The 487,587-nt window shown below is 43.9% G+C and overlaps 10 protein-coding genes and 4 long non-coding RNA genes across 46 annotated transcripts in view; 5 read left to right on the top strand and 9 right to left on the bottom strand.

Annotated features, from left to right (window-relative positions):
* Nucleotides 1-1,086: 1,086 nt before the first annotated feature.
* dgcr8 (DGCR8 microprocessor complex subunit) lies at nt 1,087-12,812 on the top strand. Of its 3 annotated transcripts, XM_035736317.2 has the most exons (15): nt 1,116-1,247; nt 1,492-1,592; nt 1,743-2,753; nt 3,190-3,364; nt 3,595-3,737; nt 3,972-4,335; nt 4,586-4,783; nt 4,966-5,067; nt 5,185-5,283; nt 5,427-5,509; nt 5,657-5,757; nt 5,858-5,964; nt 6,248-6,375; nt 8,541-8,654; nt 10,369-12,812. In XM_035736317.2, the coding sequence occupies exons 3-15, from the start codon at nt 2,061-2,063 to the stop codon at nt 10,450-10,452; spliced, it is 2,391 nt and encodes a 796-aa protein (XP_035592210.1). In that variant the 5' UTR covers nt 1,116-1,247; nt 1,492-1,592; nt 1,743-2,060; the 3' UTR covers nt 10,453-12,812. The 3 variants fall into 3 exon arrangements, with proteins under 3 accessions (XP_035592209.1, XP_035592211.1, XP_035592210.1); XM_035736316.2 differs by lacking the exon at nt 1,492-1,592 and having other exon boundaries at nt 1,087-1,247; XM_035736318.2 differs by lacking the exons at nt 1,492-1,592; nt 8,541-8,654; nt 10,369-12,812 and having other exon boundaries at nt 1,087-1,247; nt 5,858-5,999; nt 6,248-6,362.
* A 30-nt stretch (nt 12,813-12,842) lies between these two features.
* Nucleotides 12,843-23,775, bottom strand: trmt2a (tRNA methyltransferase 2 homolog A). 2 transcript variants are annotated; one of them, XM_035736319.1, is made up of 12 exons: nt 23,635-23,775; nt 22,720-23,351; nt 22,258-22,366; nt 21,074-21,255; nt 20,604-20,718; nt 20,123-20,238; nt 19,924-20,035; nt 14,199-14,321; nt 13,897-13,972; nt 13,549-13,665; nt 13,368-13,464; nt 12,843-13,265 (listed from the first exon to the last, which is right to left on the bottom strand). In XM_035736319.1, the coding sequence occupies exons 2-12, from the start codon at nt 23,346-23,348 to the stop codon at nt 13,064-13,066; spliced, it is 1,878 nt and encodes a 625-aa protein (XP_035592212.1). In that variant the 5' UTR covers nt 23,349-23,351; nt 23,635-23,775; the 3' UTR covers nt 12,843-13,063. The 2 variants fall into 2 exon arrangements, with proteins under 2 accessions (XP_035592212.1, XP_035592213.1); XM_035736320.2 differs by having other exon boundaries at nt 23,607-23,746.
* Nucleotides 23,776-24,757: 982 nt separating this feature from the next.
* On the top strand, nt 24,758-28,810 carry LOC118358461 (ran-specific GTPase-activating protein-like). 2 transcript variants are annotated; one of them, XM_035736322.2, is made up of 6 exons: nt 24,758-24,925; nt 26,898-27,034; nt 27,317-27,474; nt 27,703-27,831; nt 27,960-28,028; nt 28,496-28,810. In XM_035736322.2, the coding sequence occupies exons 1-6, from the start codon at nt 24,911-24,913 to the stop codon at nt 28,621-28,623; spliced, it is 636 nt and encodes a 211-aa protein (XP_035592215.1). In that variant the 5' UTR covers nt 24,758-24,910; the 3' UTR covers nt 28,624-28,810. The 2 variants fall into 2 exon arrangements, with proteins under 2 accessions (XP_035592215.1, XP_035592214.1); XM_035736321.2 differs by having other exon boundaries at nt 24,779-24,931.
* Nucleotides 28,811-31,784: 2,974 nt separating this feature from the next.
* Nucleotides 31,785-162,857, bottom strand: LOC118358457 (palmitoyltransferase ZDHHC8B). Of its 3 annotated transcripts, none has more exons than XM_052479015.1 (12): nt 162,351-162,857; nt 134,258-134,288; nt 56,237-56,358; nt 53,710-53,867; nt 52,186-52,358; nt 51,764-51,866; nt 51,467-51,558; nt 50,368-50,503; nt 49,994-50,111; nt 39,214-39,320; nt 37,415-38,562; nt 31,785-36,605 (listed from the first exon to the last, which is right to left on the bottom strand). In XM_052479015.1, exons 3-12 carry the CDS (start codon nt 56,271-56,273, stop codon nt 36,449-36,451), a joined length of 2,229 nt encoding a protein of 742 aa, XP_052334975.1. In that variant the 5' UTR covers nt 56,274-56,358; nt 134,258-134,288; nt 162,351-162,857; the 3' UTR covers nt 31,785-36,448. The 3 variants fall into 3 exon arrangements, with proteins under 3 accessions (XP_052334975.1, XP_052334976.1, XP_035592206.1); XM_052479016.1 differs by lacking the exon at nt 134,258-134,288 and adding an exon at nt 95,465-95,564; XM_035736313.2 differs by lacking the exon at nt 134,258-134,288 and having other exon boundaries at nt 162,351-162,855.
* LOC127911714 (uncharacterized) lies at nt 105,660-106,817 on the bottom strand. Of its 12 annotated transcripts, none has more exons than XR_008079032.1 (4): nt 106,028-106,817; nt 105,966-105,981; nt 105,718-105,764; nt 105,660-105,671 (listed from the first exon to the last, which is right to left on the bottom strand). It is a non-coding gene; the product is annotated as an uncharacterized LOC127911714 (long non-coding RNA). The 12 variants fall into 12 exon arrangements; XR_008079034.1 differs by lacking the exon at nt 105,966-105,981 and adding an exon at nt 105,935-105,950; XR_008079029.1 differs by lacking the exon at nt 105,966-105,981 and adding an exon at nt 105,904-105,919.
* Nucleotides 122,446-123,382, bottom strand: LOC127911713 (uncharacterized). Its single transcript, XR_008079021.1, has 3 exons — nt 123,265-123,382; nt 123,138-123,179; nt 122,446-122,507 (listed from the first exon to the last, which is right to left on the bottom strand). It is a non-coding gene; the product is annotated as an uncharacterized LOC127911713 (long non-coding RNA).
* Nucleotides 157,742-161,072, top strand: LOC127911712 (uncharacterized). Of its 3 annotated transcripts, none has more exons than XR_008079018.1 (5): nt 157,742-157,827; nt 158,203-158,296; nt 158,673-159,142; nt 159,330-160,081; nt 160,551-161,072. It is a non-coding gene; the product is annotated as an uncharacterized LOC127911712 (long non-coding RNA). The 3 variants fall into 3 exon arrangements; XR_008079019.1 differs by lacking the exon at nt 160,551-161,072 and adding an exon at nt 160,363-160,539; XR_008079020.1 differs by lacking the exon at nt 160,551-161,072 and adding an exon at nt 160,269-160,357.
* A 246-nt stretch (nt 162,858-163,103) lies between the features above and the next one.
* Nucleotides 163,104-169,851, top strand: LOC118358458 (serine/threonine-protein phosphatase PGAM5, mitochondrial-like). Its single transcript, XM_035736314.2, has 6 exons — nt 163,104-163,683; nt 163,914-164,089; nt 164,284-164,409; nt 166,331-166,419; nt 167,002-167,135; nt 167,368-169,851. Exons 1-6 carry the CDS (start codon nt 163,472-163,474, stop codon nt 167,516-167,518), a joined length of 888 nt encoding a protein of 295 aa, XP_035592207.1. The 5' UTR covers nt 163,104-163,471; the 3' UTR covers nt 167,519-169,851.
* A 595-nt stretch (nt 169,852-170,446) lies between these two features.
* Nucleotides 170,447-181,607, bottom strand: LOC118358456 (ankyrin repeat and LEM domain-containing protein 2-like). Of its 4 annotated transcripts, none has more exons than XM_035736310.1 (13): nt 181,483-181,607; nt 178,732-179,270; nt 178,006-178,200; nt 177,604-177,797; nt 177,127-177,315; nt 176,731-176,853; nt 176,565-176,628; nt 176,261-176,442; nt 174,365-174,471; nt 174,087-174,277; nt 172,952-173,885; nt 172,360-172,491; nt 170,447-172,200 (listed from the first exon to the last, which is right to left on the bottom strand). In XM_035736310.1, exons 2-13 carry the CDS (start codon nt 179,252-179,254, stop codon nt 171,981-171,983), a joined length of 3,054 nt encoding a protein of 1,017 aa, XP_035592203.1. In that variant the 5' UTR covers nt 179,255-179,270; nt 181,483-181,607; the 3' UTR covers nt 170,447-171,980. The 4 variants fall into 4 exon arrangements, with proteins under 4 accessions (XP_035592203.1, XP_035592202.1, XP_035592205.1 ...); XM_035736309.2 differs by lacking the exon at nt 181,483-181,607 and adding an exon at nt 180,733-181,466; XM_035736312.2 differs by lacking the exon at nt 181,483-181,607 and adding an exon at nt 180,346-180,713.
* A 201-nt stretch (nt 181,608-181,808) lies between these two features.
* LOC118358455 (golgin subfamily A member 3-like) lies at nt 181,809-201,065 on the bottom strand. Of its 8 annotated transcripts, XM_035736302.2 has the most exons (27): nt 201,018-201,065; nt 200,617-200,657; nt 198,966-199,048; nt 198,631-198,709; nt 195,796-196,135; nt 194,683-194,976; nt 193,081-193,193; nt 192,071-192,810; nt 191,693-191,801; nt 191,187-191,493; nt 190,832-191,034; nt 190,609-190,746; nt 190,267-190,428; nt 189,683-190,051; nt 189,498-189,575; nt 189,120-189,383; nt 188,839-188,933; nt 188,431-188,647; nt 188,088-188,231; nt 187,586-187,783; nt 187,308-187,424; nt 186,956-187,095; nt 186,598-186,730; nt 186,240-186,362; nt 185,923-186,087; nt 184,333-184,490; nt 181,809-183,988 (listed from the first exon to the last, which is right to left on the bottom strand). In XM_035736302.2, the coding sequence occupies exons 5-27, from the start codon at nt 195,968-195,970 to the stop codon at nt 183,796-183,798; spliced, it is 4,635 nt and encodes a 1,544-aa protein (XP_035592195.1). In that variant the 5' UTR covers nt 195,971-196,135; nt 198,631-198,709; nt 198,966-199,048; nt 200,617-200,657; nt 201,018-201,065; the 3' UTR covers nt 181,809-183,795. The 8 variants fall into 8 exon arrangements, with proteins under 8 accessions (XP_035592195.1, XP_035592196.1, XP_035592198.1 ...); XM_035736303.2 differs by lacking the exon at nt 198,631-198,709; XM_035736305.2 differs by lacking the exons at nt 198,631-198,709; nt 201,018-201,065 and adding an exon at nt 200,871-200,940.
* A 3,644-nt stretch (nt 201,066-204,709) lies between these two features.
* Nucleotides 204,710-240,417, top strand: LOC118358454 (uncharacterized). 2 transcript variants are annotated; one of them, XM_052479011.1, is made up of 7 exons: nt 204,710-204,940; nt 217,351-218,351; nt 222,501-222,552; nt 223,105-223,237; nt 230,651-230,805; nt 235,168-235,413; nt 235,663-240,417. In XM_052479011.1, exons 1-7 carry the CDS (start codon nt 204,800-204,802, stop codon nt 236,494-236,496), a joined length of 2,562 nt encoding a protein of 853 aa, XP_052334971.1. In that variant the 5' UTR covers nt 204,710-204,799; the 3' UTR covers nt 236,497-240,417. The 2 variants fall into 2 exon arrangements, with proteins under 2 accessions (XP_052334971.1, XP_035592193.1); XM_035736300.2 differs by having other exon boundaries at nt 204,715-204,940; nt 235,165-235,413.
* On the bottom strand, nt 231,159-232,597 carry LOC127911711 (uncharacterized). The gene is made up of 3 exons (XR_008079017.1): nt 231,902-232,597; nt 231,680-231,716; nt 231,159-231,383 (listed from the first exon to the last, which is right to left on the bottom strand). It is a non-coding gene; the product is annotated as an uncharacterized LOC127911711 (long non-coding RNA).
* Nucleotides 240,418-240,817: 400 nt separating the features above from the next.
* LOC118358453 (E3 ubiquitin-protein ligase CHFR-like) lies at nt 240,818-270,395 on the bottom strand. Of its 3 annotated transcripts, none has more exons than XM_035736297.2 (18): nt 270,258-270,395; nt 269,616-269,750; nt 268,472-268,571; nt 266,416-266,525; nt 264,170-264,229; nt 263,819-264,037; nt 263,344-263,439; nt 263,056-263,251; nt 262,666-262,820; nt 262,334-262,496; nt 261,842-262,206; nt 261,432-261,548; nt 261,250-261,333; nt 260,938-261,008; nt 260,532-260,619; nt 260,105-260,212; nt 245,629-245,701; nt 240,818-245,177 (listed from the first exon to the last, which is right to left on the bottom strand). In XM_035736297.2, exons 2-18 carry the CDS (start codon nt 269,722-269,724, stop codon nt 245,135-245,137), a joined length of 2,157 nt encoding a protein of 718 aa, XP_035592190.1. In that variant the 5' UTR covers nt 269,725-269,750; nt 270,258-270,395; the 3' UTR covers nt 240,818-245,134. The 3 variants fall into 3 exon arrangements, with proteins under 3 accessions (XP_035592190.1, XP_035592191.1, XP_035592192.1); XM_035736298.2 differs by having other exon boundaries at nt 270,236-270,389; XM_035736299.2 differs by lacking the exons at nt 266,416-266,525; nt 270,258-270,395 and having other exon boundaries at nt 269,616-269,630.
* A 51,813-nt stretch (nt 270,396-322,208) lies between these two features.
* Nucleotides 322,209-487,587, bottom strand: part of LOC118358451 (autism susceptibility gene 2 protein) — a 498,631-nt gene continuing 333,252 nt past the window's right edge. The window contains 16 exon segments of the mRNA XM_052479010.1: nt 322,209-323,471; nt 323,474-324,780; nt 324,959-325,235; nt 325,913-325,996; nt 328,171-328,248; nt 330,654-330,786; nt 331,328-331,399; nt 331,552-331,581; nt 331,717-331,788; nt 332,922-333,017; nt 333,224-333,274; nt 337,605-337,864; nt 344,739-344,998; nt 349,591-350,008; nt 379,100-379,148; nt 481,463-481,492. Coding sequence (XP_052334970.1) covers nt 323,425-323,471; nt 323,474-324,780; nt 324,959-325,235; nt 325,913-325,996; nt 328,171-328,248; nt 330,654-330,786; nt 331,328-331,399; nt 331,552-331,581; nt 331,717-331,788; nt 332,922-333,017; nt 333,224-333,274; nt 337,605-337,864; nt 344,739-344,998; nt 349,591-350,008; nt 379,100-379,148; nt 481,463-481,492 — 3,264 coding nt within the window. The 3' untranslated portion in view covers nt 322,209-323,424.

The raw sequence follows: 487,587 nt of genomic DNA, 5'->3' as shown, positions 1-487,587 counted from the left end.
AAGATCCTTGCAATGGGCCTCAGGATCTCATCACGGTATTTTTGTGCATTCAAATTGACATCGGTAAAATGTAGTTGTAGCTTATGCCATTCCATAACCCCACCGCTACCATGGGGCACTCTGTTCACAATGTTGAGATCAGCAAACCACTTGCCCACACGACGCCATACTCATGTTCTCCGATTGTGAGGCCGGTTGGACGTACTGCCAAATTCTCTAAACAAAGTTGGAGGCGGCTTATGGTAGAGAAATTAACATTAAATTATCTGGGAACAGCTCTGGTGGAAATTCCTGCAGTCAGCATGCCAATTACATAATCCCTCAAAATTTGAGACATCTGTCGCATTGTGTTGTGTGACAAAACGGCACATTTTAGAGTGGCTTTTTATTGCTCCCAGCACAAGGTGCACCTTTTTAATGATCATGCTATTTAATCAGTTTCTAGATGTGCCATATCTGTCAGGTGTATGGATTATCTTGGCAAAGGAAAAAATGCTCACCAACAGGGATGTAAACAAATTTGTGCACCACATTTTAGAGAAATATACTTTTTGTGCATTTGGACAATTTCAGGGATATTTTATTTCAGCTCATGTAACATGGGACCAACACTCGGCTACATGTTGCATTTATATTTTTGTTTAGTGTAGTATATTGATTCTGATTTAAATCGCAGACATTTTTGGTTCTTCAGTAAACATGATGGCTATGTCTGTACATTGTATTCATGCTGATTATAAACAGCGGGGTTGTAATCTAATCAGGGGATTGATTATCCATCAAAACAAAGATCTAATTTGATACAATTTCTCATCAATTCTAAAGTATATATGTTGATGAACGATAGCTATTTTGCATACAATGTTACTGGTGAAGATGATTGCCACCTATCGACAGTATGCGGCCACTGCACTTCTCAACCCAACTGTTCCTACCGTTCTGAATTGTAAACTGTAATCTATTCTAATGTTTGATTGGTCTATTTATTCCGGCAGTATTTCGTCCCGGTGAAAGGTCTGCCTTTATCGTTTGGTGATTGGTGTGCTCATGTGGAACTAAATGGTGAATGGACACATGAGCGGTCAATCTTAAAAAAGCCGGTATTGGGGGTGGAACTTCCGAAGCAGTCTGCAGCAGTTTGCAGCATTCGGCAAGATGGCGGAACGGGGTCTGTCTGGCCTCGTCAGAAGAATAACATAATTTATATTAGCTAGCAAAGAAAATAAAATGGAGGAAATAAAATATAGGTGAGTGATCAAATCTGGTCTGTTTCTGTGGTTAGTGTTTTGTCTAGTCATTTTGATACCTTATTGTGTAGCTAAATCGCTTAGCTTCAAGTTTTAGTTAAGCTAGCCAGGTTGTTAAAGTTAACTAGCTAGGCTCGTGCGTAGAAGGACAATACAATGTGTCATCTTTCCATGTCGTTCAGTTTGGAAGTCGCCCTATATTGCTAACCAGTAGCTAAAGTTTCTGCATTACTTGAAATTGCAGGGTGAATCGAGTTTGCCAACTATCTTGCACAGGCAGCAAGCTAACGTTAGCATTCTGCAATCAAGCAAGGATTGCAAAGACTCGCACTCATTTCTGTCTGTGTTAGTTCTCCATCTTAAAAGTGATTCATAATGTGCATAGCTTCCACTCGGCTACATTCTACAAGGCATACAGTAACGTATGTCAAAATTATTGCATCTCAATGTTGTTCTCTTGGTTTGTCATTGACTGTGTTATCTTGCTTTTTCTAGCTCTGACAGAAGATTCGCCAGTGGAGGATGAATAGTGCCTAGATCTGAGCAATATAAGCTGAATGCATTGTGATTTCCAATAATTGAGACAGTGATTCTAAAAGACTGTCTACATTAATGCAAAGAACAATGTAGTCATCTTAGCATATTCAACACTGGTACATGGTCAATACAGGGATTTTTTTTATTCTTCTAAATATTGTGTGCAATGTGCTTCTGCATGCCTTTTAGCTGAAAGCTTATGAGAAATAATTGCCAAAACAGTCAGGGTGACCCATAGAGCAGTTATATTTAGTAATTCATAAGAAATAAGTCAACATGGAGATGGATGACATATTACCCCCCTTACCGTTGGAGCCACCTGATGATTTGAACTCGGAGGGCCTTAATGGTAAAGCGCAGCCTCCAACACCCCCCCTGCAAACGTCCAGTGACGCAGAGGAAATGGACGTTAGCTCTGGTGGTGATGGACACACACACACCCCAGCAGGGGGCCAGGGCCTCCAGACCAAGGGCTCCATAACCTTCATTAATAACCTGTCAGATGAGGCTGAACCCGGCACCTCGTGCCCTAGAACAGCCCGCCACGCACCCCTTGTCACCAAGTTTCTGCCAGACCTCAAATTACTCAGAGACATTAAGATCAGTGTCAGTGTCGTAGACACCAGTAGGAGCAAAGATAGGAAGGTGCTGTACACAGGGATAGGTCAGGAGGGTGGTGGTGAAGGGGAGACCAGCTCAGAGAGCCTTAATGGTGAGTTTTATGATGCTGATACAGAGCCAGGGGCTGTGGACGGTAGCTCAGGGCCTGGGGTGGTCAGTGCAGGGAGGAGAGGGGAGGAGGCAGAGGCAGACCTGGAGAACAAAGTGGAGTTTGCGGTCCTAGATGAGCTGGAGGACTTCAGTCAGGACTTCCTGGACACGGAGGATGTGCAGCAGGGGGGGTTCAGGTCAGAGGTCATAGTTCAACAGGATCATGCTGACGAAGAGAACCTAAATATCTCATATGAGGTACGTAACCAAAGGGGCCCTGTCTTTGCCTCTGCAGAGCCTCATCATCATCCACTCACTGATATTTTGTGCACGTTTCACACTAAAGGGCTATCCCAAACCGTACTGTGCTGGCTTGAATAATTTTCTAGCACAGTTCCAGCAACTGGAGGATGTGCTACAATGCCAGCCCAGTACGATTTGTCTCACCAATGAAAATGTTAATGGTTTATAGTCAGCCATTCATTCTGACATTATATTCCAATGGCACCAGAAAAATGTCAGCTTGTGCATCCTTTTTATTCTTGATGGAAGCAGCTGGAGTTCCATATCTTTCCTACTGGAAATTTACATAGTCCGTATGCTAAAAGTGTGTTTGAATGTACTCTCTTAACCATAAGTCATGACTGGTTAGGTCTTCTCCCTTCTCCCCACCCTCAATGAATGTCTTTTCCAGGAGGACTTTGACAATGATGTAGACGCTCTGCTGGAGGAGGGCATGCCCGTGCCCAAAAAGATGCGCCTGGCAGAGGGGGCTGTTGAGTATGCAGGAGACAGTGATCACGCATCCGACAGGGATGTGGAGGGAGGTGTTCAGCCCATGATGACCAAAATTAAGACAGTCCTGAAGAGTGAGTGGTCGATGTCTGGCGCTGATCTGCCTTTTGTAACGTAGTATCTGAGCCTGGCACATACTGATGTTGTGTGTTCATATCATATCTTATACCGAGTGGCACATGTTGGTGAGAGGACATTGATGGTGTGAGATGTGTAGTAGATTCAGATTGTGTGTATATGTGGTGCATATGTTTCATGTGTAGCGTCTCGTGTTTGTGTGTATTGATGTGTGTGTATTTCCTAGGTCGTGGGCGTCCACCCACTGAGCCACTACCTGACGGATGGATCATGACATTCCATAACTCTGGCATTCCAGTCTACCTGCACAGAGAGACCAGAGTGGTGACCTGGTCCAGACCTTACTTTCTGGGGTCCGGGAGCATCAGGGTAGGACGTAGAATACATTAGACAGATAGAAACCTGTTACTGCTGTACATTTTAAACCTTTTTTTTTGTTTATTGGTTTGTTTAGTAACATGCCAGGAACCCCATTGTTATTCACTATACTGGTGTATAATTTGTGTTTTGGTAGGAATGGTCAAACTAAAGGAATATTTCTCCTCAAACAACTAACAATTGGCTTCTAACCATGACCAAACTTCTCTTGCCCCTTGTGTACAGAAACATGACCCTCCCACTAGTAGCATCCCTTGCCTGCACTATAGGAAGATTAAGGATCGCGAGGAGAGGGAACAGAACGGAGAGGTGACGCCCAACGCTGAAGTGTCTCCGGTGAAGCCTGGGGAGGAGGCAGACTCCGTGGAGAGACCAGACGAGCCTGACTCCACTGCCCAGGAGGACCCTACCACTGTGGGCCTGGGGGAGGGACAGGTGGAGGTAGAGATGGAGACAGGCCTGGTCACAGAGGGGACCATAAAGGGGTGCCCTGTCCTGCATGGCAAGATGCCCCACTCCTGTGAGATGGCCCAGGGGGCTCTCGGACAGGTCAGGGCCAAGGTGGAGGTGTGCAAAGATGAATCGATAGGTAAGGGTGAACACACTCCATGATGAGCAATTGACTTGCCAGCAGGTAGTAGTTTTGAATGCCATGGCTGATGGTATGTTTAATTTCTTGTAAACATAGGGGATGACAGTGTGTTTGTGGGCGTGGGCCTTGACATTTTCTAGACTTCTTGCAATAAAAATGTATAGGACACATCATGTGAAGAATATCTATACATGTTAATTAAAGTGACAATATAACCTATACCCCTCCCTTATTGACACCCCGCCAGAAATTGAGGAGTTCCGCAGCTACCTGGAGAAGTGCTTTGACTTTGAACAAGTGACCGTGAAGAAGTTCCGTACTTGGGCAGAGCGCAGGCAGTTCAACAGGGACATCAAGAGGAAACAGGCTGAGTCAGAGAGACCCATTCTGCCTGCCAACCAGAAACTCATCACTCTGTCTGTATCAGATACCCCCACCAAGAAAGGTACCGGATGCATAAGAAGAACCACAGGCTACATCTGAATTGGAATCTTATTCACAGGTCCTATAGGGCTCTGGTCAAAAGTAGTACACTATATAGTGCCATTGTGGATGCATGCATAGTTTAATAACTATTTCAGTGAGGAGTATTGAGGTAATCTCAACTCTTTCCTTTCTTTTTCTCAGAGTTTGTCATTAACCCAAATGGGAAATCTGAAGTTTGCATCCTACATGAATATATGCAACGTGTCTTAAAGGTCCGACCTGTTTACAACTTTTTTGAATGTGGTAAGTCCCTCTGTTGATTTCCACTAGCTTGTACAAGTGACATGCTTTTCTTCGAACAAAACAAATCGCCAAAGCTCTGGCTGGGCCAAACGCATCCTGTCTTTTCTATATCCCCAGAGAACCCAAGTGAACCCTTTGGAGCCTCCGTCATAATAGAGGGAGTGACATATGGCACAGGAACTGCAAGCAGTAAAAAACTTGCCAAGAATAAAGCTGGTACAGTACTCTTATCTCACAAATTAAAATAATGATGGATCTTCTGAAGCAGCTGCAAAGGCTGTCTGGACACTGTAAGATGTGTTTAAGTCATAATATAGCAGACCATTTGGCTTGTTGTTTCACTGATGTCTCCCCTGTAGCTCGAGCCACACTGGAGATTCTCATCCCTGACTTTGTGAAGCAGACGTCTGAGGAGAAGCTTGTAGAAGGGGACGAACTGGAGGTATATCAGCCTGTCAATCATTGGAAAGCCATTTAATTCAATGTGTTTGGTCTGATAACATGTCTCTTTTATAACATTGAACTTTACCAGCGGGTTGGTAAGCTGGATGAATACTAATGTCCATTCATGCGTTTTTGTTTCCTGCAGTATTTTAATCATATCAGTATTGAAGATTCAAGGGTGTACGAACTGACCAATAAAGCAGGATTACTCTCGCCATATCAGATTCTACACGAGTGCCTTAAGAGGTAAGACTCATGACATGAGGTGTAAGAATACCTTCAATTCCTAGTTCTGATCTGATTCATCTATTAACCTTGAATTTCAACCATATCTTGTGCCCTGCAGAAACCATGGAATGGGTGACACCAGCATCAAGTTTGAGGTGATCCCAGGAAAGAACCAGAAGAGTGAATATGTGATGACGTGTGGAAAGCATACCGTGCGCGGATGGTGTATGTAGCCCCACACTGACCCTCCAGTCACCACAGCAAGTCCCAGACCTAACATGCTCCATGCCACTCTGTGTTAATGTAGTGTAAAAGCAGCATTACAAGTGCTCTGTTTTTTGTCTGAGCCATGTATAGAGAATTCAGCCAACCTTTACACTGGACACTGTTTGTGCCTTTGTATATACAGTATTACGGCTCTGATTTGTCCTGCTCAAAGCCGCTCTGTGTCGTGTAAATGTGTTAGCATTACAAATGGGAGTAATCAGTGTTTTGTTTTATTTTTCAGGCAAGAATAAACGTGTGGGGAAGCAGCTGGCGTCTCAGAAGATCCTACAGATGCTGCACCCTCACGTGAAGAACTGGGGGTCACTGCTCCGCATGTACGGCAGAGAGAGCAATAAGATGGTAAAAAAGGTAAGTACTACCTGTACACTGGGGTTTCTGTTGGGAAAATGTGGCGCCATTCATTTGACCGGCAGCATTTGAATTTACCGGACAAAGTACATTTTTATTAAATTGCCAAAATAGCTTACTCCTGTCTATACACAAATAAATAAAATAATTCAAAATCGGCTACTACACCAGAAAGCATGGTTTGGCCAGCGGATTATAAGCTTCTTTTAAAAAAAAGTGTGGATTGTTTTATTTTGGATAGCCTACAGTCTGAAGGGCCAGCAATTTGGGCAGAGCACGCAGCAAATACCAAACCGATGATTGATGAGTTGCGACTGTCAGTGAAAAACAGAGAGACCCAGCCAGGCATATTGCAATATTTAAAAATACATGAATGGAAAAACTGTTTGGAAAGCAAAATTGATATTTCTGTAAATAGAAGACAATGAGAAGACACTCCAATCTGTCTTTTATTTATTAGAATTCTTTAACTTAATTAGCACCAGCGGAGAACATCGGCCATATCGCTGGTGAGTGTGCATATTCACTGTTTTTATCATTGGGTTAGTGACACTTGTTTGTTTTTTGGACAATAATTTCTTCCTCGAGGTTAGATGGACATCATATTGTATTCTTCTCCCCTTTTCATAGGCCCAGAGAATTACCCTTTTAATTTTGGTTGTATTAAAAAAGATTTTGGTAATGTCTCCAGTCATATAAAATGTAGTAGAATTGCATGAATTGTGTTTATGAAAGGCCAACATTTTCCTGTGTTATAGCCTGTCTACTCTACGCCACTACACACTGCATTCAACAGTCTTTTTTGCGAACAGTGATTGAGTTGTATTATTAGCCTAAATTATGACTCCAATCTAATCATCACATTATGAAGGGTATGCTATCTTACATCAGGATGCATGGAAGGGGCATTTTTATGGTGAAAATTAGCTTCCCCAAACTTGAAACCCACACTCCTCTTATGTTAGAATAACTGTCCACATTTACTTTTCCTCAACCAACAAGATGAGTAATGAACAACAAAATCTCTAGCCTAGTCAATCTGCTAACCCCCATATAAGAAAAGTTGACCTATTCTATTGGTCAGCTTGTCGAGAAAGAAATGGCTTATTCCAAACAGAATCTGGGACAGTTGTGGGACGATAGATCCCAAATTCATACAACCAGTAGGCCCAGGCTACATGAAAAAAAACACACGTTCAAAAGCAATGAGACTCATGTAACAGATCAGAAGGTTTAGCTTAAAATGTTGATAAACTGTTATTTCTTCACATTCTAAGCGCAACAATGCACAGAAGGCAGTAGGCTACCCACAAATGTTAGTTCCATAATGCAATTACCGGAAAACACCATTGTGAGTGATTTCATGTAACAGAGATTTTAGAAAGAGGGGATATCTAAATATGCCAAAAGTAGCATGGGTTGTTCATATGACTAGGATTGTGTCTTTGGTTACTGGACAATGAAAGAAAGTTGATTTGAAAACCAATAGGACATGAGAGAAAAAGGCTACTTGTTTCAATGGCATATGGAAGTCTTTATGAAATAATTGCCTGCACGTTTGGTTAGATTTTGGCAAGGCTACTTTGGCAAGGTAAGACATGCCTCAAAATATGTAGTAAAATGTTCAGGTTTCAAACCGTTAAGTATGTCTTCAAAATGGAAATCGTCTCCAGCTCACTGCAAAGTGGTGTGTGATGTGCTGAAGCCTGCCTAGTACCAATGAGCTTCAATTTACCAGTTGAGGGGCGGGGGGAAAGTAGGCCTTTCAATCGTGGCTGTGTTTTGATAAAAATATTGACAAGCGATTGCAGCAACAAACAGCTGTTTGATGAGCTGTTTCAGCATGTCTCCCGCTACATCGACTGGTATTTCAAGCAAAAATGCATTATTTCGCAATGGGATTTTATTTTTTCTCCCGGACAATTGACCTGCGCCAATTTTATTTATAGGCTTTTTAAAAAGGTTATTGGCAGCTAACGGAAAATCTGCTGTACACCTCATATACTTTATCTCGCCATAGCCACTCCACTGCTGTTGGGTCATATAGACTTCGGCTCAGCTTTGGCAAAACTGATTAGTACTGATCTGATTGCATATGCTGCTCCTCTTTCAACCAGATGTATATCTGTCATTTCTATAGATGTTGTTTTTTATGTTCTCTGCAGGAAAATTCAGACAAGAGTGTGATTGAACTTCAGCAGTATGCCAAAAAGAACAGGCCAAATCTTCACATCCTGAACAAACTGCAAGACGAGATGAGGAAACTGGCTAAGGAGAGGGTAAGGGTTAGCTGTAAAGTGTAGTAGGAGCTCCAACTAGATCTTAGGTCTCTGGTGTTAACCTCTGCGTTTGGCCTCGTCAGGGAGTTTCTTTCTAGAGCAGGGCTCTCCGACCCTGTTCCTGGAGAGCTACCCTCCTGTAGCTGTTGACTATTACCCCAGTTTTAACTAACCTGATTCCGCTTATCAAGTAGAATCTGGTGTGCTAGATTAGGGTTGGAGCAAAAACCTACAGGATGGTAGCTCTCCAGGAACAGGGTTGGAGAGCCCTGTTCTAGAGGGTTCTACCTTTCACTCGAACCCTGTCAGGCTGTCTAAGCTGCACGGACTCTAGTAGGATTGTGCCGATATATGATTAAATCCAATATCGTGATATTTGACATTGACGATATATCGTGATGTGCAAGGCTATACGCTATTTGAATTTTAAAAATCAAAACTGCAGTTTTATCAGTTAAATTGTATCAATATGTTGAATATAACGTTTACATTAACTAAGCCTTATTTATTTGCCATAAGATTATTTAATGATAATGCGACTGTAATATTGTAAATAAGCACAAATTGCACAGTGGAATTATCTAGCCATTACCGGCGCAGAACTATTATACTGTGATATTTGGAGTAGCATATATCTTCCAACCTTTGTACCTAGACTAAATTCTTCTGGCCTTTGTGCCTTTTGCCATGTCTCTGCACTGTTGAGTTTATTTATATTTACAGGGACAGTGCACATTAATCAACGTTTCAGTAAAAGTGCCGGTTTTAGCCAGCCGGCTAATTTTCAACCGCAGTCCCTGGGCAGGTTATTAAAAACAATTGCAATATAGACAATAGCAACATAGGACAAGCAAGACATAGCATACAGACAGAGCAACATAGGACAAGCAAGACATAGCATACAGACAGAGCAACATAGGACAAGCAAGACGTAGCATACAGACATAGCAACATAGAACAAAATGCAGCAGGACAAAATTCATAAAAGCAACAGTGTTTCCACACCTCACAAGCTACAGACAACAGACAATATGGAAAGCGGCAACACACAGCTCGGGATGTTCATAAATCTGATTGACCTTTAGCCATGTCTTCAAGCATTTTGTGAAAGTGATATGTGGTGCAGTTACGTGTGTCTGATGGCAGTGTATTCCAGACATGGGAAGCTCTTACAGAGAGAACGGATTTACTATGTGCTTTTCCTTAAGGGAACTATACAGTCACCTCTCATGGCAGACCTTGTGGATCTGCTGCAATATGTTTGGGTTTTCTGTTTAACAAAAATACTGAGTGGAGGGGGAGCCAGGCCATTTAGGATCTTGAAAACAAGACATGCGTCCGTGTATTGTACAAGATCTTCCAAACTCAGGAGCTCATGCTTTCTGAGGATGTAACAGTGATGATGGCTATTGGGCTGTCATGCTCCGTACCTTATATTTCAAAGACACTAAGGAGATTTGGTAAGTCATGTTTGGTTGTAAATGTAGCCTGGATTATGATCTTGAATAATTTTTTTCCCCCCAGGTAAGTTTCTCACAGGTTGGTGCAGCAGTTCAAACTGTTTTCTGGGGTTTATTCATTAGGCACTGAACATTAGGAAACTACCTGAACTTGTCCAATAAGAAATGCTTGTTTTTGTTTTCTGGTGCAAAACATTTTGCTACTGTGTGCACTAATGAATACAACCCTGATGTGTCTTTTATGTTGTGTTCAGGAGGAAACCAGGAAGAAGCCCAAGATGACCATAATGGAGTCAGCACAGCCTGGTAGTCAGCCCCTCTGCACTGTTGACGTCTAGGAACCATCACTGCAACCAATCTAACATGGCACTGACCAATGGTAGCCATAGTCACTGTCCGATTTTAAAAGCCACTCCACCATCATTGTAAAATGGCAATACAACTGGACATTTCTAGTATAGCGGTGGTCATCTTCTTAGCACTGTCTCCAAGCTGTTTATTTTACTCCAAAGGTATTTTTGATTCATTGTTAGTGGGTAGGATTAGGACAAATGCACTAACAGACAGTAGAGTTAACACCATCTACCTCTAGATGCAATCTCTACACAGTGGCACTTCTATAAATTGAACCATAAGGGTTGCAGACAGATTGGTTGATGTATCTAAGATCCACAAGAAATTGTCAGCCTGTTTACTGTGCGTAGTAATAACTGCTGACAACCACTAGACCCCTCACCCCTACATTTATATTGCATTGATTGAATTTATAATACGCTCCAAATATAACCTAAAGTACCTGATACTTTACAGAGACTGAACATTCCTAACAGGTTTCCTTGTATACTTAAAGCATTGCCTATTCTCGCCGATTAGTTTGCTCTCTCCTCTTTTGCTATACAGGTACGCTGTGGGAAACTAATTTATATGCTGTTAATTATTGATGATTGATGTTGTGTATAATTTGGATGGCCAACTTCATTTGCTTGTGAACCTGTTAAGAAAAAAGTTGCTGTCCGGTCATGTTTTGGGGTTTATTCATTTTTTGTTCTTACTTTTAACCTTTTTTCTCCAAAATGTCTTGGTATCCAATTGGTAGTTACAGCCGCACTGCTTCTTGACACAAGGCCCGCTTAACCCGGAAGCCAGCCGCACGAGTCGCTAGAGTGCAATGGGACAAGGACATCCTTGTCAGCCAAACCCTCCCCTAACTCGGACGACGCAGGGCCAATTGTGCTCCGCCCCATGGGTCTCCCGGTCGCGGCCGGCTATGACAGAGCCTGGACTCAAACCAGGATCTCTAGTGGCACAGCTAGCAACTGCGATGCAGTGCCTTAGACCACTGTCCCACACGGGAGGCCCCAGTCATATACTTGTTACATGCTCGTGGTCTTCAGTGCGAGGAATTGATTAGGGAACGGACATTCATCTCGAGACCTATTAAGCGGGACTAATGATTTTAATTGCCTTTTTGTTTTTTCGTAGCACAGGATGAAACATATCAATGGACAGCTGACAACAAGGCTGATCCATATAGCTAAGATCCTGTTGCCATGTTAGCACTGCAGACAGAACACAGGCACTAGGGCTTGGAGTACTGTAGTCATTGAAGTGATTGAGATATTCAAGGTAGTTACATATTTAAGAATACTTTTTTGTTTGTTTCTGTGTTAGTCGCTTAATTATTTTTTGGACTCTATTTAAAGCAAAACAATACAACATGCAGGCCATCTTACTGTTTGGTACAGTTCAGCTGCTGTGATAGACATTTTGCATCATGATAATGTGGCACTTTGCTTCTTGAAAGTCCCAATTTCTTAACTTGACTGCTAACCTGCAAAACACTAAAGGACTTTAACAGTGGACTAATGGAAGAAAAAAAACCAAGCGATTTGACTTTCCCTTTAAGGACCCATAAACGGATAAGAAAACAATTGGCTACCTGTTACCTAAGTTCACCCAGGGCTCCCCAGAGTATTCACAGGGCCCAGGTCCCCTCTTAAAGGGAAATGGATAGACCAAGCCTCTCTTACTTGTTACAGCATTTATTGTTAAGCCTGTTTATAATTTGACAAGACAGTAATATTGATATTTTGAAAGAATTGCCTTTAGCATATATGGATTTTAAATAAGAATTAAGGTTTTGTGTATGTTTGTTTGCAAACATTGTGACAACTGATCAATCACATTTTCAAGCATTTGTGTAACTGTGATCCTCTCCTCAAAAGGCAATCTACAGGAATGAAGTTGGTACACTTTACCTCTTAACAAAATACAATCATGTCATTATTAAATCTGATAGCTAAAGGAGCAGTGTGAACCAAAGCTTAGTCTTATGCATTTTTATAGAATACTGTAGGTTGCTGCACACAATACATGAAAGGAAAAAAAGATGCAATACCTGATAGAACAAAATATAAATTGCTGTGCATTCGTTGTGAAGTATTTGGTTTGTGTGGCTTTTCCTGAATGTCTACTGCACCTTAACACTTCATTGTATATGGGAACAAGGCTGCTGTGTTAGATTGCTTTACGAATGTGCTTCCCCCTGTGTGTTCTGTCTTACCAAGTGTGTGTGAAAATGCTTTTTACACTTGAAGTTATTTGCTAGATATTGCTGCCTAGAAAATGAAGTAGCAATCCCAAATCACAGTTGACTTTCAGTGAAATTCATTTATGCAAATAAAGTTGTCATGGCTGACCCCTGCTTGTATTAGTCATCAACAAGGGCTTATTTTACTGAGATCTTTTTATTTTTAAGTTGTAAAACAATATTACACAGCAAGGCAGTAATAAAATAAAACTGAAATGCAGTGTTATCCTGCCCCTAATGGTACAATAACTACAGAATCCATATAACGTTGATTACATATTAACGTGTAGAACATTAAGTAGAAAACAGTTAACTTAATGAGCAGATAGTGAGATTGCAAAGGGTCAACGGTTGTGCTACTAAGTTGTGGTGGTTGGCTTCTCGCTAGTGCCCTGGGTCATTTCTTCAGGTTTCTCACTGCTGCTCTTGGAGCTGTAATCCACCCTCTCAAAGAGCAGCAGCATCTCACAGTGCATGGTCTGGGGGAAGAGGTCCACAGCCATTGCCCGCACCGGACGGAACGGAGCTCCACGTACACGGTTGGAGGGAGCCCTGCACAGACTACACAGATCAAATTTAGAACCAGAAGAATCCCCATGGAGATGACATACTGAATGTTTGGTCTGCACGTGCAGAATGAAAAGGATAGGGTATTATACTCACTCTATGAAGTTGTTCATGGCTGCCTTGGCATTGCATGCCACATAAACCAGCCTTTTCAGATGCTCCGCTCTCCTGATTGCCAGAATGACCTTTGAATCTAGATGGTAGACAATCAATTACTGTCACTCAATTGAAATATACAGTGCATGGACAAACTGATTCAGTATATTTTGTAACATACGTAAGCCCGCTCTTGGTGGGTCCACGATGGCGGTGATGCTGGGGGATACGACAGCGTTGAGCACCATCTGGAACACATCTTCAGCCTTTCCGCAGTGGAACTCAATATTACTCAGCCCTGAAATATTTCAGTCACAGTCAGGTTCTCTCTCATAGCACTAGAGAAAATGTATTGGGGATTGATTAGGCAGAGGGTCGGGAATATTCAAGAGTTAGATATTAGATATGTATGATTTTAGATATTAGATATTAGATTTGAACATGTACTGTATGTCAGGCTTAACTCTTTCTGGCCTCATTGGTCAAGTGTTAGTAGATGCCAGGGTACCAATATGTTTTAGCCTCTTACCATTGATCTTCGCGTTGACTTTGGCATCCTTCACTGCTTCCTGACACATCTCTATCCCAATCACCTTCCTCACCCTCTGGAGGACACAGGGTGCGACTCATAATGTCAACAGAGAAAGGGACTAATCCATTTCCAGACGGATTGATCCATACAGTTGTAATCAGGGTTGTGTTAAATACCATTTCAGTTTACTTCCTTAACTGAAATGCACTTGACCCCCAACCCTGCTTGTTATGTATGTAGGATGCCATATGTCTTTATTTATAAGTCAACTAACACATTTCTCTTGTTCTCTATAGTACCTTAGCCAGTGAGATGCCAATGGTTCCTGTCCCGCAGCATACGTCCAGCACAGTGCTGTCCTTGTCCAGCTGGGCCCATTCTCCTACAGCTGAGTACAGCACCTCAGCTGCCCCTGTGTTCACCTGGTCAATGACATTCAGTGAGTATAATAAGTATTCATTCCTCTTGCATTTTTTCGCCGTGTTACAACATGGGATTGAAATATAATTGTGATTTTTGTGGGTCAATGGATAGGATACGCAATAATGTGAAAAGGGAAAATACATTTGTAATAATTAAAATATAGTTGTTGTATAAGTATTCATCCCCTTGTTGAGGAAGGCCTAAATTACTTCAGGAGTAAAGTGTGACTTTGCAACAAAAATATAAAATGTAAAGTGTTGGTTCCATGTTTCATGAGCTGAAATAAAAGATCCCAGAGATTTTCCATATGCACATAATGCTTATTTCTCTCAAACCCATAGAAAATCTTTGGAGGGAGTTGAAAGTCCATGTTGCCCAGCAACAGCCCCAAAACATCACTGCTCTAGATGAGATCTGATGAGATCAGACTGTCCGCAATAGGCTGAGAGAGGCTGGACTGAGGGCTTGTAGGCCTGTTGTAAGGCAGGTCCTCACCAGACATCACCGGCAACACCGTCGCCTATGGGCACAAACTCACCGTCGCTGGACCAGACAGGACTGGCAAAAAGTGCTCTTCACTGACGAGTCGTGGTTTTGTCTCACCAGGGGCGATGTTCAGATTTGCGTTAATCGTCAAAGAAATTAGCGCTACACCGAGGCATGTACTCTGGAGCGGGATTGATTTGGAGATGGGGGGGTCCGTCATGGTCTGGGGCGGTGTGTCACAGCATTATCGGACTGACATGACCCTCCAGCATGACAATGCCACCAGCCATACTGCTCATTCTCTGCGTAATTTCCTGCAATACAGGAATGTAATTGTTCTGCCATGGCCAGCGAAGAACCCGGATCTCAATCCCATTGAGCACGTCTGGGACCTGTTGGATCGGAGGGTGAGGGCTAGGGCCATTCCCCCCAGAAATGTCCGGAAACATGCAGGTGCCCTGGTGGAAGAGTGGAGTAACATCTCATAGCAAGAACTGGCACATCTGGTGCAGTCAATGAGGAGGAGATGCACTGCAGTAATTAATGCAGCTGGTGGCCACATCAGATACTGACTGTTACTTTTGATTTTTTATCCCCCCCTTTTTTCAGGGACACATTTCCATTTATTTTAGTCACATGTCTGTGGAACCTGTTCGGTTTATGTCTCAGTTGTTGAATCTTATGTTCATACAAATATTTACACGTTAAGTTTGCTGAAAATAAACGCAGTTGACAGTGAGAGGACATAGTGGCTCGGGTACATTTACATTTAAGTCATTTAGCAGACGCTCTTATCCAGAGCGACTTACAAATTGGTGCATTCACCTCATTACATCCAGTGGAACAGCCACTTTACAATAGTGCATCTAAATCTTTTAAGGGGGGGGGGGGTGAGAAGGATTACTTTATCCTATCCTAGGTATTCCTTAAAGAGGTGGGGTTTCAGGTGTCTCCGGAAGGTGGTGATTGACTCCGCTGTCCTGGCGTCGTGAGGGAGTTTGTTCCACCATTGGGGAGCCAGAGCAGCGAACCGTTTTGACTGGGCTGAGCGGGAACTGTACTTCCTCAGTGGTAGGGAGGCGAGCAGGCCAGAGGTGGATGAACGCAGTGCCCTTGTTTGGGTGTAGGGCCTGATCAGAGCCTGGAGGTACTGAGGTGCCGTTCCCCTCACAGCTCCGTAGGCAAGCACCATGGTCTTGTAGCGGATGCGAGCTTCAACTGGAAGCCAGTGGAGAGAGCGGAGGAGCGGGGTGACGTGAGAGAACTTGGGAAGGTTGAACACCAGACGGGCTGCGGCGTTCTGGATGAGTTGTAGGGGTTTAATGGCACAGGCAGGGAGCCCAGCCAACAGCGAGTTGCAGTAATCCAGACGGGAGATGACAAGTGCCTGGATTAGGACCTGCGCCGCTTCCTGTGTGAGGCAGGGTCGTACTCTGCGGATGTTGTAGAGCATGAACCTACAGGAACGGGCCACCGCCTTGATGTTAGTTGAGAACGACAGGGTGTTGTCCAGGATCACGCCAAGGTTCTTAGCGCTCTGGGAGGAGGACACAATGGAGTTGTCAACCGTGATGGCGAGATCATGGAACGGGCAGTCCTTCCCCGGGAGGAAGAGCAGCTCCGTCTTGCCGAGGTTCAGCTTGAGGTGGGTAGTTGTTGTCCTTGATCTTTTTGGCATTCCTGTGACATCGGGTGCTGTAGGTGCCATGGAGGGCAGGTAGTTTTGCCCCCAGTGATGCATTGTGCAGACCGCACCACCCTCTGGAGAGCCTTGAGGTTGAGGGTGGTGCAGTTGCCAAACCAGGATGCTCTCAATTGTGCATCTGCAAAGGTTTATCAGAGTTTTGGGTGACAAGCAAAATTTCTTCAGCCTCCTAAGGTTGAAGAGACACTGTTGCGCCTTCACCACACTGTCTGTTTGGGTGGACCATTTCAGTTTGTCTGTGATATGTACGCCAAGGAAACTTAATTTTCCACCTTCTCCACTGCTGTCCCTTCAATGTAGATAGGGGGGTGGTCGCTCTGCTGTTTCCTGAAGTCCACGATCATCTCCTTTGTTTTATTGACATTGAGTGAGAGGTTGTTTTCCTGACACCACACTCCGTGTGCCCTCATCTCCTCGCTGTAGGCTGTCTCGTGGTTGTTGGTAATCAAGCCCACTACTGTTGTGTTGTCTGCAAACTTGATGACTGGCTACGCAGTCATGGGTGAACAGGGAGTTTGAAGGGGGCTGAGCACACACCCTTGTGGGGACCCAGTGTTGTGGGTCAGCGAAGTACAGATGTTGTTTCCTACCATCACCAACTGGGGGCGGCCCGTCAGAAAGTCCAGGACCCAATTGCACAGGACGGGTTGAGACCCAGGGCCTCCAGCTTGATGATGAGCTTGGAGGGTACTATGGAGTTGAATGCTGAGCTGTTGTCAATGAACAGCATTCTTACATAGGTATTATTTTTGGGATAGGGCAGTGTGCAGGCGATTGCATCGTCTGTGGACCTGTTGGAGCGGTATGCAAACCAAAGTGGGTCTAGGGTGTCAGGTAAGGTGGAGGTGATATGATCCTTGACTAGTCTCTCAAAGCACTTCATGATGACAGAAGTGAGTGCTACGGGGCAGTAGTCATTTAGTTCAGTTACCTTTGCCTTCTTGGGCACAGGAACAATGGTGGCCAGCTTCGAGCATGTGGAGACAGCAGACCGGAATAGGGAGTGATTGAATATGTCCTTAAACACACCAGCCAGCTGGTCTGCGTATACTCTGAGAACGCGGCCAGGGATGCTGTCTGGGCCAACAGCCCTGCGAGGGTTAACACGTTTAAGTGTTTTACTCAAGTCAGCCATGGAGAAGGAGAGGGGGGGGAGCAAGTCCTTGCTAAAGGGCTGCTCCGTCTGCGGCGCTGTTGTTTTTGGTCGGCTTCTGGGATTAGATACATTGTCCTGGGTGGTGGTCCAAACAGAGGTTCCGCTTTGGGAAAGTCGTATTCCTGGTCGTTATGTTGGTAAGTTGACATCGCTCTTATATCCAATAGTTCTTCTCGGCTGTATGTAATAATATTTCCTGGGGTAACAATGTAATACATTTTTAAAAACGAAATACTGCATAGTTTCCTAAGGACTCGAAGCGAGGCGACCATCACTGTCGGCGCCATCTTCCTTCGACCTCATGGCTTGGTCTTCCTTCGACCTCATGATAACTGTCAACTGTGGGACCTTTACATAGACAGGTCTGTGCCTTTCCAAATGTCCAATCAATTGAATTTGCCACAGGTGGACTCCAAGTGGTAGAAACATCTCAAGGATGATCAATGGAAACAGGATGCACCTGAGCTCAATTTTGAGTCTCATAGCATACTTATGTAAATAAGGTATTTCAGTTTTTTTATTTGTAATACATTTGTAAAAACCTGTTTTCACTTTGTCATTATGGGGTATTGTGTGTAGATGGAGGATGTATTTATTTATCTAATACATTTTAGAGTAAGGCTGTAACATAACAAAATATGGAAACGGTCAAGGGTTCTGAATACACTGTAAATGACATAGTGAAAATATTACAAAACATGCGTCCTGTATGGAACAAGGCACTAAAATAATACTGAAAAGAAACACTGCAAAGGAACACACTTTTTGGCCTAAATTCAAAGCCTTATGTTTGGGGCAAATCCAACAACACATCACTGATTAATTGCCTCCTTATTTTCAAGCGTGGTGGTGGCTCAATCATGGTATGGGTGTGCTTGACATCAGCAAAGACTGGTGAGTTTTTCAGGATAAAAATAAATGAGATAGAGCTAAGCACAGGCAAAATCCTAGAGGAAAACCTGCTTCACACCATACACTGGGAGATTATTTCCCCTTTCAGCAGGACAACAACCTACAACACAAGGCCAAATCTACACTGGAGTTGCTTACCAGGAAGACAGCACATTTTCCTGAGAGGGCAAGTCACAGTTTTGACTTAAATCTTTACTTAAATGCAGCAGCTCACAGATTACTGCACCTGTACATAGCCCATATATAATTTAGCCCAAACAACTACCTCTCCTCCTACTGTATTTATTTATTTATTTTTGCTCCTTTGCACCCCATTATTTATATCTCTACTTTGCACATTCTTCCACTGCAAATCTACCATTCCAGTGTTTTACTTGCTATATTGTATTTACTTCGCCACCATGGCCTTTTTTTTGCCTTTACCTCCCTTATCTCCTCATTTGCTCACATTCTTTATAGACTTATTTTTCTACTGTATTATTAATATATAATAATAATAATAATAATAATAATAATATATGCCATTTAGCAGACGCTTTTATCCAAAGCGACTTACAGTCATGTGTGCATACATTCTACGTATGGGTGGTCCCGGGGATCGAACCCACTACCCTGGCGTTACAAGCGCCATGCTCTACCAACTGAGCTACAGAAGGACCACATGTTTGTTTTACTCCATCTGTGTTGTTGTATGTGTCGAACTGCTTTGCTTTATCTTGGCCAGTTCGCAATTGTAAATGAGAACTTGTTCTCAACTTGCCTACCTGGTTAAATAAAGGTGATATAAATATAAATAAAATAATAATGATAATAATAATCATTTAAATCAGCTTTTTGAGTTAAAATGGCTGTCAAGCTATGACCACCAACATCTTGAATTAGTTTTACATTGTACAATCCAGGTATGCAAAGCTCTTAGAGACTTAAAAAGACTTGCAGCGGTAATCACTGCCAAATGTGTTTCTAACATGTATTGACTCAGGGGTGGTGAAGACTTATCTAATCAATCAAGTGTTTTATTTTTCATTAATATTTAAAAAGTTAGAATTTGTCTTTTGTGTAGATCGTTGACAAAAAAATGACAATTAAATCATTTTTATTCCCACTTTAAAATGTGAAGAATTCCAAATATGATACCCACTGTATTTTACAGCTATAGAACAGAGTTCATAGTGCTGTACCTCAGAGACACTAACTTGGAGGCTCTTAAAATGGTGGAGGAAATACAACACTATCTCAATATAATGAAATATAATTTTAAAAACTATGCCAAATGGACCGAAGATGGTAAGTAAATAGGATGAAGACTCTACAGCTACGATACGTGACATGGGATACTCACCTGGAAGAAAGAATGGGGGGATATCCTGAACTTCAGGCCAAGAAGCTCCTCGTGAATACACTCCTCTCCAGCTACCAGCTCACACGGCAAGTCCTCCGGGTTAGGGGATTGCCTTAGTGAATACAACATTATCTGTCAATCACAACATTTCCATGTGCATTCTCACACCGTTAAATTGTTGTTTTTCTAATGATCTTACCTTTGTCCCTCTGACACAAAGTACAGAGCAGTTACACCACTCTCTTTCCCGTCACCCTCTGTGAAATACTCTTTCATAGAGCTCTTCAGGACATTTAGTTCTTTTTCCTCAAGTTTCTGCAAAGTAGAAAAGGCGAGAATAAATGACAGGATTTGAAAGGAGAGTCACTACAATTATAATGTTCAGCTGAAGAATCCAGTGATGAATGTAGTGATTCTTAGATCAGAACACATAATGTGTACATTTCTGTACCATGGTATATGGCCAATATACCACGGCTAAGGGCTGTTCTTTTGCACGATGCAACGCCTTATTGCTATTATAAACTGGTTACCAACGTAATTAGAGCAGTTAAAATCAGTTTTGTCATACTTTTGGTATACGATCTGATATCGCAGCTTTCAGCCAATCAGCATGCAGGGTTTGAACCACCCAGTTTATAATGTAATATTAATCACATTGAAGAATGTTTTATTTGTACCTGTGGGTTAAAGAACACCATAGCCATGGCCTGCTTGGTCCTTGTGGTCCGCACTGTTAGCTGCTTCCAGTGGCCCTCATATGTCTCAGGGCTGTACACTGAGTATGGGGTTGTCCTGTGTAGATAAACAAATTATGGGTCAAAAGAAGGTGATAACATTATTTACATCTAGCACCCCCATTCTTCTGGCCTGGTTGTCCTAGAGCTGTTGAAACTATGCCAGAAAAGTTGTCTATTCAGCAGAAACAGATCTGAGGCCACCAGGCTATTGTATTGCTGTGTGCAGCATTGTTTTGAATTCCTTCTTGTTGCATGCTAAAACCAGTATATAGATCAAATAGTGTATATAGGGCAGATCTGATACAGTGGCCAGAATATTTAACTGAGACGTGACATTGAGTCCTGTGATCAGAGCGGGATCAGTGCAGGACAGAGATGAGGCCTCCCTCTCAGTAAGATGACATTAATACCTGATGAATTTCTGGAACTCACTGACCACTCTCTTGGCCTCAGTGGTGACATGGATGCTGTCTGAGGGTCCCACCACGGCACAGGAGCCCCCTTTGTACTTCCCCAGTCTGAAGCCTATGGTCTTATCCTCTTCATTCGCTCCAATACCAATGACAAACTCACACTTGTTCCTGTATTCAACCTGCATGATAAGAGTAGGGAAAGGATGTTTAGGGTCAAAGTTCAGCATGTGCATACCCAGGCAGGGACTGCAGTCAGTGTATGTATTTCATTAAGACACCAGGTTGTCAAACGCCTTGCTAGTAGCTGAGATACTCATTTTCAGCAGGATGATCAAAAGGCCAGAGTGCATCTGGACTTAGTTAAATCAACCCCACAACAAAAAAGGCATAATGATTTCAGGTTCTTGATGTAGTCACAGAAAACCTGTACAAGCTGCGACAGCAAACGTTCACCCCAGGTTGCCAGGGCAGGCAGCCATATGTAGGCCTATTATAAACAGGTCGTTCGAGCCCTGGATGCTTATTGGCTGACGCAAAATGACTTGTTTACTGTTCTAATTACGTTGGTAACCTGTTTATTATCTCAATAAGGCCCCTCAGGGGTTTGTGGTATATGGCCAATATACCAGAGCTATGGGCTGTATCCAGACTCTCTGCATTGCGCAAATGAACAGCCCTTTGGCGTGGTATTTATTTATTTATTATTTTTTCACCTTTATTTAACCAGGTAGGCTAGTTGAGAACAAGTTCTCATTTACAACTGTGACCTGGCCAAGATAAAGCAAAGCAGTTCGACACATACAACAACACAGAGTTACACATGGAGTAAACAAACACAGTCAATAATACAGTAGAAAAAAGTATATATACAGTGTGTGCAAGTGAGGTAGGATAAGGAAGGTAAGGCAATAAATAGGCCATGGTGGACGCTGGAATGGTAGATGTGCAGAAGATGAAAGTACAAGTAGAGATACTGGGGTGCAAAGGAGCAAGATAAATAAATAAAGAGTGTGGGGATGAGGTAGTTGGATGGGCTAATTACAGATGGACTATGTACAGGTGCAGTGATCTGCTCTGACATATTAGCCATATACCCCCCCGGGCCTGTTTGCTTAAATATAACATCCTGGGGTTCTCAAAACAACAGCACTCAGAGAGGTTTCTACAGTATTGCATTGTACCTGTGACGGAGATGGGCGAATTTCTTCCAGAGGGCAACACATTCTTTTGTACTTCTCCTTCTGCACAAATAGCCAGGGCAGCATCGCTTTGTTGGTGTTGCCTATTTCTCTGAACAGAAAATGGGAGGACATAATAACATGATGTACAGTCAGTTTTCCTTTGTGTAGTTTGAGTAACAGACTTCTCTGTAGGCAATTGTTATTAAAGACATACTCAAATAAAGATGTCCAATTGTTCTGTTCATTAGAGCAAAGGAAGGACCAGATAAAGGCCTTAAAGTCATCTATAAAGTATGAAGTCATCTCATTAGTACATTTCTGTGGTGTCTTTCATGGCAGGATATAATAAGACAGGATATAATGCAATAGACTGCAGTAATCCTATCGATGCCCCACTTGAGGTTATTCTTGTGAAGTGAACCAGAAGCCACACATGGCATGGGCCTATACACATCTCTGTACCTGGCCAGTCTCTGCAGCACCCCCTCCACTTCCTGCTCCTTCCTCCTCAGCTGCTCCTCATAAGGCACATTCCACAGGGGCGTCACCACGTTGGCGATCTGTATGCTGAGCGGCGCCTCGTCCTCCTCTGCCTCCTTCCGCTTGGAAGGGGGCTGCCCGGCACTCCCGGCCTCATCCCGCCCCCTTTTCCTGAGCATAGGGTCCGCCTTGGGCTTGGCCAGGCGCACACTAAGCACCCGGCCCTTCCACTGCATGCCGTGCACCATCTTCATGGCCTTGTCCCTCTCCTCTTCGTTCTTAAAGGTGACGAAGGCAAACGTCTGCTTCCCGAACAGTTTGATCTTGTGTGGGTTAAGGCGATGCTTCTCCAGGAACTTCTTCAAGTCGTTGAAACCAATGAATTTGGGAAGGTTCTGGATCTCCACTTTGAAGATCTCAGAGGTGAAGAGGTCCGCTTGGACGTAGCGGTACAGATTATTGGGGTCGGAAGAAGCTGCATCTTCTCCTCCACCTTCAGCTTTGGGTTCATCTGTTTTCACCCCATCTACTGCATCTTCTTTGGGGTCAGATGTCTTCTCCTCATTCAGTGATGGAGAAACTACCATTGAGATGTCACCAACATCTGTCATGTTCTGTTTGAGGGGGATAGTGGACATCATTAACAAAAGTGTGCTTCATCTGGACTATCAGTCTGCATTTCATAAGTGACATTTGAAAATACACATATCAGACATGCACTACTTCTGCACTGCTTTCTTTAGTTATGCAGATCTTACGGAGTAGTTAGTTACAATGAGTGTAGCAAAGTGGCTGAGATTAAGCAAAGCAAATGACCAAAAGCACGAGCATAATTTAGCACTGAAAATAACGGCGAGCCTAGGACTTACTAAACAGAAGAGCAAACAATAAAATCACCTTCACTTTTGCTCTTACAGCTCTGACAAATAATATTTGCTTATGGGCAATTCACTTCTGACTATAAGAAACTGCGGGCTGCCATCTTGTGGGACACGTGGAAAATATGAACTTTGACATGAGGCGTTAAGAAAAAAATACGTCACTATATATTTTCACTGACAATTTATTGAATGCATTCTGCATGATTCCTGCTGATTGTGTTATGGTAGAATGATAAATCTAGAACAAAGAAAAAAAATGTTCCGACACAGGAATTGACGAAGCTGCTAGATCTACAGATAAACCTGAGCCCGATATTTCACCAGTTGGCGTTGAAGCATCCGGTTGGCATTTCCACTCACTACCAAATATGGCAATGAGAGGAAGCCCAGTGACCGGCAGTGGGAGAAGATGGAACGAGATTGATTTTTGCCGACATTATGCAAATTTTCTCATCGATTTAATTTGCTCATTTTATACGTTTATACATTATTTTATGGCTCAATGTAAAGCCCGTTAAAATAGTAAAGCCCTTTCAATTTTTTTTTCTGTTTTCAAAACTACAATATGTAACAAACGAAGTGGACTGCATTTGGTAGACTTTACCCTTTGCCAAAGTTTTAAAAAATTGCGTTTTTCAGGAGTGCAAAGGGCGAATTGAGTTATTGCACACGCGCACTTCACATAGTAGGCGTTACCTAATGGAAATATGCTAACAAATGCTAGATCGCGCCAATAGGATCTCACTAGCGCGTGCTTGGCTCTGCCCACCTCATTGTTTGCTCTGCCCACTGTGATTAATTCGCTCCCATTGTAACCGACAGGCCCTGGTCTATCTTGGGTTAGTTATAAAAACTCTTTGGTTGCAATGTGTCAGGTTTTTACTTTTGTTGACATTTTAGCTAGCTACGTATTTATCCAACGTTTCAAACACACATGCCACTTTTGATTATATGTAGCAACCTTTCACGTAGTTAGGGAATGCGTAGAGTATACTTTGAAGTGCACTGCAAACAAATAATCATATTTAATAAAGAAAACAATAATACACAGAGTGTAAACATGTTCGTAATTATTGTATTTGGTAAAGAGCATTTTACACGTTTAAAAGTTATTTTATGGCTCAATGTAAAGCCCTTTAAAATAGTGTCGAAAGTGGAGGGGTGCCGGGATGGGGAAAACGCGAGTAGGACATTTCGGCGCGCAAAATCTACAGCAGGAAGAGGGAAACGGCGAGTTTTTGGTTTTGAATCAATCTAACTAAATTCCATAATCTACAAACATCTACATTAATATGGCAGATCCGAAGGTGAGGGTATGAATTTTTAACATATGTATGTATCGTGCATTTAATGAAATGTACATTTGATTTAAATTGTAATGTTTTGGTTGGCATTCTCAAAGTTTTATATTGCTAGGGTTGTACCCAGGAAGATAAAAATGCCGGGTAGGGATGCTGATTTTAAAAATGTTTTTTAACAACCTTGTTAAACATCAATGTTGGGGATAAAAAAGTGTTAATCGGCCTCAGAACAACATTTTCCAGATAATGGTCAATCAGTTATGCCTTTGGTTGTATGTGTCAAAAGTGTGCAACTCAATACTTTTGCCGCCCTTCTTTATACCTGGTCCAAAGCTAGCTAGCTTTAACTAGCTAGCCAAGCTTTTATCTAGCTAGCCAAAGGCAAACTAGCCAGCCATCTAGCTAGCGAACAAGTATATAATCGTGCCGCCACTACTTTCAAAAATTTTATTTAAACCTAATATGTATTTGTCTGCGATATCACTTGGGCACTATTTGGCATTGTTAAGAGTTGTCTAATGTTACCCCTACTGTACAGTAATTGCTACTGTTAGCCAGCTGGCAACAAAAGCCAGTTCCTCAGACAATTCAATAGCTAGATAGCATATTGCTTTATTCATCCTGAGTTTACACTGATTTAACAGAACTATGTAAATACAATTACCCACTGTGTCATTTACACAATAGCCCAACATTTTTCATCTCTAGCTAGCTAACCTACTGCTGTGCTAGCTGGTCTAGTGCCTTCTCCGTGGCCTAGCTAACGTTAGCAAGCTATCTGGCTGGCTAACTCCAGGCCGAAAGAAACTAGCGTCAACTTTATCAGTACTTGTTTATCCATTTAGCTAAGTAACTAGCTATGATGACAACACTGGCATGCTATCTAAGTTATGACAGCTGTATAATAAAAGCGGATAACTTCATTAATGCAAAAAAAGACAACGATTGATTGAAGCAGGTGGACAATCACAAACATAACTTTTCTGTTAATAACGTTACCTGGACAACTAACTTTAGGTAACTAACATTAACGTACTGTAAGTAGCTAACGTTACTGTTTGTACATGAGAGGTAACCAAATGTGCACTCAGCTACCAAAACACTAGCTTGACAAGAATGTCAGCAAGCCATCAACTGTTAGCAAGCTGCTGTACTGCCGTAGGATTTATTTATTAGCTGCTTGAACCAAATGTATAAAATGGGCCCGTGTTGCTCCATGTTTAGGTAGATACAGTAGCGAGCAACATCCCATAGTCTTATATAGATCCATGTTGTTAACTTAGTTGAAGCTAGCCGTTACATTACATTTACATTACACTCGAAAGCATGGAGCGACACGCGCCCCTTTCATACATTTGGTTCAGGCAGCTATTAAATAAATCCTATGGCAGAAGCTAAGCTTTCTAGGTGGCATGCTGATATTATTGTCAGGTTAGTTTTTTAGTAGCTGACTGCAAATTTGGCTAGCTCACATGTAACTACTTATGTTACGAACTAGCTAAAGTTTGTTGTCCAGGAAACAAAACCTGCTTCACCTTTCTTCCTCTTGTAAGGAGTGTTTGTCTGAGTATTATCTCTTATGTAATGGTAGGCCATATTACAAGTTCTGTAGTAAGTGTGAGATCATATGGATTCGCAAGGCCTTTTGTAAAGTCATCCAGCAGCAGAGGTGCTTGGCTCAGCACCAGTGACACTAAGTTTAGTTGCCACAGCAAATTGCACACAAAAGATGACGTCCAAAGCCTGATCTCCCAAATCCCTCTATTCACATCCCTCTGCAGTTAGTTGGTGGAGCCTACCGTTTTTACAGTCTGAAACACTGACTTGTAAAGTACATTTCACAAACTTGAAGTGAGATGACAATCCAAGTGGAACCACTGAAGCCCACTGAATCTTTTGAGGAGTTTTTATTCTCAATTGATAATTTTGAATGCCAAATGCTGTCCTTAAAATGTTTTCAAATTCATATTTTTTATAGGAAACACCAGAAGAGCAGGAGACTTCAACAGACAATGCAGAAGAATCAAACCACGATCCGCATTATGAGCCCATCGTGTCTCTTCCAGAGCAGGATGTGAAGACACTAGAGGAGGACGAGGAGGAACTGTTCAAAATGTAAGCTGATGCTGAAAGATTTCGCTTTGAATAGCCTAACTCATTGAGCTATACACAATTTGTAATTCATTTATGGCTGAATCTTAACAACAAATTGGTAAATTCATCAATTTTTTTCCTTAGGCATGCACTGTCAAATAGAGACTAAGTGTCAAATGTTACCCAAAGTAGAAGTTGGGATTTGTCTCAAGTGTAGTGCAACTATCCAGCCCTCTGTCATCCAAGTATTGTTACTGATTCCCTCCAAAGCCTCAGCATTTTACCCATATTGTCTCCCCTCAGGCGGGCGAAGCTCTACCGCTTTGCCTCTGAGAACGACCCACCAGAGTGGAAGGAGCGCGGCACAGGTGACGTCAAGCTCCTGAAACACAAAGAGAAGGGCACCATCCGCCTATTGATGAGGCGAGACCGGACCTTAAAGATCTGTGCCAATCACAACAGTGAGTCATGGAGCGCTTCTTGTCTAAGGCAGTAGCATTTATCACTGCAGTGCTGTCTTGTGTCGAACATAAACCTGTCCATTAACCCATGCATTGATGCTGCCTGTCCACTGAATTGTTATTTTGAGTATGAGATGATGGTCAGGTATAAGCAAAACAAGTCATTGTATAGATATGTGATTCTATGGGTCAGTGGCCTAAATCCTTTTCATCTTTCTGCTCTTTCAGTTTTCCCTGTGATGGAGCTGAAGCCCAACGCCGGCAGCGACAGGGCATGGGTATGGAACACACTTGCCGACTTCGCTGATGAGCATCCCAAACCTGAACTCCTGGCAATCCGTTTTCTCAATGCAGAAAGTGAGTATGACAACACGTCTATTTCCGTCACTGCATTAGCTTTTTACAATTCGGTCGACTTCCCATGCAAAAAGTGTGATCTGTCAATGTGTGGATGGGGTTTAAAATAACTCTTCTGTCCTATTCAGATGCTCAGAAATTTAAGGTGAAGTTCGATGAATGCAAGGAGGAAGTCCGAAAATCTCAAGACGGATCAGGTTCGTGTACAATTATTTTTTTATCACATTATTTTTTATAACCAGTACGCAGACAAAACTCTGTTCTCTGCCGCTCACTCCAGCCTGGAACTTTGTCTGCTAAATTAACATGGATAATTCAACCATTCGCTTGACCCACTATTAGGCTAGTGTTGGTATGTTCTGCCACACTTAGAATTGTTCTCGCTGCAGTGTTAATTACAAAGAACCACCATTGTTCATAAGGTCACATGTTAATCACTACCCAGTTTAGATTAACCTTATGTATCAGTGGAACAAAAAGATTTGTGAAACACTCTAATACTCTGTCATTCAAATGGTGGACATCCGCAATGCCCCAAAACAAGCTCTTAGATGAAGACTGTTACCATCAACACTTGATGTAGTTTGGAGCCTCATCCAACCTGTTTGCTTAGTCATTGGCCCACCATGACACATCACAGTTAATATCTTTCTGTTCTCTGCAGGAGAAAACACTGACAGTGCAAACAAAGTGGCAGAGAAACTGGAGGAACTATCTGTAAAAGACAAGACCAAGACAGAGGAAAAGAGGGAGGAGGAAAAGGAGAAAGTGGCAGCAGAAGAGAAGAAATGAAACCAAGAACTTGCTTTACTGATCTTCAACTTGTCATTTTCTACAATAGACTCTAAAGAAACTGAATTTGGACACTTGCATATTGATTTATTTAGTTTTTTTAAAATGATTTGTTTACCTCGAGATCACAAGACCTTGGTGCTGCAAAAAAAATGATCCATTCATTACAATGTGCCCCTCCCCACCCGCCCTCTGCTTTTTCCATCATGGAAAACCTAGTTGTCTGTTCTGCTCATCTGTCACTAATTTTAGACAGAAGATGTGGTGTATTACCTGTTTTGGTAAATTAGCCCATTTTATTTACCGCTTTCAAATTGAGGGGGGTTAAACCATGGGGGCTGTTTGCATGACAAATTAGGAAGGTATTAAACAATGAACGTGTTTAATGAATTTACCTGCAAAAAAAACAGCATCACTGGGTGGATCCGATTATGCTTTGCTGGAGGGCACTGGTCTATGGCACGTAACGTGAATGGGCAAAAGCAGTGAGTGAGGAGCGCCCTTCTCAAATATAACAGTAATCTGTGTTGTTTAGTCATGTTGTCAACAAGGCAGCATGGTGCATCGTCCATAAACATGTTTTTCCATAAAATGTTTGTTTTGAAATTAGATTTCATTGGGAAGGAAGATAAGTAATCACTTTTGCATGTGAACACAGAATCCTACTCATTATACCACGTGCTTAATTACATCACTTTTGTTTTGAGCCGGCTTTCACTTGGTGCCGAAACACGCCTACTCCCTCATTCACACAGACCCGATACCTGTATTTTGGTTACAGTAGGGTTTCCAAAACTCGGGACCCCAGGGGGTGCACGTTTTTTGCACTAGCGCTATAAGCTGATTCAAATCAACTAATCATCAAGCTTTGAATCAGCTGTTTAGTGTTAGGGCAAAAAACAAAATGTATACCCTTTGGATCTTGAGGACAGAGTTGGGGAAATGCTGGGTTACAGGGACTGAAAATGCAGTAATCATGACTAGGTCTTTAGGTGGCTTTTACTTTGCCTTGTTTTTATACCCTACCCCTTAAAGATATACCAAAAAGCAGGTGAAAATAAGCAGTTGTGGTACGTTTGTGGGATCTTTGTATATGAAAGAGGTATCGGTGTCAATTTACCATACTGTGAAATGAGGCTTGTGATATTGGTAATTCCCACATTGGGTAAATCTTTTGTTATTCTGAAGCAAAGTTAGTTCATATGGGACAGGACTGCTTGTTAGCGCCACAAGTATGGAAAACGGGCAGAAAGGACGTGTGAGGAGCAGTAATGTCCTTGGCACGAATCTCAATATGGAGGCTTCCTCTTTATCCCTTCCTTAGTCTTTACTGATCTTAATACAGGCAAGGTGGTGGCTGCTTACCAGGCAGGAATTTGCTTTCACCTGTCCACTTAGTTCAGAGATTGGCAACTCCAGCCCATGGGAGTCACACTTTTGCCCCCAGCTAACACACCTGACTCAATCAACTTATTCTTCTGTTTAGAATGCAATTCATTTAATCAGCTGTGTTTGCTACGGATGGGGGGGGGTGTTACAACTCCGGCCCCTGAGGACTGGAGTTGCCCATCCCAGGTTCAGGTGAAGGAGAGGAAATTAGTGGAGGAAAACACTTTGGACCATTGAGACGCAGCCGTAGCTTTGTAAAATCAGGTGTACTCTGGGAACTAGTCTGCTGCTCGCTCAGAGGTCCTACTGCATATTCTCATTTGCATAATTCAGCTTCATTTTGTTGTTGACTGATCACACCAAATCAAAATGAAAGACAACAGGTTATCAGAATTAAGCGTAGGCTCGGCAATCTATGTTCTGGCTCAGGTCTCCTTCCCGGTGGCTCAAGTTTGTTTTTAGGCCATAATACATTCCCTCAAAGTGAAACAAGCATGTAGACAAGGTATAGTGGAAGAGTGTATTGATGCGGTATTAGGTGTGCTCACCGTGCTAACCTGTCCCCACTAACTGCATTGACCCTGCATCGAAGTGCCAGTGCATCTGTAAATACATGTACATGAATGGAATGTTGCTTTTCATTTCCACTCAAATGGTTTTAAGATGTTTCCTCCACCTTCCAATAAAAGCTCTCAAAGACCATTTTTTGTCTGTCTTTGCTATTTTATGTGGAGTGAGGAATAGGGAGGGCTCTGACGGTCATGGATTTTTGGATGAAAGTTATTGGTCATCCAAATGACCGTGGTCACTGAATTTTTTTTGTTGAATTTGAGAAAAATCTGGACATTTTCCCCTATCCTTGACTCCTGACTGCATGTGCTGCTGCTGCAGGGAGAGGGCATTGCCTTGGCAATCATAGACTTGTTTGCTACAACACCTTGCTTGTTTGAGCAAAGAGCAACAAAGTTGTCACGTTGTAGAGTCAATTACAGCAGAAACGGACTGAACCGCACAAATGGCCGGCTGTCCCGTCTTCAGTAAATTGTTCGTTCCACACTATTTTTTAAACAGCTATGACAGTTTTATTTTCATGACGGTCTTCATCCATTACCGTCGGTTACGTTGTTATACGGTAATTGTGCCAGCCCTAGAGAGGAATTCCTATGTGCATCAGTCAATTTGGTATGGAAAACCAATGCTGTCTGCCTTGCAAAATGGTCTGGATTAAAATGTTTATACACAATCCAGTAAGATATACTATCGCTTTCATGTTGGCCATGAACTGTTATCTCCACCTGGCACAGCCAGAAGAGGACTGGCCACCCCTCAGACCCTGGTTCCTCTAGGTTTCTTCCTAGGTTCCTGCCTTTCTAGGGAGTTTTTCCTAACTATTGTGCTTCTACATCTGCATTGCTTGATGTTTGGAGTTTTAGACTGGGTTTCTGTACAGCACTTTGACATCGGCTGATGTAAAAAGGGCTTTATAAATACATTTGATTGATTACTTTTTTTGCGGTAATTGATACTTATTCACCAACCATTTAAGTGATGTAACTGTGATGTGGTGACAAGTGAAATGCATTCTAATACATTCCACCAGATATATCTGAAATCTCATTGAACAAATAGAAACATTTCAATCTGTGTCACGGAAATGTTCAACGTCAATCTAGTGAATGCATAGGCTTGACAAACGTTTCTTTATTCTAATTCTGTCATCAAGTGGAATATTTCCTTTCAACAAAAATAATTAAGCATGTACATTAACAGTATTTCCAATACACTGTCTACATTTATTTTTCTATTCATATAACAAATGTTACAAAATACTACATCTGATTATGATAAGCAAGACATACAGCAACAATTAATCTGCAATAGTTCATATTGTTCAGGTGAGGTGACTTGGGACTCGAATCAAACTTCAGTGTTACGGATTGAATCGAGCCCATGGTGGAATATCCATCAGACAGCAAAAATAAAAAACAAAACTGTCAGTAATCTAAAGGAAGAATAACAACAATCACTTTTGTCAAGTGTATCTGTGCTTGAAGGGGAAGATTCAAGTATGTATCAACAATGTTGGGTCGGTCACCTGCAAGGAACACAGGTGAATTTGAGTTAAATATGAGACAAGTGACCCAATACTGTACATTCAGCTGAAAAGAGTATGGCATATTAACCTAACTAGCTCCCTTTGCCATCTTTAATAGAATACAATTAGGGTCTGCTATGGGGTTGGACCAGTTATCAATTTGTGTTGTCATATTTGAAGCTTATGGTCTGCAATTGAACTGCTAATATGATAATATGGAGAAATGGAATGGTATGTGCCACAAATAACAGGCTAAAAAAACAATACATGGCTTGGGGTATTCTCTTCTCTACTATCTCCAATGTGATGGTCACATCTTTCTGTGTACTCTGATAAATGTATATGTTCCCAATATATACATCTGTTATACGATATCTACAATTATGGTACTTTCAGTTAAAGTGAGTATCACAATGAATAGGTACAATAAGTTAAAAACTTTTTTTTTTTAAGTGTCTATCCATAAGTGGGACCATTCAGCTATAAGCATGATTAGAATTAATGGTGGAATTTCATAGGTGGTTGTCCCACAGTGCAACCTGGTTACCTGTCATATCCAATTTCTTTGTGCAGTAAACATCATTGTCCTCTTGAAAGGCCACAATGGTCATTTAATGGATCCGGTGTGTAGTTGCAAACAAATAGGGTCCTTTACATCCATGTAAATTCTGTCTTCAACACTAAGAATGTGCAAATGACCAGGTGACATTTCTCACCTCAAATGTTCAGAGCTTTTTACAAACAAGAAAAGATACAAAACAGAGGGAAACTTTCAAGCTACATTTAATCAGTTTTTTTTAAAGAAAAAAAATAGATGTACCTATCAAACTATATCTTCTTTTCATTAGTGAACCACAAAAAAACAACAGTCCCATAGTTTTATCCATGACTTTCCTCATGTCTTGTAATTCATTTGGTTTGCTGTGCCAGACAGCTGCTTAAAGTGGATGGATTTCAGGAGTACCCAGAGCTTTAACAGAATCAGGGTTAGTAGCCAACTTTGGCACTTTTTTAAATTACATCCGCTTTGTATAACTTTACATTGCTTCATCACAGTTTAATCAATACATTTTTTTACACTGTAGCATACAACAAACTAGCATACCCCCTTCCCTATATCGGCTATGGTACTTATTCATTAATTCACTTAAGTTATAACTTAACAAAATACAAACATCCATTCCAAGCTTGAGTATCTGTATAAAAAGCAAGATGTATCAAACATTTTCTAAAGGTTGGAAATAAAAATAAAAAGATCAATAAAAAAACTACTAAATAGCAATGGGTGACAGGTTTTCATGTAGTAACACAGCTGAATACTTTTTCCACTCTTGATATGAATCATAACAAAACAATTATACATGGCTTTAACATAACTTATTATGGGTAGACCTATAATACTAAAAATACTAAGTCACAAAAGTAATAAATTGCCTATTAGATGTTTTGGCGGTGCATGGCTGACTGGTTAGCTGGTGGGAGTTGTCCTGAATATGGGGAGGACCGTTTTGTTGGGGTATTCAGGATAGATCACAGATAACAGCTACCTCTGTAACACTCAGTGGCAAAGGCTTTTGTGTATCTTCTTAGCACTGGTCTGTGTCAGGGGTCACTCAAACATGACATGGAAATCAATAGATAGTCCAACATTCTATGTTACTGATAACTGTAGCTTATGGTATACTTAAGCAATAAGGCACGAGGGGATGTGGTATATGGCCAATATACCATGGCTAAGAGCTGTTCATGCTCACAACGCAAAGCGGAGTGCCTGGATACAGCCCTTAGTCATGGTACATTGGCCATGTACCACAAACCCGAGGTGTCTTTTTGCTATTCAACGTAATTAGAACAGTAAAAATAAATGTTTTGTCATACCTGTGGTATTGGGTGTGATATACCATGACTTTCAGCATTCAGGGCTCGAACCACCCAGTTTATAAAGGGAAATAAATACTGGAGCTCAGCTAGAGTTGAGATGAATATGCTCCTGTACTGTAAGCCCTAAAACACCACCTCAAAACTCAGAGGATAAATGTAGTTGGAGAAATTCAAGACCTGTGTCTCTGAGTGCCACACAGCACTGTTGTATTGCCATTTAACAGTTTGATATCCATTCAGCCCATCTTGTGACGGTATTGGAACAGTATTAAAGATTGCATTGATCTAACACTGACTGGTGCGATGTGATATTTATTTATTTTTATTTTACCTTTATTTAACCAGACAAGTCAGTTAAGAACAAATTCTTATTTTCAATGACGACTTAGTGGGTTTAACTGCCTGTTCAGGGGCAGAACGACAGATTTGTACCTTGTCAGCTCGGGGGTTTGAACTTGCAACCTTCCGGTTACTAGTCCAACACTCTAACCACTAGGCTACCCTGCCACCCCATATTTTCTCTGTGCTGCATGTTGTTGATGGACAAGACAGACACGTTCAGCACCTTGAAAGCACCTTGAATTCATAAGAGGTATGTGTATATGCTTGAATCCAATGGATTGACGCTGAATGCTTGAATCAAATTGAGTGATGCTGTACGCTTGAATCAAATGGATTGACGCTGAATGCTTGAATTCAATGGAGTGATGCTGAATGCTTGAAGACAATGGAGTGATGCTGTACACTTGAATCAAATGGATTGACGCTGAATGCTTGAATCCAATGGAGTGATGCTGAATGCTTGAATCCAATGGAGTGATGCTGTACGCTTGAATCCAATGGAGTGATGCTGTACACTTGAATCTAATGGATTGGTGTTGTACGCTTGAATCTAATTGATTGGTGCTGAATGCTTGAATCCAATGGAGTGATGCTGTACGCTTGAATCTAATGGATTGGTGTTGTACGCTTGAATCTAATGGATTGGTGTTGTATGCTTGAATCTAATGGATTGGTGTTGTATGCTTGAATCTAATGGATTGGTGTTGTATGCTTGAATCTAATGGATTGGTGCTGTATGCTTGAATCTAATGGATTGGTGCTGTATGCTTGAATCTAATGGATTGGTGCTGTATGCTTGAATCTAATGGATTGGTGCTGTATGCTTAAATCCAATGGATTGGTGCTGTATGCTTGAATCTAATGGATTGGTGTTGTATGCTTGAATCTAATGGATTGGTGTTGTATGCTTGAATCTAATGGATTGGTGTTGTATGCTTGAATCCAATGGAGTGATGCTGTATGCTTGAATCTAATGGATTGGTGTTGTATGCTTGAATCTAATGGATTGGTGTTGTATGCTTAAATCCAATGGATTGGTGCTGTATGCTTGAATCTAATGGATTGGTGTTGTATGCTTGAATCTAATGGATTGGTGTTGTATGCTTGAATCTAATGGATTGGTGTTGTATGCTTGAATCTAATGGATTGGTGTTGTATGCTTGAATCTAATGGATTGGTGTTGTATGCTTGAATCTAATGGATTGGTGTTGTATGCTTGAATCTAATGGATTGGTGTTGTATGCTTGAATCTAATGGATTGGTGCTGTATGCTTGAATCTAATGGATTGGTGTTGTATGCTTGAATCTAATGGATTGGTGTTGTATGCTTGAATCTAATGGATTGGTGTTGTATGCTTGAATCTAATGGATTGGTGTTGTATGCTTGAATCTAATGGATTGGTGTTGTATGCTTGAATCTAATGGATTGGTGCTGTATGCTTGAATCTAATGGATTGGTGCTGTATGCTTGAATCTAATGGATTGGTGCTGTATGCTTGAATCTAATGGATTGGTGCTGTATGCTTGAATCTAATGGATTGGTGCTGTATGCATGACTTATTGGGTTAGAGGTGGCTCCCCATACCATGGCTATTTCAGAGAATGTGACAGAACAAAGACATGTGGCATCATCTGTATGTGTAAGGGTGTCAGTGTATTAACCTCTCGCAGCCTGGGTGGGTGGTTAGGGAGTGTGATCATACAGAACAGCACCTAGACCGCAACTGAGATGCTGTAAATGCCAAATTTAAGATCTCATTCAGACTGTCCACGGATGACTAACATAACAAGCCACAAAATTCAACAAAACACTCAGTAAGAACATCAGCCCTCTTTAGGTTGAAGTTGTTCTTTTCCAATCAAACACACACTTATCACGGCGCACTCCTCCAGTACAGACACAGAGACCAAGGGCTAGGCACGGAAAGAGCAGAGGTCCGCCAATAATTCCCAAGTAGGAAATGCTATGCGCCCCTGATTGGACAATATCGAATAAAAAAAGGTCAAAGGAAGAAGAGAACCCTCTCTGTGTCGCACAGTTGTTGTTGTCATTGGATGTGGATGCCATGAGAATGCTGCCTCTTCCCTCAAGGTTTGGTGCCCCGGGCCCCAGCCCTTTCACACAGATATCTCATAGGTTGTGCCACCCACCCCAGTCACCTTTTTGACATTACTGTGGCGGCTAGGGCTGAGAGTGGTGCCCTGGGCACTGGAGCTGTTGGGTCCTAGATGGCAGTCTGTTTGCCCATTCACTTTACTTTGCATCATGGCCTCTCTGAATGGGGAGGGGCAAAAAACAAGAGGGCATAGTTATTTGAAGTGAGAACTAACTTAGCTTTAGATATACATGCACATGCAGTATAAACACAGATCACATGGAAAGATAATTCAGTTGTCATACCAGAAAATGTGTGTATTGTTCTCACATGCATGTTCTAGTGGTGTTAGTAGTTGGTCTTGTGTGGCTGGTCCCTGGAGCATGCACTATGTAAATGATCATGACACTAGTTAGAGAAGTAATGAAACACATGCCAGTGTACCTGCTGGTGCTAGCATAAATTACCATGAGTGGTGTATTCATTACCCCAAAATCAGAATGACATTTTATGAAATAAAGGGTAAAACCACAGTGTGTTGTTTCTGTAGGTGCTAAAAACATGCAGAGATGTAGATGTTGATATTCCCAGATGGAAGAGAGTGACAGGAGGGAGATAAGCATGCAAACAGAAGGAAATGATAGTGGGGTAATGCAACTTTATTCATCATGACAGACAACTTAGAAAAATACAAAAGTTTTTTTCTTACTATGAAAGCAAAACATTAAAATCCAGTGACAAACACCATGCACAGTACTTCATTGGATAAAAGGGTATAATATCAAAGGAAACTGTACGTATACAGATGCTACATGTTAACACCTAGCCTAAGCTCTCTCATCCTCACTACTCATCCACCGCTGGTTTCTAACCAGTCAGCCAGCAGGGCTTCGGGGCTTCCTATGGGGAGTGAGTTCTGTTCCCTCCCCAGCGCCTCCGCTCATTTCATGCACCCCAGGAGACGTTAGGGGTATGTTACGATTCATACCTTGGGCCACCAAGGCGGGGTGAGTCTGTTCTCTCCAGGGCGTGGATGAAGGAGAGTTTCTTGTGGGTGTAGGAGGGGGATTGGGGCATGGCAGGGGAGTGGTGGGGCTGGTGGAGTGGTGAGCGGCATGGGGGCTCAGGGACCCTGCCTCCCTGCATGCTGCTGTCAGTGTGCAGGGAGCTGGAGGAAGTCCTAGGGGCACGTGCCAGAGAGGAGCCACCAGAGGAGCGCAGCACGGGGGTCCGAGGCCCGTAGCTCACCACCCCCATCAGGTTGTCCCTAGAGCCTCCGTAGGCTGGAGGCGTGGGACCTCTGGAGCTGGGGTCCCGGGGACTATCCGGGTAGCAGGCGCTGGGAGGCAGACCGTACCCTCCAGAGCTGTCGAACATGCCTGAGTCCTGAGCCTGGGCATAGGACTGAGCCTGGGAGCACCCCCCATGGTGCTGCAGCTTCTCCCTCTCCTCCATCTCCTTACGCTCCTGGATGGAGGCCATGATGGTTTTGGAGAGGTTGTCGTAGCGCACCGGGGACAGGTCCCGGTCCTGGGGGGACTGTCTGCCCCTGCTCATCCCCATCCCCCTGGAGCCCAACACCGGGGACAGGTCCCTGTTCTGCGGGGACTGCCTGCCCCTGCCCCTGCTCATCCCCATCCCCCCGGAGCCCAACACCGGGCTGAAGCTGGGGGGGACCTGCTGCTTCTGGATCTGAGGTTCAGGCCCCCGCACGTGGCACATTTTGGTTGGCAGGTAGGGTGAGTGCGAGCCCATAGAGGGCATGCCGGGGTGGGCCATGCACTCGGCTGCGGTGGCTGGGGAAATGCTGGGGTTGAGCAGGCTGTCGTAGGAGAGGCTGCTGTTGCGGTTGGACAGTGGGGAGAAGACGCTCTTGTAGGGGGTGGAGGTGACTGTCTCAGGCTGCAGGACAGGCAGCTGGCCCTTGTCCCTGCGCTGGTGGGCCTGCTTCAGGTTGAGGGAGCTGGAGTTTATGGGGTAGGAGTCCAGTTGCAGTGGGGAGGACTGGAAGGAGCGGTGGAGAGGGGCGTTGCGGTAGTCAGGCAGGTCCAGGTTGGGCTCTGAGCGGTAGTCGACATGGCAACGGCCCTCCTCCAAGATGGCTGACGCCTTACGGTGGTCATCTGGCATTACAATCTGACAAGACAACACAGAAGTAGTGAGAAATATGAACTATTATTTTGACTACCCATATACATATTATGACATTTTTGTTTTGTTCTGTATTTTACCCCCTTTTTCTCCCCAATTTCAATTTTGTCTCATCGCTGCTACTCCTCAACGGGCTCAGGAGGCGAAGGTCGAGTCCTCTGAAACATGACGCGCCAAACCGTGCTTCTAAACACACACTCGCTTAACCGGAAGCCAGACGTACCAATGTGTCAGAGGAAACACCGTTCAACTGACGACCGAGGTCAGCCTGCAGGCACCCGGCAAGCCGCAAGGAGTCGCTAGAGTGAGATGAGCCAAGTAAATCCCCCCTGGCCAAACCTTCCCCTAACCCGGACGTCGCTGGGCCAATTGTGCGTCACCCTATGGGACTCCCGATCACGTCCGGTTGTGATACAGCCCGGGATCAAACCCGGGTCTGGAGTGACGCCCCTAGCACTGCGATGCAGTGCCTTAGACCGGTGCGCCACTCGGGAGGCCGTAACGAGAACATTTTAATAAAAAATTGAAACGGCTGTTCATTTATATGCAGTCACACTCGCAACTGTGCAGGAATAAAGTCAAATATTGGGTAAGCCTGTTTGCAATTACTATTAGAATTCAGTAATTTAGTCTGACCTTCTCTCCTGCCGCATGGTAATGGACTTTAGGGATGGTGCCGAACGAGGGCCGGTACTTGTACATGGCCGGGGTGGAGGGATGGGTCTTGCCGGACAGGGAACTATCTGGAAGTGGAAGACACAGAACAATGTTACTGTGAGAGACAGACTATTATCTGGTGTAAGGATGTAAGCATCCATTTTATGGTGTGTTAGAATTGATAAGGCTGTCACCATCAGAGCCTTTCATGGCTCATTATGTTGTAAAAGTCATCTTCACCTCAAGCTAAAAAAGAAAAGCAAACTGAGAAAATAAGTCATTCAAAAGCTAACATATAAAGACAATCATAAGAAATCCTCCTTACATTGAAATCTTTGCTTTTTCAGCACAACAGAACGTGGACATGTCCTAGCAAAGGTAAATATTGTGGTGCTGCATTGATGTTGTCATTGCAAATAATGCAGTAACATAAAACACCACCAAGTGGCAGTAGAGCTACTGTAATGGAAAAAACACTCAGGAAGGAGCTCCAGACATAATGCACCATGACACAATAGATCAGGAATGGAGGTGGGGGGCCACAAAAAATCTGAACTCATCCTGAGGGGCCAAAGTGGCTTGCGGGTGTGCGTACCCTCACCGAGTCCATAACTAATCTGGAGCAGATTGACTGAACCAGGCCCACTCACGACAAATGACACGACAGTTCTCCTCGCTGATGAACAGCGATAGAGGACTGCCATGCTGGAGTTCATTCATCAAGCCTAACTAGCTATAAGTCACTAACTAGCACTGAGATGGAGCGCTTTTAGGAGGCCAGAGAGAGCAGTTCGGTGCAATACACCAGAGAGAAAGAAACAAAAAGAGACAGAAAGAGAAACACAGGGAGAGAGATACACACTAGTGATTTGCGGGTTGACTCATAACCCGCAGTCCTCGTGGGTTTAGGGTCATGAAATATTATGTGGATGAAGAGCGGGTTATACATGTATAATTCTTGTGCAATTCATATCTACAGGTTACACTGAGGTTTCTCTTTCATAATATTTTATATGTCATTATAAACTGGGTGGTTTGAGCCCTGAAAGCTGATTGGCTGACAGACATGGTATATCAGACCGCATACCACGGGTATGACAAAACATTTATTTGTACTGCTCTAATTACGTTGGTACCAGTTTATAATAGCAATAAGGCACCTCTGGTGTTTGTGATATATGGCCAATATATCACAGCTAAGGGCTGCATCCAGGCACCTCGCTTTGCGTCGTGCATAAGAACAGCCCTTATCCGTGGTATATTGGCCATATACCACACCTCCTCTGGCCTTATTGCTTAAATAGAGTGTAAGCCAAAGCTTTAGGGCCTTACTGTAACTGCACCAAATGCTATCGGGAACTTGGGCAGAAAACTGAGGCAAAAAGGAATTCAATAAGAGAAAATCTGCGAAATAGAGAGTTGAAAATAAAGAAAAGGGAGGGCCAGAATAGTAATGTCTGGGAAAGATTTTGTGAAGTGGTTAAAGAGGTTGATAGCAGTGGGAAGTGTGATGTTACAGTGGCTTGTGAAAGTATTCACCCCCCTTGGCATTTTCCTATTTTGTTGCCTTACATCCTGGAATTCAAATGGATTTTTGGGGGGTTTGTATCATTTGATTTACACAACATGCCTACCACTTTGAAGATGCAAAATATATATTTTTTGTGAAACAAACAAGAAATAAGACAAAAAAACAGAAAGCCTGAGCGTGCATAACTATTCACCCCCTCAAAGTCAATACTTTGTAGAGCCACCTTTTGCAGAAATTACAGCTGCAAGTATCTTGGGTAATGTCTCTATAAGCTTGGCACATCTAGCCACTGGGATTTTTGTCCATTCTTCAAGGCAAAACTGCTCCAGCTCCTTCAATTTGGATAGGTTCATCTGGTGTACAGCAATCTTTAAGTCATACCACAGATTCTCAATTAACTTGAGGCATTGACTAGGCCATTCCAAGACATTTAAATGTTTCCCCTTAAACCCATCAAGTGTTGCTTCAGCAGTGTGCTTAGGGTCATTGTCCTGCTGGGAAGGGGAACCTCCGTCCCAGTCTCAGAAAGACTGAAACAGGTTTCCCTCAAGAATTTCCCTGTATTTAGCGTCATCCATCATTCCTTCTGACCAGTTTCCCAGTCCCTGCCGATGAAAAACATCCCCACAGCATGATGCTGCCACCACCATGCTTCACTGTGGGGATGGTGTTCGAGGTGTTGGGTTTGCACCAGACATAGTGTTTTCCTTGATGGCCAAAAAGCTACATTTTAGTCTCATCTGACCAGAGAACCTTCTCCCATATTTTTTGTCTTTTGGCGAACACGTATTCCAAACGTATTTGCTTATTTTTTTCTTTAAGCAAGGGCTTTTTTTCTGGCCACTCTTCCGTAAAGCCCAGCTCTATGGAGTGTACGGCTTAAAGTGGCTCTATGGACAGATACTCCAATCTCTGCTGTGGAGCTTTGCAGCTCCTTCAGGGTTATCTTTGATCTCTTTGTTGCCTCTCTGATTAATGCCTTCCTTGCCTGGTCTGTGAGTTTTAGCGGGCGGCCCTCTCTTGGCAGGTTTGTTGTGGTGCCATATTTTGTCCATTTTTTAATAACGGATTTAATGGTACTCAGTGGGATGTTCAAAGTTTCTGATATTTTTTTATAACCCAACCCTGATCTGTACTTCTCCACAACTTTGTCCCTGACCTGTTTGGAGAGCTCCTTGGTCTTCATGGTGCCACTTGCTTGGTGGTGCCCCTTGCTTAGTAGTGTTGCAGACTCTGGGGGATCTTATTTAGGGGCTTCATAGAAAAGGGGGTGAATACATATGCCGGGACCAATTTTCCATTAAAAAAACAACAACAAGTAATTATTTAAAATGTTATTTATGTCCATTACATGAAGTCCAAATAAAAAACTATTTAAATTACAGGTTGTAATTCAACAAAATAGGGAAAACGTCAAGGGGGATGAATTATTTTGCAAGGCACTGTATGTGTGATGATTGAGGCAATATACAAATTTCACTGTCACAAGACTGGGACTTCAAATATGGCACGTCATGGGATATGTAGTCTACTATTTAGAAGGGTTAAATGGAATAGTAAGTGAAATCTGGGCACTGGCTGTAGGTCTATACAGGGCCTTCAGAAAGTATTCATACCCCTTGACTTATTCCACATTTTGTTGTGTTACAGCCTGAATTCAAAAGGTATTGAATAGATGTTTCACCCATCTACACACAATGCCCAATAATGAGAAATTGAAAAAATGTTAAGAAATGTTTGCTAATGTATTGAAAATGAATATATATAAGTATAAGTATTCACACCCCTGAGTCAATACTTTGTAGAAGCACCTTTGGCAGTGATTACAGCTTTGTGTCATCTGTATCAGCTTTACACATCTGTATTTGCTGATTTTCTCCCATTCTTCCTCGCATATTTTCTCAAGCTCTGTTAAGTTAGATGATGACCAGTGGTGAACAGTAATCTTCATCGTTCTACAGATTTTCAATGGGATTCAAATCTAGGCTTTGGCTGGGCCACTCAAGGACTTTCATGTTGTTCTGAAACCATTCCAGCGTTGCTTTGGCTGTATGCTTGGGGGTCATTGTCCTGTTGGATTGTAAATCTTCGTCCCAGTCTAACATCGTTTGCACTCTGAAGCAGGTTCTCATCAAGGATGTGCCTATATTTGGCTTCTTTCATTGTTCCCTCTATCCTTACCAGTCTCCCAGTCCCTGCTGCTCAAAAGCATTCCCATAGCATGATGCTGTCACCACCATGCTTCACAGTAGGGATGGTGTTGACGAGTGATGAGCTGTGCCTGGTTTTACAGCGCTTTGCATTCAGCCTAAAGAGTTCCATTTCTTTCTCATCAGAGCGCAGAATCTTTTGCCTTATGCTCTCAGAGTCTTTCATGTGCCATTTTGCAAACTCCAGGCGTGCTGTCATGTGCCTTTTTTCTCAGGAGTGGCTTCCATCTGGCCACCCTCTCATGGCCACTCTCTCATGTTTTCTCCATCTCAGCCAATGTACTTCTGTCAGAGTGGTCATTGGGTTCTTTGTCACCTCCCTGACCAAGGGCATTCTTGCCCGGTTGCTTAGTTTGGTTGGATGGTCAGCTCTAGGCAGACCATAATTTCTTCCCAATGATGGAGACCCATGTGCTCTTGAAAACATTGAACACTCTAGAAATGGTTTAATACACTCCCCCAGATATATGCCACATCACAATTCTATCTTGGAGATCTAAGGACAGTTATTTGGGCTTCATGCTATAGATTCTGCTCGAAGTTCATGCTATAGGGTCCCACTGTAAACTGTGGGACCTTATATAGACAGGTGTGTTTCTTTCTAAATCATGTCTAAACAATTGAATTGGCCACAGGTGAACTCCAATCAAGTTGTAGTGACATCAAATATGATCAAAGGAAATTGGATGCACCTCAGCTCAATTGAGCATCATTGCAAAGGGGTTTGAATAGTTATGTCAATTAGATATTTCTGTATTTAATTTTCAATAAATGGGTTAAGATTTCTGTCATTATTGTGTGTAGATGGGTGAGATGTTTTTATCCAGGCTGTAACAACAAAATATGGAATAAGTTAAGGGGTATGAATACTTTCTGAAGGCACTGTATCCTCTCACATAGCCTAATATAATATTAGCTCCTGCAGAATTAAGCATACCTTGCAGTAAAATGATACACCAAATGTACATTTTGACTCAGGAACAGGAGTGGAGAAAAATTATAGATTTTTTCCAGCATCTCGAGAAAATGTAGGCACGGTTAGGCATCGTATGTAAATGTGTTATTTTTATCAGCATCATAAAAACAGTATATATATTTATTTTTTTACCAGGAGAGGCAAAGGTCGAGTCCTGCACTTTTTAACACCCGCCCACTTAACCCGGAAGCCAGTCGCACCAATGTGTGAGAAGAAACACTGTTCAACTGATGACCAAAGTCAGCCTGCAGGCGCCTGGCCCATCACATGGAGTTGCTAGAGCGCGATGAGCCAAGTAAAGCTCCCCCAGACAAAGTCTCCCCTAACCCAGACGACGCTGGGCCAATTGTGCGCCGCCCTATCGGACTCTCAGTCACAGCCAGTTGTGACACAGCCCGGGATCGAACCCAGGTCTGTAGTGATGCCTCAAGTGGTAGACCGCTGCGCCACTCGGGAGGCCCCAAACTGATAGTTTCTTATCAGAAACATGTTGGGTCGTTTTCACTGCTTTTCATTTCCTTAATTAAGCAAGTCAAGTTGACTAACAAATAGCCGACCAAAATGTTGGAAATTATAAGCAGAAACGTATCTAAATTAGACTTTAACAAAAAAAAAATCCTGCACCCCTTCTCAAAAAATCGTTCCTCTGTCTCTGACTGTACAGCGCATTTTCAATTACCCTACTGTATTTGCAGGTCAGGGTCGTTCACAAAAATGTATCTCTCCTACAGACAGTGAGTCCTGTGGCTGTGGCTTGCTATATAAAGTAGGCAAACAGGAATTGAGGCATTCAGTTACTTTTATATTGAACGTTAGAATTTGCAAAACGTGTGACCTAAGCGACTTTGAACGTGGTATGATCGTCGGTGCCAGGTGCGCCAGATCCCGTATCTCAGAAACGGCCGCACTCTGTTAACCGGGAATGGTGCGACAAACAAAAAACATCCAGTCAGCGGTAGTCCTGTGGGCAAAAACAGCTCCTTGATGAGAGAGATCAAAGGAGAATGGCAAGAATGATGCAAGCTAACAGCCGGGCCACAAACCGATAATGGCGCAGTACAACAGTGGTGTGAAGAACGGCATCTTGGAACGCACAACTCGTTGATCGTTGTCACGGAGGGCTATTGCAGCAGATAAACACACCGGGTTCCAGTGAACACACGATCAACAACACTGGAGAATTGAGGAGTGGAAAAACATAGCCTGGAACATGACAGCGAGTTCAGTTTACTTGAGTGGCCTGCGAAGTCCCAAGACCTCAACCCAAAAGAGCATCTTTGCGATAAGACGGAATGGGCCGCCGTCCAATCTGCAGCAAGTGTGTGATGCCATCGCGCCACCATGGACCAACATCACTGTGGAAAGTTTCCACACACACACACACAGAGAGACAGAGACAGATTATTTTTTTGTCAGGAACATATACAGGATACTACCCTCTACAACATAACCTTCACTCCAAACCAAAACCCACAACCTGATTTTGGACGGAATTACGGAATCACCTGGAAGGCTTACAACTACCAAAGATTATTATTCCAACACTATACAAATGCTCTGGAAAACAACAGAAACCTGAAAACACCATCCAACCTGGAACTGAGTGAGTAATGTTTAGTCTGAAGCTATATTTTATTTCCAAAAGCCAAGGAGAAAAATACATGACTTTACTTTATAAGGACTGAATGCTAAATTAAGGCTGCCAAACTTGATACAACTTCAATTAGCACTGACGTGTCAAGTGAGATGTGTCAAAGCCCTTCAGCCCAACAATGGCAGGAGAGTCGAACAGTCTACTCCAACCAAATGCAGAGGCCTTAGAAGCTGCCTCCCGCTGTTCAGAGGTCATTCAAAAACAGTACCCTGTGTATGTAAAGAATGATAAGATCACAAAATGAAGCTCCCTATGGAAAATCAAGAGACACTTTTTGCTGACTATTATAAAAATGGGAACATCTGCAACCTCATCTTTCACACAAATCATCCCCTGGCATGGCACAGTGCTATATTAGCACACTACCCCTCTTCAGAGAAGTGGTGTTAACGAGGGGTGGAAACTCAGGATACTAGACAACGAGGACTCTGAGTCAGCTAATTTAATCTCTATAAGTCTGGAACAGTAATGGTACAGTGTAACTCCAAACAGCTTCAGCTGGACTTTCACCTAATCAAAGAATCAGGAGAAGCTCTCCCTTGAGAAAGATGCCCACACCCCGAGCGGGTCAGACCAGACCTCTTCATTATACAACCCCACAGACGAGCAACCCCAAGCGGAAAGTCAACCTCCCAGCACAGAGAACTACCCCCCCATTGAAATGAAGGATACATTTACCCAGCTGGAGTTAAGGCAGGTGGAGCTGGAACAGCAGGTGTTTTCACACCAGTCAGCACAGACCCAGACAACAGTCCAGCACAACAACACCCTCTTAACCAGACCCAGAGAACTGGAGGTGGAAAGAGACATATCTGCACTCTGGACTGTGACGAGACAACTTCAACAATATAAAAAGAAAGAGCAGGAGAAGAACAGACCACTAGAGGAGAGGATAAGGCTGCGGGTGGAGAGGTTGAGGGGGATGGTGTGTGACAGAGAACAACCCACTAAAGAGGTGGCCACCCCCACAAAGAAGCCAGCAGAACAGCCCACCTCAGCTCCCGACAAAAGTCTCGATACCACAGCAGAACAGTCTTCCCCAGACCCTGGCCATAGTGTCGACATCAGGCAGGACAGACAAATGAAGAACCCCACGCCAGGGGAACCCCCCCCCCCCCACACACACACATCGACTGAGGACAAACACAAGGCACAGATTATACTCCTTATGGACTCAAATGGGAAATATATACAATAAAAAAAATGTTTTCCCAAACACAGTGTGTCTAAACTCTGGTGTCCAAACACCCAGCGCACCCTAGACCTTCTGTCTGAGGACCAACTAGGTTCACCTAGCCACATAATAATACACACAGGCACAAACGACCTGAGAGCCCAGCAGGAAAGGTTGGCCACAACACTGAAGGGAGTGATTGAAAAAGCTTCTTCTACTTTCCCCAATGCACAAGTGGTTATCTCCACCCTGCTACCACAAAAATACTTACACCCTGCTACCATACAGCGGGTAAACGCAAGCATTTCCTGTGACTGTGCCTCAAAACCAAATGTTTTCCTGGCCCACCACTCCACCCTGGACTTGAACAGCCTCTATGACCAGGCCCAACCCCCACTCTTACACTAGCCCAAGCCAATGGCATGTACCAGATAATAATAATAATAATATATGCCATTTAGCAGACGCTTTTATCCAAAGCGACTTACAGTCATGTGTGCATACATTCTACGTATGGGTGGTCCCGGGAATCGAACCCACTACCCTGGCGTTACAAGCGCCATGCTCTACCAACTGAGCTACAGAAGGACCACAGAAGGATGCTCAACAGGCTCTGCTCACACTTACTGGTCTGAGGCCAAACCACATGACCAACAACATTGGACACTTTATGGAACACAAAGCCTTCACTATCTCATCCTGGAATATCCAAGGCCTGAGGTCATCTGCCTTTGCCCTAAAGAGCAGGAAACTGGACTTCATTAAAGAAATTGGAAATACAGACATTGTCATCCTACAAGAAACCTGGTATAGAGGAGACTGGTTGCCCTCTAGGTTACAAAGAGCTGGTAGTCCCATCCACCAAGCGACCAGGTGTGAAACAGTGAAGGGACTCAGGGGGTATGCTAATTTGGTAGAGCAGACCGAACTCACTCCATTAAATTAATCAAAACAGGAACATTTTACAGTTGGCTAGAAATTCAAAAGGAAATGATCTTAACAGAGAAAAATGTCCTCCTGTGTGCTACCTATATCCCCCCACTAGAATCCCCATACTTTAATGAAGACAGATTCTCCATCCTGGAGAGGGAAATCAATAATTTCCACGCCCAGGTACATGTACTAGTCTGTGGAGACCTAAATGCCAGACCTGGACAAGAATCTGACACCCTCAGCAGACAGGGGTACAAACACCTGCCTGGAGGTGACAGCATTCCTTCCCCCATATGCCCCCCTAGCCAGCTAATTTAATCTCTATAAGTCTGGAACAGTAATGGTACAGTGTAACCCCAAACAGCTTCAGCTGGACTTTCACCTAATCAAAGAATCAGGAGAAGCTCTCCCTTGAGAAAGATTCCCACACCCCGAGCTGGTCAGACCAGACCTCTTCATTATACAACCCCACAGACGAGCAACCCCAAGCGGAAAGTCAACCTCCCAGCACAGAGAACTACCCCCCCACCCCCACCCCCCATTGAAATGAAGGATACATTTACCCAGCTGGAGGTAAGGCATATGCCCCCCTAGCCACAACTATGACAACGTAACCAAGAAATACGGGTCACCACTCCTGCAGCTCTGTCGCACTGTAATAGTGAAGGAGTAAACTTGGCAGTAGAAAATCTTAACAGTATATTTGACCTCTCAGCTTCCCTATCAAATCTCAAATAGAAAACCAAAGAAAATGAACAACAATGACACAATCTAAGAAAGAAATTGAGAAACATGTCCAACCAAAAGCATAGAGACCCGGAAAACCTGAGTCGACGCCTTCACTATGGTGAATCACTAAAACAATACAGAAATACACTACGGAAAAAGAAGGAACAGCACGTCAGAAATCAGCTCAATGTAATTAAATAATCCACAGACTAACCACTTCTGGGAAAATTGGAAAACACTAAATATAAAAAAATAAAACACTAAACAAACAACGACACAAAGAATTATCTATCCAAAATGGAGATGTATGGGTAAACCACTTCTCCAATCTTTTTGGCTCTATAACAAAGAACAAACAGCAAAAACAAATACATTATCAAATACAAATCTTAGAATCAACTATCAAAGACTACCAGAACCCACTGGATTCTCCAATTACCTTGAATGAACTACAGGACAAAATAAAACCCATCCAACCCAAAAAAGGCCTGTGGTGTTGATGGTATCCTTAATGAAATGATCAAATATACAGACAACAAATTCCAATTGGCTATACTAAAACTCTTTAACATCATCCTTAGTAGCTCTGGCATCTTCCCCAATATTTGGAAGCAAGGACTGATCACCCCAATCCACAAAAGTGGAGACAAATTTTACCCCAATAACTACTGTAGGATATGCATCAACAGCAACCTTGGGAAAATCCTCTGCATTATCATTAACAACAGACTTGTACATTTCCTAAGTGAAAACAATGTACTGAGCAAATGTCAAATTGGCTTTTACCAAATGATCGTATGACAGACCACGTATTCACAAACTAGAATGCTATTTGGCCCTAAACAGAGAGTACACAGTGGCAGAATACCTGACCACTGTGACTGACCCAAACTTAAGGAAAGCTTTGACTATGTACAGACTCAGTGAGCATAGCCTTGCTATTGAGAAAGGCTGCCTTAGGCAGACCTGGCTCTCAAGAGAAGACAGGCTATGTGCACACTGCCCACAAAATGAGGTGGAAACTGAGCTGCACTTCCTAACTTCCTGCCCAATGTATGACCATATTAGAGACACATGTTTCCCTCAATTTACACAGATCCACAAAATATTTGAAAACAAACCCGATTTTGATAAACTCCCATATCTACTGGGTGAAATACCACAGTGTGCCATCACAGCAGCAATATTTGTGACTTGTTGCCACAAGAAGGCCAACCAGAGAAGAACAAACACCATTGTAAATATAATCCATATTTATGCTTATCTTTTTCCCTTTTGTACTTTAACCATTTGTACATCGTTACAACACAGTATATATACATAATATGACATTTGTAATGTCTTTATTTATTTGGAACTTCTGTGAGTGTAATGTTTACTGTTCATTTTTATTATTTATTTCACTTTTGTATACTACCTACCTCACCTGCTTTGGCAATGTTAACATATGTTTCCCATGCCAATAAAGCCCCTTGAATTGAATTGAGAGAGAGAGAAGAGAGGAGAGAGAGGGGAGGAATGTAATGACTTTGCATAGATTGCCCATTATTACCTTGGCTGGACGTCAGCTGGCTCTTCAGCTGGTTGTAGCGTTCTGCTTTGGGAGGTAGCGGAGGCTGGGTGTCTAGGCCTTTGTCATCCACGGCCAGGCCATCCAGACTGATCTTGGACTTGACAGGGGAGATGACGAGCGGTTAAAAGTGGTCTTAAAAGGAACAGCAGGTGGAGGAACAGAACCAGGGATAGGCCAAAGGATATGATTGGGGGACAGGGTTAGGTAAATGGACTGGCTGGGAATAGTACAGTTGAAGAGGACTAGAAAGATGGCTCGGTGAAATATAGACAACAGGACTGGGAATAAAACCAGGAATAGGATATGGAACTAGAAATATGACTGTTGTATCTACTGAATGTACCGAAACTTACTTTAGACTGGAGGATACTGGTGTGGATCCCGTTGTTGCTGACCTTGATGCTGATCTGTCTGTCAGAGAGGTCTGGTCTGATGAAGGGGGGTTGGATGGAGACAGGGGGCTTCTTCCTGGGGTCCACACCATTGTACCTGTACAGAGGAGAGACGACTCATCGTATGAGAGTTAGCCTGAGTCCCAGATCTGTTTGTACCGTCTTGCCAACTCCTGTGTTATTGTCAGGTGACAATGACACAAACAGATCTGGGACTCAGGCTAACTCTCATGCGAATTCAATGGTGGATGATGACTATAATAAAACCGTTTCAGTCTCCACCTGGGTATTGTCTATCTGTGGCTATGTATACTGTTAATTTTAGCAGTGTAATATCTCCCAAAAGGTCTCTTTAAATCAGGCTCTGGGGTCTGGCTGCTGAATGTGTGTTTGTGCTGTGCTTGATTTCTCCTTAACTTTTGTGTGATTCAGTTCTCCCAGACATCCTCTGGGGGTATAGGTGACTTCCTCCAGGCAGAGAAAACACACACACACACACACACACACACACACACACACACACACACACACACACACACACACACACACACACACACACACACACACACACACACGCCTCTTTGGACATTGCTGCAGTTCTATTTCAGCAGTCTACTCAGAATGACTACAGCAGAACAGGTACCATGGCAACCCCCTTGGTCTTGGTTACAGCTGAGCTTTTTTAAAAACATTTATATTTTTCTCCCCAATTTCATGATTTCAATCTTGTCTCATTGCTGCAACTCCCCAACAGGCTTGTGAGAGGTGAAGGTCGAGCCATGCGTCCTCTTGCTCGCTTAACCCAGAAACCAGACACACAAATGTGTCGGAGGAAACACCGTTCATATGACGACCGAAGTCAGACTGCAGGCACCCGGCCCACCACAAGGAGTCTCTGGAGCGTGATGAGCCAAGTAAAGCCCCCCCGGCCAAACCATCCTCTAACCCGGACGACGCTGGGTCGATTGTGACCGCTGACTTTTTATTGCCCGTCTATCCGGCTCCCACCACACACCACCCACACCCCCCGACCTACAGTAGGAAACCATGTCCTCCTTACCTGGGCGCCAGGGGAGCACACAGGACATACTTGATGTTGCCACAGCAACCCCGCGTGAAGGGATTTACTCCTCCACGGAACTTGCCCGTCACCTGAGGAACAGAAGGCTTTGTTAGAATGGGGGAAGACGCAAGGCCTGAACACACACACAGCTAGAACTAGCTAGCAGATTTGAGTTGGCAAGTGAAGCTGCAATGCTGATATTGTGTCCTGTGTGATACATGGTAGAATGTACTGTATGTTTGCGAGTGTGTGTGTATGTCTGGTTAAGCCACTCTGAGCTGTGCCCCTTCTCACCTGTTCGTTAGTGGTGCGACCTCTGGTGACAAGGACCATATGGAAGCCTGTCAGGCCCATGACTGGAATGAAGAAGAGCCCTGCTATACACATCACCACAAGACTTGATATACGTAGTAAAGGAGAGCGCAACATTGTTAGGAGCCATTTTAGCAGCTGCAAGCCAACCTGCGCTGTCACCAACGACTGTATGGCTACCACGGAGCCATACTTTATTTTCTCTATACAACAATAAAACATCACAATCCACCCGCAAGGATGTGATTGTCAACCCATAGAAAATGAGGGGGCCATTCTGGTGGTCCATTTTAATGATCAGACACACTTTTCCCCAGGGCCTTCAGACCAGACCACAAAAGGCCCTAGTTTTGATACAATAGAAGGTGAAATGAGACCCGGCTGGCGTCAGTGTAGAAGGATACGTGACGGTGGTGTGCAACGTGCCCAGCTGCTCCATGTGGTGCAGCACGAACAGCAGGCCGAAGGAGAACACGCCCACCATGTGGATGCTTAGCGACAGCAGGAACAGGAAGAAGTAACGGTAGTTCCTACGCCCGATACAGTTGTTCACCCAGGGGCAGTGGTGGTCAAAGTCCTGAGGAGAGAGTGAGAAATAGGTGTTTAGGATGGTGGATAGATAGTTGTTCACCCAGGGGCAGTGGTGGTCAAAGTCCTGAGGAGAGAGTGAGAGAGATGGATGGGTGTTAGGAGATGGTCATAGGGTAGAGTGGAAATTAACAGGATCATACTACATGATAAAAGCTCTTCAATGTATTCACACACTGATGTTTCAATCAATTCCATGATCTCTGATTGCATAAGTCAGATTTCTAGAGTTTTTAGAAACATCTACTGTACTTTAGCTGACTTTGTTTTTGATTGTGGTTGAGCGTCTACTGAAGAACACAGAACCAGTGTAAGTAGTTTGAAATATAGGAGGCTGCCTCACAACCTTTAGTTCAAAGTCAGATTTAAACTATTTTATGGAGAGATAGACTGTACATGAAAGAGTGGTGCACAGCCGCATCAGTAGGCTACCGGGAGAGCAACACAGCCGCATCAGTAGGCTACCGGGAGAGCAACACAGCCGCATCAGTAGGCTACCGGGAGAGCAACACAGCCGCATCAGTAGGCTACTGGGAGAGCAACACAGCCGCATCAGTAGGCTACTGGGAGAGCAACACAGCCGCATCAGTAGGCTACTGGGAGAGCAACACAGCCGCATCAGTAGGCTACTGGGAGAGCAACACAGCCGCATCAGTAGGCTACTGGGAGAGCAACACAGCCGCATCAGTAGGCTACTGGGAGAGCAACACAGCCGCATCAGTAGGCTACTGGGAGAGCAACACAGCCGCATCAGTAGGCTACTGGGAGAGCAACACAGCCGCATCAGTAGGCTACTGGGAGAGCAACACAGCCGCATCAGTAGGCTACTGGGAGAGCAACACAGCCGCATCAGTAGGCTACTGGGAGAGCAACACAGCCGCATCAGTAGGCTACTGGGAGAGCAACACAGCCGCATCAGTAGGCTACTGGGAGAGCAACACAGCCGCATCAGTAGGCTACTGGGAGAGCAACACAGCCGCATCAGTAGGCTACTGGGAGAGCAACACAGCCGCATCAGTAGGCTACTGGGAGAGCAACACAGCTGGAGAGTGGAGCTTCAAATGGGAAAAACAAAGTTATGAAACCAATCTTCTGTTTTACTGAATGTTGCTTGGATGTGGTGTAAAACATGATTGCAATCCACATAACATTGTTCACAGTATATTGACAAGTCTTATCTGTGAACACATACCATCAGTCAACTGTAGAGGTCACATATAGAAACAAGGCTAACACCACATTGAAATGTCAACGGCTGACAAATGGGCTAGAGTGTGGTGTCTGTCGGTCTGTGTCTGTCGGTCTGTGTCTGTCTGTGTGTCAGTCTGTGTCTGTCTTACCTCCACACAGTTGTCACACACACTGCAGTGAGAGCAACGGGGCGGTCTGTAGAAGTGACAGGTGGCACACCATTTCATCCGGACCTGAATTCCTTTGATCTCTACATTCTTGTAGAGAGGTGCCCGGAAATCATCGTCCTTGTCCTCATCCTCATCCGCTGTCACAAGGGGAGAGATCACATTAGCAGGCAAGTACACACACAAACACACAATCTGATTTATGATTCCATTTGACAGGGGCAACAGGAGGTAGACTTAAATTAAGCTAACTCCCATGGTTAGCTGTCTGTACAAATTTACATTCTATAAACAATATGCATTTTGTAGCCCACATCTTTGGCATCAAATCTAAATTAAATGCATGTCACATACACAGTTTACAGCAGGTATAAAAGGTGCTAGCTCCTTCAACAATGCAGAACATGAATCAATAATATCAATGAAAATAGTCAAGTCAAAAATAACAAGTAGAAGAAGTGATAGAAGAGGTACTATGCATCGTAATAACGGACTGGATTTACAAATATAAAGTGAGCAGTGGAATCAATAGTATATAATAGAACAGCAGCGTTGACTGTGTGCATGCGTATATATAAACACGCACGCACACACACACACACACACACACACACACACACACACACACACACACACACACACACACACACACACACACACACACACACACACACACACACACACACACACACACACACACACACACACACACACACACGTAAGTTTGAGTTTAGGGGTTGGTTGGATGTATTTAACCATTACACAGTAATGGTTAAAGCCCAGAGGGCCTGCATTTGGATGGATGACAAAAGAAATGATCACATCAACTGCACACCCTACTCATTGGACTGCCACTGTCTTTCTGAACAAGTACATTTCCAGAGTTAATGTAGATCTTTGCACAATGGGCCACTTGACAATATTTTTATGTGAAGTGTATTGCTCTTGAGTTCTTACTCAGGAAATAAAATGTGATGTCTTTTGGTTCATCAAAAAGCCCATTCAATCTGAAGGATGATCGTCATGGGATTCGTACACTTGGAACAACCACACACACACACACAATCCTACTGAGAGACCTTTTGTTGTTATGAGTTTTCAGACTCTTCAAATAGATTTAAAAGGTAACCGACTGGGAAACTGAATGTAAACATCTCCCCTGCAGTCTGCTCTTTAAAAACAATCGTCAGCAGACAAATTAATGAGGCTTTATCATCCAATACACAATATAGGCCTTTACATTTCAAGGCTGTCAAGGCTTTACCTTACAGAACAATAGAAGCCTTTACATTTGAACCTGGTAGTCACATTCACTGTACATACAGTACGAGTCAAAAGTATGGACACACCTACTCATTCAAGGGTTTTTCTTTATTTGGACTATTTTCTACATTGTAGAACAACAATTGTTTAACACTTTTTTGGTTACAACATATGTGTTATTTCATAGTTTTCATGTCTTCACTATTATTCTACAATGTAGAAAATAGTAAAAATAAAGAAAAACCCTGGAATGTGTAGGTGTGTCCACACTTTTGACTGGTCCTGTATGTCATACACAGATTTACACCAATTGAAGAGAAAGGAATAAACTGTCAGATACAGCAGAGATGACAGCTCATGAGGATTGTATTGACAGGGTAGGATCTACGAAATATACCCCTGAGGCCATACCGCTCTTAGAAGCAGGGATTTAACTGCAGTTTGTTTCTCCCCACACAGATACAGTGTGTGGAGGCAGGAGCAGTAGGATTATCCATGTGGCCACAGGCATCTCAATATAGTGGGCATGTGTTTCCGTCTGCAACACTCTCTCTCTATCAAACTACTGCAGCTCTCCACTCCATCTCCACAGTAAGGAGAGACCACTTCAGGAAGAAACATGAACCTGGCTGTGTCATATGTGCTGTAACCATTATTACCTGTTTATGGGGGGACAAGTAGTTCTTAAAGTCCGGAGCTTATTATGTTACAAGCATGTTACAACCATAAGGTGTAAATGGGCCACATTCAACGATCATTATACTAAACATAGGGGCCGAGCCATCCCCCAGGAGAGTGGACGACACACACACACACACACACACACACACACACACACACACACACACACACACACACACACACACACACACACACACACACACACACACACACACACACACACACACACACACACACACACACACACACACACACACGCAGTGTTTCCCTTTCTTTACCGTTACTAACAGCTGACTACCATCAAGTACTGGCAGTCTTTTTTCTAAGGCAGCAGCAGTGGGCCTCGTAACCTCGACCGAGACTTGTTCACCAGGTCACAGGTCTGTAAGTCATGCATAGCATGGTGCAGAGAGGGCCCAGTTATTAGCTAAAATAGGCACTGTGGGCTAATGGGTACTGAAAAGACCCGGACAGAGAGAGCGAGTGAGTGACAGACAGACATAAAGAGAGAGAGAGAGACCCATTCATCTCATACAGACACTTTCAGTAGTAAAAGGGAACTGACCTTTGGGGAAGACTCCAGGGTCCATGAAGGTAGCCATGCTGAAGTTGGCCAGCACAAATAGGAAGACGACGCCATTGTAGAGAGGCACGGCGGGGGAGATCGTGTTGGTCAACCAGGGGCACCTGGAGAGGAGAGAGGACAGCAGTTAGGAAACTCCATTCATACATAGTGATATCTGAGGATTCAGACATTTATTTTTTTATTTTACCTTTATTTAACCAGGCAAGTCAGTTAAGAACAAATTCTTATTTTCAATGACGGCCTAGGAACAGTGGGTTAACTGCCTGTTCAGGGGCAGAAAGACAGATTTGTACCTTGTCAGCTCGGGGATTTGAACTTGCAAACTTTCGGTTACGAGTCCAATGCTCTAACCACTAGGCTACCCTGACATAGGAGGCACACAATGAATGACACACATATGCATCTACATAAATTCAGCAAAAAAGGAAACGTCCTCTCACTGTCAACTGCGTTTGTCAGCAAACATAACAAGTGTAAATATTTGTGTGAACATAAGATTCAACAACTGAGACAAACTGAACAAGTTCCACAAACACGTGACTAACAGAAATTGAATAACGTGTCCCTGAACAAAGGTGGGGGGGTCAAAATCAAAAGTAACAGTCAGTATCTGGTGTGACCAGCAGCTGCATTAAGTACTGCAGTGCATCTCCTCCTCATGGACTGAGCCAGATTTGCCAGTTCTTGCTGTGAGATGTTACCCCACTCTTCCACCAAGGCACCTGCAAGTTCCCGGACATTTCTGGGTGGGAATGGTCCTAGCCCTCACCCTCCTCACCCTCCAATGTTTGGATGTACCGATCCTGTGCAGGTGTTGTTACATGTGGTCTGCCACTGCGAGGACGATCAGCTGTCCGTCCTGTCTCCCTGCAGCTCTGTCTTAGGTGTCTCACAGTACGGACATGGCAATTTATTGCCCTGGCCACATCTGCTGTCTTCATGCCTCCTTGCAGCATGCCTAAGGCTCGTTCCCACAGATGAGCAGGGATCCTGGGCATCTTTCTTTTGGTGTTTTTCAGAGTCAGTAGAAAGGCCTCTTTAATGTCCTGAGTTTTCACAACTGTGACCTTAATTGCCTACCATCTGTAAGCTGTTAGTTTCTTAACAACCGTTACACAGGTGCATGTTCATTCATTGTTTATGGTTCATTGAACAAGCATGGGAAACCGTGTTTAAACCCTTTACAATGAAGATCTGTGAAGTTATTTGGATTTTTATTTATTATCTTTGAAGGACAGGGTCCTGAAAAAGGGATGTTTCTTTTTTTACTAAGTTTATATGTAAATATGTTAACAAATACTGATTCATACTGATAAAATGATTGTAATCTGCCTATGAAATGAGGGATGGAGGGGAGATGCAAATGGGTTACTGCTGCACCCCCCTCCTCCATACCCACAATCATCACCTCGCACGCACACGCACACACGCACACACACACACACACACACACACACACACACACACACACACACACACACACACACACACACACACACACACACACACACACACACACACACACACACACACACACACACACACACACACACACACACACACACCAGTGGAAACAAGATTTTCAGTATCTTTAATCCTGCGCAAATGGGAAAACTATGCAAAAAGGAGGACACGGTGTAAAGCTGGAATTGCATCTTCGCCTCTTGAGATTCAGAAATAATAACAATGGCATCATCAGCCATACATGGAACAGACCAGATCTCCTCTCAGCCTCAGATATAAAAGTCAATTAGAGATGATGACACATGAGGAAAGGGCTATACTTGGGTGCAGGGCTGAGCTATATTACAATGTCTAACATTTCCTGTAATTAGAGAGGGAGTTGCAGACAGACCGGGCATGGATACAGACAGACAGCTCGCATAGGCAGTGTGTTAGTGTGTACCATCCACAGTGGTATCTCACTAAATCCTGGTTGAAAGATTCCTGCAATCAGGAGGGAATAAGCACAAAATCTGTGAATCCACCTACTGGGAGTTCTGGAAAACCTAGTCCAGGATTTAAACAGAATCACTAAGACATTTTGTGTGTCAAGCTTGATCTTATCCACAGGCTTATTTATCATCACATACTGTGAAATATGCAAAGATACCTGGAAAATGCTGCAATCAAGAATACCAAGTAAATGTAGAAGAAAAATGTAGTAGAAATGTCAAGACATTGTATGAGCCCAAAAAAGGTCTCTATGCCTCATCGACCCTGCTGGGTCTCCTTCTAGAGGCCCACCTGAGCCACAATGCAGGGTGGTTAAGTGTAGCCAGCCATAGGTGACTGACTGACAGGGCTTTCTGTTGGTCTAAATGAGGGAGCAGTGTTAGTGTACACAACATTAATAAATTAAATGTCTCATGGGGAAGAGGCAGCGGTTTCGAGGAAACACCCTTCTTTGATCATGCCCGCTCAATCAGCGTTACTGCTTTACACACACACACACAGTGCACACAGACTGTATGCACACACAAGCATGCACACACAGAGAACCGATTTCTTGGCATCTGTTAATGGAGGTGATCCTCTCTCCATCTTGCCTCTTCCTTCCCCCTCTGCTCTGTTCAATTATTCAGAGTGGAGTGTGTACTGTAGGTAGGAGAATGGGATGCTGTGCTAGCAGGCCTGGGGGAGCATGGTGACTCACAGTGATCCCCAGCACCCAGCCTCTGCTCTGGAGGACGGCCAGTCAACCAGCACCCAGCCTCTGCTCTGGAGGAGGGCCAGTCAACCAGCCTCTGCTCTGGAGGAGGGCCAGTCAACCAGCCTCTGCTCTGGAGGAGGGTCAGTCAACCAGCCTCTGCTCTGGAGGAGGGCCAGTCAAACAGCCTCTGCTCTGGAGGAGGGCCAGTCAAACAGCACCCAGCCTCTGCTCTGGAGGAGGTCAACCAGGGCTCTGGAGGGCCAGTCAACCAGCACCCAGCCTCTGCTCTGGAGGGGGCCAGTCAACCAGCACCCAGCCTCTGCTCTGGAGGATGGCCAGTCAACCAGCCTCTGCTCTGGAGGAGGGCCAGTCAAACAGCCTCTGCTCTGGAGGAGGGCCAGTCAACCAGCACCCAGCCTCTGCTCTGGAGGAGGGGTCAACCAACACCCAGGCTCTACTCTGGAGGAGGACCAGTCAGCACCCAGCCTCTCTCTGGAGCTCTCAACCAGCCTCTGCTCTGGAGGAGGGCCAGTCAACCAGCACCCAGTCTCTACTCAGGGCAGTCAACCAGCCTCTGCTCTGGAGGAGGGCCAGTCAACCAGCCTCTGCTCTGGAGGAGGGTCAGTCAACCAGCCTCTACTCTGGAGCAGTCAATCTGCTCTGGAGGAGGGTCAGTCAACCAGCACCCAGCCTCTACTCTGGAGGAGGACCAGTCAACTAGCACCCAGCCTCTACTCTGGAGGAGGGTCAGTCAACCAGCCTCTGCTCTGGAGGAGGGACAGTCAACCAGCATCCAGCCTCTGCTCTGGAGGAGGGCCAGTCACCAGCACCCAGCCACTGCTCTGGAGGAGGGCCAGTCAACCAGCACCCAGCCTCTGCTCTGGAGGAGGGTCAGTCAACCAGCACCCAGACTCTGCTCTGGAGGAGGACCAGTCAACCAGCACCCAGACTCTACTCGGGAGGAGGACCAGTCAACCAGTACCCAGCCTCTGCTCTGGAGGAGGGCCAGTCAACCAGCACCCAGCCTCTGCTCTGGAGGGGGCCAGTCAACCAGCACCCAGCCTCTGCTCTGGAGGAGGGCCAGTCAAACAGCCTCTGCTCTGGAGGAGGGCCAGTCAAACAGCACCCAGCCTCTGCTCTGGAGGAGGGCCAGTCAACCAGCACCCAGCCTCTGCTCTCTCAACCAGCACCCAGGAGGGCCAGTCAACCAGCACCCAGCCTCTGCTCTGGAGGATGGCCTCAACCAGCCTCTGCTCTGGAGGAGGGCCAGTCAAACAGCCTCTGCTCTGGAGGAGGGCCAGTCAACCAGCACCCAGCCTCTGCTCTGGAGGAGGGTCAGTCAACCAACACCCAGGCTCTACTCTGGAGGAGGACCAGTCAACCTGCACCCAGCCTCTACTCTGGAGCAGGGTCAGTCAACCAGCCTCTGCTCTGGAGGAGGGCCAGTCAACCAGCACCCAGTCTCTACTCTGGAGGAGGGTCAGTCAACCAGCCTCTGCTCTGGAGGAGGGCCAGTCATCCAGCCTCTGCTCTGGAGGAGGGTCAGTCAACCAGCCTCTACTCTGGAGGAGGGCCAGTCAATAAGCACCCAGCCTCTGCTCTGGAGGAGGGTCAGTCAACCAGCACCCAGCCTCTACTCTGGAGGAGGACCAGTCTAGCACCCAGCCTCTACTCTGGAGGAGGGTCAGTCAACCAGCCTCTGCTCTGGAGGAGGGACAGTCAACCAGCATCCAGCCTCTGCTCTGGAGGAGGGCCAGTCAACCAGCACCCAGCCACTGCTCTGGAGGAGGGCCAGTCAACCAGCACCCAGCCTCTGCTCTGGAGGAGGGTCAGTCAACCAGCACCCAGACTCTGCTCTGGAGGAGGACCAGTCAACCAGCACCCAGACTCTACTCGGGAGGAGGACCAGTCAACCAGTACCCAGCCTCTGCTCTGGAGGAGGACCAGTCAACCAGCACCCAGGCTCTACTCTGGAGGAGGACCAGTCAACCAGCACCCAGACTCTACTCGGGAGGAGGACCAGTCAACCAGCACCCAGTCTCTACTCTGGAGGGGGGTCAGTCAACCAGCCTCTACTCTGGAGGAGGGCCAGTCAACCGGCCTCTACTCTGGAGGAGGGCCAGTCAACCAGCCTCTACTCTGGAGGAGGGCCAGTCAACCAGCCTCTACTCTGGAGGAGGGTCAGTCAACCAGTCTCTACTCTGGAGGAGGGTCAGTGAACCAGACTCTACTCTGGAAGAGGGCCAGTCAATAAGCACCCAGCCTCTGCTCTGGAGGAGGGTCAGTCAACCAGTCTCTAATCTGGAGGAGGGTCAGTCAACCAGTCTCTACTCTGGAGGAGGGTCAGTCAACCAGCCTCTGCTCTGGAGGAGGGTCAGTCAATCAGTCTCTACTCTGGAGGAGGGTCAGTGAACCAGACTCTACTCTGGAAGAGGGCCAGTCAATAAGCACCCAGCCTCTGCTCTGGAGGAGGGTCAGTCAACCAGCACCCAGCCTTTGCTCTGGAGGAGGGCCAGTCAACCAGCACCCAGCCTCTGCTCTGGGGGAGGGCCAGTCAACCAGCACCCAGCCTCTGCTCTGGAGGAGGGTCAGTCAACCAGCACCCAGCCTCTGCTCTGGAGGAGGACCAGTCAACCAGCACCCAGCCTCTACTCTGGAGGAGGACCAGTCAACCAGCACCCAGCCTCTACTCTGGAGGAGGGTCAGTCAACCAGCCTCTACTCTGGAGGAGGGCCAGTCAACCAGTCTCTACTCTGGAGGAGGGTCAGTCAACCAGTCTCTACTCTGGAGGAGGGTTAGTCAACCAGCCTCTGCTCTAGAGGAGGGACAGTCAACCAGCCTCTGCTCTGGAGGAGGGACAGTCAACCAGCCTCTGCTCTGGAGGAGGGACAGTCAACCAGCCTCTGCTCTGGAGGAGGGACAGTCAACCAGCACCCAGCCTCTGCTCTGGAGGAGGGCCAGTCAACCAGCACCCAGCCTCTGCTCTGGAGGGGGGCCAGTCAACCAGCACCCAGCCTCTGCTCTGGAGGGGGGCCAGTCAACCAGCACCCAGCCTCTGCTCTGGAGGATGGCCAGTCAACCAGCCTCTGCTCTGGAGGAGGGCCAGTCAAACAGCCTCTGCTCTGGAGGAGGGCCAGTCAACCAGCACCCAGCCTCTGCTCTGGAGGAGGGCCAGTCAACCAGCACCCAGCCTCTGCTCTGGAGGAGGGCCAGTCAACCAGCACCCAGCCTCTGCTCTGGAGGAGGGTCAGTCAACCAACACCCAGGCTCTACTCTGGAGGAGGACCAGTCAACCTGCACCCAGCCTCTACTCTGGAGCAGGGTCAGTCAACCAGCCTCTGCTCTGGAGGAGGGCCAGTCAACCAGCACCCAGTCTCTACTCTGGAGGAGGGTCAGTCAACCAGCCTCTGCTCTGGAGGAGGGCCAGTCATCCAGCCTCTGCTCTGGAGGAGGGTCAGTCAACCAGCCTCTACTCTGGAGGAGGGCCAGTCAATAAGCACCCAGCCTCTGCTCTGGAGGAGGGTCAGTCAACCAGCACCCAGCCTCTACTCTGGAGGAGGACCAGTCAACTAGCACCCAGCCTCTACTCTGGAGGAGGGTCAGTCAACCAGCCTCTGCTCTGGAGGAGGGACAGTCAACCAGCATCCAGCCTCTGCTCTGGAGGAGGGCCAGTCAACCAGCACCCAGCCACTGCTCTGGAGGAGGGCCAGTCAACCAGCACCCAGCCTCTGCTCTGGAGGAGGGTCAGTCAACCAGCACCCAGACTCTGCTCTGGAGGAGGACCAGTCAACCAGCACCCAGACTCTACTCGGGAGGAGGACCAGTCAACCAGTACCCAGCCTCTGCTCTGGAGGAGGACCAGTCAACCAGCACCCAGGCTCTACTCTGGAGGAGGACCAGTCAACCGGCCTCTGCTCTGGAGGAGGACCAGTCAACCAGCACCCAGACTCTACTCGGGAGGAGGACCAGTCAACCAGCACCCAGTCTCTACTCTGGAGGGGGTCAGTCAACCAGCCTCTACTCTGGAGGAGGGCCAGTCAACCGGCCTCTACTCTGGAGGAGGGCCAGTCAACCAGCCTCTACTCTGGAGGAGGGCCAGTCAACCAGCCTCTACTCTGGAGGAGGGTCAGTCAACCAGTCTCTACTCTGGAGGAGGGTCAGTGAACCAGACTCTACTCTGGAAGAGGGCCAGTCAATAAGCACCCAGCCTCTGCTCTGGAGGAGGGTCAGTCAACCAGTCTCTAATCTGGAGGAGGGTCAGTCAACCAGTCTCTACTCTGGAGGAGGGTCAACCAGCCTCTGCTCTGGAGGAGGGTCAGTCAATCAGTCTCTACTCTGGAGGAGGGTCAGTGAACCAGACTCTACTCTGGAAGAGGGCCAGTCAATAAGCACCCAGCCTCTGCTCTGGAGGAGGGTCAGTCAACCAGCACCCAGCCTTTGCTCTGGAGGAGGGCCAGTCAACCAGCACCCAGCCTCTGCTCTGGGGAGGGCCAGTCAACCAGCACCCAGCCTCTGCTCTGAGGAGGGTCAGTCAACCAGCACCCAGCCTCTGCTCTGGAGGAGGACCAGTCAACCAGCACCCAGCCTCTACTCTGGAGGAGGACCAGTCAACCAGCACCCAGCCTCTACTCTGGAGGAGGGTCAGTCAACCAGTCTCTACTCTGGAGGAGGGTTAGTCAACCAGCCTCTGCTCTAGAGGAGGGACAGTCAACCAGCCTCTGCTCTGGAGGAGGGACAGTCAACCAGCCTCTGCTCTGGAGGAGGGACAGTCAACCAGCCTCTGCTCTGGAGGAGGGACAGTCAACCAGCCTCTGCTCTGGAGGAGGGACAGTCAACCAGCCTCTGCTCTGGAGGAGGGCCAGTCAACCAGTAACAGGGACCAGAAACACCACCTGTATCAGTGCCCATGTGGATAGTCGGTTCCCACAGCTTCTGTGAGTATGGCAAAGCAGAGCTATATCATGTGGGTAATACCAAAAAGGTAGTTAAGGGAGAGAAAATCCTAGAGGAGTACAGTCCACCGCGCGAATCTGCACTGCTATCACCTAATAATCCCACTTACCAAGTAGAAAAACAGCCAGTATTATTATTATTATTAATTATCATTATTATTATTATACCTACCTACCTACCTACCTACCTACCTACCTACCTACCTACCTACCTACCTACCTACCTACCTACCTACAGTTGAAGTAGGAAGTTTACATACACCTTAGCCAAATACATTTCAACTCAGTTTTTCACAATTCCTGACATTTAATCCTAGAAAAATTCCGTCAGTTAGGATCACCACTTTATTTTAAGAATGTGAAATGTCAGAATAATAGTAGAGAGAATTATTTATTTAAGCCTTTATTTCTTTCATCACATTCCCAGTGGGTCAGAAGTTTACATACACTCAATTAGTATTTGGTAGCATCACCTTTAAAATGTTTAACTTGGGTCAAACATTTCAGGTAGCCTTCCATAAGCTTCCCACAATAAATTGGGTGAATTTTGGCCCATTCCTCCTGACAGAGCTGGTGTAACCGAGTCAGGTTTGTAGGCCTCCTTGCACGCACGCGCTTTTCTCTAGGAGACAGAATGCGTCTCCTTCCTGAGCGGTATGACGGCTGCGTGGTCCCATGGTGTTTATACTTGCATACTATTGTTTGTACAGATGAACGTGGTACCTTCAGGCGTTTGGAAATTGCTCCTAAGGATGACCCAGACTTGTGGAGGTCTACAATTTCTTTCCCTGAGGTCTTGGCTAATTTTCTCATGATGTCAAGCAAAGAGGCATTGAAATACATCCACGGGTACACCTCCAATTAAATCAGGCTAATTGATATTATATTTCAGAAGCTTCTAAAGCCATGACATATTTTTCTGGAATTTTCCAAGCTTTTTAAAGGCACAGTCAACTACTGTATGTAAACGTCTGACCCACTGGAATTGTGATACAGTGAATTATAAGTGAAATAATCTGTCTAAACAATTGTTGGAAGAATTACTTCTGTCATGCATAAAGTAGATGTCCTAACTGACTTGCCAAAACTATAGTTTGTTAACAAGAAATTTGTGGAGTGGTTGAAAAATGAGTTTTAATGACTCCAACCTAAGTGTATGTAAACTTCCGACTTCCGACTGCAAGGGTAAAAAAAAAAACACACCCTGTTAAAAACTCTTTATTTATTTCTATATATATATATATATATATATATGACACACACACACACACACACACACACACACACACACACACACACACACACACACACACACACACACACACACACACACACACACACACACACACACACACACATACATACAGCTAAAAAAAAAAAACGTCCTCTCACTCTCAACTGCATGAATTTTCAGCAAACTTAACGTGTAAATATTTGTATGAGCACAACAGTCAGTATCTGGTGTGGCCATCAGCTGCATTAAGTACTGCAGTGCATCTCCTCCTCATGGACTGCAACATATTTGCAAGTTCTTGCTGTGAGATGTTACCCCACTCTTCCACCAAGGCACCCGCAAGTTCCCGGTCATTTCTGGGGGGAATGGCCCTAACGCTAGCCCTCACCCTGCGATCCAACAGGTCCCAGACGTGCTCTATGTGATTGAGATCCGGGCTCATCGCTGGCCATGGCAGAACACGGACATTCCTGTCTTGCAGGAAATCACGCACAGAACGAGCAGTATGGCTGGTGGCATTGTCATGCTGGAGAGTCATGTCAGGATGAGCCTGCAGGAAAGTTAGCACGAGGGAGGAGAATGTCTTCCCTGTAATGCACAGCATTGCCTGTGTAACGTTCATTCTTTTGGCGATAAACGCAAATCCGACCATCACCCCATGTGAGACAAAACCGCGACTCGTCAGTGAAGAGCACTTTTTGCTAATCCTGTCTGGTCCAGCGACAGTGAGTTTGTGCCCATAGGCGACGTTGTTGCCGGTGATGTCTGGTGAGGACCTGCCTTACAACAGGCATACAAGCCCGCAGTCCAGCCTCTCTCAGCCTATTGTGGACAGTTTGAGCATTGATGGAGGGATTGTACGTTCCTGGTGTAACTCGGGTAATTGTTGTTGCCATCCTGTACCAGTCCCGCAAGTGTGATGTTTGGATGTACCAATCCTGTGCAGGTGTTGTTACACGTGGTCTGCCACTGCGAAGATGACCATCTGTCCATCCTGTAGCGCCATCTTCGGCGTCGCACAGTACGGACATGGCAATTTATTGCCCTGGCCACATCTGCTGTCCTCATGCCTCCTTGCAGCATGCCTAAGGCACATTCACGCAGATGAGCAGGGACCCTGGGCATCTTTCTTTTGGTGTTTTTCAGAGTCAGTAGAAAAGCCTCTTTAGTGTCCTAAGTTTTCATAACTGTGACCGTAATTGCCTACCGTCTGTACGCTGTTAGTGTCTTGATGACCGTTCCACAGGTGCATGTGCATTAATTGTTAATGGTTCATTGAACAAGCATGGGAAACAGTGTTTAAACCCTTTACAATGAAGATCTGTGAAGTTATTTTGATTTTTAAGAATTATATTTGAAAGACAGGGTCCTGAAAAAGGGGCTTTTCTTTTTTTGCTGAATTTAGAAACACATACACACACAATGCGCATTCGTAAAATATTCAGACCCCTTGACCTTTTCCACATTTCATTACAGCCTTATTCTAAAATGGATTGAATAAAAAAAATCCTCAATCTACATACAATCTACATCCCCATAGTGACAAAGTGAAAACAGGTTTTTAGAAATTTTAGCACATTTATTACAAATAAAAAACAGAAATACCTTATTTACATTAGTATTCAGACCTTTTGCTATGAGACACGAAATTGAGCTCAGGTGCATCCTGTTTCCATTGATCATCCTTGAGATGTTTCTACAACTTGATTGGAGTCCACCTGTGCTAAATTCAATTGATTGGACATGATTAGTAAAGGCACACACCGGTCTATATAACGTCCCACAGCTGACAGTGCATGTCAGAGCAAAACGGACTTCAACCCGATCAAACATCTCTGGGGAGACCTGAAAATAGCTGTGCAACGAAGCTCACCATCCAACCTGACAGAGCTTGAGAGGATCTGCAGAGAATAAGAATTTGTTCTTAACTGACTTACCTAGTTAAATAAAGTTTAAATAAAGATAAGAATGGGAGAAACTCCCCAAAAACAGGTGTGCCAAGCTTGTAGCGTCATACACAAGACTCAAGGCTGTAATCCCTGCCAAAGGTGCTTCAACGAAGTACAGTAAAGGATCTGACTACTTTTATAAAAGTGATATTTAAATATTATATTGAATTTTTTGCCCAAAAAATCTATAAACCTGTTTTTGCTTTGTCATTATGGGTTATTGTGTGTAGATTAAATAGGGAAAAAAATATTTAATCTATTTTAGAATAAGGCTGTAACGTAACAAAATGTTGAAAAAAAATCAAGTGGTCTGAATACTTTCCCGAATGCACTGTATATATGTAGCCAGGGGCTTTAACTCACTGTCCATGGTGTTGGTGTGTTTGATGCTAGGGCTGTGGCGGTCATGAAATGTTGTCACCCGGTTATTGTCATGCAAAAGTCTGCCTGTGTCATGGTAATTTTGCGTTAATTAACACAAATACGTTTAGCAGCTTCAGGCCTCCACAAATACAAGTTGCTGATGCGTGCCTTTGGAACATCTACATTTTAACAAGTCTAATAAACATTTTAATATACACCATAACAATAAATCCATTATTTATTTTAGGTAAGTCTAAAGAAAGATTAACAGAATATGAGTCGGCCTACGTACTATGTTAGGCTATCTGGCATGCCATTGGCTGTAGGCTTGTTCATTTAGCAGACAAGATATGTTTATAAGTCCCATGTTACCATGTTATATTATATGATTTTATAGTAAGAAGAATATAATTGAACTTTGCTGAATAAAATAGAAAGGATATTTTTCCCATTCTGGAGTGGCTGCGCATATGAAGGCTATGTTGAGTGTAAAAGTGATCATTTCAAACAGATCCTATAGGGTACGCTAGATTTAGAGTTATTTGGCAACTTAATAATAATAATAATAATATATGCCATTTAGCTGACGCTTTTATCCAAAGCGACTTACAGTCATGTGTGCATACATTCTACGTATGGGTGGTCCCGGGAATCGAACCCACTACCCTGGCGTTACAAGCGCCATGCTCTACCAACTGAGCTACAGAAGGACCACGACTTTAGTTGTTAATGATACAAAACTTAGAATGTCTTAGAAATCAGAACATACAGTATTTGGGCTGCATAATGTGACTATAGGCTATTAATAATTTGAGAACATCGCAAAAAAAGCTTGCACACTGTTCCTTGCCTCAGGCTGCACAGCTGTTCTCTCATCAAGTGATCATATTATCATCCATCAGACTAGTCTCAATGTAATAAATAGTCTTTACTAATACAGTACCAGTCAAAAGTTGTAACACACCTACTCATTCCAGGGTTTTCTTTAGTTTTACTATTTTCTACATTGTAGAATAATAGCGAAGACATAAACTATGAAATAACATACATGGAATCATGTAGTAACCAAAAAAAGGTCTGTGAATGATGTGTTTGAAACAAATCTAAATATATTTTATATTTGAGATTCTTCAAAGTAGCCTCCCTTTCCCATGATGACAGCTCTGCACACTCTTGGCACTCTCTCAACCAGCTTTATGAGGTAATGCATTTCAATTAACACGCATGCCTTTATAAAAGTTAATTTATGGTATTTCTTTCCTTCTTAATGCTAAATCTAAGCATCCAAATACTCTCCTGCAACCCGCCTCACCCAATGTAGCTATTTTTCCTAAAGTATTTATATTTACTTCGGAACCGAAACCCCTCAACTGAAGCTAGCCAGCTAATCCACCAGCTATGCTAGCGGTCTTCAGCTAACCGGTCATCAGCTAACCTTTAGCCCGGAAAGCTCTCGCCAGTTCGAACAACGCGACTCTAACCAGAGCATAACGGACCTATTTATTTTTCATCCCCGGATTCCCACCGCAAACGGAACATTTTTCAGCTGGATCTTCACAACTAGCTATCTAGCTAAACTGCAACCCCGGATGATTACCCCTGGCTAGCGTTTCCACCCACTTAGCTTGAAGCTAGCCCGGCCAGAGCACCTGTAGCACACCCCTGCTACCCTGTCTAGCCCGGGCCTACGAACTGTTAGCTTGTTAGCACAGGCCTGCTAACCGTCTGAATCGCCGCGTCCCAAACACTCTCTGGACCCATATTTACTTTCTATCTCTTTTTGATTTTTAAATTGTTTATACCTTCCGGAAACCTGCCTCACCCATTGTGATACGGAATCGCTATTATTTTTACTTTTTTAGAACACACTCAAGAACCTCCAGACGCTAACCAGCTAACTAGCTACAAGCTATTTAGTCACTGTTAGTTTTTTTAAACCTGGATAACACTTGCCAGTCCAGCTTCCCTTCCCATCCACCGCTGCCCCCTGGACATTGATCTCTTGGCTACATAGCTGATGCACGCTGGACTGTCCATTAATCACGGTACTCCATTCTGCTTGTTTGTTTTATCTGTTGGCCCCGTTGCCTAGTCAACGCCATTTTACCTGCTGCTTGCTGTGCTAGCTGACTAGCTGTTGCGGTCTCACCTACTGTTTTAGCTAGCTTTCCCAATTCAACACATGTGATTACTGTATGCCTCGCTGTATGTCTCTCTCAAATGTCAATATGCCTTGTATACTGTTGTTCAGGTTAGTGATCATTGTTTTAGTTCACAATGGAGCCCCGAGTTCCACTCTTCATACCCCTGTTACCTCCTTTGTCCCACCTCCCACACATGCGGTGACCTCACCCATTACAACCAGCATGTCCATAGATACAACCTCTCTCATCATCACCCAGTGCCTGGGCTTACCTCCGCTGTACCCGCACCCCACCATACCCCTGTCTGCGCATTATGCCCTGAATATATTCTACCATGCCCAGAAACCTGCTCCTCTTATTCTCTGTCCCCAACGCTCTAGGCGACCAGTTTTGATAGCCTTCAGCCGCACCCTCATACTACTCCTTCTCTGCTCCGCGGGTGATGTGGAGGTAAACCCAGGCCCTGCATGTCCCCAGGCACCCTCATTTGTTGACTTCTGTGATCGAAAAAGCCTTGGTTTCATGCATGTCAACATCAGAAGCCTCCTCCTAAGTTTGTTTTACTCACTGCTTTAGCACACTCTGCTAACCCTGATGTCCTTGCCGTGTCTGAATCCTGGCTCAGGAAGGCCACCAAAATTCAGAGATTTCCATACCCAACTATAACATCTTCCGTCAAGATAGAACTGCCAAAGGGGGAGGAGTTGCAGTCTACTGCAGAGATAGCCTGCAAAGTAATGTCATACTTTCCAGGTCCATACCCAAACAGTTCGAACTACTAATTTTGAAAATTACTCTCTCCAGAAATAAGTCTCTCACTGTTGCCGCCTGCTACCGACCCCCCTCAGCTCCCAGCTGTGCCCTGGACACCATTTGTGAATTGATCGCCCCCCATCTAGCTTCAGAGTTTGTTCTGTTAGGTGACCTAAACTGGGATATGCTTAACACCCCGGCAGTCCTACAATCTAAGCTAGATGCCCTCAATCTCACACAAATCATCAAGGAACCCACCAGGTACAACCCTAACTCCGTAAACTAGGGTACCCTCATAGACGTCATCCTGACCAACTAGCCCTCCAAATACACCTCCGCTGTCTTCAACCAGGATCTCAGCGATCACTGCCTCATTGCCTGTATCCGCCACGGAGCCGCAGTCAAACGACCACCCCTCATCACTGTCAAATGCTCCCTAAAACACTTCTGTGAGCAGGCCTTTCTAATCGACCTGGCCCGGGTATCCTGGAAGGACATTGACCTCATCCCGTCAGTTGAGGATGCCTGGTCATTCTTTAAAAGTAACTTCCTCACCATTTTAGATAAGCATGCTCCGTTCAAAAAATGCAGAACCAAGAACAGATACAGCCCTTGGTTCACTCCAGACCTGACTGCCCTCGACCAGCACAAAAACATCCTGTGGCGGACTGCAATAGCATCGAACAGTCCCCGCGATATGCAACTGTTCAGGGAAGTCAGGAACCAATACACGCAGTCAGTCAGGAAAGCTAAGGCCAGCTACTTCAGGCAGAAGTTTGCATCCTGTAGCTCCAACTCCAAAAAGTTCTGGGACACTGAAGTCCATGGAGAACAAGAGCACCTCCTCCCAGCTGCCCACTGCACTGAGGCTAGGTAACACGGTCACCACCGATAAATCCATGATTACCGAAAACTTCAATAAGCATTTCTCAACAGCTGGCCATGCCTTCCGCCTGGCTACCCCAACCTCGGCCAACAGCTCCACCCCCCGCAGCTCCTCGCCCAAGCCTCTCCAGGTTCTCCTTTACCCAAATCCAGATAGCAGATGTTCTGAAAGAGCTGCAAAACCTGGACCCGTACAAATCAGCTGGGCTTGACAATCTGGACCCTCTATTTCTGAAACTATCCGCCGCCATTGTCGCAACCCCTATTACCAGCCTGTTCAACCTCACTTTCATATCGTCTGAGATCCCCAAGGATTGAAAGCTGCCGCAGTCATCCCCCTCTTCAAAGGGGAGACACCCTGGACCCAAACTGTTACAGACCTATATCCATCCTGCCCTGCCTATCTAAGGTCTTCGAAAGCCAAGTCAACAAACAGGTCACTGACCATCTCGAATCCCACCGTACCTTCTCCGCTGTGCAATCTGGTTTCCGAGCCGGTCACGGGTGCACCTCAGCCACACTCAAGGTACTAAACGATATCATAACCGCCATCGATAAAAGACAGTACTGTGCAGCCGTCTTCATCGACCTTGCCAAGGCCTTCGACTCTGTCAATCACCATATTCTTATCGGCAGACTCAATAGCCTCGGTTTTTCGGATGACTGCCTTGCCTGGTTCACCAATTACTTTGCAGACAGAGTTCAGTGTGTCAAATCGGAGGGCATGCTGTCCGGTCCTCTGGCAGTCTCTATGGGGGTGCCACAGGGTTCAATTCTCGGGCCGACTCTTTTCTCTGTATATATCAATGATGTTGCTCTTGCTGCGGGCGATTCCCTGATCCACCTCTACGCAGACGACACCATTCTGTATACTTCCGGCCCGTCCTTGGACACTGTGCTATCTAACCTCCAAACAAGCTTCAATGCCATACAACACTCCTTCCGTGGCCTCCAACTGCTCTTAAACGCTAGTAAAACCAAATGCATGCTTTTCAACCGATCGCTGCCTGCACCCGCATGCCCGACTAGCATCACCACCCTGGATGGTTCCGACCTTGAATATGTGGACATCTATAAGTACCTAGGTGTCTGGCTAGACTGCAAACTCTCCTTCCAGACTCATATCAAACATCTCCAATCGAAAATCAAATCAAGAGTGGGCTTTCTATTCCGCAACAAAGCCTCCTTCACTCACGTCGCCAAGCTTACCCTAGTAAAACTGACTATCCTACCGATCCTCGACTTCGGCGATGTCATCTACAAAATGGCTTCCAACACTCTACTCAGCAAACTGGATGCAGTCTATCACAATGCCATCCGTTTTGTCACTAAAGCACCTTATACCACCCACCACTGCTCTAGTCGGCTGGCCCTCGCTACATATTCGTCGCCAGACCCACTGGCTCCAGGTCATCTACAAGTCCATGCTAGGTAAAGCTCCGCCTTATCTCAGTTCACTGGTCACGATGGCAACACCCATCCGTAGCACGCGCTCCAGCAGGTGTATCTCACTGATCATCCCTAAAGCCAACACCTCATTTGGCCGCCTTTCGTTCCAGTACTCTGCTGCCTGTGACTGGAACGAACTGCAAAAATCGAGACTTATCTCCCTCACCAACTTCAAACATCAGCTATCTGAGCAGCTAACCGATCGCTGCAGCTAAATAGCCCACCCATTTTCACCTACCTCATTCCCATACTGTTTTTATACTGTTTTTATTTATTTACTTTTCTGCTCTTTTGCACACCAATATCTCTACCTGTACATGACCATCTGATCATTTATCACTCCAGTGCTAATCTGCAAAATTGTAATTATTCGCCTACCTCATGCCTTTTGCACACATTGTATATAAACTCCCCCTTTTTTCTACTGTGTTATTGACTTGTTAATTGTTTACTCCATGTGTAACTCTGTGTTGTCTGTTCACACTGCTATGCTTTATCTTGGCCAGGTCGCAGTTGCAAATGAGAACTTGTTCTCAACTAGCCTACCTGGTTAAATAAAGGTGAAATAAAATTTAAATAAATAAAAATGCGTATGGGTCAATCAGTTGTGTTGTGAGAAGGTAGGGGAGTATACAGAAGATAGCTCTATTTGGTAAAATACTAAGTCCATGGCAAGAACAGGTCAAATAAGAAAAGAAAAACAACAGTCCATCAATACTTTAAGACATGAAGGTCAGTCAATATAAAACATTCCCTATTACTACGCCATTCAAAATCAAATACAAATGCACTCCTGTAGGCTAACTCTAAGCTGCCTGACACAATAAATTAATCAACAGCGTCGTCTAGGCCTATACATTCTTTGCCAGTATGAATAACAATACAGTCCACACTCAAAGGTGATTACTAGAATTAGTTTAATTTTAGAATATAGGCTAGACCAATTGAAGATATCTTACATTTGTAAAACAAATTGTTGGGGGGGGTAACAGAACAGAGATCAACTAAGTTCTACAATGGTAGTTTTGGTGATAGTTTGGCTTCAATTTGGCTTCTAGGAGATGTTAGTTCGGCTTAAAATAAATTATCACAGAAAAGCAATACACTTTAGAAGCTGTTCCGCCTCCAATAAAATCCCAATTTCACCCTTGGTCTGTGAATGATGTGTTTTGCTCACAGTGATATGAACAAGGAGTGAGCTACACAAAGCATAGCCATTCCAGCTGAAAGAGGCCATTAAGAGTACAGGAGCAGACCATGCAGTGGGTGGAAAATGTGACTCAGAGTGTAGGATACATAATTCAGGCCACAGACATTTGTTAATTAAGTGGCAACAACAAATCACCATTAAACAATTATCAACGCCAATCACAAGTCTGTTTTACAGTAAACGTAAGCACAAAAATAGGGTAAAAAATAAAATAAAAACTACAAAAGTTGTCAAATGTTTTCCCTGTTTGGCAATGAGCTGAACCAAAAGGCCCACAACACACTGCTGGCGCCAAAAGTGTTCTAATGTAATGATTCTGGTTCTAGAACCTGGGCACTGGGGAGGAAGAAGGCCTGCTGCAATCACCATGGTAATGAACCAGCCCGCCGCCACAATGTGACTGGAAGGTAATGAGGAGCTAGGAGCCCGTTGGCCAGTCATCTGCATTCTACAGGACAGGCTGGCCAATTGGCCTTCAGCAGACAGGCTCATGGCTGAGTCCAAAGGCCAGACCCGTAACCCAGACAACAAACAGAACACAGATAAAACAGATTAATGGATCAGATGACAGGAATAAATGAAAATGAAAATCATATTTTATCATCACCCTGACTTCTGAATACATCCTACCAGTGCCATGGGAGACAAATAAGCAAGCAGTGAAGATTATAGATAAATAAACCACACTTCCCCGGGCTAGCAGGCCCCGTTCATTACTAACACTCAGTCATATCGATCTACCAACAGCCAGCCAGCTAGTCTACAGGCAAGGGCAGCTCTCTCTGGCAGCAGACCTCACTTTATCTTCATATGGGATCTCTCTGTAATATCAGAAACACCATGAGGATGTGCTGTTGCTGAACCTCTGCTGCTCTGTTCCTCCTCCCCATGGGGCAAAATGGCTCACATTATTAGAAAGTAACTTCTGACCATGAGGTGAATCTTAATTTCCACTAAGTCAAACTTTCACTTAGTCTCCCATTGACATCAATGCATATTAAGTTAACATTTTACTTAAGTGGAAGCTAGGATTCAGCTTGGTCTTTACTGAGCTGAGTGAAGACCAGGTCCTGGACTAGAGCCAGAGAAGTCAATTAATCATAACACTTCTGTAACAGTTTGAGAGCTTAAGGTTCTGCATTTTTGTCCAAATTAACATAGCCTTGTTATGTTCAATGTTCTCTACCTACAGTACCAGACAACAATTTAGAACACCTACTCATTCCAGGGTTTTTATTTTACTATTTTCTACATTGTAGAATAATAGTGAATACATCTAAAACTATGAAATAGCACACATGGAATCATGTAGTAACCAAAAAAGGTGTTAAACAAATATATTTTATATTTGAGATTCTTCAAAGTAGCCACCCTTTGCCTTGATGACAGCTTTGCATTCTCTCAACCAGCTTACTGAGGTAGTCACCTGGAATGCATTTCAATTAACAGGTGTGCCCTGTTAAAAGTTAACTTGTGGAATTGTTTTCCTTAACGCGTTTGAGTCAATTCAGTTTTGTTGTGACAAGGTAGGGATGGAATACAGAAGATGATATTTGACCAAATAGAGCTAAGTCCATATTATGGCAAGATTCTAAAGATTCAAGTATTCTAAATACCCCAATTCATTTTAAGTTCAAAAGAATACAAGACACAAATTGCTGACACCACTCAAACCAATTGGAGTTCGGGACTTTAAAGCCAATTATCTCAGAATCATCATTTTTCTGATAGAACCTTTTAGTTCCAAGCTCTCAAGATGGTTAGATAGAGAGGATGGTCTGGTACTACTTCAGTCTTGTATAGTGTAACCCTGCAGCCTTACTCAACACTCAGATCATATCTACACTTGTTGTATTGATTTTAGCCAGAAATTACTGCAATTGTTATTGGACATTTCTGAATAGCAGAGATGTACAAAAAACCATGATTAGATAGTGAGGTTTTCGGTCATATTTGATGAAGTGTACAAACAATGCTCAAGGGATGAGCACCACACCACTAACATGCTCTAAATTGGGTGTTGGTTAAAATGTGGGGTTTCTGATAGCATTGTTTCTGATAGCAAGCAATAGCTTCATCCTTAGAAATGCTTGATTCCTCAGAGTCCCTAACCATTGTGAGTATTACTGTACCTCCCATATCCTCTCAGGCCTCACCTTTCTCCAGTAAGGGAACAATGCCCCTATTGAGGTCTACCCAAGGACATATCCTCACATCATCACAAGCCTCACCCAGTGTCAGTTTAGGGACAATAAAGATATTCACATAATATAATCATCCCCACCTTAGCTCAGGGACATATTCACATGATAGAACCTCATTTTAACTATACACTGGCAGACTTCAGTTGGTGTTTGTCAGTATCATTCTTGCGTATTAAGATTGAGTCTATACAATCCTGTCAACTGCGAACTGGCACGTCAGCCGAAGCACAGAACAATCCCTGCTTTGAAAACTCAGCTGATCACGAATAGAACACTGAGATCTTCAGCGTGATCTGTTTGAGTCAGTTGATAACGCTAAATGTGAAAGAACATTTCCAACCAATCTAACTGAAATCTTTTCTCAAAGTAATGGAAAACATATAAGTGGGGAAAAACAAGATTTGAGCGTAAAGCTGCCGGCTTTGAAGCTGCTTTTATCTGCTGGAGTGGTTCTGGGAGGGGGAAATGTGTGAGGGCAACGTCTGAGAATCAAAGGGAATGGAGAATCAATCTGGAGTGCTTTCTGTATGCTTCATCTGAAATAAAAATAGAAACAGAAACAGCGGCAGCCAGGTATGACTTGGCACCTCAGACCAAAAACTGAGGATGAAACGACAGACATATTAACTACGTTTGGCTCTATTGTGACTAGATGAATCAGAAAACAATCATCAAATCACAAATGTAAATGCATAGTAACACCCCTTGCCCATTGTTAGTGAGGGCATTTTTGAGTGTGGCACTACTCTTTCAATGGGCAGAGAGAGAAGAGCTTGTGGGGTTATTGCATGTTTCCACTCTTCCAGTCTGTCTGTCTGTGAGATTGTGCTCTCATTAATTAAAGTGTTAGTTAGGGTCATCCCTGCAGATGGAGACCATGTGTTCCTCTAGACTACCCACTGATCCCTCATGTCCTGAGATGGCCAGGCTCAGGCCTCGCCACCCTACCAACCCACAGGGATAGTCAGGCTCAGGCCTCGCCACCCTACCAACCCACAGGGATAGTCAGGCTCAGGCCTCACCACCCTACCAACCCACAGGGATAGTCAGGCTCAGGCCTCGCCACCCTACCAACCCACAGGGATAGTCAGGCTCAGGCCTCACCACCCTACCAACCCACAGGGATAGTCAGGCTCAGGCCTCACCACCCTACCAACCCACAGGGATAGTCAGGCTCAGGCCTCACCACCCTACCAACCCACAGGGATAGTCAGGCTCAGGCCTCACCACCCTACCAACCCACAGGGATAGTCAGGCTCAGGCCTCACCAGGCCTCGCCACTACCAACCCACAGGGATAGTCAGGCTCAGGCCTCGCCACCCTACCAACCCACAGGGATAGTCAGGCTCAGGCCTCACCACCCTACCAACCCACAGGGATAGTCAGGCTCAGGCCTCACCACCCTACCAACCCACAGGGATAGCCAGGTCTGAAGCGCAGCACTGATTATGTTATCTTTCTCTCATAATCAGGGACAGATTCAGACCTGAGCGATCAGGTGATTAGACTGAATCTTAGGCCAATCAAAAAGAAAACCAGCAGCCGCAGTACTAGGGACCACAAGCCGACCTTGAATACCCCTGAATATTCCCGAATACCCCTGGATACACCCGAATACCCCTGGCTGCAATAGCGTCCTCCCAACTCTTTCAAATCATCAAACCTCTCTTTTTCATCAGTCTCATCTCCACAAACAGATCTTTCCCACCATCAAGCAGGACAAAAGAGAGAAATAGAGAGCTTTTGCCTTATTGAAGTTATTATTCACTAGTAGTGGAACTCTCACTAACTCTCAGTGGTCAGATAACTCAGTCTTCACATCACAGGGTGTAGGTGCAGTAGCGGCCCTGCTCACTGTGGCCCCGAGAGCTCGCTTTGTGTCTCTAATGCATGCACACTTCTGAGACAAACCACTCTGCGCTTACACACTTCACTTAGTATTCCACACACAACAACAGGCTCACTGTCAATGGAGACAGCATAGATGAAAACAGCCTTTAAAATAACTGGTGACAGCGGGTCATACAAGAAGTGATTTAGCTGAAGGTAGGATGGGAAGGTGAGGAGCAGGAGATGAGGCGAGGAGCACAGTTTGTTTACTTGTGAGATAGCTAGGTATCTGAAGCTCATTATTATGCTTGAAATGGCTTTCAGATGAATATAAATGACTGAACCTGGAGCCATTTGAGATACTTTGACTGATTAAACGTCCACTTCAGCTATGTATACAAAAGATGGGAGAGAGAGAGAGAGAGAGAGAGAGCCTTGGCTAAAGGCTGTTTCTCTATGACTAAGAAGCTGAAATGAGAACCTGTGCTGCTGTCGCTGCTAAAGAGAGCACACTGTTTTCCATCTGAGGTAAAAGCAATCACATTTACATAATTACATAACAGCCGTATTTGTGACTAAATAAAATGCTTTGCACTGTTGATCTTTATGTCCTGTATTTGCATATTCATTACCAACTTTCATCAACTGTAAAGAAAAGAAAAAATACTGTAATACTGGCTATTTCAATACCCTTCAAACTCGTGTTTTTTTCAAGTAATCTTAAACGAATTCTTATCACACAGATGTATTATACATGAGATATTGTTGGCACCTCAGCTTAATGCAGCCTATAGGGAACATGTTTGTCATTTCCACAGTGGACAAGCACCTCAACATGCTAATGTGTGTGTGTAGGCCTGCTGGACATGGTGAGCATCATGTGGAGACTCAAGTGTGTGTTAGGGCCACACTCACCACAGCATTGTGGCCCCTAGGGTCTCCACGTCCACGTCTATAGGGACTGAGTCATCCACGATGAGAATATGGCAGCAGCAGCAGTACGGGGGAGGAGGAGGAGGAGGGTGAGGACACAGCACCCCCCCTGAGCACCCTACCCACTCCCCTTAAGCTGCTCAGCTCCCCCCGGCCCACGACACAGTAAGCACCACAGGGGTGCTGGGCCATAACCAGCCTTGCAATCACACACAGACACACACACCTTGTAGAGACATTTCACTGACCCTCTTCTGTAAGACACATAAAATTAAACAAACATCCTCTTGTAAGTAATAAACATGGCAAACAATGTCACTTAACCTGATGAAAACCATATTACATTATCCTGAAGTCAACACACCTGACCATGTCAGACTGTGGCTTGGTTCCTGGTCTAATCTACCTAAGAGGGAATGACAAATGAGGGAATCTGTGGCATGTCCTCTATGTATGCGCTTTAGGATTCGGTGTGACCATGACCACAGCCAGCGCCTCAAATGACACTCTATCCCAGGGCCCGTAGGGCTTTGGTGAAAATGGTGCACTATGTAGAGCATACGGTGCCATTTGGGACGCAACCACAGAAAATCAGAGCAGCACAGAGACCAGCTGGAATAAAGAGAGCACTTAGGCAGAAGTCATTGTGGCTTAGCCCCACTGGTAAATATGTGGAAGTATTTAGACCACAGTGGCAAGGTCAAATAGTATCCCTTCCAATACCACAACTTTGCTGTAACCCCATCTATACACAACACACCAACGAGGGATTCTGCTAATAAGGAGACGTGGAGAGACCACCACACCATTTAATCCTCTCCCCATTTGCCTGGCTGACAAGTAGGGAGTGTGAGTAATGCCCATTGTGCATATCTGAGTGGCAGAAGTTGGCTTACCCAACATCACATTCCTCATCAGTCTTATTCTAGGCTCAGACTGCAGGCAGTTGTTGGGGCCTGCTGCATGTGTGGCCACGGTGACATCCTGAAACAACCAATGGGCGCTGCTGCATGTGTGGCCACTGTAACATCCTGAAACAACCAATGGGCGCTGCTGCATGTGTGGCCACTGTAACATCCTGAAACAACCAATGGGCGCTGCTGCATGTGTGGCCACTGTAACATCCTGAAACAACCAATGGGCGCTGCTGCATGTGTGGCCACGGTGACATCCTGAAACAACCAATGGGCGCTGCTGCATGTGTGGCCACTGTAACATCCTGAAACAACCAATGGGCGCTGCTGCATATGTGGCCACGGTGACATCCTGAAACAACCAATGGGCGGATTCCATAAATCTTGTATACTGCGCGTTTCTTAATTTAACACAAGGCCATGGTTTAAATGAAAAAAAAAACTAAGAAATTATAATAAAAATCCAATCCCTGAGGCAGCCATCTTTACTCTGTCGTTCCAATGTCAAATTGTCTTTTAAATCATCTAGCTGGTCAGAGTTCAACCTATTTAAAAAATACTTTCACCTTCACTAAATTAGAATATCCTGCTACTTTCCTTCTCCTACTACTAGGTTGCCAGGACTCATCCCTGCAGCACACTGAGAGAACTGGGCTGAAACCTGAGGAGGAGACCCAGAAATACTAGACAACAACTCAGTCTCTGGGCCTTGCTGAGAGAGAGGGAAGTAAGGGGAGGGAGATCGAGAAAAAGAGAGGGGGTAGAGAGAGACAGAGAGAGCGAGAGAGACAGCGATAGACAGGGAGAGAGAGCGAGAAAGGAGAGTGAGAGAGTGTACTATGAGGTGACCTGGGACCTGTCCATCCGTGTCTTTCCTTGACCTTGACTGCTACTCAGTGATGCTGTGCCCCATTGGCTGAGTGCGCATACTCCCCGCCTCCCTTACCCCTCCAACCGCTTGCCTGCTCTTGACACAGTCATGACTGTTATGCCTTTAATCTCCCAGCGACATCTGCGAGCCATTCCGTGCGAACGAGCGAGGTCAGACCAACTCTCCAGTCACATCCTTTAGGAAGCTGAAGTTGAGCAGGACAGCCCCCACACGCTGTCCAACCTCTCTGACTGCTCTAACCTCCCTTCTCCTGGTTAGTAGCAGTCAGTAACAGAACAGAGAAGATCAGAACGAACTGCCCCTGCATGATAGATACAACATGATGTGTAGACGATATTAAGCAGTGTCATTAAGCAGTGTCTGCCATGTATTTCACTTTATTTAGAAAACAAACAAACCACTGCCATGATGACCATAACACAATGCTGTGTATTTCTCACTATTGGCTGGTACAGCAGAGCTGGCAGGGATTTATTGTTCAGCCTGCCATGCCTTCTGGTAAAATTGTATTTACAATGCAAGCAACAGATTTCCTAACACTGATTAAACAGACATAAGGCATGGTTTTCACAACACAATCCCCCCCCCCCTGCCAGGATGGGATCAAATCCTCTGGTTCCCAATCATCGTCACTAGAGCATCAAGAGTAACCACATATTTAACAAACACAATGAGATCAGTTGTACACGTGAATGTCTGATTCTCAAATTCAGGTTTTTTACATTTTTATTGGCATAATTAAACAATCAATTCTCAGTGCTTATCCTAAAATATTTTTCACATTGAGAGTGCACATAAAACAATTCATATAATATACTTCACAGTATATACTAGGTAAGAGGCTAAAAAAGGACACTGGAAAATATCTTCCTATCTTAAATCCAGTTGTGTTACAGTGTAGCTTTATGTATACAGCTTTATATATACACATTTGTGATGCACAGATATGACATTTCTGGCCGATACCGATATCTTCATTGCCAAAAAAAAACCTATACCAATAACCGATATGACATTTTTTTACGGCCTTTTAAGCATTCTAGTACAGTTAAATAGTTAACATACACACAGATGCAGCGGTCTAAGGCACTGCATCTCAGTGCAAGAGGCATCACTACAGTCCCTGGTTCGAATCCAGGCTGTATCACATCTGGCCGTGATTGGGAGCCCCATAAGGCGGCACACAATTGGCCCAGCGTCATCCAGGCCATCAATTTACTTGCCTAGTTAAATAAATGTCACACACACACACACACACACACACATGACTGCACGTCACATTGTAATTTAACATGTTCGTACATTTTTATTTAGGTTATTACACATTGATTACACTATCACTCGTATTTCACATGTCACAACAATTCATCGAAATGCTTGCTATGATGCTGGTAAAATTGTCTCGTGCACCTACAGTGCTGGTCAGAAAAGAAAGCTAGCTAGCTCATGGATGCAAACAATGTTCTTCCTCAAAACATAGCAACATGTCAATCTGTTTCAGTAGCTATAGTTAGCTAGCTATAGTTAGCTAACTATATATCTAGGTATCGTCATCTAAAATAACCATCATTTATAACACAGTTCTTATTTGAATGGTGGTCGGACCCATCAATGTGAAGCTAGCCACAATAAGGATTAGCCACAATAGTGGACTTTGCAGTTAGCCTTCAAAATAATAGTATAGCATAATTCTACTATTTCATTCATTTGCATCACTATCAATGACATACTTTTATTTTGAATGAAAATCCATAATTCCACTATTGTGCCTAATCCTAATTGTGGCTAGCTTCACAACACAACACATCACACTTGCCAGAGGAAGCTAGCTGGCTGCTTATAACGTTGGCTTTGGGCAACAGGGTTAAGTAGCTGGCTAGCTATTCATTTTCATTAACTGAAGTTCGATTTCTATAGGCGAACAACAAGTGGCAACCTTGCTAATACTCACAAGGATTCCAAAGTCATTGCTAAGAATAATGAAAAAAAATGACTGCAGTTTCTACTGGTCATTGTTTTCAAGCTGGTTGTATTGGTGCTAGCTAGGTACCAAGCTAAAGCTAGCTACCCCAGAAGTTGCATTTGAACAAATTTTGCTTTATTACCAACGCAGTATTGTAAACACACCGTTTGTGTCTGGGGTTTGCTTGTTTGTAGACTTTTGTGTACAGCTTTGACAGTGTTACTGTATCTTTTTTGACTCTCAAAGACCCAAACGGCGTTCCATAGTATTTATGTCGTGAAGCTAATAGCAGTGACGCTTTTACTGTGTAACTCCAGTAGGGCAACATCTGAAAAATCGCGCACTTGGTAATGTGTACCGGTGCTCGACCAGTCGGCAATAGCCAACATCCCCCACGACAGAACGGTTGATTGTCAAGGGCAATGAATTTCATTATCTTGGCTTTAATGGACTTCGCCTTTGAGTTGTCTTGCTGAAATGTTCTTACTCTTTCAAATGACTGCTCAACTTGTTGACTGCTCGATCCACACAGCAGACATTGTGTGGGCTAGTTAGGATTGCTGTGTTGCAAGTGTAGAGCCACATTTTACGTGCGTTATTACATCATGTACCTACGTTACATAGGTATGCACGGTAGCTTTGACATCGGTTTTTAACATCAGCGTTAAACTGGACATCGGTCGATTCCAATATGTTCACTGATATATCGTGCATCCCTAAAACACATAGGAGAGACCTTGGCCTGCCAGCAGCAGCAGACTAGAGAATACACAGGCTGAGGTTTGTCAAACAGACGAGGGAAGAGTCTGCCAGTAAAAATCACTGACGTTCACTCTTCCTCTCATTTCTCAAGCCAAGCTTCCTTGGTCAGCAGACGTTGCTATAAGGTAACTGTGACGGATTCTCTGGCTAGATGAAGATAGTGGACATTGTGATGGAGAGCCAAGTCTCGGAGTGACAGGAGACAGCTCAATGCACGCACGCACACACACAGTGATGGAGGGCCAAGCATATGAGACAGGAGACAGACAGCTCAATGTAATATACAGTGCCTTCAGAAAGTATTCATACCCCTCGACACATTCCACATTTTGCTGTGTTACAGCCTGAATTCAAAGTTGATTGAAGATATATTTTTCTCACCCATCTACACACAATACCCCATCATGACAAAGTGAAAACATGTTTTTTGAAATACTGAAAAAGAAATCCAGAAATATCCCATTGACATACATATTCACACCCCTGGCAGCAATTACAGCTGTGAGTCTTTCTGGGTAAGTCTATTAGCACATTATTCTTTAAAACAAATTCTTCAAGCTCTGTGAAGTTGGATGGTGATCATTTTCAAGCAAATTGACACTACTATTCAAAAGTTTGGTGCCACTTAAAAAATGTCCTTGTTTTTGAAAGAAATGTTTAAAAAATTGTCCATTAAAATAACATCAAATTGATCAGAAATACAGTGTAGACATTGTTAATGTTGTAAATTACTACTGTAGCTGGAAACGGCAGATTTATTATGGAATATCTATATAGGCGTACAGAGGCCCATTATCAGCAACACACACTCCTGTGTTGCAATGGCACGTTGTGTTAGCTAATCCAAGTTTATCATTATAAAAGGCAAATTCATCATGAGAAAACCCTTGCAATTATGTTACACACAGGTGAAAACTGTTGTTCTGATTAAAGAAGCAATAAAGCCTTCTTTAGACTAGTTGAGTATCTGGAGCATCAGCATTTGTTGGTTCGATTACAGTCTAAAAATGTCTAGAAACAAAGACCTTTCTTCTGAAACTCTTCAGTCTATTCTTGTTCTGAGAAATGAAGGCTATTCCATGCGAGAAATTGCTAAGAAACTGAAGATGTCGTACAACGCTGTGAACTACTCCCTTCATAGAACAGGGCAAACTATCTCTAACCAGAATAGAAAGAGTGGGAGGCCCCGGTGCACAACTGAGCAAGAGGACAAGTACATTAGAGTATCTAGTTTGAGAAACAGATGCCTCACAAGTCCTCAACTGGCAGCTTCATTAAATAGTACCTGCAAAACATCAGTCTCAATGTTAACAGTGAAGAGGTGACTCCGGAATGTTGGCCTTCTAGGCAAAGTTGAAAAGAAAAAGCCATAGACTGGCCAATAAAAATAAAAGATTAAGATGGGCAAAAGAACACAGACACTGGACAGATGAAGATTGGAGAAGATTGGAAAAAAGTGTTATGGACAGACAAATCTAAGTATGAGGTGTTCGGATCACAATGAAGAACATTTGTGAGACGCAGAACAAATGAAAAGATGCTGGAGGAGTGCTTGACGCCATCTGTCAAGCATGGTGGAGGCAACGTGATGGTCTGGGGATGCTTTGGTGGTGGTAAAGCGGGAGATTGGTACAGGGTAAAAGGGATCTTGAAGAAGGAAGTCTATCATTCCATTTTGCAACGCCATGCCATACCCTGTGGACGGCGCTTAATTGGAGCCAATTTCATCCTACAACAGGACAATGACCCAAAGCACAGCTCCAAACTATGCAGTCAAGCCTATATTCTGTCTATAATGGAGTGGCCAACACAGTCACTGGTTCTCAACCCTATTGAGCTGTTGTGGGAGCAGCTTGACTGTATGGTACGTAAGAAGTGCCCATCAAGCCAATCCAACTTGTGGGAGGTGTTTCAGGAAGCATGGGGTGAAATCTCTTCAGATTACCTCAACAAATTGACAACTAGAATGCCAAAGGTCTGGAAGGCTGTAATTGCTGTAAATGGAGGATTATTTGACAAAAGCAGAGTTTGAAGGACACAATAATTATTTAAATAAAAAATTATTATTAATTATTTCTAACCTTGTCAACATCGTGACTATATTTCCTATTAATTTTGCAACTCATTTCATGTATGTTTTCATACCCCAAACTTTTGAACGGTAGTGTAAGTCAAAACTATAACTATGTCACCAAGGAACATTAATGTCGTCTTGGTAAACAACTCCAGTGTACATTTGTCATTGTGTTTCAAGGTTATTATCCTGCTGAAATGTTTGTCTCCATGTGCCTGTTGGAAAGCAACCAACTAGGTTTTCCTCTAGAATTTTGCCTGTGCTTACCTCCATTCTGTTTATTTTGATTTAAAAAACACTCTCTAGTCCTTGCCAATGACAACCACACCCATAGCATGATGCAGCCAATTCTTTTGTTTGTTGCTGTTTTACTTTAGTGCTTAATTGCAAACGGGATGCATGCTTTGGAATATTTGTATTCTGTAAAGCCGTCCTTCTTTTCAATCTGTCATTTAGGTTAGTATTGTGGGGTAACTACAATGTTGTTCATCTATCCTCAGTTGTATCCTATCACAGCCATTAAACTAACTGTTTTAAAGTTGCCATAGGCCTCATGGCGAAATCCTTGAGAGGTTTCCTTTCTCTCCGGCACTCTCCACATTGAGGAACACCTTAAACCCAGCCAAGCGTTCACTACTGATTAAACTCTACAGCGACTATTCCCCCAGGGGTCCGCCAAATTCAAAATGTGATTCACATTTTCAAACAGTCCATTTAGTCCTCATCCAGCTGTAACGCATAGCATTCACTGCCATGTAACTGATGCGTTGTGAAACAGTGTTGTTTGATGAAGGCATTATCTGTATAGTTTTTTTGACCTTTTCCCCCAGCATTTTCCCAGCCATATCCGCGGTAGCAGGAAGAATTAAGTCCTCCGCAATAGTATGGGGCTTGCCTGTCCTAGCCACTTGATGAGGCGTTACAGCTGGATAAGTCAACAGATGTGGCAGGTCTGCCACAGCTCCTGGTATATGTCCATTATGTTTATGGGGGGTCAATTAAGGAAGACATCCTCTTCTGCAAACCACTGGAAACAAGGACAACAGGAGAGGATATTTTTAAAGTACTGGACAACTTTGTATCATCAAATGGACTTTGGTGGTCAAGATGTGTTGGTATCTGTACTGATGGCGCAAAAGCCATGACAGGGAGACATAGTGGAGTGGTAATGAGCGTGCAGGCAGTTGCTCCCGACGCCACTTGGGTACACTGCAGCATCCACCGAGAGGCTCTTATTGCCAAAGGAATGCCTGACAGCTTGAAAGACGTTTTGGACACTACAGAGAAAATGGTTAACTTCGTTAAAGCAAGGCACCTGAACGCCGTGTTTTTTCTGCACTATGCAATGATATGGGAAGCAACCATGTAACGCTTTTACAACATACAGAAGTGCGCTAGTTATCAAGGGAAAAGTATTGACATGTTTTTTTTAATTGAGAGACAAGCTTAAAGTTTCCTTTACTGACCATCATTTTCTCGTGTCTGACTGCTTGCATGATGACGAGTTTCTCACAATACTGGCCTATCTGGGTGATGTTTTTTCTCGCCTGAATGATCTGAATTTAGGATTACAGGGACTCTCTGTAACTATATTCAATGTGTGGGACAAAATGATTAAGAAGTTGGAGCTCTTCTCTGTCTGCATTAACAAGGACAACACACAGGTCTTTCCATCATTGTATGATGTTTTGTGTGCAAATGAACTCATGCTTACGGACAATGTCAAATGTAATATAGTGAAGCACCTGAGTGAACTGGGTGCGGAATTACGCAGGTACTTTCCCAAAACGGACGACACAAACAATTGGATTTGTTATCGCTTTCATTTTAATTACATTTTTTAATTTTACCTTTATTTAACCAGGCAAGTCAGTTAAGAACATATTCTTATTTTCAATGACGGCCTGGGAACAGAGGGTTAACTGCCTGTTCAGGGGCAAAACGACAGATTTGTACATTGTCAGCTCGGGGGTTTGAACTCGCAACCTTCCGGTTACTAGTCCAACGCTCTAACCACTAGGCTACGCTGCCGCCCCATGCCCTGCCTCCAGTCCATTTACCGATATCTGAACAAGAGAGCCTCATCAAAATTGCAACAAGCGATTCTGTGAAAATGTTATTTAAATCAGAATACCCTGCCTTGGCAGATCGCGCTGTTAAGACACTGATGCCCTTTGCAACCACGACCTATGTGAGACTGGAATCTCGGCCCTCACTAGCATACAAGGCACAAACTGTGTGTGGAAAATTATTTAAGAGAGACTCTCTCCAATACAATCCAACATTGCAGAGTTATGTGCATCATTTCAAGCACACCCTTCTCATTAACCTGTGGTGAGTTATTCACCAATTTTGATGAACAAATAAGGTTTTATATGTAAGATGGCTAAATAAGGAGCAAAATGATTGATTATTTTTATTTGATCCCAAGTCCTATAAGAGCTCTTTGCCACTTCCCACAAGCCGGGTTGTGACAAAAACTCTCACGCATTCTTATGTTTAATTAATATATTATATAGTGTGTGTGTGACAGGCTTACAATGATGGCAAAAAACAACATTTGAGAGTGCGCTGGATATTGAATCTAGCCTACAGTATAATCTGAAGTGTTTACCATATGAAGCTAATAATACCATTCTTTCCAACTCCCTGCTGTAATCCTAGGTGTGGAAAACAGATTTAATTCAGTCTTAATGATACAGTACTGTGTTAAACTACTAATATCCTCACCACTCGCCACACTCCCACAATACAACACTAGACGATGTACTAACGGTCTCTGTCAGGCCCAATACAGCCCTATAAATGCAGTGCATCACCTCTGGCCATTAGGAAAGGTTTCTAGGGTGCAGTGCAAGCTCCACATTCTAACCAAGCCCACATACCTGGGCTGGAGGGAGCCTGGGCCTGGGCGTGAGACCAAAGAGCCTCTCCCTCCCTCCATCCATCCCTGCCCTCCTACCCACAACAATGCATCCAGATGTGCTTCTCTGTGGTCCACAGCTTCACACGTACAGTCACATCCTGGGAGCCATTCTAAAAACCGCCAGAGGTATACTGTTGTGGAGGCAGTATTTACCTTGTATGTGTATTGAATATAGATCTAGTAAGGTGTAAAGTAAGAAATAGTAATTGCTTTAAGCTGGAAGCTCCACCCACTTTCCCCAGACCATTCCATGTTGGGCCTTGATCCATCATGAGTCCTGAGTTAAGGCAGGTGCATTCGGTGACCCTCCCCTGAGACTTTCCCCCACCTCCCTCTCTCTCCCATCACCAATCTCTCTCTGCACCCAACCCTCTCTCCTCCTTTTCGTTTTGAAATATTGTTTTATTTAACTTTTTTTTGCTGTTTACATAGGCAAAAACAATAAAACTTAACATTTACATACATTTGGACAAAAAATTAATGACATCACACTTGCTCAGATCCACATGTTCCCACAGTATCCGCACTCAATGTTGTTTCTAATGCTTGTAAGACTCTACCACATATTACTTGTTGTTTCTGTCTATAGACAGATGTTTTGCTATATTTAAATAAAGCATTTGATTCTTCCATTCTCTTAATTGTAGAGTATAATTTGACTTCCAGCATTTAAGTAATAGCTACCCCAAGATAAGTGAAAAAAATGATATTGTCCAACCGATTGGGTATCTCACCGTACCCCCATATGCCATATCTTGAAATATGCAGATAGATGGATTAAAAGTCAACTTACATTGTAAAACTTCTGAGAGACAACTTTTTAACTCTGCCCATAACTGTTGGACTTTATAGTACTCCCAGAAGGCAAGAATTATTGAGTAATTTGTTTTGTACTGTAGAATGTGAATTTTGTCTCGTATAACAAATTCTATACATTAGTTTATACTGGATTAAGCATACATTTTCATGAACTGTAATTGCATTCGTTATGTTCCAACACTTCCTCCATCTTGTGGCGATATCAGTTATTCTTTAGTCTTGGTTCCAATAGATTTTCTAAGTGATTGTCAGTTGGATAGGCTCTCTGCAAGGTTTTATATATCTCACCTATCATAGGAGCATATTTTTTTCTGACTCAAATAGGATGCCCTCAACATTGATGTCCAAAAGCATTCAGGTCTAAATTTCGTGATATAAAACTTTTAAGTTGCATACACTACCGTTCAAAAGTTTAGGGTCACTTAGAATTGTCCTTGTTTTTGAAAGAAAAGCAAATTTTTGTCCATTAAAATAACATCAACTTGATCAGAAATGCAGACATTGTTAATGTTGGAAATGACTATTACAGCTGGAAACGGCCACCTCCCCTCTCTCCACTGGGATTCTCTGCCTCAAACCCTATTACGGGGGCTGAGTCACCGGTTTACTGGTGCTCTTCCATGCCGTCCCTAGGAGGGTTGCGTCACTTGAGTGGATTGAGTCACTGACGTGATCTTCCTGTCTGGGTTGGCACCCCCCCCCCTCGGGTTCGTGCCGTGGGGGAGATCTTTGTGGGCTATACTCGGCCTTGTCTCAGGATAGTAGGTTGGTGGTTGAAGATATCCCTCTGTGCTTTGGCAATGTGGGTGGGGTTATATCCTGCCTGCTTGGCCCTGTCCGTGCGTATCGTCGGACGGGGCCACAGTGCCTCCCGACTCCTCCGTTCTCAGCCTCCAGTATTTATGCTGTAATAGTTTGTGTGTCGGGGCTATCCGCAGTAATTTACTGTTTTATCCGGGGGTCCTGTGTGAATTTAATCTCTCTCTCTTCTCCTCCTCCCTACAGTTTCAACTGTTCTGCCTGCAGCTATGGCACCCTGACCTGTTCACCGGATGTGCTACCTTGTCCCAGACCTGCTGTTTTCAACTCTCTAGAGTCAGCAGGTGCGGTAGAGATACTCTGAATGATCAGCTATGAAAAGCCAACTGACATTTACTCCTGAGGTGCTGACCTGTTGCACCCTCGACATCCACTATGATTATTATCTGACCCTGCTGGTCATCTATGAACATTTGAACATCTTGGCCATGTTCTGTTATAACTTTGGGGTTTTAGGCTGGGTTTCTATACAGCACTTTGTGACATCAGCTGAGCTAATCCGATTCTATTCTTTTAAAAGGCTAATTGATCATTAGAAAACCCTTTTGCAATTATGTTAGCACAGCTGAAAACTGTTGTTCTGATTAGACTAGTTGAGTATCTGGAGCATCAGCATTTGTGGGTTCAATCACAGGCTCAAATTTAAAATTTGAGGTGTTCAGATCACAAAAAAGAACATTCTTGAGATGCAGAAAAAAAATTAAAAGATGCTGGAGGAGTGCTTGACGCCATCTGTCAAGGATGGTGGAGGCAATCTGATGGTCTGGGGGTCTGGTGATGGTAAAGTGGGAGATTTGTACAGGGTAAAAAGGGATCTTGAAGAAGGAAGGCTAACGCCATGCCATACCCTGTGGACGGCACTTAATTGGATCCAATTTCCTCCTACAACAGGACAATGACCCAAAGCACAGCTCCAAACTATGCAAGAACTATTTAAGGAAGAAGCAGTCAGCTGGCATTCTGTCTATAATGGAGTGGCCAGCACAGTCACCAGATCTCAACCCTACTGAGCTGTTGTGGGAGCAGCTTGACTGTATGGTACATAAGAAGTGCCCATCAAGCCAATACAACTTGTCGGAGGTGTTTCAGGAAGCATGGGGTGAAATCTCTTCAGATTACCTCAACAAATTGACAAATAGAATGCCAAAAGGTCTGGAAGGCTGTAATTCCTGCAAATGGAGGATTCTTTGACGAAAGCAGAGTTTGAAAGACAATTATTAGTTAAATTAAAATAATTTCTCACCTTGTCAACGTCTTGACGATATTTCCTATTAATTTCGCAACTCATTTAATGTACGTTTTCATGGAAAACAAAGACATTTCTAAGTGACCCCAAACTTTTGAACGGTAGTGTTTATTTGAATATGTTTCCATTGGTCAGTCCAAAAGTGTATTTTAATTCTGTTATGGATTGAAACGCTGCTGGGATCAAAATGATATTTGACAATCTGGTATTTATTGTGTAGAGCTTTTTAGGGTCTCACTCTTAACACATACACAGACATAATATGCTGTGTGCGTGCCAGATGGACTCGTCCATATTTTGCCTATTGGGCCTGTCTGACTTATAATTATCTGGCTAATAATGTTCCCCTCAAAGAATAAAATGGGACGTTGCGGTTTCTTCAAGGAAGAAAATGGGCTGTTGTGAGGGGCTTAAGGAAGATTTTTTCCCAGTCCACCCCTGGTGCGTGCTACATGGAAGCCATCATCACCCGTCAAAGTGGGGTTCCATCGTTCTGTGGCGGTCTAACGGGCTATTGAAGAGCCACATTGGGAAACAAAGGAGTCCTTTGACAGAGCGAGCTGCAACTAGACACAACAATGACTCTATTTAGCAATTAAGCCTGGCAGCGTTAGGTTGGGAGAGCTCCCAGGACTGCAATATTCCCTGATCTCTTACTTGGAATGCAGAGGAGAGGTGAGGAGGTTTGTTTGGTGGCGGCTGAGGGAAATGAGGGGCGTTCAATAAACAGAGCTGGCACAAGGTATTCTCTCTGTACCCAAGAACCACACTCAGTTACATTGACAAATGAAATGACAACGCCGATATGACTGGGCATATTCACAGCAAAAGGAACCTCTTTAATCATGGATAGTGTAACATCAATATATGCAATATTGAGAGTGTCAATACGTTAAGTAATAAGTTGCATGTATTGAGTGGAGTGCATCACTCTACAGCGGTCAGAGACCCATCGAAAAGCAGAGGAGGTTAGTGGCACCTTAATTGGGGAGGACGGGCTCGTGGTAATGGCTGGAGCGGAATGGTCTCAAATACATGGTTTCCATGTCTGATGCCATTCCATTCCCTCTGTTCCAGCCCTTATTATGAGCAGTCCTTCCCTCACCAGCCTCCACTGTTGAAATGTGTCTGTCTGATTTAGCTTTGTGCAAGGCACCAGAATGTATATTAACCAGCCATGTCGGTCTGTTGAAACACAAGAGGGATGGATTGCACAGAGGAGCCTAAATACATGGTGGTGGTAGTGGTGGTGGTGGCAAACAGGGAGGAGAAAGGATACTGTGTTAGCAGTAAGTCCCAATTTGTCCCGTACCCCTTGGCTCTAACCCTTCAATGTGTGCAGATCTGAAGAGTGAATATACACTCTTAGAAAAAAGGGTTCCAAAAAGGTTCTTTGGCTATCTCCATAGGAGAACCCATTTTGGTTACTGGTAGAATCCTTACGGGACTCTTTTGGGTTCCATGTAGAACTCTTTTGGGTTCCATGTGTAAAAGGTTCTACCTGGAACTAAAAAGGGTTCTTCAAATGGTTCTCCTACCTACGGGGACAGCCGAAGAACCCTTTTCGGTTCTAGATCGCACTTTTTTTCCCGAAGAGTGCAGGTATAAGCTGGGTAGTGTTGGAGCTTCCACAATATTGCTTCCAACTTGCAAACCTGTAAACAGTGAAGGGTAAGGGCCAAGGGGAAGGGGTGGAGAGCAAACTGGAAATGGCTGGCCGTGTTGTATGGGAGTTGTGGCGTAGGCTGGCCATGCTTGCCTCTAAAAGTCTGGTTCCTTATTAAAAAGATTACTGTGGAAGACCTGTCTGGGTTTGATAGACACTTGGTTTCCACTATCTGGCCTGTGACTGCCTGTGAGTAGACGAAATTATTCCACTGACAGGCACGAGAAAAGTGACTCCTAATGAAATCCTAGAGCAATATGTAGCTAAGGGCCGAGGCTGTGAGCTGCTTAGGGGCCGCCACCACTCTCCAATTCACAGGCACGCCTGACTGGCTGGCAAGAGCATGGCTGTGTCTGAAATGGCACCCTCTTCCCTATGTAGTGCACTGCTTTTGACCAGGGCTCCGGGAAAATGGGGAATAAGGAATATAGTGCCATTTGGGATGCATCCCAGGAGCTCTGAGGGGGAGGCCTGGCTGTGCTGCAGGATAAACGCTGATGTCAGTTAACAGTAAATTCAATCAGGGTTTTACAACGCTCCTTAACCAAGCTTTTTACCAGAATAAAATATATGCCCTTAGTTAGCAGATCCCTTCATTAAATCGTTGAGTGATGTCTGGGCGTGAATACTGCTGAATGTAGTTTAAATGAATGCGCTGGAGTACGTGACAGAATGAAGACTGATGATCTTCATCAAGATGGCTGTGTTCTTCTCAGAGAGTCAAGTTCCCTCATATTTACCTGGGAGGAGAATCAATTCATAAATTAATGGCTGGATGGATGGAAAGAGGAATGATTGAACGAACGAACGGGCAAGTCAATAGGAATGCAGCTAATATAAAAGCACCATTCCATTGCCCAGCAGTATAGTAAATAATGTTATTTCCCCTCCACAGCATAGGGTTACAGTGTTTATTTGGCCTTGATGAGAGGATTGCGAGTCAATGCATTTATTTGCCATTGGTGATGAGGGGTTTCAGAGTTGTTTGCTATGGGTGATGGGGGGTTTCAGAGTTATTTGCTATGGGTGATGAGAGGTTTCAGAGTTATTTGCTATGGGTGATGAGGGGTTTCAGAGTTATTTGCTATGGGTGATGAGGGGTTTCAGAGTTGTTTGCTATGGGTGATGGGGGTTTCAGAGTTATTTGCTATGGGTGATGAGAGGTTTCAGAGTTATTTGCTATGGGTGATGAGGGGTTTCAGAGTTGTTTGCTATGGGTGATGGGGGTTTCAGAGTTATTTGCTATGGGTGATGAGAGGTTTCAGAGTTATTTGCTATGGGTGATGAGAGGTTTCAGCTGTTAACTGAAGGTTAATGTGAGTAACCAGCAATTTTTGCTGTTTAGCTGGAGCACCATGCAGACCATTCAGCATGAAAAACAGACCAACAATCCCCCCAAGCAGCAGAGTGTAGTGTAGTCTGCAACACTCTGAAAACAATGTGGCTAGTAAACGTGTGTTCAGCCAGGGCCAAATACTATTTACGACATCAGTACTGTATAGTTAAGCAGTGTCTCTGCTCTCTGCTTGGAGAGCACAGGACCTCTGACCACCGCATTGTCACCTACAACTCTCTCAGAGCAGAGCAGCTGTCCACACAGTATTACATAACAACACCATCTCTGCGTCCCAAATGGCACTCTATTCACGACATAGTGCACTGCTCTGGTCAAAAGTATTGCACTATATAAGAAATAGGGTGAATTTGGGATGCATTCCTTGACTGTTATTACTGACTGGCTCATTATCCTGCCATGAAGCCTGATGGTGAATGTTCTTTCTAGCCACACACCAGGGCCCTGCAGGTCAAATGTCTCTCTACTTTCTCCCTGTCCTCTGTGTGTGTGTGTGTGTGTGTGTGTGTGTGTGTGTGTGTGTGTGTGTGTGTGTGTGTGTGTGTGTGTGTGTGTGTGTGTGTGTGTGTGTGTGTGTGTGTGTGTGTGTGTGTGTGTTCTTTCTAACCACACACCAGGGCCCTGCAGGTCAACCAGCTCTCTACTCTCACTGGGCCTACTGCTGGCCATGCTACTATACTACCACACTAGCCCCTCTCCAACCATAGCTCTGTTACATTCAGAGGCAGCATCTCACTCACACACACAAACAATCGGAGTGAAGTGAGCATATCCACCGGGTCCTAAAATATCCCCACAGCTTCCTGTTAAACCCACATGAACAGATGCTTCTATTTAAAGGATCAAATCCTCACCAATCCACTCCTGGAATCCCAAACATTCCTGTTTCACTCACTATACCCTATACATGTTGCAGTCAGGCCAGGGAAACAATGCCAATGATTCCAGGGTTGATTTAGGGTTAGCGGGAAAAATCACTTTGGAAACCACCACCCTTCCAATAGAAAGCAAACAACTATAATGGTGATTAGTCTTAGTGCTTTGACTGGTCTCTAGTTCAAGGGGACACACCTGAATTTACTTAGAGTGCACAGTACCAGGTCAAGCCTGTGCTGTGGATGTTCAAAGGCAAGAATGGCTGAGCGCTGACTGACACTGACATCCATCAAAGGCAGAAGTACTGTAGTCAGTATTCAGCATTTCTCTTACTCACTGCCATTAGCCATGCAAAATGTCCATCCTACATTATGGTGGCAAAGCCGGTCTTTTCCCATCGGTGTCAGCCTCCATCCAGCTTTTCTGTTATCCTCACTCTGTGGACAATGAATACTGTCATGAGTCACTGGACTCAAACAAATAACCAGTATCATCTTGCTATAGGTTCTGTGAAAAAATAATTTCATATTTTTTTGTCATATATTGTGAAAAATGTAAATGTTAGGATGTAAAACGCTCTTGCTACATTAGGGGGAAAACATGCAATTTGCACAAGAATTGGAATACTACATAAGCTCATCATGTGTGCTGATTACCAGTGCTGATTACCAGTGGTGGAAAAAGTACCCCATTGTCATACTTGAGTAAAAGTAAAGATACTTTTTACTTGAGTCTTTTTCTATTTAAGTAAAAGTCACCTAGTAAAATACTACTTGAGTAAAAGTCAAAGTATTTGGTTTACAGTATACTTAAGTATCAAAAGTAAATGTAATTGCTCAAATATACTTAAGCATCAAAAGTAAAAGTATAAATGATTTCAAATTTCTTATATTAAGCAAAGCAGACGGCACCATTTAATTTTTTTATTTCATTGACGGATAGCCAGGGGCACACTCCAACACTCAGACATCCTTTACAGATAGCCAGAGGCACACTCCAACACTCAGACATCCTTTACAGATAGCCAGAGGCACACTCCAACACTCAGACATCCTTTACAGATAGCCAGAGGCATACTCCAACACTCAGACATCCTTTACAGATAGCCAGAGGCACACTCCAACACTCAGACATCATTTACAGATAGCCAGAGGCACACTCCAACACTCAGACATCCTTTACAGATAGCCAGAGGCATACTCCAACACTCAGACATCATTTACAGATAGCCAGAGGCACACGCCAACACTCAGACATCATTTACAGATAGCCAGGGTCACACTCCAACACTCAGACATCATTTACAGATAGCCAGGGTCACACTCCAACACTCAGACATCATTTACAGATAGCCAGAGGCACACTCCAACACTCAGACATCATTTACAGATAGCCAGGGGCACACTCCAACACTCAGACATCATTTACAGATAGCCAGGGGCACACTCCAACACTCAGACATCCTTTACAGATAGCCAGGGGCACACTCCAACACTCAGACATCCTTTACAGATAGCCAGGGGCACAATCCAACACTCAGACATCCTTTACAGATAGCCAGGGGCACACTCCAACACTCAGACATCCTTTACAGATAGCCAGGGGCACACTCCAACACTCAGACATCCTTTACAGATAGCCAGGGGCACACTCCAACACTCCAACACTCAGACATCCTTTACAAACGAAGCATGTGTTTTTTTTATTTTTCCTTGATTTAACCAGGTAAGCTAGTTGAGAACAAGTTATCATGTACAACTGCGACCTGGCCAAGATAAAGCAAAGCAGTGTGACACAAACAACACAGTGACACATGGAATAAACAAGCGTACAGTTAATAACACAATAGAAAAAAAGTCAATATACAGTGTGTGCAAATGGCGTGAGGAGGTAAGGCAATAAATAGGCCATAGTAGCAAAGTAATTACAATTTAGCAAATTAACACTGGAGTGATAGATGAGCAGATGGCGATGTGCAAGTAGAAATATTCGTGTGCAAAAGAGCAGAAAAGTAAATAAAAACAATATTTTTATTTATTTTACCTTTATTTAACTAGGCAAGTCAGTTAAGAACAAATTCTTATTTTCAATGACGGCCTAGGAACAGTGGGTGTTCAGGGGCAGAATGACAGATTTGTACCTTGTCAGCTCAGGGGTTTGAACTTGCAACCTTCCGGTTACTAGTCCAACGCTAGGCTACCCTGCCACCACCGAGGGGATGAGGTAGGTGGATTGGGTGGGTTGGGTGGGCTATTTACAGATGAGCTATGTACAGCTGCAGTGATTGTTAAGCTGCTCAGATAGTTGAATCTTAAAGTTAGTGAGGGAAATATAAGTCTCCAGCTTCAGCGGTTTTGGCAATTCGTTCCAGTCATTGGCAGCAGAGAACTGGAAGGAAAAGCGGCCAAAGAGGGTGTTGGCATTGGGGATGACCAGTGAGATATACAATGGGGCAAAAAAGTATTTAGTCAGCCACCAATTGGCAAGTTCTCCCACTTAAAAAGATGAGAGGCCTGTAATTTTCATCATAGGTACACTTCAACTATGACAGGCAAAATGAGAGAAAAAAATCCAGAAAATCACATTGTAGGATTTTTTATGAATTTATTTGCAAATTATGGTGGAAAATAAGTATTGGAGAAAACAGTCCGATACTGGCAGGCTGGCAAGTATTATCGAGGCTAACAAAAATGGCTGGTGTCCGTGCAGAAGGTAAAGGCCGCTAGCAGTGGCTAACAATGACTAAATAGCTAGCCTCTGATGGCTGGCTTCTGACGGTGGTTCTGGCTAAAAGGTCTACAAAATAGCGGATCCGTATCATATTGGGTGAGGAGGGTTACCGGAAGGTATATTAATTTAAAAATGGAAAAGAGATTGAAAATAAATTGAAATATATACAAAAATACAAAAAGTAAATGAGAGGACGACAAACCACGTCTGCACTGCTACGCCATCTTGGATGCTCGTGAGTCCGCCAGATCAGAGGCAGTAGGGATGTTTTGTTGATAAGTGTGTAAATTGGACCATTTTCCTGCCCTGCTAAGTATTCAAAATAAACTCAGCAAAAAAAGAAATGTCCCCTTTTCAGGACCCCGTCTTTCAAAGATAATTAGTAAAAATCCAAATAACTTCACAGATCTTCGTTGTAAAGGGTTTAAACCCTGTCTCCCATGCTTGTTCAATAAACCATAAACAATTAATGAACATGCACCTGTGGAACGGGCGTTAAGGCACTAACAGCTTACAGACGGTAGGCAATTAAGGTCACAGTTTTGAAAACTTAGGACACTAAAGAGGCCTTTCTATTGACTCTGAAAAGCACCAAAAGAAAGATGCCCACAGTCACTGCTCATCTGTGTGAACGTGCCTTAGGCATGCTGCAAGAAGGCATGAGGACAGCAGATGTGGCCAAGGCGATAAATTGCAATGTCCATACTGTGAGACACCAAAGACAGTGCTACAGGGAGACAGGACGGACAGGATCGGTACATCACACCTGCGGGACAGGCACAGGATGGCAACAACAACTGCCCAAGTTACACCAGGAATGCACAATTTACATTTAACATTTACATTTAAGTCATTTAGCAGACGCTCTTATCCAGAGCGACTTACAAATTGGTGCATTCACCTTATGACATCCAGTGGAACAGCCACTTTACAATAGTGCATCTAAATCTTTTAAGGGGGGGGGGTGAGAAGGATTACTTTATCCTATCCTAGGTATTCCTTAAAGAGGTGGGGTTTCAGGTGTCTCCGGAAGGTGGTGATTGACTCCGCTGTCCTGGCGTCGTGAGGGAGTGTGTTCCACCATTGGGGAGCCAGAGCAGCGAACAGTTTTGACTGGGCTGAGCGGGAACTGTACTTCCTCAGTGGTAGGGAGGCGAGCAGGCCAGAGGTGGATGAACGCAGTGCCCTTGTTTGGGTGTAGGACCTGATCAGAGCCTGGAGGTACTGAGGTGCCGTTCCCCTCACAGCTCCGTAGGCAAGCACCATGGTCTTGTAGCGGATGCGAGCTTCAACTGGAAGCCAGTGGAGAGAGCGGAGGAGCGGGGTGACGTGGAGAGAACTTGGGAAGGTTGAACATCAGACGGGCTGCGGCATTCTGGATGAGTTGTAGGGGTTTAATGGCACAGGCAGGGAGCCCAGCCAACAGCGAGTTGCAGTAATCCAGACGGGAGATGACAAGTGCCTGGATTAGGACCTGCGCCGCTTCCTGTGTGAGGCAGGGTCGTACTCTGCGGATGTTGTAGAGCATGAACCTACAGGAACGGGCCACCGCCTTGATGTTAGTTGAGAACGACAGGGTGTTGTCCAGGATCACGCCAAGGTTCTTAGCGCTCTGGGAGGAGGACACAATGGAGTTGTCAACCGTGATGGCGAGATCATGGAACGGGCAGTCCTTCCCCGGGAGGAAGAGCAGCTCCGTCTTGTCAATCCCTCCATCAGTGCTTAGACTGTCCACAGTAGGCTGAAAGAGGCTGGACTGAGGGCTTGTAGGCCTGTTGTAAGGCCTACAATTCACGTTTATCATTGAAGGAATGAGCGTTACACCTAGGCCTGTACTCTGGAGCGGGATCGATTTGGTGGTGGAGGGTCCGTCATGGTCTGGGGCGGTGTATCACAGCATCATCACACTGAGCTTGTTGTCATTGCAGGCAATCTCAACGCTGTGCGTACCAGGGAAGACATCCTACTCCCTCATGTGCTACCCTTCCTGCAGGCGCATCCTGACATGACCCTCCAGCATGACAATGCCACCAGCCATACTGCTCGTTCTGTGCGTGATTTCCTGCAAGACAGGAATATCAGTGTCCTGCCATGGCCAGCGAAGAGCCCGGATCTCAATCCCATTGAGCACATCTGGGACCTTTTGGATTTGCGGGTGAGGGCTAGGGCCATGCCCCCCAGAAATGTCCGGGAACTTGCAGGTGCCTTGGTAGAAGAGTGGGGTAACATCTCACAGCAAGAACTGGCAAATCTGGTGCCGTCCATGAGGAGATCCACTGCAGTACTTGATGCATCTGATGGCCACACCAGATACTGACTGTTACTTTTGATTTTGACCCCCCCTCCCTTTGTCCAGGGACACATTATTCAATTTCTGTCCGTCACGTCTTTGGAACTTTTTCAGTTTATGTCTCAGTTGTTGAATCTTGTTATGCTCAGATATTTACACATAGTTTAGTTTGCTGAAAATAAACGCAGTTGACAGTGAGAGGACGTTTCTTTTTTTGCTGAGTTTTTAACTAGTACTTTTGGGTGTCAGGGAAAATGTATGGAGTAATAAGTCCTATATTTTCTTTAGGAATGAGGAGTGAAGAAAAAGAAAAAGTAAAAGTAGTCAAAAATATAAATATTAAAGTAAAGTACAGACACCCCAAAAAACTACTTAAGTAGTACTTTCAAGTATTTTTACTTAAGAACTTTACATGCAGTGGAGTTAACAGGAGAGCGAGGATACAGCTTCGTCAGGATTACCTGCTCAAAGGGAAGCTTTAACAACCTTATCAGCACTGTCTGCACTTCTATTCTACTTTGAAAGAAAGATACCAGGGAATGCATCTCAAATGTACACAACTTTTGACTAGAGCTCTGTCAAAAGTAGTTTACTATAAAGGGAATAGGGTGCCATTTGGGATGCACACAATGAGAGAGAAGAGTTCTGTTCTGCAAGGCAGTCATTAAAAAATGTAAAATGGGAGAGATTTCCTCTCATTCTCCTGTGAGCATGAGAAAGCGTCTCAGGCAGGTTCACTTATAGTGCTACGGTGACTTGGCTGACGCTCGCAAGGGAGGGAGAGCGAGGGGAGAAGGAGAGAGAGAGACAATGTTTACTTTGGGTGTTTCACTGTTTTCTTTTGCCTTCAGGGCTCATGATGAAAAACAGAGAGCTGCCGACGCCAACAGACCACCACCTAGCAGCCCAGCCATTGAGGACAGGGCGATATGGCGTGCAGGTTGGGGCTTTCGGCTTTGACAACCACATGAAGGAATGATCCTATTGAACTTCAAGTGGAGGGTTAGGGTAGTCATTGTAATACTTTAGTAAAGGGAAACAGGCTTCTAGGGTTGAGTGTGAAGCAAGGAGCTTTTAGGTCTTCACTAATTTCGATATTCTTTCCCCCAGGGCACAGTTTGTCACTATTTCAACACCACTGTTTTCCCCTTCACTATGTTAGGGGAATGGATAGAATGGCTCTGGGTGCCATTTAAAAAAAGCTGAAATAAAAAACATTTCTTCCAAGAATGAGAGTGGTACTGATTCGACCAAGAAACTAATTGTGCTTGGCGTAATCCCTTTTCTCCCCTCAGTGCCGATCTGCAGGGAAGTCAGAGAACAAACAGAAATTATATTTCAACAGTCTTCATTACCAATGAAAATAAAGATAACAGCTTCCTCTGTCTGCTATTCACACAAGCAGAATGACGACCATTCAAAATATGAATTTCGTACATAGTGCCTGTGTGGTTGTCAGAGCACAATGGGACAGGCATGGGCTGCATTGGCTCAGCATTTGTCACAAAGGCACGAGGAGCCCATAGTAAGATAACTATGCCTTTATGGCTTTGTTAAAAAGCTGTGCACGTCCTCCATATCTCAACTTGGCCTGACCTGACATTAGCATCAGGATAGTGCAGTGTACACACTCAAATCGTAGTCAATAGATCCACAGCCTTGTCCATGACTCAAAGGTTTCCAACTGAAATACTTTAGAAAACAGACACCGAAAGACATTTAAGATGGAAAATAGTGAGTTCAGTTTACACTCAACATTAGGTAGACCTACACATTGGTGGCCCTGAGGGGTTCCCTTTGAGTCGATGCAGACATTTGATGGGTCTGACTTATTAGAACTTATCCAGTCTAAACCTCAATCTCATCACCAGAGGCTGTAATGCTACTGTATCCTCTCAGAGCAGAGCTGGCAGTCAAACACTCACTACTTTATGCTTGGTTTCTCAGTCCTGAATCACTGTGACTCAAACCCTGTAAATGAGTGTCTCCACTGAGAGGCAACAGACAGACAGACAAACAGGCAACACTGATGGAACAGAGATGTCTGGTGACATCAGTGAAGTTATCGTATACATGGAGAGGAAGACACAAGAGGGTCTGTCACTGTCACTTGACATGAGGAGAGGTGGTGAGATTTCACCTCAGCCATCAGATGGGTAGTAACAATGCCATGCCCTCAGTGCTACTCTCTGGCCACACACAGGTCAATGATCTGGGAAATCCCTACGGACATGAAGAAAATATTTTAAAAAACAGACAGACTGCCAATTCAGAATTCAATCCACCATTGAGACTGCAGAGTGCTCAGAAAATACTCTGGGAAAAACAGAGACACTCTAATCGGGTGTTGGATTGATACTAGAACACGCACACACCAAAAGGTCAACAAAAGAGCATAGTAGAACTGAAAAAAAGTTTGACAAATAATGAAAGAGGCACTGTAGCAAATAACATATTTACTGCAGGGATTCCCATGCTGACCAGGCTTTGGAATACACTGAGTGTACAAAACATAAAGAATACCTACTCTTTCCATGATAGACTGATCAGGTGAATCCAGGTGAAATCCATGATCCCTTATTGATGTCACTTATTCCATCCACTTTAGATGAGGGGGAGGAGACAGGTTAAAAGAAGGATTTTAAGACTTGAGACAATTGAGACATGGATTGTGAATGGGTGCCATTCAGAGGGTGAATGGAAAATACAAAATATTTAAGTGCTTTTGAACGGGGTACGGTAGTAGGTAATAGGTGCCAGGCGTACTGAGTGGTGTCAAGAACTGCAATGCTGTTAGGTTTTCCGCGCTCAACAGTTTCCTGTGTGCATCAAGAATAGTCCATCACCCAAAGGACATCCAGTCAACTTGACACAACTGTGGGAAATATTGGAGTAAACATGGGCCAGCATCCCTGAGGAACGCTTTCGACACATTGTAGAGTCCATGCCCTAACGAATTGAGGCTATTCTCAAGGTAACTCAATATTAGGAAGGTGTTCCTAATGTTTGGTATACTCAATGTACAGTACAGTGCCTTGCGAAAGTATTCGGCCCCCTTGAACTTTGCGACCTTTTGCCACATTTCAGGCTTCAAACAAAGATATAAAACTGTATTATTTTGTGAAGAATCAACAACAAGTGGGACACAATCATGAAGTGGAACAACATTTATTGGATATTTCAAACTTTTTTAACAAATCACAAACTGAAAAATAGGGCAGTTTTGCAGATCGAGAGACTGAAATGTGTTCCCATTCCTCCTTGCAAAACAGCTCGAGCTCAGTGAGGTTGGATGGAGAGCATTTGTGAACAGCAGTTTTCAGTTCTTTCCACAGATTCTCGATTGGATTCAGGTCTGGACTTTGACTTGGCCATTCTAACACCTGGATATGTTTATCAATAGCACATAGATCAAGACACTGTTCAAGGACACATAAAGGTTGGGCCTCGATAGCACAGATTATACAAGAATATTGTCGCTGTCTGATGAAAACTTTGTAACAATTTTTGCCAATTGTATATATTTGTTTTGTATTGAAACCTCAATGTACTCTGAACATTTGATAACTGACTAAATAGCTTCTTAAGGTTTCAAAATGGTGTGTTCGTTAATGGTAAAATATGGCAGTTCCTTTTCAATTTCCTGAAAAGGGTCTGTTTGAGAGAAGAGGTTTTCACCCGACAGCGACAATATTTTATCAACATATATTTTGACCACCTTCCTCGTCCAACATTGTGAATCCCTGAGTGCTCTCCTTTGTGAGGCAGATCGTTGATGTGGGTTTTTTGTAGATGTGTTGAGCTATGAAGTGTTAAGCAGTCCTCCAGCTAAACTGTGCTTCACCTCAGACCACATCGTAAACTCCCAATGGAGGTTCGCCCTCAGGTGAGCCGACAATGTGCCTCGGAGTTACGGAACAGAGGAATTATTTGTGTCCACAGAGAATGGCCCCTTCAGGCACCCTTACTGCCTCTCACAGGGGCATGATGTGAGGAACTGGCCCTGGAACTCAACTCACCCTGCTTCTGAGAATCCAACACCAATCACATCTATTCAAACATTCACAATGAGGGGGAACGAAAGGAAAATAAAATGAGGTTTTAAAAAAAGTTAGCAGGGTGGCGCAGTGGTTAAGGGCGCTGTACTGCAGCGCCAGCTGTGCCATCAGAGTCCCTGGGTTCGCGCCCAGGCTCTGTCGTAACCGGCCGCGACCGGGAGGTCCGTGGGGCGACGCACAATTGGCCTAGCGTCACCCGGGTTAGGGAGGGCTTGGTCGGTAGGGGTGTCCTTGTCTCATCGCGCACCAGCGACTCCTGTGGCCAGGTGCACGGTGGCCAGGTGCACGGTGTTTCCTCCGGCGCATTGGTGCGGCTGGCTTCCGGGTTGGATGCGCACTGTGTTAAGAAGCAGTGCGGCTTGGTTGGGTTGTGTATCGGAGGACGCATGACTTTCAACCTTCGTCTCTCCCGAGCCCGTACGGGAGTTGTAGCGATGAGACAAGATAGTAGCTACTACAACAATTGGATACAACGAAAAAGGGGTAAAAAAAAAAATCAAAATCAAAAATCAAAAAGTTAGCTAAACATGAACAAAGTTGTATCTACTCCTAGCGACTGGCTGGAGCTGAAATGCATGCGTCGGTCTGTCCTCCCCATGAACACTGGATGCAATAGGACACAGAGGGCAAGTTTCTGATCCCACTTCCAAAGAAATCAGCCAGCCAGCCAAAACCTCCACTCTCCACCGGACTTGGCAACTAACACAGGTTACAGCAAAGGGAGGCACCGAGGAGGAATGAGGGCCTTTTTTGCCTTTTCCCCCTCCATGAGTAAATGCACGTTTTATCTGACAACTCCCATCCTGCTGGCTGGTAGACCATGTGAAAAGTTTCTGTGCCAGTTAAAAGACGTTAAATCAAAACTGGGATTCCTGAATGTGAAATGTTGCTTATCCTGTGTGAAGATGAGACACAGCATATTCCTGCACAGATAGCTGCCTGAAGGAGGATGAAGTTGGAGAGCTATCTCCTCTGTGGTATTACTGCATTAGTTATGACTCTTCCACATCACAAAAAATATGGCCTCTGCCAAAGTAATGTCACTATTCATTGGTTAGAGAAATGACTAAGACATTTAATTATCTTTCTCAATTTAAGATGATGGTCGACTGCCAATTAGAGCAGGGGGGCACTGCAACAGTATGCTATTCAGGTTTGGCAGTATATAGAGAGAGAAAAGAGAGGAGAGAAGAGAGTGAAGAGGGAGAGAGTTTGTGTGTGTGTGTGTGTGTGTGTGTGTAGTTAGAGAGGTTCTTTCGCAGTCATTATGTCTGAAAGATGCAGAACTTCATGATTAAGGCAAATCTTTTAAATGGAAATATGCTTCATCTGCTTCCTCAACCTGGCCATGCCTCACCCTGGCCATTCTAAACCTGGCCATGCCTCACCCTGGCCATTCTCAACCTGGCCATGCCTCACCCTGGCCATTCTCAACCTGGCCATGCCTCACCCTGGCCATTCTCAACCTGGCCATTCTCAACCTGGCCATGCCTCACCCTGGCCATTCTAAACCTGGCCATGCCTCACCCTGGCCATTCTCAACCTGGCCATGCCTCACCCTGGCCATTCTCAACCTGGCCATGCCTCACCCTGGCCATTCTCAACCTGGCCATGCCTCACCCTGGCCATTCTCAACCTGGCCATGCCTCACCCTGGCCATTCTAAACCTGGCCATGCCTCACCCTGGCCATTCTCAACCTGGCCATGCCTCACCCTGGCCATTCTAAACCTGGCCATGCCTCACCCTGGCCATTCTCAACCTGGCCATGCCTCACCCTGGCCATTCTCAACCTGGCCATGCCTCACCCTGGCCATTCTCAACCTGGCCATGCCTCACCCTGGCCATCCTCAACCTGACCCAGCCTGACTAAATAATCATAGGCACATTGTCAGTTAACTGATTGTGAGTCGCTATGCATAAGAGCATTTCTAAAATGCCTCAAATGTAATGTAAATGTCCCTCTCTCAGAACCAAAAATATACAATTAGTGCATTTCTTGTTCTTCTTCATAGTCTCTGTGATGTTCTGTTCTGCTGTTTGGTGTCAGTGCCTAGGAGCGGAGTGGACCGGGCCGGGTATGACCGGGCCTTTTAATACTCAACAACAGCATCCCTCTTTCCAGCCAAGATCCCCCAGGGTCCTGCATATTACCAGTATACAGTGCATTCGGAAATTATTCAGACCCCTTGACTTTTTCCACATTTTGATTAAAAAATATGTTTCCCCCACCTCATCAATCTACACACAATACCCCATAAAAACAAAGCAGGTTTTTAGACATTTTTGTTAAAAATAACAACACATTTACATAAGTATTCAGACCCTTTACTCAGTACTTTGTTGAAAAACCTTTGGCAGGGATTACAGCCTTGAGTCTTCTTGGGTATGACGCTACAAACTTGGCACACCTGTATTTGGGGAGTTTCTCCTATTCTTCTCTGGAGATCCTCTCAAGCTCTGTCAGGTTGGATGCGGAGCGTCGCTGCACAGCTATTTTCAGGTCTCTCCAGAGAGACTTGTCCCGAAGCCACTCCTACGTTGTCTTGGCTGTGTGCTAAGGGTCGTTGTCTTGTTGGAAGGTGAACCTTCGCTCCAGTCTGAGGGCTCTGCAGCAGGTTTTCACGAAGGATCTATGTACTTTTCTCTGTTCATCATTCCCCTCAATACTGACTAGTCTCCCAGTCCCTGCCTCTGGAAAAACATCCCCACAGCATGATGCTGCCACCACCATGCTTCACCGTAGGGATGGTGCAGGTGTGTACCTTTCCAAATCATATCCAGTCAATTGAATTTACCACAGGTGGACTCCAATCAAGTTATAGAAACATCTCAAAGATGATCAATGGAAACAGGATGCACCTGAGCTGAATTTTGAGTCCTATAGCAAAGGGTCTGAATACTTATGTAAACAAGGTATTTCTGTTTTCTAAAACCTGTTTTCATTTTGTCATTATGGGGTATTGTGTGTAGAATGATGAGGGTTTTCTTTTTTTAAATAACATTTTCAAATAAGGCTGTAAAATAACAAAATGTGGAAAAGGTCAAGGGGTCTGAATACTTTCTGACACTGTACACTAGTATTAAAATTAAAATCTCTTAACAATTAATACAAATGTACGCTAACAGTACGTAGGCTTTTTTACATCTGCACATTTACATCACACCATCACAGCAGAGCCTGTAGCCATTTCAGTCACTGGCTCGCTCCTCCCTCCTTCCAGGTTTAGAGTTCAGTCAAGAATGAATGGGGCTCTATTGAGCCTGGGCCCAGGGCTGTCTGTTGCATGCCTCAGCTCACAGTGGAAACTATGACCAGCCACCAGCAGGTGGAGAGAGAGAGAGACAGAGACCGAGAAAGAGACCGTTAGGCTGGGTTAGCACCAGCGTGGGAGGCAGGCCTCTTAACACCAACCCTTCAAACATACAGCCTTCTGCATTTCTCACACTGTATAATGAATCCTGTGTTAAGGTGCAGGGAATACATTTATGGAATTAACAGTGTTAGCACAGTGCTTATGACAACAGGAGCTGAGCAGGACCAGGTAATGAATAGTTACATGCTCCAGTGATATGGCTCTCATGAGAGCAGGGATTTCACTGGGGGTTTTGGCAGAGGAAAACATACTCCAGGGTTTAGGAGAGCCACGTTACTGCTGGCACATATAACTGAGCGTTTGTCCTCATTGGAGACATACAGGGAGGATTTAATGAGAAATGTCTGACTGTTCTTGAATGAAATAGCCAAGACTGCTAGATAGCATTTTTGCAAAAGTAGAATTCAGTTCTAGAGGTGAAACTCAGTTTAATAAAATGTTTCCATGGTTTATTGAATGACACTCTGGAGGCTAGTGGATCTCCTGTCTTCAGCCTCCAATTCTGTATGCAACCGGATGTGCTGTGAGCTACATTTGAGGAAAGGGACGGATGTTCAGAGAGACCCTTTCTCTCTGGTAATAAAAATCTATCCAGGGGAGCTGTTTTTTCTTTCTAATACCGAGAGTGTCACCACTCAGTACAACACCATGATGTATATTTGAGTCAGTACAACACCCTGATGTCATTTTGAGTCATAACTGACTGGGGAAGTGATACTAAAGAATGTCGTGTTTATTTAAACCCACAAAACTCCCTCATTACAAAATATATTTATTATGCAACCCCTAGCAATGTGTATATAGCCTACTATTGTTGGCGTCGGGCTCTCTGGCATGAAACACAGGAAAGAGCTCGTTCAGAGGGCACAGACATGCCACACATGCCCAGAAAAGGAAGCGTCACTCACTGCCGCAGAGGACCGCTACCCTACCCTCTGTCCTATGCCACCGTAAAATTCATCCAGTACCATTAACCAAAATAGTATATTTTTGTAATTGTGCAGAAGGAAGACAAAATGAGCTGTGCAGTGAAGGGTGTTAAATATTTAGTGCGGTCCCTCCCGTCAGTGTTGGAGAGAAAGGGGCAAGAAGCTCTTATCAGAATCTGCAGGATGATTCCAGGTCAGCTCAGAGAAGCAGGTCTGAGAGAGAGTAAAATAGATATTCCTCTATTTTAATCTCTCTGACAGGGCTATTTAACAACATGTAACTCATCTCAGCCAGGTCCCTCTATGCCCTCCCAGTTGGCTTGTCTTTTGTGTGGTACTTCCTCCATCGGTCTCTGCTCTCCCTTTGGCTTTGTACTGTCCTCCCAGTGCACCTGGGCACCATTACCTAGCCTTCTCTGTATGGACCCGGGCACCATTACCTAGCCTTCTCTGTATGGACCCGGGGACCATTACCTAGCTTTCTCTGTATGGACCTGGGCAAGGTGCAATCATTGAAAAATAATTGATTGATATTAAATTAAATTCCAACTGTGATAACATCCATATGGATAATTGGCTGTAAAATTTCACTTTCATCGCAACCTCCCTTTTCGCTTAACGCTGTTCAATGATTCATGGTCGTTGAAGTCCACTGACCTCAGTGACACACTTCACGATCCAGCAGGCACATACAATAGTACAAGGGAATCTCAGATAATGTCCAGATAGATAGTGAGTGACAATGGAACTGCATTATCTATGATTCTGAATCTGACATCAACAGAACCAGTAGAGGCTGGTTGATCCAGTACAGTGTGTGTAGGAGTGATGGAAATAGAAGGACCAATGAGAAAAGCGTAAAGTTTGGGCAGAGACACCAGCTGCAGTCTCCAGCCACCTAGTCAGCTGTTTCTCCTGGAATTCAAAGGCTGCTCTGTCGCCTGGCAACTCAGCTATTTATGGAACCCATTTAAATGTCATCTTGAATTTCATACAAACCTCTCTTGCCATCTATTAAACTTCAAACATCAATTAAGCCAATTGCAGCAAACAATTCAGCAATTCAATCCTATAGTCTGATCATTTTAATAATCTGATACATTTGAACAACGGCGACCATAATGGAAACTTGAGTGACTCAATTATGCTCTGGACACAGCTGGTGGTATCATTCTGTGGGATCCATCTCTATTTTTCTTTTCTGAAACTCTGCTTCAATGACAAAACCTGACAAAACCACTGTTTCTGAACTGCTTCTAACTAGTGAGCAACGTATGATGATGTCAGGGGAAAACCAAACTGTAGACATACAATGTATTAAATGAAATGCCATTCCAGGCAGTGAAGGACATAATAAACTGTGCTGCTAGTGCAGGGTTCGGCAACAGGGGGCCCAAGGCCCAAAACCGGCCTACGAGCAATCTTTTTTTGCCCTCCAAAGTTTATAGCCCCAAAAATAATATCTATATATTTTTTAGGCTTAGTTGTGGTCAATTTGCAGTGTACAAATAATTATAATTATATTATATTATATTATTAATTATAATATTCCAGCCCCCGGACCATCTGCTCCGACAAAAAAAAATATATATATTATTTAAATCGGCCTGCAGCTGAATCTAGTTGCCTACTCCTGTTATAGGGCATCATGGTGGCTTTAGCACCAGGCAAGCCAGAGGGAGACAATTAACCAGTGATTTCAGCTTGTAATGTGTGAAAATGGAGTTTGTTAATGATGAGGGAAGACCAAGGAAGAGAGGAACAAAAGAGCATACTGGTAAGAAAGCATGTCTCTGTGGTTAGGTCTAAAAATGTATGCACACTTACACTCAAATCACACGTGTGAGCGTGCGAACACCCACGCACATACATTAGAGTTTTCCATGGTTTTAGTTAGTTAGTAGCCCTTTATTACACAGTACCATAGTCTTCCACTCTGTTACCTCTTTCAGTAAGCTAATCAGATGAGCGACATCACAAAAGGGAAGGAGAGAAGCACAATCACTAGGCTCAATGATATGTGGAGTTCTCTCTCTACTCTACTGCCGTTTGAATTGAGGCCTAGCCGCACAGCCCCAGGGATTACCCAGAGAAAACTAGGCCTTTAGTTCAGAGTCACCTTACAATTACTTCACTGTTCAGTCCCATTTATAGCGCAGACAGGTCACAGTTTGACTTACTAATACACACATTCAGTCACACATTCAACTCAAAACACAATGACGACAACATTAACACTTAGCTTTTTGGGCCTAGTCTGACCCCTCATTGTGTCACTCTGGACTGAGAGTCCAGTTTGTTTTCTTAACCTGGCTGGTAATCCATTTGGGCTGGCTGTTCAAGTCTTTGCGAGAGCGAGAAGAAAAGTAACCTGAACCTTTGTGTTTGAATGGCTGTGTTTGGAGTTCACACTGCAGCTGAATGGACCGACCAGTGTGTGTATATGGGTGTGTGTGTCTTGTCTTTACACTGCTGACACAAGCTCTCTCTGTATCGACACTCACTTCTGTCCCTCAGGGCTTACCTAGTCAAATAGACCTGACATGACCCTTAAGCAGCACCACCATTCAAGGGATTACTCTATTTCTAAACCGGTGACACGTAAATTACTGCTTGTAGTGCATTTTTTGCAGAGAATAGCGAGTCAAACACACATTTTTTAAATAGAATGGATGAAAACCATTTGGCTGAAATCCAACAATAGCAGACATGATCTGGTGGTGTTCTACAAATGGTCCCTGATGGGAAATACAACCTGTATCTTAAAGTGCTGACTTGCACACGTTACAGACTCCAGCACAATACAGCCCCAGGCAAGATTTGTACATACAGTTCTACAAGTGTGTTACGTGCGGCAAGTAGCCTAGCGGTTAAGAACGTTGGGCCAGTAAAAAGAAAGGTTGCTGGTTCGAATCCCGAACCAACTAGGTGAAAAATGTGTCGATGTACTCGAACGAGGCACTTAACCCTAATTGCTCCTGTAATTTGATCTGGATGAGAATACACGTAGTTAAAAGGTTGTGAAGGTGACAATGGTACACAAACAGAAGAAAGACTGAAAGTCACTGCATTGATTCAGCAACCCATCATGTCTTCTGTGGAAGACATTGACTTGTAAAGTTAAAGCTGCAATATGTAACTTTTTGGGCAACCCGACCAGTTAGTCACAAACTGAAATTAGTTGAACTATTTGAATTTTAGCAACCAGGAAATGGTGGAGCGATTTCTGCATAGTGCATCTTTAAGAGTTTAAGTGAAGCGTTTTTGTTATTTTGTTGTTCAAGCTGAGAATCACATTACAGGTAAACAGTAATAAAAAAATAAAAACATAACTTCCAAGTGAAGTTCATCGAGAATGTGAAAGAATGCACTGTGGTATCATCAACTCTGCTGCACAACATCACCTATTTCAGTCCCAGACAAACAGGCAACTGGTTAGGGAGCAGAGCTGGGACAGAGAATCACTCAGAGACCCATTTTACATGCCAACACAGAACACGCATAATGACATCCTGGACTTTGGACCAGCCTTACTATAGACCTTGATTGGTCAATTTGTGACCTCCCTTGTTTAACACTTCGTTCCAGGCGCAGGGCCTCATCACATCCCCACAGAGGGCATCAGGGCATAAGGGGAGCCATTTCATGTTAAGTGACTGGAAAACACCTTCACAACAAGGTGCTTCAAATCCTTTTGGAAGTGATATGTGTAACTGTGGTTGTGTTTTTGAAGAAATCCCCTCAGCCCAGTGGAGGATGCAGGAAAGGACACCCGAAACCGAAATCAACAGAGTCAAATCAAGCTTACTTACTTGTGGGCTGTGAGACAGGATGTAAGGTTTCATAAACCACTGTCTCTCAGTTCTCAGCATTAGGTGCCTCCTTACCAGTCTCCGGGTTCCTCCAGCTGCCACTGTTTTTACAGCGAGAGAACACAATGAATAAATGTATAGCCAGGGCTGTGTGTATGTGCCGATCCAGGTCTGAGGGTATTCATAACCAGAGCTATGTGTGTATTCATAGCCAGTGCTGTGTGTGTATGCACGCGCGCATGCATGCATCCTAACCTGTTAACCTTGTTAACCTGGTAGCCCCAAAGAGACATATGACAAGCCTTCCCAAAACAGCCAGAGCTCTTCTAGTCAGGACACTCCTCTCCTCTGTAACATAGGGACCAATCTCTGCCATAATACACGCTTCATTATGTCTTGGCATGAAGGGGACTGGCACAATCACAGCATCAGAGCAGCACTAAGACACTCCACTCCATGTCATACTCAAAGAATTCAAATTTTAAAAAGAAGAGAGATAGCTCTAATGAAGAAACAGGATTGATACAGCCTGGACATCTAAATGGTACTGTAACTCACTGCAGTCTCATGGCTTCACACGAGATGCCACTATGATCCATTCACAGGTAGCTACCATAAGCCCATCAACTGAAGGCAAGGAGGTTCACATGCAGTACATCAGTTTCAATGGCCACTAACATAGTGTAGTAGCTGCAGTATGACGTAAAATAACTACGTCAGTGCGATTAAACCATTTTGAGTTCTTGATCACCTGAGTTAGAATACCTCATGATAAACTGCAGACCATACTATTTTTCACTTTCCCTGCATTAAAATCTCTCCCAAAAGCGCTGCCTTTGGATATGCATTTTGCTGTTTGCTTATGGCCCTATACAGCTTGTTGAGTGCGGTCTTAGTGCTAGAACTGGTTTGTGGGGGAAAATAGACAGCTATGAAAAATATAGATGAAAACTTTCATCAATAGCAGCAGTGTAAAAGAGGGAGCAGGGGGCAATGCAAATAGTCTGGGTAGCCATTTGATTAGATGTTCAGGAGTCTTACGGCCTGGGGGTAGAAGCTGTTTAGAAGCCTCTTGGACCTAGACTTGGCGCTCCGATACCGCTTGCCGTGCGGTAGCAGAGAGAACAGTCTATGACTAGGGTGGCTGAAGTCTTCGACAATTTTTAGTGCCTTCATCTGACATCATCTGGTATGGGAAGTCCTGAATGGCAGGAAGCTTGGCCCCAGGGATGTACTGGGCCGTATGCCCAACCTTTTGAGGTTCTTAGGACCCATGCTAAATCTTTTCAGTCTTTCCAGTTGCAGAGGGAGGTGTTTAGTCCCAGGGTCCTTAGCTTAGTGATGAGCTTTGAGGGCACCATGGTGTTGAATGCTGAGCTGTAGTCAATGAATAGCATTCTCACATAGGTATTCATTTTGTCCAGGTGTGAAAGGGCAGTGTGGAGTGCAATAGATATTGCATCATCTGTGGCGCTGTTGGGGCGGTAGTTTTCACACCATATTTACCCCTCCCCATCTGTACAGTTGAGGTCGGAGGTTTACCTACACTTAGGTTAGAGTTATTAAAACTCGTTTTTCAACCACTCTACAAATTTCTTGTTAACAAACTATAGTTTTGGCAAGTCGGTTAGGACATCCACTTTGTGCATTTTTCCAACAACTGTTTACAGACAGATTATTTCACTTATAATTCACTGTATAACAATTCCAGTGGGTCACATGTTTACATACACTAAGTTGACTGTGCCTTTGAACAGCTTGGAAAATTCACAAAAATTATGTCATGGCTTTGGAAGCTTCTGATAGGCTAATTGACATAATTTGAGTCAATTGAAGGTGTACATGTGGATGTAGTTCAAGGCCTACCTTCAAACACAAATCAAAAGAAATCAGCCAAGACCTCAGAAAAAAAATGTTGACCTCCACAAGTCTGGTTCATCCTCGGGAGCAATGTCCAAATGCCTGAAGGTACCACGTTCATCTGTTCAAACAATAGTACGCAAGTTTAAACACCATGGTACCACGCAGCCGTCATGCTGCTCAGGAAGGAGACGTGTTCTGTCTCCTAGAGACTAACATACTTTGGTGTGAAAAGGGCAAATCAAGCCCAGAACAATAGCAAAAGGACCTTGTGAAGATGCTGGAGGATACAGGTACAAAAGTATCTATATCCACAGTAAAACAAGTCCTATATCGACATAACCTGAAAGGCCGCTCAGCCAGGAAGAAGCCACTGCTCCAAAACCGCCATAAAAAGCCAGACTACGGTTTGCAACTGCACATGGGGAACAAAGATCGTACTTTTTGGAGAAATGTCCTCTGCTCTGATGAAACAAAAATAGAACTGTTTGGCCATAATGACCATCGTTATGTTTGTAGGAAAAAGGGGGATGCTTGCAAGCCGAAAGAACACCATCCCAACCGTGAAGCACAGGGGTGGCAGGATCATGTTGTGGGGGTGATTTGCTGCAGGAGGGCCTGGTGCACTTCACAAAATAGATGGCATCATGAGGCAGGAAAATTATGTGGATATATTGAAGCAACATCAGTCAGGAAGTTAAAGCTTGGTCGCAAATGGGTCTTCCAAATGGACAATGACCCCAAGCATACTTCCAAAGTTGTGGCAAAATGGCTTAAGGACAACAAAGTCAAGGTATTGGAGTTGTAACGGCGTTCTTCGTTTGTGGAAAGAGAGTCGGACCGAAATGCAGCGTGGTGGTTACTCATGTCTTTAATGAAGGAAAAAAGCGATACATGAAAATAACTAAACAAAAGCAAAACAACAAACGGAACGTGAAACCTAATTACAGCCTATCTGGTGAAACTACACAGAGACAGGAACAATCACCCACGAAATACAAAGCGAAACCAGGCTACCTAAATACGGTTCCCAATCCGAGACAACGAGAATCACCTGACTCTGATTGAGAACCGCCTCAGGCAGCCAAGCCTATACAACACCCCTAATCAGCCGCGATCCCAAATACTACAAACCCCCAATACGAAACACAACATTAAACCCATGTCACACCCTGGCCTGACCAAATATATAACGAAGACACAAAATACAATGACCAAGGCGTGACAGAACCCCCCTAAGGTGCGGACTCCCGGACGCACCTCAAAACCATAGGGAGGGTCCGGGTGGGCGTCTGTCCATGGTGGCGGTTCCGGCTCAGGACGTGGACCCCACTCCATTAAAGTCATAGTTCCTCCCCTTCGCGTCCTGGGATAATCCACCCTCGCCGCCGACCATGGCCTAATAGTCCTCACCCAGAACCCCACAGAACTGAGGAGCAGCTCGTGACTGAGGGGCATCTCGGGACTGAGGGACAGCTCGGGACTGAGGGGCAGCTCGGGACTGAGGGGCAGCTCGGGACTGAGGGGCAGCTCGGGACTGAGGGGAAGCTCGGGCTGAGGGGCAGCTCGGGACTGAGGGGCAGCACGGGACTGAGGGGCAGCCCGGAACTGAGGGGAAGCCCAGTACTGAGAGGAAGCCCAGTACTGAGAGGAAGCTCAGGCAGGTAGTAGGTTCCGGTAGATCCTGGCTGGCTGGCGGATCTGGAAGATTCTGGTTGACTAGCAGATCTGGAAGAGACTGGTTGACTGGCAGATCTGGAAGAGACTGGTTGACTGGCAGATCTGGAAGAGACTGGTTGACTGGCAGATCTGGAAGAGACTGGTTGACTGGCAGAACTGGAAGAATCTGGTTGACTGGCGGATCTAGCTGCTCCATGCAGGTTGACAGCTCCTTGCAGACTGGCAGCTCTTTGCAGACTGACAGCTCCTTGCAGACTGACAGCTCTGGCTGCGTCATGCAGGCTGGCAGCACCTTGCAGACTGGCAGCTCCTTGCAGACTAGCAGCTCCTTGCAGACTGGCAGCTCCTTGCAGACTGGCAGCTCTGGCTGCTTCATGCAGGTTGACAGCTCCTTGCAGACTGGCAGCTCTTTGCAGACTGACAGCTCCTTGCAGACTGACAGCTCTGGCTGCGTCATGCAGACTGACAGCTCTGACTGCTCCATGCAGGCTGGCAGCACCTTGCAGACTGGCAGCTCCTTGCAGACTAGCAGCTCCTTGCAGACTGGCAGCTCCTTGCAGACTGGCAGCTCTGGCTGCTTCATGCAGACTGACAGCTCTGGCTGCTTCATACAGGCTGACTGCTCCATGCAGGCTGACAGCTCTGACTGCTCCATGCAGGCTGACAGCTCTGACTGCTCCATGCAGGCTGACAGCTCTGACTGCTCCATGCAGGCTGGCAGCACCTTGCAGACTGGCAGCTCCTTGCAGCCTGGCAGCTCTGGCTGCTTCATGCAGACTGACAGCTCAGGCTGCTCCAAACAGGCAGGAGGCTCCGACAGCGCAGGAGGGAAGGAAGGCTCTGGCTGTGCTGAACAGGCGAGGTGCACAGAAGGCCTGGTGCGTGGTGCTGGAACTGGTGCTACAGGATTGAGGACACGCACAGGAAGCCTGGTGCGGGGAGCTGCTACCGGAGGACTGGTGTGTGGAGGTGGCTCTGGATAGACCGGACCGTGCAGGCGCACTGGAGCTCTTGAGCACCGAGCCTGCCCAAGCTTACCTGGCTCGATGCCCACTCTAGCCCGGCCAATACGAAGGGCTGGTATGTGCCGCACCGGGCTATGCACCCGCACTGGAAACACCGTGCGCTCCATAGCATAACACGGTGCCTGCCCGGTCTCTCTAGCCCACCGGTAAGCACAGGGAGTTTGCGCAGGTCTCCAACCTGGCATAGCCATACTCCCATTAAGCCCTCCCCCAATATTTTTGGGGGCTGCTTTTCGGGCTTCCGTCCGCGTCGCCGTGCTGCCTCCTCATACCAGTGCCTCTCCGCTTTTTCCGCCTCCATTTCCTCCTTGGGGCGGCGATATTCTCCCGGCTGCGCCCAGGGTCCTTTTCCGCCTAATATCATCTCCCAAGACCAGAAGTCCTTATATTGCTGCTCCTCACAATTAACAGGGAGAGTAGGCTCAGGTCTGACTCCTGACTCAGCCACTCTCTCTCTGCGCCCTCCCCCAATAAATATTTGGGGGTTACTTTCGGTTTTCGCTCTGCGCCGCCGCGTCTTTCTTTTCGACTCCATTCGCCTATAGCCCTCTTTGCACTGCTCTAGCGAATCCCAGGCGGGCTCCTGCACTCTCTCTGGGTCGGCCGCCCACCTGTCGATTTCTTCCCACGTCGTATACTCCAAGCCCCTGCTGTCCATAATGTCCTTCTTTTTCTGCTCCAGCTGTCGCTGCCTGTTTCCACGCTGCTCGGTCCGTGTGTGGTGGGTGATTCTGTAACGGCGTTCTTCGTTTGTGGAATGAGAGTCGGACCGAAATGCAGCGTGGTAGTTACTCATGACTTTAATGAATGAAGAGCGTAACATGAAATAACTATTAAATATACAAAACAACAAACGGAACGAGAAACCTATTACAGCCTATCTGGTGAACACTACACAGAGACAGGAACAATCACCCACGAAATACAAAGCGAAACCAGGCTACCTAAATACGGTTCCCAATCAGAGACAACGAGAATCACCTGACTCTGATTGAGAACCGCCTCAGGCAGCCAAGCCCATACAACACCCCTACTCAGCCGCAATCCCAATAATACAAAAACCCCTATACGAAATACAACAACATAAACCCATGTCACACCCTGGCCTGACCAAATAATTAAAGAAAACACAAAAAACTAAGACCAAGGCGTGACAGGAGTGGCCATCACAAAGCCCTGACCTCAATTCTATGGAAAATATGTGGGCAGACCTGAAAAAAACGTATGCAAGCAAGGAGGCCTACAAACCTGACTCAGTTACACCAGCTCTGTCAGGAGGAATGGGCCAAAATTCACCCAACTTATTGTGGGAAGGTTTTGGAAGGCTACCTGAAATGTTTGACCCAAGTTAAAACATTTAAAGGCAATGCTACCAAATACTAATTGAATGTATGTAAACTTCTGACCCACTGGGAATGTGATGAAAGAAATAAAAGCTGAAATAAATCACTCTAATATTATTCTGACATTTCACATGTGGTGTGAAATGGAGTGGAGATCCTAACTGACCTAAAACAGGGAATTTGTACTAGGATTAAATGTCAGGAATTGTGAAAAACGAAGTTTAAAATGTATTTGGCTAAGGTGTATGTAAACTTCCGACTTCAACTGTACATATCTACCTCATACCCCTGCACATCGACTCGGTACTAGTATCCCATGTATTTAGCAAAGTTATCATTACTCATTGTGTATTTATTCCTCATGTTATTATTTTTCTATTTTTCTTCTCTGCATTGTTGGGAAAGGCCTGTAAGTAAGCATTTCACTGTTCGTCTCCACCGGTTGTTTACGAAGCATGGCAAATAACATTTGATTTGCTGAGGCAAGTCATTCCATAAACATGAGAATATTGTAATCTGCAACATTACATAGGTAAGTGCTACTTATGAACTCCTTAAGTAAACCTTGCTTGCTGATGCACTTGACTGATTTTCCATCTAAACTCATTATCTGGGCTACATTGCTTCAGACCCCAAATACGGCCCCTGTAATACCAAAGTGATGAGGTCCATCTGGCTGGGACAGACAGAGCCCCCCTACTCATCATGCCTGTCGTAGAGGAAGAGCTGAGTCACATACTGTTGTGTTGTGCTCTGTCTGCAGTGACAGATAGCAGCAGCACACCCGCCATGCACAGGTGTCATCCAACGAGTCCCTTCCTCACTCTAAGCCCTGCTTCATCTGTCTCATTCATACCCAGTGGAGCTGGGATCAGGGGGAAGTTAGGGTAAGTCCCAAAATGGCACCCTATTCCCTATTTAGTGCATTACTTCTGACCAGACTATGGTCAGAAGTAGTGCATTATTTTTAGGGAACAGGGTGCCATTTGGAACGCATCCTAAGAGTCAGTCTGCTGAGGAACACCAGGTGTTCACACCATATGCAAAATGCACTGGCAACGCTGTGTGAATACTTAATGAGAGCAAGGCAACAACTTCCACACAAACATCACATAATATATGCCATTTAGCAGACGCTTTTATCCAAAGCGACTTACAGTCATGTGTGCATACATTCTACGTATGGGTGGTCCCGGGGATCGAACCCACTACCCTGGCGTTACAAGCGCCATGCTCTACCAACTGAGCTACAGAAGGACATGGTGGTAGCTACAGTACTGTAGGGGTAGACTACAATTGATACTTAGCTTTAACTCGATCTGCCTTAAGAGCTACATAAAACTGTCATTCCACTGACATAACCAGTGTCATTATTTACATTTATAAAGAAAGAAAGTAGCACACTCTTAGGTCTCTTGGGTGTGTGTCAGCTCATGCTTTTTACTAGATTATTTATGTTTATGACAGCGGAGGTCAGGTTGGGGGGTAACTGGCTTTACACACCGTCATCACCACACAAACAGTTTAGTTAAGCTAGTTAGCTAACGATGTGCCTAGCCACTTGGCTAGCTGACCTATAAACAAAGATTTATGTCATGATAATGTTGATGTAATAAGGTGGCGTCAGCTGACATGAATGTTTGACTCATTAAGTCATTATTACTGTGTAATAACACAGGACCTGATGACAAAAGGGTCAAGTAAAGAGTAATAAAACAAATAAGTGTTTGCAGTCCTCTTTTCCATGATGTGAACTTGTACTTGTCTTCTGAACAAAGTATGGTATGATTGAATTTAAGTGGCGTGAGGGAGAGAGTTGTCAGAACTGTTTACACAGAATCTGGCGAAGATTAGTGAGGGTAGCTCTTGAATTTGTACACAGAGAGAGGTGAAAAAATGTCCTCTGGGTGAGGAGATAAGGTCTGGCTGCCAGCCATCTCTACTGAGCAGCTACTGGGTCGACTGTTGTCCTCAGCCTGCCTCTCATAATCTTGCAGTGCGTTAAAGCAGATTGTGGATTAGCAACACCCATACACAGGGAAAGAAGGTGTTAGGAAAAGCTATGCATAATGTTACATATGTATTAATGCAGGTTCAAGAATATTGGGCAGTGAGGGGAGTGTAGAAACTGTATTGTCTGAGGGAAAAATAACTCTTGTGGTTTGTGTGTGTGTATAGATATATGTATGTGTGAGAGAGAGAGAAACAGAGAGAGAGAGAGAGAGAGAGAGGGATAGAAAGTTGGGCATGGTTTTAAGCGGTTGGTCGGGTCCGACACCAATTGGCAACTGCCTGGCTGCCTTTTTGCTCTATTAAACATTTCAATGAGAGAGAGGCCTTGCTCCAGTTACGAGATAGGCCTCACTCAGTCACTACTTAGCCCAGCAATCTGGAGAGCAGCTTGTGAATGAGCCAGAGAGGTGTTTAAATGGCAGCCCGTGTCACTGGCTCACTGGGCCCTAATGGCTGACACAGAGACTGGGTTTCCACAAGACCTGGGTTCAAATACTATTTATTTCAAATACTTCAGTTGGGTTTGCTTAAGCTTGCCTTGTGAAAAAAAAAACGCAAACCCCGCTCATCACGAACTCGGATACCTCCTGCGCCTTGACCTGTTGTTTCGGCCTGTTGTTTTCCCACGTTTTATATCGTTCATAAGAGTTTGTGTCAACACCTGCTACCAGCTAGCTAGCTTGCAATGGAGCCCGCTTCGCCTGGAATAGCTAGCAAACATTTCCAGCTCTGAAGAAGTTGTGTTTATTACGCTCTTGTCCGGGAAAACATTGACAATCCGGAGTTCCAATGCGGCAATTGTTTTCAGAATTCAATTCTGAAATAACTTGTCGGGAAAACGCAAATTCGAACTTTCTCGTTCTCAACTCCTGTGGCTGGACGCCGCTCGGGCTTGATGTATCCTCACCTTGTCACCCGTCCCTAACCGAATGTGCTACCTGGAACTTGCCTGCCAAGGAAGTTGTCTCCATCTGCTTCTCCTCCTCCATCATGTAATGAAGTAGACGGAGGACAGCATGAGGATTGTTGCAATCAGCACTCGTCCCATGTCACAAGTCGTGGAAACCGAAGGCAGCGGCATTCTTCTAAGCGGACTGGAGTGTCTGCGAGCGGTCCGGAGCAGATTGACATGAGGAATAGTTTCGCCGCTCTGGTGCCTGATGATGTAATGGGCAGTTCAATGGTGAGAAATGTCTCAGTCTCTGAAGCAAAAACTGTGTGCTATCCAGGAGCATGACTACAGGACATCAATAAGCTGCTGCCAAACATTTGAAACCTGCATCAGGACATCAATAAGCTGCTCCCAAACATTTGAAACCTGCATCAGGACATCAATGAGCTGCTCCCAAACATTATAAACCTGCATCAGGACATCAATAAGCTGCTCCCAAACATTTTAAACCTGCATCAGGACATCAATAAGCTGTTCCCAAACATGTTAAACCTGCATCAGGACATCAATGAGCTGCTCCCAAACATTATAAACCTGCATCAGGACATCAATGAGCTGCTCCCAAACATTTTAAACCTGCATCAGGACATCAATGAGCTGCTCCCAAACATTTTAAACCTGCATCAGGACATCAATAAGCTGCTCTCAAACAGTATAAACCTCCATCAGGACATCAATGAGCTGCTCCCAAACATTTTAAACCTGCATCAGGACATCAATGACACCTGCATCAGGACATCAATGAGCTGTTCCCAAACATTATAAACCTGCATCAGGACATCAATGAGCTGCTCCCAAACATTTTAAACCTGCATCAGGACATCAATGAGCTGCTCCCAAACATTTTAAACCTGCATCAGGACATCAATAAGCTGCTCCCAAACATTATAAACCTGCAACAGGACATCAATAAGCTGCTCCCAAACATTTTAAACCTGCATCAGGACATCAATGAGCTGCTCCCAAACATTTTAAACCTGCATCAGGACCTCAATAAGCTGCTCCCAAACATTATAAACCTGCATCAGGACATCAATTAGCTGCTCCCAAACATTTTAAACCTGCATCAGGACATCAATGAGCTGCTCCCAAACATTTTAAACCTGCATCAGGACATCAATGAGCTGCTCCCAAACATTTTAAACCTGCATCAGGACATCAATGAGCTGCTCCCAAACATTTTAAACCTGCATCAGGACATCAATGAGCTGCTCCCAAACATTTTAAACCTGCATCAGGACCTCAATAAGCTGCTCCCAAACATGTTAAACCTGCATCAGGACATCAATGAGCTGCTCCCAAACATTTTAAACCTGCATCAGGACATCAATGAGCTGCTCCCAAACATTTTAAACCTGCATCAGGACATCAATGAGCTGCTCCCAAACATTTTAAACCTGCATCAGGACATCAATGAGCTGCTCCCAAACATTTTAAACCTGCATCAGGACCTCAATAAGCTGCTCCCAAACATGTTAAACCTGCAACAGGACATCAATAAGCTGCTCCCAAACATGTTAAACCTGCATCAGGACATCAATGAGCTACTCCCAAACATGTTAAACCTGCAACAGGACATCAATAAGCTGCTCCCAAACATTTTAGACCTGCAACAGGACATCAATAAGCTGCTCCCAAACATGTTAAACCTGCATCAGGACATCAATGAGCTGCTCCCAAATATGTTAAACCTGCATCAGGACATCAATAAGCTGCTCCCAAACATTATAAACCTGCATCAGGACATTAATGAGCTGCTCCCAAACATTATAAACCTGCATCAGGACATCAATGAGCTGCTCCCAAACATTTTAAACCTGCATCAGGACCTCAATAAGCTGCTCCCAAACATTTTAAACCTGCATCAGGACATCAATAAGCTGCTCCCCAACATTATAAACCTGCATCAGGACATTAATGAGCTGCTCCCAAACATGTTAAACCTGCAACAGGACATCAATAAGCTGCTCCCAAACATTTTAAACCTGCATCAGGACATCAATAAGCTGCTCCCAAACATTATAAACCTGCATCAGGACATTAATGAGTGTGCTCCCAAACATTTTAAACCTGCATCAGGACATCAATAAGCTGCTCCCAAACATTTTAAACCTGCATCAGGACATTAATGAGTGTGCTCCCAAACATTTTAAACCTGCATCAGGACATCAATAAGCTGCTCCCAAACATTTTAAACCTGCATCAGGACATCAATAAGCTGCTCCCAAACATTTGAAGCCTGCATCAGGACATCAATGAGCTACTCCCAAACATGTTAAACCTGCATCAGGACATCAATGAGCTACTCCCAAACATGTTAAACCTGCATCAGGACATCAATGAGCTGCTCCCAAACATGTTAAACCTGCATCAGGACATCAATGAGCTACTCCCAAACATGTTAAACCTGCATCAGGACATCAATAAGCTGCTCCCAAACATTTTAAACCTGCATCAGGACATCAATAAGCTGCTCCCAAACATTATAAACCTGCATCAGGACATTAATGAGTGTGCTCCCAAACATGTTAAACCTGCAACAGGACATCAATAAGCTGCTCCCAAACATTTGAAACCTGCATCAGGACATTAATGAGTGTGCTCCCAAACATTTTAAACCTGCATCAGGACATCAATAAGCTGCTCCCAAACATTTGAAACCTGCATCAGGACATCAATGAGCTGCTCCCAAACATTTTAAACCTGCATCAGGACATCAATAAGCTGCTCCCAAACATTTGAAGCCTGCATCAGGACATCAATGAGCTACTCCCAAACATGTTAAACCTGCATCAGGACATCAATGAGCTACTCCCAAACATGTTAAACCTGCATCAGGACATCAATGAGCTGCTCCCAAACATGTTAAACCTGCATCAGGACATTAATGAGCTGCTCCCAAACATTTGAAACCTGCATCAGGACATCAATGAGCTGCTCCCAAACATTTGAAACCTGCATCAGGACATCAATGAGCTGCTCCCAAACATTTGAAACCTGCATCAGGACATCAATGAGCTGCTCCCAAACATTTGAAACCTGCATCAGGACATCAATGAGCTGCTCCCAAACATTTGAAACCTGCATCAGGACATCAATAAGCTGCTCCCAAACATTTGAAACCTGCATCAGGACATCAATGAGCTGCTCCCAAACATTTTAAACCTGCATCAGGACATCAATAAGCTGCTCCCAAACATTTGAAGCCTGCATCAGGACATCAATGAGCTACTCCCAAACATGTTAAACCTGCATCAGGACATCAATGAGCTACTCCCAAACATGTTAAACCTGCATCAGGACATCAATGAGCTGCTCCCAAACATGTTAAACCTGCATCAGGACATCAATAAGCTGCTCCCAAACATAAACCTGCATCAGGACATCAATGAGCTGTTCCCAAACATTTTAAACCTGCATCAGGACCTCAATAAGCTGCTCCCAAACATTATAAACCTGCATCAGGACATCAATGAGCTGCTCCCAAACATTTTAAACCTGCATCAGGAAATTGAGTACATCATAGTCAATGTGTGATTCAATGACATGATGAAGGACCGCTCATAACAGCTGAAGATGGATTTTAAATAACTTATTTGGTCTCTGCTTGACACCAACAAATGCCCCACAAAATGTGGCCTTTTGCCCTCCCTAAATTCTAGCATTGAACATTTCAGCAGACTTTCAGTCCTCCATAACTGGCTACGTGACTACTGCAGCTCTGTGGGTGTAACATTTATTCACAATTTTGATACCTTTTGGAAACAAAGCTTGTTTTATAAAGAGGATGGGATCCACCTAAATCATTTGGGTTTCTGGATCCATTCACAGCTTTATAAGGCTGCATTGAGAGAATGACTTATCAATGACCCAAGCCCAGCTCAGTTAATCCCTACCACTGTGTCGAGGATGACATTCAGATACTGACCATCTCTAAACCCCTTTTAAAAAATCGAATAAAAAAATCTCTGAAACTCACTTCAGTCATAACATCTACAGAAAATACAGAAATGCCAATGGTGGAGGTGTTGCCGTTTATATTTAGAACCACATTCTTGTAAAGCTTAGACAACCTCATGTTAAATATTGTTGAAGTAATATGGCTACGGGTTAATCTGCCTCAACTAAAGCCTAGTCTTGTGGGAAGCTGCTATAGACCACCACGTGCTAACAGTCAGTATCTGGATAACGTGTGTGAAATGTAGGGCTGACTACAATTAGCTGACTGGTCGATTGTTTGCTAGTTTGGCTGTTGGTCGACCGAGACTGTTTTAGTCAAGCAGTAACAAATACATATATACCGTTGAAGTCGGAAGTTTACATACACTTAGGTTGGAGTAATTAAAACATTAGAATTTTTCAACCACTCCACAAATTTATTGTTAACAAACTATAGTTTTGGTAAGACAGTTATGCATTCTACTTTGTGCACGACACAAGTAATTTTTTCAACAATTGTTCACAGACAGATTGTTTCACTTATACTTCACTATATCACAATTCCAGTGGGTCAGAAGTTTACATGCACTAAGTTGACTGTGCCTTTAAACAGCTTGGAAAATTCCAGAAAATTATGTCATCGCTTTAGAAGCTTCTGATAGGCTAATTGACATAATTTGAGTCAATTGAAGGTGTACCTGTGGATGTATTTCAAGGCCTACCTTCAAACTCAGTGCCTCTTTGCTTGACTTCATGGGAAAATCAAAAGAAATCAGCCAAGACCTCAGAATTTTTTTTTAGACCTCCACAAGTCTGGTTCATCCTTGGGAGCAATTTCCAAACGCCTGAAGGTACCACGTTCATCTGTACAAACAATAGTATGCAAGTATAAACACCATGGGACCACGCAGCCATCATACCGCTCAGGAAGGACGCGTTCTGTCTCCTAGAGATGAACATACTTTGTTGCGAAAAGTGCAAATCAATCCCAGAACAACAGCAAAATGACCTTGTGAAGATGCGGGAGGAAGCAGGTACAAAAGTATCTATATCCACAGTAACACGAGTCCTATATCGACATTACCTGAAAGGCCGCTCAGCCAGGAAGAAGCCGCTGCTCCAAAACCGCCATAAAAAAGCCAGACTAGACTACGGTTTGCAACTGCACATGGGAACAAAGATTGTACTTTGGAGAAATCTGGTCTGATGAAAGAAAATAGAATTGTTTGGCCATAATGACCATCGTTATGTTTGGAGGAAAAAAGGGGAGGCTTGCAAGCTGAAGAACACCATCCCAACCGTGGAGCACGGGGGTGGCAGCATCATGTTGTGGTGATGCTTTGCTGCAAGAGGGACTGGTGCACTTCACAAAATAGATGGCATCATGAGGAAAGAAAATTGTGGATATATTGAAGCAACATCTCAAGACATCAGTCAGGAAGTTAAAGCTTGGTCGCAAATGGGTCTTCCAAATGGAGAATTAACCCAAGCATACATCCAAAGTTGTGGCAAAATGGCTTAAGGACAACAAAGTCAAGGTAATGGAGTGGCCATCACAAATCTCTGACCTAAATCCCATAGAAAATGTGTGGGCAGAACTGAAAAAGCGTGTGCGAGCAAGGAGGCCTACAAATCTGACTCCGTTACACCAGCTCTGTCAGGAGAAATGTGCCAAAATTCACCCAACTTATTGTGGGAAGCTTCAACTGCTTCAAACTTCAACTGTACATATCTACTTCAATTACATCATACATCATCGACTCAGTACTGGTATCCCATGTATTTAGCAAAGTTATCGTTACTCATTGTGTATTTATTCCTCATGTGAATTATCTTTCCTTTTTTTCTCTCTGCATTGTTGGGAAAGGCCCGAAGCATGTGACAAATAACATTTGATTTGCAGAGTCAAGTCATTCCATAAAAATGAGCAATCTGCAACATTACATAGGTAAGTGCTACTTATGAACTCCTTAAGTAAACCTTGCTTGCTGATGCACTTGACTAATACACACACACAAACACCTCAGTGAACTAATCCATCGCGGAGGCCTAGACTAAAAGCCTATTTAAGTTTGATCCGAAAATGTGGTTGGAGGCTCAATATGACGCAATTGCAAAGCCTCCAGAGGCATGCAGAGGCCAAATCGAGCTCTGTACATCATCGCCAAGCGCTTCCCAAATGTCTTTTACAATAAGGAGGGCTCTGTATAGCTCCACAACATGATTGGTTGACGGCAGAATGTGCTCTCTCCCGACTATTTGTGCTCATTCATTGTTTCATTGTGTGAATTATTTGTGTTTGATTGTTAGTGTATATCAGTTCCCCATTACATAGATCACCAGTAGTACATTTACCGTTAATTCCTATCATTTCTAATCCAGAATGTTTGTTACGGTCATTTATTTTAAAGCATTCAATATTATTATTCCAGTCTTCCCATAATCCTTGTGGACACATTGTTTGGAGAGCCCACAACCTATGCTACACACACATTTTGGTTTATTTAATTCCTTTTACAAGTTTTGTAAATTTAGTCATTGTCTTTTGTTTGAGCGCTCCGGTCAATGTTAAGTAAGAACCTGCACGCATAGAAATAGGCCTTTAGGCTACCTGGCCTGGGTGTCCCTGTCTGCGTCTAATACCAACATGTTTCAAGCAGACCACCATAGTCCCTGTGCCCAAGAACACTGAGGTAACTTGCCGCGGCTTTTGTGGCGCGATGGGTAACGATGCTTTGTGAGTGAGTGATGTGTGCAGAGGGTCCCTGGTTTGAGCTCAGGTTGGGGCGAGGAAAGGGACGGAAGCTAGACGGTTACATTGATGCTGTTGACCCGGATCACTGGTTGCTGAGGAAAAGGAGGAGGTCAAAAGGGTGGTGAGTGCAACCAATAGGACATGGCTAGCTAGTTAGCGGTGGTGCGTGCTAATAGCGTTTATAATCGGTGACGTCACTCGCTTTGAGACCTTGAAGTAGTGGTTCCCCTTGCTCTGCAAGGGCCGCGGCTTTTGTGGAGCGATGGGTAACGATGCTTCAAGGGTGACTGTTGATGTGTGCAGAGGGTCCCTGGTTCGAGCCCAGGTAGGGGCGAGGAGAGGGACGGAAGCTATACTGTATAGGGATGAGGCAATAGGAAAGGCAAATATTACAATTGGCTCAGAACAGGGCAGCACGGCTGGCTCTTAAATCTACACGGAGAGCTAACATTAATAATATGCATGTACAGTGCTGTGAAAGTATTTGCCCCCTTCCTGATTTCTTTTTTCTTTTTTGCACATTTGTCACACTTAAATGTTTCAGATCAAACCAGTTTTAATATTACACAAAGATAACACAAGTAAACACAAAATGCAGTTTTTAAGTGGTCATTTTATTTATTAAGGGAAAAAAGCTATCCGAATCTTCATGGCCCTATGTGACAAAGTAATTGCTCCCCTCTTGTTAAATCATGAATTTACTCTGGTTAATCACATTTTTTGGAAAGCTGAGTTCAATTTCACTAGCCACACCCAGGCCTGATTACTGCCAGACCTGTTGAATCAAGAAATAACTTAAATAGAATCTGTCTGACAAGGTGAAGTAGGCCAAAAGATCTCAAAAAGCAAGACATCATGTCGCGATACAAAGAAATTCAGGAACAGATAAGAAACAAAGCAATTGACATCTATCAGTCTGGAAAGGGTTACAAAGCCATTTCTAAAGCTTTGGGACTCCAGCAAACCACGGTGAGAGCCATTATCTACAAATTCAAAACATTTGAGTGGTGAACCTTCCCAGGAATGGCCGGCCTACCAAAATTACCCCAAGAGTGCACTGACGACTCATCCAAGAGGTCACAAAATAACCCACAACAACATCTAAAGAACTGCAGGCCTCACTTGCCTCAGTTAAGGTCAGTGTTCATGACTCAACTATAAGAAAGAGACTGGGCAAAAATGGCATCGATGGCATTGTTCCAAGTCGAAAACCACTGTTGACCAAAAATAACATAAAGGCTTGTCTCACTTTTGTCAAAAAACATCTTGATGATCCCCAAGACTTTTGGGAAAATATTCTGTGGACCGAACTTTTTGGAAGGTGTGCGTCCCATTACATCTGGCGTAAAAGTAACACAGCATTTCAGACAAAGATCATCATACCAACAGTCAAATATGGTGGTGGTAGTGTGATGGTCTGGGGCTGCTTTGCTGCTTCAGGACCTGGACAACTTGCTGTGATTGATGGAACCATGAATTCTGCTCCCTTCCAAAAAATCCTGAAGGAGAATGTCCGGCCATCAGTTCGTGACCTCAAGCTGAAGCACACTTGGGTTCTGCAGCAGGACAATGATCCAAAACACATCAGCAAATCCACCTCTCAATGGCTTAAAAAAACAGAATGAAGGTTTTGGAGTGGCCTAGTCAAAGTCCGGACTTGAATCCGATTGAGATGCTGTGGCGTGACCTTAAAAAGTGGTTCATGCTCGAAAACCCTCCAATGTGGCTGAATTAAAACAATTCTGCAAAGAAGAGTGGGCCAAAATTCCTCCACAGCGATGTGAAAAATTAATTGCCAGTTATTGCAGTTGTTGCGGCACAACCAGTTATTAGGTTTAGGGGTAATTTACTTTTTCACATAGGGCCATGAAGGTTCAGATAGCTTTTTTCCCTTAATAAATAAAATCATCACTTAAACACTGCATTTTGTGTTTACTTGTGTTATCTTGGTGTAATATTTAATTTGTGTGTTGATCTGAAACAATTACGTGTGACAAATGTGCAAAAAAATAAGAAATCAGGAAGGGGGCAAATACTTTTTCACAGCCCTGTACATCTCTAATACCTGAAAGTGGAGGAGAGATTGATTTTAACACTACTTGTTTTTGTAAGAAGTGGTGACATGCTGGAGGTGTCCGTTTAAACTACTAGCACACAGCTCGGACACCCATGCATACTCCACAAGACATGCCACCAGAGGTCTCTTCACAATCCCCTAGTCAAGAACAGACTATGGGAGGTGCACAGTACAACATAGAGCCATGGCTACATGGAAGTCTATTCCACATCAGGTAACTGATGCAAGCAGTAGAATCAGATAAAAATACACCTTATGGAAAAGCGGGGACTATGAAGAGACACATGTACACATGGATTTTATATTATAGATATGTGATAGTAGAGTAGTTGCCTGAGGGAACACACTTAATCCGTTGTGAAAAGTGATATGAAATGTAATGTCATGTAATATTTTAAAATGATATATAACTGCCTTAAAATGTTGCTGGAACCCAGGCAGCAGCTAATGGGGATCCCTAATACATACAAATACAGCTCTGGCACTAAAGCAAATGTTAAAAGCATTTGACATATGTCAAATAGTATTTGAACCCAGGTCTGGTTCCCACAGAAGACTGGGGACTATTGACTAACTACCAAACATACTTATCTGCTGGATCAGAGTTCTTAATATACGGCAGATAAAGACAGGGCCTTTGTTCCACATGTGTGGGGGTGGAGAGGTTTACAGGTGTGCTGGGTTGTGTTCTCTAATAACAACATCAGACCTACCTGGTTTACCGCTGCTGTAGTCTCTACTCCGGACTAAACATCCTGACATGGCATAAGGGAGGATGTGTGTGTGGAGGCAGGGAAGTTAGCTGTTGTTGGATCAGGAGAGGAGTCAAATACCACTCTCACATATAAAATCAATAAGATGAGCTCATGTGGGAATCCCTGATCAGCATGAAGACACACAGGCCTGAGGCTCTGGTATGGAGGGGTGAAGTGGCTCCTCGGGGCCAAGGGGAAGTGCACCCTGCACTTCTCTAGGCCCAACGACATGCCCCATTTGTCCCTCCCTCCCTCACTCACTCCATCCCTCCTAAACCACCTAATGCAGATTGACTGTCATTCAGAAGGAGCTTTTCCATAGAAATGGACAAAAAATAACCATCAGGTTCTGAATATATTTAGGCCACCAGAGCACCATACTATAACAGCAAGAAGAACTGTTGACTACATTCATAGAACTACTTGAACCATGTTGTTATAACAAACTGACTCAAATTGAATTTCTCAGCCTACTGCCTTCCTTAGAAAATGAACAGGAACATTATTATAAAAGATATCAGACTCTGAGCCAATGAGTATCAAGGTGCAGATCATGTTGTGGTTTTCCCTGTTAAATCCCCAACTGTATATCAAAATGTAATTAGTGCACGGCTCGTGTATAATCTATGAGGCGGCCGATCAATATCCTCATTCATTCTGACCGAGCTTCATTCTGCGCACCACAAGGCATCCTCCCCCCGCCAGACAGACAGGGGCATGAAGAATATCATCAGCAAAAGGTATCTCCCTCCTCAACATTCCTCTCAGGCAGGCTAGCTAGTGCCTCATGACTGCAAACAGCATAAAGCATGGGAGAAAGGTCCTCCATTTTAACACTGAGCTGCCTGTGAGGCAGAGTGGATTCGTAACACTACTGGTGTGTGACTGTTCTGTCTAACCTGCAGGCTAACTTACATTGTGTTCTCACCACGCAAGCAAAGCAACAGCCATTAAAGCCCTAATGACAACACACGCCAGTTTAATTATGTAGAAAATGTCACAGAGGAAGGATTGTACTTTCCCCACAGCCATGGCTGGTTTTACTCCCACTTCTGCTTAATTGTCTGATTAAAGCATTTCAATCTCATTAGAGATTAAAAAATAAATGCTGGAGACGCTTAGCATACCTCCGTCATCTGAAATGCAACTATCATTTATGATTTATTAGCCTACATGTGCAATATTATAAAGCGAGAAAAACGATGTGAGGGCAGGACCTGTGCCAAGGTGAGCTAAAGCAGAGTGCAGTAGGAGGTCGATGTGAGGGCAGGACCTGTGCCAAGGTGAGCTAAAGAGGAGTTCAGTAGGAGGTCGATGTGAGGGCAGGACCTGTGCCAGGGTGAGCTAAAGCGGAGTTTAGTAGGAGGTCGATGTGAGGGCAGGACCTGCGCCAAGGTGAGCTAAAGCAGAGTTTAGTAGGAGGTCGATGTGAGGGCAGGACCTGCGCCAAGGTGAGCTAAAGCGGAGTTTAGTAGGAGGTCGATGTGAGGGCAGGACCTGCGCCAAGGTGAGCTAAAGCGGAGTTTAGTAGGAGGTCGATGTGAGGGCAGGACCTGTGCCAAGGTGAGCTAAAGCGGAGTTCAGTAGGAGGTCGTGATGTGAGGGCAGGACCTGGGTTTCCCTCGGTGGATGTGGCATTGGACCAAGTCGCTCCTGTCTCAAGCACTGGCAAGCTATAGTCCTTCCTTATCGGAAGACCACTTCCATAAAACTAGCACAGGGAACTGACTAAATAGGTGTCATCTAACCAGTGGAAGGACCGGTCAGAAACATCCCAGGGACCGGTGTTGGTCCACAGACCAGAGGTTGAGAAATAGTTCTAATCCACAGAGCCAGGTCAGGGGGCCTTGCCTCATCTGCTGTTCCCATCTGCCACCACACCTAAACTGGGGGTCCTGTCATGCCAGCAGCCCCCTGCAACCAGCTGTCCTCCCATTCCCCGGTCTCCCTGTCCCCCCTACCGGGACCTCTTCTAAGACTCAGTCCCACCTGCCCGCTTGACACAACACTACAAGCCAACAGGACCCTGAACAGCTTCTACCCCCAAGCCATGACTGCTAAATAGTTAGTTAATTAAATAGTTAACCAAACAGCTACCCGGACTATCTGCATTGACCCTTTTTGACTCATCACATACGCTGCTGCTACTGTTTATTATCAATCCTGTTGCCTAGACACATTATTCCTAGTTATATATACATATCTACCTCATATCTACCTGGGTCAGCAGGGTAGCCTAGTGGTTAGAGTGTTAGACTAGTAACCGGAAGGTTGCAAGTTCAAATCCCAGAGCTGACAAGGTACAAATCTGTCGTTCTGCCCCTGAACAGGCAGTTAACCCACTGTTCCTCGGCCGTCATTGAAAATAAGAATTTGTTCTTAACTGACTTGCCTCTCTGTACATCTACTTTGAACTGGTGCCTTGTGTATATATCGAAGTTTCCATTACTCATTGTATATTTATTATTATTTCTCTATTTACTTTCTCTCTGCATTGTTGGAAAGGGCCCATAAGAAAGCATTTCACTGTTAGTCTACACCTGTTGTTAACAAAGCATGTGACAAATAACACTTTTATTTGATGGCCCATAGCTTCCAATCCGCCCCAACCTATTTTTCTATGTTTATATTTGAGGCAGTGCTTTGGAACACCAGGTGTGGGTTCTGATTCCTCAGCATTAATTCCTGTGTATACCCCCTTGAGTGGGAGTGTCCATTATACATTAAAGGATTTAAAGCAAACTCAACCTGGTGGGTTCCAGGAATTAATTAGACTAGTCCCTGATTGGTTAATATATATTGTCAGCACCTGGATCCTTACCCTGCTGACTGAGGTCTCTCCAACACATCATTACCTCAGTCAATCACTTAAGCCCAAGTTAAGCTTAAGCCAATTGCTCAGCTGGTTTGTATAGCTAGTATGAAGCTAGTACATAAATCAGCAAAGCCAGGGGTTATGGCACCCTATTCTCTATATTAGTGCACTACTTTTGACCAGACCCCTATGGGCCCTTGTCAAATGTAATTCACTATATAGGGAATATGGTGCCATTTCCCACCAGGATCAGGGTTGCATGAAGTCAGGGTTGCTTTAGGAAGTATTTTGTTCTCATAGGAGGCAGCTGCAATGCTGTAGCAGCAACTCCTGACCTGAGCTATACACCTAGCAACTTTAAATACCGCCAAGCCATCTGAAAAGACAAAGTAAAGTTCCAATCGAACCATCAAACACATTGGCTAGCTAGGCAAATCAGCCCTGAATACAAAGCATGATGAAAGACTAAAAGGGGGTAACCTAGGCCTCATTTTTAAGCATTCGTCACATATTCTCACCTGTGCATTCTCAATTTGTGATACTGTAGGTATTAGTGAACAGCGATGAAATAATATGCTTAGCGATGGGGGACAGTAGACAGGCCTAGACAGCGATAAACAGCACAACCCTAAATGATATCATTACAGAGGAAGAGAGAGATTGTCAAGGGGAGAGGATAGACCCAGAGGAATCTGAGAGGCTTTGAACTGCTAAACACTTACCAGATGAATCCCGTCTCCTAGAAGAATTGCCCTGTCACGAAACGAAATACAGGACTTAAAATGCAGGAGATGTTTTAACATAATGTAACAAAGGAACAAAAGAAGAAACAGAATGATTTCCCCTCCCTAAAATAAGCATGTCGAAGAGCACAGCTCACCTCCATCTTTTACAGCAGAGCATCAGGGAAAACCAGAGGGAAAAATTGCATGTTGCTTGCCACTAACGCAATGCTTCTGACTGAAAACTATTTTGGATGGAGAATCCATTTGAGAGGAGAGAGAGTAGTACAACTCCTGTCTGAAGTGCTCCGGCAGGGAGCACAATGATGGTAGTGTTGTCTCCCAAATGGAAGCCTATTGCCTATTTGGTGTTCTACTTCTGACCAGGGCTCTGCTTGCTGTGAGGACTGCGAGATGTCACTAACCAACATCTAAACAACACACAAAGCACTGCTACTGTAGGAGGTGAAGGGGGTGGGCAGAAAGACCAGAACTAAGCTTCCATAATGTTCACTAGAATAAACAATTTGTTATAAATCAAATGTTATTTGTCACATGCACTGAATTACTTAATTATTAAATAAACAAAAGTTGAAAAAAGTAACAATAGAATAACAATAACGAGGCTATAGACAACGGGGTACGGGTACTGCGTCCATGTGCAGGGATACAGGTTATTTGAGGTAATATATACATGTAGGTAAGAGTAACGTGACTATGCATAGATAACAAAACAGCGAGTAGCAGCAGTGAAACAGAAAATGCAAATAGTCTGGGTAACCATTTGACTAATTGTTCAGCAGTCTTATGGCTTGTGGGGGTAGAAGCTGTTCAGCAGTCTTATGGCTTGTGGGGGTAGAAGCTGTTCAGCAGTCTTATGGCTTGTGGGGGTAGAAGCTGTTCAGCAGTCTTATGGCTTGTGGGGGTAGAAGCTGTTCAGCAGTCTTATGGCTTGTGGGGGTAGAAGCTGTTCAGCAGTCTTATGGCTTGTGGGGGTAGAAGCTGTTCAGCAGTCTTATGGCTTGTGGGGGTAGAAGCTGTTCAGCAGTCTTATGGCTTGTGGGGGTAGAAGCTGTTCAGCAGTCTTATGGCTTGTGGGGGTAGAAGCTGTTCAGCAGTCTTATGGCTTGTGGGGGTAGAAGCTGTTCAGCAGTCTTATGGCTTGGGGGTAGAAGCTGTTCAGCAGTCTTATGGCTTGGGGGTAGAAGCTGTTCAGCAGTCTTATGGCTTGTGGGGGTAGAAGCTGTTCAGCAGTCTTATGGCTTGTGGGGGTAGAAGCTGTTCAGCAGTCTTATGGCTTGTGGGGGTAGAAGCTGTTCAGCAGTCTTATGGCTTGTGGGGGTAGAAGCTGTTCAGCAGTCTTATGGCTTGTGGGGGTAGAAGCTGTTCAGCAGTCTTATGGCTTGTGGGGGTAGAAGCTGTTCAGCAGTCTTATGGCTTGGGGGTAGAAGCTGTTCAGCAGTCTTATGGCTTGGGGGTAGAAGCTGTTCAGCAGTCTTATGGCTTGTGGGGGTAGAAGCTGTTCAGCAGTCTTATGGCTTGTGGGGGTAGAAGCTGTTCAGCAGTCTTATGGCTTGTGGGGGTAGAAGCTGTTCAGCAGTCTTATGGCTTGTGGGGGTAGAAGCTGTTCAGCAGTCTTATGGCTTGGTGGGTAAGAAACTGTTCAGCAGTCTTATAGCTTGGGGGTAGAAGCTGTTCAGCAGTCTTATGGCTTGTGGGGGTAGAAGCTGTTCAGCAGTCTTATGGCTTGTGGGGGTAGAAGCTGTTCAGCAGTCTTATGGCTTGTGGGGGTAGAAGCTGTTCAGCAGTCTTATGGCTTGTGGGGGTAGAAGCTGTTCAGCAGTCTTATGGCTTGTGGGGGTAGAAGCTGTTCAGCAGTCTTATGGCTTGGGGGTAGAAGCTGTTCAGCAGTCTTACGGCTTGGGGGTAGAAGCTGTTCAGCAGTCTTATGGCTTGGGGGTAGAAGCTGTTCAGCAGTCTTATGGCTTGTGGGGGTAGAAGCTGTTCAGCAGTCTTATGGCTTGTGGGGGTAGAAGCTGTTCAGCAGTCTTATGGCTTGTGGGGGTAGAAGCTGTTCAGCAGTCTTATGGCTTGTGAGGGGTAGAAGCTGTTCTGCAGTCTTATGGCTTGGGGGTAGAAGCTGTTCAGCAGTCTTATGGCTTGGGGGTAGAAGCTGTTCAGCAGTCTTATGGCTTGTGGGGGTAGACACTGTTTTGCAGTCTTATGGCTTGTGGGGGTAGAAGCTGTTCAGCAGTCTTATGGCTTGGGGGTAGAAGCTGTTCAGCATTGTTATGGCTTGGGGGTAGAAGCTATTCAGCAGTCTTATGGCTTGTGGGGGTAGAAGCTGTTCAGCAGTCTTATGGCTTGTGGGGGTAGAAGCTGTTCAGCAGTCTTATGGCTTGTGGGGGTAGAAGCTGTTCAGCAGTCTTATAGCTTGGGGGTAGAAGCTGTTCAGCAGTCTTATGGCTTGTGGGGGTAGAAGCTGTTCAGCAGTCTTATGGCTTGTGGGGGTAGAAGCTGTTCAGCAGTCTTATTGCTTGTGGGGGTAGAAGCTGTTCAGCAGTCTTATGGCTTGTGGGGGTAGAAGCTGTTCAGCAGTCTTATGGCTTGTGGGGGTAGAAGCTGTTCAGCAGTCTTATGGCTTGTGGGGGTAGAAGCTGTTCAGCAGTCTTATGGCTTGTGGGGGTAGAAGCTGTTCAGCAGTCTTATGGCTTGTGGGGGTAGAAGCTGTTCAGCAGTCTTATGGCTTGGGGGTAGAAGCTGTTCAGCAGTCTTATGGCTTGGGGGTAGAAGCTGTTCAGCAGTCTTATGGCTTGGGGGTAGAAGCTGTTCAGCAGTCTTATGGCTTGGGGGTAGAAGCTGTTCAGCAGTCTTATGGCTTGTGGGGGTAGAAGCTGTTCAGCAGTCTTATGGCTTGTGGGGGTAGAAGCTGTTCATCAGTCTTATGGCTTGTGGGGTAGAAGCTGTTGAGCAGTCTTATGGCTTGTGGGGGTTGAAGCTGTTCAGCAGTCTTATGGCTTGTGGGGGTAGAAACTGTTCAGCAGTCTTATGGCTTGTGGGGGTAGAAGCTGTTCAGCAGTCTTATGGCGTGGGGGTCGAAGCTGTTCAGCAGTCTTATGGCTTGTGGGGGTAGAAGCTGTTCAGCAGTCTTATGGCGTGGGGGTCGAAGCTGTTCAGCAGTCTTATGGCGTGGGGGTCGAAGCTGTTCAGCAGTCTTATGGCTTGGGGGTAAAAAGCTGTTCAGCAGTCTTATGGCTTGTGGGGGTAGAAGGTGTTAAGGAGCCTTTTGGACCTAGAATTAGTGCTCCCGTACCGCTTGCCTTGCGGTAGCAGAGATAACAGTCTATGACTTGGGTGGATGGAGTCTTTGACCATTTTTAGAGCCTTCCTCTGACACTTCCTATTATAGAGGTTAAGGATGGCAGGAAGCTTGGCCCCAGTGATGTACTGGGCCATACATCACTGGGGCCAAGTGATGAGGATGCAACCGGTCAGGATACTCTCGATGGTGCAGTTGTAAAACTTTTTGAGGATCTAGCATGTGATGTGGTCTCACTTTCTATTAAGTGGTACAAAAATGCATGTATTGTTGCACCAACCACACGTTAGACTGTAACTATGCTGTACATGCCTTTGTAAATGGTTTCAATGTCATGTGTATTATTGAAAGGGCCAGGGTAAAGCTTATTTTTTAGGTGTGTGTGTGACAGAGAGCGAAAATGATCCGAAGATAGAGAGGGAGAGAGAGAAATATTGACAACGAAAGGGGGTGAGAGAGACACTGAACAAATATTGGCCATCCACTTGTGTCTACTTAGTCCATGTGTAAGCTCTTCTCTCAATGCACCCTCACACAGCATAATACTGCAGCTGCACTCAATGAAAACATGAATACCATACCCCACACACTGGGTGCAGGCAATCCCAAGGTATCTTGATCTTCATCTAATCTAAATATCTCTTGTTTACCTCTAAGAGATGTATGGTTGCAGGGGATATTAAGAGAACAGGAGTCGTCTCCATGGCACCCTCAGTCCCAGCCCCAGTGAATAAAGTAGCTTGGGATTTATACTGGCATAACCTTCCTGTTTTCCATTATGGGCTATTTACTCTGAGACCAGGGGACAGTCTGAACTAGCCTGGTGAGGGGTTTTCCAGTCTGCTGTGTGGTGCTGTAGTGGGGGTGTGGAGGATGGTGATGGTCGATAGAAACAACAATGCAACAACAAAAAAACACTCAACACTAAAACCATTCTGTGCTAAAAAAAACGTTGTATTTTTTTTTTAAACTCCACACTAAAACCGTTCTGTTAAAACGAGATCAGCTGGCGTTGGCAGACTCACTAATGGACACAGGGTTTAATCAAGACTTTAGAAATTACCTCTGAGAAGACACAAGGATTGCAAGCCACAGACAGGGACAAATAACACTGGCTGTGGCTCATGTCAGTGTCGTCCAAGTCTCCACCAACCATGTTATTTTTTTATTTTACCCCTTTTTCTCCCCAATTTCGTGGTATCCAATTGTTGTAGTAGCTACTATCTTGTCTCATCGCTAGGGCTCAGGAGAGACGAAGGTTGAAAGTCATGCGTCCTCCGATACACAACCCAACCAGCCGTACTGCTTCTTAACACAGCGCGCATCCAACCCGGAAGCCAGCCGCACCAATGTGTCACATGGCAACCTTGGTTAGTGCGCACTGCGCCCGGCCCGCCACAGGAGTCGCTGGTGCGCGATGAGACAAGGACATCCCTACCGACCAAGCCCTCCCTAACCCGGACGACACTAGGCCAATTATGCGTCGCCCCACGGACCTCCCGGTCACGGCCGGTTACGACAGAGCCTGGGCGCGAACCCAGGGACTCTGATAGCACAGCAGTACAGCGCCCTTAACCACTGCGCCACCCGGGAGGCTTCCACCAACCATGTTGATCAAGACAGAGATACAACCACTCAGTGGCTGATTTAGCTCCCATCCCTCTGATGTTTAGTCCTTAGTATGAAAGCCTACAGCAGTGCAGCTGGTGTGTCCGGATACAGACTGACAGATGACAGACACCACCTCACAGATCTGTTGAAATAGGAAGGGGAGGCAGACTCTGCCATTTGCAACACTGACATACAAGTTCCAACCCATCCCCATCCCCATCCCCATCCCCATCCTCATCCCCATCCTCATCCCCATCCCCATCCCCTAGCCATCCCCATCCCCTAGACATCCCCATCCCCATCACCATCCCCATCCCCATCCCCTAGCCATCCCCATCCCCTAGACATCCCCATCCCCATCCTCATCCCCATCCCCATCCCCTAGACATCCCCATCCCCATCACCATCCCCATCCCCACCCCCATCCCCATCCCCTAGCCATCCCCATCCCCATCCCCTAGCCATCCACATCCCCATCCTCATCCCCATCCCCATCCCCTAGACATCCTCATCCCCATCCCCATCCCCATCCCCTAGACATCCCCATCCCCTAGCCATTCCCATCCCTATCCCCACCCCTATCCCCATCCCCTAGCCATCCCCACCCCCATCCCCATCCCCTAGCCAGATGGGCTATTTCAGTGAGGTCACGATGAGAGAGAAGCAGCAGGACAAACAGAAAACATCCTTGGTCCAGATGAAATAAGAAAGAACTGATACTCCTTCTATACCCTTCTGCCCATAGAATCCTCCTGTCATCCCAATGCAGGGAAGATATCTGCAGACTTACAAACACACACTATCAGAGAGCCCCTGCATCAATTAGATAACAGTTCATGGCTGGAATGAGCCGAGCCATAACCAATTCATTTGTAAATAGTTATTTTAAATGGTCAGTAGCTAACTGCTAACCAGTATCCAACTGGTGACAGATTTGAATGTGAATATTCTAAAAATCTGCATAAAAACAATATGCACATTTTCCCACCAGACATAATGCACATTAAAGTACATTTTGGGGTTAAATTCCCATGTACCGAATAAAACATACAAATTAAATGGGTTTCCATGTCATTTTCATTCTACTGATGTTTTCTCACCAAAATAATTTGCGTTATATAGTGAATGTGCCCACTCAGGTATTGGCCGTGTGCTCTAGCCAACAGCTACCATATACAGTGCTGGTATAGCCAACATGATGAAATTATTATTGACAAAAGAGAGAAAAAATGTGAATGAATAAATGACAGCCAAGCATCAATAATCATGTCACCAGAATAAGATCCTCAATATTTATGGGAAAGGAGCATCAAGCTCATCACCATGGACTTTCACCACCTTGTGAAGTTCGTCATAATTGATTAAATCTGTAGCCTAATAAACTGTATACTTTCCCGAGCTGTAGTTGGTGGACCACACAACACATCATAGGGTGACTGCAAATTTACTTCAATATGAGAGTTTTATGTAAATATTTGCGCATTAAAACGTTTCCACCGCCATTTCTTGCATAATACATTTTATCGACACATAAAGATCCCACCTTGTCTAGCGTGTTTGGTTTTGTTGATATTTGGAAAGATTACAGAGAAATGATCCTTTTCCATCAGGCCTGTTATGAAACGTTTTATCTGAAATGTACTTCACCCACATAAAATGTTTGATGGAAACCTGGTTAGTGGTGTAAACATGCTGGTAACGTGGATAGGATTGTATCTAGCCAAGTAGCCATGTGGTCAGTGAGTCAATATTGGTAGATGAGATGGAGTATGAACAATCATTTCATAATGCTGTTGAGAAGAGTCACAGTAACGGAACAATGACACCCCGGCCTCAGGTTGTGCTCTGATAACAGTTCTTCAGATTTGTAAGTATTCTGCCCCACTTCACACAGCCAAGGAAAACATTTCTCCCAGAGGAAATCCATGGCTAAGACTTGTCTGGACATTTTACTGTGAGGGGATTTTAATCACTATACATTTTTGACTAATGTTTCTGTCAAATGGGCTAGCCAACAAAACCTCTAACAAAACTTCCTCTTTTTTTAAAAACACAACTTTAGTATTCCTATTAATCATGACTGACACTGGAGTTTAAATACAAATGTTATGCTTTAATTGGGGCTAATATAGTATCATTCAGGCTCTAAAAACCATTAGAACTGGTGCGAAGTGAGATACAGATTACAGTTCTGCTTGGCGGGCTGCGGTACCACTCAACATGCAGCTCACAAACTGTTTTCATCTTAAACAGAGGAGAATCGATTTGGTCACACATTACAGCGTACAGCAGTATAATAGGTATTGTCTGGTCACCAAAGGCTCTGCATAAAAATCAACTACTGCAAATCCAGATTACAGTAAACCATTACTGAATTAATTCACTGACAAAAATATGGCTATTATAATAGGGCTAGATAAAAAAAATCAACTCAACAAAAATCCTTAACCACAAGATATTTTCAGGTAAGATTAATGAGTGCTTCTTAAACTCATGTCTCCACAGACAAATCAGTCCATGTGCATTGCACTCAGTCTATTCAAACTAAGTAAGGTAGAAAACAGACAAATTACAGAGTGTCGTTTCACCACTCACCCACTGCAGAGTATAGCAGCCAGGGTAGGCTGTATATAGCAGCCAGGGTAGGCTGTATATAGCAGCCAGGGTAGGCTGTATATAGCAGCCAGGGTAGGCTGTGTATAGCAGCCAGGGTAGGCTGTGTATAGCAGCCAGGGTAGGCTGTGTATAGCAGCCAGGGTAGGCTGTATATAGCAGCCAGGGTAGGCTGTATATAGCAGCCAGGGTAAGCTGTATATAGCAGCCAGGGTAGGCTGTATATAGCAGCCAGGGTAGGCTGTATATAGCAGCCAGGGTAGGCTGTATATAGCAGCCAGGGTAGGCTGTATATAGCAGCCAGGGTAGGTTGTATATAGCAGCCAGTGTAGGTTGTATATAGCAGCCAGTGTAGGCTGTATATAGCAGCCAGTGTAGGCTGTATATAGCAGCCAGGGTAGGCTGTATATAGCAGCCAGGGTAGGCTGTATATAGCAGCCAGAGTAGGCTGTATATAGCAGCCAGAGTAGGCTGTATATAGCAGCCAGAGTAGGCTGTATATAGCAGCCAGGGTAGGCTGTATATAGCAGCCAGGGTAGGCTGTATATAGCAGCCAGGGTAGGCTGTATATAGCAGCCAGGGTAGGCTGTATATAGCAGCCAGGGTAGGCAGCATCCCAATGGCACCCTATTCCCTATGTGCTGCACTACTTTTGACCAGGGCGCATATGGCTTTTGGGATGCTCAACATAGTCCATTAAAACAATCATCAACAGCATTAATATCTCGATTCTGTGAGCATGTGTGGAGTGGACAGACAACATCTCAATCTAAGAGCAGGTGACATTAGGCAGATCATTTCTCATGCATTTTAATACAGAATTTACACTGTATATTTGTTGTCTTTCCATTTGTGAACTATCCAAAGGTCTGTCTGACTAAAGCTATGTGACAGTAGCTATAAGAGCTCCTCAGAACTACTACAAAGGCTGAGGCCAAAGCCAAACAGAGGTCCTAGAGTGGCGAGGCTAGCCCTTCATGACCACTCGCATGTATGTCACTCTGCTTGTTAAAGATGACTGAGTACCACAGCTCTTTCTGATGTGCCCATCTCTGGGGTCTTCTAAAGATGGACCGAAATGGCCAAAGATATGAAAACCCCACACTCGATCGGCCTATCTATCTCTTTCTCCCCTGTGTCTGTTTCTATGGTTCTCTGGAGTACTTGAGACGTAGGCTACACTCCTCTAACTACACACATCTCCTTTTATAACTGTGAGACAGACACAGCTGTACTCCAGGCCTTCTTTCGATCTCTGTATAAATGGCACTTTTAGCACGAGGTGTCAGAGGCAGAGCTCTATTTCAACTTATTCCTGGTCGGTAACGAATCTGCCAAACAGTGAATAGAGGGGGAAACAGGGAGGAGACGCCCAGGGAGGGAGCGGTTGGAGGTCGAAATCAATCCCACATGTTCTCAGAAAGAGTACTTCCAGTCCCAAGTGCCTCACTCCCCTTCCCCGCACTTTTTCAGCCACACTGCTGCTTTGAGCTGCTCTGGCTACATACAGATGGCTTCATTTAGCCAAGCCATGGCATCACAGGGCACAAGTTATTTTTGACGGAGCTCAGAAAAAGCTTGAGGGCAAATAGAGAGACATAAAAAGAAAAGTTCTGAAGTAGCAATGCAGAAAAGCGCTCTCCCTAGCTTCGACACAGATAAAAGATTATGGCAAAATAAAGGAATTTCCCCCCTACTGTTTGAGGCATTGTGTTTGTCACATTCAAGGCAGAATGCAAAACGGCACACAAAAACCCAAGCACAACATAAGGCTGTGTCTTCTCTCTAAGTTGGGGAGAAATAGGGCAGCAGCAAAACAGTTTGAGCCATCAAATCATTTTAAAGTCCAATAAGGCTCAGATCAAAACATATAAACATGATTCAGATTAAACCTCTGCTGCTTTCAAATCAATGCCAAAACCAACAAAACATAGATCAGTCTTTGTTAAAAGCACTTGGTCAGACGCAGATGGAATTACTGTATACATAACTTACAGTCATGCACACACCCAGTCTATTTCAAATGCCTAGCTGCCACATCTTATTAGAATTATATATAGCACTCATTTCAATAACAACCTGTGCACGGCCGTGGTTAATGTAATGGAGGGCAGGCATGAGGCTGTGTTTTGCCAGGCAGGAGGAACCTACTCTTTTCAGGATGCCAGACACAACCAGGGAAGCTGATCCGTCAGCATTATCTTAACCTAGTTGTCAGTCAGTGACAGAAGGCTAGGATGGAATCAGATTAGATGACCCAGCCTTTTATTCACTGGCCTCATTCACTCGTCAATACCAATGTAGGGGGAAGATGTAAGGCATGCTTGTCTGTCTTGTGTCAACCCTCTCTGACTCACTGCAGACAGGCTGTGGTTGGTTGGGTCTAGCTATGGGGTATGAAGAAATGGCTGGTCCAAGACATCTATCTATCTGTGGCGAAGCAAAAGCTGGACATACCATGGTTATGGAGGAGAGGGAACTGATTTATGGTAGTACCATGCCATGGTTATAGAGGAGAGGGAACTGATTTATGGTAGTACCGTGCCATGGTTATGGAGGAGAGGGAACTGATTTATGGTAGTACCTTGCCATGGTTATAGAGGAGAGGGATCTGATTTATGGTAGTACCATGCCATGGTTATGGAGGAGAGGGAACTGATTTATGGTAGTACCGTGCCATGGTTATGGAGGAGAGGGAACTGATTTATGGTAGTACCTTGCCATGGTTATAGAGGAGAGGGATCTGATTTATGGTAGTACCATGCCATGGTTATGGAGGAGAGGGATCTGATTTATGGTAGTACCATGCCATGGTTATAGAGGAGAGGGATCTGATTTATGGTAGTACCATGCCATGGTTATGGAGGAGAGGGACTGATTTATGGTAGTACCATGCCATGGTTATGGAGGAGAGGGAACTGATTTATGGTAGTACCGTGCCATGGTTATGGAGGAGAGGGAACTGATTTATGGTAGTACCTTGCCATGGTTATAGAGGAGAGGGATCTGATTTATGGTAGTACCATGCCATGGTTATGGAGGAGAGGGAACTGATTTATGGTAGTACCATGTCATGGTTATAGAGGAGAGGGAACTGATTTATGGTAGTACCATGCCATGGTTATGGAGGAGAGGGAACTGATTTATGATAGTACCGTGTCATGGTTATAGAGGAGAGGGAACTGATTTATGGTAGTACCATGCCATGGTTATGGAGGAGAGGGAACTGATTTATGGTAGTACCATGCCATGGTTATGGAGGAGAGGGAACTGATTTATGATAGTACCGTGTCATGGTTATAGAGGAGAGGGAACTGATTTATGGTAGTACCATGCCATGGTTATGGAGGAGAGGGATATGATTTATGGTAGTACCATGCCATAGCCCGTGGCAGATAACGACTGGGATATTGCTCTCCCTGTGAGGGGGTGGGAGATAGGGGAAGGCTGGGAGGATGAAGTCGATAACTACATATTATGGGTTGATATCCATGTTAACAGAGTAATTTGGGAGCTTGCCTTTATATTATATCAAAACTCCTGGTCTGAAATATACATTTGATCTAATTACTGTCACATAGCCTGCAGTAAAATAAAATATAGGAGATGTATCCATCTTGGAGTGTGTAAACCCCCATCGGAGAGAGAGTCAGAGGGAGTCATCACACTGTCTATTGTTTGAAATAAGTCTTTGGTGTTTTGTTGTATTGATGCCATTTCTCTCTTCATCGTCAGTGGAAAAATTAATCTTCAACTAATTTTTTGTGTTTGTCAGTTTCCCTAAAGACGCAAACAAACAAAACGCATGAACTCTAGATAGTATAAAATAAATACAATAGAAATGACATTGATCTACAGGCCTACCTCATGTAAATAAGAGACTCAAGCTAACATAATCATCCTTATGTTTCTATTGAATCCCTCAATTACAAAGTATGGATGAGATGAGGCCATACACCACCATGTATAGCATGAGGCCATACACCACCCATGTATAGCATGAGGCCATACACCACCATGTATAGCATGAGGCCATTCACCACCATGTATAGCATGAGGCCATACACCACCCATGTATAGCATGAGGCCATTCACCACCATGTATAGCATGAGGCCATTCACCACCATGTATAGCATGAGGCCATACACCACCCTGTATAGCATGAGGCCATACACCACCCTGTATAGCATGAGGCCATACACCACCCTGTATAGCATGAGGCCATACACCACCCTGTGTAGCATGAGGCCATACACCACCCATGTATAGCATGAGGCCATACACCACCATGTATAGCATGAGGCCATACACCAACCATGTATAGCATGAGGCCATATACCACCATGTATAGCATGAGACCATATACCACCATGTATAGCATGAGGCCATACACCAACCATGTATAGCATGAGGCCATATACCACCATGTATAGCATGAGGCCATATACCACCATGTATAGCATGAGACCATATACCACCATGTATAGCATGAGGCCATACACCACTCATCTATAGCATGAGGCCATTCACCACCATGTATAGCATGAGGCCATACACCACCCATGTATAGCATGAGGCCATATACCACCATGTATAGCATGAGGCCATACACCACCATGTATAGCATGAGGCCATACACCACCATGTATAGCATGAGGCCATATACCACCATGTATAGCATGAGGCCATACACCACCATGTATAGCATGAGGCCATACACCACCATGTATAGCATGAGGCCATACACCACCATGTATAGCATGAGGCCATATACCACCATGTATAGCATGAGGCCATATACCACCATGTATAGCATGAGGCCATACACCACCATGTATAGCATGAGGCCATATACCACCATGTATAGCATGAGGCCATATACCACCATGTATAGCATGAGGCCATACACCACCATGTATAGCATGAGGCCATATACCACCATGTATAGCATGAGGCCATACACCACCCATGTAATAGCATGAGGCCATACACCACCATGTATAGCATGAGGCCATTCACCACCATGTATAGCATGAGGCCATACACCACCCTGTATAGCATGAGGCCATACACCACCCTGTATAGCATGAGGCCATACACCACCATGTATAGCATGAGGCCATACACCACCATGTATAGCATGAGGCCATATACCACCATGTATAGCATGAGACCATATACCACCATGTATAGCATGAGGCCATACACCACACATGTATAGCATGAGGCCATTCACCACCATGTATAGCATGAGGCCATATACCACCATGTATAGCATGAGACCATATACCACCATGTATAGCATGAGACCATATACCACCATGTATAGCATGAGGCCATACACCACTCATCTATAGCATGAGGCCATTCACCACCATGTATAGCATGAGGCCATACACCACCATGTATAGCATGAGGCCATACACCACCATGTATAGCATGAGGCCATACACCAACCATGTATAGCATGAGGCCATATACCACCATGTATAGCATGAGGCCATACACCACTCATCTATAGCATGAGGCCATTCACCACCATGTATAGCATGAGGCCATACACCACCATGTATAGCATGAGGCCATATACCACCATGTATAGCATGAGGCCATACACCACTCATCTATAGCATGAGGCCATTCACCACCATGTATAGCATGAGGCCATACACCACCATGTATAGCATGAGGCCATACACCACCATGTATAGCATGAGGCCATACACCAACCATGTATAGCATGAGGCCATATACCACCATGTATAGCATGAGACCATATACCACCATGTATAGCATGAGGCCATATACCACCATGTATAGCATGAGGCCATACACCACTCATCTATAGCATGAGGCCATTCACCACCATGTATAGCATGAGGCCATACACCACCATGTATAGCATGAGGCCATACACCACCATGTATAGCATGAGGCCATACACCAACCATGTATAGCATGAGGCCATATACCACCATGTATAGCATGAGGCCATACACCACCCATGTATAGCATGAGGCCATATACCACCATGTATAGCATGAGACCATATACCACCATGTATAGCATGAGACCATATACCACCATGTATAGCATGAGGCCATACACCACTCATCTATAGCATGAGGCCATTCACCACCATGTATAGCATGAGGCCATACACCACCATGTATAGCATGAGGCCATACACCACCATGTATAGCATGAGGCCATACACCAACCATGTATAGCATGAGGCCATATACCACCATGTATAGCATGAGGCCATACACCACCATGTATAGCATGAGGCCATATACCACCATGTATAGCATGAGGCCATACACCACCATGTATAGCATGAGGCCATACACCACCATGTATAGCATGAGGCCATATACCACCATGTATAGCATGAGGCCATACACCACCATGTATAGCATGAGGCCATACACCACCATGTATAGCATGAGGCCATATACCACCATGTATAGCATGAGGCCATATACCACCATGTATAGCATGAGGCCATACACCACCATGTATAGCATGAGGCCATATACCACCATGTATAGCATGAGGCCATACACCACCATGTATAGCATGAGGCCATACACCAACCATGTATAGCATGAGGCCATATACCACCATGTATAGCATGAGGCCATATACCACCATGTATAGCATGAGACCATATACCACCATGTATAGCATGAGACCATATACCACCATGTATAGCATGAGGCCATACACCACTCATCTATAGCATGAGACCATACACCACCATGTATAGCATGAGGCCATACACCACCCATGTATAGCATGAGGCCATATACCACCATGTATAGCATGAGGCCATACACCACCATGTATAGCATGAGGCCATACACCACCATGTATAGCATGAGGCCATATACCACCATGTATAGCATGAGGCCATACACCACCCATGTATAGCATGAGGCCATATACCACCATGTATAGCATGAGGCCATACACCACCATGTATAGCATGAGGCCATACACCACCATGTATAGCATGAGGCCATACGCCACCATGTATAGCATGAGGCCATACACCACCATGTATAGCATGAGGCCATACACCACCATGTATAGCATGAGGCCATACACCACCATGTATAGCATGAGGCCATACACCACCATGTATAGCATGAGGCCATATACCACCATGTATAGCATGAGGCCATATACCACCATGTATAGCATGAGGCCATATACCACCATGTATAGCATGAGGCCATACACCACCCATGTATAGCATGAGGCCATACACCACCATGTATAGCATGAGGCCATTCACCACCATGTATAGCATGAGGCCATTCACCACCATGTATAGCATGAGGCCATACACCACCCTGTATAGCATGAGGCCATACACCACCCTGTATAGCATGAGGCCATACACCACCATGTATAGCATGAGGCCATACACCACCCATGTATAGCATGAGGCCATACACCACCATGTATAGCATGAGGCCATACACCACCATGTATAGCATGAGGCCATACACCACCATGTATAGCATGAGACCATATACCACCATGTATAGCATGAGACCATATACCACCATGTATAGCATGAGGCCATACACCACTCATCTATAGCATGAGGCCATTCACCACCATGTATAGCATGAGGCCATACACCAACATGTATAGCATGAGGCCATACACCACCATGTATAGCATGAGGCCATACACCAACCATGTATAGCATGAGGCCATATACCACCATGTATAGCATGAGGCCATACACCACCCATGTATAGCATGAGGCCATATACCACCATGTATAGCATGAGACCATATACCACCATGTATAGCATGAGACCATATACCACCATGTATAGCATGAGGCCATACACCACTCATCTATAGCATGAGGCCATTCACCACCATGTATAGCATGAGGCCATATACCACCATGTATAGCATGAGGCCATACACCACCATGTATAGCATGAGGCCATATACCACCATGTATAGCATGAGGCCATACACCAACCATGTATAGCATGAGGCCATACACCACCATGTATAGCATGAGGCCATACACCACCCATGTATAGCATGAGGCCATATACCACCATGTATAGCATGAGGCCATACACCACCATGTATAGCATGAGGCCATACACCACTCATCTATAGCATGAGGCCATTCACCACCATGTATAGCATGAGGCCATATACCACCATGTATAGCATGAGGCCATACACCACCATGTATAGCATGAGGCCATATACCACCATGTATAGCATGAGGCCATACACCAACCATGTATAGCATGAGGCCATACACCAACCATGTATAGCATGAGGCCATATACCACCATGTATAGCATGAGGCCATATACCACCATGTATAGCATGAGACCATATACCACCATGTATAGCATGAGACCATATACCACCATGTATAGCATGAGGCCATACACCACTCATCTATAGCATGAGACCATACACCACCATGTATAGCATGAGGCCATACACCACCCATGTATAGCATGAGGCCATATACCACCATGTATAGCATGAGGCCATACACCACCATGTATAGCATGAGGCCATACACCACCATGTATAGCATGAGGCCATACACCACCATGTATAGCATGAGGCCATATACCACCATGTATAGCATGAGGCCATATACCACCATGTATAGCATGAGGCCATACACCACCATGTATAGCATGAGGCCATACACCACCATGTATAGCATGAGGCCATACGCCACCATGTATAGCATGAGGCCATACACCACCATGTATAGCATGAGGCCATACACCACCATGTATAGCATGAGGCCATACACCACCATGTATAGCATGAGGCCATACACCACCATGTATAGCATGAGGCCATATACCACCATGTATAGCATGAGGCCATATACCACCATGTATAGCATGAGGCCATATACCACCATGTATAGCATGAGGCCATACACCACCATGTATAGCATGAGGCCATATACCACCATGTATAGCATGAGGCCATACACCAACCATGTATAGCATGAGGCCATACACCAACCATGTATAGCATGAGGCCATATACCACCATGTATAGCATGAGGCCATATACCACCATGTATAGCATGAGACCATATACCACCATGTATAGCATGAGACCATATACCACCATGTATAGCATGAGGCCATACACCACTCATCTATAGCATGAGACCATACACCACCATGTATAGCATGAGGCCATACACCACCCATGTATAGCATGAGGCCATATACCACCATGTATAGCATGAGGCCATACACCACCATGTATAGCATGAGGCCATACACCACCATGTATAGCATGAGGCCATACACCACCATGTATAGCATGAGGCCATATACCACCATGTATAGCATGAGGCCATATACCACCATGTATAGCATGAGGCCATACACCACCATGTATAGCATGAGGCCATACACCACCATGTATAGCATGAGGCCATACGCCACCATGTATAGCATGAGGCCATACACCACCATGTATAGCATGAGGCCATACACCACCATGTATAGCATGAGGCCATACACCACCATGTATAGCATGAGGCCATACACCACCATGTATAGCATGAGGCCATATACCACCATGTATAGCATGAGGCCATATACCACCATGTATAGCATGAGGCCATACACCACCATGTATAGCATGAGGCCATACACCACCCATGTATAGCATGAGGCCATACACCACCCTGTATAGCATGAGGCCATACACCAACCATGTATAGCATGAGGCCATACACCACCATGTATAGCATGAGGCCATACACCACCATGTATAGCATGAGGCCATACACCACCCATGTATAGCATGAGGCCATACACCACCCATGTATAGCATGAGACCATACACCACTCATCTATAGCATGAGACCATACACCACCATGTATAGCATGAGGCCATACACCACCATGTATAGCATGAGGCCATACACCACCCATGTATAGCATGAGGCCATACACCACCCATGTATAGCATGAGGCCATACACCACCCTGTATAGCATGAGGTCATACACCACCATGTATAGCATGAGGCCATACACCACCCATCTATAGCATGAGGCCATACACCACCCATCTATAGCATGAGACCATACACCACCCATCTATAGCATGAGACCATACAGTACCCATCTATAGCATGAGACCATACAGTACCCATCCATAGCATGAGACCATACAGTACCCATCCATAGCATGAGACCATACAGTACCCATCTATAGCATGAGACCATACACCACCCATCCATAGCATGAGACCATACACTACCCATCCATAGCATGAGACCATACACCACCCATCCATAGCATGAGACCATACACAACCCATCTATAGCATGAGACCATACAGTACCCATCTATAGCATGAGACCATACACTACCCATCTATAGCATGAGACCATACACCACCCATCCATAGCATGAGACCATACAGTACCCATCTATAGCATGAGACCATACAGTACCCATCTATAGCATGAGACCATACAGTACCCATCTATAGCATGAGACCATACAGTACCCATCCATAGCATGAGACCATACACAACCCATCCATAGCATGAGACCATACACAACCCATCTATAGCATGAGACCATACAGTACCCATCCATAGCATGAGACCATACAGTACCCATCCATAGCATGAGACCATACAGTACCCATCCATAGCATGAGACCATACAGTACCCATCCATAGCATGAGACCATACACTACCCATCTATAGCATGAGACCATACAGTACCCATCTATAAATTGTGGAGGGGAACAGTCAGTGTTCATTAAAGAGGTTATGTAAACCTTTACCTTAAAATTGAACTCTATGGTTTCTGTGTATGCTGCCAAATCTGATGACTGTATTCAGCCCCAAGACATTTGATAAGGAGGAATCATCGTATCTTACTGTATGAGCAACAGTACATAGTTATCGTTTCATGATTGATAAAAAAATATATATATAGTCCGTTTCAAGATTTGGGATTGGTCCATCAGCCATCAAACAACTAGAGCCATCAAACAACTGTCCCTTTTAAAGTATAGACATGATGTAGATTACAAACACAATCAAACATCACATTCCTGATAAAAAATAAACTGTGATAGAAAGAATATAGTGTAGTGAAAAAGAGTGGGGTTAATGTCTCAAAGACCATGCAGAGATTAGTAATCTCCACGAGGGAGCCAACATTAATGAGAACTAATAAGGTATATACACAATTTAAACAATTATTTTCCATGTTATTGAAGGGGAGTAGAATTACATGCACAATAAAACCAACATTGCATTTATATCGACCTGTGAGTCATCTTCATTCCTCCCATGTTCTTGCTGTAATATAGTACATGACTGGGAGGAGCCCTTTGAGAGAAAGAGAGAGAACAGCACAACCCAGCACCAGATTCATCTACCAGACCACTCCATAACCTGAGGTGCTGCTTGTAAAAGAGGAAATATGGATGAAATTGTATTGCTATTTAATCTGACACGACTAGCCACAGACCCAGACCTGCTAAAAGCATTTTCAATGGTGTATCTACCCAAACCTGAGGACAGGCAGTTGTGTAGTGATTTTATGAATCACTTTGGCATTGCGGATCTCAGTGAGATTATCAGCATCTATATGACACAGAAGACTGACGTGTCCCCTATAACCTATCGCTCTCATGTTATCGGCAGTATATCAATCCTGTTATCTTCATCTCTGATGTTAACTCACTGTGACACTGCATGAGGAAGGAGAGCTCTGCTCTTTCCAGAGTAGTGACAGGATAGAAAAGCTGCACGGATGGAGAGACAGAGACGGAGAGAACGAGAGCAAAATCTGAAGTCTAGTGATAATCTAAAAGAGGATGAGATATTCAAAATCTAAACAACACAAAGAACAAGGTGGGTGATTTAGCAAACCAGACAGACAGCCTAAATGCCATCATGCAATTTTAATACAGAAGGCTTATATCCTTTAAAATGATATCAAACAAACGGTGCTGATATCACATCAAAACAAACAATGTAGATTCAATTACTAAACTAACGTCAAATCCACAGTGAGACCCACAATCAAACACATTAATATACTATAGGAGAGTGGAGATCTGGGCTGGGCTCTCATGGTCTCTAATATGCTGTACTTATTGACACAAATGAATTGAACAGCAGCAGTGCTTACTGAACCTCCCAATAAAGAGAGAGGGGACAGCAGCAGTGCTTACTGAACCTCCCAATAAAGGGAGGACACAGCAGTAGTGCTTACTGAACCTCCCAATAAAGAGAGAGGACACAGCAGTAGTGCTTACTGAACGTCCCAATAAAGAGAGAGGACACAGCAGTAGTGCTTACTGAACCTCCCAATAAAGAGAGAGGACAGCAGCAGTGCTTACTGAACCTCCCAATAAAGAGAGAGGACAGCAGCAGTGTTTACTGAACCTCCCAATAAAGAGAGAGGACAGCAGCAGTGCTTACTGAACCTCCCAATAAAGAGAGAGGACAGCAGCAGTGCTTACTTAACCTCCCAATAAAGAGAGAGGACAGCAGCAGTGCTTACTGAACCTCCCAATAAAGAGAGAGGACAGCAGCAGTGCTTACTGAACCTCCCAATAAAGAGAGGACAGCAGCAGTGCTTACTGAACCTCCCAATAAAGAGAGAGGGCAGCAGCAGTGCTTACTGAACCTCCCAATAAAGAGAGAGGGCAGCAGCGCTTACTGAACCTCCCAATAAAGAGAGAGGATAGCCGCAGTGTTTACTGAACCTCCCAATAAAGAGAGAGGACAGCAGCAGTGCTTACTGAACCTCCCAATAAAGAGAGAGGACAGCAGCAGTGCTTACTGAACCTCCCAATAAAGAGAGAGGACAGCAGCAGTGCTTACTGAACCTCCCAATAAAGAGAGAGGACAGCAGCAGTGCTTACTGAACCTCCCAATAAAGAGAGAGGGGACAGCAGTAGTGTTTACTGAACCTCACAATAAAGAGAGAGGGGACAGCAGTAGTGTTTACTGAACCTCCCAATAAAGAGAGAGGACAGCAGCAGTGCTTACTGAACCTCCCAATAAAGAGAGAGGACAGCAGCAGTGTTTACTGAACCTCCCAATAAAGAGAGAGGACAGCAGCAGTGCTTACTGAACCTCCCAATAAAGAGAGAGGACAGCAGCAGTGCTTACTGAACCTCCCAATAAAGAGAGAGGACAGCAGCAGTGCTTACTGAACCTCCCAATAAAGAGAGAGGGGACAGCAGTAGTGTTTACTGAACCTCCCAATAAAGAGAGAGGACAGCAGCAGTGCTGTGTAAACACACACAGCCTGTGTCCCAAATGGCACCATATTCCCTATAAAGTGCACTACTGTTGACCAGAGCCAACTATTTAGGGAATCGGTGTCATTTGGATTAAGATCATTGGGGATGTACATTTAATTACTATCCTAAAAGTTCAATTAATGTGGTAGAGAAGAGATTACCACAATGTTTTAAAACACCACAGACACCAGGAAACATCAAGCACTTAGCCCTGGATATTGGAATTAATCCATCTATCCAGCCCTCACCACCACCCCATCATGTTGGGGTGAGTAAGTACTGTATGAGATTAAAGACTCCCCTGGTTTGCTCTATGACATCCTAATGTATCATTATACACTTGAACATAACTTTCACAATGACCGATTTTTGTTACAATGTCCACATCAGCATACTATATAGTTAGAATGAAGCAATGTATTGGGCATTCTAAGTGGTATTCTAGTATGGACATTGGATCGAACATTGCCCATACCAGCAGAGTAATAGTGATCATGGAGGAAAAGAGAGTAATTAATCAGGAAACAATGGAGTCTACTGGACAACTTGAGTATCGCCACGTTTAAATAAATCTATATTGTAAAGGAGGAAACAGATGTGGAAGTCAAAGATTAGATTTCTCTGTCTGTCCACGTTGCTCTGGCTCCCTTGCCAATGTGTACTTACATGACTCCCTGGGAGATATTTTGCCTCTAAACACAACCAGCCACCTCTTCTATAACACAGTCATAAAAACTGCTGAAAGCAGTACCCATCCGCACGATCAATTGATAGTGTCACCCCCCTCCATCTCACCCCCCTTTAAAAAGGGGATATCGGTCTTCGACAGTAAATGATAAGAGTTAGCTTCTGCATTTTTATCAATGGCAGGTAGAAAATGTATTGGACAATGGGCATTTGGTCAAGGGCATGGGGAAAGACGTTATACAAAGTGTTTGTGTCAGCACCCAGTCCAACGTTATAGTACATCTTGTTTCTGGAGAAATACCAGAAGCTGGACCTACGTGGAGGAATCAGGGAACCTTGTCACATGGCATTATGAGCCTTATGTGAATGAGTGAATCATATTGTGGTCGTGGAGGACAGACACTGTAAAGCCACTGACAGACAAGCCAGGCACAGCAGTAACAGTAACACTGGGCCAGAGCTCAGCTGGCACTTATACTATTCACACAGTGTCTTCCTCCATGCCTGATATGACATTTGTGTGAAGAGCTGGCAATCACATGGCCCACAATGACTCACTCTATGGCTGGGAGAAGGGAAATGGCTCACAGGTCTTTCAACATAGTTTACGTGGGGCTTCATATATGTGGTCTCCTGCTGTGTGTTGTGTTGTGGTGCACTGTGGAATGTTGTTTTGCATTGCGGTTTATTAAGGAGTATTGTGGTGTATTGAGGAGAATTGTGGTTAGAGCGTTGGGCCAGTAACCGGAAGGTTGCTGGATCGAATCCCTGAGCTGACAAGGTAGAAATCTGTCGTTTTGCCCCTGAGCAAGACAGTTAACCCACTGTTCCCCTGGCGCCGAAGACGTGGATGTTGATTATGGCAGCCCCCTGCACCTCTCTGATTAAGAGGAGTTGGGTTAAATACGGAATACACATTTCAGTTGAATACATTTAGTTGGACAACTGACTAGGTATCCCCATTTCCCTATTGTGTAAAACATGTGTGCCCCACATATTTTAGTGTGGATGTGTTCAGTTATTCCACCCCAGGGGGTTCCGTTATACATGGGCAAATCCTCTGAATATGTAACTGCATGAGAAATCAAAGAGCAAAGCAACACCAGGGTAAAATCCTAATCCTTACCCATCTGTTGGGGGTCAATGATTGGCCCATCTATCTGGCCCTGAACACAGCTTGACTGGAACCCCTGCTGCAATAGAGAAGCTGGGCAGAAAAACCGAGGTCTGGAAGATTGGAGAGGGACCTACGAAGTTTTCCACAGCACTGTATCAGCTACTGTGGTGACAATGCATACAACTAGCACATCAGGGCTACAGCATTAGCCTACTTCTTCATCTGACCATTTGTCTATGCAAAGCCTCTTACAGCCAGGGAGGAACCAGGGAGTTGTTGTTGACACTCCAATCTAGATTGCTGGGCAACAGGGCAAGCCAAGTCCACAGGTTTCCTTTAATCTAAACCATTAACCCCCAGTACAAACACCACGCTACACCCTGAATAGTTTAGTCTGGGCAACAGGGCAAGCCAAGTCCATAGGTTTCCTTTAATCTAAACCATTAACCCCCAGTACAAACACCATGCTACACCCTGAATAGTTTAGTCTGGGCAACAGGGCAAGCCAAGTCCATAGGTTTCCTTTAATCTAAACCATTAACCCCCAGTACAAACACCATGCTACACCCTGAATAGTTTAGTCTGGGCAACAGGGCAAGCCAAGTCCACAGGTTTCCTTTAATCTAAACCATTAACCCCCAGTACAAACACCATGCTACACCCTGAATAGTTTAGTCTGGGCAACAGGGCAAGCCAAGTCCATAGGTTTCCTTTAATCTAAACCATTAACCCCCAGTACAAACACCATGCTACACCCTGAATAGTTTAGTCTGGGCAACAGGGCAAGCCAAGTCCACAGGTTTCCTTTAATCTAAACCATTAACCCCCAGTACAAACACCATGCTACACCCTGAATAGTTTAGTCTGGGCAACAGGGCAAGCCAAGTCCATAGGTTTCCTTTAATCTAAACCATTAACCCCAGTACAAACACCATGCTACACCCTGAATAGTTTAGTCTGGGCAACAGGGCAAGCCAAGTCCATAGGTTTCCTTTAATCTAAACCATTAACCCCCAGTACAAACACCATGCTACACCCTGAATAGTTTAGTCTGGGCAACAGGGCAAGCCAAGTCCATAGGTTTCCTTTAATCTAAACCATTAACCCCCAGTACAAACACCATGCTACACCCTGAATAGTTTAGTCTGGGCAACAGGGCAAGCCAAGTCCATAGGTTTCCTTTAATCTAAACCATTAACCCCCAGTACAAACACCATGCTACACCCTGAATAGTTTAGTCTGGGCAACAGGGCAAGCCAAGTCCACAGGTTTCCTTTAATCTAAACCATTAACCCCCAGTACAAACACCATGCTACACCCTGAATAGTTTAGTCTGGGCAACAGGGCAAGCCAAGTCCATAGGTTTCCTTTAATCTAAACCATTAACCCCCAGTACAAACACCATGCTACACACTGAATAGTTTAGTCTGGGCAACAGGGCAAGCCAAGTCCATAGGTTTCCTTTAATCTAAACCATTAACCCCCAGTACAAACACCATGCTACACCCTGAATAGTTTAGTCTGGGCAACAGGGCAAGCCAAGTCCACAGGTTTCCTTTAATCTAAACCATTAACCCCAGTACAAACACCATGCTACACACTGAATAGTTTAGTCTGGGCAACAGGGCAAGCCAAGTCCATAGGTTTCCTTTAATCTAAACCATTAACCCCCAGTACAAACACCATGCTACACACCTGAATAGTTTAGTCTGGGCAACAGGGCAAGCCAAGTCCATAGGTTTCCTTTAATCTAAACCATTAACCCCCAGTACAAACACCATGCTACACCCTGAATAGTTTAGTCTGGGCAACAGGGCAAGCCAAGTCCATAGGTTTCCTTTAATCTAAACCATTAACCCCCAGTACAAACACCATGCTACACCCTGAATAGTTTAGTCTGGGCAACAGGGCAAGCCAAGTCCATAGGTTTCCTTTAATCTAAACCATTAACCCCCAGTACAAACACCATGCTACACCCTGAATAGTTTAGTCTGGGCAACAGGGCAAGCCAAGTCCATAGGTTTCCTTTAATCTAAACCATTAACCCCCAGTACAAACACCATGCTACACCCTGAATAGTTTAGTCTGGGCAACAGGGCAAGCCAAGTCCATAGGTTTCCTTTAATCTAAACCATTAACCCCCAGTACAAACACCATGCTACACCCTGAATAGTTTAGTCTGGGCAACAGGGCAAGCCAAGTCCATAGGTTTCCTTTAATCTAAACCATTAACCCCAGTACAAACACCATGCTACACCCTGAATAGTTTAGTCTGGGCAACAGGGCAAGCCAAGTCCATAGGTTTCCTTTAATCTAAACCATTAACCCCCAGTACAAACACCATGCTACACCCTGAATAGTTTAGTCTGGGCAACAGGGCAAGCCAAGTCCACAGGTTTCCTTTAATCTAAACCATTAACCCCCAGTACAAACACCATGCTACACCCTGAATAGTTTAGTCTGGGCAACAGGGCAAGCCAAGTCCATAGGTTTCCTTTAATCTAAACCATTAACCCCCAGTACAAACACCATGCTACACCCTGAATAGTTTAGTCTGGGCAACAGGGCAAGCCAAGTCCATAGGTTTCCTTTAATCTAAACCATTAACCCCCAGTACAAACACCATGCTACACCCTGAATAGTTTAGTCTGGGCAACAGGGCAAGCCAAGTCCATAGGTTTCCTTTAATCTAAACCATTAACCCCCAGTACAAACACCATGCTACACCCTGAATAGTTTAGTCTGGGCAACAGGGCAAGCCAAGTCCATAGGTTTCCTTTAATCTAAACCATTAACCCCCAGTACAAACACCATGCTACACCCTGAATAGTTTAGTCTGGGCAACAGGGCAAGCCAAGTCCATAGGTTTCCTTTAATCTAAACCATTAACCCCCAGTACAAACACCATGCTACACCCTGAATAGTTTAGTCTGGGCAACAGGGCAAGCCAAGTCCATAGGTTTCCTTTAATCTAAACCATTAACCCCCAGTACAAACACCATGCTACACCCTGAATAGTTTAGTCTGGGCAACAGGGCAAGCCAAGTCCATAGGTTTCCTTTAATCTAAACCATTAACCCCCAGTACAAACACCATGCTACACCCTGAATAGTTTAGTCTGGGCAACAGGGCAAGCCAAGTCCATAGGTTTCCTTTAATCTAAACCATTAACCCCAGTACAAACACCATGCTACACCCTGAATAGTTTAGTCTGGGCAACAGGGCAAGCCAAGTCCACAGGTTTCCTTTAATCTAAACCATTAACCCCCAGTACAAACACCATGCTACACCCTGAATAGTTTAGTCTGGGCAACAGGGCAAGCCAAGTTCATAGGTTTCCTTTAATCTAAACCATTAACCCCCAGTACAAACACCATGCTACACCCTGAATAGTTTAGTCTGGGCAACAGGGCAAGCCAAGTCCACAGGTTTCCTTTAATCTAAACCATTAACCCCCAGTACAAACACCATGCTACACCCTGAATAGTTTAGTCTGGGCAACAGGGCAAGCCAAGTCCATAGGTTTCCTTTAATCTAAACCATTAACCCCCAGTACAAACACCATGCTACACCCTGAATAGTTTAGTCTGGGCAACAGGGCAAGCCAAGTCCACAGGTTTCCTTTAATCTAAACCATTAACCCCCAGTACAAACACCATGCTACACCCTGAATAGTTTAGTCTGGGCAACAGGGCAAGCCAAGTCCATAGGTTTCCTTTAATCTAAACCATTAACCCCCAGTACAAACACCATGCTACACCCTGAATAGTTTAGTCTGGGCAACAGGGCAAGCCAAGTCCATAGGTTTCCTTTAATCTAAACCATTAACCCCCAGTACAAACACCATGCTACACCCTGAATAGTTTAGTCTGGGCAACAGGGCAAGCCAAGTCCATAGGTTTCCTTTAATCTAAACCATTAACCCCCAGTACAAACACCATGCTACACCCTGAATAGTTTAGTCTGGGCAACAGGGCAAGCCAAGTCCATAGGTTTCCTTTAATCTAAACCATTAACCCCCAGTACAAACACCATGCTACACCCTGAATAGTTTAGTCTGGGCAACATTTGAAACCATTTGCTTTACGTTGCTTCTGTTGTTGTTTTTTTGATGATTTTCTATTTGTTGTTTGCTAATAATTACATGCACCAGTTTCCCTTTTAAACAGCTGCTTTTAACAGCACGAAGGAGAACAGTGTCATGGAATAAAGGCTGATATCATAATCATCACATGAAATAACGTTACATCTGATGATTTATTTATCACATCGTGACTGCATGAGAACATCTGATGGTCCTTTTAGCAAAACACATGAGTCACACAACAGGTGTAGGACAAATAACATGTAATGTGGTGTGGCAAAGCTTCACTTTACAGTCTCTCTAAACCAGCCAGAGTAGAAAGTGACACCTATTTAACCACAAAATAGACAATAAATCTCACCAGTTCAGTCAAACCCTTAGTCTCCATAAGCAAATAGACTCAGCTGTAAATCTAAGTGCAGATTCAAATTTGCAGCAGGCCTAGGCTGTACTCCAAATGTTACAATCAGATTATAAACCGGTCTATAAATTATGCATTTAAAGTAGATCACAGGGTCAATCAGGGATGCAATCCATGACGTGGGACCGTGTGTGTGCGCGTCTAGAACAAAACAAATAGAACAAAACAAATCAGGGTGGGAAAAAAACAACCTTCAGAAAAACATCACTCATTGTAAACCACATACATTTCCATAATGAAGGTGCAGCAGTACCGCTCGAAACCCTACAACCTTCAGAGCGCATGCACATGAGTGACAGGAGTAAATGTCCCGTTAAACACTTAGATGTAGATTTCGAAGGCAAGGCAGTATTCCTATTCAATATTGAACTCATCCATAACCCAAGCTACCAGCTGCAACAATATTTATTCGCTGCTCCGTTGCTTGTTTTTCCCGTAGAACTAAAGGAGAAACTAGCTGGCAAGTATGGCGGACTACGGCTGCATGGTAACCTATACCCGCTATGTGCCTACCTCCTAGGTTACTTCAAGCTTGAGTGGGGTGTCCAATGACGTTTATTCTAGAAAAAAATGAATTTGGGAAACAAATATAGCATAAAGTTGGCCTACATGCCACAAAGGAGTTTCTACCATAATGTCTCGACACACGTAAACATTGTTACCAAAACGAGTACAAGACAATAATAACATGTCCCGTGCACAGTCAAAACGTTTGAGTAAACCATTCATAACAGCATAAAGATCCGACCCGAAAAAGCAGTCTAAACCTCCAACAAAAACTTCTAACAGTAATAGCCATTGGCTACCACCAGATCATTGGACCTAGGCTAGGACTGATACTAACGAGGACGCTTTATTATGTGTAGACTATTAGCAGAAGCATGTATGACTTAAACAAGGATAAAACTTACGTAAAAACGAAGAATAAGGTGGTGGATCCCACAAGAAAAGTGGCAGCAGTAGATACCGGGATGTATTTGGTGGGTTTAAATCTCTTTCCAACGCTGTTGGGCATTCTGTAATTTCCACATTCCTCAATTATTTATTCCAATTGGAGACGGTATACAGATGTAAATATCCAGTCTGAAATATCTACATTTACCGATTCAGAAAATCTGTCTTTATTACTGTTAAACGCACACATCCAAAGATAGTCAAGCAAAAATATACTGCGCTCCGAAAGACTAGAAATCCCACTCTAGCAATCCAGCCCACGAGTGAGGTCACAAAACCGCTTGAAAGGTGGAGCCTAGGTTGAAGATAACAATATAATATATTTTAAACCGAGTTGAATGCAAAACGAAGAGGACTGTGATGGGATGCTTAGGTTACAGCCAGGGGCCACACGTTTTATTCACCCTCAAATCGGATTTTATATATTTAATTTTGTTTAAAAAAAATGTTGCATTGTCTAAACCAGTCACTCATCACTATCGTTTTATGCAACTGTTTTTACATATACATTCCTTTTGACTTTGGCCCTACTGTGAGGGTAGAGAGTGAAAAGCCAAAAGAGATTATTATTATTTATTATATTAAGGACCTCCACAAGCTCTCTGCTCCCCTGCTGAATTTTCAGGTCTTTGGCATCTGTCATGGGCTGTGCGCGCCCTCTAATGGTGAATAATTTGTTAGTTTTGTCCAGCTTTCGCGTATCGTAATATCTGCGTTTAGCTGGTTCTTTGGCTCTAGCGAGACACCATAGTTCCAAGCACTGTATGTTTTCCTTTTTAATTAGCTGCTAGCTTGTTAAGTGATTCCAAGTAGCTTCATAATCTTTGACTGGACTTATTTTTAGCTAGCGATTAAAGAGTCGTTGGAGGGTATTCACTCTATTCCTGCACATAGAAAGGGTGTAAATCCACAGACCAGACCAGGGGCTGTCTAGCTAGGTCAGGATTAGCCGCTCCTCGAGACTGCTGGCTGATCAGTTCTTGAAAGGGATCTCTTCTACTACAGACGTTGGGCGGCATTAGCAAGTTAGCTCGCTAACTAGAAAACGCACTGCACAGAACCTATAGTTTTTCACAACATGTCATATCGGAGGACAATTAAAATAGTGTGTGGGTTCGCTGGCGGATCAGCGGTGCTGGTTGTTGCGGCTGCTGCAGCTGAATACCAGGGCTGTTTCGGCCACACGCGAGCCGCTCGGTGGAGCCTGTTCAATGTTTTGCAAGCTGCACAGCCAGCGGGGAACCGCACTGTTGAATCTACCGGAAATGCCTGGGACTTCAACTGGGATAAGTATGCCTCCTTTATTAGCTAAGTCTGATGCAGACTACTATAAAACATAGAGGGAGGTCAGATCTGTTCACGTGGGTCAAGTAGTTTAGTCTGACTGAGTCAGTGTGATTGATTGATATTAACAGCCAGCGACAACATGTTGACAGCCTGACAGGTCTGGGCTCTTGGCATGTCATCAAGAGAAGTAAACTGCAACACACAACTGATTTTTTCCCTCTGTACTGTACTAGGCGGGACCCGTCCGCACTGTTGACAAATGGGAAGAAGAAGGAGGTCGTCAGTGAAGACCCCAGCTCAGAGCAGGACAATGGGAAACCCAAAGCCACACGCAACATCCTCCTCATCAGACACTCCCAGTACAACTTGGGTGGCAATGGAGACCATGAGAGAATCCTCACCCCTTTAGGTTGTGTACCCAGTGCTGCTGTGTACTCATGTTGCTAAAGGCATGAAACATAGACCTATTTCTCAACTCTCCAGCTCAACAGTTGAATTTTAGTGAATAAGAAGAGTATATTCAGCAGCACTCAACAGAGGTGGTGAAAGTGTTTCACAATTGCAGTCTGCTAATTTGGGGGACTATGTGTTTGTGTTCTGCAGGTCGGGAGCAGGCTGAGTTTACTGGCCAGCGGTTGGCTGCCCTTGGGTTAAAGTATGACATCATGGTCCACTCCACTATGGCCAGGGCCACCGAGACTGCCAACATCATCAGCAAATACCTCCCAGGTCAGAACCATAGACCGGCAAACTTTACAGATGAGGCGTATGCCGGAGTATATACAATATTTACTTTACAGCTGAGGCGCACGCCAGAGCATATACAATATTCACTTTACAGCTGAGGTGTATGCTGGAGTATATACAATATTCACTTTACAGCTGAGGTGTATGCTGGAGTATATACAATATTCACTTTACAGCTGAGGTGTACGCCAGAGCATATACAATATTCACTTTACAGCTGAGGTGTATGCTGGAGTATATACAATATTCACTTTACAGCTGAGGTGTATGCTGGAGTATATACAATATTCACTTTACAGCTGAGGTGTATGCTGGAGTATATACAATATTCACTTTACAGCTGAGGTGTATGCTGGAGTATATACAATATTCACTTTACAGCTGAGGTGTATGCTGGAGTATATACAATATTCACTTTACAGCTGAGGTGTATGCTGGAGTATATACAATATTCACTTTACAGCTGAGGTGTATGCTGGAGTATATACAATATTCACTTTACAGCTGAGGTGTATTCCAGAGTATATACAATATTCACTTTACAGCTGAGGTGTATGCTGGAGTATATACAATATTCACTTTACAGCTGAGGTGTATGCTGGAGTATATACAATATTCACTTTACAGCTGAGGTGTACGCTGGAGTATATACAATATTCACTTTACAGCTGAGGTGTATTCCAGAGTATATACAATATTCACTTTACAGCTGAGGTGTATGCTGGAGTATATACAATATTCACTTTACAGCTGAGGTGTATGCTGGAGTATATACAATATTCACTTTACAGCTGAGGTGTATGCTGGAGTATATACAATATTCACTTTACAGCTGAGGTGTATGCTGGAGTATATACAATATTCACTTTACAGCTGAGGTGTATGCTGGAGTATATACAATATTCACTTTACAGCTGAGGTGTATGCTGGAGTATATACAATATTCACTTTACAGCTGAGGTGTATGCTGGAGTATATACAATATTCACTTTACAGCTGAGGTGTATGCCAGAGCATATACAATATTCACTTTACAGCTGAGGTGTATGCTGGAGTATATACAATATTCACTTTACAGCTGAGGTGTATGCTGGAGTATATACAATATTCACTTTACAGCTGAGGTGTATGCTGGAGTATATACAATATTCACTTTACAGCTGAGGTGTATGCTGGAGTATATACAATATTCACTTTACAGCTGAGGTGTATGCTGGAGTATATACAATATTCACTTTACAGCTGAGGTGTACGCTGGAGTATATACAATATTCACTTTACAGCTGAGGTGTATGCTGGAGTATATACAATATTCACTTTACAGCTGAGGTGTATTCCAGAGTATATACAATATTCACTTTAGAGCTGAGGTGTATTCCAGAGTATATACAATATTCACTTTACAGCTGAGGTGTATTCCAGAGTATATACAATATTCACTTTACAGCTGAGGTGTATTCCAGAGTATATACAATATTCACTTTACAGCTGAGGTGTATTCCAGAGTATATACAATATTCAGATCCAGGTCCCATGAGACTAACCAATACCGTACATCCGGAGTGACCACATCTCCTTCTGGAGAGCTACCATCCTGAAGGGTTTCTCAGACTGAATCTAACACTCCTGATTCAACTGAATCCATAGACCATATGGTTGAATCAGGTGTTTTGTGTAGAGTAGGAGCAAAAGCCAGTAGTTCAGGAGAAGGGCTGGTCCACTGCTCCTATACATCTTGCAGATATTCACATCACCTGATACCAAATGACTTAAATGTAAATGTATAACAGCCTCAGAAGCTTTGATCTCAGATATTTCAGACGTAAAAATGTCATGAATCATGATGAGTATTTCACTACTCACCGCTAACTAACTTTAATCTTCCATTATGTTATTGGTTTAGGGGTGGAGCTGGTGAGCTGTGATTTGCTAAGAGAAGGAGCACCCATTCAACCTGTGCCTCCTGTCACCCACTGGAAGCCTGACGCTGTGGTGAGATGGCCATTCTGGGTTGTCAACGGCCTGTGTGTCTGTCATATTACCTCCTGTTCAGTGTCCCTTTCACTTGTTATCTATACTGAACAAACATATAAACTCAACATGCAACAATTTCTAAGATTTTACTGTGTTATAGTTTATAGAAGGAAATCAGTCAATTGAAATAAATAAATTAGGCACTAATCTATGGTTTTCACATGACTGGGCAGGGATGCAGACATGGGTGGCCCTAGGAGGGCATAGGCCCACCCACTGTGTAATGATCATGCTGTTTTAATCCGCTTCTTGATATCCCAAACCTGTCATGTGGATGGATTATTTTGGCAAAGGAGAAATGCTCACTAACAGGGATGTAAACAAATGTGTGCACAAAGTTTGAGAGAGACCTTTTCTGTGCGTATGTAACATTTCTTGGATCTTTTATTTCAGCTCATGAGAAATGGGACCAACACTTTACATGTTGTTCAGTATAGTTACAGCTGTCTGCTTGTATGTATCATGCAATGCAATGCAATCAGAGGTCAGCTCAAACTCTCGTCTTACACAACCACTGTGGACCTTTCTACCGCTCTACAGCAGTACCACGAGGACGGGGCCCGGATCGAGGCTGCCTTCCGCCGCTACATCCACCGCGCTGACCCCAAGCAGGAGGAGGACAGCTACGAGATCATCGTCTGTCATGCCAATGTCATCCGCTATTTTGTGTGCAGGTGTGTTGCTCTCCCGAGGCAGGCTGAAGCTGGACCAAAGCCCCATTCAACAAGATGATGCTAATCATCATGACTTTGTGTAGCAATTCCAATATACTGTATTATATATTTTTGCATTTCGTGACAATAATGATGTGCTTGCCAACATCCCATGACAGATGTGTATATTTGTTAGATCAGGGTGTATCGGTTGCTCTAACGGTCTCAATCTCTTTCTCTCTGTATGTCTCAGGGCCCTGCAGTTTCCTCCAGAGGGCTGGCTGAGGATTGGGCTGAACAACGGCAGCATCACCTGGCTCACCGTGCGCCCCAGCGGCAGGGTGGCACTGAGGACACTGGGAGACTCCGGGTTCATGCCCCCGGACAAACTCACACGGACCTGACCACGTTCCACCTACAGTATTCACTCGTTCTCTTTCTGAGAGGTTCAGATGTCTGTCGCAGGGTGAACTGAATGGCTCTTGATTTCTGCTTAAGTGTCTTGAAAGTTATTTTTGGTGTTAATTTTGTAACTTCAATGTGCAATGAGATATTCTGTGGTGTTTTGTTGTGATCAACTCCCCTGCCATCGTTTGCCAACTAGGGGAAAGTGGGGTTAGTTGAGCCACCTCTTGTTTCTAGGAAACCATGCACAAAACTAATAATGTGACCAAATATTTAGGAAGAGGCAATCATTTCATGGAGTCTGGGAAGGAAGAAACCATATGGTAAGCAAGTTAGGGCCCAAAAACTGATTTTCACAAAGTTAAATGAATTTGTTATAAGTTCCATGATAATTTAGCAGGTGCTTATATTTGTCCTATTTCATACATCTACAAATGTATATTAATACACGTGATTTGGAAATGTGTCTTTTTTTTGTACATTACACCTCCCCCTGAGACACACTCAAAGAGTGGGGTCACAGCCAGGGTCTGCCATGATCAACGAGGACCGTGGAGCAATTAGGGTTAAGTGCCTTGCTCAAGGGAACATCAATAGATTTTTTTTTTTACGTTGTCGACTCTGGTATTTGATTTCAGTCACTGGCCCAACGCTCTAACTGCTAGGCCAATCTGATGCTTGTATCTAAACCTATATGTAGATAGTTTTACGATTGTTTTGTACAGCAGTTGGGGTCTTTACAAGCTACAATATGAGGTCCTAAACTTAGCATGAAAGTGCATCCTTGTAACTGTTTGGGCTAATATAGTCAAAATGTTTGCCTTGAGGTAACTTGAGCCAATACCACCATGACAAATTATGATTGCATTTTGTCCATTTTATACATAATATGCATAGTATTTTTGCAATGTGTCATGCATATGAACTCAAGATAGTGAATTTGTATTGATAAGGAGCAGACATTATCATGCCTGTGTATTGAATTGTAAAACAAGAAGGGATCAAGCCACCCCTTGAGGTTCTTAACAGAGCAGTCAAGGAAGTGAGAGAAGGAGCAGCAGCAAGGAATGAAAACATACACTGAAGAGGTACAGTAACAAACATGTACCTGTGTGAAAGCGAGTCTGTGGCAGAGTAGCAGAGGAACACAAGGTCTCATCTGATGACTTGGAGTCTGAGCTGTATAAAGAGAGGATGTGACAGAGTAGCAGAGGAACACAGGGTCTCATCTGATGACTTGGAGTCTGAGCTGTATAAAGAGAGGATGTGGCAGAGTAGCAGAGGAACACAAGGTCTCATCTGATGACTTGGAGTCTGAGCTGTATAAAGAGAGGATGTGACAGAGTAGCAGAGGAACACAAGGTCTCATCTGATGACTTGGAGTCTGAGCTGTATAAAGAGAGGATGTGACAGAGTAGCAGAGGAACACAAGGTCTCATCTGATGACTTGGAGTCTGAGCTGTATAAAGAGAGGATGTGACAGAGTAGCAGAGGAACACAAGGTCTCATCTGATGACTTGGAGTCTGAGCTGTATAAAGAGAGGATGTGACAGAGTAGCAGAGGAACACAAGGTCTCATCTGATGACTTGGAGTCTGAGCTGTATAAAGAGAGGATGTGACAGAGTAGCAGAGGAACACAAGGTCTCATCTGATGACATGGAGTCTGAGCTGTATAAAGAGAGGATGTGACAGAGTAGCAGAGGAACACAAGGTCTCATCTGATGACTTGGGAGTCTGAGGATGATAAACAAATCAAGAATCTCACGGGCCAGTTTCATGGGCTTAGTAGCCTCAAATACAGAGAACTTGCCAATGAATTGGCAGATTGAAACATCCCTGTCCCAGATAACTGGTCAAGAGATGGAAGGGTAAGTGATATTGAACAGCAAGATCTTTATCTGAAAGTAGGCATACATTTAAGACATTCAATATACCACAACCCTCCTTCCATTAATTCAACTTTTACCTACCAGCACCACCACCCACTTACCCCAAGGCGGCTCAATTTACCCCATACCTGGGTTAGGTTGTGCCAAGAGTCCACTTTTTCTGGACAAGCTGTGTTTTCAAAAATGTTATGTTTATTTCCAGGAATACACAACATCATGAAATATATGTAGACATCATTGTTAGAAAGAATACTATATTTCCCTTGACATAGTGATGCTGAATGTAAAAGTTGCTCAACATACACCACTCTCCCCTACAGAGTGAAAGGGGAGTATACAGAGTATGTGGTGCCCTTTCTGTCTTGATTGTGTATAGTATACAGAGTATGTGGTGCCCTTTCTGTCTTGATTGTGTATTAAACTGAAGGGGATTTTGTATTGATTCAGGTTTCTCAATTAACTGTTGCTGTAACAATGCCCTTAACTCAGAAAGCTGATGTGATGATGACTGCCAGGGCCCACTCAACACTCATTATGAATGTAAACAGTATGCGAGTTTCAAAGACAAAGTGATAGGATTTTTAAACCAAAATAATTTGTCCAAAGTATGGCATATTTACTGTAGTTCTGTAAATGCTTCTCATGCTGTCCTTTTGTATTTGGATCAAAGCTTCCTCTTAGGTTTAGATACAGTTGTGTTCAGTAGAAACATGTAATAAAGGACACATGGTCATGTAAATGTTTTGTGTTCCTCAGCAGTACACTAAATAAGTACTCTTAGTTATAAAATAGGGTTAGCGTTAACTCAAGCTGGGACAAAAGCAATGATATTGTCTAACAGCAAATCTGATGCATCTTAGTGTTGGCACTACAAAGCTTGAAGGGATCAAATTAATATTTGTTAGTAATTTGAATGGTTTATGAAGTGTCATTGTTAGTGTGCCACTGTCACACTAAAGGCACTCATATACAGTAGTAGAGAATAAGGGTGACACTGCCATTTAGGGGAATATTAGAAAGTGCTCAAAGGACAACAATTCAAAGATGAGGAAACTGTTTTATTGATTAATCAAAAGCAAATGAGGATCTGGACATACAGAAAAGGAGAGAATTCACAATGAATTTTTAAAATCCTTTTTTAAAGAAGCACAGAATGCCAAAGCACAATAAGTATGTTTAAGTATTTAGGTGGAATTTGCAGGACTCCACATTCATAAAACATTTGGAGACCAGAACGAAATCTGTGTCACCTGTGAACACGAGAACGACAATACAATCCTCTCCATGAAAAAGTTGGTGCCTTTAATCGAGATTTTCTATTCACATTCAATATTACTCACATCTCTCATACTAAGAGTGACAATCTATATAGTAAGGGTGATTCTTATTCAATTTGGATTTAAAGCTGTTGATTTCTATATTCAGCTTTGCTGGCTGGCAGACCATTCTTTTTACAGCAGTTTGTAAATGGACCTTATTTTAACGGTGATAACTATCTTCATAGAGTTTAGCTACAGGTTCTTGCACATTCACATTTAGTAAGCCATTGATTACAAATGAGTAAACATGTCTTTGTTGCACTCTGCAGTAACCTCTTATGTACAGCTTGCCATTACTCTCAGACACCTTTAGAAAAACCAAGAACAGTTCAAGAAGTTTACCTTTCAGCTATTGTGTGAGGCCGACAGTCGTTAAAAGAGAAGTTAAGTGTGAAGACAACACAGAAATTACATGACGCACAAAAACATTGGTACCTGGAAAATTAACACATCTCTATTTATTAATTAAATAACAAAATAAAAACATGGAAAACTTCAGTGTATTACCATATTCCCCATGTTTGCTTTGGAGCCATTTGTTGGGTGAGCTGCAGTCCGATGGTGGTTGCTATGCTGTTGTCAGGATGCATCAACTTTAACCAAACTGGACAGGATGTGGCTAATTCTGCATGGAGACTGACTGGTCCATCGTTTCAGAAAATTAAGGCAATTCCTGAACTTAAAAGAAACAAAATAACTGGCAGTTGGTTTAGTACACACATAAAAAGTTGGTTTTGTGCTACTGACTGACATTTAAAAAAAAATACTTTACAATATTGACATTTCTTTTTACTTCTTAAAAACAGCTATTTTCAGTTAAGTGAATCTTACCGACGATTCTATTCTGAAGTTTAACGAACATCTACTCAATGTTTTGGGGAGTGCAGCTGTATTACTGGTTATTAAAAAAGTTGACTGAGCTATGACACAGATGTTTCACACTTACTATGAATAATATTAATTGTCAATTCAACACTCATACAGTACAAAGTACAGACTGAAGGAAACCTGGTTCTTTTTTTCTTCTTTTAAGTCTGAGTGTACATCACGACCCGACATACTGAGAATCTTGTATGTATGCAATATATAGAAGTAGTACCATACATCATTAATACAAATCTTCAAGACACTTGTGCATATTTTGTTAGGTACATGGTTTTGAGCTCTGGCATATTTAACCACCGTGGTGGCAGGGCTGTAGCCTATTGTTTCTGGCCAGGGGGGGTTAGTCTCGGTCAGGGCTTGGAGTTGGCTAAGGGTTGTTGAAGTGCCTGAGGCGGATGCGCTGCATGTAGCTGGCATGTGCAGGGCTGTAGCGGTTGGGGCTGGTGAAGTCTGGAAAGCCTGTGTGTCGGGCGGGACTGAAGCGGCCACCAGCAGGGGACACCAGGCTGCTGACAGGAGAGCCGTGTGTGAGGGGAGAGGCCTGATATACCCTGGGTCTGCTTTTTACCACTGCAGAGCTGGGCCAGCTGAAAGACAAACAGAAACAATACCACCACCAGTCTGCATTTATTTGGTTGTTTCCATACGATAGCATCTGACATTTAAGCACTTGTCAATGTGTTTCCATATTTACAAGGCAACTTGCAGGCAGTGACAACTGTTCATATGCATGGAGACATGCATACCTTTGCATGTCTGATGAGGTGTATGTCTGCATTGTGCTTTTCCATTTCTGAATGCTGGGGAACTTCGAGGGGTCGATATCTGTGGCTTCTACTGCCGACAGGACCTGTCTGTCCAACTTGGTTGGTGAATCCCTGAAACAACAGACAAAACAAGAGAGGTCGGTTGAAGGGTTTGGCAGATTTTAATTCTGCTGTTGCTTGCTGACGTCTGTAAGCAGGAAGTTATCCCACCGTGCAGCTTCATTTTCCCCACAGAATACATAACAGAATACATAACAGAATACATAACAGAATACATAACAGCTCGCCTCTGCAGTCAGCTCTAGTACATTATCCTTCATTATAAACTTGGTGGTTTCGACAAAACATTTATTTTTACTGCTTTACTTACTTTGGTGACTATTTTATAATAGCAATAAGGCACCTTGGGGGTTTGTGATATATGGCCAGTATACCATGGCTAAGGGCCGTGTCCTAGCACTCCCTTAAGAACAGCCCTTAGCTGTGGTATATTGTCCATATATCACAACCCCTTGGACCTTGTTGCGTAATTAAAAACCTCAGAACAATCACCCTAAACCTCATCACTCACCCTTCAATGAAAAGTCTTCTTCTGATGCGAGGTGGGGTCCGTGCTTGTAACTCACGGGAGTTGTCCAGGGACTTACAGGAGATGGATGATCCTGAGCTGCTCAGATCCCTCCCCCCGTGATCCCACGACTTAGATCTGGAGCAGAGTGTGCGCCCTGACACGGTCCCTGGCCCCAGCACCCTAGTCCTTGGGCCCAGAGCCTCCAAGCTCTCCTCAGCCACAAAGTACTCCTCCGAGCTGCCGCTTCCACCACTGGCCCTGTCTTCCATCCATACCACCACCTCTCCCTGCACCTCCCCACTCACACAGGTCCCCCTCCACACCCCACCCTCCCTGTCCCCGGCCTCTGAGCTACAGCCCCTCTCAAACAATGAGTCTTCATTGGTGTCACCCCCCAGCATGAGACGGCCAACCCCGGATGCCAGATCGTCCCGAGAGAGTCCTTCCCTGTGCCCACCGTGCCTGTGTCCCCCGCTCCTCCTCCTCTCCCTGTCTCTGGTGGGGTTGTCCACCCCATCCTGCAGGGACATCCTTTCAAACTCCACCATCAAGTTGGAGATGGGAGACAGCACGCAGCAGGGGGATGAGGAGGCGCGGGGGGACATCATATCCCCGTTGTGAGTCCTCTCTGCCCCCGTGGAAGGGCACAGGCCCAGGCCGTTGTCACAGATGGGCGAGAGGAGGCTTTCTGACACGGAGGAGCACAGGAGGTCTCGCTCGGCAGCTGTCTCGATGAGGTCATCGGGCAGGATGTGGAACTCACGGAGGCCCAGGCCGCCCACAGCACCCATCAGACTGTCCTTAGAACACGCCGACGAGGTAATGCTGGTGAGTGCCGTATTCTGACGGTTCTTCATCTCCTCCAGGCTGATGTCATCACCCTCGTCCAGGAAGGCCCCCACTGAGATGGAGTTGCAGAACTTCTTGGGCTTACCTGTAAATGGCAGAGAGGAGGGGAAACTGTTCATTTGAAGCACACAAGAAATGTATTTACTGGTCAATCTAAAGTTGTATGGGAGCATCAAATCAAGACCCTGATGGCTGTATCATCGCTCTCATTTCTCAAACTTGATCATCTGAATTCAATACCAGTACTATACAGTTTATCAATAGCAACTGGTGGGGATAACATTACCTGGGGAAGGGGTTCTGAAACGGTTGCTGGTTTCGTTCTCCCCTGCCTCTTCGTGTGCACGCTGACTGACGTCCTTCTTGTTGAGGTACTCCTCCAGCTTACGGAGGCCGTCTGCAGAAGACAGGTCTGTAAAACTCTCCAGGAAATCCCAGTACTCAGCCCAGGGGTGGCCCAGCTCTCTGGCAAGGTCTCTGTGAGGGAGGAGAATATAACACTGTGGTTGGAGAAGCTGGAAAAAATTGAACAAAGTTGTTAAACTTCAGGCTTTCTAGACGTACCTGCCCACTTTCTCTGCTCCACGGTCAGGGTCAGACTTCAGGATGTGCTGGAAGTGCCCCGCCCTGTCTCTTGGGGGTGTCTTCCATACCCGGCGGAACTCACCTGCCTGCAAGGGGGACACCAATTAATCTTACATATAGTGCACAAGGAAAGTATTCAGACCCTTTTACTTTTTCTAAATTTTGTTAAATTACAGCCTTATTCTAAAACATCTACACACAATACCCCATAATGACAAAGCAAAAACAGATTTTTAGTTTAATTTTTATTTTATTTTAACGGAAATATCACATTTACATAAGTATTCAGCCCCTTTACTCAGTACTTTGTTGAAACAGGCAGCGATTACAGCCTTGAGTCTTCTTGGCACACCTGTATTTGGGAAGTTTTCCATTCTTCTCTGCAGATCTTCTCAAGCGCTGTCAGGTTGGATGGGGAGCGTCGCTGCAAAGCTATTTTCAGGTCTCTCCAAAGATTTTCGATCATGTACAAGTCCGGGCTGTGGCTGAGCAAATAAAGTACATTCACAGACTTGTCCTGAAGCCATTCCTGCATTGTCTTGGTTGTGTGCTTAGGGTTGTTGTCCGGTTGGAAGATGAACCTTCGCCCCATTCTGAAGTTCTGAGCACTCTGCAGCAAGTTTTAATTAAGGATCTTTCTGTACTTCGCTCTCTTCATCTTTCCCTCAATCCTAACTAGTCTCCCAGTCTCTGTCGCTGAAAAACATCCCCACAGCATGATGCTGCCACCACCATGCTTCACCGTAGGGATGCTGCCAGGTTACCACTAGACTTTACGCTTGGCATTCAGGCCAAAGAGTTCAATCTTAGCTTCATCAGACCAAAGAATCTTGTTAATCATGGTCTGAGTCCTTTAGGTGCCATTTGGCAAAGTCCAAGTGGACGGTCATGTGCCTTTTACTGAGGAGTGGCTTCCGTCTGGCCACTCTACCATAAAGGCCTGATTGGTGGAGTGCTGCAGAGACGGTTGTCCTTCTGGAAGGTTCTCCCATCTCCACAGAGGAACTCTGGAGCTCTGTCAGAGTAACCATCAGGTTCTTGGTCACCTGCCTGACCAAGGCCCTTCTCCCGATTGCTCAGTTTGGCCAGGCGGCCAGCTCAAGGAAGAGTCTTGGTGGTTCCAAACTTCTTCCATTTAAAAATTACGAAGGCCATGGTGTTCTTGCTGCAGAAATGTTTTGGTACCCTTCTCCAGATCTGTGCCTTGACACAATCCTGTCTCTGAGCTCTATGGACAATTTCTTCTACCTCATGGCTTGGTTTTTGCTCTGGCATGCACTTTGGACTCCAATCAAGTTGAAAAAACATCTCAAGGATGATCAATGGAAACAGGATGCATCTGAGCTCAATTTCAAGTCTCATAGCAAAGGGTCTGAATACCTATGTAATTAAGCTATTTGTAAAAATGTTTAAAAAATTGGTTTTCGCTTTGTCTTTTGGGGTTATTGTGTGTAGATTGATGAGGAAATCTTTGATTTCATCCATTTTAGAATAAGGCTGTAACGTAACAAAATGTGGAAGAAATTAAGGGGACTGAATATTTACCGAATGCATAAGGTATCAGTTTTTTTTTATACATTTGCAAAAGTTTATAAATACCTGTTTTATCTTTGTCATTATGGGGTATTTTGTGTAGATTGATGAGGGAAAACAATTATTTTATCAATTTTAGAGTAAGGCTGCAACATAACAAAATGTGGAAAAAGTGAAGTGGTCTGAATACTTTCCAAATGCACTGTACATGCTGTGTTTCAACAACAGCTTCCCATATGAAAATATAATGAGCTACAAAAAATATAGAACTAAAGTGTAAAAATGGGTGATAAGAAGACAAAAAAGTGTGTGAGTTGAAAGAGGACATGATATGACAATGACCTTAGATGGGCTGAGTGGGCCAACGAATGCCCTAACTGACATCACTGGATCCATGGGACTTCGTATGAGCCTGGGAGCAAGCGAATGAGTAAGAGTTTCTGATGGCTCAGGTGACCAGGGAGCACCAATGACAGGCTGGGAAGAGTTGTCTGTGGCCCTCAGTAAGGGTATATAGCAGCGATCTGTGGTTGACAGAAGAGAAGGTGCCTTGGGGTAAACAGGTTGACAGAAGAGAAGGTGCCTTGGGGTAAACAGGAAAAAGAAGAAAAACACAAGTCCTGTGATTGGGAGGAAGTGTACTTACCTTCCAAATAGTCACATATCTTCTGTTTCACCTCTTGGGTTTTGTTTTTTCTTTCACAAATAACCTGTCAGGAAACAGAAGAATTTCAAGAAATCCAAAAGTTATGTGGCTCAATGAGTAGTCATTAGCTAGCTTGAAAAAAAAGTATATATCTGGAGCAACTCACATCAGATGGCTTCTGGTCGTACTTGTTCTTGCAGTTTTTATCCGTATCAGGATGTGAACACAGGACATTCACCACTTCTGGACAACCAAACTTACAGGCAAAGTGAAGTGGTGTCTCAAAGCCCTGCGACAGACAGAACCAGAGTTATACACATACACTATGAACAGAGGCAAGTCAATCCAAAACACATCAGTCGGTTACAGTTAAACTTTTTTTTAAACACAGTAGGTCTGCACTCAAAAAGAAGCTTAATTTTTCAATTTCTTAAAATGATTTTGTCTGCACAGGGGAATCAGCTAAAAGCCTTGTTCGGCTAGAAACCTTCTTCGGTGTTACACCTACAGTTAAATCTATCAGCAGGTACATATGGAGAAAGGGTGAGATAAGGAGACTCACAGCTTTGTCTGGAGTATTGAGGTAAAGGTCTATGATGTAACGGATGCGTTTCTGCAGCATAGCCTCCAGGTCATCTGGGTACATGAGCCTCATGAAGTCAGGATTCTCTAGAGTTTCCAGCAGGAGCTGGGCGACACCCGGCTGATTCTCCTTTGCTGCCACGTGCATCACGTTGTACCGGCACCCCTCCTAGGAACACACAGTGGACATTGATGAAGGAAAGTAGTGCAGGTCAGTGTTGGGTCATAACTTGTTTGTCACAGCCACAGAGGCCTGGCTTGAGACTGGGCTGTGGTTAGAAACATTCATTTGGTTGGAAAAAGGAAAACTAATAGGATTTAAACTGAAATTGTCAGAGTAATAGATCAGTTCTGTTAGAACATTATAACTAATTTGGTCAACAGAATTACTGAGTCATATCTGAAGGAGTGATACTTCACTGTAATCATCTGCTGGCTGACTCCCTCCCTGACTCACCTGCACAACAGTGGGGTTGTCTCCAGAGCCAATGAGATAGCGTGGGTTGCTCCAGACCAGCTCACTGAAGGCTACCTCATCCCCCTTCTCCACAGCCTTCCTCAGCTTGGCTGTCAGATCCTGGCAGCGAGGGCTTTTGAAGCTGTTGGCCCTCTCCCTGTTGATGGTGTCTGCCTCCATGACAGGGACGTTGTCTAGTGGCACAGACAAGAGAGACGGAGACAACAGATTAAAACAGAGGTCAGCAGAATATGTGATAATTTACTAGTTTAAAAATTTGGACAAGTCCAAGAAATTAAATGCCATCCAAACTCCCTTGAAAAGCACTGACTTTACATATTTTTCAAACTAATGTATTTTTTTGTAAGGAGAGATAATTGTCCTTTTCAGCCCAGCACTCACCCTTGCAGAAGACCAGGCCTGGTTTGACAGGGGAGACACATGGGGTGGATTTACTAGGAGAGGGGTAATAATCACAGATTCCCTTGGCAAATTTCTCAGCATCGTCTCGATTGGCAAAGGCTTTAAAGCGAGCTCCTTTCATCATCTTCACAGCCTGAAGAGCCTCCTTCTTATCACCATACACGTGGGCCCTATCTGGAAGTGAGAAAAAAAAGTACATTAAAAAAGGTATGTTTCTATAGGCTCTATAGCTCTTTATATCTACCTACAACTAGAAACATTCCAGGATGTAAACTTGATTCAAAATGGAAAAGATCATGGTCAGTTATTTTGTCGACATTACAAGCAAAGCAGCTCAAATTCTTACTACTAATCTTTTTTGTTGCCATGCTAATACAGAAAGCCATAAGGTGACAGGTGCTATGGATCTCAACCACTGACGGCTCAAAACCAAAATAAACCCTGAACAGCATGATGTCATGGAGAAGCAACATCAAATGTTTGAATTGGACCTTGAGCGTAGTGTGACAACATGGTCAACATACAGAAGATGTGCACTGCACTTTGTGTAACCCAATAGCTAGCCAGCCAACAGTTCTCTGTCTTCGCATTTCTGTGTGGGAAAATAAATAATGACAAATACACGTTTGACCGATTAACAGCCCAAAGTGTAAATTGCAGGGGTAGTTTACATCAATCAGCCCAGGTGAAATAACAGTTTCTTACCATTTCTAGCCAAGACATCCTCCCATAATGGACACACTCCATAGAACATTGGTGACACTTGGGCCATCTTTGAAGGAGTCTCTGCTGTATACTGAGAGCCAGTGTCTTCCCTATTGATATTAAAAGGGGCCCTTGACTTCACTGTCAGGCCAAGTTCCTCTTCCTCTGGGGGATTGAGCCCCATTCCGTAACCAAAGTCCATCTCATCACTGACAGCCTTAAGAGAGTCAGTGCCAGTCGCTGCTGATGTAGCACATGACGGCACTGGTTTGGCCTGCACTGCAGCACTGGCCGCCGCTGCACTACTGCTTGTGGCTGGGCCTGTAGTGGTGGCATTACTGCTGCTGTCCGTCTCTGTGGTGCTGCTGCTGCCCTCGGCTCCCGCCAGGACTCGGGCCAACTTCCTCTCGAAGATGGCACGGGTGGTGGCCGTGATTGGACCGCACTTGAGGTCGGCCCTTGTGAACTCCTCTCGCAGCTCGTCTGCACTCAGCCTTCTCAGCCTGCTCAGAACCGCCTCCATGCTTCAGCTAGGCTACCTGTGTAGTCAGAGGGTAACACATTGTATGATATCACATTCAGATACAAACTGCTGTGTAATGATAGTGATAGTAAATGTTTCTATTTTGATTGAGGTACCTAGTCAACTCAATCAAAACGTCCTATTTTTTGGGGCGGATAAAAACTTAATTTGTTCCAACAGAAAAGTGCATTATTCTCATGATTCCTGTAATAGAAGTGTCTGTCCTGCCGCTGTGCCTACCTGAATCGCTGGGACCGGATGCTGTAATGCATGAGCCTCTCACACTCTCTCCCCTTTCTCGTGATTGTATAACATTTCAAAATGCAATTGTTGGAAAAACTACTTTGGAGGCAACTCGTTGTTCATATTAAAGAGAGGAGGGTCTCAGTTTTCTGAAGGTATAATATATCTGATATGGCTTTGAAATACGGAGTGAGAGAAATTGCGCATCGGCCATGCCGAGTAAACTACGCCTTAATGCAAAAATGTTTTAGGACATTACATTTACCGTTAAATGAATACATGGCTACAAGCAGTAGGTGTTATATTTAGAGTTAGCTATCTAGCTAATGTGTTTTGAGTTTCAACTTCCCCAGGTGGTGAATTATAACTTGAATGAGGCCTATATATATCATATTAGTGCACAAAGAGATTAAGGCAAAAAATAATTCTACAAATTCTGGAGCCCTTCTTTTATTAACTCAACATTAATAATCACTGGATTAAGTTGCATGTCAACATATTTGGAATCATGCATTACTGCTTGGACATATGTGTAACAACGTATTAATTGAATATCATCTCAGTAGTCTATTACACTTCCTAATGAAGCATTGTGAATTACTTTATAAAATTACTCAAACATATTCTATTGTGTGACGCCTGGTACCACCAACTGAAAAAGTTCAATATTTGTCTGGAACCCAGCCTTTTGAGCTAATTGACAAGTGCACCTTACTCCCCATGATCCTCGAGACCGACCATAAGTAGGTCTCTGCCATTAATGGACTGTTTCAAAGCATAGAGACAACATAAATTCACAGCCTGACTCTGAATATGATAAAACCCCGAAATAAATCAGTCAGCCTTACTTGATCAAACAGCGAAGTAACGCAAGTCTGTCTACATGCCGCTTGGTTTTTTTGCAGGTTCACAAAACATGCAAGCCATGAAAGGAAGGGGCGATTCGAAAGCTTCGCACACAAAAAACGCTCCGATCAAAATCTAGATTTGTACGGAATAAAGCACGTTATTAGCCTTTTGCGTTCGATGTTTTTAAACTTCCTAGGATTCAGAGAAATCAGGGAATATTTCCAATCACCGTCGATGCAATCCTACTCATGCTCACGCCCAAGTGCCAGTCCTAATATCTATTTTTGTGCATTAACAATCTGATATCTAATGTCTTCATAGTGATGCTATTGATTCACGCTATCTCAACACATATTTGATGACAAAAGTCGTATCTACCTACTTACCAGACATCATCTTAACTGCTTATCGTTCATGATCTGAAATGTATTTTATTATTCAGCTGGGATAAACTGTTGAAACAGACACAATGCTCAAGTCAAGACCGTCTGGAATCGTCTCATTGTTTACAAGACATTGTGCGCATGCTCACTTCCGAGGGAGGGCTTTCGTTAGCGAACAGTTCAAACCAAGCTAGTAATGGTGGTGTTGCTCGAAACAGTTCACTATGCAAGCAATGCATTTGAAAGGCAATAATGAAGTGACATTTGACACTTACCTATATGTAAATGCAGTGCGTTAACTGAGTTTAGGCAAGCACGATTGAGTAATCTCATGTCATTAGCTAACTGGCTAAATTAGTATGCTGACTCGCTAGCTAGTTACGCCGGAAGTTTAGCTTAGAAGACGCTAGCAAGCAACCCACTTTCCATAATATGTAGGTAGCTAGTTATTTTGAGACATGCTGCGAAAAGTATAACCCCACCAACAACATAAAATAATTTTAATACTTAAGAAAAAAAAACACAAACTAGCTACCTAAATTAGCTAACCGTGTAGTTATGACAAGTGCGTGACGAAGGAACAAGCTAACTAGCCCTACAACCAACAATTAGTTAGCTGTGCTATATTTAGTAAACAACTTGGTAACGCATTAATATATTTTATTAATGCAACGACTGGAACGTTTGGACTTGGAAATGTATATTATTCTGCAGTATTTGATATGACAACAAAATGAACGTTAGCATGCACACCTCCTTGCTCTCCACCTGCCCTCACCGCGACGCTTTCAAACTATGTTGAGAAAGGACCCAAGGTTTTGATTAACATAATGCCTGATCGAAATTGAGACTACTGTGAACAGTCGGACTGCGTACTATGCTAGCCAGACAGTCTGGAAAAAAACCGTCAAGAACATAAATCCTAGAAAAAATTCGATAAGTACCTCCAAATATATAAGACATCTTTGGAATAGACCGTTTCGAGAAAAAAAAGCACGGGATCAATTCATTTGACTAATCAATTATAAATACTACAGCCTACCCATCAAATGTTAGGGAATTAAATAACGGACAATTGATGAATAGTGCAACTTTATGAGAAATACAATATCTCCCAATATACATTTTATATATTGAACAGCAAATACAGCAATGTTTATGTACAGAACTCATTTATCCCTGCTCCATGTACCAAGCAAGGTTATGTATTCAAATATATAGGTAACAGTGAAAGGTAGCTTGGAAGATGGTGAATCCAACATTGACTAAGTCAACTAAGTTTGAACAGATTGTTACAAACCCTTCTTCAAAAACACAGTATGGAGCGCCATTAGTTATTACCAGTCAACTGAACACAGCTTTCCCTTCACAGATGTAATAAGCATGTTATTACAGTGGTTAAAAATAGTCAATTTACTTTTGACTGGCAAGATACAGGTTGTCTGGACATGAGTCTAACGGCATACAAAACATCAGTTACATTACACCTGCATGTGCTGTAGTTTATGTCCATTGCGGTCTACATTTTGACTTTTAACAGTTGTCAGTTTGAATAAATATGCTTTGCAAGTTGCATATATCATCCTCAAATGTTTTTACTCATCACACTATTAGATAATGATCAAAGTAATTCAATTATAGGAAAAAGTAGAGAAAATGAAGTCTATTATATTAACCTCTGCAAAGAATAAAACAGTTTTCCTGGAGAGCAAATTAACCTCAAAAGGAATTAAACAAGCAATTCCAGGGTGGGCATTCTGTAAATATGAAACCATAGTAACAAAAGATAATACATTTGAGTGCATCTCACTCATAGAAGTAGTAACATTGTGTAATAGTTCTTACATCTTCCCCTCCCTCATAGTCAGTTACAGTAAGTTCTTTCTCCTTAAATTGTGCAACATCAGTTGAGACTACCCAAATATTTAACATTAAACCATTCGGTTTGGAACTGCAAGCAGCTTAATCATACACCATAACCTACATTACATCTTGCACACCCACTTTCAACAGAAATAATGATACGTTCATTCGTAACATTTAGTCCTTTAACAGCATACAAAATACTCCTCATTAAGGCTTTGCCACACACATTACTACAGTCCAAGCCAGCCAGTTACACTCCCAATTTCATACATAGTTGAGAAGACTTAAGTTTCCACAAAGTTGCAGAGCCCACAATGATATGTTGATAGCAAGCTTTAAAAAAGAACAAGCAATTAAAAACCGAATAGATTGATGTCAATGAAATTAACAAATGTGAGGCGTACTAAAAAGGAGAATGATATTGATTCAAACAGTTTGAAAGCCAAAGGGGCATTTGACCAGATGATTCCCTAAATCCCAAACCAACCCCGAGCCTACAACCTGAGAAACTTGTGTAGATCAGAGGGGGAATATGGTTATTGCTTCACCGTGCCTTCCTATAGGCCTAGTAAACATTTTGCCATATTGTTAGCACTAATCCAATCAGATTTACAGGATTGTCTAAGTTGAGGGACTATGGGTCAATTTGGATTTAAACATAAGTTTATGGAATGAGTGGCTCCTCTCATTCGCAGGCACAGAGGAATGGAAGAACAGTAAGAGGGACTACAGTATGCTTATCCATTTCTGCAGGCTTTAAAACGGACTCATTTATCTTACATGAGAAAGTATATCAAAAGTACCAGTATGCGTAAACAAACTTCTAGCTACAATAATTAAACCGGGGTATTAGTGAATTTGTATTGTTTGAAAGATACTTGAGAATAGGCCTTACTTGGTGTCTATGACTTCAAAACAAAAGACTGGTGGAATCCTCTAACAATGTAGTTGTCACTCATTTAAGATTCAATATTGTCATTCCTGAATTGTAAATAAATAAATATGACAGCCATAACAAAAATAGACAAAGTCCAAATAAAAATTAAAGCTATGGTATAAGTATAAATTACTTTATCCAACCACTGTGTGCTGATAATAATGCCAAATGTTGGCAGCAATTGATAAGAAATGGAGAGAAAAAAGAAAAGTGCCCTTGTGGATAAAACTCCACTCTGTGCGTCTGCCTGAGAAAGTGCTGCATTACGATGGCTGTGCCTCCTCCGCTCCTCCGTTACGGTCCACCTGGTTTAGAGGGGGAGCTGTTATGGAGTCATTCTCCAGCGGCACCCCCAGTCGAGTCAATTCCTCCTCTGCGTTAGTCCATGACGTCATGGACTCGTGCACGGTGACTGTGTGCTCCTCCATTTGTTTCTGAAGGTTGTCCATCTCATGCCTGCATGAAACACAACATTCACTTTAGTGTACTGGCATTTGATTCCTAATAGATAAATTATAATACACCATCCACATGTGAGAAAAATACCTTTAGAGTAAAGGATTATGCATACATTCCTATTATTTGTCTTTCATTATGGTCATCACAAAACACACAAGCTATTTTGAGTAACATGAGCTACAAAAGCATATTATCCATTCTCAGTTTACAACCGCTATAAATGGTGCAGTGAAATGATTGTGCACTAGCTCCCTCAACATTGCAGTACAATAACTAATAATCAAAAGTCCAATAAAACAGGTTTCCATTCCCAGAAGTTAGACATGATGGTGAGTTCTTACTTGAGCTGGCGCAGACAGTTGTGCAGGTTATTGAGGGGCTCCTTGTTGACGGAGGCAGAGGGCTTGAGCAACTCATCCAGTAGGGAGGCAGGCACAGGGCAGTCTGGGATCTTCACCGGGGTCACTGGATTTGATGGGTTCGATGGCTCCATCCTCTGCTGCTCAATGAGGAATACAGCGCAAAAAGAAAACTCAGCATAGTGTGATAGTGTCTTCAGAAAGTATTCAAAACCTTCAGCTTTCTCAAAATGTTGCTGTGCTGTAGCCTGAACTACCAATGCAATTGAGTCACTGGCCTACACACAATACCCCATAATGTCGAGGGGAATTATCTTTAGAAATGTTTACAAATTAATAAAAAAACAAAAAGCTGAAATGTCTTGAGTTAATAAGTATTCAACCCTTTGTTATGGCCTAAATAAGTTAAAGAGTAAACATTTGCTTAACAAGTAAAATAAGTTGCATGGACTCACTCTGTGTGCAGCAATAGTGTTTAACATGATTTTTGAATGACTACTTCATCTCTGCACCCCACACATACAACTAATTATCTGTAAGGTCCCTTATTCGAGCAGTGAATTTCAAACACAGATTCAACCACAAAGACTCGCGATGGGCACCCATTGGTAGATGGGTAAAAATGTGATAAAGTCAGACACTGAATATCCCTTGGAGCATGGTGAAGTTATTACACTTTGGATGGTGTATCAATACACCCAGTCACTAAAGATACAGGAGTCCATCCTAACTCAATTATCGGAGAGGAAGGAAACCCCTCAGGGATTTCACCATGAGGCCAATGTTGACTTTATAAACCGTTAGTTTAATGACTGATAGGAGAAAACTGAGGATGGATCAACATCATTGTAATTACTCTGCAATACTAACCTACCCCTTTATCAACCCACATACCCATGTCACACTGATATTCTGAGTCTTCTCAAAGCAATGAAGGCGCTGGATGAGTTGTATGTTCTACCTACCCTTTCTCCATTTAAAGCTGCAATATGTAACTTTTTGGTAGACCCTTTGAAAGCAAGTCTAAGAAGCGGTTGATCTGTTCTATGTGCACCATTTCTACGCTTCCCGGTTTCAGTTTAGTTTTGAGTCTTACTTTCGGTTTTGTACACCAGCTTCAAACACAATAATTTGGGTTATTGAAAATATATTTCACAGCAGTTTGTATGGTACAATGATTCTCTAAACTATGTATTGCTTATTTTGTCACAAACTGAAATTAGGCAAACTTAGAATTTTAGCAACCAGTAAATGGCAGAGATTTCTGCATATTGCACCTTTAACACCAACAATATTGAAATTACTACCACAGGAGGTTGGTGGAACCTTAATTGGGGAGGATGGGCTTGTGGTAATGGCTGGAGCAGAAAAGGTGGAATGGTATCAAATACGTCAAACACATGGTTTGATGCCATTACAGTCGCTCCATTCCAGCCATTATTAAGAGCGGTCCTCCCCTCAGCAGAATTCACTGATTACTACTGACGTAAAAATAAAACAGCGCCACACCCAACCCTGTTCTTCCTACTCAGTTTCGGCCAAGTAGCAACATTTCAGTCCCAGGTAGCTTACCTTTCGGAGGCGGTTTTGTTTGAGGTCCAGTTTGAGCTGCTGGTTCTGCAGCAGAACAGTCTTCATGCTGTTCCTCAGCTCCCCCACCTTGGCCTGCAGCATGAACTTATCCTTTCTGGTGCTGCTCAGTTCATCCTGCACAGACTCCAGCTCCACCTTAATGCTCTAGAATGCAGAGCAAGGCAAAGTCAAGTACACAATGGCAACACAATGAACAATGACAGAGTTAAGGTGATCGTAAAGTATGCTTCTGTGGCTTAGATCTGTGGCGCTAGCCAGCTCTGTCCTTCCTCAGTATACTGGTTGTGTGTTTGTACCTGTAGAGCTGTCTGCAGGCTGTCCAGCTCACTCTGGCTGCACTGCTCCACCAGTTCCAGCTGCTGTCTCTGGGCCTCGATCTCCCTCTGCCTCTGCTCCACCTCCCACTTCAAATCCTCAACCTGGAGGAGAATATAGTCAAGTCAGTGACCGATGTCTCTTTCAACAAACAACTTCCTTATTCAAGGTCCTGGGTTGTGTTCAGTAGGGCACACCATTTCAAAACAGAAATGTGCGTTCTTATTGCAAAAGTTCAGGCAGTACCTCCCCGTTTCAAACATTTCCTCCCTACTAAACAGGACCATGGTTGTGTCTATTGCGTAATATTGCGTAACGTTGTGTGGTATAGCTAGCTACCTCCTGGTTGGTGAGGGGCTGCTTGCTAAGCTGTTCATCCAGCTGTTTCTGGAGGATCTGGAGCTGGGAGTGGGCCTCTGATAGCTCCTCCTGGAACCTGGACACCTCCTGAGAGTGTTTCTCATCCTGAGCCCTATGGAGGGGAAGGAAAGGATGTTAAGGTGAAACAGGGTTAAAATCAAGGAGAGACATAAGATAAAAACTAAAAGAACTTGGCGCAAGACAGGGTTACTACTTAAAATACAAGGACCGAGCATGCCCCAATGATTCCATCAACTAATAAGGCTAATCAAAATCTTCTCTTAATCTTAATAAACATCGCAGCATCATTAACTATAAACTGCAAATTAAGGCTCACTGTAGTTTGTGTGCCTCGCTGTGCAGGGCTTTGACCAGCTCTTCTTTGGCCAGCAGGTCCTTCTTGATCTCACACAGCTCCAGCATGGCTGCCCTGTAATGCCGCCTGTTGTGGGCAGCCTCTGCCTTAGCTGCTGCCACCTAGTGGACATAACACACATTTACAGTCAGTCTCCAAAGGCTTCATTGAGTGCATTACAGTATGCTACAATGTGGTAATGTAATGACTATGTTGTGGCTGGGCCAGTCTGTCGCCTTCACTTCAGGGGCTTGTATGTGTATAATGTGTTACAATGTGTTAATGACGACAGATAATGACTATGTTGTGGCTGGGTCAGGTTAGGGGTCTTTACCTGCTCTTTCAGGTCCTTGACTTTGGCTTTTTCTTTCTCCAAGGCGACCTGTAGTGTCTGGACCAGCTGTTTCATCTGTTGGTCTTCCTCCTCTTTGCGTTTTAGTACAGCTTGCACCTGTGGAGAAGGGCAAGGAAGAGAAAAAAAAGTTTGTTAGCTTTTTAAATAAAAAAAAAGCAACCACTGACTCAAAATGGTGTTACTTTACCCACATGGGTAAAGCTATTTAATTGATCAGTGATCGAAGTAACTGAGAATGTAAGATTGAAGCCTTTCACCTGGAGGTTGAGCTGGACCAGGTCGGCCTCCCTCTTGGCCAGGGCAGTCTCTAGAATATTGGTATGCTCCCGCAGTGCATTATGGGACTGCCCTAGTCCCGTCAACTTCCCTTTCTCATGCTCCAGCTCCAGGGATAATTTCTTGTTGGCGTCTTCCAGTCGTCTAATCCTCCTCTTGAAGCATCGCGCCTCCTGCAGCTATGGATAAACAAGATAGATACCTTGATTGTAAAATTGTCTAAGAAGCACAAGAACCATTGGATGCGAGTAATTTTCAGAAGGGTTGGGATAGTAAAACATTTCTGTTGGACATTTGTGGACAAGGGACAATAAATTAATCTTCTCTTCTCTTAATTGTCATTTGCCAGAGTCTCTCACATCGGACTGGTGGTGTACTTATAGCCTGATTAAACTAGACAATGTAAAGCAATGGTGAAACGCAGCAAAATCGGTTTCGATGCCAGGATAGTGTATTTAGTTGTCGTCGCCCAGACTGTCCCACCTCATCTTCTAGCTCCATTACTTTCTCCTGTAACTCTTCCAGCTCAGTGCTGGTGAGGGAGATGACCTCCTGTAGCTCCTTCTCCAGCATGGCCTTGCTGTAGCTCACAGCCTGGTGTTCACTCTGCAGAGCCTTAATCTTATCCTAGAACAAGGAAGAGGTTTAGATCAGCATTCAAACATCACAGTTGGCTACGGTTGTGCTGTAATCTGTTATTAGTATGGCCACAAGTTTTTCCTGACCACATGATCTGACCAGAAACAAACTCTGGACCCTAGTTCCTGGTTGTCATGTGATCAGGAAAAACTCTGGGTCCTGATTATGAGGTTAGTACTGAATGTACCTGCAGGGCCTGGTTGTTGCCGCCGTCTGAGACCTGGGCCTTGAGTTTGACCAGCTCTGCCTCGGTGGTCTCCTTGTCGGCCAGGGCCTCTTGGAGCCTGCGACTCAGGATGCCCACTGCGTTCTCATAGGCCTTGTGCTTGGCCTTCATATCTTTCTGCGCGCTGGTCAAATCTGTCCCCAGCCGCTTCATTCTCACCTTCTGTTCTGAGATGGCCCTGAGAGAGGAAAATAAAACAATTAGACACATTAGTGCACATCTAAAGCAATCTGAATAAAATTGATTATCCTGTCTGAGTAAGAGAGTTTATGCCATTTACACAGATTCATAGTAAATCTGTTTGGGTCAGTACTATGGGAACCAAGCTAGTTACAGAAGTCTGTCTGGCTGTAGAAATGTGTGTCTCACTTCCTGGCTTCAGACTGCATCAGGTCCACCTGTTTCTTCAGGCCCTCATTCTCCTCAGTCACTGCTGCTAGCTGGCTCTGGTCAAACTGCAAGGACTGTGGAGGGACATCAAACACACACAATGATTATAATCAAATGCCTATCAAATATAGAGTACTGCATTTTTAAAAGAAAGACAAGGTAAGGCAATGGGATGTCATGCAAGTACTGTCATGAGAGTAATGCAAAGAAACACCAAGAGCTACTAGAATGTCAGGCTTGTGTAGGACAGGGTCATGAACCTGTATCTGAGACTCCAGCTGATCCCTCTCGGTCTGCACAGACTGCAGGTGGTTCTCCAGGCTGTTCATTTGCTGCTGGACCCGGACCACTTCCGTCTGCAGCCGGCTCTGCTCCAGCTCAGCTTTCTGTTTCTCCCCATGGGCCTCCAGCAGCTCCTGCTTCAGTCCCTTCACCTCTGACACCAGACGCTTCTTAGTTGACTTCAGCTCGCTGATGAGCTGCTCCTTGGAGCTGGCATCCCGCCGATATGCCTCCACCATCACCTGATGGGTGAGAAATGGGAAGAGGTGTAAAGAGACGAGTCCTGTGTGTGAATGTGCATGTGTACACACAATCCTTCAAAAACAAAGGTTTACAGGATAGGGAGTGACAAGCACCTTTTGCTGCATGAACTGCTCTTTCAATTTCTGAGCTTGTTTCTTCAGGGTGCCATTATCCTGCTGCAGAGATCCAATCTAAAAAGAAAATGGCGTTTACTTTCTACTTAAGCGCAAACATGTTGCTCAACAGCCATAGAAGAGTGGGATTAGACCCTCTGGCTCCATGGTGGTTTGTTTCTCACCTGTGAGGATTTGACTTGGACCTCCTGCCTGAGCTGATCAAGGACATCTGAGGCCACCAGCACCTCCTCCCCCAGCCTCTCCGCCCCCTCGTCCAGCTGACTTTTATCAGCTCTGGCCACCTGGAGGGCCACCTCCAGCACGATCTTCTCATTCTGCAGGTACTGGATGTTCTCATCCTTGCCGTTGGTCTCTGTCTGCAGCTCTGCCAGCGTAGCCTCCAGCTCGAGGTAGCGGGCCTCCAGCTGGTTGATGGACTGCTCTTTGGTGTGAAGGCTCTCCTGAGTGGCTGTCAGCTGTCTCATAAGCTCCAGATGCTCCTTCTGGAGGGACTCCAGCTGCAGGTCCTTCTGGGATAGGGTCACCTTCATCTGTGGAGGACACAGAGAGTGGTTACATGAGGCAACTGTTGCTCCCAAATAGCAAAACAGTGAGCGGACATTGACTTTCTCTCTACGTATTGGACTTTGTTTTTGTCTCACTCCTGATATTTTTGTAGATGTGTGTAAAACCCCTTCCTTTCATTGATTTTAAACAACTTCCCCTGAATGGCAAATTACCTTAATTTGAACAATTAATTATTTACCTGCTCTAGCTCTCTCTCCAGAGAGCTGGCGGTGTTGGCCAGCTTCTGTAAGTGCTCTCGCTCCTCCTCAAACTCGTCCAGTTTGTGCTGAAGGTCGTCCTCCACCATGCTCTTGGCATCCTGTATCTGCTGATAGGCAGCTTCCTGGGTCATCATGTCAGCCTAGGGCCAGAGGGAGGGGAGAGGTCAGAGAACACACTGCTTAATAACCTCAATTCTAACACTGAATCTTTGTCAGTAAATCTTTTACTTTTTTTTCAGTAAAATTAAACAAACCATAACACAATATAAACACCAATCACACAACCTGTCGTATTTTCATAATTTTAAAAGGGGACAGACCTCAATACTCTGCAGCTGTACAGCAATGCGCTCCTTCTCTTTGATTGAGCGATGCTGGGTTTGTGTCAGCTGGTGGGACAGAGTCACGTTCTCCAGCTTCAGGTGTTCCAAGGCACCAATCTGGGTCATCTGCCCAGCCTGGAAAAAACAAGTCAACTCCCTAACACATCAACTCCGTAACATGTCAACTCAGTAGAAGCAAGATACAGACAGACAACCTTACCTGCATGTTGGCCATTTCGCCCTGGAGTCGGACCCGAGCCTCCTGGGCCAGCGCTAGCTGCTGCTGGTACCACTGGCGGACCTGCTGCAGCGAGATGATCTCTGCCTGGGAGGTCTTCAACCTGCTCTGCAGGGTGGTGCGCTCTAGCTGGACGTGCTGGAGCTGAGTCTGGAGACCACCCATCTGCTGACGTAACTCCTGAACTGAAGGAGACCACCACCATAAGAAATAATTCACAAAATTTGACAAATGTATTGCAATCATAAATACCCCAATATTGTATTAGTATTGCTGTGAGGAGATGCTGATGTGAAAGTATGATGCCCATACTAGGCTATCCATCCATCCAACTCACCAGCGTTATCCCTGGAGGTCACATTCTGCTGCATCTCCTCTACCTTCCCCATGAGTCTCTGGTATTGCTCCTCAGCCACCTGCAGATCGTTGCCCAGCGAGGCCAGGCCAGCGTTCTTGCTCTCCAGGTTGCCCTGCAGCTCCACCATGGCCCTCTCCAGCTGGAAGCAGCTCTGGCGCAGGGTGGACACTTCCTTGTTGAGGGAGCTCTGCTTCTCTTGGCTGGCATGGGACTGCTCCACCTGGGCCTGCAGCTGGGCATTGACTGTAGCCAGCTTGGCCTGGAGCTCAGTCTTCTCTTTCAGAGCCTGGAGAGGATACGGGGAAAGAGGGTGAGATCTCCAGTATTCCCAACGGCTTGTGCAGGGAGGGATTGTAGGGTGTTCGCCTAGCTATTCCAGTGAAAGTAAGTAAGTCTCAACATGTGGTAAGTTGAGTGGTAATTACCTTAGCTGATTCTATGTTAAGAGTATAAGCCATCATAGACACACCCCGTTTGTTAGTTACCTGGTTGGCCTCAGAAGACAGAGACTCTAGCTGGCCCTCCAGTCTCATCTTCTCCTTCAGAACCTGGAGCATTTCGTCATGTCCCATCACGGAGCTCTCCAATGACACACTACAGGAAATTAACAATTGAACAGGAAACAAGAAATTGTCCAATTGTGTGCTACTGGAACATTCAAGCAAATTCCAACAATTAAATTGTAAATTACTGGAAGGTAATGCTGATTCATCGTATAATAGCAGTGTCCAAAAGCTGACTTATCGTCCTTGTTTATTTAGCTCGAGTATGCAACGTGCTTATGTTATTTACTAGTACTACACCAGTCAGTCTATGTGTTGCTATGTGCTATTACAGAAGAGCTGTGTGCTGGTCAGGTGTACCTGCTGGAGAAACTGTCCCTGCGGCTGCGTGGTCCCCCGGTCCCCTCCCTGTCCTGCTCCAGCAGGTGCTGTTCGTCGCTGGCAGCCTGCAGCACCTCCTGCAGTGATGGGAAGTTGCCCATGGCCTCCGGAATGATCTCCCTACCCTCCACCATGTAGTTCCCTCCTCTCTGCCTGCCCACTGCTTCAGCCAGCATGCCATAGATCCCAGTACCCCCGGCGGAGGTGGACACGCTGCTGTAGGTAGAGCTGTCATCCCCATCGACACCAGGCCGCGACCCCATACCCGACTCGCTGCCGGCATCCATTTCCGAGGTGTTGTCCTGGAGAGACATTGATGACCCCAGCAGAGCCTCCAAAGAGGTCATCTCCACGGAGCCAACCTCTGACATCATGCTGACCTCGGACAGGGTGGATACAGAGCTCAGGTTGGACCCCAGGGAGGAGTCTTCAGACGTTCTGAACCCACCACCATCATTAGTGCCCCCTACTGGCTCGAGGGTCTTGTAATCGGCCAGTGAGTGGATCTTGCTGGGGCGGGGTGGTCGTGACTTTCTTTCCTTGGCTGGTGGAATGCCCAAGCTGCCCAGCTTAGGGCCCCGGGGGACGCTGGTTCGCAGGAAGGAGTACTCGGTGGTCATGGAGGTGGTGCTGGCCCGGGGAAGAACCTCTGGGTGCATCATGAGGTCTGGGTCCAGAGTGCTGAACCCACTGCGGCTCTTTGGGGTGGAGCGGTAGGACTGGAAGAGGAGAGAGATGGCGTGAGAATGAGCAGAAGGCGTAGTCTACTTCAGCCCAACATTCAGGACTTCAAAAACCAGGCCATTCAACTGAGACTAATAGAGGATAATTTTTATAGGTGGTGGATAGCAACAAAACTAGGCATTATGGACTGCCATGCAACAAATAATAGGGAGAACACTTCTGCTTTAAATTCATGTGCAGCTTGTAACTGACAGCTTTATCCCGATGAATGTATGCCTGGTGACTGATGCTGTTCACACACTCACCGTCTCCTTGTGCCTTTGCACTCTGTACTGTTTCAGCTGCTCCTCCAGCCGTCGGCGAGCATCACGGCGGATCTTCTCCTCATTCTCCATCTCCAGTGATGGCTCTTTGTCAGCTACAGGAAGAGCAGGTTTAACATAAGAAATAGAAGGCCCTCACTACACCCCTATACAACACAGAATAGGTTAACAATACCTAGGACATTGTCATACAAGCAAACGATTCATTTTAGAAGGAAACCCCAACTACGTGTGCTAACACTACTTCGTCCCTACAGTTCAGAGCCATTTTAAAATTTGAAACGAGAGTGCTTGTATGACATTGTTATCCATCCACTATGGTTAGGAGTGAAGCTGCATGCAACCCAGTCCTAACAATGTCATACGAGTCAGACTCAATCCATTTATTAGTCAGTCCACTCCAAAGATCTTATTTTCAGGTTAGTAAAGTTTGACACAAAATAGTATCCAAACAGATTGTTTTTGGCTTGCGTGGTTAGTGAGTTTACAGACAGCAGGTGATATTCCTGATTGATGATTCTCTGACTGCAATTGGCCAGGTGTGCTGATGATCAACCATGAGGTGTCAGTCAGTGCAACTTAGAAGTTAGCATGAGGACTTCCTGATTGCAGCATCATTTGAAGCAGAATGTACTATGAATGGAACAGAAAATGACACTATAAAAGAGTTTAACCATTTTTTCTCCCCAATTTTGTGGTATCGAATTGGTAGTAGTTACAATTGTCTCATCGCTGCAACTCCCGAACGGACTCGAGAGAGGCGAAGGTCGAGAGCCATGCGTCCGTCAAAACACAACCCAACTAAGCCGCACTGCTTCTTGACACAATGCACAGCCAACCCGGAAGCCAGCCGCACCAATGTGTCGGAGGAAACACCGTACACCTGGCGACCTGGTCATTGTGCACTGCGCCCGGCCCACCACAGGAGTCGCTAGTGCGCGATGAGACAAGGATATCCCTACCAGTCAAACCCTCCCTAACCCAGATGACGCTGGGCCAATTGTGCGCCGCCCCATGGGCCTCCCGGTCACAGCCGGCTGCGAAAGAGCCTGGGCTCGAACCCAGGATCTCTGGTGGCACAGCCTTAGACCACTGCGCCACCCGGGAGGCCGACACTATAAAAGAGTTAATGTGACACTGTAAACATTCTATGGGGGAGTGGTTAGCCTTTCACATTCAACAAAAAGCTTGAGATAAAACAAGCTGTATTCTGTTATGTAACGAATAAACTTAAAGAAAAAAAAAATACTTTGCATATCATGGTATCCTGAAAGCCTAGACCATCATCCAAAACATTCACAACAAACCACACAAGTAAAGGATTATTTCAAATAGAGCCACTAAGTTCCCAACAAAAGCTCCAAGACCCAAATCAAGAAACAAAGTAAGCAACTAAAACCACTAAAGCACATATCCACTGGATCCCTCTCTTAATTGGAGCATAGTAAGCACAGGCAAGGTAATTAAAATATGGGATGGGGAACTAAATAAGTCAGCCTCTGAAGCAACATCCCAGAGCAATAGGTGGTTAAAATACACGGGGGGGGTGGCACTCACTGCAAGTACAGGTTACAGTATGCTTACACAATTCAGTCTCCTGCATAGGCATACTCAGTCTGAGTGACTGCAATGCGTCACCCTTGTGAGCAGGGCCCACAGCACTAGCTCCCTCAGACTTCTCTAGCATGGGTGGTGGGATAGCGGCCACACCTTGGGATGGCTCTTTGGACTGGGGACTGACAGGTGGGCAGGTGCCTTGGGCAGCAGGGGGCGACGGAGGCGGCAGGGGGCCATTTAGACGGCCGTCCCCTCCTGCGCCTGGCCGCGGGCCCTCTGCCACTCGTTCTCCATTTGGCACCACGTCTGCCTTAACAAAACCTGCAATGAGGGAGGGAGGGGGGGCAGTAAAGTATTTAGTTTCCGGCATACATCCATCCAGTTTTGCATTTCACAACACAATGAGGGTAGATTGTGATATACTTGAGATTTTTAAAAAAGGACTAGGAGGCAAGGCTCTTTTGAATTACTTAAAGTCTATTGTGGCTTTCACGGGTAACAGGTCAATCAAGCTTTGTCAAGCCAGAATAACAGTTTGATACTATGCATTTTGTCATTTTTATTGAAGGCGAGATGTGTAGGAATAACAACGGCATGCTAATATGCCTTAGTGCAGTTGAGGTGACTATGAAGTGAGTGGCATGTGGGTCAGTTATGAGGCAAGGCTCAGAGCTGTGTCCAGACAATTCTGCAATTGCACACAAGTACAAAGAGCGATATCCTGAGGTGGCCGAGTAATGACCTTTTCTCTGGCCGGTCGCACACAAGCATGTCATGCACAGCTTGGAAAGATACTGGCGGAAGACAGAGGAATTCCCTCCATATAAGGAGTTCCTATTACTGCAGATTCCCCACAACAATAACAATATTTTCACAATTATGTCATGTGAACAAAATACAAACATTCAGTTATGCTTTGCTATCCTTTAAGTTAGTTTAGAGCTCATTTTAAATAAATTGTTCTCTTACAATTAACTGGTTGAAGAACACACTCCATTGTTTGATGAGAGGATGGAATTATTAAATCAGTCAGCAGTAGCTCAGAGTCTGACAGTTTGCCTAGAATTACTACATTAAAATACAAAGCAAATCACATCACTTGAGGGGCAGGCTAGGGCATTTAGTAGGGCAAGAACTCACCATTAAGAACATCCCCTGATGCTGTCGGCTTCTCCAGCCCTCCTTTCTTCAGTAGCTGAGCGTCACTCACCACAGAATCAGCACCACCGTCTTTGGACTGTGGTACCAGGTCTAGTTGATGGATTTCTACATTGGTTGTCTCCATCTCAGCAATGACTGAGTTGTGGTTTTCCATTCACATACAGAATAAAATGTTGCACTGGAGCCCATGGAAGGGATATGGTAGTCATAGGGTGTAGCTATAATCCTTTCAAAACCTTTTCATCCCGTTCGCTCAGAGTAAAAGCTTGAATGCAATGCAATTCAAGCATCCAAGGACACCCCAAAAAAATGGTCTCACCTGAAAATGTAGAACATTAAGGTTTAGTTAGAATGGCAATTATAAAGTATTCAGTCTGATCAACGACAGAGTAATCTCAATGCCAACTTGAGGTAATCTGACAGGATTTTCCACCATGATGGTGTAGTGCGGATGTAGACAAATAAAAAGCGTGGCCTGCATTATTTATTAATACCATTGAAAATGTATTAGTGGTGGGCATTCTGAGTCTTTTCTGTGAGCTGGAATCTTTGGCTCAGTTCACCTAAAAGAGCTGTGAATTTGGCTCCCAAACACCTCTTCAGCAATACTTAGAAATTGACATAAAACCATGAACAAATTGTGAATCTCTAATTTAATGCCTAAATGTTGACTACCATTATGTAAGTGAAATGTCAGTTAAAATACATTTTTATATGGCTAAATGAGATGAAAAGTTGGTCATATGCACAGCCTTAAAGACGTAGGTGCCGGGCTAATAAAGATAACTTGTGAACAGTAAGGCCCGCACACTGTTTATGCTCCCAATGCACTGCTTTATTGACAATGCTTATTTCTCTATAAAATTATTAAATGGCCTGCAAAAAAAATGTTTACTAAATGTAACACGGGAAAATAATTGCTTGGACCAGAATGAGGCTCTCTCCCCACTATACTGTTTATGCACTGAGGAATGGCCATAAATTATCTGCAGACAATCTCAAAAAGCAATAGTAACAGTATGCAAATGAGGGAGCCAAATGAACGGCTCTTTCACATTCGGTTCACCCCCCCAAAAAAATTGGTTGTTCGCGAAGGAACGGCTAATCACAAATGTAATAAAGGTCTTTATTTTCAATAGATTTGGTAAAATGTTCTGACCAACTGGGAGAATGTGTACTGGAAGAACAGCTCCACTAAGCAATGGCTAAAGCTGTCTAGCTAACAAGCTAAGTGGATTTAGTTAACGTTACAAAAAACATATATAGCTAGTGAAATTCATTGACTAACTGACTTTGTAAATTGCAATCAAATAGCTACAAGGCTAATCAGTCTTGTATAAAAACAGATAGCTATTCGGCAGCTTTACCACACATTCATTGCCTTGCTTATTTCCCAACTTGTAGGAAGCCAGCTAACACCATTGCTAACTAGCCAACTGCAATGACAGCAGCAGCCTCGACACAAGGTAACTTTAGCTGGGTGGTTAGCTCGTTAGCCAGCTAAACATACATATGGTAAGTTGGTTAAGACATGTAAAACAATGTGTCTGTTATGAAGATGGCTGGCCTTTAAAAATGTTAGTAACAAGCTAGTTAGTTCGCGGTCTCAACAGATCAAGCAAAGACAGCCTAACGTTACGTTTGCTCATTAGCCACATACATAGCCAACACGGGACTATAATTGTTCTACACCCCGATATCACACCAGTTCACGAAGTTCTGTAATGTATAAATCGATGCAGGTTGTGAAATTATTAAAAGGCTTAAGAAATAACCAATATTTATTTCTGACATGACAATCGTTGAAATGCACAGAAAATGTTTATAAAGCCAACCTTTTTCAGACGCCTCTTCGTTCTGCTTCTACGTGGCTAAATGGGTTCCATTATTTTACGTGTCCGACGAGAAACAGGATACTTGACATCGTTTTGTGAATTGATGTCTACTAACACGTATTAAATAATTGTATTTTGCATTTATATATATTACTTATTTTTTTTGTAACAAATTATGTATAAATAAGCCTATGCTTGGAAATGACATACATTCAAATGTCAAAAATGTCAGACAAGTTGCTGCCCGAACTGTTATAATGAACGGACACTCGCCCCTTCGTAATTATCAGAAAAACATTGAATCCCTCTGGCGGTCGTGAAATAAAACTGCGACCTCGAAACAGAAATTCTAGCTACAATATTTGCAGTATTGTCAGAACTGTAACAAAATTTAAGGAAACCCTTTATTTCTGTATCCCCATAAAATAAACAAGGTTGCAGTGTGTATAACTATGCGGATGCTTTACTGCCATTATGATGTATTATGCAAAAAAAGGTCTTTGAACATGCAAGATCGTTTATAATTAATTAATGGTTAAGAACAATCATTATCACTAAACTAAAATTACTGATCAAAGATCTAATCAATTGACTATTGCAAATTTTTGAAGGTGTCTAAAATAAATCACCAACACCCATTATCGAGTAGCTAATTAGGCACCCAGTTGGAACATGACATACAGCTTATTGACAAATAAGCATATTTTAATCAACCAACCGTTGCTCAATAGTATTGTAATACAAAATTCATTTAAAAATATCTATTTCATCATTAAGATTACTTTATTGGTCAATTGCGCCGAAGGTCCAATACAAATCTGATTTCTGCATTTAACCCAACCGATAGACAGGTGCGGGGTGCTGTTGTGCGTGTTTGAAAAGCAAAATAAAAGGAAACTTTTAAGACAAATTAAAATAAAGAGCTTGTCTTGTCTTTTCTCCGACAAGTCACAGCATCTGTGCAGGTAGGTCTACATACAATAAGTGGAAGGCAGCACTGCCCTGTCTTAACAGGCTACTGTGCGGTAGACTATGCTGTCATCAGGTGGAGCTGCTGCCTGTTAGAGCGGGGAAACAGACAGACAAGTACTGGTGAAAAAGGACTACGAATGTTGCTATGATGGAATGTATTGTTTGGAAGTTGATAGTGTAAAGAAGTTAGACATGACATTATGTTTAAACAATCAAACCTTACTTGTATTGCTTCTACTGTATGTAGCTTAATTATTAACACAATGTGTGGCTATGGATAGAATACACAGCTGGATAAGTAACAGTTCACAACAAAGTTCATCGGAACAGCAGCAGCCTTACCCTGGTCTGTACTTTTGTCAGGTCATGTTCTTTAGGATGACAGTGCTGTATGTCACGTAATCATTGTCAATAAATGAGTCCTGCTGGTAAAAAGACAACTGGAGGTTAACACCACAACTCTGTGAGACCCAAGCCTAGATCCAAACGATGAAAAACATTTATTAGGCTACACTTCATAAATACTTTGAATAGGCCTCTGATTACAAAAAATAATCTTTTTTTTTTTGCCAAGAGCATGTATGTTTAGAAAACTGGGAAGGAATACAAAGTATATTGAAAGTAGGTGATTACAAACAGGTGTGGTTCCTGACCTTAGAGCTTTTTATGTCTCTATATTGGTTTGGTCAGGGTGTGATTTGGGGTGGGCATTCTGTTCCTTTTTTATATGTTTTGTATTTCTTTTGGCCGTTATGGTTCTCAATCAGGGACAGCTGACTATCGTTGTCTCTGATTGGGAACCATACTTAGGTGGGGAAAAAGCTACCCATGTTTTGCAGGTAGTTCTGTTTAGTATTCTACACCTGACAGGACTGTTTAGTTTATTCACGTTATTTTTGTTTCAGTGTTCAGTTCAATAAAAGTCATGAACACGGCCACACTGCGCTTTGGTCTGATTCTCCCTCACAACACCCGTTACAATATTCAGAGGGTATGAATTCTTTATGAAGGCACTCTACCTAAGAAGTGTGAGACCCAACCGTGGGTCTCACAGGGTTAAGCATGAGGCACCAAATTTGTATTCACAAAACCTTGTCCTGCTTTTCGACTAACACCAGTGTTACACTAGTGTATACACCCTGATGTGATGCTGGGGAAATTGTGTTTCCATAGCTAGGGTTGACAGTGAGGACTTGTGAAAAGCAGAAACAACCTCTGTATAATCAAAACATTTGCTTTGTGAGACGATGTTAACCGAGAAGTTGTAAACTCATGTTCACAGTTAGCCATTGTTTTGCAAATGCCGCCAGAAAAGCCCCAGCGGCATGACCTTGGCATCAAGTGAAAGCAGGTCCACTGAGGCCATGGCCTAGTGAGTCCCAGGCCGTGGAGGTGGAAACACAAAAGGCTAAGGCTTTATGGTAAAACATTAGGGTATAGCCTGTGTGATTATACCAGGTTTTTATAACATTAAGATATGAACTCTACCACTCAAAGAATGTACAGTCTCAGGCTACAGAAGAACAGAAAAGCAACACAGATGTTTGTTTAAGGATATGAAATACTGTAGGTGTAGCACAAAACCACAATGGTCGGCTAAGCTAAAGCCAAATGATTCTACCGGAAACTTCTGTACCACATGGCTGAAGGTGTCAGTTAAGCTTATTCCATGATGTCACAGAAAGTTTATTATATACTGCAAAACAAGCTACTTCTGCTCTGCTTTGTCAGTGTGTTTTGAAAGACTGCTGTTTTTTTTGCTGTTTTTTTGCTCTTAGACATGACTAATATACATTTAATAGGAAGTAAATTATAGACAAAGATAGTGAGTGATGAATTGAATTATGACAGAACGAAATGTTCCCTTCTCAATATTTTACCTGCAATGCATACTCTTAAGAGATTTGAATGATCATCCAAAACCAGCACCATCTAGTCAGACTATATGAAGAAAACATATTAGAAAATATTAGAATAACGTAGCATAACTTACCACTGATGTGTTTGTGGGCTGGTCTTTGGCCTTTTCATCCTCTGAAGTAAAAGAGAGAAAGATGTCAAATGTTCTCCAATTGTAGTACTTACTAATACTTTAGATCTGAGAAGACATGTTTTTTCCAGAGGATGTGTGCATAGGTCATTCAATTGTACTTTCATGTATTTACAATTGTAGAGTTCATTCAATTATATTGTTTATTCAGTGAAATTGAACATCAGGTTTAAAAACAATAGTAAAATAAAGACTACTTTCTAAACATCTTCCAAGTGACAAAAGCACCAGCTATCACCACTGCCAACATGCCCAGAGTGTAATGCTAGTCGTGGGTGGAAGAGGAACAATGCAGTGTGGTAAGTGTCCATATTGTTTTAATAAGAATACTGAACAAAACTAACAGTCCTGAACGGTGAAGAAAAACACAGAAAATAAAATAATCACCCACAAAAGACAGGTGGGAAAAGGCTACCTAAGTATGATTCTCAATCAGAGACAACGAACGACACCTGCCTCTGATTGAGAACCATACCAGGCCAAACACAAAACCACAACATAGAAAAAAGAACATAGACCACCCACCCAACTCACTCCCTGAACATACTAAAACAAAGACATAACAAAAGAACTAAGGTCAGAACGTGACACAGAGGAATGAATAGGTCTCTCTGGGTTATGGGACTGTTGAAGGAGAGACACGTTTAAACTGTAAACTACAGTCCATGAAATATCACAGATAAATGGATGATTCAAATTATCACAGTAATATTTTATTGTTTATACATTTGTGATAAATTGGAGATACATCTGTTTATATTCAGAATAAACAACATAAGAATAAAGCTACTTATTACTGGATATGCACAGATATATTCTCGTCAGGAGGAAGGGCTACTGTAAATAACAAAATACAAGATGAATTTTTGTTAATATCTGAAAATAAAATGAATAGGCTATATTTATTTTAATAACTACTACTGTAATCCGTTTGGCATAAGTAGGTCTAAGTAAGAAATACAGCTAAACGAGTGGTAACCTCTGGTAGTCAATCTCAACACTCCCTTCAGCTTCTTGAGTTTGAAGGGTCCGTGTTTGGAGGGGCAGATGGTTGTTGAGTGGTTGGAATTTGTCCTGTTTTGTGGGATAAAAATAATTGCATTATTAATTGACCAGTGTTCCAGGAAGACACAGGATCAACTGAATATACATGAAAATAACAATAAGTATCCATGACCCATATATTTTATATAACATAAAGACAAAGTAAATGTAACTTGACAGTAAAGGACTGTTCTGCACTCATTGGTGCTAGTGGTGGGAAAATCTGGGTTGTGGTTTGTGGATCGACTGTGATGTGAACAGGCATCTTCAGGTTTCCCACACTACACCAGTACCAGACAGTATTTCTTATCTTCAGTCCACTCATGATCACCAATAAGAAATTTGTTTTGGTGGAATCCTTGATCTGTTGTAATTTCACTAATGTTCCATCTAAAGTCCCAGAATTCCACTTCACACAAGAGCCACCTTTCCTGCACCACTTCGGTTCAGGCGCAGTGCACTCTGACACGGTCGTCAGGTGTACACTGTTTCCTCTGACACATTGGTGCGGCTGGCTTCTGGATTTAATGGGCATTGTGTCAAGAAGCTGTGCGGTTTGGCTTGGTTGGGTTGTGTTTCGGAGTACACACGGCTCTCAACCGTTGCCTCTCCCGAGTCTGTACGGGAGTTGCAGCGATGAGAAAGACTGTAACAAGAAATTGGGGAGAAAAAGGGGTAAAAAAATAACAACAAAAAACATGTCAGATCTTCAACATTATATCCACATTGAAATGGTGTGGTGTGTCCATTGGGATGTTTCACTATGTTGATAAAAACATGTCAGATCTTCAACATTATATCCACATTGAAATGGTGTGGTGTGTCCATTGGGATGTTTCACTATGTTGATAAAAACATGTCAGATCTTCAACATTATATCCACATTGAAATGGTGTGGTGTGTCCATTGGGATGTTTCACTATGTTGATAAAAACATGTCAGATCTTCAACATTATATCCACATTGAAATGGTGTGGTGTGTCCATTGGGATGTTTCACTATGTTGATAAAAACATGTCAGATCTTCAACATTATATCCACATTGAAATGGTGTGGTGTGTCCATTGGGATGTTTCACTATGTTGATAAAAACATGTTATGAAATCCTGTTTGCCAAAAGGCTGGAGAAACATAATACAGACTCCAAAAAGATATGGGAACGATTCTTGTTTTTACATAAAGGAATATCATGGCCACGAAGTACCACTTATCAGAAGAAATTAAATTATCTCCCTATGTATTTTGTTTGTATTTTTCTGTTTGTTTGGGTTGTTGGTTTGTCTTATTGGTTATTATTTTTGTATTTTATTGGTTGTGGCCCAATGGGCTCCTGTATAGTTTGGTGTATTGTGTGATTATTTTGTGTTGAATATGAAAAAATGAAATAAATTGTTTAATAAAAAATAAAAACTATTGTTTCACTTCACTGAATGTTTGCAGACTAACTTTGTAGGGGGAATATGTGGGATATAGAAGCTTGGTTCTTAGTAAAATAACCAGGGTTGGTGTCAATTTTATAAATGTACTCATGAAATGACCCCAACCTTGGCAAGAAGAATGTGCTTAAAGTTACAATGTTTAGTAGGAAACAGCAACCAAACTTGTAATAATCTTCAGATTAAAAGCAATGCTGATCATTTGATCATATATACACATACCCTTACTTGCGAGTCTGGAGAAGATGAGGTGGAGGAGGGAGAAGGAGAGATGAGGAGCCATGTGTGTGGGATTTTGGTCTCTGTCCCTTACCTGGTATGAATGCACAAATGTGTGTTTCTAAGACCAAGGTACCAAAGACAATGACTCTACCTCCTAATCTTCATAGGCATCACTGTTTATTACTCGTTTCCTGCTACATTTACGTTAAAATGCCCCCCTCGGTGGCAGATAGCAACTATTACGTCCCTTGAGCTAGTTGTAATCTAAGGCTCTCAGTCCTATTTTTATTCTGTTTTTTAAATATTTATGTTTTTTTTCTCACAATTAACATAAAAGCCAAGACCTCTTGGTAGCAATACTATCAACAGGAAGGCTACACAAGGATTACCCTGGCCAGCACATGTAGTTACCAAGAAATGTGCAGTGCAGTATCTTGTTCCACCACAAGACTTCCCCATGTACTCACTGACGTGCATATGAGTGAGTATGCTCAGGAATGATTACTTAAAATTGACAGGGCAGACAATAGATGCTACTCCCTCCTGATTTGCCCTTAAAGTTGTTAAAGCCAGCCAAACAATATGATAAACAGTTTAGTGAGCATTTTGTTCTATAATCAGAATATCAGATAATCTCATTAACTCCATGTGATACAGATCATCTTCAGGGCATTTGTAAATATGCTTTTGTCAACTTTACACAAATGTATTCTCAACTCTGCATAAGTCAAGTAATGTATTTGATGTGAAAAGATCTGATGTGATTTGTCAAAATACTAATTAGTGGAAAAAAGATTAGAATTGGGCTACCTGTGTAAATGCAGCCATAGGCGTAGAAGTGTAGCCTTCCTATATGATTGTATATTGCCTTTGCCAAAAGGGTTGGGCTTTTCTGGCACAGGTGGTAGTGGACTTTCTCTCTAAATAGAGGTCCCATGGTTCAGCCCTGTTCCGCTCCAGCTTTCCATTCTCAATTTTCTACACATTCATAAAGTCATATCTACACCTACACTGGGTCAAGCTCACTTTGTGCACCCCCCCACTTAATTGGTGGCACCAATGCAATAGTAAGCTACACATGTACACATTGGGGTTGTGCACGGGAACTCCTAAATGAGAGTACTATTACCCTGCTACCAAGTTGCCTGGGCTTTTATGGAACAGGTGGTGGTGCTCTGTTCCTTAATCACATCACAATCATGTAAAGTTACTCCAAATCAATGGTCTGCAGATGACCTACTACAAGGAAATCTAGGTTACTATTCATAATCCCACGCATGGTGCATTGAAAGTGTACGTTTTGTCAAAATGATTGTAGGCAAATTGTACTGAGTGTCAAGTTGTGAGCGCTTCAGTACAACCCCCTGTGATTTCTGTATGCGGGTCCACGAACGATGAAAGCGCGCCCCCGAGACTTCAGGTGAATGGGAAGCGAGAGCGGGTTATGGTTCAGTGTGCGTCGGGGAAAAGGAAAAATAAGGAAAATGACCTGCAACAGCTCGTTCTGGGCACATGTGTTCATGACAGCGTATTTACTATGGGTCACGGGACGTGTTGCTCAGAAAGTAAGTAACACATGGCTGCTCTTTGTTTACAGTCTATATTTGCCTCATAAAAAAACGCAGTGATTTGTTTCACCCGTCATCGGTCTTCTAGTTTAGTGACTGGCTGAAAACTTGTTAAGCAAGAATTAAACTGTATTAAGTTTCCTTGTTGTTGTTGTTGTGTAGCTAGTTATTTTCCACCCAGGGAAAGACAGAATATAGACTTTCCTGGGTAATTTGTAATTATTGTGAGAACTTGATGCACTAAATGCACTGTAAAGTATTGTAGTAGTCCGGTATGCATGTGGACACCACCCGTGCATACACAGGGCTCATCTCTCCAGAAGTTTGAGCATAGTTTTACATTAACAATCACTTTTTAGTCATCTAATACCATTAACTTAGAAAATGATCTACTATCCTATCGAGTGCTACAAAAAGCTTATTGACATTTCAATAGGAAGCTTCCAATAGTAATCACCCCAAGTTCAAAGTCATGCTGGGTTGGTAATTGAGGAAAATAAAGTAATTATTTTATGTTATTTTTCCAGTTGATCATTTTGTCAATTTAATGCGCAATTGGATATCAGCTTTTCGCAACTGTAAGATATTACACAAAAATATACATCAATATTAGGCTATAGCCAGATGTGTCTGCACTTCCTGATAATCAGCTGGCAGTACTCTCTGTAAGGCTGCATTTTCCAACCATGGGGAGGAAAACATCCCATGACACTGAGCATGCACTCAATTTTTTGTCCTCAACTATATCTAGTAGAGTTAAAGGCAATGGCATGCAGAGTCAGACAGAGAGAGCAGTGAAATGAGAACCACATGGATGAAGCCAGAGCAGGGCATGTTCACCTCCTGTTGGTCTGAGTCTGACTCACTCTCACTTTGTGGTGAAAACAACCCCCACTGCCTGACTGCCTGACACTGACATGGATTTCATGACTTTATTCCTGAACAAGAGCTCTCATAAATCACCCTGTACATACTGTAGAGTAGAGAAACCTTACTCCTGCTCTCTGTTCAACAACACACAGCAGTTTCTGTCTGACACGGTTCCTAGTACAGTAGTATTTAAGTGTAAACCAACCGTTCCCTTACAATTCATTATCTGTGTTACATGGCACTGGATTGCATCAGTGGCTTTTTCCTGGTTATTGGGTTTCCACATTCACACTAAGGTGGGGTTTGGGGGTGTAACACACCTGAAACATGTTTAGTACAGTGGAGGCTGCTGAGGGGAGTACGGCTCATAATAATGGCTGGAATGGAGTCAATGGAATGGTATCAAACACATCAAAGATGTGGTTTGGTTTGCATGTGGTCGATACCACTCCATTGACACCATTCCAGCCATTATTATTAGCCGCCCTCCCCTCAGCAGCCTCCACTGGTTTAGCAGTATGGTTGTTCAAAAGATGGTGCAGCAGAAGCAGTCCAGGTGACACTCTGGTTTGGGTTTCTTCTCAATTTGGTCCAAACTAGGAAGAAACCTGTATGTGGGCTACATTATTATTAATATCTGCTCTCCTTTTCTAAGTGTTCTGTATGTGAACATCTGACACTGTAGCATTGACTTACTGCACATATATTTATGCTATTTATCTGGGGAGAATTAAGCTATTGATCGCCACTGTACTGTATATGAAATATAAGACAGAGGCGTCACATGACCAAATGAATCCATAACATTACTGTGTCATAGTGTCTATGGGCCATGGAAGTGTGCTATTTAATCATGTTCAGTTATTAGCATTTGGGAAAGACTTCCCTAATCTGTTCAGTGCTTACAGGTGATTAACAGAGTCCGGCAGAAGGCGTTCTTTTTAATCACCAAATTCTTCCTGACAACTTTGGCAGCAGTTAGAATGCATTGCTATCATAAAATAATTTCCCCCACTTCCTATGTGGTTTCTGGTGCTGTAGCCTCTCCGCAATGATTTGAGTGTGACACGGCATTCGGAAAGTATTCAGACCGCTCAACTTTTCAATCAATCTACACACAATACCCCATAATAACAAAGCGAAAACAGGTTTTTAGACATTTTAGCAAATTTATAAAATGTATAAAAACTGAAATGCCTTATTTACATAATTATTAAGACCCTTTGCTATGAGACTCGAAATTGAGCTCAGGTGCATCCTGTTTTCATTGATCATCCTTGAGATGTTTCTACAACTTGATTGGAGTCCACCTGTGGCAAATTCAATTGATTGGACATGATTTGGAAAGGCACACACCTGTCTATATAACATCCCACAGTTGACAATGCTTGTCAGAGCAAAAACCAAGCCATGAGGTCGAAGGAATTGTTCGTAGAGCTCCAAGACAGGATTGTGTCGAGGCACAGATCTGGTGAAGGGTACCAAAACATTTCTGCAGCATTGAAGGTCCCCAAAAACACAGTGGCCTCCATTATTCTTCAATGGAAGAAGTTTGGAACCACCAAGACTCTTCCAAGAGCTGGCTGCCCGGACAAACTGAGCAATTTGGGGAGAATGGCCTTGGTCAGGGAGGTGACCAAGAACCCAATGGTCACTCTGACAGAGCTCCAGAATTCCTCTGTGGAGATGGGACAACCTTCTAGAAGGACAACCATCTTTGCAGCACTCCACCAATCAGGCATTTATGGTAGAGTGGCCAGGCGGAAGCCACTCCTCAGTAAAAGGCACATGACAGCCTGCTTGGAGTTAGCCAAAGGCACCTAAAGAACTCTCAGACCATGAGAAACAATATTCTCTGGTCTGATGAAACCAAGATTGAACTCTTTGGCCTGAATGCCAAGCGTCGTGTCTGGAGGAAACCTGGCACCATGCTTATGGTGAAGCATGGTGGTGGCAGTATCATGCTGTGGGGATGTTTTTCAGTGTCAGGGACTGGGAGACTAGTCAGGATCGAGGGGAAAGATAAATAGAGCAAGGTACAGAGAGATCCTTGATGAAAACCTTCTCCAGAGCGCTCAGGACCTTAGACTGGGGCGAAGGTTCACCTTCCAACAGGACAAAGACCCCAAGCACACAGCCAAGACAATGCAGGAGTGGCTTCGGGACAAGTCTCTGACTGTCCTTGAGTGGCCCAACCAGAGCTCGGACTTGAACCGAATCAAACATTTCTGGAGAGACCTGAAAAAAGCTATGCGGCAACTCTCCTCATCCAACCTGACAGAGCTTGAGAGGATCTTCAAAGAAGAATGGGAGAAACCCCCCAAATACAGTTGTGCCAAGCTTATAGCGTCACACCCAAGGAGACTCTAGGCTGTATAATCCCTGCCAAAGGTGCTTCAACAAAGTACTGCGTAAAGAGTTTGAATACTTATGTAAATGTGATATTTCAGGGGGTTTGTGTAATACATTTGCAAACATTTCTAAAATCCTGTTTTTTTTGTTTTTGTATTGGTCACATACACGTGTTTAGCAGATATTATTGCGGGTGTAAGCGAAATGCTTGTGTTTCTAGCTCCAACAGTACAGTAATATCTAGTAAGTCATATCTAATAATTCACAACAATGCACACATCTAAAGTAAAGGAACATTTTCTGGGCTAATAATGTAAGAATTAACTAATAAAATAAAAAATACTTTGCCTAGAAACTAGAAGCACGGCTGCCCTATCTGTCTGCACCATGGTTGTACACCATTTAGAAGAAGGCTGTAACGTAACGAAATGTGGAAAAAGTCAAGTGGTCTAAATCCTTTCCGAATATACTGTATGGAAATGCCAATTTATCTCCTAGAAAATGTGCAATTGTGTGTGATTTCATTGGATTACAAGTGCGGCCATTTTGGTTTCACTATCGCAATTTGCTAAGACTTCATTCAAGTTTTGATTGAAGTGTTGTTGGAGATAATCTGGGGTTTGTTTCTTTATCAACATTTTCCTTTTAATCCCTTTTAAATCTTTTAAAAATTTATTTTGTATTTTTTTCATTGCAGAGTTCTCCCTTGGGTAATTTCAAAATAAATATTAGTTATGACCACCCACTACTACAACACTAGGAAGGAGAATCTCTAAGCCTACAAACTGTCAAGACTCGTCCCCATCCACTGTGACTGAGTGGCGGTGAGCAGTAGAATTCTTAGAACTGAACAACAAAAGCCCTTGGTATATTGAATTGTCAGCGTCCCCAGCTTTAGTTTCTGTGTGCGTAGGGTGCTCACTATCTTTTCAATTATCTGCCTGATGGGGCACTCTAAATGATGCCTTTGTCCTCTTGTCCTCTTTTGTATAAAGTTGATTTTTGGAACAGCGTAAACAGGCTTGGAATTCATTGCATCCACCCCCAAAGGGGAATCTTTCAACTTTGATAAATCCACCACCCGAACATTTAGACAAATGAGAACCACCCTAACATCTAGCTCGACAAATGAGAGTATGTTTGACATTTGAAGTTATGAAATATTACAGTATCTTTACATAATTTCATTGCTTATTCTAATGTTGATTTTTAAACAAGCATCAGTTTGATGCTGAGGAATTCACTGAGGAATTCATCCCCTAGCTAAATGTCTAAAGTCCATAAAGAGACTAGTTCATACTGTAAACACATATTGGTCAGACGGTGAGGTTGGCATGATGGTAAATAAACTGTACCGTTACTTTAAATGAGATGAATGGGCCAGGCAGAGGGAGTGAGCGAGAGCTCCAGCTGCCCAGCTAGCTGGCTTGACTGTTCTGGCTGTGTGTGTTGTTGTCATCCTGTATGTTGCTGAGAGATGAATTACTGAGGATGCATCCATTCACTGCCTGGATCACATTCCAAATCTGGAAATTATTTCTCCAAATTGGTCCGAACCACCATGGAGACATAACTCTGACTGACTGCATCTCATCAACATGCTTTAATTTCTAGGCTAGGCGTCCTTAGTTAATGACTGTTAGTGCAACCTCCTATCCAGAGAGGAAGAAAAATACAGGGAAAACTATGTTAATTGGTGTGTGCACCACAAATGTGGAACCCCCTATCCAACATCCCGCCCACTCAGCCACATATCTATGTGGAGTTGGAGGGCCCACCACCACCACTACAATGCTGAACATTCCACTGTCTCATGCGGAGCAGAGAAAATGTGTGGCCCCAACATTGACGACCAAAGATTATCGTGGCCTTGATGGTAATTTGAAAAGGTCAGAATTTTGTGCGGTGATTTAGAGCATGAGGACTCTGCTCTCCCAGGTCAGTGGGGGCAGCTTCAGCTAGAGCCCAATCAGGAAGCTCACCAATTGTTTGTAAACTCACCCTGAGTGAAGCTGAGGGCTTGGGATACCTGCATACACCACCACACCATGCTTAGAGTGCCTTCAGAAAGTATTCAAACCCCTCTTGACTTTTTCCACATTTTGTTACGTTACAGCCATATTCTAAAATAGATTAAATAAAAACAATTCCTCAGCAATCTACATACTATACCTGATAATGACAAAGGTCCCCAAGAACACAGTGGCCTCCATCATTCTTAAACGGAAGACGTTTGGAACCACAAAGACTCTTCCTAGAGCTGTCAAACTGAGCAATCGGGGGAGAAGGGCCTTGGTCAGGGAGGGGACCAAGAACCCGATGGTCACTCTGACAGAGCTCTACAGTTCCTCTCTGGAGATGGGAGAGCCTTCCAGAAAGACAACCATCTCTGCAGCACTCCACCAATCAGGCCTTTATGGTAGCCAAATGGAAGCCACTCCTCAGTAAAAGTCACATGACAGCCTGCTCGGAGTTAGCCAAAAGGCACCTAAAGACTCTCAGACCATTTTAAACAAGATTTTCTGGTCTGATGAAACCATGATTGAACTCTTTGGCCTGAATGCCAAGCATCACATCTGGAGGTAACCTGGCACCATCCCTATGGTGAAGCATGGTGGTGGCAGCATCATGCTGTGGGATGTTTTTCAGCGTCAGGGACTGGGAGACTAGTTAGGATCGAGGCAAAGATGAACAGAGCAAAGTACAGAGAGATCATTGATGACAACCTTCTCTAGAGCGCTCAGGACCTCAGACTGGGGCAAAGGTTCACCTTCCAACAGGACAACAACCCTAAGGACACAGTCAAGACAACGTAGGTGTGGCTCTGAATGTCCTTGAGTGGCCCGGACTTGAACCCGATCTAACATCTCTGGAGAGACCTGAAAATAGTTGTGCAGCAACGCTCCCATCCAACCTGACAGAGCTTGAGAGGATCTGCAGAGCACAGGTGTGGCAAGCTTGTGTCATCATACCCAAGAAGACTCAAGGCTGTAATCACTGCCAAAGATGCTTCAACAAAGTACTGAGTGAAGGGTCTGAATACTTAAAAAATTTCTAAGAAATTATTGTTCTTTTATTTAACCTTTATTTAACTTGGTAAGTCAGTTATTTAAGAACAAATTCTTCTTTACAATGACGGCCTACCAAAAGGCAAAAGGCCTCCTGCGGGGATGGGGGCATGGGATTAAAAAATAAAGATAAAAACAATATAAATATAGGACAAAACACTCATCACAACAAGAGAGACAACACAACACTTCATAAAGAGAGACCTAGGACAACAACACAGCAAGTCAGCAACACATGACAACACAGCATGGAAGCAACACTCCATTAGCTAACAAAAAAAATACTGTTTTTGCTTTGTCATTATGTGGTATTGTGTGTAGATTTGATGAGGGGAAAAAAACAATTTTATACGTTTTAGAATAATGCTGTGGAAAAAGTCAGTGTCTGAATACTTTCTGAAGGCACTGTATTGTACAAGTTGTGGGCTCGTGTATCAGTGCCTTTTCACATCTGTGGACAGACAACACCGGGTGCAAGGATGTTGTGTCTTAGTATGGTGCTTCTATGACACACAGATTCAGTATTCTCCACAGTAGAAATAACCCCAATGTCTATGCTCTAGATTTCTGTCTGTGTCTGACCTGACCAGCAACAGTGGCTAAATGACTGCGACAGACATACAGAGGAGCTTCTAAGCCCTGGGTTATATAACACTTCATCTGGGAGTTGGCATAGCTGAAGCGTCAGCCTGTGGAGCAGTGTCACTTTTCTACTCCAGTAAACAGCGCCTGGGAGGATCCCTGCCCCCTTGAGGGGCCCGTCTGGCTGTTTAGGAGCCAGTCAGGGGTTGTTTGTGCATGTGAGGGAAGGGAATGAGTGAGTGTGTGACAGCGATCGCTATGGAAAGATGAGCCTCTGTTTCAAGGGTTTTAGGGGCTTTCATCATACTAGTTGTATACTCAGTAACCTGTTTCAATTCCTCAGTAAGCTCTTCAGTTGTTAGGGAGAGTTTTTTATGATTTATAGATTGGAATTGTGTTCAAAATTCATATTCCAAACAGCAAATCAATCATAGGGATATTCTTTTAGTAGGCTTTGTATAAAGTTCAAACTATATTTCAGGTAATTTGCAGTTCTGGAAATGTTGTTCTGACAAAGGATTCAAGTTGCTTAACAATATCAATATTATGGTCAACCTCAAACTAATCACAGGTTTGCATTTGACATTCCAATGCACAAAGCATTCTACAGCATTATATGCTTGGTTTCTCTGCTTTTGTAAAGGGATCGTCTAGTCAATCTCCTTGTGTGGCACAACTCGGGTGCAATGACCGACCAGCAGGGTCTTCTGTAAACCTTCTGCCTGCTCCTACTTATTAACATCACTTCATTAAAGTGTTATCTCCCATCCCACCATGAAGTGGTGCAACCAAACAGCACTGCTGCCCATTGTTCCCCATGAGAAAAGGCTTCCTTGAATAATGCCCGCCCTGGCTGCGACTGCCAGTGGAGAGGCCTGTGTCTGTGATGTAACAGAACTGGGATGTTTGGCATTATAAGAATGTCCCATTTGCATTTTACACTGTGGCACTTTGAGGCCATTCATGTGTAGTCTACCATGTACATCACACCACAGTGAGGGTGGCGGACCTCCAGATAGCCAGTCCTAGTGCAGCCAGAGCCAGGAAAATGACGGTCCCTGTCCCTCCTTCCCTGACAAAGTTCTCTCTCTTTCTATGTAGCCCATACACTGTCAATAGAAAGAGCCTGGCTACACGAATGTGGATTTGGACACTTATATTGGTCACGGAGACAGACAAACACACCCCTCCCTTCCCCCCCATGTTGTCAAGCTGTTCCCTTCATTCTATAGGGTATGGCACAATACCACTACACTGCACAACACCGTAGAGCAAACACGGAAATTGGCTTACTTTCTGCAACCTATATATATATATATATATATATAACCTCTCTGGGAATGGCATTTGACCAGTTCAAATGTCATCCGCGTAATTTATGTATTGTTGTTGTGGCGTTCATGACATGAGTTCCTAATAAGTCTAAGGCCATTTTCTCTTTTGCACCTTACTATGACATAATGGTCCTTCTGTAGCTCAGTTGGTAGAGCATGGCGCTTGTAACGCCAGGGTAGTGGGTTCGATTCCCGGGACCACCCATACGATTCCCGGGACCACCCTTACATGACTGTAAGTCGCTTTGGATAAAAGCGTCTGCTAAATGGCATATATTATTATTATATTATAATGTTTTCACACTAAACAGCAGAGAAAGCATTGAGAAAGAAAAGGCATATACAACACTCTTAGAACTAGTTGGGCTTCAAAGTGTGCCTTGATTCTTATAGTTATAAGCCTCCATCACTATCAAATTGTATTTACCACTGCATAAATTAGAATTTGTTTCTGTAATTATTTGATTTTGGTGCCCAAACTTGACAATGAGTGTACTGTGTCCATAGCAATAAAACATTTACAACATTTCAGTTCATCTTAAAGAGCCAATGAACACCCCAATTGGCACGTGTGTTTTTCTGTTGCAACAGAAAGTGTGTTTCTGATTCCGCGTTTGGTTAATGATGTTTGTCCCACATGAGACACTGTAGACCCGGAAGCCTATTTCACTCCCTCGAAATCCCCAGAATGAAGTCAAGAAATCTGTCATTTATTTAGACATTTTTGCTGAGGGTGTTTTAGTTGCACAGTTTTACATCTAACTAAGGTGTTTGGTGCAGTATTTCTCAAGTAAAAAAATGTGCAACGTGTTGTTTTATTGAAACAAAGCCAGAGGTGCTGGGCAGGTCGGTCTCACCGTCTATGCTATTGGATAGAGAGAAATCACTGCAGCTGCTCACCCATGTTAGTGGGCAAATGTACAGTACCACTCAAAAGTGTGGACACTACTCATTCAAGGGTTTTCGTTGATTTGTACTATTTTCTGCATTGTATAATAATAGTGAAGACGTCAACACTATGAAAAAACACATATGGAGTCATGTAGTAACCAAAAAAGTGTTAATCAAATAAAAATATATTTGAGATTTGAGATTCTTCAAAGTAGCCACCCTTTGCCTCGATGACAGCTTTGCACACTCTTGGCATTCTCTCAACCAGCTTCACCTGGAATGCTTTTCCAACAATCTTGAAGGAGTTCCCACATATGCTGAGCACTTGTTGGCTACTTTTCCTTCACTCTGCTGTCCAATTCATCCCAAACCATCTCAATTGGGTTGAGGTTGGGTGATTTGTAGAGGCCAGGTCATCTGATGCAGCACTCCATCACTCTCCTTCTTGGTCAAATAGCCCTTACACAGCCTGGAGGTGTGTTGGGTCATTGTCCTGTTGAAAAACAAATGATAGTCCCACTAAGTGCAAAGCAGATGGGATGGCGTATCGCTGCAGAATGCTGTGGTAACCATGCTGGTTAAGTGTGCCTTGAATTCTAAATAAATCACAGTGTCACCAGCAAAACACCCCCACACCATCACACCTCCCCCATACTTCACGGTGGGAACCACACATGCAGGGATCATCTGTTCACCTACTCTGCGTCTCACAAAGATCATCCATCAAATGTATTTATATAAAGCCCTTCTTACATCAGCTGATGTCACAAAGTGCTGTACAGAAACCCAGCCTAAAACCCCAAACAGCAAGCAATGCAGGTGCACAAAGACACTTGGTTGCAACCAAAAATCTCTAATTTGGACTCATCAGACCAAAGGACAGATTTCCACTGGTCTAACGTCCATTGCTGGTATTTTTTTTTCAAGTCTCTTCTTATTATTGGTGTCCTTTAGTAGTGCAATTCGACCATGAAGGCCTGATTCACGCAGTCTCCTCTGAACAGTTGATGTTGGGATCAACTGAAGCATTTATTTCTGAGGCTGGAAACTCTAATGAACTTATCCTCTGCAGCAGAGGTAACTTTGGGTCTTCCTTTCCTGTGGCGGTCCTCATGAGAGACAGTTTCATCATAGCACTTGATGGGTTTTGCGACTGCACTTGAAGAAACTTTCAAAGTTCTTAATGTTCCACATTGACTGACTTTCATGTCTTAAAGTAATGATGGACTGTCGTTTCTCTTTGCTTATTTGAGCTGTTCTTTCCATAATATGGACTTCGTCTTTTACCAAATAGGGCTATCGTCTGTATACCACCTCTACCTTGTCACAACACAACTGATTGGCTGAAACCCATTAAGAAAGAAAGAAATTCCACAATTTAACTTAACGAGACACACCTGTTAATTGAAATGCATTCCAGGTGACTATATCATGAAGCTGGTTGAGATAATGCCAAGAGTGTGCAAAGCTGTCATCAAGGCAAAGGGTGTCTACTTTGAAGAATCTCAAATATAAAATATATTTGGATTTGTTTAACACTTTTTTGGTTACTACATGATTCCATATGTGTTATTTCATAGTTTTGATGTCTTCACTATTATTCTACAATGTAGAAAATAGTATAAATAACAAAAAAAACTTGAATGAGTAGGCATGTCCAAACTTTTGAGTGGTACTGTACATCCTCAAATCAAACTTAATTTACCTGTTGTGACGCATGGATGTTCCAAACTCTGTTTTAGACGAGACTGACTTTATGACAAATTATCCTATTTACACTTTATAGTCAATTTTGACACTAGAATAACTGTTTCTGACTCCTATCGATGCCACATAGGCCATTTCCAAAGGGATTTGTTTTGCTTTTTAAAGACACTCCTTCTTTAGTTTCTTTAACATACGTTGTTATTATAATTTGTCAATTGTATTTAATACAAACCAAAAACACATACTGGATTACTAGCACAACACATGATGGCTTATCTCTTTCAACACAAGTGGCTTGTCTCTTTCCCATGCATATAATATACATATTTTCCCATGGTTAGAAATAATAGCTGAGATGAATACGCTGTTGCAATGTCTTGATCCAATGTTTTTAGTCCAATGTTGTTCACCAACATATTGCAAAATTGTTGAGTCATTAAGTGGTCAGGATAGGGAGGTCTGAAACAGATTGATTACATATGCTGTTACGTGATGGTCAGGCGATCAGGACTGTTACACCTCTGGCGTGATATCCTTAATGAAATGCATTCAATATTTTCGGTGCATTCATGTGCTTTGAAAACACCTCTTTCATTAACTGTACGGAACACACACACACACCCAGATATGTATGTCCTTACTGCCCCCCAGCTCTCTGTAAGGGACATTCTGACCTGGCTGTGAGGCTGCCAGCTGTATCAGCAATAGAGAGGCCTTTGAGTTGCAGAGTTGCAGTCAGAAGGACGGAGGGGATTGCTGAGGCCAAACCTAGCAGCAGCCTCTCTCATACAGTGATGACTGAAAAGTACATCCAGATTTGGCTTCTTAAAATCTGAGGAATGCCTTTGATAAATGCCTGCATATGGAGAGATGAGATGGGCCATCAAAGTGTCTATCTGGCGTTGGTCAATGGCAGTGGTGCTGGTGCTCCTTTTGCACACACACACCGTGTTTTAAATGTGTTTCCAGTCAGACTACTAGTGTTGTCTGGGGCATTGGCTGGTTTGTTACCTGTCTGGTGGTGGAGGCTGTGCTGGTTGAGCCCCGGCTAGGTCGTTCGCTCGATTCCCACAGTCCATAACCTGGGCTGAGAGGAAAGCTCATAAACACACCAGCCCTCCTACAAAGGTCTGGACCTGAGCTCTGGGCCCAGCAGCCCCAGCCACACATCTGCCACTGCTTAGCCAGGCTGAGGTCCCCTTCCACCGTCCACCCCACACACCTGGGAAGCATTACAGCCAGCTCAGCGTGTTTTAAGAAACCCTCCCCAGGGTTACCCAAGCACAGGCATGCAATATGGCTTTGATATACTGGCTGGCAGAAGAGGAGAGTTGAATAGTTCAGGTCTGGTTGCAGTTCATTGTTTTTTAGGCAATGTGGAATTCAGCTCAACTGTATTATTTGTTTAAAAGGCAGCCTTATTTGTATTATATGTCCCTAGATGTTATCATCATGTCTTTTTATTTTATTTTTATGTCTGCTGATTTTCTGTAAGTCTTTAACAAGTGCTGGTATACAGTAGAGATGTCGATAATTAGAGATGCTAGCGTTTTTACGTACACTCATGTCCCCCTCACCAAGCCCATGTATGTGATTATTGCAGGTCTACTTTGATTGTGGAGCGAAGGTGGATGTTGTGGATGTCCAAGGCCTCATCCTGTCTCCTGGGTTTCCCTATAACTATTCCTCAGGGACCCACTGTGTCTGGCAGTTCTTTGTGCCCGTCGGCCACCAGCTCATACTGGAGATATTTGACTTTGACGTGTTCGAGAGCCACGACCCCTCTGCCCAGTACACTGCCATCTCTAACTTGAAAGTGGAAGATGCTGAGGCTGACGATGGGGCAACGTTCCCGTCTGGCGGTCCGGGCACAGATGAAAACATGTCAATGCTGGCTAAAGACGTCCCCGTAACTCAGGCTCAGGGGGGCAGAGCGAAAGCCCCCCAGTCCTCCTTCCAACATGACAAGGTCAAGCAGGTGGTGGTGCAAGAGCAGTCCACCAAGATGGAGATCGCCAAAGTCTCCAACTCTGCTAAAAGGTCCACCTCTGATATTGCATCCCCACATCCCCCCTCACACCTCCTACCCAGGGACCAGGCAGCGGTGAACTCAATCACCTCTCCTCTCCTCAGAGGCGACCCTGACCTGAACCCTACCCCTAACCCCAGAGCAGCAGCCCCAGACCTGGCTGTGGTTGTAGACAAGGCCACCACTCCGACCTCTCCACCCCCCACGGACAATGAGTCAGTGAGCTCTGAGACCCAGATGGTGGACGCTTGCCCCCACGACGTCCTCTACATCTCAGACCTCCTCACTTTCTCCTCGCGCTTCTGCGGCTCCAACCGGCCCTCCAGCAGCCAGCTGGTGTTTGGCTCCAGCCAGGAGATGGTAGAGGTCATCATGGAGTTGATCACCACCACCCACTGGGGCCGCGGCTTCGCCCTGCTCTTTCACTACCACAACCGGACAGAACCGGATGGAGATGACCCCCGGCACGCCTACGCCCCTGCCGGGGCCAGCAAGATGGGCTCTCTGCTGGCTGCCATGAGCGGAGCAGCCTTCTTTGCCATGGTGCTCACCAGCGCTCTGTGTATTATTTTCAGGTATGTAAAAGCATGCAGAGAGAGTTGCTGTGATATGATATCCATTTGTCACATATGTGTTGTGTTATCAGGGAGTCAGAGCAACCTATTTATATCCAACCAGTACGTCAGGGGTGACATGCAGAGAGAATTGTGCAAGTGTGACCGGTGTAGATTGCCTCTGCGTTGTGTTTTGATCGGCTTACATATACTGTACAGTGCATTCGGAAAGTACATTTTGTTACGTTACAGCCTTTTCTGAAATTGATTAAATAAAAAAAGATCCTCATCAATCTACACACAATACCCCACAATTACAAAGCAAAACATATATATATATATATATATATATATTTTTTTTTTGCAAATGTATTAAAAATGAAAAACAGAAATACTAAGTATTAAGACCCTTTGTTATGAGACTCGAAATTGAGCTCAAGTGCATCCTGTTTCTATTGATCATCCTCTAGATGTTTCTATTTTATTGAAGTCCACCTGTGGTAAATTCAATTGATTGGACATGATTTGGAAAGACACATCTGTCTATATAAGGTCCCACAGTTGACAGTGCATGTCAGAGCAAAAACCAAGCTCCAGAGTTCCTCTGTGGAGATGGGAGAACCTTCCAGAAGAACAACCATCTCTGCAGCACTCCACCAATCAGGCCTTTATGGTAGAGTGGGCAGACGGAAGCCACTCCTCAGGAAAAGGCACATGACAGCCTGCTTGGAGGTTTGCCAAAAGGCACCTAAAGGACTCTCAGACCATGAGAAACAAGATTCTTTGTTCCGATGAAACCAAGATTGAACTCTTTGGCTTGAATGCCAAGCGTCAAGTCTGAAAGAAACCTGGCACCATCCATACGGTGAAGCATGGGGGTGGCAGCATCATACTGTGGGGATGTTTTTCAGTGGCGGGGAAAGAGAGATCCTCGATGAAAACCTTCTCCAGAGCACTCAGGACCTCAGACTGGGGCGAAGGTTCACTTTCCAGCAGAACAACGACCCTAAGCACACAGCCAATACAACACGGGAGTGGCTTCGGGACAAGTCTCTGAATGTCCTTGAGTGGCCCAGCCAAAGCTCGGACTCTGGAGAGACCTCCAAGTTCGTGATATCCAATTGGTAGTTACAGTCTTGTCCCATCATTGCAACTCCCGTACGGACTCGAGAGAGAGAGAGAGAGGCTAAGGTCAAGAGCCGTTGCTTCTTGACACACTGCTCGCTTAAACCGAAAGCCAGCCGCACCAATGTGTCGGAGGAAACACGTACAGCTGGCGACCGAAGTCAGTGTACATGCACCTGGCCGCCACAAGGAGTCGCTAGAGCACAATGGGACAAGGATATCCCAGCCGGCCAAATCCTCCACTAACCGGACGACGCTGGGCCAATTGTGCACTGCCTCATGGGTCTCCCGGTCGTGGCCCCCCTATGGGACTCCCAATCATGGCCGTTTGTGATACAGCCCGGGATCGAACCCAGATCTGCAGTGACGCCTATAGCACTGCGATGCAGTGCCTTAGACCGCTGTGCCACTCGAGAGGCCCCGACCAAAAATACAAACATTTATACATTTTACAATAAGGCTGTAGCGTAATAAAATGTGGAAAGAGTCAAGGGGTCTGAATACTTTCCGAATGCACTGTAACAATAATATTGCTTCACATAACAGTACAATAACAAACACAATGTACACTATAGCTTATAGGCCTAGGCTAGCCAACTTTCTCAATGACAGCCAGGCGTTATGTACATGACATGCACTTGCGAACTGCTAACGGTAAAATATTGTCAACATTTCTTAACAAACAAAAACACATGGCATACCTGACAACAGGAAAAACTTGCTGTGCTGCCCTTGTATGCCAACTCCTCTGCAAAGTACAAATTCACAACGAAAGGGGACATGAATAGCCCAATGACGATGTAGCCTACAGTAAAAAATGCAATAGATGGCTAACATGTACAGTATGCATAACGTATCTGATAAAAAGTTAACAAATGCATGAATATCCCAATATACTGGTAGGAGACCATAATGTTACACAGTCAAGGACCATGTAAACTCATTATAAGTGGTTTAACATGTAGTATTAATTAAGATTTTCATGACACAATTTGACTGTAACCTAGCTCTTCCACATGGGTACATTCGACAGGGTAAGGTATGGGTCGCAGGGGAAGTTTTCAGGTGGATTACAGGAGGAGAAGGAATGTACAGTAATATCAGGCATGGAACTATTCAGATTTTGTGTTATTATACAATATGAAATTCAAAAGGTTTATTTTGTCATACACATTTTGTGATTGATTTCCCTATTGACTCAAGCATAAACATAAACAAGACCATGCACAATGGGAATGATTGTCTCTTCATGATCCCTGTAGTTCACCTGTGCAACATCTTCAGGTAAAGCAAGCCATGCAGAAAGAAATGAGTCATAAAGATACCTTTGTCAGATACGTTTTGTGTTATAAATATATTTCCCTGACAACCTGAGACATGCAGTTCTCAAGCATAAACATAAACTAGACCATGCACATTCTGCACAATGGCAAGAATTGTCCTTTTATGACCCTCCAAGGGAGATGGCACAACTGTTGGGTCTTTGATGTTGGCCAGTGTAACAAAGACTCCTCCCATGAATGAGATGGTAGCCGTGAATGGGATAATCTGCCAGTCAGTCCTCCTCTTCCTCCACTAGTGTGCTGCTGCTGATGGCCTGCCCGTTGACTCAGCTGGAGGCCTTGGTTGGTCCCTGATGAGACCCAGTGAAAGGTTTGGGTGTAGCTGCCTTGATGTGCAGCATTATCACCATTCTACAGAGAGGGGGAAGGAGAGCGAGACACGGAGGGAACGAGACGGAGGGAGGGTGAGGGCCATTCAAGGTGCAGCACCTGGCATCGATTCCAACTGACGAAGAGAAATGCAGCCATACTAAAGCCAGTGGGGGAATAAGGAAGGAAGACGAGAAGAGTAGAGATCCTTGTGCTGCTGTGCTGTGAGCCTCTGTCCTGCCGAGGTGCTATCATGGTTGTTTAATAGAACAAGAACAACATACAGTATCAAAAGCTGTAATTTACAGGTTATTCTCTTGGTCGATCCCATGGGGAGGCAACAGTAGCACACGCTGCTAGTACCAGTTCTAGCAGGGTGTAATATTATCCATGCCAGGTGACTAAATGAGTATCACCGTTGTACTCTACCAGCCTGATTCACATCTCTAGTTCCCTCCAGGAAGGTTTCAATTCCCATACATATAAAACATCTATCTCTATGAAAATGCCCCTCAATCTAGTCAACTAAACTCAAAGGAAAAGCACTGTTTTTTTATTACTTGTGCAATTTAACATTTTTCTCAGCTTGAAAGCATTCTGTATTGAAAAAACTGCACATACAAACTTGCAACATACTGTACATCTCCGTGAAATAGGTTACACAGTAGAAATGGGTTATTCTCAAAAACCTATGTGTGGCTGTTGAGCACAATAAGCCCATTTGTGTAGTTCATACTTCTTGCTGCTAATGAAAGGGAAATTGAAAACACACTTCTAATAAAATGAAAGTCTAATTACCAGGAACAACAATACACGGATTAAACATTATCAGGAAGCCAAGAAGGGCATTTCCATCATGCGTAATATTTTTATGTATTTTTTTATTTGACCCTTTATTTGACCTGGTAAGTTGACTCAAAACACATTCTCATTTACAGCAATGACTTCCACAGCCATGACTGCTTTAGAGAAATCCCTCATGCATGTTGGAGAGCAGTTAGAGTTGTATTAGTCGTGTCCTGGCGCCATGGTTTTTAATTGTACCAGAAATGGGTATACAAAAGCATTTAGATCTTGGTTAATGAACAGAATCCCCTCAGCTGCTGGAGCTGCCCTTTAGAGAAACAACATGGGGCTGTTTATGTCGCGATTTAGCTAGCGAGACTTTTTATGTTTTGAGGAAGAACCTCAGTGAAGTTCCCGTTTCTAATTGTGGAGGAATAAGTTCATTTTATAAAACATTTTGGAGAACAGTTGCCCTAAATAACAGTAAAGCTTTCACAAATAGCATGAAAGAGAATGTCGTCAAAAAGTAAATAATGCTTTTCAAAGATATGTAAAACAGTCAAGAAATGCATAACTGCAATGTTGTGGCTCTTTTTTTGTTTTCCAGACCTAAACTATGTCCGAAAAGAGCCAACTCTTGCTCATCCAACAACTCTGAGGTAAACGGAAAACGACCCTGTGTGTGTGTGTGTGTGTGTGTGTGTGTGTGTGTGTGTGTGTGTGTATGTGTGTGTGTAGACATTCCTCTGTAGGCTAGCTTCTGACTGGAATCAGGGAACATTTCATTCATATCCTCTAGACTACAGCCACTGGAACAAATGCAAATACCCTCCGCTGGCCTGGCGCTGTTGTTGTCCAACTTCTCCCACGCAGGGCAGGCAGCCTAACTGGGGACTGACACACACACACACACACACACACACACACACACACACACACACACACACACACACACAAAAAACACTTCTATTTGTGATTGAACTTTAGTGTGCTAACAAGGAAAGAAGCAAAACAGTCCTACAAGTTCTGGTCTCTTTTAGTATCTTATTGCCACAAGATCATAATACCCCATTGGTTATCAAAACATTTTATTAATGGATCAAAACAACTTTAGTTCATGTCTGTATTTCATAGTGCTGTGCAGCCCTACTCCCTTGGTGTATGTGCTCTGGTAGGCAGCTGTAATAGTACTTGCTGACTCTAAATTGTAGGTGCAGGAGGGAGTGCAGAACTCTGGAGCTGACGTCCGTGAGCTGCAGCTGGTGGCTCCTAATCAGCCCAGCCTGGAGGTCCCTAGGACAGCAGGGAACGACAACAACCACTCCCTCAGCCTCACACACACAGGTGGGTACACACACACACACACACACACACACACACACACACACACACACACACACACACACACACACACACACACACACACACACACACACACACACACACACACACACACACTATCTCCTCTCTCTCCCTCTAACACTCCCCTGTTTTTCCCTCTACTTGTGCTCCAGCCACCTAGCCTAGTGAATCCACTCGCTCCCCCTGACCTGCTCCCCCTCTCTATCTCCATGATTGAGGGGTACCGCTGGGGTGTTTGGTCTGGTTCCGACCTGGCTGACTGACTTAATCTGCCCCTAAACCTAACTTACATGTTCAGTGTAATTGTGACACTGTTATTTCATTCGGCTGTGAAACTATGACAGAAAAATTGTACACTTGGCCTGACTGTCAGACCTCCAAAACACAGTAATAGAGCAGGTAGGATTCTCAACAGTAATAGAACTTGTAGGATTCTAAACAATAATAGAACTGGTAGGATTATCAACAGTAATAGAACTTGTAGGATTCTAAACAATAATAGAGCTGGTAGGATCCTAAACAGTAATAGAGCTGGTAGGATTCTCAACAGTAATAGAACTTGTAGGATTCTCAACAGTAATAGAACTTGTAGGATTCTAAACAATAATAGAACTGGTAAGATTCTAAACAACAATAGAGATAATCTAACTGGTACGATTCTAAACAATAATAGAGCTGGTAGGATTCTAAACAATAATAGAGCTGGTAGGATTCTAAACAATAATAGAGCTGGTAGGATTCTAAACAATAATAGAAATAATATAACTGGTAGGATTCTAAACAGTAATAGAGCTGGTAGGATTCTAAACAATAATAGAGTTGATAGGATTCTAAACAGTAATAGATCTGGTAGAATTCTAAACAATAACAGAAATAATAGAACTGGTAGGATTCTAAACAATAATAGAACTGGTAGGATTCTAAACAATAATAGAAATAATATAACTGGTAGGATTCTAAACAGTAATAGAGCTGGTAGGATTCTAAACAATAATAGAGTTGATAGGATTCTAAACAGTAATAGATCTGGTAGAATTCTAAACAATAACAGAAATAATAGAACTGGTAGGATTCTAAACAATAATAGAACTGGTAGGATTCTAAACAATAATAGAAATAATATAACTGGTAGGATTCTAAACAATAATAGAAATAATAGAACTGGTAGGATTCTAAACAGTAATAGAGCTGGTAGGATTCTAAACAGTAATAGAAATAATAGAACTGGTAGGATTCTAAACAGTAATATAAATAATAGATCTGGTAGGATTCTAAACAGTAATAGAAATAATAGATCTGGTAGGATTCTAAACAGTAATAGAGCTGGTATGATTCTAAACAGTAATAGAGCTGGTATGATTCTAAACAGTAATAGAACTGGTATGATTCTAAACAATAATAGAAATAATATAACTGGTAGGATTCTAAACAATAATAGAGCTGGTAAGATTCTAACCAGTAATAGATATAATAGAACTAGTAGGATTCTAAACAATAATAGAGCTGGTAGGATTCTAAACAGTAATAGATATAATAGAACTAGTAGGATTCTAAACAATAGAGCTGGTAGGATTCTAAACAATAATAGAGCTGGTAGGATTCTAAAAGTAATAGAGCTGGTAGGATTCTAAACAATAATATAAATAATATAACTGGTAGGATTCTAAACAGTAATAGAGCTGGTACGATTCTAAACAGTTATAGAGTTGGTAGGATTCTAAACAGTAATAGATCTGGTAGGATTCTAAACAATAACAGAAATAATAGAACTGGTAGGATTCTAAACAATAATATAAGTAGTATAACTGGTAGGATTCTAAACAATTAATATAAATAATATAACTGGTAGGATTCTAAACAATAATATAAATAATATAAGTGGTAGGATTCTAAACAGTAATAGAGCTGGTAGGATTCTAAACAGTAATAGAAATTATAGAACTGGTAGGATTCTAAACAGTAAATAGAAATAATAGAACTGGTAGGATTCTAAACAATAATAGAGCTGGTAGGATTCTAAACAGTAATAGAAATAATAGAACTAGTAGGATTCTAAACAATAATAGAGCTGGTAGGATTCTAAACAATAATTAAGCTGGTAAGATTCTAAACAGTAATAGAGCTGGTAGGATTCTAAACAATAATATAAATAATATAACTGGTAGGATTCTAAACAGTAATAGAGCTGGTAGGATTCTAAACAGTAATAGAGCTGGTAGGATTCTAAACAGTTACAGAGTTGGTAGGATTCTAAACAGTAATAGATCTGGTAGGATTCTAAACAATAACAGAAATAATAGAACTGGTAGGATTCTAAACAATAATATAAATAATATAACTGGTAGGATTCTAAACAATAATATAAATAATATAACTGGTAGGATTCTAAACAGTAATATAAATAATATAAGTGGTAGGATTCTAAACAGTAATAGAGCTGGTAGGATTCTAAACAGTAATAGAAATTATAGAACTGGTAGGATTCTAAACAGTAAATAGAAATAATAGAACTGGTAGGATTCTAAACAATAATAGAGCTGGTAGGATTCTAAACAATAATATAAATAATATAACTGGTAGGATTCTAAACAGTAATAGAGCTGGAACGATTCTAAACAGTTATAGAGTTGGTAGGATTCTAAACAGTAATAGATCTGGTAGGATTCTAAACAATAACAGAACTAATAGAACTGGTAGGATTCTAAACAATAATAGAACTGGTAGGATTCTAAACAATAATATAAATAATATAACTGGTAGGATTCTAAACAATAATATAAATAATATAACTGGTAGGATTCTAAACAATAATATAAATAATATAACTGGTAGGATTCTAAACAGTAATAGAAATTATAGAACTGGTAGGATTCTAAACAGTAAATAGAAATAATAGAACTGGTAGGATTCTAAACAATAATAGAGCTGGTAGGATTCTAAACAGTAATAGAAATAATAGAACTAGTAGGATTCTAAACAATAATAGAGCTGGTAGGATTCTAAACAATAATAGGGCTGGTAAGATTCTAAACAGTAATAGAGCTGGTAGGATTCTAAACAATAATATAAATAATATAACTGGTAGGATTTTAAACAGTAATAGAGCTGGTAGGATTCTAAACAGTTATAGAGTTGGTAGGATTCTAAACAGTAATAGTTCTGGTAGGATTCTAAACAATAACAGAAATGATAGATCTGGTAGGATTCTAAACAGTAATAGAGCTGGTATGATTCTAAACAGTAATAGAGCTGGTATGATTCTAAACAATAATAGAAATAATATAACTGGTAGGATTCTAAACAATAATAGAGCTGGTAGGATTCTAAACAATAATAGAGCTGGTAGGATTCTAAACAGTAATAGAGCTGGTAGGATTCTAAACAATAATATAAATAATATAACTGGTAGGATTCTAAACAGTAATAGAGCTGGTAGGATTCTAAACAGTTATAGATCTGGTAGGATTCTAAACAATAACAGAAATAATAGAACTGGTAGGATTCTAAACAATAATATAACTGGTAGGATTCTAAACAATAATATAAATAATATAACTGGTAGGATTCTAAACAATAATATAAATAATATAACTGGTAGGATTCTAAACAATAATATAAATAATATAAGTGGTAGGATTCTAAACAATAATAGAGCTGGTAGGATTCTAAACAGTAATAGAAATAATAGAACTAGTAGGATTCTAAACAATAATAGAGCTGGTAGGATTCTAAACAATAATAGAGCTGGTAAGATTCTAAACAGTAATAGAGCTGGTAGGATTCTAAACAATAACAGAAATAATAGATCTGGTAGGATTCTAAACAGTAATAGAGCTGGTATGATTCTAAACAGTAATAGAGCTGGTATGATTCTAAACAGTAATAGAGCTGGTATGATTCTAAACAGTAATAGAGTTGGTATGATTCTAAACAATAATATAAATAATAGAGTTGGTATGATTCTAAACAATAATATAAATAATATAACTGGTAGGATTCTAAACAGTAATAGAGCTGGTAGGATTCTAAACAGTAATAGAAATTATAGAACTGGTAGGATTCTAAACAGTAATAGAAATAATAGATCTGGTAGGATTCTAAACAGTAATAGAAATAATAGATCTGGTAGGATTCTAAACAGTAATAGAGCTGGTATGATTCTAAACAGTAATAGAGCTGGTATGATTCTAAACAGTAATAGAACTGGTATGATTCTAAACAATAATAGAAATAATATAAGTGGTAGGATTCTAAACAATAATAGAGCTGGTAAGATTCTAACCAGTAATAGATATAATAGAACTAGTAGGATTCTAAACAATAATAGAGCTGGTAGGATTCTAAACCGTAATAGATATAATAGAACTAGTAGGATTCTAAACAATAATAGAGCTGGTAGGATTCTAAACAATAATAGAGCTGGTAGGATTCTAAAAGTAATAGAGCTGGTAAGATTCTAAACAATAATATAAATAATATAACTGGTAGGATTCTAAACAGTAATAGAGCTGGTACGATTCTAAACAGTTATAGAGTTGGTAGGATTCTAAACAGTAATAGATCTGGTAGGATTCTAAACAATAACAGAAATAATAGAACTGGTAGGATTCTAAACAATAATATAAGTAGTATAACTGGTAGGATTCTAAACAATTAATATAAATAATATAACTGGTAGGATTCTAAACAATAATATAAATAATATAAGTGGTAGGATTCTAAACAGTAATAGAGCTGGTAGGATTCTAAACAGTAATAGAAATTATAGAACTGGTAGGATTCTAAACAGTAAATATAAATAATAGAACTGGTAGGATTCTAAACAATAATAGAGCTGGTAGGATTCTAAACAGTAATAGAAATAATAGAACTAGTAGGATTCTAAACAATAATAGAGCTGGTAGGATTCTAAACAATAATAGAGCTGGTAGGATTCTAAACAGTAATAGAAATAATAAGAGCTGGTAAGATTCTAAACAGTAATAGAGCTGGTAGGATTCTAAACAATAATATAAATAATATAACTGGTAGGATTTTAAACAGTAATAGAGCTGGTAGGATTCTAAACAGTTATAGAGTTGGTAGGATTCTAAACAGTAATAGTTCTGGTAGGATTCTAAACAATAACAGAAATAATAGATCTGGTAGGATTCTAAACAGTAATAGAGCTGGTATGATTCTAAACAGTAATAGAGCTGGAATGATTCTAAACAATAATAGAAATAATAGAGCTGGTAGGATTCTAAACAATAATAGAGCTGGTAGGATTCTAAACAGTAATAGAGCTGGTAGGATTCTAAACAATAATATAAATAATATAACTGGTAGGATTCTAAACAGTAATAGAGCTGGTACGATTCTAAACAGTTATAGATCTGGTAGGATTCTAAACAATAATATAAATAATATAACTGGTAGGATTCTAAACAATAATATAAATAATATAAGTGGTAGGATTCTAAACAGTAATAGAGCTGGTATGATTCTAAACAGTAATAGAAATTATAGAACTGGTAGGATTATAAACAGTAAATAGAAATAATAGAACTGGTAGGATTCTAAACAATAATAGAGCTGGTAGAATTCTAAACAGTAATAGAAATAATAGAACTAGTAGGATTCTAAACAATAATAGAGCTGGTAGGATTCTAAACAATAATAGAGCTGGTAAGATTCTAAACAGTAATAGAGCTGGTAGGATTCTAAACAATAACAGAAATAATAGATCTGGTAGGATTCTAAACAGTAATAGAGCTGGTATGATTCTAAACAGTAATAGAGCTGGTATGATTCTAAACAGTAATAGAGCTGGTATGATTCTAAACAGTAATAGAGTTGGTATGATTCTAAACAATAATATAAATAATAGAGTTGGTATGATTCTAAACAATAATATAAATAATATAACTGGTAGGATTCTAAACAGTAATAGAAATTATAGAACTGGTAGGATTCTAAACAGTAATAGAAATAATAGAACTGGTAGGATTCTAAACAATAATAGAGCTGGTAGGATTCTAAACAGTAATAGAAATAATAGATCTGGTAGGATTCTAAACAGTAATAGAGCTGGTATGATTCTAAACAGTAATATAAATAATATAACTGGTAGGATTCTAAACAATAATAGAGCGGGTAGGATTCTAAACAATAATAGAGCTGGTAGGATTCTAAACAGTAATAGAAGTAATATAACTGGTAGGATTCTAAACAATAATAGAGCGGGTAGGATTCTAAACAATAATAGAGCTGGTAGGATTCTAAACAGTAATAGAAGTAATATAACTGGTAGGATTCTAAACAATAATAGAGCTGGTAGGATTCTAAACAATAATAGAGCTGGTAGGATTCTAAACAGTAATCGAGCAGGTAGGATTCTAAACAATAATAGAGCTGGTAGGATTCTAAACAGTAATCGAGCAGGTAGGATTCTAAACAATAATAGAGCTGGTAGGATTCTAAACAGTAATAGAAATAATAGAACTGGTAGGATTCTAAACAATAATAGAGCGGGTAGGATTCTAAACAGTAATCGAGCGGGTAGGATTCTAAACAATAATAGAGCTGGTAGGATTCTAAACAGTAATAGAAATAATAGAACTGGTAGGATTCTAAACAATAATAGAGCGGGTAGGATTCTAAACAGTAATCGAGCGGGTAGGATTCTAAACAATAATATAAATAATATAACTGGTAGGATTCTACCACAGACTGAATGAGTAGACATATTTTCTCATGATCACGGCCATAGAATGGCTCTATATTGCGAGGTGGGAAGTGCAGCATTAGAAGTCTCAATGGAAAATGGCTTTAGTTTTGGAGTAACACAGGGTTTTTCCCAGAACTATCCAAAGGCTCTCTCATTGTAGCTGAGCCCACAGAGAGATTTACAGGTCATGACATTTAACCTGAATAAAGTGAGAGCATTAGGAACACCATGTTTCTCCTCACGCTGAGTTCAACCATGTCACCATGAGTGTTTTTCTATTTTTAGCACCTTGCAATGTCACCGCTCTGTATTCTTTCAAGAATTCATTAAAAGAAGTATATTATTTTTGCATCTCGGCCTCATTGGGTTATTCCTTTTCATGGATTGAGTGCAAGCACCTTTGGAACTCACTGAGTTAACAGAAATATGAGTGGACAAGTACTGTGGCTACAGTGGGTACACGGTGTACTGGGTACACAGTGCAGTAATATAGAGTAGCCAATGGAGACCAAGCTGTAACATTCCATTTCAAGTGCTCTTTTAGGGAAAAGCAGTGGAAGTTAGCGTAAACTAAGGTGTGATGGTGCAATGCATCTGACTGTTGTGCCTTCAATGTAGCAATGTTTTAATTGTATCTGTCACAACTAAATTATTCAAAAACAACTATTCCTTCCTTTCCTTCCCAGGTTCCCCGGTCAGTGTTGGTGGTGATATGTCTGAGCATGCTGAAGTGGACCTCTCATCCAATGGTCTCACGGAACTGGACTTGGGGACAGATGAGGTGTTTATCATTTCATCTGCGCCCAGTACGAGCAGCAGACTGCTGTTCTCGGCCCATACGGTAAGGAGCGAGGCGAGGTAGGTAACCCTGGCTAGGACCAATCAAGGTGCCCTCCTCTAGGGGGGACACGCAGGCAGTAGCAGAGAACCTCCTCTCGGGGTGACACGCAGGCAGTAGCAGAGAACCTCCTCTCGGGGTGACACGCAGGCAGTAGCAGAGAACCTCCTCTAGGAGTGACACGCAGGCAGTAGCAGAGAACCTCCTCTAGGAGTGACACACAGGCAGTAGCAGAGAACCTCCTCTAGGAGTGACACACAGGCAGTAGCAGAGAACCTCCTCTAGGAGTGACACGCAGGCAGTAGCAGAGAACCTCCTCTAGGAGTGACACACAGGCAGTAGCAGAGAACCTCCTCTAGGAGTGACACCCAGGCAGTAGCAGAGAACCTCTTCTAGGAGTGACACGCAGGCAGTAGCAGAGAACCTCCTCTAGGAGTGACACGCAGGCAGTAGCAGATAACTTTCTCTAGGGTGGCATGACACCCAGGCAGTAGCAGAGAACCTCCTCTAAGGGTAGCATGACACCCAGGCAGTAGCAGAGAACCACCTCTAGGAGTGACACGCAGGCAGTAGCAGAGAACCTCCTCTAGGAGTGACACGCAGGCAGTAGCAGAGAACCTCCTCTAGGAGTGACACGCAGGCAGTAGCAGAGAATATCCTCTAGGAGTGACACGCAGGCAGTAGCAGAGAACCTCCTCTAGGAGTGACACACAGGCAGTAGCAGAGAACCTCCTCTAGGAGTGACACGCAGGCAGTAGTAGAGAACCTGCTCTAGGAGTGACACGCAGGCAGTAGCAGAGAACCTCCTCTAGGAGTGACACACAGGCAGTAGCAGAGAACCTCCTCTAGGGGTGACACGCAGGCAGTAGCAGAGAACCTCCTCTAGGAGTGACACGCAGGCAGTAGTAGAGAACCTCCTCTAGGAGTGACACGCAGGCAGTAGCAGAGAACCTCCTCTAGGAGTGACACACAGGCAGTAGCAGAGAACCTCCTCTAGGGGTGACACGCAGGCAGTAGCAGAGAACCTCCTCTAGGAGTGACACGCAGGCAGTAGCAGAGAACCTCCTCTTGGAGTGACACACAGGCAGTAGCAGAGAACCTCCTCTAGGAGTGACACCCAGGCAGTAGCAGAGAACCTCCTCTAGGAGTGACACGCAGGCAGTAGCAGAGAACCTCCTCTAGGAGTGACACGCAGGCAGTAGCAAACAACTTCCTCTAGGGTGGCATGACACCCAGGCAGTAGCAGAGAACCTCCTCTAGGAGTGACACGCAGGCAGTAGCAGAGAACCTCCTCTAGGAGTGACACACAGGCAGTAGCAGAGAACCTCCTCTAGGAGTGACACGCAGGCAGTAGCAGAGAACCTCCTCTAGGAGTGACACGCAGACAGTAGCAGAGAACCTCCTCTCGGAGTGACACGCAGGCAGTAGCAGAGAACCTCCTCTAGGAGTGGCACGCAGGCAGTAGCAGAGAACCTCCTCTAGGAGTGACACGCAGGCAGTAGCAGAGCACCTCCTCTAGGAGTGACACCCAGGCAGTAGCAGAGAACCTCCTCTAGGAGTGACACACAGGCAGTAGCAGAGAACCTCCTCTAGGAGTGACACCCAGGCAGTTGCAGAGAACCTCCTCTAGGAGTGACATGCAGGCAGTAGCAGAGAACCTCCTCTAGGGGTGACACGCAGGCAGTAGCAGAGAACCTCCTCTAAGGGTGGCATGACACCCAGGCAGTAGCAGAGAACTTCCTCTAGGGTAGCATGACACCCAGGCAGTAGCAGAGAACTTCCTCTAGGGTAGAATGACACCCAGGCAGTAGCAGAGAACTTCCTCTAGGGTAGCATGACACCCAGGCAGTAGCAGAGAACTTCCTCTAGGGTAGAATGACACCCAGGCAGTAGCAGAGAACTTCCTCTAGGGTAGAATGACACCCAGGCAGTAGCAGAGAACCTCCTCTCGGAGTGACACGCAGGCAGTAGCAGAGAACCTCCTCTAGGAGTGACACGCAGGCAGTAGCAGAGAACCTCCTCTAGGAGTGACACGCAGGCAGTAGCAGAGAACCTCCTCTAAGGGTGGCATGACACCCAGTCAGTAGCAGAGAACATCCTCTAGGGTAGCATGACACCCAGGTAGTAGCAGAGAACTTCCTCTAGGGTTGAATGACACCCAGGCAGTAGCAGAGAACTTCCTCTAGGGTAGAATGACACCCATGCAGTAGCAGAGAACCTCCTCTCGGAGTGACATGCAGGCAGTAGCAGAGAACCTCCTCTAGGAGTGACACGCAGGCAGTAGCAGAGAACCTCCTCTAGGAGTGACACGCAGGCAGTAGCAGAGAACCTCCTCTAAGGGTGGCATGACACCCAGGCAGTAGCAGAGAACATCCTCTAAGGGTAGCATGACACCCAGGCAGTAGCAGAGAACTTCCTCTAGGGTGGCATGACACCCAGGCAGTAGCAGAGAACCTCCTCTCGGAGTGACACGCAGGCAGTAGCAGAGAAATTCCTCTAGGGTGGCATGACACCCAGGCAGTAGCAGAGAACTTCCTCTAGGGTCGAATGACACCCAGGCAGTAGCAGAGAACCTCCTCTCGGAGTGACACGCAGGCAGTAGCAGAGAAATTCCTCTAGGGTGGCATGACACCCAGGCAGTAGCAGAGAACAGAGAACCTCCTCTAGGGTGGCATGACACCCAGGCAGTAGCAGAGAACCTCCAAGGTGTGACATGACACCCAGGCAGTAGCAGATAACCCAGTCGTGGTATCAAACGGAGCGACAGGAGATTGAGGGTAGGAGAGGGTATGACCCAGCATTTTTACATATGCTCTATTGGAATAAGAGTTGGCATAAGGCAGACCTGGCAGATATTAGAGAGCTGGTGGGCTTTCCTGCAGCCTAGCCCAATGGATATATTATCTGGGGAGCCAGCTTCAAGTGTGTGTGTGTGTGTGTGTGTGTGTGTGTGTGTGTGTGTGTGTGTGTGTGGTGCATGGTCTGTGTTTGTAAATGTTCAGACTTTTAATGGGAATATATAAAAACATCCTTTTCAAGTCATTACTTCAGAGTCGTAAGTTATTGTTCTAATATCACTTAGTTTGTCAGGCAACAATCTTAGCCTGTGTGTGTGCACGATGAGGGGGGGTCTCGTCTAGACTAAGCGAGCTGTTAGTGATTCTTAGTAAGGATTATTTCTATTTCTGAAAGGAGCAACCCCTTAAACCTCTATCCCCCGAAACTGACTGAGGGAGGATTTGTGACTGATGGGCCCTTCACCTCTGACCTGCCATTTATATCAATGAGACACCTCCTGTAAAGACTCTCCGAGGCGGTTTTGCGAACACAGATTAAGCCTAGCCCTGGACATGGAGTTTCTCCATTGAGCTTACTTTTGGGTCCAGGGTGGCAGGTAGCCTAGTGGTTAGAGTGTTGGGCCAGTAACCAAAAGGTTTCTGGATTGAATCCCCGAGCTGACAAGGTATAAATCTGTCCTTCTGCCCCTGAACAAGACAGTTAACCCACTGTTCCCCGGTAGGCCGACATTGTACAATTTGAGGAACAGTTTGAGAACGAGAGGAACTACAAGGTAAGAAAAATACTTCAATATGAGGAACAAGTTAGTGTTAAGAAATATTGTTTACTGTTAAGTATATAAAAAAATCTGTGTTTGGAAAACTGTCCTTCAGAGTAGGAGAGCAGATCTTGATAAGGTCCCACCCCCTGTCCATATAATTGTATTAATTATGATCTTAAAGACAACACTGATCCTATATCAACACTCCTACTCTGAGAATCTTTGTGGGTATGGTTCTTGGGATCATAGAGGTAGGAATTGCTGACTGTCCCCACTATCAGGCAGCACTTTGTTGTTCTTTTGGATTATACATGCCTGATTCAATGGTTTGCTTGTTGCCCTTTTTAGGTCAACTGTGATTAGAGGTGCAGGTCAGTGCTTGAATATAATGCAACCTCTATGCAGCTATTTTTATCCAGCTATCTCCAGCCAATGTCTCATTTACGCTCCGATGCAACTGGTGGTGAAAATTCCATTGACTGAGTGCTCAAGTCAATCGAATATGCATTGTATTCACACAGTGGCTCATTTTCCTATGGTCAAATAAAATAATAAAATAATCACATGTAAGTGCTTCCAGTTTTCAGAATAAGACGTTTTCTGTGATGGCAGCAGTTTGTAAAAAGAAATGCACTGTGTAACATTGCTACAGCGGGTTCACTGGGTTTAAGCATTTAACCTCTTTCAGATGCTTTTCCATTGAAGAACTCTGTTTGTTTACTACTCCCCATGAACACAGACACTGCATGGTGGGTTTGATTGAATTATATTTGATTTGTGTTTTTGTGTCTCCCTCCTATCAGCAGCGGGAGAGGTTTCTGAGGCACAGTGACACCGGCCCAGGCCCTGTCAGTGACTGGCCCTCTCTAGACCCGGCTGCCTCGCCCACAGAGACCTGTGCTGCCCAGGATGGCAGTGCCAGCTGTGCCCGACCCCGGCCGCGGGCCTGGAGCGTCCGCACCTTCCAGGACTTCCTCCCTCCACTGCACCAGTTACACAAGAAGTGGTGCAGTTGGAACTCCACCAGTCCCTTCACTAAGCTGGTGGACAGCGTTAGTAGCTTGGTTATTCAGCAGTGCTGTTGAATAAAAGTCACACCTTCATAAACTGTATATCTTTACATTTTTGTTATTTAGCAGACGCTTTTACCTAGAGTGAGTTACAGTCATGTAATGTATGTTTCTGTGGATTTTTAAAATATTTTTTTAAGACTCGGCTCAGATAAAAAAACAAAAAACAACAATGAATGTCATGTTGCACTGCAGAGAGATATGTGCTGACGAGATGTTGTTCCCCCCCAGGCCCCGTCAGGCTTTGTGTCAGAATGCCGTAGGGATGACAGCAGGAAAGTGTTCTCCGACCCCCAGTTGGAGGCCCAGGATGACAGTAACACCTCCGACTCCTCCATGAGTAACGTCTCGTATCCCCTCACCCTGCCCGCCCAGAGGCAGCGCCGCTTAAACTCCACTAGCAACATGCGGCGCTCTCGCTTCACCGGGCCCTGCTTCGGCCTGCTCTCTGGGTCCAGTCCCTCAGACAGCACCAAGGCCCCCGGGGGCTCCCTCCTCCAGGCCTCCCCGTCCCAACCCAGTAACAGTACCTCTGGGCAGGGGCAGCTGGAAGAGGTGCAGGGTGGGAAGCGCCGTGATTTCCCAGCAGAGAGCGACCACGTCAGTGTCCCGGTGTTTGCCATCTGTGAAGAGGAGGACCGGCAGCCCTTGATCCTGGCTGAGCACTTGGGGCATTCCTCCATGCTGAATGGACTGAGTCGGGGGGTGTACGAGGCAAAGGGCCCCGCCGGCGGAAGCCTCAACCCTGGCCCCCAGAGCGCAGCCAATGGCCCCCTCCTCCAGAGGGGAAGGTCAGAGTGGAGGCCATGGGGGAGTCAGGCCTCAGGAGGGGCCAGTCCTTACCCTCTCCCTCACCCCTCTGGCTCACACACAGCCACCAATACTAACGAGTCCGCCTTCGTGCACAGCACAGCCAATCAGATCCAGATGCCTTCCCTCAGCCAATTAACAGTGCCATGCAGTGTGACAGGCAATGTGACCAGTGACAGCCCAGCATCCAGTCCATGTGACAGGAGAGCGGACAGACAAAGTATGCACTCTTGGGTTGGCCCAGCAAAGCAATAATAAACCATTTTTAGTGCCACCTTTGTAAAAATGCAAAAACTAACTTTTTGATTACTGAAATCAACTTTTATATGGCATTTCTACATTCTTGAAGTCAATTGCTTTATGGTGACAAACTGGATGTTTTCATACACACTATATATATTTTAATAAAGTTAAAGGCCCAATGCAGACTTTTTAAAATCTCAATATCAAATACTTTCTGGGTAGAATTAAGTACCTTACTGTTATAGTTGTCCAATAAAATGTTAAAACATATACAGAAATAGCTTTTTAGCAAAAAAATATTTCTCAAACAAGAATTTTGTTAAGATTGTCTGGGAGTGGTCTAAGTGAGGGGCCTAATGGGGGGGATATGGGTTGTCCACATTTGGTGCCTTTTGATTTCGCCTAATTTTAACATTGTCTTAAAGAGCACATACAGTTGAAGTCGGAATTTTACATACACCATACACCTTAGCCAAATACATTTAAACTCTGTTTTTCACAATGCCTGACATTTAATCCTAGTGAAAATGCCCTGTTTTAGGTCAGTTAGGATCACCACTTTATTTTAAGAATGTGAAATGTCAGAGTAATAGTAGAGAGAATGATATAGTTCAGCTTTTATTTCTTTCATCACATTCCCAGTGGGTCAGAAGTTTACATACAATCAATTAGTATTTGGTAGCATTGTCTTTAAATTGTTTAACTTGGGTCAAACGTTTTGGGTAGCCTTCCACAACCTTCCCACAATAAGTTGGGTGAATTTTGGCCCATTCCTTCTGACAGAGCAGGTGTAACTGAGTCAGGTTTGTAGGGCTCCTTGCTCACATATGTTTTTTCAGTTCTGGCCACACATTTTCGATAGGATTGAGGTCAGGGCTTTGTGATGGCCACTCCAATAACCTTGACATTGTTGTCCTTAAGCCATGTTGCCACATCTTTGGAAGTATGCTTTGGGTCATTGTCCATTTGGAAGACCCATTTGTGACCAAGCTTTAACTTCCTGACTGATGTCTTGAGATGTTGCTTCAATATATCCACATAATTTTCCATCCTCATGAAGCCATCTATTTTGTGAAGTGCACCAGTCCCTGCATTAATGCACCGCCACAACATGATGCTGCCACCCCTGTGCTTCATGGTTGGGATGGTGTTCTTTGGCTTGCAAGCATCCCCCTTTTTTTCTCCAAAAATAAAGATGGTCAATATGGCCAAAAAGTTATATATTTGTTTCATCAGAGCAGAGGACATTTATCCAAAAAGTACGATCTTTGTCCCCATGTGCAGTTCCAAACCGTAGTCTGGCTTTTTTATGGCTGTTTTGGAGCAGTGGCTTCTTCCTTGCTGAGCGGCCTTTCAGGTTATGTCGATCTAGGACTAGTTTTACTGTGGATCTAGATACTTTTGTACCTGTTTCCTCCAGCATCTTCACAAGGTCCTTTGCTGTTGTTCTGGGATTGATTTGCACTTTTCTCTCCAAAGTATGTTCATCTCTAGGAGACAGAACGTGTTTCCTTCCTGAGCGTTATGATGGCTGTGTGGTCCCATGGTGTTTATACTTGCGTACTATTGTTTGTACAGATGAACGTGGTACCTTCAGGCGTTTGGAAATTGCTCCCAAGGATGAACCAGACTTGTGGAGGTCTACAATTTTTTTTCTAAGGTCTTGGCTGATTTATTTTTATTTTCCCATGATGTCAAGCAAAGAGGCACTGAGTTTGAAGGTTGGCCTTGAAATACATCCACAGGCACACCTCCAATTGATTCAAATGATGTCAATTAGCCTATCAGAAGCTTCTAAAGCCATGACATCATTTTCTCAAATTTCCCAAGCTGTTTAAAGGCACAGTCAACTTAGTGTATGTGAACTTCTGACCCACTGGAATTGTGATACAGTGAATAAGTGAAATAATCTGTCTATAAACAATCATTGGAAAAATTACTTGTGTCATGCACAAAGTAGATGTCTTAACCAACTTGACAAAACTATAGTTTGTTAACAAGAAGTTTGTGGAGTGGTTGAAAAACTAGTTTTAATTAGTCCAACCTAAGTGTATGTAAACTTCCGACTTCAACTGTATATTAAAACGAGATGTCCGTTCACCTAACAGGGTTGACCTTCAAATAAGGGACAGGTTTATTTATTTTTTCTTAAAATTAATCACAAATCACATTAAATAAATAATAATCTTCAGAAATTACTTTGTCGAAGCAATAAAATAACTAGTGCTTCACAATGATGGAGAACCCTTTGAGAAAGTGTGGGTTTAAGTGGGTAAAATCTCCCTGAAAGTCACAGAGGGCTCACAGAGAACGCACGAGGGACTTTAGCAAGTCCTTATTAGTATAAAATAATCTGATTTATTGAATTCTCCATGTGGTCAAGATTAAAGGGCACCACTGAATATAAACAGGCATTAACATTAACATTCTATTCACCAGGCAAGCCAAAATACCACCCATGCAAACCTGCTGATTTAGAAGGTCCTGTATAAATTGTATTTTCAACCAGCAACTATCAGGAAATAATGCTGATAAAAATGTTTGCGCTTTTACAGCGTTCGTGCTATATTCAATCAGATTGACATCCGTTTTGCATTATTTTGGCGGAATCTGAGGTGGAACTTCGAGCTGTCAAATCAAGCGACTCATTGCGTTACCTTTTCGCAGACATTGGATGCAACGGAACCACACCCAACTATAATCCGACAAATCCCATGCAGCCACGTTACAAATTCAAACTCTCGAATTGGCTGCTGGGCATAAATCCCCCCCATCCAAATGAACATGAAACCAAGCATTAGCCTCACATCAATGGTTTGACATTTGAGAGTCATTATTTCCACCATGGACAGACCCGACACTTTCTAACGCCGTAGGGATACTAAGGAAGGGAGTGGTTTGTGACACATAGGAGCAGCTGCTCACTAATGTCAGCGATTACCGCAGTTACACATCCAACACCGCCAAAACATCTGCTATGCGGATGTCGGCCAACACTAAAATCCTCATAGATTGAATCCAGGCCTTATTTTTATCAGCTGTTGTACAATATGATACAAAACACAGGAAAAACAGAATGTTGACTGCAACGGGCCTTTAAAACATCATCAATGTTTGCTGTTTACCACACAAAGACATTTTCAGCTTCTGTATAATTGAAAAACGTGAGAATATTGAATATGGACGGAAACATTGTTTTTATTTCCCAAGCCCAGTTAATTTCCCAACTCCTGTGAGCACTTTTCTACCAGTTAAAGGCTCAGCGCAGTCAATTGTTTTTCTGGTGTTTTGTTTCATATTGTACAACAGTTGATGAAATTTACACTGATCGACAAAAAAAAATCACACTGTTACAGAGTTATTTCTAATTTTATTTAACTTGGCTACTCAGTTAAGAACAAAAACATCTTATTTACAATGATAGCCTACCCTAGCCAAACCCTGACGACACTGGGCCCATTATGTGCCGCCCTATGGGACTCCCAATCACGGCCGTTTGTGATACAGCCTGGAGTCGAACCAGGGTCTGTAGTGATGCCTGAGATGCAGTGCCTTAGACCGCTGTGCCACTCGGGAGCTAATAGCTGCTTGTTGAAAAAACTATCTGGACAGGTCTTTCTAATCAGCAGGTTTGCATGGGCGGGAGTTGCGGCTTTCCATTGTGACATCCCTTGACATATTTTGGTTAAAAGACCAATAACGGAGTTTCAAACCTCTCTGCCAATAACAGCTAGTTTTCAGTTTTCCCCTCCCCACGCAAACTACTCCCATACAGTCCTAGCTAAATTCTTGCTTGAGACTACATTTTTTGCTAAAAAGCTTTGTTTTTGCCCATTTCAATGAAATCTATGACAGTAAGTTACTTAATTGTTACTCAGAAATTATTTGATTGAGATAAAAACAGCTGCACTGGGAATTTAATTCATTTGATTATTTTTTTTAAATTAAATTATAAAAATCTTAAACATAAGCACTTCCAACGCAATAGCGCCCCCATGCTTGTGTGTATGTTTACCTTTTGTCCAACAATCTTAACCTTGGCGCAGTGGATGATAGTAGTTCCACAGAGCTCCATGGAGATGGTTTATGCTTACACTACTACTCTATGCCCTCCAGTGTTAAACTGATGTAGCTCACATGCAGTATATTAACGTCAAAGCTGCAACAATGTATCCAAATGTATTCCTAAGGCTGATATTGAATTCTAAAAGGGAATTAATTGATCATTGTAAAAAGAAAAATGACAAATGCAGTAACTAACCTTTCAATAGAAGTAAGCATATGACTAGCTATAGAAAAACATAGCAACAGAAAATAAATAGGGTTGGTGGGAATTTGTGCAAAGAACTTTTAATAAAGGTTTACATAAATTGCTGCTTCAGTTTTTGATCATTTGATGTCCATTGAAAGTGGCCAGTAGCAAGTCATGCATCTTAAACACAATGAGGGAACACATTTAGCAAAACGTTATTAGTGCACTAGAACAGACATGTTAGAGCCATATACATAAGACGTATTTTAGCATTGCTAATACCGGGGGCACAAAAAGCTCACAAAGGCATTCAACTAGGAATCACAACTCCAGTCCTTAAGAATCACAGTCCCATTGGTTTTCAGTTATACCTGGCTATATATTGATAAATCAATACCACTTTATTAAGTTGATTAACTAATTGATCAGAGTGCAGTGCATACACCTGGTTGAACTCCCAGCTTTAAATTGGTCGCCGATTGACAAAGGCAAAAAAAAAAAAAACAGCAGCTGCTTTCAACCGAGGACCAGTTGTGTTCCCCTGCATTAAAACGTAACAGCGCTACTCTAAATGCCGTCCAGTCAGTCCTCCACTTACTAGAATCCACAAAACATAAAAGTACAGACCGGATTGTTCAGAACGTCTCGGGAGCTCTGATGAGGTAGAATTCAACTTGCCCCGGCAAAGCATTTATAGTGACTGGCCATACTGTTAGTACAGAGCATCTCGGTCCAGACTGTCTCACAGAGTAAATATTTTCCCTAGAATACAGCGTTTCCCTCTAAGAATGCAAAGCACCCTCCAAAGCCTCCTTAACACCCATTCCTGATCGGTGGCTTGCACTGTTGTTGGCTTAGGGTGCCCAGATCCTCCTGTTATAATTAAGGTTCAGCGCTGCTGTAGGGAGGGATAGGCTGGCTGGCTGGCTTGTGCTGAGCTATTGCCTGAGCCTCTGAGGAATGCCACAGTGTGAACCCACAACAGGGAAACCGCGACTTTGGGCTCTATTAAATCCGTAGCGCTGAAGATCCGGTCGCGGAGACTGCATTCACTGTACACGCTGCAGATGTCAGCTCAATTGGAAGTGATCTTTACGTGGATCTACCACGATACGGATTGAATCCAGCCCGTAAGATCCCAAATAAAGACACGAGCTCTGGCAGAAAGCGTGCCCATATTTGCCCCCCTTTATACCAGCCCAGAAGAGTCGGTCTGAACGTGTGAATATTGCCACTAAACAGTCCCAATGAGGGTATATTGCGACATAAGTAGAGTTTCAGCTCCAATCCTGAGTTCCACACACATTGATTGCACAAGGATATTTCTAAATTGATGTTTTAATATCCATTGAAATTACAGGACAGAGTTGAACCTGCACCGTTTCTGCAGTGCTTATTACAGTTCAGCTTGGTGCCAGGATTCAAACAAACGCAGATAAAGTACCAGTGTGCTCCGATGCACTTTTAAAGGTCATTTCTGCTCGAGCCGACATCCGTGGCCTTACATGATCTCCATGAACGTTTGGGAAGTTGCCTTCAAAAGTCTATAGCTGTGAACAGGTCGTTAATCTGTGTTTGTTTGAATCCCAACCTAATTGTAATCTTGGTTAAGTCTTCAAATGAGTGATTCATACATTCAATGTGTGTGAGCTGAATTATATAATTAAAAAACCTCAAAGCTAGACTTGCTTGTAAACACTAACAGTTCAAGCAAACTACTTTTTCCTCTTAAATCATTGTCAATTTAATGTCACAATTTACAAAATTAAAGACAGATGATTTAAAATTAAACTATACATTTAAAATTACTAAATGACAAAGTGAATAATCTCATTGCATTTCTGTCAAAGTATTTTTTTTTACTGCAACAGAATCTAATGACTTGCATACAAAATGTATTTTCTGTACTCTACTTCACTACTAACAACTTAGTTATCTTTTTCCTACTTTTCAATATATAAGGCCTCATGAATAACATTAGTATATCAGGCCATTCTATCTAGACTAAAGGTCTGCAGTCATTGGGCCGATTTGACTTCAATAATGACTTGTCAGTAATTTACAGAGAATGTGACCAATGTCTCTAAACAGTAAGAGACAAGTGTCTACTGTTGTGGTTCTACACAACATTATGGACACCTGGTTGTTGATAGTAGTCTTCTAATGAGACAAAACACGGAAGTAAGACACAGCCAGTTGTCTCGGGTGGATCTATAAAAGTGACACACCTGTATCTATGAGTACTGTGTAACTGCAACACTGAATTAGACAGGCAGGATTACTCACAACTAAGCTGCATTTACACAGGCAGCACAATTCAGATATTTTGCCCATTTATTGGCAAATGGGGATGATCTGATTAGTCAAAAAGACAAATGAGTGAAAAAATATCAGAATTGGGCTGCATGTGTGAATGCAACCTAATGGTCTCATAATATAATCCTGGAGTTTTTAGATCACCCTAGCAGTTCTTCTACAGCAAGAATGCAGCAACGTGTCTGGCAGCGTGAGACTTTTACACCTCTAGTCTCTTTTCTAAGAGCAATGGAGCCCACTTTCAGTCTCCATTGTTAGAAATGACAAAATGTTGTTTTCTTCAAATCTAACTTGGTACGGGTACTTTCACTGCCAAATAAAAATGCCTGACCAAACAGCAATGTGTTATTTCCTCAGTTATTATGGGAAATTGCACCAATTAAAGTTTAACTGATGAGGTTTGACCATACCATGGTATTTGATAAACAAAACTATTATAAGATCTATCCAACATGCTCCAAGGTAACACTTCCTATATATTGAAAACATGTCCTTAATTTAACAGAATGGCAATCCTTAATGTTTCATTATTATTCTTTTTTTTAATGTAACCTTTATTTAAATAGGCAAGTCAGTTAAGAAAAATTCTTATTTACAATGACAGCCTACCGGGGAACAGTGAGTTAACTGTCTTGTTCAGGGGCAGAATGACAGATTTTTACCTTGTCAGCTCGGGGATTCAATCCAGCAACCTTTCGGTTACTGGCCCAACACTCTGACCACTAGGCTACTAGGCTACCTGGTTTGAACCCGTATGATCAAGTTGCTTGCTTAATTAATATATTTAGCCAACACCACTAACTTAATATAATGTAACAAGGAGGAAAAATTTCACCCCCTAAACTCTAGCAAACCATTGTGCATTCTAACAAAAAAACTGCATTGGCTGTTAGTACTAGTTTAGGTCTGAGAAAGCTTCTCTAATGCACCATTTTAAAATCAGCTTTATGTTGATTACCCTGAGCAAAGCATATAACTGAATACCCCTGCCTTTCCCAGCCTCAGATAAAACTACATTTCCACATATAACCCTTATCCCTACCGGAAGAACTGAAATCCTAACTAACTTTCCCATTCATTCTAGTTGAACCATGTTATTCTCAGCTTTGACAGGGCTTTTTGCCCTTGTTGGGAAATCCACATCAAACTAGCAGAATTCCCCCTTTCCCAAAACTAAGAACAACTCCCTTTCCATAGCACTTGTCTTCTCAGTTAGCAGTCTTATTAATATGCAGAAGCAGCAACAGTCTGAATTCAAAATGGTGCCACTGAATCTGTCATCCATATATATGAACCACAAGAAACCTCAAAGTCTGTATATGGATAAGTCTTTTGATAACATAGCTGTGCTTCAACCTAGTTTGTTTGGGGGGAAGTTTCTATAACCAACATACGAATACTACTAAGATGTTTAGAACATCACAGTAAGCAGTTGAGTAGGAAGCTCTAGATTCTAATTCCAATACATAATTCTCCAAGATATCTAAAGTACTAGACCACAAGTTAAGAGAAAGGAAAACATGGAAATAGGAAAAGTATCAACATCTTACTAATATCAATATGATCCTTAAACTGTCACAAAAGATGGCATTGCATCCTGTGTAACAGCACATGTATGGCCAAAGTCTATTTTGATTGCCAACGGTCTTCAGCAGATTTTTTTTTATATATCCCTCACCCAAAAGGACATGATACTGGAATGAAGGGCGATGATGATCATATTCCACATAAGATATAAGTATGTCATCATCATATAGGGGAATCCTCTCTTACTGTGTGGAGTGCATAGCATTATCCCACTCACCCCTACTATACCTATAACACTAGGCTGGCTAATCATGACCCAGCAAAAAGAGTGTGATTGTAATTTCAGCATATCATCAAATACTTAAGCCTATAAAGCCTGTGAGAGAACTACAAGTTATATTACCTAAGAGATACCTTTCCTCACGGCAAGGTGCTGCTTAATAAGGGAGTAAAATGATCACTGTACATATGAGAGTAATACAGGAGATCCTTGGAAGTCTGTGTACTCCAGTGTTCGCAGGAGAGCCTTGCATAGCAGGTCACCTACGAGGCTCTTCAGCTCTTGAAACGGGTCTGCTCACATATGTGGTTGAATTTCCTGCAACAAAGTAAAAGGGAAACAATACAAAACATGTCCCATCTTGTATCGGAAGCAGAGCTGCTGTGTGAAGAGCTGTGAAGTGTGAAGGAGTGATTAAACTTTTCCTCTCACACCAGGTGTGTCACACCTGGCATATAGGTGTGATTGGCCAAGCTTATACAATAACGCCCTCTGTTGGTAAAATGCATGTACAGAGACACAATAGAACGCATATCTATCACAGGAGGCTACAGAGGGGAGGACGGCTCATAATAATGGAAAGAATGGAATCAAACACATGGAAACCACGTTTGATACCATTCCACTTATTCTGTTCCAGCTATTACTATGAGCCCGTCCTCCCTAATTAAGGTGTCACCGGCCTGTGATATCTATCCATACAAAATCTTAAAAACTCGGACTCGGACCTATTCAGAAAATGGAATAAAGACCACATCTTGTAACTTACGTGGCATGGTGTGCCTTGACTTGAGTACGGCAGTTGCGTCCCCAATAACAGTCTGGCCGAGACGTCACAACAGCTGTGGGTATGAATATCAAACAAATGAAAGCTTAATTCATATTTAAACACATGCTAGTTCACTGTATTGATGTATTGTGATTGCTTCCAAATGAATTGCCTCTGAGGACATTCAAGTTTCCTGAATGGGAATTGTCATTTCCCAGTATCCAGCATTTAGAGCAGGGGTTCCCAAACTTATTTTCTCACGACCTCAACCATGTGGGAAAAAAACGGTTTCCTAATTAACAGCTAATGTCTACTTTATTTGGGCCCATGGCAGAAAATATAAAAACATTCTAACAGTATTTCTGATTGTCTTAACTCACCATCACATACTTTTAATGTGGAGTTATGACAGTCAATTGCAAATTAGTCAGACATGATGTGTCTTCTCACCACCACTAATGAGATGGGTGTGCTTGAAGCATGTCGCGTCTGAGGTTCTCAAAGTCAAGGGGCGTGGTCGACGCATCTCATCTCTGCTGTCACATCCAACCTGGATCGATATTTGGTTTTAAAGCAGACGAGAGCACTGAATCCAGTTTCACATTGATATGATCTGGCGAAGGGTACCATGAGTTTTATGGTTGCTTTCAAGACAACTGGGAACTATGAGGTCAAATCATCACGTCAGTGATCTTCAGATCGGAAAGTCGGGACTCTAGAAAGAGGCCATAGTTCGATTTGGAATTCCGAGTTGGGTAACCGTTCAAAAATATATGTTTTCCGAGTTCCCAGTCATCTTCAATGCAGGCAAGTCGGAGATTTACAAGTTCCCAGTTGTTTTGAACGCAACATCACTGCTCAGTGATGGAAAGTTGCCGCGGTCATCCCCCTCTTCAAAGGGGGTGACACTCTAGACCCAAACTGCTACAGACCTATATCTATCCTACCCTATCTTTCTAAGGTCTTTGAAAGCCAAGTTAACAAACAGATTACCGACCATTTCGAATCCCACCGTACCTTCTCCGCTATGCAATCTGGTTTCAGAGCTGGTCATGGGTGCACCTCAGCCACGCTCAAGGTCCTAAACGACATCATAACCGTCATCGATAAGAGATATTACTGTGCAGCCGTATTCATCGACCTGGCCAAGGCTTTTGACTCTGTCAATCACCACATTATTATTGGCAGACTCGACAACCTTGATTTCTCAAATGATTGCCTCGCCTGGTTCACCAACTACTTCTCTGATAGAGTTCAGCGTGTCAAATCGGGGGGCCTGTTGTCCGGACCTCTGGCAGTCTATGGGGGGTACCACAGGGTTCAATCCTCGGGCCGGCTCTCTTCTCTGTATACATCAATGATGTTGCTCTTGCTGCTGGTGATTCTCTGGTACACCTCTACGCAGATGACACCATTCTGTATACTTCTGGCCCTTCTTTGGGCACTGTGTTAACTAACCTCCAGACAAGCTTCAATGCCATACAACTCTCCTTCCGTGGCGTCCAACTGCTCTTAAACGCAGGGAAAACTAAATGCATGCTATTCAACCGATCACTGCCTACACCTGCTCGCCTGTCCAGCATCACTACTCTGGACGGCTCTGACTTAGAATATGTTGACAACTACAAATACCCTTCCAGACTCACATCAAACATCTCCAATCCAAAATTAAATCTAGAATTGGCTTAATATATCGCAACAAAGCATCCTTCACTCATGCTGCCAAACATACCCTCGTAAAACTGACCATCCTACCGATCCTCGTCTTCAATGATGTCATCTATAAAATAGCCTCCAACACTCTACTCAACAAACTGGATGCAGTTCTATCACAGTGCCATCCGTTTTGTCACCAAAGCCCCATACACTACCCACCATTACGACCTGTACGCTCTCGTTGGTTGGCCCTCGCTTCATACGCGTCGCCAAACCCACTGGCTACAGGTTATCTACAAGTCTCTGCTAGGTAAAGCCCCACCTTATCTCAGCTCACTGATCACCATAGCAGCACCCACTCGTAGCACGTGCTCCAACAGGTATATCTCACTGATCAGCCCCAAAGCCAATTCCTCCTTTGGTCGTCTTTCCTGACAGTTCTCTGCTGCCAATGACTGGAACGAACTGCAAAAATCTCTGAAGCTGGAGACTCATATCTCCCTTACTAGCTTTAAGCACCAGCCGTCAGAGCAGATCACTGCACCTGTACATAGCCCATCTATCTACCTACCTCATCCCCATACAGTATTTATTTATCTTGCTCCTTTGCACCCCGGTATCTCTACTTGCACATTCATCTTCTGCAAATCTACCATTCCAGTGTTTAATTGCTATATTGTATTTACTTCACCACCATGGCCTATTTATTGCCTTAACTCCCTTATCTTACCTCATTTGCACTCACTGTATATAGACTTTTTGTTTTCTTTTGTTCTACTGTATTATTGACTATGTTTTGTTTATTCCATGTGTAACTCTGTTGTTGTATGTGTCGAATTGCTATGCTTTATCTTTGCCAGGTCGCAGTTGCAAATGAGAACTTGTTCTCAACTAGCCTACCTGGTTAAATAAAGGTTAAATACATTTTAAAAATAAATAAAATGCCATGTTATTTCCTTTGGGTCAGGAACCAAAACTCCTCCGTAGTGACCCGTGAATGCATTTGGTCAAGACAGCTCGATCAGCTGTTCGAGTTCATTTACCGGCATGTAAACTGAACCAGAATCACAGTCAAACGGATTGGGACGTAGGTCCCTAAGTGCTCTTCCAAGAGTTGGCGGTGAGCAGTCATCACTCGTGTGGAACACTTCGTGACCACGTTTACTAACAGTATTCTGGATATTAGCTCATATCCCGCTTAAGGTATTATTCTGGATAAGTTGTTTACATGCACCTTCGATAACCCACTCATGAGTATCCATGTGACCATGAATATACAAAATGTTCCTAATTTAAATATATGGGTTGAATAGAATAGTAACTGAAATACGGACTCTGACTGTAGGGCCTTTAACCGCTCACATGTAGCGTAATATAATATTAACTCCTGGAGAATTAATGCATTTCTTGCAGTGAAATTATACAACAAATGTTAGCTTTGTCTTGGGAACAGGAGTGGAGAAATGTTTCTGTTTCAGCATCTCTCGAGAAAATGCGAATGTGCCATCTTTGACACTTAGGCAAGCAGACAGTATTTCAACCACATAAAATATTCACCCAAGACAAATTGAAGTCTTATCTGAAAAGTATTTAAATTGTTTTCTCAGCTTTTCATTTTCTTAAAACCGGTTAAACGGATGACATTTGGACATTTTGGATAGGCCCAATCTTTCCACTGTTTTGGAGTTATTGCGTTTTCTGTTTCAAATATTTTTTATTAAACACACACAAGGATGGTGTATAGGTATACAAGACAGGTATACAATTCTTATCTAAACATAAAAGAGCATACAGGAACAACAAGACCCAGAGCCCTGGGTGCAAAACAAATAATACAAAACACGACATACAAAACAAGGACACGTAGAAAGAAAGAGGGAAGCTGTCCCCCCTATCCCCCACTTATTCCCCCAACTGCTCGGGTGGCAGGGCCAGCACATGGTGCCCAAAGGTAGGTTCAAATATTACAATTGAGAGTGCGTTAATAAGTACAAATTCACAGCGCCGACTCATCCAAGTAGGAGAGGAAAGGCTGCCAGATTTGATCAAATGTTGATAATTTATTGTTCAGAATATATCTAATTCTTTCTAAGTGTACAGTGTTTGCCAATTCACTGAGCCATAATTTGGTAGAGGGCGCTTCCCTCCTTTTCCAAAACAACAAGATTAGTTTTTTTGCCGAAATGAGACCGTACGAGATTAGTTGTTTTCGGGGGTTGGTTAATCCGTTTAGGGACTCAGATACTCCCAGGATTATCAGAAGCGGGTCTGGATCTATTGAAGTCTCCAAAACTTCAGAGAGGATCCCAAAAATTCCACACCAATAACCATGCAAGCTAGAGCATAGGGCAAAGCAGTGTAGTGTGTAGCCTGACATTTATCACATGTAGGGGATGTAATCAGGAAATATCCTATGCAGTTTAGTTTTGGAATAGTGTAATCTGTGTAATACCTTGAATTGTATGAGACGATGTCTGGAATTAATGGAGCATGTGTGGATATACTCCAAGCTCTCTTCCCAGTCTGCCACAGAAATGTCAATCCCTAGTTCTTCCTCCCATTTTGCCTTGATGGCATCTGTAGAAGGTGTGCTAACAGATTGAAAAGCATCATATAGACGCGATATCAGTTTATCTGAGGTGGGGCATATTTTTATGCATCCGTCAAACATGGAAGGTTTAGCATTCCCAAATGTTGGGAGGTGTTTTCTAACGTAGTCTCTAATTTGTAGGTATCTGAAAAAATTACTTCTGGGAAGATTATACGTTTCCCTCAGCAACTCAAAGGAAGCAAAGGTCCCTTCTATGTATAACTCCCCTATGGTACTTATCCCCAGCTCTCCCCATCGCTCAAAAGGTGTTATCAAGGTTAGAAGGGGCAAAGGAGGGATTCCTGGCGACAGAGAGCATGAATGACATTGGTCTAAGCTCAAAGTGGACTTTAATTTGCTTTCAGATTCGGACTGTGCTATGTATAATAGGATTGTTACAATAAAGTGACATCGCCAGATTGACAGGCGACAAAATCACAGCGCCAATAGAGAAGGAGTGTCAATAGAGAAGGGGTGACACTCCTCACGCTCCAAACTAAGCCAGCTGGATGCCGGAAGTGCGTCCTCCAGCAGAAACGTAACAGCGCGGAGGTTAGCGGCCCAGTAATAAAATATACAATTTGGGAGAGACAATCCTCCTTCCATCTTGGATTTACAGAGGTGTTTTTTACCTATCCTGTGTGTTTTATAATCCCAGATGAAAGGATTGATAATTGAGTCCAGTTGTTTATGAAAGGATTTAGGTATGAATACTGGGATGTTCTGATATAGGTAGAGCAGTTGTGGGAGGAAGACCATTTTAATGGCATTAATTCTTCCGAGTAGAGAAATTGGGAGAGTTCTCCAAAATAGTATGTTTGCTTTGAGTTTTTGTATCAGAGAGGGGAAATTTTCTTTAAATAGTAAGGAGTATTGTTTGGTAACTACAATTCCTAGGTAGGTACATTTTTCTGAAGATAACTTAAATGGGAGATGTGGAGGTGTTTTGCGACCGTATGGGCATTAATTCACTCTTGTTCCAATTTATTCTGTATCCCGAGAAGGTACCAAACAAATTGATCACATCAAGAATAGCTGGGATACTAGCCTGGGGTTCTGTTACATAGAGGATGTAATCTGCGTATAGGGAAATCTTATTTAGAGTATCTTTAGTATTATAGCCGTGTATTGCTGCATGAGATCTAATTGTCTGAGCGAGGGGTTCGATAATTAGGGCGAAGAGCATAGGCGACAGCGCACAACCCTGCCTTGTCTCCCTGTTAAGGTTAAATCGGGGCGACAATGATTGGTTAGTGAGTATTCTGGCACAGGGGTTCCTATATAAAAGCTGGATCCAATTTATGAACTCATCTCCAATATTACATTTCTGTAGGACCTTGAATAGATAGGGCCACTCAACTTGGTCAAAGGCCTTTTCGGCGTCAAGAGATATGACGGCAAGGTCCACGTTGGGTAACCTCTGAGAATACATAATATTGAAGAGGCGCCTGAGATTGAAGAATGAGTTTCTGTTAGGGATAAAGCCGGTCTGATCCGAATGGATCAATTTGCCAATTAAAATGCTAAGCCTGTTAGCCAGAGTTTTTGCTAAAATCTTTTGGTCTGTATTAAGGAGAGATATTGGTCTGTATGACCCTACCTCTTCTGGATCTTTACCCTTCTTATGTATAACTGTAATGAACGCTTCATCCAAAGTAGAAGGGAGAGCTCCATCCTCATTGGCCGGAATCAACATTTTGTGCAGGGAGGGGGAGAGCATGTTGCTGAATATTTTATAGAATTCATTAGCGTATCCATCTGGGTCTTGCCACTCTTTAGAGATTTAATTGTTTCTCGAATTTCATCAATATATATTTCCTTATTCAGGAAGTTAGAATCTTCCTGGTTCAGGGCAGGAAGATTACAGTCCTCCAAAAATGTTTGCATAATTAAGGGGTTAGGATCCGCTTTAGATGTATATAGAGTATCATAAAACTGCAGGAATCTGTCATTGATGTCTTTGGGGGAAGAGAGTAATTCCCCAGATGCAGATTTAACTTTGTGAATCATTCGGTCACTCACATTTTTTCAAAGTTGTCTGGCGAGTAATTTGTGTGGTTTGCCACCAAACTCAAAAGATTTAGCAATTTTAGCTGAGAGAATCTGATTATATTCAAATGTTAAATAGGTAATTTTTTTATGTTTCTCCATAGATGGATGGCTAGCATTCTCCCTATCCAGTAAGTGAGTTTGTCCCTCCAGTTCTTCCAGTTTTCCTTTGTTTCGCCTACTCCTGGCAGCCTGAAAGGAGATGATACAGCCTCTCAGATAAGCCTTCAGTGTTTCCCACAATAATGCTGGGGAGGTCTCTGTGTTGTCGTTGGTATCAAAGAAAAATGTAATTTGGTCTTTAAGATATTCACAGAATGTTGGTTCTGTGAGGAGCTGAGGATTCAACCTCCAGACCCTCTCGTTTGGTACAATGTCACCCAATCTCAGGGAGAAGGTGAGTGGACTGTGATTATAATATCATGATACCTTTTGGGGCGGCAGCGTAGCCTAGTGGTTAGAGCGTTGGACTAGTAACCGGAAGGTTGCGAGTTCAAACCCCCGAGCTGACAAGGTACAAATCTGCCGTTCTGCCCCTGAACAGGCAGTTAACCCGCTGTTCCCAGGCCGTCATTGAAAATAAGAATATGTTCTTAACTGACTTGCCTGGTTAAATAAAGGTAAAATAAATAAAATACCTCACATTACAGGTATAGGGGAGTAGTCTAGCATCCAACAAAAAGTAGTCAATTCGAGTGTAAACATTGTGAACATGAGAGTAAAAGGAGTATTCCCTACCCGTAGGGTTAGCGATCCTCCATATATCAAATAAGTTTGAATTTTTTATGTAGGTATTCAAGAATTCGCTTGAATAGGAGGTAGGGGTTCGCCGGGTAGAGGATCTATCCTAATACTGGTCTAGCACACAGTTAAGGTCCCCTCCAATGACCAGGTTAGTATGGGAGATATCTAGAATCAGGGCAAGGACTCTTTTGAAAAAAAGAGGGGTTATCAATGTTTGGCCCATAGATATTTAGTAGAGTTACTGAGGTAGAGTGGATTTCTCCTTTTACGATCACATACCGACCCTCTTTATCCGCAAGGGTGGTTTTATGTAGAAAGGGAATTCCTTTCCGTACCAGAATCGCTGTGCCTCTCGTTTTGGCAGAGAAGTTAGAGTGATACACTTGCCCCACCCACCTACACTTAAGTCTGCTATGAGAGTTATTCTTCAGGTGGGTTTCTTGCAAAAATATAATATCAGACGAGAGTGCTTTCAGGTGGGCTAGGACCTTGCCCCTCTTAATTGGTTCGTTTAAACCCTTGACATTCCAGGAAGTGAATGTAAGCCCCGCCCTCCTCTCGTTTGTAGTTCCTATGGTGGCCTGCATACCATGTAACTTGATAAAAAGGTAAGAAAGCGCACCAAACCATCACGATCAGCATATGTAGCACCTACACCCGAGCAGTATCCAACCCACCCCTCCCCCCCTGCAAGCACCTTTACTTCCCACCCTGTTCCCCTAATTTCCCCAACACTTACCCCCCACATCAACCCACATTTAACAGGCATGCACAAACAGGAGAAGAAAAAAAAAGGAAAAATAAAAATAATAAACACATTGTCTGGCCGATGCCAAAAAAGCGCAGCGCGATCTCGAACAAGAGGTAAAACAAAAATAAAATCCCAACTATACTTTCACCTCTCACTATCCTAGAACTTCTACTTACATATGAACTGAGGAGGCTCCCGCAAATGAAGTGTTCAGTTAGCATCTAATAAACCTATACAGAATAAGTTGCAACTTAAACATACTGCGCATTTAAGTGTCATCCTGGGTCAATCCCAGAGTTAAGCAAGATATAGCCTCAAGATTATATTGTTAAGCACTGCCGGTCAAAAAAATAAACCATTCGCAACCGACATAGTCAGCCGTACCTTTACATACTGTGGGTCAGGAGATCGGAACAAGGATTTGTTCAAATAAACGTTCCCCCATTAAAAAAAAAGTTTAATAAAAAAATAAAAAATATACACACACACACACACACACACACACACACACACACACAGTGCCTTGCGAAAGTATTCACCCCCCTTGAACTTTGCGACCTTTTGCCACATTTCAGGCTTCAAACATAAAGATATAAAACTGTATTTTTTTGTGAAGAATCAACAACAAGTGGGACACAATCATGAAGTGGAACGACATTTATTGGATATTTCAAACTTTTTTAACAAATCAAAAACTGAAAAATTGGGCGTGCAAAATTATTCAGCCCCTTTACTTTCAGTGCAGCAAACTCTCTCCAGAAGTTCAGTGAGGATCTCTGAATTATCCAATGTTGACCTAAATGACTAATGATGATAAATACAATCCACCTGTGTGTAATCAAGTCTCCGTATAAATGCACCTGCACTGTGATAGTCTCAGAGGTCCGTTAAAAGCGCAGAGAGCATCATGAAGATCAAGGAACACACCAGGCAGGTCCGAGATACTGTTGTGAAGAAGTTTAATGCCGGATTTGGATACAAAAAGATTTCCCAAGCTTTAAACATCCCAAGGAGCACTGTGCAAGCGATAATATTGAAATGGAAGGAGTATCAGACCACTGCAAATCTACCAAGACCTGGCCGTCCCTCTAAACTTTCAGCTCATACAAGGAGAAGACTGATCAGAGATGCAGCCAAGAGGCCCATGATCACTCGGAATGAACTGCAGAGATCTACAGCTGAGGTCGGAGACTCTGTCCATAGGACAACAATCAGTCGTATATTGCACAAATCTGGTCTTTATGGAAGAGTTGCAAGAAGAAAGCCATTTCTTAAAGATATCCATAAAAAGTGTTGTTTAATGTTTGCCACAAGCCACCTGGGAGACACACCAAACATGTGGAAGAAGGTGCTCTGGTCAGATGAAACCAAAATGGAACTTTTTGGCAACAATGCAAAATGTTATGTTTGGCATAAAAGCAACACAGCTCATCACTCTGAACACACCATCCCCACTGTCAAACATGGTGGTGGCAGCATCATGGTTTGGGCCTGCTTTTCTTCAGCAGGGACAGGGAAGATGGTTGAAATTGATGGGAAGATGAATGGAGCCAAATACAGGAGCATTCTGGAAGAAAACCTGATGGAGTCTGCAAAAGACCTGAGACTGGGACGGAGATTTGTCTTCCAACACGACAATGATCCAAAACATAAAGCAAAATCTACAATGGAATGGTTCAAAAATAAACATATCCAGGTGTTAGAATGGCCAAGTCAAAGTCCAGACCTGAATCCAATCGAGAATCTGTGGAAATAACTGAAAACTGCTGTTCACAAATGCTCTCCATCCAACCGCACTGAGCTCGAGCTGTTTTGCAAGGAGGAATGGGAAAAAATGTCAGTCTCTCGATGTGCAAAACTGATAGAGACATACCCCAAGCGACTTACAGCTGTAATCGGTCACGAACCGGCTCAAAGCCCGTAACAAAGGGAGACAACGTGGAGATAAGGAGTAGCAAAATATATATTTATTAAATAAGTAACTTAGTATAATATACAATGGTGTGTGTAATCAGTAATCAGTAGTGTAAGTGAGTGTTTTGCATGCATGAATGTGATAATGCAGGGTGATGAAAGGTGCCAAAGCAAACAAACAAAAAGGCCACCTAGAACCACAACAGAATCTACAAAAGGTGTCTGCATGGAGAGAGTCTCCTCCATGAATGTGGAAGAGGTCTATTTATCCTGGGAGACACCTGGCCCAGGTGTTTCCCATGTAGCTGACAACCCTCCCAACTCCGCCCACCGGCATCCTAATAAGGAAACAAGAACAAAGAGAGAATACGGCAGACAGAGTGGGAGGGTCGTCACAAATCGCAGCAAAAGGTGGCGCTACAAAGTATTAACTTAAGGGGGCTGAATAATTTTGCACGCCCAATTTTTCTGTTTTTGATTTGTTAAAAAAGTTTGAAATATCCAATAAATGTCGTTCCACTTCATGATTGTGTCCCACTTGTTGTTGATTCTTCACAAAAAATACAGTTTTATATATTTATGTTTGAAGCCTGAAATGTGGCAAAAGGTCGTAAAGTTCAAGGGGGCCGAATACTTTCGCAAGGCACTGTACATACATACATACATACATACAGATATATACATATATATATACACACACACACATGCATACACACGCACACACACACACACATACATGCATGCATGCATGCATACATACATACATACATACATTAAATAATATGTATATACATCCATATGCACACATACACATACAAACAAATATACAAATACCCCAGAATAACAATATACACTGATTTAACATATACACATTCATAATACTAAAATGTTAAGAGAAAATAGTAATAAAGTACAAATAGTAATTATATGTACGCACACCTACACAGACATAAGCACTACAGAGGGCTGGTGGGACTCTAGTCGGGAGAGAGGCCCACCGCCAGACAAAGGCAGAACGGCACAAAACATCAACTTGCTAACCAGGTGTCTGCTCCCTCCCAACCATCATCCCCAGTCCCCTTCAAGCAATAAATAAATGGTATGGTAGTAACAATAATGTAAGGATTGTAAAATAAATAACGAAACAAAAGTGGGGGAATATAAGTATATCCGTCCGAAGGTGTCAGTGATCAAACCTGGAAGTAAAAAATATGCATCGCTCTGAGCACAGCCGGGATGAAAGTGAATTTAACGTTAAATGAGAGCTCTGACCGCCATCTATTGGTCTGATCAGCGTCTTACATGTTCGGTAGCCCTTGTTGAGCCCGTTTAATACGTTTTCACCCAATATGGTATAGTATGGATTCGAGTCCATGAGCAGACCCTAACACGCAACAACAAGGCACTCTAACCTGTACGGGGGATTGGTGTATATCCCCGGATAAACTTCTCTGCGTCCAAAACCGAGGAGAGCCAAATCTTCTCACCGGAAGGCGGGGTAATTCTTAGTCTTGCAGGGAAGAGCAAGGCTGGGCGAAGATAGAGTTTGTAGAGTTTGGTCATGACATCTCTGTAGTCGGCGCGATGCTTTGCCACATCGGGCGCATAATCCTCATAGACACGGAATGGATGCCCTTTATGTGACAGGTTGCCCCTCATTCGAGCTTCATGCAGGATAAGATCCTTGGTCTTGAAACTGTGACAACAGATGATTACTGGGCGAGGACGTTGGCCCGGTCCAGGCACTGGGACAAGGGAGCGAAGTGCGCGGTCCAGCTGGGGATCCAAATCCAAAACATCCGATCCCATTGCATCCTTCAATAGCTTGGCGAACAAGTCGGTGGGGCGAGAGCCAGCCTCCACCCCCTCTGCCAGAACAACAACGCGAAGGTTATTACGTCTGGATCGGCCCTCCAGGTCCACCACTTTCACAGAAAGCATCTGCACACTATCCTGCAATGACGTGCATAGCTTCTCGAACTCGTCGATCCTACCAGCGTTGAATTCAGAAGCTTTCTCAAGGTCCACAATACTCTGGCCATGCGAAGCGACCGTTCGAATGATGCTCTCGATTTTGGTGTCCAGTTCAGCATTAGTGGCCTTAAGATCCTCAGCTATAGCAACACGGAGCTCCCCCAAAGCCCGGGTAAGTTCTGTAAGTGTCACTTTGTTGCAGGTGCCTCCCGCCATGTCTGTCTCGTTGTTTAATGGGGAGTAGGCCTCCGCTGTGGATTTATTGTCCTTTGGTCGCTTATTACTCATCATTTTCATATAAAAAGTTACAATCTTGTATTAGTAAGAAACGTTTGTTGTAAAAAGTGCCATAAAGTAGGTTAAATTAGATTATTTCGCAAAAAAGTTGCAGGAGCCTCTCACGCACAGCCGTTCACTCCAACATGCTAGCTCCGCCCCAGTTATTGCGTTTTCTACTCGGTTCCTAAACGAAACAGACACGTTTACCTGTGTTAACTAGATTACTAATGTATTAATTCTATCGATGTAAGACATTCTGGTGAGCACTACTTTATTTAGTCTTCTGGTGCAATACGTTGACAGAAGAGAAGCTGCATGTATCTAACTGTAGTTGACAAACAAATGGCCTACCAAATGTCAGAAACTATAATAATGGCCTACCAAATGTCAGAAACTATAATAATGGCCTACCAAATGTCAGAAACTATAATAATGGCCTACCAAATGTCAGAAACTATAATAATGGCCTACCAAATGTCAGAAACAATAACAATGGACTACCAAATGTCAGAAATAAGCAGAAACTTAGTAGTAAGTTAGTGAATAAATTATAGTAGGCTAAATTATTATGTAATTATTATGGTGGATCGAACTGCGCAGGTAGCCTACTTTTTGAAGGGATTCGTTTGAAAATCAGATGAAAACATCCCACAACACCCATGACATGCGAAACTGAGCCTGCACAGACAGCAGAAACAACATTAAAACGGGATACAATTTTACAGCATCCCTTTATTAAATCAGCACATCCCAGGCATTTTACCCAGGTTTCTCATAACCGGGATACAAGCGTTTTCGGTGTTTATGATGTTTGTGTGTCAACTCAAAATCAGAATACTTCAGAATCCTGAATAATAATGGGATAGTAGTGTACATGTAAATGTGGTCACTGATGCCATTTTCTGTTAGAAACATGCACAGCCGATGGAAAGGGGCATGTTTCGCTTTAGAAAGACTCTCCAATAAAACATTTTTCACTCATCTGTAGAATGTTTTTGTATTTCTCCAGCGTTCTTGAATTAAGTTCGTTCAGTTTCCCAAATATGTCTGTTACATAGGCAACGAGACATTTTTATTTTCATTACACAGAAAGTCAACCAAGTCTTATATATGGTTATTTTTTACATCCATTGTGAAGGTCAACCGTTCCTCTCTCAATGCAAACAATCTTTCCAACATTCCCCCTCGACAACCACCAAGCCTCGGTGTGAATTATAACATTGTCATGCGCTGATCCCATATCTCAACATTGTTTCGCAAACAGGCATGTGCGCAGTGTGTGGTTTGATGTGGTTTACAATCAAAGTTACCTGCTGCAGTATATCTCTGTGCTCAGCTCTTTTGCCGCCAGTTGCTCTCGGTGCATCATACAATGCGTCCATAAGGCAGAGGGAGACATACTCATAACTAGAGTGCAGAGGCCTGCCTGCCGTCCCGCCATAGATGGAGTGTGCAAAAGTCCATCCTTCGATTGTTTTGTGTCAATATAGCCATGAAATACACTGAACATCCCATGTAATGTTTCATGCTCGGGAATCGTAAGACAGAACAATCTGTCTCCTTGGTTAAATAGCCCTTACACAGCCCGGAGGTGTGTTCGGTCATTGTCCTGTTAAAAAACAGATGATAGTCCCACTAAGCCCAAACCAGATGGGAAGTGTGCCTTGAATTCTAAATCAATCACAGACAGAGTCACCAGCAAAGCACCCCCACACCATAACACCTCCTCCTCCATGCTTTACGTTGGGAAATACACATGCAGACATCATCCCTTCACCCATACCGGGTCTCACAAAGACACGGCGGTTGGAAACAGAAATCTCAGATTTGGACACGCTTCCACCGGTCTAATGTCCATTGCTTGTGTTTCTTGGCCCATGCAAGTCTCTTCTTTGTTCTTATTTTTCCTCCTCAATTTCGTGGTATCCAATTAGTAGTTACAGTCCTGTCTCATCGCTGCAACTCCCATACGGACTCGGGAGAGGCGAAGGTCGAGAGCAGCGCGGCTCGGTAAGGTTGTGTTTCGGGGGACGCACTGCTCTCGACCTTCGCCTCTCCCGAGTCCGTATGGGAGTTGCAGCGATGTGCTTCTTGACACAATGCCCACTTATTATTATTAACCCGAAATCCAGCCGCACCAATGTGTCGGAGGAAACACTGTACTCCTGGCGACCATGTCAGTGTGCACTGCACCAGGCCCGCCACAGGAGTCACTCACTAGTGCGCAATGGGACAAGGATATCCCTGCTGGGCAAACCCTCCTCTAACCCAGACGATGCTGGGCCAATTGTGCATCGCCCAATTGATGTCTTCACTATTATTCTATAATGTAGAAAATAGTACAAATAAAAACCCTTGAATGAGTAGGTGTTCTAAAACCTTTGACCAGTAGTGTATACATTAAAAAATCCTCCGTATTTTGGAAATTCTCCCATGAACTATTTGCATATCAGGCGACCCCACATGAGGTTGCGATCCCTAGTTTAGGAACCGCTGAGTTAGAGGCTGCTCTCGCTCACCAGGAAGCGCTGAGGCAGGGATGTTCTGTCTGTATTTGTAGGCCAGCTCCCCGAAGGCTCGCAGGCCACAGCAGAAACAGAGTATGGCGTTACTGTTGATGCGATAATCTGAGATATAAAACATGGAGAGAGAGAGAGGGAGAGATAGAGTTACTAGTGCGTCCCAAAGTGAGTTGGAAGGATGCTCTGCACTGTCAGTAAGACTGAGAAATATGTTCAAGATGGGAAGCTTAAAGGTGGAATTGCAGCTCATCGTTTTTGCAGTCACGAGATATGGAAATAAAAGACCTGGATATGGTGTCTCAGGAAGCACATTTATATGATGTAGGAATTTTCAGAGATGTGCAATGCAAATGCAAAAAAGACAACCTGGAACGCTTCCAATCTCAAGTTTTATGTGAGGTGAAGAGGATAGTGTCAGACTGACCAGACAGATAGAAGGTTCCCTGTTGCAGGCCCTGAAGACCCTCCTGTAGCATGTCCCTCCACGACATTCCTCTGGCTGACAAGTAACTCTATAAAGCGGAAGGATGACAGGTTATATATTAGACGTTAGTGGTCGCTGTAGTAGAGAAGTTAGAAAACAATGCAAAAGAAATAGATTCACTTAACCTGGGTTATGTAACCAGGCACCAGTTTCCCAATTCCTAGACACAGATTTAGACTATTCATGGACTAAAAAGCATGGTCAATGGAGAATCTTCATTGAAATAGCTTTTAAGTCCAGGACTAAGCTTAATCTATGTCTGGGAAACCGGTACAAAGAATGCAGATGCTGATTCTGGGTGTTCAGACTGATCAATGGTTAGAGCCGAAGAGTAGAAAGGAAGTACCTGGAGGATCTCTGATTCATAGTTATTGCTGTTCAGAACACCGTCCAGGCATTTGTCTGTAAGGTTGAGTTCTGTGGACAAAGACATATGTCTCATACTGGTAAACATGATACTGCAATGTGATAACAAATTATGTGTAAGACATAGGGACAATACAGGCAATATTTTGGTAAACTTCCACCACTATTTTCAATAAACTAACCACAATGACAGCGTTACCTCGGAAATCCCTCAGAAGCTCTGGTTTATTTGTTAAAAATATTAGTGACAAACTTTGAAAGTAAATCTAGAAGTAGTAGAGCAGAGACGCACCACTGAAACGTGCGAGGCAGCCCTGACAGCCGATCCTCTGGCAGCCCCAGTACATGTGACAGAAGGGCCGCAGGCACGCCACACCTAGCCAACACAAAGAACCACACCCATCAGCACCTTCAGCCAAAGCACTCTTGCCATTGGTCCATTAACATTGATTGGCAGGCCTGCGGGCCACTCACATTGCTGAGCGGAGAGTTGCTGGCCAATGAGCTCTGCGCGGCGGTCTGGCATGGGTTGCAGGCAGCAGGTGCAGATGACATGGCTGCCCAGAGGAGGACAGGTGTAATCCTGAGGAGCTGCAGGAGGACAGGACACAGAGAGACATGTCCTCTGGGTCAAGGTCCTGAAGGCTGCACTGTATTATCCTTACAGAATCTACAGATCCAACAATTACGCTACAAGCATTGTCACATATTTCCGTGTCAAGGCGAGTACAACATACTGATAATTAATTTGATCTGTAAGTGCACTACATTGTGTTGTCATAACTCCCTAATCAACCAACACAACATAAAACACTTACATATTAGAAATAAAAGCATTATATAAATGTAAGCTGTTACCAACAGATGGACACATAGTTCAGTACCTGTAGTGGGGACATCAGAGCATGTTGATAATTCCCCTGGTCCTAGAGAGGCTGGTCCTAGAAGAGCTGGTGGGGCTGGTCCTAGAAGAGCTGGTGGAGCTGGTCCTAGAAGAGCTGGTGGAGCTGGTCCTAGAAGAGCTGGTGGAGCTGGTCCAAGAAGAGCTGGTCCTAGAAGTGCTGGTGGGGCTGGGCCTAGAGGGACTGGTCCTAGAGGTGCTGGTAGGACTGGTCCTAGAAGAGCTAGTGGGGCTGGTCCTAGAAGAGCTGGTGGGGCTGGTCCTAGAGGGGCTAGCCCTGTGGCCCACAGTACCTGGCTGACCTCCTTCCTGTAGCCTGGACACTGTCTGCACATCACAACAGGCTGGCTGTGGAAACAACAACAGGAAGAAGAATGTTTGAGGGAGAAAAACAAACCACACACTCTTGGTCAACCATACACATAGGGTCACAGACATGGTCACAGTCACACACACAGCTACTCTTCTGTCTGACCCGATATCGGAGGTGTCACTGTCGTTGTCGGAGAGCTCAAAGAGATAATCAGAGCTGCCCTCTTCATCAGAAAAGGAACGCTCAATCTTTGGCTGCAGCATGTCCCGAGTTATCTTGTTCCGGCTGTCCATGCTCTTCAGGTCCTCCTCACTGCGACACTTCTCTGTGGACACAAAGGGTCAACACAGGGTCAACACAGGTCATTTCCATGCTTTATTTGGGTCCACAGACATAGACACAAATACCGAGTTTAACAGGGGGAGGAGCTGGTCGCTATCCACAATAGTGTTAATGGGGGTACAAGGTTAGAGTCGGGCAGATTGAATACAAACCCGGGTGTTGGATAAGGTAGGCCTCCACCAGGTTGTTGAGGATGTGGTTCTTGCGGATCCTCTCTACGGGGCAGCGACAGGTGGGGCAGAGAGACGAGCGCTCCATCCAGCCAGAGTAACACGCAGCACAGAAGGTGTGCATACAGGGCTGCAGGCTGCATGGGGGACACACAGGGAGCAGATACCATTAACACGCAGTAGAGCCACCTTTCTGTCTTATAGAACAAAATTAGAAATACTAGGAATTATAAAATGTTGTGTTAATACGACTCTTGATACCTTATATTTATTGAACCATTGCTATGTTCATCTGCTGCGAGGAGCCACAAGCAATGAAATAGAGGAGTGGGCCTATTTTCTAATGTAGTAGTAGGTAGAGTCTTGCTGTACCTGACACAGTCATGAAGTAGGTCCTGACAGATGATACAGGTTAGGGACTCCTCCATCTTGTCAGTCTTGGCTTCTTCCACAGTCACAGCCACAGCAGCTTTTCCAAACAGATCCCCGATAAGAAAACCCTTAGCTGGGCTGGGGCCGACCACCGCAATACTGGAAGTATGTGGCAGTCCAAAATCATAGTCCTTGTCTAGGAAGGGAAAGGGGGGAAACACTGTTACGATCAAGTGTCACCAACTAAATGTCAATATGCCACAATGTAATGACACTGAATGCACTGACCAGCACTGTCAGTTTTCCTCCTTTTTCTCTCTGGCTCCATGTCCCCCTCCTTATACAACATTGTGACTCGGTTCTGGGCTTCAGTCTGTCGTGTGTCTGTTGAGCAGAAGAGGTTAGTGTTGTGCTGCCCAGCCTTGCTTTCAGCAGCAGCAGGATAAGGGAGAAAGGATGCACAACAGAGAATGATCAAAAGGCCATATGATTGGGGCAAATTCAGTTACCTGTGCCTGTTCTTGAATATGGGAAGATTTACAAGTAGTTGTGATCATAAAAGTCTGGCATAATATCATTCGGCAAGAGCTGTCCTTTGAAAGAAGTAAGGGAGAGTGAACAAAGCTGGCACAATCAAGTGGAGACCATGATATACCAGTCGAAGAATTTGAGGAGGAGGGTGAAACACAGATTTACTTCCCAGTCCCTGCTTCCTCTCAATGAGCACCATAAAGAGGAAGCACAGGCCAGATGTAAAGCCTACCTAAGGCAGAGGAGTGCAGGAGGGAGGCTGCAGAGGAACAGGCTGTAGAGGAGGAGACTGTGTGGAGGAGGTGGGAGGAGGTGGAGGGCTGGGGTTCATCCAAGGCCTGCTGCTCCCGTGGAGGTCCAACAAGGAATGGCTCCACAGACACACATACTGCTGCTGTAACAGGGCAGGTCTGGACTTTCTGCTGCATTACTGAGCATCTGGTGGCACCACCTGACATGGTTGAAAGGGTGGAAAGCAACACACAAGCTAATTAAATCCACCCTAAAATGTTTTTCATGAAAAATATGCTAAGTCACGAGGTAGCAATCAAATATCACATTGATTTGGTTATTTTATACTTACCAATTGTGTCTTGTGAGAATGTCCTCTCTGGTTTTATGGACTGATACATGTAGGCAAGGTCTGTAGAAGCAAGAGATTGTTATACTTCACTCAATTGAAAAAAAAAAAATACAGACTCATGAAAAAAAACAAGGAAATTACAAACTTAAGAACTATAAAAAGACGACACCAGGCCCATCCACATTGACCCAGAACAAATAGAATCAGTTGAGCAATACAAATATCTTGGAACTCTAATTGACTGCAAACACAGACATACAAATAGGGACAACAATGACTGTATTTTGTGAAGATTAAATAAATATATGGTCAGTAAAAGAATATCAACCATATTCTATACATCAATTGTTCAGTGTTCTCACGCCTGGTACAAGCAGATATCCATCCATAGCAAATAAAAAACAACTAGTAGTAAAGCTGTCAAACAAAATCAGTGGAGTTAATCTGAAGAAAAAGGAAGTGCTGTTCTTGGAGAGAGTGGTGAGCAGGAGTGAAAATTGCCACCAATCTGACACACCCACTCAACCAGGAGTAGTACCATCAGGCCGCTGATACAGAGTCCATCTTTACAAAACCGCCAGAGCCTAGTAATCCACCAGTATAAGTCAACTGACTAAATAACTGCTCAACCCTAACTGAATTATGAACTGTATCCACATGTGTTGTCTGCTGTAGTTATTGATTGTGATTTATGTATGCATTTATGTACATATTGGTGATGCTGTGCTGTTTGGTGAGATGCAAGACAAATTTCGCGAAAAGGGACACACAAATTATTATTATTGTTGAGGCAAAAGTTTGTGTACATTTAGTTAAATATCCCCAAAAAGGGAAAACATTACTCTTTTTTGAGAGGCCATTCTTGGCCGACTGGTCCAACTCAGTTTAGACACATTATGCAAGTTCACTGTGTACAGTATGCATTTATAACCAAGTTGGCAGCACTGGAAGGTACACAGGAAAACAAGTGGACTAAAAGACCTGTATGCACCAAATCAAATCAAAATGTATTGGTCACATGCACATGGTACAGTGAGATGCTTTCCTTGACAATGGTGTGCACTATGCAGTATACTACGGTTGAAAAACTACTGGTAATTTACCAAAGTTACTGGAATTTTCAGTCATTCATAATAATAATTTAGTGGGTGCTTATAGTTGTCCTATTTCACAAGTACAAGTGGGTATTATATGCGAATTTGAATATATATATATTTTTTTTTGCATATCCAAACTCCCATTGAGACACCCTTGAGAGAGTGGGATCATGGGCCAAGGTCAGCCCTTATCAACGGCAACCCTGGAGTAATTAGGGTTAAATACCTCGCCCAAGGGCACAACATCATATTTTTCACCTTGTCGGCTCGGGATTTCAACTAGCGACCTTTCGGTTACTGGCCCAACACTACAACAACTAGGCTACCTGGTGCCCTGGTCTACGGTAATCGATTGTAACTTTGGACATTTGCACTTCAATTACTTTAAAAAATATACATTTTATATAAAATCTTCATTTTTTTCATCTGTGTCCATATTGTCCATGACTTTCTAGTGGATAAACCATACGGTTCAAGAGAAAACAGCCTAATTAATGAAAAAAAAAAGCATCTAAAAACAACAATGGCATAATTTTCTATTAACTCTGCAAGTCTTTCAACTATTGATTTTTTTTCCCACAACCAGTTTGGTGCAAAAACAATTACAACAAAGAGATAGTAAAATAAATAAGTGTGTAGAGAAAATCTAAAACAAAGGATCTCATGCTGAACACAAACAGTATTCACCAAGTTGATGGGTTATATTTAGGATAATGTTGTCATTCTATTTGTTATATTAAAATCATCTTATTTTACATGTTACATAAATTCCAGAAAGTTTTCATAATTCTAGTAGTTTACCGGTAAACTTGGAATGTTACCATTTACATACCCTCACTTTGTAACCCTATGCACTACTAATTTATACACACCTTCTGAAGAAAATAAGGAACACGTTATATTCTTTCTAAAGCCTTTCTTTATACACTTACAGATGGATCTTAATTTGATCACCCTGCTGTTACAAGAAAATTCCTGCACAGCAGAAAATGCAAACTTGTATGGTATTGTTGGTTTAAAAAGGCTTTAAAAGTTTGTAATTTCCACCTAAAAATATCAGACTTAATTTGCCCTAACTAAAAATGTATAATCCGCTACAAAAATTAGAGCCAAACACTCCAATCAAAATAAGAAAAAAAAAAAACGTACTTTGCTCTGGTTCGTTTTTCCTGTATACAAAGTAGATGACGTCTCCATTCTGCAGCATATGAATCTGCTTCTTCACCAGCTTAGACATGTTAATCACTGTACCATTGGTGCTAGAGGTGTGAAAAACAAAACAAGAACACTGGTCTGTCATTGTATTCAATGTATTCAATCAGCAACCTTGGAAGAAATCCAAGACTTAGAGAGGACTGTGTCTCAGTTTTGACTGGCTAGAAAAACTTTGCTGCAGTTATTACTATAGTAACAATTAAATAGTAGTTTCATGGGATATATAGGGATGGAATCTTACCCTACACTATTGAGACACTACACTGTCACATTCCATCTTTCTATTGGAAAAGTATCCACAATATTCAGGAGCAAAACAGTAAGAGCTGCCACTTTGCTCAATGATGTAAAGCCTAAAGCTTACCGTATGCTTCCCAGTCAAAAAAGTTGGTGCATATATTATGACCACATTTTGTGAAGTTTTTCTTCGTTTTTGATTTTCGGACGCATTTGGCAGGGTTTTCCCCGGCTGTTCGAGCACACACATTTTTTCCCCGGCTGTTCGAGCACACACATTTTTTCCCCGGCTGTTCGAGCACACACATTTTTTCCCCGGCTGTTCGAGCACACACATTTTTCCCCCGGCTGTTCGAGCACACACATTTTTTCCCCGGCTGTTCGAGCACACACATTTTTTCCCCGGCTGTTCGAGCACACACATTTTTTCCCCGGCTGTTCGAGCACACACATTTTTTCCCCGGCTGTTCGAGCACACACATTTTTTCCCCGGCTGTTCGAGCACACACATTTTTTCCCCGGCTGTTCGAGCACACACATTTTTTCCCTGGCTGTTCGAGCACACACATTTTTTCCCCGGCTGTTCGAGCACACACATTTTTTCCCCGGCTGTTCGAGCACACACATTTTTTCCCTGGCTGTTCGAGCACACATTTTTTCCCTGGCTGTTCGAGCACACACATTTTTTCCCGGCTGTTCGAGCACACACATTTTTTCCCCGGCTGTTCGAGCACACACATTTTTTCCCTGGCTGTTCGAGCACACACATTTTTTCCCTGGCTGTTCGAGCACACACATTTTTTCCCCGGCTGTTCGAGCACACACATTTTTTCCCTGGCTGTTCGAGCACACACATTTTTTCCCCGGCTGTTCGAGCTCACACATTTTTTCCCTGGCTGTTCGAGCACACACATTTTTCCCCCGGCTGTTCGAGCACACACATTTTCTTTCTTAAGGCTTGTTGAATTTCGATAGCCGAAGTCGATAGTTGTGATAGGTCAACAGTAGGGTTCTTCAATAAAGTGATTGTTGTCATTCAACGACAGACTAGTTTTCAGTTTCATTTGAGAAATACTGCACCAAACATCTTAGTTAGATGTAAAATTGCATGACTAAGACCTCTTTGGCAAAAATTTCAAAATTAATTACAGATTTCTTGAGTTATCTTAGATTAAATCATACTATTTTGAGGAAGTGTATTTGTTGCTATGGTGTTTCAAGAGGGACAAACAGTAATATTGTCACTTTTTTCAACAGAATGTATTAAGAAAGTACAGACGTTCACGCCGCCTAGCCAAGTTCTGCTAGGAGCAAACTGAACCTATGTATGCGGACACCTTAATGCAGTGTGTGCACACTAGAGAAATGCGTGTAGAGAAAATGCCTTTCATCTTGCTGACTTATTAGCGCATGGTAAAACACAACCTCTTTAATTGATGGTTAGTGTAATTTGCCAGCTGGTTGCTTACACTGAAAATGAGATTACACTGTGATGTGCAGTGCTGGGCAGATATCTGTTCAATCCACCATGAAATACACTGATCAGTCACTATAAACAGGATTACAAACAAATACAATCTGCATAATACATTTTCCTATAACAATAAAACAAACAGGTTCAAATCTATTTAGGCTAATTAACTAAGAAAAATGCTCTACATTACCATATTATCGTTAAACATACATAATTGATCAGTTTATCCTTGAGCCTATAAAGTACTTAGAATTTTTTTTTTAAAGACTCCCTTCATACCTTGTGTCCTCCAGCCACACCAATCCTGAGCTCTTATCTTGCACTATCTTACAGTGATCCCCCGAGACCAGTTTGTTAGCAGGAAAGGAAAGATCACAGCCTGGTGAAAGAAAAATGTATTTACAGTTAATAAAATGCACCAAAACAAAATTACAACATAGTTAAAGATTACTATTTTCAACATGACTTGAATAAACTAGATTTTGTCATACAGTAGGCTACTGTTGTGGAGCTTTTGTGCTATATTGTGTGTAAAAAAGCATTTTGTTTACATCATGTTACTGTAAACAAAAACAATTTGGGCCTACTCATTACCTATTTTAAAACAGCAGGAAAACAAGTATTTAGTCAATGGCCACATGGCTGATGATATCGTCACGAGTGAGCTTGGAAAATACCACATTGAGATTGTACGACTATGCTGATTTATTGTTGATGCATTCCTCTCTTCTTTTATACCATATTGTGGGTGCTGCATAACAGACTAGCTCATTAGGCACAGTCTCTTTGTACCGGAAATCAGACTCCTGGAACTCAATATAATAGAGCAGAGACACAGACAGAAACCTAGGAGATATAACCTTTCCTTGGTCAAAATCTATACAAAAAACGAGCCTACTTAATATTCTGCACACATGTTCTCAATAGACGGCTTTGTTATCAAAGAGGGTGTCTAAGTTTGGTGAACTAAAGACTGGGGGTATTGTGCCTTGAATTAACTGGTTTTATTAAAGAGCCCAGACACTGCCCGACTCATGTCTAGGATATGGTATTTTCTGTCTATAAGACATTTATAGACAAATTCCTCAAAACAAGCCACATACATTTACTTAAAAGTGTTCAACTATAAAAATAAAAACACAATTTTATGAAAAGTGTTATGTCTTGAGTTTTTACACGTTATTATGAATGTGCAAACAATAATCATTAATATTGATAACAGGGCGTTTTGGTAGTTCACAAAATATGTACAGTTTATAGATAATCGTAGGCTAGTGTCCTACCGCATTACTTTCTCTATCTTTTATAAATTAGCCTACAATATGGTAGCTGAGTTTCTCAACTCCACGATATGTTGAGAAACTCAGGTAACAATATGATGAAGTGAATGTGTTAGTGTCACTGTGTGGGATAGTAATTTTACCTTTTCTTCGCCCGACAGTGCATTCCCTGTTGACAAGCAATACTTCAGACTGAGTGTCCACTTTTACTAACTTCCCCCATGGTTGACTCCTTCCACGCTTCTTCTCCATGTCCAAAGCTGATACGTTCCAGTTTTCTATATTGATCAAATCATGATGCAATCACTGCTTTAAAAACACTCTACCTAGATGAGTGGCAGCAAATATGTCATCCAATAACTTAACCTAGCTAGTTATTATTTTAGTTGAGAAATATGGGGCACTTTATAGCTAGCCAACTCCCGTTTCCTTAGCCTAACAAACTGTAGCTAACGTTAGTTTAGTTGGGAAGGATAAACAATGAAGCAACCACCCTGTCTGGAACAAGAAACGCCTGGCTAACTTGCTAGCTAATGTAAAATATTTGATTAGCAAGGCATTTTGAGTAAGTTCATGTTAGAAGTTAGTTAATCAAACAACTCGATGGTGAACATGCGACAACAAGCAACTTCATTTTCAAAATAAACCTGGTTTAAGCTTGCTACTGATGTTAGCTGGCTAGCTAACGTTAGCTTGTTGCAAATAGCTAGCTATTAAATTTAGGAGCTAGAAAGAAATACCATTTAGCTAACTAGTTAGCTACCTTGAAAATATAATTACTATACCCTCAAAGGCACGATTATTTCATTCGGTTATTTTTGCTTGAAGGTGTTTTGTCCCTTAATTTTCCAGTTGGCACACACACTAGTTCACTTCCTGACAACCAAAGGTATTTACAGCCAGCCATCAGCTGGAGGAGGGGCGGGGAAAGTAGTCTGAGAAAATGAGGTCTTCAAGGGAACGCCTGCCACTCAACCACCACTACACGCGAAGAAGAGAAAACAAACTCCTGCTTGTTAATTAATTAGATTAGAATGGTGTGTTCTTATATGCACATTTGTTTAGCTATTTAGATTCACACATTTCTCACAGTAAAACTACTCAATGTCAAAACCCTGGATAATAAACCAGGCTTTCATTGGGAATTTGGAGATGAGGGAAGCCTATTTGGGGGAGGGACTAAATTAAGGTTGTGGTGAGATTTAGTGTTGGGGTTGTGGATGAGGCTAGGGCTAGGGTTAGGGTTGAACCGTGATGTGGACATGAAGTTAGGGTTAGGGTTGAACCGGGATGTGGACATGAAGCTATGGTTAGGTTTGTTGTTGAGGCTAAGGTTAAGGTTAAACTAAGATGTGGACATGAAGTTAGGGTTAAGGCTAGTGTTAGGGTTGAACCGGAATGTGAACATGAAGCTAAGGTCAGGTTTAGGAGCGGTTTAGTTTGTGATGGTATCAAACCTTAGGTTGCATGGGTCTATTGCAGCTTCCTGCACTGTCTGTCTTAGGTCAAATCAGTCTGGTCTGGAGAGGCTGAGGGACCATGGAGAAGTTGTTTGTCAGAGAGATCAACAGTCAGACGGGTCAGCTTTGACGGTTTAATATGGGGGACAGCTTTGACAGTTCAATATGAGGAAGACATGGGCTGACGAAGTGCTACGGGTAAACAGGTAGAATAAATAATATTAATGCATGCAACTGCATCAATTCATTAAATAAGAAAGAAAGAAATAAATAATGAAGTAAATAATGAAAAATCACAAGGGATCAAAGGGATTAAGTGCTGTAAAAAGTGAAGTGCTTAATATAAGAATTAAAATAGATTAAAGACAAAATACTATATATAGAGACAAACGAGACAAGGTAAATCAATAATATTTTTCCTGAAATTCCTCCTTCTGTTGGTGGCCCTTCTGGCTCTCCTAATTGGTTCTCCAGCCCTCCACCGACCCCACCAGGCAAAGGCCATTCATACGCCAACCCTAACCTTAGCTCCTTGTCCACATCCTGTTTCAATCCCACCCCTACCTTCAACCACAACCCTAACCCTAGCCCTAGCTTCATGTCCACATCCCGATTAAATCCTAACCCACAACCAGAACCCTAACCTTATCTCCAGTGATATAGTGGTAAAAAATATAGGTGGGTAAACTATTATTGCTGTTCGCAGTGAATAAAGTAACGCTCCCTATACTTTCAATGAATTTTTCCGCAAAAGTTGGCTAAAACCTCACGCAAAATATAAAAGGTCCACTACACCACTGCGTATCTCTAACCCTAGGTCCAGCTTTTACCCTATTTTACATTCCACTGTGTTATTTACTTGTTTATTGTTTACTCCATGTATAACTCTGTGTTGTTGTCTGTTCACACTGCTATGCTTTATCTTGGCCAGGTCGCAGTTGTAAATGAGAACTTGTTCTCAACTAGCCTACCTGGTTAAATAAAGGTGAAATAAAAAATTAAATTAAATTTAAAAAACTGGGATCAGGTGGTGGACTGACAGCTTATGTTAAGCGTATCACCTGGAGAACCTGCCCGTCGGTCGGCCTGTAGACAGCAGTGACGTGAGTTAGCGGGCCAAGCTGAGGCAGCAGCAGTCAGCTCACCTCGCCGCGACGGCCCTAAGATGGATGGAGAGTCCCTGAGGGCCCCCGGCTGGGTCAATGGATGTCTCTTCTCTGTTTGTGTCTGATTGCAGAGTGACAGCCTCTTTAATCTCATTGCCTGTCTGTTTGTGCTGCTCTCCTCTTCTGGCTCTCCTGTCTATCTGCTGCTAGATTGGGGTGTTATCACTTTGGATGGGGTGACAAATACCAGTTTAGAAATTCTAACCAAAAAGTAGAGAGACTGTAGATTCTTTAACCAACAACTTTTTTATACGATTTGCAAAAATGGAGCAGTTAACAATCACTCAGTGGTGCAGAGTTAAGGGCCTAACGAACAAAGTTGGGTCTCAGCTTTTCTTTAAAAAAGTTCAAATCAAACTTTATTTGTCACATGCGCCGAATGAGTGAAATGCTTACTTACAAGCCTTTAACCAACAGTGCAGTTCAAGAAAGAGTTAAGAAAATATTTACCAAATAAACGAAAGTAAAAAATAATAAAAAGTAACACAATAAAATAACAACAACAAGGCTATATACAGGGGGTACCGTTAACGAGTCTGTGTGCGGGGGTACATGTTAGTCGAGGTAATTTGTACAATTTGTAGGTAGGGGTGATATGACTATGCATGGATAATAAACAGCGAGTTGCAGCAGTGTAAATTACAAATGGAGGGGGGGGCAATGTAAATAATCCGGTGGCCATTTGATTAATTGTTCAGCAGTCTTATGGCTTAGGGGTAGAAGCTGTTACGCTTGCCGTGTGGTAGCAGAGCAAACAGTCTGTGACTTGGGTGACTGGAGTCTCTGACCATTTTTTGGGCTTTCCTCTGACACAGCCTAGTATATACAGTAGGTCCTGGATGGCAAGAAGCTTGACCCCAGTTATGTACTGGTCCGTACGCACTACTCTCTGTAGAGCCTTACGGTCAGGCTGTGATGCATCTGGTTAGGATGCTCTCGATGGTGCAGTTGTAGAGTTTATGAGGATCTGGGGATCCATGACAAATCTTTTCAGTCTCCTGAGGGGGAAAATGTGTTGTCGTGCCTTCTTCCTGACTGTCTTGGTGTGTTTGGACCATGATAGTTCATTGGTGTTGTGGACACCAAGGAACTTGAAACTCTCAACCCGCTCCACTACAGCCCCTTCAATGTTAATGGGGGCCTGTTCGGCCCTCCTTTTCCTGTAGTCCACAATCATCTCCTTTGTATTGATGTCCTGGCAACACACTGCCAGGTCTCTGACCTACTCCCTATAGGCGGTCTTATCTTTGTTGGTGATCAGGCCTATCTGTTGGGGCGGTATGCAAATTGGAGTGAGTCTAGGATTTCTGGGATAATGGTGTGGATGTGAGCCTTGATCAGCCTTTCAAAGCACTTCATGGGTATCTGTAATGGTTTTCTTTAGGTGAAGTAGAGGCGGACCAAAATGCAGCATGGTTTCTTTGATTCATGTTTAATAACAAAAAGATAAACACGAACACTACAAAACAATAAACGTGGAAAAACCAAAAACAGCCCTATCTGGTGCAAAACACAGAGACAGGAACAATCACCCACAAACACACAGTGAAACCCAGGCTACCTAAATATGGTTCCCAATCAGAGACAATGACTAACACCTGCCTCTGATTGAGAACCATATCAGGCCAGACATAGAAATAGACAAACAAGACATCCAACATAGAATGCCCACTCAGATCACACCCTGACCAACCAAAACATAGAAACATACAAAGCAAACTATGGTCAGGGTGTGAAAGTATCGACGTGAGTCCTACGGGTTGGTAATCATTTAGGTAGGTTACCTTCGCTTCCTTGGGCACAGGGACTATGGTAGTCTGCTTGAAACATGTAGGTATTACAGACTCGGTCAGGGAGAGGTTGAAAATGTCAGTGAAGTCACTTGCCAGTTGGTCCGTGCATGCTTTGAGTACATGTCCTGGTAATCAGTCTGGCCCCGTGACTTTGTGAATTTTGACATGTTTAAAGGTCTTGCTCACATCGGCTACTGAGAGTGTTATCACACAATCGTCCAGAACAGCTGGTGAATGCTTGAATGTTGCTTGCATCGAAGCGAGCATAAAAGGCATTTATCTCATCTGGTAGGCTCTCGTCACTGGGCAGCTCGCGTCTGGGTTTCTCTTTGTAGTCCATAATAGTTTTCAAGCCCTGCCACATCCGACGAGTGTCAGAGCCGGTGTAGTAGGATTAACCTTAATCCTGTATTGATGCTTTGCTTGTTTGATGGTTCGGAAAACGGGAAAAGAGAAGACTTTCTTAGACTTAGTATATTACAATCGTAAATGACCTCCCATTTAATTGAGATTCAAACCTTCATATAGTGCAATTCATTCTCAGAAGGGGAAAGGAACATATGAATTAAACATCTGTACATGCTTCATCACCACACACAAGGCAATCGCTTCGTTGACACTGTCCACATCGCCAGGGGTCACCATGATGGTAGTGGCCCCTAACTCTACCTTGGGAGCACCATCTACAGAACCCGCATGGTGGGCATGGCCTATGGCCTTGCTGCACCATTAAATCAATGTTTTTACCTCAGTGTTCTGGATTATCATCATCTTCATCAGACATGTAATCAGGCATAGGAAATAAATCAGGTAAATAAATCATCCAATGAAATATTGTAGCCCCCCAAGTATCAAACAATGACTGGACCCATCCAAATAGATTCCAATCGTTGTCCGGTTGGTGCTCATTTGTAAGATCACCACTGAGCTCTTTCAGATGTTCCACTGCAAAAGTAAAGTTACCCTCACCCTGGGGGATGAATGTACAGCAATGGTCACCTATTATTTGGCACACTCTACAGGAGATGTGATGCTACTACTACAGCGAACTTCCCTTCCGGTGAGGTGGCCTCCTGTATACAAGGATCTGTGGCTATTCTTTCAAGCGTTGTACCATCTTTGACAATCCCCTCACTGAAAGTTGAAAACAGTGTCTGAAATGACAACACTATCTCTTCTAGAATCTGCAATTAACACCTGTATGCAAACATTCTGTGTCAAACACATGCCCCGTATGTACTTAACCTCATACATTTGCACATAAATCATTCCATCTAACCCATAACCCGTTAGTCACTACTGCTAGTCCACTTATATAGTTATTAACATATAGTAAAACATGCTCAAGTCAGTTGTACTGTATCATCCAGATAGCTATATGTATTGATGCGCTGTAACATTAGAATTCTGATAACATGGTAGAACAAAATTACAAGATTACACTGTCGCAAGTGGCATGTTAATGACAGATCGGTATCTCAATGCATTTTTTAAAACCTAAATTACCATACATATCCCAGTGTGCAGACCTGCACAATCAACCTGATACCTCAAGTAAACAGTTTAGGGCAAACCTTAATCAATTTACGGGCACAGTTGACCACCCCCCTCTTTCCTGGCACTCTTCTTCCTGCATTTCTTCATGTTCTGCTTCAGATAGTTTTTCAGTTTGTCCTACCAATGGCACATGTTCAAAGTGGATTGCCCTTGATAATGTCTCTTACCTGAGCCGCCACTGTCCTTCACAGTCCATTATGTCTTCCTACCAGTACACGAGCAGCATGAGATAAGTTTGGACGGGATCTCTCTCCATGCTCACTCCACATGAGCTCATGTCACACTCCTGAGAGAAAAGGCACGAGAGAAAAGACAGTTGATAGCTTCGACTGGATGCTGTGGTTGCTGGCTAAGGCTCAGGTCTCACAGTAGAAGTGGTGAAAGACAGGGCCATATTGAACGCCATTTTTGCCATTACTTCAGCCGGTTAGAGGGGGTGAGATTCACACTGTTCTCCAAAGTATTCCTTCCATGCATCTAGATACCATATATGGCCACCTTAGCTATAGCTCAAGAAAGGACAGACCAAAACAACAGTTCTACCCTTGTGTAGTCTTAACATTCTGTATACTACCCTTGTTCTAAGGATAAAAAAATGACCCGCCTTCACTAAACCCCTAAAATGAAGCAGCTTGTTTTTGTTCATAGAACCTACCAGCGTTTTCCCCCTTGCTCCTGTCTTTTCTTAGTTCCTGTTTTCTAGTTTTTCCCAGCTTTGACCCCTCTGCCTGTCCTGACCATGAGCCTGCCTGCCATCCTGTATTTTTGCCCCACTACTCTGGATTACTGACCTCTGCCTGACCTGACCCTGACCCTGAGCCTGCCTGCAGTCCTGTACCTTTGCCTCAACCCACAAGGTGTATAAACAACAACAATAAATAAGAATAAAATAAGATAATATATACAAAACAAAAATGTGAAGAACATAATTCAATCAACTCTAATTAGCACATGTAGGACAGTATGCAAGTGTCTTTTCACATGTGCAGCACATAGTTCTTGTTTTACAAGAACTTCTTTTGGGGCACAATTGGCATTTCTTTCTCTTGCCTGCCCCAGCTGCAGCCTCAGGTGGATCAGGACAAGATTCAGCCCACTGAAAAGCTTTCACAAGTGCTGCAGAAAATGCTGTGCGGGGTAGGCACTCCCTTCTTTGAATGTGTGGGGTTACAAGTGCCTTTCCTAGCTTCTCCAGGAACACCTTCCTCTTGTTCCGCATATCAGGCATCCAGGTAGGGTTGATCTTGTTCCATATCACGAAGGCATTGTATGACAAATCAATGATGTTATGGAAGATGACCAGGGGCCAGCGGGCAGCCATCCTCCTGCAGCTGTAAGTTCCAATCACCTTGTCCAGGTTGTCCACACCTCCTTTGTTGTGGTTGTAGTCCAGGATGATGGCTGGCTTCGTGTCCTCACGAATACTGATCTCAGCCCTTTTTTGCAGTGTGCTCAGGAGGACCACATTCTTGTTCTTCTTTGGGAGGTAAGAAACTAGAGTGGTGGTGGGGGTGAAGGCAAACTTTCATGAGAAGGCCTCTCTCCCCTTTGTTGCGAAGAGTGCAGGGGGGAGCTCAAGCTTGTTCTTTCTAACTGTGCCAACCATGGTGATCCTCCTCTTCTGGAGCTGCTGACGAGTTCAGGAGCTGCTGACGGAGTCCATCCAAATAATCTTGTCTCCTGGACTCTGTCCACGCATTTCAATGCTGCGTTGAAACAATGACTGATAAATGATCCATGACCAGCTCAGTTTATGCCTACCACTGTGACAATGGGTCATCTTAATGCTGCCTTAAATGTACATCATCTTAAGGGCATTGGCAAACACAATGTAAGTCATTTAATTTATGTATCCCTAATTGCACCGAATACATATGTTTATCCTACAGCTATTGTAAGCAGTAATTACACTGTTAGCATTGAGGTGGTGTGCAATAGTTAGAAGACCACTTTATGCAGCTCACCCTTTACTATCAGCTCCAATGTAAATAACATGAGTAAGTGTACCTTGATAAGCTTCCCAGTAAAGCATTAAAAACAATCAAGCAACCCAGAAAAGTGCTAAAAATAGCCCATATTAACATATGTAGCCTAAGAAACAAGGTCCATGAAGTCAATAACTTGCTTGTAACAGATGAAATTCATATTCTGACTATCTCTGAAACTCACTTAGACAATACCTTTAATGATACAGTGGTAGCAATACATGGTTATAACATCTACCGAAAAGACAGAAATGTCAACGGAGGCGGTGTTGCGGTCTATTCAGAACCACATTCCTGTAAAGCTTGGAGGCAATCTAATTTTAAACAACTGTTGAAGTAATATGGTTCATCTGCATCACCTAAAGTCTATTCTTGTGGAGAGCTGCTATAGACCACCAAGTGCTAACAGCCAGTATCTGGATAATATGTGTGAAATGCTTGATAATGTATGTGATATCAACAGAGAAGTATATTTTCTGGGTGATTTAAATATTGACTGGCTATCATCAAGCTGCCCACTCAGGAAAACACTTCAAACTGTAACCAGTGCCTGCAACCTGGATCAAATCAAATAAAATGTATTTATAAAGCCCTTCTTACATCAGCTGACGTCACAAAGTGCTGTACAGAAACACAGCCTAAAACCCCAATCAGCAAGCAATGCAGGTGTAGAAGCACGGTGGCTAGGAAGAACTCCCTAGAAATGCCACAACTTAGGAAGAAACCTAGAGAGGAACCAGGCTATGAGGGGTGGCCAGTCCTCTTCTGGCTGTGCCGGGTGGATATTATAACAGAACATGGCCAAGATGTGGCCATGTGGGGTCAAATATGTGGGTCAAATAATAATAATCACAGTGGTTGTAGAGGGTGCAACAGGTCAGCATCTCAGGAGTAAATGACGGTTGGCTTTTCATGGCTGATCATTCAGAGTATCTCTACCACTCCTGCTGTCTCTAGAGAGTTGAAAACAGCAGGTCTGGGACAGGTAGCACATCCGGTGGCCAGGTCAGGATTCCATAGCCGCAGGCAGAACAGTTGAAACTGGAGCAGCAGTACGAAGGGGTGGACTGGGGACAGCAAGGGGTCATCAGGCCAGGTAGTCCTGAGGCATGGTCCTAGGGCTCAGGTCCTCCTGAGAGAGAAAGAAAGAAAATAGAGAAAAAGAGAGAATTAGAGAGAGCATACATAAATTCACACAGGACACCGGATAAGACAAGATAAATACTCCAGATATAACAGACTGACCCTAGCCCCCCGACACAAACTATTGCAGCATAAATACTTCAGGCTGAGACAGGAGGGGTCGGGAGACAATGTGGCCCCGTCCGACGATACCCCCGGACAGGGCCAAACAGGCAGGATATAACCCCACACACTTTGCCAAAGCACAGCCCCCATACCACTAGAGGGATATATCCAACCAGCAACTTTCCATCCTGAGACAAGGACGACTATAGCTCACGGTTGTCAGTCAACCAACCAGGGTTATTACAAACAGCACAGGAATTAAATCATCAACATGTATTGATCACATCTTTACTAATGCTGCAGATATTTGCTTTAAAGCAGTATCCAAATCCATAGGATGTAGTGATCACAATATAATAGCCATATCTAAGAAAACCAAAGTTGCAAAGGCTTGGCCTAATCTAGTGTATAAGAGGTCATACAAGACGTTTTGTAGTGATTCATATGTTGATGATGTAAATAATATTTGCTGGTCTGTGGTGTGTAATGAGGAGCAACCAGATGCTGCAATTGACGCATTTATGAAACCACTTATTCCAGTTACTAATAAGCACGCACACATTAAGAAAATGACTGTAAAAACTGTTAAATCCCCTTGGATTGATGAGGAATTAAAAAATTGTATTCTTGAGAGGGATGAGGCAAAAGGTATGTCAATTAAGTCTAGCAGCCCAACTGATTGGCAAACATATTGCAAATTAAGAAATCATGTGACTAAACTAAATAAAAATAAAAATAAACTACACTATGAAACAAATATACATTATGATAGTAAAAAGCTTTTTGGCACCATAAATTACATTTTGTGGAAAAAAGCCAACTCGGCTCCTTCATTCATTGAATCAGATGGCTCATTCATCACAAAGCCCACTGATATTGCAAACTACTTTAATTTAATGGCTTTTCATTGGCAAGATAAGCAAACTTAGGGATGACATGCCAGCAGCAAACGTTGACACTTGCATTTTCAAAAATATTGTTGTCTATCAACAATGACAAGCCACCGGGGTCTGACAATCTGGATGGAAAATTGCTGAGGATAATAGCAGTCACGTCCTGATCTGTTTCACCTGTCCTTGTGCTTGTCTCCACCCCCCTCCAGGTGTCGCCCATCTTCCTAATTATCCCCTATGTATTTATACCTGTGTTCTCTGTCTGTTTGTTGCCAGTTCGTCTTGTTCGTTCAAGCTTACCAGCGGTTTTCTTGTCAGCTCCTATCGTTTCTCAGACTCTCTTTGCTAGTCCTCCCGGTTTTGATATTTTATACCTTTGCTCCACCTCTGGATTACTGAATCCTGCCTGTCCCTGACCCTGAGTCCACCTGCTGTCCTGTACCTTTTCCCTTACCCTGGATTTTCGACCCCTGCCTGCCTCGACCTGTCTTTGCCTGCCCCTGTTGCTACAATAAACAGTGTTACTTCGACACAGTCTGCATCTGGGTCTTACTTTGATTCTTGATAAGCAGATGATATTACCACTCCTATTTGCCACATCTTCAATTTAAGCCTACTAGAGAGCGTGTGCCCTCAGGCCTGGAGGGAAGCTAAAGTCATTCCGCTACCCAAGAATAGTAAAGCCCCCTTTACTGGCTCAAATAGCCGACCAATCAGCCTGTTACCAACCCTTAGTAAACTTCTGGAAAAGAATGTGTTTGACCAGATACAAAGATATTTCACAGTAAACAAATTGACAACAGAATTTCAGCATTCTTATAGGGAAGGAAACTCAACAAGCACTTAACACAAATGACTGATGATTGGCTGAGAGAAATTGATGATCAAATTATTGTGGGGGTTGTTTTGTTAGACTTCAGTGCAGCTTTTGACATTATCGATCACATTCTGCTGCTGGAAAAACGTATGTGTTATGGCTTTACACTCCCTGCTATAATGTGGATAAAGAGTTACTTATCTAACAAAACAGAGGGTGTTCTTTAATGGAAGCCTCTAAGATACAATCCAGTTCGAATCAGGAATTCCCCAGGGTAGCTGTTTAGGCCCTTTGCTTTTTTCAATATTTACTAACTACATGCCACTAACTTTGAGTAAAGCCGGAGTGTCTATGTATGCGGATGACTCAACACTATACATGTCAGCTGCTACAGCGACTGAAATGACTGAAACACTCAACAAAGAGCTGCAGTTAGTTTCAGAGTGGGTGGCAAGGAATAAGTTAGCTCTAAATATTTCTAAAACTAAAAGCATTGTATTTGGAACAAAACACTCACTAAACCCTAAACCTCAACTAAATAATGTAATAAATAATGTGGAAATTGAGTATAGACGACTAAACTGCTTGGAGTAGCCCTAGATTTTAAACTGTCATGGTCAAAACATTATGATGCCGTTAGTTGCTAAGATGGGGAGAAATCTGTCTATAATAAAGCGATGCTCTGCCGCCTTGTCACGTTCGTCATAACGAGGAGACCAAGGCGCAGCGTGATTTGAATACAACCTTCTTTTATTTAACGAATACACACAAAACAAACGTGAAGCTATGAACAACGAGTGCAGACACAGGCAACTACACATAGACAATAACCCATAAACTATCCAAGGCATATGGCTACCTAAATATGGTCCCCAATCAGAGACAACGATAAACAGCTGCCTCTGATTGAGAACCAACCTAGGCAACCATAGACATAAAAACACCTAGACTGGAAAACCCCATAAACATACACAAACCCTAGACAGGAGAAAACACATATATCACCCTCATCACACCCTGACCTAACCAAAATAATAAAGAAAACAAAGATAACTATGGTCAGGGCGTGACACGCCTTAACAACACTATCAACAAGGCAGGTCCTACAGGCCCTTATTTTGTTGCACCTTGACTACTGTTCAGTCGTATGGTCAGGTGCCACAAAAAAGGACTTGCAATTGGCTCAGAACAGGGCAACACGGCTGGCCCTTGGATGTACATAGAGAGCTAATATTAATAATATGCATGTCAATCTCTCTTGGCTGAGTGGAGGTGAGATTGACTTCATCACTACTTTTATTTTGAGAGGTATTGACATGTTGAATGCACAGAGCTGTCTGTCTAAACTACTGGCACACAGCTCGGACACCCATGCATACCCCACAAGACATGCCACAAGAGGTCTCTTCACAGTCCCCAAGTCCAGAACAGACTATGGGAGGCACAGAGTACTACATAGAGCCATGACGACATGGAACTCTATTCCACAGAAAGTAACTCATGCCAGCAGTAAAATTAGATTTCAAAAACAGATTAAAAAAACACCTTATGGCACAGCGGGGACTGTGAAGCAACACAAACATTGGCACACACACACACACGATTACATACATGAGGAGATGGCACGTGGATATTTGCTTCTGTAAACCAATGAGGAGATGGGAGAGGCAGGACTTGCAGCACGATCAGCGTCACAAATAGAACAGACTTCTACGTATTTTAGCCCTTGGCAACGCAGATGCTCATTGGCGCGCGCGAGCAGTGTGGGTGTAATAATTGAATAACATGTATGTTTACATTTATTTTGCAACACTCGCGCACGCAATTCTCTAGGTGTAATTATTATTGCGATGTTTCACCTTTTCTAATGTTGAGGTCACTCTAGGAAAGTAATCAAATTTCAAGTTGAAAAAACATCATTTAGGGGAATTTCTCTACTGTTAAACATAGTGGCGGGTCTTTTTTGACCCTTAAGACAACACAAGGGTGAAGACATGTCTGATTCAGGAAATTCAGACCAGCTATTCACCGTATGACAAATCATTACATTCCCAATTTTCCTAATACCAACATTTCTAAGACAAATGTCAAAGAGCATAACAACACACTTGTTGAAACTATTTTTCAAATTTGCTTATACTCCCTTATCATACTGGCGACCTCATGGCAGAGTTACAGGGTCAGGGAGTTACAGCGCTAAACCTCAGGAACAAATCCCGACCATACAGCAGACCCAATCTGGTGAGATTTATATCGAAACAAAGACAAAAACAAGAACAACCAAAACAACAGCAATACACTTCTTCATGTTATACTTAATTCTCACCCATTGTCTCTATCATATCTAGTGAGGTTGATCAGGCCTCACCAGAAAGTCAGGACAAAGGTCCGACAACACCATTAAGTATTTTCTTTCCCTGTACTTTCGAAACCATTTTAAAAATTTCAAACATTTCCATCATTTTGCTTACCCGGTTTACAACCAAATTTAAAAGACCCCACATCAATAGATCAAACACAGTATTAACACCACTACCAAATACTCATAACCGGTGTGTTGTGTGTGCGTGTGCTGGTGTGTGTGGTAAAACGTAGGGCAAAATCAATAATTGGCCAGCCCTTACATATTTGGGAGCTCCCTCTGCGGCCAGATACCTTTATACTTTATAAAACTCCAGAATTTCACTAACTGTTTCCCAAGACAACAGCCTCAGGAAACATTTCAAAGAGAGAGAGACACCCCATCCTCTCTTAAAAGTTTTCACTTTGCTAAATCTTAATCAGTCCAAACAATAAATATTAGAATTCTTATTTTCCATTTCATTTGTTACTTTCACTAGATTACATATCTGTTTCATTCAGCTCAGAAAACCCTCTCAATCACCATCACACAGTACATTTCTCTTACACTCTAACACTGTCTTTCTGTCTAACATTACTTTACCAGGTGAACAAAAAGTTTTAAATTACAGAAAAAACAATACATGATAACTTCTGTTCACAGAGAGCCCACTGTCCTCCCTCCACTCATTAATAATAATCCATCCCAATGTTTATGTATCCTTTATGTAGCCTATACTACACTTAGACACGACAACATTTATCTCACCACCCAGCCTAATGATTTACTCTTGCAAATGACTGGTCTGTCTTTTTTTTTTGTAACATTATTCGGGTATTGTTACTGGTCTGTCCTGTCTGGACTATCACTAAATGTGAAGACTGTTATTTTATCAAATCAATTCTCTAGGTGTAAATATTATTGCGCGATTAAACTTATCATGTAAACATGAATTAATTTAGTCGGGGCACCACATAATTTTTTTATAGAGTCTCTATTTCGCGAATGGACTCTTCAGATATTTTCACATCTTATCGAGTAAAGTCTTCTATTAATGATTATTCATCTTTACCTTGCATAAATCTCATTATAAACATCGTAAAATTATTGGTTATCTGCATGAACCTTAGCATAAATAATGAATCAGCGATATACAAATTACCTTAAATCTTCTTATGGATGTCCCACCTCGACAACTTCCAGTGAAATTGCAGATCGCCAAATCCAAATTAAATTACTATAAATATTTAACTTTCATGAAATCACAAGTCAATACATCAAAATAAAGCTTAACTTGTTGTTAATCATTGTGAGAAACAATCATAACCAATTGTTTCTCACATCCACTGATAAATTATTAACCTGCAGGAATATTTTCTTACTTCTACCTCAGGACCCTGTCCTGGTATCTCAATAGTACGTCAGAATATTATCCTGGAATAGCTTTCATCAGGACTCTGTCCTGGTATCTCTAACATGTATTACCTATTCATGTTACTTCCGGCGCCGACTGAGATGGCCGCCTCGCTTCGCGTTCCTAGGAAACTATGCAGTTTTTTGTTTTTTTACGTGTTATTTCTTACATTAGTACCCCAGGTCATCTTAGGTTTCATTACATACAGTCGAGAAGAACTACTGAATATAAGATCAGCGTCAACTCACCATCAGTACGACCAAGAATATGTTTTCCGCGACGCGGATCCTGTGTTCTGCCTTACAAACAGGACAACGGAATGGATCGCATGCAGCGACCCAAGGAAACGACTCCGAAAAAGAGGGAAACGGCGGTGTTCTGGTCAGACTCCGAAAAAGGGCACATCGCGCACCACTTCCCAGCATTCTTCTTGCCAATGTCCAGTCTCTCGACAACAAGGTTGACGAAATCCGAGCAAGGGTGGCATTCCAGAGGGACATCAGAGACTGCAACGTTCTCTGCTTCACGGAAACATGGCTCACTGGGAAGACGCTATCCAGGGCGGTGCAGCCAACGGGTTTCTCCACGCATCGCGCCGACAGAAACATACATCTCTCTGGTAAGAAGAGTGGCGGGGGCGTATGCCTCATGACTAACGGGACATGGTGTGATGAAGGAAACATACAGGAACTCAAATCCTTCTGTTCACCTGATTTAGAATTCCTCACAATCAAATGTAGACCGCATTATCTTCCAAGAGAATTCTCTTCGATTATAATCACAGCTGTATATATCCCCCCCCAAGCAGACACATCGATGGCTCTGAACGAACTTTATTTAACTCTTTGCAAACTGGAAACCATTTATCCGGAGGCTGCATTCATTGTAGCTGGGGATTTTAACAAAGCTAATCTGAAAACAAGACTCCCTAAATTTGATCAGCATATCGATTGCGCAACCAGGGGTGGTAAAACCTTGGATCATTGTTACTCTAACTTCCGCGACGCATATAAGGCCCTGCCCCGCCCCCCTTTCGGGAAAGCTGACCACGACTCCATTTTGCTGATCCCTGCCTACAGGCAGAAATTAAAACAAGAGGCTCCCACGCTGAGGTCTGTCCAACGCTGGTCAGACCAAGCTGACTCTACACTCCAAGACTGCTTCCATCACGTGGACTGGGACATGTTTCGTATTGCGTCAGATGGAAATATTGACGAATACGCTGATTCGGTGTGCGAGTTCATTAGAACGTGCGTCGAAGATGTCGTTCCCATAGCAACGATAAAAACATTCCCAAACCAGAAACCGTGGATTGATGGCAGCATTCGCGTGAAACTGAAAGCGCGAACCACTGCTTTTAATCAGGGCAAGGTGTCTGGTCTCCGCAAGGCTATTAAACAAGCTAAGCGTCAGTACAGAGACAAAGTAGAATCTCAATTCAATGGGTCAGACACAAGAGGCATGTGGCAGGGTCTACAGTCAATCACGGACTACAAGAAGAAACCCAGCCCAGTCACGGACCAGGATGTCTTGCTCCCAGGCAGACTAAATAACTTTTTGCCCGCTTTGAGGACAATACAGTGCCACTGACACGGCCTGCAACGAAAACATGCGGTCTCTCCTTCACTGCAGCCGAGGTGAGTAAGACATTTAAACGTGTTAACCCTCGCAAGGCTGCAGGCCCAGACGGCATCCCCAGCCGCGCCCTCAGAGCATGCGCAGACCAGCTGGCCGGTGTGTTTACGGACATATTCAATCAATCCCTATACCAGTCTGCTGTTCCCACATGCTTCAAGAGGGCCACCATTGTGCCTGTTCCCAAGAAAGCTAAGGTAACTGAGCTAAACGACTACCGCCCCGTAGCACTCACTTCCGTCATCATGAAGTGCTTTGAGAGACTAGTCAAGGACCATATCACCTCCACCCTACCTGACACCCTAGACCCACTCCAATTTGCTTACCGCCCAAATAGGTCCACAGACGATGCAATCTCAACCACACTGCACACTGCCCTAACCCACCTGGACAAGAGGAATACCTATGTGAGAATGCTGTTCATCGACTACAGCTCGGCATTCAACACCATAGTACCCTCCAAGCTCGTCATCAAGCTCGAGACCCTGGGTCTCGACCCCGCCCTGTGCAACTGGGTACTGGACTTCCTGACGGGCCGCCCCCAGGTGGTGAGGGTAGGCAACAACATCTCCTCCCCGCTGATCCTCAACACGGGGGCCCCACAAGGGTGCGTTCTGAGCCCTCTCCTGTACTCCCTGTTCACCCACGACTGCGTGGCCACGCACGCCTCCAACTCAATCATCAAGTTTGCGGACGACACAACAGTGGTAGGCTTGATTACCAACAACGACGAGACGGCCTACAGGGGGTGAGGGCCCTCGGAGTGTGGTGTCAGGAAAATAACCTCACATTCAACGTCAACAAAACTAAGGAGATGATTGTGGACTTCAGGAAACAGCAGAGGGAACACCCCCCTATCCACATCGATGGAACAGTAGTGGAGAGGGTAGCTAGTTTTAAGTTCCTCGGCATACACATCACAGACAAACTGAATTGGTCCACTCACACTGACAGCGTCGTGAAGAAGGCGCAGCAGCGCCTATTCAACCTCAGGAGGCTGAAGAAATTCGGCTTGTCACCAAAAGCACTCACAAACTTCTACAGATGCACAATCGAGAGCATCCTGGCGGGCTGTATCACCGCCTGGTACGGCAACTGCTCCGCCCTCAACCGTAAGGCTCTCCAGAGGGTAGTGAGGACTGCACAACGCATCACCGGGGGCAAACTACCTGCCCTCCAGGACACCTACACCACCCGTTGTTACAGGAAGGCCATAAAGATCATCAAGGACATCAACCACCCGAACCACTGCCTGTTCACCCCGCTATCATCCAGAAGGCGAGGTCAGTACAGGTGCATCAAAGCTGGGACCGAGAGACTGAAAAACAGCTTCTATCTTAAGGCCATCAGACTGTTAAACAGCCACCACTAACATTGAGTGGCTGCTGCCAACACACTGTCATTGACACTGACCCAACTCCAGCCATTTTAATAATGGGAAATTATGTAAATATATCACTAGCCACTTTAAACAATGCTACCTTATATAATGTTACTTACCCTACATTATTCATCTCATATGCATATGTATATACTGTACTCTACATCATCGACTGCATCCCTATGTAATACATGTATCACTAGCCACTTTAACTATGCCACTTTGTTTACTTTGTCTACACACTCATCTCATATGTATATACTGTACTCGATACCATCTACTGTATGCTGCTCTGTACCATCACTCATTCATATATCCTTATGTACATATTCCTTATCCCCTTACACTGTGTATAAGACAGTAGTTTTGGAATTGTTAGTTAGATTACTTGTTGGTTATCACTGCATTGTCGGAACTAGAAGCACAAGCATTTCGCTACACTCGCATTAACATCTGCTAACCATGTGTATGTGACAAATAAAATTTGATTTGATTTTATTTGATTTGAGGATTTTCTAAAAGTTCCCAGAACTTTCCTCAAATTGGAGATTACTCTGTTCAAAACAGAGCCTCAGTTCCCAGAACTGATTGTGCACAACCTGTTCCCAGAACAGGATTGCTGAAGGTTCCCCTTCCTTCAATTGAGAGTTGTGTTTAATCAAATCAGTCTCACCCTGAACTCTAACTGTTCGGGATGGTGTATCCGTCCAATGACGGGTCAGAGGTGGGTCCCTTTCTGCTCCACTTAATCAGAGTATGGGCTCACAGAGCCACGTCTACTTTAGCCCCTCTGCACGGTTAACCCTGGTCAGCAGGCGGAGTTAGCCATCCCATACACGCAGCCAAATTGTCGTGGAAATGCTAACCAAAAGGAAGAGGTAGATTCTTCAACCAACAACTTTATTATATGATTAGCAAAAACGAAGCAGTGAACAATTACTCAATTGTGCAGAGTTAAGGGACTAACAAACAAAGTTGGGTCTCAGCTTTTATAAAAATCTATTGCACAGTTAGCAGAAGTGTGGAAAGAATGGGTGTGTACATAGTTACGAAACTAGTGATTATAATTTCTTCGCACTATCTGCTGACACCGGGTATAGTCTGAATGATTAGATCATGATACTGCTAATCATGCTATTTTCTGTTCTCAGCATGTGTCCACACAACTGGGATTCTGTAGATACTGAGTAACAGGATGTGTCACATATTTTGGTTTCACCCAATCTTATGACTAGAACGGACTAGAAACACAGAAGAGACAGTTTTCTAAGGTTAATACAGAATAGACAGAGTCTAGTTTGTAATTTTCCCCCACAGGGGTTCCTTGAGTGTGTGTGTGTGTGTGTGTGTGTGTGTGTGTGTGTGTGTGTGTGTGTGTGTGTGTGTGTGTGTGTGTGTGTGTGTGTGTGTGTGTGTGTGTGTGTGTGTGTGTGTGTGTGTGTGTGTGTGTGTGTGTGTGTGTGTGTGTGTGTGTGTGTTGGGGGTTTGGTGAAATAGCAGCAAGCAGCCCTGGCCTCCGTGTCAAATGTATCTGTCTAAAACCTGATTTATGGATGAGGACCTAAAATTCCCCTTAAAGTAGCTTGAATAATTATTCTAAGGATGAGGGAGAGGATATATGTTGGCTTTGGACATTCATTTTCAGACAGAATGGTCTTCTCAGCTGACAGGTGACTGAAATTGCATCTATTTATTTCATATTTGGAGTCTTCACTTTCAATCCTGATATCTCTGATGTGATTTTTTTTGCAATCAACAACAGGAATTAATGCTTGTGAAAGATATGTGGGAAACAATGGGAACCTTCCTTCATAGTATAATGTGTTCCTTTCATAGGCTGTATAGGTAGGTACCTTTGTATTATTTCCTATTTATTTTTATTTTTATTTAACCTTTTTTTAAAGGTAGGCTAGTTGAGAACAAGTTCTCATTTACAACTGCAACCTGGCCAAGATAAAGCATAGCAGTGTGAACAGACAACACAGAGTTACACATGGAGTAAACAATTAAGTCAATAACACAGTAGAAAAAAAGAGAGTCTATATACATTGTGTGCAAAAGGCATGAGGAGGTAGGCGAATAATTACAATTTTGCAGATTAACACTGGAGTGATAAATGATCAGATGGTCATGTACAGGTAGACACATATTGGTGTGCAAAAGAGCAGAGAAGTAAATAAATATAAACAGTATGGGGATGAGGTAGGTAAAATTGGGTGGGCTATTTACCAATAGACTATGTACAGCTGCAGCGATCGGTTAGCTGCTCAGATAGCAGATGTTTGAAGTTGGTGAGGGAGATAAAAGTCTCCAACTTCAGCTATTTTTGCAATTCGTTCAAGTCACAGGCAGCAGAGAACTGGAACAAAAGGCGGCCAAATGAGGTGTTGGCTTTAGGGATGATCAGTGAGATACACCTGCTGGAGCGCGTGTTATGGGTGGGTGTTGCCATCGTGACCAGTGAACTGAGATAAGGCGGAGCTTTACCTAGCATGGACTTGTAGATGACCTGGAGCCAGTGGGTCTGGCGACAAATATGTAGTGAGGGCCAGCCGACGAGAGCATACAGGTCGCAGTGGTGGGTGGTATAAGGTGCTTTAGTAACAAAACGGATGCCACTGTGATAAACTGCATCCAGTTTGCTGAGTAGAGTATTGGAAGCTATTTTGTAGATGACATCACCGAAGTCGAGGATCGGTAGGATAGTCAGTTTTACTAGGGTAAGTTTGGCGGCGTGAGTGAAGGAGGCTTTGTTGCGGAATAGAAATCCGACTCTAGATTTGATTTTAGATTGGAGATGTTTGATATGAGTCTGGAAGGAGAGTTTACAGTCTAACCAGACACCTAGGTACTTATAAATCTCCACATATTCTAGGTCGGAACCATCCAGGGTGGTGATGCTAGTCGGGCGTGCGGGTGCAGGCAGCGAACGGTTGAAAAGCATGCATTTGGTTTTACTAGCGTTTAAGATCAGTTGGAGGCCACGGAAGGAGTGTTGTATGACATTGAAGCTTGTTTGGAGGTTAGATAGCACAGTGTTCAAGGACGGGCCGGAAGTATACAGAATGGTGTCGTCTGCGTAGAGGGGGATCAGGGAATCGCCTGCAGCAAGAGCAACATCATTGATATATACAGAGAAAAGAGTCGGCCCGAGAATTGAACCCTGTGGCACCCCCATAGAGACTGCCAGAGGACCAGACAGCATGCCCTCCGATTTGACACACTGAACTCTGTCTGCAAAGTAGTTGGTGATCCAGGCAAGGCAGTCATCAGAAAAACCGAGGCTACTGAGTCTGCCGATAAGAATATAGTGATTGACAGAGTCGAAAGCCTTTGCAAGGTCGATTTTATCGATGGCGGTTATGATATCGTTTAGTACCTTGAGCGTGGCTGAGGTGCACCCGTGACTGGCTCGGAAACCAGATTGCACAGCGGAGAAGGTACGGTGGGATTCGAGATGGTCAGTGACCTGTTTGTTGACTTGGCTTTCGAAGACCTTAGATAGGCAGGGCAGGGTGGATATAGGTCGGTAACAGTTTGGGTCCAGGGTGTCTCCCCCTTTGAAGAGGGGGATGACTGCGGCAGCTTTCCAATCCTTGGGGATCTCAGACGATATAAGAGAGAGGTTGAACAGGCTGGTAATAGGGGTTGCGACAATGGCGGCGGATAGTTTCAGAAATAGAGGGTCCAGATTGTCAAGCCCAGCTGATTGGTACGGGTCCAGGTTTTGCAGCTCTTTCAGAACATCTGCTATCTGGATTTGGGTAAAGGAGAACCTGGAGAGGCTTGGGCGAGTAGCTGCGTGGGGGGCCGGAGCTGTTGGCCGAGGTTGGAGTAGCCAGGAGGAAGGCATGGCCAGCCGTTGAGAAATGCTTGTTGAAGGTTTTGATAATTATGGATTTATCGGTGGTGACCGTGTTACCGAGCCTCAGTGCAGTGGGCAGCTGGGAGGAGGTGCTCTTGTTCTCCATGGACTTTACAGTGTCCCAGAACATTTTGGAGTTAGAGCTACAGGATGCACATTTCTGCCTGAAGAAGCTGGTCTTTGCTTTCCTGACTGACTGCGTGTATTTGTTCTTGACTTCCCTGAACAATTGCATATCACGGGGACTATTCGATGCTATTGCAGTCCGCCACAGGATGTTTGTGTGCTGGTCGAGGGCAGTCAGGTCTGGAGTGAACCAAGGGCTATATCTGTTCTTAGTTCTGCATTTTTTTTGAACGGAGCATGCTTATCTAAAATGGTGAGGAAGTTACTTTTAAAGAATGACCAGGCATCCTCAACTGACGGGATGAGGTCAATATCCTTACAGGATACCCGGGCCAGGTCGATTAGAAAGGCCTGCTCGCAGAAGTGTTTTAGGGAGCGTTTGACAGTGATGAGGGGTGGTCGTTTGACTGCGGATCCATAGCGGATACAGGCAATGAGGCAGTGATCGCTGAGATCCTGGTTGAAGACAGCGGAGGTGTATTTGGAGGGCCAGTTGGTCAGGATGATGTCTATGAGGGTGCCCTTGTTTACAGATTTAGGGTTGTACCTGGTGGGTTCCTTGATGATTTGTGTGAGATTGAGGGCATCTAGCTTAGATTGTAGGACTGCCGGGGTGTTAAGCATATCCCAGTTTAGGTCACCTAACAGAACAAACTCTGAAGCTAGATGGGGTGCGATCAATTCACAAATGGTGTCCAGGGCACAGCTGGGAGCTGAGGGGGGTCGGGAGCAGGCGGCAACAGTGAGAGACTTATTTCTGGAGAGAGTCATTTTTAAAATTAGTAGTTCGAACTGTTTGGGTATGGACCTGGAAAGTATGACATTACTTTGCAGGCTATCTCTGCAGTAGACTGCAACTCCTCCCCCTTTGGCAGTTCTATCTTGACGGAAAATGTTATAGTTGGGAATGGAAATCTCAGAATTTTTGGTGGCCTTACTGAGCCAGGATTCAGACACGGCTAGGACATCAGGGTTAGCAGAGTGTGCTAAAGCAGTGAGTAAAACAAACTTAGGGAGGAGGCTTCTGATGTTGACATGCATGAAACCAAGGCTTTTTCAATCACAGAAGTCAACAAATGAGGGTGCCTGGGGACATGCAGGCAGGTTACCGGAAGGTATAATCAAATAAAAAATCGAAAAGAGATTGAAAATAAATATGGGTCCAGTGTGTGGTTGGGCTGGCTGGGGGCGATTCAGACAGTTAGCAGGCCTGTGCTAGCAAGCTAACAGTTAGTAGGCCGGGCTAAACAAGCTAGCAGTTAGCAGACCGGGGCTAAACAAGCTAGCAGTTAGTAGACCGGGGCAGGCTAGCAGTTAGCAGGCCGAATTAGCAAGCAAGCAGATAGCAAGGGCTAGAAAGTTAGCCTTTGGGGGACGTCGCGATGGGGTTAAGTCTGTTTATGCCTCTTCATGCAGTGACATCGATAGACCGGTCGTGGGTCCGGATATTGTAGACCAGGAGTATGCTTCGGTGGTAGCACATTACATTTAGTCCTATCGTCACGTACGGTTATTATATGGTTATCTACCATTATGAAGGAACTGCATTTATAATGAAAATTATGAAGCTGTTATGAGCTGTACTGAATTGACTCTGTAATCAATGATCTGGGTTTAAGCCTTTCACTACAACATCACAGGATCTCTCTCATGCTCTGATTGGGTGTGTGTGTGTGTGTGTGTGTGTGTGTGTGTGTGTGTGTGTGTGTGTGTGTGTGTGTGTGTGTGTGTGTGTGTGTGTGTGTGTGTGAGACTCACTCTGAACAGAAACCATGCTGTCAGAGAGCTCCGGGAGCACTTGGTCCAGGAGGGACCACTAAAAACTTTGATATAGGATTTTTATAAACTTCAATTACAAGTGTACTAATCTTTCCTGTTTAAGAAACACTAGAGCATCTGTGTAATAGAAATAGCAAATGAGTCCTTAATGCAGGGCTAATCTGTGCAATTCCCCCTCTTCTCTTCCCCAGCAGACAGGCAGTGCATTATTAATGAGCAGAGTGGAGACTGATGAGGGCAGGGGCTTCTCTTCACTAATGCATTCATTTCTCATTGTTAGCTGTCTGTCTAGAGAAGACAGCAAGGCACGCAGCAGTCACACAAACACATGCACATGAGACATACACACAGTGTGGTTTTTAGACATAAATGGCCGCTTAGGGCCCCACAGCCGCAAACATTTATTTGTATTTATAATTTATTTTGTTAGTTAGGATAGTAGAATACACAATATGTGATTTTGATATTTGGTAGCGCATCAGCAGTTTTCCTGTATGTCAGTCACTGACAGTCACTTCATTAGCCCATGTCAGCTAACATTTTATAGATTGCTAGGTAAGTTAGTCTAGCTAGCTATCTAAACCTTGTCGTAATCATGGCCGTATTACTGACCGAAAGGCACGTGCACAGGGGCCCTGACCTCCAGGAGGTCCTCATTGATTTTGTTTGTCACTCTCACTCAGATATCATATGAACATTGCGTTGGTCATGGCAAAATGTGTAGAATTGCAGGCAATTAGCTTTAAAACTGCAACCTTTTCTCTCCATCCTGTGGAAAAATGTGTAGAACTACAGGACATTTGATTTAAAACTGAAAAGTTTTTCTTCCTCCCCATGGAAAAATTAGTAGAATTGCATTAAATTAATATTAAAACTGTATATTTTTTCTTTACCCCATGGAGACATTTGTAGAATTGCAGAAAACGTGCTTTAAAACAGCAACATTTTCCATATGACCCTTGGTAAAATGTGTAGAATTGCAGGACAGTAATTTCTGGATAACAATTAAGTACCTTACTGTGATTAGCAAAGAACAATTTCTCAAACATTTAGCATGGACTGTCTGGGAGTGGTCTGAGTGTGGAGGGGAAAACTGAACATTTGCTGTTGGCAGAGAGGTTTGGAACTCTCTTTCTTATTGGTCTATTAACTCATTTGCCACATGGTGATGTCACTATGGAAGGCCAAAACTCCATCCTACCTAAACAGGCTGAAATTTCAGGCTGTCTTTTCAAACAGTTCTTACACTATAAGGGCATTATCATCATTTTCCAAATGTAACCGTATTAAATAAAGTACCAGTCAAAAGTTTGGACATACCTACTCATTCAAGGGTTTTTCTTTCTTTTTCTATTTTCTAAATTGTATGATAATGGTGAAGACATCAAAACTATGAAATAACACATATGGAGTCATGTAGTAAACAAAAAAATGTTAAACAAATCCAAATCTATTTTATACTTGGGATTCTTCAAAGAAAACACCCTTTGCTTTGATGACAGCTTTGCAAACTCTTGGCAAAATGCTAGAAACAGATCTGTGTACGGTGTCCCATATCTGACAGATACAGGTAAATGAACACCTGCCGTCCTACCTGGGAGATCTGAATGTTACAGTGAGGGACTTTACCCTTCTGAACTTCCTGCTCACTCAGAACAGATTACTCAGGGGTGGGGCTCAGGAGCGTCATACACAGTGATTAACTCAATTTGTGTGTGTCAAGTTTTTTGTCCCCCAAAACATACTAATTGAGTTCATCACTGTTTTTTCCCAAAATAAGGAAAAACTAAATTAATTGCCTGCAGAGCAACTATGTGCCATACATTGATTTAATCTCTGTGAAGACAATTATACTTTTTAAATATTGTACAAACATATATTTAACGAAGATGAATGACAGCAATGAGATGTAATGTCTCTTTCTTTCTCTCTCTTTAGACAGGCTGGTTGTTTAGCAACAAAATCGATGTGTGCGCAACCACGGGGCAAATCAGATGGGGGTTGGCTTGGATTGTTGACAACATGTAAACTATATTTCATCTCGAATGTTTCTCTCAAATACATCATTGCAGTTGTTGGTTAGCGAGCTCAAGAATATTTGCCAAATTAGCATAGACATCAGTCAAAACACCTTAAAACAAGACATGGTATCAAGAACAAGATCAAAATAGCTGAAACGAGTCACATACAATCTGGCCATCCAGAATCACAACAACACACAGACTTCTGCCCCATTGAAGTGTGCACATCCTTTTCACGACGATGTCAGCTAAGCTGTCTATGTACAGGTAACAGCAAAAATAAAGGAAACAACCAATATAAATTGTCCTAATAGGCCATTGGGCCAACACGAGCCAGAACATTTTCAATGCACCTTGACATACATTCTACAAGTGTCTGGAACTCTACTGGAGGGATGTGACACCAAGCTTCCTTCGAGAAATTCCATTAATTGGTGTTTTGTTGATGTTGGTAGAAAACACTGTCTCAGGCACCGCTCCAGAATCGCCCATAAGTGTTCAATTGGGTTGAGATCTGGTGACTGAGATGGCCATGGCATATGGTTTACATTGCTTTCATGCTCATCAAACCATACAGTGACTACTTGTGCCCTGTGGATGGGGTCATTGTCATCCTATGGGGGCATAGCCATTTATGGTCATGGGTGCACCTCAGCCACGCTCAAGGTCCTAAACGATATCTTAACCGCCATCAATAAGAAACAATACTGTGCAGCCGTATTCATTGACCTGGCCAAGGCTTTCGACTCTGTCAATCCTCATCGGCAGACTCGATAGCCTTGGTTTCTCAAATGATTGCCTCGCCTGGTTCACCAACTACTTCTCTGATAGCATTCAGTGTGTCAAATCGGAGGGCCTGTTGTCCGTGCCTCTGGCAGTCTCTATGGGGGTGCCACAGGGTTCAATTTTTGGTCCGACTCTCTTCTCTGTGTACATCAATGATGTTTGCTCTTGCTGCTGGTGAGTCTCTGATCCACCTCTACGCAGACGACACCATTCTGTATACTTCTGGCCCTGTGTTAATAACCCTCCAGATGAGCTTCAATGCCATACAACTCCCCTTCCGTGGCCTCCAACTGCTCTTAAATACTAGTAAAACTAAATGCATGCTCTTCAACCTATCGCTGCCTGCACCTGCCTGCCGTCCAGCATCACTGCTCTGGGCGGTTCTGACTTAGAATATGTTGACAACTACAAATACCTAGGTGTCTGGTTAGACTGTAAACTCTCCTTCCAGACTCACATCAAACATCTCCAATCCAAAGTTAAATCTAGAATTGGCTCCCTATTTCGCAACAAAGCATCCTTCACTCATGCTGCCAAACATACCCTCGTAAAACTGACCATCCGTCCAATCCTCCACTTCGGCGATGTAATATACAAAATAGCCTCCAACACCCTACTCAATAAATTGGATGCAGTCTATCACAGTGCCATCCGTTAACAAAGCCCCATATACTACCCACCACTGCGACCTGTACGCTCTCGTTGGCTGGCCCTCGCTTCATATTCATAGCCAAACCCACTGGCTCCAGGTCATCTACAAGACCCTGCTAGGTAAAGTCCCCCCTTATCTCTGCTCACTGGTCACCATAGCAGCACCCACCTGTAGCACTAGCTCCAGCAGGTATATCTCTCTGGTCACCCCCAAAACCAATTCTTCTTTTGGCTGCCTCTCCTTCCAGTTCTCTGCTGCCAATGACTGGAACGATCTACAAAAATCTCTGAAACTGGAAACACTTCTCCCTCGATAGCTTTAAGCACCAGCTGTCAGAGCAGCTCACAGATTACTGCACCTGTACATAGCCCATCTATAATTTAGCCCAAACAACTACCTCTTCCCCTACTGTATTTATTTATTTAGCTCCTTTGCACCCCATAATTTCTATTTCTACTTTGCACATTCTTCCACTGCATATCTACCATTCCAGTGTTTTACTTGCTATATTGTATTTACTTCACCACCATGGCCGTTTTTTTGCCTTTACCTCCCTTATCTCCTCATTTGCTCACATCGTTTATAGACTTATTTTTCTACTGTATTATTGACTGTATGTTTTTTTTACTCCATGTGTAACTCTGTGTTGTTGTATGTGTCGAACTGCTTTGCTTTATCTTGGCCAGGTCGCATTTGTAAATGAGAACTTGTTCTCGACTTGACTACATGGTTAAATAGGTGAAAAAGGTGAAATAATTAAAATAAAATACATTTATGCGGGGGCATATGAGGGGCCAAAATAATGGGCGACTGGGCATTTTTATACATGACACTAAGCATGATGGGATGTAATTACTTAATTAACTGAGGAACCACACCTGGGTGGAAGCACCTGCTTTCAATATACTTTGAATCCCTAATTTACTCAAGTGTTTCCATTATTTTGGCAGTTACTTAAACCAGTTAGGGCTAGGCAGAATACTGCCCCCTTTGGATGAATTGCGTGCCCATAGTAAACTGAAAAAAAATCTGTCCAAAATAGCTAATATATGCATATAATAATTATTATTGGATAGAAAACACTCTAAAGCTTCTAAAACCGTTTGAATTATGTCTGTAAGTATAGCAGAACTCACAGGGCAGGCAATCTCCCAAACTATTTTTGGGAGCCTGAAATATAGGGCAACTTTGACGTCATCGCGCCCACCCTGCCCAACCAGCTATGGATCTGGAGACACTTTCTATGTCTTCCACTAGATGTCCTAATTCAGTACAGCGTTTAATTGTGCAAATTTAGAACTGACCTTCCTTTGTTCCAGAATGCCTGAGAAGAAGCATGATTGTCCGAGAGATTTGAGAATTGTTTTGTACGTTTAGAACATCCTAAAGCTTGATTCTGCACTTAGTTTGACCGGTTTAGTCGACATATAATATGTACTTTTGAAGTTTTGATGCGCAACTGTTCAGGACCAGAAGTAAATTTGGATGCATTTCAGCTGGAACTCGTAGCATATGCTAATACAAAGACACACGACTTGAAACCAAACGATGTATTGGGTAAGTATGACTCCTTCCACTACATTCTGATCGAAGACCATCAAAGGTAAGGGAATATTTATGTTGTAATTTTGTATTTCTGTTGACTCCAACATAGCGGAGAAATATTGCTTACGTCTGAGCGCCGTCTCATTATTACATAGTGAACTAATTCTGTAACGTTAAAAATAAATGTAACACAGCGGTTGCATTAAGAAGCAGTGTATCTTTCTAACTATATGTAGAACATGTATATTTAGTAAAAGTTGATGATGTTTATTTCTGTTATCTGGCGGAGGTATCTATAATTTCTCCGGACATTGTTGTGCATTTTCTGAACATGGTGTCAATGTAAACTGAGATTTATGGATATAAATGGCATATTATTGAAAAAAACAAATGTACTGTGTAACATGTCCTATTACTGTCATCTGATGAAGATTTTCAAAAGGTTAGTGAATTATTTTTCTTTTAATCCTGCGTTTGTGATTGCATCTTTTGTTCGACAAAATGGCTGTATATCGTCTGTGTCTTTGTGGTGGTTTGATATAAATATGTGCCATGTTTTCGCCGTAAAACATTTTAGAAATCTGACACGCTGGGTAGATGAACAAGGTGTTTATCTTTCATTTGAGCTATTGGACTTGTTAATGTGTGGAGGTTAAATATTTCTAAGAATATTTTTGCATTCTGTGCACCACTGTTTCAGTTGAGCGGGGGGTACCCCTTGGGGAACCTGTACCGTTAACACGTTAACTGTGTATAACAGTGGAGCCTGCTGAGGGGAGGACGGATCATAATAATGACTAGAAAGGCTCAAATGGAATGTCACGTTCATTATAAAGATCGGACCAAGGCGCAGCGTGGCATGTGTACATTCTTATTTATTTAAAGAATGAAACACTGAACAAACTAACAAAATAACAAAACAAATCGTGAAGCTATAGAAACGAGTGCTGACAAGCAACTACACATAGACAAGATCCCACACCAGAAAGTGGGAAAAAGGGCTCCCTAAATATGACCCCAATCAGAGACAATGATAAACAGCTGTCTCTGATTGGGAACCATATCAGGCCAACATAGATACAGTATACAAAAACCCATAGACATTCAAAAAACTACCCACCCTAGTCACACCCTGACCTAACCAAAATATATACAAAAACAGAGATATCTAAGGTCAGGACGTGATAGTACCCCCCACCAAAGGTGCGGACTCCCAGCCGCAAACCTGAACCTATAGGGGAAGGTCCGGGTGGGCATCTACCCTCGGTGGTGGCTCCGGTTCTGGACGCAGCCCCCCCTCCTTATGCTGATCCCTCCGCTTTAGTGGAATCGGACTGCGGATCATCGCCGGAGGCTCTGGACTGCAGCTCGTCGCTAGAGGCCCCGTACTAGGGACCGTCGCTAGAGGCCCCGGACTGGGGACCCCAGACTGGGGACCGTCGCTGGAGACCCCGGACTGGGGACCGTCGCTGGAGACCCCGCACTGGGGACCGTCGCTGGAGGCCCCGTACTGGGGACCGTCGCTGGAGGCCCCGTACTGGGGACCGTCGCTGGAGGCCCCGTACTGGGGATGGTCGCTGGAGGCCCCGTACTGGGGATGGTCGCTGGAGGCCCCGTACTGGGGATGGTCGCTGGAGGCCCCGTACTGGGGATGGTCGCTGGAGGCCCCGGACTGGGGATGGTCGCTGGAGGCCCCGGACTGGGGACCGTCACCGGAGGATCCGGACTGGGCACCGTCGCAGGTAGCTCAGGACTAGGAACTGTCGCCGGAACCTCTGGACTGGGAACTGTCACCTGAAGCTCTGGACTGGGAACTGTCGCTGGATGCCCTGGACTGGGAACTGTTGCCGGAAGCTCTGGACTGTGGAGGCGCACTGGAGGTCTGATGCTTGCGACCGGTACAGGTGGCACCGGGCTGATGACACGCACCTCAGGGCGAATGCGGAGAGGAGGCACAGAACTTACTGGACTGTGGAGGCGCACTGGAGACCTGATGCGTGGGACCCGGTATAGGTGGCACTGGGCTAATGACACGCACCTCAGGGCGAGTGCGGAGGGGAGGCACAGGACGTACTGGACTGTGGAGGCGCACTGGAGGCCTGGAGCGTAGAGCTGGCACAATGCGTCCTGGCTGGAGGCTCACTTTAGCTCGATACGTGCGCGGCGCTGGCACAGGACGCACTGGGCTGTGAAGGCGTACTGGCGATACAGTACATAGAGTCGGCGCAGGATATCCTGGTCCGAAGAGGTGTACTGGAGACCAGGAGCGCTGAGCCGGCACAACCCGTCCTGGCTGGATGCCCACTCTAGCACGACAAATGCGAGGAGCTGGAATAGAGCACACCGGGCTATGAATGCGAACTGGAGAAACCGTGCGCATCACGGTAAGCACGGGGAGTTGGCTCAGGTCTAACCCCTGCCATTACCTCCTCCCAGGTCCAGGATGTCCTCCACTCATCTTTCTCCCGGGCCCAGGATGTCCACTCCTCTTGAACACGCTGCTTGGTCTTTTTGAGGTGGGATCTTTTGTCACGTTCGTTATAAGGATCGGACCAAGGCGTAGCGTGGTATGCGTACATTCTTATTTATTTAAAGAATGAAACACTGAACAAACTAACAAAATAACAAAACGAAACTTGAAGCTATACAAACGAGTGCTGACAGGCAACTACACATCAACAAGATCCCACACCAGAAAGTGGGGCTACCTAAATATGATCCCCATTCAGAGAGAGTCTTGGGGTCCAGAATCACAGGAGTTGAACAGAGGGACCTAGAGATTAGAACTGGTCATGATATCAAGACTGACCAGGACAGAGGGAACTTGTAATTAGAAACATCATGTATCCATGTTTATTGACTTTGAACACTATACTTGTTGTGCATCTATTTATTGTAGTATAAGAACATATTGACTAAATACAAAATAAGAATATATGTTTGTGCATTTCAAGTTAATTTAGAGAAGCTCAAACATGTTCTCTTACTGTTTGTCTGAACAAACAGGTAAGTGGGAACTTAAGCTAACAGTTAAAATATACTCACTGTGTATCACCATCTTCTCTCAGACTCTATATTGTCTGCATATTACAGAGATATTGCTCCTAACCTGAAGGAATGAGATGTCTTAAGCTCTCAGCTCCTCCTCTATGGCCTCTTCCTCCCTCTGCAGCTATCTTGACCTACTGTTCCTCTCATAGAAACTGGTGAAGCTTCTTAAATTCATCATTAATCTGCCCTGATGTGTGCTGGGTCTGGCACTGGATATAAAACATTCTCGTGTAATTTCTTCTTATCATCATTCTCACAAGCCAGACACTCTCTGTGCAATTTCAATACACGTCTATTGCATTGTAACAACACGTTCTTACCTTAATATGTTCAGCTGTTTGATCATAGGTTAGTTTAACTTCATTAAAGTTAGTTGTAGGCTAGTCATGTGTTTGAGGCCCATGTGGTCTCCTGTATGAGAGTGGGGGGTCTCAACTAAGCTAGTTAGTTAGGATAGTAGAATACACAACGTGCAATTTCGAAATTTGGTTGTGCATCAGCAGTTTTCCTCTTGTTTTTAGATTGCTAGATAAGGTAGTCTAGTGAGCTATCTAAACCTTGTAGTAATCATAGTCAAATTACTGACCGGGCAAGCAAAGCACATGCCCAGGGGCTCTGACCTATAAGGGGCCCCCATTGATTTTGTTAGTCACTCACTCAGATAACATGTGAACATGGCATGTCACGGCAAAATGTGTATAACTGCATTACATTAGCTTTAAAACTGCAACATTTTTTCTACGCTGCCAAGAGGGAGGCGACAATTGTTTTTGCCTGTGAGGTGTTAGAAATGGCTCTGCAAACACACATGCGAGACACACACACTCAAACACATGTGCAACACGTACTGTATCTCGAATATTACACACATGCATGCACACAAACATGCACACACACACGCACACAATTCTTACAGAATAATGCATAAAGCATACCACCATCACCAAAAAATGAATTGTCCTTTGAAAATCAAAAAATCACTTCACACAATTGTGAATTTTTGGCAAGTTGTCAGACACCAGAGATGTGATTATGAATTTAGCGATAAAACACCTCAAACACCTACAATGCCAATCAATATCTCCTAATTGGATCAAAGATGACTCATGACAGCTGTATAAAACATCAAACAACTAATTAAATGAATAAATGGAAATAGACGCTTAATGTTGCCAAATGGGAACCAGAGGAGCCGACTCAAGCCCAGGAAAAACGATTATTTTCTGCCCTCTGAAATTATCTAGCTGACTCTGGCTAATTGCTGGAGGATGTCCTCTTAACTAACTGTGAAAAGCTGTGTCTAATTAGTGCAACATTAATCAGACATTAGCATGTTATCACAAGGTTAACTTATCAGTAGGAGACAGAGGCAGCTGGAGGTGCCAACCATCACATACTGTGCACTGGGCCAACACTGCCACAAGGGGTAGTGGTTGTTCTATGCATGAATCATTATAACACTGATCCTACAGATAAAGCTGAACTGAGTAGGAGGATACTTTAGACTGGTGTATATGCAGATTTCAGATGCCTGATTAAAAAATAAATGTCCAAATTCAATGCAAGCACCCATTTCCTGTTGCTGGTAGTGCACAGTAAGGATGAAAAAAAAAAAAAAATTCAAATGGCATTAAAATGTATTGATCTGCTTCTAATTTTCTGTTAAAGTATTTAAATGTCAAGGGCATTAACATGGCTTCTAGCATTACAGTGTCTGTCTCAAATGATCCACACGATCAATGCCAAGCAATTGTGTGCTTGGTGGAGCAGTTGATTCCACTAATAAAGATTGACTAGATGGTGATTTAATCTTGATTGTTCCACCAGTGATATGTGAATATACAGTAGTGAGGCCCAAAATGATTGGCACCCATGAAGATGAGCAAAAAATACTGTTTAAAATCAAAAATACAAATACTGAGCTATATTGAATGCTCGGTAAAATGTGAAAATTATATTATTTTATACTAATAAAATTGCTCACAAAAAAAGTATTTTGTTGAACAAGTAATACGTTAAAAAAAATAAAAGATAGGGGTCAAAATGATTGGCACCTCTGTTTTCCGTACTCCAGCAACTTCCCCTTGCGAGAATAACAAGACTGAGCCTTTTTCTAAAATATTTTATGAGATTGGAAAACACATTGGGAGGGATCTTAGACCATTCCTTCGTCTGTGCTTATGGCCTGCCCTCTTCAATTCAAACCACATGTTTTCAATGGGGTTCAAGTGGGGAGACTGACATGGCCTTAGCAAAATGTGTATTTTGTGGTCAATTAACCATTTCTTTGTGGAATGTGATCTGTGCTTGGGGTTATTGTCTTGCTAGAAGATCAAATTCCAGCCAAGGCAAAGTAGATATGAGGTACTTTTCTGCATATACTTCCATTTTTCGATGCCTCTTTCTCTGAGCAATTGTATTAGCATACATTTTTTGGGAGCAGACAATATAGCTCAGTATTTGTATTATTTAGTTCATACAGTCTGATTTGCTAATCTTTATCAAGGGTGCCAATCATTTTAGACCTGACTGTATCTAAAACAAGACAGCATGGGTTCTCTGCAATTGCAGACAAAGACTACTGTATTTTATCAAAGGACATTTTCAGTGAAAAACATTGTAATTTTGTAACTCGTGCAAGGAACAATTTCATATGAATTGTATAATTTTTATTCCAATGTGTGATGGTAAACTAGATGTTATTAAACAATTAGATAATTTGTAGAGTACAAAAATACCATAATGTGATACCTGGAGGCATTGTCATCATATGTACAGTATAACACATGCGGAACAAAAATATAAATGCAACATGCATTCATTAAAAAAATTGTACTGAGTTACAGTTCATATAAGGAAATTTGTCATTGAAATTAATTCATTAGGCTCTAATCTATGGATTTTACATGCCTGGGCAGGGGCGCAGCCATGGGTGGGCCTGGTAGGGCATAGGTCCACCCACTTGGAAGCCATGCCCACCCACTGGGGAGCCAATCAAACTGAGTTTCTCCCCACAAAAGGTCTTTATTACAGACAGAAATACTCCTCAGTTTCATCAGCTGTCCAAGTGGCTGGTCTCAGACAATCCCTCAGGTGAAGAAGCCGGATGTGGACGTCCTGGGCTGGCGTGGTTGCACGTGGTCTGCGGTTGTGAGGCCAATTAGACGTACTGCCAAATTTTCTAAAACTGCCTTTTATTGTCCCCAGCACAAGGTTCACCTGTGTAATGATCATGCTGTTTAATCAGCTTCTTGATATGCCACACCTGTCAGGTGGATGGATTATCTTGGCAAAGGAGAAATGCTCACTAACAGGGATGTAAACAAATTTGTGTACAACATTTGAGAACAATACACTTTTTATGTGTAAGAAACATTTCTGGGATCTTTTATTTCAGCTCATGAAACATGGGACCAACACTTTACATGTTGCATTTATATCTTTGTTCAGTGTATCTATTGACCCAAAGGGAGGAACTGCTTTAACATGTTGTTTTGTTCTGTTCTGAGTTCATCATCAATGAACGTCTCCCAAGACTCTCATCAGGATTCAACAGAAGAAGAGCCATAGTACCTCCACCTCCATCTCCACTGGTTCTGCCAGTCACTCATTTGTGAACGAGCCTGGGAGATCACAGGCTGACAAATCTCCTGTGCCTCCCTGACTGCCAAGCCCTCTGCCTGCAAATCAAAGACAAAAGAACAGAGAGAGCAGAGAGCGCAGTCTCAGCCATTACATTTAGAGACGATTCTGCTCCATTTAAAGCCCCAGGCGTGCCCCTTTGAAAATGCCTATTAGTCTGGGTGAGAAAGATTACAAGCAAATAAAATGACATTCATTGTGATATTGGATTTCATAATGCCCTCAGAATTGTAATTACACCGCACTTATACTTTTCATTTAAAACCATTCTGCCACAACAAAGAAATATTAGGGAAAGGGAATGAGCAGGTTAGTCTTTCTATTCGGTGAGTGCAAATTGGAGCCTGTTTTTCTAGACATAAAATAATGAGCCAAGAATGAAGGTACTAATCATAATCTAATCAGATTTGTGGTTTATTAATGTGAAATGGGAGGCATTATTTTGATCTGTCACGCCTATTGTAGCTTAGATCATGCTGAAAAAAAAGGCATTGCATTACCTATGCTGCATGTGTAGTGTAGAAATTATATTAGAATGAATGGATCAAATTCCCTACAATACCCCTGTAATGCAATAAGTGTATCAATGCACTCTATTTTCTCCACAACATCAATCTCAGGACTCTTGTAAGTTATAGCCTACCACACTAAGGCCACATGTGACCTATCTGTCAGGGCTATTCTCTCCCATGCTCTAGTCCCACAATGCAAAATTCTAGGGAGAGAGAATGTGCAGGCATATGCTGCCTGGCTTAAACCAACAAGCAGAGGGAGAGATAAGAGACATTCTTGGGCGGCACAGAAACAAGGCCTGGAGAGGGCCTGCTTGATAGCAATACTTGTTGTTCTGATGTGTTAAATAGCTGGCCTTCAACACCCCAATCAATCGCTGAGTGAGGCACTGTGTGGCCAAGGGTGGTGTGAGATAGCCAGATGGCTGAAGTCAATGGAGCTTTGCCTGGACCCCTTTGTGTCACACAGCAATAATTATGAACTTGGCTGCTCAGGCTGGTGTCGCTGGCCATGGACCACACATTAAGCAGTTTAGGATTAATATATTCCTAGTTTAATAATTATCAGATAAAACCAGGGGTGTATTGCAGCACAGAAATCTGAGGGGGCACAAAGTATGTGAGCATGGCAGGGGGGTGTAAGGATGGCGGAAGTTGGAGAATTTTTGCATTTTTCAAACACCTGAAACAGCCATTTCCTGCAATCTAGACCCATAATCATTATGCTTAATTCAATGTAAAAAAAATATTAATATCTAAGCATACCTCTTAAGCTTTCTGTATACTCCTGATTAGTGTTTATTTTTTTTAAAGAAACAAAATATGGGCCTCCCGAGTGGTGCAGCGGTCTAAGGCACTGGCTTCCAGGTTAAGCGGGCGGGTGTTAAAAGCGCTGTTAGACGGGTCATGTTTCAGAGGACGCATAACTCAACCGTTGCATCCCGAGCCTGTTGGAGAGTTGCAGCGATGAGACAAGATCTAAATTGGGGAGGAAACAGGGGTAAAAAATAATAATACAAATAAACTAAATATGCTTCTCTGTGTCTGCTAAAATCTGGGTAAAATATTGAAACGAATGTGAGACTTATTCAGTAAATGTAGTAAATGCTTTCTTTTCTAAAGTCTACCAACCTTGCCAGCAAGCATGCCAGGTAAGATAATTAGACAAGCTAGCTACTCTGACTTGATTGATAGCCTGAAATGGCTTCTTGGTAGCTAGTTATAAGGTTGGGAGACTGGAAACCTATCTGGGCTAGCTAAAGCCAACTTCATAAAATTGCTAGGTGGCTAGTAGTATTAAAGAAAAACAACACAAAAAAATAAATAATAATAATAATAAATACATATATAACTACCGGTCAAAAGTTTTAGAACACCTACTCATTCAAGGGTTATTCTTTATTTGTACTATTTTCTACATTGTAGAATAATAGTGAAGACATCAAAACTATGAACAAACACATGGAATCATGTAGTAATTAAAAAAGTGTTAAACAAATCAATATATATTTTATATTTGAGATTATTCAAAGTAGCCACCATTTGCCTTGATGACAGCTTTGCACACTCTTGGCATTCTCTCAACCAGCTTCACCTGGAATGCTTTTCCAACAGTCTTGAGGGAGTTCCCACATATGCTGAGCACTTGTTGGCTGGTTTTAGTGTGAAGATAAAAAACATTGTGACATTGAGCACATTGATAGTCTCTGTTTAAAAGACTCTGCATGGTCAATCCAACATCTGCAGTGGCCATACAGCATTTCCCTTGATGTGGCCTCCACAGAAGTCAGAGAAAACATACTTTTTGCGCTGTTGTGAAGTAAGTTGTCAAGGTATATGAGTTTGTGTTTATACACAACATCCCGCCCCCACATTGTTAAGACATTTGTGAGGCGCACGGCACAGAGCTTGGTTTGGCCTCCAGAGGCTCTGCAATTGTGCCACACCCTCTGTAAGGAGCCTCCAGATCACATTTTTGGAGCAAGCATAAATTCACTTTTAGTCTCATGCAGGCCATTTGTTTTGTCCGCTTTGCATCTCTGCACTGATACAACATGTTTATTGTTGTTGCAGTAAGATACCACTTTGTGTTGTTTCTAGAATCATGCCCACCAGCCAGAGGGTTGTGTTTCAGTCATTATGACACAAGCAAACAGGAAGCAAGCGAAGTGACCCATTGAATGTTGCTAAGTGTGCACATAAGAAGGTCTGCAGGACAAGGCAAGCATTTTGAACGTGTTCCAAGTCTACAAAGGCCCGTGTTGACTACTCAGCAAACAATCCACTTGGCAAGCCTCATTGCAAGTAGAAGAGCAGCCCTTAAGCTGTACCATTACTGAACAGAGAGAGATAAGATAGGGATTGTTATCTTGTGCATGGAACTCCTGCACATATATCAGATAAGCGCTTTCAAAGTGTGCTCCTGCCAGACAGAGACAGAAAGCCCACTACAGAAGCCAGGCTGGGCTATGGGTGAAATGCCCCATCTTCCTGCTGAAGCCGGATACATAAAGTATCTGCCCTGGATCCCTTTGTTGCCCTGTGCACACAGATTGTACATCGAGAGCAGATTGTACACAGAAAGCATTGTACACAGAGAGCAGATTGTACAAAGCAAACACTGCTAATACCAGGATAGATCTAGGATATTAGACAGTTGGAATGGTCAGGTCAACTGTGTGACAATCTGTTTCACCAATACAATCAATATAGTGAAGGACTGAATATTGAACAACAAAACAGCAATAATGAAAATGCATTGGACTACGATAATAGTGCATCTGATTTAATATAAGTATGGACAAATAAACACCTTATCTTACACTGTGTTATATAACATAGTCATAACATAATGATAATGCCATTTGTGATATATCCATGTATATCCTAAAGCAATATTGTAATTACATTATTTATCAAAGTACACAATAAACATACAGTATTAGAAACAACAAATGTCAAACCTATAATAACTCACACGCAGGGGACTGTGTTTATATAGAGACTGTTTATACAGTAGGCCTATGAGCCTTGTGTTGCCTGGCTGCTAGAGGAGTTTAAACACCACATTGTACATGAGGGACAAAAGATAATCAATGCTCTCTGCATGCACATTGCCACCATATCACGATCTTGGCATCTTCCACGTAGCTTGCTGACTGTAATTAAAACTGAGGTTGTATGGAAACGGTCCGACCTCTAACCATACAAAGCTGAGACCAGAGAGGAATGATATCCTCCACACTCGACCCCCAGAGAGATGTTCAACTGATACCATTCCCTTCCCTTGTGTCTGTAACATGCCATAGCTTGTCACTGCCCTCTCAGGCAACAACAGCACAATCTCCAGAAATGTATAAAACATGACTATAATTTTTTAAATCTCAAGAACTGTGGACATATTGTGTATAGAATAATAGTAGAGATAATGTCATGTCCTGACCTTAGTTCCTTTTTTATGTCTCTATTTTTTTATGTCTCTATTTTGGTTTGGTCAGGGCGTGAGTTGGGGTGGGCATTCTATGTTTTTCTTTCTATGTTTTGTTCTGTGTGTTGTATTTCTATGTGTTTGGCCTGGTATGGTTCCCAATCAGAGGTAGCTGTCAATCGTTGTCCCTGCTTGAGAACCATACTTAGGTAGCCTGTTCCTGCCTGTGTTTGTGGGTAGTTGTTTCCTGTTTCGTGTCATTCACTCTCTTTATTGTTTTTTGTCATTCAGTGTTCAGTTTATTTAATTAAATTTAAAATGAACACTTACCACGCTGTGTGTTGGTCCGATGATTCCTATTCCTCATCAGACGAAGAGGAGAGTCGTTACAGATAAGAATTTATTTCAGCTTTTATTTCTTTCATCACATTCAGAAGATGACATACACTCAATTAGTATTTGGTAGCATGGCCTTTAAATTGTTTAACTTGGGTCAAATGTTTTGGGTAGCCTTCCACAAGCTTCCCACAATAAGATGGGTGAATTTTGGCCCATTCCTCATGACAGAGCTGGTGTAACTGAGTCAGGTTTGTAGGCCTCCTTGCTCGCACACGCTTTTTCAGTTCTGCCCACACATTTTCTATAGGATTGAGGTCAGGGCTTTGTGATGGCCACTCCAATACCTTAACTTTGTTGTCCTTAAGCCATTTTGCCACAACCTTGGAAGTATGCTTGGGGTCATTGTCCATTCGGAAAACCCATTCGCAACCAAGCTTTAACATCCTGACTGATGTCTTGAGATGTTGCTTCAATATATCCACATAATTTTCCTGTCTCATGAGGCCATATATTTTGTGAAGTGCACCAGGCCCTCCTGCAGCAAAGCAACCCCACAACATGATGCTGCCACCCCGTGCTTCACGGTTGGGATGGTGTTCTTCGACTTGCAAGCCTCCCCATTTTTCCTCCAAACATAACGATGGTCACTATGGCCAAACAGTTCTATTTGTGTTTCATCAGACCAGAGGACATTTCTCCAAAAAGTATGATCTTTGTCCCCATGTGCATTTGCAAACCGTAGTCTGTCTTTTTTATGGCGGTTTTGGAGCAGTGGCTTCTTCCTTGCTGAGCGGCCTTTCAGGTTATGTCGATATAGAACTAATTTTACTGTGGATATAGATGCCTTTGTACCTGTTTCCTCCAGAATATTCACAAGGTCCTTTGCTGTTGTTCTGCGATTGATTTGCACTTTTCTCACCAAAGTACGTTAATCTCTAGGAGACAGAATGCGTCTCCTTCCTGAGCGGTATGACGGCTGCCTGGTTCCATGGTGTTTATACTTGCATGCTATTGTTTGTACAGATGAACGTGGTACCTTCAGGCGTTTGGAAATTGCTCCCAAGGATGAACCAGACTTGTGGAGGTCTACAATTTTTTGGGGGGTCTTTGCTGATTTCTTTAGATTTTCCCATGATGTCAAGCAAAGAGGCACTGAGTTTGAAGGTAGGTCTTGAAATATATCCACAGGTACACCTCCAAATGACTCAAATGATGTCAATTAGCCCTTCAGAAGCTTCTAAAGCCATGACATCATTTTCTGGAATTTTCCAAGCTGTTTAAAGGTACAGTCAACTTAGTGTATGAAAACGTCTGACCCACTGGAATTGTGAATTATGTGAAATAATCTGTCTGTAAACAATTGTTGGTAAAATGACTTGTGTCATGCACAAAGTAGATGTCCTAACCGACTTGACAAAACTATAGTTTGTTAACAAGAAATGTGTGGTGTGGTTGAAAAATGAGTTTTAATGACTCCAACCTAAGTGCATGTAAATGTAACCGATGTGAAATGGCTAGCTAGTTAGCGGTGGAGCGCGCTAATCGCGTTTCAATCGGTGACGTCACTCGCTCTGAGACCTGAAGTAGTTGTTCCCCTTGCTTTGCAGAGGGCCCCGGCTTTTGTGGCGTGATGGGTAACGATGCTTCGTGGGTGTCAGTTGTCTGTGTGTGCAGAGGGTCCCTGGATCGAGTAAGAGATGGACGAAAGCTATATTGTTTCATTGGTGCCGTGACCCAGATCACTGGTTGCTGCGGAAAAGGAGGTCAAAAGGGGGTTGAGTGTAACCGATGTGAAATGGCTAGCTAGTTAGCGGTGGTGCGCACTAATAGCGTTTCAATCGGTGACGTCACTCGCTCTGAGACCTGAAGTAGTTGTTCCCCTTGCTCTGCAAGGGCCACTGCTTTTGACACCCACGAAGCATGGGTAATGATGCTTCGTGGGTGTCAGTTGTCTGTGTGTGCAGAGGGTCCCTGGTTCGAGCCCGGGTCGGGGCGAGGGACGGACGAAAGCTATACTGTTACATAAACTTCCGACTTCAACTGTATATGTGTGGGTGTGTTGGAGTGTCAGTATAGTATGTGTGAGTGTGTGTGGTTATAGTCCAGTGAGTGTACATCTTAAAATGATAATAGATGTTACGCACGCCTCTAGGAAGAGGGAACGCAACTCCCTGTGGTGTGAAAGAGCTATGGGACTGCAGGTGCGAATAAGGATGACAAAAGGCAGAGAATTTACAGTTTACTAGGAATTTATTCCTTCACACGGTAATATGGGGGATGCAACCAGTCAGGATGCAACCAGTCAGGATGCTTTCAATGATACAGCTGTATCACCTTTTGGATTTAAGGGTCCCATGCTAAATCTTTTCAGCCTTCTGAGGCGTAATAGGTGTTGTCGTGCCCTCTTCACGACTGATTGAGAAAGATTGAGAGAATAGAACTCCACTGTTGACAATCATTCCTTATTAGAAAGGAATCAAATCAAATAAACTGGTACTGGTCACATACACATGTTTAGCAGATGTTATTGCTGGTGCAGCAAAATGCTTGTGTTTCTAGCTACAAAAGTGCAGTACATACATGGGTGCCAAAACACGAGGTGCATGCTATATATCTGTCACCGCGAGTGATTTTATTTGTTCCAAAGTATTCCTACGCAAAACAGAGAGATCTACACTGAGTGTACAAAATATAAAGGACACCTGCTCTTTCCATGACATAGACTGACCAGGTGAATCCAAGTGCTATGATCCCTTATTGATGTCACTTGTTAAATCCACTTCAATCAGTGTAGATGAAGGGGAAGAGACAGGTTGTCACGATCATTATAATGAATATCGGACCAAGGTGCAGCGTATGTTGAGTTTCACATAATTTTATTTTAAAAAGTTAAACTTAGCAAAGACAGAAACAAGAAACTAATAACGAACCGTGACTACAGCTATACGCACTAACTCAAAACAATATCCCATAAACACAGCTGCGATTACCAGCTGCCTCTAATTGGGAATCATACACAAACACCAACATAGAAAACAAACCTAGAACCCCAAGTAGAAATAATAAACTAGACTAACCCCTAGTCATGCCCTGATCTACTCTACCATAGGAAATAAAAGCTTTCTATGGTTAGGATGTAACAGTACCCCCCTCCCCCCTCCCCTCCCAAAGGTGCGGACTCCGACCGCAAAACTTGAAACAAAAAAGGGAGGGTTAGCGGGGGTGTCTATTGTCGGTGGCGGTTCTGGTGTGGGGTGTAGTACCCGCTCATCCTGCGGATCTGCCAGCATCGGAGGCGGCTCTGGTGCAGGACAAAGAACCCGCTCATCCCGCAGATCCAACCATGGACCCAGGCTGAACACTGTGCCTGGACCTAGGTGCAGAAGAAGACTCCTGCCATGGAGCGGAACTGGACGCCATGTCTAGACTGGGCATCGGGGCAGAGAAGGGCTCCTGTCATGGAGCTGGACTGGACGCCATGTTCGGACTGGATATCGGCGCAGAGGAAGACTCCTACCATGGAGCGGGACTGGACGCCGTGTCTGGACTGGGCATCGGCGCAGGGAAAGGCGCCCGCCATGTCGCGGGACTGGATGCTGTGCCTGGACTGGGCAGCAACACAGAAGACGACTCATGCTCAGACTGGGCATCGGCGTAGGGGAAGGCTCCGACCATGGAGCTGGTGGTTCCGGACCGTTGACCGTCGCAGGAGGTTGTGGACCATCTCAGGAGATCCCGGGCCGTGGACCGTCTCAGGAGGTTCCGGGCCGTGGACCGATTGTTGGAGGTTCCGGACCGTGGACCGTCGTTGGAGGTTCTGGACCATGGACCGTCGTTGGAGGTTCCGGACTGTGGAACTGTCGCCGGAAGCTCTGGACTGGGAACTGTCACTGGAAGCTCTGGACTGGGAACTGTCCCCCGGAAGCTCTGGACTGGGAACTGTCCCCCGGAAGCTCTGGACTGGGAACTCTCACCGGAAGCTCTGGACTGGGAACTCTCACCGGAAGCTCTGGACTGGGAACTGTCACCGGAAGCTCTGGACTGGGAACTGTCCCCCGGAAGCTCTGGATTGGGAACTGTCACCGGAAGCTCTGGATTGGGAACTGTAACCGGAAGCTCTGGATTGGGAACTGTCATCGGAAGCTCTGGATTGGGAACTGTCACCGGAAGCTCTGGATTGGGAACTGTCACCGGAAGCTCTGGATTGGGAACTGTCACCGGAAGCTCTGGATTGGGAACTGTCGCCGGAAGCTCTGGATTGGGAACTGTCGCCGGAAGCTCTGGACTGGGAACTGTCACCGGAAGCTCTGGACTGGGAACGATTCCCCAGAAGCTCTGGATTGGGAACTGTCCCCCGGAAGCTCTGGATTGGGAACTGTCACCGGTAGCTCTGGATTGGGAACTGTCGCTGGAAGCTCTGGACTGGGAACTGTCCCCCAGAAGCTCTGGATTGGGAACTGTCGCTGGAAGCTCTGGACTGGGAACTGTCCCCCAGAAGCTCTGGACTGGGAACTGTCCCCCGGAAGCTCTGGATTGGGAACTGTCATCGGAAGCTCTGGATTGGGAACTGTCACCGGAAGCTCTGGATTGGGAACTGTCACAGGAAGCTCTGGATTGGGAACTGTCGCCGGAATCTCTGGATTGGGAATTGGAACTTTCCCCAGAAGCTCTGGATTGGGAACTGTCGCCGGAAGCTCTGGATTGTGCCATTAAACCCCTACAACTCATCCAGAACGCCGCAGCCCGTCTGGTGTTCAACCTTCCCAAGTTCTCTCACGTCACCCCGCTCCTCCACTCTCTCCACTGGCTTCCAGTTGAAGCTCGCATCCGCTACAAGACCATGGTGCTTGCCTACGGAGCTGTGAGGGGAACGGCACCTCAGTACCTCCAGGCTCTGATCAGGCCCTACACCCAAACAAGGGCACTGCGTTCATCCACCTCTGGCCTGCTCGCCTCCCTACCACTGAGGAAGTACAGTTCCCGCTCAGCCCAGTCAAAACTGTTCGCTGCTCTGGCCCCCAATGGTGGAACAAACTCCCTCACGACGCCAGGACAGCGGAGTCAATCACCACCTTCCGAAGACACCTGAAACCCCACCTCTTTAAGGAATACCTAGGATAGGATAAGTAATCCTTCTCACCCCCCTAATAGATTTAGATGCACTATTGTAAAGTGGCTGTTCCACTGGATGTCATAAGGTGAATGCACCAATTTGTAAGTCGCTCTGGATAAGAGCGTCTGCTAAATTACTTAAATGTAATGTAATGTAAATGATTGGGAACTGTCGCCGGAAGCTCTGGATTGGGAACTGTCGCCGGAAGCTCTGGATTGGGAACTGTCACCGGTAGCTCTGGATTGGGAACTGTCGCTGGAAGCTCTGGACTGGGAACTGTCCCCCAGAAGCTCTGGATTGGGAACTGTCGCTGGAAGCTCTGGACTGGGAACTGTCCCCCAGAAGCTCTGGACTGGGAACTGTCCCCCGGAAGCTCTGGATTGGGAACTGTCGCTGGAAGCTCTGGACTGGCAACTGTCGCTGGAAGCTCTGGACTGGGAACTGTACTTCAGGGAGAGTGCGAGGAGCATGCACAGGACGTACCTGACTGGGAACACGCACTTCAGGGAGAGTATGAGGAGCATGCACAGGACGTCCCGGACTGGGGACACGCACTTGAGGGAGAGTGCGAGGAGCTGGCATAGGACATACCGGACTGGGGGCACACACTTGAGGGAGAGTATGAGGAGCAGACACAGGACGTCCCGGACTGGGGACACGCACTTTAGGGAGAGTGCGAGGAGCAGGCACAGGATGTACCGGGCTGTGAAGACATACTGGAGACCTTGTGCATATAGCCGGCATCAATGGTACCAGTTGGATGACACACCTCTCCCGGTAAGTGCGAGGAGCTGGCACAGGACGTACTGGGCTGTGAAGGCGCACTGGAGACTTGGTGAGTATTGCCGGCATCAATTGTACCGGAACTTTAACACACTTCTCAGGACGAGTACGGGGAGCTGACTCAGGTGGCATCGGACTGCTAACATGCTCCTCAGGGAGAATGCCATGCATACTACGCCAAACCAACAGCTCTCTCACTTCACTCTCCTCCACTTCATCCAACAACTCCTCGAAGGTCTCTAACTCTCCCCTCCGTTCACTCTCCTCCAATTTATCCAATAACTCCTCAACGGTCTCTGACTCACCCCTCAACCTCGTCGACCACCCCGTGTGACCCCCCCAAAAAAATTTTTTGAGGCTGCTTCTTGGGCTTGCGTCGTGGACGCGAACCCTGTCGTCGTCGCTGTCCTCCATGTTCTCCTTGCGTCTCCCGCCATGGAAGGCGATCCTGTCCTGCCAGGATTTCTTCCCAAGTCCAGAATCCCTTCCCATCCAGAATCTCTTCCCAAGTCCGGGATACTTCCTCCTCCTGGGCACAATGCTTGGTCCTTTGTGGATGGGATCGTTATAATGAATATCGGACCAAGGTGCAGCGTATGTTGAGTTCCACATAATTTAATAAAGAAAGTGAAACTTAGCAAAAACAAATAAACATTAACCTCTTCAACCTATGGGGGCGCTATGTCATTATTGGATAAAAAGACGTGCCCGTTTTAAGCGGGATATTTTGTCACGAAAAGATGCTCGACTATGCATGGAATTGACAGCTTTGGAAAGACAAAACTCTGACGTTTCCAAAACTGCAAAGATATTATCTGTGAGTGCCCCAGAACTAATGCTACAGGCGAAACCAAGATGAAGTTTCATACAGGAAATGCCCCAGATTCTGAAGGCGCTGTGTTCCAATGTCTCCTTATATGGCTGTGAATGCGCCAGGAATGAGCCTGCCCTTTCTGTCGTTTCCCCAAGGTGTCTGCAGCATTGTGACGTGTTTGTAGGCATATCATTGGAAGATTGACCACAAGAGACTACATTTACCTGGTGTCCCGCCCGGTGTCCTGTGTCGAAATTATTGCGTAATCTGTAGGTCCATGCGCGTTCCATTTCTTCAGAAGAGAAAGTCAACTGCCACGATGGATTTTATCGTCGATAGATATGTGAAAAACACCTTGAGGATTGATTCTAAACATCGGTTTGGCATGTTTCTGTCGATATTATGGAGTTAATTTGGAAAAAAGTTTGCGTTTTAATGACTTAATATTTATTTATTTTTTCCTTACCCAAACGTGATGAACAAAACGGAGCGATTAGTCAACACAAATAATATTTTTTTGTAAAAACAGAACATTTGCTATCTAACTGAGAGTCTCCTCATTGAAAACATCTGAAGTTCTTCAAAGGTAAATGATTTTATTTGAATTCTTTTCTGGTTTTTGTGAAAATGTTGCATGCTGAAAGAGAGGCATAATCCTATGCTAGGCTATCAATACTGTTACACAAATGCTTGTTTAGCTATGGTTCAAAAGCATATTTTGAAAATCTGAGATGACAGTGTTGTTAACAAAAGGCTAAGCTTGAGAGCAAATAGATTAATTTCATTTCATTTGCGATTTTCATGAATAGTTAACGTTGTGTTATGCTAATGAGCTTGCGGATAGATTTACACAATCCTGGATACAGGTTTTTTTTCGTAGCTAAACGTGACGCAGAAAACGGAGCGATTTGTCCGAAACAAATAATCTTTCAGGGAAAACTGAACATTTGCTATCTGAGAGTCTCCACATTGAAAACATCCAAAGTTCTTCAAAGGTAAATTATTTTATTTGAATGCTTTTCTGGTTTTTGTGAAAATGTTGCCTGCTGAATGCTAACGCTAAATGCTACGTTAGCTATCAATACTGTTACACAAATGCTTGTTTTGCAATGGTTGAGAAGCATATTTTGAAAATCTGAGATGACAGTGTTGTTAACAAAAGGCTAAGCTTGAGAGCAAATAGATTAATTTAATTTCATTTGCCATTTTCATGAATAGTTAATGTTGCGTTATGGTAATGAGCTTGAGGCTGTAGTCACGATACCGGATCCGGGATGGCTTGACGCAAGAAGTTAAACTAATAACGAACCGTGACTACAGAAAATGTTACGTGCACTAACTCAAAACAATATCCCATAAACACAGGTGAGAAAAACAGCTGCTTAAATATGATCCCCAATTAGAGAGAAGGATTACCAGCTGCCTCTAATTGGGAATCATACACAAACACCAACATAGAAAAACAAACTTAGAACCCCACATAGAAATAATAAACTAGGCTAACCCCTAGTCACGCCCTTACCTACTCTACCATAGAAAATAAAGACTTTCTCTGGTCAGGACGTGACACAGGTTAAAGAAGGATTTTAAGCCTTCAGACAACTGAGACATGGATTGTGTAGGTGTGCCATTCAGGGGTTTCCAGTGTGTACCAGGAATGTTCCACCACCCAAAAGAAATCCAAACAATTTGACACAACTGTATGAAGCATTGGAGTCAACATGGGCCAGCATCGCTGTGGAACGCTTTCGACACAAGTAAGGTTTGAAATTATAATTTTTGTAAAATATTACATCTGTTTGGGCTTCTTGCTGTCAATTTGCAGTCTTCAAATGATTTGTAATTATGTTCAGGCCCCCCGACCACCCGCTTGGCCCGAGGCTGAATGTAGTTGATGATCCCTGGAATAAATGCTTATGAATGTCACACAAGGGGGATACAGATAGAGTAAATCATCATTCTTATTCCACTGCTTGGAAAAACTCCAGAGCTCTAGAGAAATACAGTCACGACAAGATTCACATTGAAATACACTTTTCTCATGACAAGTCAGAACCAGGAGGTTGGCGGCGCCATGCCAGCCTGTGGGCCCTCAACCTGAGAGAATTACCTCCACCCAACCAGATGCAGCCAGATGGTATTCGTTTTTACGGCTTGTGTATGTAAAACTGCCAGTGTGGAAGAGTGAGGTTCCACTAAAACCATGGAAAGAAATCCTTCAAAAATGAATGAAAGTGAAAAAAATATTTTGGCTGCCTGGTGGCTCGATCTGTCTGCGGTCCCTTCTCCCTCCTTCCTCCTCCTCTTTCCTGTCTCTGTCCACATCTCACTCTCCGAGACATGACTGTTTGAAATGTGCTAAAATATATTCTGTCTCTCTCTATGCCTGGGCCAGTCTCTGCACAGCCCTACAGCAGTGTGAGATGGCAGGCATATTTGCCATTGGGCCAGAGGTGCAAAGACATTAGACAGCACTGTGTCACTGGGGCCTGGAATTCAATGTCCGGCTCAGTCTAACGCCACTGAGTCCTCAACTGCAGTGTCCTGGATACTGTGGGCTATCTGTTGGTGTTGAGGGCTATACAAAGTTGTATATATACAATACACACAGACACCACGTGACTAGTGTTAACAATCCACTGTAAATCCAACTGAACATCTATGTTCCCTCTTCCTGGTTCAGATATAAAGGTAAATGGAACCCATTTCTCTAGTGCACTACTTTTGCTATGTAGGGAATAGGGTGTCATATCTGACGCAGATACTATATAGTCTAGCGATGAACAAAGTCTGAGGTGTTGACTGTTCCCTCTTGGAGAGCTGGGTCTGAACTCACAGCCTAAGCAAAACCCGACCAAATCACCAAGCCCAGCGGAGTCCGGAAGCCCTCTGGCCCCCAGCAATTCAAACACGATCATGGGGCCTCCAAGTCTCATGACCAATCTCAAAACACCCTTCAAATGGGAACTAATGTATTAGCCCTGGCTGTGGAGAGAGCTGCATAGCTGCTCAAAATGGTTTCATACATGTTTTATCAGGGGGAAAAAGCAGCTTGGACTGGTCCATTCATTCGTTGCCCATCTTATTAGTTGGCACAGCGCTATTAGCTGCCATTGTGACGGAAGAAAGTCCCCGGGCCTGACCCTCTGTACGTTGCCTTTGAGGTGAACTCTGTGCCAGGAGCTTTTTGGAGGTATTAGAACACCATGAAAATACAATCCCAACCTTCAGCATTGAGGTTTCTTCTTGATAAACACAGGGGATTATCAGAACAAAACACAATGTCCTGCCTCATACATACCATTCTTTATACCATTCTATCCTATTAATTGTGTAGGAAAACATGCTTTTTTTAAATACAGAGCCTTGGAAAGTCGCTTATAGGCTGAAACACCAGAAACACATTCTGGTATATATCTGCATAACACTGATATTGTTTCTACGGGGGGAAATGCTGAATTGCTCAAGAAGAAAAAGGCTTTGTCTCCTGTAAAATGGCAGACCTTGTAATAATCCACTTTGCTGCGTTAGATACGCTGTTAAGCAATGTGTCAATTGATTCCCATCTGCTGATGGACTGTGTGTTGAAATAAATTGACCTTGCTAGACAATGAGTAAAATTGATGGAGCATTCATCTCCCGCAGAACCTCTTAATGTTCAACCATAAAATGAATTGAACAAAGCTGGATAAGGGATGAAGGGAATAAGGGAGGGATATATTTTTTTAAAATTTTCCACAAAAGTCAGTAAATAAAAGCCCCCTCCCCTCTCCCTTGTAAAATCAATGTGCTGTAGCCTAACAGGTAGGGAGGGGGTTAAGTTCATGCTGTTGACTGTCTGATTAGGATTAAAAGCACATGGCAGTAAAGTGGAATATGTGGCTCAATTACAGTCGGCCTAAATTGAAAGCGATAGTGATTTAAGTCTTCCCAATACACCATCTTTTCAAGGAGACCTTTTCAAGCGTCTGCCGTCCAGTGAGTCTGAGACAGAAAAGCAGTATTGATTTTCAATAACATTACTTAATGACCTCACTGTGGTTTGATCTGGGCTGCCATTACGCTCTGATACCCAGGGACAGGATTGGCGAGAGAGAGATGGAGGGGGTTAGGGTGGAGGAGGGGGATTATCAGGGCTCGGAGGCAGGGACAGACAGAGAGAGAGAGAGAGAGAGAGAGAGAGAGAGAGAGAGAGAGAGACAACACTGTATATATACATAATATGACATCAATCAATCAATCAAATTTTATTTATATAGCCCTTCGTACATCAGCTGATATCTCAAAGTGCTGTACAGAAACCCAGCCTAAAACCCCAAACAGCAAGCAATGCAGGTGTAGAAGACATTTGTCTTTATTATTTCGAAACTTCTGTATGTGTAATGTTTACTGTTAATTTTTATTGTTTATTTCACTTTTGTATATTATCTACCTTACTTACTTTGGCAATGTTAACATATGTTTCCCATGCCAATAAAGCCCCTTGAATTGAATTGACAGAGAGAGACAGACACAGACAGACAGAGAGAGAGAGAGAGAGAGAGAGAGAGAGACAGACACAGACAGAGCGCGACAGACAGACAGACAGACAGACAGACAGACAGACAGACAGACAGACAGACAGACAGACAGACAGACAGACAGACAGACTCAAATCTCAGGGAATTAGACCAAAGTTCTCAATTGGTACAAAATATATATAGAGTACTGCACACACTACAATTACTTAGGTTTAAAATAAGCTCAACTGGACACCTTAATGAGGCAGTGAATGAACTGAGAGATAAAGCACGCAGGGCATTCGACGCCATTAAAAAACAAATTCAAATTGAAATACCTATCAGGTGTGGGGTCCATTTGCAAAACAAGATTTCACCAAATGGGACAAACACCCCATTGAAACCCTGCATGCAGAGTTCTGTAAGATTCTCCTACATGTCCAGAGGAAAACTACAAACAATGCATGCAGGGCAGAATTAGGCCAATATCCACTAATAATAAAAACTCAAAAAAGAGCAATTAAGTTTTGGAAACATCTAAAATACAGTGACCCCCTCTCATATCATTACGAAGCCCTACAATGCCAAGAGCTGAGCAAAGAAGAGTCCCCTCATCCAGCTGGTCCTGGGGCTGAGTTCATAAACCTGTTCTACTAACACATTGAAGCCCCAGGACCAGAACATCAGATCAATCAGAATAAAACAAATGACAACACAATCAAAACAAAACTACATTGCTTATTGGGAAAGACAAGCACAAGCACAAAGCAAAATGCAGTGCTATCTGGCCCTAAATCAACAGTACACCATGGCAAACTTTTGACCGTGGTTACTGATCAAACCTTGACAATGTACAGGCTCAGTGAGCACAGCCTATGCAATTGAGAAGGGTAGACACAGGAAAACCAGGCTTGCTGTAGAGGAAAGGCTGTGCAACCACTGCACAACAGCAGAACCTGAGACAGGGCTGCATTTCCTGACAAAATGTAAACAAATATATAACAATTAGAGACGGTCATTTAAACCCTTATTCAAGGTTTCAAAGACCTCTCTGATGAGAATAGGCTACCCATCCTGTTGGGGGAGGACGCAGAGAGCTGTGGGTTGGCAGCGCAACACATTGTTGCCTGCCATGAGATGAGGGACAGTGTCTGACAGACCAATCAACCTGCACATGTCCTCTACTGTATGCTTATTGTTATTGTTCAGTGTATGGTTATTTTGATCACTGGTTATTGTTGTCACTGTTGTTCCGATGACAATTTTTCTTATTATTTTCATATTGTAAATATCAAAAGTAAGCTTTGGCAATATGTACATTGTTACGTCATTGCCAATAAAGCAAATTTAATTGAATTGAGAGAGAGAGGAGGGGTTAGGGGTGGAGGAGGGGGATTATCAGGGCTCAGAGGTGAGGCAGAGAGAGAGAGAGAGAGAGAGAGAGAGAGAGAGAGACCCTCATTGATAGCGGGAGTGGATGTCTATGTGCGCCTCTCTTGGACCGCTGCGGTGGACCTTCCAGGCTCATTAGCGAAACAGATGAGTGCGGGGAGAAGATGGGGGAAGAGAGAGAGGGCATGGGAGAGAAGGGTGTGAGCGGGGGGGGCTCTCCTCTAACACCCACTGCCTCTCTCCCAGGCATGACTCCTCTTAATGAGTCCAGACCGCAGGTCAATACTCTGCTCGTCCGTCAGTCAATAGCGGTTACCTGCAACACAAACACTTAAAACCTGCTTTCTTACCAAATCAATGTCCTATTAGTCCCATCGTCTATTGCCTCTCTTCCCAATCCCATCGATCCCTCAGGAGAGCTGAGAGATCTGCAGCTGATCCATGTGAGATTACAGTCAAATGAACAGAATTAGAACCCTCATTGGCTCCATTGTATTTATTTTATGATTTGTTAGCAATGTGCTAAATGAATGAGCCAGCTAAGACACTGGCAGTATTGGTAAATCTATGAAAAATAGTTTCCGTCAGTGATTTATGAATTATTGTTATATCACCATTCTACAATTAGGAGGGGGTTACAGCCAGTAACCCTGCTCTCAGAGAATGATCATACAGGTGAATAAAAAGAAAACTGCAGAAATTAGGTCCAAACTTTATTCCGTACAATTTTAAATCATGAATGTTCGTTTTCATTTTTTTTGCACGCCTAAAACTCTACTTGTTTTGTATACAAGTCTAAAAAACAACAACTGCACAACACCACAACGGTCGACAGAGAAAGTCCTATTGCCGCCCAATCAAAAGTGTCTTCCTTTGCTGTCAATTCATTTTACTGGGGCTGCATGTAAGCTTCTAGTACAGTTTCTCTGTAACGGGGAAGTCTGTAGGTGTATAATTCCACGACTATCATTGGAGAAAAAACATGTTGAGTTAATCCAAGTTCCTCTCACTGAATCAACATTATCCAACAGTGTCCATTCCATTCCAGGTGGCTCTCCATCGGGGTGCTCAGCGCCTCTTTGCATAGATTGCAGATGATCATTCCAGCCCCCTTCTGATGCCCGCCCTCCTTCCCTCCCATTGGACAGGATCGTCTGTTACCATGGTTTCCAACCGGCAAGTGGTTCAGTTTTGATTTAATTTGTTTTTCTATAAACATTTAAAAAGCCTAATAAATTTACATTGTAATTTTGCTGCAAGGAATATCAACAAGATATTTACATGAATTTTCTTTACAGAGACCGAACAAAGACCTCGTAATATATATTTGTCTGCATATCTCAAAGGCAAAGCAAATAAAACGCAAAAATTCTTTAATGTAATTCCGTACATTATCACTAATGAGTATTTCCATGTACCATGAGGTTATATTACTGTTGTAAGGGTAAAAAGTCCAGTCTGTACCATGGAGCATCCTCTTTCATATGTCTCACAATGGACTGGGATATTGAAAATAAGAGACTAACGCACAAAATACAAATTCATAAAAATGATGTCTATACATGGAACAAGGATAGGAAATGTACAAACTCATTTTAATCAGAATATCACTTTTCGCTCAAAATCGAAAAAGGTTTTAGATTAATATATTAATATCAAATTTTATGTCGGAAACAAACGTACACATACTTTTTGATTCGTGTTCTTCTAACCAACATTCTCATCAGCCTGTCCATGTCAAATAAAATCATGGCATGTGCTTCTTCAACCTTACAAATCTTTCCTTTGTACAATCATACTGTTTCCTCGTTTACTAATGCCTTTCTCCATTGTAAAGCAGTGCATTTTGTTCTCTCTAGAAGGTTCCAAATTGGGGAGTGAGTCTTGTCATCCATGTCCTTTGTCTGTATGTAAAGCTACCGTGCCTCCACTTCTTTGGGGTTGCGGGAGGGGGAGTAATCTCGGGGTCCTGGGTGGTGAGGGGGGTAGTCCTTCTGGGGGAGGCTGGTCTGGCGCTCCCCGCTGCCACTAGTGGAGGGGGGGCGCTAAGTGCAGCGGTGGGGGGCGTCCGGTTCAGCAGGCCATTGTGTCCAGTGGAGGGGCTGAGTCTGGGGTAGGGCATGCCGCCCAGGTGGGGCATGAAGGGGGGCATGTGTGGCAGGTGTCCCTCCATGGGGGACTGGTGCAGCTGGTGGATCCGCGCTCGGTCCAGCTCCTCCCTCAGGTGCTGGCGCTCCCTCTCCTCTGCCTGTTGCCTCATCCTCTCGTGCTCCCGCCGTACCTCCAGCAGGTGCTCATGGTGGGAGTAGTCGTGGGCCTCTCTCTCCCGGTAGGCCCGCTCCTGCTCGTATATGCTGGGGAAGCGCTGGGCCTGTTCCGCCCTCAGATGGAAGTCCATCCTGCGCTGCAGGTCCATGTTGCGGTAGGCCTCCCTCAGTGGGTCCCAGGGGAAGGCTTGGTGGGGAATCCGGTCCCTCCCTGCAGCAGCAGCCAGGGGGCTCACTCCCATAAATGGAGCCATGCGAGCCCGGTCTAGCACGTTGAGACTGCCCATCTGGTGCATTGCGCTCATGGAGAGGGGCAAGGAGTGGGCCATGTGCACCCCGTGCAGGGAGCCGTGGGTGGGCATTTCACTGCAGCGTGGAGAGGGGTGCGGGGGCTGCTGGGACAGAGGAGGGTGGTGGTGGTGGTGGTGGTGGTGACCAGGCTGGGGGGGTGGAGGGGGTAGAGGCTGAGGAGGAGGAGCAGGCTGAGGGGCGGGCTCGGAGCTCACAACCACCACATCCTGGTCCTCCTTGCGCTCCTCCTTGATCTTCATGTCGTTCTTCACCTTGTGCAGCAGCAGGTCCCCCCCGGAGGAAGGACGAACCTCCTTCCTGTCCCTGTCCCCATCCTTGAGTAGCGTGGGTGGGGGGCCACCAGCCATTTTCATGCCTGTCTCAGATAGGACAGCCTTGGAGTAGGGGGAGGGCGTGCGGTGGGCTGGTTTGATGGAGTCTTCTGAGGAGCGTCTGTCTCTGTCTGTCACCTCCTTCCCTCCTCCAGGGGAGCGGCTCTCCTTTACCTTGACCTCCCCCACTATGGCCACCTCTCGGTGGCGCTCCGGGAGCTCCTTCTCTGCCTCCCGTACCCGGTCCACGCTGCCGCTGTGGTGGCGACCCGAGTCGCTGGAGTTCTGGCTGTTAGAGCGGATCAGGCTGCTGATCTGGTAGCTGGTTGGGGCCGATGCAGGGGACGAACGGTTGGAGTGACGGTTACGGTCAATTGAATCTCTGAGGGGCACAAACAAAATAAAAATATGTATTTATCAGAAGGTTAGAATGGAGTTTACATTTTTTTTTTTTTACTTTAGTTGGAAATATGTGTGCATGAAAATTAGCATTCAAATAAACATTTGAGTTACTTACAACTGATACAAATATCATAGTTGTATTCATACAAACTACATACCTGTCTTTATCCTTATCCTCTTTGCTGATGGATGAATCCCTTTTCTCCCGTTCTCTCTCTCTCTCCCTCTCCCTCTCCCTCTCCCTCTCCCGTTCCCGTTCACGCTCGTGGCTGTTTGCTGAGTTGCTTCGCTCCGTGTCTGCAGACTTGGGCCACTGCGGAGGGGTGGGGAAGGAGGGTGGGGTCCGGTGGAGCCTGTTCCAGGTGTCATGGTGAGGGCTGCCGAAGCCTGGCAGGCCCCCTGGGCCCTCTTTATGGCCGAAGACACTGTTGGAGCCTGAAGGAGAGGCGACAGGGAGAAAAGAGTGTAAGCGAACCAAACTAAACTCCCTCCTGGACACACAACATAAGATGGAGAGAATGAAGACAAGAAGAAAGAAAGAAAGAAAGACTGGCCAGGTTAATGGCTTCCCCCTCTGCACTTCTAGCTGCTTCAAACACAGACCCTACTCTGCTCTGCTCCCCCATTCACTCCTCTCTCTCAGGGCCTTTTCACTGGAAAGTGGGTGGATGGGGGGGGACTCAATTACCCTCTGGGGTGAGGGTAGTGAAAAGCCGGGGAGACCTTAGCATTCCACAGGGTGTCTATTTCACTGAAATCCATTTTGCTACAGGGCAACTGATTTGGCAGAGGAGAATGAGAGAGAGGGAGTGAGAGGGCGAGAGAGAGGGAGAAAACCCTCCACAGTGGTGATGAGGGGGCTTTTAGATTAATTAATACATGAATAGCAACCTAACAGAAAGCCTGTGAGTGCTGTGTGCGTTGGCAGTGTTGCTGTCAGGTTAAAGCCAAGCTACTGGGGAGGGGGGTGGACGGAGAGACAGAGAGAGAGCTGTGCTGCCTGCCTTTTTGTTCCTCCGTGTTAGTTTTATTTTGGCATTTGATGCAGAACTAAGTGCCTTGATTTCGTCCTCCCTGGCCCACGGGGGGAGGGGCGGGGGGCTGGCGCTTACCAAGCGAGGGGTTGCCTAATCCGCCGAAGGCACTGGTTGAAAGGTTGCCGAGGCCGCCAAAGGTACTGGAGCGACTGAAAGGATCTGCAAAATGCCAAACAGGGATTAGCTGAGCCGGCTGGAGGAGCCCGACCACTCGTTCCACTCTGCTTTTCTCTTACAAGCGGAGCTGTGGGTTTTCTAGCGCTGCTATCCTGCTTCCTCTAATCCTACTGTGTGTCGCTAGCTAGCGAGGCTTGCTACCTGCTCTGGCCACACTGGATTTACTCCCACACTGTCCGTAATGGAGTGGAGCCTTTAATCTCTGACCCTGATTCTAGGGAAGCACTGCCTGATGGGAGACTGAGTATGATGGGGTCTAGGTTGGAGCTGGACTACAATCGGACAGGGGATTTGGAGGTCTCCAACAGTCAGGCACACAGCTGCTTTAATGGAGAACGTTTGTTGAGTAGGCTTTAGAGATGCTTCAGTGTTTCACACTTCCATTTGAACCTGCGCACTCTGCTACCTAGAACCATAGGGATCTTCGGCTGTATGTTCCCAGGTTAAATGTTTCTTTGAGGGTTCTTCTTTGGGGGAAAATGTTCTACCTGAATCCAAAAATGGTTCCAGATGAAGAAACCTTTATCATTCTACGTAGCACATTTTCTACTACGAGTGTCTTAGTTAAACCTGGTCACAGTTTACATAGAATTCAAAATGGAAAGGTATGCATACCTACCTGAATCAGGACACAACGTTATCAAGATTTAAAGATTGATTAAGAAGCCATGTTGGAAAATGCCAGAGGTTAAATCAATGATGAATGATCCTTTAATCTAGTTCTGAAAGACTTCCACTCTGTGGTGAATGATCCTTTAATCTAGTTCTGAAAGACTTCCACTCTGTGGTGAATGATCCTTTAATCTAGTTCTGAAAGACTTCCACTCTGTGGTGAATGTTCCTTTAATCTAGTTCTGAAAGACTTCCACTATGTGGTGAATGATCCTTTAATCCAGTTCTGAAAGACTTCCACTCTGTGGTGAATGATCCTTTAATCTAGGTCTGAAAGACTTCCACTCTGTGGTGAATGATCCTTTCATCTAGTTCTGAAAGACTTCCACTCTGTGGTGAATGATCCTTTAATCTAGTTCTGAAAGACTTCCACTCTGTGGTGAATGATCCTTTAATCTAGTTCTGAAAGACTTCCACTATGTGGTGAATGATCCTTTAATCTAGTTCTGAAAGACTTCCACTCTGTGGTGAATGAGCCTTTAATCTAGTTCTGAAAGACTTCCACTCTGTGGTGAATGAGCCTTTAATCTAGTTCTGAAAGACTTCCACTCTGTGGTGAATGAGCCTTTAATCTAGTTCTGAAAGACTTCCACTCTGTGGTGAATGATCCTTTAATCCAGTTCTGAAAGACTTCCACTCTGTGGTGAATGATCCTTTAATCTAGTTCTGAAAGACTTCCACTCTGTGGTGAATGAGCCTTTAATCTAGTTCTGAAAGACTTCCACTCTGTGGTGAATGACCCTTTAATCCAGTTCTGAAAGACTTCCACTCTGTGGTGAATGCTATGCAACAGTTTGTCAATATATCAGCAAACAACAGCTAGAAAGTCACACTTGAATTAGTTATTTGGGCAGGAATTTCACCCAAAATCTTTGAGGAGTGTCATAATTCCTCAATGTTTCTCCCGTGTGCACCAAGTGTTTATAAACTCACATTGGATTGACTCAAGAGCTTATCCCGTGAATTCACCTTGCTGTACTGATGCCTAACAACATATTTGATGGGAAATACAGAATAATACAAAAACCTCCATTACTCTGTCTGTGAAAGAGACGAGCAGAACTGGAACATGCCATAAAAAACAAGCCTCAAGGTAAAATGGCATCTGCCTAAGTCCAAGGCAATATGACATGTTGTGGGGTAAAAAACCTTCCCTTGAACAAAGGATCTGGAAAATAAAGTCAGGAAATTAGAAAAACTACCGTAACAAGCCCAGAGTGGCCTTCCTTCCACATCAGTACAGGCAGGAGGGTAACTCAAGGGTATCTTTTATGAATCACGGGGATAGATTTCATGAGGTCTCTCTACACAGCACTAATGGAGCAGGATGACTTCACTAGCCAGAACCTCTATTTCCCTATTATAACCTTATTTTCCAAACAACAAATGTGACTGTAGTAGTATTCTCAATATGAGTGCAACAAAGAGAGAGAAAGTGAAAAGGGAAAAATTGGGATGTAAAATGTGGTGCTATTTCCACTTACCTGTCAAGTGGCTGGGAGGCAGGAAGCCGCTGTGGTGGGGGGAGGGGCCGTACGGGGAGGCGGCCGGATGGCCAGAACCTACGGGAGGAGAGAGCGAGGACATTTGAAAAAGAGAAGGAGAGCCATACACTCTAGGAGCTAAGATGCAATAATTTAATAACCTAATAACCAACATTTAGACAGACAAGCTGTCTTCATCAAGGTATAATGACAAACACTGCAGGTCAGTAGTTTATATAGTGTCAAAGAACACACACAGTTGTCTGTAATCATGGCTGGGTGTGGCTTGATATCATTGGTTAATTTACAGAATAGAACATGTAAAAAACATGAATGGATAACATATGATCATAGATACAATGTGGCTACATAAGCCTATAAACATTTACAATGAATAGAAAAATCACAATAATCACAAGAATGGCTTCAGATCAAAGTCTACGCTGAGACCGAAGGGAGCAAGGGTCTTAAAATGAAAGTTCCAGACAGCCTCTCGTTTAAACAATACATTGTCGAGGTCTCCCCCTCTCCTAGAGAGGGTGATGAGTTTGATGCCGATATAACGGAAGGACCAAATCGAGTAGTTTGCTTCCAGAGAGAGTGGACCGACGATGTTATCTCAGTGTCTCCACTCAGATAGTGGTGTCAGTAGTCATCTGTCACAACCTCTAACTAGGCATCCAAAAAGAGGACAAACCACCAAAAATACAGTGAAGGACATCTGATGTTTCATAGGGTTAACAGTGGTTGGCTGAGAAAGGCTTGATAGCAATTAGCATAATATTCAATAGTCTCATGTATGTGTGGATGTGTGTGCGCCCGTGCGTGTATATGCATTTAGGATGGGGGTTTTTTATGAACAGACATTGACCTCTTTTACAAAACGTTCTTCACCCATATTTCATGAATGGTTCATGAACGAGCCAATTACAAGCCAATTCAGGAACAATTCTGCATAATTACAAGCTAAAGGGCATCCGCCTCCATGTTGCCTTCAAGGCAGGTTCTACAAGCCAATTATCACAAATAAGTGTGTTCCAAATGGCACCCTATTCCCTACATAGTGCACTATGAAGGGAATAGGTTGCCATTTAGGATGCAGAATAGAGAAGCATCCATATTCATGGCCACATCACATGTCTAGGACAACATTTACAACAACAGCACTTCAACTAGGGCAGGTAAAGAAGAATAGAACACAGCTGAACACTAATACACCGTGTGTCATTACAGGTGTGAAGAAATGTGACAGGTAACCAGGAAGTAAACAACTGTCTATATGGATAGAGTTACACTCTTATTGGACAACAGTAGGCCTACTCAGAATTCAACCTGAAGCTCTGAAAGGTACTATGGGCTTTGGTAGATTTGGTATGGCATCCACATCACCCGAATTGTGGGGTTGTTGGCAGTAGGGGTGGTATTCTGACTTGAGAGCCGGACTTTTGTGTCTCATTCATAGATGTCAATGGGAGACAAAAATGAAGAGTTCAAATCTGAAACGATAATATCCCTAAAGACCCTGTGACATGTCCCTCTGTGCTGGGTAGAGGACCATGAGCCCTGTGCTGGGTAGAGGACCATGAGCAATGTGCTGGGTAGAGGACCATGAGCAATGTGCTGGGTAGAGGACCATGAGCAATGTGCTGGGTAGAGGACCATGAGCAATGTGCTGGGTAGAGGACCCAGAGCAATGTGCTGGGTAGAGGACCATGAGCCCTGTGCTGGGTAGAGGACCATGAGCAATGTGCTGGGTAGAGGACCATGAGCAATGTGCTGGGTAGAGTACCATGAGCCCTGTGCTGGGTAGAGGACCCAGAGCAATGTGCTGGGTAGAGGACCATGAGCCCTGTGTTGGGTAGAGGACCATGAGCAATGTGCTGGGTAGAGGACCATGAGCAATGTGCTGGGTAGAGGACCATGAGCCCTGTGCTGGGTAGAGAACCATGAGCAATGTGCTGGGTAGAGGACCATGAGCAATGTGCTGGGTAGAGAACCATGAGCCCTGTGCTGGGTAGAGGACCATGAGCAATGTGCTGGGTAGAGGACCATGAGCAATGTGCTGGGTAGAGGACCATGAGCCCTGTGCTGGGTAGAGGACCATGAGCAATGTGCTGGGTAGAGGACCATGAGCAATGTGCTGGGTAGAGGACCATGAGCCCTGTGCTGGGTAGAGGACCATGAGCCCTGTGCTGGGTAGAGGACCATGAGCAATGTGCTGGGTAGAGGACCATGAGCCCTGTGCTGGGTAGAGGACCATGAGCAATGTGCTGGGTAGAGGACCATGAGCCCTGTGGTGGGTAGAGGACCATGAGCCCTGTGGTGGGTAGAGGACCATGAGCCCTGTGCTGGGTAGAGGACCATGAGCAATGTGCTGGGTAGAGGACCATGAGCCCTGTGGTGGGTAGAGGACCATGAGCCCTGTGCTGGGTAGTGGACCATGAGCCCTGTGCTGGGTAGAGGACCATGAGCCCTGTACTGACCTGTGGAGGAGAACATGGGTCGTGCCAGGTCGTGGGTGTAGGGAAACCCAGGAAACACTCCTGGGGCAGAGGGACGACTGAACAGGTCCAGCTTCCCATTCATGTCCAGTTTGTGAGGGTCCACCTGCATCTGCTGTTAGAGAGAAGGGGTGAGAGGGGGCAGCGAGAGAGAAAGAGAGAGAGAGAGTGAGAACACGAGGGAGATGAAGATAAAAGGGAAAGAAAAGGTAGAGGATGAGAAAGAAAAGAAAACAGAGTGGCACTGTCAGTGTTTGCAAATGTAGTAATTAACAATAATTGGATGCTAGTCATTTCATAGTTCAAGGAGGGACTTGTAATCTGCTATAATCAGTGATATAATCACTGTGTGAGATCAGAGAGGAGGGACAACATACAGTACATAATGCCTCTACATGCCCAACACATACCCACTGTGTCATAACAACATTAGGGTAAGCTGATTAGGCCCACTAAACCCCATGAGGACGGGGTGCCTATGAAAATGACACCATGACAGAGACAAGAATGGCCGCTACCTAAGTAGGCATAGAAAGAGAGGAATCCTTGGGAAAATAAAATATTTGGCAGAGGATCAGGCACATCCATCCTTCCCCTCCCTGGGCCTCCTTCTGCCTAACACACACAACACACACACACACACACAGATCACTCACCTTCATCTTCTGCTGATGGTGGTAAATCTGCCAGGCGATCTGGACGTGCACCGCACACCACTTGCCAGGTTTCTGGAAGTTAGCAAATTACTACTGGTTAAACCCAACACCTTAATGCTATGACACGATGATGCTGTAGAATTTACTCAACGTTATGACATGTTGGTACTTGGTACTGCAGTAAATTTGACAGTGCATGGAAGACAAATGAAATCATGGCTTACTCTAACTGCTGTCCTGAAAGGATCCGATACCTGTGTTGTTGAAAGAAGAAAACATGAACCATAATCAACCCACAGCCACAATCATCTATACTTCCTTCATCTCCATTGTAAAGCATCAAGCATGGACTTGCTGTTTTTGAGGGACAGTGACAGTAGGCTACGTACCCGTGGGTCCTTCTGTAGGAGTGTGTGAGGTACTGCCCCCGAACGGGATGCTACGTCTATGGGGTTAGAGGACTAAAAGAGAGGATAGATAAAGAAGAGAGAGGAAGACAGAGGCAGAGTGTTACAACTGAAGACGGTGGAAAAAGGGACTTTGCACAGAATGACAACACCAACAATAGACACATTCCAAAACACTGCCTATTCTGCATTGATTTACACCAAGAGACTCTGCATAGCAAGCAACTGTATGAGATGCGCACTCCTAGGAGGTCTCCAGTACAGAATCAACAAGACGGCAAATTATAGATCTCTGTCTTTGAGGTCTAGAAGAACCAGAATACCTAGATCTTAATCAATCCCAGAGTACTAGGTGATCCCAGGAGGTTCCTAGCACCACACCCTCCATCTTCCAACCCCTCTCCTGATGCTCAGTGGTACCCAGCGCTTGGCTGTAATGGAGGGAGCTAACTGTACTGTACTCTAACCATCTGGAGGCAGGAAACAAAAGACCTCCATAATAGAGCCTGTAGGGAATAAAACCAGGGGATTTAGGCCAGCTTTGATTGGTGGCTTACAACAGGGTCAGAGCCTATTGGGCGCCTGCCAGGCCCCGATCGTCTCACATCACCACCACCACCACCACCACCACCACCACCACCACCACCACCACACACACACACACACACACACACACACACACACACACACACACACACACACACACACACACACACACACACACACACACACACACACACACACACACACACATACACACATATACACATATACACACACACACTGCTGCTTATCTCCCCCTGCACTGCACGGCTCAGGCCCACCAGCTTAAAGACAGGCCTTGTTTGCATAGTCTATTACAGGGAAAAAAAGAAGCAGGAGCAGATTTGTCAGGCTGGTTCACTTGAAACGCAGCTGCCTGCTGCCCTGTATACAGACTGTAAAGGAAGGCTTTGGTGGTATTCAGGTCCCTTAATTCTAGCCTCATTCTTGGGTGAGATGATGAGCAGAATGCTGAGTTGCCAGTGGGGGTGTGTTTGTGAAACAAATGTGTGTATGTGGTGTTTTTGTATTGCGTGAGTGAATGAGTGAGTGAGTGTGTGTGCATGCGTGCATGTGTACTGTGTGCATGTGTGTTTTTGTGCGCAATGCACGTGTGTCTGTGTGTGCAGGTCTGTGGGGCTAACCTTGGGCTGGAAGGCTCCTTGCAGTGAGCTGAAGGGTCCTGAGTGGGGGAGCAGCGGGGGCATGCCTGGCATTGTGGGGGGGTAGGAGGGGAAGAACTGCATGGAGGAGAGGAGACACACAACCACTTCTTAAAACAGATTACAACAAGACGCATAGAGACGGCACTCACACATACTTAAACAAGGGTAGAAGAATAAATTGAAATTTTCTTTCTCCAAATTTCAAATATCTAACCACCATATTTGACAGAAAACATGCTAAAAGCATGGTGATGGAAGTTGAAAGGAAATAGTTTACTTACATTTGAATGTCTAATGAATGGATTGTCCAGTTTTGGAGCATATTTGTCAAACTGTAAAAAAAGAATGGGAAAGGAGAGTAATATGTCAGTGATGCCAAACTGACCAATAACAACAACAGGAACTCTGCATCTATGAACTAAAGACCATCCAACAAATACAAGAAAATCCCATTACACCTATTCAGTGACAGAACACAGGAGAGAGGAAGTTCAGTACAACATCAGTTAGATCAAAAGCCCAGGAAGTCTGACAGCAACGAGCTTAAAGGAAACACTGAGCATTCTGGGGTCATGTTTTGTTTTGCAGCTGGCCAGCCAGACTGCAGATTAACTTAAATCATCAGTGATATGACTAATCAAATGGACTGCCAATATTAGGGATTTTCCAATTTGTCTGCAGCACAGAAAAACAGCCATCGAGTTAGGCCTAGAGACAGTACTATGCTTGGGCGGGGGGAGCTCTCTCTACCTTACTTAAAGGCCCAAGTGTAAAACGAGAAGATTGAGTTATGTTTCTTATTAGGTGGAACATTTGGAGACGTGAAACTAATAGGCTGTGACAGATGTGGGGTTTTACAATGATCTCTGTTATGGAAACGGAGCACACAGAGACACATACATACTATAGGGGGGTTGCCATTTTAGTGTGTGTGACAACTCAGAGAGCGCGAAATACAGAGACATTACAATTTTCTATGCGTAACATCATATCATTGTGGGAACAGTCAGTTTTTGATAGGTGAAATTAATTTGGTTTGACTACATTTTCAAGAGAGGTCATTTTGAACATGTACAGCATGAGTCTGAAATAACTTTGAACAACTCAAATGGTTTAATATAATGAAACATTTTCCGAAGCATACTAATAGAATAATGACATTAGGATTTCAACAGAGAGATTATAGCCTCATATATAGTATCTGGTCATGAGGCCAAGCCATGGGAATCTAGTTTACATATTTGTCAGTTAGTGAGAGACAAGAGAGAGAGAGAGAGAGAGAGAATTCCCATGTATGAATGGGGACTATGTGTGACTGCATGTAAGCCAAGACTGCTCCTCTATTTTGAAACCTGCTAATTGCAACTGACACTAACTTATTCCTATTCCATAAATAGACAAACCATTTGCAGGTACTTTTGTGTTTTTACAAACCGCCGCTGGTTTGGCTTTTCATAAAAAAGGAAAAACGAGACGCACATAAATCAGTTAATCTGTGTGTGTGTGTGTCCCTCCTGCGACATGGGCGGGAAAGGAGGGGGTTTTCCCGCTCAGCACTAGGCATAGCTCCTCTGACTGGGCCTTGGCCTCCCAGCGAAGCGGGGCGATTCAACATCCGCCACAGAAAACGTTCCTAGCGGCGGGTTTGTGTTTGTGGGTGATAATTGTTCCAAATCAAACAGACACCCTATTGAGTGGAAACACTGAGGCAGCTTCCGAGCTCATTAAACCAGTCCGCTCCCCTTCTCCCTCTGTACCCTCTCGTTTCCATCATAAGCACGGGCCTGTTTTATGTTTTACACTGGGGGAGTAATACTCGCTAGTGGCTTTATGGCTGTCTATAAAACTCATGCTTTATCATTTACAGGGCCTGTCAGAGGTTTATTGTAAACAGCTTTGGATAATTAAGGCTCGGTATTTCATCTTTAAACAATTAATGATATTCTTTTTCCTAAGAAGACAGAGGGGAAAATAGATACTCAGTGTTTCCATTTGGCAGGGCCAGCTGCCTGATGGCATAGAACAATGAACCAATACAGAGGATTCATCATTTCATTCATTACAGCTATTAGCCAAGGGCCGTTACATAGTTGAAATGACATGGAGTGCTCACAGTGAGCACAGCTGGACCGATCCAACTGCACACGTCATGACAAACACTAAAAAACGACCACAACATTACTCCTGTCTCTCTAAACAAGCCGTAAAATGAAAGTGAAACAGCAATGTTGCTGGAGGGAGGAGAGGAGAGAAAAAAACCAACAAAACAACATGGGTTAAGTAAAAACACAGTCTCAATAAAACAGAATACATTAACAGTCTTAAATCCCATTGTAACAACAATGCATCAGCCACAACATACAGATGTGAGTGCACAAAGCCATATAGCATTAGCAAGATGAGGAAATAACTGAAGATGAAAAGAGACAAACAGAGTGCTATAAAGAAAGCCTGGCTGCCATATAGAGGAATGAAGGGATCAGCTGCAGGCAGAAGATAACACATGCTTTTTGACAGAGATTTACAATCTAAACTAAACAGTCTCCCTGACTGCTTATCAGATAGCTGTACACTGTATGTACATAAGCTAAGCCCTTTTTCCTGGCGTTTCTAACGTACAGGGATCATGTTAGATTCCACAAAGCAAAGCAGCAAAGCCCCATGCTCTAAATGGACCCTAGCCTAGGGGTCATGACATGATAGATTATATATATTACACTAATGCTGAAAGGGCATAAATGGGAGTCGTGTCTGAATGGATTTCTCAGATTGCTATTGCTTTCCAAATGATGGATGAATAATCCTAACTTTTCCAGGGAACATTTTTACGATTTAGAGCTGCCAATGTTTTGCCCCTGGCTGACTCGATGGCTGACTCTATGGCTGACTCTATGGCTGACTCGATGGCTGACTCGATGGCTGAATCTATGGCTGACTCGATGGCTGACTCTATGGCTGACTCGATGGCTGACTCTATGGCTGACTCGATGGCTGACTCTATGGCTGACTCGATGGCTGACTCGATGGCTGACTCTATGGCTGACTCGATGGCTGACTCGATGGCTGAATCTATGGCTGACTCGATGGCTGAATCGATGGCTGACTCGATGGCTGAATCGATGGCTGAATCTATGGCTGACTCGATGGCTGAATCTATGGCTGACTCGATGGTTGACTCGATGGCTGAATCTATGGCTGACTCGATGGCTGAATCTATGGCTGACTCGATGGCTGAATCGATGGCTGAATCTATGGCTGACTCGATGGCTGACTCGATGGCTGAATCTATGGCTGACTCGATGGCTGACTCGATGGCTGAATCGATGGCTGACTCGATGGCTGAATCGATGGCTGAATCTATGGCTGACTCGATGGCTGACTCGATGGCTGAATCTATGGCTGACTCGATGGCTGAATCTATGGCTGACTCGATGGCTGAATCGATGGCTGAATCTATGGCTGAATCTATGGCTGACTCGATGGCTGAATCGATGGCTGAATCTATGGCTGACTCGATGGCTGAATCGATGGCTGACTCGATGGCTGACTCGATGGCTGAATCTATGGCTGACTCGATGGCTGACTCTATGGCTGACTCGATGGCTGACTCTATGGCTGACTCGATGGCTGACTCGATGGCTGACTCGATGGCTGACTCGATGGCTGACTCGATGGCTGACTCTATGGCTGACTCTATGGCTGACTCTATGGCTGACTCGATGGCTGACTCGATGGCTGACTCGATGGCTGACTCGATGGCTGACTCGATGCTGCCTGATGACGGTTAAAAAGGCACTGAAGCTATTATACATGATCAAAACAGTCCGAATGACGTCACTCCCTTTCATCTGGAATGAAGTCATTGAGCGTAACCACAGGCTTTGAATTTGTCATTGCGGAGCATTAGCCCCCAGTGCATGGCAGTCACGCCACACATCTGTTGGAAGGCCCTTTTGTTTCTGGTACATGGCAGGGAAATCAGAACATTCAAAAACATTTCAAACACATCCATATGAAAACAATAAAAACACTCCCTTCAATAGGTCTCCTTTGTCCCAGAGCAAAAAATGTCATGTTCATCGAGAGAATGATGGATACATTGAATCAACTGTACTGACGTACGTCGTTTTGGGCAGGCTTCCCTTGTGTTGTAAAGGAAAGGGGCATATAGTGAGCTTTGTGCATTGTAATGCTTTCGAAGCTCAGCCCTCTATATAGGCTAATGCACATGTAAAACCCTGGTCCAAAAGCATAATGTCTATTATTATATACTGTAGTATTATATGCAGCAGGCGCCTGTGTTATGTCTGGTTTCAGCACTGAGGATGAACCACTACAAACATGTGTACTGTGGCGGGGAGATGACGGCTTAGTTGGAGCCTTATTATGGGGCTGTAGTGATGACTTGAGGTGCCCCTGCCTCCTGTTCCTCAACTCTCTGTAAAAACGCACTGTTAAAGTGTCCCTGTGACAGTATGCAAAAGACCAAGAGACCCAACCAGCAGAGTGGGGAATGGATAGCAAATGTTTGGGTGGGGGAGGAGGGCAGGCTCTGGCCCTATCGGTTGGGAGGAGGGTGAGCGTTTGGCAATTGGGGTGACTAGGACGAGGAAGAGGAGGGGGTTTGAGCTTTACTTATATGGGAGCTTTACTTATCCTCACATTTCTGGCTGGGGTACGCACCATGGGGGGTGCGGTGGGCGGAGGAATGATGGTGGCCGGGGGCAGACTGGGCGGGAAGGGCTTGAAGGTGTGCTGGTGGGTGTGTTGGTGCTGATGCATGTGCTGGTGTTGGTGAAACTCTCCCCTCAGGAGTGACACAGGGGCCAGCGGGGACCCCGTGGAGGACGGCCCCCGGCTCCACCCCTCTGAACTCTGAACCAGGAAGCGGTTGTTCAGCTCCTGCCGCAGGAGGTCATGCTCTGCAAGAAAGGAGAGCGAGAAAAGGGGGGAAAAGGGAGACACAAGAAAGGCACGGACGCCAGTCAGTTTTAACAACGGGTAGAAGAGAAGAAAGAATAGTCACCTGGCATTCTCTGTTTCTCCAGCTCATGCTGTGAGGGTTTTCTACGTGAGGACTCATTGGGGGTGGTAAGAGAGTTGCCTGTGACAATGTGCCAATCAGAATCCCCGAATGAGGCTGGCAATACATGATTGGTTGGTTGAATGATATCAACAGGCTGGTATCTAAAGACAAGAGAGAACCAAGAGTCACCTCAGCAGAAAACACAGCAGACTCCCTCCACTAATGCTACATATCCTAGCTACTACTATTACCTTAAATGTCTATTACCAGTGCTTGACTTGGGCAGAAGCTCACCGGAGCTGAGTACCCGGCATCTCAAATGTTCTACTGCTTAAGCTCCTGCTCCTCTTATAGAATATTACTTCAAAAGTATTATGGAGTTCCTGCACCTAAATATAAATTGTACCGGCACCCAAATTGAGTACCGGCACCTATTTCAGTTCAGTCCAAGTCAAGCACAATACACACTAAAAGAGTATCAATAAATAATAATCACAACAATCACTTCTCTTACACAGAAATAAAATCATATGAAGATACAATTCTGCTACATTTGACATATTACAAAAATATGTAAATATTACAAGATTAACATAATAGTAGAACTAAAAGTCAGCTTCAATATGAACATCTTAAGTCTTATCTAACATGCCCTTCCTCTGACTTGCCATAAAAGAACAGTTAGCTGACAGCATGCAGTGTACACGGACGAGAAAATATCCTCTGGCATTTCACTTAAAGCTATTCTTCAGCCCAGATTACTCAAATCAAATCACATTTTATTGGTCACATACACACGGTTAGAAGATGTTAATGCGAGTGTAGCGAAATGCTTGTGCTTCTATTTCTGACTATGCAGTAAAATCTAACAAGTATTCTAACAAAGTCACAACAACTACCTTACACACAAATGTAAAGGAATGAATAAGAATATGTATATATAAATATATGGATGAGCGATGGCATAGGCAGATGCAGTAGATGGTGTTGAATACAGTAAACACATGAGATAAGTAATGTAGGATGTAAACATTATTAAAAGTGGCATTATTTAAAGTGACTAGTGATACCTTTATTAAGTCTGTTTATTTTAGTGGCCAGAGATTTGAGTCTGTATGATGGCAGCAGCCTCTCTATGTTAGTGGTGGCTGTTTTGCAGTCTGATGGCCTTGAGATAGAAGCTGTTTCAGTCTCTCGGTCCCAGCTTTGATGTACCTGTACTGACCTCGCCTTCTGGATGATAGCGGGGTGAACAGGCAGTGGCTCAGGTGGTTGTTGTCCTTGATGATCTTTTTGGCCTTCCTGTGACATCGGGTGCTGTAGGTGTCCTGGAGTGCAGGTAATTTGCCCCAGGTGATGCGTTGTGCAGACCGCACTACCCTCTGGAGAGCCTTGAGGTTGAAGGCGGTGCAATTGCCGTACCAGGCGGTGATACAGCCCGACAGGATGCTCTCGATTGTGCATCTGTAAAAGTTTGTGAGTGTTTTAGATGACAAGCCACATTTCTTCAGCCTCCTGAGGTTGAAGAGGCGCTGCTGCGCCTTCTTCACCGCGCTGTCTGTGTGGGTGGAACATTTTAGTTTGTCCGTGAAGTGTACGCCGAGGAACTTAAAACTTTCCACCTTCTCCACTACTGTCCCATCGATGTGGATGGGGGGTGCTCCCTCTGCTGTTTCCTGAAGTCCACGATCATCTCCTTTGTTTTGTTGACGTTGAGTGAGAGGTTATTTTCCTGACACCACACTCCAAGGGCCCTCACCTCCTCCCTGTAGACTGTCTCGTTGTTGTTGGTAATCAGGCCTACCACCCTTAGTGACGTTTTCAAACGTGATGATTGAGTTGGAAGCGGGCCTGGCCACACAGTCACAGGTGACCAGGGAGTACAGGACAGGGCTGAGAACGCACCCTTGTGGGTCCCCAGTGTTGAGGATCAGCCGGGAGGAGATGTTTTTTCCTATTTCACCACCTGGGGGCGGCCAGTCAGAAAGTCCAGGACCCAGTTGCACAGGGCGGTGTCGAGATCCAGGATCTCGAGCTTAATGACGAGTTTGGACTATGGTGTTAAATGCTGAGCTGTAGTCTGTAGTCAATGAACAGCATTCTTACATACGTATTCCTCTTGTCCAGATGGGATAGGGCAGTGTGCATTGCGAAGGCGATTGCATCGTCAGTGGACCTATTGGGGCAGTAAGCAAATTGGAGTGGGTCAAGGGTATCAGGTAGGGTGGAGGTGACATGATCCTTGACTAGTCTCTCAAAGCACTTCATGATGACAGAAGTGAGTGCAATGGGGCGATAGTCATTTAGTTCAGTTACCTTAGCTTTCTTGGGAACAGGAACAATGGTGGCCATCTTGAAGCATGTGGGGACAACAGACTGGGATAGGGATTGGTTGAATATGTCCGTAAACACACCAGCCAACTGGTCTGCGCACGCGGCTAGGAATGTCGTCTGGGCCGGCAGCCTTGCGAGGGTTAACACGTTTAAATGTTTTACTCACGTTGGCCACGGAGAAGGAGAGCCCACGGACTTTGATAGCGGGCTGAGTCAGTGGCGCTGTATTGTCCTCAAAGCGAGCAAATAAGTTGATTAATTTGTCTGCGAGCAAGACATCGGTGTCCACAACGGGATGGTTTTCTTTTTTCCTGCCACATACGTCTTGTGTTTGAGCCGTTGAATTGCGTCTCTACTTTGTCTCTATGCTGACACTTTGCTTGTTGTTAAAAGCAGTGGTTCACACTTTCAGTTTCGCGTGAATGCTGCCATCAATCCGTGGTCTCTGGTTAGGGAAGGTTTTAATGGTCACAGAGGGAACGACATCTCCGATGCACTTGCTAATAAACTCGCTCACCAAGTCAGAGTATACGTCAATGTTATTCTCTGAGGCTATCCGGAACATATCCCAGTCCATGTGATCAAAGCAATCTTGAAGCGTGGAATCCAATTGGTCAGACCAGCATTGTATTGACCTGAGGCATTTAGGTTCTGTCTATAGGCTGGGAGCAGCAAAATGGAGTCATGGTAAGATTTGCCAAAGGCAGGGCTTTGTATGCATCACGAAGTACGAGTAGCAATGATCGAGAAAGCTACCAGCTCTTGTCGCAGATTCGGTATACTGATAGAATTTAGGAAGTATGGTTCTTATGTTAGCTTTGTTAAAATCCCCAGCTACAATAAATGCAGCCTCAGGATGTATAGAGTCCAGTGAAGTTCTTTTAGCGCCAACGAGGGATCTGCTTTGGGGGTGAGGGGGATATATACGCGGCTGTGACTATAATCGAAAATAATTATCTTGGAAGATAATGCGGTCGGCATTTGATTGTAAGGAATTCTAGGTCGGGTGAATAAAAGGACTTGAGTTCCTGTATGTGGCTGTGATTACACCATGAGTCGTTAATCATAAGGCATACACCCCCGCCCTTCTTCTTACCAAAGAGATGTTTGTTTCTGTCGGTGCGATGCGTGGAGAAACTGGGTGGCTGTACCGACTCTGACAACATATCCCGAGTGAGCCATGTTTCCGTGAAACAGAGAATGTTACCATCTCTGATGTATCTCTGGAAGGCAACTGGTGCCCTAACTTCGTCCACCTTGTTATCTAGAGATTGGATATTGGCGAGTAATATGCCCGGAAGCGGTGGATGGTGTGCTCGCCTACTGAGTCTGATCAGTAGGCCGCTCCGTATGCCTTTCCTGCGGCGACTGCGTTGTTTTGGGTCGGCCTCTGGGATGAGATCACATGTCCAGGGTGGAGGTCCGAAGAAAGGATTCGCTTCGGGAAAGATGTATTCGTGGCCATAATGATGGTAAGTTGACATCGCTTTTATATGCAATAGTTCTTCCCAGCTGTATGTAATAACACTTGAGATTTTCAGGGTTAACAAATAAGAAATCATTAATAAAAAAACAAATAACTGCATAGTTTTCTAAAGACCTGAATCGAGACGTCCATCTCTGTCGGCGCCATCTTGCATGCAAGAACTAACAAAGGAGATCCATGTTTTTTGCCAAATAAAACCAGAACACAAATGAGAAATTGCTACCATTGATAAAAAGTTGTACTTGGAGTAATATGGAGGGGCATCAACATTTTTAAAATGCCTTTATCATTTGTAATGGGATAATACATTAGAGTCGTATATACCCATTATTCCCTCCTTTACTGCATGTGCAATTGTAATAAATTACTTCACTTACCAGATCATAAAATGATAATTGAATGGTTACAGGTAATGAACTATGTAGTTCAACTAAACTCAGCAAAAAAAGAAACGTCCCTTTTTCAGGACCCTGTCTTTGAAAGATAATGCATAAAAATCCAAATAACTTCACAGATCTTCATTGCAAAGGGTTTAAACACTGTTTCCCATGCTTGTTCAATGAATCATAAACAATTAATAAACATGCACCTGTGGAACGGTCGTTAAGACACTAACAGCTTACAGACCGTAGGCAATTTAGGTCACAGTTATGAAGGACACTAAAGAGGCCTTTCTACTGACTCTGAAAAACACTAAAATAAAGACGACCAGGGTCCCTGCTCATCTGTGTGAACGTGCCTTAAGCATGCTGCAAGGAGGCATGAGGACTGCAGATGTGGCCAGGGCAATACATTTCAATGTCTGTACTGTGAGAAGCCTAAGACAGCGCTACATGGAGACAGCTGATCGTCCTCGCAGTGGCAGACCATGTGTAACAACACCTGCACAGGATCGGTACATCCGAACATCACACCTGCGGGAACAGGTACAGGATGGCAACAACAACTGCCGAGTTACACCAGGAACGCACAATCTATTGCTCAGACTGTCCGCAATAGGCTGAGACGCTGGACTGAATAGTAGTAGTCCTGTTATATGGCAGGTCCTCACCAGACATCACCGGCAACAACATTGCCTATGGGCACAAACCCACCGTCGCTGGACCAGACAGGACTGGCAAAAAGTGCTCTGCACTGATAAGTCGCGGTTTTGTCTCACCAGGAGTGATGGTCGGATTCACGTTTATTGTCGAAGGAATGATTGTTACACCGAGGGCTGTACTCTCGAGCGGGATCGATTTGGAGGTGGAGGGTCCGTCATGGTCTGGGGTGTTGTGTCACAGCATCATCACACTGAGCTTGTTGTCATTGCTGGCAATCTCAATGCTGTGCGTTATAGGGAAGACATCCACCTCCCTCATGTGGTACCCTTCCTGCAGGCTCATCCTGACATGACCCTCCAGCATGACAATGCCACCAGCCATACTGCTCGTTCTGTGCATGATTTCCTGCAAGGCAGAAATGTCAGTGTTCTGCCATGGCCAGCGAAAAGCCCGGATCTCAATCCCATTGAGTACTTCTGGGACCTGTCGGATCGGAGGGTGAGGGCTAGGGCCATTCCCCCCAGAAATATCCGGAAACTTGCAGGTGCCTTGGTGGAAGAGTGGGGTAACATCTCACAGCAAGAACTGGCAAATCTGGTGCCGTCCATGAGGAGGAGATGCACTGCAGTACTTAATGCAGCTGGAGGCCACACCAGATACTGACTGTTACTTTTGATTTTGACCCCACCCCTTTGTTCAGGGACACATTATTCAATTTATTTAAGTCACATGTCTGTGGAACTTGTTCAGTTTATGTCTCAGTTGTTGAATCGTGTTATACAAATATTTCCACGGTAAGTTTGCTGAAAATAAACACAGTTGACAGTGAGAGGACGTTTATTTTTTTGCTGAGTTTAGTAATTGAATGACATTTTGCTGTAGCTTGGTGGTAGTTGAACTAAATTCCAATCTTGGTATTGTTTTTACTAGTTAATTACATTTGACCATGTACAGTAGTGGTGTAGTTAACTACTGGAACTACACACTACTTTTTTTGCCAAAATAAAATATAGGTGGGTAGGCAAGAAATTCCTTTCTTTTTCGGCATCAGACCTGCCTAATTCTCACTTGAAACATAGTTTTTGTGTTTAATAGGCTAAATTACACATTCTGTTAACATCTGACTCCAGAGTGATCTGTTCTTGCAATTTGTAGTCTATGACATTTCAGATTTAGATATGATAATTTCCCACTAAGTAGTTTGGGTGTGGTGAACAAATATTTCAACATCACTTTAGTTAAGTAAACTATATTTTTCTTAAGGGAAGCTTTAGTGTAGCTCAACATATTCCATTGAGAAGTAATTGGTTGCTTGGTAAACTATATTTTCAAAGTAGCTTCCCCAACACTGGTTTCAGGTCAATGTAACCTGGCATGTTAACATCTACTTAATATCACATAATTAACTTTTATTCCCTCTGTACTTGGATGTTTTTATTGTACAGTTGGGTTTACATTTCTGCAACAATTGACTTTAAAATCACATTAGATTGTTACTTTGGCTGAATTGCTACTTAATGTTACAGAATAGCCCTTTGTTCTCAAATGTCCCATTAGATCATTACCATGACCTATTATTACCTCTACTACTTGTTATTTTATACTCTTACATTTATTATATTGATTAATGTTCTGCTTTGTTGAGGGAGCTAGCACATAAGCATTTTGCTTCACCTTTTATACCTGCTGTAAACTGTGTATGTGACAAATAAAATGTGATTTGATTTATTATTAATTTATCAAGCAAACAGGTCACAAAAAACTATAGAGCAAAGTCTAAGTAAAACATATTAGTACTACAAGGAGAATACACACATAGCTGAACGTGTCCAGTTTCTACACTCTCGCCGCCAAGACAGGCAGACGGACTAGCCTTGCTACCAGAGATGTAAGGAGGGCAATCTTACCAGGGTAGGCGGTGCCAGCAGGGTGCCCAGGGACCACAAGACTGTTAGTGGGTAAGGTCGGAGGTGGCGGCAGTGTGGCGGGGGTTGCGAACATGGCCGGATGGCGATGGGCCGGGCTTCGCAGGGAGGAATAGTGTGAGGTAGAGAGGTTGGCTATGGACAGAGGCAGGGCCGGGGTGGAGGAGGGGAGGCTGCTCAGGTGGTGTGGTGAGGGGGGCAGGTGGTGGTGTTTGGGGAGGCCTGCGCTGCTGCCGCTGTGACTGTAGAGAAGACAGAAAGACCAATGAGTTATATACAGTTGAAGTCGGAAGTTTACATACACCTTAGCCAAATACATTTAAACTCAGTTTTTCACAATTCCTGACATTTAATCCTACTAAAAAAATCTTAGGTCAGTTTATTTTAAGAATGTGAAATGTCAGAATAATAGTAGAGAGAATTATTTTTTTCAGCGTTTATTTCTTTCATCACATTCCCAGTGGGTCAGAAGTTGACATACACTCAAATAGTATTTGGTAGCATTGCCTTTAAAATTGTTTAACTTCACAAAGGTAGGGGGCACTATTTTCAACTCCGGATGAAAAGCGTGTCCAAAGTAAACTGCCTGCTACTCAGGCATAGAAAGCTAGGATATGCATATAATTGGTAGATTTGGATAGAAAACACTGTTAAAATAATGTCTGTGAGTATAACATAACTGATTTGGCAGGCGAAAACCTGAGAAAAATCCATCCAGGAAGTGGGATTTTTTAAATGTTTGTAGTTTTCTATTGAATGTCATTACATTATCCATTGATTTAGGACTCAAATTGCACTTCCAATGGCTTCCACTAGATTAGAAATGGTTTCAGGCTTATATTCTGAAAAATGAGAGAGTAAGACCACTCTGAATGAGTACACCTACAGTGTCCCAGAGGTTTTTCATGCGCACAACTCAGAGCGCGCCTTTCTTGTTTACCTTTTATATTGATGACGTTATTGTCCGGTTGAAATATTATCGATTATTTAGGCCAAAAACAACCTGAGGATTGATTATAAACATCGTTTGACATGTTTCTACAAAACTTTACGGATACTATTTGGATTTTTCGTCTGTCTGTTTGACTGCGTTTGAGCCTGTGGATTACTGAACAAAACGCGCAAACAAAACTGAGGGTTTTGGATATAAAGAGGGACTTTATCGAACAAAACAAACATTTATTGAGTAAATGGGAGTCTTGTGAGTGCAACCATATGAGGATCATGAAAGGTAAGTGATTAATTGTATCGCTATTTCTGACTTGTGTAACTCCTCTACTTGGCTGGTAACTGTTTGTAATGATTTGTCTGCTGGGCGCTGCTCCAGTTTCAACTGTTCTGCCTTATTATTATTCAACCATGCTGGTCATTTATGAACATTTGAACATCTTGGCCATGTTCTGTTATAATCTCCACCCGGCACAGCCAGAAGAGGACTGGCCACCCCACATAGCCTGGTTCCTCTCTAGGTTTCTTCCTAGGTTTTGGCCTTTCAAGGGAGTTTTTCCTAGCCACCGTGCTTCTACACCTGCATTGCTTGCTGTTTGGGGTTTTAGGCTGGGTTTCTGTACAGCACTTTGAGATATCAGCTGATGTACGAAGGGCTATATAAATACATTTGATTTGATTTGATTTGCTGGGCGCTGTTCTCAGACAATCGCATGGTATGCTTTCGCCGCAAAGCCTTTTTGAAATCTGACACCGTGGTTGGATTAACAAGAAGTTAATCTTTAAACCAATGTATAACACTTGTATCTTTTATGAATTTTTATAATATTTCTGTTTTTGAATTTTGAATGTATTGGAGTGTCATGGCCACTCCAATACATTGACTTTGTTGTCCTTAAGCCATTTTGCCACAACTTTGGAAGTATGCTTGGGGTCATTGTCCATTTGGAAGACCCATTCGCAACCAAGATTTAACTGATGTCACGAGATGATGCTTCAATATATCCATGTAATTTTCCTCCCCCATGATGTCATCTATTTTGTGAAGTGCACCAGGCCCTCCTGCAGCAAAGCACCCCCACAACATGATGCTGCCACCCCAGTGCTTCACGGGTTGGGATGGTGTTCTTCGGTTTGCAAGCCTCCCCCTTTTTCCTCTAAACATAACGATGGTCATTATGGCCAAACAGTTTATTTTTGTTTCATCAGTCCAGAGGACATTTCTCCAAAAAGTACGATCTTTGTCCCCATGTGCAGTTGCAAACCGTAGTCTGGCCTTTTTATGGTGGTTTTGGAGCAGTGGCTTCTTCCTTGTTGAGTGGCCTTTCAGGTTATATCGATATAGGACTTGTTTTACTGTGGATATAGATACTTTTGTACCTGTTTCCTCCAGCATCTTCACAAGGCCCTTTGCTGTTGTTCTGGGATTGATTTGCACTTTTCTCACCAAAGTACATTCATCTCTCGGAGACAGAACGCGTCTCTTTCCTGAGCGGTATGACGGCTGCGTGGTCCCATGGTGTTTATACTTGAAAATGAACGTGGTACCTTCAGGCGTTTGGAAATTGCTTCCAAGGATGAACCAGACTTGTGGAGGTCTACAATATTTTTCTGAGGTCTTGGCTGAGTTCTTTTGATTTTCCCATGATGTCAAGCAGAGGCACTGAGTTTGAAGGTAGGCCTTGAAATACATCCACATGTACACTTCCAATTGACTCAAATGATGTCAATCAGCATATCAGAAGCTTCTAAAGCCATGACATCATTTTCTGGAATTTTCCAAGCTGTTTAAAGGCACAGTCAACTAAGTGTATGTAAACTTCTGACCCACTGGAATTGTGATACAGTGAATTATAAGTAAAATAATATCTCTGTCAACAATTGTTGAAAAATTACTTGTGTCATGCACAAAGTAGATGTCCTAACCGACTTGCCAAAACTATAGTTTGTTAAACTTCTTAGGGCTAGGCCCCTTTTTTCTCCACTTCCTGTCTGAATGACGTGCCCAAAGTAAACTGCCTGTAGCTCAGGCCCTGAAGCCAGGATATGCATATAATTAGTACCATTGGAAAGAAAGTTTCTAGAAATGTTAAAATAATGTAGGAGAATATAACACAACAGATATGGTAGGAGAAAATCCAAAGAAAAACCAACCAAAATTCTTTTTGAGGGACCATCCTCAAATTATTGAAAATGAGCTCCCTGGATGCAATTCCTATGGATGCAATTCGTGTTTGGGTGCACTATGAAGACATTATGCACCTGCTAAAATCGGTTTCCTATTGAACATACTTCTTTCCGTAAGAAATATTATAGTTTGACTACATTTTAGGGTATCTGAAGAGTAAATAGAAACGTATTTCGACTTGTTGAAACAAAGTTTAGGGGAAGATTTTTGGATTTCTTTCTCTGCATGTTAAAAGAGTGGATTACTCAAATCGATGGTGCCAACTAAATGGACGTTTTGGGATATAAAGAAGGATTTTATCTAACACAATGACAATACATGTTATAGCTTGGACCCTTTGGATGACAAATCGGAGGGAGATTTTCAAAAAGTAAGTGAATATTTAATCGTTATTTGTGAATGTATGCAACCTGTGCTGGTGGAAAAATATTTTGATGTGGGGGGCTGTCCTCAAACAATCGCATGGCATCTTTTCGCTTTAATAGCTACTGTAAATCGGACAGTGCAGTTAGATGAACAAGAATTTAAGCTTTCAACCGATATAAGACACTTATATGTACATAAATGTTTAAAATCCATATTATTTATGATTATTTATTGGAATTTCGCTCCCTCCAGTTTCACCGGAAGTTGGGACCCCTAGTCCTAAGAATTAACAATACATTTTTGGAGTGGTTGAAAAACAAGTTTTAATGACTCCAACCTAAGTGTATGTAAACTTCTGACTTCAACTGTAGATTCTGGTTCAGTGAATTTGAATGGGTTTATTACATGACTGGAAGCTGTGTCTATGAATTCTGAGAATGTATGTGTATATGTGATGTGCTGATCTGAAATTCCATTTTGAGTACACAAGATAACGACTAATGTTTTAGCTTTGATTAATTCAGCCTGTTTTGAGGATGAAATTGGGTCATTAGACGATGTCACCTAGGTCATATTTTCGAACATTAGATAGCACATTGTAGCCAAACTACTTTCGAGCTATCCTGTTATCCTTTGATAAATACGTGACTGATCAGTGCAAGGGGAAATCAACACGCTATCTGACGTAAGTCAATGAGGTATTGTATCATATCATATCAGCAAGGTATAAAGTATAAGAAGACTGCTAGGCAGAACTAAACAGAACCAGATCATGTAAGAGAGCTAGGCAGAACTAAACAGACCCAGATCATGTAAGAGAGCTAGGCAGAACTAAACATACCCAGATCATGTAAGAGAGCTAGGCAGAACTAAACAGACCCAGATCATGAAAGGGAGCTAGGCAGAACTAAACAGAACCAGATCATGTAAGAGAGCTAGGCATAACTAAACAGACCCAGATCATGTAAGAGAGCTAGGCAGAACTAAACAGACCCAGATCATGTAAGAGAGCCAGGCAGAACTAAACAGAACCAGATCATGTAAGAGAGCTAGGCAGAACTAAACAGAACCAGATCATGTAAGAGAGCTAGGCAGAACTAAACAGACCCAGCTCATGTAAGAGAGCTAGGCAGAACTAAACAGACCCAGATCATGTAAGAGAGCTAGGCAGAACTAAACAGAACCAGATCATGTAAGAGAGCTAGGCATAACTAAACAGACCCAGATCATGTAAGAGAGCTAGGCATAACTAAACAGACCCAGCTCATGTAAGAGAGCTAGGCATAACTAAACAGACCCAGAGCATACGGATAAGATGTGGTCCTACTGTACCTGATGTCGTGCAGGCTGTTGTACTGCAGTGGGTGATGCTGGTGATGTTGGTGGCTGATGAGAGGCCTGGCGTGGTGTTGGTGCTGGGGGAGAGGGAGCGAGACAGGGACCCGGTGTTCCTGGAGAGGGTGGGGCTGGGCCCTCAGCAGGGGAGGGGTGGGGATGGGCAGTGCCCGCTCTGACTCTCTCTTGATGAGGAGGGGGGGCGGGGAGGAGAGCCGCACCCTTGGGTGGGGCTGAGGGGGGGCTGCCGCGGTGGCAGAGGGGGCAGGGGAGCCCGTAGGCGGGGAGGCCGGGGTGGGGCTGGACACACGCGGAGTGAAGGACACCTCGTTACTCTGCTCCTGGCTACGCTGGAGCCCTGATACTTTGGCCGAGCTGACAGCCTTGGACTCTGGATTCTCATTCGTCGTCACACCTGCAGAGGCAAAGAGACAAGGAACGTTAAGGGAGGATGTAGATATACCATTGCCTGGTGTACTGAAAAAGCTGGGAGAAGTGTCTGTCTAACTGTTATTGAGAACCATGTGTGCAGAAGAAAAAGAAAAAGAAATATGACATGACCAAAAGTATGTTGACACCTGCTCATCCCGTTCTGGGAGTTTGTGTGGCCTTCCACTTTGCTGCTGAGCCGTTGTTGCTCCTAGACATTTCCACTTCACAATAACAGCACTTACAGTTGACCAGGGCAGCTCTAGTAGGGCAGAAATTTGACAAACGGACTTGTTGGAAAGGTCACTGAGCTCTTCAGTAAGGCCTATCTACTGCCAATGTTTGTCAATGGAGATTGCATGGCTGTGTGCTTGATTTTATACACCTGTCAGCAACGGGTGTGGCTGAAATAGACGATTCCACTAATTTGAAGGGGTGTCCACATACTTTTGTATATATAGTGTATCTGCCTGCCTCCCCTGTCCCCTCCCCTCTCTCCCTCACCGTACTGCTTCTACACGTCTCCTACCCAAGGATCCCTTTTTCTTTCCCTCCCTAGGTTTTATGAAGTGTTTAATCAGGTCATTTTCATGCTTGACTATAATCAGATGATCCAATTTCTGCGAGCGATCCAGTCAGTATGAATAAATCACACCTAATTAAAGTTAAATGCCACTACTATTCAGGGCTTTGCTGAGCACACAATCTGGCATGAAATAATTATGTTTCAATTGTGCTGTGAAAAGAGATCACGGCCCCTTATCATGGCCTTGCTGCGTCTTCACCCCACAGATCTTTCAAGGGATTTCTAAAGCTGTAGGCTACAGCCAAACACTTTGAACCCAGCCAGCTACTTCATCTGGGTCCCTGGGAAGACAAGGAGCTTTTGTAACAAGGAGAATTCCAATGAATTTCCATATTCAGTACCAAGAGCATAACATTTTAATGGGCTACAATGTTTCTACTAAATAAATAATGCCACAGAGAACATAAATCTCAAGGAGGCTTTAATTGGAATCTATAGACAAAAAGCCCTGCTCGAGAAAATGGTGGCTGACAGGACATGTGCTAGTGGTGATAAGGCATATTTCACTGTTTTCCTGACCACAGTCAGCTCTCTTCATAACGAAATGCAGGGTGAAAGGAATATGCCTAACCAAGACAGTGGTAGCAGCATTAAACCTAAAATATAGAGCAAATCAGCTGGGAAGTGGAATCACTCTGAATACAGAAATATATCCTGCAAGTAAAGAGAACAAATATTAAAGAGGAAGGAGAAAATGGAGAGACAGATTGAGATAGAGGGAGAGAAAGAAAGACAGACTGGGACAGAATGGCCCTTTAACCTGTTCAACCTACGGGGGCGCTATGTCATTATTGGATAAAAAAACGTGCCCGTTTTAAGCGCAATATTTTGTCACGAACTATGCATATAATTGCCAGCGTTGGAAAGAAAACACTCTGACGTTTTCAAAACTGCAAAGATATTATCTGTGAGTACCCCAGAACTGATCTTACAGGCGAAACCAAGAAGAAACTTCAAACAGGAAATGAACAGGATTTTTGACGCGGTGTTTTACTGACGTCTCCTTATATGGCTGTGAATATGCTGTGAACGAGTTTATGCGCTCTGCCGTTCATCCAAGATGTCTGCAGCATTGTGGCGTATTTGTAGGCTTATCATTGGAAGATTGGCCATAAGAGACTACATTTGCCAGGGGGCCGTCCGGTGTCCTTTGTCTAAATCGGTGCGTAATTCCCAGTGGCTACCATTGTATCTTGCGTTACAGAAGGAGACTCATACTTCCAGGAACGATACATCATTGAAGAGATATGTGAAAAACACCTTGAGGATTGGTTCTAAACAACGTTTGCCATGTTTCAGTATGGAGTTCATTTGGAAAAATGTTTGGCGTTTGGATAACTGAATTTTCGTTTTTTTTTGGTAGCCAAACGTGACGCACCAAACGGACCGATTTCTCCTGCACAAAAAATCTTTCAGGAAAAACTGAACATTTGCTATCTAACTGAGAGTCTCCTCATTGAAAACATTAGAAGTTCTTCAAAGGTAAATTATTTATTGAATGTTTTTGCGAAAATGTTTCCTGCTAATGCTAACGCTAAATGCTAATGCTAAATGCTAACGCTAAATGCTAGTTTGCTATGGTAGAGAAGCATATTTTTTAAAATCTGAGATGACAGTGTTGTTAACAAAAGGCTAAGCTTGAGAGCTAGCATATTGATTTCATTTAATTTGCGATTTTCATGAATAGTTAACGTTGCGTTATGGTAATGGACTTGAGGCTGTAGTCACGATCCCGGATCCGGGATGGCTCGACGCAAGAAGTTAAGCATCTCTAACTTCTGCCTCTAATGCAGCAGAGATTCAAGAAGGCTTACTAGAGCCTCAATTGAACAGCTCCATGGGAGTCTCAGAGCGCCGCAGAGAGCAGCCAGTGACAAATGAGAGCAGCCAGTGAAAAATGAGAGCTAGCCTACTGCCTTCAGCAGCCAGTGAGAGCTCAGCTCCTCAGAGCAGGCAGACTCCTATTGGAATATCCAGGGCTTAATAGAACCCGCTTAATCTTCCAAGGATTCTAAAGCCCATAAAAGGGTAATAAAACGCTGTATGGAGATTTTAAACACGTTCCCCCTTCGCCTTTACAGGAGCAGCGGGGGAGGCAAAGGTGTCACGACTTTCCAAATGAATTCAGGTCTGGGTATAATAATACGGCTTTATTATAAAAAGGGTCTTAAATAAGGATTCCTTGTCTGGGTATACCGAGAGAACGAGCGAGAGAGAGAGAGAAAAATGAGAGCGAGGCAAATAATTATCTGTCGAAATGTCGCCCTTCGCTGACGTTGCCGTGGAAACCCCTCTCTTTCCTAGACACATTGTGGAGGAAGGAAGCCAATAGGACGGCTCTGGCTGTAATACTGAGGACACAATGAGCGGTGGTGGGTTATCTTAATGATGATTATAATGGGGTGTAATGGAGGCAGGGGGGACCTGATGTGTCAGCCTGAAACTCTCTATCTCCTCATTAAAACAGTTTGCCAGACTAGACCAGGCCGAGGGAGGGGCCGTACACTTCACATGCGCACACACACACATGCACACACACACAGCCAGGTTCTGCCTTCTCATTCTAATGAAGGGCAGGATCTGATTGTGAATGTGTTATGGTCACATTACAATCCCTATTACTGTCTGGTATGCCTAGGGGCTGATGGTAACATGGTATGCTATCATATATGGCCCTCAGCTACTATCTGGTTCATACTGTGTTGAGCATATGCCTACAGCAAACACACAGAGACACGAGAAGTGATCCATCAATGGAACAACATGTTTGTTATTGTTGAGAATGTACCAATCCCATAACAAGTTTAGATTGTATTCTTGTCTGATGGTAAAGCGAGGGCCTGGTAGTATCCAAGTGACAGGAATTCTTCTCTGACATGTTTCATCACAGGGATTAATGCTGTTACAAGAACATTTCAATTGGTAATACTTACCTACCGCTCAAAGCACCATTACACTGTTAATACTGTCACCGCCCAAAGCAATTAACAGCTCTCCTCGCAACTGAATCTGATGACTGTCAACTGTAGTTCCACAGTCAATCACAAACTTCAGGTTTACACTTCTCCTTCATCTCTCAGGACAAAATGTTATCTTCCTGAAAAATCTCACAATTTCATTCAGCAGGCAAGCCAAACTGCACCAATAAACATCTGAGATAGTCATTCAAATTAAGCCGTAACATGGGTACAAAAACATGAAAACACATGGAACAGATGGAGAAAAAGCAGTGCTTGAGGACAGCCCCACTGTGTATGTCCTAGGCCTGGTTAGGGCTCGAGGAGACAGTGATACTCCCGTATTCAGTGCACGGGAGGTCAGGGACAATTCATCGGTTAGTGCACAATTTGACATTGACACTCCCTTGGGGAGTGTTGGCATCACTGTTCACCAGATGACATTTCAGGCCACTATTGATCTTTCTATAGTTGTTCCTGTGGCCTGCGTACTCTGGGGATTTGGTGTGGCACTGAGAGAAGGGAGGAGGGGATGGAGGGACGAATGGAATGAGGGATGGAGGGAGGGGGTGGATGAATGGATGGAGAGACAAATGGATGGACGAAGAGAGGGAAAGCGGGATAGATGGAGGGAGGGAGAAAGGGACACCAGATGGACGACAGGCTTCAGGACACCCCCTCTGTGACTGATGTGTCCATCGGGGACGAGGGTGACCTCTGTGACCCCTGGGGTCGTTCCACAGCTGTCCTGTCTCTGACACCCTTCACATCTGACCCTCTCTGTCCCCCTGGAACATCTGGCCACCACTCCTCTCCCCTCCATCCCTCCCTCTACACTGACAGTGTTCGTTCCAAATTGCACCCTATTCCCTTTACATATCCCTATGGGCCCTGGTCAAAAGTAGTGAACTATATAGTGAAAAGGGTGCTATTTGGAACGCATCCAGAGAGACAGAGCGGGCAGATGGTCTGTGCTGCCAGCAACCAGAGCCATCAATAAAGGATTAGGTGGTCCATCATGACACCATGTCTCTCACAGAGAGAGACCATTATGTCAGTCTGAGGAGATTGACTGATAGTTGATGAGTCTTGGATGTTTTTACATGTAAATGCAGGTTGTGCGTTACTTGTATTTATTTTTCCCTACCAGCCCGCTCCTGATTACAGCAGACTAACGGACTAAATGTTTCGCCCACATGTACGGTACATGAAGTTAAATAATTATACATACAGTAAATTTCCTCAAGTGCTGAATTTTCACACACAGTGGCCAATCCATCATTCATTCTGATGTTAACTCCAACCTTCCAATGTCCACAGACTAACCAATCTTTCCCAGTATAATACAATTTTGCTATTTCCTTTTGCAATACATTCCTCCATTTTACTGTGATGTCTTACAAGGGTTCATGAACCTCCCTATTTGTACCATTTCTACTGATATTGCCCTAAAAAGGAATACTTTACCAAGAGTATAATGGTATTTCCCATTGACTGATTGTGCATGACTTACTTCACATAAACCCCTCTCCTCTTGGGGAGAATAGGTTGTGAATAAGAGGTTGTCCATAATCAATTATCAATGAACAAAATACAAGAGGATTTCAATGAAACAACAACAGACCATTGAGAGCCAAAGCAGTTCTACTGTGTGCGCATATAATCACTATTTTTGCATCCAAACATATTGGTTTACTTTAGTAGATACCCAAATGCAGGATTACTTTCAAATAATAGAACATAACCCTTTGTCAACGCTTTGCCATTTATTTCAGGCACACCTGGGATGGCCACCTGCAAACGAGCCCGACCTCCCTCTGGATTAGATATCTAAATCATGTCCTAATTCAGTCGCCAACCAAACCATCACTCATGCAAATCAGAGAGGTGTATGAATAACTTGGCCACCACAGTCACCACCGCCAATGTATGCAGTACAACCAAGAGAGAGGGGTAATAAACCTGTATGAAAATAAAGTTTTAAAGTTAGAACATAGGGGTATGTAAATTCTCTCCATCATGACCAGAGGCCATTGAAGCCTGGCGCTGTGAACAGAGAGAAGAGATCCAAGCCACCCCAGTCATCGCAGTCACCTCGCCCACCGGGTGTTCTCATTTACAAGGCAAACTCTGCGGTTCACTCACATCACATCATCATTTTACCAGAACATGAACAGTCTGGGACGTCCACAAAAAAAAGGATATATCAAAAATAAATAAATAAAGTGAGGAGTCTCCTGAAGAAGTTGGAGGAGGCAGACGGTTCTGTAGAAAACACACTCCACCTTGATCTCCCTTCCAGCTTGGCACTGCTCTAACAGGAAACTTTCCTGTTTCTCAGTAGTGGAATTCACAACGTTGAGCTTTTTCCTCTTTGACCTCTCTAGCGTCTGTCTGTGCATGCCAAGGCCTAGCTACCTCTAGCTCACGACTGAGTGGCTGTGGAAAATGGCTAAAACAGGTACTGGCAGGAGACAGGAAACCCACGCAGCCTTGGGAATCAACACCTCATTGCTGCTTGCCTGCCTGCGATCCATTCTGTTACAAGAAGAAAAACAGAAAGAGTGGTTTGATCTAAATGATTTTGGAGGACAATGAAGGAATGGGAGGCCGGCTAGCTGAGTAGCAGCAAATCGTCACGTTAATAATCAAATCACAGTGAAATTTGCGATGGTCAGTTTCTTCATCCTCACACTGTTTAATCTGCCTGGGAGCGTTTGGAATGGCATTTAGTGGGAGGCCAAGGCAATGCTTTGTGAAATCACTCAGAGATGTTAATGGGAAATGAACAGGGAGAGGCTGCCAAGATATGTAGAAAGTGGGGACAGCTGGCGTGTTTCAATTAGTTCTGTCCATTGCAGCTGACAAAAGGACTCGGATGGCAACAGAATGGGATGGGTGTGTAGCTGTAACACGTTTACTGTCAAAGCCTGCACATCCACTGTGAGCACCTAATGTTCATTTGGAAGAGCTGGGCTGGCAGCCCTATCTGGTATGAATCAGTGTCTCTGTTTCTGCATGCTGGGCTTGGATTCTAATCCACATGGACATATGTGGCACCAGGCATATACCATCTTCTCCTGTTGCACGTGATTGCTGTCGAAGGGGGTGATGCAGATTAGCACCTTTTGTAAAAACTCACAGAGGTCTGAAATGAGGTGTTCTGGTCCCCCTTCGTCAGTTCAGAGAAATGATCAGAGACCACTATGTTGATAAATGTGTCTGTTTTAAAAAATATATATTTTGTAATTTTGTATATTGTATGTTGAATATACGTTTGATGTATTTATGCAGAATTCATCTGAAAAAGGGACCCTCGTCTCAGTAGGACTTCCCTGTCAATATAAAGGTTTATTAATAAAAGTATGGATGCCTGTATGTTCTGACTGGACAAAATCTGGCCCAAGCCATGTATTTCTGCTTCAGTGGTGGCCAAACTAGACCCTTGTTCCACTCTAAACTTTAATTAAACTCTGGTCACAATGAGTTCCAGAAGGACAAGACCCCTTCACCCCCTCCCAAACCCTAAAACCCATCACTCCCAGCCTCATCTGAAAACCCCTCGGGTCGAATGAGGTCAGTGCCACGGAGACTTCCTGAAGAAAATAGGGCGGATGACATCTTTCAGCCTTTCAACATAAAGCTCAAGTCTAATGGCTCTTCTGACACACACAGGCCACCCTGCAGTCTGGAATGTGACCCCTTTCACCGTTGTTGACCCCTGACCATGGCAGTTGCCCTGGGGACTGTGTGGACAGACAGACAGCGGGAGAAACATCTATGAACTTCAAGGAAACCTCAGGAAGTTGTGATGTGCGGTGCGGCGTGGAGCTGAGCGCACTCGCCTTATCAATCCATTAATTAGCACGACACGCTCGCCTACTGGACTTGAACGCAGTGGCGGCAGCTGTCTCGATTGATTACAGGAGAGGACGCAGCGCTGCAATTACCTAGATGACTGGAGACAACGCCTGCCACTTCTAATAGAGGCTCTGAACTCCTGTTCCCCATCATGGAGCAGTGGAGAGAGAAAACCAACCAATGAACCAACCAAGCCTCCCCGCCTTTCCTCCTCGATACCTTCAAGACCTTTTCAGAGTCTCTACAAGGCACCACAAAGCTCAGTGTGGGCTGTAATTCTTTAGCTGTGTGGAAGCTTTACTTAGGCTTGCATAATGCCTTAGCAATCTCAACAATACCGCTTTGTTGCCCTGCAGGACAGCATGCTTTATTGAGACCAGCAGCTGGTTTACATACCACACAGAAAAGAGGGGAAAACAGGACAGGAAAACAAGACCTCCAAGCTTCAAGTCTCAGCAGAGATGTGTTTTTAGGATATGCTTTTTTCTGGGGATCTGAAAATGTAAATAAAGGTACTCCACCACACCAGTTCAAGAATGAACCTGCAATGAGCCCACATGTCACTAAGTGGATATAGTATTATCTTTCAGTGACTGATTACTTCTCAATGGAAGGAAATGGCTGAATGAAAATCCTTCAACAGATCCCAAGTGGCATGACAGGGAGCTGAAAGAGCCTGCATACTTGTCTTCTCCACTCTGATCTCTATTTCAATATATAGCCTCACTGTTCTCCCCTCTCGACCCCAAAAGCAAAGCAACAATCGGGAGGTTGACAGCTCTTCCCCATTTGTCATACCATCATTCAATGTTTTGTTGTTTGCGGCCATAGCCGTTCAGAACCATGAAGGGGTAGGATAAATATTTTCTGCTAGATTGTGTTTCGTCAAGGGCTTTCAAGATAATTGTGTCAATTCACTTTGAATTGGACTGTGGGTTTTAGTCAAGATATTGATGTAGATTCCCACCTGTTTAATCCAAATGATTTAAAATGATGCTTTTATAAAGAGCGGGATATGGATTGCTTTCCAGTAAAATACTAGTACAGCAAGCTTCTTAGTGAAGCTAAGCTTACATTCAACAACAAAACATAGTTTTTTTTATTAACAACAAGAACAATGTCGTCAGTTAGAATGAGATCATCCATCAACTGTTGCATGTTTCTGTGATGTTCCATGTTTTACCTTGGTGTTATTGCATGCCCAGCCTTCGAGTCTCTCCGGTCTCCAATGATCAAAGGCTTTAGATTGCTGCCTGAATACCTACAGTATGTACTCATTAGAGCTTGTCAATGGTCTACCCTTCACCAATGCATTCCTGCTTCCAATTGAAATTCCACACAGATGTCTCACATCGCACTCATCCAAGAATCACAAAGACTAGCCTATAAATCACAGTTTTTCAGAGTAAATATATGCTCTCAGAAACAGATAGGCCTAGCTCCTAAATGCAAAAGATTGACATATGCCTATTGGATGGGCTTGTGCACAGGACACATACAATGCCTGAGACAAAATTAATGATTCATGGATTAATGGGTAATGTAAGGAAATGAAATATATACAGTTTGTAATGGACCAAACAGAATAAGAAGAATGCACTTTTATTGATTCAGATAAAACCACTAGCAGACTGTTAAATATGAGTTTCCATGATAAATACACCCACTGTTGTTCATCCCCTACATGAGGAACAGTACTGCTAGCAACAACACTATCTACCAGACCAGGGTAGGGGGGGTTGGAGGGCTGTTTCTCTATAGATATCAACTCTGTGATGTGCCTGAGGTTAGGTTTCAAATGCAAGGACACAAGCTGTCCAGTAGACAGACATACTGATGCAATCAACACCACGCCTATAGGAGGACTATGTTCAGAGTGTAACCAGTGCTAAGCTGCTCCTGGGGTGCTTAACCATTAGGCTAGTGCTGCAGATGGAGACAGGACAGCTGTTGAAGATGAGAGAGTGAGGGAGTGAGAGAGTGAGTGAGTGAGTGAGTGAGTGAGTGAGTGAGTGAGTGAGTGAGTGAGTGAGTGAGAGAGGGAAATGCCATTTTCCTCCTCTAATTGCCATACATTCAAAATGAGTAAATCTCAGCAGAAAATAGAAAATAGCTCCACTTCATTAGTCACAGCTGAAGACAGTGAAGGAGGGGACGTTTGTAAATGGCACACAGAGAGGCACACAAAGAAATGATCAGTCTATAATTTTAATGGTAGGTTTATTTGAGCAGTGAGAGACAGAATAACAACAAAAAAATCCAGAAAAATGCATGTCAAAAATGTTATAAATTGATTTGCATTTTAAAGGGGGAAATAAGTAATTGACTTAAGTAGTCTCTCACTGTTAAAATAAACCTACCATTAAAAAATGATAGACCGACCATTTCTTTGTCAGTGGGCAAACGTACATAATCAGCGGGGATCAAATACCTTTTTCCCTCACTGTAGTTATAAGACTAAGGTGCAGATGTTTAGACTAGTTCTCATGCAGAGCTTAACTAGAAAGACACACAAAGCCTCCTCCACTGTTTGGGATCCCTCATGTCCTCCACACAGACAACAAAAGGGGTGAGAAAACGCTGGTGTATCAGGTTAGCAAACACTCCCAGTGCCTCCTAGCACCCAATCCATCATTCTTGATTAGAGTGCTGCCATGAAGAGCAAGAGGGAGAGAGAGAGCCATAAACACGCATTCAGAGGGAGAGAGGAAAGGAAGGAGGGAAGAAGGGAGGGAGAGAGAGAGAGGGGAAGTTAATAAGGCTGAGGAGAGGAGAGAGGGAGCAGAGGGCAGGAAGTAATGTCAAGAAAACTAATGGAGACAAGCCCATGAGCTGTGGGGCTATTGTGGGCTGACTCCCTGCTGCAGGACACACAACTCTGTCTGCTCTCATCACTGACACACACACACACACACACACACACACACACACACACACACACACACACACACACACACACACACACACACACACACACACACACACACACACACACACACACACACACACACACACACACACACACACACACACACACACACACACACACACACTTTGTGCTGACAGGGCCTGAGGAACTGGGCCAACACTCGGCAGCACCAGAGTAGCCATGTTAGTCAGTTTCAAAACTGATATGAGCTGTAGCATTTCACTTTACTGCTCTATGTGCAGAGAATAATTGATTTGTTTTGAGCACAGAGAAGGAGAAGGTGTGACGGCTGGGGGATTTGGAGCCAAGGGAGAAATTGGACTCTGATTCAGGAGATGAAACCGGTCTAAACAACTGGAGGAGCTTCTGGCTCACTGTTACACACGGCAAGCTGAAATGGAACAAATCAAATACTTGACTATTATCTGATGATAATTTCACAGTACCCGTAGCATCTGCATGCTGTCTTAAACCTCTGAATGGGAAAGACAAAAACCAGACTGAGGTATCTCTCTCTGAGTTGATTGTGTGTAAATGCTTGTGCTAAAAGTGTCTCAAGTGTATTTTATTAGCTTTAAAGGGGTTGAGGCACAGACGGCTCATCCTCTCTGAAGACGCTGACCCCTCTACCTCCGTTTCTGACGCACCTGATCCAAGATTAGCCTGGCTTTACAGTGGGCTTGTGCTGATAATACTGTTAACACAGCACTATACTACAGCTGGTCTACAGGGCCTCCTGTAGGGCCTCCTGTAGGGCCTCCTGTAGGGCCTCCTGTAGGGCCTCCTGTAGGGACTCCTGTAGGGACTCCTGTGCTCCCCAGCACAACACTGCATCCACTTAGTCTATCACTCAGTCAACACACCCACTCCAAACCTTAGGCTGGCCATACCGCACATCTGGATGAAGTCCTTTGTAAAGAAAACAAAAAGCATCCAACTATCTCAAGACCATTACATCTATTTGTAAGGCATGTGTGTCTGTGTAAAATAGTTGACCTATGTAGTGATAACTGGTGCTCAGTGCTCCCTAGGTGATGTAGAACTCTGTCTCTACTCTCCTCCATTTCTACCCAAAGCAAACAGCACTGGTCTCTCAGTCCTGCTGCCTCCACAGCAGTACTAGAATAACAGGCTCTCTAGTCGCTTCTCTGGGTGTCTGAATAGGGCATTAGAGTGAGCAGCCATTAGTGGGCCAGTCAGAGCCGACCGGGCCCAGAACCGCAGAACGGGGAATACCAGCGGTAGCCAAAACCAACAGCCAAACAGCAGACCCCGTGTCTGAACGAATTACCGCTCGTCTCTCTTAACAAAACATGGAGAGCGATTAATAACGCTGGCAAGGCCATGCGGGGGTAAAATATGGAGTTTGATTTGAGCACAACTCTCCTCAGTGGTGCATATCTCATTACTCATTTGGTCATGTGTTGAGTTCAGGGCTAATTACCGGGGTCTATAACTACTAACCCTACATGTGTGGTGCTCTTTGGAGCAGAGAATGCTGTAGTCTGTAGTCTCAGCCTGCTGTGAGGTAGCAGACAGAGAGGCTCTGTCTTAAAGTGAGCACTGACAGCAACACAGACACTAACTTTATGTCGCCACATGATGGAGAGCTAGTGTACTGTACAAACACCAGAAGTGGACCACCCGACTCTTATGAAAATACTTCATATGCCACGGCTGATATTTCTGTTTGCTTGGACTCATGCTTCCCTAGCGTGGACTCTCATCTCACACAGCATCCTTCTGGCATGCCCCCTCCCTCAGCGTATGGAGTATGGATGTTTTCCTCCCTGTCATGGAATTTAAACCCTTTTATGTCCATCCTGTTCTTGGCAACGGGTTTCTACTCTTTCTAAGCATGTGTGAACTGCTTCCCAAAATGTCAAATCCATTACAAGCATGTTAGTAATATCCATCTAGGCTGCCGACTGTCCTCTGCCAGTGATTGTACATTATCCAAGCATTATCCTGTTTGGCTACAATCACCTACTATCTGACTATGTTAATGAACGTTACAGCCTCATCTGCAAACAACATTGGCTCTGAATGAACAATGCAGATGGGCTAAAAGCACACAGCTGGGATCTTCTTCAAACAAAACATAGCAGCTGAAAACACTCACACAACAACTGGAACTAGGAAGAAAGGGTTGACACGCGCACGCACGCACGCACGCACGCACGCACACACACACACACACACACACACACACACACACACACACACACACACACACACACACACACACACACACACACACACACACACACACACACACACACACACACACACATTACATTACATTACATTCAAGGCTGACTAGCTTTAGAGATAAGATAACCATCATGCATTTCCCAACCAAAACAACGCAAATACCTCTGCCTATGCTGCAGCAGATTGTCTTTCTCTTGGAGAAGGAGATTATTATTCTGGGTTCAGATGAGTGGTGCCACAGCACTAGATCAGCCCCCTACTGAAACGGTCACGGAAAAAATGGAAGCTGCCGTGCTGTGTTGGTGGCTCATTTCCATGGAGATGAGAGTGTTCTGTCTCTGTGACGGAGTGGTCTTATGCCTCACAAGATGGCTGCAGGGGAGAGCAGATTATCTCCAAATGAGCCTTTCCATCATCAGGAAACCTTTGATCACACAGCCTAGCCATGCCACAGTGGGATAGTTACACTCTTAGAAATAAAGGTGCTTTCTAGAACCTAAAAGGGTTATTTTGCTGTCCTCAAAAGAGAACCCTATGATGAACCCTTTTTGGTTCCAGGTAGAACCATTTTGAGATCCATGTAGAACCCTTTATACAGAGGGTTCTACCAGGAACCACAGCCGAAGAACCCTTTTGAAACCCTTTTTTTCTATGAGTGTAGAGAGGACTGGGTTTTCTAAAGAGGCTAGAGGCCCGGGGCAGTGGAAGACCATTGCTAAGTAGGGTTGGGCTGCTGGGTTGTTTCTACTATCTCTATGTCCTGTCTATGCTCTCAGCTGCTGAGGGAGGACAAAGGAGTTCATCCCCAATATTAGCCAGCCACACTCTCTCTGCTCAAAGTGTGTGGCCAGCTGCCGCAGAGAAAACGTTAGCTAACAAATGTTATATTAAACAATATCTCACCCTCTTGTCTTGCAAACATGAGCAGATCATTTATTAAATGGGCCTGCTTCGCGTTTCCTCATCGAGCGTGCCTTATTGCTTCAGTACCGTGGTGTGCGGCGGGCTCATCCGAGCGTGGTCGTGATGTGATGTGTCCACAAATAGAAATGTCAGCCGAGGTGTAAGAAAGTGTCACCACGAGGTCACAGCCGCAGCAAGTCTGCATCTGTTTTGCTGATTTGTTGCGCAGCGCTGCTGATGGCAGAAGTTTGCACATGGGAGGTGTAAAGGTGATGAGAATCACACACTCGGAAAATAAAGACAGGAGGGCCGTGCTGCAGTTTATCATTTAACCCTGACCCCCGGACGGTGTCTTCGGCTGGCCGGGGGAATGGCTGATAGAGCCAAGCGGTCCTCAGATGGCCACTGAAACAACTCAACCTCTTCTGTTCTTTCTGAGTGGAGGAGGAGGCACTGTCTGCCTCTGCTGCTCAGGCTGCTCGGTGGTTAGGCACTAAACAGTTTTTATGCTTCAGAGACTAGATAAAGAGTATGAGGATTCACTGTAGTAAACCTCATATTCACTATCCTATCACTCTGTATTGAAATAGGAAGCACAGCTGAGATGATAAATGAATAAAATAATATTGAACAATATGCTATGCAGCAGCATGATCAGACACAGCCCTCATAAACCACCTCCCAGAAAAGAGCTGTGACGGTCACAAGGGACTTCTTAGTAATTGCTCCATTAGATGTTTGCTCCCTTATTGTTCCCTTAGCTGTTTAGTGCCGTCTCTCCAGCATCACTATAGCTGGATCCATACTCAGTCAATGAACCACTGAGACAGCTGCACAGAGAGAGACCTAATCACAAAGCCTTCAACTACAATCCCACTCTCTGTCACAACAGCCCTGCACCACCCACTGGCACTGACATGGACAACAGCCGGTGATAAGGATGATGGACAGGTGTTGGGTTTCCTGAAAGCCTGGCAGTGCCCTTTAAGGACAGGAAGACTGGCACTGCACTGGCATGACTTCAAAGGATGCTACTATAACTGGGTTGTGATCGTTAGGGCACAAGGTAACAAAACATTTTAAAACGTAGCTCTTGTCTAGAGTTGTATTGTATTAATACACTTTTTGCAAGGGAAAACAAAGACAAGCATTTCGTATTGGACAAGTGAAGATAGAGCCTCCTGGTTTCACTCTGTTTCGGACCATTGTTTATCCGTTTCATGCCGACTGAACACGCTCCAGGTGAAATTGCTAAAATATCTGGTCTGGGCCAATGTTCAGACGTCAAGTCCCCACTCAACACAGTGTAATTCTACATTGGAGCTAAGTTAATATTTCATGAAGAGCGAGGTCTTGCACAGAGGAAGCAGTTGTCTAATGGACTAATAGTCCCTATGAAAGGGGCAACTAGCAAACCACTCAGGGATTGTGTGACATGTCAGCATTGACAATACAAGGGAACTAATTGCCCTTCTAGAAAAGACTGAATTGACTGAATCAATATGCGTTTCTGTCTTAGAAAATTGACTTTGAAAAAAAGAGAGCATATTTAGAAGAAGAAGAAAAACACAGGACAAATGTAGTATGTTGTTGTCTGACATCATTTCCTGAACTGTAATATAAACCTAACAAATCTCTTGATTTCCAGAGCAGAGGAGCGACCAGGAAGGTGCTGTAGCTTAGTCCCGTCGGCACGCCGACCTCTCTACTGCTTTCTATAAATAGAACATGACAATGTCATTGTAATGTTAAATGCTATAAATATTGAAGAAGAAGAATTTATGGAATAAGGCCGTTTAACAGGGTGTGTGTTTCCACTAGTGCATTGGCAGAGCGATGGACAGCTGCATTGCAGGCTGGGAATTCTGTAATAGCTTTTTCTCTCCCTGAAGCCAGCTTCCTGCCTTAAATCAAAAAAAGGCAATCTCTCACAGTAATGGCTCAATTAATAATTAAACACGCGTCTTATCTCAGCGGCGCTCCCTCTATTTATTTTCATCTCCCTGACAGGGACAACTGCACAAACACCATTAGTACTATCAATAAAAGGAGCATCAATAACACACGATTTCTCCAAAAACATCACGCAGCTCATAAGCTCTCCTATGATCATGAACAATAATAACTGAGAGGAATAATAAAGAAACAAACTCAAACACGCTTTGGTTTGGTTTTCCCACTGTTTGGTTTTCCCACTGTTTGGTTTTCCCTACTGTTTGTTTTCCCACTGTTTGGTTTTCCCTACTGTTTGTTTTCGTACTGTTTTGTTTTCCCAGTGTTTGGTTTTCCCACTGTTTGGTTTTCCCACTGTTTGGTTTTCCCTACTGTTTGTTTTCCCACTGTTTGGTTTTCCCACTGTTTGGTTTTCCCACTGTTTGGTTTTCCCACTGTTTGGTTTTCCCACTGTTTGTTTTCCCACTGTTTGTTTTCCCACTGTTTGGTTTTCCCACTGTTTGGTTTTCCCACTGTTTGGTTTTCCCACTGTTTGTTTTCCCACTGTTTGTTTTCCCACTGTTTGTTTTCCCACTGTTTGTTTTCCCACTGTTTGGTTTTCCCACTGTTTGTTTTCCCACTGTTTGTTTTCCCACTGTTTGTTTTCCCACTGTTTGGTTTTCCCACTGTTTGTTTTCCCACTGTTTGTTTTCCCACTGTTTGGTTTTCCCATTGTTTGTTTTCCCACTGTTTGGTTTTCCCACTGTTTGTTTTCCCACTGTTTGGTTTTCCCATTGTTTGGTTTCCCACTGTTTGGTTTTCCCACTGTTTGTTTCCCACTGTTTGGTTTTCCCACTGTTTGGTTTTCCCACTGTTTGTTTTCCCACTGTTTGGTTTTCCCACTGTTTGTTTTCCCACTGTTTGGTTTTCCCACTGTTTGGTTTTCCCACTGTTTGGTTTTCCCACTGTTTGGTTTTCCCACTGTTTGTTTTCCCACTGTTTGTTTTCCCACTGTTTGGTTTTCCCAGTGTTGGTTTTCCCACTGTTTGGTTTTCCCATTGTTGGTTTTCCCACTGTTTGTTTTCCCACTGTTTGTTTTCCCACTGTTTGTTTTCCCACTGTTTGGTTTTCCCACTGTTTGGTTTTCCCACTGTTTGGTTTTCCCACTGTTTGTTTTCCCACTGTTTGTTTTCCCACTGTTTGTTTTCCCACTGTTTGGTTTTCCCACTGTTTGGTTTTCCCACTGTTTGTTTTCCCACTGTTTGGTTTTCCCACTGTTTGTTTTCCCACTGTTTGTTTTCCCACTGTTTGTTTTCCCACTGTTTGGTTTTCCCACTGTTTGTTTTCCCACTGTTTGTTTTCCCACTGTTTGGTTTTCCCATTGTTTGTTTTCCCACTGTTTGTTTTCCCACTGTTTGGTTTCCCACTGTTTGGTTTTCCCACTGTTTGTTTTCCCACTGTTTGTTTTCCCACTGTTTGTTTTCCCACTGTTTGGTTTTCCCACTGTTTGTTTTCCCACTGTTTGTTTTCCCACTGTTTGGTTTTCCCATTGTTTGTTTTCCCACTGTTTGGTTTTCCCACTGTTTGTTTTCCCACTGTTTGGTTTTCCCATTGTTTGTTTGCCCACTGTTTGGTTTTCCCATTGTTTGTTTTCCCCAGGCTGGCGTTGAGAACACGACAGACAGCACAGGGAGGGAGAAACATATTAAGGGCTTGGGTATTCTGAAAGGATTTACTCCTGTTAAACATGTAAATTGAATAAGGAAAACAAATGAGCTTTAGCGCAGGCTTGACAATAACCACAGAGGTGGTAGTGTTGGGATAACAGTAATGGTGGAACCATAGAAATATAATCATTCTATTCTATGGGCGGAACACCCAGCAGCAGGATGGATCTTCTGGAGTGACCCAGCTCCCCATGACACAGCACACATACATTAGTGTCTGTCTGTGGCCTGTGTGCATAACGCCCAGACATAAGTGCTCTGTCAATACAGGCCATCAGGCCCTGATAGAGAAAGCATTTCCAGTGAGCTGCGCTTCGCCAAACCAATCTGAGTAGGTACCGCAGTAAGGTTTACCAGGCTTAGAATCCTCCCCAGTGACGGTTGCTTTTTATACAGCCCTCTAATCTGCCTGTGTAGGCTACAGAAAGCCCCTGCAGCCCTCCCTGTGTTCTCGCTACTACACGTCCTGTCAGCCCCCAGCCAAGCTGAGCCCCTCCAGCTCGCTCAGCACTGCCCCCCTAGCCCAGCTCTGCCCAACCCAGTCCGTCACTCTCTCTCTCTCCCTCCCCACCCGCTCCACTCCTCCACTCAGACTCAACATCCTGCAAAGCTGATTAGCTGGTCAAAGGGTCAACCTCTATTCATTATTTAATGGTGAAAACCCACACTGTGCCGCCACAGCGCTGAGGTTAGCTATACATCACAATGACCTGGCCAGTGGAGAGCCGCCTGGTTCATTACACACTCTCATCTGCTGGTTCCCCCTGCCCCTGACCCACACCACCTCTTCTCCTCTCCTCTCTCTATATTTTCCTTTGTGTACGCAGGAGTTATAACTGACTCCATCCTATAATCCTGAAGGCTGTGTGTGTGGAGTATACCCAGCCAGCAGAGCTGAAGCCATAGCCCTGCTATTGACATGCAGCAAACAGCAGCCTTCAGGAACAAAGGGCACTCGGCACCTATTGAGTCAGGCAGAGCTGCAGTGCAGACAGGCCGCTTGATTAGCGATTCGACGCGGGGACCCTAGGCCGTGTAGCACATAATGAGAGCTTAGAGTGCAACCATGAGCTCTTAGGAGGAGGGGGGGGGGGTGTATTCATCCTTCAGCCCTGCAAGGAATGGATTCTCAACAATGGTACTGAGAATTCAGGATATGAAAAATACAGAAGATACTGAGAGCTATTCTGAATTCCACATTGTTTGTGTTATATGGTGTTTATATATTAACAGGTAAGGATAAACAAGGCTAAATCCTCCACAGGAGAAGCTAAAGGGTTTATCCATTTGTTTATTTGTTTACCCTCGCATCAATTAAGCAAAATACTCTCTGACATCCTTGATGAGTTCATCCCTACATCCAATTACAGTGGCGTCCACCTCTGTGACTCTAGCAGTAGTAGCTTAAGACTTGTCCCACCATTGTGGCCACCTGACTGTGGCCACAATGAGAGTTAAAAGGTGAGTCAATCGTGTGTGGTGTTGGCAATTGTGTTTTTTCCTTCTGCTCACACTCCTCCTTCCTTTGTTCCGCTCGCCTAATCCAGTATGTGTGGGCCGGTAAGTTTAATGGAAACAATTTATTAAGTCCAGCTTAAAATGCCATCTGCTGTTCATAAGCCTCCCAAAGCCGCTAAGCTTCTGGTTTCGCCTGGAGCTCGCTGTGTTCACGCTTACTGTAATGTGTTGTTTCAAATGAGCACAACAGGTCAAAATTAATCAGGATTACAAGGGCACAAATCCACTTCAGAAATGGGTTTTCACCAGTCTTTCTCCCGCACCTATCCCAAGATGCCCCAGGTTTGCCTCAAGGACCAAAATAGGGTCGTCGAGACACTCACCGGAAAACCCCGGGAGACACAACAGAGCCAAAATTGACTCCCAGGCACAGAGAGAGCGAGTGAGAGAAAGTGAGAGAGTGAGAGAGAAAGTGAGAGTGAGAGAGTGGGAGTGCTATCCTCTCAGACATTTCCTCTCACTAGGGTCTCGTGTTTCCAGTCTCTGGTAGGTAGGTGGTAAGTCACTCCTTTTCAAAAGGAGCTCTGCTTGAGTTTCATAAGAACCCACAAAGTATGTTTATCCTTTCTTGGTGGCAGGACCCATACGTGCTCAGCTGCTACATTTAGCTTTTTATTCGCCTTCCAAGAACTGAAAAAAGTAAACTCTGAACTGCAACCAGATCTCTTTCAAAAAATGCTACGTCCCAAAGCTCCGCAGAAGACTAAGACTTCACACAGTTTCTCCTTGAACACACCAACCTACAGGAAATCAATAATTCTCAGGAAGTTCACAACGAAGCTAAAGAGAAACAACACTGATAGTTAGGTAACATCTGTCCTGTATACAGTGGAGGCTGCTGATCAGAGGACGGCTCATTATAATGGCTGGAACGGAGTGAATGGAATCTAACACATGGAAACTATATGTTTGATGTATTTGATACCATTCCACTCATTCAGCTCCAGCCATTACCAGGAGCCGTCCTCCCCAATTAAGGTGCCACCAACCTGTGTGACGGGCAAGAAATGCCGAACCATGTATAAGAGCACCAGCAGTTCTGGACGACTGTGTGATCACGCTCTCCGTAGCCAATGTAAGACCTTAAAACAGGTTAATATTCACAAGGCCGCATAGCCAGAAGGATTACCAGGACACGTACTCAGAGCATGCACTGACCAGGTGGCAAGTGTCTTCACGGGCATTTTCAAACTCTCCCTGACCCAGTCTGTAATACCTACATGTTTCATGCAGACCACCATTGTCCCAAAAACGCTAAGGTAAACTGTCTCAATGACTATTGCACCATAGCACTCACATCTGTCGCCATGAAGTGCTTTGAAAAGCTGGTCATGGCTCACATCAACACCCTCATCCCAGACACCCTGGACCCACTCCCAACAGATCAACAGATGATGTCATCTCTATTGCACTCCACATTGCCCTTTCCCATCTGGACAAAAGGAACACCTACGTGAGAATACTGTTCATTGACTACAACTACACTACAACCATAGTGCCCTGCAAGCTCATCATTAAGCTAAGGACACTGGGACTAAACAACTCCCAGGACCAAATACAACGCTGGTAGGCCTGATCACCAACGACGATGAGACAGCCTATACGGAGGAGGTCAGAGGACCTGGCAGTGTGGTGCTAGGACAACAACCTCTCCCTCAACGTCAGCGAGACAAATGAGCTGATTGTGGACTACAGGAAATGGAGGGACGAGCACGCCCCCATTCACATCAGCGGGGCTGTAGTGGTCTATCATGGTCCAAACACACCAACGTGAAGAGGGCACAACAACACATATTCTTCTTCAGGAGGCTGAAAAGATTTGGCACGAGCCCTCAAATCCTCAAAAATGTATACAGCTGCACCATTAACCTTTTGTGTGTAGGGGGCAGTAGTTTTTGGCTAAAAAATGTACCCATTTGAAACTGCCTATTTCTCAGCCCCAGAAACGAGAATATGCATATCATTGTCAGATTAGGATAGAAAACACTCTAAAGTTTCCAAAACTGTAAAAATATTGTCTGTGAGTATAACAGAACTGATATTGCAGGCGAAAACCTGAGGGAAATCCAATCAGGAAGTGCCTCTTATTTTGAAACCTCTGTGTTCCTATGCATGCCTATCCTCCATTTAAAGGGATATCAACCAGATTCCTTTTCTATGGCTTCCCTAAGGTGTCAGTCTTTAGACATAGTTTCAGGTTTTATTTTGAAAAGTGAGCGTGAAGGATCACATTGCATAAGTGGATAGGTGGGGGCTCTCAGAGTGAGTAAAGCGCCCATTGTTTCTCCCGCTGTTATTGAAAAAGCTACACACTCGGTTGATATATTATCGAATATATATTTTAAAAACAACTTGAGGATTGATTATAAAAAACGTTTGACATGTTTCTGTGGACATTATGGATATTATTTGGAATATACATCTGCGTTGTGGTGACCGCTCTTTCCTGTGGATTTCTGAACATAACGTGACAAACAAACATCGGTATTTTGGGTATAAAAATAATCTTTATGGAACAAAAGGAACATTTGTTGTGTAACTGGGAGACTCGTGAGTGAAAACATCCGAAGATCATCAAAGGTAAACCATTTTTTTGATTGCTTTTCTGATTTTCAGGACCTAGGAGCATCTTGACTGGCTGCATCACCGCTTGGTATGGCAACTGCTTGGCCTCCAACCATAGGGCGCTACTGAGGGTAGTGCGTACGACCCAGTACATCACTGTCAGATGAAGGTCCTCAAATCTTTCAAAGACCAGCCACCCAAGTCATAGACTGTTCTCTCTGATACCGCATGGCAAGCGGTACCGGAGTGTCAAGTCTGAACAGCTTCTACCCCCAAACCATAAGAGCGCTGAACAGGTAATGAAATGGCTACCTGGACTATTTGCATTGACCCACTTTTTCACCCCCCCCACACACACACACACACACTGACGCCACAGCGACACACTTTCACACTCGCTGCTGCTTCTCTGTTTATCGTCTATCCTGACTGCCTAGTCACTTTGACCCCTACCTACATTTACATATTACCGAAATTACCTCAACTACCTCGTACCTCTGCACATTGACTCAGTATCGGTACTCCTTGTATATAGCCTCATTATTGTTATTTTATTGTTTTACTAATTCCTTTTTCCCTTTTGCAAATTGTTCTTACTTTTTAATTCTGCATTGTTGGGAAAGGGCTTGTAAGTAAGCATTTCACAGTAAAGTCTACACCTGTTGTGTTCGAAGTATGTGGCAAATTACATTTGATTTGATTACTATGTTGGACTGTCCAGCCTTCTAATAGTCCTAAACCATTCCATCTATTTGTTGATAATACCTCTCCTCTAATGACTAATACAAGGGAAGAAGTAAACATGCTCTGTCACGGGTGTTGTCGGAAGGATGAGACCAAGGCGCAGCGTTCTTTGAGTTCCACATCATTTATTAACGAAGTGAATGTTACGGTTTTCTAATGGTGAAGGAGAGTCGGACCAAACTGCAGCGTTTATATTGCGATACATGTTTAATAAAACAAACGTAACACGAATCAATACAAAATACTACAAAACAAATAAACGAAACGAAAACCGAAACAGCCTAAACTGGTGCAAACTAACACTGAATAAGGACATCAAGACACTAAGGACAATCACCCACAACACAACCAAAGAATATGGCTGCCTAAATATGGCTCCCAATCAGAGACAACGATAAACACCTGCCTCTGATTGAGAACCACTTCAGACGCCATAGACTTACCTAGAACACCCCACTAAGCTACAATCCCACTACATACAAAAACCCATGTCACACCCTGGCCTGACCAAATAAATGAAGATAAACACAAAATACTTCGACCAGGGCGTGACAGAACCCCCCCCCCCCTAAGGTGCGGACTCCCGAACGCACCTCAAAACAATAGGGAGGGTCCGGGTGGGCGTCTGTCCATGGTGGCGGCTCCGGCGCGGGACGTGGACTCCACTCAACCACTGTCTTAGTCCCTCCTCGCGTCCTTGGATAGTCCACCCTTGCCGCCGACCATGGCCTAGTAGTCCTCACCCAGAACCCCACTAGACTGAGGAGCAGATCGGGACTGAGCGGCAGCTCGGGACTGAGGCAGCTCCGGACTGAGGGGAAGCTCGGGACTGAGGGGAAGCTCAGGAGTGAAAGGAAGCTCAGGAGTGAAAGGAAGCTCAGGAGTGAAAGGAAGCTCAGGAGTGAGAGGAAGCTCAGGAGTGAGAGGAATCTCAGGAGTGAGAGGAAGCTCAGGCAGGTTGATGGATCTTGGCTGACTGGCAGATCCTAGCTGACTGGCAGATCCTGGCCGACTGGCAGATCCTGGCCGACTGGAAGTTCTGGCGGATCCTGGCAGACTGGCGGATCCTGGCAGACTGGCGGATCCTGGCTGATCCTGGCCGACTGGCAGATCCTGGCCGACTGGCAGATCCTGGCCGACTGGCAGATCCTGGCCGACTGGCAGATCCTGGCCGACTGGCAGATCCTGGCCGACTGGCAGATCCTGGCCGACTGGCAGATCCTGGCCGACTGGCAGATCCTGGCCGACTGGCACCTCTGGCGGATCCTGGCTGACTGGCACTTCTGGCGGATCCTGGCTGACTGGCACTTCTGGCGGATCCTGGCAGACTGGTGGATCCTGGCAGACTGGCGGATCCTTGCAGACTGGCAGCTCCTTGTAGACTGACAGCTCTTTGCAGACTGACAGCTCTGACTGCTCCATGCAGGCTGGCAGCACCTTGCAGACTGGCAGCTCCTTGCAGACTGACAGCTCCTTGCAGACTGGCAGCACCTTGCAGACCGGCAGCTCCTTGCAGACCGGCAGCTCCTTGCAGACCGGCAGCTCCTTGCAGACCGGCAGCTCCTTGCAGACTGACAGCTCTGGCTGCTCCATGTAGACTGGCAGCTCTGGCTGCTCCATGTAGACTGGCAGCTCTGGCTGCTCCATGTAGACTGACAGCTCTGGCTGCTCCATGTAGACTGACAGCTCTGGCTGCGCTGAACAGACAGGAGACTCCAGCAGCGCTGTAGAGGAAGAAGGCTCTAGATGCGCTGAACAGACAGGAGACTCCAGCAGCGCTGTAGAGGAGGAAGGCTCTGATAGCGCTGAACAGACGGGAGGCTCCGGCAGCGCAGGAGAGGCGAAAGGCTCTGATTGCGCTGAACAGGCGGGAGGCTCCAGCAGCGCAGGAGAGGCGAGGCGCACTGTAGGCCTGATGCGTGGTGCTGGCACTGGTGGTACTGGGCCGAGGACACGCACAGGAAGCCTGGTGCGGGGAGCTGCTACCAGAGGGCTGGTGTGTGGAGGTGGCACAGGATGGGCTAGACCGTGAAGGCGTACTGGAGATCTTGAGAGCAGTGTTGGCACAGGACGTGCAAGGCTAGGGATGTGCACAGGAGGCCTGGTGTGTGAGGCTGGCACCGACTAACACGCACCTCAGGACGAGTATGGAGCGCTGACCCAGGTGCCATCAAATCCCTGACACGTTCCGTCGGGCGAATTCCATGCAAAAAGCACCAACACAGCAACTCCCTCATTTCTCTCTCCTCCAATTTCCCCATTAACTCCTTCACAGTCTCTGCTTCGCTCACCTCCAACACCGGCTCTGGTTCTGGTCTCATCCTTGGCTCCTCACGATAAACAGGGAGAGTTGGCTCAGGTCTGACTCCTGACACTGCCACTCTCTCCCTGAGCCTCCCCCCAATACATTTTTGGGGCCGACTCTCAGGCTTCCTTGCCAACCGTGTTCCCTCATATCGCCGGCTCCTCTCTCCGGCTGACTCTGCTCTCCTCGCTGCCTCCACCTGTTCCACCTTTGGGCGGCTACACTCTCCTGGTGTAACCCAGGGTCCTCTCCCGTCAAGGATTTCCTCCCATGTCCAGAAATCCTTAATACGCATCTCCTCTTTGGGCTGCTCCTGCCTGTTGACACGCTGCTTGGTCCGTTTACGGTGGGTGATTCTGTTACGGTTTTCTAATGGTGAAGGACAGTCGGACCAAACTGCAGCTTGTATATTGTGATCCATGTTTAATAAAACAAACGTAACACGAATCAATACAAAATACTACAAAACAAATAAACGAAACGAAAACCGAAACAGCCTAAACTGGTGCAAACTAACACAGAATAAGGACATCAAGACACTAAGGACAATCACCTACAACACAACCAAAGAATATGGCTGCCTAAATATGGTTCCCAATCAGAGACAACGATAAACACCTGCCTCTGATTGAGAACCACTTCAGACAGCCATAGACTTACCTAGAACACCCCACTAAGCTACAATCCCACTACATACACACCACATACAAAAACCCATGTCACACCCTGACCTGACCAAATAAATTAAGATAAACACAAAATACTTCGACCAGGGCGTGACAGTGAAACTTTAGAAAAGACAAAACAATAAAAAATACAATGACCGAACAGCTCCGTTGTGCAAACTACCTGCACCCAAACAAAGAACAAGATCCCACACAGGAGGAGGGAAAGGGCTGCCTAATTATTTATTATTTTTTTTAACCTTTATTTATGGCAAGTCAGTTAAGAACAAATTCTTATTTTCAATGACGGCCTAGGAACAGTGGGTTAACTGCCTGTTCAGGGGCAGAACGACAGATTTGTACCTTGTCAGCTCGGGGATTTGAACTTTCGGTTAGTAGTCCAACACTCTAACCACTAAGCTACCCTGCCGCCCCAATCAGAGACAACGATAGACAGCTGCCTCTGATTGGGAACCACACTCGGCCAGAAAAGAAGAAATAAAGAACAAAGAACGCCCACCCAAATCACACCCTGACCAAACCAAAATAGAGACACAAAAAGGCTCTCTAAGGTCAGGGCGTGACATGCTCATTAGCACTTTCAGTGCTATACCAACTGTGTGTGTGTGTGTGTCTAAGTCTGTGTGTGTGTGTGTGTAAGTGCATCCAGTCTCTGGGAGCCAATAGCTGTGCAGTCCCAATGATCAGAGGCTGAGTGGAGAGAGGGTGTAGATTGGTCTAGAGATAGACTGGTAATAGACTGGTAATGGGTCACATAGATATTCTGTATGGTGAACTAGAGGACAACAGTCCTCAGGCTGCTCTGCATTCTATACACAGGCCTGGCTAACCCATCCACACACTTATACTCACTCACACACACGTATGAACCACACACACACACATAATACCTACAACTAGGATATGTTACAGTACAAAACAACAACGTGTAATGGTAGCAACTAGCATGATAATAACTTCTCACTCATCACTTAATCGGATGATCCAGACAGAACCATCCCCCTGGCTTTTCCATTTCATCCTAATCCGGTGCCCTTCTTGTTGCTGGTGTCTGACTCTCTCACACACTCACACTCTCTCACTCTCACTCACTCACACACTCACTCACTCACTCACTCACTCACTCACACACTCACTCACACACTCACACACATTGGTGTTGATCCCAGCTGTGACAAACAAGCTCTGATGGGATTGCTCGGATCTATCTGTAATTGTCCAGTCCTAATCTCTGGGCCAGCCTGATGTGCATGGGACATGGGATGGGACTCACATTAGCAGGATTTCACCAAGACTCGCTGCCCACTGACACAGCTAGGCCCTTTCCCGTTTGCATGGTGAAAAGAGTCAACATGTGGTGTGTGTGTGTGTGTGTGTGTGTGTGTGTGTGTGTGTGTGTGTGTGTGTGTGTGTGTGTGTGTGTGTGTGTGTGTGTGTGTGTGTGTGTGTATATACAGTATATATATTGTCATGACTGTCCTGATCAGGTCAGGTTACAGGAGACCACAACCCTACAGAGTATCTCTCAACCCCAACAGAGGAGGAGAGTTCTAGGGGTCTGAAGATGTGGGGGTTTTATGACCCCTCACGCCCCTGGTAAATCTCAGGCCACAGACAAATTCATTTTGTCCTGTTACTATGGAGAACCAGCCTCGGAACATTAAACATGAAATAAAGGGACTTTGGAACAATGGTTTCCTTCAGCCACAATGGTGGTCATGACGATAGATGGAATATGAAAATGTATGTCATTTTTGTTTTGTTATTAAAGGTTAATAGATGACGTTATTACGAAAACATTGTAATGTCAACAGTTTACCTAGTATATGTTTGATGTTTATACATTGTACGTTGTATGGAAAATGTCCAAATCAAAGAGAATGTTTTGGTAAAGATGAAATGTGTTAGTTGTTAGTTGTCTAAAATTGGATTTGAGTAAATAACTTGGTAGTCACATAGAATTGCCCTAAAGGCGGTTACACACACTTCTGACACAAGGGTATAAAACCTGTGCGTTAAGAATTTACAGATGAGACTAAGTGACCCAAGCTGCAGCCGAGGTCTAAAAAGTCAACGAACCCAAAAAGCAACACAAGTTTGAAGACAAAGAAATCTTTTTCTACCCAAGCTACGGATGAGTAGCTGTGTCTCAGCGGGTGAATTCGAGTCGAACCCCCTAGCCTCCACTCCCCATCGAATCGTGGTATCTACACTGTTTCATTCCTACGCTGTGAGCTCTGAGCTACAGAGCTGTCTGTCCTCAGAAGAGAGCAAGGGCGAGGGAACAGACTCCTAAGCCAAAAGGACACTGACATCGTGAGGACAACCAAAGAGTTGCGCCGGAGAAGTGAGTCATTGAGCAGCCTGAGCGGTCCAAGCGGAGACCTTCCCCACGTAATTACATCATTATATTCTGACCCATAAGAGCGGCAGCTTGGGGCAAGGCTCGGGTTAGAAAAAGCATAGCTGACAAATTCACCCAAATGTATATTTCTCTCGTGTACTTTCTCTTTTTCTCTCTCTTTTAAATCCCCATTTTGGGTAACACGCGCCATAGTGTGTTCTAATCAATAGCCTGGAATGTGTTTTTGTGTATGTGTATCTTTTATCATCATTTTACCTTTCTAGTAAATAAATATTCAACTAAGATTGGTGTGGTATGAATTCATTAGTGAGACCCGGGTCCGAACTCATTGGTGAGACCCGGGTCCGAACTCATTGGTGAGACCCGGGTCCGAACTCATTGGTGAGACCCGGGTCCGAACTCATTGGTGAGACCCGGGTCCGAACTCATTGGTGAGACCCGGGTCTGTGCAGATTCCCGGATTATACGACGTTCAGAACGAGACTGTAGAGGAAACTGATTAATTAGCGGCTGTTGTAAAATCTATATTCTGATATTCTTTGAGTTAATTTGGGAAATAGAAAATCAAAAAAACAAATGTTCCCATGGTTCCCCAGGTTAATGAGTTAATAATTGCTTGATTCAGTTAATCACGCAATTAGAAACCTTTTTTCATTTGCTGAGCAACAGTCGTCACATTAACTAATACAACGTCACAACAATATATATACATATATATATACATGTATATGTGTATATATATATGTGTGTGTGTGTGTGTGTGTGTGTGTGTGTGTGTGTGTGTGTGTGTGTGTGTGTGTGTGTGTGTGTGTGTGTGTGTGTGTGTGTGTGTGTGTGTGTGTGTGTGTGTGTGTGTGTGTGTGTGAAACAACACCTAGGCTTACGACAACAATCTTCAATGACAACAGTGGAGACACTCTAGGGTAAATAAATAGGCCTAGACACGTAATGTATCCTGGTTGTTATAAAAATGATGAGCTCATCACTGTAATGTCTGGAGTGGTCCTTCTGAGTCTTTCTGTACGGTTTGTGTTCAGGCATAACACGGGCTGGGTCCTACTCTATCCAAGGCAAGCTAGCCTCTCTCTCTCCTCCAGAAAATTGCCCCATTTTACAGAAATAGCTGTCATGCTGCATCTGTTAATGGGTCTGGTTCCTGCCCTGGGGGGACATGACATGAGCTACATGCTGCTATCCTTCATCAGCCAGGGGACTGCCCTGACCTCTCTGGCCTCCTACCATCCCGTTCTTCACCCCCCACCTTCCCTCCACATGTCTCCCCATTCAGCCTGAGAAGAGGTGCAGCACTCCCCCCACCTACCCTCCTCCCCCTCGCCCACTCCCTCCCAGAGGACCTGTGTTTATCTTGACTGAGAAGCTCAGTGCCCTCCCCCCTCCTCTGTCCTGTCGGCCATTACTGCCAAGCCTGCTGTCAGAAGCCTTGTATAGCCTGGGGGAACGTTCCCATTTGTGGATTGGAAGCATGTGGCAAAGAGCCTGTAAATCCACTCTAATGAGCTTGAATATTGGTGTGGGAAGGGGAGATACGTAGGCCTTTGGTTGGGTGTCCCAATACAGTTCCACATCCAGGCAAGAAAATATGCAAATATAGCTGTTCTGGTTTGTCCTCAATCAATTCAGAATCAGAAAACATAAATGGTATGTAATAAACTGTCTTAGTATTCATTGACGTGTCACCTACAGGGATGATGGTGGACTACACAGGGGAGAATGGTTTGTTTTGCCCATCCAAATGTAGAGTGAATATAGTAACCAACATCTCACCTTCGGGTGTAGTGGGGGTGAAGAGTTTCTCAGATCCTACTTCAGATACCTGGAAGACAAGAGGAAGGAGAAACATTATTAGTCTGGTAAGATGGATGACCTCTGTGGAAGACATTGGTAGTTTCCATACATGGGACACCTAGAGAACGTGACAAACTGCATTGCACTCATGGCACTATATAGGAAGGGATTGGATCCTTCAAAAACATCAGTAAAAATTGTAATGTTTGCAGACACACTCGTTATATTGAATTGGATCCACCTAGGTGGCTAACAGACATATTTCCAATGATCTACTGTAACCTATGTATATGAACACAAGTCTCAGGCCCAATACAGCTACTGTACCCTACATCACTCATGCACATCCAACACAGTGACTCCTTGACTTGTGTTCAATCTGCCTTGTTGAGAAGCAGCCCGTTCTCTGCACCTTACTGACTTCCTTATTCTTACCACATCCCTCTCTCTGAGCAGAGCTGAGCTCTCTGTCCAGACAGAGACAAGGTAACATTAGGGGGCACTGTTGTGCCACCTGAAAGCCAGCCAGCCCAGTAACACTCACAGCACAGGAGGTTGTCAGAGAGGAGAGGACAGCAAAGGAGAGGAGAGGACAGCAAAGGAAAGGAGATGAGAGGAGAGGAGAAAGGAGAAAGAAAAGAGAGGGGAACAAGGAGAAAGAGAGAGGTGAGAGAGAGGAGAGAGAGAGGAGCAGAGAGAGAGGAGGGGAGAGGAGAAAGAGAGGAGGAGAAAGGGAGGAGCGGAGAAAGAGAGGGGTGGAGAAAGAGAGGAGCAGAGAAAGAGAGGAGCAGAGAAAGAGAGGAGTGGAGAAAGAGAGGAGCAGAGAAAGAGAGGAGCAGAGAAAGAGAGGAGTAGAGAAAGAGAGGAAAGGAGAGGAGAAAGAGAGGAGAGGAGAAAGAGAGGAGCAGAGAAAGAGAGGAGCGGAGAAAGAGAGGAGTGGAGAAAGAGAGAAGCAGAGAAATAGAGGGTCGGAGAAAGAGAGGAGTGGAGAAAGAGATGGGAGGAGAAAGACAGAGTGGAGAAAGAGAGGAGCAGAGAAAGAGAGGAGCAGAGAAAGAGAGGAGCAGAGAAAGAGATGAGCAGAGAAAGAGAGGAGAGGAGAAAGAGAAAGAGAGGAGAGGAGAAAGAGAGGAGAGGAGAAAGAGAGGAGAGGAGAAAGAGAGGAGAGGAGGAAGAGAGGAGTGGAGAAAGAGGGGAGAGGAGAAAGAGAGGAAAGGAGAAAGAGAGGAGCAGAGAAAGAGAGGAAAGGAGAAAGAGAGGAGCAGAGAAAGAGAGGAGCAGAGAAAGAGAGTAGAGGAGAAAGAGAGGAGAAAGAGAGGAGCGGAGAAAGAGAGTAGCAGAGAAAGAGAGGAAAGGAGAAAGAGAGGAGCAGAGAAAGAGAGGAGAAAGAGAGGAGTAGAGAAAGACATGAGCAGAGAAAGAGAGGAGAGGAGAAAGAGAGGAGAAAGAGAAAGAGAGGAGAAAGAGAGGCGCGGAGAAAGAGAGGAGCGGAGAAAGAGAGGAGCAGAGAAAGAGAGGAAAGGAGAGGAGAAAGAGAGGAGAGGAGAAAGAGAGGAGCAGAGAAAGAGAGGAGCGGAGAAAGAGAGGAGTGGAGAAAGAGAGGAGCAGAGAAATAGAGGGTCGGAGAAAGAGAGGAGTGGAGAAAGAGAGGAGAGGAGAAAGACAGAGTGGAGAAAGAGAGGAGCAGAGAAAGAGAGGAGCAGAGAAAGAGATGAGCAGAGAAAGAGAGGAGAGGAGAAAGATAGGAGAGGAGAAAGAGAGGAGAGGAGAAAGAGAGGAGTGGGAGAAAGAGGGGAGAGGAGAAAGAGAGGAGAGGAGAAAGAGAGGAGTGGAGAAAGAGGGGAGAGGAGAAAGAGAGGAAAGGAGAAAGAGAGGAGCAGAGAAAGAGAGGAAAGGAGAAAGAGAGGAGCAGAGAAAGAGAGGAGCAGAGAAAGAGAGTAGAGGAGAAAGAGAGGAGAAAGAGAGGAGCGGAGAAAGAGAGTAGCAGAGAAAGAGAGGAAAGGAGAAAGAGAGGAGCAGAGAAAGAGAGGAGAAAGAGAGGAGTAGAGAAAGACATGAGCAGAGAAAGAGAGGAGAGGAGAAAGAGAGGAGAAAGAGAAAGAGATGAGAGTAGAAAGAGAGGAGCAGAGAAAGAGAGGAGCAGAGAAAGAGAGGAAAGGAGAAAGAGAGGAGCAGAGAAAGAGAGTAGAGGAGAAAGAGAGGAGTAGAGAAAGAGAGGAGAAAGAGAAAGAGAGGAGAGGAGAAAGAGAGGAGAGGAGAAAGAGAGGAGAGGAGAAAGAGAGGAGCAGAGAAAGAGAGGAGCGGAGAAAGAGAGGAGTGGAGAAAGAGAGGAGAGGAGAAAGAGAGGAGAGGAGAAAGAGAGGAGCAGAGAAAGAGAGGAGTAGAGAAAGAGAGGAGTAGAGAAAGAGAGGAGTGGAGAAAGAGAGGAGAGGAGAAAGAGAGGAGAGGAGAAAGAGAGGAGCAGAGAAAGAGAGGAGTAGAGAAAGAGAGGAGTAGAGAAAGAGAGGAGAGGAGAAAGAGAGGAGAAAGAGAGGAGCAGAGAAAGAGAGGAGAGGAGAAAGAGAGGAGAGGAGAAAGAGAGGAAAGGAGAGGAGAAAGAGAGGAGAGGAGAAAGAGAGGAGTGGAGAAAGAGAGGAGAGGAGAAAGAGAGGAGAGGAGAAAGAGAGGAGTGGAGAAAGAGAGGAGAGGAGAAAGAGAGGAGAGGAGAAAGAGAGGAGAGGAGAAAGAGAGGAGCGGAGAAAGAGAGGAGAGGAGAAAGAGAGGAGCGGAGAAAGAGAGGAGATGAGAAAGAGAGGAGCGGAGAAAGAGAGGAGAGGAGAAAGAGAGGAGTGGAGAAAGAGAGGAGAAAGAGAGGAGCAGAGAAAGAGAGGAGCAGAGAAAGAGAGGAGAGGAGAAAGAGAGGAGTGGAGAAAGAGAGGAGAGGAGAAAGAGAGGAGTGGAGAAAGAGAGGAGCAGAGAAAGAGAGGAGAAAGAGAGGAGAGGAGAAAGAGAGGAGTGGAGAAAGAGAGGAGAAAGAGAGGAGTGGAGAAAGAGAGGAGCAGAGAAAGAGAGGAGAGGAGAAAGAGAGGAGTGGAGAAAGAGAGGAGAGGAGAAAGAGAGGCGCGGAGAAAGAGAGGAGCAGAGAAAGAGAGGAAAGGAGAGGAGAACGAGAGGAACAGAGAGGAGAAAGAGAGGAAAGGAGAGGAGAAAGAGAAGAACGGAGAGGAGAAAGAGAAGGGGGTAGTACCGTATGGTGGCTCAGCCTCTGCAGGATCTGAGCAGGAGCAGAGAATGTATAAAGACCATACACACAACACGACACAATGACAGCCACACCAAGCTAATGCTACTCAATGTAAAGCGTAACTTATAAATCTAAAAAATATATATATATTTGAAGCCACACTATAATAATGTGATCATAAAATATATTTTATTTAAATTTTCATATAGAATCATTACGTCTTCAAAACATGATTTTCTAAGAAAATGTTAATTAAATATTTGTTTTATCCAACTCTGCATTAATCACTATTATCATTTAAATCCTTAGAATTGTTCAGTTGAGAAAAGCTGTTTAAGGTCGAGTCCCTCCTGAGAGTAGGGCAAATATGACACTGTGAGTAAGGGCCAGAGACAAAGTGAAAACAGAAACAGGCATCTGACTATGAAGTGACAGCAAGAGACTTGTAGACTAAACACGGGTAGCTTTTTCCTCCCTGGTCAGTTGTATGTGTAAATTCTGGCAAACCTCTACAGAAAGAGAAAATACCTTCTTATTTGAACAAAAATACACATTGCACTGGCCGGCGAGACACAAAACTTTTAAACACAGCTCTGGAGTTGTAAACCGACCAGAGACAACCTGCTAATGTGAGAGAAGTTGACAAAAGTATGCATTTAATAGATCATTTTAAAGATGCACTATGCAGAAATCTCTCTGCCATTTCTTGGCTGCCAAAATTCTAATAGTTTGCCTAATTTCACTTTATGTGACAAAACAAGCAGTCTTTGTGTAGAGAATCATTGTACCATCTAAACCACTGTGAAATAACCAAAAATATTGTATTTTCAGCTGTTTGAAGCTGGTGTACAAAACCAAAAGTAAAAGATGCTAAAACAAAACTTATGAATGGGAAGCATAGAAAAAGAGCACATAGAACAGACATGCGTTCAACGAGAATGAAAGATCTAACTCATATTTCTATGTGTATTTGGCTGGGTCGCCAAAAAGTTACATATTGGAGCTTTAACACTGAACATCTTCCTCATCCTATGATGTAAGTCTATATAGACTTGGTGTAAATCACCACTTCCCCTCCTCGCCTCTTCCTCCCTGCTGGGACAGTTAAAACTGACCATATGCTAAAGCCATTGAGTCCCAGTGTCCTTAACTGCCATCATTGTAGTTTACGCTGCACAAAGGGAAAATACACTGAACAAAAATATAAACGCAACATGTTAAGTGTTGGTTCCATGTTTCATGAGCTGAAATAAAAGATCCCAGAAATGTTCCGTATGCACAAAAAAGCTAATTTCTCTCAAATGTTGTGCACAAATTTGTTTACATACCTGTTAGTGAGCATTTCTCCTTTGCCAAAATAATCCATCCACCTGATAGGTGTGGCATATCAAGAAGCTGATTAAACAGCATGCTCATTACATGAGCACTCAAATTTTGAGGGAGCGTGCAATTGGCATGCTGTTGCCAAATAATAATTAATTTCTCTACCATAAATTGCCTCCAACATCGTTTTAGAGAATTTGGCAGTACATCCAACTGGCCTCACAACCCAGCCCAGGACCTCCACATCTGGCTTCTTCACCTGCAGGATTGTCTGAGACCAGCCACCCGGACAGCTGATGAAACTGAGGAGTATTTCTGTCTGTAATAAAGCCCTTTTGTGGGGAAAAACTCATTCTGACTGTCTGGGCCTGGCTCCCCAGTGGGTGGGCCTGGCTGCCAAGTGTGTGGGCCTATGCCCTCCCAGGCCCACACATGGCTGAGCCCCCACCCATTCATGTGAAATCCATAGATTAGGGCCTTTTTAAAAAATTACATTGGCTGATTTCCTTATAATATAATTGTTGAAATTGTTGCATTTTGCATTTATATTTTTGTTCAGTATATGTAAAACAATGCTAGTGAATAAGAGAGATACAGAGAGCCTTCTGCTAAGACCTCCCAATCTAGATACTGCTACTGCCTTTACTGAACACTAAACTAGAGACACCCTCTCCTCTAATATCAACTATAACAGTGCTCCTCCAGCCTACAAAGTTCTCTAATAACTCTAACGCTTTAACTTCCACTCAATGTATGGTATAGTATGTTACTGTATGGTACTGTATGCTACTGTATGGTACAGTATGTTACTGTATGTTACTGTATGCTACTGTATGGTACTGCATGGTACTGTATGCTACTGTATGGGTACTGTATGGTACTGTATGGGTACGGTATGGTATTGTATGGGTACGGTATGGTACTGTATGGTACTGTATGGGTACTGTATGGTACAGTATGTTACTGTATGCTACTGTATGGTACGGTATACTACTGTATGGGTACTGTACGGTACAGTATGTTACTGTATGCTACTGTATGGTACTGTGTGCTACTGTATGGGTACTGTATGGTACAGTATGTTACTGTATGCTACTGTATGGTACAGTATGTTACTGTATGTTACTGTATGCTACTGTATGGTACTGCATGGTACTGTATGCTACTGTATGGGTACTGTATGGTACTGTAAGGGTACGGTATGGTATTGTATGGGTACGGTATGGTACTGTATGGGTACTGTATGGTACAGTATGTTACTGTATGCTACTGTATGGTACTGTATACTACTGTATGGGTACTGTACGGTACAGTATGTTACTGTATGCTACTGTATGGTACTGTGTGCTACTGTATGGGTACTGTATGCTACTGTATGTTACTGTATGCTACTGTATACTACTGTATGCTACTGTATGGTACTGTATACTACTGTATGCTACTGTATGGTACTGTATACTACTGTATGGGTACTGTACGGTACAGTATGTTACTGTATGCTACTGTATGGTACTGTGTGCTACTGTATGGGTACTGTATGGTACAGTATGTTACTGTATGGTACTGTATGCTACTGTATGGTACCGTATGGGTACGGTATAGTACGGTATGGGTATGGTATGGTACAGTATGGCACTGCATGGGTACTGTATGGTACAGTATGGTACTGTATGGGTGCTGTATGGTACTGCATGGGTACTGTATGGGTACTGTATGGTACATTATGGTACTCTATGGGTACAGTATGGTACTGTATGGGTACGGTGCACTTTCAGTGGAAGGAAGAGATAGAAGTGAATGCTTAGCTTCAGTAGCAGTGTTGTGGTGTTCCATTCCACCCTGTTTGTGGAGAGGAGTGGAAAGGAGAGAAAGACTGAATGTTCTGCATTGCTCTCCTCCATTCTCCCAGAACCAGGCAGCTACAACACTATGCTCTTTGTTAGCCAGCACTCCACATTAAACGCTCCAGTACCAAGCCTCACCGCTCGCCCGCCCGCCTGAATCACTGGCTGCCCTGGAGGGTCTATGTGAAAATATGGCACAGGAGAAATTAAGCTTGTCAAGTGAACACGGGCGCTGGGTCGGGTCTGGGTGCTGGGTCGGGTCTGGGTGCTGGGTCGGGTCTGGGTGCTGTGTGCACAGTGTCATGAAAACTAAATGGTTAGGTCACACTCTAAACAACTATAACCATTTTGAACAAAGATGAAGAAAACAAAACAACAAACTTATAATATATTAAGACCTCTGTGTTTGTACGTGTTCAGTAAGGGCCAATTATGTTGCTGCCTAGTTGTTTTTACATTCCAACAAACATAGCAGTTTCAACAACCAATGTTTAGGCCTAATGCTCAGTTTTGTATCCAGCAACTCCATATGAGTCAGTCATATAATTCACAATTACAAGGCCAACTTACAAAGGCAGTTCTTAAAAAGGCACGTGAAAACAGGGCATGTATTTGGCATATAAAATGTGTTTATACTTCTGAACTTCTGGGTTAGATTGGTCAAGTTTACATTTTTCGAGAGGGCTGTACTGTTGGCAGTCTCTGCGCCTGTGGTTGTGGTGTGCAGAGGTCATGTATAAACAAATTCTTCACACTCACTTTGTTGAGGGAGAACCCATGGCCATCATTAAAAAACACAGGGAATGAAAGAGAAGAATGAGAGGAGAGGACAGGGGGCACCAACTAAAGGCCAGGTTTTCCAAAGGAAACAAGGAAATCTAACCATTTCAAAACGAAGGAAATTCAAGCCACATTGCTGGGAGCCAAAAGCCCTTGGACTGGGCAGCAGGAAGCCTGACCTTTGCGGCCGTCTGCTATTTGAGCCTGATGCTTCGGGGCCTTCTCTCAGGATAGCCTTCAGCAGGCCTCATCTTTCCTTCCTTATTTTATTCATTAGCCATGCTTTATGATTCAGCTTCCTCTGAGCCACACGGGCTCCGTGAGAAAACACGCTGCCTGCCTGCTGGAGAGAAAAAAAGATAGAAAGAGGGATGGAGGGAGGGAGACAGCAGCTGTGAAATCCTCCCGTTTCTTCGCCAGGCCCGGCATGGGGAGAGAGAGAGGGAACGAGGCGGGTAGGCGGTGCAGGGTGGTAGGGGTGTGAAATCCCACCAACGGAGTGTTAACTCCCCAAAGAGCCACATGCAGAACCATCATTCTGGGATTTAGGCAATATGCCAAATTACAAATTAGACCACTGTTTGTTTTAAAAAATCCCTCAACTTCCCAGAACACATCTGACTTATTGGCTGCATAAACCTCCTTTTAATACAGCACAAATAGAGAGGGAGGGAGAGAGGGAGGGAGAGAGGGAGGAAGGGAGGGAGATGGGGAATGAGGAAGGGAGGGAGAGAGGGACGAAGGGAGGGAGATGGGGAATGAGGAAGGGAGGGAGAGAGGGACGAAGGGAGGGAGAGAGGGAGACGGGGAATGAGGAAGAGAGGGAGAGAGGGAGGAAGGGAGGGAGGGAGAGAGGGACGAAGGGAGGGAGATGGGGAATGAGGAAGGGAGGGAGAGAGGGACGAAGGGAGGGAGAGAGGGAGATGGGGAATGAGGAAGAGAGGGAGAGAGGGAGGAAGGGAGGGAGAGGGACGAAGGGAGGGAGAGAGGGAGGAAGGGAGGGAGAGAGGGAGGGAGGAAGGGAGAGAGGGAGGAAGACGGGAGAGAGAACCACTACCCAGCATTTAGTGAGACATTTAGTGTAGTGGGGCATTAATGTTTGCTGTCACTGCTTAGAAATATGACAAATCGTTAGCCATTTGAAATGTCCACATCAATTTCCACAAAATTCTGCACAATGAAGCCAAATTAGCTTTAGTTCTGGGTAGTGTGGTTAGCTCTGCAGTAGGCTGGTTAGCGAGGTTATCAACAGAATGACCTTCATCCATGAATTTATGAAAGGCATTGATCAGTTAAGGATGTGATTTCAAAAAGACAGGAAGGTCAGCAATTACCCACAATCAATTAACCTCATTTAGTGAATACTGCTGAAAGACCAATATCCCAGTGCTTAAATATCAAACGATCTGTCCGAGCGCAGCCGTACCTTTGATCTAAAGCTCTGCATGCTTTGCATTCCTGAACACTGAGCTAAATATTTAATTCCTGGACTGAGCTAGATATTTAATTCCTGGACTGAGCTAGATATTTAATTCCTGAACACTGAGCTAGATATTTAATTCCTGGACTGAGCTAGATATTTAATTCCTGAACACTGAGCTAGATATTTAATTCCTGGACTGAGCTAGATTTTTCATTTCTGAACACTGAGCTAGATATTTCATTCCTGAACACTGAGCTAGATATTTCATTCCTGAACACTGAACTAGATATTTCATTCCTGGACTGAGCTAGATATTTAATTTCTCAACACTGAGCTAGATATTTAATTCCTGGACTGAGCTAGATATTTAATTCCTGAACACTGAGCTATATATTTAATTTCTGGACTGAGCTAGATATTTCATTCCTGAACACTGAGCTAGATATTTCATTCCTGGACTGAGCTAGATATTTCATTCCTGGACACTGAGCAAGATATTTCATTCCTGAACACTGAGCTAGATACTTCATACCTGGACTGAGCTAGATATTTCATTCCTCAACACTGGCTAGATATTTCATTCCTGAACACTGAGCTAGATATTTAATTCCTGAACACGGAGCTAGATATTTCCAAATGGTGGAGAAAGAGGAGGAGGAGGGGGAGGAGGGAGTACAATGTGTGTGTGGTGGTTAGGGAGGAACAAGACAAAACCATAACAAAATGGCAAATAAAAACTCAAGCGGAAACCCTATTCCCAGTCCCTGTCAAAATAATCTCTGGGTACATTTTTTACAGAATAGATCTGCAAAATCGTTTGACTGTTTAACTGCAGAAGATTAAAAACAAGCAATGCTGGAGCTGTGTTATTCTGTTGTGGTTCCAAACCCACAAACATTCACATCAGCCTGTTTGTATTTTAGTCATTTAGCAGATGCTCTTATCCACAATGACTATCCAACTAATCCCTTTGGGAAGCATGTAACAAAAAACAAAAACCCATTGACCACCATTGACCAGCTATGGCCAATAATACTCCATCCAACGGCATGCAGTGGGTTTAGCTGAGAAAGGCAGGGGAACAAACCTACTGTATTTCATCCATGGGTCGATAGTGATCATGCCTTATTGCCTCTGCTCTACCTCCTAGACAAAGCCAATCATGATGCATTATATTCCCTGTAGTGGTGTACATGGGTTGTGTTTGATGCATGAACCATTCAGCCATACGTCCTCCAACATCCCCCTGCATGCCTCCCATGGTACAAGACCCAGAGGCAGGGAGGGGAGGGGATGTTACTACAGGGCTGTTCTGTCTGGACAATCACTGGGGAGGGCACTGCACTGGGCGGCCATGACATGATGCAACACTGCACTTTACAGGGCAGCCAGCGAGGGAGAGAGAGCAGAGAGAAAGAGAGAGAGTCTCCAGTGGGGGGTGAATCAGAAGGGGCAAGCTGGCTGGCACAGACAACCAAGCTCTCAATTACCCTGGCAGCAGCCCCACTCTGTCCCTGCCCACCCGCCACCTCCCACCTCCCCTCTCACCACCACACACTGTGTTAATTTGCGGTCTGGGTCGGTGTTTCATCACTGTCACCCTGCTCTGACAGCTCCTTTCCTCCTCCTCTCCTCCACTGTCACCCAGCAGCCCACACCCCTCCATCCTCCTCCATCCACCCTCATTCATCCTCCTTACAGCTCTTCTGACATTAAGAGCTGGGACCGGGTCCAAAGCTGCCATTTACGTAACAATCATGTCAGGGTAGCCAATGCTTTGACAAATATTTTCATCCGCACCCACTCAGGCCTTGAAGTACAATCACCCTCTAACCCCAATCCTCTTGCTTTTCTATGCTTGCTCGTTGTTTTTGCCTATCTGGGCCTGAATTCAAGTGTATCTGAGTAGGAGTGCTGATTTAAGATCATTTTGACCTTTTAGATTATATTTATTAATATTACATGTACAGGGGGGAACTGATCCTAGATCAGCACTCGTATTGTGAGACGTTTGATACATAGGGCCCCTGACTGTCTAGTAGCAGGAGAAACCGAGACATCAGGCGGTGGGTCTTGTGATACAGCAGCCAACATGAGGGCGGATCTGAGACTATTGTGGCTGTTGCTGTGTTCAGCCATGCATAACTGGCCTGGCTGCCTGAATGGCACAGCAGATTAATGATCTCCCTCCTCGCTCTGTGCTCGTTTCTCCTTCTTTTACTCCTCCTATGATCCACAAACTTAATGACCTCCCGAGAGGTCGTTCATCATAAGATGCAGAGCATTTCCCCCACACTGTCAGGCAGATAGGCAGGGTTAGCAGGGATGGAGGGGGCTGGATGCTGCAGGTAGGGCAGTCCACCAGTCAGAACAGAGAGAGCAAGATTACAGACACCTCCCCACATACACACCCAGAGGTGTTGAGAAGACTGGGACAAACCAGAAACCATTAGATATAGCCTCCCTCACGTAGAGCATTATTAACATATTAATGCATTCCACCGAGTGACCGTACAAAATGGAGTCATCCCCCCAAGCAGGCACGCACCCCCCCACCCCCCTCACACACACACACACGCACACGCACACACACGCACGCACAGCACAGCTCTTTGTATTTAGCTCCCAGTGCCATTTTCACAGCCAGCCATGCTGTGTGTGTGTGTGTGTGTGTGGGGGGTCCTGGCCTTGCATTCCCTAGCAACTGCAGTGGGGAAGTAAATGCAGAGAGAAAAGGAGGGGCTTGAGCTTTGTGTAAAATATGACCCTGCGTCTCAGTTACCACTATCCCGTCTCCCTTTTCCACCCCCACTCCACCCCACCCCTACCACCCACACCCCATCCCTATCCTCACCGCTGTTGAGGAGCAGTTGCTAGCCCTTATCATGTCCTTCCGTCGGTTTAGTATACAAATTAGCAGTCTATCAGGGGCCCGTTTCATCAGCAGGAGAAGGGCAGAGGCACGCATTGCCTTAAAGCCCCATGCAGCAAGAGACAGGCAGGGTCACAAATCACAGAGGCAGCAGCTCCCTGGGGCGCCACTAGGGCCGCAGTAACCAGATAAGGAGAAATGAGGAAAACAGACATGACATATTTCACAGGACGCTCGCCCCAGACCCATTCTACTACCTGGAGGGGAGAGAGGGAGCAAGAGGGGGGTGACAAATGGAAACCTCAACCCAGGGAAGAAGAGAAAAAGAAGGACTGAAGGAAAAAGAAAAAAAGAAAAAAGAAAGAAAGAAGGAAGAAAAAAGAAGGAAGAAAAAATTTGATTTGAAAAGGCAGGAAATGACAGAGTCAAAGGTGCCCAAATCAGATTACCGGATAAATTCCTGGTGAATTAGGGAACTGGGATGAGCTATCAGTGCCAGTTAAGTGAACCTGTGCATTGATATTCCTGTTTCACATTTCAACAGAGATAAACTGCTGAGAACGGCTTTCATTAAACAGCATAATGCACCGAGCCACATGCTAAATTGGCCTAATAAAGGAAAGACAGACAAAATCATCTAAGCTATCACTATCCATTTAACTCAATTAGCCCCATGCTGAATCTGAACCTAAAACCTGCAGATAAAAAATGAGGATAATATCTGGCTAGCTAAGCTAACTCCTCCCTGGCCATGTCTCGTATAACACAGAGAGGGGTCACACAGAGATAGTGTTATAGTGCAAGATAGTGCAAGGTTAGATAACGGTCAGTGTGGCACAGTTATCGTACTGTGATAAAGGAGTCCTGGTGTAGGCTGGCTGTTACTATGGGCTGGGTGAAGGTCTGCATAGCCTGGCAGGAGGGCATGGAGGAGCGAGATACAGCCTGGTAGGAGGATATGGAGGAGGGAGATATAGCCTGGCAGGAGGGTATGGAGGAGGGAGATATAGCCTGGTAGGAGGGTATGGAGGAGGGAGATATAGCCTGGTAGGAAATGGTAGGGAGATATAGCCTGGTAGAAGGGCATGGAGAAGGAAGGAATATCCTGGGAGGAGGGCATGGGAGGGAGTATAGCCTGGTAGGAGGGAGATATAGCCTGGGAAGAGATGGTAGGGAGATATTGCCTGGTAGGAGATGGTAGGGAAATATAGCCTGGTAGGAGACGGTAGGGAAATATTGCCTTGTAGGAGACGGTAGGGAGATATAACCTGGTAGGAAACGGTAGGGAGATATAGCCTGGTAGGAGACGGTAGGGAGATATAGCCTGGTAGGACGGTAGAGAGTTGTAGTTTACGTCCCAGATGGCACAATTTTCCCTATATAGTGCACTACATGTACTTTTGACTAGAGCCCTATGGTTCCCATCTGGTACACACCCATAGCCTGACTCCCAATAAGGAGGGAGATCTAGCCTGGCTCACTCCAGCTCAGTTCAGAATGGCTTGCTGGGCCACGGCCCTCCCTTGGCCCTCCTCATCCTCTCCTGCTCCTTAATGTCAGAATGTGTGTGTGGGATAAGGACCAGGTAATCTCTCAGTGGGATCAGGGCTGTTCTTCATTACTTCCAGGGCAACAGGGCTGCCTGCCTGCGCTTCTCTCTCTCTACTGACTGACTGACTGACTGGCAGCTGAGACCAAAGATAGATAGTGCAGATAGGCCATTATGGTCAAGGCTCCATGATCTCAGATTGGTTGGTTGACAGCTTTGACCAATCCCTCCTCTTCCTCCTGTGTGTGTATTATAGGACAGTCTTCCTAATATCCTATGACCACAACCTTTTTTTGTTACCTTTACCCAGTCCTGACAATAATTCAGTCTCAGGTATATGACAACAGCCTTCTTCAACTGTATATTAGACCACCATTTTTTCTCTGAGAATCATCACACTATGGATGCATTGTTCATACAGAAAGGTTAAAGGTACCTCAGGATATGTAATAATATTCCCCCACTGCTGCAGTGGAGCTCCATCACCAACTACCATCCTAACAGAGACACACATTACAGCCCTCTGTGACATAAGCTGTGTCCCAAATGGCTCCCTATTACCAATTTACCAAACTACTTTAGTGCCCAGAAGGATCTGGTCAAACGTAGTGCACTACATTGGCAATAGGGTGCTATTTGGGCCGAAAGTATGATCGCCCTGAGGTGCAGAGATGAGAGCTGGAGGCAGTGTGGTTGGTAGACAAACCACCTCTCCTCTTGCTGCAGCTTGTTAGAGGAGAGGGGCTTACAGCGCCGCTCAATAGAACTCTGTTCACCTTGTTTCCCTTCCAACCAGAACAATGTCTAGGTCAGTCATCTAGTGAGCCTACCTCAGGCTATAACCTAAGTTACATTCCTCCTCCTCCTCCTCCTCCTCCTCCTCCTCCTCGTCTTAAGGCCACACTGACTGTAGCAGCTTAAGCTTTGAATTCGCCAAAAAGGGAAATTACATGTTTGTTTAAAGAATGCATTTAAATAATGCATTGATAACAAGGCATTGTGACCCTCCTCTTTTCCCCTCCAACCCACACAGTGCATTTCCACCAACCCAGGGAGGCCATCTCACTAGGAGAAGAAAAGTCAGTGTGGTTGCCTGTGGTATGCTCCACCAAGCACGGAGGAGGACTTTAATGGGGTAGAATGGAATAAGATGGGCCTCTGGGCTCCACACACCTAGCCTGACCCTCACTTTAGACTCAGCACCCATTGTGTACATTTACTGGTACACATATCCTAAACTTACTGATACAATCTATTATATCATTAAAATACTTATCCTACATCCAGAAACATGAAAGGACTATCAGTACAAATACATTAATAAAGCAATAATACATAAGTGGATATATTTTATTTTTGTGGCACGTCGTGATGCGGTCAGTAGGTAGGAGACTTTAGCAGAGTCTTGGACTTAACGCGTTAGGAAACTACCGTAGTGCAATGGTATCAGGACACGACAGTAGTGCAGTGGTATCAGGACACTAAAGAAGTGCAGTGGTATCAGGACACTACAGTAGTGCAGTGGTATCAGGACACTAAAGTAGTGCAGTGGTACCAGGACTCTACAGTCGTGCAGTGGTATCAGGACACTAAAGTAGTGCAGTGGTATCAGGACACTAAAGTAGTGCAATGGTATCAGGACACTATAGTAGTGCAGTGGTATCAGGACTCTAGAATAGTGCAGTGTTATCAGAACACGAAAGTAGTGCAGTGGTATCAGGACTCTACAGTAGTGCAGTGGTATCAGGACACGACAGTAGTGCAGTGGTATCAGGACACTAAAGAAGTGCAGTGGTATCAGGACACTACAGTAGTGCAGTGGTATCAGGACTCTACAGTAGTGCAGTGGTATCAGGACACTAAAGTAGTGCAGTGGTACCAGGACTCTACAGTAGTGCAGTGGTATCAGGACACGACAGTAGTGCAGTGGTATCAGGACACTAAAGAAGTGCAGTGGTATCAGGACACTACAGTAGTGCAGTGGTATCAGGACTCTACAGTAGTGCAGTGGTATCAGGACTCTACAGTAGTGCAGTGGTACCAGGACTCTACAGTAGTGCAGTGGTATCAGGACACTAAAGTAGTGCAATGGTATCAGGACACTACAGTTGTGCAGTGGTATCAGGACTCTAGAATAGTGCAGTGTTATCAGAAAACGAAAGTAGTGCAGTGGTATCAGGACTCTACAGTAGTGCAGCAGTATCAGGACACTACAGTAGTGCAGTGGTATCAGGACTATACAGTAGTGCAGTGGTTTCAGGACTCTACAGTAGTGCAGTGGTTTCAGGACTCTACAGTAGTGCAGTGGTATCAGGACTCTACAGTAGTGCAGTGGTTTAAGGACACTACGGTAGTGCAGTGGTATCAGGACTCTGCAGTAGTGCAGTGGTATCAGGACTCTGCAGTAGTGCAGTGGTATCAGGACTCTACAGTAGTGCAGTGGTATCAGGACACGACAGTAGTGCAGTGGTATCAGGACACTAAAGAAGTGCAGTGGTATAACAACACTAAAGTAGTGCAGTGGTATCAGGACTCTACAGTAGTGCAGTGGTATCAGGACACTAAAGTAGTGCAGTGGTATCAGGAGACTAAAGTAGTGCAGTGGTATCAGGACACTACAGTAGTGCAGTGGTATCAGGACTCTACAGTAGTGCAGTGGTATCAGGACTCTAGAATAGTGCAGTGTTATCAGAACACTAAAGTAGTGCAGTGGTATCAGGACTCTACAGTAGTGCAGTGGTTTCAGGACTACAGTAATGCAGTGGTATCAGGACTCTACAGTAGTGCAGTGGTATCAGGACTCTACAGTAGTGCAGTGGTATCAGGACTATACAGTAGTGCAGTGGTTTAAGGACACTACGGTAGTGCAGTGGTATCAGGACTCTGCAGTAGTGCAGTGGTATCAGGACTCTACAGTAGTGCAGTGGTATCAGGACACGACAGTAGTGCAGTGGTATCAGGACACTAAAGTAGTGCAGTGGTATCAGGACACTAAAGTAGTGCAATGGTATCAGGACACTACAGTAGTGCAGTGGTATCAGGACTCTAGAATAGTGCAGTGTTATCAGGACACTACAGTAGTGCAGTGGTATCAGGACTCTACAATCTCGCAGGGGTATCAGGACACTACAGTAGTGCAGTGGTATCAGGACTCTACAGTAGTGCAGTGGTTTCAGGACTCCACAGTAGTGCAGTGGTTTCAGGACTCTACAGTAGTGCAGTGGTTTCAGGACTCTACAGTAGTGCAGTGGTATCACGACTCTACAGTAGTGCAGTGGTATCACGACTCTACAGTAGTGCAGTGGTTTAAGGACACTACGGTAGTGCAGTGGTATCAGGACTCTGCAGTAGTGCAGTGGTATCAGGACTCTACAGTAGTGCAGTGGTATCAGGACACGACAGTAGTGCAGTGGTATCAGGACACTAAAGTAGTGCAGTGGTATCAGGACACTAAAGTAGTGCAGTGGTATCAGAACACTAAAGTAGTGCAGCGGTATCAGGACTCTACAGTAGTGCAGTGGTATCAGGACTCTAGAATAGTGCAGTGTTATCAGAACACTAAAGTAGTGCAGTGGTATCAGAACTCTACAGTAGTGCAGCGGTATCAGGACACTACAGTAGTGCAGTGGTATCAGGACTCTACAGTAGTGCAGTGGTATCAGGACTCTACACTAGCACAGGGTATGAGGACACAACAGTAGTGCAGTGGTATCAGGACTCTACAGTAGTGCAGTGGTTTCAGGACTCTACAGTAGTGCAGTGGTTTCAGGACTCTACAGTAGTGCAGTGGTTTCAGGACTACAGTAGTGCAGTGGTATCAGGACTCTACAGTAGTGCAGTGGTATCAGGACTCTACAGTAGTGCAGTGGTATCAGGACTATACAGTAGTGCAGTGGTTTAAGGACACTACGGTTGTGCAGTGGTATCAGGACTCTGCAGTAGTGCAGTGGTATCAGGACTCTACAGTAGTGCAGTGGTATCAGGACACGACAGTAGTGCAGTGGTATCAGGACTCTACAGTAGTGCAGTGGTATCAGGACTATACAGTAGTGCAGTGGTTTAAGGACACTACGGTAGTGCAGTGGTATCAGGACTCTGCAGTAGTGCAGTGGTATCAGGACTCTACAGTAGTGCAGTGGTATCAGGACACGACAGTAGTGCAGTGGTATCAGGACTCTGCAGTAGTGCAGTGGTATCAGGACTCTACAGTAGTGCAGTGGTATCAGGACACGACAGTAGTGCAGTGGTATCAGGACACTAAAGTAGTGCAGTGGTACCAGGACTCTACAGTAGTGCAGTGGTATCAGGACACTAAAGTAGTGCAATGGTATCAGGACACTACAGTAGTGCAGTGGTATCAGGACTACAGTAATGCAGTGGTATCAGGACTCTACAGTAGTGCAGTGGTATCAGGACTATACAGTAGTGCAGTGGTTTAAGGACACTACGGTAGTGCAGTGGTATCAGGACTCTGCAGTAGTGCAGTGGTATCAGGACACGACAGTAGTGCAGTGGTATCAGGACACTAAAGTAGTGCAATGGTATCAGGACACTACAGTAGTGCAGTGGTATCAGGACTACAGTAATGCAGTGGTATCAGGACTCTACAGTAGTGCAGTGGTATCAGGACTATACAGTAGTGCAGTGGTTTAAGGACACTACGGTAGTGCAGTGGTATCAGGACTCTGCAGTAGTGCAGTGGTATCAGGACTCTACAGTAGTGCAGTGGTATCAGGACACGACAGTAGTGCAGTGGTATCAGGACACTAAAGTAGTGCAGTGGTATCAGGACACTAAAGTAGTGCAATGGTATCAGGACACTACAGTAGTGCAGTGGTATCAGGACTCCAGAATAGTGCAGTGTTATCAGGACACTACAGTAGTGCAGTGGTATCAGGACTCTACAATCTCGCAGGGTATCAGGACACTACAGTAGTGCAGTGGTATCAGGACTCTACAGTAGTGCAGTGGTTTCAGGACTCCACAGTAGTGCAGTGGTTTCAGGACTCTACAGTAGTGCAGTGGTTTCAGGACTCTACAGTAGTGCAGTGGTATCACGACTCTACAGTAGTGCAGTGGTATCACGACTCTACAGTAGTGCAGTGGTTTAAGGACACTACGGTAGTGCAGTGGTATCAGGACTCTGCAGTAGTGCAGTGGTATCAGGACTCTACAGTAGTGCAGTGGTATCAGGACACGACAGTAGTGCAGTGGTATCAGGACACTAAAGTAGTGCAGTGGTATCAGGACACTAAAGTAGTGCAGTGGTATCAGAACACTAAAGTAGTGCAGCGGTATCAGGACTCTACAGTAGTGCAGTGGTATCAGGACTCTAGAATAGTGCAGTGTTATCAGAACACTAAAGTAGTGCAGTGGTATCAGAACTCTACAGTAGTGCAGCGGTATCAGGACACTACAGTAGTGCAGTGGTATCAGGACTCTACAGTAGTGCAGTGGTATCAGGACTCTACACTAGCGCAGGGGTATGAGGACACAACAGTAGTGCAGTGGTATCAGGACTCTACAGTAGTGCAGTGGTTTCAGGACTCTACAGTAGTGCAGTGGTTTCAGGACTCTACAGTAGTGCAGTGGTTTCAGGACTACAGTAGTGCAGTGGTATCAGGACTCTACAGTAGTGCAGTGGTATCAGGACTCTACAGTAGTGCAGTGGTATCAGGACTATACAGTAGTGCAGTGGTTTAAGGACACTACGGTAGTGCAGTGGTATCAGGACTCTGCAGTAGTGCAGTGGTATCAGGACTCTACAGTAGTGCAGTGGTATCAGGACACGACAGTAGTGCAGTGGTATCAGGACTCTACAGTAGTGCAGTGGTATCAGGACTATACAGTAGTGCAGTGGTTTAAGGACACTACGGTAGTGCAGTGGTATCAGGACTCTGCAGTAGTGCAGTGGTATCAGGACTCTACAGTAGTGCAGTGGTATCAGGACACGACAGTAGTGCAGTGGTATCAGGACTCTGCAGTAGTGCAGTGGTATCAGGACTCTACAGTAGTGCAGTGGTATCAGGACACGACAGTAGTGCAGTGGTATCAGGACACTAAAGTAGTGCAGTGGTACCAGGACTCTACAGTAGTGCAGTGGTATCAGGACACAAAAGTAGTGCAATGGTATCAGGACACTACAGTAGTGCAGTGGTATCAGGACTCTAGAATAGTGCAGTGTTATCAGAACACTAATGTAGTGCAGTGGTATCAGGACACTACAGTAGTGCAGTGGTATCAGGACTCTACAGTAGTGCAGTGGTATAACAACACTAAAGTAGTGCAGTGGTATCAGGACCCTACAGTAGTGCAGTGGTATCCGGACACTAAAGTAGTGCAGTGGTATCAGGACTCTACAGTAGTGCAGTGGTATCAGGACACTAAAGTAGTGCAGTGGTATCAGGACACTAAAGTAGTGCAATGGTATCAGGACACTACAGTAGTGCAGTGGTATCAGGACTCTAGAATAGTGCAGTGTTATCAGAACACTAAAGTAGTGCAGTGGTATCAGGACTCTACAGTAGTGCAGCGGTATCAGGACACTACAGTAGTGCAGTGGTATCAGGACTCTACAGTAGTGCAGTGGTATAACAACACTAAAGTAGTGCAGTGGTATCAGGACCCTACAGTAGTGCAGTGGTATCCGGACACTACAGTAGTGCAGTGGTTTCAGGACTCTACAGTAGTGCAGTGGTGTCAGGACTCTACAGTAGTGCAGTGGTATCAGGACTCTACAGTAGTGCAGTGGTATCCGGACACTAAAGTAGTGCAGTGGTACCAGGACTCTACAGTAGTGCAGTGGTATCAGGACACTAAAGTAGTGCAGTGGTATCAGGACACTAAAGTAGTGCAATGGTATCAGGACACTACAGTAGTGCAGTGGTATCAGGACTCTAGAATAGTGCAGTGTTATCAGAACACTAAAGTAGTGCAGTGGTATCAGGACTCTACAGTAGTGCAGCGGTATCAGGACACTACAGTAGTGCAGTGGTATCAGGACTCTACAGTAGTGCAGTGGTATCAGGACTCTACAGTAGCGCAGGGGTATCAGGACACTACAGTAGTGCAGTGGTATCAGGACTCTACAGTAGTGCAGTGGTTTCAGGACTCTACAGTAGTGCAGTGGTGTCAGGACTCTACAGTAGTGCAGTGGTATCAGGACTCTACAGTAGTGAAGTGGTTTAAGGACACTACGGTAGTGCAGTGGTATCAGGACTCTACAGTAGTGCAGTGGTATCAGGACACTAAAGTAGTGCAGTGGTATCAGGACACTAAAGAAGTGCAGTGGTATAACAACACTAAAGTAGTGCAGTGGTATCAGGACTCTACAGTAGTGCAGTGGTATCAGGACACTAAAGTAGTGCAGTGGTATCAGGACACTAAAGTAGTGCAGTGGTATCAGGACACTAAAGTAGTGCAATGGTATCAGGACACTAAAGTAGTGCAGTGGTATCAGTACACTACAGTAGTGCAGTGGTATCATGACTCTACAGTAGTGCAGTGGCATCAGGACTCTGCAGTAGTGCAGTGATATCAGGACTCTACAGTAGTTTCAGGACACTACAGTAGTGCAGTGGTTTCGGGACTCTACAGTAGTGCAGTGGTTTCGGGACTCTACAGTAGTGCAGTGGTTTCGGGACACTACAGTAGTGCAGTGGTTTCAGGAATCTACAGTAGTGCAGTGGTTTCAGGACACTACAGTAGTGCAGTGGTTTCAGGACACTACAGTAGTGCAGTGGTTTCAGGACACTACAGTAGTGCAGTGGTTTCAGGACACTACAGTAGTGCAGTGGTTTCAGGACTGTACAGTAATGCAGTGGTATCAGGACTCCACAGTAGTGCAGTGGTTTCAGGACTCTACAGTAGTGCAGTGGTATCAGGACTCTACAGTAGTGCAGTGGTTTCAGGACACTACAGTAGTGCAGTGGTATCAGGACTCTAGAGTAGTGCAGTGGTATCAGAACACTAAAGTAGTGCTGCGGTATCAGGACTCTACAGTAGTGCAGTGGTATCATGACTCTACAGTAGTGCAGTGATATCAGGACTCTACAGTAGTTTCAGGACACTACAGTAGTGCAGTGGTTTCGGGACTCTACAGTAGTGCAGTGGTTTCGGGACTCTACAGTAGTGCAGTGGTTTCGGGACTCTACAGTAGTGCAGTGGTTTCAGGACACTACAGTAGTGCAGTGGTTTCAGGACACTACAGTAGTGCAGTGGTTTCAGGACACTACAGAAGTGCAGTGGTTTCAGGACTGTACAGTAATGCAGTGGTATCAGGACTCTACAGTAGTGCAGTGGTTTCAGGACTCTACAGTAGTGCAGTGGTATCAGGACTCTACAGTAGTGCAGTGGTATCAGGACTCTACAGTAGTGCAGTGGTTTCAGGACACTACAGTCGTGGAGTGGTTTCAGGACACTACAGTAGTGGAGTGGTTTCAGGACACTACAGTAGTGCAGTGGTATCAGGACTCTACAGTAGTGCAGTGGTATCAATACTCTTCAGTAGTGCAGTGGTATCAGGACTCTACAGTAGTGCAGTGGTATCAGGACTCTACAGTAGTGCAGTGGTATCAGGACACGACAGTAGTGTAGTGGTATCAGGACACTAAAGAAGTGCAGTGGTATAACAACACTAAAGTAGTGCAGTGGTATCAGGACTCTACAGTAGTGCAGTGGTATCAGGACACTAAAGTAGTGCAGTGGTATCAGGACACTAAAGTAGTGCAGTGGTATCAGGACACTAAAGTAGTGCAGTGGTATCAGGACACTAAAGTAGTGCAGTGATACCAGGACTCTACAGTAGTGCAGTGGTATCAGGACACTAAAGTAGTGCAATGGTATCAGGACACTAAAGTAGTGCAGTGGTATCAGGACACTAAAGTAGTGCAGTGATACCAGGACTCTACAGTAGTGCAGTGGTATCAGGACACTAAAGTAGTGCAATGGGATCAGGACACTAAAGTAGTGCAGTGATACCAGGACTCTACAGTAGTGCAGCGGTATCAGTACACTACAGTAGTGCAGTGGTATCATGACTCTACAGTAGTGCAGTGGTATCAGGACTCTGCAGTAGTGCAGTGATATCAGGACTCTACAGTAGTTTCAGGACACTACAGTAGTGCAGTGGTTTCGGGACTCTACAGTAGTGCAGTGGTTTCGGGACTCTACAGTAGTGCAGTGGTTTCGGGACTCTACAGTAGTGCAGTGGTTTCAGGACACTACAGTAGTGCAGTGGTTTCAGGAATCTACAGTAGTGCAGTGGTTTCAGGACACTACAGTAGTGCAGTGGTTTCAGGACACTACAGTAGTGCAGTGGTTTCAGGACACTACATTAGTGCAGTGGTTTCAGGACTGTACAGTAATGCAGTGGTATCAGGACTCTACAGTAGTGCAGTGGTATCAGGACTCTACAGTAGTGCAGTGGTTTCAGGACTATACAGTAGTGCAGTGGTATCAGGACTCTACAGTAGTGCAGTGGTTTCAGGACACTACAGTCGTGGAGTGGTTTCAGGACACTACAGTAGTGGAGTGGTTTCAGGACACTACAGTAGTGCAGTGGTATCAGGACTCTAGAGTAGTGCAGTGGTATCAGAACACTAAAGTAGTGCAGAGGTATCAGGACTCTACAGTAGTGCAGTGGTATCAATACTCTTCAGTAGTGCAGAGGTATCAGGACTCTACAGTAGTGCAGTTGTATCAGGACTCTACAGTAGTGCAGTGGTATCAGGACTATACAGTAGTGCAGTGGTATCTCACTACTGTAACAGTAGTAGTGTTGTCATGATAACATCATTTTTTACTTCGATACCAGATTTAGTATTGTGATACTCGATACTATCACAATACTCAATACCAAAATTATTCCCAAAACGATACCACAGCAAGTTTTTTTTGCCAAAGTCACAGAATGTCACCTGGTCCAGACAGATAAACTCAACTACTGCTCTGTTCAATTGCATCTTTTGACATTAATATCATTACATTAAAAAATAAATATGTCAACATTTTTCAGAGACAGCCATGTATGGATTAATGAATCAATTATAGAATCATACAATACATTTTACTTTGTTTTTACCAATCTAACTACATAAAAACATAACAGTAATACTTTATTTGAATGACAAACTATTGATAAACTGGATAAATCAAGATGTAGACTAGGTCTATTCACAATACAGGTGAATACATATTCAATAGAAGTTTATGTATGCATTGAGTTATTGAGCTTGTTTTGGCTGATTTCACGGGGCTACAGATGACAAACAATCTGTTGATGTTAGTTTCAGCTGTAAGCTAGCAAGGAAAGTTAGCCTACAAAGCTGGACACTACCGGTATCTTCTTGAATTGTAAAGTGCTCTAGCCTGTATGGACGTTGTTTTGCGAACAGAAATTAACAGTTTCTACATGCCGTGTCACATTATTCAAGTGTGTTAACTTCTGTGTAGCATGAGTGGGGAGGTAACATGATGCAGCCCAGACTAAGTGGAGCCCACACAGTGGGCTCGTGCTATGAGGAGGACATCGGCTGCGCTGATAGACAGACTTGATCCATGAGACACATTTGACACACCCTGTCAGCATGGCTCTACACTCTCTCACACGGGGCTGGTGTTTCTGGGGGAGTAACAATAACAGCATCTCCCAACTGCCAAAGCAGCGGAATTCAGTCAGGGATTAAGAATTCAGCCCAGGATCCTGCTTATATGTCAGCCACCGCCGTGAAAGTAGGCCAGGTTCTCACAGGATCAATACAGTCACTTGTCTGCTGGCTGGTGGAGAGAGGGAGGCAAAGTGGAGGACGGGGGAGGGGAGTGTTAAACTGGAGGGCAGGAACTGGCAACCCTGGCCACCCCATTACTCCCACCTCCCACCCCCATGCACAAACAGACATCATGGTATGCACTATATAAAGGAGGCTCAGACCTAAGCCCCTATTCATGTTGGAAAAGGACGCGGCACGTTAAGTGGAATTTACTTTTAAAGAGGACACGGGCCTCGGGTTACTGGCATCTGAAACCCAAACCTCTCTGTAAGACCTCGTGCCCAGGCCAGGCAGGACACCCAACACCCAGACCAGGCAGGACACCCAACGCCCAGGCCAGGCAGGACACCCAACGCCCAGGCCAGGCAGGACAGCCAACGCCTAGGCCAGGCAGAACACCCAATGCCAAGGCCAGGCAGGACACTCAACGCCCAGGCCAGGCAGAACACCCAACGCCAAGGCCAGGCAGGACACCCAACGCCTAGGCAGCCCTTTAGAAATACTTCTCCCATCCACTCAGCTGTCCTTAGAAATAGATGGAGGAAGGATGGAGGGAGAGAGGGGAGCAGTGGTCAGCACAGCTTTATGTTGCTTCACTACCACCATCGTCAAACACGGTAACACGTCTACAGCGTTGGCGGAGGAGGAAGAGACCGGGCAGGCAGCGTGATTCTGGGTTTGTGGTCAGTCAGGTACTCATTGGTTGGTGGATGTCAGTTGGTGACAAGAGGGTGGGAGGGGGGGTTCAGGGTCCTGACTCCTGGGGGGTAATTCAATAACAAATGGCACCTGTGGCGTTAGAGACATGCATCCTTTATTTAGGGCATGGCATAGCTTTTAATTGATGGCTTTATTCTACTGGTGACAGTGTGACATGACACAACCAGAGCACAGGCATGTCAGAGACATGGTTTATGAGGGGAATGCTAGGGTAGATATTAGGCAAGGGTTGGCTCCCAAATGACACCATATTCTCTGTATAGTGCACTACTTTTGACCAGAGCCCTTAGTGCACTACTTCTAGTACACTACTTTTGACCAGGGCTCATAGGGCTATTGGTCAAAAGTAGTGCACTATACAGGGAATAGGGTGCCATTTGGTATGTAGCCAGAGCGTTGTTGGCCAAGCTGGCTAAGTCACACACATCCCATTCCTCTCCCACAAGGCACTGTATTGTGCTATTGCTCATCAGTCATTGGCTCGCTCCAGATGTGTGACTTACAAGGGTTTGAAATGTATAAATACCCAAGGAGGCACATCACTGTGAATAGCTGGAGCTTTGCTCTTTGGTACTGAGCTAACCGTGGCTAACCATGTGATTCTATCAACAGACCAGGGAGTCAAGGGATGTTTCTCGTCGAGCCGTTTCTCGCCAACGCAACAACTGCAGAAACCTTGTGAGAGAGCTTATGATTCAGACTTTCACACTTACTGTGTAACCTCACCCTGGTCCCTGGCTGGCATGCCCACCGTCAGTACCACACACACCTAACCTTGTGACAAAACACCAGGGTCTCAATGGGGTTTCAGTTACACAGCACTCATTGTCACGTGCTAAATGAGAATCAATGATGCACTTAACAACATACAGACACATATAATTACATCCACTGTCTGCTGATATAGCAGCATGTACAATCAATAATCAGTTAGTTATAGATTCGAACTATAGATTTACGACCCATGAGTAAAGGGAGCAGCATGCTACCACATAGACATATAACATATAACATATAACTACCACATAGACATAGTAGTTTTATTGAGATGGCTACAGTGAGAAAAAAACAACTCTCATACCATTTACCATAAGCATTCTTTGCTATACCGCAAAGATAGGGAAACTAGTTTAGTTTATCAACTGTAGTCTTACACAAGCTTTGGTGAACCTCTGTGCTGGTAACTCTAGATACACTAATCTCTGATTAGGAAGGAGCACATGTCGAGGAATTTGGATCTGGCAACCATCGCCCATCTAAACAAATGTCTCTGGACAGATTCACTGGGGGAAGAGGAGGATGCAATGCATGCGATGTCATTGGTTTCACTTTACTTTGCATCATGGGTAGAGAAGGTAGACAGACCTCTGCAGAACGAAGAGGCATTAAAGGTTGTCTGTCGTTCCAAGTAATGCTGAGCAATGTTCACTCCACTCCGGATTAAAATATAATGAAGCAAGTTAATGCAACTTTGTCTTACATGCGACTCTCTCAATTATTTATGTGGAAAAGAAACAACAACCACAGAGACTTCCCCCCCGAGCAGTAAATCCCATTTTCCGAGGCTGCTCATGATGGCTGCAATGAATATCTTAGCACTCGTTAAAAGCTTTGTTTCCTCTTGGATGGACCGAGATAGAAAGACAGAGAGTTAGGTCACCTACACAGCACTGTAGTGTATAGGGCCCCTTGGGTGTCACTTGGTTTCAACTGTCTTATCTCCATTCAAGTACTGTAGAGGCTATTGACATGTGTACATTATGCAGCCTATTGACCCTAACTGACGTACAATTTGGGAAGAGGAGAGGTTAGCCGGCTAATTACGCCACTGCAGCACCACTCCAACAAAGCCATTTCCTGTGAATAAACCAAACCTGCCTATTATGCGCTAAACTACCTCTTAAATGTTTTCTTTCTCTAAAGGAAGTCTTCTCAGGCAAGCTGTGTCTACAATTAACACAACAGCTGATAACTCTGTCTTTTAATTAGTTGTGCCATTTAAAAATCACCTCTGGTTTTTAAAAGACCCTTCAGCTAATTCTATGACAACCTTTGTCTGCAGTGCTGAGGTCACTTCACCGTCTCTGTATGAGTGCTAGATGCTTCTCAGTGTTGCTCAGGTGACGCCTCGTCTGTGTTCTGTGATCCGTTGACAGACAGACAGACAGACAGACAGACAGACAGACAGACAGACAGACAGACTATAGTGTCAAGGCAACAGCGCTTATTAATATTCAAATTCCCCAAACAAGATGTTACCATATTTTGTGAGAATCCTTGGATTACCAAACCCATGCTCCAGGGCTTTCATACAAACATATGGCATTTAGCATTTTCTCCACAGTGTGGGAATAAAGTGGATTGTAGAGCCGTTTATACAGAGCAGTGTTTGGATATTATCACGTCTGTCATCGTAAAGAGGCATCTCCGTCAACAGCGGAGGGATATCCATTGTAAACAGGCCCTGGTGATAAAAGGTGGATAATCCAGATGATGGAGCCTAAGAACATCATCCAGGATCCCATATCCCTCCACAGAGCCCGGGGAAAAAGAAACCCTGTGTGCCGCCCCAAACACAAGAGCCAAGAACAGCTTCATCCCCCTCCAATTTATCTCCTCTACTCTTTAACCCCACCATACAGCCCTCTCTCTCTCGCTCTCTGCTCACACTGCTTAAAAGCTTTAGCAGAGAGAGGGGGATTTAATCAAGTGTTAAAAGCTGTGAAGCTGGGCACAGCAGGGAGGGGTGGTGGAGGGGTAGGACTGTGGTTGGGTGGGCGAGAGAGAGAGAGCAAGAGAGAGAGCAAGAGAGAGAGCAAGAGAGAGAGAGAGCAAGAGAGAGAGAGCGAGAGACAGACAGACAGACAGACAGACAGACAGACAGACAGACAGACAGACAGACAGACAGAGAAAGAGAGAGGCCTGCTTGCTCTCTTCCTCATACTCCTCTGGTTGTTATTCTCCTGTAACAAGCCTCCTTAAAGCCTGGCCAAGCTGGGATTGTTCTGGGCCAGTCAGAGCCAGGGACATTTCAGAGCTATTGTTGGAGGAGGTGAGGGATGGGGGAGGGATGAAGGCAGAGAGGGATGGATGGAGGCAAGGGAGAAAACCTGCCTGCTACCCCCCTATAGGTTGTGACCCGGTCCTCTCAGGTGTTCTCTGCGGGGACGCCCAGCTGTTCTGGTGAACCTGCCTGCTACCCCCCTATAGGTTGTGACCCGGTCCTCTCAGGTGTTCTCTGCGGGGACGCCCAGCTGTTCTGGTGAACCTGCCTGCTACCCCCCTATAGGTTGTGACCCGGTCCTCTCAGGTGTTCTCTGCGGGGACGCCCAGCTGTTCTGGTGAACCTGCCTGCTACCCCCCTATAGGTTGTGACCCGGTCCTCTCAGGTGTTCTCTGCGGGGACGCCCAGCTGTTCTGGTGAACCTGCCTGCTACCCCCCTATAGGTTGTGACCCGGTCCTCTCAGGTGTTCTCTGCGGGGACGCCCAGCTGTTCTGGTGAACCTGCCTGCTACCCCCCTATAGGTTGTGACCCGGTCCTCTCAGGTGTTCTCTGCGGGGACGCCCAGCTGTTCTGGTGAACCTGCCTGCTACCCCCCTATAGGTCATGACCCGGTCCTCTCAGGTGTTCTCTGCGGGGACGCCCAGCTGTTCTGGTGAACCTGCCTGCTACCCCCTATAGGTTGTGACCCGGTCCTCTCAGGTGTTCTCTGCGGGGACGCCCAGCTGTTCTGGTGAACCTGCCTGCTACCCCCCTATAGGTTGTGACCCGGTCCTCTCAGGTGTTCTCTGCGGGGACGCCCAGCTGTTCTGGTGAACCTGCCTGCTACCCCCCTATAGGTCATGACCCGGTCCTCTCAGGTGTTCTCTGCGGGGACGCCCAGCTGTTCTGGTGAACCTGCCTGCTACCCCCCTATAGGTCGTGACCCGGTCCTCTCAGGTGTTCTCTGCGGGGACGCCCAGCTGTTCTGGTGAACCTGCCTGCTACCCCCCTATAGGTCGTGACCCGGTCCTCTCAGGTGTTCTCTGCGTCGACGCCCAGCTGTCCTGGTGAACCCTATAGGTCATCGGAGTGTAGAAGATACACTGTACTCCTGTACCTGCTCCCCTGACACACACACACCCCGATATCCCCGCCACCCACCAGTGTGATTGACACAATGCGCAGTGATGGCTGGGCTGGCAGGGTGCCAGTGGGGGCCTCCACAGATAAGTACCTCCATACGCAATTAGGGTTAGCATAACAGATGGGCTCACAGGCTGCAGCGTTCTCCCAACACCTATCTGCACCACCCGTCAGTACAACCAGCATCCCCAACACCTGTCTGCACCACCCGTCAGTACAACCAGCATCCCAACACCTATCTGCACCACCCGTCAGTACAACCAGCATCCCCAACACCTGTCTGCACCACCCGTCAGTACAACCAGCATCCCAACACCTATCTGCACCACCCGTCAGTACAACCAGCATCCCAACACCTATCTGCACCACCCGTCAGTACAACCAGCATCCCAACACCTATCTGCACCACCCGTCAGTACAACCAGCATCCCAAAACCTATCTGCACCACCCTTCAGTACAACTACCATCCCAAACCTATCTGCACCACCCGTCAGTACAACCAGCATCCCAAAGCCTATCTGTACCACCCATCAGTACAACCAGCATCCCAACACCTATCTGTACCACCCGTCAGTACAACCAGCATCCCAACATCTATGTGCACCACCCGTCAGTACAACCAGCATCCCAACACCTATCTGCACCACCCGTCAGTACAACCAGCATCCCCACCAGCTCCCTAATCCCCCAACCACTACACAGAGTGGGGACCAAATCACATCTCCTAGCTGGCTGTTTTTCACAGATTTTTCTCCTGGTATCTCCAAGGTTCACACTTCATTAGAGACTCCATGGTGGATACATAGTAGTGGTAGATTAGGAATGTAGAGAGTAGCGTGGGGCTGTGGGCCTGCTGTATTTGGTGTTGAGGCCCCTAGGTCCCAATGGGAGAGACTTTCGACCTGTGTATCTGACAGCTAAGCCTACACTTGTTCTGTCAACCCCCCACTGCTAACAGGTGGCATGTCCCCCACAGCAATGTCATGGGCCTCACACACACGCACGCACACACACACACACACATGCCGAGCCAAGCCTCAGTCAGTCAGTCCTCCAGCCGGCCGGGCCTAGGACAAACCACTGAAAGAGGCATACTCCGAGTACAGAGTGGAGAGGCATACTCTCCACTCTCAACGTTTGTTGTATGCGTCGAATTGCTATGCTTTATCTTTGCCAGGTCACAGCTGCAAATGAGAACTCAGAGTACAGAGTGGAGAGGCATACTCAGAGTACAGCGTAGAGAGGCATACTCAGAGTACAGAGTGGAGAGGCATACTCAGAGTACAGCGTGGAGAGGCATACTCAGAGTACAGCGTGGAGAGGCATACTCAGAGTACAGAGTGGAGAGGCATACTCAGAGTACAGAGTGGAGAGGCATACTCAGAGTACAGAGTGGAGAGGCATACTCAGAGTACAGAGTGGAGAGGCATACTCAGAGTACAGCGTGGAGAGGCATACTCAGAGTACAGAGTGGAGAGGCATACTCAGAGTACAGAGTGGAGAGGCATACTCAGAGTACAGAGTGGAGAGAGAGGCATACTCAGAGTACAGCGTGGAGAGGCATACTCAGAGTACAGAGTGGAGAGGCATACTCAGAGTACAGCGTGGAGAGGCATACTCAGAGTACAGCGTGGAGAGGCATACTCAGAGTACAGCGTGGAGAGGCATACTCAGAGTACAGCGTGGAGAGGCATACTCAGAGTACAGAGTGGAGAGGCATACTCAGAGTACAGAGTGGAGAGGCATACTCAGAGTACAGCGTGGAGAGGCATACTCAGAGTACAGAGTGGAGAGGCATACTCAGAGTACAGAGTGGAGAGGCATACTCAGAGTACAGAGTGGAGAGGCATACTCAGAGTACAGAGTGGAGAGGCATACTCAGAGTACAGAGTGGAGAGGCATACTCAGAGTACAGAGTGGAGAGGCATACTCAGAGTACAGAGTGGAGAGGCATACTCAGAGTACAGCGTGGAGAGGCATACTCAGAGTACAGCGTGGAGAGGCATACTCAGAGTACAGCGTGGAGAGGCATACTCAGAGTACAGCGTGGAGAGGCATACTCAGAGTACAGCGTGGAGAGGCATACTCAGAGTACAGCGTAGAGAGGCATACTCAGAGTACAGCGTGGAGAGGCATACTCAGAGTACAGCGTGGAGAGGCATACTCAGAGTACAGCGTGGAGAGGCATACTCAGAGTACAGAGTGGAGAGGCATACTCAGAGTACAGAGTGGAGAGGCATACTCAGAGTACAGAGTGGAGAGGCATACTCAGAGTACAGAGTGGAGAGGCATACTCAGAGTACAGCGTGGAGAGGCATACTCAGAGTACAGCGTGGAGAGGCATACTCAGAGTACAGCGTGGAGAGGCATACTCAGAGTACAGCGTGGAGAGGCATACTCAGAGTACAGCGTGGAGAGGCATACTCAGAGTACAGAGTGGAGAGGCATACTCAGAGTACAGAGTGGAGAGGCATACTCAGAGTACAGAGTGGAGAGGCATACTCAGAGTACAGCGTGGAGAGGCATACTCAGAGTACAGCGTGGAGAGGCATACTCAGAGTACAGAGTGGAGAGGCATACTCAGAGTACAGCGTAGAGAGGCATACTCAGAGTACAGAGTGGAGAGGCATACTCAGAGTACAGCGTAGAGAGGCATACTCAGAGTACAGAGTGGAGAGGCATACTCAGAGTACAGAGTGGAGAGGCATACTCAGAGTACAGCGTGGAGAGGCATACTCAGAGTACAGCGTGGAGAGGCATACTCAGAGTACAGAGTGGAGAGGCATACTCAGAGTACAGCGTGGAGAGGCATACTCAGAGTACAGAGTGGAGAGGCATACTCAGAGTACAGCGTAGAGAGGCATACTCAGAGTACAGAGTGGAGAGGCATACTCAGAGTACAGAGTGGAGAGGCATACTCAGAGTACAGAGTGGAGAGGCATACTCAGAGTACAGAGTGGAGAGGCATACTCAGAGTACAGAGTGGAGAGGCATACTCAGAGTACAGCGTGGAGAGGCATACTCAGAGTACAGAGTGGAGAGGCATACTCAGAGTACAGAGTGGAGAGGCATACTCAGAGTACAGCGTGGAGAGGCATACTCAGAGTACAGCGTGGAGAGGCATACTCAGAGTACAGAGTGGAGAGGCATACTCAGAGTACAGAGTGGAGAGGCATACTCAGAGTACAGAGTGGAGAGGCATACTCAGAGTACAGAGTGGAGAGGCATACTCAGAGTACAGAGTGGAGAGGCATACTCAGAGTACAGCGTGGAGAGGCATACTCAGAGTACAGCGTGGAGAGGCATACTCAGAGTACAGAGTGGAGAGGCATACTCAGAGTACAGCGTAGAGAGGCATACTCAGAGTACAGAGTGGAGAGGCATACTCAGAGTACAGAGTGGGGAGAGGGGGAGGAGGGAAAGGATCGAGGGACAATCTCATCTGATCAAAGGAATGCCACAGTAAGCACAAGTGACATGTCTTGTTTGGGAAAGTCCCTGTGCGGACGCTGAAAGGCCATGGACGCCTCCTCTCCTCAGCCGTGACCGACGAGCACCATGGGTGAGAGGAGAAGAGAGGGGGAGAAAAGAGGAGAGTAGAGGAGCAGAGCTGTCGTCTGAGTCGGCCCTGTAGCCAGGAGTGAGAAAGGCCCAATTATATTTCCTATCCTTCATGAGCCGCATGGCCCCCTCTGGCAGCAAGAGGCCTGGGACTGTTCTCCCCCCTCCTCTCGCTTCTTTTCTCCTCTCAGCTGATAAATAGATGACACACTCTGTCCTCCCAGCACACACTGCAGCTGCCTCCCGCCTGCCTTTCCCTAACATTACTGTAGATAGACATTTTACACATTATTATTGTTGCACGGCAGTCTCTTTCTTTGTGCCCTGTTCAGTCACTGAGTCGATGAGGGGAGGAGAACGGCTGGAGCGGAGGGGTTGAGAGGAGAGGAGATAGGCAGGAAATGTCTCTTGTCAAAGTCGGCATGCTTTGCAGAAATTTAACAAGTTCCCTGAGCTCGCTCTCGCTCTCTCCCTCTCACTGTCTCTCTCTCTCTCTCCGTCTCTCTCTCTCTCGGAGCGAGAGGGCCTGCTGACAGCCACGGATGTGTCATTGTCAGTGACATTTGATAACTGAGAGCGAGAGAGAGTGCGCAGTGCAAGCAACAGGAGTCAACCCTACAGGGCTACCCTTAGCTCAGCTCAGCTCTGTGCTATTCCAGTAGCCTGCTGCTTTTCTCCTATTTCCTCCCCACACAATATACCACGCTAGAGCTGGGCGATATGGACAAAAATCTGTATCACGATACATTGCCTGAATTGATGAGATAACGAGAAATAGATTGATATGTTTGATTGTTGTTGTCATCAATTGTCCCATTAACAATCACCCATATTAGCAAAACTCTTTTATTTCAAACTTGACATTTCTCTAGTATAGGCTGCTTATCCTAATGAATGATATCAGCAAAATGCCTTCGATAAGTGATCGGTATGGTCGGTGTTGATGATTTCCGGTTTATCATCTCAGCTTTACAACACGCCCCTTAATTCCACCTGCCGCCCGACACAGCTAACAAACACAGGGCAGCAGTGTCGGGTCATGCTCCCCAAAAATGGTCTTTGTTCTGTTTACATAAAAGTACATTGTGTAATATAGAGTATATTACAGAAATATACACTAAAGTGCAGTGTTGTGTGTTTATCAAGGAGCTAAAATGAATAAGGAAGTGTTACCAGCAAGGCACTTAACTTGAAAACAGCCTTTTACACATGTTTTTACAAGGGGCATGACAAACACAAGAGAAACAAGTTAAATATCACAAGATATTTGTGTGTGTTTTCTTTCTGTCATAACACACAAAGAAACACGACTAGAATGTATACTCCATGCGTAGGATATATTCTTTTCAACACACGTTCACCACTCCCTATGGCTTAACTGTGAAGGATCAGCATGGATCAAAAGCAACAGGAATACAAGTATAGGACGGAATGGTAACTATTAAATATAATATAAAACTAACAAAAATGAGAGCAGGACACTTTCATTACTTCTCACATGTAATTTGTTCTGTGGGGGTCAGCCAAGAACAGCAAGATGAAAAGAGACTAAAACTCCATGGAGAGAAAGTCTGGAGGCTTTTTAACATGCATGTGTCCCTGCCACCCGTGCTCCGCAACTAGAACAAGACTGACTGGGACAGAGATCCCAGAAATCAACATGTCCACTAGATTACCCAAGGATAGGCTACGGCTAGGCACTATGTCTGGATTTTCAACTCTCTAACATAAACACAGGCACTGTTGTGACCTTAACGTACAGTATGTGTAGACTCCAGTTGTACTTTAAATTCTGAAAGCTAGCGTTTGTCTCACTATAATTATGTTGACGAAAGCCTGTTCTGTTTCAAATTAAAATAGTCTGTTCACATCTGGTAGTTCTATTTGCTAGCGCTACCAAAAACAATGTAGCCTTCACTCTTTCCACGTTTTATAATATTCTATAAATAATATGATTTGAAAGTTTCCCTGGCTACCCTGCTGAACAGAGGGTCTCTGTATGGTTTGGCTGGGTTTGAGCCAAAGATGTATATAAACCCTGGATTGCTGATACTATGTATTGGCCAATGAGAGGCTTTAAAGCCACCTTTGGTCATATTGGCACTCCCCAGAAGAAGCAGTCCTCCATAGGAAAGAACAGAATTCTACAGTATTTCAATTAAATGTTTCAAGGACAAAATGACATGCATTTAAATATTTATTTTGTCAGTGTAGTGGGGCCAGTAACATTAGAACTTTATTTATATATATATTTTTTTTAAATAAAATTAAAAAAAAATAATATATATATATATATATATATATATATATATATATATATATAAATGTTGTAATATATTTTTTAATTTGAATTTTTTATGCTTAGATCACATATTATTTAAAAGTGTGCATTAAGGTGTCTGTTAAATAATAAACTTGGCAAAACGAAATGTAGACATTAATAAATGCATTTCTATAGCTTCTAAAATACTTTTTACAATGCTGGGGGAGTATTAAAATGGAGGCGCAGTGGCTTCAAAACAGTGCCCACTGTCAGTCATCTATTGTAGATATAAATCGTTGGTCTTAGCCCCTTTGTGGGGCCCTGGTCTAGGCGTGAGGCAGTATGGTCTCTGAAGGCGCTCTCTAACCTTCCTCTGTTTGCAGAGCCTGTCCCTCGAACGTTGGTGTTGCCACAGTGGTAAATTGCACAGCTGTTCCACAATCTGTGGCTGCGTTAATTACCCTAATGTGAGCAGCAGCTCGTCGGCTCTTTTCGCTAACGAAGGGGCCTGCTTCCCAACTAGGGCGCCGTATGTTTTGTATGTAGGCTCATTTCGACACGGCGTTACACAGAGCCCCCCAGCACAGCACAGAGCAGCGCTCCCCAGCCTGCTCAGCTCGGCTCACAGACAGACCACCCTACACATCTGCATCCAGAGGAAAACACAATCTCTTTCTCGCATCTAATTAACCCAGCTCCCAACTCTCAGTCAAATCTGCTTACTAAGGGGAGAAACACATGTGAGATTAACATAGGATTTAATACACTGCAAGTAGAAAGGGGCAAAAAAGTATATATGAGAGAGAGGGAGAAAGCGTGCTCGCGAGAGAGATAGCTTAATGATAGTAGCTAAAATCTTCAGCGATGCTTAATAGGAAGCACTGGGTGAATCTGAGGCGATCAGTCACCATTTGTCAGTCTGATCCCTAAGAACCTCCAACTCCTCAGCGGGAGACAGGTACTTTTCTAGAAGGTGTCTTCAATATCATGGATACCTCTCGTCTCACTTGTCAGTGATATAAATACACATTTTCTCAACCCTAACCCAACCACCATGTCAACCCTAACCCAACCACCATGTCAACCCTAACCCAACCACCATGTCAACCCTAACCCAACCACCATGTCAACCCTAACCCAACCACCATGTCAACCCTAACCCAACCACCATGTCAACCCTAACCCAACCACCATGTCAACCCTAACCCAACCACCATGTCAACCCTAACCCAACCACCATGTCAACCCTAACCCAACCACCATGTCAACCCTAACCCAACCACCATGTCAACCCTAACCCAACCACCATGTCAACCCTAACCCAACCACCATGTCAACCCTAACCCAACCACCATGTCAACCCTAACCCAACCACCATGTCAACCCTAACCCAACCACCATGTCAACCCTAACCCAACCACCATGTCAACCCTAACCCAACCACCATGTCAACCCTAACCCAACCACCATTTCAACTAGACGTCGACCGATTAATCAGAATGGCCGATTAATTAGGGCTGATTTCAAGTTTTCATAACAATCTGTATTTTTGGACACCGATTTTGCCGAATTAAAAAAAAAAAAACTTTATTTAATCTTTATTTAACTAGGCAAGTCAGTTAAGAACACATTCTTATTTTCAATGACGGCCTAGGAACAATGGGTTAACTTCCTCGTTCAGGGGCAGAACGACAGATTTTCACCTTGTCAGCTCGGGGGATTCAATCTTGCAACCTTATAGTTAACTCGTCCAACGCTCTAACCATGTGCCTCTCGTTGGACTCCACGAGGAGACTGTTACGCGAATGCAGTAAGCCAAGATAAGTTGCTAGCTAGCATTAAACTTATCTTATAAAAACAATCAATCAATCATAATCAATAGTTAACTACACATGGTTGATGATATTACTAGTTTATCTAGCGTGTCCAGCGTTGCATATTATTGATGCGGTGCGTATCGTTGCTCCAATGTGTACCTAACCATGAACATCAATGCCTTTCTTAAAATCAATACACAGAAGTATATACTTTTGTAAACCTGCATATTTAGCTAAAAGAAATCCAGGTTAGCAGGCAATATTAACCAGGGGAAAATGTGTCAATTCTCTTGCGTTCATTGCACGTAGAGTCAGTGTATATGCAACAGTTTGGGCCGCCTAATTTGCCAGAATTTTACATAATTCTGACAAAACATTGAAGGTTGTGCAATGTAACAGGACTATTTAGACTTATGGATGCCACCCCTTAGATAAAATAGGGAACGGTTCTGTATTTCACTGAAAGAATAAACGTCTTGTTTTCGAGATGATAGTTTCCGGATTCTACCATATTAATGACCTAAGGCTCGTATTTCTGTGTGTTATTATGTTATAACTAAGTCTATGATTTGATAGAGCAGTCTGATTGAGCGATGGTAGGCAGTAGCAGGCTCGTAAGCATTCATTCAAACAGCACTTTCGTGCATTTTTCCACCAGCTCTTCGTTGTGCATCAAGCATTGAGATGTTTATGACTTCAAGCCTATCAACTCCCGAGATTAGGCTGGTGTAACCGATGTGAAATGGCTAGCTAGTTAGTGGGGTGCGCACTAATAGCGTTTCAAATGTCACTCGCTCTGAGACTTGGAGTAGTTGTTCCCCTTGCTCTGCATGGGTAACGCTGCTTCGAGGGTGGCTGTTGTCGTTGTGTTGCTGGTTCGAGCCCAGGGAGGAGCAAGGAGAGGGACGGAAGCTATACTGTTACACTGGCAATACTACAGTGCCTATAAGAACATCCAATAGTCAAAGGTTAATGAAATACAAATCGTATAGAGAGAAATAGTCCTATAATTCCTATAATAACTACAACTTAAAACTTCTTACCTGGGAATATTGAAGACTCATGTTAAAAGGAACCACCAGCTTTCATATGTTCTCATGTTCTGAGCAAGGAATTTAAACGTTAGCTTTCTTACATGGCACATATTGCACTTTTACTTTCTTCTCCAATACTTTGTTTATGCATTATTTAAACCAAATTGAACATGTTTCATTATTTATTTGAGGCTAAATGGATTTTATTGATGTATTATATTAAGTTAAAATAAGTGTTCATTCAGTATTGTTGTAATTGTCATTATTACAAAAAATAAAAAAAATAAAACAATCGGCCTATTTATCGGTATCGGCTTTTTTTTGGGGGTCCTCCAATAATCGGTATCGGTATCGACGTTGTAAAATCAGAATCGGTCGACCTCAAATCTCAACCCTAACCCAACTACAATCTCAACCCTAACCCAACCACCATCTCAACCCTAACTCAACCACAATCTCAACCCTAACCCAACCACAATCTCAACCCTAACCCAACCACAATCTGAACTACAATCTCAACCCAATCACAATCTCAACTCAGTAGCCTCTATGAGTACCTGCAGGTATAGTCAGATATCGTTTATTCAATGCAGAAGATACAAAATAACAATTTCATATGTAATTCATAGTAATAGACTACCTTAGTTCCCCATATACCGATTTATGATGGACTGTATACCATCACTAAGTATTTAACCTTTTACATGTGTCCCTTCAAAGTAAAGGTGTAAGCCGTTTTCACCCTTCCCACAACAACTCACAGTCTATCAGCCTCTACTACCCGCCATGGGATGAAACATGAACACTCTAGCTAGAGTAACTCGCGGGATAAGAACCCGGATCTCCCACAGGAGCAACCAACGTCTTAGACCGTGAGACCAATAGGAAATGTCTTCTTGGGCCGGGGGCAGACACTAGTTCTGAAGTTGGCAGGCTGGGTTACCTCATCACGAGACCATGACCGACTCATGTCTGCTACACTAACCTGACATCGCACAGGGAGGTTCTGTACTGAACACATGAGCTGGGTGACATAGGGGGCTTGCAGGGCGCACAAAACGATGGGGCAATTAGGTCCACACGACAACTCGAATGGCATGATGTAAGACTCCTGGTTTCCTCTCCTCTACTCTGCTGTGTTCTCTCTCTCCATCATTACGGCTGCAGTAGAGCCATATCTGGCTAATGGCACGCCTGGGGTTGGTGCTCAGACAGGGTGCCATGCAGCGCCGCACAGAACACATTTAACTACACTTCATAAAGGTAACAAAAGACACAGCCTGCTCACTGGAAAGAGCTGCTTTGGGGATGGGATGGGGCGGGCGGGTGGGTGGGAGGAGGAAGGGAGGAGGTAGTAGGAGGAGGGCGGAGTGAAACAGCTGCCAGAATTACAGGTTGACCCTTGTCGGTAGCTTGAAAAGAGGGGGATTCACTCAAGTGTCTCCACCTCTCCTTGAGAGGGCTCACAATAAGGAGAGGACGCTGGAGAGTGGGGAGATATATGCTCACTAGCACCAAAATCAAAGGCCTCTGGTTTTTCCCTATTTTCTCTCCTTTTAGATCATGGTCCTCGCTAGCCTCCTTCTTCAGCAGCTAATTGGAGACGGGCCGGGAGGATAAAGGGAGAGTTCTCTGAAATATTTATGATGGTGTTGGGAGACTGTTTGATGTGAAGTGGGGGTCCTATATTCCATGGCTCAAGAGAGAACAACAACATCACCATCATGGGAGATCAGTGCTGGGGGGACTAGAACTCTGACCCACCCCATCTCTCTATCCTCCCTCCGTCTCCCTCCTTTCCTCCCTTGGCCTCTCCAGCATTGGGTGGGGGTGTTGTGTAGCGACCCATGGTGAGTGGCCCTCGTCCGTCCACTGTGAGCTGTGAGCATGAAACACACATTACCCACTGAGTGACTGGCTGACCTATGACTGCAGCAATACCTGGAGGTATTTTAAAGGCCTTGGATGGCCCTGCACACAGTTGACATTTAGAACTTAGGGTAGAGGGGGAAAGAGGACAGGCCCTCGGGACTCAGCGCAGCGCGAGCAGATGCCCCAACATTTAGGAAATAACATCTGATAGGAGGAGATGACGGAGAAGAAGCTGCGCCGTTGACACATTAGCTGAGTCTCAAATGGCACCCTTTTCCCTATATAGTGCATTACGTTTGACCAGGGTCCATAGGGCTCTGGTCAAAAGCTGTGCACTATATAGGGAATAGGATGCCATTTGAGATGCAGCAATTGTGGAGGCAGCAGTCCATTGTGTGACAGTGTCAGAGCTGGCCAATGCCACGGGAAAGGTCACTGGTCACTTCCATTTGGGCAGAGGCATAAATCCCCCCTGTACAGAGCAGTTAACAACACACAGGCTCTGCAGGGACCCGCTGTCCACAGACTGCAGAAATAAAAAGAAAGAGAAAAAATGCATTTTGTTTTGCCAACACCCTGTCCCTTTATAGCCAGTGGCCTTGTGCGACCCATTCATGTTATTTATAACATTTATGTTAAAAACAGAGACATCTCTGCAGTGCACATTAAAGTGCTGCTTGCCAACCCCATCTCTCTCTCTCTGCTGCTGGTTTCCTCTGTTCCTCTTCCGCAGGTCTCCCACTGCTTTTGGTGCAGAGAGCTTTATGGTCATTCTCTTGCCAGGATTAAGATGCTCTAAGTGCCATGGGGACGCCTGTAAATTCTCCATCTCTCTCACACAGAGGAACTACGTATAAGTAGTGTACAGAGGAGGGAGTGTTCTCCTCTCGAAGTATGAATACGATCACATGCTACAAGTCATTTGTTATAGAGTAATGACGTGTTCTGAGAATAATCCTCTAGAAAAAAAGAAATCTAAGAATAATACTATGCAGTCAGTCTGAATACGAGGTGAATTCATATACTATATCATGTGAAGGGAGCCTCCCTCTACCCAGCGAATTGGACAAAGGTGAGGTATTTAACAACCAATAAAATCCACCCAGCTTAATAGGCTTAAAACAAGTGCCCAGCCAACAAATTGGTACAATAGATATAATGTGATTTATGGATGCTGGTGAAGTGTCAGAGGATATGCAGGAAAGAAAGCACACATTCAGCACTGGAAGGGAATGTAAATCCATCATTCACTGCAGTGAATAGACTGCTGCTATTCTGCCATTCTAAAGAGCAAAAGAAGAGATCACACTCTCTCTCACTGTACTAAAAAAAAGGCAAGAAAAACATAATGGAGAGCTGGATGGAGATGAGAAAGACTCCCTCTACAGTACTGCCTGAGGGCTGGCCTTGAATGAGCCATGCCATGGCTAGGCTGCAGAATGAATGTGAAGTGAAAGTGTTGTGTTTTTCACTCTTTCCACTCTACTATGTAACCCACCTACCCTAGTGCCATATTTCACAACCCCGTTCTCACAGTGGGCATGCAGGCATGTCAGGCATCAGAATAAGCCAATTTGGATAAGATCAACATTCCAGACAGGTTCCAGTTGGGGATTTAGTGCAGTTTATTACCCCTTCAAACCAAAGCGCTTTTCACAGATTTAACCTCAAATGCATCAACAAATGTTTCACTGACATGTTTAAAAAATATATATATATTTTTTTAACATTTCAGAGACCATTGCAATGTGCAATGTACTGTAGCAGGCCAGGCAGGCGATTCCATTTCAAACAGCATAATTGCTCAATCACCTCTTTTATGATAGTTGTTAATAGCATTACAACATTACAGGCCCTATTGTCAGGACGAAGACCACCGCATGGCATTTGAATAAGGTTATTTCCTTAACATTTCCCCGTCTCCCCGATGTTTCATGTTTCGCTACTGCTTTTAAATCCTTGCATTAAATCCAACATAAATCTCCATTTAATGTTTCTCCCTCCTCTACTCCCCTTGTTTGAGGAGGCATGAGGCATTAGTCTCATAATGCAAGGTATGTCATGTCTTCCCGAGCTAGCTGTGATCAGCCTTAACTCAGAACATCACAAATAGCTGGAGGATTTTTCACCCTCTTATCAGGCTTGCCAAGCAGGCCTCTTTCTTATCAGCTTTCCGCTGGAGATAAATGGGCTTTTGAAGATATGAATAAGGAGAGCATATTGCAAGCTAATTCCAGAGCTTCATCTGCAGTAGATTAAAGATTTGGTTGAAGGAAATGGAGAAAGATAGACATAAGGGAGGTGGTAGAGGAAGTGGTAGAGGCGGTGGGTACTGTGCAGCAGTAGAGGAGGAGTTTTTAGTAAAGTCATATTTTCTGTATTCACTAGCTTGGATACACATTTACTACAACGTAAAATGGAAACACTATAACCACACTGTGAACAGGCACTAAAATGAGACTCGAGGCTGTGATATTGTTGTTGCAAAGTGTGAGGTTATCTATCCACTTCTCATAGAAACCACCACACGAAGACCTTTACACCTAGCCAAGAATAGGTGACCAAATCGCCCACTCAATGTGTAGACCAGTGACCCTGTTGAACTCTTGAGACCCACTATTTTCATACTTATTTTCCAATTAGGCTATAGCAGCAGTATTATCTCTGATAATTTTCAAAGTTTGCCAGGACATCAGTATACAGAAATAACATTGTTACAACCTACAGGTTTGTATATTATGACTGTAAAAAAAAGTCCAGTATCAAATAAATGTAGGCCTATGAACATAGAGGGTCAATCTAGATGTAGGCTATCTGAAATTATTTTCCCAAGAGCTCTGTCATTAGATTGTTATTAGTATAATAATGCTTTGCACACAATAGCCAATAGTATATCCATAAGACATAAAGCAATAGCTATCCTACGCAACATTTTTGCAGGTACACTTTTAAACCTGAAAGAGGATGACAGAGATTCCAAGAGAACATAAAGTACAGGTGTGTGTTGTCCCAAACATGTACTTAGACAGACACAACAACAGTGTAGCTTGTACAGCTTAATGACATTTTTTAAATACATGAACACGGAAATAATCCTAACAAACAAGCCAAAAGCCCGCCCTAAAATAGAGGACCGGTAAACGCGCATAACAGCCTCTTTGCGTCTTTGGGTCATATCGAAAGACGTTTTGATATAACCTTGAACGTCCAGATTGCTTTGGGAACAAAAACTAATTAAACAGCTCCTCCTGTGGTACTTGGTGTCAGACATAGGGCAATCTTAAAATTGTGTCAAATGACGTGCGTTGAATTTATTATAGACTACGCTACTGGCTGTAACGTGGAGGCTTAGAAATAGACTAAAAATATATTACATAAATAAAGTTGACATAAATGCTAGCCTATTTCAGTCTAAATGTGCACGTAATTACCTATAAATTCACAAAAGAACAGCATAGAACACATTGTGCACAGCCGATATTCAGAGAATAATACGCGAAAAATATACATAATTAAAAACGGACAAATAGCCAATTCGTAATTCGAATGAATATAACCCCCTTTCATAATGTAAATATTAATATTTTATTTTAGTTACAAAGGGAAAACATTGAAATGAGACGAACGAAAAGGATTGGCAAAAAGGCAACGATCAAATTTCATAACCTTACCGAAACAAATGAGTTGCGATTTCCTCCGTGAAATTCAACATCGGTTCACAAAACCCTTCAATCGAGCCTTATTCAAATAAATCCAGCAAAATAAGCAAAATAAATTCGTCCAAGAGCAGACTGCCGTGAAGAATACAGCGGGGCAGACAAGACAGAAGAAACAACCTGCTCAAACAATAAATATTTAGATTACTGAGCTTTTTTTTCCGTCTGCAGCGGCGAAAGCTGTCAACCCATAAGTAATATTTTCATTATTCAGTTATTTCTCATTTTCTTCGAAGTTCAATCACACGCAGAAACTATTCGTGCTCCAAGAATAGTCCTAAAAACAGGTTCCTTGTTCCCAAAAAAGGAAAAACAGTGGATCTTTGTGTCAAACCAGAATACCGTTTATATGAATCCAAGTCATATGGAAGCTCCGATGACAGATCCTTAACAATAGATTCCACGAATAAGACGGTTTCACGCTGGAAATAACATCAATTGCATATCCCAGGTTGTGAAAAAGCTTTCATGTGAGTTAGGCTTTTCAATAGAATGTATCCACAATTTATTGACGCTTTTAGAATAGCCGAGAAGTCCCGAAAACGCAGCGCGCTCTGCGCCTCGGACACGACGCTCTCCAGGCACATACGAGAGAGACTGGGCTTCGTAATGTGTAACGTTGGCAGGCTGTGCTTCAAGCTGCTCTCGCTCCGCTGGGTGTGTTAAAAAAAATAGGACAGGACGAGACCAAAGCAATCAATGCACGAGGGCTAGATCTTTAATTTGATTCACTGCGGCGTCGTTCTCAATTGAACATGTCGACAGTCCCGTCTTCTTGTCACTTGAAAACGAATTGCCAAGTCGGGCTTTGCCAATAGCACAGGGTCTATGCGTAGACCTATTATCATGCTCAATGTTTTACATCGCATTTTAATACAACCTCCCCCCTTTCAAGGACATTCCAAGCCAAAAGCACAATGCATGATCACAGAAAAAACAAAATAGCCCTGCCAATGACCAATTCTGATATGTACATATATCCAACAATTATGTAACATAAATACCCATCAATGTAACCAAAAAATACTGTCTAATACTGTATATTTCAGTGAAAGACGGTATAATAACACTTAACACCACAATTATGGTGTTGTAATGGGCTGTTATTTTGTTACACCAAAAAAAATCTAAATTCTGTTCCAGCACAGTGGGGAGAGCATTCTGGCCTCCTTCCTTGGGTTTTTAGAAATACAGTATTTCTCCAACCCATCAACAAAAATCTGGGAGTTCATCCATTTTGACCTCCCAAGTCTGCAATGATTTTCTCCAGCTCCCACTTTAACAGTGGTCTGGGGAATACAGATTGGCATTCTGACAAAGAGCAGAGCTGTCCATCTGCCTCCTTTTTAAAGCTGAAGATGCTGTTCAAATGTTTTTCTTTTGGGGGGAGAATAAAATATTTGAGGCTAAAGAGGAGGACATTTCCTATATTTTCTGTAGAAGTTAGTCCTCTTGTTCACCGTTATGATCTGTTTAACTTACATGATTGAAGTCGGATCAAAAAAGCTTATGTTACCAAAGCACCAAGAAAAATAATCTGACAACCCCACTCAGTCTCAGTGAATCTGGCTAAAGACACATTTAACATTAGTGTTTACTCTTTGCCATGTCATGTTATACCCCACAAATACCCCAGAAAGGATAAGGGCTGATGGGCTAAAATAATACACTATTATGCTTCCCCCAACTGGCATGTATTTTGTGTATATTCGATGCAACATTGCATGCAATGTCAAAAAGAGTGCTCAGCGGGTTTGTGTCTGGAATGTAAGTCTTCTAAATATTTCCCAGCTGACTGTAATTACAGCTCGTCCCCAACCCAACAGACATTTGAACACGCACGCACCCACCCACCCACCCACCCACCCACCCACCCACCCACCCACACACACACACACACACACACACACACACACACACACACACACACACACACACACACACACACACACACACACACACACACAATTTATGGCTGCTGGTCTCTGAGGATGTAATAATGGCAGAGGGACGGATTGAGCGCCATTATGGAAGTAGAGCATAGTGAGAAAGGGGAAACATTTTCATCACTTAATGGACTTTTGGTAACTTGGTCAATTCCTATTATTTTTATTTTGGGATGCATTGGGGCACTTTGAAAGACTCTAAAAGCTAAATGGAAACATGCATATGCCACTAGACTTGGGGAACTATCCTGGAGAAGTATATGTAACACAAAAGGAAGTATTATGATGAAACAAGCCTGCACAGGCATTATAATGAAACAAGCCACCACAAGCATTATGATGAAACAAGCCACCACAAGCATTATAATGAAACAAGCCTGCACAGGCATTATAATGAAACAAGGCACCACAAGCATTATAATGAAACAAGCCACCACAAGCATTATAATGAAACAAGGCACCACAAGCATTATAATGAAACAAGCCACCACAAGCATTATAATGAAACAAGCCACCACAAGCATTATGATGAAACAAGCCACCACAAGCATTATAATGAAACAAGCCTGCACAGGCATTATAATGAAACAAGGCACCACAAGCATTATAATGAAACAAGCCACCACAAGCATTATAATGAAACAAGGCAGCACAAGCATTATAATGAAACAAGCCACCACAAGCATTATAATGAAACAAGCCACCACAAGCATTATGATGAAACAAGCCACCACAAGCATTATAATGAAACAAGCCACCACAAGCATTATAATGAAACAAGCCACCACAAGCATTATGATGAAACAAGCCATCACAATCATTATAATGATACAAGCCACCACAAGCATTATAATGAAACAAGCCACCACAAGCATTATAATGAAACAAGCCACCACAAGCATTATAATGAAACAAGCCACCACAAGCATTATAATGAAACAAGCCACCACAAGCATTATAATGAAACAAGCCACCACAAGCATTATAATGAAACAAGCCACCACAAGCATTATAATGAAACAAGCCACCACAAGCATTATGATGAAACAAGCCACCACAAGCATTATAATGAAACAAGCCACCACAATCATTATAATGAAACAAGCCACCACAAGCATTATAATGAAACAAGCCACCACAATCATTATAATGAAACAAGCCACCACAAGCATTATAATGAAACAAGCCACCACAATCATTATAATGAAACAAGCCACCACAATCATTATAATGAAACAAGCCACCACAAGCATTATAATGAAACAAGCCACCACAAGCATTATAATGAATCAAGCCAGCACAAGCATTATGACGAAACAAGCCACCACAAGTATTATTTTAAAACAAGCCACCACAAGCATTACGATTTATCATTAGATCCAGTAGCTATGCAACCCTGCGTTCTGATAAAAACAAAACAGAAACACCACCTTCTACATTGTAAGAACACTGTAATAAGCCATTCAGAAATAATGATTCACCAGTTGTAAATGTTTACAAACAAATGCAATATGATTGTCTACGGGTAGCTGCAGGCCTAACATATGACAACATTGGGCATATGAGGACAGATTGAGTACTACAAGGCTGAGGGCCAGTGTACTGTAGGCCTATTTTCTGTCATTCAGCAGTAACCTGCCAGCTTTAGGCCGGAGGTCCACTGTACTGTAGGCCTATTTTCTGTCATTCAGCAGTAACCTGCCAGCTTTAGGCCGGAGGTCCACTGTACTGTAGGCCTATTTTCTGTCATTCAGCAGTAACCTGCCAGCTTTAGGCCAGAGGTCCACTGTACTGTAGGCCTATTTTCTGTCATTCAGCAGTAACCTGCCAGCTTTAGGCCAGAGGTCCAGTGTACTGTAGGCCTATTTTCTGTCATTCAGCAGTAACCTGCCAGCTTTAGGCCAGAGGTCCACTGTACTGTAGGCCTATTTTCTGTCATTCAGCAGTAACCTGCCAGCTTTAGGCCGGAGGTCCACTGTACTGTAGGCCTATTTTCTGTCATTCAGCAGTAACCTGCCAGCTTTAGGCCAGAGGTCCAGTGTACTGTAGGCCTATTTTCTGTCATTCAGCAGTAACCTGCCAGCTTTAGGCCAGAGGTCCACTGTACTGTAGGCCTATTTTCTGTCATTCAGCAGTAACCTGCCAGCTTTAGGCCAGAGGTCCACTGTACTGTAGGCCTATTTTCTGTCATTCAGCAGTAACCTGCCAGCTTTAGGCCAGAGGTCCACTGTACTGTAGGCCTATTTTCTGTCATTCAGCAGTAACCTGCCAGCTTTAGGCCAGAGGTCCAGTGTACTGTAGGCCTATTTTCTGTCATTCAGCAGTAACCTGCCAGCTTTAGGCCAGAGGTCCACTGTACTGTAGGCCTATTTTCTGTCATTCAGCAGTAACCTGCCAGCTTTAGGCCGGAGGTCCAGTGTACTGTAGGCCTATTTTCTGTCATTCAGCAGTAACCTGCCAGCTTTAGGCCAGAGGTCCACTGTACTGTAGGCCTATTTTCTGTCATTCAGCAGTAACCTGCCAGCTTTAGGCCAGAGGTCCACTGTACTGTAGGCCTATTTTCTGTCATTCAGCAGTAACCTGCCAGCTTTAGGCCAGAGGTCCACTGTACTGTAGGCCTATTTTCTGTCATTCAGCAGTAACCTGCCAGCTTTAGGCCAGAGGTCCAGTGTACTGTAGGCCTATTTTCTGTCATTCAGCAGTAACCTGCCAGCTTTAGGCCAGAGGTCCACTGTACTGTAGGCCTATTTTCTGTCATTCAGCAGTAACCTGCCAGCTTTAGGCCAGAGGTCCACTGTACTGTAGGCCTATTTTCTGTCATTCAGCAGTAACCTGCCAGCTTTAGGCCAGAGGTCCAGTGTACTGTAGGCCTATTTTCTGTCATTCAGCAGTAACCTGCCAGCTTTAGGCCAGAGGTCCACTGTACTGTAGGCCTATTTTCTGTCATTCAGCAGTAACCTGCCAGCTTTAGGCCAGAGGTCCACTGTACTGTAGGCCTATTTTCTGTCATTCAGCAGTAACCTGCCAGCTTTAGGCCAGAGGTCCACTGAGTTGTGACCTGCTAATGCCACCAGACTTGAACAGAAGAACAGTTCATCTCAGGTAAGCCAGCAATGACTGAATGGATATGGAGCCCCGTCCACATATCTAACCCTGTGGAAATAGGCATACCATCTGGCATATCAAACTCCACATGCTGGCCTTCATGTCATGGTCTCCCTGGCTCCCTCATGTCCCAAAATAGGTGTGTATTTTGCAGCCAGTGGCATTGCAACCTGTTATGTAAAAGAGAACCCAAGACAGTGCAGAGACAGGTTGATTCCAGATCCCTGACAGCAAACATTGTGGTAAATGATGTATTCCAGCTAATTACATTCTAGATGGTGCCATTGGTGTCATGTTCCACAGAACACATGTACACTACTTCCTGTTATTAACAGCTTGCACCACTCATAGCTTATCGGACATGTTACTAGTATTATGTTTCAGAAATTATTATGTGAGCAAAATAATGTCTTTAAAAAAAAATAATGCATTTTGTGTACCCAATTTTCAAGTATTGGCAACAGAAAAACAATTAGGCTAGTGCAATGTGTTTCTACAACAAAGTGCACAAGCAGAATATTCTGAGCAGTATTTTCACTAGGCAACGAACAACATCAATATTTATCTGCATCTAAACATGGCACAGAATCCTTGCCATCACTGATGATGGTGGAGAGGTACAACTTAAGCTGTCCAAAGCAAAACGGAATGGAATGGCAGCCAATGTTCATGTTTTATTCCCTTTTTTATTTCTGTGTGCGTGAACATCCTGAAACACTGTAATTTCTACTCACAAGTGCCTTCGGAAATCCGTGATTTATTCATGACTGCGCATGAGTAGCTTAGACCTCCAATGTGGGAACGAGCACCTTATTCAATGGGCCTCCATCTTTCAATAGAGACAACGTTTTTTTAGGTCATCCATTTAGAGCACCTGCATACTTCAAAATACAAGTACTGCTATCGTGAATGGAGGCCCGTGGATGTCAGACAATCTGAATGACTTTGTGGAGACTACACTTACTGTCAAGGCTATTATAGTAGCTGACAGAGGAAGCTCAAGAAATGAGATGTGCCCGCCGCCGCTGACCAAGATATCAAGATATCAAGTTCTTTGTATAATAGTATGCAGAAATGAAGTCAGTAGACAGACATTAATGGATTTTTCATTTATCATGAAAATGGCTAGAAGGCAGTTGTTGAGTCTATTGCATCTATCAATGGGTCTTGTCAGGCTAAACTCATAAGGCTTTTTAACTTTCCCTATAGATCTCCTCATCACGGGCCTCATGTTAAAATATTTCTGGAGGGTCCTATTCAACATGAAAAGCCATCCTGATTCCTGATTGATGGAGCTGTTGTAGAACACAAAGCAGCCCTCCATCAGGCAGATTAAAAATGAATTATTTCTGAGGGGATTCTTTCAGGCTGCAGTGCTGATGATTGACCAGGGCAGGGTGAGATGAGATGAGAGCTGGTAACTGCACTAGTTTGCCTCAGGAACCCCTCTAGCAACCAGTCCCAGGAGATCTATTCATCCATCAGGCTTCAATCCCAGAGGTGACTGTTTGAAGGCTTTGCTAGGCACCTTATCCCCAGGCTTAACAATCCAATATTGGTTGTTGCCGAAGATAATGACTCTCCATTGATGATAGAATACCCTGGGCTAGCCACTGCAATTTGCATTGCCCAACACTGCCGATCGATAGGGGTGGAAAATATCGGTACCTGATAAGTATGCACGTTGGACTCACGTTGGTTTATAGGAGGAATGTCAACCTCTCATTTGCTCTCCTTCCCCTATCCACCTCCCTTCTCTCCTTCCCACCCCCACTCTCTTTCCTGCCTGCCTTTGCGCAAGGTAAAGATTGGCTGCTCCTGATAGAATCAGCAAGGACATTGCCGTCTTTATTCTCCCTCAAACACCATGCGCACGTCACCTTGACATTCTTTATCATCTACACGGCAGCCTGAGAAAATGTACAGATCCTCTATCCGATACACATTGTCTATGGAGCCTGTGCTTTTCTGCTATACGAGCTGTTTGGAAAATGGATACAAAGAAAAATACACTTTAAAGGCCTACATCTGTTCCTGTCTAAAAAAAACAAAGGTTTTCACCCCTTGTGTGGTCTTATCACCAATTTGTCTCCTCTGAAATAAAAACAAAGAATTTAAAATGTATGGGATGGGACATTAGCTGTTAATCCAGCAACTCTTTGCAGGGGACCCTGATAAGCAACAACACTGCTTGGCATTATGGGAAGAGGACAGCAATGCCTGAGAGTTGGACCAAATATCCCCATATTCACCAAAATATGGGGAAAAATATTGATAACGACAAAAATGATAGGGGATATTTCCGGCTAAGCCACTGACTGCTTGGGATCTGAAAAATACACAGTACCAGTCAAAAGTTTAGCCACACCTACTCATTCAAGGGTTTTTCCATTTTTTATATTTTCTACAATGTAGAATAACAGTGAAGACATCAAAACTATGAAATAACACACATGAAATCATGTAGTAACCAGAAAAGTTGTAAACACATTTTTAGGTTCTTCAAAGTAGCCACCCTTTGCCTTGATGACAGCGTTGCACACTCTTGGCATTCTCACAACCAGCTTCATGAGCAATGCTTTTCCAACAGTCTTGAAGGAGTTTTGGCTGCTTTTCCTTCACTCTGCTGTCCAACTCATCCCAAACCATCTCAATTGGGTTGAGGTCAGGTGATTGTGAAGGCCAGGTCATCTGATGCAGCACTCCATCGCTCTCCTTGGTCAAATAGCCCTTGTTTTGGGTCATTGTCCTGTTGAAAAAGAAATGATAGTCCCACTAAGCAAAAATGAGATGGGATGGTGTATCGCTGCAGAATGCTGTGGTAGCCATGCTGGTTAAGTGTGCCTTGAATTCTCAATCAATCACAGACAGTGTCACCAGCAAAGCACCCCCACACCATCACACCTCCTCCATGCTTCACGGTTGGAACAATACATGCAGAGATCATCCATTCAACCTACTCTGCGTCTCACAAATACACGGCGGTTGGAACCAAAAATCTCAAATTTGGACTCATCAGAACAAAGGACAGATTTCCACCGGTCTAATGTCCATTGCTTATGTTTCTTGGCCTAAGCAAGTCTCTTCTTCTTATTTGTGTCTTTTAGTAGTGGTTTCTTTGCAGCAATTCGATCATGAAGGCCTGATTCACACACTCCTAAAAACAGTTGATTTTGAGATGAGTCGGCAACTCTGTGAAGCATTTATTTGGGCTGCAATCTGAGGTGCAGTTAACTATAATGAATTTATCCTCTGCAGCAAAGGTACCTTTGGCTCTTCCTGTCCTGTGGCGGTCCTCATGAGAGCCAGTTTCATCATAGCGCTAGATGGTTTTTGAGATTGCACTTGAAGAAACTTTCAGAGTTCTTGGAATTTTCCGGATTGACTGACCTTCATGTCTTAAAGTAATGATGGTCTGTCATTTCTCTTTGCTTATTTGAGCTGTTCTTGCCATAATATGGAACTTGGTATTTTATCAAACAGGGCATTATTTTACAATGTAGAGTATAGTACAAATAAAGAAAAGCCCTTGAATGAGTAGGTGTGTCCAAACTTTTGACTGGTATTGTATATTCCACAAATTAACGTTTAACAAGACACACCTGTTAATTGAAATGCATTCCAGGTGACTACCACATGAAGCTGGTTGAGAGAATGCCAAGAGTGCGCAAAGCTGTCATCAAGGCAGAGGGTGGATACTTTGAAGAATCTCAAATATTTGTTTAACACTTTTTTTGGTTACTACATCATTCCATATGTGTTATTTCATAGCTTTGATGTCTTCACTATTATTCTATAATGTAGAAAATAGAAAAATAAAGAAAATCCCTTGAATGAGTTGGTGTTTCCAAACTTCTGACTGGTACTGTATATTTTTAACAAGTCGTCTTATTGTCTCCCTTGTCATAAAAATGTCATTTCCTTTAATTAACAAGATACAAGTGAATTGTGCACTGGCTCGTAAAGTGTGAAAGAAGTTTTGAAATTAATTTTTCATTCACCTTGATAATTTAATACAGAGTGGCGCCAGTTTATTAACATTCTATGACCTTTTTTTCTCTCAGAAAATAATAAGCATATAATCTCTGGCATTGGGGAGGAACAGGCATTACCGCCTCAACAGACACTGAAAGGTTGTCACTATTAAAAAAAAAACTCAGTACTATGTACGCCTAAAGTAAACTCTGGGGAGCGATCCTTTAAATCTTTACTCTCATCCACAAATGAGTTGTATTTGCATAAAATGTTAATAATGAAAAGAAAATACAGTGGCTGTTCTGTGGCTTCACACTAAAGACACTGGGCACTTAGCACATGGCAGACAGACAGACAGCAATGGAAAGACAGTTGGAGGAAGCTGTTGCATAGATAGAGGAGGTCTATCTGAAACACAGGGGAAATGAAAGGGTTGAGAATGTGACAGAATAGTGGGAGGTGAGGGATGGATGTCTTCCAGGTGCTGGGAACTATGTCAATTTATGCAGCGGCCAGACAGCCGTCTAAATGGAAGTCTAAAAACTAACAGCCAAGTCTGATAGATAGAGTAGATAACACTCTTTCAAGGATAAGTATGTTACTCTTCAAATCAAATTGTCTTACTGTATATTCGAGGACAACAGATGTCCACAGACATCTGCAACAAAGACACAAGGAGCAATAGAAAGAACATTACTACTGTGCAGGAATCTCAACAGTTAAAGGCCTGGGAGAGAAAAATGACAGCGTATTTGTTACGGTGAGCAACACAGAGTAGCTGGGTGGTAGAGGCTGGAGTGAGATTAAATATAAAGGAAAAGCCTAATCCATTCAGAGACAAATGCAGGGTCCCAGACGCACATTTGTTTTGCAGCCGGAGGTTTAACAACTGGCATTATAACTCCATTTCTCATCATTACCGGCCAGTATCAGTGGCCCTAGGATAGGGTCAGCCTGGGAATAGAGGCTGGGGTAGAGGGTAGGAGAAAAGGAGAAGGCCAATGATAGAGACAGAGGGAGATAATGGATACAGGGTGTGTGTGTGTGTACACAAGCACGAGTGTGCGTGTGTGTGCATTGATATTTCTTCCCTGCACATTTGCACACATTTGAGTTCAATCTCAGTTTCAATTTGGATTTGAATGTCTGTGTTAGTGTGAATGTCATGCAAATGTTGGATTCGGTGTGTGTGGAGTGGGGAGAGGAAGAAAGGGACAGACTGTAGATGGAAGAGAATGCGGCTGTGTGCGCAGCACACGTGTCACCTCGGTCGCCATATGTTGCAGCACTTCACGGTGGAGGGCTGAATATGGACACAAGTGCTCCCAGCAGCTTCCAGGCAGCAGCCCGGTGTCAGATATGGAAATCCACCAGCACTCATGAATGATACAAGGACGCTCTTTAGCCCCACACGTCAAAGGATTTACCAGGGTGGATGCAGCAGATGCCTTGACAGATTTAAAGGAGCCAAGAGGAGGGGTTCTTGGCTCCCCACTGAAGAGCACACTGACTTCTCTAGTGTTACAGAAGTGTATAATAAGACCCCTTGAGAGAAAAGTGTTGGAGAAAAAAAACAAGCACCCTGGCTTAAAAAAAGACCAAAACAACAATGTGATTGCATTGAAGGCCCTTATTAACATAGTCTTCCACTCAGCGAGGATGCCACTGGTTTTAATTCAGAGAGACGCAGCTGCCGGGGCCCTGCAATTTATATTATGACTAGGATTCAATCAATTACAGCTCAAAAACGATGGCTTAATTAACTCCATACTCACTCAGAAACCAGGTTTCCCTCAGAGCCAGTCTAAAAACAGACAAATAAAATGTCTGTCTGTCTGTCTGTCTGTCTGTCTGTCTGTCTGTCTGTCTGTCTGTCTGTCTGTCTGTCTCCTTCCCTCCCTCTGACCCTCTGAGGAAAATATGGTATTGTTATTAGTGTTTGAAAGCATACTGTGTTCCCCAAATGGAACCTTATGGGACAGCGCTGTGTATGGCCCCAGCCTCAACCTCCTATACTCACTACGAGAACTAGTGGCCTGTGGATGGCTTGACCTTGGCCCCTTTCAGACAGTCTGCAATAGAGTGTCTTCATAACAACCCTCCATGTCAGTTGATCTGATGGATAAAAGCTTTAGGATTAAAGTGCTCACAATTGTTTATGTCAGATGGTATATACTGTAGTTGTTATGGTGTTTTTATATGGGTGCTATATAGGCCTACCGCATAAATAATCTGTTGGCACACCGTGATAAACAATGGCAAGTAATACAGTATACGTACAGTGCATTCAGAAAGTATGTATTTCCAACATTTTGTTACGTTACAGCCTTATTCTGAAATTGATTGAATTGTTTTTTTCCTCATCAATCTACACACAATACCCTATAAAGACAAAGCTAAAACAGGTTAAGACATTTTTACAAATGTATTAAAAAATAAATAATTGTAACGAGTGTGCTGAAAGTCAGGAAGCAAGTTCAGGGAGTGAGTTTTTTAATAAATAAAAGAAACAATGAACACAAACAACGCACCGACATGAAAACAGAGTCAATAACAGCTGAGGAAAGAACCAATGGGAGTGACAGATATAGGGAAGATAATCAAGGAGGTGATGGAGTCCAGGTGAATGTCATGAGGCGCAGGTGCGCGAGACGATGGTGACAGGTGTGCAGGATAATCAGCAGCCTGATGACCTAGAGGCTGGAGAGGGAGTACACATGACAATAATAATAATAACCACTTACATAAATATTCAGCCTGGAGTCTTATTGACTATGATGCTACAAGCTTGGAAACACCTGTATTTGGGGAGTTTCTTCCATTCTTCTCTGTAGATCCTCTCAAGCTCTGTCAGGTTGGATGGGGAGCGTCGCTGCACAGCTATTTTCAGGTCCTTTAGGTGCCTTTTGGCAAAGTGGGCTGTTATGTGCCTTTTTACTGAGGTGTGGCTCCGTCTGGCCACTCTACCATAAAGCCCTGATTGGTGGAGTGCTGCAGAGATGGGAGAACCTTCCAGAAGGACAACCATCTCCACAGAGGAACTATAGAGCTCTGCCAGAGTGACCATCGTGTTCTTGGTCACCTCCCTGACCAAGGCCCTTCTCCGCCGATTGCTCAGTTTGGCCGGGCGGCCAGCTCTAAGGAAGAATCTTAGTGGATCCAAACTTCTTCCATTTAAGAATGATTAAGGCCACTGTGTTCTTGGGGACCTTCAATGCTGCAGAATGTGTTTTGCTCTGACATGCACGGTCAACTATGGGACCTTATATAGACAGGTGTGTGCCTTTCCAAATCATGTCTAATCAATTAAAAGTACCACAGCTGGACGCCACTCAAGTTGTAGAAACATCTCAAAAATGATCAATAGAAACAAGATACAGTTGAGCTCAATTTCGAGTCTCATAGCAAAGGGTCTGAATACTAATGTAAATAAGGTATTTTAAAAAAAAAAGTATATATATTAGCAAAACATTCTAAAAACATGTTTTTGTTTTGACATTATGGGGTATTGTGTGTAGATTGATGAGGAAAACATTTAATTGAATACATTTTCAAAATAAGGCTCTAATGAAAGAAGATGTGGAAAAAGGGAAGGGGTCTTAATACTTTCTGAACGCACTGTATTCGTCCCTATTATCACGTCATATTGCTCTGTCTGAACATCACATTGTTTCAGTAACAGTCTTCCCGATCCAGCCCACAGAAAACACTAGAAGGCGTTCAATTATTCAATTTCAACAACATGTTACGACAGGAAACCAGGCTCCAAAAAAAAGAAAAGTAAACAGGCACAGAAAGAATCCCCCCCGTGAAAAACAAATCAACAGCAAGTAAATGAGATGAATTGAGTTAGGAATATCACATTACAATCATTAAATACAATATACGACAGCAGATTTCAAATCAAATGAAGGAAAATAGGCAGATTTCTAATTCAATTAAGGAAAAAAAGGTGGGCCAGATGTTTACACTACTCTCCTCTGTGATCCACCGCCCAACCTTGGAGTTGACTCGGAACTGCAATCTAACTGAGCAAACCCAAGGTAAACAAACCCTAGGTAAACAAACAACGGGGATCCTAATTAGATTCAGGTGACCCGTGGATACTTCCATCCGATTAGAGGAAAAACACCTGAGGAAAAATGAAACTAATCTATAAAACTTCACACGGCCGAGGTTGAGACCTGCGGTCCGTCTCACAAGCGTTGAGTGTCTTGGAGATCATGCACATTAACTTGACCAGATTCAATCAGTCAAGACAGATGGCCATGCCAGCCATGTGAAGCACTCTATTTATCCACTCTGCTCAACTCCTCACAGAAATGGCGGGTTTGACGTCTTTTGGTTGAATAATTATCCCCTTTATCCCATCACATTATGTGGCTGCAGCAGTCAAATCAGTGAAGGACATAAAAAGTGGTGGCGAAAACCAGTACCGTGACATTTGAGTCACTTAAAAACAGCACATTTTTTATACTGAACGTTATCAGATCTTCAACAAAAACCTAATATTACATACAGTGAGGGGAAAAAGTATTTGATCCCCTGCTGACTTTGTTTGCTTTTATTTAGTATGGTCAGGGCGTGAGTTGGGGTGGGCAGTCTATGTGTGTTTTTCTATGTTGGGATTTTGAATTCAGCCTAGTATGGTTCTCAATCAGAGGCAGGTGTCGTTAGTTGTCTCTGATTGAGAATCATACTTATGTAGCCTGGGTTTCACTTTTGAGTTGTGGGCGTTTGTTTCCGTGTGAGTATTTTTTGCCACACGGTACTGTTTCGTTCACATTTATTGTTTTGTATTTCATAGTGTTCAGTTTATGTCTTTTAATGTCGCTTCTCCTCCTCAGAAGAGGAGGAGGAATGCCGTTACAGTACGTTTGCCCACTGACAACGAAATGATCAGTCTATAATGTTTATGGTAGGTTTATTTGAACAGTGAGAGACAGAATAACAACAACAACAAATCCAGAAAAACGCATGTCAAAAACATTATACATTGATTTGCATTTTAATGAGGGAAATAAGTATTTGACCCCTCTGCAAAACATGACTTTGTACTTGGTGGCAAAACCCTTGTTGGCAATCACAGAGGTCAGACGTTTCTTGTAGTTGGCCACCAGGTTATCACACATCTCAGGAGGGATTTTGTCCCACTCCTCTATGCAGATCTTCTCCAAGTCATTAAGGTTTCAAGGCTGACGTTTGGCAACTCGAAGCTTCAGCTCCCTCCACAGATTTTCTATGGGATTAAGGTCTGGAGACTGGCTAGGCCACTCCAGGACCTTAATCTGCTTCTTCTTGAGCCACTCCTTTGTGGCCTTGGCTGTGTGTTTTGGGTCATTGTCATGCTGGAATACCCATCCACAACCCAATTTCAATGCTCTGGCTGAGGGACGGAGGTTCTCACCCAAGATTTGACGGTACATGGCCCTGTCCATCGTCCCTTTGATGCGGTGAAGTTGTCCTGTCCCCTTAGCAGAAAAACACCCCCAAAGCATAATGTTTCCACCTCCATGTTTGACGGTGGGGATGGTGTTCTTGAGGTCATAGGCAGCATTCCTCCTCCTCCAAACACGGCGAGTTGAGTTGATACCAAAGAGCTCCATTTTGGTCTCATCTGACCACAACACTTTCACCCAGTTGTCCTCTGAATCATTCAGATGTTCATTGGCAAACTTCAGACGGGCATGTATATGTGCTTTCTTGAGCAGGGGAACCTTGTGGGCGCTGCAGGATTTCAGTCCTTCACGGCGTAGTGTGTTACCAATTGTTTTCCTGGTTACTATGGTCCCAGCTGGCTTGAGATCATTGACAAGATCCTCCCGTGTAGTTCTGGGCTGATTCCTCACCGTTCTCATGATCATTGCAACTCCACGAGGTGAGATCTTGCATGGAGCTCCAGGCCGAGGGAGATTGACAGATCTTTTGTGTTTCTTCCATTTGCGAATAATTGGACCAACTGTTGTCACCTTCTCACCAAGCTGCTTGGCGATGGTCTTGTAGCCCATTCCAGCCTTGTGTAGGTCTACAATCATGTCCCTGACAACCTTGGAGAGCTCTTTGGTCTTGGCCATGGTGGAGAGTTTGGAATCTGATTGTTTGATTGTTTCTGTGGACAGGTGTCTTTTATACAGGTAACAAACTGAGATTAGGAGCACTCCCTTTAAGAGTGTGCTCCTAATCTCAGCTCATTACCTGTATAAAAGACACCTGGGAGCCAGAAATCTTTCTGATTGAGAGGGGGTCAAATACTTATTTCCCTCATTAAAATGCAAATCATTGTATAACATTTTTGACATGTGTTTTTCATGCATTGTTTTTCTGTCTCTCACTGTTCAAATAAACCTACCATTAAAATTATAGACTGATCTTTGTCAGTGGGCAAATGTAAAAAATCAGCAGGGGATCAAATACTTTTTTCCCCTCACTGTAAAGGGAACCTGAGTGAACAAATAACACAACAATGACTTATGATTTGGTGTTCGCCAGGTAAAATGGGACCCATGTCGTCCAAAAAGTTATACTTTTGACTCATCTATACATAGAATATTCTTCAAAGAGTCTTGATGATCATCCAGGTGCTTCCAGGTGCTGTTTTGTCAAACTTGAGTAAATTCCATTCCATTCCACTGTAAGAACCTCATACCAATGAACAAGCATGGTGGTGGTAGTGTGATGGTTTGGGGATGCTTTGCTGTCTCAGGACCTGGATGATTTGCCTTAATAGAAGGAACCATGGATTCTGCTCTGTATCAGAGTTCTACAGGAGAATGTCAGGCCATCCATCTGTGAGCTGAAACTGAAGCGAAGGTGGGTCATGCAGCAAGACAATGATCCAAAACACACAATCTAGTCTACATGAAAACAGTTAACAAATTTGAAGTTTTGTTATGGCCTCGTCAAAGTCCAGACCTAATACCAATTGAGATGTTGTGGCAGGACTTGAAACAAGCAGTACATGCTTAAAAATCCACAAATGTCGCTGAGTTAAAGCAGTTCTGCATGTAATAGTTGGCCAAAATTCCTCCACAGCGATGTGAGAGACTACAACTACAGGAAGCATTTGGTTGCAGTCACTGCAGCTAAAGGTGGCACAACCAGTTTACATTTACATTTGAGTTATGAGTAGTGAGTGCATACATTTTCATATTTTTTTTCTGTTATTGAGTGTAAGGGGGTAATTACTTTTACACACAGGGAGATTGGGTGTTGCATAACTTTGTTAATTAAATAAATAAAATAAGTATACATTGTTGTTGTTATTTATAAACTCAGGCTCCCTTTATCTAATATTTGGTTTTGGTTGAAGCTCTGATAACATTCAGAATCAAAAATATGCAAAAATGGAGCAAATCAGAAAGGGGAAAAAAAAAATTCACAGCACTGTATATGGGGGATTGGAAATGATGCAGACAATTACATTGACGGAACCCACAATCTATCTGCAAGATTAAAGCTGTGAACCCACCTAAAAAATAAAACATGAAAATAAACATAAACAGCAAAGTGACTGATTTAATCACTGGCCACCGTGATTATATACAGTCCAACTGAGGTCATGCCAAAATAGGAGGTGAGGCACTCCACATTAGTACACCTATAGGCAGCCCTAGCATGTCTACATAGTCCTGTGAAATAGTCAGACTACCACAGTGAAACATAGCCTACGTAGCTACATCAACTCTAGTAAACCTTAAACAGAATGGAGAGTAATGGAGAAGTGAAGGAGTTAAGATGTTAATACCAGTGAGATGCATCGTTGTGTGCGTCAGTAGCAGGAAATCCCATATTTACAGCAATAAGACCCCTGACTTCCACAATAATGGCTTCCACAGTCTAAGGGGTTAAGGTTTTCACCCTGAATATCATAACCTCAGGACCACATTATCACACACATACCTCTTCTCCTCGTCTCCTCCACAGTTCTGTATTTTTCTTTTCTGTCTGGTCTATTTTTGCCAAAAGTTGAGTTTTAAATCAGTTTGATGAAGACGTCTGCTAATCTGTGGGGCCTTTGTGCAGCTAATATGGATTAGGCACTTTAGCTGGGGAGCTCAGCCATGATGCCAGCAAAGCCTCTTTTCATCACAGCTCCCTGCATCATCTGGCCACAAGCCTGTGGGGACTTCTAACCCCGTTCTCTCCAGGGACGTCCACTATGGGACCAGTCCCCCCCCCCTCTCCAGGGGGCTTCTCTGGCCCTCCCCACGCCAGGCCCCAACGGGGGTTGATGGAAGAGTGGCGAGAAGGCAAGGGGGCTTTTTCACTAATCACAAGGACAGAGCCCAGGAGACCAGGGCTGGGGGCCTGCGCTCTGATATCAACTTAATATTGGATGCTTTTGTTTCTTTGTTCCCGTTGTGGGTTAGGTTATATCCTTCCAGAGGTATCCATCAAGACTTCTCCTTTAGCTTGTTTTTCATTTAAACATCAGACCAAAGAGTACAGTGCCTTGCGAAAGTATTCGGCCCCGTTGAACTTTGCGACCTTTTGCCACATTTCAGGCTTCAAACATAAAGATATAAAACTGTATTTTTTTGTGAAGAATCAACAACAAGTGGGACACAATCATGAAGTGGAACGACATTTATTGGATATTTCAAACTTATTTAACAAATCAAAAACTGAAAAATTGGGCGTGCAAAATTATTCAGCCCCCTTAAGTTAATACTTTGTAGCGCCACCTTTTGCTGCGATTACAGCTGTAAGTCGCTTGGGGTATGTCTCTATCAGTTTTGCACATCGAGAGACTGACATTTTTTCCCATTCCTCCTTGCAAAACAGCTCGAGCTCAGTGAAGTTGGATGGAGAGCATTTGTGAACAGCAGTTTTCAGTTCTTTCCACAGATTCTCGATTGGATTCAGGTCTGGACTTTGACTTGGCCATTCTAACACCTGGATATGTTTATTTTTGAACCATTCCATTGTAGATTTTGCTTTATGTTTTGGATCATTGTCTTGTTGGAAGACAAATCTCCGTCCCAGTCTCAGGTCTTTTGCAGACTCCATCAGGTTTTCTTCCAGAATAGTCCTGTATTTGGCTCCATCCATCTTCCCATCAATTTTAACCATCTTCCCTGTCCCTGCTGAAGAAAAGCAAGCCCAAACCATGATGCTGCCACCACCATGTTTGACAGTGGGGATGGTGTTCAGGGTGATGAGCTCTGTGTTGCTTTTACGCCAAACATAACGTTTTGCATTGTTGCCAAAAAGTTCAATTTTGGTTTCATCTTCTTCCACATGTTTGGTGTGTCTCCCAGGTGGCTTGTGGCAAACTTTAAACAACACTTTTTATGGATATCTTTAAGAAATGGCTTTCTTCTTGCCACTCTTCCATAAAGGCCAGATTTGTGCAATATACGACTGATTGTTGTCCTATGGACAGAGTCTCCCACCTCAGCTGTAGATCTCTGCAGTTCATCCAGAGTGATCTCTTGGCTGCATCTCTGATCAGTCTTCTCCTTGTATGAGCTGAAAGTTTAGAGGGACGGCCAGGTCTTGGTAGATTTGCAGTGGTCTGATACTCCTTCCATTTCAATATTATCGCTTGCACAGTGCTCCTTGGGATGTTTAAAGCTTGGGAAATATTTTTGTATCCAAATCCGGCTTTAAACTTCTTCACAACAGTATCTCGGACCTGCCTGGTGTGTTCCTTGATCTTCATGATGCTCTCTGCGCTTTTAACGGACCTCTGAGACTATCACAGTGCAGGTGCATTTATACGGAGACTTGATTACACACAGGTGGATTGTATTTATCATCATTAGTCATTTAGGTCAACATTGGATCATTCAGAGATCCTCACTGAACTTCTGGAGAGAGTTTGCTGCACTGAAAGTAAAGGGGCTGAATAATTTTGCACGCCCAATTTTTCAGTTTTTGATTTGTTAAAAAAGTTTGAAATATCCAATAAATGTCGTTCCACTTCATGATTGTGTCCCACTTGTTGTTGATTCTTCACAAAAAAATACAGTTTTATATCTTTATGTTTGAAGCCTGAAATGTGGCAAAATGTTGCAAAGTTCAAGGGGGCCGAATACTTTCGCAAGGCACTGTATTTGGAACAAGGACGCACATAACAAGCAACTTTTTTTCTCATTCAAATATCAAAGTAGTGTGTTCCGTTAAGTTTTCCCATTTAGAACTGGAGCTGAATGTCATTTCTTTAAGCTTGTCTTTTCTCTGAGCAGCGCGGAATGGGAAGTCTAAACATTAATGCAGCGCTCGCTGTCTATCCCGCAAAACACTATACGGGTTATTTAAATTCAATAACACAGAGAAATGCTCCAACTAAGTGCATGCATGCTGTGATACATTAGAGATGAATGATATACGCTGAGAGGGAAAAACAACAGCGGGCGTACATCTGACCATGAGGGGAAGACAAAATGGCTCCAGTCATATGTGAAAGAACAAGACTAAAGAAGTCTAACTGCTGTGACTACACTTACAGGGACAAACGATTCAGACAAACTCTATGCTTTCTATTCATTTCGGAAGCTTGGTACTGAGTCGAACGATTGCTACAGACTGCAGGGGATAAGCTTCGAGTCAGAATGAAAACACTTCTTATACTATTCATTCACTGTATCAAAGCCTGTTTTCTACACCTCCACGCCTTAAACCAGAAGGGCTTTTGGAGATTCCTGGGATTGCTGAGAAGGCTAAGTTCATTAAACATAACCTTCAGAATGTCATGGGACATCTATCAGGGCGGTGCTTTGGTTGGCAAACATATTCTGATACATCGAAATCACTTTAACCATACGATACAGAGTGTACTTATTGTAGCCTAGGTATATTGTAAAAAAAGACAATATGCCTTTTCCTTATATGGAGTGACTAAGTACCTGGTTCCTTATACGTAGCAGTGTAGCGAGTGGAACAGGAAAGCATGTACTGTATGTTAATGGAGGTCAAATGTTTGCCATATACTGTAGACATTAAGATAATTACCACCTGATCAAGAAGTCTACTAAACCCAAGCTTCCTCTCCTTCAGCTGACTGCATTTCAGCAATAATCAGGCCCTGAGTGAGAGAGAAGGGAAAATAATGTGGCAGAACAAAAAGAAAACCTCAACATGAAGCCACCCAATCCTGCTCGCTAATAGAAAGCAGAAAAAGGGTAGCTCCGAGCCGCTCATCTCACTGCTTCTCTGTGGCTATCATGAAGACACACGAGCATTAGGCTGGAATGTTTTAAAAAGCAACAACAGAGGGGTTTTATTTCATGTCTTAAACCTTTAATTTACTGTGGTAACAGTAAACCCGGTGTTGGGAGGCTCTCCCTGGCCTCACCCGGCCCCTCTCAGCAGCTCCAATGTCTGTGATTTTTTACCAGTTGAGCTCAAGAGGCTACGGTCCCTGGCCCGACAGCGCTGGCCCCTTAAATTGGGCTAGGAGTCTAATCTGCCTGGAAGGGCCCTGTCAACCCTCGGGGCCCCCGGGTCACATATGGAAGTGACTAGGGCTATTTTTAAGTCACCTGGGGATATTCATAAATCTCAGCCCTGTTTCCTTAAGCTAATAAATTGGAGACACCTCTCTGTGGCTACAAGTTGTGTCTGGCAATATTATGGTACCAATTTGGCCCATACCTCGGGACTCAACGGCACGGCGGACTCCCTGCCGCACAGGAAGTGGAAATCTCTAGTAACAAACAGATGTCCCCAAATGGCTCTCCAAACAGTCCCAGGTCCAGGCCCCCTGGAGGTTTTCATTTTGGACTCCTGGAGGTTCTGTTTAAGTACATGAATAAGATGACCTATTGAGCTACAGGCAACGCAAGGACACAACTGTTGTATGTGTGAAGGAAGGAGCACTAGAAGGTATTCCATAGTTCAGTCGCAACAGGAACACAATTTCACCCACCCGGGCCTCCTTAAAGGAAAAGTTCACCCATTTTCAATGTTATGTTGTTTTTGTGCATCTCTAACTGATGATCTATCTATGAACTTGATCTATGATCGATCGATTTCTTTTTCCTATCGAGTTATTGGCGTTCAAGCAGACATAAATCCAGCCCGGTATGACGTAGTACGGTGATACAACTTTTACATCTTGAAAACATATATCATACATGTCAGATTTCAATACTGACCTATGTCATAACTCAGGAGTATGTCTTCTCTCCAATGAGCCATTGGTCATATTTTTGCAATATTCTTACCTCAAGAAATGTGCAATTAAATGGAGAGTCTAGCACATTTTTCCTATTTGCCTCTTTAGTCCAGGGTGCATTGCATGGTGCCGTTGCCAGAGATATTATAGAAAGGTAGGAATCCAATGAATGAAGGAACGTATATAACGCCCCACCCAGCAGACTGTCGACCAATCGCGTTCACGATGTCATGCTATGTCACGCAGTTGCTAAGTTTATCGTCACACAATCCCTTCTCAAAGTCAGTGTATATGTCGAGAAATGTGCCTATTTTCCTCGAAAGTACATAATGTCACAATTCCAAAGCTATACAATACTACAGATAGCAAGTTAATTATCTCACATCTCGGAAAAGATTTGTAATGTTGTACATATTGCTGACGAAATTCATTCTCATGTTGGGTTTTTGAGCTAGCACCCGATAGATTCTCATTCACTCCTTGAAGGAGAGCTCTCCTTGTCCCAGAATCACCCAGAATGCACCACGCGGCCCAATGCCGTAGCATGGGCAACGTTTCCCCTCTACTCAAAAGAATATCTGTTGAGCAAGACAAAGGAGCTGATAGTGGATTACAGGAAAAGGAGGGCCGAACAGACAACCCCATTAACATCGACGGGGCTGAAGTGGAGTGGGTCAAGAGTTTCAAGTTCCTTATTGTCCACATCACCAACAAACTATTATGGTCCAAACACACCAGGACAGTTGTAAAGAGGGCACGACAACACCTTTTCCACCTTAGGAGACTGAAAAGATTTGGCATGGGTCCCCAAATACTCAAAAAGTTCTACAGCTGCACCATCAAGTGCAACCTGACCGGTTGCATCACCGCCTGGCATGGCAACTGCTCGGCATCTGACCGTAAGGCCCGACAGAGAGGGTAGTGCATACGGCCCAGTACATCACTGGGACCAAGCTTCCAGACATCCAGGACCTACAGTTGAAGTTGGAAGTTTACATACACTTAGGTTGGAGTCATTAAAACTTGTTTTTCAACAACTCCACAGATTTCTTGTCAATAAACTATAGTTTTGGCAAGTTGGCTAGGACATCTACTTTGTGAGTGACACAAGTCATTTTTCCAACAATTGTTACCAGACAGATTATTTCACTTATAATTCACTGTATCACAATTCCAGAGAGTCAGAAGTTTACATACACTAAGTGCCTTTATACAGCTTGGAAAATTCCAGAAAATTATGTCATGGCTTTAGAAGCTTCTGATAGGCTAACTGACATCATTTGAGTCAATTGGAGGTATACCTGTGCTCCCAAGTCTGGTTCATCCTTCGGAGCAATTTCTAAACGCCTGAAGGTACCACATTCATCTGTACAAACGATAGTACGCAAGTATAAACACCATGGGACCACGCAGCCGTCATACCGCTCATAAAGGAGATGCGTTCTGTCTCCTAGAGATTAATGTACTTTGGTACGAAAAATGCAAATCAATCCCAGAACAACAGCAAAGGACCTTGTGAAGATGCTGGAGGAAACAGGTACAAAAGTATCTATATCCACTGTAAAACGAGTCCTATATCGACATAACCTGAAAGGCCACTCAGCAAGGAAGAAGCCACTGCTCCAAAACCACCATAAAAAAGCCAGACTACGGTTTGCAACTGCATATGGGGACAAAGATCATACTTTTTGGAGAAATGTCCAACCCTCTGATGAAGCAAAAATAGAACTGTTTGGCCATAATTACAATCGTTATGTTTGGAGGAAAAAGGGGGATGCTTGCAAGCCGAAGAACACCATCCCAACCGTGAAGCACGGTGGTGGCAGCATCATGTTGTGGGGGTGCTTTGCTGCAGGAGGGACTGGTGCACTTCACAAAATAGATGGCATTATGAGGCAGGAAAATTATGTGGATATATTGAAGCAACATCTCAAGACATCAGTCAGGAAGTTAAAGCTTGGTCGCAAATGGGTCTTCCAAATGGACAATGACCCCAAGACTACTTCCAAAGTTGTAGCAAAATGGCTTAAGGACAACAAAGTCAAGGTATTGGAGTGGCCATCACAAAGCTCTGACCTCATCCTATAGAACATTTGTAGACTGAACATCGTGAGATTGTAGACTCCTAAATTGATAGTGAAAGTTGTTTAGGCGATTTTATACGTTTTATACGTTTGATACGTTTGCTACCTAGCTAACCAGCACATAGAGAGAGCATTGCATTGTGGATTTTGGTGTCAACTTGAGCTGCAAATGATTTTCCATGTTACTACCAACCTTATTATAATGCCAAAATGCAATATTTGTTCACAAAAAAATGCTGGTCTCACATATTAGTTAGTGTTAGTTATCACTGTAAATTAAAGGAATGAGTTTTGGGTGGATTTTTCCTGTAAGTAATGAGACCAGCTAGTCTTAAAATCACAGTCTCTCTCTTCCTCTTTCTCTAGCCTTCTCTCGTTCTCCCACGTCAAGCTTGTGTTAGCCTGCTGAGCTGAGGTAGGTGAGGTGGATCCAACAGACAGTCAGACATGTTGCCTGTAAATCTCCTCCTCACTGTGTGGAGAACAACCAGACCATTATCTGAACAGTTTACGGCTCCATATGTATTTTCACTTTAGATTTATTTAGTGTATGAAGAGTCCAGTGGGATCTATAAGCCTCTGAGCTCAATCTCCACCTCTCTCGTTAGATTTACGTCTTTCATGAACACAAACAAAACTCAGTTTCTCCCTCAGGAGCCCAACTGGAAATCAGGCCCCTCTCCTCTCCACCAGAGCTGAAAAAGAGGAAGAGGAAGCAAGGGAGAGAGAGACAGTTAGTGATAAGAGAGAGAGTGAAATAGAGAGCAAGAGAGAGAAAGAGAGAGAAAGTGTGTCCAAGTTCACAGTACACTCACAGGGCTAACCCACAGACAGTCCAGGGAGAAGACAAGCCTGGCTAGTACTACCTAAGACCATCAGGACGTAGACAGCTTCATGGTGACACATGCAAGCCATTCCATAATTATTTGGAGGAGAAAACAGAGGAGGGTCTGACAAGGGGGGCTAAGGGGGATTGATGGAGGTCAGGTAGTTGTCCAAGCTAAATAACCATAGGGGTCGGGCCCATGGTGAATACATCAGCCAGGACTGAGACAACATGATCTGGGCTTACACTGTGAAACTCTCCATCTTCTCACTGCATTGTCTTGTCTGATATGTTGAGGGATGGCTGGGACCTAAGCACAGACAAAGCCCTCTCCCGGTCGGCCCATTAGCTGGAGAAAGTGATGTCCAGAGCGCTGGAGCATGTCTGGGGTCGGGTGCAGGCTGTTTTATTAATGAGCCAATCCGGTGAGTGCAGGCTAGGGGCTGGCCACTGCTGACTGGAGCACCTTGGGCGGCCAATGAGAGAGTGTACAAGGGAGGTACAGGGTCTCCCTGCAGGGGCCGGCCAGTAATGAATTCCCTGGCGGGCTGGCGTGCAGAACAGCAGCGGTGGAGATGGGGTTTGACAAATGGACTCCTTCAGCAGGCCTGCGCCGGGGGATTTGGGGCCTGGTGTTTGGCTCACGGCTGGTTTACCTGCCGCTACGCTCGCTCCTTCATCCACACTGCCTCTCCTCTGAGCTCAACCATGCACTGCCTGATAATGGGGCCGAGGACAAACACACACACACACACACACACACACACACACACACACACACACACACACACACACACACACACACACACACACACACACACACACACACACACACACACACACACACACACACACACACACACACACACACAGAAAGACAGATGGGCTCTGCTGCTGCCACACACTCAGGTCAATACCAGCAGAGCTGAGATGGGTAGACATGGGTAGTGCTGACAAGGGGTGGTGGTTGGATGACAGCATGTATTCCATGTCTGAGCATGAGTCTATACATCACAATAATGTAGTGGAAAGACGTTATAGATAAGAGTCAAGGTGCTTGGAGTTTTGTTTCGACATGCTAATCAATGTTACTACAAAAATACTTTTACCCTGTGTATCAGAGTTGGTTTCCATATTATGAAACCATTGTGTGAGTTGCCTTTGTTATACAGATTAATATACAATCATGAATTCCAGCACAGGAGAACCTGACTGAGACAGGAAGAAAGATGATATAACGGTGGCATTTGGGGCTTGTTTTCCACAGATATATTGACATTTACCCACTGAAAAAATCCAATCTTTAACTAACGTTCTTGGGCAAACACTTGTTTTAACGGTGTATCAGAGTAAGGATGATGTTGACATACGAGACAACCACCCTGACAGATCTGGAGGTATGTAAACAAGGAGCGGAGTGCAGTTGTGTTTGTGAGGTTCGAGCGAGAGACGTGGGATTGTGTGACAAATTCCTGAGCATGTCTCCAGCGAGTCCCGCTGCTTTGGTGTCAGCATGCAGCGGGATCGGCTGTCGGCACGGTGATGGAGCCGGGCGGGGAGTGTTGAGCCTCGTGGGATCAGCACCGAACAAGATGTCGCCTGTCAAGCCAATAACATTTGAAAACAAATAACATCAATGATGATTTTGGTTTACTTGTCAAAAGCCGCTCGCTGCTTTGAACAGTGATGCCATCACTCCACCGGGAAAAGCAATCGTTCTTTCTTTATTTTATTTTTCCAGGACATATCGGCGTAGGTTGTTGTGAGGTCTACTCTGCACATTTACAATTCAGATTAGAGTATGAATCTGTCAGTGGATCAAGCTGATGACAAGGAGGTGTGTAATGATCATTCATAAGAACAGGAATAATGTATTTCTCAAAAATATAGTTTCCTTAATGTTGGAAAAATACAAATACAAATGATATTCTGTTACTGTTGTCCATTACTTGCAGTAACCTACATACAGTAGCTAAATCATAAACCTGCTGTAATGCACATTTGTATGTTTTGTCCAATATAATATTGCATTGTTGTGTAACCTTACGCAACCAAAATGTCTTCATTTAAATATCAAATCAAATCAAATCGTATTGGTCACATACACGTTTAGCAGATGTTATTGTGGGTGTAGCGAAATGCTTGTAAACAAAATACTGCAAAGTTGCGTAGGCGCTAGAAGCAGATTTTCCATGTCTGTTGGAGCCATCTTGTCATTCGGGACCATGCACAAAAATGTATTGACTGCATCAGTGAACACAGTGTATTTTATTGGAGTTTACTTTTAGTTTATTTTTATTTTAACTTTATTTTACTAGGCAAGTCAGTTAAGAACAAATTCTTATTTTCAATGACGGCCTAGGAACAGTGAACTGCCTGTTCAGGGGCAGAACGACAGATTTGTCAGCTCGGGGATTTGAACTTGCAACCTTTCGGTTACTAGTCCAACGCTCTAACCACTAGGCTACCCTGCCGCCCCATTCAATTCAGTAACTCACCGGTGAGACAGGTGAGGCAATCCGTCTGAGGCCCAACGTGTAAGAATGTGTGTGTCTGTATGCTCGCATGCAAGTGTGTGTGTGTCTATGCGTGCGTGTGTGAGTGTGTGTGTGCATGCATGCCTGTGTGCGTGTCTCTCTTGCTCTCTCTGCATCCTGGAGGAAAGCCCAGCAGGAGACTGAACTGATTTGAGTCTCAGAAATACACTTGTAATGAGCCTCATCTCTGCTACTTAAGGAGAAACATCTGTTTCTGCTCAGACTGCTACAGTCGATTTCAGGTCAAGACCGGGAAAACTAATATGGGCTGGGTTCACACATGTCTGTGTGCCATTCCACTATCCAGAGATAACATATCACAATGTTCTTTTGGCAGCACAGCAAAGGAAAAAACCTCCCCAAAGTACGCAGCACAGATCGGACTTCCTCAGAGAAACATCATAAATTGTTTGCAGCATGTCCATCTTTTAGAGACGAGGCCACATCTCCAGTGGATTGGGTCTAGGAGGAGAGAGGGAGTGGGGGAGAGAGGAGGTGGAGATGAAGAAGGGAACTTGTGTGTGTCTGGTTTATTATATTGGTACGATCGGAGACATTTCAACACGGTTGTCCCAGCCTCCTTCCTGTATTTTGTGAGCATGACCAAGATTGTCATGGATCATAACTCGTCTACCGTTGATCGTTGGGGCAGCAGCAAGACAGGAGAGAGGTAACTGGTGGAGGTGAGGTCTGCCTGTCTGTCTGTCTGCTTGTCCATCCGTCTTTCTACTGGTCCCTCTGGGACCCCCACAGCTCAGTCAGCACTAGGTGGTCTCTACTTATGACTGGCTAACAGCAAGACATCGGTGGGGGATTTTGCGCAATACTACTCCGTCCTCAAACCCTTTTTCATAGTATATATTCTCCTCCTTCTTCCTGTGCAGCTCGCAGCAAACTGAATCAACCCCTCACTGTGCCGTCTCAGTGCTCCTGAGCTCCTAAATCTCTATGTGTTTCCCTCTCAGCCAGCAGATATCTGGGTTTGATTTAGGCCGGTTTGGGGGCTGATCGTCAATCGATCAAGGCTTAAAGGCCCCCCTAATCAGGAACAGGAAGGAGGGATGAATAAAATCATACATCATGGACTTTCTGAAGAACCCTCCTGTGGCTGCCCCCCTCTTACTAGCCCCCTCCGACTCCCTCTTCTCACCCTCCTCAACTCCCACGACCGGGCTTGATGTGTAAAACACCCAGGAGTGCTGAGTGTAGCTCTTTGCATAGAGAGAGAGGGGAATGAGGGAGGGATGTAGGGAAGAAGAGGGAGAGAGAGGAAGACAGAGAGACAGAGAGACAGAGAGAGATATAAATAAATAATTTAGAGAGGAAGGGGGGATTAATAGAAAACCGAAATTGAGTGCCAGGCAGTGCAATGGATGCCTTTCCCCATCTCTGGGAGCCCACCTCAGAGCAGGTTCAGCTTAAACCAAGTGGAGCAGGGGCTTAAGATGTCTGTGACCAAGAGAAGGAAGGGATAAAGGAAGGAGAGGGAGAAGAAAGGAGAAAAGCAAGGAGGGATAGACTAGAAACCCAGAGGCACCTGTCATTTGCGGGCTGGCTGATCCTTTTATCTAAGGGCTCTCGTCAGGAGTCGTGTTCAGAATAAAGTGTAGGACAGGTTAATGAAGAGCATTGACTGCTATCAGCCCAACAGCACATCCTGGCCTTTAGAAAATAATCATATCCTTTCTCCTAATTTAAAGGCAATACTTTTATCAAGAGGGTGACCCCCTGTACCCTCAGCCTCTCATCTCTCTACCTCTCAATCCAAGTCCCGGGCAAAGAGAGACAGTGAGGTAGCTACATGCATAGTGGAGTACTGGCCTCAGCCTGGACCAAATGTCCATCTCCTCCACATGAGCTGAATAAAAAAACGAATGTCCGTCTGGCTCGACACAAATCACTGTTTTACCGTCTGCTTTGCATTGGGACTGAGAGCGTCAATCTACGTTTTCTGAACAAGTCCAGCTCATTGTGCCTCACCTTCCTTCCCCTCCTCTTTCTTTCCTCACCAATCCACCTCCCCCTCTAACTCCACCTCCTCCTCTAACTCCACCTCCCCCTCTAACTCCACCTCCCCCTCTAACTCCACCTCCCCCTCTAACTCCACCTCCCCCTCTAACTCCACCTCCCCCTCTACCTCCCCCACCTCCCCCTCTAACTCCACCTCCCCCTCTAACTCCACCTCCCCCTCTAACTCCACCTCCCCCTCTAACTCCACCTCCCCCTCTAACTCCACCTCCCCCTCTAACTCCACCTCCCCCTCTAACTCCACCTCCCCCTCTAACTCCACCTCCCCCTCTAACTCCACCTCCCCCTCTAACTCCACCTCCCCCTCTAACTCCACCTCCCCTCTAACTCCACCTCCCCTCTAACTCCACCTCCCCTCTAACTCCACCTCCCCTCTAACTCCACCTCCTCCTCTAACTCCACCTCCCCCTCTAACTCCACCTCCCCCTCTAACTCCACCTCCCCCTCTAACTCCACCTCCCCCTCTAACTCCACCTCCTCCTCTAACTCCACCTCCCCCTCTAACTCCACCTCCCCCTCTAACTCCACCTCCTCCTCTAACTCCACCTCCCCTCTAACTCCACCTCCTCCTCTAACTCCACCTCCCCCTCTAACTCCACCTCCCCCTCTAACTCCACCTCCCCCTCTAACTCCACCTCCTCCTCTAACTCCACCTCCTCCTCTAACTCCACCTCCCCCTCTAACTCCACCTCCTCCTCTAACTCCACCTCCTCCTCTAACTCCACCTCCCCCTCTAACTCCACCTCCCCCTCTAACTCCACCTCCCCCTCTAACTCCACCTCCCCCTCTAACTCCACCTCCCCCTCTAACTCCACCTCCCCCTCTAACTCCACCTCCCCCTCTAACTCCACCTCCCCCTCTAACTCCACCTCCTCCTCTAACTCCACCTCCTCCTCTAACTCCACCTCCTCTAACTCCACCTCCCCCTCTAACTCCACCTCCCCCTCTAACTCCACCTCCCCCTCTAACTCCACCTCCTCCTCTAACTCCACCTCCTCCTCTAACTCCACCTCCCCCTCTAACTCCACCTCCTCCTCTAACTCCACCTCCTCCTCTAACTCCACCTCCTCCCGCCATCTCCTCTGGTCCTACAGAGTAATTGACTCTGCACTGTGGTATCAGACGTTCATTGCTAATTTGGAGGCCTGTCTTATCAGATTACTGGTGAGCGCCGGGATCGAGTCCTCCTACCTCTTTCTCCTCCTTCCTCCCTCCGTCCCTACCTTCTGCCTTCGCTCCACCTCTCTCTTCCCTTTAAAGTACAATGCAACAAAATAGCTACAGCAGGCATTATTAATGAAGTGAAAGGGGGGGATTCATTCCTTATTTATGAGAAGCAACTGGCAACCTCTCCGACAGTATCTTTAGTGGCCCTCAGACGATTCCAACTCTCTCTCAGCCTACCCCTTTTCCCCTTATTCAACCTGTGTCCACCTAGTGCCCCCATCTCTTGGTAGTGGAGCAAGAGCAGAGGGGAAGGGAGCAGGGCTGTAATTTGTACGGTGGATTTAGACATTACAGGGGGAAAAGGGGGCCTCCAGGGAGCAGGTAGTTGATCAGCCGCAGCCCTGCTGGAGGGAGGCAGACAAATAACAAATGACAGGTCTGTGGTTAAATCAAACCTTCTACTTGAAGTGTTGAAGTATCTGCCTGTCACTAACAATCTAGAGGTTGTTAAACCAGCCCCCCTTTCCCCACAGTCCCATCTAACCAACCCCCCTACTCCTCCTCCACCTTCTCCTGCCCCAAACACATCACTCAAACTGCTCCAGCTACAAGTCACCACCGCCACCGCCACTACCACCCCCTCTCTAGCCCTCAACTCTCTGGAGATTGTATGGAGGAACCACAACTTTACCCACACCCACACACCGACCCACCCACCCACACACCCACCAACACGCCATGGCCTTGTAGCTATTATTAAAAAGAAAATGTTTTCAGCATTGGTACTAAATCTACAGAAGTACTTAAAGAAACCATATTTAATAAATGCACCCACTGTAAAAGAGGATATCTCTTGGTGGCTCTGCATAGCTAATGCAGTGGAGTACAATCATCCAATACAATATAGATCAGAATCCATGTAATCTAGCATGTTGATTCCATTACAGAGAAACCATGCAGTACTCTGTGATCCAATATAATGGCTAAGGTTGAATGACAATATCCGTTACTTACCCATTAGTGTCTTTCTCTTCCGGTAAACTGCTTTCGGACATGGAATCTACAGGGGGTTGAACTGTAATGAATGAATAGGCTACTCTTAAAGGAGATGGGGTAAATCTAAATAATAATGCTTGTCAGACTGAACGTGGCAATAGAGAATGGTCCATACTTTAACTCAGTACTGGTGGTGGCTGCATTTGTAATCAAAACTATTTGCATGATAGTACAGTTGAAATATGTAATCCTAGCCAGTGCAATGCCAGAGGGAAGGCTGAGGCTGAGTATTCTACATGTGTGTGCCATATTAAACCTATAAACATATGAAATTCATCCCTTCTCAAAATAGAAACACCAGAATGTTATTACTCCTTGTGTACATAGAGGGAATTCAACCCACATAAACACACTGTCTGAGCTGACTTCAGGGCTTATGGTTGGAAATGCTCTGTAGAGGCCTCAGTCCATTTGTTACAAATCCACAACCACCATGTCATTATAGGGTACAGAGCAAATCAGGAGGCCGTGGTCAAAAAAGGACCAACAACGATGTTAAAACACAGCATGATGCTCCGCTCTGCTCTTCTACATAACCTAGTATTCTTCACGCGGCACACCACATTAAAAATCATTCAATACCCAAACCCCACCTGAACCAACAACAGTACCACCCGAGAGGGAGTCAAGAGGAGCGTTTATGATTTTCATCATGCAGGGCCACGCCACAAGGTCAACACTGTCTGGGTATAAGGAGAGACTCCATGAGTCGGCTTTATTGGCCTCCAGCATATGATTCAACCATTAACCCTGCAGCATCTGTGGTACTCAGTGGTGGTTGGGAGGGGGGTTGACGGTGGGTCTGTAAAGGGACATGATTTAAAGGGATTAAGTACAAATTACGCCAGTCATAAACTATTGACCTAATATCAAGGACCGCTGTGGAACAAAAATTGTGATGCAAATTGTGATGTACAACTTTCTACAAATTTTTATTTGCCTGAACAACAAGGGGTGACATTCTTGTACATTACAAAGAAATAGCAGTTCTATTCTAGTAGAATAGCAGTGGTAGTCTCTACAAGGAGGTTAAAACAAAGAAAGAGCCTCAATACAATGCCCCTACCACAATATAATCAGTGGTGGCCCTCTCTATTCTACCACAGTGAAATGAAGAAGACACCAGGGCAGTTTACATACACCTTAGCCAAATACATTTAAACTCCGTTTTTCACAATTCCTGACATTTAATCCTAGTAAAAAAATTCCTGTTTTAGGTCAGTTAGGATCACCACTTTATTTTAAAAATGTGAAATGTCAGAATAATAGTAGAGAGAGAATGATTGATTTCAGCTTTTATTTCTTTCATTACATTAACAGTGGGTCAGAAGTTTACATACACTCAATTAGTATTTGGTAATATTGCCTTTAAATTGTTTAACTTGGGTCAAACGTTTCGGGTAGCCTTCCATAAGCTTCCCACAATAAGTTGGGGAATTTTGGCCCATTCCTCCTGACAGAGCTGGTGTAACTGAGTCAGGTTTGTAGGCCTCCTTGCTCGCACACGCTGTTTCAGTTCTGCCCACACATTTTCTATGGGATTGAGGTCGGGGCTTTGTGATGGCCACTCCAATACCTTGACTTTGTTGTCCTTGGCCATTTTGCCACAACTTTGGAAGTATGCTTGGGGTCATTGTTCATTTGGAAGAACCATTTGAGACCAAACTTCAACTTCCTGACTGATGTCTTGAGATGTTGCTTCAATTGTTCCACATCATTTTCTTTCCTCATCTATTTTGTGAAGTGCACCAGTCCCTCCTGCAGCAAAGCACCCCCACAACATGATGCTGCCACCCCCGTGCTTCACGGTTGGGATGGTGTTCTTCGACTTGCAAGCCTTTCCCTTTTTCCTCCAAACATAACGATGGTCATTATGGCCAAACAGTTCTATTTTTCTCCAAAAAGTACGATCTTTGTCCCTATGTGCAGTTGCAAACCATAGTCTGGCTTTTTTATGGCAGTTTTGGAGCAGTGGCTTCTTCCTTGCTGAGTGGCCTTTCAGGTTATGTCAATATAGGACTTGTTTTACAGTGGATATAGATAATTTTGTACCTGTTTGCTCCATCATCTTCACAGGGTCCTTTGCTGTTGTTCTGGGATTGATTTGCATTTTTCGCACCAAAGTACATTAATCTCTAGGAGACTGAACGTGTCTCCTTCCTGAGCGAAATGATGGCTGCGTGGTCCCATGGTGTTTATGCTATTGTTTGTACAGATGAACGTGATACCTTAAGGCATTTAGAAGTTGCTCCCAAGGATGAACCAGACTTGTGGAGGTCTACAATATTTTTCTGAGGTCTTGGCTGAGTTCTTTTGATTTTCCAATGATGTCAAGCAAAGAGGCACCGAGTTTGAAGGTAGACCTTGAAATACATTCACAGGTACTCCTCCTATTGAATCAAATGATGTCAATTCGCCAATCAGAAGCTTCTAAAGCCATGACATCATTTTCTGGAATTTTCCAAGCTGTTTAAAGGCACAGTCAATTTAGTGTATATAAACTTCTGACCCACTGGAATTGTGATACAGTGAATTATAAGTGAAATAATCTGTGTGCAAACATTTGTTGGAAAAATGACTTGTGTCATGCACAAAGTAGATGTCCTAACCGACTTGCCAAAACTATAGTTTGTTAACAAGAAATCTGTGGAGTGGTTGAAGAACGAGTTTTAATGACTCCAACCTAAAGTGTATGTAAACTTCCGACTTCAACTGTATGTGGCTGGGCTGTGTAGATTATGTCCAGTGTCAAATGCTCAGGTGACACACAGCACAGAGAGCCAGTCCTAGGGAGAGCAATTAACATAAAAACCTGCCATGTGCTGCCCTTTATTAACGTTCTGACCAGTTCAGTAGTCATTACTCCTCCGTGTTAAAAGGGATTGCCGTGCCATCGGAGTAGAGATGAGAGGGGCGCGGCTCTGCCCATAACTGGAGGTGCGACCTCAATGCTCTGACACCATTCTGAGGGAGGTCAAAGGTCAGGGGCGGTCAGAGCTCTCTACCCTATTAGGATCCGGATGAGTCATCCATGAGAATGTGGCTAAGCAGAAGATTGGATTTCATATCACCGTACAATACAGTCCAGAGCACATTTACTTTGTGGATTTTATATCTTGTTTGAATGTTTTGAATGGCTTTAATAGTGGTTCTCGAATTGCTCTACATCAGAGCAAATTTCTGCCCTGCTAAAGCTGCCCCTATCAATGGTAAGTGCTATTACTGTGAAGTGAAAATGTCTAGGAGCAACAACGGCTCAGCTGCGAAGTGGTAGGCCACACAAGCTCGCAGAACGGGACCAGCGAGTGCTGAATTGCGTAGCGTGTAAAAATCGTCTGTCCTTGGTTGCAACACTCACTACCAGGTTCAGCACAAGAACTGTTCGTTGGGAGCTTCATGAAATGGGTTTCAAGGGCAGAGTAGTCGCACAAAAGCCAAAGATCACCATGCGCAATGCCAAGCGTCGGCTGGGTTTGGTGGATGCCAGGAGAGCGCTACCTGCCCCAATGTATAGTGCCAACTGTAAAGTTTGGTGGATGAGGAATAATGGTCTGGGGCTGTTTTTCATTCCCCTTAGTTCAAGTGAAGGGAAATCTTAACGCTACAGCATACAATTACATTCTAGTCTTGGCATCAGGCATATGCTGCTCTTACAGGAAGTGTCCAAATGACACCCTATTCCCTACAGTATATAGTGCAGGCCATGGTCAAAAGTAGTGCACAATATAGGGAATAGGATGCCATTTCAGACACAACCCTAGTCTCTGCCCCCTGTGGTAAGATGCATTGTGGGTACAGACAGACAGACAGGAGAGAGGGCCTGTTTGTGCTCCTCTTCCCCTGCTCTCCTCCTGGGAGACCCTGCTGCTAATGTTCCCCTCTTTTTACAACTGCACTTCCTGGAACAGCTTCTAAAAGTCATAAGATGCTACATTAAGGGAGCACTCACGAGTATTTTCCTACCACTATAAGGGCCCCTGATAAATAACTTATGGGGAGGGCTGCAATGCAACTTATTCATTTTTAACAGTCCCGGGAGCCCCCATCTGTCCTGCACTTCAAACAGCGTAGACAGAGAGAGAGAGAGAGAGAGAGAGAGAGAGAGAGAGAGAGAGAGAGAGAGAGAGAGAGAGAGAGAGAGAGAGAGAGAGAGAGAGAGAGAGAGAGAGAGATGGGACTCCATGTAGAGGTAGGAGGGAGGTAAAATATGATAGAGCTGTCTGCCTGGGAACTTTGAGCTACAGCAGAATGTGCCGAACACGTCTCTCCCATCCCTCTATCCACCCTCCTTTCTTCTATCCTCCAAGGAGAAAAAGAAAGGAAGCGTTTGAAGCGGATGAGAGGAGTGGAAGGTGTAGTGGGATGATGAATGGGTAGAAAAAGGAGGAGGAGGAGGCATTGGTGGTTCAGGCATCTTGGTCTGGCTCTGAGCTGCCAGTTTCTGTCAAATTAAATTGCGTCCAACAACTCATTTTTTCTCACTCACAATTACAAATTAGTCCATTAGGCTGTCGGCGGCCTTCCTTTTTCTTCTCTGAGCTGGTGGGGAGTGTGCGCGCACGCGTGTGTGTGTGGGAGTTGGTTGCTGTGCAGCAGGCCCATACGGGTGGGGAGAGGGAGGAGAGCAGATGGGAGGGGACCTTCCTAGATGGGAGATGGCAGTTTCAAGTCATATAACAAGACAAACAAGTAAACCAACAGTTGTAGTTTGACGTGATGTCGACAGTAATTGTCTTTGATGCCGGGGATGGCGCAGGGGGGCGGAGCAGGAGGAAGGGGTGAGTAGGGGGGAGTGGTAGTTATGGAATACAAATTGGGCTGCCTGCTATCTAAAGGATAGGAACTCACAGGCGCCCACTTTCACGACCGTTAGGGTTGCGTTTTAGTCAACTGCCTTATCAGCTCACATAGATTTTAAATTAGCAGTGAGAGCATGGCTAACAACATGCGTCCATACCGAAAGGAACACAATGTATTGTGTCCACAGTGTATGGCAGGCGTGGCATTTTATGGAGAGATGCAGAGAACACCATTGAGTGATAGTTTTACTCGCCTATAAAATGGTCAGGTGAATATGGAAATCCTACGCATTTAAAATATAGATCCATCATGTCTCAATATCTCAACCAATTGGAGTACTAAATAAAAACATATTAAATTTCAGCTTCAGATAACATTTGTATTTTTAGGCCAGTATGGAATGAAATCGGGTGATGGAACACACTCCATAACAGTGACCTATTCCGGACATCTGATGACAAAAGTAATACTGTATGGTCAAAGTATGGAAGTAAATACATTTATATCCTGTCTTGACCTGTCATTATTTCTCTCCAACCTCTGCATTAGACATATGCTATCTTATTATAACCACCACAGACATTGCCAAGGCCATTCTACACCTTCTCTCCCTGTTGATAGCCTAGCGGTTAAAAGTGTTGGGCTAGTAATTGAAGTGTAGCTGGTTCGAATACCCGGCAAGGTGGAAAAATCTGCCGTTCTGCCCTTGAGCAAGGCAGTTAACCCCCAACAACTGTTCCCCGGGCGCCGATGACGTCGATTAAGACAGCCTCCTGCACCTCTGTGATTCAGAGAGGTTGGGTTAAATGCGGAAAACACATTTCCGTTGAATGCATTGAGTTGCGTAACTGAATAGGTATCCCTTTTCTCTTCCTGTTGATAGCAATAGGAACTCTCCTAGTATTCCCCAGTAATACAGATTGCTGTTCCATCATACAATCTGGCCATTATCTATATGTTCTATTCACACAGCCAGGGACCCAACTGTTCCTCCAACTTGTTCTCCATTAAAGCCCCGTGCTATAGCCAGTCACTGCCCCTCCATGCCCAGCTCAACTCTGTAGCCAGTAACTGCTCCTCCATGCCCAGCTCAACTCTGTAGCCAGTCACTGCCCCTCCATGCCCAGCTCAACTCTGTAGCCAGTCACTGCCCCTCCATGCCCAGCTCAACTCTGTGGCCAGTCACTGCCCCTCCATGCCCAGCTCAACTCTGTGGCCAGTCACTGCCCCTCCATGCCCAGCTCAACTCTGTGGCCAGTCACTGCTCCTCCATTCCCAGCTCAACTCTGTGGCCAGTCACTGCTCCTCCATGCCCAGCTCAACTCTGTGGCCAGTCACTGCTCCTCCATTCCCAGCTCAACTCTGTGGCCAGTCACTGCTCCTCCATTCCCAGCTCAACTCTGTGGCCAGTCACTGCTCCTCCATTCCCAGCTCAACTCTGTGGCCAGTCACTGCTCCTCCATTCCCAGCTCAAATCTGTGGCCAGTCACTGCTCCTCCATGCCCAGCTCAACTCTGTGGCCAGTCACTGCTCCTCCATTCCCAGCTCAACTCTGTGGCCAGTCACTACTCCTCCATGCCCAGCTCAACTCTGTGGCCAGTCACTGCTCCCCCATTTTGAATCTCAGTGGCAAGTCAGTCACTGCTCCTCCATCTTGGATCTCTGTGGCCAGTTACTGCTCCTCCATCTTGGCTCTCTGTGGCCAGTTACTGCTCCTCCATCTTGGATCTCTGTGGCCTTGGCTCTCTGTGGCCAGTTAATGCTCCTCCATCTTGGCTCTCTGTGGCCGGTCACCGCTCCTCCCTCTATGCCCAGACAAGACCAGACTACTATTTCTGTCCCAGACCCTGACAGCCTTGTGTATACACAGCATCGCATATCTGATTAATAATCAGCTGTGCTCATTCTGAGTCAGGAAGACCGAAAAGCCTAATGAAATCACGTTGGAATTAAAGTTGTTAAGGGGCTGGTTCTCTGCTCATAGTAATGAGCATGGAAAGGAAAGTGGGAAGGAAGGAATCCCCCAAACTCCCCCCCCCCTCCCCTTTGCTCCACCCTCCATCTTTGTAAAGCTACTCCTGCAGCTTTCATCCAGACGTTTCAAAAATGTGAGGGGGGTTGGGGGAGCTGGGGTGAACTTAACAAGCAGGGATCTTACAGATTTAAAGGTACTGCTAAAAATGTATGGAGGCATGTTTGGAGGGAGGCCACGTAGAACAGCTTGGCGAGCTGAGCAACTTCACAGTGGGATGCCTAATAAGCCCCACGCAATTTTTCACCCCGTATTTTATCAATAAAAAAGCAGTTAAAACCCCAACCACAGCCGCTGCACTGCCTGCCATCTGGAGCACTCTTTCATTTTATAATCCAACTGCCATTAAAATGCTTCTTGGCAGTTTACAGCTAGTTTTCTCTGTACAGATGTGAAACGAATCTTCAGACACTCCTCTGATCAAAGTGCTCTCTCGTTGACAGCAGACAGAAAACTTACCACCCTCAGGCTACCAGAGTCCTATCTGGGGTTACTGCCTCAATGATTTATTTATTTTCACAGTTATTTATTTATCAGCATGCACACTCCCACCAGAGGCCGGGTAAACTCTGAAGCCTGCACTTCCCTCCCCCTCCCTTCACCCTCCCCTCTCCACAGTAATAGTGTTCTTTTCCGTGGGTGGGTGAGTCTCTTGTCTTAAAAGCTTTGTGATCTGTGGCTGCTCTCTCTCTAAGACCATGGCTCTGGTCCCACACCCATTTTCAGCTCAACAGTAGTAATTTATGTGTCATTCTCTGGCTTGAGCGAATGGCCTCAGAACAACCATATTTTCTCCCTCCATGCACAATGAGTATTCATAACACTGTCGTTCCAAAACGTCTAAAACGCTACCGCTGAGTTTTCATTTGTATGCTACCCTGAGTCTGACTGTCTGCATGGCTTTTTTTATTTTCTTTATCTTATCTATGAGCGGTGCTCTCTGAAGCAAAATGGAGTTATCAAATAATGACGCCCCTGCTCACCTGTCTGGCAGATTTCATCCAGCCTTTGATTTCAATTATTGATCAAATTTCTGCTTCAGATCTCCAATGGAGCAGAGAGGCAAAACAATCCTGTAAGGTTGGTTGAATATGAATGGAGCATAAGAGCTTTCCTATACAAATCAACCAGGGAATAACACAACAACAGGCTTCTCAACAGGGTGACGTGATATCTGCCTCCATTAACATCTAATTCCAACATCTCTGATATGTCGTTTGGCAGATAAAAAAAAAAATCAACATACAGCTACCATATTCTTGTTTATATAAATCATATTTTGTCATTTGATCTCCAACCCCTTAGTCTTATTTGGGAAAGCTGATTCACTAACATACCGTCATAAAATCAGGGGTTGGAACCGTTTCAGGGAACAGAACCGAAAACCAGAAAATAAACAAGAACCAAGAATAAACGAGAACCAAGAAAAAAAGTGATCTCTAGTGTTCCGGAACAGAACCGTTATTTTAAAATTTTGAGAACATGTTAATACCAATCGTTTTGTTCCAAAAATATTCTTAACGTCAAGTATATAATTCCGTAATTCAGAGAAGTTTGATGCTAGTAATAGCCTAAACACATTCCAATTCACAGCATAAAATGATGGTGAGTGCTTCAAGCCATCGCGCCTGCATTTATCTGACCAATTAAACATGTAAACAACAACCTGTTCCATAGCAGGCTGCTCTATCTGTGCTAATTATTTGGGTAAATGTAAAAACTATGTTGATTGTACAGGTATAAAAAAATGCACGAAAAGGAATTATATGAAAAGTTTGTTTTTTGGGGATTCGAACTGGTTCAGAACTTTATTATACTGGTCGGGAACACTGGAACGGAACGAAAAAAGTAGAGGTTCTGTTCGGAACGGAATGATTGGAAAATCAGTTCGGTTCTAACCCCTGTATAAAATGATTCACTGTCTGATGAGCTTTACATGAACTGTAACATAATAACATGTTAACTGCTGATCCTGCTGAGAGAGGGGTTATGGGAACTGGTCAAGTCAACACAGTGGTGCATTTCTTCTGGATCACACCACGCTGAGACATTCACCATGCGCACACGCATGACTTGTATGGAGCCTAGCAACCCTGTGTGTGTGTTTGTGTGTGTGTGTGTGTGCAAGCTGGTGATGTGGCAGGAGCGCATGGTGTTCATATTATGACCGTGTGTTGATTGAGTGACGCACGTCACCCCTTGTCTGGCACCCGTCCCACTGCCCGTCAGAGCATGGGGCATATTCAGGCTGGCAGAGCCATGTGTTAGATCTTCTCAGCGCCTCCCTCGCTGTCTCGGCTAGCCGGGCCGCCACTCAACCTTCCCCCTCCGGCAACACCACGGGTCCCTGGGCCGGAGCAGGTTTAGTGCTAATGAAGTCAAATTAATTTTAACGGAGGCCTGTATAGGCTGTGTCTGTGGTGCCAGCAGGGTAGCTGTTCTAATGCCAGCTAGGCCAGTCATCTGCTGTATAAGGGTTACCTAGCCTAGCGCTCTGTTGTTTGTCAGAAACAGAGACGGACATGCAAATCAGGTTAGACTACACCAATGAATCCATTGTGGGTCACTACTTACTGGAAGAGTGATTAAAGTACAGTAGCATAGAGGGATGGATGGGGGAGAGAAACGTTCTCGCCTAAAAGTTAGCGGAGAGGCCAGGTGAACCACATCATTAAAGGAGGCCCCTTGAAAAAGGGAAAGAGCTGGCAAATGAACATGAGTGGCAGGCATCGTTAGTAACCGCTTCCCTCTGCACCTCTAAATCCCCTATAAAGTTTTATGTAGGCCTCTTTGATACAATAATGATTTTTTCATGTAATCTTTTAAGCCCTGCACCTTTTCCCCTGTCTACTGCAGATCAAAGGCAGCTGGTTTTGCGCAAAAGGTACTCAGTTGCTGGGTTTCTGCCTTAATAGAAGGCAGCTGGCCCTGTGTGTTTTGGTCCTGATCTTGGCGCTGCTCTCCAGGGTCTCTACTCTACTCCCTCTCTGCCCGCCAGCTCCCCAGATCACACACACACCCATGGAAAGTTCCCATCCAAAGCCAAAGTGACTTGGGGGGAGAGCAGGCTTGAGGTTTTGGCGTTTACCACCCTCCACAGGCATCTGGGTGTTTAGATTCAGTCAGAGACGTTCAAGTGGTTGGTGGAGCGAGAAAGAGACAGAAAGAGACAGAAAGAGAGTGATAGAGACCACCACTGGACAACCTGCTCTCCTCTCCTCCTGGTTGATTGTCATCATCCTCATTTGGGGAGTTTGGTGAGTCAGATCCTCCTCACAGGGTCACAGAGTCCAACAGAAGTTAGGGAAACCAAGTGTTGTTAGAGAAACCAATGGGTAAACAGAGACAAAATATAGAGCAAAAAAAATATTTTCCCTATCAAACATAAGCAAACAACATGAGGCTCAATGTGCTGCTTGGCTGACTGGCTTCTTTGTCTGTTAAGGGATTTCATGCTCTTCCAACACTCCTTTGTGAGCACCACGGGTCGGGTTGGTCTGGTTTCCATTCATTGATGTGTTCCAGGACAAAAAGGACAATTTCTTCGGGGAAACATTATCCACGATGGCACAGATTACTAATAACAATGGAGAATTCTATATTTGTGTGTAATATAGAATATTGTGTATGTGAATATAATGGTGCCGACAGATAGGGCTGCCTCGCTTCGAGTCCGTAGGAAACTTTTGCGGTATTTCTTTTTTTCCCATGTATTATTACTTACACTGTTAGCCCAGAAAATCTTAAGGGTTATTGCATACAGCTGGATACTTATTCCATTCCTAACTTAGATTTGTGTGTATTAGGCATTTGTTGTGGAATTGTTAGATATTACTGCACTGTCGGAACTAGAAGCACAAGCATTTCGCTACACTCTCAATAACATCTGCTAACCATGTGTATGTGACCAATAAAATTCGATTTAATTTGATTTGTATGCCATTTGCAGGAAAGGAAAAATAAGTCCTCTTGCATTAGGGAAGTTTCTCTGGACAAGCCAACGTCTGGGACATAGCTCAGTCAAAGAATTCTGAGCTCCTTACAACAAGGTCTGCCTTCTATGTTCTAGCCAAAAGAAATGTGAAAGTAATTAGTGTCCACTGCTGTTTATTGAATAAAAAGGCACTTAGGATGGAATTCCGACACAAGTTAAGCATGCGTAAATGGAACGTAATTCCCTTTATATGCAAAGAAATGAAGGTGTGGCGGAGGTGTGTCTACAGATATGCCGTATTCTGACCTTGACTTAATTCCCTCAGAATTCCAACACCTTTATGAAACAATGAACAACGTCGAGCAACCTGTCAGTTCCAAGTGGAACAACATCGACTTTCTTTTAACTTCTTATGGCTGCAGGGGCAGTATTGAGTAGCTTGGATGAAAGATGCCCAGAGTAAACTGCCTGCTCCTCAGTATTATTAGTAGTAGAATTATTATTATTAGCATTGGATAGAAAACACTCGGAAGTTTCTAAAACTGTTTGAACGATGTCTGTGAGTAAAAACCTGAGAAGAAATCCAAACAGGAAGTGGGAAATCTGAAGTTGGTCGATTTTCAACCCAGCCCCTATTGAATACACAGTGGGATATTGGTTATGTTGCACTTCCTAAGGCTTCCACTAGATGTCAATCGTCTTTAGAAACTTGTTTGAGGATTCTACTGTGAAGTGGGACAGAATGAGAGAGGAATGAGTCAGAGCTCACGCATTTCACATGAAAGGTAGCTGCGTTCCTTTGCTTTTCTGAAGACAAAGGAATTCTCCGGTTGGAATATTATTGAAGTTTTGTGTTAAAAACATCCTAAAGATTGATTCCATACGTCGTTTGACATGTTTCTACAGACAGTAACGGAACTTTTTGACATTTCGTCTGCAACTAGGGAATGCGCTTCATGACTTTGGATTTGTTTACCAAACGTGCTAACAAAAGTATCTCTTTGGACAAAAATGATGGACATTATCGAACAAATCAAACATCTAATATGGAACTGGGATTCCTGGGTGTGCATTCTGATGAAGATCATCAAAGGTAAGTGTCGTGTCTACTGTCATTAAACTGAAGACTTATAGTTTTTATCAAAGATTATCTGTAATTAGTATTACGCGATTAAACTGATTAATCACGTAACTGTAATTAACTAGGAAGTCGGGCACAAAGGAAAATATTCAGATTAAAGTTATAATTTCCTAATAACTTTTCAGATATTTTATATCTAGTCTTTGAATGAATGAATTATTTACTTTACCTCACGTTAGTCTCATTCCAAACGTCGTACATTTTTGGTTATCTGCACGAACCCACTCTTCACTATGAGTCATCTATACATCAATTGTCTTAAATCATTTATTTATTAACTAACTAAACAATCACAGAAGTGCACACACAAACAAACAAAGTAAATATGGTTCCAAGGGAATGGGCCCTAGTGGGCTAAACTGGCATCGCGGCTTGGTGAACAAAAGGTGGAGTGGGGGTCAGCTGAGAAGTCACTACAGGGTTGATAATTATAACAATTGAAATGCTAATCCTTTGCACATGAACGCTCATGCATTCGGGAACAATTGCAATCAATATATATATTTACTCTCAGTGTGTCGTCTTGATCGCTGTTGAAAAGTTAGATTCTGTTAGAGAGTTTCCGTCCCTCTCTCTCTCTCTCTCTCGATGTTAGGATGGTTTGTTCAGAGTGACATTGATTCATACGTTATAGAATGGATGTTTCGTCAGTTGTCGAACTTTGTGTTCAGTAATACCGAATTCCTAGCTGCAAACTAGTAATTAATATCAAAGACTTGTTCTTATTTTGTCGGTATCGGTAGTCTAAGAGTTTAACCACGTGGTATGGTTAACTCCTCTAGGGTATGTGGGACGCTAGCGTCCCATCTGGCCAACATCCAGTGAGATTGCAGAGCGCCAAATTCAAATACAGAAATACTCATTATAAAAATTAAGCAAACAAAACATATTTGACATAGATTTAAAGAATAACTTCTTATGAATCCAACCACAGTGTCAGATTTTAAAAATGCTTTACGGCGAAAGTATACCGTACGATTATTTGAGAACATAGCACAGTTGTAAAATTATTACAAACAGTAACCAGCCAAGCAGAAGTGTTACAAAACTCAGAAATAGAGATACAATTAATCCCTTTGATGATCTTCATATGGTGGCACTCAGAAGACATTAATTTACTCAATAAATGTTCCTTTTGTTCGATAAAGTCTCTTTATATCCAGAAACCTCCGTTTTGTTTGCACGTTGTCTTCAGTGATCCACAGGCTCAAACGCAGTCAAAACAGGCGGACAAAAAAATCTAAATTGTATCCGTAAAGTTCATAGAAACAGGTCAAACAATGTTTATATTCAATCCTCAGGTTGTTTTTAGCCTAAATGATCTATAATATTTCAACCGGACAATAACGTTGTCAATATAAAAGGTAAACAAGAAATGCACTCTCGGGATCGCGCATGAAAAAGCTCTGTGACACATCAGGGTCCACTCATTCAGACTGGTCTTACTCCCTCATTTATAAGAATAGAAGCCTGAAACCATTTCTAAAGACTCTTGACATCTAGTGGAAGGCATAGGAACTGCAAATTGAGTCCTACGTCAATGGATACTGTAATGGCATTGAATAGAAAACTACAAAACCACAAAAAAAAACACTTCCTGAATGGATTTTTCTCAGGTTTTCGCCTGCCAAATCTGTTCTGTTATACTTACAGACACTATTTTAACAGTTTTGGAAACTTCTGAGTATTTTATATCCACATCTACGAGTTATTGGCATATCATATCTTCTGGGCCCGAGTATCAGGCTGTTTAATTTGGGCATGCTTTTCATCCAAAATTCAGAATGCTGCCCCCTACCCTAGAGAAGATAAAAGATTCAGCAATGGTCTGCATCCTTTGTCCCTTCGTAATGGAGAAAAACATGGTCTACTGAGAATTTCTCAAAGTTGGGGTTTTGCAGAAAAGGGGCTGTCCCAGGATGCCTGACCCTAACTGGGCTCATGGGCAGTCCTCTGATTTAGTTCAACTCAAAAGGGAATTGGAGTTTCCTTCATTAAACAGTCCAACATCACATTACACAATTTTACAAACAGTATCATCCTCACTCATTCATCTTACACAACAATTAGATGTAAACCTCATATCTGAGGCTATTATATAAACTGCGTTATGGTAATGTGGCCGCACTGTGCCCCATGAGCCTCACCAAAATGTAACAAACGGACCGGTTCGTAGCTGGATTCTTCACCAATCTTTTATGCCTTCTCCGGAACATACATGTTGTTCAGACCTCAAGTTCTGTAAGGTGGAAGAAATTCCTTTGTTCTCCATGAAAATTCACTCTGTCGTTATACTGTGTGGCCATGAGGAGATCCTCTCCTCAGGAATGTATGACCTCTCTCTGACCACAGCAGTCTGGTTGTGGGAGCAGAGAGCGGGGGATGGTGCTCACTGTACCCAAAGAGGGCAACGTCATGACATAAATTAATATTTAAAATGCTCTTTATGACTAATGTTGACTACCCAATATGGCGGATATCTTTTTGGCTGCTTTGTTGTCTGAAACTATATTCAGATTATTGCATGGTTTGCTTTTTCCATAAAGCTTTTTTAAAATCTGACACAGCGGTTGCATTAAGGAGAAGTGTATCTATATTTCCTTGTCTAACAATTGTATTTTCATTGACATGTATAATGATTATTTCTCTAAAATTATGTGGCTCTCTGCAACATCACCAGATGTTTTTGGAACTAGTGAACATAACGTGCCTATGTATGCTGATTTTTTAAATATAAATATGAACTTTACCGAACAAAACATACACGTATTGTGTAACATGAAGTCCTATGAGTCTCATCTGATGAAGATCATCAAAGGTTAGTGATTCATTTTATCTCTATTTGTGCTTTTTGTGACTCCTCTCTTTGGCTGGAAAAATGGCTGTCTTTTTCTGTGGCTTGGCTCTGACCTAACAATAGTTTGTGGTGCTCTCGCTGTAAAGCCTATTTGAAATCAGACAATTTGCTGGGATTAACAACAAGATTACCTTTAAAATGGTATAAGATACATGTATGTTTGAGGAATTTTAATGATGAGATTTCTGTTATTTGAATTTGGCACTCTGCACTTTCACTGGCAGCCCTAAGAAGTTTTAACCTATAGAAATAACACCATTATCGGCCTCCTGAGTGGTGCACTGGTCTAAGGCATTGCACTGCATTGCTAGAGGCGTCACTACAGACCCAGATTCGATCCCAGGCTGTGTCACAGCCGGCCATGACTGGGAGACCCATGAGGAGGCGCACAATCGTCCGGGTTAGGGGAGGGTTTGGCTGGCCGGGATTTTCTTGTCCCTTTGTGCTCAAGCAACTCCTTGTGGTGGGCGGGGCGCCGGCAAGCTGACTTCGGTTGCCAGATGGACAATGTTTCTTCCGACACATTGGTGTGGCTTGCTTCTGGGTTAAGTGAGCAGTGTGTCAGGAAGCAGTGCATCTTGGCAAGGTCATGTTTGGGAGGACACATGGCTCTCGACCTTCACCTCTGCCGATTCCGTAGGGGAGTTGCAGCTATAGGACAAGACTGTAAATACCAATTGGAGAAAATAAGGGAAATAATATATATACAAAAAATAACACCATTCTCCATGCACTGTAATTTACAACTTGATAAGAGCTATTGATAAGAGCTAGGTAAATGAGTAAGCCATTTGGATAAGGGGATTGTAAAGAAAATAGTTTTAGCAAATTGAAGCATATCAACATTTCACCTTTTCCACAGTGAATTTTATGAAACGTTATAACTTATAACTTTTGATGAAATTTGGAGACCCAAGCTATAGGCTTCTGTAGCCATGCACAAATGACAGTATAGCACCAAACCTACCAAGTTGATTTCTGATTTCTAGACTTTTCATTGGATTTTCTACAATTTGTGTCATGTTAAATATTAGCCACTATCGGTAGCCACCGTCAGTTATACCCACATACTGTCATTGAATTTAGTGTTTGTTTCCTTTCATTTTGCATCATTCCATTCCATTATTAGTTTACCTTTCTTTCCTCTGTCACGTTAATGTGGTTGTTCCTGAAGTTCGCTAGCAATAGAATATTAGGCTAAGCTATTACAAGTAATGCAATAATTTGGAACATGTAACCTATTTGAATCATTATGGAACACAGACCATACTTAGCAGTTTAGACCTAGAGCCTGTCAACACAGTTCCATGATTAGTGAGGGTTATTATGGTAGATGAATAAAACTACTGGTCAGCCCCTATTGTACACTTTTCTCACCTTCCAATATATAATGGCTTGAACAATTGATTATGGCAACTTTAGGATGAATCAAACCACTTTTTTTATACACCAATATATTTTGTGCGTAAAGAAAATCTGTTGGCCAGCAAGTGGGAGGGTTTTCAGCGGTTTAATTCAAATGTACTGAACGAGTGCAAGGGAACCACACCTGCAAAGCCCTTTGCGCACCTATATAAGGTAAGTGTGAATACAAACTACTGAGAAGTGCGTAGGGAAAGCATACATTTCCTAAGTAGGGCCCTTAGCAATATGTTAAAGCAGAACCAGAAACACTCAAATCTAACACACAAAACTTTTTTTTTCTACCGAGAGGACATCTGCTACCAATATGGACAAAATGTGTATTTTATTACTGATGTGGAAAATGTTTTATAGTACTTGGCTTGTTATTCAAACACAGGCCTTTAAGAAAACAATGGATGGGCTGCCATGATGGCTGCTTGGACTGGATAATGGAAGTCAGTTTTGCAGTATGTGTGAGGTTACCTGAGTTTCAAACACACATCTCCGTCAACACATTACAAAATGAGAATCGAGATATTTTTTTATTAAATAAAACCTGCACAGCTATGCTGTTTGGTTTTAGAGGTGAACCAGCTGTATCACTAGGAGATGGAACAGAGAGGATTTATTTTTATTTTTATCGACAATTCCACTTCCAATTCTATTAGAGTAGAGGGCATTGGTTCTGAGATAGGAAATTGGTATTTGAAGAACCCCATCCAAAAGTGGAGCAGGTGAGGGTGGTGAACATGAGATCAAGTACGCAGCAAAACTTGAAGTTCGTCCAGGCAAGAACAATTTCCAGAATGACTATGATCATAAGCTGTCTCTCTACTGCACCAGAGCATGGACACGCTGTTCTGATAAGGTTAGAAGTAGGGCCTACTCTGTGGTTGGAAAAATGGAGAGAGTGGAGTTATTTTATCAATCACAGGTTTCTGTTTACATGAATTATGTTCATGTCAAAGTAACCTTCAGAAAGGAATCCAGTGTAGCTTATTCAGCCAATGGAATGGGTCCCATAGCATGGTTAGTGACGCCATTGCTATGTTACTGTCACTGCTTTTACTGTGATACGTATTGCTAATGAAGGCTTTGCTGATGTCAGTTGGCTGTGTCGTTACGCCTGGCCCTGCAGGGGTCTGAAGCAACCCTCTGTCATCACCCACCTTCTCAACACACCACAGGGTTGTATATGCTCAATTTGCGCGCCATCTACACCCCATCCCTACTCGTCAAATTACATCCTGTCTGAAATTATACCCTGCCTGAAAGTGTTCATACAGAAAATGTCAGACAATTAGCCAAATCGTCCTGGAAAGGTCTAAGCAGGTACACTTCAGGATTATGCAGCGCACTTACTCTTAAAACGATACAATTCATCTCTAAATGAGCCACTTAGGAGACCTCGACTTATATTCAAATTCAGTCAGAAAGAAGAAGAATGAACTGTGCTCTAAAATCACCACATAGTTTTGATGCACTAAATGTACAACAGATGTATTTCTTGACAACCAGAAAAAACCCACAGGCTTAATCTGGAGAAACTAGAGAAGAGAGAACATTGCAACCAGCCCAATATAAATGAAACAGAAGATTGATTCCAGACCAGTGTAATTGCTACAGGAGTAACATCATGATGCCAGCTGATGAAAACACAGCCTTTTCCAGCGTCAGACATGGCTCATCACAGAGGAAGAGACAAAGGCAGAGAGGAAAAATGACATCTCCAAATTAAAGCCTATGTTGCTGGTGTCAGTTATAATTTGGAACTACCTGTGGGGACTGGAATTAAACCAGTCAGCTCTGGTCTGATCTCTTACGTCCTCCATTTTGAATCTGCTCAGAAGAATCCCGAGCTGGAGGGAATATTGCTGGCAAATTGGTTTTAAATTAAAGGTGGCAAGGCATTCTGCTTCCTCAGCTCTTTCCCAGGTGCACTTAATCTAATTTCATTAAGGAGATGAGGACGGATGATCACTTGTGTTGAAACATTAAGTCAGTTCATTTTGCCCCCGTAAAAAAACTATAAGGGCTGTCAGCACCCTGGTGAGTTGGTTGTTTGTTATTGAATATGAGGAGTCTGGGAGAGAACCTGGGCCTCACGGGGATTGTGGGATAGAGGGGGGCATGGATGCGGAATGGGCCAGAGGCAGATACATTTTATACTCCTTTTTCTTTCCTGTTACACGAGAGAAAGAAATGGGAGAAATCAACACAGAGCCAGTGATAGGAGAGAGAGAGAGAGAGAGAGAGAGAGAGAGAGAGAGAGAGAGAGAGAGAGAGAGAGAGAGAGAGAGAGAGAGAGAGAGAGAGAGAGAGAGAGAGAGCAAGATAGACAACAATATGACAAAATTCCCTGAGAGGGAAGAGAGATAATAAAACTGAAAGAGAGAGAGAGAGCGAGAGAGAGGCATAGAGAAAGTAATAGAGAAGAAGGGGGTGAACTGTGGGTGATGTAAAACTGTGTTCTATATTTCCATAGACACGGCGCTCCGTATGTAGGTGCATGTTACCTTTAGCAGACACACTCGTCAGATGCATCACCTAAGAGGATACCACCTGACGAATCATTACTGATAAGCTCTCAGAAACGCTCCGTCTTTGTGATACACCATTCATTCCCCATGCCGGGAGATAAGGGAGGGAGGAATTAATGTGTCAATCAAGTCAGAGCTTTGCTGTCCTGTCAAGCAAGTATTGAAACCATTAAAGAGCTATAGCAGAGGTATGGTAATGGTCCCCTGGGAGGGAGGAGGGAGGGAGAGGGAGAAAGATACAGTTACTGCTGAATGAATGTTTGCCTGCCTGCCTGCCTGCCTGCCTGCCTGCCAAATAGAACCACATGGAATTAGATGATCTGTGTGTCCACACTGGGCGAACGAGCATGAGACCATTGCTGCCATGACAGGGCAAGCCAGCCACTGTGTTAGCTAAGATTGGTAAAGAGAAGTAGCAAATTAGAGGTTAATGCTAGCATTCCAGACATGGAGAGGAGAGACAGAAAGCCATGGTTGTATTTGCAGAGGCTAAAGAACACAGAGGAAATTGGAGGAGCAGCAGCGCAGACAGGCGAGCTCAGCAGAATAGCGATAGGATGACACTTAGGGCAGTTCTTGAAAATGGAGAGGAGGACAAATTCCCTATTTTTATCTTCCTCTTGAGTGAAAGAAAATGACCATCTTCACTTCAAATAGCTTAAATGCACACATGTCAAAAGTTGTACATTTTGGCTCTTGACAAACTGTGGGTGGAGCAGGGAAGGTAGAAAAAGGGGTGTGGGAAGGTAACCATTCACCCCTCACAGGTGCTTCCAGTTTTCACAACAAGATATGCTAGTGCTCAAGTAATAGTCTGTTAAAGATACGGTATAAACAATGCTAATAACAGTTTGTTTGAATCATATCACACAATGTCCAAATAGATACATGGAATTGAAATGTATATGAAATATGTACAGTGTTATAAAATGGGTTAATAGAACAGGAATTTCATAACAAATTTCATAACGTCTTATTTTAGTTGGAAAATCTGTCCTGTGGTGTTAGATATGCAATAACTTAAGATGGCAACATATGCTGAATTTTAAAGTTCATTTTTAAAAACCCTCAACATCCTAAATTTGGTAGAATTGGCCCTTCTGGTTCAGTTTAGTCACTGAATCATTGCCTTTATAGAAAACATCAGTGACATTGAGGAACAGATTTTAGTGTGAAACAGGCTAATGGGTAACATGCTTTGTATGAACTGCTTGGCTTTCATAAATAATGTTTAATCATTAGAGTCACAGAGACTCATTTGACCATGATATAATGTAATGGGCCACTCATTTTCTCTAAGAAGCCTGTGACAGTACAGCAGGGTTTGTTTACACACAGGCCCCTCTGTTGTTGTGTTCTTGGGGTTATTCAGGGTCAAGGCTACCATTTCTGACTTTGAATACTTCTCATTGTCAAACATCATGTTCAGATAATGGAGGAAAATCACACTTCTTTAAATGGCAGCTAGGCTCCGTGTAGGAAATACTAGCCATATGAAAACAATCTGAGTGGGACTGGGATTGCATGTATTTCTGGGGCAGGCAAAGCCAGGCAGGTGAATCTACATAAACATCCCTACTGACAACATAGGACTCAAGTAGAGATTACCTAGCAATCTCAAGAAAACACACACTGAATACATTTGGAATACATCTGCAGTCTTATCTGCTGTGTGTTTGAATATGATGGTTTTACGAAGTGTCCATATCTAGCCAGACTGTGGTAACATACATCATGTTGGCTACCAGACAGTTGTATTCAAATACAGTAAGTGTAACTGATTGCACACAACGGACACACCGGCAAGCAATATTCTAATTGATGTAATCTGTTCGATGCTGACAATGCGGGCATTTAGGTGGCTGCTGGTCTGAAGTAAAAGGAAGCAGCCATTGTTTTGCTGCGAGCCAGAGGAGCAAGAGGAGGAGTTGGCAGCACCTGTTACAGTAAACATGACGCAAATTAAACAGCACAGGTATTCTAAGTTTGGCCAATTACAAATGACAGTGTTGGTTTTCCCCTCATGAAAACCAATTTTACACTGGTGATTTTACTCGACTGATTGCTTGTCAAGATTTTTTCCACATCTCTCTGACTCCCATCATGCAATTTTCTCTGGATGATTTAGCCACTCTGTCTACCTGATGAAGGTAATAGTCCTCTCCATTTCCTGGATCTATAAGTGGTCAGTTTACTACGGCTGAGGAGCCTTACCCAAACACAGACTTTATTTTTTAGCTCATTTTTTAATTTGATTTAACCAGAAAGGGCTCATTGAGATTTAAAATCTCTTTTTCAAGAGCGTCCTGCACAAGATAGGCAGCACCAAGTCATTACAAAAATTACAGACAAACAACAAGAAAAACTACAAGTATTCTAGTAAAAACCATAGAATACACAAGAGTATAACAAAATCAAAAACAGCTAATTAAAAACATTGACAGGTCAGGGAATCAGTCTCAAGATCATTAATCAGTGATTTAAAAACACCAATCGGACTAGTTCTTCCAGTTTAAAAGTATTTTGTAAGGCGTTCCAAGACGATGGAGCAGAGCACATTAAAGCCCTTTTACCAAATTCAGTTCGGACATTTGGAACAGTTAGCAGGATAAAGTCCAGCGAACGAAGAGAGTACCCACCACATTTCTGAACAATAGAAATGCCCAAATAAAAAGGTAGTAAACCCCAAATGGCTTTGTAAATAAAACATATACCAGTGACTGAGCCTACGAGTGACTAGAGAAGGCCAGCCAACCCTGGTATACAAAGTGCAGTGGTGCATAAGGGTTTTGCAGTTTAAAATAAATCTCAATGCTCCATGGTAAAGGTTGTCAATTGATCTCAAACACTGAGCGGAAGCATTCATATATAAAATATCCCCATAGTCTAGTAAAGGCATACATGTAGCTGATACTAGCCTCCTTCTAGCTTCAAATGAAAAACAGGCCTTATTCCTAAAAATAAAATCCCAATTTCAGCTTCAATATTTTTGTAAGTTGTTTAATATGCAATTTAAAAGAGAGGCCATCATCAATTAAAATTCCAAGATATTTATATGAGGTTACAACCTCAATCTCATTGCCCTGGCAGGTAGTAATAGGTGAAAGGTTCAGAGGTCTATTTCTTGCTTTAGAAAAAACCATTAGCTTAGTTTTGTCAGTATTGAGGATAAGCTTCAATTGACCCAAGGTATGTTGAACAGTATAAAAAGCAGTTTGCAAGTTTTGGAAAACTTTTGTAAGAGACGAGGCACAACAGCAAATAACAGTATCATAGGCATAAAGATAAAGTTGTGCATTTTGGACATTTTTGTCTAAATCATTTATATAAATAGTGAATAAGAGAGGACCAAGTACAGAGCCTTGGGGCACACCATTAAAGACAGATAATTTAACAGATTTAAGCCCATCAAATTGAGTGCACTGAGTTCTATCAGACAGATAGTTAGCAAACCATGCAACTGCATGCTCTGAAAGACCGACACTCGACAATCTCTGCCTTAGTATAGCATGATCAACTGTATCAAAAGCCTTAGAGAGATCAATAAAAAGTGAGACACAGTGCTGTTTTTTGTCAAGGGCTTCAGTGATATCATTTAAAACCTTCATGGCTGCTGTAATTGTGCTATGCTTCTTCCTGAAGCCCGATTGGTACATTGATAAAATTGTTCACTCACAAAGGTTTCAAGTATTTTCACCAGGGGTGACAGCTTTGAGATTGGCCTATAATGATTTAAAAGAGTCGGATCTCCCCCTTTTAAAAGTGGTAGGACAAATGCTGATTTCCAGATATCATTACATTCCAGGGTTAGATTGAACAGATATGTAAGTGGTTCAGCTATGAAATCAGCTGCCAGATTTAAAAAGCAGGGATCCAAAAGATCAGGACCTGCAGGCTTTCTCTGATCTAGGATTTCAGGGCTTTATGTACCACCTGCACTGAGAATGGCAAAAAGCTCAAAGTTTGACCAGCTCTCACTGGTTCATCCACACAGGGTTGTAGAGACAGAGGACACTGAATCAAACAGCCTACCAGATGATACAAAGTGCTCATTGAAACAATTCAGCATTTCAGTTTTGTCATTTACAGCAACAGAGTCCTTCAAAACACACGACAGTAATTCATTAACATTACTGTTACCAGACATAGACTTAATAGCCTTCCAAAACTTTCTAGGGTCATTCAGGTTATCAGTGGTAACAGACATAAAATATTCAAACTTGACCTTCCAAAGAAGAAAAGAACACTTGTTTCGTAACTGCCTAAAAATAAGCCAATCAGCATCAGAACATGATTTCCTTGCTTTAGCCCAGGCTAGATTACGGTCGTGAATAATACATGACAGCTCAGAAGAAAACCATGGATTATCCCGCCCTTTAACCCTGAACCCACGGAATGGGGCATGTTTGTTTACTATTTGGGAAAAACCATCATGAAAGAATTTCCAGGCAGTTTCCACATCAGGGATAAGCTCAATCTTTCTCCAGTCAAAATAAAACAAATCATGAAAGAAAACCTGCTCATTAAAACACTTCAAATTTCTCTTACGAATAAAACGTGGGTTTGTCTTTGGAACCTTAGTATTTATAACAGCAACAACAGCACAATGGTCACTTAAATCATGGCAAAAAACACCACCCGCAGAATATTTATGTGGAACATTTGTCAATATCAAATCAATCAGCGTAGATATATCTGGGCATTTAAGATTTGGGCAAGTGGGTGAGATAATCAACTGGGTAAGATTCATAGAATTACAAAACATTTTTAAATCATCAGACACTGGCTTTAACCAACACCAGTTGAGATCACCAATCAAGATCATTTCACTGTAAAGAAGTTTAGACATAAGGTGCGTCAAAGAAGAAAATGCATCACCGAGAGCAGAGGGGGGTCTATAACAGCCAATCACAGTTATAGAGAGCAGAGGGGGGTCTATAACAGCCAATCACAGTTATAGAGAGCAGAGGAGGGTCTATAACAGCCAATCACAGTTATAGAGAGAGCCTTTGAAACCTCAATATTCAAAGCAAGAAATTCCAACTGTTTACAAATAGTTTCAGACTTTGCCACACTTACAGGGAATTTAGTTTTTACATATACAGCCCCACCCTCACTTTTCTTAACCAGATCTGTGTGATAAACATTGTAACCATTTATACATATATACAAATATATATATATACATATATATATTCATATATACAAATATCCTCCTCAAAAACAGACTTGCTGAGCCAGGTTTCAGAAAACACAATTACGTCAGCATCAGTTGATTAAGCCCAAATCATAACCCCATCAATTTTTGACAACAGGCTGCGCACATTTAAATGAAACATACCTAAACTAGATCTACATTTAAAATCAGAGGGGGTTTGGAGACATTGCATATCAGGGCCAGGGTTAGGTTGCACGTTACCTGATATCAACAAAATAAGAATAACTAGGAACCTCTGTTTAATAACCTTGCATGGCTTCTCTTCTTTAAGAGACCTACTGCAAGCGAATTCTAGAAAAGAGTTTCCAGACAATAAAAAACAGTCATTTAAAACCATTAGACTTTGGTAGTGACACAAGTTCGTACTGTTCACATCATGCCACAAATGCATCGGCACATGGACGAGTGGACCGAGTGAAAAAGAGAGAGTTCCCGCAGACAAAATGTCTAATGGACGGGAGTGCACATTGTCAGATGTACTCACCCAGTGACAATGTTAGTTTTCTCCAGAGTTCAGTAAAGTCAGTGCACAAAGCAATACCACGAAAATTGTCATTTTCTCTGACAAATGTAAAAAATAGAGGCCAATGAAGGTAAGGGGAGAGAGGGACAGAGTGTATGTATGAGTCTGGATGTGAGTATTTGCGTGTGTGAGTAGATTGGGTGTTGAGGTCGATTGAGAGAACGGGTTGGGGATTGTTGAGCTGCCACTGACAGCCAGGCGAAGAGCACAAAGGAGCAGCTTGGACGAGACACGCGGATGAAGGAGGAACTCAGGCCAGCCAGAGATAGGGTTACTTTGGTCAACTTCAAGTAATGAAGTGCCGAGTTGAGGAGGACCCATGATCTTTACACCAGCAAAAACCAAATAGTTTGCACTACACAACAAGGAAGTTACTCCACCATAAATAAATAGGTTATTAGTAGGTTCAAATGTACTAGTCAGAGACAAACGACTTGACATGCTGCCATCTTGGATTTGTTGAACATGTAATGAACATGAAAGATATGGTGCCCTTTCAGAGAGTAGTACTTTAGGAATTCACAACGGCCTCATTGGGATGGGCGTAAGCTCTGTCTGGTTTCTATGGACGTGTCACGCCTTGGTCTTAGTATTTTGTGTTTTCTTTAATTATTTGTTCAGGCCAGGGTGTGACATGGGGTTATTGTATTGTCGTATTGGGTTTTTTGTAGGCAATTGTGGTTGATTAGGGGTGTGTCTAGTATAGGCTTGGATGCCTGAGGCGGTTCTCAATCAGAGTCAGGTGATTCTTGTTGTCTCTGATGGGGAACCGTATTTAGGTAGCCTGGGTTTCACTGTGTATTTCGTGGGTGATTGTTCCTGTCTCTGTGTAGTTTCACCAGATATGCTGTAATTAGGTTTCACGTTCCGTTTGTTGTTTTGTATTTTGTATAGTTATTTCATGTGTCACTTTTTCCATTAAAGTCATGAGTAACCACCACGCTGCATTTCGGTCCGACTCTCTTTCGACAAACGATAAACGCCGTTACAGGGGGTGGCACATTTTTCACAAGCCCCATGGACAGACGGCCTGGTAAAAGTTAACCACCGGCAGTCAAACCCAAGACTGCTGCACTTATATGAACCAACCACACCCCATTCCCTATGCTTTCACTAAATACAAAAAACCCAGATTCTGATGGATTAGCCTTGAGAGAGAGAGAGAGACTTGCTTTATCAATGTTAACATGTGTTTCCCATGTCAATAAAGCCCCTTGAATTGAATTGAGAGAGAGAGAAAACACACAGAATCTGCAGCAATTCTGCAATTGCTTTCACATGTTGTGAACTACACATACATAGTTAATGCAATCCACCAGCATAAACCATATGGCATTCCTATTTCCCATGCAGCAAATTAGCAATGAAGGTTACATGTGGCAGGTGCAGGGGTAGGAGGTGGGGTATGGACATAGAACAGCGGGAGGGAGGGTGGGTACGGACACAGAACAGCAGGGAGTGTGGGCGGGTTTACCTGAGGATACGGAGTGGGGAAATTCTGTCTGTAGGGTAGTTCCTCCCCTTCCCCCCCTCCTCCCCCATAGTGATGCAAGGGGGCTGTATGGAAACTGACATACCCTGTGAACCCCACTTCCTGTCGTGTCAAACTGACGGGCGAGAGAGAGGCTCCCCTTCTCTTCCCTGACTCACTCACTCACTTTTTGTTTCAATGAAGAGATAAAAGCCTATTTACTTGCCAAAGCTACAGTTAATGCAAATGATGCTGCTGCTATCAATGTATTATTTATAGGGTGAGCAGAGCCGCAGACATTTCCACAGAACTGGGAGCTAAGCTTACAGGAGATTAGACATGCTATCTCATTCATTTACCAGGGGGTAATTGCTAAACTGCGGGGGAATTAAGATGTGTGAGGCTCCCATTGGTGGTTCATGGTGGATTGGCTGGTGGTGCTGGTGCTGGTAGCAGCCATAGATGAAGGAGCCAGCCACCCCATAAGACGTAGATAAACAAGTGTTCAGTTGTGAAATTGGTATTACTACAAATACTCTATAGGCACTCACCAACAGCTGTCAAACAGACTGACAAATTATTTCTAACTGATGGCAACTTGGAAATCTGCCATTTAACAACATAAAGACTGTGATACAAGTTGCAATGCGATCACTAGGATATTAGGGACAGCAGTAGTGTATTTTCATGCATGAAATTAATTTGAATATGATGTTAAAACCTACATAAAAGTGTGATATACAGTGATTTGGGAAAGTATTCAGACCCTTTGAATTTTTTACAGCATTATTGTAAAATAGATTTCAAAAATAACAATCCTCATCAATCTACACACGATACTCCATAATCACAATTTTATAATACATTTCTTTGCACATGTATTATAAGAAAAAACAGGAATACCTTATTTACATAAGCATTCAGACCCTTTGCTCAGGACCTCAGACTCGAAATTGAGCTCAGGTGCATCCTGTTTCCATTGATCATCCTTGAGATGTTTCTACAACTTGATTGGAGTCCACCTGTGGTAAATTCAATTGATTGGACATGATTTGGAAAGGCACACACCTGTCTATATAAAGTCCCACAGTTGACAGTACATGTCAGAGCAAAAACAAAGCCATGAGGTCGAAGGAATTTCCCGTAGAGCTCCGAGAGAGGATTGTGTCGAGACACAGATCTGGGGAAGTGTACTAAAACATTCTGCGGCATTGAAGGTCCCCAAGAACACAGAGGCCTCCCTCATTCTTAAATGGAAGAAGTTTGGAACCACTAATACTCTTCCTAGAGATGGCCTACAGGCCAAACTGAGCAATCATGGGAGAAGGGCCTTGGTCAGGGAGGTGACCAAGAACCAGATGGTCACTCTGACAGAGCTCCAGAGTTCCACTGTGGAGATGGGAGAATCTTCCAGAAGGACAACCATCTCTGCAGCACTCCCCCAATCAGTCCTTTATGGTAGAGTGGCCAGATAGATGCCACTCCTCAGTGATAGACACATGACAGCCTGCTTAGAGTTTGCCAAAAGACGCCTAAAAGACTTTCAGACAATGAGAAACAAGATTCTCTGGTCTAATGAAACCAAGATTGAACTTTTTGGCCTGAATGCTAAGCGTCACATCTGGACGAAACCTGGCATCAGCCCTACTGGGAAAGCTCGGTGGTGGCATCATCATGCTGTGGGGATGTTTTTCAGCGGCAAGGACTGGGAGACTAGTCAGGATCGAGGGAAAGATGAACTTAGCAAAGTACAGAGAGATCCTCAAAGAAAACCTACTCCAGAGCGCTCAGGACCTCAGACTGAGTTGAAGGTTCACCTTCCAGCAGGTACAATGACCCTAAGCACACAGCCAAGACAACACAAGAGTGGCTTCGGAACAAGTCTCTGAATGCTCTTGTGGTCCAGCCAGAGCCAGGACTTGAACCCGATTGAAAATCTCTGGAGAGACCTGAAAGTAGCTGTGCAGCGACGTTCCCCATCCAACCTGACAGGGTTTGAGAGAATCTGCAGAGAAGAATGGGAGAAACTCCCCAAATACAGGTGTGCCAAGCGTGTAACGTCATACCCAGGAAGTCTTGGCTTTAATCACTGCCAAATGTGCTTCAACAAAGTACTGAGTAAAGACTGAATAGTTGTAAATGTGATATTTCAAAAACATTGTTTTGCTCTGTTATTATGGAGTATTGCATGTAGATTGCTGAGAAAAAAATATCTAATCCATTCTAGAATATGGCTGTAACGTAAAACAAAATGTAAACCAAGTCAGGGGGTCTGAATACTTTCCGAATGCACTGTTTGTGATTTATGATCTATATTCTAAAAGCAGGTTCTTCTCTGCATCACATTGTTGTATTGTATGTAAAATGTGATATACGTTGTGCACAGGCTGAGGGTGTCATTAACAGGTTTAAGGAGTTGAAAAGACGCAACATTCTCTTACTCCTATAAAAGCAGTGTTATCATTTGCGTTGTGAAAAACTAACAGTGCAAATATATACCTTACTGAGCTGTGTTCCCTGTCAGTTTCTTTCCTACTCATCCTCATCTAGTAGTCTGTTATTCTCCTCTTCCCTTTAACCGAAGGCTGTTTCTTCTTCTTCAGTCAGGAACCCAACATGTGTTATTCACAACTCCTCACGTACACTTCATGTGGTGGGGAAAATAAACAGAAAAGAGTCTTACCTTGTCATCAACGTCACTCTCGCTGTCACACTACAAGGGAAGAGAAAGGAAAACATAAGGAATTATTCATTTTATCCTCCCTTCCCCAACCACCACCACCAACAAACTCATAATCAGTGCATATGTTATTTTTTACGTGACTTCTTGTTCAGTGACAGCTTTCAACACAAACAAGGGAAGATGAAGGGAGAAAAGTGTGGCGTTTGAGAGTTTAAGGTTTAAAAGCAGTACACAATATAATACAATAACACTACTCTGGAGTTTTCTGTGCAAATACAATGGTTTACAAAAGGTTGAAAAAAACCCAGAAGAATAATAAGCAGTGTTATAGAGTAAAGGTATTTCATTCAACAGAAACTTGTCCATCATTATTTTGATTAGGATGTGAATTTATCATTTGTGCTTCCACACATCATTAGATCATAATATCCTATAAACTACATTTTTCATTAGTATGCTAACATTAATGCATTTCAAGTCTGATTCTGAAAAGGACTACAAGTTTTCAAATGCAAATGGGCAATTATGGTATAGTATACTGCATATGGTTTATACAGATGTAGTATAAATGTAGTATACTGTATATAGAATATACTGAGGTAGCCTACAGGTATGGATCTTAATTAGATCAGTATTGTCACAGCAATATAATCCTGCAGCAACAGGATTTGAACGTTTAGTCCATAATGTTGTTTGATCAGTGGTTAAGCTGGCCAAAATTAGGCTACATGAAAAGTGCAATATTGTTAATATAACTGTGTGTTAGAACGGGTTTTCAGGGAATTTATGTCAATTATGAAGCTCATCTGCATTTCCTAATGTGCAGGAAAATTCTTATCACCAAAAGTGATAAAACTAAGATCCTAATTCTGTAGAATGCCACAACCTCTTTAGCCACCTGTGTCCTGCATGACTAGCATTCCTTTACAAGGCACAGAAGCTCTTCTCTCATTTCTTCTCTACTTCCGTTTCTCACGTTCATTAGGTGTTTAAAGTGAATAAATGTTCGTCCAGGCCGCCCCTCTCACACTACAATGGGAAGTGAAGTTGTGGAAATAGGAGTGGACCGGTTGGTGAGACCTCCTGGACCTCACAGTGGGGGAGCCAGGGAGAAAAGAAAAAAGCTATTCACGCAAAGAGCCATAGAGAAGAGAAGGCCCCCTAAAAACACTGCCTGCCTGGCTTCAATCTGTCAATTAAGTTTCTGTGGCAACATATTTAAGTGCCCCTCTTTATTTGGTTGAACTGCTTTTCAGAGCTCCGGCACAAAGGGAGACGTTGGGTCAAAGGAGACACAGCGGCCCTTTGTGTTGTAGCATGGTGGGTCTAAATGTAGAATTAAGTAACGCGGAGCAATCAGCACTACAGTCCAGACCTGGATTCAAATACTATTCAAAATCTATCAAAAACCTTTAGCGTTTGCTTTAGCCTGCATGGAGTGCTAGATTGGTGCATTTGCACTTTTGTGACAGCTCTATTGGTTCTATTGCCCCTGGCAAACTCAATCAAGCACAGCAAAAAATTTTTGACATAATTTCAAATAGTATTTGAACCCAGGTATGCTACCGCCCAGAGGCCAAGATCTCTCCAGAGAGCTACACTCCTGCCCTTAACTCATCTCATTCAGAAGACTTCTCCTGACTGGGGACAGAGGTAAGTCAAGAGATTCTGTGGCTCAACATGACATGAGTGACTGTGTGTGTGTGTGTGTGTGTGTGTGTGTGTGTGTGTGTGTGTGTGTGTGTGTGTGTGTGTGTGTGTGTGTGTGTGTGTGTGTGTGTGTGTGTGTGTGTGTGTGTGTGTGTGTGTGGTTGTTATATCTGTCTATATAACATCTTAAGGCCATGGTGAACTCCTAAACTCCCATATTCAACCATTCTTACAGGAGAAGGGGAGCTGAGACATTTAAACTGGAGGTCAGGTCGATAAAAAAAGAGGGGACATAATTATTAATGCATTGATTTCCTTTCTAGAACTAATCAAAGTCATTGATGCTATTCAGAGGCAGTGAGTGAAAGAGAGAGAGTGAGAGAAAGAGAAACAGAAAGAGCGATTCGGAGAGGGAAACAGAAACAGAGAAAGAAACAAACCAAGAGAGATTCAGAGAGAGAAAGAGAAATTCAGAGAGAGAAAGAGAAAGAGAGATTCAGAGAGAGAAAGAGATTCAGAGAGAGAAAGAGATTCAGAGAGAGAAAGAGAAAGAGAGATTCAGAGAGAGAAAGAGATTCAGAGAGAGAAAGAGAAATTCAGAGAGAGAAAGAGAAAGAGCGATTCAGAGAGAGAAAGAGATTCAGAGAGAGAAAGAGAAAGAGAGATTCAGAGAGAGAAAGAGATTCAGAGAGAGACAGAGAAATTCAGAGAGAGAAAGAGATTCAGAGAGAAAGAGAAAGAGGAATTCAGAGAGAGAAAGAGATTCAGAGAGAGAAAGAGATTCAGAGAGTGAGAGAAAGAGAGATTCAGAGAGAGAAAGAGTGATTCTGAGAGAAATAGAAAGAGAGATTCAGAGAGAGAAAGAGAAAGAGAGATTTAGAGAGAGAAAGAGAGATTCTGAGCGAAACAGAAAGAGGGAAAGAGAAACAGAAAGAGAGATTCAGAGAGAGAAAGAGAAAGAGAGATTTAGAGAGAAAGAGAGATTCTGAGAGAAACAGAAAGAGAGGGAAAGAGAAACAGAAAGAGAGATTCAGAGAGAGAAAGAGTGATTCTGAGAAACAGAAACAGAAAGAGAGGGAAAGATAGGATAATCAAAAGGCCTTGACATTAGAATGTCATTTTACAACACAAAGCCTATGTGAATGTTCCATTGTGTACAATCAATTATGTGTGTATGTGTGTGTGCACGTGTCTGTGTATGTACGCGTGCATGTGCATGCGTGTGAGAGTGAGTTCAGGATTAGAGGAAAACATTCTCAGGGGAATGTTTACAAACCATAATTCCAGGGCTTTACTTGTCAAAATACATTCATGAAAGGTACAGGGCATTACAGAACTACAAGTGGCTTAGGCCCCCTGTCAATCACTTTCCCATTTAGTGCCGGGGGTTCTCAGCAAATTGATTGTCACATATTTCTACCTAGATGAGCCTGTTACTGGCTCAACACAACCTGTAACGAAGCAACATTTGTCTTTCTCTTACCACTCAGTCATTTTTAAAACAAAACAAAACCACCAGCCTTTCTCCTTGCTTGATTTTCCTGTCGACAATGAGCCTGGAAGTAAATAGATCCTGGTTTGAGATCATACCCAGGGACCTGGGAGAAATGTGTTCTTAGTGTGCACCACAACAGCCGGGCACTTCACACAGTAATGCTAGTTCCCACTGTTATTGTTGGAGCCGAGCTAAAAACCTGCATGGACATTGGAAATGAACAGAATAGGAGGATTCTGGCTGCAGCTGAAATGCCCAAGCGCAGACCTGCAGGATGGTCTCACTGAGGATGAGAATGCGAGTAGAGGATGAGGAGGCCACAGAGGACTAGATAGTAGGAGAAGGATAAGGAGGAAAATAATATCAAAATAGCAAAGCAGAGCTCTCATCCCCCCACAGCCAAACCGTTAAGAAACATCTCCTGCAGCAGACTGTAAAGGATGGAGTTACCCTTATGGATGAAAACACATGAATTTCACATGTGAACACGCGAAAGGTTCCAAAAACACGTGATCTAATGTGAAGTTCATGTGATAACATGTGACAAAGCAACGTGATAACATGAAAATGCACATGAAAACATGTGAACTGTTCAAAAAACACTTGTTTTCACATGATTTCGCATGTGAGAGTTCATGTGAAATCATGTGATTTTTCTGGAAAGGTGTTCTCACTTGGGTAGGAGAGGCAAGTGAAAAGTGAGAACAAAACAGTAAAAACATAGAGGAGATGGAGGGGGTCTGTCAGGGAGGTGTTTGGCTAGCATGGCTCCAGGCTATTACTACATAGTATTATAGGCCTGAGTCTACACTGAGTGTACAAAACATTAAGAACACCTGCTCTTTCCATGACATAGTCATGGTGAATCCAGGTGAATCCAGGCGAAAGCTGTGAACCCTTATTGATGTCACCTGATAAATCCAATTCAATCAGCGTAGATGAAGGGGAGGAGATGGGTTAAAGAAGGATTGTTAAGCCTTGAGACACATGGTTTGTGTATTATGGTTTGTGTATGTGTACCATTCCGAGGGTGAAGTGCCTTTAAATGGGGTATGGTAGTATGTGCCAGGCGCACCGGTATGTGTCAAGAACTGCAACACTGCTGGGTTTTTCACGCTCAACAGTTTCCAGTGTGTATCAAGAATGGTCCACCACCCAAAGCACATCCAGCCAACTTGATACTACTGTGGGACAAGAGACACCTGTCTGATTCACGCCTGTCTGAGTGGACTAATCCATTGTGAAGGCCACGGGGATGGCACACAAGCATCACCAGTAGTACATTTACCAATAATTACCATCATTTGTCATCTACAATGTTTGTTTGGTTATGGTAATTTCTGTTAATGCATTCAATATATTGTTATAACAGTCTTACCGTTGTCATTGTAGGAGTCTAAACAAAAATCTAGGGTACACAAAAAAGCATTGGTTTATTTCATTCCATTTATGAGTTGTCAATTTATTAATTGTCTTTTGTTTGGAGCGCTCCTGTCAATGTTGAGTAAGGACACACACCTGATTATGCATGAAACTAGACTACCTGGCCGATGCACAAATGTAGGATTAAAAAATGTGCCCATTTGGGGATCTGATACTATTTCTGGATGTCTTAACTCACTGTAGAGCTTCTCAAAGCAAGTAAAGTAAGTCTGTTTTTACATCCATAGAGAATGACAATAGTTCCTCAACGTAGCCTATTTGAAACATCTTTCCAGCTCTCTCCCTTTTGATAACTACTCAGCATGAAATCGGAAAAAATGTCATGCTCTGATCCTGTGGAAATGGCATAAAAAAGGCCTTCCTGATTACTTATTATGCCTTGCGCAAATACTCTGCAGCTGTGTCTGTCTGTCCGTCAGTCCGGAACTCACTGGCCCACAGGAAACTCAAGTTAATAGTTGATACAATGTTTCAAGTTCCTTGTATGTATAGCCAATGTGATTCATAGGATATTTATTTTTATCAGGATATTTTCTACCTGTGGACTGCAATGTTATTATTTGTTGGCTGTGTAGGCTGTCTTTACATATTGGCAATAGAAGTTACTTTTAGATTTCTATCATTTTCATTTAGATAGAATGTTGATTAACCACATGAAATTGATTTTGAGATATGAATAATTTTTTATAAATGAAATAAAACTGTCCCATGAAAATGTGCATATGTAAATCGTAACTGGCACGCAGATCAGTAGAAATGGTAGGATAACTTGGCACTCCAAATGGAAAAGGTTGCCGACCACTAGTGTGGCCTATAACCGGCAACTTCTGGAGCATAATGTCAGAATCTGCAAAGACCAGCAGCAGCGGGCAGCGGGGGGGTTCGGGTCGGGAACAGTTATTTTTAACTGGTTAGGCTATATTGACCTCTGTCTCCCTCCTTAGTAATTTGTGTGTCATACTTTTTAATTGCAGTACTTAAAGAATCAGGCAAAGTACTGTAGCCTATATATAGTTGATTTTATTCAAAGATAGGGTGTGTCTATATATGGAAAAATACACATTTTAAAGAACAGACGACTCTCGGCTGACCAAGATTTTTTGTTGTTGTCGGGACAGTTCTAATTGGGCCAATGCCATCCTGAACAATATGGTTGTAAAGTGGCTGGGTAGAACAGCACTCGCCCTTCCCTCACTGTTGAACTGAGAGAACATCCTCTGTACTGTAGTAGCCAGCTAGGGCCAAGCGAGAAGAGGAAACACATTAGCCAAATGGTGAAAATGCAAAACCACAAACACACCAACAGCATGACGGCAGGCTGGACCAGTCAGAGGGGACATTGTTAAAAGCCCAGAGATATGTTGCTCACAAAGTTCCCTGACAGGAGCGAGGCCCCAGTAAAACAAAAGGAGAGAAGAGAGAGAATACCTGGCTACCGGTTCAGAGGCCGGCAGAGTGAGCAGCAACATCTGCACCTGGCAACTGCATGTAACCAGGGGCTAGCTTTACGGGATGGTTCAGTCTCTCTGCCCCCCTA

This window comes from Oncorhynchus keta, chromosome 25, assembly GCF_023373465.1.
Source record: "Oncorhynchus keta strain PuntledgeMale-10-30-2019 chromosome 25, Oket_V2, whole genome shotgun sequence".
NCBI lineage: Eukaryota > Metazoa > Chordata > Actinopteri > Salmoniformes > Salmonidae > Oncorhynchus > Oncorhynchus keta.
Note: the sequence above shows the minus strand (reverse complement) of the source record. Positions and strands in the feature narration are given on the sequence as shown.

Excerpts from the sequence above, each read along its gene's own strand:
- dgcr8 (XM_035736316.2), top strand. The coding sequence starts at position 2,061 with ATGGAGATGGATGACATATTACCCCCCTTACCGTTGGAGCCACCTGAT. Across the intron at positions 3,738-3,971 it reads TGGGGTCCGGGAGCATCAGG|AAACATGACCCTCCCACTAG; the intron begins GTAGGACGTAGA and ends CCTTGTGTACAG. Across the intron at positions 5,965-6,247 it reads GCATACCGTGCGCGGATGGT|GCAAGAATAAACGTGTGGGG; the intron begins GTATGTAGCCCC and ends TTTATTTTTCAG.
- trmt2a (XM_035736319.1), bottom strand. The coding sequence starts at position 23,348 with ATGACAGATGTTGGTGACATCTCAATGGTAGTTTCTCCATCACTGAAT. Across the intron at positions 20,036-20,122 it reads TTTGTGTCAGAGGGACAAAG|GCAATCCCCTAACCCGGAGG; the intron begins GTAAGATCATTA and ends GTATTCACTAAG. Across the intron at positions 14,322-19,923 it reads CCCCCCATTCTTTCTTCCAG|GTGAACACAGGGGCAGCTGA; the intron begins GTGAGTATCCCA and ends GTCATTGACCAG.
- LOC118358461 (XM_035736321.2), top strand. The coding sequence starts at position 24,911 with ATGGCAGATCCGAAGGTGAGG. Across the intron at positions 24,932-26,897 it reads TGGCAGATCCGAAGGTGAGG|GAAACACCAGAAGAGCAGGA; the intron begins GTATGAATTTTT and ends TATTTTTTATAG. Across the intron at positions 27,475-27,702 it reads GATCTGTGCCAATCACAACA|TTTTCCCTGTGATGGAGCTG; the intron begins GTGAGTCATGGA and ends CTGCTCTTTCAG.
- LOC118358457 (XM_035736313.2), bottom strand. The coding sequence starts at position 162,454 with ATGCCCAACAGCGTTGGAAAGAGATTTAAACCCACCAAATACATCCCG. Across the intron at positions 51,559-51,763 it reads GTCGCACCACTAACGAACAG|GTGACGGGCAAGTTCCGTGG; the intron begins GTGAGAAGGGGC and ends TCTGTTCCTCAG. Across the intron at positions 36,606-37,414 it reads CCCCGCCTTGGTGGCCCAAG|AGAGGCCATGATGCAAAGTA; the intron begins GTATGAATCGTA and ends CTCCCCATTCAG.
- LOC118358458 (XM_035736314.2), top strand. The coding sequence starts at position 163,472 with ATGTCATATCGGAGGACAATTAAAATAGTGTGTGGGTTCGCTGGCGGA. Across the intron at positions 164,410-166,330 it reads CATCAGCAAATACCTCCCAG|GGGTGGAGCTGGTGAGCTGT; the intron begins GTCAGAACCATA and ends TTATTGGTTTAG. Across the intron at positions 166,420-167,001 it reads ACTGGAAGCCTGACGCTGTG|CAGTACCACGAGGACGGGGC; the intron begins GTGAGATGGCCA and ends ACCGCTCTACAG.
- LOC118358456 (XM_035736310.1), bottom strand. The coding sequence starts at position 179,254 with ATGGAGGCGGTTCTGAGCAGGCTGAGAAGGCTGAGTGCAGACGAGCTG. Across the intron at positions 177,316-177,603 it reads ACAACCCCACTGTTGTGCAG|GAGGGGTGCCGGTACAACGT; the intron begins GTGAGTCAGGGA and ends GTGTGTTCCTAG. Across the intron at positions 174,278-174,364 it reads GGAGCAGAGAAAGTGGGCAG|AGACCTTGCCAGAGAGCTGG; the intron begins GTACGTCTAGAA and ends CCTCCCTCACAG.
- LOC118358455 (XM_035736302.2), bottom strand. The coding sequence starts at position 195,970 with ATGGAAAACCACAACTCAGTCATTGCTGAGATGGAGACAACCAATGTA. Across the intron at positions 191,494-191,692 it reads TGTCTTCTGAGGCCAACCAG|GCTCTGAAAGAGAAGACTGA; the intron begins GTAACTAACAAA and ends TATCCTCTCCAG. Across the intron at positions 186,731-186,955 it reads AGCGAGGCACACAAACTACA|GGCTCAGGATGAGAAACACT; the intron begins GTGAGCCTTAAT and ends TCCCCTCCATAG.
- LOC118358454 (XM_035736300.2), top strand. The coding sequence starts at position 204,800 with ATGGGAAGCGAGAGCGGGTTATGGTTCAGTGTGCGTCGGGGAAAAGGA. Across the intron at positions 223,238-230,650 it reads CCTCAGCCTCACACACACAG|GTTCCCCGGTCAGTGTTGGT; the intron begins GTGGGTACACAC and ends TTTCCTTCCCAG. Across the intron at positions 235,414-235,662 it reads TCACTAAGCTGGTGGACAGC|GCCCCGTCAGGCTTTGTGTC; the intron begins GTTAGTAGCTTG and ends GTTCCCCCCCAG.
- LOC118358453 (XM_035736297.2), bottom strand. The coding sequence starts at position 269,724 with ATGGAGAAGAAGCGTGGAAGGAGTCAACCATGGGGGAAGTTAGTAAAA. Across the intron at positions 263,440-263,818 it reads CCTGCACTCCTCTGCCTTAG|ACACACGACAGACTGAAGCC; the intron begins GTAGGCTTTACA and ends TCTGCTCAACAG. Across the intron at positions 263,252-263,343 it reads GAGGAAAACTGACAGTGCTG|ACAAGGACTATGATTTTGGA; the intron begins GTCAGTGCATTC and ends TTCCCTTCCTAG.